Source organism: Canis lupus, chromosome 3 (genome assembly GCF_011100685.1).
Source record: "Canis lupus familiaris isolate Mischka breed German Shepherd chromosome 3, alternate assembly UU_Cfam_GSD_1.0, whole genome shotgun sequence".
NCBI classification, from domain to species: Eukaryota; Metazoa; Chordata; class Mammalia; order Carnivora; family Canidae; genus Canis; species Canis lupus.
Genome location: NC_049224.1, coordinates 13787608 through 14364323, shown reverse-complemented (window position 1 = coordinate 14364323; position 576716 = coordinate 13787608). Strand labels below are relative to the sequence as shown.

Below are 576716 nucleotides of genomic sequence, written 5' to 3'. Positions count from 1 at the left end.
CTGAGCAGTGAGAGCAACACCTTCTCTTGTAATTAGTGCTTGCTTTGCAGCATTCCTGGATTCATGCTGATGAACTACTCAAGGTCAAGTTTGGCGCATGACACAATTCTCATCCAACAGTCCAAGGAGGTGATTGTGATTACTGCGGTAAGACCAAAAGTCTCAGAACAATAGAGAAGGTAACCCATAACCATGGTTTTGTGTTCTTTTACTAAATGTACTTCTGATTGGTCCCTATAGAACATTCTAACTTTCCCCCAAAAAATGTGGAAAATCCACTTATATCCTCCCTATGTTATTAGAGCTTCCAAGATTGGATGAATTGTGATAATTAATTGGACTAATATGTAAATAATAGTACATTAAGACAATCTGCGTGAATTTCAGAGATGACACAGACTTCTTTTTTAAAAAGCCTTCACTGGAAAAAAAAAAAAGACTTCACTGGGGCAGCCTGGGTGGCTTAGCGGTTTAGCACCTGCCTTCGGCCCAGGGTGTGATCCTGGAGTCCCGGGATCGAGTCCCACGTTGGGCTCCCTGCATGGAGCCTGCTTCTCCCTCTGCCTGTGTCTCTGCCTCTCTCTCTCTGTATGTGTCTCTCATGAATAAATAAATAAAGTCTTTTTTAAAAAAATTCACTACCAATCCTGCAATTTTCAAACAGGAATAATGAGGCTTATCATGCAAGAATAAGATTGGAGGAATTTGGTTGCACTGATTTTAAACTGCCACTTAAAAAGATATAATGTATCAATAGTACCTCTCCTTTTTAATGTAATCTCATCCCTCTAATAGGCAAATAGAGAAATATCATTTAAATATATTTCTGTCTGTGGCGAGTATAACTAATAGCAAGAAAGAGAAACCCATGCTCTAAGAAACTAAGAAAACTTAATGAAGGGACACTAGATTTTCACTGCAGGAAAAGTAAAGTCAAGCCAAACCTCTAAGAACTGGAAACTTTGATGTCTTCAGCATAAACCTTCCTATTTGCTTCTCTTTGCACTTTTTTCTCCATGAGCAATGGCTTCCTCTGCTTGGATTTATATCCTCCTCTCGCTCTTGGATCTCCTGGTCAGTGACCCTATTTCCAGGTAGGTAGTTCTGTTACTGAGAGTAAAATTATGAAGACTCTCAGAAACCCTCAGGTTCTCAAGAGAAAATTTATCTAGTTCATATCGTCTACTGTGAATAAGCTTCCTCTGACTCAGGTGGTCTATGAGACATAGACAGACACATGAAAAAGACACATGTCTTTTTTCTTCCTATGTTCTAGGAAGGTAATGAAATATACATTACCCTAAAAACTTAGAAAATTCAAAATAGCCTGAAAGATAATGAGTATAGAAACGGGAAATGCCTATTAAGTAGCTGTCGATGGAGGCTTCATTGAGTGATGAGTTTCCTTCTTTTTCAGATATTAAGAATTAGAGCTTCTCTTAGAGTATAATTTGGATTCCTTCATGCTTCTCCATAATGCTATATAAAAATCAGATCTGAGTATCTGACACAGTTCTCTCCAATCCATTCTACTTTTTAAAGAAATACCTCTAAGATTTTTCTAAACATCTTAGCTCATGCAACTCTGATCTCCTAATTGTCTCTTTGCCCATAACCAGAATCACACTCATATGTACGATGATCATTTCCATCCTGGGGCTTTTATTCCCTCTTTTCTTCTTGCTTAGAACTCCTACCCCACTTTCTTCTCCAAAGGATAACTAACCTTCAAAATTCATCTTCCAGTCCCACATCCTCATGATATACTCCCTGATCAATCCAATTAACTGATATCTTCTTTTCTCTAATTTGCTAAATATAGTAACAGGGGAATAAAGAAATATGAATAGATTTAAGAATTATTTGACATAACATTAATGATAGGATTTTTATGACAGACTAATTTCCTACCATTTCCATTTTCCTTTCTAAGAGAATGTCAATTTGTCGAGTGAGGAATAGTAATGTTCTCATCCAGAAAACAACAACCAGCTTCTCTGGCAGGCAGAGGATGTCCTGCAATATAATTCTGGCCAATGAGATATAGGTAGACTGAAGAGTTTCTCAAAAAGGGAGTAAACTCATGCTAATTCATGAATTTCTTTTACTTTTTTTTTTTTACTTTTTTTCCTCCCATTCTTTCTGCCTGGAATATGGATGTGATGTTAGAGATGGAGCAGCTGTCTTCTAACCATGAGACCACAATGAAAAGGGCAAGAAATTTGCAGAACCTAGACTCTAGAATCCTTGAGCCAGTAACTACCTACCTCCCAGCTTTTAGTTTGGTGAGAAAAATGAAATTTCTATAATACTATAATATTTATAGAAATAGTGGAGGAATCTGTTATATGAAGAACACAATTCCTTTTTTTATAAATTTATTTTTTTATTGGTGTTCAATTTGCCAACATATAGAATAACACCCAGTGCTCATCCCATCAAGTGCCCACCTCAGTGCCCATCACCCAGTCACCCCCACCCCCTACCCTCCTCCCCTTCCACTACCCTTAGTTCATTTCCCAGAGTTAGGAGTCTTTCATAAGAACACAATTCCTAACTTCTTCATGGCTCCTCTTATATATATCCCTACTGGAACAGAGCAGACCCAAGTCAGCACAAAACACCTGGATCGTGAGGTATTTTGTGGAGCTATTCACTCAACTTAGTGGAGCTATTCTTTATTTATTTTCAGAGTTATCTATTATTTAGAGAGTTGAGAAAGGGCAACTCAGATGCTAATTAGCTTCTCCACAGTCTTCACCTCAGACTTGTCCTAGAGTAGGATTTCTACCTTGGAATTCAAAGTCATAGCTCAGTCATACCTTAGTTGTCTTATTTACCTTTCCAGGAATACCGGGTATTATCAAGAAAAATTGGAAAGCAAGGCTTCAAATCCAATACAATGGAATAGTCTTTGGCAATAAGAATTAAAATTACCCAAGACTGCACTTATTTCTCCCATTCTTCAACCAATCCCTTCACTGGTGGTGATTTTTCAAGGAAAACCGAAGGATTCTTTGAAAAATGTTTAAGGCAAACAGCAGTGATAATCCACTGTAATTTGCTGCCAAGGCCTCTCTTGAACCTCACTTTCTGAGCGTATTAGCCCCAAATGCATTCAGTCAACAACTACCACCTTCAACACCCCAAATTTAAATTCTTACATGCTCATGATATTTATTTTTAAATAAAGAGGAGTATATACACTGAGAATTATCCCATACCTTGACTAAATACTGTTAATACCTAAAGAATTGGGGCAGCCCCAGTGGCCCAGTGGTTTGGCACCACCTTTGGCCCGGGGTGTGATCCTGGAGACCCGGGACCAAGTCCCGTGTCGGGCTCCCTGCATGGAGCCTGCTTCTCTCTCTTTCCCTCTGCCTGTGTCTCTGCCTCTCTCTCTTTCTGTGTCTGTCATGAATAAATAAATAAAATCTTTAAAAAAAATACCTAAAGAATTAAAAAGCAAAAACAAAAAGCACAAAAACTTTTACACTACCTGAAGGGATAACATTATTGGAACAATTCAATATTTTCTTGATGTCTTTGAAATTAAACATTTCCAATAACTTTCAGATTAATATATTTAATATACTAGCTTATTAATATAATTAAAATAATATGCCTCTCAATTTGATAAACCAAGAATCTACCTTCTTTGATCTGAATGGAAACAAGTCACCAATAGGTTAACTCTTTGATCTTTGTTTGGCATTTGTTGTTAACATGTTTTTCCTAGTAGTCTAAGGAAGCCTATGGTAAATAGAGACTCCTTTTCCAGTGAGAAAATGTATACACTAAATGTTATCTAAAAATAGTCATGACTTTGTCAATGCCCTGTGTCAATGTCCTTTCTATTCATAGATGTCTCTGTAAGTGTATGCTGGCATAATTGGAGATCCCGCTACGTTGCCAGGAATTCTTGCTATGGCATGTCCATAGGAAGCCTGGGCTTTAGTCCAGAGAACTAGTGCTGGGAAAATCATCCCTTGCCTTTCCAGAGAATTACTAAGAACTACTCCATCTTACAGCCTGTCCTTTTTCCATAGCTACCCAAAGCAAGACTATTTTCTTGGCATTATGTGTTCTACTGGCATTTTTCCAGCTCAAAAGAGCGTGAAGCTCCCAAGGCTGACAGGTACCTGCTGGGATGCCCCAACAGAAACGTCTACATGAGTTTCTCTCGAGGTGTTCAGAGGAAATTCCACCAGATGTCAAAGCCCCTCCATCTACCACAACACTCCGAAGCAGCCATTACAAGAGACGTGGGTCACACATGCTGAGGAGTGAGATGGAGAATTATAAATTCTTGCTATCAACACACTGATAGAGCAAAGTGAGAAATTGCAGAGCTGCATTAAGTGGATGGATAATCTGGCAGCAAACAAACACATACTTATTGTCTCTCCAATCTAAGCTGTGCAACTGTTCCCTGCTGTCTTGCATGCCAAGCTTTTCGAAGACGTCATCTCCAAATTACTATCATTAATAAGTACAAGAGGGCAGCCAGAATTATTTCTCCTGAAGCTATCTCTGGAAGAAAAAACCCAAAATACAAACAAATCAATTCTTTTCAGTTAGCATTTTTATTGACTACCCCAAGGGGTACATGACTCTAGCATATGTATATGGTTATGCACAGCCCTGGCGGTGTTCACAATTGGAGGCACACACGGTAAAGCTCTCAAAGACCAACAAGACAGATTCGCTTTCAGTAAGACCACAGATGTATGCTCACTGATACCACTCCAAACTTTAAAAAATATGTATTACTCATGCATTCTAGCACATTCATATTTCCTAGTATTGTTTCCAAATATTCCTAGCATACACTGTAAATAGCTTTTCTTTCCTGGAATTTACCATTGCCATTACTTATTAAATTTGCTCATGGGTTTGCTTTCATCAGAGTTTTGAAGATTTTTCTTCCCCTGGAGGATGTCAAAATTTATTATCTCTAAATTTAGAAGGATAATGGAAGAGGTGTACCCCTTTCTGAAAGCACTTTATATAATTACACTGAAGCTTAGTCAGGACAACAAGTGGAATTTGGAGGTTCCACATTCTAACTGTAGACAACACTTAATATTTGTTCCAAGAAAGATGAGGGAGGCCTAGTAACACAGCTGGTCTTGGCTATAACTGGTTTCCTCTGTCAAATGGAAAATTAAGCCATAATCTTTGTTATTAAATTCTCATGACACAAGATAGTCTACCTTGAGATTAATTTCTATGGAGAAAATGGAGAGTTAACTGGGGAGATCACAGGTATTGCCTCTGAAGATGTTCTCAGGCTTAGTAATAACACTGAAGGAAAGATTTTACATGGAAACCTAGAAAAGTACTTACTAGTACACTAAACCATATTAATACAATAAATGTCTTTTATATTAGCCACTTTCAGGGAAATAATTTTACCAGGCAATATTTAGATAATTGATGTGACCACATTGCTTAGTCTAGGCCCCAGAGCACATTTTGGGATTAAAACCAACTCACTACCAAAGGATAGCACAAACAGAAAGAATGACCAGGACCCTGGACACATCATAATATTAGATGTCTCCTGGCTTTCGCACTCTTCTGATCCTATAGGAATTCCAGGAATAGCATAAGAAACTTGAAATATTATTAAATATTTAGTTTAATAGAGGTTTGGAGAAGCTCTGGCTGTGGACAAGACCAAGGTGCATTCCAAAGCTGAGCCTTGGACAAAAGGAGTAGACTGATATCTAGTCCCTACAGTAAAATTACACGGGACTCAGGTAATAAGCAAGAAGAGCTGGGACAGAAAAAAAGGTTGTCTTAGTGGTGGGCAGGGGGTGGAGTGGATAATACTATGCATGACAAAAGGGGTTAAAAGGAAAGTTCTATACTCCATGGAAATCCATGTAGGCAAGGATTTGTGTGCTTTGGTCAAAATAGCATACTCAGTTTGGAGGCACATAAGTTGAATGAATAAATGAATTACTGACTTGATTGGGCTTTTAGATCCATGTTCTTTGATTTTTTTAATCCTCTATTTCCTAAACCATGGTCTAGGCTATCATTTTAGGTGGTAACAGTATATTAAAAACTCTGACTTGAAGATTAACAAAGTTTAAGATCAAGGAGAAAAACCTCAGTTTTGGTGCTAGCAGGCTTTTAACATCTCTCCATTCTTGTCTTAACAGAAGAAAGATGTTCTCAGGCACTGAACCTCCAAGTAACATCATCTAGCTAGAACTATATACCTTTTTTCTGGTTTTTAGTCTTTTTATTTTTATAGATATTCTATTTTCAAAGAAGACTTTTCTGACTTGTGGTAGTAATATATAAAATTTCCTTTCAAACCCAAATTGTGTGAATTTACAGGAGAATCTGTAGGTAATAATGAAGGTTGTGAACACATATGGCAAAAATGAAATGACAATACTCAAATGAATTAAATTTGGGAGGCTCTATTCTAATTGCCTTGGGCCTCATGTAGGCCTTAGGTCTCACTGCTGTTCTTAAAACAAAAACTGAATATCAGCTTTAGATGGTCCTCATAAAACTCTCTCTCAGTGCACTGGACTAGCTATAGGTCCAAAAGCCACTGCCTCACCCAGTAGACACAGTAAATTGAAAAAAAGTCCATCAAACAAATCCACATGTATTCTTCAAGTCTCCTGGGGAGCAACTTAAATGAGAATATAGGAACTCTACTTTCCAAAATTTGCCATAAATTTTATATTCGTATTGAAAGAGATGCCTGTAGCTATATCTCTGCCCCCTCATTTTTATTCCTTTGATTCTCCATTATAAAGCTCATTTATAAATAAATCCTAACTGAAATAATTAATGAACTTAAGAAACAAGAGAAAATATAAATTTCAAAGTCAAATATCAGCCAGAATTTTGTTAAACACCATACACTGTTTTGGATGATCCTAACTTTAATTCCATAATAAGTACCTGATAGATCTCAAGCTCAATTCAGCAACAGCCTGCATCATCTAAATCAGGAGCCCAAAGTTCCTGAACTAACTTGCAGAGGTGGTACGAGTTGCTAACAGATGACATTTCATTTCTGACATTCAAATCTCAGGATAAAAAAAGGGATAACCCAGAACTGAGGTTCCTTATACACCTGCTAATGGCCTACGCCACTGGGTAGTCAGTAGAAGTACTGAGAAGCTACAGAAGAGACAGCTTTCTGTGCTAAGCACAATACTGCCACAATACAACACTACTTTCAAATAAAATAAAATACACATATTCAGTAATGCAACTGGATTCTCATTTTCACAAAGAATTCCTTGGTCTGCAGGCCTCTCGAAGCACGTCTGAACACTGAAGATGTCATAATTTAAAAGGAAGAGAGACAATATGATGAAACTATTTATCATCCTTAATAATTAATTTTACCTGATTCTTTTGTTTCTCCCTCTTCCTCTAATATTATTGGCTTTTTGCCACTTCACAATAATTAAAACTTGGATTTCCCCAAAGGGGGACTGGAAAAAAAAAGTAAAACTCATTCATCAATTTAATATAATCACTCCTACCTCTCATGTCATTACACAACCTACCAGAAGCACTGCAACAGCTTCCTTATGGCTCAAAGCAACAAGAATACCTAATAACATACTTAGACTCTACTATCCCTGAAATATTTCCTTCTATTTTAAATAAGTCATACTGGTATTGAAATGCTCTCTAACTATAAAATTCTTTACCTCACATGGGTGCCATTGTTTAATACAATAACTTTATAAATATACTCTGAGTTTCCTGGGAAAGTGACATGTAAATAAAGCATTATTGCCATAACATCTCCCTTAATGATCTAAAAGAGGCAGTAAATAGCAAGCTGATGGATTCACAGATGGTACTAAATTGAGAAGTGTTGCAAACATCAGTAAAGGCAGGAAAAATTATGCAAAAAAAAACCTAACATGCTTTAAATAAAAGCAAAACATTTTTAACTTTATGGGAGAAAGAAAGTGACATTCTTTTAGAGAGCCCAAAATACATTGTCCAGCATAGTGCTACAACCAGCATGTAAAAACATAGCAGTCAGAAGCATTTTCAACTCTTCAAAATCAGCTAACATGCCAATATGCTTTGAAAGGGGACTGGCAGTCACATAAATACAAAGCTTATAATAAACAGGGGGGGAAACTATGATTTCATTAGAAAGTGTCAATGAGAAGTTTGGGTTTTTATGTTTATAATTTTGAAAGAATACAAGATTCCATTTAGGAAGTAAATCTTTATCCAAAGTATTTTTATAAGACTAAATTTGTCTCCCATTTAGACAAAGCCATCTGTCTGGACAGATTTTGCATATGGACCAAAACAGAAATAATGCTTCTTGAGAGCTGTGTGTAGGGGTGCAGGTGGCTTTGAGTTTGTCCTCTACTCCCCATGGTGACCAATGGGGTACATCTGAGATATGCATCTGAGACGCCATCTGTAATAGTGGTGACGGACTAAAGCAGACATCAAAGGTGTTGACATCACCACCAGCAGCAGCACACTTCTGTCTTCTATATTCTGACCTGTGCCCTTTAGAAAATTTAGATACATTTTTAATATGGAAATATATTTTTTAAAGATTTTATTTATTTATTCATGAGAGACACAGAGAGAGAGAGAGAGGCAGAGACACAGGCAGAGGGAGAAGAAGCCACATGCAGGAGCCTGATGTGGGACTCAATCCCGGGACTCCAGGACCAGGTCCTGGGCTGAACGCAGGCACTAAACCGCTGAGCCATCCAGGGATCCCCTGGAAATATTTTAACACCAAAATATATTCATACACGTGTTGGTTGTTTCATTTGTTCAGGTGACAGACAATAGTTGCTGAATATAAAGTCTTGATGAGTTTGGTGTAGGTTCACCTGTCTTAGCCATCTGAGTTCTCTGATCACTGAGGTCTGACACAGGAGGTCTTGTAAACCAGGCCTTCAAAGCTGTTGTTGATCTGAGAACGTGACACCGAATTTTATTAATCTGAGGAAAGATCTATTTGCACAGAAAATCATCTCATAAGTGACCAAAAGAAGAAGAATTTGATGTGTCTTCCAAAGTTAACTCTGGTTAACACCAGAGGTGTGACCATCAGGAAGGGTCTGGTATGGCATTCCATGTTGCCAGGCACCCAGTTTCTGGCTACTTTGCTGTTGTGCCATCTTCAGCATGCACTCCTCCCTCACAGTCCAAGGCTGTTTGTGTCATGTCCAAACAGGACTTTGTCATGTGGACACAGCTTGCTGTGAGCTGATGGGAAAATAAAGCCTTTATTCCTAGCACCCAGGTACCATGTAGAAATTGGGGGCCCTTGTACATCTCTTACTGAGTAAGAAAGAACAGATTCTGGACAATAACTAGCTTGAATTAAGAATCATATTTTAACATTCAAAGTTTGCTAATGCTAAAGATTCACTTAACATTAGTCCTTGGTTAACAAAATAAGCGTTGATTGTCGACTCTCAATTCAACACTGTTTCTTTGAGTTTAGTAATGGAACAAAATTTCTTATTTTTCCACAACTGTTAAAGAATTCTGCTGCGTGGTTTTACAGTTGTTGTACTGCAGTGATGTCTTCATTTACATTCTCACAAAATGCAAGGGGAAATGAAAAGTGTCTATTAAATGATAAAAGGTAAACTTGATGTTTTCCCTTTTTCTGCCCTGGCTTTTACCTTTTTTTAAGGTAGGATTTTAGGATGAGTTAAGATAATCATTTTACTTAGGTCCATTTTAAATCTTTCAATTATATAACAGTTTTATGTATATCACCTTACATTTGTAAGTATACAATTAATATATATTCGTTGTGCTTTTATATATAGCACAACACATTATATGAACAATTATTCATTGAAGCTCCCTTTCAGGGGGAGTAAACCGAGCACTTTTGCTTAACCAGTAGCTCATTGTTGGTTATGACTCGTTAATCAGGGGCATTAATAAATTGTATTAGTTATCATTTAATTGTTATTGATTCTACAAGCCTTCCTTGCATATTTCTCGAAACTGAAAAAAAAAATGGCTGCAGTAATAGTCTAAATTCAGAAATATTCACTAGGGAATCAGAAGGATGTAACAGCTCCTCTTTCGAGTTAGCTTGAGTCTAAGTCTAAAATTCATTTTTAAAGTCTCTAAGTCATTCCCCATACTCTGCCTAAAACCTGTTCATCTGCGTGTTTTTAAAGATCATACCAAATGGTTTATGATCAGCTTGAACAGAAATGTTTTTCTGTTTTTCTAGGTCTTTTTCATAATAAACAATGAGGCTATTTGAAAACATTTCTAAGAAATGTATCTAAATAGCAGGAAATCATGTGTAAACTCTGGGAAACACAGCACAAATAAAGGAAATTCTGATTTTTAGCAACACGAGAAATGCAATGGGTCTGGTGAAGTAATCGTCAACCACTGTAAAGAGCATGTTCTGAAATTTTATTCTCCAGTGGAACCAAGTTACTGTAGGCCTGAACACAAGTGAGCCTTTGCTGCCTGGAATAAGGTTTCTATGTGCACAGCATCCCTTCAAACCCTGCAGGGATGGGAAATAGTTTTGTAGACATCTTCCTAATAAAACCAAAAGAATTTTCAAGACTCACTCTTGCCTTATCAACTCCTATGGGGATATTTAGATTTGGCTATTAGTAAATAATGCACAGCACTCAGGCATCCAAAGAATAGGTCCACAGTCCAATTTCTCTGCAATTAAACAACTGTCTAAACCAACCAAGGAAGTCGATGACCCTAAGCACAATTTCAGGTGTGCATGGATTGGTCTAAAGGAAGGCACAAAAAATTAAATAAATAAATAAATAAATAAATAAATAAATAAATAAGGAAGGCACAAATTTTATGCTGCCTCCAACAAAGTAAAAGGACGTAAGTGAATTTTTTTCTTAATCCTTTACCCAGTTAGTATTTCTCATGTCCCAAAAATCTGCCTCCTTTAAATTGAAAAGTGGTTTCTGTATGCTAATACTCCAATGAACAAAAAGGCAGACAATCTCCAAGTGATGCTCTACAAATTATCATCGTGGTTTTCATGGCTCAGAGGAATAATATTTATGAACAACCATCAATCATGCTAATGACTGTTGGGTATCAAGCTTTAACTTCTCCAAACTTCCATTTCTTTTCTTTTAAAATTATAGTTATGCCCAAATCACATGCATGTGATAAGGACTAAATGAAATACACTTTCTGGAGCCTTGCACACAGTATCCAGCACGTGAATTGGGATAACTTTCCACTCCTCACTTGTGAAGCAACATTTTCAGCATCACTGTAAACTCTGGGGTGAAACTTCCTGCACGTGTGCTGAGAAAGTAAGCAGTCAAATTAAACAATGTTTAAGTCAAAGTATAACATCCACCCGGGGTCAGCGGTTTAGTGCTGCCTTCAGCCCAGAGCGTGATCCTGGAGACCCGGGATCAAGTCCCACATCAGGCTCCCTGCATGGAGCCTGCTTCTCCCTCTGCCTGTGTCTCTGCCTCTCTCTCTGTGTGTTTCTCATGAATAAATAAATAAAATCTTTAAAAAAATAAAAATAAAAAATAACACGCTATCATCTGTTCTTTTCACATCTTTTTTCAGGATCCATTTGTTTTTTTGTTGTTTTATTTATTTATTTATTTATTTATTTATTTATTTATTTATTTTTACATATTTTTAATCGGAGTTCAATTTGCCAACATATAGCATAACACCCAGTGTTCAAAAAAAAAAAAAAAAAAAAAACACCCAGTGTTCATCCCATCAAGTGCCCGCCTCAATGCCTATCACCCAGTCACCCCCACACCCCGCCCACCTCCCTTTCTACCACCTCTTGTTCATTTTCCAGAGTTAGGAGTCTCTAATGTTCTGTCTCCCTTTTTGATATTTCCCACTCATTTTTTTCTCCTTTCCCCTTTATTCTTCAGGATCCATTTGAAAAGCAAACCATGCAGGCATTTCGGAAGTGACCAGCACTTAATGAAGCAAAATGAAAGTTGCCAACTCACTCAATATAAATATAGAAACCTAACACACCTGGTATGGCCTCGAACAACAGAATCTAGTATCTTCACTACCCAAATAAAAATTCTTCTGCTGAAAAAGAAAAAAAAAATTCTTCTGCTGACGCTCCATAGGGCAGATAAAAGTGCCTGGGAAGTCATGTCTCCACAGAAGCATCACTTAACCAATGCCCAAAGGATGGAGAAGTACAATCACACCAGCTCCTTTGTTCTGATAGGAACCCCTCCGGTGTGGCCTGTTGTGTCTCCAGGGCCCCCTGTACCACTGAGCCAGCTCTGCCCTCTGGGACTGATCGATATTGCTGGGCCTTCTTCTTGTCCGATCCTGCCTTCCTAACACCCTACCAGCCTTTCTGAGCAAACTTCCTAATAAATAATGTTCACAGAAACAAATCTTGTCAAGGTCAGCTTCTAGGGAATACAGCCTAAGATAGGCATCCAGTCTGGATAACAAGGGCTGTGCCTATGCACTCAAGGATATGCGGATAATTTTCCAGAGACAGATACAATCCATAGATAGGTAAGCGAGAGGTCACTGCCCTCATACACGTGTGATTAGAATCATAACTGACCTACGCCTGCATTTGCTCCGTGCTTTATCCACATTAACCCATGTAATCCCCGTAACAACTTCATGAGAGGTGGATATTGTGTCTGTTTTGTAAGCCAAAGAAGCAATTTGCCCAAGTTCAACTTGCTAATAAGCCATGGGCACACTTTTAACCTCCCTGCCATAGAGCCTCTATAGATGGTTAAGTACACTAACTGGGGTTGGCCAGAAGATGAAAAATAGAGAACATTTAATGGTTTGTCACATGATCCATAGTACTTCAAAAGTGAAAACTTAACAGGAATATTTAAACTATAATTTTATTTTAATATGACAGCTTTATAAATTTACATCCTAAAATTAATTATACACCCATGAGTATGATTTCCTTTTTCTTTCATTGTATGGCTCTAATTTTTCTTTTTTAAGATTTTATTTATTTATTCATGAGAGACACAGAGAGAGAGACACACACACACACACACACACACACACACACACACACACAGGCAGAGGGAGAGAAGCAGGCTCCATGCAGGGAGCCCAATGTGAGACTTGATCCCGGGTCTCCAGGATCACACCCTGGGCTGAAGGCAGGGGCTAAACCGCTGAGCCAACCAGGGATCCCCTGGCTCTAATTTTTCAACTCAACTTTTATTTTTTGTTTATCAAGTACATATCTGCTCCCTAATTTCCTACTAGATTAGAGGAGTCAAGCTACCTTAACTTGATTTTTTCCATTTATTCTTGAAAGCATCAACCCAAATTTAATTTCCCAGTGAAACACTATAACTTCATATATACTCCGGACAAGACTTCTGACATTCTAGGTCAGATTTCACCTCAGGGACCCCTAGGTGGCTCAGTGGTTTGGCATCTGCCTTTGGCTCAGGGCGTGATCCTGGGGTTCCAGGATCGAGTCCCACCTCAGGCTCCCTGCGAGGAGTCTGGTTCTCCCTCTGCCTATGTCTCTGCCTCTCTCTCTGTGTCTCTCATGAATAAATAATTTTTTTTAAAAAAAGGAGAATTCACTTGAATAAATACCACAATGACGTTGCCTTGTCTCAAACATATCTATGAAGAGATTTTGTATTCTGTTAATCAGTGACATGTTAGAAAAAAATTTAACTTTTTTTTTCTCCTGAAAATGTATTGGTAATTAAATGCCAGGAGGTAAAGAATCTAGATACACCATAAATATCCTGTCATTACAAATGTTTGCACTGACATAATTTAATATTGCCTCAGAAGAAACGGACAATTTCATGATACAGAAGTGCATGGATTTGGCCTAAATAGCATATAAAGGGTGTTTATCAGGTTAGTCTAATCTACGTCCAGAATCCCACAGCTGAAATAATTCTGAAGTAGACTGCATAAATTTAGATGTTCCTATTCTTATGCTCATTTTCTAGCAATTACAAGGAAACATAACGATACAAATGACTACAGAAATAAGAAAAATGCCAAAGACAAAAGCAACAAGGAAAGCAGAGTTGTGTGAAATGCTACTTTATTACAATGCTTCCAAATTTAAGGAAGGTAGCATCGCTCCCTAGGGTACATTTGGAAGCAACAGGACAGTTGCGATTAAGTATTCAGATATTATAGATATTTTTTTTTACTACAAATGGCTTTTCTCTTATTACTCCTTTATAATAGACTATATTAATCTCTTGCAAGTGTACATTTTAACATATTAGATGAGTCACTACAAATTACTTGTTATAAAAAAGAGGGCATTTTCTGTTAGAATTGAGAATCACTGCTTTATAGTAATCACAAATACAGAAAAGACACCATCAAAAGGCCAATTTGTACAAACGGACCCTCAAAATTGGACAGGATCTTAGTGGCATCATCAGAGGACATCTGTGTGGCATGTGAATTGCTTCTGTACTGTCCCTAAGTCAAGCGTCCTCTTTCTGATCAGCTCCTCTATTCAAACATTTAAAGAGAAAAACATAGGTCTTTAACTTTTCAATGGAGAAGACATGCAATTACTTCTTTCAACTTCATCTTTGCCACGTATAAATGAGAACATGCATCAGAACATGCTCCTGAACAGCACTGTACATATTGAAAGGCTTCAGCTGGAAAGAGAACGTAAATTAAAATCTGAAAACTAAACCAGTCAACTACAGAGTTTTTTTAGCCTACAAATAGAACTTTTTCCTCATTTCTCAGATAAATGTGCCAAAACAACTCATGGTGGCTCATACCAGTAGACCAATGCAGCTCTTACATTGTAATGTTTCCTCTGCCTCCCCTATGAACTCAGCCTTCTCACTATTCATTAAACACCTGTTGGCCTATTTATTTGCTACTATTTTAAAAAAGACCAGGGGCACCTGGGTGGCTCAGTCAGTTAAGTGCCTGACTCTTGATTCTTGATCTCAGCTTATGTCTTGATCTCAGGGTTGTGAGTTCCAAGCTTCATGCTGAGTGTGGAGTCTACTTAAAATAAATAAATAAATAAATAAAAAATAAAAAGGCCCACAAAAACATGGCAGTTAAAAGGTCAGGTTATTCACTATCTGATATAAGTGTCAGTACTATAGGGATTAGGGATGTTGGAATATTTCAACTGACTTCCCTCTGAACAAAAATTCTGACAACATATTGAGTGACCACATAAGGTGGTGATGGCTTCTGACCGGGGATATGAGAGCATGCAAGGAATTTTAAGGTACCAGCTCCAAAAGAGACTAGCTGACAACAGGCATGCATGAACTTCAACACCCTAAGAGCATATATATATATACACATATATACACACACATGTGTGTATATATACATTAATTTATAGGATAAATATATTGTATATATCTACTATATATACACACACTATAAATATATATAAATTAATAATAAATATATATATGTATATATACATTTGTCCTACACTATTAATCAGCTCTTATTTCCAAGAGTGGTAAATACTCCAAGCTCAAGCGAGAAAGAACGCTTTAGCCTTTCACTTCCACCTTAGATTCTACTTAGACTCCACAGTACTAGCTGCTGTCTTCTCTTCTTTCCTCAGGGTTCCCTCTCTCTTCCCTAAATCTGCCTTGCTCTGTTCCTAGGGTTTTGTTTTGTTTTTCTCTGTGTCTATAGGTCTTTTCCTCCCCAACTTGTCTTCTCTCCATCTTCCCTTCCCTCTTTTCTCTACCACTGTTACTGGGTCATCCCCTGGACCTGAGACATATTTATTATTAATATGTTTGCTCTTAAATTTTGCCTTTAGGAAAGTATGTTCTATATATTTGAGTAGAGTATCACTGCTATATCATTTTTTATAGTTATTTAATTGGAAGAGAACCTTTACCACCTCCTGCCTTATTAAACAAATATTCCAGTCCACCAAAGCAACACCAACAAATATTCTGCAGGCTGTCAAATAAGCACAAAAAGCTTGAGAATTTCTGTGTGACATATGCAGGCCTTTTCTTGCTTGGAGTGGATTTCAGTCAGTGGCCCATATGTCCATAATAAATACCTTCCATAGTTATTCCGTTAACTAATCCCTCCCTTACCATTTGCCACACCCTCAAAACTTTTTTTTTGCCACGCCCTCAAAACCCTCCCTTACCATTTGTCACACCCTCAAAACTTTTTTTCTTTTGCCATACCCTCAAAACTCAACATGTATCGAGGTCTCCCTCCACTACTTTCCATGAGAGAGTTTTGTTAAATTTTGTAAATTTGAGATTTTTTTTTACTTGTGAAAATATTTATTGTTGAGAAAAAAATGCAACTTTTCAAAAAAATTTCCAAATATCTACCAAAATCTAATAACTTGCTTTTAAAGTACAATCTCATTTTAAACTCTACTAATTTTAAGATGAATTTGAAGCAAAGAAAAAAAATTAATTTGAGGTCATTTTCTAGATGAGGTCATCAAGAAAGAATATTTTCTGAGGCAATTTACAAAATGCAAGTCCAGACAGATGCTGGGTTATAAAATACAATAGGATTTTAAGCTATTCAAAAAAGAAGATATTAGATAACTATAAAGAAAGAGGCTCTGAATTAAAGGTCTCTTAAAACCCCTTCCAGTCTTCTGCCTCCAGACAAATAGACTCAGACAAGCCTACTAAGCCTCACAGACCACAAGGGAAAGATCTGATGCATTTCTTTTAGAAAAAAAATTAGAAACTGACAGTTTGAATCCTGGTGAAACTGGTAAATTCAAGCTTAGATTTGAGTGTGCTGGGATCCCTGGGTGGCGCAGCGGTTTGGCGCCTGCCTTTGGCCCAGGGCCCGATCCTGGAGACCCGGGATCGAATCCCACATCGGGCTCCCTGCATGGAGCCTGCTTCTCCCTCTGCCTGTGTCTCTGCCTCTCTCTCTCTCTCTGTGTGACTGTCATGAATAAATAAATAAAATCTTAAAAAAAAAAAAAAGATTTGAGTGTGCCCATATTTCATGTGACTAGCCTATGATTTTCCTGTGGCACCACTATATTTTTCTTTTCTCTTTAGCTCTTTTCTTTCTTCCTCACTCCCAACCTGTAAGAGGTAAAAAGCAGAGTAGAGATTGTGGCTTTCTTGTAATACATGAACCCCTAAAAGTTATTGCTGAGTGATAGTTAATATCAGTAAAGGAAAAGCATGTTTTGCATACAGATGTTCTAGCCAGGTATACTCTGAAGGCCTAAAGCATTTTTCTATGAGCACTGAGAGAACCACTCGTCACCTTTCCTTAGATGGACCCAAGGACAAAATTGAGAACCTTAACAGCTTCCAGGATTCAGAAAAGAAGAAAATGAGAACAGCCAGAGAGAGATCAGACTCCAATCAGAGACAGACTTTGTACCAGCTAAAAGGCAACTTGATGGGAAGCATAAAAAATAGTCTATACCATCTTCCAGAATTTGTGTGAATGTCAAGGAGGAACATTATTTTCTTTCTGATGATGCACTATATCTCTATACCCTTCCAAAGACAGAGGACTCAGTGGAAGGATAGCATTTTATAATACATGTTACACTATTTTTTCATCACTAAATCATTCTCTTATTTTAATATTATCAATCAATTAAGTCTTTGCTTCAAAAAAAAAAGGATACAAAGGGTTTATCAAAAAAAAAAATGCAAAATGTATAAGGCATGCCTCTAACCTCAAGAAGCTTCTGATCTAGTTGGGTAGCTCAGTGTATATCAACCAAAACAGTTCAGACAATGAATGGCTGAAGAGCTCAAAAGAAGGCAAAATCATATTGTTATTCATTTAAATACTTGCTTAAAATACATTATATATAAGACACCACAACAAGTACTTTTTCAGTTGTGCCTGTTTTTAAAAAGCTTATGATCTAGTGAGATGGAAAAGTCATACACACAGATTACACTAAGTAGATTCTAAGAAATTACTATAGTAGTTCAATCAAAAAGCATAAACATTGAGACGTTTCCTTCCCTCCTCTTTCCAAGGAGCATTTTTTCCAAGGAGAAAATTCAGTTTCTTTCTCTTTCAGAAGGGTAAACTTCAACCTTTACATACATTCTGAGATTCAAATTCTTGCAGTTCCTTACCCTCAGTTCAAACTCCAGTATATGTTGGGTGACTTTCCCAAGAAAAAGGAAATGTTAAGGACAGGGGAACCAATGTAGTTATTGCTGTAAATAATAAGCTTTCTGTCCTTGTCTCAGAAAGCTTATGTCTACTTTCAGGATAATATGAGTAAACATAGATATTTAAAACCCATCAATGACATAATTGCACCTTCTACAAATACCGAAAGGATAATGAATAAATGTTGTGAATGACAATCCCAAAACTGACAACTTACACAAATTTTTAAAGTTTTTTTTAAAAGACACAAACTACCAAAGCTGACTCAAGAAGAAATAGATAACCAGAATAGCCTTAAAACGAGTAAAAACATTCAATTTGAAAAAAACAAAAAAACAAAACCTTAGAAACAAAGAAAACTGATGCTTAGATGGCTTCACTGGTGAATTCTAGCAAATATTAAAGAAGAAATAATATAAATTCTACATAAATTCTTCCCAAAAATACCGAGGAAGAGGAAGTATTTCTTAATTCTAGAGGCTAGCATTTCTGATACCAAATCAGACAAAAACATAATAAAATAAAACTACAATGTCATGAGCATAGATACAAAAATTTAAAATAAAATTTTAGCATGTCCAACCCAATATTATATAAAAATTTAACATTTTTAATTTTTTTTTTTAATTTTTTTTTATTTATTTATGATAGTCACAGAGAGAGAGAGAGAGGCAGAGACACAGGCAGAGGGAGAAGCAGGCTCCATGCACCGGGAGCCTGACGTGGGATTCGATCCCGGGTCTCCAGGATCGCGCCCTGGGCCAAAGGCAGGCGCTAAACCACTGCGCCACCCAGGGATCCCCAATTTAACATTTTTAAAAGCAATCAATGTAATCACTATAGTGACAAACTCAAAAAGAAAGCCCAGTTGATAATTTCAATAGATGCAAAAATAACAACTGATAAAAATCCAACATTTATTCCTGATAAAAACTCACCAAACTAACAATAAAAAGAAATTCTCTGGGGTACTGGGTAGTTCAATCCATTATGTATCTGCTGTTTGGCTCAGGTCATGATCCCAGAGTCCTGGGATCAAGCCCACGTTGAGACTCACACAGGCTCCCTGCTTCGTGGGAGCCTGCTCCTCCCTCTCCCTCTGCCTGCAGCTCCCCCAGCTTGTGCTCTCTCTCTCTCTCTGTTAAATAAATAAAATCTTTTAAAAAGAAAAGAAATTCTCTCAACTTACTAAAGGGCATTTCCCCAAAAAACAAAACAACTAAAAATCCTTATAGCTAACATCATAATGATGAAACACTAAATAAATGCTTTCCTCCTAAAGATCATAAATAAAACAAGGATGATGGTCACTCTCATCACTTTTAGTTAACATTTTGCTGGAAGCTCAAGCTAGCATAATAAGCCAAAACAAAAAAACAAAACAAAAAAAAAAGCAAAAACAAAAAACAAAAAACAAAACAACAACAACAACAAAAAAAAAACCTGGACATCTAGAAGGTAGAAGTAAAATTGTCCTTATTCATAGATAACATAATCATCTGTGTAAAAAAAGCCAATGAATCTATAAAAAAGCTACTAGACAGAGTATGAAGAGCTTAGCAAGGTTTCAGGATACAGCATCAATATACACAAATCTCTTGTGATCTTCATATTCTAGCAACAAACAATAGGAAATTGAAATTTTAAGAGAATACAATAAATAATAGCCTCAAATATATGAAATATTTAGATATAAATCTGGCAAAAGATGAGCAGGACCTTAATACTGAAAGCTGTAAATCACTGCTAAAAGAAATTAAAAATCTGAATAAATAGCAAACTGTGTTCATGTGTGGGAAGACAATGTTGATAAGCCAATGCTCTCTAAATTGGTCTGGAGATTCAACACAACCCAATCAAAATCTCAGCAGGAAATTTTTTGTATAACTTGATAAACTAAATCTAAAATTCATAACAAAATGCAAATGACCTAGAATATCCAAAACAACCAGGAAAAAGAAAAAAAGTTAAAGGACTAATACTGTTTGATTTCAAGATTTCCATAAATCTATGGTACTCAAGATAGTATAGTACTGATATAAAAACAGAGAACAAGTTCAATGGATTAAAATAGAAAGTCCAGAAATAGACCACAATTACAAGGAAAACTAATATTCCAGGTGGAAAGGTAATTAAATCAGTGAAGAAAGCATAATCTTTCAATAAATGGTGCTACAACAATTGGATACCCATATGCAAAACAGTGAGTTTCAATCCATGCCTTGTGTAACATGCAAAAATTAACATGAAATAGATCATAGGCCTAAATGTAAAATCTAAAACTATAAAACTTCCAGAAGAAAACACAGGGTAAAACCTTTGTGAAGACTTCTTAGATGCAAAAATAAAGATATCATACATAACTTTTTAAAAAAGATTTTATTTACTTATTCATGAGAGACACAGAGAGAGAGGCAGAGACACAGGCAGAGGGAGAAGCAGGCTCCCCACAAGGAGCCGGATGCAGGACTCATCCTGGATCCCCATCCTGGGGATCATGCCCTGAGCTGAAGCCAGGCACTCAACCACTGAGCCACCCAGGCGTCCCCATAACATTTAAATTGATAAATTGGACCACATCAAAATTAAAACTCCTATTCTTTGAAAGACATGGTTTCAAGAATGAAAAAAAAAAAAAAAAACAATCACCAGGGGAAATATTTGCAAATCATACTTGTGATCAAGGACTCGAATCTAAAACACAGAAAGAACCCTCAAAACTCAATAATAATTTCTTCAATATTGCACTTTAAAAGTGGGCAAGCCAGACACTTTAGCAAAACTTTACATACATAAAGATGCTCAACATGATTAGTCTTTAGAGAAATGCACTTTAAAAACCACCAGATACCACTACATACATATTAGAGTAGCTCAAATTTATTACTTTTTTTAAAGAATTTATTTATTCATGAAAATACACAGAGAGGAGAGAGAGAAAGAGGTAGAGACACAGACAGGAAGGAGAAGCAGGCTCCATGCAGGGAGCCCAATGTGGGACTCGATCCCGGGGTCTCCAGGATCATGCCCTGGGCTGAAGGCAGCGCTAAACCACTGAGCCACCCGGGCTGCCTGAGTAGCTCACATTTAAGACTGACCATATGAACTGGTGAGGATATAGAGGAGCTGGCACTGTCGTGCATTTTCATGCTGTTGGGAGTGTAAAATGTGAAACCACTTTGGAAAACAGTTCTATAGTCTATTTAACTATACAGCTACCATATGACCTAGTCATTCTACTCCTAAGTATCCAGCCAAGAGAAGTGAAAGCCTATCTCCATATAATGGTGAGTATCTGACCGCTCACAGTAGCTTTATTTACAATCTGGACACTGACCAAGTGTCCATCAACAAGTGAATGAATAAAAACATTGCTGTATATCCATACAATAGAATACTAGTTGCAATAAAAAGAAATGAACTACTGATACATGCAACAGGAATGAATCTCAAATCATCATGTTGAGTGAAAGAAGCCAGAACAAAAGCAAAAAAATGAGAAAAAGAAAAAAAGTAGCCTCTTTGCAGTGAAGAAGGGAAACAGTTATTAGGTAAAATCCCAGAGTGTTTGCTATAAATTCAAACACGTCCACCACACACACTGTGTTTATTTCATATAAACGTGCCAAATAAACCAGTCAATTTTCTAACAACACCGTCCTGACCTGCAGAGGGGGAAAAAAAAAAAAAAAAAAAGAGTAAAAATAGAACACGATTCCTCATAGATAGAAAGCAGTCCAGAGTCTAACCCAGAGTTAAAAATATATAGTTTCTAACCAAGTGACTGACCCACTACTACCTTCTCCAGAGCCTAGAAATCTAAGTGACAAATCTCAATTTCACAGAAAATTGCATCAACACATTAATTTTGTTTCTACACATTTTTTGTCTCCCTTTCTAAGATTTCTCATTCCAAGGGGTTTGATTAATCCCCAAAAATAGCTGCGACTGTGTTTCAGCAAGAGTACTTGACTCAGTTTGTGAGCTGCCTCAGAATCTTGCGAGGAGTTTGCTAATTGTGGATACAGGAGTCCCACACCAGACACACCGTGGTACGGAGAACTCTCAGATGTCCCCAGTGGTACCCATCCCCTGGTGTCACTCAATGATATTATGTTACACGACAAAAGGGATTTTACACATGTAATTAAAGTCACTATTCAGTTAACTTAAACCAGAGAGATTAACCAGGTGAGCTTAACCTACCACAGAGGCCCTTTAAAAGCAGGTTTTGGGCACCTAGGTGGCTCAGTCAGTTAAGCATGTGCCTTTGGCTCAGGTCATGATCCCAGGATCCTATGATCAAGTCCTGCATCGAGCTCCATGCTCCAAGGGGAGCCTGGTTGTTTCCTCCCTTCTTTTTGCTCCCCCTGCTTGTGCTCTCTGCCAAATAAATAAAATCTTTAAAAAATAAATAAGTAAAAGCTGAGTTTTTTCTAGCCAGTTGCAGAAGGGAAAGTCACAGAGATAGAAATGAGAGGGATGGGAGAGGAGAGCAGCTCTCTGCCAGTGAAATGGGGCGGGGGGTGCTGTGTGGCAAGGATTGAGAGCAGCCTTTAGGGCTGAGAGGGGTCTTTGGTCAACAGCAGGTGAGACAAAGGGGTCTCAGCCCTACAACCACAAGGAAGTCCATTCTACCAACAACAGGAGGGAAGCTGAAAGTAGACAGCCAGAGCCTTCAGCTAAGAGCCCAACTCAGCTGACACCTTGATTTCAACCTTGTGATACCTAAAGTGGAAAACACACAGGAACCCACGAGAACCACTCCTGACTACAGAACTGCGAAACAGTAAGGAGGAACTATTCGATGTCCCTGAGTTTGATCACTGGTTGTGCAGCAATAGATAATTTATACACTCTCTGAATCAACATCTCTGAGAAGTGGTGCCCAAGAATTTATGCCTTTAACCAGCTCCCATTTTATTTATGTGCAGAGTAAAGTATCAGACCAACTGGACCAGAAGAACATGATCACAGAAATGAAATCGATTATACTTCTGAATTTGTTTCTCAAAGCCTGAGAGGCCAAACCCACGTAGGATTTGAAAACAGCTCTGACTTAATTCCTTGTTGAGGACATTTTTCCTTATCAACATGATGAAAACTCTTAAGGTCACTTAATTCATCTTTCAGCCTCCAAGGCCAAATTATGTTCTAGTCAAAATCCACTAATTTGATTTTCAGAAAACCTTTAGTGATAAATATGCTCACTGTCAATATATGGTCCAGAGCACAACACCACTTTCTTGGCTGCATGTTCTTGCTTTAGCGGCATTCTAAATAAATTCTCTTTAATGTCTTTTAAGTCAATTCTCTCTTTTCTGATCTTGGAAAAGATAGTTAACAGCTGGCTACCTTCCTCTTATGTTATGTCCTTTATTTCCTATGAGATTGGTGAGTAGCAATATGCCTATTCATAGGAGACCAACTGTGATTGGTCTAGATTGAAGGTCTATATGGTCTGAGCTGGTAACTGGGTGAAAGGTGGGCATGCAATCCTGTTCTGACCAAAAGGCCTACAAAAGCAGCCTGCTGGATCACAGGAAAGATTTTCCTCCCTGGCAAAAAAAAAAGCAGGGAGACACCACTTTTCCCTCCTAAAAATCACCGAAACAAACAAAAATGTATGCTGATGCCAAACTGACTCCTTTGCTCAGCACATGCCACGCATCAGCCTCACAGAGGTTAAACCATATCTGCATATATCACATCTAGAAACATGAGAGAAGTGAAACCACTGGAGTCATCCTAGGATATGAGAGGAGACTTCAGTGACGTGTTGATGATCCAGAAGGGCAATAGGAAGAACGCCTTCACTCGAAGACTCTGATGAGCTGCCAAACTGACCCTGGAATCTCAAAATTCCCTATTAAGTGAGATTTGAAATGGTCTTCTTATTGAAGCCATTTTTTGCTGGGTATTCTGATGCTTCTTTACAATCCATGTAATCTAAGACACTTTCATATCAGCTTACATCCCCAGAAAGTTCCTAGGAATGCTTATTGTATAGTAATTATCCATAGTCCCTCTTCTTGGCATGTTCCAGAAATCCCAAAGATCCTCGAAGGATTGGCAAGGTGGCACTCTGTCAAGCAAGGTACCCATACACAGGCAGTCTAGAGGAAATGCTGGCTGCCACCTCTCTGCCCCTTAAACTCTCCCCAGAACCAGTGGGCACCACTGCTGAGCCCACACTGAAGTTCCCAGAAACACCTCCTGAGGTGGCTTCATAATAGGCCATTAGGGATACAGTGAGTTGGAGCACCACCCAGAAGAGAAGACCTCTGGTAGGATGGACCCAAAATCTGTGAGTAAAGGAACTGTTTCAGCTCCTCTAGGCATGACCAAGGTAGGAGGCCTGATAGCTAAGTCCCTTGTTGGCTGTTCTCTGCCTACATAATTCAGCTTCTACTACAAGTTGTGGCTGCTGTTTCACAGGGAGGGAAAAGAAAAAAAAAAAAAAAAAAAAAAGCAGGCTTCCGAGGAGGAGATATTCCACTTTATTTTCTTGGCAAAACCTCAGTGGAATACAAGGTTGAAAAACACACAATGTTAAGCTCATAGTAAATGCTCCCTCTTTAAGAATTTTTATAATTACAATGCTTAGTATTTCCTTTTTAAAACTAGTTTCTTCTGGTCTCGGCCTTTCCTTCTGATTTACTCTGTGAAATATTTAGTGAGATGTAGAAACTGGAAGGAAAGTGGACTGTGAGAGGCATCACCGTGACAGCCCATGGGAGAGCTGCAGCCTAAGAAAGTGCTGTAAACCTTGGTGAACCTCCCATGGCCCAGAGCCTTGTTCTCACCTCTGCTGGCCCAGAACCTGATTGTCTCCACACACCACACATGTGGCTGCTGAACTGATGGGAAAGCATACCTGACACAGGGATCTGACCAGTACATTCTCTGCAACAGGTGAAGCAATACAAGGCTAGATCACAGGGGCTCCTGGGTGGCTCAATGGTTGAGCATCTGTCTTTGGCTCAGGGCATGATCCCAGAGTCCTGGGATCAAGTCCCACATCAGGCTCACCATAGGAAGCCTGCTTCTCCCCCTGCCTATGCCTCTCTCTGTGTCTCTCTCATGAATAAATAAAATCTTAAAAAAGGAAAAAAAAAAAAGGCCAAATCATAGACCAAATGTAGTCAAATAAGCATGAAATCAAAACAAGGAAAATTCATTGGCAATTCAGAATCACAGGGATACAAGCATCGATCACCATGGTGGGGGTGTCAAGAGGACTGAAGCTGCCATGCCAGCCTTCATGAGCAGTTCTTAGCCAGGCTCCTCCAGTTCCTCCTTCAGACTCTTCTCTAATCCCATGTAGGTGGCAGTCTGAGAAGTCATCTCCCTTCCAACTGGCACATTATTTCTTTAAATATTATGTTAATTTTTCAATTAGTTCGTAGTTAAGTCTTACCAAGCCTGGGAGAGCCATTTTGATATTTCCATCTCTGTGCTTTGTGTTCATTTTATATTTTCACTTGAGGGCCAACACTGTCTCTAAGTTATTTGCATAATGCCTCATTGTCACTCCAAGTGCCTCCAAAATACTGCAAAAAAAAATTGTGCAGATGCCAAACTGATGTAGCACTTACATCAGAATTCTTTTGCTCAATCCGTGCTCCCGCATCAGCCTCAGAGAAGCAGGATCACATATGCATGTAACACATGCAGGAAAGAACTGCAGTCACAGTCTTTACAACAAAAATACCAACAAGCCCTGGAACTATCCATGAGCACTACTTTCCCACCCACTCCTATATCCTTTCAATTAGTCCTTAAAAATATTCCCATTCCTGCCCCAACTACATTAGTCATGTAATTCTTGGACGCGCAGAGCTCTCAGACTCCTCCTCCATCCCTCCTTCACCCCTTCTCCACCCCACCACCAGCAGATACACACAAGTGTACCACCAGGGCACACGCATACACTGAAAGTCTTGCTTGATACAATCCCGATTCCCTTGTATTCTTTGGGATAGAGGTTAGTGCAGCCTATTTGATTTTAGTATACATACAGCAATGGCAGGACTTTCCATCTTTGAGGGCAGTTATGAAAACATTTTGCCTGAAATGACACATACACTTAGATACTGAAATGTAGACCCTCGCCAAACAAAAACAAAAACAAAAACAAAACAAAAAAACACCAAACAGATTTTTTCAAAAGAGGGAGAAAATTTTTTATCTCTTAAGTCTTACTGTTGCACAAATGTAAAATTTGGTCTCTTAAAAGAGACATTAAAAAGGCCATTGAGCCCTCCAGTGGTAAAATTATGAAAATGATACAAGGCACATGCAAGCACCCTAAAGAACTCTACAAAGATAGGCAAAATTAGATCAATTTAGGGTTTTTAGGATTTCAGAAGGCCTGTCAAACTTATTTACTGTGCTGTGAGGTTTATTTATTTTCACCATTGTAGGTTTTAATAAAGAGTTTAATTAAAGGTGTGTTATAAGATATATCTGGCAAGTCTTGTCCCAGGTTTGAATTACAATACTAGTGAAAATCAAACATAAAATGCAAACAGAAGTCACTCCTAGAGGTCTGTAATCAACTGTTTCAACTCACAGAATGTCTGGCTTAAGTTAAAGATATTCAATGAATTTGCTGATTTTTTCCTCTTGTGATAGGCATTCTCCTGCACTGAGTTACAGACTGTTGTGTACATGTTTACAACTCTCTGCTCTGCTTTTCTAGTTTCTAAAGGACTAAGGGGATAGAGAGAGGCAAAGGGCACGTGCTTTTGATGGCCAGTTAGAGGATTTGAGTCTTCCTTCCATCTCATTATTTCATTCATTCAATCATGCATTTATTCATTCACAACTTATCCAACAAATATTTATTGAGTGCCCTAAGTTTCTATCCTCATAAAGTGTACACTTTTCATGGAGGCAAGACTCCAAGGAATGTAGACTTATTTAATCACATACTTAGATCCTAGAGGGAAAATCACCAAGAGCCTTGAGAATATATAACAATGGGAACTTAATGTAGTCACATGGTCTTCACATGGTCTCTGACACATGGTCAGGGAAGACCTCTTTTTTGAGTGAGTGGTATTTAAAAGTGATCTCAAAGAGCAGGTGGAAAGAAAGTTAGGCAAAGATGAACAGCAAGGAGAAGGATAGTGCATAAGAAGATTTGCAGGAGCAAAGGTCCTGAGGTGAGACAGGGGCACATATGCGATGAACCAGGGTTCAGCAGGAGATAAGACTAGAAGCTCCTGGGTTGCTGTATCAGCCTCCTTATGGTTTTTTCTTACGCTGTTGTCTCTATCCCCAGTCTATTCCCAGCCCAGCAGCCATAAATATTCCTTTAAAATCTAAGGCAAGTCATGTCTTTACTTTGCTCAAACCCTGCAACACTTCATGCACCCTTCCCAACAACCCTGGTCTCCTCCATGTTCCTACCAGACTGTAGACATGCTCCCAAGTCAGAGCTTTGGCTCTGACTGTCCCCTCTGGCCTCCAAGACTCTTCTCATGGACTTGTGAGTGGCTGACTCCCTCACAGCCTTCAAATCTGTTCTCCAATCTCTCCTTCCCAATTAAACCCACCCTGTCTACCCATTTTAAACATCAAACCCTTTCCCTAAGCTCCAGCCCTCTTCATTCTCCTGACCATGTTCTGATTTTCTTTTTACCATGGCATTTATCACCTTCTAACACTCTTCAGCTCTCCTCAAGTTATCCCACCGTTTCCATCATTTTATCTACCCCCCCCCTTGTGGATGAGTCTCAAATCTATAACTCCTTCAGTGTGTGCTAAATTCTTAGGAGCTTTAGATGCATGCATCCAGATTTCTGCTGGCTTCCATTGGAGAACTCATTGACACAAAGCTCAATATTACACATTCCCTTACCATAGACTTAAACTCCCTCTGCATTCACATCTCTACACCTACCACAGTTCAGTTGGCTACTCCACTACATAGCTGAGGCAGTTTCTTAGAACCTCCTCAAGCTTCCCCAAATCAATAAGGGTCAGATTTACTGATTTTACATCTGAAACATTTCTCAATCCTGCCAATGTCTCATTTGGGTTCCCCTTACCTTGTCCCTTCACTATTCCAGTAGCTTCCTAAACTCTGTCAAATCCAATCCCACGTTGTTGCCACTCAGGTCATCATTGAGCAAGTCATCGAGGGGTCAAAATTGAGCAAGTACTCCTCTCTGTAAGGATTTTCAGAAGAGAAAGCCTAAACCATGAAGCCTGGCAGAGAAATTCTGCATGACCCAGTTCCTCCCTAGTCTCAACAGCCACAACCCCAGACTTATGCTCTGCCTCAGTAATGCTAAACATCTGGGGGGCTCCATTCTCTTCCCTTGTAGTCACCACACCCCTTCTTGAACTCATGAACTCCCACTCATCTTTCGAGACAAGTCAGAAAAATCAACTTGACCCAAACTGAGTAAAAGATATTCCTTTCATATTCTGATACCTGTGTGCACCTCCGTCCAATGGAGGCTGAGTCCTAAAATCTACATTTAGCCAAAGCTAAGGCTGAAGTCGATTTCACCATAACACATGTTTATGGACAGTAAGAATAACTGTGAAACTTTATCAGATATGTTAATTAGTATTACAATTATCATAATTTCATGTAAAAATTATTTTCAGTTTTTTCTTGGTCCCACCAGTCCTTAGATTGCCCCTATAGCTAACACACTACACATCTGCTTTACTACATAGATGCTTGCTTTCATTTGAGATCCTGAGGTACTCCTATGACTTTTTATTTCACACTTCGTATGTTATTTATTATGTCTGATTAAAGATTTCTCATAGATGTTGTTACACATTCTTGTAGAACTTTTCCTCCTTGTGAAGTTTTGAGTCCTAAAGTTTTCTACAAATATTATGGTTCTCTGAAGATTAGAAATATAATGTGATTTAACCTGCATTCTTCTTTCATATATTCTTATTTAAATTTCTGCAATGTACATATTTATATAGAAACTATATTTTATAGATATTTGTTTATTGAAAATATATAATATTCTTCATAAAGTCATCTAGATAACACAGCATATCAGTATTTGTGCTATTTGTCCAACTATTTTTCTATTTATTTACTGGAAATTTAACATTCAACATAAAAAGCATGTGAGGATATTAGCATTTAAATTATATGTACAACACTTATCCGTATTTAAGAGTTAACATTCAGACTTTAACCTTAAGAGTGATGTTATACCTGGCAAACTTAAGAGATACTTTTGTGTAGATTAGATATGATGCTAACCTGGGATTCATGCACAAGTTCAGGGATGACAGACACTTTAAGGGTAGGTATTTCCTCTTGAGCTGTCCAAAGGCTCAGACCTGACAGCAGGTTCAGACTGAATAGTGAGGCCAAGGCTGAATGTTGATGCATTCCTAAACTCCAGATTGTAATTTTTGGTCTGCTTCTCTATCTCTCCCAGCACAACATGAACCCTCTGAAGGCAGATGCTCTACCTCAGTCACCTAGGAAACTGACAAACAATGAATATTCAAAACACTTTTTGAATATTTGATAAACTGACCTATCAAATCCACGCAGGCTTATTTTTCTAAGATCTTTGTTAGCTGCATATAACTTGGTCATGCGCACTGAAGTCCTGCCAATGTACCATCTTAACATTTAATCAAAACAATTCTCGACCTCTACATTTAGATTAGATTCTCTACCTTTAGAATCTCTGATCATCAAAAGAAAACATTTCTTTTCATGCTTATAGCTTATTTTCTGACCAGTTAAGTATATTTTTCTTTGTTGTCTATTAACACACACTCCGTTTTCTTCCTTCAGATTGATTAATGCTAGAAAATATCCTACTAGGATATTTTATCTTCTAAGTATTATTTATTTTACTTGATTCCAAATCAACCAGATATTCCATTTTTAATTTTTTTTGGCATTTCGTTCTTAAATAGAGATTCTTGATCAAGTTTCGCAAATCCAAGGAGATGCTATAATACTGCAGCTTTTAAATGATCGAATAAAAACATTACAAATTAAAAAATCAAAATCATTACATTTATTTCTAGCAATTGCAAAGTCTAAAACATAGTTTCACAAAAAACCTCAAAGAACAATTTAAAATTTTACTGCACACATCTTTCAGTTTTTAATTTACCCATTTTCATGAAACTTTATTAACTACATATTATACATAATGTGCTGTCCTAGGCACTGTCATAAATTAAGAAAACATATAATTAGCCAGATATCTACTACATATAATTGCTCTTAATATTTCATAAACCCTACCCATGTGGGAATTGTGCCTAAAAAGCACTCACAACAGCCTTTCCACGTGGGTAAAGACCTTTCTCATGTTTCAGTCTGGTAGCTGTTTCGCAGGACAATGTAGTATTTGCAACTCAATTTCTTATGGTCTGTAAAATGAGGACAATGCCATTATTTTTAGGACATTAAGAAGTCTGCAAAGGAAGATAACTATACAACCTACTTCCTCATTTCTTATACCACAGCAGTCTGAAGAACACAAAGACTTGGAAATTTCTGTGAATTCTCAACAGTCAGAAATCTTACAAAGTGATCTGGGTTGATCTGACATGTCAGGCCCATAATACACCTGGGATATCATCCTGCTCAAACCTGCACAGTCCCCAGACAATGTTTTAGGGGGCAAGACATCTTAAAGAACATGACATTCTTTCATTAGGCCACAGGCAATTTCTTAACATTCATACCACTTTTTAGTTTGCCCAAAGAACATCAAGCCCTTACCAACATCTAAAGTTACTTTCCCTCAATTTAAATTCCTAAGAAAATTTAAATCCTTCAGATTTTAGTAGCTGTAAAACTCCATTTACACTGGCATTACAGTCTATTTCTACCTGGCAGCAACATTCATCAAACACCTACATGCTACTGTATAGAAATGAGTCATTTCCTCTTCTGGAGGAGATTTAAAGCACAACTACGTGAAGCAAAATAGGCTGAAGAGCTAGAAAGTTACATATTTGCCAAAAAAGGGAACACTGAACCACAGTCTCTCAGGGAGTGAAAATAGGTAGAGACAATAAAAATATAAATCAACTATAAGGTTTAATGAACATCAACACCTTTATGAATCAAAATGCCTATGTAAAAGGCTTAGTGAGCAAAGGCAGTCCTCAGAAGAATGCTTTAAATCATGTCATTCAAATGATGTGACCCTTATTCATTTAAAACACAGCCCTGGGGCTATTTTTGACTAAGAAATGAATAGGTTCATCTTTAACCAACAGAACTAGATTTTTCTAAATTATTATATCACTCTTTCTCTCTCTCTCTCTCTTCTTGTTTCCCACTTATTTCCGGTGAGGCATTAATGAAAAAAAAAAAAAAAAAAGAAAGAAAGAAAAAAGAAAAGAAAAGCAAAGAGGAAAAGTGCTATACAAACTCAGTCATTTGGAGATCTAATTGGGATTCTGAAAATTTTCTAATGATTGGCATCTTTATTTTTTTCAGTTCCTCTCAGTTAATTGTTAAAGCAGAAGTTGCGGGACACAGGAGGGTACCCTCCACCATGACACAGTATGGTCAGAGCCCCAAGATAGCTCTTCCCACCCCTATACTAAGCCCCCCAGAGCCCTGCCCAAGCTTAGCTCTCTCCCCATCCCATTCCAGACACATACTGTCTAAACAGCTACCAAAGTTAGTGCAGCCAATGGCCCCAGCTCCAGTCCTTCCCTCATACATGTTCATTGTTCAACACCTCCAAGTTCCATTTTACACACTGGATGTTGCTATCCCATCCTGAGGACCACTAACCCTCCAGCAAGCCTCCCCTGGCATATTCATTTAGGCCCAAACCCTTCAGAGATGTGAAGGATTAATGAGAGGCCATATTAGCTTTGGTAAAGGGAGTCCCATCCCCAAGCCCCCTACCCTTGCAATGGGATAAGCAGAGTCTGGGGGAAGCACCATAGAGCAAATACAAAAACCTCTTATCCCTTATCTACGGACCCCTGGATTAGGGAGAAGGGATACATGCCCTCTCAGCCTTTACACCAAAATGAGGGAGAGGGATAATTTAGGGGCATGAGTCCTTAAGAGATATTAGGATATCTCTCCTAGGAGCTAAGGGGAATCACAAGTCAAAGGCCAAGGTTAGGATAGCAATCAAAATTCAAAGTCCTCTCCAAACATGATCTGCCCATTTCCCTTACTCTAGCCCAATACTCTATGTACCTCCCAGGTTAGTGTGGGGAGAGAGGAGGGCTGGGTCCTACCCAGGGCAATAAGGGTCATTCAACAGGAAACCTCTGTGGTATGCCCCAGGGGTCCTGAAGGGGGAGAGTCCCAGACTTGCTGCTCTGGGCCAGGGTGTGCCAATGTGATCTATCACCATCCAACAGTGCAATAGAGACAGCTGAGTCACATGGGATGAGGCCATGCAGCCCTGCCTTGCAAGAGGTACTAGAAGGCCTTGGTCAGCTTGGGTCAGCTTGGCCTTTTAAAAGCCAGTTTCAAAAATAAAAGAAAAAAAATAAAATAATAAAAGCCAGTTTTTTTTAAATAAGAGTCCCTATTATATAGGGAGAAGCAATTATATACTCTTCTACTGGAAGCAATAATACATTTTACATTTCTAGCCTTATTTGTAATAACCTCAAAGTGGAAATAACCCAAATGTTCACTGACAGATGGACATGACAAAGTAAAGTAGATCCATACAATCAATAATAACAAAGAATTAACTACTAATACCTGAAACAATATTAATAGATCTCAGAATTATACTGAGTCAAAAAAATCCAGGCCTCTTCAAAATGCATAGTATAGGATCTCCCTTACATAAAATTCTAGAAAATGCAAGTTAAAGCTATAATTACATTAATCAGATCAGCGGTAGCCTAGGCAAGGGGATGGAGGAAAGGAAAGATTAAAAAGTGGCATAAGGGATTCATGTTCAGGGTCCATAGAAATGTTTTTTATCTTGATTACAATGAAGATTTTACAATGTATACATATTTCAAAACTCATCAAGCTGTATTCTTTTAACATGTGAAATTTATTATATGACAATTATGCTGCAATAAATTATGCTGCAATTATGTTGCAATTATGCTGCAAAAAACTATCTGTTATAAAAAGCCAAAAAGCCATTCCCATAAAGAAGTCATTGAAGCTCCTGTCAAAATTAGAATTTCCAGTGGCTCCAGTTCAAAATGGCAATGGAAGAGGATCCTGAACTCACCTGTTCCCCACTACCAACAAATACACAGAATCTATAGCTACATACAGAACAACATCCTCTGGGGGGGGGGGGGACAGAATTGGCTGAGCAATTCCTATGTGTTGGATGAGGCAGAGAAAGCACACAACAAAACAGTAGGAAATGGTGGGACACAATCCATAAACCTCACCTCTGGTGCACTGAGCCATAATCCAGAGGGAACTCAAAACCCCAGGCTTTTCCCTAAGGAACAAAGAGTTTGAACCCCACCTTGGGTGCCGCAATTTTTAAGACCTGCACCCAAGAAATGAGCCTCCAAAACATCTATCTTTGAAAACCAACAGGGCTCACATCTACAAGAAGCAAACTGAGCAATGGCTCTTGTGGGGCTTGCAGAATTGGACTCACCCACCTCAGGGCACAGCATGAAAATAATAATAATCAGTGTCTGGACTTTGTGTGGGAACAACTGTTCCAGCTACTTGTCTTGGAACGTCAGCCTGAGGGACAAGCATCTGATTTGACACACATTTGGTGGGCCCGCTGGGGTGTCTTCTGGGGCAGAGACTGGTGGGTGCCATCTTTTCACTCTTTCTGTCTTATTCCAGCCAGTGGATACTATCTTTAAAAATACAACAACAACAAAAACAAAACAAAACAAAACTCTAGGCTTTTCCCCACTTTTATTTCTTTTTTCTCCTCTGGCAGGCACTATATCTCTACACTTTCCCCCCACTGCTGCCTCACTACAGTTTGCCAGTATCTCTCAGGAAAGAGCTTGTAACACTCATCTGGAGCCCCAGTTTTTGTGAACACTACCTGGGAGACAGCTCCAGATTGCCTTGTACTTGTGGCCAGTGGGGTTTACACTTTTCATCCCACAGTATATTTGCATACTTAAAAGTTACTGCTTGAGAGTCTGGCTGCCAATTAATCTGAATTTATGTGCTGACTGAAATCTTCCCCTTTGGGGAATGAACATGGCACCCTCAACTACTGGGAGCTACAAAAAAATAAAATGAGCTGCTTTAATAACCACAAAGGTTTAAAAGACAACCAAGATCTAGAGCAAAGTTGAATGATGAGGTTCCATCTCCTACATGAGGCCACTCCTTCAAGACTGAGATAGTGACTGTTCATCTAATGCATAGAAACTAACACAGAGAGTCAAGCAAAATGAAAAAAATAGAGGAAGATGTTCCAAAAGAAAGGGCAAGATAAAACCTAAAAAAAAATACCTTACTGAAATGGAAATAAGTACAACTATGGCTATTGAGTATGTATAAATAAATCAATCAATAAATAAGATGAATCCCAGCTCTCAGAAGGAGATACACATATGTGAAATGAGGACCCTGATTCCCCTAACAAGGGAAATTTCATTTTATTAAACATGTTCCTCTTGATGATGTAGTAATGAGGGACTGTGAAAGCAATAGATAAATGAAACTCTTGGAAAATCTCTTATGATAAGAAAAGATGGGACTGGTTTAAAGCAGAAATGGAGGGACAGCTATAAAATGGGAAAATATAAGACGGCATTATTTTTGAACCGAAAAGAAAAAGTAGCATACAAATATGCTTCTGGAAAGAAGAGAAACTTAACTTAGTCCAGGATTGACCTTTACTGGGACAGGACAGGAAAACACATACCAAGTGGAGCAGAGATCTCAGTATGCCAATAAGGCCGGGAGAATAGAATGCCAAGTTTCAGGGGGTGGGAAGAGAGCAAACTGGGAATCATTAAGGGGATTTATAATGAGTCCTTGGTACAAATAAGAAGGCCTAGCAGAAGACATCATCTGATACGAAGGTGAGAGCTAAACAAGGTTCTACAAAGGTGCATGGGGCTGGAAGATGGAGTTCTGGTGCAACCAGAATGAAGAGATCTTGCTGAAAACTTTAGGCATTCAGTTGAGATTCCATGCTTTAGGATTAAAAAGCATGCTCCAGAATAGTAAAAGAGATCATTCACACTGAGTAAGTATGGAACCTGGAGACAGAGCATAGTTTGACTAAGAAAGTGTTGAGAGATGAGATTTGTGGGGCTCACACCACAAAGGGCCTAATATTTCTTGTTAAGAACACTGTGAAAAGCAATAGAAAACAGAAACAAAAAAAGTTCATCTTCTATGTCATAAGTCATTAACTCCTTTGGCTCTGCCCCAGGGTTCTAATGTCTTCTGTCAGTATCCATGAAACTATGGCAACTAACTTGCTAACTTGCAAGAACAATAAAATCTCAGACACTTCAAAGTTTTTGACGTAGGAGAGGGTTTTCATTTTTAGTGAAATGGAAAGGAAACAGGGTCCCTGGGTGGTTCAGTTGGTTAAGCATCTGCCTTCAGTTCAGGCTATGATCCCAGGATCCTGGAATGGAGCTCCATGTTGGTCTCTGTGCTCAGCAGGGAGTCTGCTTCTCCCCTTGCTCCTGACCCTCTGCTTGTGCTCTCTCAAATAAATAAGTGAATTTTTTTTAAAAGGAAAGAAAATAATATTTTGAGTCTGACCAATACAAGTTTGAATTTTGACCCATCTATTCACAATTACTTAACTTCTTAAGGCCTTTTCTTCTTCTATAAAAATGTAACAACACATAAATGTGAAATTTTGTGCTAGCATATGCTTATCAAACAGATCTTTCCTTTTCATATCCCACTTTTTCCTTATAGGTGTATAGTTCAATGGTTTTATTTTTAAAGTTCTATGATATACATCTTAACGTCACCAATAAATAGTGAAAATTGCATGGACAATGTTGAATCTCCCTCAGTATGTAGAGGATGAGGTTCTCAACAAATATCTGTTAAATCAGTGAAGGATCAGTTGATAAGGATAGTTTATTTTATTCATCCACTAATTCATTCAATACTTACTGAGACATTACTATGTTCAAGGCATTGTACTATTCAGCAAATAAGGCTCCTGTTCTCAGGAAGCTTACATATTCATAATCACAGATTTAGCAAATACAGGAAAGAATTTCAGATAGTGACGATTGCTATAAAACAAAACAGGGTCAAGTGAGAAAATAATGAGAAGGAGCCAGCAATGCAAAAATGTGAAAGAAGAGCTTTCCAAAAACAGGAAAGAGCAAGTGCAAAGACCCTGAGGTGAGAACAGATTTGGCTGTTAGAGGAAACTAAAGAATGTCAGTATGATTACTTTCTAGTTACCAAGGGAAAGAATGGTAGGAGGCTCAGGTTGAAGAAGTGGACAAAGGTCAAGCAAGCCTTTGTGGTAAAGATTTTGAGTCCATGACTTATCACTAGAAGAGTAATATTTTACAGATTTTTCAAATTCACGAACAGTATTTAACTCCACAATTTCCATGTGGGTGGTGAAATTTGGGATGAGACTTTAAGTCTTACTGTGAATTTCTTAGTTTAATGGTCTTTTCATTGAAATTCTTCTGGAAATACACTGTATTGAATAGGAACCACAATTTAGTAAAGCCAAAACTTCTTTTTAAAATAACATTAGTGAGCATTTAAATTTCTACTTAGGGTAATAACAATAATTAATACTCATACAGTACCTACTACTACTGGCTCTGTTCTAACTACTTTACATATATTTAGTCATTTTATATTTAATTTTACAACATGCCTAATAAAAACAGTAGTAACAAATACTACTATTATCTACAATTAACAGATAAGGAAAGTATAGGAAATAGATAAGATACATGGAGATTCAGAAACTTGCTTCAAATCACATATCTAGTAAGTGCTGGGGAAATGCAATTCAAAACAAAATCCCCTGCCAACATAGAAAAACCTCTCCACAAAGGATGAAGGGAAAGAGAAAAAATATTATTCTAAATTATTACTGAAGAAGCATCAAACCAGAATGTTATGTGTGCCACAATAATTTCCCTAAGAGATTGCAAAGACAGGAAGAAATCCCACCTTTGTATCTAGCAAAGCAGATACAACCCATGACGAACTGGTCCTCAGGCTAGAGAACTTTTTTTTTTTTTTTAAGATTTTATTTATGTATTCATGAGAGACACAAAGAGAGAGAGAGAGAGAGAGAGAGAGAGGCGCAGAGACACAGAGAGAGAAGCAGGCTCCATGCAGGGAGCCCAATGAGGGACTCAATCCTGCAACTCCAGGATCATGCCCTGGGCGGAAGGCAAGTGCTCAACCGCTGAGCCACCCAGGCATTCCAAGATTAGAGAATTTGACGCACCACCATTTGTCACTTGACATTCATCCTAAACTCACCTAGTAATTCAAGTATCAGCTGTGCTAATTGGCTTTCTCCAAAGGAAGAATATACTTCTCACATCTTTATGACAGAAGATAGATGACTAGACACCTACCAAAGTTAGGCTCCTCTTCTCCCACAGAAACTGGGAGATGAGGGTGCTATCCTCCCTGAAATTTACATTTCAAAGATGGTTCACAGGTCCTTGAGAAAGATATACCTGGGTCTTCAAGCGAGAAGTTTTACCTGGCATTTTAAAAGATTTGCACACATTTCAAACGGACAGAGAACTTAAAATTTTAAGTTTTCTAAACTAAATACTCTAAGAAAAGGCAGGAGCTTGAAGTCTCATCTCTTACTTTAAAGGATAATTAAGACTCTAATTTATCATTTGCATTTGCCCTTTTACAAATATTGTAATTGGGACCTGAACCTACACAATCTGGGACTAGGATCTGCACTTCTGTATTTTTATTTTGTAGGAACTCCGTTCCTATTTTTCCCACATATATAATCACAGTCCTAATCCTCACTTTTTTCTGCCTTTAGTTTCACAGATAATAGACATGAGGAACAACTAAAATAATATTGGACTCCATACTGTCAGTAGATTAATTCTCAAAGATTAAAAACACTGCAGCAAATGCAGTTCAAGTCTATCAATAACTTGGCAATCTGCCCATTTAATAATGCATTAACAACCTTGGCAGAACAGAAAAATAGGTCATTTTATGTATCTTCTAGATGACTGTTGCAAAAAATACCAATAGTTTTTTATCAAGTGCCAATAAGGTATAAATCATTCAAGTCATTTAAGGAAAGAATATTTGGTATGTTTGGAAAATGAAAGTCACCAGCTAATACAATAGATATGGCAGGTTATAAGGCAACTAGAAGAATATACAAGAGATGAAGGGGTGAGAACACATGAGATGATTTTTTAAATTTCATCTGTAAATTCTATAAATTTAAAATTTCATCTATAAAATTTCACCTATAAAATTTTTAAAATTTTATCTATATAAAAATCACTGTCTTTTTTAGAAATAAAGGCTTATTTCTAAAATACCCATTTTGTATTCATAGACTTTACAGGAATTTTTATGTGCAAGTATAAGGACATTACCAGAGGATGGGATAAGTGCTCCCCTGGCATAATTTAAGAAGTTCCCACTGACCACAGTAAGTTTAACACCATTCAAAATAAGAAGAAGGGATAGTGTATGACACGCACTAGTTCACATTTAATAGAAAATGAACCAAGGTGCAATTAAACAATGTACTCCAAACACAGATGATGTATTAAGTACCCACCTCATATTAACCTTCCACAGTAAATCTCTGTCTTTGCTTTTTCCCAATGAAAATTCATGAAAAGAATTACTAAAGAATAAGCCAAATGGACATATATCCTTTTATAATCACAGGACACATTATTAGAATAAAATAAAGGTACAAGTACTAAGTACTAAGAAAATAAGTGTGTAAATCTAAACTAACATGCAAAGACAGGACTATTAAAGGCTCTGAAAAGAAGACATTTCATTTCATTGCATATGAAACACTGTGGTGGGGACTGAATTGTAAATTTGCTCATTTGAAAGCATAATCCAATCTCCTAAGAGCAAACAGTCTATTGTTTAGTTTGCAATTTTCATAATTGCTAAACATACTTGTAGTCTGGGCCATAAAATATCTATTATTATATTAACTTTTTATTGCATCAGCAATAAATTCCTAGATTTTTTAACTCGCTAGACAAGTTTATTACACCTGCTAAAAATTCAGTCAATAAAAATGTGAATAACTTGTCTCCCAAACCATAAACTATTGAAGCATTTCATTCATAACCACACAGTTAGTAAATGGTGAAGCCAGAATTCCAACCCACAAAGACTAGCTCCAGAGCTTATATTTTAACTTCAAGTTTGATTGTTAATAAAGCCTGTTGTCCTTTCTCATCATCTACAATAATGTCTTTCCATATCTAATCTCAAATAAAATTAACATGGACTCTTCTAGATGAGTTATGGTAAATCACGTGGGGCTATAATGAAATACAGGCATGGAAACTATTGAGATGCTTAAAATGTAGTAAGAAAAAAAGTAATAATAAAAAAAATTTAATTATACAATAGAAAAATATGTTTCAAAGGCCAGTGCATATATTAATTGCCAAATTAATTATCTATATAAGTGCTATTCAAATTTAGAAGCAGGAGAGAAAACTCCAGAATGTGTGCTCTCAGCTCTGATTTAGCCAAGCCAATTAGTCATCTTTGGAGAGCACTGTTACACTAATTTGTACAACAATTCCAAATTATATTGATATCAGTCTTTTCCAAATTGTAGGTCACAACTCATCAGTGAGTCATGAAATCAATAAAATGGCCAAACCCGACAAATCTATTTTAAAAATAGATTGGAATGGAAAGTATCAGAAGTTGTCTTACTAAGTTTCTTGAATTTTAAACTATGCATGCATACATGGGTGTGTGTACAGAGTCTGCTGTAAAATCTATTTCTTAATATAGGCATAATCATGAAAATTTGAAGCCAATGTTATATGCCAAACCTGTACAGGTTGCAGGAGATTACAGGAGTTAAACATTTTTGTTCCTAGTAAGAGCTTTCCAAAAGTGAGCAAATAACTTTATATGCTGTCAACTCCAGAGTGGTAACCATGTCTGACTCCACTGTCTGGATTTCCAGCACTAGCACAGTGCCTGGCAAACAGCCAGTCTTTGACTAATGATGGAGAGCTACACGGTTAAATGGAAATAGCCAGTGACATTTTAGGATATTAGAAGTTCCCTCAATTTTAAAGAATGATAGGATTTGGATAACTTAAAGAATAGAGTAGTGGTCCTTGTTACTTTTCATTCTTTCATTTCCTGACCATATACTAGGGCTGGGAAGGAAATAAAAACTAAACGCTTTCTACTCAGAGCAGAGAGATAATAACTGAGCGACACTGCCAAGCCAGGATAGTTCCTGCCCACTCACTGATCCCACACCCAGCCCTGTGAATAATGGGAAAGTTATAGGTCCTGGAGCCCCAAGCTAGAAAATTACACTAAGGATACTAAGAAGAGCTACTGTTAACCCTTTTCCCAGAAAAGATAAATTTAGAGGGTTGTGATTCATGGTTCCTATTTTAAACAGAAGCACAGAGAAAAAAGGTTAAATATTACATATAAAGCAGAGGGTCGGAGAACCAGGAATTAAAGACAGGCTAATTCCCTTAGCATCCAAATGCAGCCTGCCTCTAAGGACCAGGCTCCAGAACTTCTCAACAATTCTTCCCCCAGTATCAGTGAGTCACTGCCCTTCCTAGGCAATGTGTGTGTGCATCCTGGCACTGAAGCAGGAGGAAGTTTAGCCATAATCCAGTACAAGGGAAGGTGGTTCATCTGTAGCTCAGAGCATCAATGGCTAATCAGGAGCATCATACGCTCTTAAATAAAGGGATAAATACTGTACTCATAGAACTCTTTTAGTAAAAATCCACATCATGGTATTTAAATGGGCAGAACTCTAGTTTGAGTTGCCTTACATCTAAAATATCTCTCAAAAAAGAAGGATGAGGGACACCTGTGTGGCTCAGTGGTTGGGCATCTGCCTTCGGCCCAGGGTGTGATCCTGGGGTCCCAGTATCGAGTCCCGCATCGGGCTCTTTGCATGAAGCCTGCTTCTCCTTCTGCCTGTGTCTCTGCCTCTCTGTGTGTCTCTCATGAATAAATAAAATCTTTAAAAAAAAAAAGAGAAGAAGTATGAAAGAGAGGAGGAAGGAAAGAATAGAAAGAAGAAATGAAGAGATAGAGAAGGAAAATAAATAAAGGTTTATTTTGAATAATAATAAATCAGAGCAAAGTGTCAGGAAACTATCCTGGAGTGCACCCAGCAATAGGACATGACACCACATCTGGGCTGGTCTAGGGCCCATCTGCCAGTAGACCATTCCCAGCACAACCATACTGGTCTATATATTAGGCTGTGGGCCATACTGACTCCTATGATTTGATAGTGAAAGAGGGTGAAAGACTGTTTCAAAGGAATTTATTTATGTATTTATTTTACTAAAGAAATCACTTTATTACAATCATAGTTAGTGGGGTACAGTCTTGTGTGTTTCCTCCTTCTCTTTTTAGCCTGATTTCTGAAGTTATGTTAGTCAGGGTCCAGTAAGGAAAATACACACCACTCTGAGTATTTGAAGCAAAGGGCAGTATAATGTGGGGCGCAGGCTGCACAGATGGTGGAAGAGCTAAGAAGCCAGAGGACCACAAGGCCATCCCAAGTTTGGCAAAAGCAGGCAGTTACTGTCACCCTCAGGAGGGATGGGCAAAAGGACGAGGAGACTGGGCCCAACCGTCCCCAGTGAAGCAGGTACCATCCTGGAAGGAGTTGGGAGTGGGGGGCCTGGAGGCATAGAAGATATAGTACCCTGGCCAGAGCCTCCAAAAGAGGCATGGAGGTATCAGGAGAAATACTCTGGCTTCTCTCTTCCAAGCCACCTCCCATTGCTATACCCAGTTGGATGCCAGCTGTCAAACAGCCAGCAGGAGTCTGAGATGAGTAGTGAGAAGGACAAGGCTTGAACCTCAAAATCCTTCTCAGGGGCACAAAAAGCTAGTTGGTGTTTATTCCCTATCCCCCATTATTAGTCAAATTCAACATGACCTGTGAAAAAAACAAATTAAGAAGAGGGAAAAAAAAATACTACACGCACAGGAATATTTGGAATTCACTAATCATGTCAAACACCTAGGGAATGTTATATTTATTCATTTATTCATACATTTCAGTATTTAATGAGTTTCTGTTATAGGCCAGGCACTATCCAATGTGCTTGGATTACAACAGTGTGTCCAGATTCATACCCTCATGGAGGAAATTAAAAAGACAGACACTCAAATGAACTCCCTATTACAACATCCCCACTAGGAACAGTGCTACAAAGCAGAGTCTGTAAAGAAAAGAACTATACCTGGGGATTTGATTGAGTCAGGAAGACAGAGAACCGCTTCCCTGAGGAGGAGCTGATCCCTAGCAAATGAGCAGACATGAACTAAATGTTCTAGGAAGAAGAAACAGCATAACGGGGAGGGAGGAAGGTTGGGATCAATAAAAGGCTCTAAATGAAGATAAGTGTGACTGAGTTGGAGGGAGTGAGAAAAAGCAAGATGAGGTGCTGAAGTAGGGGCCAAGACCATGAAGAACTTTTCGGCCGTGTTTTTACGTGCTGACTTTACATCAGCACAATCTTCACTTTATTTTTAACTTCAGGAACATTGTTATGTTCTGATGTATTTTGTGTTCTGTTCATGTTCTATTCAAGATAGGAGATTTTTACTTTTGGGTAGTGAAAAAAATTTTCTTAAGGATATCTTGAGTTTAAAAAGAATCAACTTAGGGAAAATGATTGAACACATTTTGTACAGGTGGTGGGTAGGTATGGGGGGACCTATGAACTACGGAAGTTTAAGAAACCCTGGCGTAAGAAAAACATTCATGAGTCATTTTAATACTGGCAACCACACTCTGGTTGCTGGGAAATTTCCCTCATTACATTAACTGTCCTCAAATTGTCCTCAAAACAGATATTGATAACAGCTTCTGATTCAATTCATGGTATACACCTTGAGAATGTTGCTTAATGATTAGTAAAATACAGTCTGAGATGTGCAACATTAACAAGATCTGCCTCATTTTGCTATTTATTTATTTGAGAAAGAGAAAGAGGGAGATGGAGAGAGAGAGAAAACGAGAAATTTAAACAGGGTCCACGCTCAGTGTGAAGCCAGATGTGTGTGGGGCTCGATCTCACAACCCTGAGATCATGACTTAAGCCAAAACCAAGAGGCAGATGCCTAACTGACTGAGCCACTCAGGTGCCCTGTGTCTCATTTTACTTTAAAAAAATAATTTTAATGTTAAAAAAAAAAAACACTAGCTGCTGTTTCTTTCTTGTAACTGCCAGATATGATTCATGATCCAGAACTGGGATGAAGAAGGGGGAAGAAAAGTATAAAAATATTATAATCCTTTGATAATGAATTGTGGCTATATTGGTATTTTTACTTTTCTACAAACTTGTATTTATAGCTTATACATATACACAATTGATATCACTGCTTATCCAACTTTATGTGTTTTTAACATTTCAGATTATAATAAACACTGTCCTTTGCCATTAAAGATGCTTCTGAATAGCAATGAGTACATCTTGTATTCTTGGTTTCTAATATCATTCTCCAATAAAAGGAACTACAGATTCTTCAGGAAATGGTTAATTCTAGGACTAGGGCAGGAAACAGAACAGATGAGCCTTGAGTGTCTTATAGTAAGAAAGAAAGGAAATACTGAAGAAAATAAATACACATACAAAGATGGAAGTAAGCCAAAGGGACACAAGGTCCAACTGAAAGAGCTCTCAACAGCCAAAGCTAGAACAATCTGAGCAAAAAAAAAGTAAATAAATTAGTGCTGGTTATAACTCAGACTATAAAATGAATATCCATGAGTCCATACTGTTATAAATCAATGATTTAATAAATAAATAATGAGGAGACTAAAAAAATCTCTTCTGCTGAATTTCAACAATTTATATCAATACTTCAGCCTCCCAGAAATGGAACATAACTTCCCACTCCCTAAGTGTAAGCTGTGTATAGTGACTTCCTTCCAAGGAATACAGTATGGGAAGTGCGTAGGGAGGAATAACTTAACAGAAGTTAAGCACTACCTCAGGCAAACAATCAAGGTTCACAATGACCATAATAAGTCAAGTGGATAGTACACATCCTGGATAAGATTTGATGAGAATGGCACTCTACTTCTGTGGTCTTTCTTCCCAAACTCCATAACCCCAGTCTAATAATGAGAAAAACATCAGACAAATCCCAATTGAGAAATATTCTACAAAGTATCTGACCATACTCAAGCCTATCAAGGTCATCAAAAATAAGGAATATCTGAAAAACTGTCATAGCCAATAGGAGTTAAGGAAACATGACAAAATATAATTGGTATATTGGATGGGATCCTGGAACAGACAAATGACATTAGGTAAAACCTAAGGTGATCTGAATGAAGTATGGACTTTAAGTTAAAAATAATGTCAATTCATTAACTGCAACAAATGTACCATTAGTAATGATGAATGTTAATAATAGGGGAAACTGAGTACTGAATATATGGGAATTTGCTGTACCGTTGTAATTTTTCAGTAATTACAAAATTGTTCTAAAAATAAAGTTTATTTAAGATGTGTATCAATAAATATTTCTGAAAATATTTTAAAATATCACATAAAAAGCTGGAGAGTTTATTAAATTCTTTAAGCATTTCCCTATTATTGAATATTTGGGACATTTCCAATTTAAAAGTAACAGAGTGATGTTAAAAGTAACAGAGTGATGAACAAATACCTACATGGATATTTGGCTCAAACCTTTGTTTATGTCCTAGCAACAGATTCCTAGAAGTTCATTCAATGTTTTTAAAAAGTCAAAACGGCACATTTATGTAAATGTGATAATAACCAAAAGTACTCAAAGTCCTATTAGATTGTGCAACTTTTCTGATGTAAGTTCCATTCCTCTTAACAGTAAAAATAAACAAATAAATAATCCTGAATTTGCATTCAACTCCCAGCCTTATCCACTGATTCTTGCATTCATTCAATTAACACTTGTGTAGCTGCTCTTCCTCCAGGCAAATATACTATTAGGAAAGACGTTTAACCCCCTTAAGACCTTATATCCTGACAAATAATAAAAGAATGCCTAATTTACAGAATTCTTCATTTGACAGCTGAAGATCATTTCCTGATCTTTGCAGTGAGATAGTATATGAATAGTAAGTGGTAGGCGCTTTTAAACTAATTTTTCACAACATTTGAATCTCCAGGCCATAATGTGATTCTGTAGCTAAAAAAGATTCCTCCCACATTAGCATTTGGGGATATTTTTATAAATACTTATTTAAAAACTTAAATTTTTTACTCTATAATAAATGATTTCTTATAGTATTTTTCTATCTCCTTTTAACTTCACTGCCCTCTGGTGCCACCTAATGCCCATGCCCTCTGGCGCTTCTTTGTTTCTTCACCTCCAGTAAATGTTATTTTAAGTTTGGGTGTAACCACATCAGCAAAACTTCCCCTGATTGTCTTCAAAATGCCCATGTATCACCAAACTCTTCAAAACCATTGCCACTGTTTCCATGACATCTAATTGTTTCCTCCTAAAACTTAAGAGATCTCTTCAAGAAATTCAACAATGGTGTCTGTTAGAATGAATTTCTTAGAAATGTTCTCGGTGATGAAGAGCTGCACACAAATGGTTTTTGGAAGTAAACATGGTGTCCCCAAACTGCACTTGTAAAGACTTGAGAGGGGCAGGGTTGGGAAGGAGAAGGAGACCTACAAAGTGGTTTCAATGGAGTTGAAACAGATCCCACAGGGAGCCTGGAGCCTGGACTGCAGAGATGCCCCAATGAAGGCAAGATGTGGGCCTTTATAACTTCTCATCAAGCAGGCATTGGCTCTGAGCAGCCCCTTGGTGGGCACCAACCTTGGGAGAGGTGGTTTCCCATAGCCAAGGGCAATGCCCAGGGAGGGGCTCAGCTGTGAGGCCATCATAGCCTAGAGCCCCAGGGTTGGGAGGAAGGGCACATCACTACAGGAAGGGGTCTGTCGGGAGCACCAAAGTTTCCACGATGCCTCTGTTCTCACTTAGGCTTCACCTGCTCATTTACTCTTGCCAGTAGGTCTTAAGAGGACCAACCTCTTGAAAAAGAAATCAACAGACCACCACAGGCATTTTTTAAATCAAGGAGACATCTGAGAGCTTGTAGTTCATTTCTGTTGTGAGATGGCGAAGGAAAATGGGCACTCCTACATACTGCTCTCCTCCCAGCACAGTGTCTGGGTAGGAACTCTGAAAATACCTTCAGAGGATACCAAAAGCACCACTATTCTTAGGCATTACACCCACTTTTAGGAAGAGAAAGGAAATGACACACAAAAATAAAAATATAAATAATATGAAAGGACCAACAATGAGATGAAGGTGCCTAAATCGGTTCTCAGCAAAAGACCCAAGGGAGGACTATGTGGAGCACTATAAGCAAAGAAAGTATTAGGAATCACATTCTAAATCTGTATTTGAGAAATTGATTATTTCTGCCTACTAAACCTTGAAAAATATATCCCTGTAATAGTTGTAGCAATGTGGGATATTCTCAGGAGAGTAAGAGGTAGCCTGACTCAAAAAACTTACGGTTTTGTAAACAAAAGTTTGCATTTAACTTTCTTTCTTTGTTTTTTATGATTTTATTTATTTGAGAGAGTTGGTCAAAAAGAAAGAAGGAGCAGAGGGAGAGGGAGAAGCAGACTTCCCTGCTTAGCAAGGAGCCCAATGTGGGACTCGATCCCAGGACTTTGGGATCACAACCCAAGCCAAGGCAGAGGCTTAATGGACTGAGCCACCCAGGCACCCTGCATTTAACTCTTATGTTGGGTTCATCTGTTTTTTTCAGACTTTATGTAATTGTTCTGAGTCTGACAATTTAAAACATGTTAACTAAATCCTTTCTTTAAAAACAGGCCTTAGGGGATCCCTGGGTGGCTCAGCAGTTTTGCACATGCCTTTGGCCCAGGGTGCGATCCTGGAGTCCCGGGATCGAGTCCTGTGTCGGGCTCCCAGCATGGAGCCTGCTTCTCCCTCTGCCTGTGTCTCTGCCTCTCTCTCTATGTCTATCATAAATAAATAAAAATAAATCTTTAAAAAAATAATAAAATAAAATAAATAAAATAAAATAAAATATCATAAATCTATCATAAATAAATAAAAATAAATCTTTAAAAAAATAATAAAATAATAAAATAAATAAAATAAAATAAAATAAAATAAAATAAAATAAAATAAAATAAAATAAATAAAATAAAATAAAATAAAATAAAATAAAATAAAATAAAATAAAATAAAATAAAATAAAAAAAAAACAGGGCTTTGGTGGCTCAGCGGTTTAGTGCCACCTTCATCCCAGGGCCTGATCCTGGAGACCCGGGATCGAGTCCCACTTCGGGCTCCCTGCATGGAGCCTGCTTCTCCCTCTGCCTGTGTCTTTGCCTCTTTCTCTGTGTGTCTCTTGTGAATAAATAAATAAAATCTTTAAAAAAAAAAAACAGGGCTTTGGACTTATGAAATATTTTATTTGAAAAAGTTCACTGTGCACAAAAAAAAAAAAAAAAAAAAAGAAAAAGTTCACTGTGGCACAAATACTAAGAAATTGATAAAGATGCGTTGAATGATTTTTTAAAAACTTACATCTAAAGAGCTCCTTGAGATATTCTTTTAATAAACGACCAAAGCTATTCAATAAATATCAGAAAACTGAAAGATAAAGTTCATTTATGTCATACCATAACATCTACCCCTAATCATTCCTGGTAATTCAAAAATTAAGTTTTTTTTCAATTAGTAGTAAAATTATTTACTAATTATGAAATTTGATTTCACACTGGTAGGGTATCTACTATGTACAAGGCATATATTACGCAGAGGAAGTCACTAAAAGTGACCCTTTCGGAGACACTCCACTTGGGCTGTGGTGAAGAAAAGCGTTCAAGTGTAGGAAGGCTAATCATTACAAAAATATTATCTGTAAAGTGCAGGCAGCCCCTGGTTTCCTGAATTGGTGAGCTTCCAGAAAGCTGTTTACAGACTGCATTTGCCCAGGGAAGCAATGTCACAAACGGGGCTGGTTTCCAGATGAGACCTCCTGACACAGTACTAGCAGCTCCAGCCCAAGGTCTGGGGGCAAGAAGTTATGAGCAACAGGAAGGAGAGCATGGTACTGTCTCCCTCCTTTGCCAGATCCAGAGTCCTGCTGCAGCCAAGTTTTGGACCAAAGAGAGCCTTCAGAGAGCATTCTCCCTTCCCCACACACCCCTTCTCAAAGCTCTACCATATTCCAGCCTCCTAGCATGCCCGCCAACTACTAAGTCCTGCAGCGCCCCCTCAGGCCCAGGTCACTGCCACAAATTCTACAGCTCATTCATTCCCATCCAGTCAACTTGACCCATCCCTTCAAAATTTAGTTTTTTTTATCTAGGAATTAGGAGGAAAGAATCTAACTGAATGAATTCATGCTCAAGTATGAATGATGAGTCCTTAAAGCTCTAAAAGACAAGAGTGTAACTTTTAGAGAAAACACTTGTTAAGCCAAGGGTTGAGAATAACAGCCCATTAACAGTGATGTTGCGGGGCCGGGGGGGGGGGGGGGGGGCGGGCATCATAGGAGAATAATGAATATGTATTGAGCATTGAACACATGCCAGAAACTCATGCTGCTTCACTAGACCCTCTTAAGAACATGTTCGGGTAAGTGTGCTATTCCTCTAGTTTTACAAAAGACAACCGTGGGGTTTGGAGAGACTAGCATCTTAGTGAGCGCTAGAAGACGGTCGGCCTCATCCTGTCTCCACCATGCCAAAGTCAACCAGTCGTCACCTGGGGGTGGGCAGTTCGCCTAGGCCAGTCTTCCTTTGCACTTCCTTCTCTTCCTTTTACTGAAACCAGGGATCCTCTAAAGGCAAATTTTTTTCCAGAGTGTGACAGTAGGGACAACAGAGAAACTGAGGCAGCAATGGATGGATACTACTATAGCATATTTATATAAATGCAACTGCTACTGAGTGGGGTGTGAATCAGGACCTGCTGTTACACTAGACTCTCTAAAAGGAGAAGACAGCATCTTAACTTCTTCAGTGTATTTATCCCCCATGCATCAGCATCTATCTATGTAAAGTATGGTTTATAGGTTCTTTTCCAACATTTTAGGCCTCAATTAATGAGAGAGTCTTTAAGTTAATGCAAGTGTTATCATCTGTACCAAAACTGACTTTAAACCCATTCATCTCATTACTACAGCTTTCCAACAGTATAGCAAGGCATTAAAAAAGGAATCTGATGGGGGATCCCTGGGTGGCTCAGTGGTTTAGAGCCTGCCTTCAACCCGGGGTGTGATCCTGGAGCCCCAGGATCGAGTCCCACATTGGGTTCCCTGCATGGAGCCTGCTTCTCCCTCTGCCTGTGTCTCTGCCTCTTTCTCTCTCTTTGCGTCTTTCATGAATAAATAAATTAAAAAAAAATCTGATGTACTTTTTAATGTAAAATGAGCACAGTGTATAGAATAAAAAACACAGGAGAAAGTCTCCCGCTGCAGGGCTGGTGTGAGCCCTGTGCCCCAGGCCAGTAGTTAGGTCCAGCAGCTCACAGATCAATGTTCCACACGCCTGATCATTCATCTTCCCAACTGCTGATTATTGACAGAACCCCAAGTGTACATGGGAAATTTTTGCCTGTCCATAGCAATATCTTTTTTAATAAAAACAATCCCGCAGCATTTATTGTCATCTGGTAATAACATAAAGGTAATCAAAACAATACGAACAAATGTTTTAGAAGTACACTCCCAAACAAAGGACATCTAAAAAAACAAACTACATGGCTTTCTCAAGAATTTCTCACTTCATGGATCACTTCTGGTCGGAGACACTTTGGAGCAGGACAATATTCTCTCTTTTCAGCATGACCTGACCCAGGTGCTTTCTTGACTTTGTCTTAGAATGACTCTCTTCCGTGTTGTTTAATATAAGGTTCACATACTCTTATCAAAACCAATGACACGGCCCTCCAACTGCATGTTCACTTGCTCATAAAGCCACACCTGAATCCGAGATCTATTTTGCAAGTATCTGAAGATGAGGCTGATGGGCTGTGCCATCACCTTCTGCAGTTTCTGCCTCTGGCCACCGCATGCCATGGTGGAAGCTGACAAAGGCCACATGCCACCTCAGAAAGTGCCCAGAGCAATCTGATCAGCCTTTAAGGACCTGCCTCTCTCCCACCCTCAGTCTCCATGGTGCAGGTTGGATTCCCCTCACTCCAGGGCTTTGTGCTACACACATGACCTGGCTAAGCACCTCATCTCCTGGCCACAGTGTGTAGAGCAAGAGCCCAATCATTCCAGTGAGACTCACTCCAAAGAACTGTGTATAAAGGGCTGCTGGAGGCCAATAGGTAGAAAGAAACTACCTGAGAGGGAAAAAGCCCAGAGCCAAGCAATTCTGAGGAAAGATAAGAAGGAGGAGAGGGGCAGAGACCAAGAGACCTGATGGCATCGTTTGAAGCTTTGCATCCAGCCTGCAGCCAGTATACTCTCTGTTGAAGCCACAGCCAGAAAGAGTTGAGCTCCCGTTGCTTACAAGGGAAGAGTCCTGAATGAGACATCTCTGTGCCTGAGCTCTACTCATCTCATTAGACATCTGCATTCCTGCCCACTTCTCCCCAAATGTTCCCATTATTATGATGGGAACTGTGTGTTCCTGAGCCTGGCGCCCCTGGAAGAACCACAGGACCCATCCTCAGGAGCAGGTGCATCTCCTGGCTCCTGGCACATCAAGCACGCATCTCCCCACCCCGACCCCAGGCCCCCGCACCCTCCTTCTCATAGGCTGCTGCCCTAAGCAGAGAGTCAGGCTTCCAGGCTCAGAGCTCCAGGTTAGGTCTATGGCTGGTTTCTTCTAAAGGGAGTTAAGAGTGCTTCTGCCTTTAACTTAAAGCTCTTTCTTCAAAATGACTCCAGAGTGTGGGCTTTTACATTTTCTAGCAAATCTATTTGTCAAATATGGCCATGGGATCACTGAGAGAAAATGAGTAGAGAGAGCTGAGGACAAAAGTCCATTCACACTAGTGCTGCTCCAAACTAGGCCAACAGCAGTTACCATTAGGTAACTGAGCCTCCGTATCTCCTATGAAAAGGAATCCCCATGGTTTTATTTACTTAAAAGTGGGGTGTCTACACTACTTGATAGTGACATTTATCTTTTGTGTATATTTAATATTTCCCCTACTAAGAGGGACAAATCTCTGGAGGGCAGGAGCCTTAGATCCACAGAAGCTAGAACAGAGACATGTGAGTAAAGTCCAAGGGCAGCAAACGTTGACCCCTGAGAGGGATATCTAAGAGGATTCCAAATCACATCCTCTAGGAAAGAAATCTCGCTTCTCAGTGGTTTGGTCCCAAAGAAGTCTCTCTACGAGGGAGCAGAAATAAACTTCCAGGAAACAGAATCCCATATTAACAATAAACTCGAGTTGTGACCAAATTAGGGTTTCAATTATATATTGGTCTCAGTAAATGCTGCAGGCCATAGCTGGCTTTTTTATTTCTGGGCACATCTGCTCTTCTTTCTAGGAACCCAGTCTATAGTTCTTTCCTTCTAAGAATGAATCCATGTCCCCTGCAAGTTTCTGGGATAAATAAACATAAGCAGTCATGGTTGAAAATTCAAAGACTCAAGTTTTGGGATGCCTGGGTGGCTTAGCAGTTGGGCGTCTGCCTTTAGCTCAGGGCATGATCCTGGAGTCCTGGGATCGAGTCCTACATCGGGCTCCCTGCATGGAGCCTGCTTCTTCCTCTGCCTATATCTCTGCCTCATGCTCTCTCTCTGTGTCTCTCATGAAGAAATAAATGAAACCTTTAATAAAAAAAACAAAGACCCAAGTTTTGATTTTTTTTTTTTTTGTAGTGCTAATGGAGCCATTTTACTTCATAAGAGCTATCACTGAGGCTTCCTTCCAACCCAAGGGTACTAACTGAGGGTTTTGGAATCCATGGGTTGGAAGTCATCGAATTCTTTGCTTGAAGGTGAATGAACAATACTGGATTTATGTACATTTGCATTTCTCTATGAAGAGAATGTCACAACTTTCATTGGTTTCTGTAAAGGGTCTACAATCCTTAGAATAAAAATTACTGTTAAATTTCTTTCCCAGTAAAACAGTATAGTGTTTGCTTGGTTATGGCTCCAGTAAAATGCTACATAAAGAACAAAAAAAGGGAGGGGGGAGTACATTACATTTTTCCATTATTGCAGATGCAAAATATGTAGGTTCTCAATAACTCTTTTGACTTAGGCATGGCATATGTCACTGAGAGTTTTTACTAGAAGCTATTTCCTACTCCAGATGGCAGTAATGCTTGGGTGTTTAGTGCAGCCCACATTGCTTGGGTGCAAGTCATCACCATGGTTGGCTGGGAAGAGCAAAGCTTGATTGGCAGGCCTGACTTGGGCAGCTCTTGGTATGATTTCTTAGCCATCACCTGCTGGACATGCTAGAATCCATACCCTGAGCTTTCATAAAGTAGCAAATAGGCCACTAATACCACTACTTCAGGTTTTATTGATGGACTAGAGTCGCAAGTTTTTGTATTTCCTTTTTTTCCTCTTACTACAATACTGTATAATCAACATCACGGTGAGGTTTTATACTCTTTAAGCTTTCCTTCTTGTTTAGGCACTACTGCCAATCTGTTTCACAAATGTGAATATTGGCTATACATGAAAATAAAAAAGCTTAGTTTTTATATCTAGGAAAATATAAAGGAAATATAAAACTTCAATCTCCCTCACCATGCTTCAGATCTGTTCAACAAGCAGTCTTCCTAATTACCCATGATTACATTAACACAAGATACAAATTTAACTGTATACCTCCTCACAGAATCCCTTCCCAAGGTTCTTCTTTTTTTTTTTCCCCATCCTAACTTCAGGAAAGAAATTGTTAGCTCACAAAATATATGTCTTCCATAATTTACTGCTGTAACATTCAAATCACCCACTGGGCTTTATCTCATTTTCATCTCTACTTAGGCTCAGAAATGTGTTGTCTCTGAGAATCTTTCCCTCTGAGTACCAACAAGGGGAGATTAGATCTCATTTCCTGCCTTCATTTACCTTCCAACAGTGCTCAATAAAAAGGCAATAGGAAGAATGAAATGGCTTGTTTTTCCAGGGGGAAAGATATTTTCATCCACTAGGTATTTCTGTTTCTTACAAACATTTTTAAAATACAACATCTCAGAAGAGGCAAGTAGCCTCAACCAACATTTCTACCTCTTTACAAACTAACTCTGTGAGCACAATGTGGTAGCAAAGAACAGCTCCAGTTGTGACCAAATTAAGGTTCCAATTATATATTGGTCATGTAGCAGCAAAGAACAGTTATTTGCAGATCAAAGTCGTGAACTTCCTGAAGATGGTTCTCCTCTTCACAGAGGAGCATCTGAGCTCTCAAAACAGCTTCAGAATTTGTTGAAGTCTACAATCTCCCCATGGCCCATGAGGTCCTGCATGACCTAGCCCCTGTCAACCATTCCAGACTGATCCCCCATACTTTCCTTCTTACCAAATTTCAGCTGCCCTGGTAAACTTTCTCTAAGTGCCCTGGTAAACTTCTCAAATTGCTGTAATGTCCTCTGCCCAGAAATACCTGCTACATCCTTTACTTCCTTCTGCTCCCCCAAATCTGGCCAACTCCTGTTATTTTTTGCATTTCATCCTAAATGTCATTTCCTCAAGAAAGCCTTCCCTGCCCCTCTCCTTCCCACAAATTTAAGTTAGGACCACTTACAATTTATTCCTATAGTTCTCTGTACTACTCTGAATCAGTTACTATAATTATAATTGATCATGATTAGTGTATTTTAGAAAATGTAATGGAAGCGTGGCTCAGTTGGTTGAGCATCTGCCTTCACCTCAGGTTATGATATTGGGGTCCTGGGATCGAACCCCATGTCTGGCTCCCCGATCAGCAGGAAGTCTACTTCTCCCTCTACCCTTCTTCCCTGCCTGCCACCTGTCCTGCCCCACTCATGCTCTCTCTCTCTCTCTCCAATGAATATACAAAATATTTTTTAAGAATGTAATGGAAGTTTCTCCTACTCACATAAACTCTGTGAGAGCAGGAATTAGTAAGTCTTGTTCATCAAGGTGTTAACAAGACACCATGTCTACCACAGGGTAAATACTTAATAAATATGTGAGGAAGGGAGAGAGAAAGGAAGAAAGATATATTACCAGAATTGTTGGTACTGTAGCAAAAAGAGATCTTCCAGCTACCTATACACATCTGGGGCTGGTTCATTATATAGAACATTTAACCAAATCTTTTTATCATTCCAAGATATCTAGAAATGCCAGCGCTCGTGAGCAGATGTAGCAGCTCTTCGGTGTGGCGGAGAGCCACGTACCACAGCAGTTAGACTCATAAGTTTTGGAGTCAGCCACTTACTTAGATACAAAAATCCCAGCTCCACCACTTACCGGCTAGGTGACCTGAGCAATTTTCTCACCCTTCCTGAACCTTCACTGATTCATCTATAAAATGAGGCTAAGAATTCTAGCCCCTTTAAGAGTTGTCTCAAAGGCTAGAAGAAGTACTGTCTGCAAAGCCCTTATGACCAAGATTTTAGTGCTGTTACCATTATTACCAAGAAACATGAGAAACTGTACCAAATTCAGAAGATATTATCTTACATAGTGCCTTTTCCTTGTTAAAGAAATATAACCCTAACAGGCATATTCACAAACAAGCTGTTTTCTTGTCCAGAGATCCTAACACCTAGACTAACTGCAGAATGTATAGCTTTATTTTTCACAGGCATTGAACAACGTGATAATAGCCAGATACACATACAGAATTCACAAGAATGATCTGAAAAGTATTCACTTATGAGCTTTCAGAACTGAACATGCAAAGAAACAAACTAATGTATTCACACTCACTATATCCTTCTGGATACTTTCCTCCAACGACTAACGGCACATTCTTCCAGTTGTCTCTCCAAAACAAAGCTGAGACTCAGATCCTTTAGTAAGACTGGTGTTAAAAGAGCGCCAGAACCAAGCACGAATCAGTGGTTTGGGTGCCAGTCTGCACCTGGCACTGGTGCGCTGATGCGGCCCTGCTAACCAGTAGAGCGGTGGGTTTCAGGAAACTCTGGCCCCAGCAGGAATCAGATGTCTGCTACCCAAGCTCCACCACTTACTGGCTATGGACAGAAGCTGGACTGCATACAAGCTAGTCAGCCTAATCATTTCCCAGATATAAAACACATTAATAATACCTATCTGTTAAAACTGCTGTGAGCTTTTGAGTGGGATAATGCACATAATCTATAATGACTATTTGAGATACTATGTGGTGACTGCTTAGCAAATACATCTATTTCATTTCATATCTTTTCCTATTACCATGCTTTTCATAGAACAAGATGGTATTCATGACAGAAGCCAGGCAAGGCTGTAATATCTAGATAATATATAATTACAAGGGTCTCATAACTTACAAAATGTTCCTAATGACAATATCAATAATAGAAACAGCGATGATGATCCAGCAGGGTACCTGATAAGGAAGAATTTTTTTAAGTAAGACTGACATTTAAAAGTTGCTAGCAGTGATGCCTGGATGGCTCAGTGGATGAGCATCTGCCTTCGGCTCAGGTCGTGATCCTGGAGTCCTGGGATCGAGTCCCATACCAGGCTCCTTGCAGGGAGCCTGCTTCTCCCTCGGCCTATATCTCTGCCTCTCTCTCTGTGTGTCTCTCGTGAAAAAAATAAACAAAATCTTTATTTTTTTTAAATAAACAAAATCTTTCAAAAAATAATAAAAAAATAAAAGGTACTAGCAATATCTTTATCTAGCAGCCAAAGAGAGCTAAGAGGACTTATTGCCAGTAAGAAGTAAGCAGGAGAGCTACGATTACACCTAATACCAAAATCTGTAACATTAAGTCTGTCTTTATTAAATTTACTTGTTATGCCATAACCTCCAGATAAAAAAGATGGGAAGTAAATGAGAGAAGAGGTGTAATGTTAATACTGGGGTGGGGAAAAAGAAAAGGCTTTAAATTCTCATTCCAAACTTCCACCTGGAGTTCCATTTCCCTAGGCCAGGCTCCTAGGGCACAACCTACTTCAGACAGCCTTCCTTTGTAGGATCCAAATTATACTGATATGGGACTCTGGACCAGTCCCTTAAACTCCTACAACTCAGTTTCCTTATCTGGAAAATGCAAAAGACGATGAACCTATGTCAGAAAGTAATGTAGTAAATGAATGAGCTAATAGATATAAAGCATCTAGAATAGTGCCAATGCATAATAAATACTGCGAAGGGTTAGTGATTAGTAATAGCAGGTATAACGTGTTATTTTAAAATGGCTCAGCGTGGGGGGTGGGGGGTGGATGCCTGGGTGGCTAAGTCAGTTATGCAGCTGCCTTTGGCTCAGGTCATGATTTCAGGGTCCTGGGATGAGCCCTGACATCAGGCTCCCTGCTCAGCAGGGAGTCTGCTTCTCCCTCTCCCTCTGTCCCCTCCCATCTTGCTCATGGTCTATTTCTGTCTCTGTCTCTGTCTCTCTCTCTCTCTCTCTCAAATAAATAAATAAAATCTTTAAAAATAAAATGGACCCAAGGTGAGAGGCCTGGCATGTTGGTGGGCCATACATCGGAGGTGAGAGGACACAACTGCAAAGAGAGCCCAGCCCAGAGGACAACAATCAGCATGTCCCTACCTCACGTAATCTAACTTCAGAAGATGGAACATGTACTGCGATTTTACAAAAGTCAATCCAAATGCAGGGTAGTAGAGCCAAGCCCTATCACTATAAAGAAGTTCATGGGCACTTAAGCAAAATTAGTTTGCACAACAAATTTCTAGCACCAAATGCAAACAAAATTTGTGTAGCTGCTTAAAACTCACATTAGATTTATATTCCTAGAAGAAAAAAAATAGAATTTAAAATACGAAATGGGCACAAATAAATAGATCACTCAGGATGCTATCCAGATATAATTAAGGACATGAATGAAGTAACAAAGTGGTATAAGAACATATTTTCAAAAACAGTCAGTGAGGATTAGTAATAACACGAATAGAAAACAGAACATTCTTTAAGCAGCCAACAAAGCAAAGGCCTAACTCAGTGATTCTCTGACTCAACTTTTGAGGCAATTTCACAAAATGAGCTTCCTTGTGAGTACCAAGAGTATCCTCAGATGAGAATATATCTTTACAATCCTCAAGCTATCACTTTCTCTCTAATTAAAACATGAACTATATCCAAAAAAAAAAAAGAGCTCACCAAAACACTTCCCTATTTTTAAAGGGAAGGATCTCTTTGTGAGGGACAAAGCCAGGACACGCTTGAAAATACTAATGATAGATATTGGTTATTGTGACTTCTAGGTTTCAGAAGATTAGGGCATAATTCTTTTCCCTTTTACAGTGGTGGCTGTAAATAAGATGGCTACTTATGAAAGAACCATTTGGCTGAAGAAAAGGCCTTCCTTATACATTAGTTTAAATTCAAAATAAAAATCGTCATTACTCATTCCCTTTGCAGAGCACACCCCAGAGTAAACCATGAAAACTGTCTGCTGATTGGTTTTTTCTTCTCTCCCTGGGGCCGAGCTGTTTTTTTTATACAACATTACACAACTGCTCAGACCACATAGACTTAAACCAGTTGTAAACATGAAGTTATCACTGAAATTTAGTACTATCACATTACATTTTAGAAGTGAAAAAATATTGGGGTGCCTGGCTGGCTCATTTGGTAGAGCATGTGACTCCTAATCTCAGGGTCATCAGCTCAAGTCCCTTGTTGGACATGGAGCCTACTTAAAATAAAATTAAATTAATACAGAAGTAGAAGAATATTGGTCTTGTTGTGGTCATCTTTGACCCCAGGGAGAAAATAGTATGTGTGTGAAAGAATATGTATAAAACACACCTGGTGAAGGCACAATTATGTGTGTGTGTGTGTGTGTGTGTGTGCACGTGCACAGCATACGTCAAAGCAACACAAACTGTCAAAATATCACAGGAGCTAGTTATTTAAACTGCACCATGAAAAAAATAATTCTAAAAGCTTCTAATAAAAAAAAGCACCTGACTTTCCTTTTTTATTTTCCCTGCCCATGTTCCCAGAAAGAAAAAGAAGTTAAAATAGCTGAATGGCAGGGAGCAGCAGGGCAGAGAATGAAGAGCCAAAACTCATATAATACACCACCCGGAGAGTCCCGTGAGAGGTCAACAGACTAAGCACGGTTGATAATCCAAAATACACAGAAATCCCCCACAGCAAGTTCCATGCAGTTCTTCTTCATGCTCTGGCATATGCCCAGGGAGAAAAAACAGTTCAAGTCAGAGAAAGTGAAAGTGTCAGGCAGAAAGGAATAAATATAAGATCATTTTACAAAGCTTCACCTTCCTTGAAAAGAGGCAGAGGCCAGGGGACCTGGGAGAGTGGACACTGCAGGCTTCCCTCCATCTCTGCTTGGCCCCCCGTCCTACTCAGCTGGTCCCCACAGGGCTGGCCAGAGAGTCATAAGGGCCCCAGCTGGGTCTAGAGGACACAAAGGCTGCCTAGGGAGCCCATGGGAGCAGAGGAGGGTTGAGGGAGTTGAGGGGTGACAACCAAAATGGTTAGGTAAATGGTTTCTTGGAACTGTTGAATTGAATTGGCATGTATGCAAGGCCAGGTCACAATCACAGCTGAACCTCACCCTGACCCCTCAGCTCCAGCTGCTCTTTAAAAGCAGAGGGAAGGAAAAAAAAAAAAAAAAAGGGAAGGGGAATGTGCAGTCCACCCCGATTCTAAGCCCATGTCTCTCAGGAGACAGCACGGCCCATGCTGATTCAGGGTTTCCCACCTCGGGGGAGCATGAGGCTTGGCGACGGCTCTGTAGTGACAGAGAGCTTCTCTCCAAAATCTATTCCAATCTCAAAAGATACTTTAGGAAAACACTCAGACTTCTAATTTGGTGTGGTGAAAATACTATTTAAAAGCAACTATAGAAACGCTGAATTTTTCTGTTATGAAAAGCTACTTTATACTTCAATAAAAGAACAGGAGTCAAAAACAGCTTAAGGGCCTACATAGAATATGCTTTCTATTTTGAGAAAATACCTATTTGCAATTTTCAGAAATTGGTCATTCGCCATACACAGGTCAATCTTTCCTGAGAAAGAAAGCATATCTTAATATTTTTGCAGCACAACGCCCCAAGAATGAAAATTTCCAACAGAGCCCAAGGATTCTAAAACTTTCTGTCCTAACTATTCCTCCCAATACTTAACCTCTCTGACATCAGGTCCATATGAATCCACGAAAGAGAGTCATGTGGGAGGTTTCCCTGGTTTCCCTGATTTTCTTTAACAAACATGTTTTGCCCTTTCTTTTACTCCACTTTCAGTGCCTCATGCTGCAGAGAAAAGGAAAACTATCTTATTCAGGAAAAATTCAAAATAACTAAAGAATATGAGCTATTCCGGTAAACAGGTGACAATCTGGCACTCAGGAGCCCGGCACCCTCAACCATAAATGCAAATTCCAACCTCAACCTTCCCTCTCCCTTCCCAAGAAAAAGACTCTTCAATAAAAGCATTTTTTTTTAAACAAAACCAAGAAAAACCACAGACATAAGCAAAGGGGAAAAATATGGTGCAATTAACTTCCTTCCACTCTTCCTTTCCCTGAAGGTTTGGCCAAACCCCTGGCCTTTCAAATCTTTCTGTCTTCCCATCCCCAGGGTCAGGTCTCTGTCTAGCTGCAGGCTCCCACTGGGATCCTGTGCCCCTGCTGCCAAGGACTCCCCTCCGCTCCTCACTTGACTCAGTCTCCCCGGCCCAGCTGCCTCCAGGCTCCCAATCGCTGGGCCGGATGCACTGCTCAGCTGCACAGTCTGGGCACAGCTTCGGCTTCACCTCTACTTCCCAGAACCCACTCCTGACTCCCGGGTTCTGAGTACACAGCACACTTATCTGTGGCAGTACTGTGCCCCCACCCCCGTGGGCAAATCCTAACCACACTCCAAAACAAGGCAGGCAGAGGCCACCAGGTGGGCACACTCTTCCACTGTTGACCCTAAGCCTACTGCTTACCTGCATCTGGGCCCACAGTGTCTCCTTCCATTTGCAATGGAAGAGGAACCTTTCTTCTGGCTGAAGCTACCACTCTCCCTAGGCTTCGGGGCCCACTCGGACCCATGCCCCTTGGTACCTCCCCCCTTCATTTATCCTTCTGTTCTCCTTAAATGTCAACCTCTCCCTCTCTAATGGCTCCTCCTTTTCAACCCACACAGGTGATACTCATTAAAAAAAACCCAGCTCTTCCAAACATCCTATCCTGACATTGTTCTCACTCTCCTACTACCTACTACTACTTTCTTTCATCCCCTAAAGAGCCAAACCAATTGGCTTCTTTCCCCATCCTCAGCATCTCTTTCCACACCTCCCTCTGCCCTCTGTATCCTGGCTTCCGTGCCACCACTCCTGATTCCGTTATTTTGTAAAATGTATTGACATCTACTATGTCCCAGATAACATGGGCCTGGCACAGGGAGAGGACAGGACAAATTGGACATGAGCTCTGATAGCTGCATTCAGTCCAGAAATAGATTGTATTTGGACTACAACTTAAAATATTTTTTCAAATAATTGCCCAAAATTCAAGAGCCTGGAGATCTCACATGAAAATCCAGACTTTTGGCATGGATTAAAGAATCCAAGAACTCTGGCAGCAACGCTTCTTTCGCTATCTGACAATAACCAGTTGGAGCTGAAAAGCAGCCCCCCCTTAAATCAGGCAAGGGCTCGCTGGTTCACCACGGGCCCATCAAGCCCTCTAAGCTCATTTTCTTTTCTCTGATGGCCCCTGTGTGCAACGAAGTTTGAATCCCTGTTCTAGATCAGTGCTGCCCACTAGACATCAAAATGTGACCAACATACATCATTTTAAATATTCTGATAGCCATACCTTTAAAAAATAGGAAAGGAACAAGTAAAATTAACTTTAATAATATATTCTATTTAATGCAACACATCCAAAATATTATTTCAATGTATAAGCACCATAAAAATTAATGAGATATTTTACCTTCTTTTCTCTGTGCTAAGCCTTCACAATCCAGTGTGCATCTTACACTTGGAGCACAACTCAGTTGGAATCTGCCATATATCTAACATTCAAGAGCCATGTGTGGCTAGTGGCTCCATCTGAGGCAGCACAGTTCCAGATGCTTAATGATTCACTACAAAAACCATCTTACAAGTAGAGAGAGGGAGAGAAAATTAAGGGTAAAGAAGAAAGCAGGCAGGACCGAGGAAAAGGGTGATGTTAGAGAGGAGGCACTGTGAGGACTTCAAATTCAGAAGGAAGAATGCAGGATCACAGAGATAATGAAGAGTGTTCCCCAAAAACATAAGCTACGACTGTCCAAACCTGCAGGTATAAAAACACCTTTTATAGGCAAATGCAATTAACTGGCAATGCAGATTTTCTGGAGGGAGGCTTTAGTGTTTCATAAACATGTAGTCATTGTGCAAGGCAACCGACCAAATGTCTGAACCACAATTCACACACTTGACATTCAAGAGGCCACAGAATGGACCAGGCTACTGAGGACAGGATTCTTGCTCGAGACTGGGATTTTGATCTTGCTCAAGGGGATGGGTTTGAGGAGAAGTGGCAGTGATGCAGACAGAAAATTATCTTGAGATAAGATCCAAGCAGAGATCAATACTTAGAGATCATAAATGAGTGAGACTATGACAGCAAGGTGTTAGAAATCCAGATATGGGGTTGTAACATCAGAGGTCAGAAAAGGAGATGTGGGTGCAAAAAACAGGATACCCAGGGTCAGAGACTGGCACCCAGAAATGCATCCCTGAGCCAGAGACCTGAGAAGTAGAAATCACTCCTCCATCCTCCATGAGAATACAATATGGTGGCCAGGGAGTCGGTGTCATGTCCTCCCTTCACACCCACAGACATGAACAAGAATTAAAGTACAAGCTGAGAAAAGCCAAGCCACTGGCTAGGGAAGAGGAGAAGGTCATATACATCTGCCAGACTTAAAAGGACTTGGAAGCAAGAAGGCAGGAACATCATTATGTAACTAAAAGTGCTTTTGAAACTTTTCCAGAACTTCTTCTGAATAGCTCTAGCCCATCCATTCATCCCTTCATTCACTCAGCAACCACTTATTGAGTAGTCTTCCCTCTACAATGCTGATTAGACAGGTCGATCATACTAAGGCTTGCCAAATCCTACTCTAGCAGTGCTGGTGAAAGTAGCTCAGGCTTAAGATAGGGTGAGTTGCTCATATTGATGGGGCCTCACTGAATAAAACCTATGGGATTAGGAGGGCGCATTGATCCCAACGCATTCAGAGGGTCCATTTGTCTATCATGTGTTGTAGTTTTCCCTAAAAGGATGAGACAATGAGAAATAAAGCTGGTATAAGATATCTAAAGAGACTTCACAGGAATATCGTTCTCTCAAGAAGGCAGTGTGCATGACTTTTAAATCTCTTATATTGAAAATACAGGTTTTTTGCATTGTTTGCATTCAAATTAATGTTAAATACACATATTTGGAGACATGAGGAAAATCATGGCCTGATAACCTGCTGAAAAAAAATTCTAATGTAAGAAACTGGTAACATTGGAGGGGGAAACCATTTGCATAAAATCTTCGATTGTTGAGGGATAGTAATCACTTTACATATCTGACCTATAAAAAGCACTGTAAGTTAGAAGAAATGGTCGACAGTGACAAAAAAAAAAAAAAAAGCAAGTGTCACATAAAGTTAATCATGCAGGGGAAATAGACGCACGATTGTCAATGATTCCAACAAATTCAAAATCACAAACAAAAACAATAGAGATTTGGCAGCAGAAAAAATGACACAAAGGGTACCTCACACGTTTCAATAATTAACTATATAGAAAGATAAATTTGTCCTAAATACATATGCTTCATACCATAATTTTATGAAAAACAAACAAGTTATCTAAAGCAAGTTCTAGTACAACTAGAATATTTACCTCATTCACATTAAACAAACAAAAAAGTCAATATTCAAACAGTAACCCTCAGTTACCAAGAAAAGGTTTTAATTAAGATTCTTGGCTGATTGAGGCAAGGAAATGCCTAATGTTTAGTAAGTTTTCCAGTAAAAAAAAAAAAAAAAAAAAAGTCAGATTTCAAAAAATTTCTGCTTATCTAAAGCATACGACTATGCACTGCAATTAGCTATAATTAATAAAAAGTACATGACCCAAACTTCTGAATATGCAGATTTTGTCAATGCTTACAGTATTACCTAGACATACTATTTACTTTTCGTCACTCTTGAGTTGACATTTTGATAATCATGAGTCAAGAAACCACACTACATATTTCTGAGTTACAAAAAATACATTACTAACCTTTAATTTTGTGAAATCATCCCTTATTTCCAAATGACAGAGCAAAAGAAAAAAGGGAGAGTGCTTGTCCTATGATCTTTATGAGTCTATTAATCCTATTTTATCTAAGAATTTATTTTTGCTTTTCCAGGACAATGTGCAAATACTTGCCAAAGGTAGTATAAGATTTTTTCATTACTTTGTGAAATTGTGATGTCACCAGTACTGTCTCAGTTAACTTGAGGCTACTTTTGCCACCAATGCAAGTAAAGGAATTTACATCTTAAATGAGAAGGACCAACAAATTTCCCCATTAATTTTTTTCAGCTACCCACTTATTTGTAATGGTGGCAGTGGCAAAACTTCAATATACTGTTATACTATAAAACATTAGCAATTACTAGTGTTTACTGAGCTCACGTAATATTTACTTGATAATATTTCCATATATACAAGATTCATAGCTGTAGTCAGATCTTCCAGATCCGCAGCATAGAACATAAAAGTCATAGGAAAATAATTCCACTCCAAAGTAAACCTGTCACTGTTTATTCTCTTTCTCTGCAATAAATTGATGCTCCAGTGATTTTTTTGGAAAGCTATCACACATCAAACTTCATGACCTGTTCCAAAGTTCCTAAGATCTCATCCTTTCTCTCTCACTTTGAAAAAGCTATTAACATTGCTTTTAGGGCTTGTTTTGGGGAGTACTGGTTTTTTAGTGATTTTAAGTCATTTACATTAGGAATTACGTTTCTTCACATTTGTGTCTTCCCCAAGATTAAGTTACAGTCTATGAAGTAATATTAGAGACACCTGGAAAATAGCAAAAATTAACCCAAATCACACTTTTAAATCATTTTTAAAAATATATGCTTTCTCTAAAAGGTCAGATAGTTAATGAGCCAAGATACACTTCATGTATAGACTTAATCTTAGAAAATCTTTTTATACTTTTTGTGGGAGCTTACAGATGTATTTTAGGAATTTTTTCCCAATGAATGAATATTCTTCTTACTATGTTTTGAAACATTTCTATCATACCCTGAATAGCCACTTTTTTGACAAAAACTTTTTTGCTTCTCTACAGAAGCAATTTTAACAAAATGAATTTAAAAGAAAAAAACAATAAAAGTTTAGCATTCATAAACTTCATGCTTTTGTTAAAGCCCTAAAAAACTGTGACATATTCATTCTTCACTCTTTATCTTAAAATACTGGCTTCCTGATTCTAGCAAAATATAATTTTAGTAACTCATCAAGACAGAATACATAAAATTGGCATATTTTTGATATGCACACAAATTGAGAAAGCATCTTTCCCAACTGTGTTGCAGAAAATGAAATGCATCTGGTATGACAATATGGCCAAGCACGTGAACTAGAATCAGTGGGAAGAAATGTTTTTTTTTTTTTTCTTTTTCTCAAAGCAGAACATTTTAAATAACGTACATGCCCCAACATGTACAAAAGTGTCTTCCCAAAGGTGTATTTGGCTAAAGAACACAGAGTAGCAAGAGGGCTGGTAAGGGCCTGGGAGGTTTGCTCAGTTTTAATCATTGTACATCAGTGATTTCCAAATCTCTTTCCCCCATCAGTTCAAACTGATGTAGTTTTTATTTTTTATTTTTTTTTTATTTTCTTGCTTTTGCTTTTGCTTTTGCTTAACACCTCCACCCAGAGTCAGAGTTTATGCACATATGTTGTTGTGGCCTCATGCTGAGCTGGAGGGGGAAGTGGAGAGGTAGGGAGGTGTTGGAGAACATGGCTAATGCCAGGATCAAGCAGCGAAAAATTGAGACATTTGGGTTATTTTTGCAATGAATTTTCTTTCTTCTTTGAAAGAAAGTTCTTTTTATCTAGGCAATCTGAAGATGTTTTTAATGCTTTTATTACCTTTCCTTTCATGTGCCCCTATCTGTTGTTGAACAACACAGGAATCTGCCTACGCTAGGCACTCCCTTCCCCAGCCCAAGTGTGTTCTGAGGCCAGGGACTGGGAGAGCAAGGAAAGATCTCGGAGCCAGGCAGGAAGCTTGCAGGGTGCTGCACAGCTCAACCTACTCCTGGACACCGTCCTCAGAAGGGGGTCCTCTTCTACTTGCAGCGCCCAATTCGATTTCTTTCTCTTCCTCATCACAAGGTAAGCCAGCCTGACTCTCAGATTTGGGCAGAGGGTCCGTGAAAGGACTTAGAAATCCTGCTTCTGCATTGGTGAGACAATGCTGCTGAAAGCCAGATCTGTGGCTTCTAACAGAAAAAGCTGTCTACTTCTCAAGGAACGGACTCCAGGAGCTGCAGGTGTAGGGAAGCAACAAAGGTGCCCCTTCCTGGGACTGGGTGTGGCCTTAAACTAGCCCCTCAGGGCTACTGTTCTGCCCACACCCCACCTTTCATCTATTCTTTGAAACGCATTTTAGCTTTGTTACTCTTTTTATCTTCCTTGAGATGCCGGCTCCTTATAACGAAAGCTTCCTTAGAAGATAGAAGGTATCCTCAATAATGTCACTTGTAATGTGATGTAATAAAAGATGAAATAATGTATCACAGAGAAAAGAACAACTTAATATAGCTAATACATCACAGAACTGATTCCAGGGAGTGGGGAAAACCCTCCGAATGTACGTAAACTTGCAAGCATTAGTCACAGGACTGAAGTCATCTTGGAAACAAAATAAGCTCTAAAAGTGGTCAAAGGCAGTTATAGTAATGTAAAAAAGATTCAGGAGAATTTTAGCACAGAACCTCCATCATTTATTAACCATGTGACCCTAGAAAGGTTATTTAATGTCTTTGAATGTCAGTTTCCTAATCCATAAAATGGCAACAAGAACTTCCATCATGTAGGGCTGCTGGGAGGATCAGATCCAGTAAGGCTATAAAGTGCCCAGCATACCGTGAGGGCACACACAATGCTAGTTTAGTATGCTCTCCAAAACAGGCTTAGGTCTTTGGTGTACAAAATTCATAATTACATAGCAATATTTAAAAAAAAAAACTGAGTGTCAGAAAACTGGTAAAAACTAATATAAAGATTAATTCAGAACTGTCTGCTTTTATCGGAGAAGGACAAACATTATAGGGTCTCATTCATTTGGGGAATATTAAAAATAGTGAAAGGGAATAAAGGGGAAAGGAGAAAAAATGAGTGGGAAATATCAGAAAGGGAGACAGAACATGAGAGACTCCTAACTCTGGGAAACGAACTAGGGGTGGTGGAAGGAGAGGTAGGCGGGGGGTGGGGGTGACTGGGTGACGGGCACTGAGGGGGGCACTTGATGGGACGAGCACTGGGTGTTATTCCATATGTTGGCAAGTTGAACACCAATAAAAATAAATTTATATATATAAAAAGAATTGTCCGCTTTTGCTTTCAGAATCTTGGTTCAATGGCCTGCAAAGTAATTTAGTGAATCAAATAATCTCTCTACCTTCAAAATAATTCAGTTATTTGTTGTTGCATTACTTTTGTTCATAAAAGTGAATAAAAACCACTGCAAAGAGTACCCCAACTCTAAAGTTCTTATGCCTCGGGATTACGTGCACACTCAAAAGTAAATTCTTCTAAAATATACAGCATTCATCTATACTGAATTTAAAACATCCTTTTAAGACCACTTTTTACTCTAGTTTTGAAACCAGACACACGAGTTCTATTCAATTATCTTTCAAGATAAAAGGGAAAGTAGAGCTATTTAGACTCTTTGTCAGGGCTCTCTACTTACTCTTCCCAGAATAATTAAAAACTTTTTCTAGAACATTAGTAACAGCAGGTTATCCACCTGTATCCCAGCTTGCTTTCTGAAACTATACTAAGCAGCTAATAAACCATAAGAACTTTCAACTGATGGCCCATCTATTCCTGCATCACGCTGTCTGAAACGCGGCCTTAGGTTTTCTGGAGCCCGGCTTTTAACCTACTTAAAAAGATTAACCTTTAAATGAGTTCAAGAATAATTAATCAGAGTCAGAATAATGAGAATTTAAATAAACCAAGACGTACTGGAAGAAAAAAAGTTCTTCAGGCCACCGAGACGGAAACTTTCAAAATGCCTTGCTAGCAGGTACACAATTTGCAGGTCTTAACAAAAGGGGCGCATCGCCTCTGCAAAACCCAGGGAATAAAAAGCAGCTGCTCAGGGGAACGCCTTAAGAATCGTTCATTTTCACTTGACTCTTAATGGGACCAAACTTAACTCCTGCCTGACCAACGAGGCAACACGATGCCTAGAGAACAGACTTAACACGCAACTGCTTCCGAGGACTGCTGACGCTCAGGGGAGGCCGGGCAGCTGGTCTACCTCAGCCCACACGCTCCCGCCGTGCACCTGTTGGGCCGCGATCTACTCGCGCCCCGGGACTTCTAGGAAGGGCGCGCGGCAGCACGAGCAGCCTTTGGCTCTTAGGGTTTCCCCCGAACACGGACCTCACCGTCTCCAATAATCCACCTCTCCGCACCACCGTTCCTTCCCGCAAGCCACTGGTTTCCAAAGGTGGCCCCTCCGCACCCTGCAACCGTGGTTGCAAATTTTCTTTTCTAAGTTGCTCGATCTTTCTTTGGAGAAGGCGAGAGACTTCGCTAACACAGTCCTTCCAGGGGACCTCCCCCCGAAAGTGCCCATCTGATGTCTGGCGTTAGCCCTCTCCTGCCTGGCTCCTACCTGTCGTCTTCACCGGCGGCTCCTAAAGCTGCCCCCAATGGCCTCCGGCCGGAGGTGTAATTTCTACCAAAAGTACGGTCGGGGCGCAAGTCAGAACTGTAACCACCCCCCCCCCCAGCAGGCCCGGGAGGGGTCCTTGCCACGACCTGATTTCCCGGTGGCACCCCCGCTGCCCCGCGCCTCCCCGGGGAGGCGTCTCCCCGAGGCCGGGGGCGTGGCCCGCGCACCTGTGCCTCACCTGGCTGCTGCCCGGCTCCTCGCGCGTCTCGGGGCTGCGGGCGGGCTCCGCGGGGGGCGGCGGCGGCGGCGGCGGCGGCTGCAGCAGCTGCTCCAGGCAGGCAGTGCCCGGCAGGGACGAGCTCTTCTGATGGCACAAGTGCGCCTCGGGGCCCCGACGCCGTGCGCCCTCATCTGGGGCGCGGGCCCCCCTCGCGGGCGGCTGGGGCGAGGAGGACAGGGAGGACGAGGCGGAGGACGAGGAGGGAGCCGAGTCCGCGCCCGGCCCCTTGCCCGCGGGCAGCAAATGCTCGCGGATCCGGCGGCGCAGGGTGGCCCCGCGCTCGCCTCGGCCGCCCCCGCCGGGCTCCAGGGGCTCCGGCGACGAGCAGCACAGGTTGGGCTGCGAGGAGGAGAAGACGCGGTCCAGCACCTGCTTGCGCTTCTTGAAGCCGCTCCACCTGCCGCCCCCCGGGGGTGGCGGGGACGGCGACGGGGTGTCCGCAGTGCGGCGCTCGGGGCCCCCCGCGCGCGCGCCCCCGCCGCCCTTGCCCTTGCCCACCCCCAGCTGCAGGTTCTTCCAAAGCCGGGCCTGGAAGGAGGAGGACGCGGCGGCCTCCCGGGGCTCCATCCTGCGCCCCCGGCTCCCCCTCTCCACGCCGCCTCCTCCTCCGCCTCCTCCGCCGCCGCCTCCGCGCTCTCCGGCTGCACCTCCTCCCCGGGCCCCGCGGCGGCGGCGGGCGCAGCAGCAGAAGCCGGGAGCGCCCGGCGGCTTCAGGACCGCGAGGGGGGCGCTGGCCGGGCTCCCGCGCCGCTTCTTCCTCCCGCACCTGCCGGGGAGGGGGGGTCCGCAAAGTTTGGAGCTCCGCGCCCCGCAGCTCCAGGCCCCCGGGGCCCCCCAGGCCGCGCCCCGGCTCCCTCTGGCTGCAGAAGCTCCCGGCGCCCGAGCGTGCGCGGCCAGCGGCGCCCGGGACCGCACCCCGCGCCCTCGGGGCAGCACCTGGCGGCGGGGCGTCAGCGGGGCGTCAGCTGGGCGCGCGCACCCCCGGCGGCAGGCGCACGGCACTGAGACCAGCGCGACCTGCAGCCCCGCGGGAGCGCCCGGGACCCGGCTCGGGCTCCGGCTCCGGCTCCGGCTCGCGGGGGTGGGGGCGGGGGCCGGCTGCGCCCCGGGAGCTGCCCGCAGCCCCCCACGTGGCCCTCGTGGGTCCCGCGGGGCTCAGGACGCCCACAGCGACCCGCGAGCCTGCCCGCAGCCCGGCGCCCCACACGGCTGCTCCCGCCCGGCCGCGCGGAGACCTGGAGCTCTCCGGTCCTGACTTCATCCCCTCCGCCCTCCTTTTGCTCTTTCTTGGCACGGGCTGGGGCGGTCTCCTCTGTGTCCGGGTCTACGGGGTCCCGGAGGCTGCCCCGGGACCTGGCTCGCCCTAGAGGTGCGGGGGGTCCACGGCGCACCGGCGGCGAGCAGGACGCCCACTGCCCCTCACGCCGCGCCACGCGCAGGGAATCTTGTTTTCTTTCGCCTGCGTTTACTCCGTTTGCTTCGCTGAAAGGCAGTTGGGTTTGTTCAGCTCGTTCAGACCTTGCTTCTCCCTAAATCTACTGATGGAAAGGTCTTTTGCTTCTACTAAGTGAGCTTCTTGAAAAGCAGGTGATACCCCTTCTCCACCCTCCTCCACTACCCTCCACCCCATTAAGGATGGAAAACAGAAGAGTTCCTGAGTCTTGGCACCATGCTGTCTGATTCCAATCTCCCAGCTAGCAGTATGCCCTACGTTAGGAGGTCTTACCATCCTAATTTTTTAGTCTTTTTTTTCCTTTATAACAATTATTTAAAAATATTTCTTGAGCACCTACTATGTGCCAGGCAATATGATAGGCTCTGAGGATGAAGCTGTGAACAAGGCAGACAGGGCCCCCCTGCTCTCATGGAGCCCTTCTTCAATGAGGGTCCAACAGTAAACAGAATTTCTTTCTTTCTTTCTTTTAATTTATGATAGAAAGAGAGAGGCAGAGACACAGAGGGAGAAGCAGGCTCCATGCACGGAGCCGGACGGGAATCGATCCCGGGGCTCCAGGATCACGCCCTGGGCGGAAGGCAAGGCGCTAAACCCCTGAGCCACCCAGGGATCCCCAGTAAACAGAATTTCATTTCATTTCATTTCATTTATTTTATTTATTTATTTATTTATTTTATTTATTTTATTTTATTTATTTTATTTTATTTTATTTTATTTTATTTTATTTTATTTTTTTGTAAACAGAATTTCTAATAGGAAAAGTCCCATGGAGAAAAATAAAACGGCACCGTAACAGAGTGGCTGTGGAGGTAGAGAGGTAGGGTTGCCAGATAAACTGCAGGACATCCAGTTACATTTAAATTGCAGATAATTTTTTAGTATAGGTACATCCCAAATATCGTACAACGCATACTAAAATATTATTTGTTGCTTATCTGAAATTCAAGTTTATTTTTATTTATTTAATATTTCTTTTTTTAAGATTTTATTTATTTATTCATGATAGACATCGAGACAGAGAGGCAGCGGCACAGGCAGAAAGAGAAGTAGGCTTCATGCAGGGAGCTAGACGTGGGACTCGATCCCAGATCTCCAGGATCAGGCCCTGAGCTAAAGGCATTACTAAACCCCTGAGCCACCCAGGCTGCCCCAAAATTCAAGTTTCACTGCGTGTTTTGTATTTTTTATTTGTTGAATCTGACAACCCCATACAAAGGCGTCTGGGTTGTTGTTTCTTAAACCAAAAGTCTATTGAGAAACTAAAACTTGAGTTGAAACTTAATGAGACAGGTAGTCATTGAAAGATCTATTACAGAATTCCAGGCAGAAGGAACAGTAGGTGCAAGGGCCCTAAGGCAGGAAGCAGCTTGGTTAGGCATGTCCAAGGGCATATAGAGTGGAGGGAGGTGAAAGACTTGGTAAGACAGTAGAAGGTCCTGGTGGGGTGGGTCCCACAGCCCCAATAAGATTTGAGGTTCCACTAAGTGAAATGGGGAGCCATTAGATAGTTTTTAAACATGAGAGTAACGTGATGTGATTAACTATTCACCTACCTTCCCCATAGGGCTGTTATAAGAATTAAGTGAGAAAGGACTTAGCTCAGTGCCTGAGATTTTCTACAATCAAGTTTAAAGTACCACAACCACAAAAAAATGACCTCAGTTTGGAACCACCATGATAGTCCAAAAAGAACTGCAATATACAGGTCTTTTTTTCTATAACACAGGAAAATTATTTTGTCACTAATAGTTCTAAGACATGATCAACAAAAGCAGAGAGAAAATAAATACAGAATGACTATAAAGAAGAAAGAAGAAATGACCACTCCTTCTTACCAAAACTCTATAAATATGTCAATTTTTCACTTATATGACACAGATCTGTAGACCCATGGAGATAACTCCATACAATTCAGCCTTATATTCATATAATCTTTTAATGATGTATTTAATTGAATTTTGTAGTTTAATATTTTCATTTTTATCCTCCACCTAACTTTGCCTTGAAAATACTAACTCTGAGATTTTAGGTTCTGGGATCTGGGATCCATCCCAAGTGACACTTACCCATCAATGTGAATTCAATTAAACAACTTAAATATGTATGTATATGTAACTTACATATGTAACTTATCCTAAATAGTTAAAATGGATTCTAAAATGAGAGGTTGTCCTACAAATTTTGTATTATATAAAGTTGTACACAATATGTCCAATGTCTTATTATACTTAAACACTACAACACAAGGGAAAAGGGAATGGTACAAATTGATCCCTGAGAACTGAAGAATCACTTCTGGCCTGACTGATTAAGAAAGATTTCTTGCTGGAGGCATCATCTGAGCCAAGATCTATTGCAGGCGACAGAGCCTACCAGGAAGATAGATTGCCACCCACCAGGGAAAGCAAAATTCATGGCACATAGCAAAACTCCAATAAATGTTAGCTGTTCTTTTTATTATAATTTGCTAACCATCTTAAATATTGATGGAGCATCTGTTGCTTGAATTAATAGGAAATTAATAGATGTATCACACACTGATAGACAGGAAGTTGGGAAGAGGATGGGTAGGTAACAGTCAGCAACAAGCCCAAAGGAAGTGAGGGAGTGAACCAAGTAGCGAATTTGAAGGAAAATTTTTCCAGGAAGAGGGAACATTAAATATGAAGAGGTCAAGGCACGAACTTACCCAGACTGAGATATGGCAAAGAAGACAAAGTAGCCCGAACAGAGAAAGCAAGAGGAGCAGGGAAGGGGAAGAAATTGCAGACGCGGCTAAGGCCCAGGTCCTGTAGGATTCTGGAGGCAACAGGGGGGGACTTTGGATTTGGGTGGATGGAAAACCACTAGGGGGCTTTGAGGAGCGTTTCCTTTTTATCTAATTTGCATTTCAAAAGATTCCTCTGGTCTTTTTGTTGACAATTCAGTGGAGATGGATGGAAACAGAGTTTAGATAGGAGCTGTCACTCATTAAAATACCCTAAGGACAAGGGTGGCTTTGAGCTTTAGCTGAGGAGCAATGAAGAGTAGTTGAATTCTAGACCCAAGATGTTCGGAGGATGGAAGCAACAGGACTAGCCATTGTCTAGATATGAAGTACTCAAGCACTGAGCTACATGGTTTGCGTCATTTACTACGCGTAATCCTCACAGCAACCCTATTTTACAGATGAGGGAACCAATTCTGAGGCATGTGACAGGATCTTGCAAGGTCACTCATTGAGTAGTTAGCAGGTCCCAGGTCTAGGGATTCTGAAGCCACAAACCTTCTTTAGTTTCAAAGTGTATGCATAAATAGAATAAAATAACTGAAAGAGGCTTCAAAAGATGCACTGATTCATGTCCTTGCCCTGTGAGCGACAAGACTGTCTTGGACAGAACCACAACTTCCACTTGATGAGATCAAGGCCATAAATGCCAGTATAAAAACAACATTTGGGAGACTAATTGAGTTAAAGGCCAACTAAATGGCACTTAAGGAGCCCTCTTGTCAGTGGAGCTCTGGCTGCTGTCCCAGCTTGCTCCCAGCACTGGGCCAGACGCCTTCGTGCCCTCATTTCCTCCATCAGTCTCGAAAATGGGGATAATAATGCCTATTGGCCTGACCCACCTCACAAGGATCCAATTAAAGGCCAGTGTAGGCAGCGTTTTTGACGAGTAAAGCCTGTCTACTAGAGAGACGTTATCATCACTGTGGAATCAAAAATAACAAAAACTACCAGACTGACTTGTTCCAGCTTACATGGAAAAACCCTGCCTGTGTGGAGAGAAAGCACCGGGTACCCTTTAAAACCAAGAACCCGGTCATGTGTTGAGAGGGCTGCCGACTATGCAGTCAGCTCAACAGAATAAACCCCTATTCTGGTGTAAACTAGGTTTTGCCTTTTTTTTTGCCTGCAAGTTTTCTCAACAGTTCTCAAATGTAGTTTAATGTTTAAGTAACTTCAGAGAAGCTATTTCTGCTAACTTTATTTAACCTAAGCCACCTCCAATTTGCATCTTAACCAGAGAGGTAAAAAATTCTAGGGTCCTAGACCAAGACATGCTCTGGAATTTGTATGTTGGAAGGGCAGAGGACCGTGGTGTAGCTTGAATGGGGGAGGGGGAAGGCTGAAGCTGCCTTGGCACATCTTTTTTTTTTTTTTTTTTTTTTTTTAATTTTAATAATTGTCCTTATAAAGGAAGAGAAGAAGGAGTTAAGTGGAGATTTGGAGAGAGAAAAGCCTGCTGCTGCCCACCTCTCAATGCCAGTTCTATGTTGCACAAAGTCAGAAGACATGGGCATTTGCCTTGTGTTGCACTTAAGTGCTCTGTTACCACAGGTCATAGAGCCTTAGTTTTTCGATAGTAAAATGAAGAAATAGAGCTCATTTCCCTCCAAGGTCCCTTTCAAATTAAGCAAGTTTCTGAAACGATTCTCCAGTGTAGGATATAATCCATCTACTCATTCCTGGTCTGATGTCCTACTTTCACTGGTATATGCAAAGGCACGTACTACTGGATGGCCATGTAAATGACCCCTTTGAATATATGCCACATCACAGAAGCTCCTGGGGCCCTACTCCTGTCCCTCAGGCCTCAGCACAGGATGGGTATCTGTTCTCTCTACTACACCTTCCCCAAGTGCCTGGAATAGTTCCACACCAATGAGTTCCAAGAGATGATGTCTAGATATTCAGGGCTCCCTCAGAGTTGGGGTGGGGTAGGATAACCCAGAGGGACTCTATCTTTTTCCTAATTCCCATGCCCTTGGTCCCATTTGGGTTGATAACACAACCTTCTGGTCTCACATGCCTCCTCCCCTAACACTGCATCCTGCACCTCACAAATAAACTACTTGTATTTGAGTCCTTGTCGCTAAGTTGGCTTCTGGGGGACCCCAAACTAAAACCCATACTATGAACACTTCAATCATCAGCTGAGGTCCCGGATTTGACCATTCAATGAGAATAAAAGTAATGTTCTCCAGCAAGATTCCTTTGGGCTGTACACTTCTCTTAGAGGACTATAGAGACAAAGTTTATTTCCAGCCTACAATCTGTCCCCCAAAAATGAGATCCCTTGAGAATCAGAATTTTCATCTATGATTTACTTCCTAGAATAGATAGGTAATAGGTAGGTATGGACTCCCCAGCATCCATTATATCCTGGGAGATTAGTCTCAACTGATCATGGTCATTTCATCCCTTTTGTCAGATCTGTAACCCATCCAGAAACTTGAAGGATATATTATTACTTGGGACTGGATTCCACTACAAGTAACACATAACCCTTCAACATGTTCAAGAAGTCTGTCTTAACTGTAGAGAACAAACTGATGGGTACCAGAAGGGGGTCTGGAGGGTTAAGTAGGTGATGGGGATTAAGGAGGGCCTTGTGATGAGCACCGGCCATTGTATGAAGCATTGAATCACTAAATTCTACCCCCAAGACTAATAATACAGTTAGTATGTTAACTAGCTAGAATTTAAAGGCTTAGAAGAAAAAAAAATGTTCAAGAAGTCTGAAGGTTGTCACTCAGACTGAGTATGGCACTCCTATTTGTTGCTCCACCACGTAGGCCCACCATTCTCAAAGTCACTCATGCCTTAATCAATGGAGCTCCAGTCATTACATTCACCTTCTAGCAAACAGGAGAAAAGGGTAAAGAAGAGTTGTCCCCACCTTTAAAGTTCCTTCCCCAGTCTTCTTATATCCCAGGGCTTAGGCCTCAGGTCCGTGGCCATCTCATAAAATCTTTATTCTGGGCAGTCACACGTCTAGCTAAGAAATCTGAGGTTTCATTATTGAGGAAGAAGGGGTAGATGGATATTGGGGGACAATGAGCAGACTCTGACACAGAGGAGTAGTCATTTGAGAGTCTTCTTCACTCAAAAAAAAAAGGCACAAAATAAATGATAAATGATCTCTCTTCTTTATCCACACATATTGATGTTTACTGCTATGTTTGGAACCTCTGCCCCCATGTCCTTCTGGACCTGAGGATGAGGTGGACAGCAACGTTGGCAGAGAAGAGAGAAACCACTTCAGTTCTGGATGTCATTGTGCTACGCAATCAGCCCCCCTTGACGCCTTCCTTAAGTCTGATCCTATCCTCATGTAGTTATCTATCTATTAATTATTGAGTAGGAAACTAATTTATCTAGATTTTTAGCCAGTTTTAGCTGAGTTTTTGTTTTGTTTTGTTTGTTTTTATTGCTCATAACAAATTAACTTCTTAAAACAAATACTCGTTTCTTATTTCGCACTGTCTGCGGTTCAGACATCTGAGCACAGTGTGGCTCCAGGGTTCCTCTGCTTCAGGTCTCACAAAACTGAAATCAAAGTGTTGGCAGGGCTGTGCTCCTTTCTGAAGGCTCCGGAAAAGCATTTGTTTCTAAGCTCACGCAGACTGTTGGCCAAATTAAGTTCAGTGTCCTAGTGGAGCCGAGATCCCTATTTCCTTGTCAGCTGTCCACAAGAACAAGGCCAAGGAGTCATACTTAACTTTTGTTTAATTATTTATTAAAATCATTCATTCATTCATTCATTTATTCATTTATTCATTCATACTTAACTTTTTTTTTTAATTTATTTATTTATGATAGTCACACAGAGAGAGAGAGAGGCAGAGACACAGGCAGAGGGAGAAGCAGGCTCCATCCACCGGGAGCCTGATGTGGGATTCGATCCTGGGTCTCCAGGATCGTGCCCTGGGCCAAAGGCAAGTGCCAAACCGCTGCGCCACCCAGGGATCCCCCATTCTTAACTTTTAAAGACTGCCTGCATTCCTTGGCTCCTGGCCCTCTTCCTCAACTCCAAAGCCAATAATGGCAGACTGGATCCTTCTCACATTTGAGAGCTCAACCACCTCCCCTTCTGCCTCATATCTCTTACTGACTCTTCTGTTGGCTTCTAATTTGAAGAGCTTGTGTGATCACATTGGAAAACTTAATTATACCTACAAAGTCCCTTCACATGTATACCTATACTAGCATCTGATTGTATAGCCAGATGTCCTTTGCAGTGACATCTTTAGAATTTTAGTTGCCACAAGTGTCCCAGAACCCAGTGTGTCCTGATGGGCACATCCTCATTGCAGACCAGAAGAAAAATTACATCTGTGATTGCCTCATTCACAGTAGAGGGTTAGAGGAACTGGCCCCATTATAAAAAGTAACAGAATTAAGATACATTGATATTCACTAATGATAAGAGCACCGAGAGACCCCTAAACAGGGCAGATCTTTCCCCTCTCCTGTGCTATTTCAAATCTGGCTATTTTGCTAATTAGAATCACCTTGCTCCCCTATTTTTGCCGAATATGGTGCTTTCCCAGGTAGCAATCAGTTTTGGGTTTATTTCAAATCCAATCCCCTAACTCACAAAGTTTTCTCTGACCTAAAATGGTTATTTAAAAAATACACATTACTGATTTCAAACCAGTGCCTAAAAAATTGAGCTGCTTTTCTGGCAAGCTCTGTTTTAAAAGTGCCTGCCTAGGGAATACATGAGCAAGAACTAGTTAGAAAAAACTTTTGTAGAGTTTTATTCTGAGATGATCTCCTGACTGAATCCCACAGGGAAAGTAGGAAAAGGAAGGAAAGATGGAGTGTGTATAATCATCCTTGGAAAAAATAATATCAAGTATAATGTTTTTTGTGAGAAAAACCACATTGAATGAAACTATGTTGGCTAAAATAGCTTTCCCAGGCCCTGATTTGTAGCCTGTTGGTCTGTCCCTCCAGTTTGATTTTCATCTTGACCTCTGCCACCATTCACAGTTAAAGCTCTAAATTCTGGCCATATAATTACATAGGTAGTATAGGTATTGTTTTCCCCCTTTGACAGAACACCTAAGAAACCAAGGTATGAAGGGACTTGGTCCAGGTCTCATATAAATTCAGCAATGAGATTAGTGAGGTAATTATAGGTTGCAGCATGTTTTAGAGTTTGGGCCATCCTCACTCCCCACCACTCCCAGTATATGTGGGTATATATCTCATTCAATTCCAAGATTCAGCAGATTGGATCTAAGCACAATTTAACCAGTTCAAGATCAAGAATTGTTTGTCTCTGTCTGGATACTCAGACAATAGCCTGAACTCCAAAGACATCAGGTCTGGCATTGCAAAGTCTTGGCTCAAGCCAGATGGCAACACCTGGGAACTCTGCACATTTCCCCTAGCCTTGGGTTAAGAAATAAATTTGAGGCAGAAAAATTGCTGCCATAAATAAACAAAACAGCATTCACCATTTATAGGGGCTGTCATCTATAAATAAAACCTCTGAGCATTAATGAGATTGGATACATGGCAAGAAGGCTAGCACTGTAGGGAGAGTTTGACATTGCAAATAGTGGTGTATTGGAATTAAAAAAAAATAGAATGGTTCACTTTTGTGCAGAGGGACAGAAAAATATAGCTCCTTTATGTTTTCTGTAATGAATCTGGTTTTCCTTTGGAGTAATGCTGCTCCACCAGAAGTTAATGGAGAAAAAAGAATGAAATATCCAACCCAACTTCAACAATCACCAAGATTTAACCATTTTGATTGTCCTCCTAGGAAATGCCTACAATCGGCTTGGGACAAAATGTTTGTGTCTCAGGTGGGCTTCTCTTGTTACTCTCCGTAAGAAGGTATCTGAGTAACTGGGGAAAGGATGTGTTTCTCACAACTTCATGAAAGCAGGAAACATTCTGGAAACAGTATCGTCTGCCTCTTTTGCTCCAGGAGAGATGTCCCTTGTCCACCTGTTTTGCCTGCTAGCATTCATGAGCAAGTCTGTGCTCACTCGACCTTGTGTTTCCTACCCTAATCAGTGCCCAAAAAAGCTCCCAGATGTCTCAACATTTCCTTGGCTTTCACTGGCTGGGGCCTCTGACACCTATCTGTCATTTCTCTTATTCACCCTGGGCCCAATTATTCATATTAAGCTTCTACTGTGAGGCCTCCTAGGCCCATTGGCACTTGACTAGGTATCCACGACACAAGAAAGGAGTCAGTCAGGCTCAGAGCTCAATGTCCGGGTCTTCTCCTGCCAGCTCTAGAGGGCCACCTAGTCTTTGTTAGTATGGCTGCAATCTAAATGGGTTTGCTTGCGACAGCTTTGTCCCCTGGGAGAAAAGAGAACTTGCTCTTCTCTCTCTATCTCTATCTCTTTCCCTCTTTCTCCTTCTCTATTCGTATCCCTATCTCTATCCCTATCCCTAATTCCCCTGTCTTCCCTCCATCCCCTTGGACTGTCCTTTGGTATCCACACAGGATAGGTTTATCATTTAGGGTTACAGCAGGAAATAGATACCACACAAAAACAAGGAGATTTGGATATAAATTTTTACAATATAACTATCTTCAAAGGTTTTAAAGATTTCTTCATATAGCTCTTGGGTTTACAGCAGTGGCTCTCAGAATCTGATCTGGAGACCTGAGATCCTTTCAAGCCAGAGCTGTTTTCCTGCTAATTCTAAGATGTCATGTGTTTTTCACAGTTTCCCACAAGTGGCCAGCAGAGTTTTCCAAATGCTATAAAGCATGAATTGTTTACAAGAAAGGACATCACAAACAAAGTAAAAGATAAAAAACAAAATGGGGAAGGGGCAATAACTGCAAAATATATAACAGGCAAGAGATTAAAATACAGAGGTTATAAGGAACTCTTCGAATTGATACAAAAAATGCAAGCTACCCAATAGAAAAATAGGTGAAGAACTTGAATTGGAAATTCACAAAATAGCAAAAAGGAAAAATGTAAACTGTAACTCTAGGAAGATACTTTAAAAAAATTGATTACAGAGATTAGTAAAGTATAAAATTGTTTGAGGTTATCAGCTTTGGGGAATAGATATCACAGTCATTACTAATGACAATGTGAATTGGTATAGCCATTTAAGAGATCAATTTGACAATATCTATTTAAATGCACATAATTTATGACTCAAGAATTCCACTTCTAGGCATCTCCCCCACCTACACCACCAAACTCTGCACATAGATTAGGATATATGTGTAAGGATCTAATTACAGCATTCTTAGAAAGAGCAATAATAGTAATAACCAAAAAAAAAAAAAAGGAAAAATTTGAATGTCCTTTCACACAGGAGTGACTACATAAATTGTAATTTATCCATGCTATGAAATTTTATGCAACAGACAAAAAGAAAAGGGTACATCTATATGTATACATAAAAAAGACCACCAGAACATTGCTGAGTCAAAAAAAAGGAAGTTGTAAATAAATATTTATGTTATAATAGCATATTTTCATTAATTAATTCACAAACAGAAATCAGTAGTTCATTAAAAAATAATACACCATAACATAGTTAGATTTATCTCCACAGTGGAATAATAATAGTTTAACATTAGGGAATTTACTAAAATAGTATGCCCTATTAATTGGTCAAATGAGATCAAATAACACAAAGCATGTAAAAAAATCTGGCATCCTTTACTAATCTAAAAATCCTAGGGAAATAGGAAGGGATGGAGGAGCATTTGGATAGCTCAATCCATTAAGTCACCAACTCTTGGTTTCACTGAAGTCCTGATCTCATTGGTCATGGGATCTAGCCTTGAGTAGGGCTCCACACTCAGCAGGGAGACTGCTTGAGATTCTTTCCCTCTGCCCCTCCCCCTGCTCACATGTGCTCTCTCTCTCTCAAAAAAAAAAAAAAATAATAATTTTTTTTTAAAAAATGGGATGGATAATTCCTTAATATGATACAATAATAAATGCATAAACCCAAAACAATAATAGTCATAGCAAAGCAGTAATAAAGGCAATTCTGTATAAGTCAAGACCTAGGCAAGGATTCCAAATAATGGCACAGAAAACTTAAATGTTCTGCAAGAGTAAGCCAATGCATTTAAAGAAGAAAATAAAATAAGGTATAAACATTGGAAAGAATGAAGCAAATTTTTCATTATTTATAAATGATAATCATTGTGTACTTAAAAAACTAAAGAAAAACACAAAAACAAAAAAAAGAGTAAAGGGGTAAGTTACAAAATTAGTCTACAAAAATCAATAGTTGTTCTTTCTATAGAGATTATAAAATAAAATGGAAAAATATTATTGTTAAAAATAATAACCAAAATTAAAAAAAAAAACAAGTGAACAACAGAAGATAAACCCAAAAGCTACCTGAGGAAATCTTTAAAACCTAATTGTGAGACATGAAAGAAGACTAATAAATGAAAAACACCTGGGTGAGGAGATTCACTCTTGAATCCAGTAAGTGGATTCAACAAAATTACTTAAATGAATCCATAAAGTCAATGTGATCCAATCACAATACCAAGAATTTTTAAAACATGACAAAATAGTTATAAAATTCATTTGGAAGACTACATATGTTGTAAGAGTCAGAAAAATAAGTATGTAAAAGAAGAGTTTCAAAGGGAAATCAGTTCCTTCAGAAATCAAGATTCATTATAACTACAGTAATTTTAAAATTATAATTTTAAATTATAATTATAATACTGGTTCTGAAACAGACACAATGGATCAATGTTCAGAATGAAGTTTAGGGCAGCCCAGGTGGCACAGTGGTTTAGCGCCTGCCTTCGGGCCAGGGTGTTATCCTGGAGACCCGGGATCAAGTCCCATGTTGGGCTTCCTGCATGGAGCCTGCTTCTCCTTCTGCCTGTGTCTCTGCCTCTCTCTCTCTCTCTCTCTCTGTCTCATGAATAAATAAATAAAATCTTAAAAAAAAATGAATGGAGTTTAGAAATAAACCAAGTACTTACAGCTATCCAGTTTTCCATAAGGATGCTACTTGAAAACCAACAGTGAAAGGTAAGATATTTAGTTGAGATAAATAGCTAATCCTATAAAGAAAAACAAAAATGTATCCCTACTTCATTCCTATCAAAGTAAATTTCATATACCTAAACTATTAATCAAATGCTAAAATAATTAACAGTATCATAGCAAATTTAATTGAGTATATTAAAAGAATATCTAATGGATCAAACAATATTCCATGAATGCAGACATTTTTGTCTGTTTTATTCACTAACATAAGATGCCTGACACACAGCTAGTATACAATATTTGCTTGATAAATGCATGAATCACAGACCAAAACATTAATAAAGATAAAAACTACAGAAGAAAATATAAATGATTTTTTAAAAATCTTTGAATTAGAAGGGCATCTGTGTAGCACAGTCAGTTAAGCATCAGACTCTTGCTTTCAGCTTAGGTCATGATCTCAGGGTGGTGAGATCGAGCCCCATGTGGGGCCCCGTGCTATGTGGAGAGGGTCTGCTTAAGATTCCCTGCCTCTGCCCCTACCACTTCCCTCAAAAGAATAAATCTTTTTTTTTTAATCTTTCAATTAAGGTCTTTTTCATGGTAATAGGAAATCCAGAAACCACTGGGGGGAGTAAAGATTGAGAATCCTGGTCAAATGAAAACTAAACTTATCTATTCAATCAAATTCTCACGTATAAAAAACATACGTGAGTGGCAAAAGACAAACCTTTGTAACATTCCAAATGAATTTACTAATCAAATACTAAAACAACAACCCAATAGGAAACCTAGCAGAAATTAGCAGATGGAGAATAAGCTATCCACAGAGAAAGGAAAGAGATGGTCAACAATAATTTCGTTAAGTAACTAAATATACATTTTTAAAAAAAGATTTTATTTATTTATTCATGAGAGACACAGAGAGAGAGGCAGACACACAGGCAGAGGGAGAAGCAGGCTCCATGCAGGGAGCCCAACATGGGACTCTATCCTGGAACTCCAGGATCACGTCCTGGACTGAAGGCAGGCGCTAAACCGCTGAGCAACCTGGGCTGCCCTAAAAATACATTTTTAAATGCCATATTTTCTAGCCAATAATATCAGAAAAGATAAATTAAATGGATTATACCCAGTGTTCCATTTGTTACTATTTTTAAAATGGAGTTCTCATGCACTATATTTTATAGTGGAACTATAAAATGGAACACATTTGTTAAGGTAATTTGGCAATATATATCAAAATGCTGACAATGTTTACCATTTGACTCAGTAAGTATTGGTCCACTATCTTGGGGCGTTTCCTGGATGAAATTTATTATTCAAATTTTTTATTATTTATAGATAATATCAAATCTGCCCCCCCACAGGTTCAATAAGCAAAGGAACTTATGACTCTAGTCTTAAATGCCCATGATACTAATCAAGCTCCATACCAACCCACCAGAATCTTAAAAATTTATATAAAAGCCTTAACTGGGTTCAGTCACATATTCAGTGCACCTGGTCTCAAACAACACCTGACTCTCTCATGGCTGCATTCTGGAAACAGCTGCTAGTGTGGGAATAGTAGGCAGAAGGCAGTTGGGGACAAGGAAGCCATCATACTATAGTAGGTAGAACATACATGCTAAGGACAGACCAGCTCTCTGGTCAACCAGCAGTCACACCCTCTCTATGATCTCCTCCAACAGTTAATTTTTCTAATAATTTCTCCGACCAACATACTGTCACAAATGTCCCAAAGATGTGTATTCATTACAGCATGTTTATAATAGTGAAACTTTAAAACAATCTAAATATTCACCAATAGGGATCTGGTTAAAAAAACAAGGGAATACCACAGAGTCACTAAAATAAACAGCAAGATATGAAAAATAGCTATAACATATATTTAAATTTAAAAGAAAAATCACAGAACAGGAAAATGCCATATTTTATCTTTAAAGTGTATAAGTAGCTAAATATATACCCTATGTGCACTTAGCACATCTGAAAGGACATATGCCTAATTCTTCTTTTTTTTTTTTTTTTTTTTTTTTAAAGATAGGCTCCATGCCCAGAGTGGAGCCCAACACAGGGCTTGAACTCATGACCCTGAGATCAAGACTTGAGCTGAGATTAGGAGTCAAACGCTCAACTAGTTGAGCCACCCAGGCACCCTGGAAATATGCCTAACTCTAAATAGTGGTTACTTCTAGTATGGGACACAGAGTATTTCTCACATCACACAATTTTGAGCTATGAGATCTTTACAACCATTTGTCAGCTTTATAATAAAAACTGTATAGTAACTGGCTAAGCTTTTTTTTTTTTAGATTTTATTTATTTATTCATGAGATACAGAGAGAGAGAGAGAGAGAGAGACAGGCAGAGAGAGAAGGAGGCTCCATGCAGGGAACCTGACATGGGACTCGATCTGGGGTCTCCAGGATCACGCCCTGGGCTGAAGGCAGCACTAAACTGCTGAGCCACCTGGGCTGCCCTGGGTAAGCTTTTATTTTTTTTTATTTTTTATTTTTTTTTTTAATTTTTATTTTTTTATGATAGTCACAGAGCGAGAGAGAGAGAGAGAGGCAGAGACACAGGCAGAGGGAGAAGCAGGCTCCATGCACCGGGAGCCTGATGTGGGATTCGATCCCGGGTCTCCAGGATCGCGCCCTGGGCCAAAGGCAGGTGCTAAACCGCTGCGCCACCCAGGGATCCCCTGGGTAAGCTTTTAAAACAATATAGGAAAGCTTTAATATTTCTAAAATAAAGAATGAATTTAGTATAGGACACAATATATTAACATTAGTTAATTAATATCACATTAATTAGTATCAACTATATTAACATAGGACATAATATACTAGGCATTTGAAGGCTTGGAATTAGAAGATCTGTGTTTGAATTCAGCTTTCTGTCTTACTTTCAATAATTTATCAAACCTGTATTTACTGAGATACTAGTACCTTTGTGCTAACTACCAGAATTCTAGCAACTAATGAGACAGAACAGACCTTTCCTTTATGGAGGCAACAATTACTAGTTATATCACTTAACCTATCTGGAGTACAGTTTCCCCATCTGTAAAATGGGAGTAGCAATGCCCACTTCCCAGATTATGGTGACAATTAAATGAGTTAATGCATGTGAAAGTATCCAGCTAGGGCCTGCAGCATAACAACCACTCAGGAAATACCTGCTGAATGTGAAGTGTGTGTCATCACAGTTGACTTCACTAGCCTGAGTTTTTAGTGAAAATAGGAAAGACAACAAAAGTACCTTTGCTCAAAAAAAAACAAAAACAAAACAAAACAAAACAAAAGTACCTTTGTTTGGAAAGCAAATGATAGATACAGTCTTACTTTAGGCTGCTTTAACAAAATACCACAGACTGGGTAGGTTAAAAAACAGACATTTATTTCTCATAGCTCTGGAGGCTGGGAAGCCTGAGGTCAAGGTGCCTGCAGATTCTTTTTCTGACAAGAATTCTCTTCCTATTTTGCACATGGTCACCTTCTTACTGTCCCCCACAAGGTGGAGAAGGAGCTCTGGTCTCCTTTCTAATAAGGACACTGATCCCACCATGAGGGCCTCACATTCAAGGCTTCATCCAAAACTAATCACCTTGCAAAAGGTCCACCCCTAAGTATCATCACAGTAGAAGTCACAGTTTCAATGTAGACATTTGGGGAAGGACACAAATATTCAGTCCATAACTGATATCAATACTTACATATTCATTGCATGAGAGCATATTGTTCCCTCCTCAGAATCAGCTAAGATAGGTAAATATTTCATTTTAGTAAATTTGTTAGTGGTCTTGTGAACAAACAATAGTTTTGATATGTCAGACTAGTAGATGTCATCACAGAAGTTCTTGGGATATGTTTGGATTTGCTAGTTATTGCCGGACTCACATCCTGGCATTCCCAGCTTGAATCTGCAAATAAAGGATGATGGAATTGGTATTACATAATTTCACTCAAAGATTGACTAATCTGACCTTGGTTTTAAAATATTAATTTTAAATGTATTTTAACAATTTTTGTTTACGATGCAATTGCAAAAAAATTTTGGAGCAACTATTTTTTTATTGGTTTGTTCAACTCCATTAAGTTGGCAGTGAAAAGAGATGAAATCAATGATGAGGAGGTAAAGGGTAAGAGAGAATAGATAATACCTATGTTGAACCCATTGAGAACAATAAAAACATACTACTACTTTTCTGTCAATATAACTTTTATAATGATTGAAAAGACATTTCAACTTCAAAACCACTTGGTCAACTTGAATTAGAGTTGACTCTGCTATTTTACCATAGTAGACTTGAAGGGGATTGCATTCATTTTTTACAGTTTTGGATTATTCTTGGGATTTATTCTCACTTGTAGTAAAATGAACAGCTAAGAAGATCAAATAACATAAGAAACTCTTAAGAAAATAATTTCTATTTTAAAGCCAAAACTGCAATAAAAGGACCCAATAATTCAATTCAACATACACATTATGAGTACTTCCAAAGGACAGAGTCTGTCCTAAGTGCTAACTGAACACAAAGATGAATCATGCCTGGTCTTTGTCCTTGCAGAGCATACATTCTACAAAGGGAGCTTTGACACATTCATAAATGATTATTAAACAGAAAGAGATGATTTGTGTCCTTTAAAAGAAATAAAAGATGCTTTAGGGATAGAAAAAGGAGAGAAAGATTTTTTTTGGTTGGGAGATGGGGTAGGTGATGTGGATCGGAGAGTTTCCATGACCAGCATGGCATTTGAGCTAAGCCTTGAAAGATGGATAAGGTTTTGTTTGACAAGTAGAGATGAGAAGCAGGAATACCACATGGAAGGAAGGGCATAAGCAAAAGCACAATGTAAGATCATGCACAAGAATCAGAAAATGGTCTAATTTGCCCAGCTTACTCTGGTAAATTCTGGGGCGGGGAGGTGGGAGCTCTACATATTACACAGGAGCAAAAGATTGCCGTTGTTTTTATAGTATGTTGGACTTTATTCTAAGTAATGAGGAGTCACTAAAAAAATCTTTTTTACTTGTAGAAGTGACATGGTTTTGAGCTGTGGTTTAGGGAGATTAGGCTGACAGTGTATTGGACAAGGACAAAATCGGAAGCTGGAGGAAATATTAGAGATTGTGTTGACAAAAGGACAAGTAATAATGGCCTTGGTGTCTTAGGCTTAGGTTGTGGTAGAAAGGAAGAGATATTAAAACACTTTGAGTGACACACAGGAGGGAAACAACACATTTTGTTCTATATGGTTTACATATGAACATATATATATTATTATTCTATGTATGTATATATATGCATATATATGATCACCACAAGGATTCTAGATGATAAATAATATCATCCTCCTTAACTGAGTCTAAGAGATCAAATAACTTCCTAACTAGGTGTGTCTGATTTTAAAGTGCATATTCTTTCCTAGTGTACTTTTCTGTAAAATTTACTTGTTAGTTGATTAATGTGGGGGATGAGAGAGAGAGAAATAAATGAGTAAAAGATGACTCTTTGGTTTTGATGAGTGATTGAAAGGATGCAGGTGCCATCAATAAAAATAAAACACCCTAGAGAAAGAATAGATTTTTTTAAACAGTTTTTTTTAATTTTTTTATTTATTTATGATAGTCACACAGAGAGAGAGAGAGGCAGAGACATAGGCAGAGGGAGAAGCAGGCTCCCTGCACCAGGAGCCTGACGTGGGATTCGATCCCGGGTCTCCAGGATCGCACCTGGGCCAAAGGCAGGCGCTAAACCACTGCACCACCCAGGGATCCCGGGAAAGAATAGATTAAAGAGGAGGATAATACTCAAGTTTTAGACATGTTGAGTTTGAGTCAATTTAAGGTGTTATCAATATGTATTGTTTCATGTCACCCCACTACATGTTCACTCACTCACATCAGGTTTTCATCTCTACTACTTTACCAAAATTATTCATGTGAGGGTCACCAATGACCACCTCACTGTTAAATCCAATGGTCAATTCCCTACTGTCATCTTAAATTAACAGCATTTGATGCAAACATGCTCTCTCTCTCCTCCCTGATAATTTTTCTTCACTTTCTCTTAAAGACTTTGCACTCTCTTGCTTTTTCTCTTACCTCACAAATAAACTTGTTAGTCTACTTTCTTTGACTCTTCCTCTTCTCCTCAGACCTATAATGTTGTAGTGCCTTGGGGATCAGTCCTTGATCCTTTAGTCTTCTCATCCATGCTCATCTTCATGGAGGTCTCATCCAGTCATGACTTTAAATACCATCTATACGGCACAATAGTCATGTTCATATTTCCAGCCCAGTATCACTCCACAGAATCCCAGAATCTTATCCAGCATCACCACTTAAACATCAAATAGCTGTCTCAGATTTATCATGTCCAAATGTAATCTCCTGATCCTCCCCTATCAATCTTGTTTTTCCTGCAACTTTCCAATCTCCATTGACAGTAACTCCATTCTTCCAGTTATTCAGGCTAAACACATCTAACGGCTCTACATACAAAATACACCCACAATTTGCCTGTCTCCCATCAACTCTATTCCTGCCTTTCTGGTCCACTATCACACTTTGCCCAGATTAGAAAATATATTTACTACCTATATATTCAAACTGCAAGAGTTTGATCAGAAAGTGAACAATTAACATCACTGATCATTTTATCAGTTTGAAATAGGACTAGATACTTGAACATTGAGAACACATTAATATAATGGGATATGGAAGAGTTTTATACCAAAATGTCAGCTTTTCCCATCCTTGATGCCAAAATCACTAGGCTTGAACACTCATGATCAGTGTGAAAACAACTAAATAATTCTCTCCTATGGCCAGATCTCTCTATGACTGGACCTCAGCCTTTTGATTCATAGGATGCAAACACTTCAATCTGAAAGGAGCTTAGCCATCCTCATCCTTCATTGATTTCATACAGCTGAGACTTTATCTGGCAATAACTGCCGTTTTCCTATAAAAATCTCCTTTCTGCCATAAGGTTTATCATTTGTTGAAATGTAGCACAGTACTTTTCCCACAATGAACCTGGAATAATATTATAGTTCTAAATAGCAACACAAAGATAATGTTGATGGTTGCTAAAATAAAAACAATTAATGAAATAAATCTATGTGCAGTTAAAAAGTCCCTACTCCCTTGCATTGAAGTATTTCCAAGAGATAAAAACAAAAACAGCAAAGAAACAATCAACAAAACTAAAAGGCAACCTCTGAATGGGAGGAGATGTTTGCAAATGACATATATGATAAGGGTTAGTATCTGAAATATATAAAGAATTGATAAAACTCAACACACCAAAAAATTAATAATCCAATTAAAAAACGAGAAGACATGAATCGACATGTTTCCAAAAAGACATACAGATGACCAACAGACGTATGAAAAGATGCTGAACATCACTCATCATCAGGGAACTACAAATAAAAACCACAATGAGATATCACCTCACATCTGTCAGAATGGCTAAAATCAACAACACAAGAAACAATGGATGTTGACGAGGATGTGGAGAAAGGGGAGCCCTCTTGCACTGTTGGTAGGAAGGCAAACTGGTGCAACCACTCTAGAAAACAGTATGGAGTAACTTTCCTCAGAAAGTTAAAAATAACACTACCCTATGATCCAGCAATTACACTACTAGGTATTTACTTAAAGGATACAAGAACACAATTCAAAGGGATACATGCACCCTGATGTTTATAGCAGCATTATCTCCAATAGCCAAAGTATGGAAGTAGCCAAGGGTTCATCAATAGATGAATAGATAAAGAAGAGGTGATATATATATGCACTTGTGATGAGCACCAGGTGTTATATGGGGGTGTTGAGCCGCTGTGTTGTACACTTGAAACTAATGTTGCACTGGATGTTAACTAGCTGACATTTAAATAAAAACCTTAAACATTTTTTTCAAATAATTTTCATCTCCTTGAAAATACTTCCTGTGTTTAGTTATCCATAGATCATCAAGAAATTTGAATGTATTTCAGGGAAGATAAACAAATCATCTCTCTCTCAAGAGTGTATGCATTCCACAAACTCACTCAAAAACGTTCAGGTTCCCTGGTTCAGCTTGAAAAGTGTCTGTAATTCCCTCTTGAGAAATAGTCCCAAGAGTCTTATTTTACTTTTATCTTTCACTTCTTTTTTCTGCAATACTATGATGCCACTTCATGTCCAAGTTTTATAATTTGAAACAAGACCATTCCTACCTGCAGGAGCACATGCAAGCATGCTATTTTCCCTTGCTGAAGATCTATATGTGATGGCTTTGCTTCTAAGACATCGTGAAAAAAAATATTCAAGCACATAATTCAAGATTAAATGTGCCAGATAATAATGGTATTAATTATTCTTCTCATGAAATAGCTGTGCTTTCACATGGGATGATGGAATATGGTTAAACAAATTACGATACATCAGCCAGTGAAATAGTTTTTCATTAAAATTACAAATATGTAAACTATAATAACAAGTGGTGTTCATTTTAAAACTAACTACAAAATATAGTGCATATACTGTTTGAAATTATTATAGTTTATTTATTTAAATTCTGCCTTCAAAAAAATATTTGGTCACTTTGAAGGCTATAGAGCACATAACAAGATGGTATAAATTAGAAGAAACTTTAAAAGTAAAGAAATAAAGTACAACTATGTAAACATTTATGTCTAAATTGACAAACTTCAGAAGTTAATTTCGTGAAATATAAAGTTTTATGTTCCATGAGTTGTTCTTTCTGTAAATTTAAGTACATAATAAAATGTTTTCAGCTATAGTAAATGCCCAAAATAGTTTCATGAAGGAAGTTGTCTTACTGAGACAGAAGATGGGTTCTGAGCTCTTCAGACCAATGTTTCTAAGATATGATATTTGAACATCAGAAGACTAAGGACATTGGTCTACGTATAATTCTTTGGCTTCTTGTTCCTTCTTTTGGAATGTAAATTCCACCAATCTAAATTAACAAACATGAGAACCCATTATATATAAAACACTTTCAATTTCCCTCTCTACAAAAAATGTCCCTAATAATGATTAGTGTCTGCTTCATGCTTTGGGGATAATTATTCCCCCTTTGCTGAAACAAACTTTTCCTGATTCCAACAAAACACGACACATTTAGAGGTAAATTACAATTGCCTGAGCAGATCAGATTGAGTGCTAAATTTATCTGAAAATCGAAAACAACTAAGGGGAAATAAATGTTTCTAACTCTTAAGAACTAGGATTCTCAATACCTCAGCAAAGAATTTTAACACAATGAAAGGGTCCAAGAGAAGTGAGACCAAAACATGTATCACCACAATTTTGGCATTCATTCTATACTAATTGCATTTTCATCAAATTAAGTATGAGAAGAAAATGACTCAATGCCTCTAATATATTTAACTGGGTACAAGATCACTAAGTCCCCCCGGGTTTGCTTCTTGCCTTTAATAAATTAGTATCATTTTCCTTTGAGGAAGCCAGTCTGGCATCCTGAGAGGAGGACAAGGTCCTGGGAGAAAGTTCAGCATCTTACCATATTTGTCCTTCTAACCCCAAAGGAAGCAACAGAAAAAGAACAGTGGTGGCTGAGGGTCAGAACAAGGACTTCAGAGAGGAATCCAGCAGGAGAGACAATGGGCAGGTTTGGTTGCCTTCAGCCAGAGGTCAAGTGGCCTCACTCAACATGGTCCAATTCACCTGACAACAGAACCCTGGGCAGCATCCCTTGCAATTCATTTCTGGATCACCCAAACCCTGCAGGAAAACTACTGTGCCCATACCCGTCTCAGGCACCTCCCTGAATAGCAACGTGTTCACTGGTTACATCTGCTTGAGTGCTCTAAACTCTTTCAGTTGCAGACTATTCCTGTTTCCTTTTTCTTTTTCCTTGTCTTTTTAATGGTTTTGTTTTTCCTGTCTACCAGGGTTAACATTCATCCCTTCCATGAAATTTAAAACCCACACTTTCCACTATACTTAATGTGAAAAATGTTTGTTGAGAGATCTATGATTTAATTTCTAGCCTGTTTTAGAGGGCAGGTCTCATTCAGGATTATTGCTCTAAATTTTATAATAAAAAAAAAAAAAGCTGCTAGACTTTAAGCTCTAGGAGGACAGGGACCATGGTAGAAGCATCAGAGTGTTGATAGAACAGTGGCTCAACATATAGATTCTTGAGTAAGCCTGCCTGGGTCAAATACTAACTTTATGAGCTATGTAATTTCTGGACAAGTTAGGGAAGTTTACTTGGGATTAGTTACCTCATCAACAAAATTGGAATAATAATAATAATATCTCTCTCAAGGAACCATATTGAGTGTATTGAATGGAATAATCTGTACAAAACATTTATCACAATGCCTGTGCCAACTATATATAACAAATATTTAATAAATATGATAAATACTCATTAGAAATTGCCTATTGACTAAGTATTTTAAAGGGTCTGAATAGGGCTACTTGATCTTCTTTGTTGCAAATAAACTAGGTTGACATTGTTGATATACCTCAAAGTATACTAATTGATTTATTGTATTTTTGTATTTTTAAGTCGGCTTCCTATTGAGTTTTGGTACATATGGTTCAATTCTCTTTTCATTTATCTTCTTAAATTGAGGAATACAAAACACTGACCTGAGCGACTCTTCCCTGGTTACTGTTTCACTATTTTTTATAGTTGCATAATGCCTGATGTGTCAGGAAGATAAAATTTATACTCAAGACACTGATTCATGAGTTCTTATTTTTACTTTGAGTAATTTTCTATTTCCTTGGGACTATTTTTTGTGTTTAGCCTGTTAAAATTGCCTTTCTCCTCTTGAGTAAAAGAGTATTTTTATATTTAAAAATAGTATATCTTACGGTTTTCTTTCCTTTTCTCCCCCCCCCCCCTTTTTTTTTGTTTAATTCACTTCTGTGAGAACCTATCTTATAGGTGGTGGTGAAAGGGTCATCATTCTTTAGACGTTTCCTTACTAGATTTGGTCTAAGGGCTGGTTTTCTTGTCCTCATGCTCACACAATCTTAGCCCTTTTTTTTTTTTTTTTTAGCTATTTTCTGATTTTTTAAAAATGTTTTCTGAGTTGCTCCAACCTATGTAGTAATAAAACTAATTTTAAATATTTCCTCTACATTTGAAAAATTAAAATATTTTTACAAGAGGAATAACAAATTTGTTTATACTGTTGCCCGCAACCAAGATCCTTGGTTCTCCGAGATTTTCACTATCTTTCCTGTTATTATTTCTCTTGTTTTTAAACTCTTCCCTACATCATATTTTACACAGAATTTAGTGAAGTTGGGTTAAATTTAAATAAACTTTTATTTTTAATCTTTTGGGGAAAAACGATAGGAATAAAATGAAATCTAGTAATGTCTTGTTTGGATGTCATAGTCCTAGTGTGGACTCAAGCTCTAGCTTGCTGTTTCCAAGGTTGAACACATAAATCTCAACATTCCTGGGCCTTGGCTTTCTTTACTTTGTTTTGTTTTGTTTTGTTTGTTTCTGTAAGAAGAGGTTGAATGAATGAGCTGTAAATTTGCCTGCAGATACAAAATTTGTCTTCAGATAAATATATCCTAAAAAATACAACCATTTATATTGCTGTGGCACTTATAAGAAATTATAAGCAACAGCATAGAATAATATAACAACAACACATATACCTTAGCCAGTGATCTTTCTGTGAAAAAAAAAAAAAAGCCAAATGCACTTCCTTTTTTTAAAAAAAGATTTTATTTATTTATCTTGAGAGAGAGAGAGAGAACACGAGCAGGGGGGAGGAGGAAGCAGAAGGAGAAGCAGGTGGGGAGCCCAGCAAGGTGGCAGGGGGCTCCATTCCAGGACCCCGAGATCATGACCCAAACCAAAGTCAGATGCTTAACCTACTGAGCCACCCAGGTGCCACATGAAAAATGTACTTCCTTGAAAGAAACGTTATTTTCCCTCAATATTAGATGATTATTTAAAGATATTTTTAGATTATTGTTATTTTAAGACTTTTTTAAAAATTTTTATTTATTTATGATAGTCACAGAGAGAGAGAGAGAGAGGCAGAGACACAGGCAGAGGGAGAAGCAGGCTCCATGCACCGGGAGCCCGATGTGGGATTCGATCCCGGGTCTCCAGGATCGCGCCCTAGGCCAAAGGCAGGCGCCAAACTGCTGCGCCACCCAGGGATCCCGTTATTTTAAGACTTAATGAAGTATGAGCACTTTAGCAAAAGCAACACTTCTTGTCCATTAATGAGGGTTCAAATTTTATAATACATTAAACTTCAACCCACTATCTGTATTTTCTCAGAAGACAAAATAGAAAATTTAGCTATATAAAACTGCACCTTGGGGGTGCCTGGGTGGCTCAGTCGGTTAAGCACCTGCCTTCTGCTCAGGTCATGATCCCAGCATCATGGGATCCAGCCCCGCATTGGGCTCCCTGCTTAGGAGGGAGTCTGCTTCTCCCTCTCCCTCTTCCTGCTGCTCCCCCTGCTTGTGTGCACTTTCTCTGTGCCAAATAAATACAATATTAGAAAAAAATCTGCACCTTGGATAGGTTTTGTTATCATCCTTGCTCCTGGTTCTCTTTTTTCCCATTTGTATGGAGTCTGGTACCTCCTATGGGGAGCAGAAATACCCAAAGTGACTACTCTTTCAAGAAGTAGTTGCCCTTCCTTCTAGACCCAGGAGGAGCTGGAGTAACCAAGATATACAGCTAATTGATATCAGTATTGCAAGTACCAAACCATCCTGCTCTCAGCATTGACTGAAACGGACAGTCTCCTATTTCACTGAAGTAGGAGGAAGTTGCTCATTCATTTGAAAAAAAAAAAAGAAAGCATTGACAAAAATAGTATGTCTGTTATTTTAAAGGGAGATGTAAATGTATGCATAAATAAACCGTATTGTTTCACTTGAACATGAAGGTCTATTAAACTACAGAGTGTTTATTTATTTTGGTAAAACAACACCTGGGTTTTTGTTTTGTTTTTTTTTTTTTGAGATTAACGAGATTCTATGTCATTGTTTCTACATTTTTATCATTCCAAAAGAGGCTTCAGAAAAATATTCTCATATCTTCATTTATAAAAGCAGTCTCCAAAATTTCCACTTTCAATATTTTACTCCTCATTTTAAGGTCTAAACCAAACTTGAGAAAATTATGAAATGATCCCTACCCCTTCTTTGAGTATCCAAGTAAGAACAAGAGGAGAGGAAATTTTGTCAGAAAATCTGGGTCTTCATCTTAATTCTGTGTGTTAACCAATTGTGTGTTCACGGGCAAGTTACTTGACCTTCCCATGCCTCAGTTTCCACCTCTGCAAAAGGAAAGCACTGTACTTGATCCTTAAGTGCCACCCCGTAGCTATAAAAATCCAAAGCTCTAAAACAAACAATTTTTGATAGTCAACTGGAAACAACTCCATTTACGGATTCAATCTAGTCAGTCTCTGGTTTCAATATTAGGAAGACTTCACCCAGTCATCTTGGGAGGACTATAAGATTAGAGACCTGAGAAAAAAGAATTCAGTGAATACGTTGACTTGCAAGAAAGCATATTAACATTGGGATCTAGAACAAACTGAGATTGGCAAGCTGCCCTCATTAGTGGTCGTTCTCTTTCACTGACACTGGGTTTGAATGCTGGGACACTGGCCAAGTCTAGATCCCATCACTGGCCCCATGATGCTTTATGTAGATTAGAAGGTTAGGCTTAAAGCTTCATTCTAGGAGCCCCCAGCTACCGCATTACTTCCTGAGTCTTGCAACTATTTGACTCACTGAACAACACTGACATGTTATTTCAACAACTTAATATAATATTTTCTGTCCAAATCCAAACATCTGAAGTTACCTTCAGAAAACTGACAATATTCAGTTTTTTCCTCACTGTATGTGAACTTTTAGACCCTTTACCCAGATAACATTTTGATGAGCAAAGAGGAAAAAAAGAGAAAATACTGGCCCATCAGGGGTTAAAAAGTGAGTAACCAAGAAGGTGAAATGCAAAGGCAACTTGGCTGGGAACCCGGACTTTCAGCTAGAAACAGATCTGCCCCAGTGCCATGGTAGTCTCTGGTTCCTATTCAGCAAAGAATAAGAGCTTAAAACCCAGCTTGGAGAATGATGACAATCCACCTTTAACCAAAGAAAGTTGGTAATGGGTCTGAGCAAGAAAAGTATTGACAAATTAAAATCTCATTATCTGTCATCTCAAGGAATAAGGGATAAGAATTTAGCAACTCCCATGTAAATTCCAACATATCTTGATTTTAACAAGTTTGAAATATTTCCAAGCTATTAACTATAGTGACTATATAATTTATCAACTAAATGGGGATACTTTCAAGAATAAAGGAAATACTATTTTTAACAGCACTAGACAATATATTTATACCAGCACTATCCCAGGAAAACCAGATGTATGGTCACAATTGGTAACTCTCCTATCTTCTTGGATGAGGTGTTCTACATGAAGAAACTTTTTCACTAGGATCCAAGTCATCATCACTCATTTTACCATGCTGAAACACCGTGATGCTCTCTGGATTTAGAGGACCTAACCACCAGGGGACCTCACACTACAGTGGGCACCAGAATCACTGGAGGGTTTGTTAGATGGTCCCGCTCCACCCTTGGAGTTTCTGACTGAGTAGTTCTGGGGTGGGGCCTGAGTATTTGCATTTCTAAATTTCCAAGTGATTCTGATGCTGGTCCAGGGACTGTACTTTGAGAAACATGGCCTGTACTTCATGGTGAACTCAAAGAGTGGTGCCTTTCTTTGTTTTTATGTCCTCATGCTGTAGTCCTTTGGTACCAGAACTCAGTTGTCCCTCCCTCCACTTTTCTTTTTTTTTTTTTGTCAGCTCCCAATATACCTGTCCCTCACAGTCTTCTAATTCCTTTCTTTCCTTCTAAACTGCTTCTTCTCATTTCCTGCTGACTAGGAAATCAATCTACAAGTTTATTACAATTCTCCTTAAACTAAATGCATATATAGGGTTATTAATATACTTTTTCACTGAGCAACATTTATTTATGTTCTCCTCTGGATCATCACTCTGGGGAAAGGACTGAGTTGTATAGACTTAGGCTGCTGTTTAGGCCTTGCTTTCCTTTATTTTTCTGTGTCCTACCTGAGCTTCAAAAAAGTATATTTCCCATATAAATGTGGAATAAGTGAGGGATAACTGCAGTAGCTACTTGGAGAACATGTAATATAAAATATATGTATTAAATTTTTGAAAGGGCATTATTATAGAGACATTGCTACATAATATTCATTTATAGAATGACTAATTTTTTACCAAGATTTTTTGGTAAAATCTTTATAAAAATATGCCATTATTTCATAATATCCACCTCATATTTGTTTTTTTTAATTAAAAATTTTATTTATTTATTTATTCAAGACAGACACAGAGAGAGAGGCAGAGACCCAGGCAGAGGGAGAAACAGGCTCCATGCAGGGAGCCTGACGTGGGACTCGATCCCTGGTCTCTGGGATCACACCCTGGCCTGAAGGCAGCACTAAACTGCTGGGCCACGGGGGCTGCCCTCCACCTCATATTTATATTAAATCCTACTCTTAGGAAATTATCTGTTATCCTTATAATATGTCACTAAGTTGTCCTTATGCTATTGGCCCATCCATGCATCCTGCAGTGTCACTTCATGCTTAACTGAGATACATGGATTCTGCTAGAAATATAATGGAACAAACTCAGCCTTAAAGGAAGTCTTTCTTAAAATAAATCCTCATTTAGCAAAGAAATCTACTCTAGCTAATCTGAGAACTTTGTGGCTGTTAAACTTATAAGGATTTAAATACCCAATGAAACCAAAGTTGGTCTATAGATAATCTGCAAATCATTTTTACTGACAGATGAGTTAATGTCCATGAAATGAGTTAATGTCGATGAAAAAGAAGCCAAATTTAAGGTGACTACCAGGGGTTGTACTTGAATCAGTTTCCACCAGCCTACTTCTTGTTCCCAGGTTATCCTCACATCAAGCTTATGAGTATTTCTTCACTTTTTCAGTGCCCTCCAACAGACACTCCTTGACATCAGAAAGTTGTTCTTTTTGTTTTGTTTTGTTTTGTTTTTAGAAAGTTGTTCTAATTAAAATTGACTGGGTGAAAAAGCAACTTTCACAAGCCGAGAGGGGAAGGAGAAGCCCCAGTGTTGGGTCCACTTGAGCCTGGACACCAAGACAAAGGATGAGACTGTACATTTGAATCACCTGCCTTTCATCCTGTGCTAATGCTGTCAGCACCGGGCAAGGGCAGTGAGCAACTAGGAAGGAACTGGACTTTAGGGCCAAGCACATCTGGCCTCAAGATTCTTCTCTGTCACCACTAATAAGATCAAAGAGCCCCCAAGACTCTTAAGTTTTAAGATTCTCCTTTCTTTTATTATCTAAATAAAATGATTCACACCCTTGAGAGTAGTTCAGCACCTCCCCAGTATTTCTGAAGATGGTAGGAGGAGGGACTTTTATGTTTCTATTCCTTCTGGCTCCAAGTTTGATTCTCAATCCCTACTCATATTTTTCTGCACCTGTACTTGCTTTCTTTTCTCTTCGTCACTTCACCCTAAACATGGGCCATACAATCAAAATGCTATCAATGCGAGACTCCTAATGGCAACAAGGTTTCTACTAAGCTTTGACTACAATGGAGAGTAATCGCATATCATGCAAAAAACAGCTTTGAGGGATGTCTGGATGGCTCTGTGGTTTGGCGCCTGCCTTTGGCCCAGGGCATGATCCTGGAGACCCAGGATCAAGTCACACGTCGGGTTCCCTGCATAGAGCCTGCTTCTTCTCCCTCTGCCTCTTTCTCTGTATCTCTCATTAATAAATAAATAAAATCTTTAAAAAAAAAAACACCTTTGAATTCAAAGCAGATCGGACTGCCCCCCAAAATGCATCCACCATTTCCAGTCAGATGGCCTTTTTCTGACTTGCTAATGTCGGAGTGCTAATGCACTCTCCATTCTGTTCATTCCTCTGTCTTCCAGAAATCCTGTCCTCCTCTCAGATCACTGACATTTAGTCTAAAAACTTCTGTCCCTTATTATGCAGAGCTGTTCAGTTTCTCAAACTCCATTCTAGACTGGTTGTTGGTTCCTTCACATAATCCAAAATAAGCTCTCTTTCCCTGAAATTATTTTATGCTATCTTAGAATGGTAATCAATGACTCTAGTCATCTTTCTGAATTGCATTTTTCCTGTTCACGATATTGGCTGCATGAATGCGTAAGCCAACTAACTGGTTTATCTGAGCCTCAGTTTAATCATCTACTTCATGTGGTTATTATCAAGATTAAATGTGAAAGCCCAGCATAACACTTGACAAAAGGTAACTGATAACCATGAGAAATTTCCACTGGAAATGATAATTAATAATGGCATCACTTGGGTGTATTAGCCAACACCCACAGCCGGTAGCTGATAAGCCAGACTCAAGCTGAGGGATACCACACTCTGGCACCAGGGACTGCCTTTCCTGATGTCCTGGATGCTACATTTTCTGGCAAATAGATAGTTAGAAATATTAGGCAAATCATCACATCCAAGAGCTAAATATATCACCACTACCCCCAACAGCAAGGGATGGTGTTCTATCTTGCTTATGTTGTTTACTTCTATCTCGCAGGGAGGAGAACAGAGCTGGACAGAGGCCCAGCTATGTGCCACACGCTTCTGCAATCCATTGCCTGCCATCATATATCTGCTCTGAGAATAAACTGCAGTCACACTTTTACAAGGATTTAATTTCCCAATGAAACCAAAGTTGGTCTATAGATAATCTGCAAATCATTTATACTGACAGATGAGTTAATGTCAGTTAATGTCAATGAAATGAGTTAATGTCGATGAAAAAGAAGCCAAATTTAAGGTGACTACCAGGGGTTGGACTTGAATCAGGTCCCACCAGCCTACTCCTTGTTCCCAGGTTATCCTCACATCAAAGTGACCCAAGGCCTTCTCTGAGGAAACAGACCTCACCCCTTGTCTCTCTTCCTTTTTACATTCACAAGATGACTCCTACTCCAACAGACCTTTCCCAGGACCGTAACTCAAGCACTCATCTAAAAAGGAGGTGTGGTCTAAGTATGTTTGGCTTTTTGTGGTACACGTACTATGTACCAGCTATGTGCTAGGCTGTCTGCTATGTGCTTTACATGTATAATCACTTTATGTGCATGATTTCAATGATCTTCCCAGAAACACAATGAGATAGATATTATACCCATTTTATTTTTTTTAAAGATTTTATTTATTTATTTGAGAGAGAGCACTAGAGAAACAAAGCATTCATGAGTGAGGAGGGCAGAGGGAGAAGTGGCCTCCCCACTGAGTGTGGAACCTGATGCCAAACTTGATCCCAGGACCCTAGGATCATGACCTGAGCCAAAGGCAGATGCTTAACCAACTGAGTCATCCAGGTGCCCCATATACATTTTAAAGACAGAAAACTCATACTCCAAGAAGGTAAATTACTTGAGCATGGTCACAGGATCAGTAAGTGAATAAACAAGATTCAAATCTAGGTCTATCAAATGTCAAGTCTCAAGCTTTTCACCATAAAATTCTCTCTGTGTGAGACCATCACCTCAAAGAAGATTTCTTCTTAGACTCAAAGAATTCTAGAACTCTTAGTCTGAAACTACTCACAGCCTAAAATATTTCCAAATACATTTATCTCTACCCCGCTGGGAACAGTGTGGCATTCCTGTAGAGTGCAGGATTAGTCCGCCATTTTTGGCTAATGCGATAAAGTATATGGTGCTATCTCATAATACATGAATGATTGAATGATTAATATATTTAGAGCCCTAGGACCATTTCAACAAGGCTAGGACCAAACCTTTGTGTTTGTGGAGTCTTATGACTCATCTTGGCATTTTCAGTGCCTTGCTTTAATGGAATACTCACTCCCACTCTTTGTTCTTCCCAGTTCACCCTATGTCATGGTACCCTCTACTGTCCTAATTCTCAACTCCCATTACGGCATTTCTTTCCTTGAAACTATCTTTCACTCTGATGTGCTTCTGCTTAGCGTTAAAGGCCCCGTTCTTCCTGGCTCTAATGTAATGTTTAGCTTCATCTTTCATTGGCCCTCACACTTAGATGTCAAGTGAAACCACTCAAGGTCCAGCTCACATGCCCTGACCCTTTGCTCTATAGTGTAAAATGTAAAATTTTACAGTGTAAAATGCCCTAGTTTAGGGTGGAAGTTCAGAGTAAATTCTCTGCAATAGGAAGTAACAGAAACTTACCATAATGAGATACCCTTCCATACTTACTATGAGATTGGCTATATTATAGGATAGCTATAATGAAAAAAAGTGGGAAATAGCAAGTGTTGATGAGGAAATGGAGAAATTGGAACGCTCATGCACTGCTAGGGAATTTAAAATGGTACAACCACCATAGAAACAGTTCAGTGGTTTTTGAAACAGACATCGAGGAAATTCCAAGCAAGTATATACATATCAAAAAATTGAAAGGAGGGACTCAAACATATTATGTGTATAACAATATTCATATCAGCATCACTCACAAGAGCCAAAAGGTGGAAACAATGTAAATGTTCATCAGTACATGAATGGATAAACAAAATGTGCTATATACATACAACGGAGTATTATTCAGCATTAAGAAGGAATAAAATTTTGATATATGCTACATCATGGACAGACTTTGAGAACATTATGTTCAGTGAAGTAAACCAGATATAAAGGCTACATGTTGTATGATTTCAGCATTATGTAATATCCAGAATGGGTGAATCCACAGAGACAATAGGGAATTAGTAGTTCTCAAGGGCTGGGATGTGGGGAAATGGAGAGTGACTGCTTAATGGGGATGGAGTTTCCTTTTGGGGTTATGATAATGCTCTGGAACTAGATAATGCTGATGGTTCCACACTATAAATGTACTAAATGCCACTGAATTTTATACTTTAAAATAGTTAAAATGCTAAATTTTGTTATGTGCATTTTATCACAATAAAAAATACAGACTACAGAAATGACAAAAACTGCTCTGTCATACTTATTCAATAACTCATTTATCCAATGATGTTTGTTTTGAGGACAAATGAGATTCCAATTCTAATGCAATAAATGTTTAATTCGAATTGTTAAAGACAAAGAAGTACCCTCACAGATGTCAAAGTGAAAGAACTCGGTACCCTTTTTTAAAAAAATAAAATTCTAGGCATAATTATGACATAATATGTGGTTATGTATGGGGTAGTATTAATATTTTGAGAAATTTATCAAACTGGTTAAGATGTCCTAGATTCAAGTCAATTCAGTAAATAATCATCTCTGAGCAATAGCAAAGGGATTTTTAAATGTTTGCATCTATATTCCTGAGAAGCTTCACGACTGAGAATCTGGAGCACAATCCCTCCCTAAAAGTTGCATTTCAGACATTCATCTGTGGGCATCAATTATCTATTAATCTATTAATCAGTGTTGAAGAGTGAAAAACACTTTGCAATCTTTGTAAGCCCAAAGGGAAGGGCAGCTTTGGTAAATCCTCACCTTTCAGGACTGGTAACCAAGGAGAAAAATTGTTCAGTATATAAAACCTAATACAGTAATTTAGTTTCTATAAAAACAGGTATTATTTCCAGACAACTTAAATGGACAAATACAATTGAAAGAGAAAATGTGCATCTATCTCCATCTGGGGTGATGATTTACATAAAATTTGCAGTGACTTCAGTTTCAGCCATTTATTGGGAAATATGATCTTATTCCTGGAGTCATTACAGACAATCAGTTGGAACAGAATTGCCAGGAAAAAAAACATTGTACAATTTAATGTTTGGCACTCTTCCACTTTTTTTCTTATAGCTATTGCTTTTAGAATAGCAGTTCTAACTCCAAGATCTTTCAAATTTATTTCTCCATACTTTATCATCTGAAGTCCTGGTCCTAGTCAAGATGGAGCATATATCTCATGGTAGAGGTAGCAGTGACTGTTGAAGCTAGAAGATTCAGATTAAAATCTCTTCTTTACTTCTTTCTAGTTAGAAAAAATGAGTCCCTTAAATTTGGTCCCTCTTGATCCTCATCTGTAAAATAGGAATGATAAAATAATCGGTCCTACCGACTTCACGGGGTTGCTCTGAAGATTAAACTGAGATGCTGATTGTGAAAGTAAATTGTAAGGGGTGATGCTGAAAACAGCGGTGATGAAAATTAGCAATCATAGCTCTTTACTACCTGGTCCTTACATACAACTAATCCAACCACTTGTGCTCTTTGTACCCTCTTCCCTTATCCTTGTTGAATTGACTTTCCTGGGAAATCGTTAAAGAAAAACTAGACAAGATGAGCAGAGTTGTTTTTATTGTGATACTCTTCCCAGCAATAGGGAGAAGATAAAGACCAAGTCTAGACACCTAGGTCCACAGAGAAAAGAGCTAGAGAGGCTTCAATATAAGAATTAGCACGGTGGGGGTGGGTTGGTGGGTCGGAGGCCCCCTGTGTGTGCTAATTGGCCTCACTCAAAGGAAATAAACTTTCTCATATCTTCACAACAACAAAAGTAGTTTTACAATTTGAAGCAAGGAGGCTGAGTAAGTGAGGCTCCCCCACCCCCATGAGACTGGGAGAGAGAGGCCCTATAATTGCACTTCAAAGGGTGGCTTTTAGGTCCTTGAAAAGAAGACATTTCTGGGTTGGAAAACTGGCAAGATTTACGTCTCAAAGGGGCAGAGTAAAGGATAGACAATAACAAATTTTCAAAAACAAATGCTCTAGGAAAAAAGAAGTCAGGGGGATACAGGAAGAAGCCTGTGTAATGTCAGTCAAGCTAAAGGATACTTTAAAACCATCGTAGTCCAGACCTGTGGGAAAATGGCAGCCAACCGATTTTATATGATTCACAAAACAGGAGCCAAAGTGTTCTAGTTTCACTGGATTTCCTCATAAGAGTGATAAAAACCAATTTTATTTATTCAGGAAAAAAACTGTGAATCAAGTTAATCTTATGTCCAGCAGCAGAACTTAGATTCCCCTGGGTGATGCCCCACCCCTAGCCCCAGTCTTGGAACACAGTGAGATCTATACTGAGTAGACCATGTAATCTCTCATCCTATATGATCTTCCACAGAAATCACCCATGAGCTCAAACCCTGGCTGCTCTAACCTGAATATAACAATCTTTGGATGTGATCAACAGAGAGGAAAGATTCTATAATGGTAATCAAAGTGCTTTCACTGCAGCCTTTTAGAAGCTCCTTCAAGGGGGAAGCCAATAAAATGTAAAAGCCATATCAAAAAGGAAATAAAGATAAGAAGTTCAAGAAAAGTCTCACTCTTCTCTCAAGCTACCAATCCATTCCTGGGATTCCTTCCCTCCCTACCAGCCCCTTGGTCAATCAACTCAGTAACATCTACCAGCTTCTTTCATTGACTCACCTTCTTGGCCTTATACCTTAATCCGACCCTACCAATCCCTAAATTGTATCAGTTCAACAATTTACTTTTCTCTACCATAGCTGTTATCAAGTACTATTGGAGAAATTTCAAAACTTTATCTACTGGCAGTATTACATAGGTGAAGTTTCTGTAGACGGAATAAAGGCCTCCACAAAGATGCTCATGTTCCTCCCCGTCAGAATCCAGAAATATGCAACCTTACATGGAAAAAGGAACTTTACAGAAGTGATTAAGATCTAATATCCTTAGATCTTGATATTGGGAGATTATCCTGGATTATCTAAGCGAGCCCAAGGGTCAAGATCAGAGGAAAAGGTGTGAACAAGAGACCTAGAGAGATGGAGTGATGAGCTTTGAAGTTGGAGGAAGAGGCCATGAAACCAAAGAATACATGTGTCCTCTAAAAGCTGGAAAAGGCAGGGATACAAACCCTCCCCTGAATCCTCCAGAAGAAACACAGCTCTGCAGACAGCTTATTCCAGTCCCACAAGACTCATTTTAGATTTCTGAAATCAAAACCATGAGATAGTAAACATGTGGTTTTCACAGGTAGCTGTCAACAATGATGGGCAGATCCTAGTGCTTGGCGGCCAATGCCATCTCCTGGCCACTCAGCAGACACTGTGACCAAGGAGGTACTATTGGGTGGAAGGTTGTATTCCTACACTGCGAGGGCACCAATATTTCAGGTAATCCCTACAGAAACAAGGGCAGACCAGTTGAGGTGTGCTGCCCCACAAGACCAGTTGAAGCCCATGCTGCCCTGGACCACTTCTAGGTGTTTGATGGGTTCCTGTCACCTTATGACAAGTAAGAGTGGGTGGTAGTTCCTGCTGCTTTTGGTCTTGTGCCTCTGAAGTCTATGTGAAAGTAAGCCTACCTGTATGGTGCCAGGTGGTTGGCTGGGTGTACCAGGTGGTGACAGCCACCCTGGAAGAGATGAGGAAGGAGAAAGCCAAGGTCTATTACTGGGAGTAAAGAAAAAAAAAAAAAAAAACACACACCAGCCAGCTCATGAAGCTATAAGAGGACAAAAACAAAGCATGAGGAAGAAAACTGGTAACCACACTGAGGTATTTATTAAGACCCATGGACTCCTGGCCTGAGCATGATAAAGACTGTTCATTCTTCAAGCTTGGCCCTGGCCTGCCCTTTTCCATCACTGCCCTGGATGTGGAGGGATCCAGGGGCAGCCATCCCGGTGCCAAGGCAGCTTGGGCCTTAGCTGAGGCACAGACCGGGCCTTGACCACTGCTCCTGTTTAAAAAAGAACCGTCTTCTACAAACGAACTTTAAACGGCTCTAACAGGTGTACAGACAAAATCTGCCTATGATCTACTAGTTCATGAGAGTTTTAGAAAATCGAGGGTAGGAACCACCAGTTACTTTAGTTTTGATATTTGCACAAGTGAGCTGGAAAGTGAACCGCAACGAGGCATCTGTTCTGTGCTCTGCAGCCGCCTGTGAGACTGCGGGTGGGGCAGGGTGAGCCCGGGGTGGCCCAAAGACATTCCCAGCCCTAGCCATCACCCCTGCTGCTCCCTTCCCTATACTTCATGATCAGAAATGAATACATTATTTCAAAATAAATAAACAGTGTTGTGGTAAGCCAACTAAGTTTGTGGCCATAGGTTCTGGAGGCAGTAGAAAAAGGATAGTTTCCAACCTCAGGTGAGTCCTCAAACCCTGAGAAATTGTGCTGGAGAGCCTTAAAAGATGACTGTTTTCGGTTCCTTCCCTCCCAGCATGTGTGTGCTGCTCGGGACTTCAACAGGTGCGATCTATTCACCTTCGCCTGAAGTCTGGGCTGGCTTCATCGCTTGCTTTGACCAACAGATCAACATGGAAGCAACACTGCGCCAGTTCTGGGCCTGTCCTTTCAGCAGCTCTTTGCTTTCCCCCTCTTGGTGGCCAGCCCCCGTGCAGGGAGTCTGACTGTCCCAAGACCCTTATGCCGTGAGGGAGCCCACACTGTCCCGGGCATCCCAGCTGAGGCACCAGATACAGGCCTGCAGAAACCACTTTGGATGGTCCAGTTAACACCATATGAAGAAGAACCGTCCACCTGAGCTTAGCCCAGATTTCAGAATCATAAATCATACATGGCTGGTTCTTAAGCCACGAAGTTTGGGGTGGTTTGTTAATAAGCAATTAGCTGAAACAAAAATAATTTCCCACTTGCCATTAGTCAACGTCTTCTCCTATTCCTTTACCTCTCTGCAGGTGATCTTCCCCATCTAGTCCAGAGAAATTCTGGTCCCTCCAGCATATTTCCATTGGCCTCAACCCTAGTCTTGCCTACCGTACCTGTAGCCTCACTGATTTTCTGGTCTTTCTTAGAATTACTCTCCTGATTTAAGCCCGCCCTGCATCTCAAAGTTTCAATCTTTCCACAGACTCCATCACTGTCATTGTCCCCTGGCTCCTTTCTCCAGGTGGTACACACACCCAGGTTGATCCCAATCCCTTTAATTACTTCAAGTTGTTGCCCTATCTCCTTTTATCGTCCAAACGTTTTTTAAAAGAAGAGTCTCCACATGTCACGTTGGCATTGAATGCTCGGTCAGGTAGTGAGCTAAACGAGAGGAAGGACCTAATAAGAGTTGATCAGAGGCAATAGTGTATGTGGGAGTGGAGCGGGGGGATTGGGGAAAGAAATCTGTTATTTAAACAGAATCCAGTTACCAACACGAGTAAGTAAAGGTGGGTTTGTGGCGAGTAGTGGCAGAGTCAGGGAGAGGACAACTCTGTAGGGTTAAATGTACTGAACAGGCTGGGTGCAAGTCCCAGGGAAGACGCAGGGAGGGGACTTGGGCCAGCCAAACCAGGAAAAGGTGCAAGGAAGGAGCCTCTATTATCCAGCTGTGCATGGTTGCTCTTGCTCAGGTGGGCAAACAGGGCCTGCTCCCTCACAGAGGGACATGCCTGCCCCCGCCTTTTCTATTCAGTGGTAAGGACTCCTTCCCTATACTTAATGGACTATACTCAGAAAACAGTTAATGCTTAGCTATCTACCAACAAATCAACATTTCTCAATGAAATAACACTGAGGTAAAATGACCAAGTTAATTATTTCAAATTTTTTTTCCCTGAAGATACATTCACTTGGGGCTATACACAACTAAAAATCTGCAACCCAGTTTTACCCAGATAATAAATGAGAACACTTTTGCTTTCTACTAGTAAGGTGAAATGTTAAGAGTGTGCTCTTTGGAATCAGACTGTGTGGTATACAGAAGGGTACATACACATACACACACACACACAAACACACACACACCCCAAAACAGAAGTTTGCGTCTTACTGCTAGATGCTATCTTACATAGCAGGAGGAAGTAAAAGTTGCAGATAGAATTAAGATTGCTAATCAGCTGACCTCAAAATAGGGAGAGTACCCTGGTTTATACAGGGAGGCAATGTTATCACAAGGTCCCTTAAAAGTATCTGAGGGAGACCAAGGAGGAGGTAAGAGTGTTGCAGTGTGAGGACTCAACTTACCTTTGCTGCCTCTGAAGAGGGAGGATGGGGGCCAAGGAAGGCAGGAAGCTTCTAGAAGCTGGAGAAAGCACAGAAACATCCTCCCCTCCAGAAAGGAACTCTGCCCTGCTGACACCCTACTTTTAGTCCAGCAAGAACTTCATGACCTACAGAAACATAAGGTGAGAAACTTGTGTTGCTAGAGCTGCTACATTTGTGACAGTTTGTTAGCGGCAGCAGTAGAAAACTAACAGGGACTACATAGTTCAAATCCTGACTATCATCCACCACTGGTGGACTTAGGGAACATTACTTAATTTTTATATTTCTATTTCTTTATCTGAAAAAGGAGACTAATAATACTATCTACTGGAAGATTCAATGAGATAATACATATAATACTTAGAATAATGCCAGACTTGCAGTGAGTGCTCAATGCTAAGTGTTGCTGTTGTTATTTCATTGTTGTTTTGTATTTACCTTTTCCTTTTTGTCACCAGATTTTACCTGAGATTTTACCAGACTCCAAATATGTTTTTCCTGTATCTACTTAAACAGCACAAGGTGAAATGCCTGCTAAAGGATTAATACCCTTGAAGTCCCAAATTGCCTGGAGTACCTTCTTGGAATGTTTTGTTTTTAGCTTTGAACATCTAACTCATCTTGCTTGCTCCTATTTTGCTAGAACAAGCGGTGCTAGCACCATTTTTTAAAAAGAACTTTGCTACCTCTTGAGAACTTAATTACAGTGCTGCTGGTTGATGAGTTTGCATTTTAAACCGAGACCTTGAAATAAACACAGTCATTTCAGTTCTTGATACAGCACAGTGAAAGTGCATTCTCTGATTAGCCTGTTGCCTTAGGACTGCACCATGACAATGGGATAAAATTAGCCACACTTGCCAATGACCTGACACCCATTACAGATTTTGGCAGTTTCTGAATTCTTAATTCTTTTTGAGGTATATTGTATTCGATATATTTAGGGTGTTTACAGTACATCCAGCCATTTACTTGAAAAATGTAATAAGCATTTGCAGTATTTGATTAACTTAAATAATTTACATTTTCACAAGAGAAAAGTGTTGTTACACACGTAAAACATAAGATCCTTTTATTTTTCCTAAGTTCTGGGATCCCCTAAGAGAATACTATCTTCAGCAACATCCATCTTCATGCCTACAAAGCATGAAAAAGAGCTTTGCATTAGGATCTTGCATTAGTCTGAAGAGTCCCACCCTCCTACTTTTAATGGCTAACAACAGGAGCCCCTTTAATCAGCACTGACAGGAATATACATAAAAAGTATCAAAGAACATTGTTCAGCCGAAAAGTTTTAGTGATGTACCATGTCTTCGGTAATTTCAACAGTTAGTCAAAGAGCATGGATTGAGCCTCCTTGTTTGTCATTAATTCATTCTTTCAACAAATGTTCAAGTGTTTATTAAGTTCACACAATGTCCCAGGAATTAAGAAACTCTCTCAAAAGCTACCTATTGTATTGTTTAGGAATATACATCTACAGGCAGTTCAATGGATTTTAAAACCCACAGAATTTAGGGGCCTTGAGGGGAGGTGGGGAGATGGGAAGGGTGAGGATTATACGGGTGGTCTGGCTGGTGTGGGTGTGTTGGAGTTCTGGAATGGGCAGTGGAGCCTCAGGTGTTCTTTCTATTATTATGTTTTATAACATACACATACTTTACATTCTTTTGATGTACCAAATACTCATTTTTAAAAGGAACAATCAATTTCTGCTTTAAGGAGCTTCTAGTCTCATATGGTGTCCAGAACTTGACTGTTCCTCATGTCTTACGCTGTAACCCTAGCCTGACACCCCCGTCAACTGCATATTTAGGAGTCTGTCATCATTTTTTAGGGGGAGAAACCCAACCTATACGCATCTATATTTAAAAAAAAAAATCTTAATTAAAGAGCATTACGAATTCACATGTGCTTCCCTCTGCTGAGTTCAAAGGCCTGAGGATCATCACTGTCTAATAAGAGCGATGGGTGCTCTTGTTTGTTTTCTGCTGTTTCCTGCTACTGGAGCTCAAGGCAGGGTCAGCCCCCATGTACCTTACGTCTAACCTAGTGCTAAACAGTTGAGAGGCAAGTTTCTAGGCCCAGTTCCAATACCAGCTCATTGTGTGAACTTATGCAAGTAATTAAACATTTTGTGGGTTTTTAAAAGAATTTATCAGTGTCAAAATGCTCACAGATATAACCTGTCTCCCTGGGCCTATGAAACATAATTACAAATATGAAAGCATTATGAAATGCTAAGTGCTATATTAAAGTTTAATACTATTATAAGTATTCTTATTACAAGTATGCGAATTTAATAAACATTTATAAGAAATGTGTGCCTGTAAAAAAAAGAAATATATAACTGTAATTCAAAAAAAATTAAAAGATAAAAGAGCATAGTGGGGCAGAAGGAAGGTAGATTTATAGTCAGACAAGCCTGGGTTCAGATCTTGGCTCTGTTATAAGCTGTGTCATCTTTATTATGTACATTTATTCCTTTGAACCTCTGTTTCTTTACCTGTAAAATGGGATAATAATATTAGCCTTGTAGGATTGTGGGAAAGACTAAATAAAATATAATAGTAAATCCTACTACTCTGCTTGTGGGAATGGAAACTGGTACAGCATCTGAGGAGAGATCCGTGGCAACATCCACCATATGTCAAGTTGACATATCCTTTGAACAAGAAATCCCACTTCAACAAGTTTGTCACACAGTCTCACACAATTATGAAATAACAATACACGTATGGTTGCTTATTATAGGATTATAATTACAGAGGTTTGGAGATAATCTAAATACACAAAAATAATGCACATTCATACAATAGAGAATTATAAAACTACAAAAAAGTGAGGAAGTTCTTTGTATATGTATACGGAATAATCTTTTTTTTTTAAGATTTTATTCATGAGAGACACGGAGAGAGAGGCAGAGACACAGGCAGAAGGAGAAGCAGGCTCCACACAGGGAGCCCAATGAGGGACTTGATCCCAGGACCTCGGGATCATGACCTGAGCTGAAGGCAGACGCTCAACCCCTGAGCCACCCAGGTGCCCCCTGTATTTGGAATAATCTTTTTTTATTTTTTTTATTGGACTTCAATTTGCCAATATTTAGCATAACACTCAGTGCTCATCCTGCCAAGTGACCCCCTCAGTGCCCATCACCCCGTCACCCCAACCCCCGCCCACCTCCCTTTCCACTACCCCTTGTTCATTTCTATTTGGGATAATCTTCAGGATAACTTGTTCAGTGAAAAATCAAGAGACAAAAGGGAAAGTATGCATTCTACCACAATTTGTGATTTTTTTAAAGAAAAAATATTAGTGTAATATGCATGAAATATTTCCCTAAGGATACAAAAGGATCGTAACACTTTGGTAACCTTTGGGAACCCAGGGAAACTGGAGGCCCTGGGTAGGGAAGGAGAAGCACCCTGCATACCCTTATGGACCTTTCAAATTTTGAACCAACTAATATATCGCCTAATTGATAAAGCTGAATGAATGGATGGATGGATGGATGAATCACAATATCTGGCATAAAATAATTGCTCAAAAACTCTTAGCTTTCATTCCCTGCTCCTCTCCACTTAAATTATTTTAAAACTAAATGTATAAAGTTTAGCCCCCTTACTAATTTCATCCAATAACTTCAAAAATTCAATTCTTTAAATAAACAGTAACAGTAACTCTTCCAGTTTAAAAAAAAATGTATTTCCCTGTGATGTCAATTACAGAAAATGAAATAAACACTGTACCTTTCAGCAGATTCTGATGCTTTAAAAAAACCAACCAAACACAAGGGCCCATTGCGAAACCAAAGTGACCCCAAGACTTGAGGACATTAGGAAGGAGAGAACAGGCTCATAAACACCTCTGTACCTCCTTCCCCAAAGGGAACAAGGTGAACTCTCCTCCTGCAGAACCTGAGCCACGTCATCCTTTGAATCCAGCCTCTTCTCCCACCTGACCTTTACAGCCACTTTCAAGCAGCAAAAAGAAATTCCCTGATTGAAGCGCCAATGAGGTAGGAAAGGTTCCAGGAAAGGGAAGAGGCCAACAATGCTACAAATTCAATAACCCAGATAGTTGGGAGGACAAAGGAATGTGACTTTATTAACCTTTCCATTTTTCTGTATGATTAAAGCAATCTCCCTTTACCTACAACTTGCCATCCCTCACCTCTGTGCTCCTTGGACCATTTTTAGAATCCTTCTGGAACCCTGAGAATCTAGAATAGATTTGAGCTCAGGTGGTATTTCCCATTTCAATTCTCAGATTACCTACCTCTTTAAGGGTTGGTTCTTCAGAAAAAAAAAAAAAAAAAAGTAGATTGCAATATCATTGCTTTCATTTACTACATCCATCATGCTTCTGCTGCTCAATAAGTGTCTAACCATGAAAATGTGCATAAGGATTTAGAGATGTACATGACATAGGGCAATGAAAAAGCAAATAATAACCCCAGACAAGAACGCTGAAGGTGAAGCAGTGCTGTCTGCCATAAAAGTCAAAAGAATGAGGAAAACAGTGGGTGCCAAAGGCCCAGAGAGGAGCAAGTCACTGTGGTCTGAAAGGGCTGGAAAGATTTCATAAAGGAAGAGGCACTGCTGGCCACTAGAGGATTTGGATAATGGAATGAAGAGGGGAGGGTAGCCCAGGTGGGAGAAACTGTGAGTGAAGGTATGGGGAATGGAAAATCTAAACCACATTTTGGAGAAAAAAAATTAATTAAAATAAAAATAAACCATATTTGGCCTAGCAGTTGTCAGTTTGGGGCAGTATTTCCCAATGTGTGCACTAGGTAGCTAACATTAGAGGTACTTAAAGATTTTAGATGATACAAGAAAAATCATTTTATATTTTAACTTTTTTTTTTTTTTTTTGAGAGGGAAAGACAGAGAGATGGGGAGGGACGGAGGCAGAGGGAGAGAGAATCTCACGCAGGCTCCATGCTCAGCACAGAGCCTGATGCAGGACTTGATCTCACGCCCCTGAGATTGTGATCTGAGCCAAAACCAAGAGTTGGACGCTCAACCAACTGAGCCACCCAGGCCCCTATACATGTATTATTTTGAGCAAGTCAGTTAACCTTCTGCAATTAAGTTTCCTCATTTATAAAGTGAAGAAATTAAACTAGATCAGCATTTACCAATTGGGGGGGGGGGCATTCTGTGAACTCCTAAAATTTCAAAGAACAAAAGGAGACATGAGAGAAGGCTTGAAACTTAATTTTGCCAAATGCAGCAGGGACTGGCTATTTTGTCACTATGTTTCTTCTTCCACCTATGCACATAGCTAACCTGTATTTCCCAGCCTCACTTGCTGAGAAGTTTGGCCACATGGCAAGTTCTGGACAATGAATATGGAATAGAGGTGATATGCTCCATTTCCAGACATGGCCAGTAAAAACCTCCCTCCTGAAATTCCTCCTTCTCTTTCTTCTGGAGAGAGGAGACTTTGGGAATATAAATGAGAGCAGAGCCACAGTTAGGGTCCCTGAGTGAATGTGCGTAATCCTCCCTATATTCAGATTTGACTTGAGGAAGACATAAACTTTATTGGGCTAATCCATTGATACATGTGAATTCTACAGCAGCTGGCGTTACTTACTATAGGTCATATACCAAGGAAAGACATTTTAAAAATACCATCTCCTCTCACAAAGAAAGGACATTTTAGCCTCAAAATTGTAAGGAAGCATACAATCTTAGACACTGGAACAGTCCCTCAGATTGAAAGCTAGCTTCCCGAAAAACTCATTGCCTTGAACCTGCCTTTCCCCATTTCACCACGAATGCACGAAAACTTCATAATAGACAGTCATTCACCCTTGACCAAACATTGAACACCGAGGATAGATGATTCTCGCAATCATAACTCAGGTAACAGGCTGAATTCACCTGCTCAAATGAAGTTGTCAAGAAGTAGCCTCTCTCCTCTCATGGCCCTGCCATCCTGTGTTGCTTCATTCCCAACAGGGTAAATTCTCATGGTGGACCTCATTCCTCCAGGCTAACATGAGCATAGTTCCAGGTCCAGAAGGAGGAGAAAAGCCTTCTTCCTGTAGATTCTTAAAAAATCCCAGCATCAGTTCTGCTCCGATCAGCATGGGGTCATATGCCCACCGCCAACCAAGCACTGCAGCCAAGAGCCCAGGATGGGCTACATGGCCATGTCTGGGTCACATTCAGGGTTGCTTCCCCACAGAAAAATGTGTGTGCTATCACCCAAAGAAAAGAGAATAAGCTCCATGAGGCCAAAATCGCAGATCCTACAACTCCCTTTGCCTCTCCAGCACTGAACTCCTGTTTGCAACTGTGGCAGTCTGGTTTGAAGAAGCTTAAAGAATATCATATTAGCCAATGGTATTCCTCACAGCTGGGCACCATAATGCTTTGGACAACCCTAAACAAGGATTCTGCTCAGCTTTTCAGTGGGTTTTAAAACAAAGCATGGGAGGGGCGCTGGGGTGGCACAGTTGGTTAAGGATCAGACTCTTGGTCTCAGCTCAGATCATGATCTTAGGGTTGTGAGACTGAGCCCCACGAAGCCAGGGACACGGTGTTCAGCGGGGAGTCTGCCTCAGATTTTTCTCTCCCTCCTTCTCCATCTAAAATAAATTAATAAATCTTTTAAAAAGAAAACAGTGTAAGAGAAGAATCAGCGTACAAAGCACTTTGAAGATCAAAGGGAAAATGAATAATAATCAAGTGGGCACATATTTCCAAAAACATCTTATTATCCATATGAAGATAGATGTAGATGCCAAGTTCTTGGGCTTAGGCAAGCTGATTAATTTAAAATATGAGCTTTGTTTTTTATTTGGAGCATAAGAGCAAATGAGATAAATTGGGGATAATTAAAAACTTGGTTTCTCCATCTATTATAATAATTTTAGAGCTATTAGTATCATCTCATCTGTGAGAAAAGACTCAAAGTCATTCAGCACTTAGTATCGTCAAGGCCGCATAATTTTTTCCCCTCCTCAATCTAGCACTCCCCTCCTTCTTAAACTGGTGATTCTTACTATCATTAAATGTATCATTAAATTCTACTTTAATACAAGTATCAGGCTTTCAGTTCAAGTCTTTTGGAGTCTAGTATCTCCAAATCTTTTGAAAGACTTGTGCCATCACTTTGGTTTCTTTTATTCTAATTATATAAGAAGGCTGGATTTATTCTATTTTTCAACAAGCTAGCCTAGTCACAAAAAATGTAACCCAGCATATATCCCCAGAAATAATTGGACAACGAAGAATTTTCAAACCTAGTGAAGATAAAAACTATAATACCACTCTCTATTCCGTGGAATTTCTTCCATCCCTGCCATCATTAATTCAGTCAAGAGTCCTTCAATGGAATTCCCCACCACAAAGGATTTATTTCTATTCTTCCTGCCCATGGTTCAACTCTCTCAGGCAGATGTGAAGGCCAGCTTCTGCCTTGATTGCTTCACGGCTCTCTCTACCCTGAATCACCACACAGCACTGCGCTTTCATTTTTTTCCCCCTCAATGAGAAGGAAAAAAATTCATAGTTCCACATAGCACTTGCTATTTTTTTAAATATGCTATTTATTTATTCATGAGACACATAGAGAGAGAGAGAGACAGAGACAGAGACACAGGCAAAGGGAGAAGCTGGCTCCCTGTGGGGAACCCAATATGGGACTCAATCCCAGGACCCCAGGATCACAAGTTGAGCTGAAGGCAGACGCTCAACCACTGAGCCACCCAGGCATCCCTCACTTGCTATTTCTAATGTATCATAACATGTGAGGTCAACTTCTGGTTTTGAAATATTGGAAATTTTGAACATATTCACAATTATTAAGCTGAAAACTAAATGTATGGATAAAATTTAGAGTTTTTTCTAAAGAGATCAGATACTTTTAAAGTATTGTCAAATATCAAGGGACAGCCAATCACTCATTCTTTTCACAAATACTTATTGATTCCCTGGATGTGTCAGTCATTATGGTCTGGGAGCAGAGGATACAGCCCTGAATCAAGCACTGGCACCTGCCCTGAGATTATACCCCAAAGAAGGAGCAGGAGAGAAACACCAACACAATTGTTAGAAAAACTGCGCCAAAAGGTACAAAGTAGCTGATGGAGAACACTGTTGTGGAAGTCCTCTCTCAGGACATAACATCTCAGCTCAGACAAGGGGATGAGAAAAAGGTAGTCATGCTCTGGAGTTGGATGGGGACAGCCTTCCAGGCAGAGGGAACACATATGCAAAAGTCTAGAGGCTGGAAGAGGCTCCCCAAAGTCAGAGGCTAGAATGGAGGCTGACATGGTGAGATCATTATTTTTGCTCATCTCCGTAAATACCCAATTCAGAGACATCACTTCTTGTCTTCATTTAATGCACCATTTTAGTTTCGTGGTTAAGTAACTCATTTCTTCACTTTAATTATGACTTATTTGACTTAAGCATTTAGGCCATTGTGAATTCTCTGAACAAGTAAGTCTTTACCCCTAGAGATGCCTTTGGAGAGACAATGTATTAAAAGCATCAGCTACCACTCCAGTGGTCAGAAAGAATTAATGGACCTCCCCAAATGTACAGTTCACTGCCAAGAAATCCTGCATACCCTGAGAGAATCTGGCTGGGTATTTGTAGCCATCTGGTATTTAAAACACAACCCATTGTGCAGAACTGGCCAGTATTTCAAAAATATAGTACAGCCAGTCTAGGTTTTAAATGCATATACGCAGAGAATTAGGCTGTGCTAATCTTTGTCTTTGAGAGCCCTGGTTTTAATAGCATTTCAAACTAACAAAATGTCACGTAAAAAAGACGGAAGGAGCAGGGCTGGATGGTCTCTTTTGAGCTCAGCAGGATCCTGGTGTCTGCACCATCTGCTTCCTGTAAGCACTGGACCAATCAGGAATCAGCCCTTCTGAAGATGACAAAATGCTGCCGGCTTGCCCCAGCTCTGCTCCAGTTGTCTGGCAAGTGGGAGAAGAGGCTTCCTTGGCAACGAATGGGGTAATCACTGAGAGGCTGGACTATGACGTCAGGAAACGTGGGTGCAAATTCTAGGCTGCTATCCACTGGCATGAAGACCTCAGGCCAGAGGTAACTTACCTGACCTCTCCGAGTTTCACTTTTAGCAACTACAGAAGACGACTAATGCCTACGTATTTGATTTGTTGTGGGAATTAAGTACGAAAATGTATATACAGCATGTGACACATAGCAGGTGTTCACCAGAAGATGTCATTTTATTAGTCTTAACAATAAATTTCATTCTTTGGGCGAGAAACACCTGCTAAGCAATTACCAATCCATAGAGATATGCCAGGTACTGAGGCCGCATAAGGGAAGCAACCTACCAAGGCCTCTTGTAGCAGTTCCAAGCGCTGTATCCACCCTGTCCCCTGACCTAAGGCTAGGGACCTCAGCAGGAGCATTGACCTAGGGACCTTCACTGGAAAGGGACCTCCTATTCAGACACGTTAGGTCAATACCTTGCAAGGTGATTCCAAAATGATCCCGCGGCCCAGTGCCTCCTGTCCAAAGGGTCTTTTGGTCTTTTGCAGATTCCTTTGTGGGGAAAAAAGAGTAACTGATAGCAATTTTCACTTCCCCTACCAATTCTAAGACAGCTCTGTCAAACCTCTGTCTCCTGTGACCTCAAAGTTTTAGGGAAATAAAAAATAGCTGCTTCCAACACAGTAAAAAGGTCTAGAATGTCCTGCTCAAGATATAATGCAAAACACTAGAAATGTACGAATGATTTCAGGTACTCATCACTTGATGGCACTATTTGCTATTTGTAACTTAGTAATAGCCAACCAGCTTTATAAATGCCTCTTACTCTTCACATTAAAGTAGACTCTGTTAAAATGCCAGATTTTCTACCAAGAAAATAATACAGGGCTTGAAATATTACATTAAAGCAACAACATAGGGAAAAACAACTCCTAGGTATTTTGAAGGTCCCTCTTCTTGATGGATACACCTTCCTGAACCCCTGATGGAAGCCTCTGGAGGCTCAATCCCAGCAATGGCCCCAGTGACCTCTACCTCTGGATCCAGCTCCCTCTGCCTGGACATGAGAACATCAATGGGAAGCCTCAAGTCTCTGGCTGTCTACCAATACCTCTGTGATCACTTGTTGACCTGTCTCCCAGGGCTTGAGCCCCAGATTGGTGTTGGGTAATCTGAAAAGTACCACCCCCTTCCAGTGGTCCCTGGGCCAACGGGAACATTTGTGTTTCTGGCAGTGGCAAAGAGTCTGCTTCCTCAGGTGCCAGATTTTCTGCCTCCCCCTGACCTCACGTCCTGCCACTCTGCTTCTTACTCCTGCTTGGCCTCCTTTCAGTTCTCCTTATACAACATGCTCTTCCCTCCCTCAAATCTGAGCACATGCTGTTCTTTCTAATTGGAATGCTTTGCCCCAGACCAGCTAGCTACACCCTTTCAGGGCCCACTGCTAAATTAAAATGCATGTGTTCTCATTCAAAACTCATTAATAATTTCAAGATGGTGACAGCAGAGCTTTACACCAAGAATGAGACCCGTCTAAGCATGGGGACCTGAGCAAATTACAGGCCTTATACCCACAAAAACTGGCCCCACTTTTCTTCTGTTCTTTACAGAGCTGGCTTATCATCCTTGGGGTCATTATTTCTACTTAATCTTTTTTTTAAATAAAGATTTCCCCTTTTTTATTTTTATGATTTGTATTTATTTATTTGACAGAACAAAAGCACAAGTAGGCAGAGCAGCAGGCAGAGGGAAAGGGAGAATCAGGCTGATGCAGGGAGCCTGAGGCAGGGCTCAATCCCAGGACCCCGGGATCACAACCTGTGCCGAAGGCAGACACCTAACTAACTGAGCCACCCAGGCACCCCTCTTTCAGTTTCTTTTTTATCATAATTTTACTTTTATTTAAATTCAATTAGTTAACATATAGGGTATTATTAGTTTCAGAGGTAGAGTTCTGTGATTCATCAGTCTTATAATACCCGGTGCTCATCACATCACGTGCCCTCCTTAATGTCCATCACCCAGTTATCACTGTTTTATTTTATTTTTTTAAGATTTTATTTATTTATTCATGAGAGACACACACACAGAGAGGTAGAGACACAGGCAGAGGGAGAAGCAGGCTCCATGCAGGGAGCTGGACGTGGGACTCGATCCCTGGTCTCCAGGATCATGCCCTGGACTGAAGGCAGCACTAAACCGCAGAGCCACCGGGGCTGCCCCTATCTAAGTTATCACTATTTTAGATGTTAAATAATGAGCTTACTTTTTGGGGTCTAGCTCCCCCCCCCACTCAACCCCTTTTTATACTCTAAGCTGCATAAGGCGAGAGGCTACATAGCCTTGACCACATGTATCCCCAGTGCCTACCGCTATGTCTGGCATAGTAGATGCTTAATAAATATATATTGAGGGGCGCATGGTTGGCTCAGTCAGTTAAGCATCCAATTCCTTACTTTGTCTCAGGTCATAATCTCAGGGTCATGCGACTGAGCTCCACTGTGAGGCTCCACACTCATCGGCGAGTGCTTGAAATTCTCTCCCTTTGCCTCTTCCCCTACTTGCATGTGCTTACTCTCTCTCTCTCTCCAAAATCAATGAATAAACCTTTTCATAAATAAATACATACATACATGTTGCATGGTTGGATTAATTTATATGTCTTTGCTTTCAGCTATGAGTTACTTTTAATAATTAAAATCTTTAGTGCATGAAATAGCTTTAGGCTTCTCAGAGAGAAAGCAGGAACCCCTAAGGGTAATCAGTGCTCGAGTTGATCAGTGTAATGGTATTTTCTCTCTTCATTGAGAAACTGCCTCGTTTCCCCAAAGATGGCTTGATTTCTAGAATCATTTCATTGCTCCTGTGATTTCTGATCTATCCAAATTTTCATATTTTGCTTGTATAAAGGAAACATCCCAGTCATTCTATGAGGTATATTTAGAAATGAAAAAGATGGATGTGATGATGTCTCTGTGGGAGAAGTAAATGAGGAATTATTCTGACACCAACTGGTGGACTGTGGACTGTGGTACAATTCTGACACTGACCACCCAGAGTTAGCACAGACCCCACAGGTTAAAGAGCCCAATATCCTAATAATCCTAATAAGACTCTTCACACACCTGCATTAAGTGGAGTCCCCACGCCACCCACATTTCTGACCAACTGGGTATACACTTGAGTTCTCTGGAGGGAGAGGACAGGCCTCTCAGGCAGGTTTGAGGTGGCTTGGGAGAGCAAAGAAAGGAGACTGGCATGGGTTTTTACAGCAGTGAATCTCCTACAAGTACCAATGGAGGGAAGACTTTCTTATCAGCTGGTGTGGGGCACAGTGGGAAGAGGGAAGCTGACACCCAAAGATTGTTGGCAGTCAAACACCAAAATACAGAGTCAGACTCGTCATTACACATACTAAAGAAGACAGAATGTACTACACTTCCCCATTCACACATCACATAGCTTCAAAAATTATCGTGCAATTTTTTCTTTCTTCTAAACTTCGTCTAACTTCTCTCCCCTCATCAGATTATCTTGAGGTAAATCCTAAGTGTCAGATAATTTTATTTATAAATATTTCACTACATATCTCCAAAATACAGACTTTCCTTTTAAGATATAACTATAATTTCATCATTAAACCAAAATAAATTGGGGATCCCTGGGTGGCTTAGCAGTTTGGCGCCTGCATTTAGCCCAGGGTGCGATCCTCGAGTCCCGGGATCGAGTCCTGCGTCGGGCTCCTGGCATGGAGCCTGCTTCTCCCTCCTCCTGTGTCTCTGCCTCTCTCTCTCTATCATAAATAAATAAATATTTAAGAAAAAAAACCTAAATAAATTAACAATAAGTCCTTAATATTATTATTCATTCTATGTTCATATTTCTACAACCGGCTTTTATTATTTTTAAAGCTTCTTTTATTGGAATTTGGATCCGAAGAGCACAATTACATTTAGTTAATGTGACTCTTCAGTCTTTAATAATTTATAGGCTCCTACTATATCTATTTATTTTTTCCTTGCAATTTTATTGCTAAAGAAACTAGGTTATTTGTCTTATGGATTTTCCCCCACAGTCTGACTTCTGTTGTTTAGATTCTCAATATGCCTTTCAACATGGTCCTTTGTCTCCTTTAAATTGATAGTTATATATAGAAACTTGGTCATGTTCAGGTTTGATTTTTTCCTTTCTTGCAAGACCACCTTACTGGGGTTGCTATAAACTTCTATAAGGAAGTACATGATAACATGATACCTGGGTGCCTTTTTTATGTGATGTTAGAAACCATTGATGGTTGGTTCACAGATCCATTAATTCATTAAGAATTGTAAAATGATGAATTCGTAATTTTATAATTTCTTTTTGATCACTTAGAATACTTACATAAAAAGGAACCTCTGTCAATCACTTGGTTACCTGGAGGTATAGTTCTATAGGACTATTAGAAGAACCACTTGATTCTTTCCCTATATTTATCGCTATTTATGAGGTGGTGCCCTTGTGTCCTCAACAGGTAATCTCTGAGTTTGCTGGAGGATTTCTTAATTATATGGTTTTAAATACATGGTTTTAAACATATTTGCTTTTATTATTCTCAAGTTTTATGACCTTAAACTAGTGGGAATCATTTTAAGCTGGCTCTTGAGTTCACTTGACACGATCCCAGTAGTCTTCGATAACTCTTGTTTCTTGTGACAAAGCAAATCTTCAAGACGTTCTTGTTCCTTTAGTAGCAAATGAGACTTAGAGATCGTTATCTGAGAGTGAAAGTACTCATAGCTATTGGGTTGGTATTGTAGATCTATTTGTGTTCCTGATTTTGTATTTCCATTCATATTTCAGATTGATTTTTAAAATTCTAATCCCACACTCGTTTTTAGTTTTAGATTTACAGTATTTTAATGTTCTTAAAGTGGTTCTATTACAGGTTGCAACAGTCATCTTTAACTGACCCGAAGTCTAGAAGAGTATTTTATCTCCTTCCATATAATGCAAGGACCTTAGAATAATTTTATTCCATTTGCTTCTTCTCTTAAAATTGTTGTCTTATATGACTTATATAGCATTACTGTGTATATGCTGTATATATGTGTAATGTATATAGCATTATAGCATACGGTCAATATTTTAGATTTACCCTTTACAGTGCTTGTCATTTCTTCCTGCATCTCTAAGCTTTCATCTGGGATCTCTTTCTATCTGAAAACCTAGTATTTTCTTTCATGCAAATCTTCTGGTTATAAATTCTGCCGGTTTTTATTTGTCTGAAAAAGTCTTTATTTTATCCTCATTGTTTTTAGCCTGGAAATTATTTTTTATCTCAGTAATTTGGAAAATACTACTCCACTGTGTTCTGGAGTCTACCCTTTTTGTAAGTTTTGCCTTTTTACTTTGCTTACTTCGTAAGACATTCTTATTTTTTACATTTCTTTTCAGCAGTTTTAGCACAATCTGTCTAGATGTGATTTTCTTTGCATTTACCTTGCTTGTTTTCTTCTAAGTCTATGGCCTGAGGTCTTCTATCAGTTGTGGAAAAATCTTCAGCCATTATCTCTTCAAGTATTTCTTCTGCCTCTCTCAATCTTTCTCTTTCTTCTGGAACTTCAATGAAACACACACTACTTTTTTCTATGTTTTTGTATCTTTCTCTCTTTTCAGTATTTCCAGCCTCTTATTCCTTCAATCCAGATGTTTTCTCTGACCTCTCACTGTGTTTATTATTTCTCTCTTTAGTAGCATCTGGTCTTCTAAGACCAACTTTGTGTCATTAATTATTTTATACTGTATTTCTCATTTCTTTTCACTTTCAGTTCTTTGCAAAAGTTCTTGATCTTGTCTTTTCTCTCTTTATTTATTTTTAAAGATTTCATTTATTTATCCAACAGAGAAAGAGACAGCACAAAAGCAGGAGGAGCTGCTGGCAGAGGGAGAGGGAAGAACAGGGAGCCCGATGTGGGACTCAATGCAGCTCGATTCCAGGACCCTGGGATCATGACCTGAGCCAAAGGCAGATGCTTAACTGACTGAGCCACCCAGGCGCCCCTTATGTCTTGAATCAAATTATACACATGGTTTTGAATTCTATCATCTAGAGTCTCTGTGAATCTGTTTGTAGGTTTTAGTTATATTGCATAGTTTCCTCATATGCCTTTTATTTCTGAGTACCAGATATTAGAAATTAAAAATAATAAATATAACTTGAATCTTATAAGAATCTTATCTTTATCCTAAGAGAATTCACTTTTACTTCTGGTAAGGATCATGAACACTGCAATTTTGGATTTGCTTAATACAAAAAGGGTTCAAAATTATTTAAATTATTTGGAATTAAATTTATTAATTTACATAAATTATTTAAATTACCTGAGAGCATTGATGTAATCTCTACACCTTTACTTGTGCAATGGATGCATTTATGGTGCCAACCCAATGCCTAGGGGTATGTTGGGGGCTTTCTTCTTTCCATTTTCCACCCCAGCCACGTGAGTTTGTTAAATATTTGTTCAGCTTTTCAGATTCTCAACATGTATTTCTGAATGGGGCAGGCATCATTGTAGAAAAAGTGGCCCAAATACTCTGAGCTCATCCCTCTGGGCTTACCTATCCTGGATCTTAATCTCATAATTCTTTGCAGCTTCAGTAGTTTTCTGATACCTTCAAAAAGATTATTTTCATACTCTGTCCACCCATTTTAGTTGTTCTTAATGGGAGCATTATCCAATTACCCTTTCTGTCTTTATTAGAAGCCAAAGGCTGATGTCTATGTTTTTAGACTGCAAGTGGAGCTAAGGTAAAAGTTAGTTAAAGCTGCTGTGTAAAGTAAAAGAGTATTCAAAAATTTTAAATCTGAAAAACTGGGGGTACATTGAATGATTTGAAGTGACAGACTTTTTTTAACACTTATGTATAGATTGTTACAATTATCTTTTCTTTGTAGAAAGTTTAAAAATGAGCTGATTTAAGGGCACCTGGGTGGCTCAGTTGGCTAAGCGTCTGCCTTCAGCTCAGGTCATGATCTCAGAGTCCTGGGATCGAGCCCCACATTGGGATCTCTGCTCAGGGAGCCTGCTTCTCCCTCTCTTTTTGCCTGCCATTCTCCCTGCTTGTGCTCTCTTTCCGTGTGCATCAAAAAAATAAATAACAACTCTCTTAAAAAACAAAATAAAATAAAAATGAGTTGATTTAAGAAGAAACATTAATGAGACAATAGTTGGTGCTTTCATGTGGCAAAAGCCATTTATATCTTTCACAAATAACTGAAGTTTGAAAACCTGAATTTTAAATAAAAGATCATAGGCAAATAGAGAAATGGGGGAGAGACTCCTTTCTTGGCTTTATTCAAAATATATATTAATTATTCATCTTAGTTCCTAGTTTGAGTCGGCTAGCAATTTCAAACTACCTTAAATAAACACATCTGCCAATCATGAATTTACTTATCCAAACCACTTTGCATAGGAAACAAATATTTTTAAGAATAGCTATTTATTTAAATCCATTTGCTAATAGAGAATTGCCTACAAGGATAGTATGACTGATTCTCTCTTGCAAGGATATATATCATTGATTCCTCCTAAGATGTCCACTAAAATAATACAAACCATTCCATAAGATCTTCCCTCCTAGGGGGAAGACATGAGAAAAAGATGAGCAAAGACTAGAGAGAAGAAGCTCTTCCTATTAATTTTACTTGCAAAGTTCCCAGTTCCTCCTTCTTCCACTGACTATACTTCCAGAATTCTTTCTCCAACTTACAGATTGCTGAGCATCAAATTTTGCTTGATTCATGTGATATGAAGGTTGTTTTTGTCTTCCAGTGTCCCTCTGGAAAAATCACTTCTCCCCCACCCTTCACATGCTCCTAGTTGGGCTATCAATCATTATGCTCCTGTAACCCTAGTGGGTTGGGCACTGACTGGGTGTATTAGTTTCCTACAGCTGTTGTAACAAAAGACTACAAATTTAGTGGCTCAAACAATACAAATGTATTTTCTTACAGGGCTAGAGATCAGAAGTTCTAAAGCCAAGGTGTCTCCAGGCTGCATTCCTTCTGGAGGCTGCAAGAGAATGCATTTCCCTACTTTTTCTAGCTTCCAGAGACTGTCTGAACTTATTGCCCATGACCACATCCTCCATATCCAAAGCCAGAAGCATAAACTCTTCCAATATTGTTCTCACTCTGACCTTGGCTCCCTTGTCACATCACCTTCTCTCTGACTCTGCCCCTCCTGCTTCTCCCTTTAATGAAACCTGTGACTACATTGGGTCTATCAAAGTAACATAGCTTAATTTCCCCATCACAAAATCCTTTATCACATCTGCAAAGGCCGTTTTGCTTAGTATGGTAACATAGTCTGCAGTTCCAGGACTTCAGCCTCCCACACTGGGTTAGTTGGAATGCCAATAGCCCTGACCACAGAGATTTTTGAAGAAGGAGTACATAACCCAATTAGCAACAAAGAATTGATTAAGGTTGATATGTGGATGTTGAGAGATTCGTCTTTTCCTACCATGGTTTTTATAAAAAATGCTATGAATGGCCATCTTGCCTGACACATGGAAAGAGCAAACTTGAGTCCTCCTGGAACAATTAGAAGCAAGGAATGGGCAGGTGTTTGGGAGAGAGTGGGGAAGGCCACATCCCTAGTAATATCCTCAAAGTTCCCTTACCCCTTACCTAGTAGATTCTGAAATAGTCTTTTCACCCATGATACCCAATGAACAAGTACCATGGTTCAATTCATTCTCTTATTGATTAAGCTAATTTGAATGGGCTTCCCCACCCCCCCACCCCCACCTTACTACTGAAATTGCTTACCTATCAACTGATCTCTGATCTCTAGGTCAGATACCAGGTCAGTATATTCCTCTGGCTTAACTGATTTAAACTAAACATAGAGAAGACCTTATTTTATACTCCAAGCTTTCTGTGGTTAGAATTTCTGCTGCTTTCTCCACACAAGAAAGGGAAAAAGGCTGCATGTAGCATTTCCAATGAGAATATAACAACACCTTTTCTCCTAAACCAAAGTTCTCCTCAGTGGCAGTTTTCTTTACCAAAATACTTCTTTTTTTTTTTTTAGCCTTTTCTTTTTGGAAGGACTTACTTGTTTACTGATCCATTAACACTCATTTCTGCAAACTGGTTTGGGACACTGGCTACAAGGAGCCTAACTGGTTTCTTAAAAGCTGCATACCTCGCAGAGAACAGAATTCTAAGCAAAATTTAAACATGGATTTTTTTTTTGTAGAGACATCACAATGTCTTTCATCATAAGCTATAACATTCTCTATCTCCATTTAGGGGTCTCCTTCACAGACGAGCTTACTCCATGGAGAAATAAATGTTCCAGTTTAGATTAGTTAACAGCTACATATCTATGAGCTTCTCCCCACCTCAACACACACATACACACACATACACCCTTAGATTTTCAGCATTCTATATTCTTAGTTATATTTCTAACTCAGAATTTACTTTCCATTTGTGATTTCTAAGGTTTATTAATATAATCAGCTTAATACATCCACTTCAAAATGTCAGCAACTTGGGATTGCCAAGAGGTCCAGTCAGAGAGCACTCTGTGGTGACCCTGGAAACTGCTCAGCCCAGACAACCAGTCACTGTCACTGATGATTCTGGCTCTATTGCCGCCTGTTTGCTGTTAGTTGACAACATTTTTATCTGACTTTTGCTAAAATTAACCTCACTTGGAATACAGTCTTTCTGTTTCATCAGTATAATTACTGGCCCTAGAGTGCCTTCCCAAAGCTGTTGTTTATAATGATTCATGTAGCAGAAAATATACAACTTTGTTCTCGAGAGCCAAGCAATGACAATTCAATCCTGTGGCAGAGAAAATGCAAAAAAAAAAACAAAAAAAACAAAAAACAATCAGTATAAAAACCCAAAGGTAGGGGATCCCTGGGTGGCTCAGCAGTTTAGTGCCTGCCTTCGGCCGGGGGCACAATCCTGGAGTCCCGGGATCGAGTCCCACGTCAGGCTCCCGGCATGGAGCCTGCTTCTCCCTCCTCCTGTGTCTCTGCCTCTCTCTCTCTCTATGATAAATAAATAAATAAATATTTAAAAAAAACAAAGGTAAAGGAGATTTCTTCCTCTTTGAGTGAATAATGTTTTGGTGAAGGAAACACACACACAACATACACACACACACACTCACACAAGCCTATATTTTGAAAGATCTCTCATTCTAAAAATCAAGGACTGACATCTGTTTGGTAGCTCATCTCATCCAGATTAATTATAAACTGGCTGGACCATAGGCAAAGGCAAAATGAGGGACTACTTCTGAAGTTTCAGAAGTAATGAAGAGACCCTGATGCTCCTCCAAAAGCTTTCTTTGTCCTGGTAAATGACTGATAGGTCACCATTAGTGCTTCATTCCTTTAGCATAACAGTTGGATGTGGTCAAAATGCAACCCTCTTGAGGCAGGTTAGCATTCAAACTGCACCTTCCTCTGTGTGCAGGATAGACAGGCTCTTCTCAGAATGAAGTTTAGCTTGAAACGGCCACTCTCAACCTTGGTTGTATATCAAAGTTCACCTAGGAAGCTTTTACAAACACAACCTGGGTGGGGTGGGGTGAGTAGGGATCCCTGAGTGGCTCAGCAGTTTAGTGCCTGCCTTTGGCCCAGGGTGCGATCCTGGAGTCCCAGGTTCGAGTCCGCAACGGGCTCCCAGCATGGAGCCTGCTTATCCCTCTGCCTATGTCTCTGCGCCTCTCTACCTATCATAAATAAATTTAAAAAAATCTTTACAAAACACAACCGGAAGGGCCCTATTTCAGACAAGTAACAGGGCCCTTCAGATGGGGTGGGGCTTAGGCATTAGTATTTTTTACTTCCCTTGCCTCTGGAGACATGTCTAGTGGCTGAGGTCAAAGAGGTTATTGCCTTGTTCTCCTCTAGGATTTTGATGGATTCCTGTCTCGCATTTAGATCTTTCATCCATTTTGAGTTTCTTTTAGTGTCTGGTGTAGGAAAGTGGTCCAGTTTCATCCTTCTGCATGTGGCTGTCCAGGTTTTCCAACACCATTTGTTGAAGAGACTGTCTTTCTCCCATTGGATATTCTTTCTAGCACCAGTACTTTTTAAAGTTCAAGTGCTCCACATAACTTCCAATGTGGGGCTACGATTGAGAAGTTAGAGGGTTTAGATATGAGAAAGGAATGGAGAAGATAGGAGCTAGGCGTCCAATGTGAAGGCACAGGGTGTGCATACTGACAAAACCCAAAAAGAAAGGAATAAAAGAGGAACAGACCTGACAAGGCTGTCCACATATGAAGGAGAGCTTGTCTATGCTCAGAACACTCCTTCTACCCCCAAATCTGCATATATGCCTTCTAGGTCTATCTGACAGGTGGGAGTGGTCCTCCATCTGTTGGTGGGGAAGGGAGATATGACCTAGGCCTTGCCAGTTGAAGCACTGAATCCCTCTGAAAAATGATTGGTTTGAGGAACACAAACTGGGCCAGTTCGAACCCCAAATCCTTCAGATACAGAACTTTTACTGGAACTACTAGGAAAGAAGCTCTCTTTCCACTGAGATTGCTAAACTGCCAAGATGAAAGTCTAGACCTGCTAGTGGTAGCTACCAACTGAGGGGAGATCTGCCTGAGAATAAAGGCAACACAAAGGAAGCCCTCCAGGATGAAGAGAGCCAATCCTATTGGCATTCTACGAACACTGGATCTTACCTCACATATTGCCTAGACTGTGGTGGTGGGAGCTAATAAACTCTTATGCTTCACTCATTTTGAATTGATTTATCTCTAAATTACAGGAGAAAGAACTGTGAATAATTGACAAGTGGTGAAGCCCAAATAAGTCAATGAAATCTCTAGGTTTCAGGGTCAGATCTGTCACTGTCTCACTCTTAATCTAGTTGAATCAAAAGTAGTGAAGGTGACTGTAAGCTACAGAAAAGAAATTGAGAACCTCAAAGTGTTTCAAAGTTAATATTTTAGACTTTTCATCTTAGTAGTAAATAAATATTAAAAAGAAGAGTTGTGCCTTTAACTATGTTCTTAATTTAAGAAAATCTACTCAGTCTTTTTTTTTTTTTTTCTAATTCGATCAATCTGAGCTAGCCCAATTACAGCATCAGTTAATTATTACCAACACTCAACCTACGGCAAATCGACCTCTCATGAAAAACTAGTTTATAACTTTAAGTAAAAAAAAAAGTTTTCTGTAACAAACATTCTAATAAATTGGATTCTATGTACATCATAGTCTAGTCTGGAACTACAAATCAATAATCCTTGAAACTACTCAAATCAGCATTCTGATATTTTAGGAAAGCCAAATGCCCTTCACAGCAGAGACAAATGTACACTTTTGTGATAAGATATAGAATAAGTTTATATTTAATTTACATTTCATAGTCACTGTTTTGAAAATATTTTTCAACTTCACCTAACCCATCTAACATGGATGATTCAGGCCTTGTTGTCTCAAATCTCATGTGTCAACAGACTCCCCTTCTTTCCCAGCTCTTTATAAACAATTTCTAGTTGGAATTGGAAGCCCATCAAATTCAGTTATACTTTTTAACTAAACTTGATTAGATACGGGATAATAATATTCTAATTTTACAAATCTATAGTTGAAATGCTCCAATCTTGTGTTTCCCTGGGAAGCAAGCAAATATCCCTTTTGGATAAGATTTCAGAGACAAGACTCCACAGGAGTGGGGGGAATGAGCTTAGGGCCAAATCATGTGAGTCAACAGTCCAACAGGTCTCAGGCACAAGGCTAAACCACAACATGTGGATGTGGGTGTCACAGGTCAAACTAGTCATCTGGCCCCCCTCCTTAAATTTGGTCAACTTTTAGTGATGTGTGATCTACAGTATGTAGTTTTTGTTTATTGGTTGTTTGATTCCATGTTGTGATTGCTGTTGTTTTAATTTTCACTTGAGGTTACTGCTTTCTTTAGCACGAATGGGACTAATGGTTTAGTCATTATGTAAAAGGTTGCATTTGGAAATCTGAAGTTACTGGTTCTGACTTATCCCATTTTCTTAACATATCTTAAAAACTAGTGACCTGACCCACTTTCTGATCCTGCCTTTAGCCTATCATTCCTGGTTTGGAGCAGGCCATTGTGTGGCCTGAATCCTAGTACTGGGGTAGCTGTTGTTTTCTCTGGGATTTCACTCCCTGAGGTATGTGCATTTTGCCACTAATCCAAAGGGAGGAAGCTCAAGAGCTCTGACTCCAGGTCATCTTCACTCCCTCTCATCCTGAGCTATGCCTTTTATGCATAGGCTTCTTTTCTTAAGAAAATTATTTATTTTCCTTTATTCTATAGGCTCAGTCAGACCATAGCACATAGTTCTGAACTGAACTGCTACGTTCAGTCTGAACATTTCCTAGCTAGGAGTCAGACACCAGTCCACTGTGTCCTCCTGACTTAAGGCGACATATCAAGTTCTCCAAATTCTTTCTCTTGACTTGGCCTGTAGAGCAAGTACCTACACGCATATAACTATTTTCCCCTGGGGAGCTTGGTTTCTGAGGAAATCCTCCTCACAAATTTTCCTTGATTCTAAACAACTGACTCTTTTTTTTTTTTCCTTTATCCTGGAGGTGGATGAGATGTAGAATCCTATAACTGATATATACATAACTGATTTTTGGACATTTGGAAATTCCTACAGGATGCTCTGTCTCACAGATCATATTATTACCTATCACCTGAGGGTTCATCCATAACTTCCATTTTAATTTCGTGTTTCAGGTAGGACTAATATAGCTAGCCTACAGCGGCATCAAAACCCCATAAAGTCATCCAGATAAAAAGTTAAAAGTCTTTGCCAAGCATATTTAGAACAACTACCTTTTATCATGTGTCACCTGGAGAACGACCAGGTCACAACCACCTTGTGCTCTATTTCTCATCTCTGAGGTTACATGCCGTTTTTAGGAAAACTGGGAAAATAGCGTTACTTTAACTCAAACTAAAGGCAGAACCACCTCAGCTGCCTGAAATAACTCCCCCCTTGATCTACCTGTAATAGGTGTCACATTCATTCCTTCACTGTACTGCAGACTAAAAAGGCACACAGTTTAGCTCAGCAGGATTTTGAGAGTCAAAACTGCTATAAATAAATCCAAGTCACTTTTCTCCTTTGAGGGTCTGATAACTTGAGTCAATGCACCTTTACAATTGTGTCTTCTAAGGACCGACAAATCCAGGGTTGACATTCGATGAGGCAAACGATCTTCCCAATACTCACAGAGGCAGAACATTTTTTAATTATTTGGGGAGAGCAATTGTAAAAATATTAAGGATATTAATATTATTATTTAAATTTTATTTATTTATTTATTTATTTATTTATTTATTTATTTATTTATTTATTTATGAGAGAGACACAGAGAGAGAGAGAGAGAGGCAGAGACACAGACAGAGGGAGAAGCAGGCTCCATGCAGGGAGCCCGAGGCGGGACTCCATCCTGGGTCGCCAGGATCAGGCCCTGGCTGATGGCGGCGCTAAACCGGAGCCACCTGGGCTGCGTTAATATTATTAATATTATTATTAAGGATTAGCACTGGCCAGAACAAAGAACGGTGTTTTAGAAGTTACTATTTTTGAATTTGGTCTTGTTTTAGTGATCCTTTTATTTAAAGATAAAATTGGGGGGGGGGGCACCTGGGTGGCTCAGTGGTTGAGCATCTGCCTTCAGCTCAGGTCGTGATTTCGGGGTCCTGGGATTGAGTTCCACATCAGGCTCCCCAGCGGCAGCTTACTTCTTTCTCTCTCTTTGTGTCTCCTACGAATAAATAAAATCTTTAAAAAACAAAATAAAACTTCATCTGTGAATATCCATGGACCTATTTTCAACAGGAGACATTTGGCAAAGGTCCTGGAGATGCAGAGATTGGCCCCAAGGCTGGCTGTGTACCCAACGTATATCCGGCTCCATGGAGGCAGCAGCACAGACCCCACCGTGGCGGTAGGAGGCGGTGCGTCCTGGAGCCACCTCACGCAGAGAGGGCGGGCGGAACAGAAACTCGGAGAAGTCGCTCAGTCAGAGGCTTCCCAGGCTCACAGAGTGGTGTGTGCAAAAGACAGAAGTGACCTTTCATGCTCTATTCCTGGAGACCGGGCTGGGCCCAGGCAGAGGAGGCGGTCCTGTCTGGGTTGGCTGGAGTCTCATGGCCACCCCTCCCGGCCGCTGTCAGTTTGGTGAGCGGAGTAGCAACAAAGGGGACCTTGTGAGGGCGCCCCAGGTCCCCAGCTCGTAAGGGCGACACGCTGAGGTCATCTGGGTGTTCAGGTAACCGTGCTGCACACAGAAAGCCCTTCACTTCCTCGTCTAATTCGTCAGAGACACAGTGGGCCTGCTCCAAGCTGCGGCCTCCAGGCCACCTCATCGATCCCGGTTCTCTTCCCGGCGCCTCCCGTCCGTCTCCTCGTTTGCTCCTACCTACAGCATCTGGGGGAATCCTGTTTTCCTTGTTTTTAAAGAAATGTGTTTTAAAATTAAAAGATAAATAAATAATAAATAAATATTAAATTAAATTAAATTAAATTAAATTAAATTAAATTAAATTACAAATGATTTGAAGGTATCCTTGAGTAACCTTCACAAGATTTGCCCAAGAATTTTGGGAGGGGGTGGGGGCGAGAAAGAGGTTCAAAACACAGAAATTGGAAAGGCCTTCCTCTAACCGGGAGAGCTTCTTCAGGTAGGTTCCTTCCAGGCAACGGCAGCACCTGGTACTTGCTAGAAACACGGTTTCTCCAGCCCCTTCCTGGCGCCACCCAGTTGGAAACCCACGTTGGGGTCTTATGTGGTAAGAATGTTCATCGTTCAAATGTATTCCTTGGGATGAATGCACGAGGCCCTTAGAGTGCCCATATCCTCCTTGGGGAGGTCACAGCCACTCACCAGAGAATCACCTCAGGGGGCATCTTTCTCCACAAAAACTGCTTTTGTTGGTGAGAACACTTGAGGCAGCAGAGGGCCAAGGACTTGTCCCCGGTCAGAGGGCCAATGAGCAGAGGGCAAGGTCTAGTCTTCAGACTCCTTGACACAAAATTCAAGGTCTGCGCCACAGATACTAACATAACTGTGCAAATAAGTTCAGTTCCTCTAGCAAAAACCAGGGATTTAAAAAAAAAAAAAAGGACCCACGTGAAAATAGTTTTATGATTTCTAAGCATTTTTATTTTTTGTATGAGGAAACTAGGATACATTCATGTAGGGAATTTGGAATTAATAAAACTCATAAAAAGGACAAAAATAAACTATAATTACACCAAGAGAAAAGTGCTATTAATATTTTAGTGTGTATGTGCAAATGTATGTGTGAATATGTGTGAATAAAGACTATTTTGTAGAACATATATATACATATATATAATCTTTTCATTGTTTTCAAATAAATGTATTTTAAAATTAAAAGAGGGACACCTGGGTGGCTCAGTCAGTTAAGCGTCTGACTTTAGCTCAGGTCATATCAAGCCTAGAAGCCCGCGGAGCAGGGAGCCTGCTTCTCCCTCTCCCTTTGGCCCACCCCTTCCCCCACTTGTGCTTTCTCTCTCTCTCTCTCTCTCTCAAATAAATAATCTTTTAAAAAATATATAAATAAAATTAAAAGTAACTCAAATATATAAATGGAAAGAGAGAATGTACATGTACATGTAGAGAGAATTTATATGTAGGGAGTATATAACAGGATTTACATATTTTTTTCGCTTAACATTTCTTTAGTGAACAAAATCACCATTTTAATAATGGATTTGTATTTCATCAGAATCCATTTTTTACATTTCCTTACTTTTTATATTTACATTGTTTCCAACATTTTGCTCTAGGAATAGGAAAGAGGTGCCAAAGAAGGAACCCTCGCCACATGGGGAACTAAAAGCCCAGGCCCCTGTGGAGATACTAAGATGGGCGAGAGGAATATTCTGGGAGATGTGGAAATCCCCAAGGAAAAAAACTGACCATAATTTTCCCGGGCATGGTACCGTGTACAGACGTGGCTACCCCAGAAAGAGCACATAGGTTCACCCAAGGCTAACACATCCAATCACCTCTCTTGTGTCTCATAACTAACTCTTAGAAGCTACTTTTCTAGAAGGACTTCAGTCAAGTGGTAACAAACTTCTTCGTGCTTCATTTATCTTAGAAAGGACAATTCACTCAAAACAAATCTTCATAAGAATTCTTCAAAGAAAAAAAAAAAAAAAAAAAAAGAATTCTTCAAAGATAATGCAATACACTCTTTCTCTAAATATTCTTAATCAATGCTTGTTTCCTCTCATCTGAATAAAATTCCATCTTTTTTTTTAACTCAGTGCAAAAACAATGTTCTCAAATAATGATGGATGACCTATTTATATCATATGAAAAAGAGTATATTGCTTCTAACCTAAAAGGCTATGTTTAGGTTGCTCAGCTAAAATGTCCTCTAGTTATAAAATATTTATAAAGTAATTTTCCTATGTTTTGCCCTTTCAACAGGTTTGCAATTGTAAGCATAGTATAGTGTGTGGGTAGGAACTACATTTATATCTTACCAGTTTGACCATTTTTCCAAACAGATAGCAATCTTTTCCCAATGGGTCCTTACTCAACATAATAATCTTTATTTTTAATTCCATCCAAATTTTAGAAAGAATTTCCACACCTGTTTTGAGTAATGCATTTTTAATTGAAATATTCTGATCTTCAGATGGCCACTTTAATTTTCTTTAATTTTCACACTTGCTTTTTTAACTCTTGGCAGCATTTCTAAAGATTTGGATTTTAAATGTTCGGAAAGAAGATTCACAGAGATTCAATCACACAGAGCTCCAATGAAATGAGACAATGCTGCTTTTCTGAAAGGCCAGGTATTCCAACATCAACTTTGAGTTTTAGTGGAAGAACTGATCTCCTGAGCAGTTTGTACTGACACTGGCCCTGTACCTTGGTTGGGGAAGGGGCTGCAGTATGGAAATCCATCAATGAAGATGCCATTTACCTCTAAAAACACTCTAAGGTGGGGTGTACCCAGGGGGGTGGTTCAGCCGTTGAGCATCTGCCTTTGGCTCAGGTCATGATCCTGGGGTCCTGGGATTGAGTCCTGCGTCAGGCTCCCTGCATGGAGCCTGCTTCTCCCTCTGCATGTGTCTCTGCCTGTGTTTCTCATGAATAAATAAAATCTTAAAAAAAACACCAACAAAACCATTTCAAGGAAATTCCTTTCTGAGCTTTTTACTGGGACTCTTCTCAAAAATAAACTTTCTGAGGCAGAATTTCTGAAAGTAGTTCACTCTCACCCTGAGATGATAATAATTGTTTCTCAATTTAAAATAAAATGAGATTACCTAATTATATAAAATTTGGAAATGGTTAACATGCTAGAGTATCTGCTGAAGAGGGGGCAGGAAGAGAAACAGAGGTTCCCAAGCTTATCTGACCATGAACTCCTTCAAAAAACATGAAACAAAAACCCAAAAACTATTAAATGTCCCAGTGAAGATTTGAAGCTACCAAGGTCAAAGGTCAATTGTCCCTTCCTATATGTCCTACTCCAACATTACCTCCACAGCTCTTACTGACAATTCTGTAGATATTTCTACCCCTTCAGCTCTATTCTTTATGAATTTACATCGGCAGGTGTTCACCCCATGTGTTGGAAAGCCTTTTCTATAATGAAAGAGTATAACTGCTTTATTTTCTAATTCCTGCAAAAGGACAGGTAGCTGCTTCTGATGTGTTCCACGGCATGACTTTATCTCTTCATACCTTTCCCCAGGTGTCTTTCCCTCATGTACACATACTTTGCGTGGAAATTAGTGGAATTTTTTAACATAATTTGATTGCCTCTCCCATATTTATTTTCAAAAAGTGATGGCTTCTTCTGTCAGGAACTATAGAATGTGCTTTGCTTCCCATCAGGAGAAAGTAAACAGTCAGCTTCTTGCCATGGAAGGTGCGGGTTAGAAGAAACCTACTCCACTGCAAAGCCTCTACTGCCATCCCACTGCACCTCGTATCTCTAATCCCTTTATCCCCAGAACAAGAATTCAGGTCTGTTGGCCTCCTGATACCTAACTGTGATCAGGAACCTTAGTAGTAACAGCTGTATCCTTTCTCTGGATCAAGGGATCCTGGAATCCAATTTGACATGAGAGAAAAATAAATCTCTTATTAAAACATACTTTGCAAACTTGCTTCTGTTGCTCCTCCTTTGACCTTTGACCTGCCCGGGTACTAATATTGAGTCCCCCAGAGCACCACTTCCTGCCGGGTCCCTAACCACTAGCCCCACATCAAATTCCAAAGGACTCTAGGGCAACCAACCACTGAGGAGCTTTCCAAATCTCAGGACTTTCAGGACAAAGGCTGGGAAAGTCCTGAACATACTGGGATTGCTCACTCTGTTCTCAAAGCACCCTTGACAGCAGTCTTCCCTGGCAAGGGCACAGAGTCAGGGTAGCAGAACCTCCTTTCTAGTGATGCCCACTCTTGTCTTTGGGAACTAGTAAGCAGCAACTAGAGCCAGGCCAGGATAAGGACCAGTGGGGAGTCTGGATCCTCCCTCTCCTTCCCCTTCAGCTCCTCCCAACCACCCCCAGAGCAGCCTCTTCCTATCCCTTTGTCCTTCAAGTCTTGGTGACACAATGTCCCATTTCATTATTTCCCTTATCATGCCTTATTATAAGTCATTCTAATAAGGGGAGTCACCTAGAGACTGTATCTCACTTGAGTATGGGCATAGAGTCAACACTACCAGATGGCCCCTCGGGATGAATGTCATAGCCATTTCCTTGATGAAACACTTACTCTTTCTACCTAGTTGTTCTTTGCAACCAGTGGGGTTGAAAACACTCTTGGTCTGAAACAGTTCCTACTGTTTGGCTGACTCACAGCTTCCTGACCTAAGATCTAAAGAGTGTCATCTATACACAGAGTAGTAATACTCTTTTTATTACTTATGTCAATTAGGATGTTTTTACTACAACCCTATTCCAACTGATTTATAAAATAAAGGGATTGTACTGTTTCACAAAACTGAAAAGTCTAGGAACGCCTGGGTGGCTCAGTGGTTGTGCGTCTGCCTTCAAATCTGGGTGTGATCACAGGGTTCAGAGCCCATTGGGCTCCCCACAGGGAGCCTGCTTCTCCCTCTGCCTATGTCTCTGCCTCCCTCTGTGTGTCTCTCATGAGTAAATAAATAAAATCTTTAAAAAAGAAAACCTGAAAAGTGTAAAATAGGGAAGTTTTCAAAAGATGTCTGGCTTAGTGCTCCGTGAAATCACCCAGGATCCAATGTTTTCATTGTCCGCCCTACTTTTCATGGTTTTGCTCCATCATAAGACTGAAGTCATTACCCCGACAAAGGTTTGCTTTTTGCCACAAACTGGATCAAGTGAAATCTATGGGGCTTACTTCTTATGTCTAACGCCTATATTTGCACCTGAATCTCTATTCCACCACTGTAAACCAGTCACAAAACCCTGACTGTTCATTGGTTTCCAAAAACAAACAAAAATACCATTCTCTCCCAGCATTTAAGGAATCTAGAAAGGGCTAAAGACTTGCAGACAAAGGAGGTGTCACCTCAAGCCCTAAATGCTCCACACCTGGGTGCTCTCTCAATCTCCCACACACATCCTAGCAATTTTCCTCCCTTTCCAGAGCAAACCAGCCCTCACTGGATTTTCCCCTCCAGTAAAAAGTGGTCTGCTCCACCTTGAAGCATACTCAACCACGCTCAAGTGATAGGAGAAGAGCCCTTGCAGGGGCTTAGGCCTAGCATGGGGCAATATTACCCCTACTCCAAACACCAAATGTGGCAGCAGGTTCCAGGGCCTTTCCCTGCAGTGTGTCACTTGGAGAGATGCTAAGAACAAACTCTTATTGGTCCTTTGGGTGAATTTCTGCAGTTTTTATCATTTATTCAGTGCCATTATTACACATTTCAAGGGCTATGATGTGGATATCTTTTGTTCTCTTTCAACTCGAATACAAGCTACCTTATTGAACATATAGTTTTATTCTATTAAGCATACAGTTTTATTTATAAATTATTCATTTATTACTTACACCAATTAGGCTAACAAAGAATTTTCCAGTGGAATACCCAAGTACTTTTTGAGGAGATTTTAAAATATACGTATGTATTTTACTTATGTAAATACATACATACATACATACCAGACATATATATATATAAATCCATTCTTTCTTCAAAGTCATGAGGTTTTTCCTCATAAGTATTTTCAATCTCACTCTTCAATTTTATTTATACCATTAGCATTATTATCCAGGCTCTTAACCTTTGTAAAAAGAGTTTACAAAAAAAAGATATCAAAAACTTCAATCTAACCCTCACAAACTATCCCAGATTCTACACAATGAATTTGAATTAGTCAACTTTTACTTGGCGTTATTCACATAAATTCACTTATTCATTGTTTAAAAACCAACATTAGGTTATATTCTCATTGTCTCTTAAAAATTACATTCTTGGGGCAACCCCGGTGGCGCAGTGGTTTAGTGCCTCCTGCAGCCCAGAGTGTGACCCCGGACACCAGGGATCGAGTCCCACATCGGGCTCCCTGCATGGAACCTACTTCTCCCTCTGCCTGTGTCTCTGCCCCCACCCTCTCTCTTTCTCTGTCTCTCATGAATGAATGAATGAATACATAAATCTTTTTAAAAATCACATTTTTAAAAACTCAATTTGCAAATATTAAAAAGTAAGTATGAAACATGGTTTAAACCATGTTTCAAGGCTGAGACAGAGGTGACTGAAGACAGTGGGGTGGATAGTGTGCTTTCACACACAGGTCACAGGCTCACCTGCACACTCCCATGCCATCACCTCACCAGGCCAGCCTGCCTCCCCATCAGAACCTCTCACTGGCACACTTCCACCACCTTTCCCAACACCACAAATCCCCCCACCCCGCCACATTCAACACTACCCTGCGCCTCAGCTGGGGCTGAAGCCAGAATGACTAGACCCTCTGAGGGACTTAGTAATACCAGTGAAGAGTGCTCGTGAACACCAGCTTTGTAGCATTTAATAGGCAGCAAGGCACAGATGGAAGACTGGGTCTCCCTGACAACAGACAACTCCAACAGCAGTGTCCAACATAAGGCCACATGTTGGCGAGGATGGGTCATGAAATAATCTGCTTTGTCCATTTCATAGTCTAAATTTTACTCTCTAACCAAGGCTACTTTAGCCATTTCCTGTAGTAGAGTTTATTCATCACTCAGATGAAAATTAACAATAAAATAGAAAGCATAATTAAATTTAGCCCAAAACTGCCTTAAGAAAGACTCAAACAAGCAGCCAGAGAGATGCTTGGCCCAGAAATCATGCTGTTTGTAGTATTAACTCCTACCTATCGCTCTGCGTGACCCATATTTGATACAGTAATGAAAGGGAGAGGGGAGACAAAAATACTGAGAGAATTGGACTCTGTCTTCATGACACCAAATCAAGAACTGCCTCCTTCTACATCTTTCACCACCACCTGGGAGACGCTGTTGGCAGAAGATAGAGAGGAGCAGCTCCTGTGGCAGAATGAGGTTGAGATGCAAACAGCTCTGATGACATTTCCTTGAGGGGCGTCCTGTCACTGTGCGAAGCCACTTGTGCTTCTCCATCATGCCCCAGTCCTAAGGGGCCACCTCGAATAAATCATCTGAAACCCACATGTCATCACAGAGGGGGGGCGGGTGAGGGCTGTAGTGATAAATGACATTGTCTTCGCAGCAAGCTCTAAAAAAAAAACCACAGTTTAAGTGAATAGAAACGCTTTTGCCCAATAAATTTCATTTACCTAGAGTTTACCTACAATAAAATGGACCCATTTCAAATAGTTCAAGTGCGTTTGATGAATGCTACGCATCTATGTAATCACCACCACAGTCAAGATAAAGGACATCCTCATCACTGCAGAAAGTTTCTTGGGCCCTTCCCTGGAAATGACCACAGAAAAATTTTTTTTTAATTTTTTAAAGTAGAGAACATTTATTTGGACATTTAAAAATTGGAGTAGCATAAAAAAGAATCTGTTCACTTGCCAGAAACAACATTTAGATCTTAAATTCTTAACGTAAAATGAGATAATGCTTCTCTCAGTATAGTTTTAGCACAGACTAGCTACTAACGAAAACCATTGCCATAGGGCTTTCATTTTTTTTTTTTAATTTTTTTTTAATTTTATTTATTTATGATAGTCACATAGAGAGAGAGAGAGAGAGGCAGAGACATAGGCAGAGGGAGAAGCAGGCTCCATGCACCGGGAGCCCGACGTGGGATTCGATCCGGAGTCTCCAGGATCGCACCCTGGGCCAAAGGCAGGCGCCAAACCGCTGCGCCACCCAGGGATCCCGCCATAGGGCTTTCAAACCAGACTAACATTTGACGTAGAACGTTCACCCAAAAATCTGAGTGGGAAAGGAGTGTTTGAACCTCCTTGACATAGTCTGAAATTATATAGGCCTCCCACTAAGGCTACATGGTAGGTCGTTCACATGGGTGAGAGGGTGGGGAGAGGGAGGAATCAGAAAGAGAAAGAAAAAAGACTCCACTTAAAATGCCTATCATTTATATATTTATGTAAAATTATATATGTATGTATGTGGAAATTGAATTTAAATTTAAATACCAAAAAAATTGCAGAGGTACCTCAATTCTTGCGAAAGTTGTAAAAGTTTCCTAGTGAATTCGTCTCAAAACATTTGTTTTATGCCACATCAAACAGTTTTCTCATTCTCTTAAAAAAAAAATTTAAGAAACTACAATCTAGAACAGGTTATTGACTGGTGGAAATAGAATCTACGATTGGAGTGAAAAGTGCTTTCTCAGCCTGGAGCTAAACACTCTGCTCTGAAAGTGCTTCCCTCCCTACTTCTCCACAAATCAATAATAAATCAGACAAGAACTTTCTTTGCTGCTACTTTCTAAGAGATGCTGAGAATTGGGCAAGTCAGGAACCCGACGAGAATCCCTGATCCTAAACCTCATATCCATCACTGTCAATCCAGCCTGTGAAAGCGTTCTGGAATGAGCAGGCTCTTTCAGCCCACTTGTTTCAAAGCAGGCTGCAGCTAGGAGACTCTAGTGATTTCTAGTATCTTCTTACGAAAGTGTTAAAATTGATGCACACCATGAAAATGAAATTATGGCTAAAATTTTAGCTAAAAGCTAACATTGGTGAGGAAATCCAGGAGGAAAAAAAGCCACAGCTGTACAACTAAAGACTTGTCTTAGTCACTTTTTAAAATATAAACACAATTCATGCTAATAAAAATATGGTAAACTAGAAAGAAGAAAAAAATTACCCATAATTCTACCTCCCAAAAGGCTTTGATAACATTTCTTTTGGAATTTTTCTTAACACAATTGAAGTCAAGCTGTATATAACATTCTGTATCCCAATTTCCCACTTAACAATTATAATGTGTACATTTTACATATCATAATTTCCCCAGCATTGAACAATTAAGCTGGTTCCAATTTTTTGTTAACACCGTGGTTAATATGTTTGTATGTAAGTCTTTTTCTGTATTTTGGGATATTTCCCTAGAATATATTTTAAGATGTGCAGTCTCTGCATTTGTGTATAAAAGTTTTACATCTCTTGTGACATATTTTTCAATTCGCTTTACAAAAATCTAATAGTCTCTTTTTAGGGAAATTTGGCAGTATCAAGATCCTCACAAATATTCCAACACTTTTTTCCATTATTTTCTTAGGGAACAACCAGAGATACATAAAACAGTTCCGTTTAAAATATTATTGCAGTATTATTTCCACGACCAAAAAAGTTGGTCACAACCTAAATATGCAAAACTAAAAAAGTAGTTAGAATAAAATTATGATATCTGGAGAATATGCTTATACAACAATAAAATCCTATTTTCAAAAAATATATAGAAACATATGAAATGTCAAAATACACATATAATTGAGATTAAATTAAAAAGTATATAAAATTATATCTATAATATGTCAATTATATACCTCAGCATATATGTATGTGTTCACAGAAAAAAGTCTAGAAAGAAACACATCAGAATGTGTATAATGTTTTTTTTCAATGATTATTTCTTAAGGGATGTTCCTTGCTGTATACCTTGGTATTTTTTTAATATATCAGAATATTAATCTTCATTGTATTTGTGTGACCTATTACATTTATGTAAAAGTATATATGTACATATGTCCAGATTGAGTAGAACGTTTAAAACATAAAAATAGAGACCCTCCAATTCTTTTTTTTTTTTTTGAGACCCTCCAATTCTTACAAAACAATTTTTCAAGGCTTATATTTTGTCTATAGTGTTTGAACAGAAAAATTGACTAATTTTTCAGACTGGGTTTTAACATTTGAACACATCCACAGGACTCAAGGAATATGTGACCACTCAGCTCTCCATCACACAGGGTACACTCCAAACTCCTCAGATGCCCACAAAGATACAAGATCCCTCAGAATCTGGCTTCTACTCACCTATAAAGCCTCGGCTGTGATCATCATCCCTCCCTGTTCCCTCCACTCTGCCCTCCCGGCCATGGGGATGAGGATTCACTGAGCAGAGACATACTTCATCCACTCAGTGGGCACTTCCTGCAGGGCCACAGGACTCTCCTTAGGTGTCACATCTTCCAAGAAGTCTTCTGTTTCCTTCTTCCCTGCAGGATGCTGCATGTCCTGCCTCTGGGCTACCACCGTGCCTTTGCTTTTGCTATTCTTGATAATTTATACTCATCACACTTCATCTTGAACACCTGTGTATTTATTGTACATTCCCTTTTAGAATGTCAGTGAGGGCAGACTATTTTTTCCTGTTTTGCTCATTGCTGTATGCCCAGTGTCCATAAAAGTATTAGAGGTACCCAATCAATGTTCAAATGTTTATGTGACTGATAATATACATGAGTGCATGAATGACTGAATGGATTCAGCAGAAAACTGGAGTATCTAAAACACAAGGTGTCTGGCAAGGGGCAGAAGGAAAGTCAAAAAAGGGTCAGAAAAAGATGAAGCTATTGAAAGTCCTCAAAGATAAGTAGCTTGGCAAGGTGGAAAGAGCATAGACTTTATTTTTTTAATTAATTTATTTTTATTGGTGTTCAATTTGCCAACATATAGCATAACACCCAGTGTTCATCCCATCAAGCGCCCCCCTCAGTGCCCGTCACCCAGTCACCCCCACCCCCCCACCCATATCCCTTTCTACCACCACTTGTTCATTTCCCAGAGTTAGGAGTCTCTCATGTTCTGTCTCCCTCTCGGATATTTCCCACTCATTATCTCTCCTTTCCCCTTTATTCCCTTTCACTATTTTTTATATTCCCCAAATGAATGAGACCATATAATGTTTGTCCTTGTCCGATTGATTTATTTCACTAAGCGTAATGCCCTCCAGGTCCACCCACGTCGAAGCAAATGGTGGGTATCTGTCATTTCTAATGGCTGAGGAATATTCCATTGTATACATAAACCACATCTTCTTTATCCATTCATCTTTCGTTGGACACCGAGGCTCCTTCCACAGTTTGGCTATTGTGGACATTGCTGCTGTAAACATTGGGGTGCAGGTGTCCCGGTGTTTCCCTGCATCTGTATCTTTGGGGTAAATCCCCAGCAGTGCAATTGCTGAGTCATAGGGCAGGTCTATTTTTAACTCTTTGAGGAACCTCCACACAGTTTTCCAGAGCGGCTGCACCAGTTCACATTCCCACCAACAGTGTAAGAGGGTTCCCCTTTCTCCACATCCTCTCCAACATTTGTTGTTTCCTGCCTTGTTAATTTGCCCCATTCTCACTGGGGTGAGGTGGCATCTCATTGTGGTTTTGATTTGAATTTCCCTGATGGCACGTGATGCAGAACATTTTCTCATGTAAGAGCACAGACGTTAGTCAGAAACACTGCTATATGACTTTGAGAAAGTTCCTCAATTTGCATCTGTAAAATGGGATATTATACTCCTTTGGTTGTTGTGAGAATTAACCGATCTCTATATACAGATGCACACACACAGAGCCTTGCACATAGTCAGCATCCAGTCAACGTTTGAAGTTTTTCCTATCCCCTTACATTATAGTTTGGTCTAGTTATTTCTATACCTATGAAAAACTGATCACACATTTCTAGGAAAACATGCAGTGAACAAAATTATTTTTACTATAAATTTTTCAAAGATAAACCATTCTAGAGGAAGGGCAAAGGGAAGATGGCCAAACTCTTACAAGGTTAGGCATCGTAACCACAAGGAGATGGGCATACGTAACCCATACAGAAGGTGGGGATCCCAGAGGTTACTCAGGGGTGAGTTTTGTAAAATACATCAGAACACAATCTGATGTATTTTAGTGGTGGGGCAACGAAGTAGTCCCAAAGCACAAGAAAACTTCTCTCTTCTGGGTTTCATTACCCTTTCTATTGATGAGACAAACACATACAATATTAAATTCTGTCCTACAGCCATTTGGCTAAAAGTGTGGATGTCTAGGGCCAAAAATATATTCATTGATTTTGGAATTAGACTCTATTAATATGCTTTTCAAAGAGATATTTCTGTTCACCTTGAAGCACTGGAGCTCATGTTCGGCTGGATGGTTGGGAACACTGGTCTTACTCTACAACAAAAATAAGCTGCTCGAGATCATTGGGGCCGCGAATGGGATGGCTATCCACTAAAGCCCGTTCCCGGTAAGCTGACACTGTCAGGGATGTTGAGTAGAGTTTTCTAGAGCAGACTGATGCATCCACGGAGCTCACTCGGGGCCCCCCTGGCAGAGTGAGAAACGTCTCCACAGCAAAAGAAATTTCTGCTGACAAATAAGGAAAACAAGCCATGGGATTAGAGTACCAAGAATAATTATTCTGCGGCCAGTATCATAAAGATTTTTTTAATTTGACAATGAGCACAAGCTTTCATTGCTTGCACAAAAATTCATGGTTCCTCTATCTGGTAGCAACACAATAAATTGTCACTCAGGTTGTCATTGTCTTGCAATTAGTAGCTTACCTACTTAGGTACTGCATCATCAGCCACCTAGGATTTTGTTAGTATTTGTAGTTGTGGTTTTTTCTTTTTTTTGTTTGTTTGTTTGTTTGTTTGGGACACTGGTTACATGTGTGACTACACGTGATAGGCTGATGCAAATATGAATCCACTGCCCTGAGTGTGTCTGTCCACTTGGTATGTCATTGCAATCATCAAAGTTCCTATATTTTAAGGTATTGAACTTCTTAATTTGGTTAGTCAACCTATCAGCCAAAGCCAGATACAGGGCAGTAAGAATTGCAGGCTGGAAACAGAGCTAAGGGGAGGTGGGAATTCACCATAGTAGCCTGGCTATGATTAGGTGTCTGGGGAGCAGCTGTTTGTTCAGAAGTAGGGGAGCCAGAAGGGGTAACAGGAAAGCAAAGAATGGGAAGGGAGCCTCGCAGGCAAGTGGAAGGAGGAGGAATGGACATATACAAACCCAAGGTAGGAATGAGAGCAAATTCCTGGTGGGCACCAAGGGGAGACTTCCTGGTAGGATGTGGTTGGGCTGGGGGGAGGTGCAGATGGTAATTAGGACCCGAGACAGTTGTTTCCAGAGGCGAAAGCTCCCTGTCCACCCAACCCCCACCCCCACCCTGCACTGCTACAGTGTAGGAAAATTCACACCGACCTAAGATTTAAGGCAAAGATGGAAGGACAGGGTGGACTGTGTGGATGGGTGCTGGGGCAGACGAGCAGGCAGGTGGATGGACAGACAGACCAATAGATAGACACTTGTTTCTAGGAAAACAGTAGCAATGTTTAGGAACATCAAAGGGATCCACTGACCAAAATCATGTTCTCTTATAGGACTTCAGGATGCCAGCATTAGAATTCTTTCCTGTTGAGTTTTTCATTGTGGGCTGCTTGGATCTCTGGATCAAAATGAGTTTGTTTAGGGATGCCTGGGTGGCTCAACAGGTGAGCATCTGCCTTTGGCTCAGGGCTGATCCCGGGGTCCTGGGATCGAGTCCTGCACCAGGATGCCCGCATGGAGCCTGCTTCTCCCTCTGCCTGTGTCTCTGCCTCTCTGTGTGTCTCTCATGAATAAATAAAATCTTTTAAAAAAAAAGTGAGCTTGTTCAGAAACTAGGTGGGGTTGGGCATAGGAACCCATGGTTCAAGAAGCTCTCCAGGTGAGTTTTATACACACCAGTGTTTGAAATTCCTGAACTAAGGCATCATCCCTCGCCCATTGTAAAGTCCATACTGGATTAATCCCAATCCTTCCTATTTTTAAAAAAATATTTGATTTCTTTATTTGAGAGAGAAAATGAGCAATGGGGAAGGGAAGAGGGGCAGGGGGAGAGGGAGAGGGAGAGAAATAGGGAGCCCAATGTAGGGCTCAATCCCAGGACACTGAGATCATGACCTGAGTGAAAGGCAGACGCTTCACCGACTGAGCTCCCCAGGTGCCCCTAATCAGCTCCTCACAGACACTGGTGGGAAGTCAGACAGCAGGTGAAGAGGGCTGGAAATATTTGGTGGTGGAGAGAGAAGACTTTCCTCTCCAGGTGCCAGTACAGACCCCAGGCAGGAAGAGCTGCTGGAAGTGTTCTGAGGGCTGTTAAGGCAGCAAAGAGTCAAACTGCAGGGAGTGCCTCTCAGGCCTTAGGAACTACCAGTCATGCATTTTTTTAAGGCTCAAGTAAAAGCCTGGCTCCTTCAACAATTTGTGCCACGTTCATTACCTAAACCCAATGGGAAGCCCTCTGTACTTCTGGATTCCTCTGTAGAATGTTGTCTATACATCCTGAAGGCCTTCACTCGTTCATTCACTTAGCAAATATTTACTGAGCACTTACCATGTGCCAGACACCACTCTAGGCATTGAGGCAGAGTGGTAGACAAAAGGGGCAAATATTTCTGCCCTTGCAGAGCTCAGATTCTAATAGGGAAAACAAGGAGAAAAGTAAAATGTAGACGATGTAGATAAATACCAAGGGGGAAATACAGCAGGAAATAGTAATACAAAGTGTATAGTTGTATTTTTTTTAAGATTTTATTTATTTATTTGAGAGAGAGAGAAAGAGTACAAGTGAGGTGGAGCAGAGGGAGAAGCAGACTTCCCTTGGAGCAGGGAGCCCAACGCAGGACTCCATCCCAGGACCCTGGGATCATCACCTGAGCCGAAGGCAGATGCTTAACCAACTGACCCACCCAGGTGCTCCAGAAGTAGATAGTTTTAGACAGCCAGGGAAGCCTCTCTGAGAAAATGTCATTTGAATAAACATCAGAAGAAAGCAAGGGAGAGCAGAGGGACTATCCAGGGAAAGTGTATTTTTTTGGTCACTCATAGAAACATCCTTTTATTTTTTTGAAGTTTCTATTTAAATTCCAGTTAGTTAATGTAGAGTGTAATATTAGTTTCAGGTACAACATAGGGAGGGATTCAACACTGCCACATGACACCCAGTGCTCATCACTAGTGCACTCCTTAATTTCCATCACCTATTTCCCTCCATCTCCCCATTTATCTCCTCTCTGGTAACCATCAGTTTGTTCTCTATAGTTAAAAGTCTATTTCTTGGTTTATCTCTTTTTTCCCCCCTTTGATCATATGTTTTGTTTCTTAAATTCTACATATGAGTAAGATCATATGAGATTTCTGACGTATTAGCATAATATTTTCTAGTTCCATCCATGCCATTGCCAATGGCAAGATTTCATCTTTTTTATGGCTGAGTAATATTCCATTGTATATATACACCACATCTTTATCCATTCATCAGTCAATGAACGCTCGGGCTGTTTCCATAATTCAGCTATTGTAGATAATGCTGCTATAAATATCATGGTGCACGTATCCCTCTGAATTGGTATTTTTGTATTCTTTGGATAAATACCTAGTAGTGTAATTGCTGGATCATAGGGTAGTACTATTTTTAACTTTGTGAGGAACCTCCATACTGTTTTCCAGAGTGGCTGCACCATTTTTCATTCCCATTAACAGTGTAAGAGGGCTCCCCTTTTTCCACATCCTTGTCAACACCTGTTGTTTCTTATGTCCATTCTATTATCCCCAATGGGGAAAAATGGAGAGCTTTTCCTCTGGGGTCAGGAACAAGACAGTGATGTCCACTCTCATCACTGTTATTTAACATAGTACTAGAAGTCCCAGCTTCAGCAATCAGAAGTAAAGCATCTAAATTGGCAAGGAAGAAGTAAAGCTTGCACTATTTGCAGGTGACATGATACTCTATATAGAAAACCTGAAAGGCTCCACTGAAAAATCGCTAGAACTGATACACGAATTCAGTAAAGTTGCAGGATACAAGATCAACATTCAGAAATCTGTTGCATTTCTACATACCACTAATGAAGCAGTAGAAAGAGAAATCAGGAATTGATCCTACTTACAACACACCAAAAACCCTAATATACCTAGGAGTGAATCTAACCAGAGGTGAAAGACCTATGCTCTGAAAATTATAAAACGCTGATGAAAGAAACTGAATACAGAGAAATGAAAAAACATTCCATGCCCATAGATTGGAAGAACCAACATTGTTAAAATGTCTATAGTACCCAAAGCAATCTACACATTTAATTTGACCCCTATCAAAATACCACCAGCACTTTTCACCGGTCATTTAAGCAGAGGCAGCAGTAAGATCAAAAGTTCTGAGACAAGAGCCTGCCCGCATGTTCAAGGTGGCCTCTGTGGATGGAGGAGAGTAAGCAAGAAAAAGAGATGTAGGACACAAGGACAGATGGCTATAGGAGGGCTCTATCACATAGGGCTCAAAAAGATTTTGTAGAAATTACGAAGGTTTCATCTTTTACAAGATGGAAAGTGATCGAAGGATTTTTAGCAGACAAGTTTCATGATCACTCTTTGACAATATCATCAGCTATTTCATTGAGAATAATTTATGGGTGGCAAGTTTGGCAGAAGGGAGATTGGTTTTAGAAAGCCAATAGTCGGGGATCCCTGGGTGGCGCAGTGGTTTGGCGCCTGCCTTTGGCCCAGGGCGCGATCCTGGAGACCCGGGATTGAATCCCACATCAGGCTCTCGGTGCATGGGGCCTGCTTCTCCCTCTACCTGTATCTCTGCCTCTCTCTCTCTCTGTGACTACCATAAATAAATAAATAAAAATAATTAAAAAAAAAAAAAAAAAAAGAAAGCCAATAGTCCACGGGAGAAACAAGGGTACTTTAGACCAGTGTGACAGCACAGAAAGCAATGAGAAGTGGGCCCATTCTGGATATTTTTTGAAGGTGGGGCAAATACTGGGTTTGAAAGAAAGAGAAGCGAAGGAGAATTCCAAGGCTTGAGGCCTGAGCTACTGGAAAAAGGCTGTCGCCACTTACTGTGGTAGGGAAGGCTGTATGGGCATATGGGCAGCAGCTTTGAGAGAAAGGAACTCTGAGGGATCACCAGCTCATAGCCATGAGTTTGGGTGAGCTTATCAAGGTGGTGAGTATAGAAGTGCAAGGGCTGAGCTTAGGGGCTGAGGATTCCCAGGACATGGGACCTTCAGGAAAACTTTGAGAAAACTGAAATCATCGATCCCCTGCTCAGAGGTCAGGGAGATGAATGAGAAACCCATGAGAAGGAATAGCAGAGCTGTGGGAGACACGTGGCTTTGGGGGCCAAGTAAGGAAGGAGGTTGAAGGAAAAGATAGCCCTCAACTTGGTCAAATGCTGCTGATGGGGCAAGTGACTTGAAGACGGAGAGCTGGCCCCTGGACACACAACAGAGAAGTCACAGGGGACTTTGACAAGGGCAGTTTTAGGGGAAGGTGCCTGGGACAGAAAACCAGATCCTGGTGATTCAAGACAATCCTAGTCTGCCCAGGTTGCTCTAGCAAAATATCATAGTCTCTGCAGCATAAATGACAGAAATTAATTTCTCACAGTTCTGGAAGCTGGTAAGTCCAAGATCAAAGTGCTGACAGATTGGGCTCCTGGTGAGGTCCCTCCACCTGGCTTCTCATGTCCTCACCTACCTGTGTGTGTGTGTGCAGAGACGGAGAGCGATTGAGATTCTTCTTTTTCTTTTTTTTTTTTAAGATTTTATTTATTAATTTATTTGAGAGAGAGAGAGAAAGAGCAGAGGGAGCAGCAGGTTCCCCGCTGAGGAGGGAGCCTGGCATGGGGCTTGATCCCAGAACCCTGGGATCATGACCTGAGCCAAAGGCTGATGCTTAACTGACTGAGCCACCCACGTGCCCCTCTTTTCTCTTTCTCTACTACCATCAGTCCTATCAGGTTAGGACCTCACCCTGATGGGAATGCTCTAGCAAAGAAGAGGGGTCCTTGGATAGTTGAGAGGGAATGGGACTTAAGGACAACTGGGGGATGAGCCTAAGGAGCACAGGTGGTTCATTCATTGAAGCAGGATCAGAGACAAAAATTTAGGGACAGAGAAACACATAGATCTATAGACGTAGCATGTGGGCTCACCAAAATTCTCTTCTGATGATTTCAGTTTTCTTGGTTAAATAGAAAGGAAAGGTCATGAGCTGAGAGTGAGGATGGGAGCAGCTGCTGGCAGTGTGGGGGCTGAGGGAAAATGGGAGAGTCATCTAGGAGAGCAGGAGAGTCCTGCAGAAAGGCAATGTAATATAATTGCGGGGAGCATTCGGGACTCACTTTGAGTTGAGCACTCCTTCAGAATGGAAGTCAAACACTGGGCCCTTAGCAGAACTCAGCAGGATCACCCCAGGAGGGCTGGGACACTGCTGAGGGTGAGCAGATTTGGGGACTAGTAAGTCAGGGTTTCACCATTCATTAAGTGCCTCACTTAATCTCTCTGAACCTTCTTATATTTTTATCTGTAAAACTGGGATATTTGTGTCTACACTGCCTTCCTCAGAAGATTCATGAGCTGGACACTGAGGAACATTAGCTAAAGTGTTGACTGATAAACACATCAGAGATGACTAGAAGACTGGAGCAGGTAAAACTGGAATAGCAAGAGGGAAGGTCCTCTGGTCCAAATGAAGTCTTTCCAGGAAGGATGGCCTAAGGACCCTCGGGGGAACAGGTCGGAGGTGACGTATAGGAAAAGGAAGTTGAACAGGACACACTCTGCCAACTACTACTGGTTGCTGTGGCCTAGGGCTGGTTGAAGCTCGTTAGCTAAGGTCATGGCATTTGCTAGACACCCTGGATCTGGGCTGCCCCTGGCCCATATACACTTTTTGTGATGAGTTAGAGATAGGCGTCCTCTCACTTGGGTGGCTTGATCAGTTAAGTGGCCCACTCTGGATTTTGGCTCAGGTCATGATGTCGGGGTCATGGGAATGAGCCCCAAGTCGGGCTCCGCACTGAGCACAGAGTCTGTTGTCCCTCTCCCTCTGCTCCCATCCCCACCCTCTCTTGTGCATGCTCTCCTGTGTGCTCACTCTCTCTCTCAAATGAACACATACATACATACATATTAAAAAAAAAAATAGGTGCCCCTTCCTTAAGACCCTTTACTTCTACATATCAGAAAACTGTCCTGATATACTTAGCTTGCTAGAATAAGGTATTTTCTTGACATAAAGCTGGAAAACTCAGCATAAATATGAAAATCTATAGGGCTGTTATGTGAAAGGCACCCCCTGGGGTTGTGGAGTGCAACACACACAGCAATGGTCTCAACTGACCCTAAACACTCACCAAAGCCCTTCAATGACCACCACCTCACGATTATCTCCTTAAGCCTATATTTAAAGTAATATCAGAATATAATTTCATTTTTAAGATTGAAATAAACATTGGCCTTTTGCTTTAAGCTCTACTCTTGGTAGGTCCAGATTAGAAGAGGTCTTGGAAGATTACCGACTTCCAGGAAGGATTTTACATACACACTCGGCAGGTAGGAACCCACTGGTACAAATAAACTGTGTGCACTGTTCTGCTGATAACCAAGCAACCACTTAGAGAACAAGTTTGATTCTCATTTCACTGGGAGTCCATTTCTCTAGCCAAATGCTATGGACTAGAAGCTGAATTTAAGGAGAGAGAGAATCACAAAATTTTTCTTAGTAAGGTCAGATCCAGTTTTCCTTTCTCACACAGCCCCTGTAGCTATTTCTTGGGTAATGGCCACCTTGTGAAATAATCCCTGATAATAGCTACCTTTTAGTGGATTCCTGGCCTGGCACTCAGCTGAGCACTTTAAGGGTATCATTGCATTTAATCCTCTCAACGATCTCAGGAGATCAGTATTATTCGTTCACTTTACAGATGAGAAAACTGAATCTTGGAGTGAGATAATTTTGCCCTAAGTAAACAACCAGTTGGTTGAGGAGTCAGGGTTCTAACCCACTCTCTTGGTATCCATAGCCACTTGCTGTCACTCATGGTGTGCCAGTCTCCCTTGGTGCTTGATTAAATGGTCATCGGGTTGGTGTAATGAGCCTTTCTGGATAGCTTACAAACCAAGAAATACCAAGTCTGAAGAGCTTAGCTTATCACTAGAAGTCATACTGCTGAAGCAAAAAATCATGGGCGGTATTTTTCTGTGGCATCTAAGTTTGTCATTTGGAATCCTGAACATTACGTGTCCCCAGAGCAAGGCAAACCTGGCACCATGATTTGAAAAAGAACCAATAATAAAATGTCTGTATACGAGGGCTGGGTAGTATTACCAAAATATACAGATTCCAATTTGAGAACTCAGGAAAATATTTCAGAGCCGAAACAATCAACATCTTTTTGACCATATAACCAAAGTTTTCTCTCCAAAGCCCAAGTTCAGTATTTGAGTTCATTCAAAGCCAGGACCCACCACACCTGTCACTGTGGCTGCATTCCTTGTGAGACTCCCCCTAGTGGCCCACAAGAGTTAGCTTCCTGAACGAGCTCAGTGGGAGGAAGATTGGGGAGTTTATTGCCGTTCACTCTCTTTATCTAATTTGATGGAAACTGGTCTCCTATCAAATGTGAAGGCAAAATCAGGGGAAGGGTGTGAAATGTCAGTCTAGCCGCCCCCACCCACCCAGCGGGACCAGGAGGTGAAGGACCTAGTGATTTATTGAGCACTAAGAAAAACTCTTAAAGCTCTGAAATCCCAGGGACTTGACCTAAAATGTGAGGGCCAACCTCATTGACATCACAGATCCTTCCTACAGTCACAATGCTACTGAGCCACCCTGGGAAGATGACCCAGAAACATAAAGACTTTAATCAGATTGCAACCAAATTTCCTCAGAGCTTTGGCTTTCTGGAAGACAAAATAATAATTTTTAAAAACCCTCTGCTCCCTTTCAAAAAAATCAGATCAACAAAAAATAAAGCCAGGAAATCAAGCATCATGAACTCAGGTATTTATCTCATGGATTACCCAAGGTCTCTAGATTCTCATCCTTTACAGGTTTAGATTTCTTATTACATATAAACTAGGTAATAAATCCCAAAGAAGATCCTTGGATGGCTTGGGCACAATAGAGTAAGAAATCATTTCCTATTATTTTATAACAATTTGATCTAAATGTGCATCTCAACAAAGTTTCCTAAATTCTTAATGGACAATTAATTCTTCTGGGACAATAAATCCTTCTAGCTGACTATGGGTGTGATGGGGGCCTGGTGAAGAACTGAGGTAGGGGAGAGAAGAAGAGAGGAATGTAAAATAAATTAGAAGCCTCCCTTAACCTTCACTATATGTACGGAAAATGCCCTTAATTAAAAGAAAAAAAAATTAACCACCACCGCAAAAATTCACCTGCCTTAGTTCCTGATCTGATTCAGCATTCTGGTTGCCTAGATACAGATGTAAACAAAAGTGCCTCCCTGACTCCAGAGGAACAGCCGAAGGAACCTGATGGCCCCCTTCCCGGCTCAGTCAATGACCAAGAAAAGAAAGCAAGTACTTTTAGACGTTCATAGCAAAAGTAGAATATTTTGTTCAGCTTCTTTAAAGCTTAGCATTGTTCAGAGAATTCTAAGGAGTCCTAGAAGAGTTGTTTTTCTTTTCACTCTACCTACATTTCTTGTTTGCTCTGCTTTGACAAAGTGACTGATGACCACGTGAGCTGAAAAGAGAAAGGGTCTCAATTTGTGAATACATTCGTTGGACTGACTTAATCTGCAGGGCTAAGTAGGAACAAAAAATTGATAAATATTTTCTATAAAGATGCAAAAGAAACTAAGATAAATTCAAGATAGAGGCTTTATCTGTCAAATGGAAAAGAGAACAGCTAAAGAGGTTTCTTTTATTGGTACTTGTCATTAATGAAAAAGAACATTCAAAGCAGCAGTTTTTTTAGACCTCACCAGGGATGCAGCCTCTGGTGATAAAAAGAGAACTGGAAAGCTAGCACAGTATCCAGCACTGATTTTTGCTCTCTGTTGGCTGTAGCACACACTGGCTGTGCAACTTCCAGCAATTACTTAACCTGTTTCCTCTTCTATGAAATGGGCTAATTAGGCCAATCATACAAGGATGTGAGGCTTGAATGAACCACTAAGATAAAGGTTATGGCAAGTAAAAGGGACTCAGTCAATCCCTATCATCATCATCTAGATGATCTGAGTAAGTCTGCTACTTCTCTAATCCTCAGAGTCCTCACCTTTAAAAATAATCATCTTAAATTCTTTCTGCACTAAAGTAGCATTTCAATCAAGACAATGATTTCCACCTTATAGAAGATCATATAGGGGATCCCTGGGTGGCGCAGCGGTTTAGCACCTGCCTTTGGCCCAGGGCGCAATCCTGGAGACCCGGGATCGAGTCCCACGTCGGGCTCCCTGCACGGAGCCTGCTTCTCCCTCGGCCTGTGTCTCTGCCTCTCTCTGTCTCTGCGACTATCATAAATAAATAAAAAAAATTAAAAAAAAAAAAAAGATCATATATGTCAAAGTATTTTATAGGCCTTAATTAAGCCATAAAGGAACACAACATTTTAAAGTATTATTATAAAACAGGTAAAAACTGACATATGTAAAAAGTCGGTGTTCATAGCCACCGAGTTGTTTGTGAGAATTGTTATATAATTACATTCTAGCTTGAAGGAATAGGGATGAAACAGAGCTGCTTCCTATAGTCAATTAGTGAAGATATAAAACTTCACATACTCTCTTAGACACATCAATAACTGCACAGAAGAAAGAGAAAACAAGTTGGCCTCAGTGTTAACAGCTTTTACTCTCTCTAGACAGTACGATTACAAGAATTTTCTTTTTTCTGTATCTTTTCTGTGTTTTTCCAAATTTTCCTCCATTATCAGGTTTAACATTTGTTACTTTAAGAGTATGCAAGTTGTAGCTGTGCTTTTTTTTTAGAGGACTATTTACAGTCTTCAAAATGAGATTTAAAAATAATATAAAAGTAAAAGATAAATATATCCAACTGCTTCACTTGAGAAGGGGAGAAGGAGACAATAATCCAGTAATTTAATGTCCTTGGACACAATATTCAGTCTTTTATTCCACAAGAGGGAATAAAAGGGCTAGTAGGTGTCAAACATGTGAGGCCAGGGAGCAGCCAGTTGCTTGAAGGAATACCACAGACAGACTCAGACCAGGGTCACCATGGAGGGGTGAGAAGGGAAGAGCTGGCATTGAGTAGGCCAGCAGTCCAGGACCCAGTTCTTTTCTAGCTCGAGACTGGAGTCAAAACACAAACCAGGGTAGAAGGCCCAGTCATGCTCTCTAGGTAGTTAGGATGGTTTCCATAACATGGACCCCTGGGTGCTCAGTGGATCAGTGTATCCATCACTGGAGGAAGACCTCACTTCAGAGAATCAGACCCATTGCAGACCCCACTTAGCAATGGGGAGAGAGGGCCTAAAGCATTATCATGGCAGTCACTGGCTCCATTTTGAGCAGCCTCAAGCCTGTCCTGATTGCCCACCACCAAGCGGGCAGGATCAGAAAGCCTACCTATTGTCATGGGTTATTTATTAGCTCCTTATTAATAGACTTACTTTTTTTTAAAGTTTTGTTGGAGGAGAGAGCTTTCCAAGTAAGTCTCTTGGGTGTTAAATTAAGAAGTAAGAAGTTCCTTAGGCATTTGCAAAAGGAATGATTTCTGTATGTGGATCTTAACTACTCTACTAAACCAAGAAAAAATGTCCCAGGAAACTATTTTGTTCAAGTTTTAAACTGAGGAGGAGTACCACTCATTCTCCCCCTAACTGAATCCAGTTCAGTGATGGGATATTAAAAAGAGCATAAATCTGTGTCTGGCTTTTGATCTTAAAAATAAAGAACATTAGAGTTTAGAACAGTTTTAGCATATGCCAAACAGTGAGTGCATTTGGTGGTCTCTTTCCTCCTGGAAATGCTGGGAAATTATGAACTTTGATGCAAGGGGAACTTTCTAGTAGTACCATGTTACTGAATTAGTTAAGTGTTCATATGGCCAGCTATGTTAAATACTAGTAAGTTATGTACACAGCTGTGCTCTACTTTCATTTCTCATTGACTATAATAATCTGATATCCAGGCTTCTTAGAAAATAAAATTACCTGAGTAGACTAGCTTTCTAGTTTTGGACTTTGTTTTTGAAAAGTAATTGATTCCCCTCAGAAATTAGCATATTGAAGTAAATTCACTCTGTGAAAACTTCTTTAGTAACTCAGCCGATAATCATTGGATATTCCACTTAAAATTGTTCTAAGAACAATCCATGGCTTTGACTTGTCCAGAAAGATTTTCCTGACTGTGATACCAATCTATGAAATGAAACTATTATCTTTCTAGAGCTTGATTTTGGTTTTAGTTTCTAGAAATACAGATGGGGCATTGCAAGTTTGACTGGGATGATGGTCTACAGCATATATTTTGTTTAAAATTATTTATATAAAAATAAGATGGATAAGACTTACCTGTAAAGTAAGCTAATGATACATTTTAAACCCATGACCTTTGTTTTAGGTAAGATTATCTCCCGCCACAATGTCAACCAAGAATTCTACAGATCTAGTTGAATATGTTGACAAGTAAGTCTGTAAATTGCAACTGGTTTTAAGTATTTACTACATTTAATGATTCAGCTAGAGATTAAAGTGCCTGACTGAGATCTTTGAGTTCATCTAAACTGGTTCTCTGCTTTCAGAAGAGACTGCATTAAGCAACTTCAGAAGGTGAACCTCTCTGTGTTAGGCCTTTCTCATTGACAAAATAAGCCAATTTTACAGCCTCCTCTTTAAGTAATTTCCATAGGTTCCTATAGATTATGCATCATAGAACACAGGCAATGAATGACACATGAAAAGATCAGAGTTAACTTTCACTTTCAAAATACACCGAATACATCTATTAACACTTCATTATAAAAACTCAGAAAATTTTAAGCATATTAAATTAATCATCAGAAAATTTTGTTTATATTGTTTATATGCCACACCTGGAACTCATCCAGGGAAGGTCTACAGAAGAGGGACAACTCTAGAGGCTTAGAAATTTGTCATCGTATTGATACATGTACAATGTCCAAAATGTCCTCGAATACCAGTTTGTAAAGGTGGGATCACAGAGGCAATGCGTAGTCTACTGAGTTGTTTTCTGTTTGGTATATCAAAGGAGGATTTCGTCTGTGGCAATAATTAACGTTTTTAGGGCACCTACAATTTCATCTCAGGGCTTCCACTAATTGTCTGTATAGCCTCCTTAATGTCAGTCCCTTAATGTCTCTTGTCTTTGGGTCTTTCATTTGCCAAATGAAGAGGCTAGATTAGAAGCTCTCCCAGACTTCACTGTAGCTTTAAAATAATTCTGATCCTAAAATATACATTATGACTATAAAAGAAAAATTACAAGCAAATGAAATGAGTCAATGAGAAGAGAAAAATCCAAATACTGGATTTTCATTTTTTAAATATTACCTTTAACAATGAAGATAACAATTTTAAATTCACAAGTTTTGATCACAATCTGTTCACAAGAGCTTCCCTGATCCTTAGCCAATTGAAGTAACATGCCACAAAAACTTCAACCACAGAATTTTAGTCCCTCTTTTCATGCTGCCCATAACTTGTATTTGCTTATGTGATAATAAGGCCGTAATTTAGGGAAAATGAAACCAAACAAGGGAAAATGATTTCTTTTATGTTTGAAAATACAATATTTTGATAGGTGACATTTTTTCTGAGTGAAGGACAATGAATGTGGTAATACACAGAAATAATCATTTCACATGGATATGCTAGCTAACTTTGCCATCCAAGGAGGGAAGGGAGACTTGTTCCTGCCTGAATCTACACAGGACATAATGGAAAATAGAAATCATTCTTCAGATCTGTCAAATTCCAGGATGAACCCAAGTGGATTTCTTTAGCTCAGGCTGCTGACCTATATCCCAGAACACAACAGAACAAGTTCCTGGAAGACAGTGACGAACTTAAAAAGATATCCCCAGAAATTTTTGCCATTTCTTGGATTCCAGAAAAACTGAAATTAAGACAACAGAGATTCTATAATTCAAAACAAAAGTATAATGAGGATAATCTAGTCCCAACGTCCATTTCCACCTTGCTCTCCCCCGAAAGCCCTCTCTTGCAGTCTAAGCCATATGTCTAGAGCTTCTATGTACCAGCTGAGATGGTTAGTTTGTTTTGTTCTAGTTTGGTTTTGATCTTTCCCCTGTAATCTCCCAGAGCAGGCTGCAAGCTCCCAAAAGGCAGGGATTATAACCTTATGCTTTCTGATACCCCAGCTTATCACGGTGCATTGAATATTGATTCCTGTGGAACCATAGTTGATAGGCTTCATGGAGAGCCAGGGGGGAGCAATTGAATCTGTAAGAGTCTGCTTGGTGCAGTGGACTCCTGGGTGGCTGATTAACTGGAAAAGCAAAATGGCACTCAGGCATTTCAATCATCAGTGTAGATACTTCCAACTGACATGTTGAATCCAATACAATAAAAATAAAAAACAATTTTTAAAATGGCTGAGTCCTTCAAGGAACAGCAAGTCATTGAGCAGCAACAGATTTATTGATATACGAACAGGGTATTTACACAAGCAAAGGTCATGATCAACTCATTGAACTGCCTGAAATATATATTACATATTCTCAGAGGCTCTGCTTTGTAAATCTGTAAGGGAATATTGATAGGAAATCCTAAGAAACGAACACCAACCACAACCAAAAAGGTTAAAAATCTAGCAACAAAAGCGTAATACATACCCTGTGAAAAACGTTTGGTGAGAGACATGCATCAAAAAGATTGGCAGACCAAGTGCTTTCAGGGCTCTGCTCAGCCTCCGGCAGTTGGAGCGACACCCACACATTATTAGTACTTGTTAAATGTTAGGTCATATTAATAATCCATGGAGCAGGGGAAGGCGGAAAGCTTGCAATCAATTCTAGGACAATTATGGTGACACTCTAATAAAGGCAGTAAATAATTCTGATTGCCACATGTGTTCGTTGATTCACAAGGACGATGTGGCCAATGCTCATTTAAGCTTGATGGAACAGGAAAGTCCAAAGCCTTTTTTTTCTTCTTCTTCTCCTTTTTCTGCTGTTGGAAGGAGCACTGCACAGAGGCCAGGCACTTTGGGTCCACTCTTTTTAATTTTTTTTTAATTTTTCATGAGACACAGAGAGAGGGAGAGGCAGAGACACAGGCAGAGGGAGAAGCAGGCTCCACGCAGGGAGCCCGACGTGGGACTCGATCCCGGGTCTCCAGGATCACACCCTGGGCTGAAGGCAGGCGCCAAACCACTGAGCCACCCGGCTGCCCTCCACTCTTGAATCCACTTCTGATTAGCTATAGGACCTTGAGAAAAAGAGAATGTCTTTTCCTTGTGGGCAGTCTCTGTCTCTGCTATAAAAGGGTGGGTGGGGGCGTAGGCTTAGGTGCAGATGAGCAGCCCAAGTCTCAAGGGCTGTCTGTGTTCACAGATCCAGATTTCATTTCCAGGATGCAGATTAGAGAGCTGCCTCTGTTTGCCACTTCTCAACTCTGTTCATAATTTCTCATAAACATTCTTTTATGTAATAAAGTGGCTAAAGTTTAAGAAAGTGTATTATTGCCCCCATGGGATTTAATTTTGAATAGAAAACAAACTCTGCTGATAAATCTCTTGATTTTTCTTCAATTGACCCTGCTAAAAAAATTTTTTTAAACCTCTGAATCATATAACTTCTAAGGTTTCTTCCATCCCTAAAATTCTTTGGTCTTCTAAAACTGGTTACTGCCTTTTATTCACTTAACAAACACTTATCGAGCATTCACTATGTGCTGAGCAGTGTGCTGGGCACTTAGGGAATCATCAGGGAACAAACACAAAGACCCCTGCCCTCATGGAACTTCCATTCTAGAGCAGGAGGAAGAGACATGCAGGGTTCAAGAGCCTGCCAGGGCAGGGGCAGCCTCCTTGAGAAGTCAGATGTGAGCAAACCCCAGGAGATGAGGGGGTTGGCCATGTGGACCTGTGTGGGAAAAGCAAAGTCTCCAAGGCCAGGATGCTCCTGAGGTGGCTGAAAAGGCAAGGGGACAAAGATGGCTGGAAGGAAAAATGAAAAAGTATACACATCAAGTAGCATGCCCTTGGGCCAAGGAAATGAGATGGGTTGGTACTGAGGAGTTGTGCAGGCTATTCCAGTACACATCTCAGGAATTTCTCAGGAGAACACTCTCTGGGAAGATAAGGGGTCTGGCTAACAGCCAGAGGATGCTATTGAGAAATTTGGATCCATAAAACTATCAGTAAGTGAAATGGGCAAAATAATACATGATTGATGATGATTTCTCCTTGTGAGTCGAATATACCATCAGGGGCTGGGATGTATTTTTTTTTTCAAGGTTTTCTCTTACTATCCCAGCAGATGTTTTACTGTCTCGTGATGCATTGCTTTTCTTTCTGCATGATGAAGACAGATATTTCACCTCACAGTACATGAGAAAGGAAGACAAAACCCTGGTGGCTGAGCTTTCTATGGGCTGGGTCATGTTGGGTTGGAAATCTTTTGGGTTTTCTTTGGTAATATCGTATCCATCCATGAGGGCAACTAGCTCCCAGGTAAGAAAGCTCCAAATAGTCTGCGCTGCTGCTGAAAGAACAAGCCCTCTGGGTTTGCTAATAAATTTTTTTCTGACCTGGCAAAGCCTCTTGCACCCTGCACAGCATCCTGGTCCCACTAACCATCTTCACTGTTAAAGCTTCCAGCTCTTAGCCCATGGTAATCTTCTCATTTCATCCTCTCAGTGACCCTAACAGGGGCATCATTATCTTGAAGATGAAGACCCTGGGGTTCAAAGGAGTCAAATTATTTGTCCAAGGGCAAACAATGCTATGACAGAACCTAGATTCTTTTTTTTTATATAAATTTATTTTTTATTGGTGTTCAATTTGCCAACATATAGCATAACACGCAGTGCTCATCCCGTCAAGTGCCCCCCTCAGTGCCCATCACCCAGTCACCCCCCACCCCCTGCCCACCTCCCCTTCCACCACCCCTAGTTCGTTTCCCAGAGTTAGGAGTCTCTCATGTTCTGTCTCCCTCTCTGATACTTCCCACTCATTTTTTCTCCTTTCCCCTTTATTCCCTTTCACTTTTTTTTTTATATTCCCCAAATGAATGAGACCATAAAATGTTTGTCCTTCTCCGATTGACTTACTTCACTCAGCATAATACCCTCCAGTTCCATCCACGTCGAAGCAAATGGTGGGTATTTGTCGTTTCTAATGGCTGAGGAATATTCCATTGTATACATAAACCACATCTTCTTTATCCATTCATCTTTCGATGGACACCGAGGCTCCTTCCACAGTTTGGCTATTGTGGACATTGCTGCTAGAAACATCGGAGTGCAGGTGTCCCAGCATTTCACTGCATCTGTATCTTTGGGGTAAATCCCCAACAGTGCAATTGCTGGGTCGTAGGGCAGATCTATTTTTAACTCTTTGAGGAACCTCCACACAGTTTTCCAGAGTGGCTGCACTAGTTCACATTCCCACCAACAGTGCAGGAGGCAGAACCAAGATCCTAACCCAGAAATCTATGTCTAGTTACTCTAGAGCCTATTGTCTTCACCACTCCTCTATCCACATCCCCTGCCAGCTATCTTCTCAGTGTGTGTGTGTGTGTGTGTGTGTGTGTGTGTGTGTGTACCCGTGCATGCACACACAGGTGTCACCTGCAGGCCATCTCTGGTGCATGGAAGATGTAATGCAATCCTAGATTTCTGATCTTCCTCTCCGCAGGCCCCTGTGTGAGGTGTGGCCAGCCCGGACTCACAGCATCTCAGCTGTGCCAGGAAGCACTTCCATCAGCCTCAGGGCAGCCTCTTATTCCTCTCTAGCACCTTCTAGATTCCATCTCTAGTCCCCCAGCCTATGATGGGCAAGACCCTGGCTGTGGGTGGACACAGCTACAAGACCTAGGCATGACCCACAGCACCCCACACTGGTCAGGCCAGGGGCTGCCCAGATGAAGCTGAGCGCCTCCTACCCAAGGAGGCTGTTTGCATTCTTGCTACACCTAAGAAATTCTGCTCAAGTGAGAGAGCTGTGCTGAGATGAGGATGAGGCCAGACTCAGGTCCTTAGAGCAGAGAAGGAGCTCATTCAGCCTCTGGGCCTCAGAGGGGACCCTGAGAATTCCACAGAGAGATGTAACTGGTAATTACATAACATATCCTGAGAAAACACAATTTAACAAGAAGAGCTACTCGTTAGTCTAAGCAAAGTTGCTCTGATGTAGGAAAAAGAGCAAAATACACAGGTTAAAATGTTCCCCAGCTGAGTTATTGCCAGTTTCCAAGCCTCCTTCTCCTTCTGAATTGAGGAAAAATCTCACCCATGTACTTGTGGGGGATGAAATGAAATAATTTTTATGAAAGTGACATGTTGACTAAAAGCATCATATGGAAATAAGATTGTGTAATAATAAATTCCTTACAAGAGATATTTATTGCCTCCCAATTGGAGGTTAGAAGTCTGAAATCAAGGTGTCAGCAGGGTTGGTTTCTTCGGAGAGCTCTGAGGAAGAATCTATCCCATTCTTCTCAGCTTCTGGTGACAGCTGGCAATCTCTGGTGTCCCCTGGCTTCTAGATGCATCACTTCAGTCTCTACCACCATTTTTACACGGTATCCTCCTTGTGTCTCCATCTGTACATGGTCATCTTCTTATAAGGGCATCAGTCATACTGGATTATGGACCCACCCTACCCTTTCATCCTAAGTAAATACCTCTGCAATGACCTTATTTCCAAATAAGGTTACATTCTGAGGCACTAGGAGTTAGGACTTCAATATATCTTTTTGTGGGGATACAATTCAGCCTATTAGTCCATCTATTAATTACTAATAATCATAATAAGAACATACATATATGACACCAACAGTACCAAGCACTTCAAGTACATTAAGTAAATTGATGTCTTTCAAGCAGTTGGGTCAGGCAAGAGTCATGACCTCCAGAGGACTCAAAGGGCTCTCTTCTGAACAACTTAAGGAAGGTTAAAGATAGTAAGTGGTGGAGACAGCATTTGAACCCTGGTCTTCAAACTCCAAATGCAGTGTTCTTCACCCTGGAGACTCACATATATAACACGTACACCCCCAATATTAGCAAAGCAATAATGGAAAAGTGTCGCCAAAGCACAAGTGATAAGAACTCCAAATATCCTCAAAACAATTTGTTGCTGAGGTTTACACACGCTTTGCCTGTAAGTGTAACCCACACAGAGGCTCTGGAACATCTGAATGCCTCTCGCTAGAAAGCCAGTCACAACAAGTGTGGCATTAATTCTGTAGTTTTATTGAAATTTTTACTAACATGAGGTGTTTGCCTCATAAAGTATAGAACTTTTTGCTAGAAACTATCCACAATCAGTCTTCTTCTCCAGTCTTTTCTCAGCTGTGTCCCTATTTAGGGTCCTGTCCTTTCCAGGCTCCTCCATGCAGACCTCCCACTGGCACAACCCCACTGGCTTTGGTCTGCCTCTTCCCAGACTATCCCCATCACTCTGGATTGCCTCCCCTATGGCCCTAAAACACTCAGCATCGTGTAAAAGTCAGCAGTGGAGGCTTCTCTAGCTGCCAAAATCCATCTGCCAGGGTGGTTTTCAGACATGAGCAACAGAGAAACTACAGAAAATGTATCTTCAATATCGTTGTTCCTCATTGGCTTACAGGTTATTTTTGTGAGGCACCAAAATGTTCTGTAAAATTTCCACTTTATGTGTCTGTGTGTGTGTTCTGCAGGACTCTGCACCAAGAAGGGAGCTGGTGATAATAGATCTCACAAAAATGAAAATTTTCTCCAGTTATGCTCTTCATTGTTCTGGAGAAGGGCTTCCATTTTCAAATCCTTGCGTCTTGAGTATTACAGGTTGCCAAAATGGTTATCAGAACCTCCCGAGTAAATTTAGTGCTCTATTCACAAGAACAGAACACGCAGAGAAGTGAGAGGCTCTCTGTACCGATGCATCTGCCAGCAACAGCACAGCTGGTGCAAGTCACACCGAATCGCAGAGAAATAGAACTCAGAGTTTGTGGAAAATCTGTTCACATTCAGTTGTCAGCTACATAATCAATGATTTATGTAAAGCCCAAATAGCGCTCTGAAAAGGCCCCTGGGAATTCTTTCTCCTGTGGACTAGTCTGGAATATCCAGTCATTGCTTTCCTGTCACAGTTAAATTTAGATAGAAGGCCCACTGATACAATAGACTAATAAAACAGTGGATTTGGCTTTGTTTCTAACTTACTGAAAGAATCCGAGTGGCCACATCTTGTTATTCAGTTTTTAGGCATTTGGATGATCTGATGCGTTGAACAATGATATCAGGAATCTCTCTTGGAAGATTGAGAATGTTCCTATGTGTGTGTTGCTAGTTGTTGATTTTAGAAATGTCAACTGCAAAACAACATTCTCTTTTGTTACGGTAATGGAAGTGGAAAAAATACACAAGTGCTACATTTATCTTGCAGGAATCATGTAAAAAGAACTAAACGGAGCATTATTTGGGGCTTCATTAAGCATCATTAATAAATAATAATAAAACTCCCAATTTATAGTAAACCTTAAGCATGAAAAGAAATCTCCAGAAGGAATGCTCTCCACTTAAGTATAAAATAACTTCTAAACTTTGAAAGCTAAAAGAAACCATAGAGTCCATCATTTATAGGTCACTTAATGTCCCCATGGTTGCAGGAAAATACATGTGCATAGTATCAGATGCTGCCCTCCCCAGAGGATCCTTCAATGTGCCAAATCGCAACATCATCAAGGCCAATCATGACAGGCAGGACTACAGATGGGCATCTGAGCAGGGGTGGCAGTCCTGTTCCCCTGGTCCCTCTGCTGGCTTAGATCTGCTTATTCCTCGTGCTCTTTCTGGATACAATCTTGACACCAGCCAGTATCACCTCCAGAGAGTGTGTGAACGCGGGCTCCTCATAATCCTGCAGCTCTAGGGCGCTGGTTTCACCACCCCCACTATGTGCCTATCACATGAACCATAAAGAACTTGACAACCATACAGCCAAGTACACCTGTTAGCCCCTTTTAAGATGAATTCATTGAAACACTTGACCCGGGTCACTGATGCACATGACCGGTCTTAAATAAATCAATGATGCTCAATATTCAAGAGACATTTAGAAACACCGAAGTGCTTATTTAAAATACGTATTCTTGCTGTGTCCCTCTCTACCATCAAAGTTATGATCTAACAAATCTATGGTAGAGCCAAGGGATCTGCATGGTAACAACTTCCCTCCCTTCTCCACCCCCATGATACTAATTCAAGTTTCTTTCTGAGAAACACAGAATTACACTAAGCTCCTTCAGGGACAGACCATTATATATTATGCATGGACTAGAGTAGACATTTAGTAAATACTTACTGATATATTTTTATTCCAACTGTCATTTTTATTGGTAGATTATTAGATATGGATACAGTGCTTTCAGCGACACATAACACAAAGTCCAACCAAAATGGTTGATTAGCTCACATCTTTAAAAATCTAGGGTTTGGTTCATTTAGAGGCTTAACATCATCAAGCAGGTGTTTTCTATCCTTCCTCCCTGCCATCCGATTCTCCCTCATGATCACAAGATGGCTTCAGCAGTCCCAGACATCACACAGACATGACAGCTTCCAGCAAACAAGGGGGAAGTTTCTTCTTATGTATCTCTTCTTGAAAGCGAAGAAACCTTAGCCAGAAACCCCACAAGAGGTTTTTCCCTTTCACCTGACTGGGCAGGGTTGCTTCATATGCCCCTATTTAAACCAGTGGAATCTCAACCTCGAAGAATGAGACCACCATGATTAACTTGCCCCCTGCACCAAGGACATGGGCAATGGGAGGATGAACCAAAGCAGGCAGAAGCAGTGGGGTTGGGAGGGTGGCTATTAGGAGTTAACCACGAATGTCTGCCACGCTGAGAACACTTAAGAGCACACAAATACTAAATTTTGACAGGAACGCAGCATAACTTACAAGTATCTGTAAAGGATTGAAGACTAGGGACCAAACACTCTTTCACTGGTACATTCAGGCTGAAGATTGTGCAGAGGTCAGAAAGAAGCCCCCACTCGAGGAAGATAAATCTGCAGCCTGCCACTAGGCTATGTGTCACCATCAGCAAGGCCTGATATCCTCTTCCCTTCTGCCTGTGACTCATACTTCCATCCAGGGGAGCACCGTCAGCATGTTGGGGCTTTAGAGGAATGGATTTTATATATATACGAGGTTCCATTTGCTAATTTTCCAGAACATTTTTGAGCCAAATGAGTGGAAGAGGGAATTTAATGAAAGCCTTAGCAAAGCTTTGTTTCCCAGAGGTGCAGGTGAAAGGAAAGAGGAGCCTCACCCAGGCTGAGGCTACTTGGTACTGCTCAAGAGAAGAAACTAAAACCCTTGAGGCTCTCACAACCTGTGGCTTTATGGCACCATTTCCACCCCCCCCCCCTCAATTTCCAACAATTGAAAAGTCCAGCTAGAAAAACCAGTCAGTCAATAAATACTTACTGACTACCTACTACATGTCAGGCACTCCTCTCAGTGTTGGAGACACCGTGGAAAACAAGTTAGATAAAGCCCCTGCCCACAGGACGCTTTCATTCTAGCGATGGAAGGCAGAAAATAGACACAAGTAAGTAAGATAATTTTAGATAATGACAAATGCTGGGGAGAAGATGACACGGGGTGTTATGCCAGACAGTGCTGAGGGGAAAACTTACCTGAGGAGGGGATACTGGATTTGAGACAGACACCATGAGAAAGAGGCGGCAATGAAGTGACTGCAGGGAAGAGCATTCCAAGTGGAACAGCGAGTGCGTGGGCTCTGAGTCAGGAACTAGTTCGGTGAGGACAGACGGAAGATTCATGTGGTTGAATAAGAGAGAATGGATGGATGAGTGGGAAAAGCTGAGGTTGGAAATGAGAGCAAGGATTTTATTCTCAGAGGATGGATAAGCCATTGGAGGGTCTTAGACTTTTAGAAGACCACTCTAGCTGCTGGTGGAGGGTGCACTTTTTGCTCAGACACAGAAGTAGAGGAGTTAATAGCGGCCAGGACCAAGAAAGGAAGAAGGAACTCAGGAGGGAGTGGATATGGACCCCAAGGACACCTCCATGTCTCCATGTGTCATTTCTGCTTCCAGGCCATTAGCTCACAGGAGTAGCACTAATCAATGCTTCCCCTGCTTCTGCTTATTATCTCTCGGAATTAGAGGAACATAGAAGGCTTAAGCTTAATATTAAAAAAAAAAAAAGCTTAATATTTAATTCTGGAGCCTCATAGATGAATTTCAAATTTTGACCCTGAAATCTGAATTCTGTGACCATTCCTTCTGTCTGGTAAATTTCCTCATTCTGGCCTCCCAAACCATGAGTTCCTTCCTCAGCCATTTCATCTGTCATATGTATCCCATCTTTTTTTCTTTATTTCAACCATTATAGTTTTTATACCTAATATTTTTTTTAAGATTTTATTTATTTATTCATGAGAGACACAGAGAGAGAGAGGGGGGCAGAGACACAGGCAGAGGGAGAAGCAGGCTCCATGCAGGGAGCCTGAAGCGGGACTTGATCCCGGGTCTCCAGGATCACACACTGGGCTACAGGCGGCGCTAAAGCGCTGCCCCACCAGGGCTGCCCTACACCTAATATTTTTTACTTGTTTACTTTAGCATGTTTTCCACTTTTTAAAAATTTCATTCTACTAATATCTTCCCTCCTTTTAATGTTTATTAGCCTTTTAAAAAATGTCTTGTTGCATATAACCTGGTATTTCTCTTATGCAGGAATCTAAAATCTAGCAGATTATTTGTGGGCTAGTTGGTTTTGGAAAACACTGTGCTTCTCAAAGGTCTTGCTGTTTTGGCCAGTGAGTCGATTTCCTGGGGGTTGTGAGCTCCAGTAAACTCAGGGGGCAGGGTTTGGATGAGCACCGGGCACAGGAAAACCAGGATCTGATGGACCACTCCTCATCCTACAAAATCACTTGTCCTCTCAGGTCTTCACCTTTGCTCCTCAGGAAGAAGTAACTTTAGGAGACCAGTTGCTTTCCCTCTTCTGGCGCCTGTGAGTAGGACAGTGTAAAAACAAATGCCCAAGGTCAATTGTTCCTCATGTTTTTTGTTACTGTTGTTTCAGCTTCTTGCCAATGCAGGTCATCTGCCTTGTCTGATCTGACTCTTGAGGACACTTAAAACTAGAATCTGAAATTTCACACAAATAGAGCATTTGTCCCAAGGCTCATGAAGGGGAAGAAGCAAAAGCAGAGCTACACCAGTCCTTCTTCCCCACTGTATCTCCCACAGGCTTGCTGAGCTATCTCTTGCCCCAGACCCAATAGCCATCTGACTGAGGTTGGGTTGCCCAGGAAACAGAGATTGGTGAACAGAAGGTTCAAATGGAGTGCTCCAGCATCACTACAGGGAAGGGAAGGGGAAAGAATTGGGAAGAAAGTATCATCATACAATTCCACAGGGAGCTCTGAAGCTAGGATGGTCCTTCCAAGTTGTTCTGAGAGAGCACGTGTGCCAGTCCTTCATACATTGACCAATCACTAATTTCAAGCTGCCCCAAGAAGTGGGCATCGCCCTGAGCAAGGTGACTCTCTTCACGGAGACAGCACTCCCAACACTTGGGGGAAATGTCTCTCCTCCTTGAAAAGGGAATTGGGGGGCACACCATGGCACCTACTCCACCATCACCCTACACATTCACCGGTTTAAAATGGCCCCAGCTGCCAAGGGTTTTTGGGGGGGTTTTTTGTTTTTTCTTTTTACAGTTTTCTAATTTTCCTTTCTAGATTCTCCAAGGTTTTAGGAGGAATTGAGGACTGGAAGCCAGCAGTCATACTAGGTCAGCATTTTGGTCAAGACTCAGGAAATTTTACTCCTGAGGTACTGTGTAACTCATTTCCTTTCTTCAGAGACAAGGTCACAAAAACAAAGTAAATTCAATAAAGAAAAAGACAAAACAAAAGTTGCTTGTCCTTCAAGAAGCTTATCTGTGAAGGGAAAGAATAATACATTAATACGAATAGGGGATGTCAGCATCTTGCATGTTTCTTTACCAAAATGCTAAAGAGATCTAGTGTCTCCAATTTCTTTTTCTAATTTACTGGGTTTACTTTTTCACTAAACTGATTCTTTTGTAAATCTCTGCCTTTGATCTATTATTTTTTCCAGCTTAGAAGGCAACACTGTCCTCAATGTGGAATTTTCAGGTATTGAATTTATGTAGATCCAGCTTGGCTTGTTAGAATAGTGGGTAAAATATAGGAAACATGAACAATGCATAATGTAAGACCAAGGCAGAAGTCAGATCTTTTTCTTAGATGAGACACGAACCAAGATTCTAACCAGGCAGGTGCTTAGAGTCCTTCTAAACTTCCAAACTTCTCCCAGGTGAGACAATAATGGTGTAGAAGTGAAGATGCAAGTTCTGGGTCTGGCTCCTCCAACTCATTCTTGTAACACTGCTGGTGTTGTTTCCTTTTCCTGACCAGGGGTCATTCTTTTCTTCCTGTGATTCCAAACACCAACAGAAGTCATCTAGAAGACAGACTGAACAACCAGGAGCGTACCATCGCCTTTCTCCTTGAACAAGCCTTCCGCATCAAGGAGGATATCTCTGCTTGTCTTCAGGGAACACATGGCTTTCGAAAAGAGGAGTCGCTCGCCAGGAAGCTACTGGAAAACCACATTCAGACCATCACCAGCATTGTCAAAAAACTCAGCCAAAATATTGAGGTAGTTCTTTATTTTCTATATGTTGGCATCATTGCTTGTCAACGATTGTCAACCACCAATACCATCTTTCACCTAGAGAAGTGAATCACTATGGCTTAAGTTTAAATGATTACAATGTGTTGCCCCAGAGGAAAACAGTTCAACTTTTCAACTGCTCATTTATGCCAAAAAGTAGAAGGAAATTCTATTCAAAAAGCATTTAATATCTATTCTGTGACAGCAGAGAGAACTGTTTAACAATATGTCAGACATTGTGCTTAGGTGCTTATTTTAATCTAAATCTCAAGATTCATGTAATCATTTCAAATAGAGGTTTTCATAATGATGGTTCATAGACCCGTCACAGTCTGACCCCAGTAATCTGTCTCCCCATCTCCCACCCCTGGTCTTTCTTTCACTGCAGCCACACTGGCTCCCAGCTCTTTCTGGAACATACCAAACATGTTCTGGCTTCAGGGCCTTGCCACTTACTACTCACTCTGGCTGAATCATCTTCCGCTAGACATTCCTATGAAATGTTCTTCATTTCCTTCAAGTCTCTGCTCAGCTATCATCCTATCAGAGAGGATTTCCTTGACATTTCTATAAAATAGCACCTTTCCCCACCAGCAGTCATAATCTCCCTTAAACCTTACTTTTTAGGTATCCATAGCACCTATCCATCTGATAAGCAAACTACCATAGTCTGCATTTATTAATTGCTTGTTTTCTCCTTCTAATATATAAACTCTGTGAAGGCAAGGATTTTGTTTTCTTCATCACTAAATCCCACACCAGATGGCAACAGAACTTGGTAGGTGGTTAGCACTCTACATATTTCCTGAATGAATGATATTCAAGGTGTTAAAGGAAAAATAGTTTCTGATCAAAGGAGAAATTATCTGGGTTAAACCAAGATAAATAGGTTTTTTACTACAGGTCTTTCAGTATTCTTAAAGTGCCAATGGGCCTGATGAATCTGGGTTAGCAACTTTCAGGCAAGGATCCCAGAGATTGATTACTTTTGAGGAAACTGACTAAAAGTTTGCAGAAGGATCATGAGATTTGATAACAATGTCTTCCCACAATAAATATCTTCTTTTACTATCAGAGAATATAGTGGATTTGACAAACAAACAAAATTCATGCAATTAACCCAAACAATGCCTTCCTTAGGACTTTGTTTATAAGGCTAAGGACATCTATAATTTATTTTCCATCTGTAGGGTCTGGCAAACACCATAATGCATTAGAGGGAGTATAGATTAAAAATTAAAATAAGATTTTAAAAAATCTTAGTGAACTTTTAAGAGATATTTTGTTGGTATTTAGCACATACTGAACTGACCCCAGTGCTTAAAAAGTCAGTGAACTTCTCAAAGTGGTCAAAGGTGTTTCTAGGCATACTAGTGTTAAGAAAGTGATAAGAGGTTAGTGGCTCAGTGCCTTTAAGATAATGACAAAATCAAGTACAGCGCTAGTGCTAAATTAAGAAACCAATTTCAAAGTCAAAACTTGTTGGTAACTGAAAAGAAAATAGCATTCTCAGAAATATCAAAAATGCTTCTAGGCTTCTAGAATGTTCTATATTTTGATCCAGGTGGTTGTTACATGGTTGGTTACATTTGTCAAAATCCATCCACATATACACTTTGATTCTTTTAACACATATGAATTATACCTCAATAAAATACTCTTAACATTAAGGGGGAAACTTTTCCAGATCTCCAAGTCTTGCTAAGAGCTTCTTTTCCTAGAATAATTGATTGTCTTAGATAATAAGCTCTGAAAAAAGACAAAACATTTTCCAAAAACTCTAAAATCTCAAAATACTTGCCATCCTGTTAAGGGGTTGGTGTACACTGCGAAAATGAGGAGAACTGGTCTGTGTAGAAAACTGAATTAGGAAATATCTGAAGAGGGGATCCCTGGGTGGCGCAGCGGTTTGGCGCCTGCCTTTGGCCCAGGGCACGATCCTGGAGACCCGGGATCGAATCCCACGTTGGGCTCCCTGCATGGAGCCTGCTTCTCCCTCTGCCTGTGTCTCTGCCTCTCTCTCTCTGACTATCATAAATAAAAAAATAAAAAAAGGAAATATCTGAAGATAACGTATTTAAAATATAAAGAAGAAACTATTAGGCTACTTCCAATAAATAAGACTATAAAATGCCAAGTGCTTTACAGAGAAATAGATGCTGTTCAAGTATTTTTTAAAAACCTGAACTCCTTAGCCAGGTCAGCCCATTGCAGATTGACCAGCAAGATAGGTTCTAGTGAGCTGAAACTTGACTTGGGCCTTTGAAAAGAATGAAAAAAAAAATTGTTTTTATCAACCATAATTGCAACAGTTAAGTTGCTTGGTCCTTTTTATAATCAAATTATTTGGCTTGCAAGCTGGTAACTAATTACAAACTTTAAAAGTAATTTAAACTCAAGAAAAGGGAATGTTATGTATAGCATTGCTTTCTTGGATTTTTTTTTCCCCCTTCAACTTATAAAAGCAATTCTTTTTCATTAGAATCATTTTGAAAGCTTAGAAAAAAATTTTAAAACTGGGGCGGGGGAGGTGGTGGGCAGGGATTCTCATCATTCCACCAGCAAATGACCATTTCTACAAACACCCAGAGTCATTTCCCTCAAATCCTTCCATTTAGAAAGCTGAGACTACATTTGTAAGCCCAATCTTTAATATAAAATTATATCATAAACTCTAACATGTCATTAAAGGTCTTTGCATGGTGCATATACCATGATTTGCTAAATCATTATCTTAATATTAAAATATCTTTGTGCATTAATGTATGTCTGTATTTGGCTTATTTCCACAGTATATATTCTTAGAAGTGAAACTCCAGGGTGTGAACACTGAAAGCTCTTGATGCGTGCTGCCAAGCTGGTTTCCGGAAAGTTTATGCTTACTTACACTTCCATTAGCATTACATGAGAATGCTTTTTTCACTGCACCCATGGCAGCATTGTGATTTATTATTTTAACTTTGCTAATTTGATGGGATAGAAATGAGATCTTTCTCTTTTTCTCACTTTTTAAAAGTGACTATAACAATTTGCATTTTCTCTGTCAGTCATCCATTAATGTCTTTTACCAATTTATCTTTGGAGATAAATCTTTTATCTTTTAGTACTTTTTAATTTTTATCAATTTGATGAAATGTTTTATTAAGGATAATAGCTGGTGGTGCCCTGGTAAATGTTTAACAGTCCAGCAATCAAATACCTTCTGGAGAATAAAAACTTGATTTGTAATGTTTGCCTATTTCCATGGTGTTAATGCTCTCATTGGGATTGATTTCAAACACCAAAACACCAAACACAAAGATGGGAAAAGATAGGCATAATTGGCTTTCGCCAAGAAGTGTATGTTGGTTGTAGCACAGAACTGAAATCCTGGGCAATAATGTCTGTTATGTTTTTCCAGTTTGTTGTTTATATCTTAGTTATACTTACAATGTATCTATTAAGTTTAAGTTTATAAGGTTAAACATTCCAATATTTTGCTCTGTGATTTCTCTCATTTTTAAGAAGTGAAATTTCTTCATTTAGAACTAAAATAATTACCTCTGCTATGTTATTTTTATGGTTTAGCTTTTTTAAGAAAAGTTTTTTTATGTATTAAAAGTTATTTCATTCATTCATTCATTCATTCATTTATTTGAGAGAGAGAGAGAGAGAAAGCCAGAGAGCATAAGCAAAGGGAATGGCAGAGGGAGAGCGAGAAGCAGGCTCCCCTCAAAGCAGGGAGCCCCATGCAGGGCTCAATCCCAGACCCCAGGATTATGACCTGAGCCAAAGGCAGACACTTAACCTTCTGAGCCACCCAGCAACCCCATGGTTTAAGTTAATATTTTAAATCTATTTTTCTAAAATCTATATTGATGTGTTATGAGATAAAGATCTAAATTAATTCTGAATAAATAACCAGAGATCCCAACACCATTTGTGAAATTCCTCCCCCACTGCTTTGTGAGCCTCTGGTATAGCGTATCTCTTTCTTAGATTTACCAAGATCTTCACTACATTACATTGATCTATTTAGGTATGCATATTTATTTAGCTACATTGATTCATTTATCCTTATCGCATATATTTTAGTGTTTAGTAGGACAAGTTCCCTCTCATCACAAGTCTTTACCAAAACAAAGCAAAACAACATCTATCACTAGGGTCTACATATCTGTCTCTCCTCTCTCTCCAGTGATTCACGTGTTGAAATCTAACGTCCAATGTGATGGTATTAGGAGGTGGGGTCTCGTGACTAGGACTAGGGCCCTTCTAAAAAAGACCCCACAGATCTCTCTAACCCCTTCCACCACATGAGAACACAGTAAGAAATAGGCAGTCTGCAACCAGCGAGGGCTCTCACCCAGAACAGGACCATGCTGACATTCTGACCTTGGACTTCAGCCTCCAGAACTGTGAGAAATAAACTTCTGTTCTTTATTAGCTACCCAGTCTGTAGTATTTTGTTAGAGCAACCTGAACAGACTGAGAGACCTACAGGCAAGCAAAAAACAAATGAAAACAAAACTCTAGCTAGTGTTCTTAATATTTCTATGTTTTCAGTTAAAATTTTATTTGCCTTTGGGTTGTCTCAACCTGCCAGTTTACAAATGAGAAAGAGCCTGTATATGATCTTTAAAATTTCTAACTTTCATTTGCTACAAATATCCCTCTTTTCCTCAAAAAATTCATAAATGTGGGTTCCTGGGTGGTTGAGCATCTGCCTTCAGCTCAGGGCATGATCCTGGAGTCCCAGTATCGAGTCCTACATCGGGCTCCTTGCATGGAACCTGCTGCCCCCCCCCCCCCCCGTGTCTCTCATTAATAAATAAAATCTTAAAAAAAATTCATGAACGTAATTTAAACATAGTTCAGGCCTTGGTCAAATATAGCAACTAAAATGTTTTCCCAAATCGTGAACTTAACTTTTTCTTTATGAATAGATACAAATTATGTCATGTATCTCCGCTTTACATTAGAATTTGTTTGAATGTCAAGATAGAATTTTTTTCTATGGACCAGCAGAGTTTTTCTTTTCTTTTTAAATTAATATTTACTTATGAGTCTGGAGAAATTTTAAACTAATATTCTTGGAACCACCAGCCTGGTAGTGTATAAGACAGGCTTCTCTATTTCAGAATACCAAGAATTACTGAAGCTATGACTAAGGATACACAGGGGAAAAATGTGAACCCACTTCAGGCCATAAATCCTCTGTGTTCTCTAAAACACTGAGAAAATAAACCTTTTTTCACTCCGAGTGAAACAGTCTGATTCACATTTGCTTTTGTTAGTTGTATTAAATTCACTGTGCTTCTGAGTCAATCTATAAAGTCAATCAGGGTCTTCCCTGATACCATATGAAAGATCCCTTTTTCTAAACCTACCACCAATTCTGAAATAGGTTTTTGTGAAAAGCTTTTGTATCAGTGATGGCCAAATGGAAACCGATAGCTATAAGAGCACAGTAAGTATGTTTTATTTGGCCCATATCATGTTTATAAAAGATTTTGACTAAGATGTCTGTACTTAAAAATTGAAAGATTTAGGGGTGATTGGGTGGCTCAGTCAGTTAAGCTTCCAACTGGGTTTCAGCTCTAGTCATGGTCTTGGGGTTGGGGGATCAGGCCTGCATTGGGCTCCATGCTCAGTGGTAAGTCTGCTTGGGATCTTTTCTCTCCCTCTGCGCCTCCCCTCATTCATGCTTGTGCTTGCTCACTCTCACTCTCTCTGAAATAAACAGATATTTTTTAAAAATGGAAAGATTTAACGTAAAATCTATATTTGGACTGGTGTTGAAACTCTGTTGAGCCATTATTCCTACCTGGCAACCATCTGCTGGAATCAGGCCATCACCGCCTCCCTCAGATAAGGCAGGGACACCGCCTTATCTGACATAAGACTCTCTCACTCATTTATATTATCAGCCTAATCAGGAAAATCATTCGATTTTGCAACCTCTGCTTTAAACCATATTTTCTTATCATGTGTGATGGGAAATTAATGGGAATTTATACTCAAAATTACAGATTTTGGAAGACCAAATAAGAGCTCGAGACCAGGCGGCCACAGGAACTAATTTTGCAGTACAGGAGCTAAACACCAAACACCTTCAAGGAGTTGGAGATCTTCGAGGAAGAGTAGCCAGGTGAGAAGAAGCATCTAACAGTCAGTTCTTGCCCACTGAATTCTTATTCCCGAACAAGTTCCATACACTAGAAAAGTAGATATTGTTTTTACATTAGGCTAAACTATCAGGTGGTAGTTGAGAAAGTATAGGATAAAATTTGAAAGCCTTATTCCACCTGTGAGACTCAAGGGGTCTTATAAAAGACCCCTTATATACAACGTCCAGTTTGGTTCCATCTGAAAGTGACAAGAATCATCTTGTCTATAAAGCCCTCGAGTGTCCAAATGCCAACATCTATACAAAGACATGGCCTCACAGCCACAAACAAAATCCCCAAATGTGTCAAATTCTAACAATTAAAACATTTAAAATATATAAGATTGACATATAAAAGTCTAACAAAAGAGACTTACTTTAAAATGGATAAAATTTTGAGTAACATCTTTCATATGATATTTCCAAATCAAAAGAATTAATGCTATGTGGGTTAGCAAAAATCTGTGGGTGTTGACAAGACAATGGCAGGACCATTCTAGTAGGCCTATCAAAGATCACTTGTGAATCACTGACTTAGACACCTTTGCAACTCTACGTCTTCCACCAGCACCTCATTCTTCTCTCCTGGAATACCTTGTTAATCTGCTCTGAAATGTTAGTGACCACATAAGAATTAGGTGATAAACTTCTTTTAGACAGTCTACAACAAAAAATGTGTTAAGCTACATGCTGTATGCCATATAACCGTATGCCCAGACAGTGTGCTAGCGTTCAGAGATTCAATACATGGTTCCCTTCCAATTTGCCAAAACCCCAGGTTTATGTTTACCTGGGAAAAAAAACTCCAAATATAAGAAATTAGATGAACACTACAATGAGAGCCTGTGGTGCCATGGGAACACCCAAATCAGACTGAGGCATAGGGAAGTCTTCCTGGAGGAGGTAACAGTTGAGATGAGTTTTGAAGGATCCATAGCTAGTTAGCTGGACAAGGAAAGATGGAAAATGCACTTCATTTAGGAGGAATAATATGTGCAAAATACATGAGGGATGAATTACTGTGGCATGTTCAAGGGGCTACTCGTGAGAAGGGTGTTTTAGTTTTGGTATTTTGGGGTTTGCATTTAGGAAGAGGTGGGAGATGAACCTCACAAATGGTCTAGGTTAGAGGCTGAGGAGTCTTGTGGGCCACAGTAAGAAGTTTGAACTTTAAGTAGAACATTATAAATAACCATGGGAATATTTTAAGTAAGGGGGTGACATATTTAGCAACACTCTCTAGTAGCTGAATTGCTGGGGTGTGGAAAGGAAGGTGAAAATGAAAGGAAGGCTACTGCAGCAATCAAAGTGACAAATGTGAAAGGCTTCAACTAAAGCACTAGCCATGAAAGGCCAGAGCAGGTAACAGACATTAGGAAAACAATCTATAGGAATAGTACCTATGTGTATACACACAGGTATGCGATTATATTATTTATAAATATATGTTTATACATCAAAATATACAAAATTCTATATTTCATTATATAGTGTTTGATACACATAAAGGACATTTTATAATATCTGGATAAGTCATGAAGCAAGATAATAAAACAAACACTAGCAAACCCACAATCATACTTAGATGTGCCATGATTTCACAAAGATAAATGCCAAACTTTTGTTTTGCATAAAACTTGGAATTTGGTTTCATTTGGTGGTATGTTGATGACGCCCCAACTATTTTTTTCTGCGAACTGCTTACAAACCTACTATACTATTTTTGTCAATCTTGCCTTACATATAAGATTTAAATGAAACCAAGACATGAGTGGAATACTATCAAGAACAAGATGTGCAATTCTTTTTGCTCTGCTTCAGTTTATTTTTTTTTGTCTTTCTTAAAAACAAAAATTATATTTGAAGTCTATACATGATGACTTAATAGATACATGTGCATACTAAAATGGTTACTATAGTCAAGCTAATTAATATATCTTCTCACATAGTTACTATCTTGTGTGTGTGATAAGAGCATTTAAAATCTACATTCTTAGCATATTTCCATTCTTCAACACAATATTATTAACTATAGTCATCTCTAGGTATATTTTTCCTACCTAAATATAACTTTGTACTCGTCAACCGACGTTTCCACATTTCCTCCACCTCCTCACACTGGATAACCACCATTCTACTCTCTGCTTTTATGTATTTGACTTTTTCAGATTCTATATAAGATCCTGTGGTTTTTTTCTTTCTGCACCTACCTTAATTAACTTAGCATAATGTCCTCCGGCTTCATTCACGTATTCGCGAATGGCAATATCCCCCCCCCCCTTTTTTTTTTTTTATTTATGATAGTCACAGAGAGAGAGAGAGAGGCAGAGACACAGGCAGAGGGAGAAGCAGGCTCCATGCACCGGGAGCCCGAAGTGGGATTCGATCCCGGGTCTCCAGGATCGCACCCTGGGCCAAAGGCAGGCGCCAAACCACTGCGCCACCCAGGGATCCCCCAATATCCCCTTTTTTGAGTCTAAATAATTATTAAAATGTGTGTGTGCTTGTGTGGGTATTTCACAATTTCTTTATCCATTCATCTGTCAACAGACATATTTTGGCTATTGTGAATATTGCTGCAATGAGCGTGGGAGTGCAGATATTTCTTCCAAGTACTGACTTCATTTCCTTTGGATATAGATCCAGAAGAGGGGTTGATGGATGATGTCAGAGTTTTATTTTCAGTTTTCTGAAGAACCTTCATCCTGTTTTCTATAATGGCTCTACCGATCTATATTCTTACCAACACTATACAAGGATTTCCTTTTCTCCACATACTAGTCACCATTTGTTATCTTTTTATTACTTTGATAATAGCCATCCTAACAGGTGTAAGATGGTATCTCCTTGTGGTTTTGATTTATAGTCTGCTGATGATCAGTGATGTTGGGGACCTCTTCACATACTTGCTGGTCATTTGTATGTCATCTTTGGATAAATGTCTATTCAGAACCTTTGTCCATTTTTTTTTTTTTTTTGGTCCCAAAGGACTTGCAAATGAGCCCATCAGCTCTCAGAGCTGGGTGATTTGGAAGCCAGTCTTTCCAGTGGCAGCTGTAAAAGTCGGGGTGCTAGATGTGTGGTCCAAACCCTTCACTCCTCAGGGAGAAGCTGGGATTTCAGGGTCCCCTCCCAATTGTAAGGAAGGCACTGTGCCAAGAAGGTTTACAGCATAAATGTGTCAGCTTTTCCTATTCACTTCAATTTGGGTATTTTCTTACTTGCCTGTTATGTAGGAGTCTTTAAATTAGTTTCTGGAATTTTCTCAGAGGAAACTGATCAGTGTATAGCTATTTATTTGGTGCATTCACAGGGGGAGGAGAAACCAAGAGCCTTCTATTCCTCCATTTTATTCTTCAGTTGTTTAATTACCTTCCCCTTGAATCCTACATAGTGATTTTCAGACAAGGATCATAGTTTTTTCCTTGGAATGTCTCTGTTTTATGAAAATTTCTTAAATCTATTTGTTAATTTGAGACAGAATCTGGCTAAAAGCCATAAGACTTAAATTCACTTCCTCTCCTGTTTCGTATATTTTTGTCACATAAGTGACTAATGAACAAGCTGAGACTGAATTAATTACTGTCTTTCCATATATATTGACCTTCATTCCAATTAGTATCTTAGCATAACTGAGATTAAGCTGATTATTTCAACATAATTCCTAACAAACATTTTACAGCTGCATAAATCAAACACAATATCTAATAATGACAATGTGCTTTGAATTTTGTACTTTATTTCTTACTCCAAAACATTGGCAGTTTAAAGGCAAGTGTTTCCAATGACATGAGGTTCTCAAAGTTGTCTGGCCTGCTTTGATACCCTCTTTTCTATTCAGTAGATCATAGTCTCAAGTGCAAATAAGGAAAAGCAAACGTAAAGAATAAGGAAATAAGGAAGTGCAAATAAGGAAAAGCAAATGTAAAGAATACCCACAGGGATGGCTATGATTCACAGTCTGCAGCAGCAGCCAAAGGAGGCCAAACTTCTAGCCACATTTGTCTATTTGGGACCCAAAGGAGAATTTGCTTATGAAAAAATAATGAATTGTGTTGATATGTGATTAAAAGCAGAGGCCATATCCTTTGGAGAAACAATAAAGATACCATAGATATTGTCAACTTCTGAAAAGCTAAGAGTAGGAACTTCTGATTATAATGGTTGAATAAAAATACTTTTACTTCACTTCTTCTCATTGAGACACCTTAAAAGCCAGTTAAAAATAAAAGAAGGGAAACAAAAGCTCCATCTTTAGTAGAACTTGGAAGTCGCCACAACTGCTAACCACAGAGTACACTTCCCAAGTTCTATGGTGTCTGGTCCTCCTCAGATCTTAAACATAATGATTTGCTCCAAATCAAGAGTAATAATCCTAAAAGGCATAGGCCAAATAATTTGTATGGAGCAATATTACCTCAGAGCTCATGTGGGTCATGGGAGAGATAAGAATGTCCCTTTAGAGGTTCAGGTCAGTAACACAGAGCAGTTGGGGAGTGTAGCTGAGGATCCAATCATGTTATTGATCATCCAGGCCCTGGTGCTTGCAAACTGACACCTGAGAGAAATGGGGTGGTGCTATAGGCAGAGGAGGTGGAGGAGGCCTAGAGTGTCACAACAGAGACGGTAGAACTCAATGATTGGCTGTGAAATACAGCAATCTAGTTTTTGAAGAGAAAAATGGGGAAATGGACCCCCCCCCCATTTCACCATCATTCAGAGATGTAAGAGTGATAGTTAGGAAGAATCTAGGCTATGCACAAAAATCACCACCACCACCACGAGACTGACAGAGACAGAAAAACATAAGGCCAATGAACACACCTCAAAGAGAGGAATTGCCCCAAAAAACACACCAAAATTTCTCCTGGTTTCAATGAAGAACAAAAGGAAGAGCTAAAAGAAGATTGCTGAGTGAACAGTCACATGTGGTTTTGTGGTTTTGCTCTTTTCTAAAATCCCACTAAATCTAGCAAAAAAAAAAAAAAAAAAATCTTTCTCTTGAAAATATATCCACAAAGACAGAAGCTATGAGTGTAGAAATCTTGGAACCTAGAAAATAGACAATATGTGTGGAAACGGACTTAGCAGTCCTCATAAAACCAATTTTAAACCTGTGGGATAAGCAGGGAATGATCTGGTTTTACACATTCTCCACAGAATTCTCAAAAGGCATAGGAGTTGGCTGCACCAGAAACCTCTGAAACTGGGGGTGAAGATGGGCACTTGTCTGCAGGGAGGCCTGAGAAGAGCACGGAGAGACAGAGCAAGGAGCCATCTTCAGTTTGTTATTAGCCTTTTTTTAGTTTGTATTGACTTCTAAACTATAGGCATGTTTTAGTTTTATAAAATAAAAATTATTTTTTAAAAAAGGGTTCCCCCCCCCCAAAAAAAGGGTTCCCCCAAAAGAGATTATCACCTAAAAAAACAAGATAGATAAACTGGAGTTGCTCAGGAATAAGGTGGGGGGGGGGGACCCGAAATATTACAGAGATTAAATATGCTTTGGAAGCCCTCCAAATGGAAAAAATACAACTAAAAATAATAATAATTTCTTTAAAAAAAAAAAAGCAAACATGAGCAAACCATACAAAATGAAGAGAAAAAATTTTCGATATAAAAATGGTCGTAAAAAAATGATACCTACAACAGACAAGTAAAACTCATTCAACTTAGACCCTATAGGACTCCCTCAGGAGGAAAGAGAATGGATTCTTCAGGGAAAAATTATGCATGGGTATAAGAGAAGAAAACTTTCTTGAAACAGAGATTTGAATCCATAAATGAGACTGTGAACCCAGAAACATTGCGATGAGAACAATGGAATCAAGAGATCCTGGTCGAAGGATCATCAGAAATAATTACTAGGCAGCCAGGTAGACGAGACAAGTCAGCCTGCGGCCTTAGGCCGGTGGTGGGGTCTTGCGTGGGGACTGGCTACACCCTGTCTATGCATGACCTCCATTCATCCTTAAATAACTCCACTCAGCGACATTTTTCAGGATAGCCATTCATGCTTTTAAAGGTTGAGAAGCAACCCTGGAGACACTATTTATGTCTCTTGTGTCCATGTGTCTGGCGACCCTGGGCTTGTATGGTAGACAAACTGCAGTGACAAACAGTGACCTTGGTCTGTCCTTACTTTTCTCAGTTAAGGAAAACTGAAACTCATAGACCTTAAGAAACTTGTCCCAGGGACGCCTGGGTGGCTCAGTGGTTGAGCGGCTGCCTTTGGCTCAGGTCATGATCCCAGGGTCCTGGGATCGAGTCCTGCATTGGGCTCCCTGGGAGGAGCCTGCTTCTCCCTTTGCTTGTGTCTCTGCCTCTCTCTCTGTGTCTCTCATGAATAAATAAGTAAAATCTTTAAAAAAAAAAGAAAGAAAGAAAGAAAGAAAGAAAGAAAGAAAGAAAGAAAGAAAGAAAGAAAGAAAGAAAGAAGAAAGAAGAAAGAAAGAAAGAAAAGAAGGTTTTCCCAGCTTGCAAAGCTCAAAAGTGGCAGATTCAACGCCAGGTTCCATGTGACACCACAGACCAGTTCTTAACCATTCGGTCTACAAGGTGCAGAGCAGCTGTCTCTGAAGGTCGAACAAGGTGAGAAGTGACAGGGAGCGGTGACAGCAGCAACTGTTTCAATGTAATCTTTAGGGATCTTCATGCAGATCCACGAAACAATATCCTAACTAATGGACAACAGAGCTTGTTTTGACAGCAACAGTTTATACGCACCAAAGTGCTAATGGCTTTTGCCCATGACTTTGGTGCATTCAAGCCAGCTCCCATTTTGATCAGCTTAATTCCAAATTTTTCCTCCCAGCAGTCTCTCCACTCCCACGACTGTCCCCTGGTATCTCTTGAAGGGATTTCTCAGGCAAAATTACCATCTTACTCACTTTTGGCTCAGCTTTGGCACCAAAAATCTGAAAAAACAAATTCATTTCCAGATCCTAAAAAATATTGACAGCTACAAAACAATATTTATAGCACTTAGCATGACAACATGACAATAAGCTTCCTAATAAATATCATTTTAGGACAGTCAAAAGAGTTATTTTATAAAATTACAAACCACAGAGTGATCTCTGATAACTTTGTATAAAGAACAGCATCCTACATCCTATCTTTCGTGCATATAGGACTATATTGAAAGTATAATACAATATGTAACCTGTTGTCTCCCAGGAGAAGCCTTGAGTGGTGATAGTGGGGTGGGGTTCCCTGACAGGCTGGGAAGATGCTTAATCTTCAACTCCAGCCCCATTTCACTAGAATTCCTTCCTTAAGAAAACAAATGCAACTTTATGGGCCAAAACTTCATTCACATGCTAGTGTGAATTGCTTTCATCCTATTATAAGACAATTCTTGACTGAGACCGCTCAAAGAGCTGGATTTTTTATTGGGGCTAAGAGGAGGGGAATTGTTTTTTTGAAGATGGGTTGGAAGATGATGGTGACCTGGGACTCTTTGTAGTCAGAGGAGAAATGACAATCTTGAGATCGATGAAAGAGACTAAATGGGGGAAAGTGATTTCAGAACAGGCAAAAGTTTCAATTTTGTCTACACCACAGGCAGCAGGGAGTATTCCCAACATTAAAATCTACTGGAAAAAAAAAATTAAAAAAAATAAAATCTACTGGAACTCCTGTGATTGAATAAATATATCAGACTGAAAATCTAAAATCCCTCCCATTTTCTCCCCATGCCTTCATCTACTCCAACCCAGTTCTTTGATGTCAATGTATCATTTTCCAACCTGGTTTCTCTCCCATCAGGAAAAGAAGAGAAAAATGAAGATTTCTGCAGTTATTCTACATCTACTAACTCATTATTCAAAGAACTTTAGAACTTTTATCATCAGGTGAATGCACACATCCTACTGTAGTATTAGAAGTGTTTGACCCTATTGATCTCACAACCGATTTTCATCTTGCTGCTAGATGTGACTCCAGCATTGTGAAACTTTCTGGAGACATTCACTTCATCAGGCACGAACACCGGAAAATTGAAAAAACAATTCAAGATTTCATGTCTGCCCTAGAAACTGTTTCTAAGAACTTGGATATGAAGGTAACTGAAATTATTTGGAACTTTTTGCTTGTTTTTTGTTTTTTTAAGATTTTATTTATTCATGAGAGACAGAGAGACACAGGCAGAGGGAGAAGCAGGCTCCCCACAGGGAGCCAAATGCGGACCTCGATCCCAGGACCCCAGGACCACGCCCTGAGCCAAAGGCAGACGCTCAACCACTGAGCCACCCAGGTGTCCCAATATTGGAACTCTTCCCTTATGTGTTATTGCCAGAAGATCATTATAGCTTATCAAAATGCCTAGTCACATGGTAATCTTTCAAAAGAGCTCTTTTCTTCAAAAGAGTTTAAATATGACACTGTCATATTAAAATGTGCCATTAAATATGGCACTGTCAGTTGAATTAATAAATATTTAATGAGCGCCCCCCCCCCCCCCGCCATGTTCTAACACAGCTACCCACTGTAAGCCTGTGCTACTTGATTCCACTGTTGCTGTTATTCCCTTCCTCTCTGGGTTTTCCTCAGATCGTAGAACCAAGGATTATAAGCAAAGCAATATGTCACGGAAGCTATGATTATTAAAGATGTGAGCTAAATGCGAATTGAGTCTGTTAAAGCCCTACAATAGGTTATGTCTCTCACAAAATAACGTACAAATCCATTGGCCTGGTTTAAAAGGCCATCTCTACACGGACCCCTGCTTGTCTCTTCAGTTCACCCCATGTTTTCCTGGCTCACCCTGCACACCCAGTCATACTCAACAACCTGCAGGTAGGTCCCTACTAACTCTAAGATGTTGTGTGGCCTCCATAATATTTGTGCTCTTTTCTGCCTGAAATCCCTCTCCTTTTTCATCTTCCAGTCAATGGCTTAATTAAAGGAGCTAGTGAGAATTCTTCTGTGTCCTTCCTTGTCACATAATTTTATTCATTTATTTCTTTACTTATTTTAGAGAGAGAGCATGAGCAGGAGGTGGGGGTTGGGAGAGACAGAGAGAGAGAGAGAATCTTAAGCAGGCTTCACACTCAGTTCAGAGTCGAGTGTGGGGTTCAATCTCAAGAGCCTGAGATCATGACCTGAGCCAAGATCAAGAGTCAGACACTTAACTGACTGAGTCACCCAGGTGCCCCACTTTCTTGCATATCTTACGTAATGACAAGCACATCTCCTCTGAAGTCATTTGGGCAGAACAAAGTGGAAAGAAATCCTTTGGGAATTGGGGGAGATGAAAGTTCAGTGTTTGATTATTTGTTCATAGGAGCCAGTTTATCAAAAGCAGAAGCTTCACATAGTTTATTGTAGCACCTATGGACTCACCTTGCCCACACCTACACACATCTAAGTCCTAATAGTTTTTTGGTAGATTCTCTTTGTTTTTCAATATATTTAGTCATGGGGCACCTGGGTGGCTCAGATGGTTGAGCATCTGCCTTTGGCTCAGGTCATGATCCCAGGGGGATTGAGCCCCTCGTCGGGCTCCCTGCTCAGTGGGGAGTCTGCTTCTCCCTCTCCCTCTGCCTGCCACTCCCCCTGCTTGTACTCTCTCCCTCTCTCTCAAATAAATCTTTTAAAAAATATTCATTCATATCAACAACAAATCATAACCACTTTATCTGCAGTTTTCTGATTGAAAACCTCAGTACTTTTTTCATAAGGTCATGACCAGAACTTCCAGATCACTGTTAAATAAAGTGTGTTGGTCATAAATGGTCATAATGTGTTGGACTATGAAAAGGTCATAGAGGGCGCCTTCTCCAGTTTCTGACTGTGCTGGGGACATCTTTGTTGTTTGCTGTTGGCCACTGGCTTGATATTTAACCATGCTAAGGAAGTATCAATTTCTACTTACTTCCATTAGTTTTTATTAGTATTTAGTTTTTGTTAGGACTGAATATTTAACTTTATAAATTGCCTTGTAGACATCAACAAATGCCTAAATCATCATATTAGTTGTTTTTTGGTTTGGGTTTTTATTTATTCACTTGTTTACCTCTTTGGATTTCTAATGTCCTAGGCCAATACATTTCCCAATACCGAAACATTCATGCATTTTCTGCCATACAGTCACTGGGTAATCATTAAGCATTTGACTTTGCAGCTAAGTTCAAAAGTGACATTGACTATAGTTCTCCTTAGTTTTGGGGTTTTTTTTAAGGTAATAATATGATATGTATGGTTCACAAACCAAAACTATCTAAGAAAATTTGGGTTGCCAGAGTGGCTCAGTTGGTTAAGTGTCCAACTCTTGATTTTGGTTTGAGTCATGATCTCAAGGTCATGATACTGAGCCCCAAGTTGGGCTCCATAGTCAACAGGGAATCTGCTTGAGATTCTCTCCCACTCCTTCTTCCTCCCCCCTCCCCCACTGTGCCATGACTGTCTCTCAAATAAATACATCTTTTAAAAGAAAGAAAATGTACACTGAGAATTTTCATGGCTACCTCTGTCACCAATTATCACATTCTTTGTTTCCCTCATGAAAACCATTTTTATTATTCTGTTCAAGATTCTTTCAGTATGCCCTTATGCAGATACAAGCAAATGCAACTATAATCTTATTTCCTCCTTTTTATGAAAGAGAGAGTATTTTATATACTACTATACTGCACCTATTTTATTTTTTTAATATCAATTTTACTCAGTTAACATGCAGTACAATATTAGTTTCTGGAGTAGAATTCAGTGATTCATCACTTACATACAACACCCAGTGCTTAATACCCTTCACTCATCTATCCTATCCCCCCACCACCTCCCTCCATCAACCCTCAAATTGTTCCCTAAGAGTCTCTTATGGTTTATTGCCCTCTCTCCCTCCCTCTTCTGCCCTTCCCATACATCCATCTTTTTTCTTTCTTAAATTACACATATGAGCTAAACCATATATTTGTCTTTCTCTAACTTATTTCACTTAGCATAACACACTCTAGCTCCATCCATGTTGTTGCAAATGGCAAGATTTCATTCTTTTTTTTGATGGGTAAGTTATATACATATATGTGTGTGTATATATATATGTGCGTGTACACACACACATCTTTATTCATTCATCAGTCAATGGACATTTGGGCTCTCTCCGTAGTTTGGCTATTGTTGATAATGCTGCTGTAAACAGGGTGCATGTACTCCTTCAAATCTGTATTTTGTTTCCTTTGGGTAAATGGCTAATAGTGCAATTGCTGGGTCATAGGATAGTTCTATTTTTAACTTTCTGAGGAACTTCCATTCTGTTTTCCAGTGGGGTTCCAATTTGCATTCCCACAAACAGTGCAAGAAGGTTCCCCTTTCTCTGCATCCTTGCCAACACCTTTTGTTTCCTGTGTTGCTAATGTTAGCCACTGTGACAGATGTGAGGTGGTATCTCATTGTGGTTTTGAGTTATAGTCCCTCATGAGCAATGTTGAGCATCTTCTCACGTGTCTGTTATTCTTCTGATGTTTTCTTTGGAAAAATGTCTATTCATGTCTTCTGCCCATTTCTTAGCTGGATTATTTTGTTTTTGAGTATTGAGTTCGATAAGTTCTTTATATATTTTTGGATACTAACACTTTACCTGATATGTCATTTACAAATATCTTCTCCCATTCCATATGCTGCCTTGGAGATTTGTTGATTATTTTCTTCAATGTGCAGAAGCTTTTTATCTTAATGAAGTCTCAGTACTTTATTTTTGCCTTTGTTCCCCTTACTTCTGGTAACGTGTCTAGTAAGAATTTGCTACAGCTGAGGTCAAAGAGGTTGCAGCCTGTATTCTCGAATGGAATTTTGATGGATTCCTGTCTCACATTTAGGTTTTTTTTTTTTTCCACTCCTATTTGGAGGTAATATAGGTAATATCTTTTTTCATCCTTTCACTTTACTTATTTTTTTGTATATTTTTTATTGGAGTTCAATTTACCAACATAGAGTATAACACCCAGCGCTCATCCTGTCAAGTGCCCCCCTCAGTGCCCGTCACCCAGTCACCCCGTCCCCCCGCCCACCTCCCTTTCCATGACCCCTTGTTCGTTTCCCAGAGTTCGTTTCTCATGTTCTGTCTCCCTCACTGATATTTCCCACTCATTTTCTCTCCTTTCCCCTTTATTCCTTTTCACTATTTTTTTATATTCCCCAAATGAATGAGACCATATAATGTTCGTCCGTCTCCAATTGACTTACTTCACTCAGCATAATACCCTCCAGTTCCATCCACATCGAAGCAAATGGTAGGTATTCATCCTTTCTAATGGCTGAGTAATATTCCATTGTTTCTATAGGCCACATCTTCTTTATTCATTCATCTGTCAATGGACACTGAGGCTCCTTCCACGGTATAGTTATTGTGGACACTGCTGCTATAAACATTGGGGTGCAGGTGTCTCAGTCTTTCACTGCATCTGTATCTTTGGGGTAAATCCCCAACAGTGCAATTGCTGGGTACATTTAGGTCTTTATCTTACTTTTTCTTAACTAAACAAATATATCCCGGAGATCACCCATATTAGTACATGGAAAGCTTTCTCATTTTTTTTTTTTTTTACAACTGCATACTCTTCCTGTCTATATAATAGCTCATTTTATCAATCTCTCACAGATGGATATTTGAGCTATTTTCAATATTTTTCTCTTTCAAATCAATGCTGCAATGTGTAACCTTGCACTTATGTTTGTGTGTGTGTATGTGTATATAGGTGTGTTTGTAGGATCAACACCCAGATGTGTGATTGCTGGGTCAAAGTACATGTTTATTATTTTGAATGATTTGCACTCTGTGGGGCTTTGACCATATTGCACAGCTCCTGGCAATACGAAAAATGTCCTATGTATCCCCATTGCCTCACCAACAGTGTTGACTTTGAATTTTGTCATTCTTATAGGAAAAAACTATAATCTCTAGGTTTCACTTAGTCTTTCTTAATGTGAGTGAGGTTCATACCTTCAAGAGCTATTTATATTTCTTTTTAACAAGCTATCTGTTCATCTTTTTTATCCATTTCCATATTGTTTTTCTATTTTTCTTTTTTGTCTCAATTTCTAGGAGCTCTTTATATGTTATGGAGATGAGCCTTTCACTATGATAGAGCTGCAAATACATATTCCCAGTTTGTCATCTATCTTTTGACTTTTGGCATGCTTATATTCTCTCTTTGTAGCTAACTTTATCAGTTTTTTCTTTTGTGGCTTCTTTTAAGTCACACTTAGAAAGAAATTCCCCATACAGAGGCCTAAAAGAATTGTTCCTATTTTCTTCTGGCACTTTCATAGCTTTACCATTTATATTTAAATTCTTGACCCATTTGGAGTTTTTCCTAATATTATGCCTTGTTATTTTAATCACTGAGGCCTTACAGTATTTTAATTTAAAAAAAAATATTTTAGAGTGAGAGAGAAAGAGTGAGAGAGAGAGAGAGCATGCATGAGTGGGGGGAAGGGCAGAGGAGAGAATCTGGAGATGCCCTGCTGAGCATGCAGTCCAAAAGCAGAACTACATCTCACCACCCATGAGATCATGACCTGAGCAGAAACCAAGAGATGGATTCTTAACTGAATGAGCAACTCAGGCACCCCAGTATTTTTAATACCTGGTACAGTGAGTCCCTTTTGTTGCTTTCTTTTCTCCCTGTTCTTGGTGATAATTGTTAGTTTTTGCATTTGATTTTAAAATCAGTCTGTCTAGTCCCAGCAATCAACAAACTCAATTTTAATTTGTATTGAAATCATCTTAAGTTTATAAATTTAGAATTGACAGAGTCATAATGCTGAGTCCAAGAACATAGCATGCTTCCTATTTGTGCAGGTTTGCTCTTATTTCAATTAGGAGTAGTTTCAAATTTTCCTCATGTATGCATCTTCAGTGTATTTTGGGATTTTGTTATCTTTTTTTCTTTTTAGTTTATCATAATGGAGTTTCATTATGTCTTCTCACGAATTGTTAGTTGCATATAATGAACGCCATATCAGTTTTATGGTCTACTAATTTAGCAAATTCTCCTCTTGATTATAGACATTTTTCAGCTTGTCTTTGTTGTTGTTTTCCAAGCATATAATCACATGATTTTTAAATAATAATTTTACTCTTTTCCCATTTCCACATCCTTAATTTCTCTCCCTGTTCTAATTGCTTTAATAACTCCAGTACGAAATTAAATAAATAGTAGCATAAGGATGGTGGTCATTCTGATCTTGTTCCTGGCATTAACAGAAATGCCCAGTGCTAACAATGAGACTGAAGAAAGAGAAATTAAGGAGTCAATCCCATTAACAATTGCACCCAAAAAGCATAAGATACCTAGGAATAAACCTAACCAAAGAGGTAAAGGATCTATACCCTAAAAACTACAGAACACTTCTGAAAGAAATTGAGGAAGACACAAAGAGATGGAAAAACATTCCATGCTCATGGATTGGAAGAATTAATACTGGGAAAATGTCAATGTTACCCAGGGCAATTTACCTATTTAATGCAATCCCTATCAAAATACCATGGACTTTCTTCAGAGAGTTGGAACAAATCATCTTAAGATTTGTGTGGAATCAGAAAAGACCCTGAATAGCCAGGGGAATATTACAAAAGAAAACCAAAGCTGGGGGCATCACAATGCCAGATTTCAGGTTGTACTACAAAGCTGTGGTCATCAAGTTTTTGTTTTTAATCAAGAGTAATTATGAATTTTGTCAAATGCCTTTTCAGCATTTGTTGAGATAATCAGGGGAGTTTTCTCTTAAATATACCAGCATAATTATTTGTATATTTCTTATTAATTCTTGTTTAAAAAAATAAATTGCACTTGATTATGATATTTTTAAGTTGTACTGCTGGATACGGTTTGCTATTTTAAGAAGTTTGCATCCATGTTTATAAACAAGATTAGTCTCTGTGCAAATGTTTCCAAATTTTAGAATCAACGTTTTGCTTACTTCATACAAATAAGTTGAAGCTTCCTTTCTTTTTCTATGCTCTGAAACAGTTTAAAGAGCATTGCAATTATTTATACTTTAAAGATTTGGTAGTTTTGCCTCCAAAGCCATCTGAGCCTATTGATTTATGGGAAGGAGAGACCTTTGATATCTCTGCTCAGCTTTTTCTGGGAAATTGTTCTACTTAAAGGTTCCATCTCTTCAAGGGTCAGCTTTAGTAACTCATTTTTCCTTGGAAAAAAGTACCTTTTTCATCCATATTCTGAAATTAAATTTCATAAAATTGTGCAAAATACCTCTGGTTTTGTTTTTATTCCTTCCGCTTTGTATAGTTTTCCCCCCTCACCATTTTATTTGTTTTTTTCCCCCTTTGATTACATGGGTAAGTTTTTCCTTAACAATATTGGTTGCTCTCCAATGAGCCAGTCTTTTTACGTATTTATAAGTTCTGTTTCTATTTTGTTCTTTCCATATGTTCTTAGCAATTTAAGCTTTGTATATATTTTTTTCTTTTCCTGTGGTTTGTTTTGCTTCACTTTCTTACTTTTTGAACTCCATATTTGTAATCTTCCTTTGTTTTACCTGGTATAAGCATTTTTACTATGAATTTTCCCTGAGCATTCATTTACTTTCCCTTATCTCCTAGGGTTGATATAATGTTCTCATTATTATTTCCTAGAAATTCTCCAATTGTATATTGTATTTTTCTTTGACTGAACATCTTAAGAGGGATTGTTGTTTTTTCTGAGTTAAGGACTTTTTGTTGTCCTGGTGTTCATTTTTAGTTTTATCTCATCATAATTGAAATTTTTGTTACATATACCAGTTTTTGGAATATTTTAAGGGGTTTATTTGGTGGATGGATGGTAAATTTTTACACATGTTCTAAAAGAATATATTCTGTATTTTGGGGGCACAACGTTTAGTCAATACCTAAAAAATTGCTTATTGATTGGGTCTTTTGTATCCTTATTTATTATTTGGTCTATTTTGTCTTGGATTGAGAGAGGTGAATTAAGATCAATAATTATTTGGCTTCTGCTTTCAGATTTGTGAATGTTTTCACTGTTACTTGGCTCATACTTATGACTACTCTATCTTTTTTATTCCTAATTTTAATATCTATACATTTTATGTTTAGACTGAGAAAAACTTTATTACCTTCTCAAAGAAATTACCTCTTAGCTTTACATATCAATCCTATAATTTTTTGTTTTTTTCTTGCTTATTAATTTTTAATATTTATGTATTAGTTTCCTACTGCTGCCATAACCACTTAGTGGTTTATAGCAACATAAGTATATCATCTAATAGTTTCCACAGGTCAAAGCTAGAGCAGATCACCTACTTAAAGTCTCACAAGACAGAAATCAAGGTATCAGTAGGGCTGTGTTCCTTTGAGGCAGCTCTGGGAATTAGTCCTCCACCAGACACATCCAAGTTTTTGGTCAAATTCAGTTTCTTGCAGTTGTGTCACTGTGGTTCTTGCTGGCTGTCAGTTTGAGACTGATGGTCCCCCAGCTGCCAGTTTTTTTTCTCATGTTTTCCATGTGGCCTCTCTCCAGGAACAGGCTAAGTCCATATTATGCTTCAAATCTCTCTGACTCTAGGTGGGAGAGAGTGCTTGGCTTTTAGAGGCTCATGTGATTGAATTGGGCCCAATTGCAAAAACAGGATTTATCTCCCTGTTTCAAGGTCTGTAACCTTAATTAGAGCTGCAAATCCCTTTGGCCCTCTAACATATCATATCCACAGGTCCCAGGGATTAGAGCAATCCACTTCTATCTTAAAGGAGCAATTCCATTTATCACAATTTGTCAATTTCTTCATTCTGCTTTCCCCTGGTTATTCTTTTTTAACCTTGTGAAATGAATGGTTTACATAGCTTTATTCTGTCTTATATAATTATAGAAACATTTAATACCACAAATTTACCTCTGATTATGGATATGGCTGTGTCCTATTGATATACAATGTTCTTACTATCCTTTCCTAAGTAAATTGTAATTGCAGAGTTGAGTTATTCTTTGACACTTGTATTAATCCTTTGAGAAGCAAATTCCATAAAGGAATTGATGTACAGGAGATTAACTGGGTATGTGTGGGCGGGAGTGGGGGGATGCGGGAGGGCTGCCTGGATGGCTCAGTCGGTTAGGCGTCCAACTCTGGATTTTGGCTCAGGTCATGATTTCATGGGTCATGGGATCAAGCACCACAGAGGTCTCTGTACTCAGTGGGGAGTCTGCTTGAAGATTCTTTCTCTCTCTGCCCCTCCTCCCACTCTTTCTCTCTTTCTCTAAAGTAAATTAATTTTTTTAAAGAAGAAATTAATTGAGGGAAAAAAATGTGAAGGAAAATGGGGAGGTTCTTGGAGGAGATGGAGAAAGCCATCGGATTATAAAATAGGCCTATTAGCTTTACATATCAATCCTATAATTTTTTCTTGTTTTTTTCTTGCTTATTAATTTTTAATATTTATGTATTAGTTTCCTACTGCTGCCATAACCACTTAGTGGTTTATAGCAACATAAGTATATCATCTAATAGTTTCCACAGATCAAAGCTAGAGCAGATCACCTACTTAACGTCTCACAAGACAGAAATCAAGGTATCAGTAGGGCTGTGTTCTGATGGAGAGACAGAAAAGTAAAGTCTGAGCCAGCCATTTTATCAGTTTCACCAAATATTTTGAACCAAAGTCACTCATCAAATAAATACTATTCAGATGCTGGCTGGGAGCAACTAATGGGAACATGGTACCCACACATGGTGATACATCTTAAACACGGTGGTAAGGGCTCTTCGCCAATAATGTTCCTCTGAGTAGGAGATCTGAGAGGCACATTTCCATGTAAAACACTGGAATTAACAGAATTAAAGGAGGTTACTTTACTCAAATGGTTAGATTTTTTGTTTCTTTGTACTTTTCCTATTTTTAGTTTTCATTCAGTGTGGTTAGAGTCATAATCTGTGCTTTTCCTGCTTTGTGGAATAATCTGAATTTTTGGTTTGTTTTTTAGGGGTGGGGGGCAGGGGCAGAGGAAGAGAAAGAGAGAGGGAGCCCACTGGGCTTGATCTCACAACCCTGAGATCATGACCTGAGCTGAAATCAAGAGTCTGACATTTAACCAACTGAGCTACCCATGTGTCAAGAGTCCGACATTTAACCAACTGAGCCACCCATGTGCCCTTAATCTGAGTTCTTTATAGTCTTATGTCTGCTTGGTTGTTGCAAATGCTCACTGCTCTGGGAAAGAATGAGTGTTTCTTGCTGTTTGCAAGTTAGATTGTTTGGTGTATAAATCTACTAAATAAACTATATTTTTTTCATTTCTTCCTATACCTTTGTTTATATTTTACTTATTTGACCTGTTACTTTTTAGTACAATATATAATGTAAATAAAGGTTCAAAACTCTTTTCACTGTGGACGCTAGTCTTCCTCTGTAAAAATGACCATCTTTGTCCCATTTAACATAATTTGCCTCAAATAACATTTTATCTAACAATATTATACTACCAGCTTTCTTTTCCTTTGCTTTTGCCAGGGATATATTTGCCTATTACTTGTTAACAATTCTTTGAAGTATAACTCCCCTAAATAGCCTGTTTTAAGTGTTTCTCCTTTAAATAGCCATTCATGAGCTATTGGTTGTCTACCCAACAGGTACCTATTCAAGCCCTTCTGTTATTCATCTCTTTGAGAACTTAGATTTTGTTGACTTCCCTCTGTCCTCCATGTGACTGTTTCAGCAGTTGAATTCTGTTTGGCCAAAACCTGTCATGTAGTTTCATTCCTCTGGACAGTGATTAGTTTAGGCATGATTATATGCTGCAATTCTGTTTTATTTTCCAATTCAATCCTTTTACCTAAAGGAACTTCCTCAATGTTTCTGGCTATGTGGAAGGCACTCCTATCTTAACTTCCAGAAATGGAACTTGTTTTCTATTTTTATATGTCCTAAAGTCATTTAACTTGGAATTCACTTTTGCTCATGTCCCACTCTTCTCTGGAAATTCCTGAGGCCTAATCTTAGGCCACTCATGTGTTTTCCTCAGAGCCTAATTAATTGTGGTTTAAACATTTTTTTAAATTAAAGATTTTATTTATTCATGAGAGACACAGAGAGAAAGGGAGGCAGAGACACAGGCAGAGGGAGAAGCAAGCTCCACGCAAGGAGCCCGATGTGGGACTCGATCCGGGACTCCGGGATCACACCATGGGCCGAAGGCAGGCACTCAACCACTGAGCCCCCGAGGGATCCCCCTAAACATTTACTCAATAAACATTTGGTGAATGTTTACCATTGGCCATCCAATGTGCATTAAGCCTATAATGGTAATAGAGGATATATGGTGGTATACCGTATTGGGGGAAAAAATGAAGAAATAATTAAAATTAACAAATTTAGTAAACTAGTATCAATATTATGTTTTTGTTATATCACTAGGTAGCCTATTATCAAAAAGAATATTATAGACAAATAGACAACAGAATGGAACTTTCCTATAATTCTTTCTCTGAAGATTGTTCTGTAACTATTGAATGATTCCTTTAGGAAAAATCATTTTCAAATGCAAATGTGCTTTAGGCTCAAGTTTGTTTCTTGGCTCTTTTAGGAATAGTGTATAATTAATGTAAGTGCTAGTGATTTTCTTCACACACACACAAAAGCTCCCTTTTTACTTTCATTAGGTAATACAGCTCTTAGGAAAGATTGAGGCTTCCAGTTCTGAGCAAATCTCAAATTTAAAGATGGTCCAGGGAGATTATCGCCATGAAATGAACCTTTTGGAGTTCAAGTAAGTGAATGGAAGCTTTTTAATTCTGTTAAGTACATTCCAGAAGGTTTTGCCTAATGAAAGTATTGGCATTAAATGAAAACCCATCCCAGGAATTTGAAACCGGCCAAGACATAAAGCAACAAACTGATGGAGAGACTACTCTACTCTAAAGTAACTTATACAATATTCATAATAAAGGAAATATGAGGGGAAGTGGGTGGGGGGATGGGTAAAATAGGTGATGGGGATGGAGGAGGACACTTGTGATGAGCACCAGGTGATGTATGGAGATATTGAATCACCGTATTGTACAGCTGAAACTACTAATACACTGTATGTTAACTGGAATTTAAATAAAACCTTTAGAAAAGAAATATGAATATTAATTTTGTCACTGTTTATTGCAAGTGAATTGATATACAGCTTGACATTTTCTATAGAGTAATTTTAACTTATCACCAATTAATATATTAAAATGCCTCAATGTGATACACTCCACTGAATAAACATTGATTCCATAAGACTATTAAATAATTTTTAAGATAACTTTGATTTACAAGTTTTCCTTTTAAAATTTCCTCTAAGAAAAAAAAAATTTCCTCTAAGATTCCCTACTTGCTCCTTTACATTCTCCTTTTCTAAAGACTGGTCTGTGTCACGTTGTCACTGAGTTTTCTCCTATGCAACAGAGAAAACAGTAAAGGAGATAAGACTCCACAAACATTCAGATTACTAGCCTATTCCCAAATCTTCCTTTCTTGTTTAAATGACCACCATTTCCTAGAGTTCTGGCACAGGCAGAGGAAAATTCTCACTTGGACGATACTACCTTACTGCCCCTTCTCCTCTTGCTCTTTTTCCTCTCTGTCTTACATCACTTGGGCTTAATGACTTGATCAAGTCCAGTATGCTGAATATACTCTGCTTGCTCCATTTCCCCCATCTTTACAGTATCTCATTAAATCTAAGTGCCCCTCATTATAAGACATACCTTTTTTTCTTTACCTCTAAAATATGATGCTAATAATTAAACCATAGCATACTGTCATTTTCAAGACATCTGATTACGGAGATCTTAAATTGGGAAATAGGTTTGTCTAGAAATTGGTGAAAAACTGTAACTGAAAGAAGTAAATGTCTTGAGTAAAGAGAAAATACCCACCCTAAAAGAAGCATGTCTAGGTGCTTAAATTCCAGCACAGTGAAGATGCTCAGTAAATATCTATGTGGTGCTTGATCTAATCCTGTTAGTTTAGAATTAAATAACATGTCCAAAGGAGAAGTAGAAAAGTAGACCATTTCTAGAAGTGCACTTTAAAATGGGCACTTGATGGGATGAGCACTGGGTGTTATTCTATGTTGACAAATTGAACACCAATAAGAAATAAATTTTTTAAAAAAAGAACTGATTTTCCTTGGAGAGAAAGAGGATTTGTAATCTGGAATGGAATACTGGCTTAAAGGATTGAAGCATATTAACAAACAGCTAATTAAGGAAAAGGAAATTTCGAGAACTATACCTGCCTTATTGATGACGTGGTGTGCTTTTTCCAGTTGGCTTATAGAGGAGTCATCTAAATAGTTAAATATCAATCTGGACACTTTTGTAATAACCTAAACTTTTTTTTCCTCACTTGAAATAATAAAGTCTTACATTTTCATTAGTATTACAGTAATTAACGCTGAAATCATAAACCAAAAATTTCCACAGGCAAATACCTATGAGCTCTAAAATTCATTTAAATACACAACTGACTCTTTTTTATTTAAATCCTCATCAATTTTTTTAAATTAAAAAGTAACAAAATTAAACAAAGATGGAAAAAAGGTCTTCATTTCAACTTCCTAATGTAACCCATGGTAACATCAAGGCTATGTCCTTCCCTACTTTCCTCCTTGTTAGTATAAACATCTAACAGAAAAAGGATGTTTATATATGTTATATAACATATCCATTAGATGTATAGATAGAGCATGGCTTTTAAAAATACAGCCTATTCACATTACTCAAAATTTTGCTTTTTTACAATAATCTTAGTTATCTCTCTAGATTGGTGAATACTATTCTAACATTATTTTTAATAGTTGCATAATATTTAAACTTACAGATATTCTATAATTAATTCAATACTTCCACCAGCAATATATGAGGCCACCTTTCTCTACATTCTTACCAACACTGGATTTTTAAATAAATATTTTCCAATTAAAGGATGAAGATTGCATCTCTTGTTTTCATTTGCTTTCCCTTCACCAATGAATTTCCTTTTCTGTGAATTGCCCAGTCTTATCATTTGTCAAATTTTGTATCATGATTTTCATCATTTTCTAATCAATTTGTAGGCTTCCTTCACATTAGTGATATTAACACTTTGAGGTATGTATTGCAAATATATTTTCCTCAAAGAGGATATAAGGTGGATAGGGCTTTCTTTTTTTCTTTCCCATTCAGAGCATATTTCAAATTAAAGTGAATGGGGTATAGTATTTGCTTCTTTTTTTTTAAAGAAACAACTTTCTCTGAATAAAGGAATTAAAATTATTTTATTAACATTCAAAAGTGTGTTTAACTGAACAATTTTACTATTTAGAAACTTTAACAATTTCAAGTTTAACAATCAATTAAACATATATCCTATATAGAACTTAAAAGCCCAAAAACTATCTGTGTTTTTTTTAGTGAATTCCCAGGCTTTTGGCACTGATGACTCGAATTGACAAAGGAGATACACACATTCTTTCTTCTGAACCAGTGCATTGAGCCTCCTTTTTCCAGAAGAGTCTTAGTCAGATGTTCAGCTAAGTAATGTCCTAAGCCAACAACTTAGTGCCTATAGACTAAGAGTCTTAGCCATCATAAAATATGCCTGTTTTTTAGCAAGGGTTTGGCCGGGGAAGTACCTACTAGTCACTCCCTAGATAGTTCTTGCTGCTGACAATGTTTAATTAACAGTGATTTATAAGAAAAGAAATTATTCAATCAACAAAGCAAATGCACAGACTCACGTCTCCCCACACAGCTTTGAAAATCTCCCCACAGTATTAAGTTACAAACTATTCAAGTCAAAGATGTGTCTCATCCATCTTTGTGTTCTCAGCACCCAGCACATTCAGACACAAATAGAAGCCAATGAACAAATCAATGAATGAATATTTTGAGAACCAAGAATGTTTAAGTTGTGTTTTGGGATATTCAAAGACAAAATCATAGCCACATATAGTTAGCAGGAAAAATACATAAATAGGTAAAAAGCTAAACATAGGTAAAGTAACAAGACAATGTTAAATGAGGTATATCAGTAGGCAGATATAAAAAATATACTAATTGTTATTGATAAATATATAATCACTGAGTGATCGAGATATTCAGGTGCATTCAGCTCTGCAGGGTGGGTCTTATCCCCATTTTAGTGATGAGGAAGCACAGTCAGGGAAACTAAATAATTTGCCCAAAGTCACAGAGTTAGAAAGTATCTGACTCCAAGTCTCAGATTATGTTATAGATCTATGACACCTCCATCTAACAATTCTAACCATTGATAAACTAATTGTGCTACAGAAATTCAGGGAATGGACATCACATCTGCTTGAAACTATGAAGGTATGAGGCTCTGAAGGTGTTGGGATTTAAGCTCAAGTACAATATGGAATGATAAGAGGCTTCCTAGCAGAATGGAGGTGGAGTTGCTCTTTATCAGCGTCACTAGAAACCACAGGACATGAAGAACTTAGTTTAAGTATATAGGTATAAATTTAGTAGGAAAAAAATGTTTCTTGGAATTAATTTCTTTCTTCTAACATGAAACTTAAAAATCTTAGATTCAGTCTCCAAAGACTGACTTTGTTGAAGCCACTATCTGAATTCTTGACAGCCTGTTAAAAGAGTGTCCAAGAATTCAAACTTTTCATACACTCCAGAAAAGTTCAATCACTTATTGAATGCAAGACAATGACTTTAAGACAGAAGTGAACTGGTTAAAAAAAAGGGGGTAGGGGCCAGAATGGGGCTATATCCTCATTCATGTATGTCTACTATAACCACAGTGGTCACTAGGATGATTGTTGCAAGCCCCACACTCTCCCTCACCATTCACACTCACCACAGCCATCTGCTATGTCTATAGGTCCCCATTAAATTTTATCTTACCCTTTGTAATTTTCTTCCTTATTATTGCCCTTGGCATGAATATTAACTTGATCCTATCAATATAAAATTTATAAAATTTTTATAAAAACTGTATCTCACATTATCCTAGTAAGGTCTCTGGCCATAATTTAAAAGTATGACTTTTGTGTTTTTTGAAAAGGAAAAAAAAAAAAAACCCTATCCATCCATGCATCTACCTCTTTCCCTCCTCCCTCCCTCCCTATCCATATCTACCTATACCTGATAGAAATACTACCATAACCATTGGAATAGAGGATTTGGGAGCTAAAATGTGAATATCATCCAAGATAAATTCCTCTTGTTGAGATTTTTAACTGTAGATTCTATAATTCATAGAAAAGTAATTCTTTCCTGGAAAATCACATCCATTGTGTTAGGGGAAAGCCTAAGGAAAGAAAGAGATTTATATAAACTTTTATTTTAGCTTATCCTTTTTATCTTTACAGGAGAATGCTTTTTAAAAAAAATGCTTTTAAAGATTTATTTATTTGTTTATTTATTTATGAGAGAGAAAGAGAGAGAGAGAGAGAGAGAGAGGTAGAGACACAGGAGGAGGGAGAACCAGGCTCCATGCCGGGAGCCTGACGTGGGACTCGATCCCAGGTCTCCAGGATCGCGCCCTGGGCCAAAGGCAGGCGCCAAACCGCTAAGCCACCCCGGGATCCCCAAAAAATGCTTTTAAAATATAAAATTCTTTTATATTTTCATAAACTACCCAGAGTCTGACTTTTGGTGGCTACCAGTAAAGTGAGTCTCCAATTGCATGTAAAACCTTGGAGTAAAAAAAAAAAAAAAAACACCTTGGAGTAAAATGATCATATGCAGTAACTCATTATGACTTTATTTTAATTTCAGAATTCTAATTACTGATATGTGCTTCTAAGATATTACTTGGGCACATTTAATGGTTCCCTGGTGTTCAGAGGGATGTTAATATTGTATCAGTAATGAGAGTAAATGCTCTTATCCACACACACAGTAAAGGTGAACACTGAAGGCTGGATTCCCAACTGCAAAGCTAGCTCTTGATTATCTGGGGATTTACTGTCCCTCTTAACCATCACTATCAATTAATATATTTCCACCAGAGATAGGAAAGGGAAGATGAACACTGAAGATCAGATTTCTAAATAGCTCGGCAAGTGTATGATTTGTTATTTGTGAACAGCCTTAGTAAAAGGTATTGAATGAGTAAGAATGAATCATTTATCCATTTATTCAACTATTCATTGCGCACTTTATTATTTACCACTGTGAGCCAAGCAAAATACTGTAAGCCAAGCAAAATACTTTGGTGGAGCTTAGGTTCTAGTGCAGCAGACAGCACCCCAATTATATATATATCACCTGGTGATAACTATTTTGGAGAAAAATAAAGTAAAGGAATAGGGAGAGTGTGATGGGGAAAATAAAACCTTTTGGTTTTTTAAGAGTGGTTTTTAAAAAAAGTCCTCTGTTAAGGTGGTTAAGTGGTGCTTGAATAGAAATCTGAATGAAATGAGGGCAGGGGCCATTGTGTATCCTAAGGAAGAGTGTTCCAGACATAAGAAACACTTGGCTAAAATGAGGCTGTCCATGTATCAGTTGGGAATGTATTTGTCTGAGATCCATCAGCTGTTAGCTAGAGCACAGGTGTCTGGAAATTGTGGTTATATTAAGAACAGGCAGAGTGGCCAAAGGTAGGCTCTTAATGAAGAGTTAAAGTACTCACCTGAATCAAGGTATGCTTTCTATGTGAAAATCTCTCTCCATATTAAAAAAAAAAAACGTGATAAGTCACAGAGATGAAGATCAGAATTCAGCTATTATTCTACAACTAATATAACTACTGGAAAATTAACTTTTCCCATTCCTTGATTTCACCATCTAAATCCTGGTTTCTCAACATGGGCATTATTTTTTTGTTTGTTTGTTTGTTTGTTTGTTTTGTTTTTTCAACATGGGCATTATTGGCATTTGGGCTAGATAATTCTTACTTATAAGGCTGTCCTGTGCATTGTAGGATGTTTAGCAGTATTTCTGGCCTCTACCTTCTACCTGTCACCAACACCTCCAATGTGTGACAACCAAAAATGTCTCTATATTGTTTAATGTCCATTGGTCTAAATAAAAATGGAAATGGCCTCATATAACCTGTCTTTTCCAAATATTAGTTCGAATACTTTTTCAGGGAAGCTAAAGAGGCATATACATACAATATACGTGCAGCATGTCTTAAGCAGTTTCCAATGATAAATAGCACAAATGAAATTATCTGCATATAATTTGTCCTGAAAACATTACAGTGATGATGTCAAGCCACCCACTTTTTATAAGGTAATCTGAGTATTTTCAATAACAAACATGTGTTGCACCTGCCTAATGCACCGCCTCTTCTAAAAGGGAATTTGAAATTGACATCTTACTGCAAGCAAGTCACGTGTAGAAAACGTACAGAGACCACTCAGCAGCACCCCCTCACCCCACCTCTGCTCAGACCCGTATTTCTCAGGGCTGCTAGCTGCGGATGCTCCTTTCTACTCATACCCTCAGCCACTCTACAGTGACTTTTCAAATTGATGATAATATGATTCCAATCCTTTACTCTTTGTAATAACCTCCACTTCCATTTTCAAAAATCCTTCTTTCTCTGTTATTTAATATTCCTGTGGTGCATCGTTTTGATGCCAGCAGTCGCTCCCTGCACCTTAGCCAACTGCAACCGTTTCTGCCCCGACGTGAGTCACTCAACAGCTCTTTAAGCGCTCCCTGCACCCCACCCTTCAAAGAATCCACAAACAGAGCCCCACTGGAAGCAATGGCACCTTGACTGAAGTTTCACCCGAGACAGAAAAGACAACCAAGGACTGTCTCCCGTGGACACTCTGCTTTCCTAAAGTCCTGTTGGGCTCTTCCAACTCCCTTCCCCACTCCCTATCTGTGACTTTTCTCTGGCCCAGCTCCTCCGCCTGCCGGATAGTGACCCTTGGGGTCTTGTGGTCTTGGGATAGTGACCCCAAACTACCACCCTTAGCCAAATCTGCCACTACTAAGAATGATTTGCACACTTTCTACTATTTTTTTAACTAAAAAAATGTTTTATGACATGTGGTTATATGCCATTTAAATCTGAGTGTATATAAAGTTAGACCACAACCATGTTCATTATTTGTTTATAAACAAGCCATGTTCTTTATATCCTACGTGGCTGCTTTCCCACTGCAATGACAGCATTGACTCATTGTACAAACAAGTGGTTGCAACAGAGGCCATATGGCCCACAAAGCCTGAAATATTTACTACTGACCCTTTATAGAAAGGGTTTGCTGACCCCCATCACAGAGAGATATCCCCATCCCAAGTGAGTTACCAGTTTCTTCCACCCACACAAGGCATCCTTGGCCCTAAGAGGAAATCTGCATGGATGACACACGTGTGTCTGTGTGTCTGTCATTGTGTATATGTGTATTTTAAAGTTTGAGGAGGGGTGTTGTGAGCAGCTGAATTGAATGCAAGCTCAGGGCAGGGACCAGAATGTGCTCCCTCACCCCCACCTCCCACGTCAACCCATAAGAACGTGCTATGCATCTTGAGCCTTATCATCTGAAAAAAACTGCAGAGTTTTTCAATACTAATTTTAAACATAAAACCAAAATTTACCTATTAAAGTTGAAATATTTTTCCCCTTAGATTTAATTTACTTTCAAATAATCTATGTGAGGAAATTGAGAACCATCAAAAATGGACAAAAAACCAGTTCGTCAGCTATGAAAAAGACCACCTTGGCCACATAAATCAATGTCTGAAGCTCCTCCAGGAGAAACTGGTAAGGAGATCTGTTATTCATGAAGTAACCAGCTGCATAGTTGTCTGGATGTTAGTAGCGAGTAGTGTCAGTAGTGAGTAAAGGTCTGGATGTTAGTAGTGAGCAAAGGTCTTGAAAGTTTCATTCTGACATCACAGTAACTTCACTGTGTCAGTAACTTACCTTTTTTGCACCAGCATAGGAATCCAGAGGCCTGCTTTTTGGTCTTGTGTGCTACTCTCCAGCTCCATGAATCCATAATAGAATAACCAAAAGAGAGGAGGTGTTTGTTTTGTTTTTTAAAATATGGATTCCTGGTCCCAACTCAGAGCAGCATCAGACCCCTTGAGTCCTCCCCTGGGGATCTGTGCTTCCAGGCAAGCTCCTTGGGTGATGCTTGGGCGCAATAAAGCCTAAAAACTTTGGCCATAGACGAGTCAGTTTACCTCTCCGAAGATCCATTAGTAGACCAAAGGTTTCCAAAACTCCTTTTCCAGATCCAACCTTGTAGAGAACCCTTCAGCTTTGAGGCAAGACTACAGGATGGAGGAGGAGTCTGTTCACTACAGATGCCCTTCCACTCCAGCCATCTCTGCTGGCCCAGCTGCTAGCCCCAACAGGAGAGCAGCACAGAGCCATCTGTGTCACCAGTGGCTTCCAGCCTTGCCAAGGATCCAAATAAGATGTTTCTGGAACTTCGGTAGACGGGCTTTGGGCAGCTGACAGAGATAGGAGTCCAAGAGATGGAGATAACCATTACACCTTTATCATTGATAAGATTTTTCAAGTCCATGTGGTAAGATGTGCAGCCAGGAAGGCCTGCTAGTCCTCCTGGATTTAGACAGATTCATCCACCAGTTCTAGGCAGCACCAGGTTCCACAGGGTCACCTGCAGGCAGAAACTTCCTACCACAAGTAAGAGAGAGGCTGGACTCCATCTCCCGGAGGCAGACAGAGCCAAAGACAGGAGAACCATAGGGGCTAAGTCAGTCTCACCTGGTTCCTGCTTGCAAATTCCCTGTGGGAGGTAAGAAGGCACAGAGAAGCTAATGAACCTGGACCACATGAGTCCCCACCTTGTTGCAATTAGAATCACTTGGAGAGTTTTTAAACTAGATAATTCCTGAGTTCCATTGTAGACCAATTAAATCACAGTATTAGTAGGATGGTGTGATGGTCCAGGTGATACTAATAGGCAACAGGAGTTGAGAATCACTATTCTAGTTGAACTGTGTCCACGTGGAGATATGAAGCTTAAGGGAATATGGACACCCTAATAGGAGCATGTCCAAGGACCTTAGGTCAAGCAGTAACTAAAATGCCTTCCTTAGCCATGCTTCTTTTTTATTTTTATTTATTTTTATTTTTTTTAAGATTTTATTTATTCATGAGAGACACAGGAGAGAGAGAGGCAGAGACACAGGCAGAGAGAGAAGCAGGCTCCATGTAGGGAGCCCGACATGGGATTCGATCCCAGGACCCCAGGATCACGCCCTGAGCCGAAAGCAGGCAGTAAACCGCCAAGCCACCCAGGCGTTCCCTTGGCCACACTTCTTTAAACACTAGACTATAATTCCAAATCCTCAAGGCATTTCAGCAAGACCACAGCCCTTTCTTTCCCCCATCACATGCAGAATTCTAGAAGCTACAAACAAGGCCAAAGAGATGAACTCTTATCTTTGTGAACACGGTTTTAGATACAAGGGAACTTGGTGGGATTTTTCATGTTTAACATGGAAAAGCAAACTTGTTAAAAACATTCTCTAAGCTGAAAAACAAATCCTCATAAGTTTTGTTTTCTGCAGAGTTTTATCACATGATATCTTATTTTATAGGAAAAGTCCGAAAACAAAATGAAAGAAAAACTATTGCAGCTTTCAAGCAAATTAGAGAATTTCATTAACACAGAGAAACAGGAAGCAGAACTAAGCAAAGTAAAGCATATAGAAAATAAGCTGTCCAAAAAGATGCAGCAACTGGAAAAGCACATTTGGGGTGAATTAGAGAAAATGCAGAATGAATATCAATCAGGTGAGCAGACACCTTTGATTAAGAACACCAGTCCTTGCTTAGCCAATCCCTCAGGGTTGTCTACTTTGAGCTCATGACCATGGATCAGTCTTGTCATTATCGATATCCTTTTGTATTTCATCTGACTTTTCTAAATATCCCACAAAACGTTAGCATACCTTTGGAAGGTGAGTAAACAAGTTCACATTCTTCATTTGGACCTGGCAATGTCACAAGCTGACCAACGCTGTGAGATTTTCTTTTTAACTAAGATCATAGAATCATTGTTATACTTGCAAAGTCCTTGCGATCAAGACTTGACTTGTGGTGTATCATGAAATTAGGACCTGAAATCAAATGTCCCTTATTGAACTGCAGGTAATGAGCCTGGACAGATGTCAGACTGGAGACCTGACCTTTAGAAGTGAGAAAGAGAGATGAATTAACAGAGTCCAGTATAATGACTGCTTTTCTTCTTAAGGAGGCTAATGGCAGCAGTGTCAAGCTGAGCTTACATCAAAGGGGATTAATTTGAAAGGCTCATCTAATTTGTCAAAGGGAAGGACATGGGATAGGTGCTGTGGAGCAACCATCTGCCTCAAGTCACAAACCTGAGGGAATTACCAGGAACCAGAGGTTCCTTTTTTAAAGAAAGACTCATCTCATTTTCTGTCTTCTAGTTTCAAAAAATTGATGTAAATTCTCCCAAATTTTGGTCCTGTACAGAGGTGAGTTGAAGGTGTCTTGGAAAGATATTATGCCCTCATTTTGCCAGATGTTCCTAGCATATAAGTAAAATTTGTTGCCTGGAAATCTGACGCACACTGCCCCTATCCCCCTATCTCACTGCCAAATCAAAATAATGAATTATCTGGCCAGGAATCATATCCAAAACTTAACTGGCCCTTCTTTTAGGCCTCTGCTTTCTACCTTAGGACCAGAGGTTTAATTATATTCACTCAGGATGAGCTAAAGAAGAACTTAACAATCTATGTTTTTTCATTTTACTTACCTGGAGTTCTAGCAAAGGAGAATTCTAAATTAATGGTGTGCTCCTTTATGCCTTTAATAAAAATGTATTGGGAAATGACTATGTGAAAGGGGGTACCCTAAGAAGCTCGAGGTCTGGTAGGTCCTGGTCATGAGCAACTAGACTTGCATAAGAGAGAGACAAAGTGCTTGGGGGTGGGTGCAGGGGGAACAGCTGGCGGCCACTCCATAGGTCCCTCAACAGGTTAGTTTCTGAGAAGTTTTAAAATCTCACTTGTGTTCTTTATCTTCAGTTTGGTAACAAGAACTTTAAAAAAAAATCATCCAAATTTCTTATCAAAATACACAGGGAGAAGAAAATGTTTTAATATCTTTCTTGAAATATAGAATTATTTTGTCATGCAATATATTTGGGCAAGGGGCAGAGGAACTGAAATTTTCACAATGAAGCCAGATACAAGCTGAAACACTATCATTAATGCATCTTTATGACATATAAGAAATGGATTATTGTACATTTTTAGACTGGTCTTACTGGAATTTAATATGTTTTTAATTAAATGATGACCAATTATGGTGAGACTGTTGATTAGCAACTTTTGTTTACAAAAAGGAATTCCAAAGCACTGTTTAATTTAAGCATATCTCTTCTCATATTCTCTTCTAGGATTTAAATCAATTCACGACTCTCTCAACTCCCTCCAACAAATACAGAAAACAAAGATGGATTTAGAGAAATATAAAGTACAAAAAGACCTAAAGAAATTACAGCGTAAGATAGTGGAACTCCAGGAAGTATAAAACTTTTCAGTCATCTTTTTCACCAACCAAAATAGTGGTTTGTTGGTAAAAAGCTGGGAAGAAGTTACTGTCTCTGGGATGTTTACTGCTTCTTATGTCTCTGTACTTCTTACCACATTTTTAAGGCGATGAATGTGCCAGAAAACCCAATAAAGCAAAGGAGTTTATGATGTCTTCATTAATGTATCCATGAAAAAAACATGGCTTTTTATATTTTTATTTGCCTATAAATAAAAAAGAATAGTCTATAAAATGTACATAAATGAGCAAAGAGGGTCATAAAAGTAATGCAGGAACTGTGGCAAACTGGAGACCACTTACTTTGCCTATCAAAGAATAGCCACCACGTAGTTCTAGTTCACTATTAATATGTATATAATCCATTAGTGCCCATGTTTCATTTTTCAAGAGAAACTAGAAATCAAGTTTTATATGAAACCATTTATAAGCATTAGCAACCGGTTCAAAATACTTACTAGATCTGTGGGGCAGATACAATTAGCAGGCTGTCACACTGCAACTTCTGATCCAGTATTTTTTTGTCTTCTGACAATCCTAGTATTTATAGCAAGTCTAACTTATGCCTATCAAAGTATTGATTCATTTTTACTCAGTATGTAGCTGAACTATGAGCAAGTAAGAGCTAACCATGCAAAATAAGAGAATGCACCAGTTTCTATGAAAAACATCCAACATAATTCAATCTAGGTGCCAAATTCAAATTAGTTTCCTACAAAATTAAAATATTCCTAACTTTTCTAGATATAAATGTCAGATGGAGAGCCTGGTATTGGGTAGTAAAATCATTAAAAATAAAAATAAGCCATTTGTGCATACACTATCTGCTAGAACAGAGATAATTTTTAATCACAGAGCTTTTTGTAACCTGGCAAGAGGATCCCTATTTCAGACTTAGTCTCTTGCCTTGGTTTAGGGAAAAATGACAACTTCTCCCCTAATAATAAAGTACAAACTAATAAACTAATAAAGTACAAATTTACCTTCCAAATAAATTTTTGACCACTGTGCACCCAAATTTTTAGTTATATGAAACCTCTCCATTTGTTCTTATTAATTTACATACAGCATCCTGACTATACTGCAAAGGATTTTCATAAAAGAATTTAAGAGTTTAAAATGCAATATCATTTGGGGAATATAAGTAATAGTGAAAGGGAATAGAAGGGAAGAGAAGAAATGGGTAGGAAATATCAGAAAGGGAGACAGAACATGAAGACTCCTAACTCTGGGAAACGAACTAGGGGTGGTGGAAGGGGAGGAGGGAGGGGGTGGGGGTGAATGGGTGACGGGCACTGAGGGGGGCACTTGACGGGATGAGCACTGGGTGTTATTCTGTATGTTGGCAAATTGAGCACCAATAAATTTATTATAAAAAATTAAAATTTTTTATTATAAAAAATTTTATTATAAAAAATTAAAATTTTATAAAAAATTTATTATAAAAAAATTAAAAAATAAAAATAAAAATAAAAATAAATAAAATAAAATGCAATAACAGGTGTCCTTGGCAACAAAGTGTCATACTAAGATGAAGGGCTAGTATCTCAGGTAATCCTAAATAACTCTTATAAGTGAATAAGAAAATAATAATAATGAATAGGCAAGTCATAGAAGAATACAATAGTAAATGAAGATAAGAAAACATCCAACCTATTAAATACAAATTAAAGGAACCCTTAGGTACCATTTTAAGATCACCAAAAATTAGTGATTGACAAGGCTGTTGAGAATTTCTGGTGAGTCTATGAATTGGTACAGAGAGTAAAAGAGCAATTTGGAAACATCTATTAACATTTTAAAATGTATTTATTCTTTGACCCTGGAATTTTACTATTAGAAATTAATATCACAAAAAAAGAAAGAAATTTGTATTACAGAAAATAAAACACCTTCCAAAATGTGTAAAAATGAATGACCAAGGATGCTTATTACAGCACCATTTGTTGTAGTAAAAAACAAAATAAAAAACCCTAAAAACCTAAATATTAGGAAGTGACTGACCAAATTAATGATATAACTAGATAAAAATGCTCTTCAACCCTTACAAATAACACAAAAAGATATCTAAGATACACTGGTAGGTGAAAAAAGCAAGTTGCAAAGCAATATGGATACGATCCCACTGTGTCAAAAAATATTTAGAAAGATGTTAAACAGAATATGCATACCATATAGTGTGCAAAAAAGTAGGAATTTACAACAGACTTAGCAGTGATTGGATTTTGAAGAATTTTGTTTTCTGCATAAGAATTTATTGTTTTTACAGTACAATAATATTTTTGTATCCAGTATAAAATGTATTTTAAAAAACCACCCCCATAGCCAATATACTACTAGGCTGAAAGAACAACTCTTTGTTAAGAATCAAATTAGTGGTTGTAGGATTAAATTAAGAATTCATACGACAAAGAGCCATGTCATCTCACTCACACCCATTTCCTACTCTATAGGTTTTTTTTCCTTGTAAGCAAAAGTGCTCTAAATTGTAGTTCAAATAATAGTATAGGATCAAGCCAAAGGCTTTGCAAAATGGCCCTCTCTCATTGGTGGTGACATGATAGTACCATGTAGAACTGAATGTAATGCCAGAGGGTAGGAGGGGAATCAAAGGATCTTGTCAGTGTTCTTGCTTGGAATCCCAAGTTGGGGTGTTCACAGGTTTGCATAGGCTCTAGAGGGCCTAGAGAGAAGGTGGATCCAGGTTTTGCAGGACCTAAAGCTTAAACAGGTTTGATTTATTGCTAATGTTCTATCCTGATGAATTGGCGCCGAAGTCTGTAGGAATATTCTGGAAATCCACAGTTACCTCAGGACAGCTGCTATTTTACCTCCATACAGAAGTGACTGTGAACAACATAAGCATATCCCTCTAACCCAAACATACCCCCAAGACATATTCTCTTTTGCTGGATGCAAAGATGGCCATAGCCACTCCAGGGGTACCTGACATCAACAGAAGGGGGAGTGGAGACAGTGGTCTTAATTGATGGTCTCATTGTAATTAAAATGTCTTACTTCTGCAAATTTTACATCAACCTTGTAAACATGTGGCTAGGGCTCAGTAAGTGAGGGGTCCTGGCGCTGAAGTGCTGTCATTTCACCACAAATTCACCTCTGCTCTGGGCCTCCCTCTCTCTGCATATATTTTGCCATAGATCCAAAAAAGATGACAAGGACAAACACTATCCCTAGAGAAGCTCAATATACATGGCACTTTATTCTGTATCAAACACCAACACTTAATCCTTTGGGAAGTGTCAGGCTCGTCTCCCACAAATACAGGAGGATGTTTGAACGTCACGGACTCTGCGATGCAGATCTACCCAGTGGACCTGAGGCATATGTTAGATTATCTCTGGGAGTTCTCTGAGGCACCAACACCTATCTGAACAGGTACGGTTAGTCCAAGGGTCTCCTGCTGCCGCCCAGTGTTTCCTGCCATTTCCTTCCTCTTGTCAAAATCTGCCCTGAGGGATAACAAAACATAGGAAATTATTTACATTGAGGACGAAATGGTAATGTTCAAAGGATTTTGCTTCCTCACTGAAAATGAAGGACAAATTCCTCACCTCATGCTGCAAAGGTTAAGGACCTTCTCAGCCCTGTGTGGGATGGATATGCTCACCACTGGATAGTCAGGAGAGCAATAAGGTCCAAGCTCAAAGAAAAAGCATCCCCAGAGTTCCCTGGACATTAGCAGCTTTTTCTTCTTCTACAGAAATGTACCAAATGTCTTCTCACTTCTATTGGTATCACTCATGATAGCAGCAAGTAGCACCCTAAATGCTAGGGGATATTTGATCTATAATATATACTGATACATACATATCTATGTTTTTAACCTTAGGAAGAGGGTCTCCAAACTTCTGTGTACTTCTTGGCAGCCTCCATTCATTCAGATCCTAGGCATTGGGAATGCCATACTGAGCAAACTAACTAAACTGCTCTTAGGGAACTTACAGTCTAGTGGAGAAGACCAATAATTAAACTTTCAAATACATGGGCAAAGAGCATGCTGGAGCACCTGAGAGAGGTATTTAGGAAAACATGGGCCATCAGGCAAAGAGGTCTTCCAGAAGTAGGGATATCTAAACTGAGACCTCTGCAATACAAGCAGACATTCACTAAGGGAAAGGGTCATGGTTGGTAGAGATGGGGCCTCAGGGAGATGGAGCAGCCTGAGCAAAGGCCCAGAGGCCAAGTGAATGGAACACATGCCAGGAACTGCAAGGTATGGTCAGAATCTAAAGTATATGTGGTGGGAGGCAGGAGAGAAGGTTTGAGGAGGTAAATAACTAAAAAGAAGGCTGGAGAGATTAGGAGGAGCAGGGTGTCGGATCAAAAGGGCTTTATAACTCATGTTAAGGAACTCAGGCTTTCTCTTCAAGACGCAGAGGAGCTTTGAAAATTTTTATTTTTAAAAGATTTATTTATTTATTCATGAGAGACACAGAGAGGCAGAGACACAGGCAGAAGGGAGCGTGATGCAAGACTTGATCCCAGGACCCCAGGATCACGACCTGAGCCAAAGGCAGATGCCCAATCACTGAACCACCTAGGTGCCTCAACTTTGGAAATTTTTAAATAGGAGAGTGATATGATCAGATTTGCATTTTAGAGAGACCCCTCTGGCTGTAGTGTGGAGAAGAGATTATAGACACAGTGTGGGAAACAAATGTGGATCGTAAAAGAGGGAGTAATGGAGAAGAGTGGAGATAATGAGCTCAGTTTTAAACTAATTGATTTTGAAGTATCTATGGGATGTCCCATTGGAGGCAATTCAGTGGTGAGTGGCCAATATGACCTGGAGCATGAGAGAAATATCTAAACTGAAGATCTAGCACAGAAACAGTAATGGGACTTATGTACGGGGAAGAGACTACCTGGGATTGGGGGGAGTGGCAGAACCTAGAAGTTTCCAGGTGACCATTTGAGGACAGTAACAGTGAAGTAGGAGAGGAAGAATCATCTTTTGAGGATTTTAGTCTTCCCTGTGAGTTCCTGCTAGCAGATGGTGTCAACTTGGAGTTCTTCCAGTAATGCTTTCAGATTCAGCATTATATCCTCACCTATTGAAGAGGACCCTGTCCAAAAGTGGGCGTATTACACAATTCAGTAGAATAGTTGTAAGTGCTCTCGTGACTACCCTTCCAGCCATAAGATAAACGTGTTGCATCTTCTCAGATGCAGAGAGGGTGGTGCCCCAGAGAGAGGCAGGATTGTTGTCCGGAAAAATATTGGATTGTTTTGACCTCTGCCCAATTTGGCATTTCCTTCTCCAGGGGATTAGAGTCACACTCATTTGTCATAAAGACTTGTTATTTAAGATCTTTCCCTTAATATACAGTCATGAAATTTCCTAACTTCATAGACTAAATTTTCCATAAACCCATTCCTTGGTTTGGCTACTTCATTTTCAGGTATTTAGGTGATAAATGTTGTGGGTAAAAAATGACTGATCTGTTCAGCAGTGTGTCAGAAACCAGGTCCTCTTTTACAGACTCAAAAGACACAAACTGAGAAAACAGAAAAATAATCCAACATCCATGCTGAGAAATCTCGAGTTGTGGGGTCTGACAGGCCTTAGTTTAAAACCAGTGTGCCACCAGTTACTATCTGTGTGACTTTTGATATGTTCTCTAACTTTGAGGTCTTAGCTTCCTTAAAGTGGGGATAATAATACACCCACCTTGTAGGTCATTGGAAGAATTAGAAAAATGCTGATTGAGCTATTACCAATTATCAGAGATATCTCTAAGCACTTTACCTGGATTAAGTTATTTAATACTTCAAAGAGGTGTCTACTATTAAGGCACAGAGAGATTAGGTGAATTTTGTGAGGTCACACCATTTATCAGAAGTGCAGCCAGAATTAACTCTTTAGTCCCAAGAAGAGCTCTTAAATATTCTATTATTTCCCTAAACATATGTAGACCACCTAATGTAGTATCTGATACACAGTAGGCACTGTGCTTGATAATTGGCACCAATTAATAATAATAAATAGAACTTTTGATCTTGATGGGGAAGACAAGTTCCATCCAGAGTTTCATCCAACTCTGATTCAGATTAGTATCTAAAAATACTTGAGTTTATAAAGGTCCTTTGCACTACATATGAGAAGAAATACCTGGGCTTGCAATAATTCTAGCAATGGACCTACGTAGAAGTACAAAATATAGATTTCTCCTGGAACAAAATTATAATGAGCAAGTATTTCTCTATGTTAAAAGCTTTTCTTTCTCTTGTCTCTGGGGAGGGAGGCTAACATAATGAAGAAACATTACGGACATTGACTGGAGGTGGGCAAAGTGCCGATGCCAGTGTGCAGTGAAGTATATTTCCTCTGTAAGTTCTGGCCATCAAAGCAAACCCAGTAGCCATTACTGTCAAGTAAAAGTCATCCGTATCCAACTACCAGATGCTTCTCCAAAAAATAATACACTGCTTTCACAAGGGAGACATTCATAGATGGACTTCAAATGGGTGGGGCCTTTATGGAGCCATGTGAATGGTGGTGGACAAACCTACTTCTGCAACTCAGAACAACTCCTATATCTAGGAATCTATCTAGTCCTTATGACTGAATTCCATTGGTTGGCACTTAAAGGCTTTCGAATATTCACAACACCAATATAAAACCCTCAGAGAGGAAAAAAAAAACACACCCAGGAGTTTTATTGACTACCTCCTCTGCAGGGATTAGTTGACAATTTAGTGAAACGAAATCTTTAAAAGCCAAGAAAGTGCTAGGTACCTAAGACATGTGGAGGACCAAAAGACAGTTAGTGGAAGAAAGGTTAATAATGCCAAAGAGAAAACCAAGGTTTGGCACTTGTGACGTTACCGAGTGCCAATTAGTTCGCAGTCGGTCTCAGTTTCTATTAAGTTCAAAATCAAACAAGGGTGGACTATTCCTCCTTTTTGCATAGATGTAAATTTGCAAATTAGCTGGGGGCGGGGGGATAAATTTTCCAAGTTAGTCTTTTGGAAGCGTTTCCTGCCACCTACGGTTCTTTCTAGGTGGCACTAGGTGAATGGCAGTATCAGAATACAACTTGGCAGGATAAGGGAGTCAGTCCCAAAGACACATATCTCAAAGCGTTGATATTTCTTTGAGGTGTCAGCAGTTATTAACGAAATTAGACAAAAGTATAGACAAAAGTATTGGAATTGATCTTGGGGGCCTGATTCTATTAAGAATATAGAGAAAGTAATCTCTCTGAGCTCTCTATAAAACGAGGATAGTATCTACCGTAAAAAAAAAATGATGGGAGACTTACATGAGGTAATGGTGTGAAGAGCCTGGCACATAGTAGGCACTCTGTCTATCCCAGCCTGTGCGTGCTTGGTCACTGAAGCCCTGTTGGGCAATGATTACCACTTCACAGGCACAGAAAGTTCCTCTGCTGAAGCAAACGACAGTGCCAAGATGCTCTGCAATGCTGGATCTTATCTGGCTTTGTTAGAAGCTACTTGATTTGCGTGAAAGCTTATTCCTGCTTAGGTATTTTCCAATGTTCACAAAGTATTCACCACTGCTTATCATAAATCTGGTTCTAGTGAGTTAATAAATCATTCTGAGCCTCATTCTTGGACAGAGAGGCCGTCCAACTTTGTATAAATAGCACTTGTTCTGAGGCATTATGAGGTTGGCCTCAGGCAACTCAGAAATAAATACCGAAGCTGCTCATGACAATATAAATTTGCCTTCTCAGCAGTATATTTTCCCTCTAATCTCCTCCTTTGCACACGAAAAATCTTCTGCTCCATCTGGCTTTTCTCTTGTGCCCAGAAACACATAACTCAGCCTGCAAAGAGAGAACCTTTATCTTTTTTTTCCCACACCACCTGACTTTTTAGGCTAATTTCCAAACTTTTGGAGCCAGCAAGTAATCTTTTTGTAAAGACTATTCGTATACTATTTCTTGATCTATTCAATAGAACAGTTAAGGTTAGAACCTTAAAACCAGTATATAGTGGTTTTCCCTACAACAAAACAAAACACCCTTCCAGTTGCCTGATATTAAACCATGTGGCTTATTTTCTCCATAGAAAAAGCAACCACCATAATTCTATATGATCGAAAGGAAGGAAATGGCATTTAAAAAGGCAGGGTCTTAGAAACTCAATATATTTAAGCCACCTGGGAGTCAGATAATCAAACAATGTGCTCATTTTATTTAATGTGAGTGTTCTTTCTATGTGAAGTGTGATGATTTGGCACGCAGGAGGCACACGTAATTACATTCAACCATTCATAGATGCTGGCTGCCACTAAAATATTCTCTGAGTGTAGGTTTACTTTCCTTCTCAGAGTCTTAACACCTAGAACTGATTATTTATTTATTTATTTATTTTACAGTGGAGGCTTCTTTGGAAAGGGGTTCTATCCTCAGGTTTGTTAGCACAAGAGGGCCTCCCCACTGCTCCCCCTTACCCCTGCCCCTGCTTAGTGGAAACCAGAGCTGTCGCTTCACAGGTGTTGCACCAAGCAGTTCTGGTATTTTGCTTCAGCTCATTTTGGACCTAGAAAACTTTGGTGACCTTAGAATAGCAGAACACTGACATTAGAAATCTAGCTCAAGGCCCTGACTTTACAAATGCACATAAAAATTAAAGGCCAAGACAGAAGACTTAGCAGTTACATACCCATTCGACATTGAAACCCAGATTGAAAGACACCACTTAGGTTTTGTGAGTATAATTTAATTATTTAATTATTATTTAATTCTTTTAAAGAGAACGAGAAGAAGTACTTGATCAACTAGGCGATAGTGTACTGTAAGCAGCATGTTAAGTGAGAATACTTCAGATAATGTTACAGAAATAAACAGCCACATATTCTTAAGAGTCAAATACTCATGACATTTATATTTTCACAGTAACTCTTTTGAGTAAGTCATCATCTTTATCTGTCCCCTTTTTGGCAACAATTTAAGAGGATAATCCCCAGTTTCAGTGATCTAGTGAAATTCAAATTCAAAGGAAGGTGTATTCATTTTAACGATATACACAATGAGCAATGCATTAATTTTCTCTGCTGCCATAACAAATTACCACAAACTTAGCGGCTTAAAAACAACATAAATTTATTATATTACAGTTCTGTAAGTCAGATGTCTCCACATGGAGACATGGGTCCAACATGTGTCTCCGCAGATTACAATCAAGGTGCCAGCAGGGCTGCATCCCTTTCTAGGAACTCTACTGGAAAAAAGTTTCCTTGTTTTTTTCAAGTTTCTAGAGCCTGCCTTTATTCCACGAATGGAACCACCTTCCTCCATCTTCAAAGTCAGCAATGTTGAACCTCTAACCCTCCACTGTCACTCTCAGAAAGGCTCTCCACTTTTAAGGACTTCTGTGATTAAATTAGGTCCATTCAAATAATCCAGGATAATCTCTTCATGTCAAGGTCTATATTGCATAGCCCCTTTGCCACATATTCACAAGTTCTGATGATAAGGGCATGATACCTTTGGGACCATTACTCCGTCTCCCATATAAGCAAAAATAGTAAGATAAACAATTTTTTTATTGCTCAGCCCATCTTCTCTCCAGAAAAACTAATATAATTTAAATGTTTTTGTAATAGGTACTACATACAGGGGAAGTAGTGTACAGCCTGAATGAACTTTTATACTGATTCAAACTCAGAAGAGACAATGACATGTAGAGTATTTCAACACTCCAGTGATATAATATGAAACCCAACCTATTCTCTCACTATTCTTCTATTTTCCAAGGGATATTCCAATTTTAATTATCCCTCTCCTGCTATCATATCCTTTCACTAAAACAAATTGGTATTTTCAGTTATAATTTGAAAATATAAAAAAAAAGGATTTCAAATGTTTTATAATAGCTGCTTGTTAAAGAGATCCTATTCTTAAGTTTCCTCAAAACATTTTAAGGTCTAAAGATAATTTAGCATTTATTTTAAAAAATTATAGTGTACAAGATATATTTTAAGTACATTAGAATTTAAACCACTGCAATTCAAAAAGTTCCTTTTAATCAGCCCCAAAGAGGAAAAATCCATTATTATAGAGCAAAGGGACAGCCAGACACCTTGAGTGGATTTTTCAGTGCCATAGACCTTAAGTGATTCTATTTTCTAAACCAAAAATCAAGTATACCCTCTAAATAAGGGAATTTTCTGACGTTTTACCTTCTCTGTATAAAAAGTCTTAAAAATAGATATATGGCAAGATTATTGTATTTGTATCTGATACACAAATATATCTTTTAATGTAAAAAACAAAAACAAAAAAAACTCTCTTGCAAATTGACACTTTATAACCAGCAGCTGAGTACTACAAATGGGAGTCTGAGAAGCTTTCTATCCATTAGCAACTAACGTGGAAGAAAGGAAGACCTGTAGAGAGACAAGGGTCAACTATGCCAAAACAAAGTTTCACATTTTTTAAAGTGTGCAAAAAATGAAATAGATCTGCAAGCCCCTCTGACTCATACATGAAATATGCTTCATTTTTGTGTTCCTGTAAAATATCCCCAAAACAAGTGTCAAGATTTTCTATGAGGCAACCAATTATGTATCTTTTCATATTTATATATTACATATTAGTAAATATTTACCTAACTAATGTTTCAGTTTATTTTTTTAATGCTAGTTTAGGTAACCATATCTTTTAATTCCCTTAATGCAGAACCTGAGTATTTCTGTCCAATCTTGTTCGGTATAGATTCCCAAATGAAAGAAAGTCAACTCCTTTTGTAAACTTAATAAATAGCACAGCATTTTAAACTAAAGTGTTTTTTTTTTAATTATCCTGACCGTAAATTAATGCAAGGGACATTCGAGAAATATGACAAGTGATCCCAAATAAATAGACTGTGTTCTAAACGTTTACTCATTAAGCCGAAATATATTTTTTCACAGAAAATGATAATCAGATACTTAGCTGGATTATAAACATCTAATTCATCAATAATAGCCAAACGGTGGATAAAAATGAGCAAAAATGCACTATAATTCTCAAAACAAAACACCTAATATGAATGCCAAATATTGATACTTCTGGGAATAATTTTTATGTAATTTCTCTAAACTTACATATAAAAAGAAGGGAAACTTTAGCTACTTTAAAATTCCTAGAATCTGATAATACTGATGCCTTTTCAGTTTTTCTTTGCTTTAAGCATGCTGTTTAGCACTATTCTCCTTCACTTACTAGGATTAAATGACAATGTTTAAAACACTTAGCATAGGTCTAGCATGAAGTAAGCGCTGTAAAATCATATATTTATGATTTCAGCCTCAAAGTAACTGGGCAGTAATTTTAAGAGAAAGTAACAAAAAAGAAGACGTGTGTACATCCATCCAAAAAAGAATTACCTGAGATGGTATTAACTATTGTGTTTTTGAACCTTCCTTTCTAGAAAAACTGGGTCTGAGGTCCCCAGAAGCCAGAAATAGGCATCGTAGTCAAAAGGTCAATCCTTGGCTCTGAAGCAAAGGCTAACCAAGTCCACACTGTAGGAGAAAGTAATCTTATAAAGCAAGGAACACCCTAGAAAGCAGATGGGAAACAAGAAGTGATTCATAAGCACTTGAGCAGATAGATCCAACTCATTCTGGGGTAAAGTCTAAAGTGCTTCTTGGAAGGAGGAGGGCATGGGCACCAGAGAGGCACAGGCAACCTTTTGCAGCTTATCTCTGGCTAAGTACGTGGGCCAGGCTGTTGAAAGCACTGAATCAGTTTGACAATTGTGAGGACAAGGAAGAAATGACCATAGAATTCTATGACCATAGACCACAGACCATAGAAATGACCATAGAAGAAATGACCATAGATCAAGTGCTTGATCTTGTTAAAGAACAAGTAAAAGGAAGAATCATCATTGGATCAATCCAGTGGTTCACCAGCCTGAATGAACATTAGAATCTCTTAGGCATCCCTTATAATGCAGAGTCCTAAGCCCTTATCCTTAAAGATTCTGATTGCATAGGTCTGAATGATGATAATATTCAGCCAAATTTCGGAATTCACTAAATTATAGTTGTTCAACAGATTAACCTTTGGAGTAAAATTTAATTACAGAATATAATCAACTTATATAATCTCGCAAAATAACATCATAGAGGTCATTTAGAAAAATTACATACATAAATTGTACAACCACACATTTTCATACAATATATGTAAATATCTGAAAATATTTTTTAAAACCATAAATCCAAGGTAAGCAACATACAGTTTTTTCAGATATATAAAAGGGTTTTTGAAAAACTAAAATAGGTAAATGTGCTTTCAAGTTTTAAAATTTGAACTTAGAAATTATATCTGATATTAATACTACAAAGAAAATAAGACTATTTTTTATTTCAGAAAGTTCAAGTCTTTTTATCATAATTGAAGAAACTGCATGATCGATTAAACACTGTCTGCATTATTTTCCAAAATTTTCCATTCATTTTTTTAATGCAGCCATACACCTGAGTGTTTTGAATTCTCTAAACATATCCATTAGCAGTCTAAGATTCATGAACATTAACATTATATTTCTTCAACAGAATCTGAGATGAACCACTAGTAAAATAGGCTATGAGATTATTTAGATGTTATGAGTTGGTCTGCTAAACTCTAGAATTCAAAGAAGGAATTAAATCCTTCAATTTATTTTTTAACATAAAATTCTGCACTGTGCTAATCTGCTTTTGCATATTATTTGGAAAATGGCTATTAAGGCTTTATTGTAAAGGGGTACAAAAAATATATTATGCACAATGCAAGACGGAGAAAAGAATGGTTTTACAAATTACTGATGAATACCTAAGGGAATCATGTTTCCTTTCATTATGGACTTCTCAAAATCAAACATATTTTTCAAATTAAAGTTACATTAAGAGTTTCTGGAAAACTAAATCCCTAGTTTAAGAACTTAAATGTCTTTAGATTTAAAATAGGAACAGATGATTATAACTATGGTTTTTTAAAATGTTGCCTTGGGGAAAAGTCTTGATTCATTGATTTTTCTCTAATAACTTATTCTCTGCTTGCTTACTATAAAATAATGTACTGTTACTGTGAGGACAATTTCTGATTCAATTCCAATGCTCTTGTATCTCCATGAGTTTTGGCATTGTTTACCAGCACCTATGGGAAATCACATAGAGGAATATTAGTATTTTGTTTATTCATGATAACTATTTAAATTCATAGAAGCCAAGTATGCCAGAGACAGCAAGCAATATCAAACAACACAAGAAAAAGTGGCTATGTGCAATCTTTTCAGTCATTTTTTCTGAAATAAACTGTTCAGCCAAAGCCAACATCAAAAATAAGTATAATTTATTCAAATGCTCAATTAGTATAGATGTAACATTTTGACTGTTACCTTCATCAGCACTGTATAAAATTCAGTGGTCACTTTGTTTACAGTACTGTCAAGTCTAAAACCTTACCCAAAAGATCACTTTATATACCGAACTGTGCAAGTGATACTCCTCTCCTTTAAAACTAAAGCTTAGTTAGAATTGAAGTTCTAGATTCTAGGCTCTATCCAGAAGCTTTGCAAGGTTTTCACCAATATCACAAACTAAAAGATTGACTGATTGATAAGATTTTATTTATTTATTCATGAGAGACAGAGAAAGAGAGGCAGAGACACAGAGGGAGAAGCAGGCTTCCTGCAGGGAGCCCGATGTGGGACTCGATCCCCGGACCCTGGACCAAAGGCAGACACTCAACTGCTGAGCCACCCAGGCATCCCACAAACTAAAAGATTTAATTTTGGGTGTTCATTCGACTACTAAAACTTTTTGGTTGTTAATTTTCAAACATGTGAAGGGCCTGAGATTTTGCCCTACTTGTAAGCTAACAAGTTAGCCTGGACAGTTTCATGGATACTGCCAAAAGACACAGTTCTCCTGGATCAGAGACAAAGGTCTTTACCACTCATGGTACAACAAACTGCATGAGCATCAAGACATTTATATTTATTCCCCTTGGTCCCTAAGACTTACATGGGTGACATGGATAGAAGTATATGGATTCCCACAACCATACTGGTTTGCATTACAAGGGAAGAACCCTGCGCCTAGGAGATTTTAATCTTTTATAATAGGCCTACCCTTTGCTCTGGAGGGAGACACTTAGGTATGTCTCCCAAGGCTCACTATAAAAACATTCTTGAAAAGACAGTCTGGAACAAAGAGCAGTCAGGCCATCTGCTCACAAGATGTTTAGAAATGCAAGAAAAGCATGCAGGACTGTCTCCAATATTCATATAAATTCTAACGTTTTGGTTTGCAATATGTTAATTATAGTGCCTTTCTCCAAGCATTGTTTCTGTTAATATTTCTTTAATATTGTAAGTTTCATTGAAAGGTAAACAGTATTTCAAATGCTTTAGATATTTAAAAAGCTCCTCACTAATATTCATTGTATTTTGTAAATTATAAACTCAAGTTATGAGAATCTTAAACCAGTATGTGTTTTACATACTAAATCTTTTTAAGAGGGATTTTATTTTATTTTTTTAAAAGATTTTATTTATTTATTCATGAGAGACACAGAGAGAGAGAGAGAGACAGAGAGACAGAGAGACAGAGAGACAGACAGGCAGAGACAGATAGGCAGAGGGAGAAGCAGGCTCCATGCAGGAAGCCCGACGTGGGACTCAATCCCAGGTCTCCAGGATCAGGCCCTGGGCTGAAGGCAGCACCAAACAACTGAGCCACCCAGGCTGCCCCTAAGAGGGATTTTATATATATATATATATATATATATATATATATATATATATATATATATATATATGTTTATTTGTTTAGATACCAGAGCTACCCTGTGAGGAGCAGAAACTGTCACATACATCTTATGGAAAAGACAAAAAGTAAAATAATACTTCCAAAGATAGTATCAAGATCCCATTAAATCCTGCTACTTCCAAATCTATCCTATATATTTGCCTCCAGTGCAAAGGTCATATAAAATACCATAACCAGCACCTAGCACCCTTCTCTACACTTTCTTATTCTACAAGGCACATTCAGAGAATGTATTCCCTACAGGTTAAATAGTGTTTCTCAATGAGGGGGAATTAGTGGTATCATTTGGCACATTTTTGGTTGTCACAGTCAGGTGCAGAGAGGAGGACAGTGCTACTGGTAGCTAGTGTTTAGGGTGGCTAGGAATGCGCTAGATATCCTACAATGCACAGGACAGGAACCTTCACCCCTCTTCCAACAAAGCTCCAAAATGAAATATTGTGAATAAAATTAATGCCTTACATCAATAAGCTCGTAGTCATTTTTGGCATGTAAGTGTCTCAGTAGATACCAACGTGCAGTTGATACTATAGACTTGGGATACCCAGGCTGATATACCACTCTTTCCAAAAGTCGCCGAGTCTCTCTGAAAAAGATACTTATGTTTAATCCAAAGCATCTAAATTAACCTAAGATATTTCATATACTAGTCTCACACACATTATCTTTCTCTTTCTTTTGCACACATGGTGCTGATTCCTTCATAAAATTTTTTTTATAGAATAAAGGTAATAAAAAAAGAATAAAGGTAATAATAATGGCTAATATTTACTAAGGGTTTATCATGTGTTGGGTACTATACTAAGTGTTTTATACATATGGTCACATTTAATATTTGCAATCTTATAAGGTTGGGTTGCTGTTACTATTCTCATTTTGTAAGTAAGTAAATTAAGGTACATTCCAAAAAGAAGTGGGGGAAAAATCCTTTTTTATGAGCACTTCTGAGTACTCTACCTCTAATCTTTTTGGAAAACAGACTGAAAACAAATCCATAAATATCAAAGATGGTCTACAGCAGAGTGAAAAGTGTATCAGGCTTTTTAATTTTAGTGCATGCTTTAAAGGATATGTACAATATGTGAACCTATGTAATAACAGGCTGATTTACAACTGTGTTCTAATTTTTTCTTTCCTTATTTACTAACATCTATGACTCCAGAGACTTTCATACTTACAGAAACAAAACAAATTACGGTTATTTCAAGAAGGGCTAAACAGGAGGATCGTGTGAGTAGTTTGAAGCAGAAGCTAAAGAACTTGTCTTGAAGATGCTTCTACATACAAATCACATAGTAAGCACAACGGTTTTTCCTTTGAGTGTCAATTTGGACTGATTTTTGGGGGTGATAAAAATTATGTTAAGTGCTAACAGATTACAAGGATGTGGAGGTTAAGGCCCTCTAAGTCACCTACGCTGAAATTCAGTAGAAAGAGTTTCATTAAAAAGTATAAATTATAGCCTAAAACATTTATTGGTGAAATCAGCCACACAAAAAAAAACTGATCAAAAGTAAATCAATAATAAATAGTGCTGGAATTGCTGATTAGTCATAGGTCTTAATTCCTCCTTCACTTAATTTTGGGATGTTGAGGTGATCTTTGCCACATATTTATATGTATTAAGCTTTATGTCTACAATACCAATCCTGTTCTAGTAACGTATGCTCCTAAATAACTATTTAATTACAGTTGCCCTGTACTACGTGTAATATCCATTAAAGCTAGATATAATGCTCAGAATTTAAAAATATTCTTGCTTGTTTTTTCATCCATATGATCGTTAAGTAATTTTTTCAAATTTATTTCTAACTCGGTCCCCACCCTCCAAAAAAAAAAAAAAAATCACTAAAATTTTTATATTTTAATCTCCGAAGCTTTGGGTTTTTCTAGATATAAAAACCACATTACTTATAAACATATTTCTGTCTTTTCAATATTCATTACTTTTTTTCATAGCTTAGTACCTTTCAAACTTCAGTCAATCTAGCCTTGAACTTCAGTCTTTTGGATTTTGTTTCTAGAATCCACATTACACTGTTGGTGCATCCTAACACGGTAAACTTCTAAAACCTTCTTCACTTGAAATGCTGTCATGCCCCATCTCTCATATTCTGTATCTGTGTACCAAATTATTTTTTGTAAAACAAATATAAGACTTTATTTTCTTTTTTATTTGGTTACTAGAAAAGCCTTTCCAAAGTAGGAACAGATATATGAATAACACCAAGTTTATTAAACTAACTCTAAATCTTCGTTTCCCAGAGGAACTGAAAATAAAGAAAAAGAAACATTTCCAAGAAAAAGAAAGGGGGGGGGACAAGAATTCTTCATACCTTGCCCCCATTTTGCGGTTGAATTGTAACAAAGCTTGTAAAAAGACAGCCAATGGACAAAAGCAAAGTTTTAAGGCCTCAGTTGTAGCTTCTTGAACCAAAGATGACCAGTGATCATTGAAATTCTTAGCCTGGAAAAATATAAGACACATATTAAGTCGAGGCTTTTGACATGTTTATCTTAAAAGAATGCAATTCAACTCTCATTTATTAAGTGACTACTTGGAAGGTGATGCAAATGTAAATGCTACAGGAGCCATGATTCTACAAAATGATTATCTGACTCCTGCCCTTAAAAAGCTACAGAACAGGGCAGACTGGAAAAAAAAAAAAGGGAGGTTTCACCCAAATTACCACAAATTTGACAACTATTATTATTATTTATACATTCTCTGAAAAACCATTTATTGTGGAGCTCCTATGTACAAGACAGTGTGGTAAAGCAAGGATGCAAAAATGAACAAAACATGGCCCCTGGCCTAAGGACCTCTTAAATGTACTTTATAGTAATAGCACCAAAGCTGAAAGAATTTCCTAATCAACTTAAGTATCTTTGTCAAAAAGCTTAGTTAAATCAAATAAATAACATTGGGAACAGAACACTATGGCAAAAGCATGAATTAATTCAGGTCTATTTAGGGCAATTTCTTCTAATCATGTAAAACACAGAATGATAGTTTAACTTTTAATTGCAGAAGCAACATGCATATGATAAAAAAAAAAAACCCTCAAACACTATATCAAAGGATATAAAATGAGAACTTCTTCTCTATCATCCCTTGAAGACCCCCAGTGCTATTCTCCAAAGTAATTGTCATTAAATTTCTTTTTTGTCCATGAACCACAAGCACGTGCACACAAACACGAAACATTTAGACATATATTCTTAAGAGTATATATCACACATACATATACTCAAATAGAATATCATACACTGGCAGTTTGCTCCCAAAAGCGCACATTAAACATTTATCCTAAAGAGTTTTCCAGACTAGTACTGAAGACTTCTAGATTAATATACCTAACTTGGTATCGAAAAACAGATATCAAATCAAAAATTACTAGAAGTCCTTCCTACAAAATGTAAAATTAAACTGAGAAAATGACTAAAATGTTAAATTTCTGGTACTTTTGTCACAGATGAGTACCTGGGTTAATTCTAACTTTATCAACAGGAAACAAAAATGTATATGCTGTCATAATTCAACTTTTAAATTGTGATCTTTGTTCCCCCCCACCCAAACTATGACAAATAATCTGCTGGAATCTATGGGTTTACATTACTCTTATTTCCATCAAAAACCCAAATATAAAATCTATGAGGAGGCCACACGAAAAGGTGATGAAACAACAGAAACTCAACAGAAAGCACTATCATCTTAAAGAAAAATAAAAGAATCAGTTTTTCATGATCATAATTATAACATGATCTTACCATGCATACTTTTAAAGCAAGCAGAGCTAGTTTCAACAGACTCGACAGCTTCCCGCTCCAACTGCCCTGTTGGGATGCTACTTGTAGACTCTTTCTATAACACATCTCTGCAGCACCCATCATTCCTTGGGACTGATATACGTGTGCAAGCCACTGAGAAACAAAGAGAAAAGAATCAAAAATATTTTAATTTAGTACATAGTATGTACTAAACAAATTCAATGCACTTTGATGAAGTTAAAATTTTAATTTAATTATTGGTAAATTTGTACCCCAAAAAACTCAAAATTCATAGGTCAAGAAAGGAGTAGTTATCTTGCCAATTCTACCAGCAATAGCTTACTAGCCACACCCCTTGAAAGTCTTAAAGAGTCTTCTAAGATGGCAAGTTAGGAACAAAATAAAAATGGAATGTAAAAACAAATATACCATGTAAATACTAATCAAAAAGAAGTTTGTGTAGCTGTATTTACCTCCAACAAAGTAGACTTTAAGACAAGAAATACTAAGAGATAAAGGGAGCTGTTTCATAATTATAAGAATCAATTAACTGGAAGATATAATACTCCTATGTTTGTATTCACTTAATATAGACACAGAATTTATGAAGCAAAAGTTGAGAGAAATGAAAACAAAAAAAACCCCAAATGCAGAATCAAAGTTGGAGGTTTAACACCTATTTCAGCAATGGTAAAAGAAACAGACAAAAAGTTCAGTAAGGATATATAAGATTTAAACATAATCAACTTGACTTAAATGATAGATTTAGAAAACAATACTCTGGGCTGTTTAAGATTCTCTCCCTTCCACCCACTCCCCACATTCACTCTTACTTGCATACTCTCTCATAAAACAAAAACAAAAACACCACCAATAAAACAAAACCAAACAAAAAAAAAACAGAAAAAATCCATATGGATCAAAGAAGAAATCCCAATGGAAATCATAAATATTTTCAAATGAATGACAGTGAAAACAATACATAAAATCTTAGAGGATGCACATATTGGACAAAGAGGGAAAATCTACAAGTTTCTATTTCAAGAAGCTAAGGGGGAAAAAAATCTAAATCTAAAGAAAGTAAAAATAACATACAGAAGAAATCAATGACATGTAAAGAAAGTATAATGAAGAAAATCAAAACAAAAAGCAGGTTCTTTGGGCAGCCCGGGTGGCTCAGCGGTTTAGTGTCGCCTTCAGCCCAAGGCGTGATCCTGGAGACCCGGGATACAGTTCTGCGTCAGGCTTCCTGCATGGAGCCTGCTTCTCCCTCTGCCTGTGTCTCTGCCTCTCTGTGTGTGTCTCTCGTGAATAAATAAATAAAATCTTAAAAAAAAAAAAAAGCTGGTTCTTTGAAAAGTTAATAAAACTGCTTATTATCAAGAAAAAATTTAGAAAACACAAACTACCAATATAAGAATGAAAAAGGGAAAAGCATACAGATTTTCCAAACATTACAAAGAAGGTATCACGAACAACTTTATGCTGATAAATCTGAAATTAAGATGTGCTGAATAAACTCCCTGTAGTTCAACAAATGTTAAAGAAACAGGAAATCTTAATAGTCCTATGTCCTAAGAAGTTTTACCAGTAATAAAGAAAAGAACACCTTTTTTTTTGTTTTGTTTTTTGTTTTTTTTAAGAACACCTTTTCCATATAGAACATTCTTGGCCTAAATGGCTTCAATGGTGAATTCTTCTAAACGTTAAAGAAATAAATGTCACTCTCACACAAACTCTATCAGAAAATAAATAAAAGGAGAATAACAACATAGATACCAAAACCTAACACAGACCTGATGAGAATGAAAAATTACAAGCCATTCTCTCTCATGAATAAAGGTGTTAAAAATTCTTTAAAAAGTCATTAACAAAGTGACTTCAGCAATATATATAAAAAGGATAATATACATCATAACCAAGTAGGATTTCTTCTAAGAATGCAAGGTTAGTGTAGCATTTGAAAATCAATGCTGTCCACCACATTAACAGAATAATTAAAAAAGAGCCATTCTAATAGATGTCCCCCCAAAAGATCTGTTGAAACTGAACATCCATTCATGATAGAAAACAAATTTCTTTTACCAATATAGAATAGAAGAATACTTCCTTTATCTAATATATATCTCTCTCTATATATATATATCTTCAAAAAACCTACAGCAAACATATTTAATTATGAAATAGTAAATGCTTTCTACATCAGCTTGAGAATAAAATAAGAACATTCACTTATCTACCACTACTTCTATTTAACATTGTATTCAAGGTTCTAAACAGTGCAATATGGCAAGAAAAAAAGTCAATATAGAAATACTGGAAGGAAAACGTAAAACTTTATTATTCAGAAATGACAGAATTGTGTATACAAAAAACCTAAAATCATTTCGAAAAAAATAAGTGAATTCAGCAAGGTTGCTGGGGGGTCAACATATAAATATCATCTACATCTCTAAGTGTATGGAGCTAACATATAAGAAAAAAATATCATTTGTAATAAAACAAAAAATATCAACTATCTACAAATAAACACAAAAATATAAAAGACCTCTACAATGCAAATTGTAAAACATTGCTGAGAGAAATTTAAAACTTAAATAATTTGAAGAAAATACCACATTTATAGAGAAACTCAGTAATATTACTTTATCAATTCTCCCTAAATAAAATTACAGATTCAAGCAATTCCAATCAAGATCCTAGCAGGGCTTTTGTTTGTGGGGGAAGGAGGCAGGGTAATTGACAATTTATGTAACTGCAAAAAATCTAAAATGACTTTAGATACTTGAAGAACAAAAAAAGCCACAAGTCTTAATACTACCTCCACACATCAAAACTAATTATAAAGCTATAGGCAAAAATAAACGGATAATGGAAAAGAAGAGGGGAGCCCTATAAGACCCACAGATACAGTCATCCGATTTATAACGAAAGCATCACTACAGTTCAATGGGGACAGAATGATCTTTTCAAGGAATGATGCTGGGACAAATGTGATACACATAAGAAAGGAAGGAACCTTGATCTGCAACATTAACAAAAATTAATCCTGGATGGATCATATACCTAACCTGTGAAAGGTAAAACAAACATTTCTAAAGGAAAACAGAAAAGTATCTTCAAGAGCTTAAAGTAAGCAGAGCGCTTTTAAATAGAACATTTCTTTTTTTTTTAAATAGAACATTTCAATAAAGCATTTATCATTAAAAAATGGTAAGTTAGACTTCATTAAAACTAAGAACTATACATCAAAAAATATTAACAGAGTGCAAAGCCAAAGTACATGATAAAATATGTGCAATACAAATACTCAAAATATGCTTCAATCCAGAAAATATAATGAGTAACAAAAATCAATTTAAAAAACAGCCCATGAAAAATAAAAGACACTTTATAGAGAGGATATCCCAAGGTTCAATAAGAATATGAAATGTGGCTCAACATCATTAGTTAGGAAAATTCAAGTTAAAACTACCACAGAATACCTACCTATCTACTGAAAAGGAAAATATTAACCACATCTAGCAATATTAGCAATTGGAATGCTCAGAATTTGCTGGTGGGAACATCAAATGGATAACCATTTTAGAAGACTGTTTGACATTTGGCTTATTTCCAGGTTTTAGCTATCATGGGTAATGCTGCTATGTCCGTCCTTACATATGTTTTCCGGTGGGTGATAAGGGATATGTATGTTTACTGTAGTAGATCATGTCAAACAATCTTCTAAGATGAAATTTTAAAACTATGACTGCATGAAACAACTAAATGAATCCCACACACATGACACTGAATCAAAGTAACCAGATGCAAAAGAATGTCTGTTTAAGTGATGTAAGTCAGAAGTCAGAATAGTGGTTTTCCCTTTTATTTGAAATAGGGGGAAATCAAAAGAGGCATGAGGAGGCAACTAGTTTACTGAAAAAGCTCCAAATCTTGGGATAGGTGGCAGCTAAAAAGGTATATACATAAATTAAAAATGTAAGGAGTGGTACTTTTAAGATTTTTATACTTTATCCTTTGTGAATTATATCTTAACAGAAACGAAAACAGATGCTATCTCTTAAGACTATAATTTATAATTAAAATTTATAATTTATCTTTTATAATTCCTTTATAATTTATCTTTTATAATTCCTTTATAATTTATCTTTTAATTTTTCCCTTTTAGTTTGACAAGGTATTTTTCTTCTTGATGAAGAATATGAAATCATGAGTCTCCATTTGACCTTAAATTATCTTAACTCTCATATGGCAAACTTTAAGACAGGGGAAAAAAGCACCATCTTTCTTCAATGATCAGAGTAAAAAGCAGGCTTAGCTTGCATAATCCAACTACTTTATGGCATTAGATAATCTTTTTAAGCAGAAACATCAAAAAGTTGTTATAATGAAAGATGAAAATGAAGAACAAATTATAGTAAAATAAGCTTCTATAAAATCAGCATCAAAAAGCCCCTTTAATACTCTCTCTGGAGCATAGAGGAAACTACAATAAACTGAATACAGTAATTACATGTTTTTTTTGTGTTTCAACATCAATAAGAATAAAGTACATATGATCATTATGTGTTTGACATTATAGATAACCAGAGTCAGCTAAAAGGACATTCTGCTGATTCAAGCATTCATAACTATTTCAAAAAGCACTAAATACCCATTAAAATCCTGGATATGGGTTACCTATATGGTAGCTAAAGAAAAACCACATAAATCCTCTCTAAAAGTAGAGTTAACACCATTATGACAAAATGTTTGAAACACTCCTTTAGTTCTCTTACATCAACCCCATGTAAAAGACAGTATTTTCAACACTATTTTAAATTGAGGGAATTCACAATCAACAATTTAAAAAGCTCTGAAGCAGTATAGTAGCAGATTCTAAATTAGTATTAAACTTCCTTAGTTTCCCTAATCACAATACAACATACTTTAAATTTTGAAAATGAAAGCTATATGGTAAGTTTAAAGGTAAGACATAAAATGGAGCATACCCCCTTGCCTTCCTCTAGTATCACTAAGTATTCTAAATCAGGACTCACGTAGGGAAACAGAGAAATTACCTGCCAAGCTGGAACAGAAGTTGAGTTGGACATGACTGTTTTCTGCAGCTCTTCAAGTACAGCATCTGGGAGAGGTTTTTGCGACTCCAGGAGTGGTTTACACTGAACTTGTCTCAAAAGCAAGATAACAGCTGGCTGATCAGGGTTACTTTTTAAATTCTAAAAATTAAACCCCAAATAGAAATATTTCAAATAGTTTCTTGAATATTAAGTGGCAATTAAGGTATTCTTCATGTTACAAGAAAAATGTGAATTTAACCTTTTCTTATTAAAAAATAAAGAACTGCAAAAGTAAAATAAATAAAACAATGATCATCTTGAGAATATCAAACTCCACACTTAAAATTGATAATACTATTATTATAGTTTATAAGACATTTATTTTAGACTTAGTTTGTCTCTTTAACTTGTATTATTCCCAGGTGATATCCTGAAAAACTTAAGTTCTGAATGTAAATAGGTGAATTAAACAAATAAAATCAACTGTGAAGACTAACACTATTCCTTATTGGAAGAAACTATGTAAGAAGAGCTATAATTTTTTTTCCTTTTTCAACCTCTTCACAAAGATATTCATTGGGATGTCCTTCTCTAGACACAGACTTCCTAAACACTGTAAGAGAAAAGACCCATTTGCCCATTTCCCTAAACCATTATTTATACACAAACCCCACACACATACAGAAATTTTACATATATGCGTATGTATGTCCTTCCATACACACACACACACACACATTTAGGAAGTATATATACACACACATATACACATATTTGGAAGAAGTTTAAGAAAGTTCTCTAAACAAGTCTTCCACTGTTGTTTTAAACATTTCTTTCTTTATTGCTTGTCCCTTGATAACATACTTCTCTATTGTTTATTAAATCGCAGTCTTAAATGTATGTGATTACTTTCTTCTAAGAGGTTGGAACAAAGAAATGACAAGAAAAGAATCATAAAAGTATCCCTTATTCTGTTAGAGACAGCATACCAACTGTCAGTTGCTTACTAAACACTCAGAGTAATATTAATCTGTCCTGAATTTAGATGGAATTTCTTAAATAATAGAGAAAATTACTCTGCTCTTCAGAGACTTCAAACACTAAAGGGATCTTCAAAGATCCATTCTTCCTTCTCTATGAAATTCATCTGCTCTTCAGAGAATTCAAACACTAAAGGGATCTTCAAAGATCCATTCTTCCTTCTCTATGAAATTCAACTTAAAAAAAAAAAATTCTAGAAAGAAAATTCAATCTCCCTGGTAAGCTTTTACGAGAAAAGATGCTTTCAGAAAAAGTTATGTTTAAAACTCTCATTATCCATTAAATTATTTCTGATTACGTTTATGAAACTGATTCATTCAATATATATTTATTGAGCCCCTACTAGGTGTTAGGCAAGGCGCTAAGGATTGACATACAGAACCTATAATCCAGGTACGTAAAAGGTGTCTACTGAGTAGCTCTAGTCACCCCATTTACATCTCACTGTCTATGTGGTTCAGAGCTTTGGAAAAATACAGGGATGTTGGTAAATATAGCATTCTGAAGGCAGTAACCAGAACTCAAAGGAATATACGGCCTCTATAATGGTAAACCCCCACACACAAAGAACTATTAAATCCTTGAGTTCTAGAGTCAGACAAATGTGAGTTCAAATGGTAACACTATCATTTTCTAGCTGGGAACTGTTATGCAAATTACTCTCTCTAAGCCTTAGTTTATTCATTTATAAAAAGAGGATAATAGTAAATATTTATGTCATATATTCTTGGGAAGTTCAAATACAAACTGCTAAATGTACTGAGTGGCTTATAGGAAGTAATAAATGTTGGGTGGTGTCATTATTATCATCATCACTATCCTCACCACTACCACCATATGCCCTTTAAATAACGTGCATTCTATTTTTAATGTTATTTTCCAAGTAGGATAAGAATCATCCATAGAACTCAATGCTCAATTATACAATAATACCTTTGTGCAGAGGGCTTCAGCTTCAGATATTCTTCCTGTGTCTATCAGACCAGTGACAGCTTGGGAGAGAGACCACTTTTCAAGAGATTGGTTATAATCTTTAAGGAATTCTTTGTCTTTAACTGTTAACAAAAATGTCAAGGTTACTTTCTTCTGCAACTTATAAAGCGTTCTCAGAGGAGTAATTAGTTGCTAAGAAGTATTACAATTTGACTTATCATGCATACATAATTTTTAAAGCTTACCCATACTACAGGAATACCATAGACTATCCTAACTAATATGTGCCAGGTTTCTGAAAAGTTTCATGGTAGGAATATTTGTGGTCAAATAACTTAAAACTTTATAGACTCATGATTTACTTTAAAAAATCACTATCTACACTAATGCTAAAAATATCTCATTGAAAAAAATATGTATCGCAATATAACTGACATATGATAAATTACACATACCCACATATTCAAACTCTACGCTCAGAAGACTTTTGACATAAGCATACATCTATGAACCGTCACTACCATCAAGATAATGAACATAGTCATCATCATAAAGAGGTTCTTCCTATCTCTCTGTAATCACTTCTGTCCTCAACCTACCTCTCCTCTTACTGTCTGACCCCAGGCAACCATAAATTATTTTCAGACGTAATGGATGAGTTTGCATTTTCTAAAGTTTCACATAAATGGAATCATGAAGTATAGATTATTTGTCTGGCACAACTATAAACATGGTAAAATACGTTTCCAGATGTAAAGTGACTTTGCATTCCCAGGATAAGCCCCACTTGATTATGATGTATTGTTATCTTTTTTATGTGTTGTTGGATTTGAATTGCTATAGTTTGTTAGGAATTTCTGCATTTGCAGTTCAACAGTGTTCTTGTTAAAGTCTTGCCTGCTTTTGGTGACAGGGTAATGTTGGCCTTGTATAAGAAGAGTTACACCAACTTTTCTATTTTCTGGAAGGGTTTATATAGAACTGGCATTATTTCTTAAATATTTGGTAGAATTCATCAATGAAGCATCTGGTCCTGGAGTTTTCTTTGTGGGTAGATTTTTAACTATAAATTCAGTGTCTTTAATAGATACAAAGCTGTTCAGTTTATTTATTTGTTAAATGAGCTTCGTGTCTTTTAAGGAATTTGTCCTCTTCACCCAAATTGCCAAATTTAATGGTGTAAACTTGTTCATAAAGTCTTCTTATTAGCCTTTAAATAGCTATAATGACATTTCATTCCTGACACTGATACCGGTTTTGTTGGGTTTTTTCCCCTGATGTCTGGCTAAAGGCTTATCAATTCTATTGATCTTCTCAAAGAACTAGTTTTCACTTCTGTTGATCTTCTGTTTTCTCTTTCACTGATGCTATTTATTCTTTTCTTCTGCTTACTTTGAGTTTAATTTCCTCTTCCTTTTTCTAGTTCTTAAGGAGAAGCTGAGATCATTTATTTGAAGGCTTTCTTATTTTCTAACGTAGATATTTGATGCTAGAAATTTCCCTGTAAGCAGTGCTTTAATAGCACTGTAGAACTTTGAAATATTTTTTCCTCTTCATTCAGTTCAAAATATTATCTAACTTCCCTTATGGTTTGAACTGGTTTATTTATGTTATTTAGTTTCTAAAATTTGAAAATATTCCAGGTATTTTTCTGTTACTGGTTTTTAACTTAATTCCATTGTATAAAGACAAAATGCTTTAAACATGATTTGAAGTCTTTTCAATTTATTTAAAACTTTTTATGGCCCATGAGGTATGTGCGTAGATTTTCTGTGTGCACTTGACAATGCTGTTATCAGAAGTATTCCATAAATGCCAACTAGGTCAATTCAGTCGATAGTGTTGTTCAAGTCTTTTTATATCTTTACTGATTTTTTTGTTCAATTGTTTTGTCAATTATCAAAAGAAGAGTACTGAATCTCTAACTATATAATTGTGGATTTGCCTAATCCTCCTTTCAGTTTGTTAAGTTTTTGCTTCATACATTTTTCCACAAGTTTCTTTTATCCCACAAATTCTATGTGAAATACAAGGCAGGTTTTCTGTATTTTGAAGCTCTGTTACTCCGTGCTTAAATGCTTAGCACTGTTATGTCCTCTCAACGAATTGACTCCATTATGAAATGACTTCCCTTATTATTGGCAATATCCTTTGCTCTGAAATCCAATTTGTCTGAAATTAGTATTGCCATTCCAACTGTCTTTTGATTAGTGTTGGCATGGTATATCTTTTTCCATCTTTTTACTTTTTAGGCTATTTTTGTCTTCAGAGTTAAATAAAAATTTCTATCTCATCTGTGTTTCAAGCAGTAAATAGTTGTTTTCTATTTGTTTTATTTAAGTCTTTGTTCCCTTTTTCTCTTCTTTGAATTATTTTTTTAATCTCCTTTTATCTACTTTGGTGGCTTATTACCTTTAACACTACTTAGTACCTACTTTCAATTTTAAAATATTCACCTTTAACCTGTCATTGTCTACCTTTAAGTAATATTATATCACTTCACTTACAATATAAAAATTTTACAACAGAATATTTCCATTTCCCCTCCTGTTCTCTGTGCTATTGTGGTAGGGTGCTCTTTAAATAGTCAATTACAATTTAAAGAGATTTCTAGTGTGTCATCTGTGGATCTGTTTCTATTGACTGATTCATCTCATTATGTGTGGTATTTTTCTTCCTTTCTGCATGCCTATTAAGTTTTAACTATATACCAGACAGACATTGTGAATTTTATCTTGCTGAATATTTCTATATTCCTATAATGTTCTTGAGCTTTGTTCTATATGCAGTTAAGTCTCTTGAAAATGATTTCACCTTTTCAAGGCTTGTTTTTAAGCTTTGTCAGAGGAGATCATTCATCCTTTAGTATAGAGCTAATTATGCTCACTACCTTTCAGCAGTATCCTTCTGAATACTTCACCCTGAATTCACCATGTGTAAATGCTTTCCTAAACTTACGTGAAGCAGAAACAGCAGATAACAGTGCCAAGTACAAATCCATTCTCTTTGGCTGAGTGTTGTTCACTAGAGCCAGTTTATCATCAGCATGACAGGCTGCCATTAGCCCAGCCCAGACGGCAGGATCACCTAAACATAGGAAGTATAGTCAGAGGCTTGTTAATATCAATATATCAGGGAAAAACTATAAAAAATGAGACTAAGAGTTTATAAATACCAAAAATTAAATTAAAAATAAAATAAATTGTATCTCCAGAAAAAAATCCACCTTCTTAAAGAAACTAATTTACACTTCTTTTCAGAAGACACATTACTATATTCATCCTTTAAGATTTGCCTTTTCTTCAAAATATAACAGAGGATGAGAAATATCCTATTAAGCTCTTCCATGGGTGGTTAGCTCAGTTGTCTAGAGTATTGTGCTACTGTAGAAAAGTCAATTATGTTCATTTTCATCGGACACAAAGGACAAGTCTCAAAGAGACACTTATGGTCATCATTCAAACCCTGTACTAAAAGTTCAATCAAAGGAAAAGCAAGATAATACTATTTCTCAGTTCTTAAGAAAAGTTTGAGCCAAAGAAAAAGCTCAAGACAACTCCATTTACTTATGTTCTAACAGCCAAGGATGAAAGTTATTTAATCATTCCAAGTGAAGCAATTCTATGATTATATATCCCTTCACTGATTTGATTTTTCCTTCTTTCCTTCACACCTTGACAGCACCTACAGGGGCAGGGGTAAGCAGTGGACTGAGGTAGTTGTGAAAAGAAGGTAGGAAAGAATTTAGAACTTCGAAGAGTTATTTTTTGGTCTTTTGTAAGTCATATTTTGCAGGTTAATACTTGCATGGTCAATATCTTAGTCCTGCTACCCTTAAAAAAACAAATAACTTTGGGGTCCCTGGATGGCTCAGTAAGTGGACCATGCAACTCTTGATCTCAGGGTTGGGAGTTTGAGCCCCACACTGGGTGCAGAGATTACTTAAAAATAAAATCTTCAAACAAATAAAGACAATTTTAAAATCCCACAGGGGTGCTAGTCAACAATATAGTCATTTAAGCAAACATATTAGCTTAACTTTTATATTTTTTCTTATCTAACTGCTCCCTCCAATATATATTCCCTATCAAATGTCTGAAATGTATACCTACCTCACTTATACAGAATCAGTATTACTGCTAATAGTACAGAAATCATAGAAACATTAGGCAGATAAAAAATTTTTACAAAAAAATTAAATGCATATCTCTATATTATAAAATAATTCCTGCTCAAGGCAATGACTACCTTATTTTCAATAAGGTAATAAAGTATCTTTATGCAAATATTCCTTTCAGCCTGCTTCAAGAAATCTCTCTTAATAATAATCAAATAATATGCAAAAGTTTAAAATATTTTCTTAAAATTCCCTTGTTTATTTTAGAAAATACAAACCTTGTACCTGTAAGTCACAAACACACAACCAAAAGAATCTGAATTAATGAAATGGATTATATTATACTCACCTGGAGAAAGAAGAGCTGCTTTCTGAATGGTCTTTAGTGCAAGGTTTTTTTCAGTTTCTGCTGAACTGCTTCCCATGGCTAACTGATTTACTGCAGTGTACAGTAATGCCTTCTGCGTAAGAGAAAAAGAAGAGAGTTAACCACTTATCTTTATATCTCCATGACTTTCAAATTGACTAAAAATAGTACTGTATCAGGTATGATGTGACATCTTAAACCTAGGAAGAAAAATTATTTTATGTGTCACCAAAAATATTACTTAACAAGTAGGACATTTCCTTGGTACTGGAGAAAACTAACCTTTCCATGATTTGAATCCAAAATATGAGCCACATTTCCTGCTATAGCACCTCCCTATAATAGAAAATAATTATTTAGATGAATGCATAAACTTTCATAAAAATTAACAATGATAAAAATCTTTCCATTAAGTCATTTGAAAAGTTCAGTTTTATCACATTCACAACTTTTAAACTCCTGAAAGTATCAATTGATCACTGCTTTAAGAGACACATTTAGTATTTTTTTTGAAGTTCAGTGTTTTTATAAAAAATCTTTTCTACTATAATTTCAACTCTGCTTTTTTAAACTACCTATTAATGGTGCAAAAGTTACACAATTTTACACAAAACACAAGTAAATATTTTCTAACAATGTAAAAGACTGTGGAAGAAAGACTGGAGGAGAAACAGAATCCCAAAACTTACTTTAATATGGTTTTACTCCATGAAAATCTTAATATTTTAAAAATTTCTGTAGTTCTTAGTAAAATGAATACCCAAAGTTCAGAGCACCCTGAAGCTAATCACTGCTTCAATAATCAACTCAAAACTAAAAACAAGAAAAATATACACATCATAGTTTTTGTAAAATGAATTATGAAATCCTTAATTTTAAATTCAGTTAGACATTTTATCTGGAAAAGAAAGTGAATTATGCAAATGATTTCATTTTAATTCAAAAGTATACTGTTCTAATTTTATATTGAAATTGTATCAAAATGTTTTGCATATTATATTTAGCATATAAAGAATGCTAAAAATAATCTTTCAAAATATGTCAATATAAAACAAATAGAAGATGGATTAAAAGCGGAACAGAAAACAGCAGAGTAGAAGGAGGATTCAGGAGTTAAATCTGGGATGAGTCATCACCACAAATACTAACGGTGATTTTGCACAAGTTATTTATTCTCTATGTCTGAAATGTCCTCTATAAAATGGACATTAATTGTAGCTATTTCATGTGGTTGCTGGGATTAAATGACAAAATATATAGAATAGTTGGCACATAATAATTACTTCATTCTAGTAGCTAATAATGATGCTCTTCTAGGTTCTTTGAATTACCATGTGCAAAAACCATTAGGAATAACAAAATCAGACTCACATAGACTTCAGACAGTGGAATTATTAGATGTAGTTAAGTGTTCAAAACATATTAGCTTCCTAAATGGCAACATTATAAACATAACCTAACCACATAGCCATTAACATAATCTGTATGTATTTAAAAAATGTCCACCTACTTCTTTGTAACTTTCATAATGCCCAAAACAGTACAATAATACATGAAAGAAACTCAATGTACTAATAAAATGACTAATGGAAAATCTGGTTAAGTAACAGAACTCATTTGCTGTATTAATTATTTCTCAGAATGATAATGCTAATACTACATTAAAAGTTATTTTATCAAAAAAAAATAATAAAAGTTATTTTATCTTTTTGTCAAAATTTAGAACATTACTCACCTTTGCACTTTGGTGAGTATACTGAGCAACTACTCGGGACAACAGAGACCAAAGAGCAGGATCAGCTGGGTTACTATAAAGATCATCAAAGTAAAAAGCTTAGAGATGGGAGTCACTTTAAACCATGGAAAGTAAAAGCAACCAACATTTTATTTAGTACTTAAGTTCAAAATCTTGTAGATGCCTAAAACAAGTTCATATGAATTATCTATGTGTGAATGAAAGTGTCTTAATTTTCCGAAAACATATCTTCCCTATATACCAAGAGTCCTTATGAAAATAAGAAGGAAAAATCAGCAATATGAGGATTACAAAGCCATGACATCTAATTAAGAAAAGCTAAGGAAATGTAATATGTTGTGTTCAAGGAAAACACAGAAATGAAAATTGTGAACAGAAAATAAGCAACATTTAGAACACTTTACTGCTGGGGTGCCTGAATGGCTCAGCGGGTTAAGAGTTTTATTGGTTGGTGATCTCAGGGCCAGGGATCAAGGCCAGCATGGGGCTCCATGCTCAGCACAGAGTCTGCTTGAGTTTCTCTCCCTCTGCCATTCCCCCTACTCACACACACACATGCGCTCTCTCTCTAAAATAAGTAAATCTTAAAAAAAAAGAAAGAGACAGAACACTTCTCTGCTGAAAATAAAACAACCACTACTGCTAGTAATATACTCTAAATTTTGAAGACACTAGTGAATGTTTGAGTGGTCAAAAAATTCCTAACCATCAAGCTGAATAGTATCAAATAAACGAACAATATTACAAACGACCGTAAGTAAGGACTTTTCTATTAAAATGAGGTTCAGGCCTTAATTTATTGAATAAGTGCAAAATTTCTGTTCTCTTATCTCCTTATCAACTGAATTAAAAAAAAATCTTTATAGATGAAATGATATGTATAGTCAGTTACCTGGTCCTAAGGGCAATTTCATAAAACCACATTCTGGTTTACAAAAAACAAAAAATAAGCCTCACTCATTTTATATTCTTAATAAGGTCCAAATGTCAAAGATAAGCTCATCAAGTATAATTATTCCAAGTTCAGGAGCACAAGAACTTACCTATGGACAGCTTTAGATGCTTGTCTCCTCACTGCCAGACTGCGGCCTTGCAGTGCATAAATCGCTGAAGTAAGAAGGCACTTTTGATAATCACTGTCTTTCTGTTTGACGTGCTTCAGTAATTCATTAAGTGCTGCTTTTGACAATGTAGCATCCTGCATTGTCAATCCTAGAGCACACAGGGCTTGAAGGCTTTCTATGGTTGGTTCCTTTAAGATAGAGCTGTAAATATTTTTAATTGTCTATTAGCCATAATACAGTAGTCTGCAACTATTAAAATATATTTAATATTTAGTAAAAAGGCAATTTACTTAAAGATTCACCAAACTAAGCCCAGCTTTAGATAAATATGAAACAGATTCCTTGGTTTCTAGGCGCAGCAATTTCCTAAACGTAAAGCAGTTAAAAATACCAAGGGCTTTTCTTTTCTGTTCATTATATCTAAGTTCTAGAAACAAGTATAAATTTTGGTTGGGGGTCTGGGTTTTAGAAAAATAATACCATATAAATAACCACAGATATCATGGGCTATTATTTTACTAATTTATTCAAAAAATATAGAAATAGTTACAAGTTATACTGGTATATTTTTTAAAGCTTTAATTTTAAATGAACTTTATCAGGTGAATTTGAAAATTAATGAGGGAAAAATCTCCTTGGGGACCAAAAAATATAAGCCAGTTAGAACTCTATCCATTAAAATTTTAAGATCCTACTAGATCAGGTGATCAATCACTCTTTTAAAAAAAATAAATAATATACACAGAATACAGGATGGTTTTGAAGGACTGGATGGATCCAGAGCTAAGAATTAAGCCATGATCTCTACCTCCACCTATGACTGTTAGTTCACAACTGAGTCAGTCCAATCCCTTCTGTTCTCCAAAAAGTTCCTACAACATTAAAAACTTCATTTTACATTGTTCCAGTTTTTAATCCAATGTTTAAGCATCTTAAGCAATGTTAAGTTTTAATGTCAACTGTACATACCATTTAAATAGCAATGTCTTGGCTACATCCATTTTTCCTTGTTTATACTCTGTTATCGCCAGAGCTGTCAAGATATGGGCTTTGTCCTGCTCTGATTCAACAATAGACAAGGCTCTCTCATAGGCTATTATACAGAGTTGGAAACAAAAACAAAAGAATATAAACATAATACTGATTGACAAACAGTGAAATTTCTCCCTTTCTAATCCTATTTTTTTTTAAGTTGTAACTAAAATTATATCTTATTTCCTTACTTTCAAGTGGCTGGAAAAAAAAATATTAAATAATCTAACTTGGTTTAGCTGTTCCAAGGTGATCCTGGGGACATCGTTAGGATTATTGAGACATTCCCTAACGTCCATCTTTAGAATCTATAGGGAAGCCTTTAAGGGATGTGAAGGCCTGCAGATACGGAGATATCACAACAATTTCCATGTGCCTACCAGTAATGCCATCAAGTTGTAGATACAATAAACTGCACACACATAGGTTGGGCCTACCTACATATATGAAATGTACTCAATGAGCATTTCTGAAGAAAATGAAACACACTATTACCAACAATGGTCAAGGTCTTCATTTATCACAAGTTTACATTTAAGCAAAGACCTGCTTTCAAATACTAAGTCTACCTTCAGTGATCTTGGGCCTCAGTTTCCTTATCTAAATAATTAGGATAATACTCAGCTCATAATACTCTTATAGGGACTATTCACATACCACTGTACTAAAGGAGGGAACAGACAAAAAGTACCTAACACCATTCCTGAATCCTAGATGGATTTTAATAAACATTGCAACCCCTATTCTCAATTCAGTGTTCCATTTTTCTGGATGTAATCCTGTTGTGATTCAATTCCACTCAGCTCTGGAAAAGTAAGATATGTCCTTTAGCTTCAAGCAACATACTCACCTTTGCTGCTTTCTTTATATAGGCCTTTCATAAATAAAGCCAGTGCAAAACCTATGATGTCTTCTAACTCCTCAAGGGGTGTTGACTTAAAAGCCTGAATGGCTTTATCATATTCACCAATGGAACTAAGAAGCAAAACATAACTTACTTTTAATATTAAACTTAATTTTGGCTTATATCATAAGAATACAGAAAGATTATACACGAAGGTTCTTTCAATACCTTCACATACTTCGTCTATCAGTGTAAAAGCTATAGAAAAGACCTATTAAAACAGAAGACAGATCATTCATTTCAAATAAGATGTACTGGGGCAATTTAACTTCACATTTTGTTTTTTATAATTGTGAAAATGATTAGTTCTGCTAAAATTACAAAGTGTCTTTCTTATTAACAAACTTGAGGGCAGCCCCTGTGGCGCAGCAATTTGGTGCCTCCTGCAGCCTGTGCTGCAGCCTCCAGGTGTGATCCTGGAGACCCGGGATCGAGTCCCACATCGGGTTTCCTGCATGGAGCCTGCTTCTCCCTCTGCCTGTGTCTCTCTCTCTCTCTGAATAAATAAAAAAATCTTAAAAAAAAAAATTAAAAAACAAAAAACAAAAAACAAACTTGAACTAAAATCCCAAAGTATAAAAATAAAGTTGACTTTTTTTTTTAAAGATTTTATGTATTTACTCATGAGAGACACACACACACACAGAGAGAGAGAGAGAGAGAGAGAGAGAGAGAGACAGGCAGAGGGAGAAGCAGGCTCCATGCAGGGAGCCCAACGTGGGACTCAATCCCAGGTCTCCAGGATCAGGCCCTGGGCCAAAGGTGGCACTAAACCACTGAGCCACCCAGGCTGTCCTGAAGTTGATTATTATACAGAATTCTTTAAGCTTAATATATTGGTTAAATATTACCCTAAGAGTATGGTTCTAGCATCTCTGACAAGCTTAACAAATCATAAAATACCTGGTCAAAATAAAACCTAGTCTTTGTGCAAATTGTTTACCTGCACATTCTTTTTTTTTTTTTTTTTTTGGAGAGCATAAAGATAAACTCGATTCCACAGACAAAACTATAAATTACCTTTTCTGTATTTAATAGGAAGAAAAGTAAAATTTGTTACATATGATACTAGAATACAATACTTTTTTTAAAAGTTTACTTTTTTTTTTGTAGAAAGTGCAAGACACATGAGCAGTAGGGTCAGATGGGGAGACAGGGAGGCAGAGGGATGGAGAGAGCTTGAGCAAGCTCCTTGCTCACTGGAGAGCCCCATGCCAGGCTTAATCTCAGGACCCTGAGATCATGACCTGAGCCGAAATCAAGAGTCAGACAATTAACTGACTGTGCCCCAGGAGCTCCCAGAGTACAATACTTCTTAATAACAAAAAATAATAGTTTTGCTTATTTAAAAATGAAGAGAAGCTGTCATCACTTGGAAAGGATGCACTATATCTTTGAGATTCTTATTTATGGTATCCATCACTATAAATCAGAAAGTGTTTTCTATTTTTAATGTATTATTGGAAATTTTTTTAGAAAATCCTTTTAATCTTGGGGGAGGTGTGTGTGGGATCTAAAAATACAGGCAGTCTTTGATTTTAAAATTAATCTCATAAAGGTGAAAGAGTTTAAAAATCGAAAAATTTTACAGTTTTTAAAGTCAAAAAACTCAAATTTTGAGAAATATTTTGGTGAAGGAAAGAAGGCTACCTTAGATTGTTTATGGATACATATATATTAAAAGTTTTGTTTTTTTTCTTTTAATTAACACTACCTTCAAACATGTGATTTCTTTTGTAGAGAATAGAACTAGGAAGGGCACAAGGGGCTTCAATTTTATTTGCAATATTTTCTTTGGAAAAAAGACCCTGAAGACAATGGACAATTTTAAGATCTGTTATGTTTGAGCAGTGACTATTCATTAAATTATGCTGTATACTACTTACAGCATTTTGCATGTTTACTATATTTTATAATAAAAACAAATTTTCAATAGAAGATACAGATTTTCTTCTAAAGTATTTACATTATATCATGGGGCACCAAGGTGGCACGGTCTTCATTCTGGCTCAGGTCATGATCTCAGGGTTGTGAGATAGAGCCCCATGTTGGGCTCTGTGCTGAGTTGGCAGCCTGCTTAATATTCTCTCTCCTTCTCCCCCTACTTCTGTCCTCCCCCTCCCTTAAAATAAAAATAAAAAATGAAAATTAAAAAAATATATTTACATTATATGAAACCAGAACTACAGATACTTGTTCTATAAAATTTCTTATAACCTATCTATCTTCTGCTACAACAAAATCTTACAAATGACAAAACTCAACTCCTAAACACAACAGTTTAAAAAAATTGGAGGGAAAAGTAGTCAGAACAATAATATTTTCCTATCTATGAATAGGATTCATTTACTTGGTTATAAAAGAAAAGAACTGGCTACTTCAGGTCTCTACTTTGTACCTTTATAAAATATATAGGCACTAACCTCAAAATATCAAACTATACTTTTAGCAATATATTGAAGCTAGACCATTCAATTTAGGGGCAGTTCTCAGCTTAAGGAAGACCTCCCAAAACACGTCTGTTCTCTGGACCTAATTCTATTCTCTAAAATAACTGGGTTTTAATCTTTTTTTTTTTTTGAAGCTCTTTTTGAAGTCAAAAGTCTGAGAATCTGAAGAAAGCTACATGGCTCACTCTTCATCCCAAAATGCACATACATCAAAATTTTTGATATGATTTCTAACAGGTTTCTGGATCCCTAGTGGTCATTCCTGGTGTAAGTATAAGCACTAAGCAAATCCAATTCCTCTTTCAATTAACTAGGGTGGTATTATAACAGATAATAACTGCCTCTCTCTTCTCTTGTATAGTCTACAACTGTGAGTTCTAAATCTGCTTCTTACTAAAGCACAGTGGTGTTAGGTATCCATATAGGTGCAGGAAGCTATTAACAAACCCCAGTATTGAGGAAATTATGTATCCTTGGGAGATAATCAGCCCACTAATTTATATATGTCCCACTACTCTGGAAATTCATCACCACCTCACTAGTCCCATAGCTTTCACCAGAAAAATCTAATAAATTCACAATTAATGGGAAGAGATATGCTTACCATAACAATCTGCCATAATTTCTTACTGCAACATTATAAGTATCTTGGTCTTCTGTAGTCTGTAATAATAACATTGCCCTTAAAAAAAAAGAACAAGGTATTTTAAGTTACCTATGTGCAATAGCATTCTTTTATTCTTCTTCCTTAGCAGAATCTGTAGATTCTTGGTTTCTTCATTCAATTCTAATTCTTTAATGCTTGTCATAACAACTTTTTCATATATCAGTTAAGTTGGCACAACAAAAGCAATTAATACTTAGATTTTAGACTATCAGGAAATTAATAAGGTGATCTCTTACTAAATGAAATCATTTATCATACTTGAGTTTTAAATATTCCAAAAAACTTAATATAAATATGGGAAACAACAGTGTTGTAATTTTAAGTTTTGACATTATCTCAAGTGTATAGCAAACAATCTTAAAAATATTCCTATATTAGTAGTTTGAGTTAGGAAACCAGGAAATTTGAGTGCTTTCATGTCATGTGCCCTTACCTGTTACATACCAAAAAATATTTAAGCAATACTTAGTTAAGAAAGAAAAGAATCATAAGGAGTCCCTAAAGGCCTTATTTTTACCGTCTTGTGTTCAGTCCCTTTTGGACAAGCAGAAAAATGTCTTAACAACTAAGAGGAGTTGGATATGTAGTGATTTTTGTTTTTAATTTTCTTTTCTGTTTGAAAAGGATTATCTAGGGAGAAATACCTAAGGAGAGCTTTTAATATCTATGATGTTACATGAAAAACAAATATTTGCTAAAGAAGTCTAAAAGTATTATACAGTAAAAACTATAATGGTTAAATTTATACATAATTTGTGGTTTTAAGCCTCAAATCGTTGTTTAAGGCAGAAAACGAGAGCAGTAATCAGTCAAGGGAAGAGTGGTGCATATCCATATGATTGTGGAGCTACTGTTTTAACTTGAATGTATAACTAAGTGTTAGATTCACAGTATTTGTGATTACAGTATGTATAAGTATGTATAGCCAGCCCTCTAAAGCTGTCTAGTTTTCTTTGTTTGCAAATCCTGCTCACTGTTGTATTCCACCGTATTTCTAGTTTCTTTACAGGTAATCTTTTTGTGACATCAAAAGAAATAGAATTGTGGTTTTTTATAAACCTCCACATACACCTGGAAAAATACCTTCTTAATTATTTAGCCTCCAGTACCATCTAGTGATGACTCCTTTGAACTACCAAGAGATCCATAAAAGGACATGGCAAAGCATTTGGGGCACATCAATTATTTTTTATCTGACAAGGCTTTCCCTAAGTATCTGTTTTTTAGATTTAGGGCAATGATACATGCAATTAGGTCTTTTAACTTTTTATCTAGTGTTCATGACATTAATAGTAATTTTCTTGGGAGATCCCTGGGTGGCTCAGCGGTTTGGCGCCTGCCTTTGGCCCAGGGCACGATCCTGAAGTCCTGGGATCAAGTCCCGTGTCGGGCTTCCTGCATGGGGCCTGCTTCTCCCTCTGCCTGTGTCTCTGCCTCTCTCTCTCTCTCTCTCTCTCTCTCTATGTCTATCGTGAATAAATAAATAAAATCTTAAAAAAATAGTAATTTTTTTATTTACCAATCAACTCATTTGCAGAGAATAAACCTTCAACTTGATTTCATTTCCTACCACCCTCCTGGTTGGTCATTTCACTCAAGCACACTGTCTTTGTTTGCTCAACATGCCAAGTCCACTCCTGTGTGAGAGTGCTTGCTCTTGCGGTTCCCTATGCCTGGATGCTCCTACTCTCTCAACCAAATGGCTTATAGCCTCACTTCACTCAGGCCAGGCCTCAAGTGCTTCCTTAGTAAACCTATCACTATTAAACCTGTCTCAAATTGACTACCTACCTTAATATTCCCTGGCCCTTTATCCCATTTTGATTTTCTTTCTTAGCAATTATTACCATCACAGATGTTTATAAGCTGATCATATGCCTCCCCACCACCAGAACAGGAGGTTCATGAGAATGGAGGCCGTGTCTGTTTTATTTCACTGCTAAATTGCCAGTGCCAAGGACAATGCTTCGCACACAGCAGTTAAAAAACTATTGAATGAAAAAAACATAGATCTTAAAGTGATTCAAACAAATACACCATAATGTTCACACTTCTTCTGTGAATGAAACTACATATTTTAATAAAACTAGATAAAGTATTAAGTGAGAGGTTTTTCTAAAACAAAATCTGATGAGATTTTTTTAGTTTTGTTTTTGTGTTTTTCTCTTCTCTGTCCCTTTGTTGGAATGAGCAACAAAAACCCAAATGTAGCTGAAAATTTGTAACTGCATTTTTTCACCTTCAAAGATGTAATAATACATAACAAAATCAAGAAAGGAATCAGAATATTTGTCTAGTACCTTCTTCATGAACTGAGACTAAATTTTAAAAAGCCAAATAATATGTAAGAACCAGACCCTTTTAATTAAATGTAAGAGTTTACCTTCGGTATGCATCTGCGGCTTCCTTTTTCAGTTGTAGATGTTCATTTAAGTAACCCAACATTGTGAAAGCTGGAGCATAATTCTGAATTCTTTCTGGAAATCGAAAAATATCTTTTCTTTACATGTGCATGCTAGTGTCTGTAAAATGTTAGTTTTATTTTCAATGTCTTAAATACCAAATTACCTCCTAAGATCACTGGCAGTCTTAAGAACAATCTGATTTTTATCTTGACTATAAAATACCAATAATCATTTTATAACTTCTAAATTATTGAATATCTTATAATTACTTACAGTTTCTAGTTATGCCTTAAAGTCTAAACATTTTTAACCCCAAAGGTTTAATATTTTAAATTGCAGCTTATGTTAACACTAGTCATAAGATTTATAAGGAAATTCAGTTCTTTGGCTAATCACTTAATCTTTCCTATGATTTACTTGATGGTTCTGTTTCAATTTATGTGTTTAAAAAAAGTTAACTCCGTATTATACACTAGAAACACAGAACGACCTGGATACTTTCAATGCAGTGTTTTGAAATTTTAATGTCAATAAACATCATAATGTATGTAACATACTGAGAAAGAAACACATCTGATTTACTTAAAAGTAGTATTGGGGGGCAGCCCAGGTGGCTCAGCGGTTTAGTGCCGCCTTAAGCCCAGGGTGGGATCCTGGAGACTCAGGATCGAGGCCCACATCAGGCTCCCAACATGGAGCCTGCTTCTCCCTCTGCCTGTGTCTCTGCCTCTCTCTCTCTCTCTCTCTTTTCTCCCTCTGCCTGTGTCTCTGCTTCTCTCTCTCTCTCTCTCTGTGTCTCATGAATAAATAAATATAATCTTTAAAAAATAAACAAATTTATAAAAAAAAAGTAGTATTGGGAAATAACCCTTCAAGTCCCTTAAATTGTTTAACAAAGGACAATACAATCACAATTTATGTGCTGAATAAGCTCGAAGGTTAAAGCATAAAGTGAAAATCACACAAAGTTATTCTTGAAAAATCCTGAAGTCATGAAAGAGAGGGACACCAAAACTGAGTCAAACTAAGGAAAGATTTATGTCTTTCTAGTATACTCACCCTGAGGCAAACTGTCAGCAAAACAAAAAGACTGCCTGCATTCTTTCTTATTCCCTTCTCTTTTCTGCTCCTCCCTTCCTTTCTCTTTCTTATTGATTCATTTGTTCATGCATTCATTCATTTATGGCAAAGTCACATATAGTTGAATTTAAATGAGTATATGATTATGACCCCACCATAGAGTAAAAAGCTAGGCTATGCCTAACTATCAGGGAATTGTTCTAGGTATCTGAATTTTGTAGAAAGCTAAAGATATACCTCTTTGTGTAAATCCTTTACAAATATTACTCATTCTAATGGAAACTTAACAGTAAAATTTTTGATCCATACACTCCTCACAGAGGCCCTAGATATTCTTTAGAATCATTTATTTTGCATACTGCGTAACATGTTAGTGCTCAAGTGCTGATGTTTGTAAACTAACTGCCTTCTGCTCAAGTGTCCCAGGACCAATGCAGGAATATTACAGTCCTCTCCATAACCTATAATGAGAAATTTTCTCTTCTGCTTTTCAGTATATATGATTTTCATAATATTCAACTGTCCATACGTCTGCTTAAACTTCTTCCTTTAGAATTTTGTCAAGGGATAAATAAAAGACTAATGAAACTAATATTCTTGATCATCTAGGGTAGGCCTGGTACTCTGAATTACATTTTGTATAAACCATCCCATTTAAACCCTAAGCAGCAGATACTTTCATTCTTGTATTATAGATGAGGAAACTAAAATTCAATCTGGTAATATGGCCAAGGTTTCATTATAGCTACTAAGAGGAAGTGCAGAGATTAAACCATTGGTAGTTTTCCACCCCCACAACCTGTCATCAGTGGACCCCTCAGTCAACATCACCTATCTTACCCATCCCCTTACCACCTCCTCACTGGTAACCATCAGTTTTTTCTCTATGCTTAAGAGTCTGTTTCTTAGTTTGTCACCTCTCTTGTTTTTTTAACTATGTTCATTTGTTTTGTTTCTTAAATTCCACATTTGAGTGAAGTCACATGGTATTTGCTTTTTTCTTGTGACTTATTTGACTCTCACTATTTGACTTCATTCACTTAGCATTATACTATGAAGATCCAATCATGTTGCTGCAAATAACAAGATTAAACTGGTAAAAATGGGACTCCTGGGTGGTTCAGTGGTTGAGTGTCTGCCTTCAGCTCAAGGCGTGACCCCAGGGTCCTGGGATCAAGTTCCAGATCAGGTTACCTGCAGGGAGTCTGCTTCTCCCTCTACCTTTGTCGCTGACTCTATGTCTCTCATGAATAAATAAAATCTTTAAAAATAAATAAACTGGTAAAACAAAACAAAACAAAACACTAGTTTTATTAAGAAAGAAAGGAAATTATTATAATAGATGGTTAATGAAGCTTCACCATTCTGTCCTTTTCCTTAACCTAAACGTATTTTTCCAATATCTTGAAGAAAAATCAGATGTTAAAGTGGGAGGTGAAGCACACTAGTTTTGGAATTTTTTTTTTTTTTTAAATATGTTTTCTTTTTTTTTTTTTTTTGATAAGCACACAGTGAGAGAGAGAGAGAGGCAGAGACACAACAGGCAGAGGGAGAAGCAGGCTCCATGCACCGGGAGCCCGACGTGGGATTCGATCCCGGGTCTCCAGGATCGCGCCCTGGGCCAAAGGCAGGCGCTAAACCGCTGTGCCACCCAGGGATCCCTAGTTTTGGAATTTAAAGCAGATTATCTCATTTAATTTTCACATGGGTACCACCTAGCTATCATTATCTCTACTTTCCAAGGTTAACAGAAGTTAAGAAAAGTAAAATACTTGGCTTAAGACTACAGAGAAATAAATGGCAGAGACAGAACAGAAGCAACTCAGGCCCAATAGGCTCCAAAATGCTTTCCACTACAACATGGAAATCAGTTTTATTGTAAGCATTAGGTAACAACAATTTTTATCACTCTTCAAAAGTCAATACTATAATTTGAAAAGGAGACTATTTGGCCATTGGGAGAATAAAAAAAAAAAAAAAACAAATTCTAACACTGATTTTAGAATTATCTAATTTAAAAAATTTTTTAAATTGTTTCAATGGTTATTCAAATACCGATTACCTTACCTATGTATTTACTCAAAACAACTTGTGCTGCTGGAATAGCATTCATCTGAACGATGTTGTACCGGTACAGCTCTGTATCTCTGTTGCTTTTATCTTGCAATGTGGTACAGACCCAGTATGCATAACCTATTGCTCCCTCAGTCTATAAAAAAGACAAAGTTAACAAGTAAACATAGGGTAATAAATATATCAATAAAAATTATAAAATAAGAGACTTCAATACGGTAAATATCACATCTTAGTGTTCTTTAAGTCAACAGCTAAGTGTCTCTAAATGAAGAGTCACTGTGATACAACACAGCTAAGAGCACATTTAAATCACTGGCTCCAACCCTAAGTAAAAGAATAAAATGGAATTAAATAAAGTGCAGAAAATAGCCTCACCCAAAAGGATAACTTCCTTCTCAGCACCATTCTTACAGATAAAACTAAAATCAAAAGGGTCCTAAAACATTTTATAAATAATCAAGAAATGTCAACCAACTCTAGTTCTTATTTCATGTTGATTTTTTCTAGAGTCTCAGTTTTAATTCTACAGAACCACTGTATTTATTAAATTCCACGTCACTTTTTATCAGCTTTTGAAGGGTAACAGAAGACAAAAACAACAAGTTCATTAAAGACAGCTTATCTATTTCTAAGAATAAAATGTAAAGATAATTTCTCTTATTAACATCAGATATCACTCTGTATTTATTTCCTCAACAAGCATACTACTTTACTCATTAATGAATCCTCAAGAACGGTCAAATTCTTACATGCATATTGAGTTCCGTAGTGTGCCTAAAAAGATCCATGGTGTCATAACTTCCAACTGTCTCTGCAATAAGAGCCTATAAAAGGAAAAAAGAGGTCCTTAATGTGTTTAAAAGGAATAATAACAATAATAAGTGAAACTACTTAGAAGAACCAAAGGTTTACTAGCTAGGTTTAAAAGCAGAGTTAATTTTGTTTTTAATCTTGGTTACTATATTCCCATGGCTCAGAGGACCAGAATGATTTATTAAATTGGTCCTTTATTGGCAAATGCTTTCAGAATTCTATCTGCAACCACAAAGTGATGGAATCATCCATATAAAATTCCTCAGAACACTGATGAAGCACTACCTTCTCCCTTCCCTCTCACCCTTGGATTCATTCAGACTGGTATTTGTCTGGGGTAGGGTTCTTAATCACAGAATCACCTGAGATTCACCTAGGTAAGCTTTTTTTTTAAAAAGGAGATCCTTACCCCTATATTTCTAGTTTCCACAGACCTGAGGTAGAGTCTCAACATATTTAAGTGCCTCAGAATTTTAAATAACATTCCTATGCCCTTTATTTTATAGACTACGAGCTAAGTTAAAATTACTTCCAAATTTAACTACCTTTTATAAAAAGTTAGAGTTTTTAAGCTATCATATACTACTAATACTATTTTTAAAAATACTAAGTCTCACTTCTACTGTCACCATTTTAATTAAATCTACCAGTTAATGCCACAAATAAATTATTTTTAAGAATAAAAAAACCAGAGGATGCCTGGGTGGCTCAGCAGTTGAGCGTCTGCCTTTGGCTCAGGGTGAGATCCTGGAGTCCCGGGATCGAGTCCCACATCGGGCTCCCTGCATGGAGCCTGCTTCTCCCTCTGCCTATGTCTCTGCCTTGCTCTCTCTCTCTCTCTTTCTGTGTGTCTCTCATGAATAAATAAATAAAATCTTAAAAAAAAAGAAGAATAAAAAATCATAAGACATTCTTAATCATCGGAAACAAACTGGGGGGTCGATGGATGGGAAGGGGTAACTGGATGATGAACATTAAGGAGGATATGTGATGTATTGAGCACTGGGTATTATATAAGACTGCTGAATCAGTGACCTCTACCTCTGAAACCAATAATACATTATAGGTTAATTATCTGAATTTAAATAAAATTTTAAAAATTAAAAAAAATATATAAAATGAATTATACAATTAAACTTAAATGATAAGTTTTTTAAAAAGAATTGAAAAAACATTTTTTGAATACTTAGGTGGCTCTGATTAGCATCCAAAAGCTCCTGACCTAGAGCAGTGCTACTCAAAAATCAAGTCCCTGGATCTTAGCACCAGCACCTGCGAACAGTTAGAAATGTACATTCTTGGGCCCCTTGAGTCTAATAACTTACACAGAGATTAGTAGTAATGCCACTGCTCCCAGATGCTACCAGAATTCATAGAACCACAGTTCATAGAGTTATCTTTCTAATTCTGCTTGCTTCACCAATTAACTAGAATTTGACCCAAAAGTCAAAAGTAGAATAAAACATATCTAAACTCTGATTACTGATTTCCTGATATGGGTGATGCTCCTGCTATTCTCTGAACCAAAACAATCAACCACTTACTAATTCATTACAACTTCTCAACTAGATAAGATCTTGGCAGCCACTCAGTCCAAGCCCTTTCAAGTAAGAAAAATGAAATCCAGCAGTGATACGTTAATATAAAACAGTCAGTGACAGACTCACACTCGTAACTGAGTGTCCTGGTTTCTATTTGGCAGTTTTACAAAAATCTAAACTTTGGGGGAGCAAAGGAAGAATGCTCATAAACAACCATCAAATCAAATACAAAGATTTTACAGAAAAATAGGAAAACATAATCAAATTATCTTTGTCAATGTCCATTTTTCTGGTAAATGTGCATTTAAATAACAGAATTCTGGGGTTTCTTTTAGCATAACGTTAGACTAATGGGGCTCAAAGTCCCCCAAATCAAAGTTTACTCATTATAAGTTGTATGACCTTGAGCACAATACAAACGATTGATGAAAGATTAACAGAAATAATATATACCAAGAGATTGTGAGATTGTGATATGTACCAGAGACTGGCACAAAGGAAGTCCTCAAATGTTACCTGTTATCATTATCATCGTTATTTAATAGGTTTATATCCTAGGATTGTTAATAACCATATGTTATATATCTTACTTGTCCAATCCAGCACATTAAATAAGATGGATCGAGAGACTGAGCCATTTTGAAAGCTTCATGAGCTTGCTAGGAAAAAAAGTCAAAAAAATAATATATGTCATTTTATTAACTTATATTAAACTGCTAATGTTTAAAAAGCACAAGCACAAGCACACTGGTCAACATAAACACTTATAACCTAAAACTTCATTGCTTAAACACAACTAGCAATGTTTAAAAGTGTTTTAACTACACAGTTCTAAAAATTCCTGGGTACAAAAGATCTCTCTACAGGCTTAGGTGTTCTGTCCCCAGTGAAAGGCATATAGGGATGCATCTCATAATCTGTATAACTTCTAACCAATCACCCATCCATTTGTTAGCCACTAGTTTGACAGAATTATCTATTGCCTTCTTCTGAAACTTAACTGGTAGGATAAGGACTAACAACCAGTGAGGTCTAGGACACATATCTGCTACTGGGCAAAAAAAAAAAAAAAAATTCAACATAAATCTCTGCTAAGCAGTCAGGAAACTTTAAAGATACCTCACTTGGACACAGTAAGTTATGTGCTTATTTTTCTGCTATAAATACTTATTGTTATATGCTGCCTTATACTGTTTTCTCAATAATCTATAATGGATTATTACGAACATTAACAGGAAACGGTCTTATTTTTCTTATGAAAAAATAGTTCATGGACAGCAACTGAGTTGTGCTATCATAAAACTACATTCATAGCTTATTAACTAAGATCTAGCTTTAAATGTTTAAAAACTATTTTCACATATTTTAAGATTCAAATCAATATTCTCCTTCATTCTATTTAGACTTCTGAAGCAATTTTTGCAGTGACTTAATTTATCCCTGAAAATATTACTGAAGCTACTATTTTAAAAGGATGATATTCAATATAATAGCTGGATCACAAAATAGTACAGATGTGCTATTATCTACAGATTTCTGGAAACTTCTAAACATGATCTACAAACACCTTTCCAATTACTGTATTTCCAATTCTCTAATACACAACTGTTCAAGTATGACAAATCAGATTGTGGTATCTAAAGGAATTAATATTCACTAAAGCCAAATCTAAATCACAAGCATTGGTTAAATTTAAGCTGCAAGACAGTACTAATCATTTCCCTTACTTCATCACCCCATCCCTAACAGAGTCTACACCAGACTCTTTTTACATGTGTACACATAAAAAAGAAAAGCACCCACATAATTCACAACAGAATTGTTCTGATCTTTAAACGAAAACCCAACATAATGATAAAACCAAAATTTCTTCAGTTGTATGGAAAGGAAAATAAATTTTACATTCATTATTCAATATAATAAGCGGAATGCCATCAATTATCTAGCATACAGGAGAGTATGCTCAATCGATAGCAATATTCAAAGTATTTCTCCACAAGAAGCTGAGCGATTACAAAGAGGTCATATATAAAGAACATTTTTACTTTTTTTTTCATTTTTACTTTTAATATGACAAAACAAACAACACATTTACCTCAATGTTTTCACTTGCAAGGTATAACACTCCCAAGTTGGTCCATGCAACAGCATTCTAAAAGACATATAAATACAATTAGGTCCTTGCCTACATGGCAGTCTCAGAAAATTATGAACATTAAATTTTGAAGTTCTTTATCATAGACAGACACAAAGAACACCCACAATTTGTTCCGATTGAATTGACTTGATGAAACAGTGTTGAGCAAGGGCATAATTTCCAATACCTGCAAAATACAGAATTTGATGAAACTGAATTTTATTACCTGAAACAGTATTCTATTCTCTAATATTCTAAAAATATTGAAGTGTTACTCAGTTCTTACCATTGTGACATGAAACCACACCAAGTGCATTCCAGTATAAGTGATTTTTACTGTCAAGTCTCACTGCCTTTTTCAGACACTGAAAAGTAAAATTAGATTAATTTTTATATCTTGGAATATCAGCATTTATATCAAAATAAATGTGGTTTTATGTGAAAACACGACAGTATCTACTTTATCAAAAACCATCTATCTGAAAAGCACTTAGTTTTTTTAAAAGTTTACAAAAAAATTCTCAAAACCATACATGTAAAGATTTCTCCAACAACTCTTTTAGATCATTTGTATTGTTGCCTGTTTCTGTGAGATTTTGTGCTTGGCGATAATAATTAATTCCAAGATCACACCAAGTATTAGATGTAGACATCAGTTTTAATGCACGACCATAACACCTGTGGAAATATAAAAATAAATGTTACATTTTGTTAAAATGTTAAAAATGTTCTAATTCAAAGTAAATGTCTTTAAGTAATCTTTGTTAGTTAAAAGGTAGTTAGAAGGTAATCTTTGTAAATTACCTTCCTCCAAGATGGAGGAGCTCATTCTTCTTTAATACTTGTTTTCCTTCTTTCTGACCTAGCAGGACTCCTAAAACCTTAACATTCACTTTAGACGGTGAGACAGCATACAGACTGGTACAAGCATCCCCAACTAGCTTCCAAAGGCAAGACACATCAGCTTGATGCTGCAGAGCCCTAAAAAAATAAACAGTGTGATTCTTATAAACTTTCTTCAAAAAATGTGAAATTTATCTCTCATTACAATCTTGATTAAGAATTTACTTTCTTGGTTAAGTGCAGTGAATGCTTTACTAAATTCTTTCCTAATGGATTACATCTTATCACCTCCCTATTGGGAAGAAGAAAGGAAGGGAGGAAAGGAGAAAGAATTGATTATCAAATAAAAAAACTGGCAAATGTATAATATATTAAATATATTTGGTGGTCCAAAGGATTTTTAAGCTCTGTGACTAGGATTACCGAAAAGCTAAATATGAAAATGTGAAAACCCATATTTATTGAAGCAAGTAAGACTGAATACATAACCTTAAAAGAGTAAATAAAAATATTAATGATGATGATAAAGGTCACTTCGTTTTAGAATGAGAAAAATCTCAGCTATCCATTTCTCTTCAGATTTCTCTTCTCAAGATCTTATAAATAAAACACGACAATTTCACTTAAGCCAAGTCTCAATAATCAGCTATTATAAACAGCTATGTTACTGGCAGATGGACAAGCAGATGGAACATTTCTCATAGCCTTTTCTACTAAAAGAGTCCAGCCAAAAATCATTTTCCAATAACTTCCTGAGAAATAAGATTAATTATGGCAGTCATCACTGAAAGCCCACTGTGAGGATTAGGAGGAAGGACAACACTATTTGTAGTTCCTCGGCCTAAATATCTTAGCATAATTTCTAAAATCAACAGCATGATAGAGAGTATAATGCTAAGCAAAACAAGTCAGTCAGAGAAAGGCAAATACCATATGATCATACTCATATGAGAAATTTAAGAAACAAAACAAACGAGCAAAGAGAAAAAAACAAAACAAAACAAAACAAAACAGAAGAGGGACAAACCAAGAAATAGAGTACAGAGAACAAACTGATGGCTACCAGAGGGGTGGTGGGTAGGAGGGTGGGGAAATAGGGGATGGGGATTAAAGAGTACACTTGTGGTGAAAAAAAAAAAAGTAAAATTAAATTAAAAATACCTAAAAATAAAAAATAAAAGTGACAGCCTGAAAGAAGAAAATAAAGGCAAAAAAAAGAAACAGGCAATTTCAACAACCTAAACTCTTACTTCCTTTTAAGTTTAATAAAAAATGAAATACCTTTGAAGTAAAATAACTTCTATCACCCTTACATAAGAATTGTGGAAATATGAACTTTTACTTCTAAAAGTGAACATAAATCTGGGGATTATCTCTTTAAAAAGTTTTATATACCTCCAAATAATCGACTGTGAATGCTACACACTACCCAGAACAAAACTTCCCGTTGTTGGAAAGGCAGTACCTCAGCATCATCACTCAAAGGTTCACATTTACTCTTAAATACTAGTTGAAACGAAGCATGTTCTCTTCATGATACCCTCTCCTCTTTGGAAAGATCTATATTATGTGAGACTTGAAAAGTAGCAATAAAAATCTATGGAGAGAGAAGGCTGAAGTTTTCTTTTCACATTTGGTTCATACTCAAAGCAAAGCTATTCTCGAACAACCAAGTCAACAGGAACCAGAAGAGAAGGCAAGTAGGAAAAGAAAGGAAGGGGAGCACAAGAAAGATGTTTAAGAAAAAAAATTATTCAAACGTATGTGTAACATGAGGCCTTTTAAAAATCATCTACCACAAATAACATTTCATTTAGCTAGTGAATTTACAGTTCTATAAAATACCAGATTTACTCAAATTTTTCTGATTCCCTTAATAATAGACATCGCTTTTTCCCTACACCGATTCTCCCCAGAAACAATCAAATTGCTCATTTCCCCTCACCTTCAGCCCTACAAATATACCTAAAACAGCCTTCTACTATTGAATATAACACTGATATGTGGGAGTACTGCTACTCCTGCTTACAGACTGCTTCTTCCTCCCACCTTTCCCTATGCATCCAGCATGTCAGCTGCTACTAAGAGCAGGAATTTTATCTATTTCCCAATGCAAAATTAATACAGTTTGTATATTACTGAATTCACTGGCTAGTCTCTTATTCTTTATGCTTGATATTCTAAATAATGATTAACAGAATAAACACAGAAAGATTTTCTAACTTTGGCTTTATTATAATTCTAAGAAAATAAGCACAACGAATAATAAGAATAATACCAACCAAGTAAAGTATTCCAGTGCTTTTTCTATGTAGTCTACAGCTTTCCCATCAAGATAATCGACTAGAGCCGCTTTTGCCATCATGAGATGGCATTCGCCCAAACCTAAAATCAGGTTAAGTTTGTAGTTATTAAAACACATACAAGAAACACTTTGAATAAATTTCAAAAAAACATAATCGTGTTATATTAAAGCCACTTTTCCAAAAAACAAAACTCAGTAGTATTGTATTAAAAATTAAGTATGGTCTTGCATGCATTTAGTATGGAATTCAAATGGTAGGGTTCTGCTGGAGTAAACATACTAGAAGCGATAAAAATCTATAGAAAAGAATATCCTTGACTTTGGGCAAGTTACTTCACTCTTAAAACCTCAGCTCTGAAAATGCTACTAAATGTTTCTCTCCTTCATATTACTATTCATTAACTATTCTGAAACAAGACTTGATCTTTTTATATTCAAAACTGAATAGCAAATTTTACTGTAAAAATTAAATGAAATAGTAATTTCCTAAAGTGCCCAGTAAAGATTTAATAAATGTGAATTCTTCTCTTGAGGTAAGTTTTACAAAATTTAGAAAAATCTTTTCAAGACCTAAATTACTTATCACTTACAACATATACTATTTCTGACTTAAACCTCATTGTTCCATTAAAAAAGGAAAAAGAAATGGAGTAAAGGACATATAATGGGCTCCAAGTTTTTTTTAAATGGTTAAATATAATCATTAAAAATTTAGGTTATATATGGATGGTGGTGTTTAAATTTGTATTACCAAAAGGCATTTGTTAAGAAGGATAAGGTATGTATGAAGAAACGGAAATTAATTTAGATAATTAAAAAACAACATAAGTTGCCCCTAAAGTTCAAAAAATGAAAAAAAAAAAATTTCCTATAGGTTAAAGAGTAATTAAAAGGTATTGAGATATTCTAAACACATAGTAGATTAATTATCAAAATATAACAGCAGGGAAACTCTTTTTTTAAGATCTATTTTTAGATCAAATAGCTATCATATTTGATCTAAAAGTTAAATGTTTATCATATGACTATTTATTTACTGTTACAAAACAAGATTTGATCTTTCTATATTCAAACCTATATAACAAGCCACACCATAAGAGGTCTATGAAAGAAGACATTTGCTGTTGATTAAGGAAGTCCTTTTCAGGTCATGAAATACATTTAGGAAATTTACTCAAAGATTTTATACTTCAGTAATACAAAAGTGGAGCTATTAAAAAATTACCTTTCAAAGCCGGCACATAATCTTCTTTCTTTTTAATGATCAGCTGGTACTGAGCTATCGCCTCCTTGTATTTGCCTAGGATTTGCTGTATTGCTGCAACCTTAAACACACTGTATGTGGATTCTGGGTTCAGCTCACTGGCTTTTGTGAAGGATTTCAAAGCTGTGGTATAGCCACCTCTGCTTAAGTAGGCCTCTCCTAATGACTCCCAACAATTGAAGTCCTTTGGGTCTGCCCTTAATGCTGCCTGTAAACTAAAATTTCAGTAAATAGTAAGAGAACTGAAAGTAAACTACTTCCCATATTTGAAAAGAAAATAGAAGTAATTCAACGGAATCACATATACCCATGGTTTCTTCTATTTATAAAAGTGCTATTTAAAGCAGATATACAGGGCACCTGGGTGGTTAACTTGGTTGAGTGACGCCTCTTGATTTCAGCTCAGGTCATGATCTCGGAGATGTGGGATGGAGCCCCGTCTTGGGCTCCACTCTCAGCAGGGAGTCTGTGTGAGATTATCTCCCTCTGCCCCTCCTTCTCCCATCTTGCACTCTCTAATAAATATATAAATCTTTAAAAAAAATAAAGCAGGAATACCTGTTCCTTTTGTAACTTGAATTTATTTTTTTATAACTTCATATTAATACTAAGAAATTTTATTCCAAATTTGGAATGAGTAAGAACAAAATACTTTTTTGAACAAGTGCTGACCATAATTTTTTTTCCTTGACTATTTGGGAGAATCCCAGTTTCCCACCAGAATAGGTATGTATCTCCATATGCCTCATGACAATTAATAACCCCCATACTGATCCTGTCATCAAAACACAAATATTACCAGATTCTAGGAATTTACATAAATCAGAAAATTAATCTCAACCTAAATATATTTATTTGTTAATGTTTATATTTGTTAATGTTTTCACATAAATCAGAAAATTTATATTGATCTAAATATATATATTTATTAATGTTTTTACAAACTAGAAGAAAAAATAACTATGCTACAACAATTTGTTAGGTTTGAAAAAAAGTACTTTATAATCCTTTCTAAAAAGAAAATATACAAAGCTTATAGTGAATTGTGATCACTCACACTTAAGTATTAATTTTAAGTTTTCAGTGTGATTATAGTAATAAATGAAATTTTTCTCTTATAGTATAACCAAAAAACTCTATATGCAGACTGAGGTCTTATAAACTTAATTAAATTGATAGATGCTATATTCTCATTGCTAGGTAATGTCAATGCTCTGGTACATTTCCTGGTAAACAGAAAGTCTTTGTTTTTAATTTTTTTGTAATTGAAGTACAGTTGACATACAATATTATATTAGTTTCAAGTGTATAACACACTGATTTGAAATTTACAGACACTATGAAATGTTCACTATGATAAGCAGAGTTACCATTTGTCACCATATGAAGTTATTATAATATTGTTGACTATATTCTGTATGCTGCACTTTTCATCCCTGTGCTTTATTTTATAATGGGAAATCTGTACCACTTAATCCTCTTTACCTATATATTACTATTATTATATTTTATTACTATTAAATATATTTTATTTATTCCTTTTTTAAAGTAAACTCTATGTCCAATAGAGTTGGGGCTTAAACTAATGACCTTTAGATTAAATAGCATGCTCTACCCACTGAACCAGTGAGGCTCCTCTATTTCATTTGTTCTTAAGTAGTTGATAGTTTATACCAAATGACTAAAAAAACGAGCCGGTCCATAGGCACTTTAAGCTGTAAAATGCATCTCCTGACCCAAAACAAAGAATATCAGTGGGAAAACAACAAAGGCATCAGTGTCTGCTTTCTAGCATTTCCTGTTTCCACTGATAACCTATTATAATAGTAGGAAGACCTTACTTCATTAGAATGGCTATCCTTAACAACTGGACATCGTTTAATTCAGTTATGCAATTTCAGTGCCTTGCAGATAATGAGAACCATTCAACTATAAATAAATTTTGCTATTTCTTCTCTCAAAATATAACTGGAATGAGGCAACTTGTAAAATCCACTTGGGGTATAAACAGACTTTAATTTATAAGGAACCAATACGCTGACAGTTTAAATATAATAAAGTGACTTACTCAGCCACAGCTTGAGAATGTTGACCAGCTTTCAAATAGTATAGTCCTCGCCTAAGCCAGGCCCATTTTGCTGTTCCAGCACTTGCCTTCTGAGTTACTGTTGTTAGAATAGCTAAGGCTGTTTCCTGAAATTAGAGTTACCGAATATCATAAAAATACACAACACCCATGTAAAGTACCCAAACGTATTTTCATTTACCACTTCAAATTTTTTTTAAACTTACACTGGAATATACTGACTACGGTTTCAACAGTAAATGATGAACACCAATGAAACAATTCATCAGTGAAAAGAAAATTTATAAACATTGGTAAAAATATTTCTACTGCATCTACTAAGAAAAATAAAAATAATAACTTTCAAGTACCCACATATAAAAATACTTCTATTTCTATACTCAGGATAAAAAAACAAAAGTGTTTAAGTTATTAGACATACCATCTCTTCAAGTTCCACACTTAAGTCAACTGCTGCAGCTCCAGATTCAGCATCAGTATCATCTAATTCAAAAGCTTTCTTGTAACAGCCACGGGCTCTGTTTTTATCTCCTACCACATCTCTGTAGTAATGACCCAAATAGCAGAAAACTTTGCCCATGTATGTATCCAGCCTGGCAGCCTTTGAAATAAAGATTGATAGCAACACCATATTAAAGTTTGCCTGGGTGGTTCTTTTTAAGAACACAAAAAATAAATACACAGGTTAAAAGAAAAATGGGACACTGTAATTAAACATACCAAAGTATACCAACACATTCTTTAATGTAAGATTTAAAGCAACAGGAAAGCTGGTTATCATTGCTTATAGAATGCAAACAAATGTAAAAATATTGTATCTTTGTTAAAAAGAAATGTGAAGTTAGAGTTACTATTACATTAATCTTCTTTGGTGAATCAAGATAAGAATGTAAGACTTTTAGATCTTTAATATCTAAAATATAAGAAATTAAACATCTGGGGCACCTGGGTGGCTCAGTCAGTTAAGCATCTGCCTTCAGCTCAGGTCATGATCTCAGGGTCCCGGGATCAAGCCCCAAGTCAGACTCCCTGCTCAGAGAGGAGCCTGTTTCTCCCTCTCCCACTCCCCCTGTTTGTGTGTGCTCTCTTTCTCTCTCTGTGTCAAATAAATAAATAAATAATCATTTAAAAAAAAAAAAAAAGAAAGAAATTAAACATCTAAAAGTATATATGCCCACACTATTACAGTGGAAATTACCTAAAAACAATATTCTTTTCTAGAGATAATTATGTCTCATTTTCTATGTGTTTTTTAATAAGTAGCTTTTATATTTTTATTTTCTCCTTAAAAACCCATATAACATTTTTCACAAAACTTTATATGTGAGAGATCAAATATCAAAAACAGTCTAGTTAAAAAAAAAAAAATCAGTTCAGGGGCACCTGGGTGATGCCATCAGTTAAACATCTGGCTCCTGATTCTGAATCTGGTCGTGATCTCATGGTTGTTAGATCAAACCCCAAGTCGGGCTCCAGGCTCAGCATGGAGGCTGCTTGAGGTTCTCTCTCTTCCCCTTTCTACTTGTGTGCACATATGCACACTCTCTTTCTCTCAAATAAATCTTTCTAAAAAAATTAAAAAGATTTCAGAGAATAGTAATTTTAAGTGCATAACTTGTATGATTATTACTTATGGTTTTATAATCCATTTCGGCTAAGAATTGAATAGAAGCACTATTTTACCTTTAGAAAGTGGGTAAGAGCCTTAGTTTTATCTTTTCTTGTTTCTTCATCCATGAACCAATATGTTAACCCAAGTTGATAATGATATTCAGCAACTTCAGGATCTTTCTCAAGAGCTCTCTGAAAGCTAAGTCACCAAAGGGAAGTAAGAAGACACACACACACACACACACACACACACATGCACACAAAACTAGTTGGGACAAAGTCTGAGTGATTCTAAGATGCTATATCAGAAAAAAGTTATTACTTTAGAATTTAGATTATAATGAGAAAAAATATTATTTGAAGAGGAGCTTATAAAAGCACAATGGCCTTTTAGCTTTACCAGTGTGCCAAGTATATAGAAGGACATATCAAACATTGTATCTGCTCACTGACATTATGATCAATTCAATTTCATACGCTTTATGGAATTTTCTTACGGGTACTGTGCTACATATTAAATACATTTTTAGAAATACTAACACTTACACCGATCAAATTTATACAAAACGGATCTTTATCAAACGTACTCATTTTAAATTTTTAAGAAATAGAGTAAATTAAGATATGACTAGATCTAGGAGTAGTCTAAATCTATCCTTACCATTTCTCTGCTTGTAGATAGTCCTTTTTGGTAAAATGAATCAAAGCCTCCAGGGCATGAACTTCAGCTAGGTCAGGGTAAGAAGAAAGAAGGTCTTCCATAATCTATAAAGTAGATATCTGTCAATTCGTTACCCAAATAAAGTCACTTGTGGCTTTAAGATATTCCCATTTTGGGGTGCCTGGGTGCTCAATTGGTTAAGCATCTGACTCTTGATTTTGGCCCATGTCATGATCTCAAGTTGTAAGATGAAGCCCCACATCAGGCTCTGCAATGGGCATGGGCCTGCTTGAGATTCTCTCTTTCCCTCTCCCCTCCCCACTCAAAAATTCCCAGTTTGAATGAAAAAACCCAACCTTTGAAGCTTCATCTAAGGAGCCTTTGTTCAGATAGGCCAAGCTTTTAAGAACCAAAAGTCCTGGGATATTATTTGCATCAGAAACCTAGAAAATAAATGTAAAGAACTGCTGTAAGTCTCTTTCAATAGAGTAGCAATGTTTACTTTAATTAAAGAAAGACCAAGGAGCATAGAATAAAGACATACAGTTCTTGATTTTTATCACTATGAACACATTCTTTGTAACCTTTTTATTAGAGAAAATTTCAAACACGTTTCAAAAAACTAGAGCATAGTATAATAATCCCATATGCACTCATTATCCAGCTTCAAAATTATTAACTCAAAGCCAATCTTTTCTCATACATACCTCCACCCATTTCACTACCCTCCTGCTTAGATTACCTCAGATATCTTTAATTTATAGGGCTTTAATTTATAGGGCTCCCTTCCATTCTTTTTTACTCCCTTACAATTAAATTGTTGAAAAATAAGGGGCACTTGTTACAATTTCTCACAGCCCGGATTTTACTGAATGGAGTCTCATGGTCCTGACATGTCCTTTGGTCCCCTATATCTTCTGTAATTAGTAGTTAGGCCTAAACACTTAATATGAATCAGGCTTGATGCTTTGACAGGAATACCTCATGCATACATGCACCTGGTTATGTATGGTTCTTTCTTTTGATGATGTTAGCAACCATTGATCCTCAATGCCTAGATCTATTAATTCATTACAGATAACAAAATGGTGATTTTCTAATTCGATATTCCTTCTTTCCTTATCGATAGAATATTTCAACAACAAAAAAATTTCCCTCCTCTCATTATCTATTTGATTATTCTGAGGAACAGTTCATAAAGGAAAGACAGGTCAAATACTTTGATTCTTTCCAAATGGTTCCTTGGCATCCTCCATAGAATTTATTGAGGATGTTTTGTTGACTTTTTTGCATCATTTTGAATACATGAATTTAAACATGCTTGATATCTTTGATCTGCCATAGCTACTGGTGCTCAAACTTCCCTTTAGCCAATGATAATCAATCCTAGTAGGTTTTTATAGTTTCCTTGCTTTCTAGCATTCTAAGATATCCTGGGCTCATCCTATACATTTTCTGTTTCAGACCTGGACTTCACTAGCTATCCAAGAAACTTTATTTTTCCACAAAAAAAAAAAAAAAAGATTAGAAAGATCTCCTCAAAGCATTCACACAAAATTCATTTTCATTATTGGCAGAAGGCAAGTAGAAAATAAGAAATTAAGATATTAGTTCTTGAAGGATGCTGGCAACTGTTCTAATTTTAATGAAATATTATGAAATGCAAAAGCCCTTTGAAACATACTAAACAATATTTTAAAAATTCAAAACCCCAAAATAAACTGAGTGATATAATTTAATTTTAGATAAAAAATAGCCTCTGTCTGACAAAAATCTTTAAAAGCACCATATTCTTATAATTCATAATTTACTAGTAAGTTTTTTGCAAGGGATTTTCAAGTTGTTTGAACCAAAAACATTAAGACAGGGTTCCTCCTTAAACATCAATCTCCTTATGTTTTCTTAAATTGAAAAAATAAATAAACAATACTGTCTACCACGAAGTTACTGTGTCCTTCATTGTTCTTATCAATAATCTTTGAAATCTTTTCTGGAGGAAAAACTGTAGGATCCCAAATTAATAATAACCAAGTAGTAATAATGTAAGAGGGCAAAAAGAGAAAAAGACAGGAAGAACAATACTATCATATGAAGAACATTGTAAGTACTTAACCATGAGGCAAATAACTTTAGCAGTTTCCAAGTGTGTGAATGATTTAGAAAATGCAGATGTGATGAATTCATACCTCTAACACAAAATTTGTTTCAAAATAAATACTTGTAAAGGGAGAGCGGTTGATGCCTGGTTGACTGGAAAAAATAAAGTTGAAAAGAAAAACCTGGTAAAACTACCTGATCAAGAGCACAAATTGCTTCCACTGAAGATTCATAATCTGAGAGTTTAATCAAAGCCTCTGCTTTCAAACGGAGACAAAGATTCTTCTGATGAAGACTGCCACCAGACACACCAAGATTATCTATATTCTTCAGAGCTGACAAAAATTAAGGAGATCTGAATGAAGACAATCATATTACTTCTCTTTTTTCTTCTTATTAAGGATGATAAATAATAAAATGAAGCTACAATATGAATAAATTGCCAAAACAATATCCATGAAGAATAATTCAGAGCTAAATATAAATTCTTTCCTGAATTCTTTATGGGAGTATCTGAATTTAAAACAGAACAGATCTAAATTTAAAATCTATCTTTACATAACATATAACATGAACATCCTGAATACAATGGCTATCTGTATCTGCTCCATAACAAAGGTTAGCCAAAGCATCAGTAACAACTTAGCAAATTAGGGATATTGAGGGAAAGCAGTTGAATTCAAAAGGACCAGGGTGAATTGCTCCTCTATTTCAGAGGCGAGGCAACCAGCTAGGTCAAAAGTAGTGAACCACTTGATATGATTTCCTAACCCCTCACCTGACCCACTTGATATGATTTCCTAACCCCTCACCTGACCCATCTGAACACATTCAAATAGGCTCCAGGTGTCTAAGACTTCTCTTATTTACATCAAGGGAATCAAAAACTCCCAAAGTCCTGGATGAACCAGAAACTTCCTTGTTAAAGAAGAGTACCTCCACAGAAGCCTACACTGTCAAAATCCAAGTGCAAGGATCTTTGAAAAATATTCATTGTTAGTTTAGAAGAAAACATACTATATGCATCCACACTTGGCATTATTTAACCACAATGAAATGTATTTATTTATTTGTTTGTTTGTTTGAACACAAAAGTTTAATGAAAACTGGTCACTGGGTAGGTAAGACTCCACAGGGCTAAAAGTTACATGGGACTATAATAGAAATTTAAAATAGATGCTGAAGTAAATGTTACATATTATCATCATCTGATTCATCTTCTTCCTTTAAAGATTCCTTAGCATATTTCTCTGCCTCTTCCCTTACATCTTTTGGAAAAATTTCATGTCTTCCTTTAGTTATTTCACCAACGCAGCTGAGCTCTAGTTCAAAAGCGTTATCCTTAACTTCATCATGTACTATGTAAATTATTTTTGCAACTTCTTTAACATCACGGCAGGTCATTTCTTTCATCTGAAGTTTTTCAATTTCTGTCTTTGCAGCTTGCCTGGCTTTGCCAATAGCACAACCCCAATAACCATATGAAACTCCTGATGGGTCAATCATGTAGAGCTGTGCACCGTCATTCACGCTGTAAGACCCTAACATGAAACTGCAGCCAAAAGGTCTAACAGCACTGTAAAGTGTATATGCGTGTACATACATGGCCACTTTGTCTGCAAGATGTTTTAATGGAATGTTGTTATAGCCAAAATTAGATATAAAGTTGGAAGCTTCTTCTCTTGCAATGTCTGCTAAAGAACGAGCATCAGCCAACAAACCCGCTACTGCCATTCCAACATGCCGATCAACATTAAAAAGTCGTTTGTGGAACCTTCTTCATAAAGTTTAGAAAAGACTAACTTTCCTACCCCAAAGACAACACCATCTTTACATCTGATTCCAATAGCTGTACTACTGTTTTCCACAGCCTTCATAGCATATTCAACTTAAAAAACTCTCCCATCAGGAGAGAATGTAGAGGCTGACAGGTCATACCCGGTACCAATAGAGCTCATGGTGCAGAAACCCCCCGAACACCACCACCACCACCACCGCCGCCTTCCAGTGCCTAAGGGACTCCCCCCACATCAATGAAATTTAAATTAGTAATTTAAAATACAAAATAAAGCATGTAAGTTTTGTTACGCCACTATCTTTCTCTTTTAATATGAAAAGAAACAGGGTTGGCCACCCTTATAGATGCCAATACCTTGATTGCATGAAAGAACAGCTTCCTTAGGTCTATGCATTTTAATTTGGGCTTCTGCCAGATGATACCATCCAGTTGTGCAAAGAGGGCTTTCCTTTAAACCTAAAAAGATAAAAGCAATCACAAAATCCAAGCTTTCTACATCTACAGAGACGAATGGCACCACCATCTACTCCCCAAGTCTGGCCCCTCCTCTCCCTAACCTTTCATATATAATCATTCGCAACCCTGATTCCATGCCCCAATCCATTTGTCTACCACCCTTATCTCCACCATCTTTATCCCAGATCACAGCAAGTGCTTGTCATCCACTCCAATTCATTCTCTACACTGTAGCCAGAATATCCCCACAAATACTAACAGAATTATGAAATTCCCCCTGCTTAAGACCCAGCTGCCCTTAGGATAACATGCAATCTCCTTCCCGGTTGCCCTTAGGATAACATGCAATCTCCTTCCCAAAGTGTGCAAGGCCCCTCTCCAGTCTCCTTTCTTGACTCTTCCTAATCCCATCCATCATTCTCACATCTTGCTGAACTACCCTGAATTTCAGTTGTGATCTTGGTCTCAGGCTATTTCAGCTCTTGGATGGAAATGCTCCTCCCACTCTAAGCTTGTATTTGCTATTCACATTTCTATTTGAACGTAAGTTCATCCAGAAACATTATACCTGACAAATTAAGTTAAAGATTCCTAAGGACGAGGGAAAAAAAATGTATGTGTGTATATATGTATATATAATATGTATTTATTTATATTAGTATAATATACACACATACATAAAATTATCCTTATTTTACAAATGAAAACACTGAGACAGGGACGCCTGGGTGAGCATCTGCCTTCAGCTCAGGTCGAGAACCCAGGATCCTGGGATCGAGTCCCCGCATCGGGCTCCCTGCAGGGAGCCTGCTTCCCTCTGCCTGTGTCTCTGCCTCTCTGTGTCTCTCTCATGAATAAATAAATAAATCTTAAAAAAAAAAATACAGAGATTTTAATTAACTTTCTCAGTCTTGAAATTAGTGAGGGGGAGAGTTGTATTCAGACCTAAGGAGACTCCAGAGTATTTTTCTCACTTCTATCTTCAATATATATTCCTCAAAGAAAGACCCAAAGATATCTGCCTACTGACTACGTTATATAGGATATAAGAGGAAATTACTCAGATCAGAGGGCTGAAAGGCATCAGCAGAAAGGAGGAGGAAAAGGGACAAAAACAGGGAAAGAGGTGTTTTGTTTAACAGAACAGCAGTCCCTACTACCCAGGGGCTTGCTAGGTATTTCACCTGATAGCCTCTTGCATGGGCCAGTTTGAGCAGCTTTGATGCTGAGAGCCTGCACCAAAGCCCACCTGAATGATCCTGAAATTACCTTTAACTCATTACAACACTAAGATTTTTTCCTATGGATGGGGTTTTTGGCCATTTTTGGAACATACAATGTACGCACTAGCATGCTGACATGCTAATTAAGCATGAGGAGCTCAACCAAAGTTCTTAATTAACAGCATATGAATTCATTATATTTGAAAAAGAAGTATAGGAGCAAAAAAAGGCAAGAAATCAGACTCGAGAGAGTTGCAAACCTTGTGAAGGAGTTTGCATGTTATCCTAAGGGCAGCTGGAAACCTGTGGAAGGTCTTAAGCAGGGGAAGAGAATATCTATATATTATATTTCTTAATGTATAAACCAGCTATCTAACCCTGCCTATATTAGGATACATCAAATAAAAACTTCCTGTCCTAATCCCACAGGGAGACACTGCCTTGAGGGCTATTTCCCCATCTTCTTACCTGTGACCAGTGTTGCTTTCAACCCTTCCTTGGGTTGTGTTTTATTTAACGCACCCCAAGCAGTGATACCCTTGAGTGTGGTTACAACTATATACCTCATGTTACATGCTCTACACTGTATACTTACCTTCTGTTAGGTTTTTAACAGCATCTTCATACTTCTTGTCTTGTAATGCTTTAATGCCTAAACCAATGAAGCCTGGGCCACTTTTGGAATCCATTTCTACTAATCTGCAACAATACTGCTGTCCTTCATCAGTAAGACTGCCTAGAATTGAAAGAAAGTTACTAGCATACATACTCCAAATTTCCAATTGCCAAAGTATAAATACTTAAATCCCAAATGCTGTCTTACGCATCTCCCACCATATCCTGATTCCAGGAATTCAAAACTTAAATAGACCAACAAATAATAAAAAAAAATTAACATATATTTTTCAAGTTATGCTTCTTAAAAAAATAAATTAAAAATTATGTTTTTTCATCTTCTAAAATATCAGAAGTAGAAATCACTCTATACACTGCACCCATAGGCAAACTGAACCTGAAGTCATATTCAAGGGTTTCAAATAAGAAACCTACGGCTACTCGCCACTACTCTAAGACACACAGCTTCCTGCTTGCCAGCTCTTCTTTTCCTATTTGGCAGTAATTTCGCCAGTCTCTCTCCCTGGGCAACCATGTGCTAATCTAGTGGATTCTTTCAGACGGGCTATGTGTCAAGATACTGTGCAAAAACTTAGTCACATTTTTCTTAAGTTTCTAAGTTTGGTAGTACATTTCTGCATTCTTTCAAAAACTTTCTTTTCCTTTATAAGCTAACAGCTAAGCCTATGTAATAATCATCCAATGCCTATATTTGTTTCAAATGTATTTTGGTAAAATAATTTAGCTTAGAAAACACTATTTACTTTGTTACATTTCCATTTTCTCCAACCTCAATCTCAGGATTTCAATTCCCAGAAAAGCATAAAAACAAGTTGAAAATATGATTTCTGCTTTGAGAATAGACTGAAGAGTACTCAGCACTTTAATAAATTGCTTAATCACACAGAAAAATTCTTAAAAACTAATTGAGACAAACTAGAACTTGAAGCAATAAATATGGGGAACAAATAAAAATTTGTCTGAAAAAGCCACTTGATACTTTATTGTCTATATAAAACATGTATCCCCAGGCCACATGTGGAGCCACTCTTTCAGTCACAGATATCAAAGATAAATTTCTTGCATGTTACCATTTAGGTTATATATTTCAAATTTTTCAAAACTAGATACACGCTAATGCATAATCCATGATATTATAAATTGATTCAGAAGTTCAAGTTAGTACCAAAAATCCAAAGAATTCTTAATGACTAAAGAATTAAAACTTCAATACTATTTGGTGAGATAGGAAAACAAAGTGAAAGAAATGCTACTTTTTTTAATTAGCCAATAAAAAAGACCTGAGCCCACTATTATACTTCTAGACATGAATTTCCTCTGTCAAAATGTTTTCACTTTGGCCTCCACAAATGTAATTTCCAAAAGCAGAAATGCCTAATTCCAAACACCCTATTCCTCCCAAGCAAACTAATGGGGTTTTTTTCCTCCCCTTTTCAACCAGTGGTATTGTCTAAACTAAACATCAGAATTACCTGGAGAATGGTGAGCCCCATTCTCAAAGTTTCTAATTTCAGTGTTAGACATGAAAGTTGGCACTTGTAACAAGTTCTCAGAAGATACTGATGCCACAGATTCAAAGATCATACTTTAAGAACCAAAGCCCCATAGTATTTACCAACACCATATACCATCCTTATTACTAGTCTTATAATATATACCCTTCATTTGCTACCTCTGTAGCTAAACAGTAACTTCTGGAGGGTAGGGATTAGCATGGTATTTTATACACAGCAGACATTCATTAAATACTGCAATGATCCTTTAAAAGAATACAATTATGAATTGACATACCAAAAGGCTTAGTCTGTTAATAAGTAATGACTGAGAATTACTATGAAAAATGTAAAATCTTCACCATTCTAAAAAAGAAAATGAAACTGCTATTAAAATTTTACCTTTAATTTCTAGTCACCTGAGTCAAAACTATCTTACTCCATAGAAACATAATTCATGAGACTTAACTTGGCTACATAAACTACCCTTATAATAGAAAACACACATGTGATAGAAATAAAAGTCAATCATGCATCATTCCAATGATCAACCATATGCATGGTACCCAAAAACTTACATAGGTAAACAAAATGTGGGTAGGTAGATGAAAATAGTTTCCAAAAGGCTTAGAAGAACACAAAGAACTTCTAAAACAAGATAAATTTTCCTTAACATCTGGGAGCACAATTACAGAAACCAAAAGAGATTTGAGGAGACAAAGTCTTAATCCTTGGGAAACATACTCTATGTATGACAAAGACCAAGTAACACTTAGAGGAATTTTCTCTAGCGTTCCAAAAAATTATCAATAGTAGTAACAACATCATCACTGATCCTTTGTAGAGACAAGGAATAGTAAAGCTTTAATTCTCAATCCTCTTCTCCATACTAACTCTTACTGAGAATACTAGTTAAATAATATGTAGAGGATAGAAACAGAGAGGAAATACACATGATTTCTTTTTGAATAGAAAATCATTTAACTTATCTGCTCTTTTTAATATCTAAAAGATTCTAAGATTCCAGACTTAATAATTTTAAAACAAGTTTGACAATATTATTTTGTCAATAAGGTAAGCTAGATTTGGGGCTGATGAATGCTAAATCCCCAAGAATAAAAGGTGTTCTGAAGAGATTCAAGGTAGATGACAAGTAATACCTGTGAGAATTGTTTCCTAAAGTTTACCACACACACAAAAAAAAGGTGATTTTTGGGACACCTAAATTGCTTAGTGGTTGAGTGTCTGCCTTTGGCTCACATCATGATCCGGAGGTCCTGGGATCAAGTCCTGCATCAGGCTCCACACATCAGGCTCTGCCTATGTCTCTGCCTCTTTCTGTCTCTCATGAATAAATAAAAAATCTTAAAAAAAAAAAAAAAGGGTGCTTTTTAAAAATAATTAATTGTTGAGATCACAAAGAAACTGACCACCACTATAGAATTATTCTTTTAAATAAACCTAGCTTGGGAAAAAAAAAAAAAACCAGCATATACTCATTTCTTTATTTTCAGCTGGATTTTCTAATATTTCCACAGCACAAAATCTTAAGTTCTCTCATATTTGTATTTGAAGAACCAAGCTTTCTTATCCTCCCCCATTTCAACTATAAAGCAAAATAAAATAAATTGAAAAGGTCATTTAACATGAAATAACATTTCATCAGCTGACAACTGTGAAAGCTATTCACTACTTATTATGTGAAGCTTTATAAACGAGTCATTTTGAAAATGAATCTCAAGTCTCAACATGCAATGGAGGACAAAAGAGAATGAAATACATCTGTCCCCAGTGGAAGAGAACTCAGTGATTAACTGCTGTGAAGTAGCAAATCCTGCATATACTAAAGCACACTGTGGGCGGATAGATCAGCCTTTAAACACCTTACAGAGTTTCACAAGTTCTTCATACACAGAAAGTTTGGTGTAGAGGAGCAACGAAAAGAAAACAAGAAACCATTAAGTACAGCTTCCTACTGTCTGGCATTAACTGTTAAATTTCTATCCCCAGAATAATGCTTTACCTTAGAAAGTACCTAAGTTTGAACACTTCCACCCCACAGATTCTTACAACCAATGATTCTACAGAGAAAAAAAACTCTCCCTTGGTGTACCACATGTATAAATATTCACCTATCTACTCCCCTTTGCCAGGATATAAACCTTTCTATCTTTCAATTCTGCAAAATACCATCCTCCAAGAATGATTTTTTTCATATATACCAAGACACTCTCTAATCCTTCAGTATAACCCATTTGCTATATATCTCTTTATTAGAACACTTTGTCAAATATGGAATTCATGTGCAAAATTCTACAGACTTTGTTGATTTAATTTCTCCTATAGTTTTGTAGTTTTTTTTTTTAACATAGGAGTCACGCTTATTCAACAAATACATGTTATAGGCATATGTGTGTTTATTGAGAAAGCATTCAACCAATCCTCAAAAAGAAATTTCAAGTATCCTCTTGTGTCATTTGGCATGTGACCATGTAAAGAATGACAGAACAGTACAAACCATTAATAGCTGAAAGAAAATAGAGAAAAAAAGGGTAAACACCAGTCTTTAGTTTCTCAATAGCACTTGGAATAGCAGAAAAGGGGGAGGAATAGATACCAGAGACCAATTATGAAAATCAGCCCATTTATCTTGGGAGTGTTTGGGTCTCATGCTAAAATTTGAAGAAACTAGGTGAATTTTGGAACTGTTCCCTGTCGGAAAACAAACAAACAAAAAAACAACAACAACAAAAACTCACAAAAATTCACAAGCATGCTCCTCATACTTAAAGTCTCTTACTATGTCTCATCCTCCTTGACCTCAATGCAAAGGTCATAATATTAACTAGCCCTCTCTTCTTGAATCTCTCCTCCCAGGCAACACCAATGCAAAGCTTCTACTCCTCTAAACTACCAATACCTCTGCATGCTTCCTCCTGCTCTCCCTTGAATGCAGTCAGCCAAATCCCCGGGTTACTTCTTTTAATACCTACTAACCACTTCTTCCTATTCTTTTCCTGTCATTAAAATCTAAGTTCCGATTCAATCACTTTGGTTAGAAAAGATAACCCTAAATAAAAACTTCCTAATCATAAAGTTTGTTGCCCAATTTGTCAATACAGTTCTCCTTTCTGAAATGTTTTCTTTGTCTCCTCTGTATTGCTTCACATCCACAACCTTCCCATCAGATCTTTCTGCTTCTTTGTTTTCTAATTTTCTCCTTCCCTCCCTTTCCCTTCAAGCTAGCCAGCACACCCTAGACACAGTTTTCAGCTTTTTGTTCTTTAGTCACCCTCTAAAGTCATCCACTCCATTTCACTGACCTACATGCAAGGGATTTCCAAACCTTATGTCTACCTTTAGTACTGATCTCTCATGTGCAAGCCAGATGGGCATTTCCCTTTGAATGTCCTCTAACCTCTCCTCTCCACAACTCAACTTTCTTAGGGACGATCATTCCACAATAGGCCAACTTTTCAAGAAAGGTAAAATTAAAATTATTTTCTCTTTCCCTTTATCTCTGAACAAATCTCTTGGGTTTTTTTTTTTTTCCAATTCTTCTCTTACTTTCACTTTCTATTGCCACTATCAAAGTCCCAGTTCATTCATTCCCAAGATCATTTAGTCTACTCGATCTTAGTCTATTTTCTATATAATCTATCTTGCATACCATATTAATTTGACTTTATACTTCACAAACTGATTCACTACAACATTTAGTATTTCTTCTCTCACATTAGTAAAAAGTGCTCTTGCAAGTCAATCTCTGACTCAGTTAAAGTACAGGGGATCTAGTTACTTCTTACTTGGGGGGAAGGAGAGAGAACAAAAAATTCAATATTTAAGGTAACAGTTCTGAATTTTAATTCAGACACCAGAGGGTAGGAAAGTAGTAGAAGGAAGAGAAAGTTAAAGTGAGGAAGGCCAATACAGATGGCAATACTTTCCCAATAGGCATTTTCCCTCAGTTACCTCTAGCATAAGTTTTCAATAATTTTTCTATTATGAAACCTGTGATGGTACTTCACATACAAAGCATTCCCATGTGCATACTCAATTAGCAACAAAATGAAAACAACTAAAATGGTAAAGCTCTGCAAACTTTATAATCCCTAACACATTGGTGCTGGCACTGTTATTTCTATTTCAGTGACTCATTTCTGTAAACTGTGTTCATCAGCTGAATACACGCATGGATAGGAGTGACGGTCAAATTATGCAAAAATCTATTCAGCACAGATACTGACAAAAAAAGGACAGAGGCTGGTGTGAAAACCAATTGGGTCAACCTGCTGTAAACTGACTCAACACCAGCCCTGGGCACAAGACATCCGCAGGCACAAGTTCTAGCAACTCCCAGCAAGCTGGGTGTCATTAGTTCTCTCTCCTCCACCACAAGAAAGGACACAAAGAAGAGCACGAGGCATAAGCTAAGAAATACTCTTTAACTTGAATCTCCTCTATTTCATTAAAAAAGGAGATCATCACAAACTTCATTACTTTACAGTATTATAGCATCTGTAACCATGCACTTGTGACACGCTGACCATGACATCAACGCTGAGAACATACAACATTCATAGCCCTATGCAATATAGTCCAACCTACTCAATTAAAATCTATCTTATTCTTTCCACTAGAACAAATAAAACTATTTTACTGTTCCTAAAAATTGCAACCCAGCCCCGATATCTGTTCATGCCATCTAGAGTACCTTTCACTTCCTCCCATTTATCTAATTTCTATGGAAAATTTAAGACTCTCTTCAATTCCCACCTTCCAAAAGACTTCATTGAATTCAATAATTCCTAACTCCTCTGTATCACTATACTTTCCTACATGTGTTGGTCTCTTCACATGCACAAAGATAATACACTACACTTCCTTTTACATCCAGAAATATTCAAACAATACCTTACACAAGGTAAGCTCTGAAATAATTTTTGATTGATAGCAACATCACTCCCATATGTTCATACATTTCTAAAACACACAATATAATATGGAAGAAATTACCTGATTCAATTAAATGCAAACAAAGCACTTCTAATGGATATTGTATGGTGGGATAGATGTTTATCATTCCTTCACAGGCCTTCTTCAACCTAGCAGTCTCATGAGGAAACTTGAAAATATAAAAGTAAAATAAACTAAGTAAAATATACTTATGAACACTTTCCTAATTAGAATATAAAAGTCACATTAGAGATTTTTTAAATCAACGTACTTTGGATAAACAGTGAATAAAATGTCTATAAAGTACTTGGTGATCTTCACTAGGAATCTTATCTGATAAGTCCAGTGCATTCTCAAAAGCCGTTAAAAGCTGAAACAAAAAAAAAAGATCTCATCTGTAGCATACTGAAAATGACAAATGTAATAAATAGTTGAACGTATAAGACTTAGAATATACCACCTCAACTAAGTAACTACAAATGTATTTATTTTATTGTTTCATATTTTACTATACTATATATTATCTGGCCCTGACAATTTCAATGAGGAAGAAAATGTCTATGCAAGTTTTGGAATAATCTAACTCCAACTGGCTAGGAGACTGAACTGAACTAATGAGAAATAACTATAAATTAGCATCATGAAGTTAAGAAAATATTTTTGTAAGTCAACTGGAGAGATATAGTCTTATTTATATATCAGTGTGACTACTACTCCTCAGATCATTTTTAAAACACCTCTATTGAAATCACCAGCATGTTCTTTGGAACATTTTCAATGGTAGCAAATCTTCAATCTTAAAAAAATAAATTTGTTAAGTTATACTTTTAAAAAAGAAAACCAGAAATATGACTAAAGTATAATAAAATCACTTCTTATCCAGTATTACTAAATGACATTGAAGAAAATTCCAAAAGAAGCTTCCTAATTATGTTTTGAACAAGAACAGCAATACTAGAACCCAGTCCAAGCACTTTAAAGGATACCATTTATTTAGTTGCTTAAATTCTACCTTTTTTTTAAACAAATTTCCATGACATTATTTTTTTTATTTTTATTTTTTAAAGTTGGCTGGAACGCCCAATGGGACTTGAACTCATGATCCTGATGTCAAGACCTTAGCCCTACATTTAAATTCCTGGGTCATCCAGGGGCTCCATGACTTTAAAATGAAAACTCATAATACAGTTCACTATCTCCAAATTTCTATGTGAAATATGGTAGAAAGTCTACATAAATAAGGAAAATTTAACTCCTCTGATAAAGCCAGATTTTGCAAAAAAGGAAGTCTAAAATGCGGTTTATCATAAGAGGTTTCAAAAAATAGTAATGAAATTAACCCATCTAGAAAACAGGTGATATTTTTTTCTGAACACAAAGAAAGCAAAATTATCATTAGAATTCAAGATGAAAATAATCCCACCCCCAATATCCTCTTATCCTATTTTTAACAGTTAAAAATAAATTCTTAAAATGACAAGCATAATTAGTTCTCTTTCATGAAGGAGATAGTACACATAATTTTTTTGAGATTTGACTTATTTTGGTATTTGGTATATGTTTGATATTCTAGTAACCCATACTTTTTCAAGGAAAATAATGAACTCATAATATGAAGATATGACTTAAGAGAAGTTTGCAAATCACCTAATTTTGCCACTGCTCAATTTTTTTCTCACAACTAAATCTATACACAGATAAACCAACACACAAACAAATGCAAATCATATTCTTCTACTTTTATCTCCAGCATTTAGGACACTGCTTGACATATATAGGAGATTCTATAAAATAAATATTTTCTGAAAAAAGGAATTGAGTGAATGAATGAACATATGAAGAAATGAACTTCCCATCCTATATACAGTCTATAATTGCTTACATTTAAAAAGTCCATTCAATTTTAAAAGTATACACTGAAAGGCCATTTACTATATAATAAGAAATTAAGTTTACTTTTAAACTTACAAATATAAAAGTAGAATGGAGATATTTTTCAGTTACAGTTCAAAATCAATTGATTATTTTAGGCTTTTTAAAAATTATTTTTAATTACTTAAGAATCTATACACTAAAATGGAATATTTCTAGATATAAGTACCCTAAGTAAATACTTTAAACAAAATACTTTGAGTTGCTAAACCTCAAAGTAATTTAGTACTCTTACTTCATAAGGAAAGTAAGTATAACTTTTTAGAAATTACAGCAGTTTTGTAAAAAACAATTTCAGTTTCTTTTTCACAGTGATTAAATAATTGATTTACAGTGGATTCTTATGAACAGAAGGAAGTAAGTTGTGATACTCTGAATACCAATTCCACTCTGTCCAGATTTAGTATCAGACTATAGGCCAATAATTCTGACTGAATCAGCAAGAACCCCTATGAATTTAAAATTGAACACTTATAAAATATCATTTTTGACATAACAGTACTTTTCTATATTACACCATTATGTTTCCATTTGCTAAATTCAATTAAATGATCAAATTCCATGATATAAACTGTAGGGAATAAACAAGTCAATACCAATTGCTGGGTCTCATTATTCTGATCCTCAGTACTCTCAGCCAGCAACTGAGTCAATTTCCTCCATAGCTGCTGAAGCTCTTGGTTGTCTGCACCTTCCTCCTGCCGTGTCTTTATCAATTTGTGCCATGTTCGGGCCACCTATCAAGAAGAAGATCTTAATGATTTTTTTTATCTTAAATATCAAAAATGCCAATTAAAAAAAATAGAATCTACAAATAAAATATTTTCCATCTGTTAATACATAAAAAATAGCAACAGCATAAAACTTCTGTTATGAACTCCACAGGAAATGAAGTGACTGGGCAAATCCACACACCTCTAATATTAGAAGTACAACAAAGATATCAGAGTGGAAACAGGAATAATGACTATATGCCCCAATCCTCATAACTTACAGCATCAGCTACAGATGCAGCACAAATGTGCCACTAAGTTCTACAGATGATGCTTTTACTTCTTTATTTATCCCTGCCCAGTTTCAAAAGGTTTGGAAATTAGAATAACTAAAACTCGAATTTTAATTTAGTTTCAAAACAGTATAATTTATAATATCTCTCTAGATTCTTTTAATATCATACTACATATTAGTTTTTTAAATTTTTCCTAAAGCTGAAAGTTTTTTTCTAATAATGGTTTTATTAAAAGAAGTCTACTAACCCACCAAATCATTAACCAACCTCTACGTGTTTCTTTTCTTGGTAATATAGGTCCACAAGTTTCTTACAGACATCGCACCACTTCTGTTTGTCAACACTTAGAATAAAAAATTAACAAAAAAAAAAAAAAAAAAAAAAAAAAAAGGATTTTGAATCTGATTAATGAAAACAACCAAGGGCTTAAGATACTAAAATTAAAATATCCCAATAATACTACTGTCAGGTACTACTTTAAATTAGAACATATCCTCTTTCATACCACAGGAAAATTTTATAAAACGAGCCTCTCATTAAAAAAGAAAAGCTTTAAGAAATAATATCTTCCATTATCTTAACTGAAAATTATATCAAAGTTCCCAAATTAGTCAATCATCTAATAGTGTTTTGATTCTGTTTCAATCACAATCAAAGATTCTATAACAACAGTATAAAAATGCTTCTCAATTCCCAGTAAATGTCTGGAGTACTTCTATGCAAGTTTTAATCAGTTTATTCTAATTAAAGCTTAAAGACACTTGCCCTTCCCCCCAAAATGATTACCTTTCATAAAGATCCAAGAGCTTCTGGTAAACACCAGGTAAGTCATCCTTAGCATTTATGTGATTACATTTCTCATACAAGCTTGCTAACCCCTAAAATAGGAAACAGTAGAGATTATTCTTTCAAAACGTCTAATGCTCTCACATTCATTTTGCTAAATACAGTGACGATCTATAAAGATTATTTATGATAAAGAAAATTATAATTTACAAATAAAATAATATGGGATTCACCTCCAAGTAATTAGGGGTGGGAGAAAGTAGATGACAGTATAGATGAAAAAACGCTGGCCACGTGTGGATTTTTATGGAAGCTAGGTAACAGCCAGAGGAGCTCATTATACTATTCTCTTTATTTCTGAAAATATATTTGAAATGGGGCATCTAGGTGGCTCAGTCACTTAAGTGTCCGACTTTTGATTTTAGCTCAGGGCATTGGGATTGGGCACTGTGTCAGGCTCCGTGCTCAGCAGGGAGTCAGCTTGAGGATTCTCTCTTTTCCCCAAGTCCCTCCTCTGCTTGTGCATGCATACCTGTACTCTCTGTCTCAGATAAATAAATCTTTTTAAAAAGCTTTGAAAATATATTTGAAGTGTTTCACAACAAAAAATATTTTGTAATGATCACATAATCTTAACTCTTAAGACATTACTATATGACACTACTTTTATATAGTCAAGGAAAAAAAAAAACAAGTAATTTGTGGAAACTGTCATCATTGCTTCAAACAAAGATCAGGTATCTTCAATCAATCAATACATAAAAAAAGCAGGCATCTAAGTGTGTGACCAGATACCCCCACTCATGTCCCTGTTCACTTAAATGTGAGATAAACAGGTTCATGTTCTCCCCAGCCTAATACCTGTTAATCAGTTTCTAAAGTATGACTGAGATATTAAACAATCTTATTAAATATGAAAACACTGGAGAACCAACAAAAAACATGAAGACCATTAAATAAGAAAAAAGAATTTTACTTGTACTCAAATATACAGAATTGCAAATTTTTTATATTTAACTTTTAGAAAACATATTAATATACATTTCTTTTCCTGAAACAAGCATAAATAATATTCTTGATATATCTTTCATATGTACACATAATTAAATTAGAGATTTATATAATCATATTTCAATTCCAATCCTCACCTTTGGAAATAATCCATTGGGTTGGATGTCAAAATAATGTTAAATAGCATCTTTGGCATCCTTTTTGTTTTAAATTAATGTTCAGGTTTAGAAGACCAATAGATTTAAAATTTTTTTCTTCTGTGGGATAAATAACGGTTTAAATGTTTTTTTAAAGCTGTTACCTATATTTTTAAAAATGGGATGAAAAATTCTTTACCATAACATAGCAAAAAAAATTCTACATACCTGCCAAGCCAGTAATTGGTCTGGCTCTAGTTCAGCAGCTTTCTTATAGGCACCCTGGGCCTGATCAGGTTGTTCTAACTCGGCTGCAGCAACACCAATAAAAACCCAGGCATTATAGTTATTTTTCTCTTGTTTTAACACGGTCTGATTAAGAAAAATTAAAAGAGCAGATCATTAAATTTTAGAAGCTAATGGATGAACAATAACTAAAAGATTGCCTACTTGAATGTCAGGAAAACTGGGTCTGCCACTACTTGGGCAATCTTAAGAACGCCACTTAACCTCTCTGGTCTTCAGTTTTTTTCAAGGAGAGAAGGAGTTGGGACCGGCTCAGTAATTGTAAGGAGTCTAAAATATGCAACATATTTTTAAAAGCTGCCCAGGTAATCTTGATGCCTCCATCAAATGCCTCCCCGTGCTCCTTGAAAATATGATGTATAAAAAGAAGACTAAGACTTTTTTTTTTTTTTAAGACTATTCATACTACCCATTCATCCTGCCTGCCTCCACTCCACACTGCCACTGGTCAAGTCATAAAACTGATTTCCATATCGTTTCACCCTAACCAACTCTCACATTTTCCTTCACTATGATAACATTTCCCACTATTTGAGAGATTTTTCAGCGAAATAATAAGGTAGGAAAGTACACTGACCCCAATGTGACTATACCAAATATGCTTGAAATAAACAGTGGCAAAGAATTTTTAAATACCACCTGTCAACGAGAATAAAAATTATATGTAGAGCTACGGCTTTCAGAAATAGCTTTCAGCTATTTGCTAAGGTAAGAGTTTGAAACAGAAAACAAAGATGTGCTAGTGACAGAAAACAAAACTAGGAGCTAAAATGAAATTAGCTCTTAAGATTTTACATATTCTAGGGAAAATAAGAATATTTCCATCAGTTGAGACAGTCAGATTATTATATTTCTTTCTATGCATCCACATGATTCTTCTAGCAATCTGTCATCAACCTATAGCACAAAAATTAACAATGAGGTAACCACCAAAGCTGACAATTCTTTAACCTCTAATATGTCCAATTAGTTGACCCTTCTTATTCCATTATCACCTCACTTCTCAATTCTCATCCCTCTTTTCCCAACTTAGTGTCCACTGACCCAACAGTTGTCATCTCTCCCTTGCAAACATCCTCAATTCCTTGGACTATCTTCCCCATCATCTTTCTCAACATCCATACTTGAACCCCAGCACACTCATTTCTAAGCTTGAGAAGCTGAACATGGAGGGGGAAACAATGTAACTCAGTTCAGTGATTACACTTCAATAACATGGAACTTCAAATGGACATTCATTAGGGCTTGACAATCCTTTCAATCCTTACTAGTAAGTTTGTTTTCCCAATAAATAACAACTACCCCATACCTTCTTTCATCTCAAACCTCTTATACAAGCCTTCTTCCACTCTCAGCTTATACTTCACTAAGAAAATAGAAGATATCAGAGAGGGACATTCATCTCTTCCTACCCTCAAATCTACAAATCTGACAGTACATAGATTTACATCTATCATCCCCTCTGCTAAGATGGAAAAAGTATCAAAGATCTCCCTCTCAAGCTCAGGATCCCATCCTCTCTCATCTTCTCCAGGACTTCACTCCTACCATTTCCCTCTCTCTTCTGCACATTCAATCTCTTTCTCTGGACAGGTACATTCCCCCCAGCACCATACAGAGGAGCTTTAGAATCCTAAGTCTCCCATTCACAAAAAATAGAATTACAGGCAGGCGAGGCGAGGCGCCGAGGGCCGAGGCAGAGCCCGGGCTGAGCCGCCAGGTCCGCCGTCGGTCCACGCCGCCCGCCACCGCCCGCCGCTGCCCGCCGCCGCCATGGGAGTGCAGGTGGAGATCATCTCCCCCAGAGACAGACGCCCCTTCCCAAAGCGCGGTCAGACCTGTGTGGTGCACTACACGGGGATGCTTGAAGATGGAAAGAAATTTGATTCCTCCCGGGACAGAAACAAGCCCTTTAAGTTTATGCTAGGCAAGCAGGAGGTGATCTGAGGCTGGGAAGAAGGGGTTGCCCAGATGAGTGTGGGTCAGAGAGAGCCAAACTATCTCCCCAGACTACGCCTATGGTGCTACTGGGCACCCAGGCATCATCCCACCAAATGCCACTCTCGTCTTTGACGTGGAGCTTCTGAAACTGGAATGACAGGAATGGCTTCCTCCCTGAGCTCCCCATTCTTGGATGTGCCATGGAGGGATGTGGCGCCTCCAGACGCGCACACGCGAGTCCGTATGGAGCTTTTCTTGATATTCCACTACACTCTTTGTATAAACATTGACCCCGACTGAATGTGTTCTGTCACCCAGCTTTGCTCTTTCCCTTTCTCCTCATGTGTGTGTTGACCTAAACTATATGCCATAAACCTCAAGTTACTCATTTGATTTCGTTTTCATTTTAGGGTGAAGGTTCAGTTTCAGTCTTTTGGATCTAGGTTTCCACTTAAGTATTAGTCAAGTATTAACAGCACAAGTCATGGGTTAACTTTAGAATAGGAATTGATGTTGGGGGGTGGTTACAAGAATCTTTATTTTATTTTTTTTTCGGATGAAATGTTTATCTATTATATATTAAACATTCTTGCTGCTGCGCTGCAAAGCCATAGCAGATTTGAGGCACTGTTGAGGGCCGAAGTAACTCTCCCAGTTGAGAGATGTCCTTGGGTTGAATTAAAGCCCTACCTGAGGGACACCTGGGTGGCTCAGCGGTTAAGCATCTACTTTCAGCTCAGGTCATGATCTTGGGGTCCTGGGATCAAATCCCACATTAGGTTCCCCACACGGAGCCTGCTTCTCCCTCAGCCTGTGTCTCTACCTCTCTCTGTGTGTCTCTCATGAATAAATAAATAAAAATCTTTAAAAAAATAAAGCCCTACCTGAAACTGAAGTGGGGAGGGGGAGAGCCTCTGCCTCCACTACCCCTTCCCTGCTCCCCTCCCCCCCATAAACCCTCTGCCTTTTGGAAGCAGATTGTTCTCACTGCGATATTGGACACTACATGTATCTGTTCCTAGGCCAGCAGGGACTTCTGAAGCCTTCTTCATGGCCTGGCTCTTTGTTTTGTTTTGTTTTGTTTTTTTTCCATCCTGTGGCTTTTCTAACGGATATTCAGGACTTTTGTAATCTCATAGCTATTTGAGCTCCACTTTCCAAATTTTAAGAACTTTAATTGAAAGTTTAAATTGAAGGTGCTGTTTGTAGACACATAACACCCGATGAAAGCCCAGCCATCATGACAAACCCTTGAGTGTTGTCTTGAGAAAATGATGCTGGTCATCACAGCTTCAGCATCTCCTGGTTTTTGATGTTCGGCTCCCCCAGCTGATCTCAGAGTTTCCTGGCTTTTCCTCCTCCCCCTCTCACCCCTTTGCTGTCCTGTGTAGTGATTTGGTGAGAGAAATTATTGCTGCCTACCCCCCACCCCCACCTGCCCGCACTACGTATGAGTTTCAAGTTTTATTATTGCAATAAAAGTGCTTTATGCTGGCTTTTCTCAAAAAAAAAAAAAAAAAATAGAATTACAGTATCAACATGCCATTAAAGAATGAAAACTTTATGATACAGCAATGTTCCATATTAACCCATCAAAACATACCTATGAGATACTCTGGTTTTAAGAATGTGACTTTGAGCATGGTCAAAGTAATTTATCTTCGCACACCACTCTAATGGTCTACTAAACAATCTAACCAGTTTTGCTATGTTTAGGAAATAAATAATACACATATTACAAATCCATAATGCTTATAAATAGGTAACATACTTCTACCATGGAATAAAAAAAATATATGTCAGTTACCTTACAATGTTTCAAAGCTTCTTTGTATTCTTTGTTTCTGATAGCATCTCTAGCACTTTTTAGAGCAGTCTTTACTTCCTTGCTGGACATTCTGTGGAAATAAAAAGCCTGAGTGAACCTACAATACCTACCTAATTATAAAAGTTTCAACAAACTTAATTAACTATCTGAAAACACTCATGTAATTCCTTTTATCTGGAACATTCTTTCCAATCTAAAGTCCCTATAGCACTGTCCCTCACCTCTTCAGATTTTTACTCAAATGTTACTTGCTCAGTGAAACTTTGGCTGGCTACATTACATAAAATTTCAACTCTTCTTCCCCCTCCCTCCACACCCAACTACACAATATTCACTTAACTCCCTCCCTAACATTTAGTGTCTCATACACTACAGATTTTACTTATTTTATTATCTGTTCACTAAACCTACCAAAATGTGTCATGTAGGTGGGGATTTTTGTCTGTGGTTTTTACATACTGCTGTGTTATCAGCACCTAGCTAACAAATTGCATACATTAATAAATATTTGTTGAAATTTTAGCTATATTTGAGTTATACTCATTCTTTGAATAGTAGGCTAAAACTAGGATGATCTAATGGCCAGGACCCAAAACACATATCAATCTCAACCTAATTCCACACTAAGATTTAGTAGAATAAGCTCAAATCACAAAGTAGAAACACTAACACAACTTAATTTCAGTAACTATGATGTAAGAGTGTAAGAAACCATTTTGTTTTATGCTAGTTTCTATAAAATATAAATCAAGATACTAACTTTCTTCACAGTAAGGGTTACTGTCAAGTTATAGCAATATAATATTCTTTGAAGAGAAATAAATGCAATAGTCACATTTAAATGAAGGTGATGAATATGCTAGAGTATTATGCACTAATTTCAACCATAAAAAGATATTTCAATTGGGAGACAAAGTATTTCTTCAATTTATAAGCTACGTTAATTTAATTTTAAATAAACTAACATATCTTAAGATTTTACAACTTATTCTGATTTACCAGTAGAAAAGTCAAATTCAATCACAATTCAATGCTGAAAAAAAGAAATTTATATTTTTTGACAACTCCACTGAACTGTAATCTCATCAGGAAACAAAGCTGGGTAAATATTAATCCATTACAGACTACAGATGTTCACAGCAGCAAAATGAACCAAGAAGATGGCTTGCTGACATGGTATACTGATGTCCTTTACACCCAGAGAGGCTGAGGTACAAGTGCAGATCAAAGAAGTTTAAGAAAGAATGAAATTAAAACAAAAACAAAAAACCCAAGCCTTTGGACTTAAAGAATGTTAGATTCAAAACAATACAAAAATTTAAAATAATAATAATAATAATACAAAAATTAACATATAAAATAAATTTATCCGCAGCTATACCAGATTCCTTAAATAGGCAGAAAAATAACTTTTTGCCTATTTACATTAGTTATGCAATTAAAGCTGCATAGTTCATATACTCTTATTTTAGAAACTGTTCTCTTACCTGAAATTATCTTGGTAAAAATTTACCTTGGTAAAAAAGGTACCAACTTCAGGATTTTTTGGTATTTTTTGAAGCCTACAAACTTTGACTGGAACAGGCAACAAATTTCAATGCTGATTTCACATTAAATCTTCTCACATCAAAGTTATCTTGGGCAGATAAATCCACAGACTAAAAAGAAGAGCAATCAATGATGATAATTACTAATTTGGACCAATAGAAAAGGTTAAGAAAAGACATCCAAGGGGAAAAAATTAAGTCAAAAAAAGAACAAAAACAGTATCAAGATAAGACCACGCAAAACAAACAGAAAAAAAATCAATTTTGTGAGGAAAAAGATCACCATCTCTTCTATCACCCAGCATTTAAGTGGAAGCACATTCAAACAAGCCAGATCAGCCAACACTAACCCTACATGCAACCCCAAGCCATGCACTACATACGACATAATAGAAATAGGAAATGCTCCTGCTCTGAAGAATATAACCTAAACCAAATGTAAGACATAGGAGTCATTGGAGAACCGAACACTGAACTAAGGATGAGTACAACTGCAAGAGGAGTTCAAAGAAGGAAAGAAGTGTGGTGTGAATGAAGGGATACCAGAAGAAGACAGGATTTTAAGAATGGAGGGAAGAAGGAAAATTGCTCCAGTCAGAAGCAATTGCATTGGCCAAGTCAGAGAAATAGGAATGAACGTGGCATGTGTAGGACACAATGAAAAACTGAGCTCCGTGGAGCAGATGGGACTTGCTGAAGAACAGAAGAAAATGAGGCTCAATGGATAAAGTAGAACACTAGACTACAAAACGCTTTAAAAGTCAGACAGATGGACAAGTGTAGACTTATATACAGCAGCAAAAACAGAGCTGTTAAATGTCTCTACACGAGGCATTTTTAAAGACCACAATAGACAAACTCTGCTATTCCCTTGGTAACCAACTAACGTTCAACACCTTTCCATATCCCTCTGTCTCTGTATGTAATGATGATTACCCTTGCTGCAGTGGGATCTTCTACTCTTCTCTTCCTATCCCTTCTTCATTTGATTTGGCATTTAGCATAATATGCTAGCACTGAGGCCCTCTCTCTTCACCTAACATTTGTATAGAGAGAAATATACAGATACAGATATAGACAATATAGATATATAGATATAGATCAGTATTAAGGGATTGATTAATTTTTGAAAAGACAAAATAATCTGCCCCTTTCTAGCCCTAAAAACTTCTTCCAATTTTTGGAAGATGAAGTGGAGAAAAAAGAGGCTCATTCGTTCATTTTCTAAACAAAACTCTCTTAAGTACTCACCCACAAGGTATTGTCGAACTCCCTTTCTTTCACAAAGCAAAAACCTATGAACAAAAATGATATACCTTTATTTGGGACACTTCCCTCCATGGCAAGCATTTCCAACATTTCAAAGAAAAATCTAGCTCTTTTACAAGTGTCTTTAATGTTCTTCCACAGCCCCACCCACTTTCCCCTGATAATCTGTTTTTTTCTCCTCAATTTCAAATCATTCTTTTTCAACAAGAGCATTCATTTTGCACATTCTCAACTCAGTGAAAGGGTTTGCTACTATCAAATTAAAAGGGTTATTATTCAACATATATCAAGCATAAAAAGTAGCAACAATTGCACTGAAAAAAGTGACAAACATGCCAAAATGATAAATCTCAAAAATAAATATGTAGGTGAATGAATTACTATGTCCTACACACCCCAGGTAAAGCCACAGAACCTTAAGCTACATTCCATAGTGCAGATATGCAGATACAGACTCCACAAAGCAAAAATAATAATAATAAGAATAATAACAATAATGACAATGGAAGTTAATTACAGAAAAGCAAAAACATGTACTTTTAAATCTAATAACAAAGTCTAAAGACGGTTTAGACAAAAGTCTAAACTTTTTATGACCTATAGTCTGGAAATAACAACCTACATCATAATACTCTTTTTCTGAAATGAATTGGTTAAAAACAATTACTATGTAAAAACAGACCCCAATTACCTCTTATTTAGCATTCTAGTCACTTACCTTTTACCAATTACCTTCTATCTTCTTTTTGGATTGAATTTCAGATTGTTCCTTAACCATTATCCATCTAAATTAAGCAAAATATGAGACAGGCACATAAAAAGCATGATACAAAGCTCAAGACTGAATTTTTTAACACATCAGATTCAGGTTTAATTTTCCCAATTCATAATTCAAAGCAAAAGTAATAATTAGGTATGATTTCTCATCTTTTTTCTTTCCCAAAATTTTTGAATTGGTCTGTGTTTCCACAGCCTCAGGTGGTAAAAGGAACTTTCATAAGCATCAGAAAAATTTTCAAAAAAATTCCAGAAACTCAAAATACATGAACTTCAATTAAAAAAATCAGCCAAAAAAGAGAATCAACTATTTCTATGCTACTTTATTTCGAATTGAGGACAATCAACAGTATGCATTTACTCCCTATTTGCGGCCTCACTACATAAAGTGAACCTGATTTAAACAATAAAAATAATTATAAATATGTAAAATGTTGCCCACATCATGTAACTACATTAATTTATAATCTAATGAAAACAGAGACTGTCAAAAACCCAGCTAAATAATCATCTGAAATATTAACACAAATTCTACATGATATAATCCTAAGTATCCCATCTTTTGATGGGATCTCTGGAATAAATTCTGTCAAACAAAATTATCTACAATGTTTCATGGAGAGAATGGAAGTGGTTTCAAAAAACTGAATAAAAAAATAGCAATGCTACTTTAAACTAGGAAATGAACAAAATTTAATTTTTTTTAAGATTTTATTTATCTATTCATAAGAGACACGGAGAGTAGCAGAGACACAGACGGAGAAGTAGGCTCCCCATGGGGAGCCTGATGTGGGACTGGATCCCAGGACTCCAGGAACACAACCTGAGCCAAAGGCAGATTCTCAACCACTGAGCCACCCATGTGCCCCAGAAATGAACGAAATTTAGGTGAAAAAGGATGAACAAAAAAGAGAAAGTTAGCTGACTGAACTAAAAACACGTACTGGCAGTTCACTTCAATAGAACTGTTAGTTCCATAAAAAAGGGTTTTACTGTTACTGTTAAGAAAAAAAGTACTATGGTCTCCTTCTACCATCTTTCCATGCTGCTACAATGGTGCACCTGAATGTCAGGGCAGATGTTCTTGAAAGCATTAACAATGCCAAAAAGAGGCACAAACACCAGAGTCTTACCAGGCCATGCTCCAAAGTCAACTTCTAACTGCGATGATGAAGCATGGTTATGTTGGCAAATTTGAAATCACTGATGATCAAAGAGCTGGAAAAACTGTTGTGAACCTCATGGGCAGGTTAAACAAGCGTGGAATGATCAGCCCCAGACTTGACGTACAACTCAAAAATCTGGAAGAACGGCAGAATAATCTGATCCCATCCTGCCAGATTGGTTTCACTGTGCTGACAACCTCAGTTAGCATCATGGACTGTGAAGAAGCAAGATGAAAATACACAGGAGGGAAAATCCTGGGATTCTTTTTCTAGGGATGTAATACATATGTGTAAATTAAAATGTCTCAACGGGAGAAAAAAAAAAGTAGTGTGATCCAAACAGTGTTTACGAAAGTAAAATAAAAGTTAAAACAAGAAGGGTAAGGAGGGGGGTAAAATAAAAGTAAAAACCTGACTCTATCCATTACACCAATTTCTTTAAGCCCCAAATCAACCTGATTATAACTATGCAGTCACTTCATCAAATTGTTTTTACAAAACACCTCAGGTTTTGTCAGCCCCTTCACTCTGCCCTACTCACCCACCAAGCCAAGACTTAACCTTGTTCAGAATGTGCTTGGGAATCAGATACATCTGGGTTCAAGTACAATCTGAACTTGGACATCTTAATTCACTACTTGAAGCCTATTTCCTCATTGATAAAGTAAGGATTATATCATTACTTGATATCTATGTAAATGGGAGTGCCTGAACATAAACACCACCGGCTTAAGATCCATTTACACATGGACTTTTTTCAACAAATATATCTTCTGTACAATAAATGCACTGTAAGTGTATTTTCTCTTCCTTAGGATTTTCTTAATAATCTTTTCTTCTCTCTAGCTTACTTTATTGTAAAAAATACAGCATATAATGCATATAACATACAAAATAATGTGTTAACTTTATATTATCTGTAAAGCATCTGGTCAATAGTGGGCTATTAGTAGTTAACTCTTTAAGGAGTAAAAGTCACACGTGGATTTTTGACTGCGTGGAGGGTCAGCATCCCTCAGTCCCACGTTATTCAAGGGTCACCTGTAGATTAGTACTCTTCTTATTTACTGCTACCTTCTCAATCGACCACTTTTTTCCTATGCCTTATCCACATGGTTACTACAAACTTTCTCATTTACGCATTTACACATTTAAAATCCCCAATCCTGGGATGTCTGGGTGGCTCAGTGGTTGAGCGTCTGCCTTTGGTGCAGGTTGTGATCCCAGAGCCCTGGGATCGAGTTCCCACAACTGGCTCACCATAGGGAGCCTGTTTCTCCCTCTGCCTATGTCTCTGCATCTCTCTGTGTCTCTCATGAATAAATAAATAAAATCTTTAAAAAAATAAAATAAAATAAAATCCCCAATCCCTCCTTCCTTCATTTCTCAAGTAGTAACCTTCTTGCCAGTGTTCAAAAGAAGGCTATCCAAAAAAAAACAAAAAACAAAAAACAAAAAAAAAAACCAAAAGAAGGCTATCATCAAACACACATATCCTCTTTGAATTATATGAATACTACTAGTCCAGAGTAAATCCTGCAAAAGAGATCACTCCATCCCCTGAACCACTGAAACATTTATTAGTTGAGCCATTCAATTCAAACGTAACCAATATTTTTTTTTACTATGCTATATTGATGTGCCCTGTCTCCCAGGTCAATAAAACCCCAAACAAAAGTATTATATCTTGGGAGTTCCTTACATATTCAACATCTATTGAGTACTATGTACTCAATAAATGGCTGTTGGTCCAGCTCCCAAAGCTTACTCTAAACATTTAGTTTCCCCACTGTCAAAAGGCGGTAATCCTCAGTTTGCTAAAATGGGAAAGGAAGAATCTTTTTTCAGTATCAGCTCACATAACTTTTTTTCACTATCCCCCAATACTTTCCACTTTTACATCTTTGCTTCTCTCATTCAGCCTGTTCACACTGCTTCTATCTACACAAACGGTACATGTAATTGAAGGCCAAATTCAATCATGAAGCATAAAACCTTCTCAGATGATCTTACTAGTCTGAACTTCTAACATTTTTCATCTAAACCAACATTTCCAAAAAGTAGTCCAAGGAATAATAACATGCTTAAAGGTATTAACATACCATCTAGTAATTTTGTGAATGCTACAAATTATATATTTCACTCTCTTTAAAAGTCATTCTAAAATTATATATTTCACTCTTTTAAAGCCATTCTAAATGTACATTAGCAATCTACAGTAAAATAAATAGGGATCCCTGGGTGGCGCAGCGGTTTAGCGCCTGCCTTTGGCCCGGGGCGCGATCCTGGAGACCCGGGATCGAGTCCCACGTCGGGCTCCCGGTGCATGGAGCCTGCTTCTCCCTCTGCCTGTGTCTCTGCCTTTCTCTCTCTCTCTCTGTGACTATCATAAATAAATAAAAATTAAAAATAAATAAATAAATAAATAAATAAATAAATAAATAAATAAATTAGCAATATATGAAAAGTCCTAAAGACCCAAAGATAGTTTAACCTAGCATTTCTAAAACTTATGTTACCATTGAACATTTATTTTAATGAAGAGCAATTAACATCTGGAAGCATATCAGCATTATCCAAAGTATGATTTGGGATATTCTGGGTTTTGTTTTTGTATGTTTAGCGGTTAACTATTTTTTGATGCCTTTTATACTGTCATTAAATTTATAGGGGTGTGAGTTGGTTTGCTTTCCACAACTAAACTGGAAGTTCCTTAGGAGGAAAGACTACTTTTATTATTCTCTTTTATTTCCTACAGTGTCTAGTACATTGTACATAATCAACAAATATTTACAGAATCAGAGCTGGTGAAGACAATACTGAATTTATTCCACATAGTCACTACCTTCACACTTAACTTCCTTTTCATTTTTTTTTAAAGATTTTATTTATTTATTCATGATAGAGAGAGAGGCAGAAACACAGGCAGAGGGGGAAGCAGGCTCCATGCCAGGAGCCCAATGCGGGACTCCATCCCGGGACTCGATCCCGGGACTCCAGGACCACGCCCTGGGCCAAAGACAGGCGCTAAACCCCTGAGCCACCCAGGGATCCCCAACCTCCTTTTCCTTAAGGCAGAAAGTGCTATAAGTATACTGGATGTTAAAGGAACTATAAAGAATGAAAATCCATACCAAGACCTTTCAGTTGAAGATCTTTCCAAACTGGAGTTAAGTATTACACAAAAGCAAGCAATCTCTAACATACAAATGTTTAACTGGTTATTTAAATATACACAGAGTGTCTACTCTCACTGCAACACACATATAGGTATGCACACACATAAAGATGGGCACAAACACCTCTCAAAAGTACCTTTTCAGATAGTTACTGACTAGCAAAACGGCTGTATGTCCAGAAAGAGTGATCAAAATATTGAAGAAACTTGCAATTATGTAACTAGCTGAAGGAAATGGGGAAGGCCTAGGAAAAAAAAAATTGGAGAAACGTGAAAAGGGTTGCTGAAAGGGAGAGATTACTGTGGGACGCCTGGGTGGCTCAGAAGTTGAGTGTCTGCCTTCAGCTCAGGGTGTGACCCCGGGGTCCTGGGATCGAGTCCCACGTCGGGCTCCTTGCATGGAGCCTGCCTCTCCCTCTGCCTGTGTCTCTGTGTCTCTCACAAATAATTAAATAAAAGCTTAAGAAAAAAGAAAAGGAGAGATTACTTATATAAAAATGAAGAGAAATGGACCAATGAATGATTAAAAGTAGAGGGAAATTGACTTCTGCTCAAAATAAGAGCTTTTAATAATTAGACATGGAAAATGTGGAATGGACTGCTCAAAGAAAGTGCATTCCTATCACTGGATACAAAAGAACAGACTGGACAATTCCTGGCAGGAATGTTGCAGGACAAACTGAATGTTAGATGCCAAGTAGGACTGGAAGCTTCTTGGGTTCTTCCATTGCCATGTCCCTGGGGCCCTAAAATCCGACTTGCTCCAACTCACTGCAGCACCTGCTCCCACTGACACTGCCAAGGGGAAAGAGAGGGGGGAAAAAAGATGTGCTCCTGTCATTCTGCCTGGGAACTCAGAATACATGTCCTGTGAGAACAAGGCCAAAGAGGGTGAATATGGTTCACAGAAACAGTACCACACCACAGATAAAGCTGAATATACTTTTTACGAATCTATAATGCAGTCAACAACATTTCTATGGCACAATGCTATTCCCATTCCACATTAACCCAAAATTTTTGAGACATACCCTGATCATGAGGTGGCCTACCTATATTATCTCCTGTGCTGTTAAGACTAGAATTCGTTTTGTTTCCTTAGAGTTTAAGTTCCTTGTGGACAGGATCTATTTTCTAAAAAAAGATGTTATTTATTTATTCATGAGAGACACAGGCAGAGGGAGAAGCAGGCTTCACGCAGGGAGCCCGATGTGGGTGGGACTCGATCCCGGGTCTCCAGGATCACGCCCTGGGCTGAAGACAGGCGCTTAATCGCTGAGCCACCCAGGGATCCACTGCATGCTTCTTTATCAAGAATTTGGGGATCCCTGGGTGGCGCAGCAGTTTAGCGCCTGCCTTCGGCCCAGGGTGCGATCCTGGTAGACCCGCGATCGACTCCCACGTCGGGCTCCCGGTGCACGGAGCCTGCTTCTCCCTCTGCCTGTGTCTCTGCGCCTCTCTCTCTCTATCATAAATAAATTTTAAAAAATTAAAAAAAAATAAAAAAAAAAGATTTTGTCTACAATGGGGATCCCTGGGTGGCGCAGCGGTTTAGCGCCTGCCTTCAGCCCAGGGCGTGATCCTGGAGACCCGGGATCGAGTCCCACCCACATCGGGCTCCCTGCGTGAAGCCCGCTTCTCCCTGTGTCTCTGCCTCTCTCTGTGACTCTCATGAATAAATGAATAAAATCTTAAAATTTGTCTACACTAATAGAGTTTAAGCTCATCAGAACGTCATGAAATGTTATAATTCAACCAGGGACAGAGAAATGTAGTTGCGTTAGGGCACAGACCACTAAACTTCAAGTCCTGCTCACCCTTAAGCGCGTCATCTCGGGCAAATCGCTTAACCCGTCCACGCCTCAGTTTTCCTATCTGTAAAATGGTGAAGGCGAGGAGGGCAGAGAATATTAGAGTCGCGTTCGTGCCCCGTCAGGCACTTCAACTCCTCCTCTTCCTGTCAGAAATACTAATACGACTCACGCGACGCGCAAATTCTGTACCTGACAAGTGGGAGAGAGAACGAAATCAGAATCTGGCCCTGGGACAGAACTCGACTTCTTCCAGAATTCTCAAAGTTGGTTCCACACTCAAGTGGGGCCAGTGCCTGTTCCGCAGCGGGACAGGGATGGTCGTGACGTACGGCAGTCGGTGGACTCGTCACCCGGCTCAGGATTTCTTCCCTAGCGAGGCCGCTGGGCTTCTCTCCTCCGCGCTCTGCAGGCAAGATGCACCTAGGCTGTCCCCCTCCCCCCGACTAGGCCCACGCCTTCGCCCCCGGGGCGTGACGAACCCCCCTGCACGGCAGTAAGAGGAGGCAGGCTAGAGACGCCTGTGGGGTAACGTGCTGGCGGCGCCCCGCGACCCCACGGCTCACCTGAGGCGGCCCAGCCAGAGGCCCCACAGAACCGCCCCATCGAACTTAAGTGACAGACGCGCTGCCACCTCATCATCGCCCATTCACCGTCCCGACAGCCACGCTTGCGCGGCACAAAATGACCCGCCCCTGCTCTTTTCCGTCTCTAGTTCCCATTTCAACTACACAATTGGCTCCAACTTCTGCAAAAGCCACAGCGACCCTAACCCACCTGGGCCAGGCAGATGCTTCTCCTCCAAACACCGAGGCTGGACTCCGGGCGCATGCGCAGCCCCCAGGCATCGTTCACGTGACTGGAAGTGGCTGACTGTTCAGTCCGCTCGGTATTTGGTTACAAGGTCTTAACGTGAAAGAGGGAGGGGAATTTTTCTTCCTCCCCTTTGCGCATGCGCGCACGCCCAGCCTGCTGGGAGTTGTAGTTCTGCGGGTAAAGCGCCGGGAGGAAACCGAGCTGCGGACGGTGGGATCCCCGCCCCGTTTGCAGAGGCGGTTCCTGGAGGGAGGCGGCGGGCCCGGCGCCCGGCGTTTCTAAACCGCTCCCTGCAATGCTGCTGCTGTGGCTGTCGGTGTTCGCAGCCTCGGCGCTGGCGGCACCAGACCGCGGGGCAGGTGGGCGGAGGCGAGGAGCTGCAGGGGGTTGGCCCGGTGCACCCAACGTGGTGCTAGTCGTGAGCGACTCCTTCGTAAGTACCGAGAGGCTAGGGAGTGGGCATCGCGCCCCCGACCAGCGACCCGCCACAGCTCTTCCTGTGCAGCAGGCCTCGGGGAGCAGAATCTGAGAGGCTGCCACGTATTTGACCCCGATGCAGAATAAGGAATGCATTTTATTTTGAGGCCCCGTATACACATGTACACCCCGTACAATACTCTAGTAAATAAAATGCATCTGATGGCACCTTTGCAATTTGTTCTTTTTTTTTTTTTAATTTATTTATTCATGAAAGAGGCAGAGACACAGGCAGAGGGAGAAGCAGGCTCCATGCAGGGAGCCCGATGCGGGACTCGATTCGGGGTCCCCGAGGTCACGCCCTGGGCCGAAGGCAGACGCTCAACCGCTAAGCCACCCAGGGATCCCCCTTTTTGTTTTTGTTTTTTGTGTGTGTGTGTTTTTTTAGGTTTTTTTAATGCTAGCCACGACCCACTAAATTATTTTACCACTACTAATGCACTTTCAGCCCTGTCCCTCCCCCCATCTGAGTCTTACTGTGGGGAGAAATAACATTCTGCATCTCCACAAAAGCGTGTTAGCTTTCCCATCCGGGCTTTCCCACTTCCAAATTTGCAGGAATTCATGTTTGGGCGAGCAATGCAGAAAGTTCACATTTTTATTCCCCAGATATCTGCTAATCCTGTTAGTGCTGATCTAAGCCCATCAGTTGATGTTATTTGAACCACTGGCCCATGTTCTAAGGAAATTGTGTGGGTGTGTTATTGCTGTTTCCCAAGCCATCATCCAAAAGAACACTACTACCAACATTACCCGGAACTTTTACTATCATCAGTTATTTAGAAACTACTGCTTAGACAAATGTTTGGTTATGATACTAGCTCATTATCCCTGTGGTCACACAGATTGTTGGTGTCCAGCACGTCTACACCAAAGAGCGCTTTTAATCACTATGTTCCATTGTCTTTCTCATTGGTTAACCTATGATGGTTAAAATTACATACTCTAGATGTGCCCATAGGACTTGTTGAGAAAGTCATTCAAAGTAATCTTCTGATTAACTCAATTTAGGGAACAGGCAGTATTGGAGATTAACATGAAGGAGATTTCTTAGAGAGTGCTCCTGACATCAAAGGGAAAGGAAGAAAGCAGGACTATGCAGGGAGAAGTTGAGTTTGGCTGCTATCTCAATAGAAGCCTCAGCTTTCTTTATGCTTGGTTCTCAGACTAGTAGGATGCTTCAGAATGGTTGCCATTTGGGGTGAGGGGACTAGGCCTTTATGCCTTAGTGGATGGCCATCAGTTGTGTACTGCTGCCAGAAAGGGGCATGAGGTGGGCACAGGTACTCTCTTTAGCAGAGGCAGCCTTTCATTCCTAAAGGGAACTAGGGTAGTGCATCACAGCATCCTAGAAACTTCCAAAGATGACTGAAATATTTTAGGTTGGTTTTTTTTTTTTTCAGTATAGTGTGAATACATAGGTTTTTTATATTTGTGTTCAAATACCTGGCCTTGCATTCATTATACTTACTGATTTTCAAAATGTCCCATCTTTGGTATGTGAAAGACCCTTCAGGTCGTTTGTGAGTCTTTTTGACCCATTCTTAATCATCTCCAGCAGCTTACTTTGATAGTCTTCCATGGCCAACATGTGTATTTCCTGTCCTGTCTTGTGTTTAGACTATAATCTAGGTGTTCTGGTTTTTCATTGCTTTTAGACCTTTCCAATGAACAGATCTAGAAAGTACATATACTAGAAAAATCATGAAATCATGCTGATAGTTTCAACTCAAATTTAAGATTATAAAGTTATTAATTCTTTGACTTTTTGCACTTGTATCTCTTTTATACCAAATATTTTGGTACCTACATACATCAGTATGATTGGTGAGTGTGCACACACATACACACATATAACTATAGTATAGTACATAAACATATATAAATATATATAAATTTAATATATAAACATATACATATAAATAAATAAATTTAGGGCCCCAAATCGCCCTTGCCCTAGCTCACTAATAGGAGAAAGGTTCAATGCCAGGAAAGACAAAACACCAGACAAGCTTCTGCAAAGCAAGCAGAAGGAAGGAAACAATAATGGTTAAAGTATAAATTAATACCAATACCAATGTGCGTTTTCTAGCCTTTTCATAGGTAGCCTCTCAACACAGCTAACATTACCTCTTTCTTGACAGTTTTTTCTCGCTATTCAGGGGGCTCGATCTCATATCATCTTCCTCCCTTGCTGGCCATTCTGTCGTAGTTTCCCATGACACTTTCTCCTCTTGTTGGGGACTCCTCAGAATCCTTTTTTTTCCTCCTTTTTCATTCTCTGCCATAAAGGTTTCTTTCAGTATCATAATTTTCCATGTTTCCAGAGTCTTCCATGTTTCCGTAGTTTACCATGAATATGCTAAGGACCTCCATGTTTATTTTACCAGGGTAGAGCTCCAGATTCCTGTCTGAAATCAGCAGCCTACTTTATATATCCATTTGGAAATCTCAGACATATCAAGGGTTTAACTCATTTTTAAAACTGTTTTTGTTTATAATTATATTGAAAATATAGAATAGAGATAACTCCTGGCCTAAAATATTCTTTTTTCTGTCTTTGCTCTTTACCAAGAAGAGTTCTTCAGTTCCAAAATGCGTATCTCCAGTCCAAACATCTCTTCTCATCTTCAGGCTCATTTATCCAGCAGCCACTAACATCTTCACTTGAGTCTAGCTTAAAGAACTGCTGGATCTTTCTCATCCTTTAGGTCTCATTCTTCCCAGAGGTTTCCCTGTTCATTCTATGTCTCCCTTGTTATTCTGTATCTAAGGGTTTTTTTCAAAGCACATATCACAATTTTTAGTTATTGATGCTTTACTTACCGGTATATTTTTGCCTCTCCCACTAACCTGTAAGCCTCAAGGGGCCAGAGACTCTGTTTTTTCACCATTGAATTTCCAGATCTTTCACAGTACCTGGCACATGGTAATGCTTAATAAATATTTGTTCCATCAGTCCATCATGCCCCAAAAGAACTTTCCTTTCCAGGAAATCCTTTAGTTTATTTACTATATCCAAATGAATCTAAGTGCAACACTAAATTCTTAATATTATGAACCAGATATAGGTGACAGTCTATACTTGTTTGATCTTTTTTTTTTCTTTTTACTTGTTTGATCTTTTGAGGATCCTTAGGATCATATTAAAGTCTTTTGCTACTTGTCAATTTTATGGTTAAAATTAAAGGAAATAATTTTCTTCTTTTCTAATGCAATCAGTGTTAATTAAATTTCTTTATTCCAGGATGGAAGGCTAACATTTTATCCAGGAAGTCAGGCAGTGAAGCTTCCTTTTATCAACTTAATGAAAGCACATGGCACTTCCTTTCTGAATGCCTACACAAACTCTCCAATCTGTTGCCCATCACGCGCAGGTATGAACATGCTTAATATTAAGAAGTGGCCACACACATAAAAATTTTCTCACAGTTTAAAAGATTCTATTCAAAATAGAATAGTAAGTTATATTTGTCATCTGATAAAAAAATTTTACTATAAGTGATACATATTTTAAGGAATATATTGGGGTTATTGGGATTTCTGTTTTATTTTTAAGAGTAAGAATTTTTATCATCCAAAGCAGTGTTTAACACACATGCGTGTGCGTACAAATACACACACCTATATATTTTGTTTACTGTTTATATAAGCCAGTAAAATATAGATCTGTGAGGACAGGGAAATTTTTATCTACTTTGTTACTTCTGTATTCCCAGTACTTAAAACAATGTATTTCAACTAATGGGTTATCAAAATGCTTGATGTATGAATCTTATGAGAATTTTCATGAGGTTTGCTATAACACTTTCCTATTGCTTTGTATATGAGAATTTTTAATAAGGAAAATTTGAATTGGAAAAAAAAGGGTTTAGTTCATGTGTCACTGTTTCACTTCCTTATAATTGCTGACTAAGAATCTTTTGCTTATCCAAGCAAATGAGGAAATAATCATATATCCTAGAACAGTTGTATTTTCAAGGACAGTTGAATTTTCAAGAAAATTTCAAGGAAATTTTCAGTATGAGTAGAAGAGATTGGGAGGGAATTTCAGAGCATAGCACAATGTAGTTAGAATTTTCATACATAAGGTTTCTCTGAAATTTTCCATATTATTTTAGATTATAGACTTTTTTCTCTTCAGTCTCCATTCACTTCTATCCAAATGTGTTTACTTTTATTAGAATAATTTAACAAATAGGCATATTTTTTTAAGATTTTATTTTATTTATTCATGACAGACACAGAGAGAGCAAGGCAGAGACATAGGCAGAGGGAGAAGCAGGCTCCATGCAGGGAATCCGATGTGGGACTCGATCCCAGGAGCCGAAGGCAGATGCTCAACTGCTGAGCCACCCAGACATCCCAAATAGTCATACTTTTAATGGCAAAATGCCAGCAGTATTAATCCATGAATAACTGAGAAGACAAAAGGCCATTTTTTAAAATAAACTGTCTATTCTCTGACAGAGTTGTTTCCTTCTCACCTTTCTAATGTTTGATTGCTCTGAGATGTGTCAAAAGCACATCTGTCAGGCCTTCCTGACATGAGCTTCTCTGTGATTTGAGTCAATCCCTTCACCACCAGCACAAAGACTGATGTAATCGCCAATGATTAAAAGAAACTCAGTACTCTAAATGATATGTCAGTGATGAAGGCCCAGGGGTATTAACAGTTTTGTTAGTTTTTTATTTCCTATTGAGCAAGTGGAATGAGCAATGGACAAGTGTGAGATGTTGTCCTAGATTCTAATCCTCAATGGGCCAAACAAGTCACTTGGTTTCCTAATCTACAGGGTTAGATATCTTACTGTTGATTATCTATCTATCTATTATCTATCTATCTATCTATCTATCTATCTATCTATCTATCTATCATCTATCTATTCCTTATCTATCTCACAGGGTTGCTCCCAGCATCAAATGAAATAATTAATAAAAAGGTGATTAATGAACTCAAAAGGTTTCCAAAACGTTAGTTGATACTTAAGATTTCCAAAATGTAACAACAGTAATACAGACTAACATTTGTTATTCTTTTTTTTTTCATTTGTTACATTCTTAACCATGTGCCTGGCAATATTCTAAGTGGCTTTCATGTCTTAATTTATAAAATAACATTTCAATAAAGTAGATATTGTTACTACCTCCATTTTGCATGTGAAAACAAAAGATTTTATTTGTTTATTCGTGAGAGACACAGAAAGAGAGAAGCAGAGACACAGGCAGAGGGAGACAGGCTCCATGCAGGCAAGCGTGAGGTGGGACGTGATCCTGGAACTCCAGGCAGACAGATGCTCAACCGCTGAGCCACCCAGGCGTCCCTCCCAACACCAGTTATTGAAGAGCATGTCCTTTCCCCATTATCTATATATTCTTGGCTCCTTTGTTTTAAAGTGACCATATTTGCTCAGGTTTATTTCTAGGCTCTCTATTCCATTTCATTGAAATAATGTGTCATTTTTTAGGCCAATACTATGCTGTCTTGGTAGTTATAGTTTTGCAATGTAGTTTGAGATCAAGAAGTATGATGCCTCCAGTTTTGTTCTTCTTTCTCAAGAATGCTTTGGCTATTTGGGGTCGTGTGTGGTTCTATACAATTTTTAGGATTGTTTGTTCTATCTGGGAACATGCCATTGGAATTTTCTCAAGGATTGCACTAAATCTATCGGTTGCTTTGAATGGTATGGACATTTTAACAATATCAGTTCTTCTGATCCATGAGCACAGAACATCTTTCCATTTATTTGTGTCATCTTCAGTTTCTTTCATCAGTGTCTTACAGTTTTTAGTTTACAACTCTTTAATCCTCCTTGGTTAAATTTTTTCTAGGTAATTTATTCATTTTGATGCAATCGTAAATGGGATTATGTTCTTAATTTCTGATAGTTTGTCATTACTATATAGAAATGCAACTGATTTTTGTATATTGATTTTATAACCTGCAACTTTAAACTTTACTAAATGCAATGATTAGTTCTAACAGTTTTTTTGTGAAATCTTTAGGGTTTTCTATATATGTTGTCTGCAAATAGAGACAGTTTTACTTCTTTCTTTCTAATTTGGATGCCTTTTATTTCTTCTTGCCTAATTGCCCTACCCAGGACTTGTACTACTGTGTTGAGTAAGAATTCTGAAAGTGGGCACCCTTGTCTTGTTCCAGATCTTGGAGGAAGTGCTTTCAGCTTTTCACCACTGAATATGTTAGCTGTTGCTTATCACATATGGTTTTTATTATGTTGAGCTATGCTCCTTCTATACCCAGTTTGTTGAGAGTTTTTACCATGAATGGATATTCAATTTCATCAAATGCTTTCTCTATTACAATGAGCATATGATTTTTATCCTTCATTTTGTTAACATGGTATATCAAGTTGATTGCTTTGCAGATATTGAATCATCTTTGTATCCTTGGGAATAAGTTCCAGTTGATCATGGTGTATGACCTTTTTAACGTATTCTTGAAATCAGGTTGCTAATATTTTGTTGATGATTTTATACTATGTTCATCAGGGATATTGGCCTATCATTTTCTTCTCCTGAGGTGTCCACTTCTGGTTTTGGTATTAGAGTAATATTGGCCTCATAAAATTAGTTTGAAAGTATTTCCTCCTCTTCTATTGTTTTAGAAGAGTTTGGAGAGACAGATTGATATTAATTCTTCTATAAATGCTTGGTAGAATTCACCAATAAAGCTTTCTGGTCTGGGACTTTTCTTTCTTGGGAGGAATTTGATTACTGATTCAATCTCCTTATTCATAATTGGGGTGTTAGATTTTCCATTTCTTAATGATTCAGTCTTGGTAGGTTGTATACTTCTAGGAATATATCCACTTCTAGGTCTTCCAATCTGTTGTCATATATTGTTCATAGTAGTCTTATAACTCTTTCTTTGTATTTCTGTTATAAGTTGTAATTTCTCTTTCATTTCTGATTTTTTAATCATCTTTTTTCTTGGTAAGTCTAGCTAAATGTTTGTCTTTTTATCTTTTTAAGAAAACAGCTCTTAGTTTTATTGATCTTTTCTATTTTCTTTTTTAGTCTCTATCTTCACTCTAATCTTGTTTTTTCCTTTCTTCTACTAACTCTGGGCTTAGTTCTTTTTCTAGTTCTTAAAGTTGTAAAGTTAGGTTGTTTATTTCAGCTCTTTTTTCTTGATGTAGGCATTTAACTCTCTGAACTTACCCCTTAGAACTGTGTACCATTAGTTTTTGGTATGTTAAACTTCCATTTTCATTTGTCTCAAGATATTTTTTTAATTTCTATTTTGATTTCTGCTTTGACCCTTTGGTGTTCAGGACCATGTTGTTTAATCTCCACATAATTGTGAATTTTTCAGTTTTCTCCTTGTAAATGACTTCCAATTTCATACCTTTGTGGTCAGAAAAGATCCCTGATATTTCAACTTCTTAAATTTATTACAATTTATTTTGTGGCCTATCATATGATCTCTCCCATGTCCTAGAGAATGTTCCATATACACTTAAGAAGAGTGTATATTCTGTTGCTTTTAGATGGAATGTTCTGTAAATGTCTGTTAATTCCATCTGGTCTAACATGTAATTTCTAAGTCCAGTGTTACTTTATTGATTTTCTGTCTGGATGATCTATCCACTGTTGAATCTAGGGTACTGAAGTCCCCTACTATTATAGTATTACTGCCTATTTATCCCTTTAAGGCTGTTAATACATGAAGAAAGATTTACTGGATACAATCATACTTGTAGAAAATAACAACAAAGATGTAGTACACTTAATTTTTTTGTGGAAAGCCAGTACATCCTTAAGGATGTTGGAAAAAGATCTATACTTCAATGGACTGACTTGTAAAATAAATAAGTACTTAGTGATTATTTTTATGATTGAAAGAAGACCTAGATAGAGTCAACAGGCTTTGTACATAATTCCAGCTATATTTACCCTTAAGCATCTTAACCAATAAGCCTTAAAGACTCAGCTGTAAAATGGAAACTTCTTGCAGAGTTTTCCCCTTGATAACACAATGTAACAATCAGAAATGTTAGCTGAAGGACCTAATGCACTTATGTCTTACCCCAGAGCATGAGCTCTAAGCTAGTAGATTTTTTTCTCCTGCTGTAATTGTCTTAATAGTTAAAATAAATCAACAAGCTTAACATTAATCCCAGTCTCTCGCCTTACTACCCCCAGCAATGTGGAGTGGCCTCTTCACTCACTTAACAGAATCTTGGAATAACTTTAAGGGCCTAGATCCAAATTATACAACATGGATGGATATCATGGAGAAGCATGGCTACCGAACACAAAAATTTGGCAAACTGGACTACACTTCAGGACATCACTCCATTAGGTAAAAAAGAAAAAAAAATAATGCTAATATGCTATCCTCTGCTATAGCACATACATGTACCCTTTTTGACTTTTATTATTTCTCCACAAAGGTGAAAATAAATCTCTTAATCCCTTGATTGTATTAATTTGGCTAATACTTTGCTTTCTTTAATCTTCTTAAAATATTAAAATTGCTAATACGCTGGTAATTTTTATTTTTCTTAAGCATTAAAGGTCTGTAAAATTTATTTTTGAGTTTTGTTATACAATGTCTACTATGTACTGAATACAATTTATAATCTTTTTTAAAGACTCTAATCCTGCTACTTGCTTTTGTCAGTTATCTTCCTGTCGATCTATTATAACTTTTTTTTTTCATCTTACTATGTCTTCAAAAACAAGGCAGGCAAGCATAGTGAGTAAGAGCAGAAATCTGGAATCAGAATGCCTCCTTGTGAGCTTTAGTTTCTCTGTTTACTACTGACCTCTAATTTCTTTGTTGTGAGGATTAAATGGAATGAGGTCTGCAGGAAAAAAACTAAACACAGCAGGTCTGTGATGGCCATCCTTAGAATGGCCCGCTTTCAAGACTGGCCCTTGGTTTATATCCAGTAACTTGAATATCGGGAGTGTTCCATGTATTCCCTGATGAAAATGACTTATTCTGTACCTAGGATGTACAATGTGGTTTATGCTCAATGCTTGCTTTCCCTCTGAGAGTCTGGGAGGCAGAGGGTATCTGCATGATCAGCCCCCAATAACAACTTGGGTACTAAAGAGATTCCCTAATAGACAATTCTTCATACATATGGTCATGTTTGATACTGGATGAATAAAGTGTGCCTTTTGTGACTCCACCTGGAAACTTGAAACTGGTTTGCTATCAATTTACCCTAAATACTGTTTCCTTTGCTGATTTTGCTTTGTGTCCTTTCACTATAATCATGGCCATGTGTACAACTAAATGCTGCATCCCATGAATTCTTCTGGTGAACTTGGGTATGATCTTCAAAGTCTCCCAACACTTGTGATTCCTGGCATAGAGACATATTAAAGCCTTAGAGCAGTACCTCTTGCCTAACAGGCACTAATTAAGGGTTATGGCAATGGTGGTAGTGAATGATTATGATGCTAATAATTATGGCAAGAACCAGAAAAATAAATTGAATAAAAGTAACGGTGAAGATAGTGAGATGAATAGTGTTCCCCAAAACTTCATGTCTAACTGGAACTACAAAATGTGACCTAATTTGGAAATAGATCCTTTTTACAAATGTAATTAGTTAGGGTTCAAAATGAAGTTATCCTGAATTTAAAGTGAGTCTTAAATCTGATGACTAGTGTTCTCATTAGAAAAGAAAAAGACGTAGACACACAGAGAAGGCATTGTGAAGACAGAGCAGAGACTGGAGTGATCACAGCTACAGTCTTAATATAACACCCAGTGTTCATTACATCACATGCCCTCCTTAATGCCCATCACCCAGTTACCCCTTCCCTCACCCTCCTCAGATGTATATTTTGAATGCCGGAAACAAGGAAAAAGGAAGAATTCTTCCCATGCTCCCGCAGAAGGAACACTGGCCAGCCAATACCTTGATTTCTAATTTCTGGCTTCTAGAACCATGAGATAATTAATTTCTATTGTTTTAAACCACGCAAACAGCATGGTTTGCAGTAATTTGTTACTGCAGCCCCTGGAAGCTTACAGAATGAGTTTTGGGTGAATAGATACTAAAATAATCTAGAATAATTGGAGTATTAGTCTTGCATTTCTGGATAATGTTAAATGTCTTTCCTTTTCTTTCTCCCAAAATCTAAAAGATATCAATCCTGCAAACCCAGGAGGGACCCTCACATCTCCTCCCCACCTCTGCATTCTAATCCATCCCCAGATGTTGTCAGTTCTACTTCTAAAATCTCTCTCCAGTTTATTCACTTACCATCTCCACCAAGCCACTAGCCTCTCCTGCATAAAATATTGAGGTGGCCCTCTAATGTTTCTTCTATCTGATCCATTCTCTATAAGCAGACAGAGTGATCTTTCAAAAATATACATCTGAGGAAGTGGGGGAATGGGGTAATTGGGTGATGGGCATTAAGGAGGGCATGTGATATAATGAGCACTGGGTGTTATATTAAGACTGATGAATCACTGACCTCTACTTCTGAAACTAATAATACACTCTACGTTAATTAACTGAATTTAAATAAAAACAAATAAATTAATTAAGTCACGGAACAGGATGCCTGTGTGGCTCAGCTGATTAAAAAAATTAATGATAGGGACACCTGGGTGGCTCAGCAGTTTAGCGCCACCTTCTGGAGTTTAGCGTCTGATCCTGGAGACCCAGGATCAAGTCCTACATCAGGCTCCCTGCATGGAGCCTGCTTCTCTCTCTGCCTATGTCTCTGCCTCTCTCTCTCTCTCTGTGTGTCTCTCATGAATAAATACATAAAATCTTTTAATAAACAAACAAATAAATAAATCTATCTTTAAAAAATTAATAATAAAATAAACACCTGATCAAGTGTCTTACCCAATTAAAATCTTTCTGTGGATCTTTTTTCCTCTGTAGGTAGGCTAAAATTCCAAATCTACAAAATGGTTTATAAGACCCTGTATTATCTAGTCCCTGCATACCTCTGGTCTCATTTCATACCACTGTCTCTCTCTCCCTCAGTATGCACCTGGTCTTTCATTTCTTTCACATGATTTTCACTAGCTCTGGATCACTGCACAAGCTAGTTTTGTGCAAAAAGCTCTCCCCCAACTCTGCGAGTAATGCAGGAGGAAAAAAAAAGGGTGGAAGCAGAAGTAGAAGGAGCATAGGCTTTGAGTCCATCAGAACTGTTAAATGCCCAGCTTCCCTGCTTACCATCCTTGCGACCTTGGGCAAGTTACTTGACTTCTCTAAGTGTCAGTGTTCTTACCTGAAAACTGGAATTAATAACACCCACCGTGAGGTGCCTGGTTGCTTCGGTCAGTGGAGCAATGACTCCTGATCTTGGGGTTATGAGTTTGAGCCCCACATTGCGTATAGAAATTACTTAAAAATAAAAAAATCTTAAAAAAATAATACCCACCTCATTGGATGATTAGGAGTTTTGAATCAGTTAATATTAGAGATTATGTAAAAAGATTAAATAAGGTAATATGAAGTACTTAACCAATGCCAGGTGCAGAATAAGCATTCAATCAAGGGGGGAAAATTATTATAAAAATGGCTTAATCAGAATATAGTTTAATGTTTACATAAACCTTTCATTTTCTTTCTTTTTTTCTTTTCTTAGCAGGGGAAAGGACAGAGGGAAAGGGAGAGAGAGAATCTTAAGCAGATTCTGTGCTCAGGGTGGAGCCTGACACAGGGCTTGATCTCATGACCCTGAGATTATGACCTGAGCCAAAATCAAGAGTCAGATGCTTAATGGACTGAGCCACTCAGGTGCCCCAAACCCTTTATTTTTCTAAAGTGTGTTGCACTGGTAATTATTTCATGTAGTTTCACAAGTTTCTCTTTAAAATTCTACTTTTTAGAAAGTAAGCTTAATCCAAAGTAAAATTTATTATTATCCTATCCCATACTATTACCCAGTCTTGTGTTATTTCCTATTGTTTTCTGTTTTCTCAGGCAATCCAGTAATAAAAGGAATCTAAGGTTGAACAGCTCATATTCCCTGTAACTATCATGCTGTGTATGATATGGTTAAATTTTATCTGAATTTTATTCATCAGAAATAAGAACTCTGTTTCTCTTTTTCATGCATATTCCCACTGCCAAAATCATGCTGGTGCATTGTAGGCATTAAGTGTTTGAATGAATGACTGAGACAATGACATTGATCTAGCTACTTATTATTTGATAAACATTAATGTTCTGTTTAACCTATGGTTTAAAATCAGTAAAAGGAAAAGAGCTACTTAATGTGGATATCTGGGACATCAGAGATGGTTTTCAGTATAATAATTTCTTGTAGCTAATTTTTATAACTCACCAGAGTTTAGAAAATTGAAAAAAGCTCTCAGAACTGTCTGTATTAGTTCTGTATGAACCCACATAGTTATTTAGCTGACAAATAGGTCAAGGATGCTACTAGTAGCATATCTGCAAAGGTTATATGAATTATAGCACATTGTATTTTAGATTTTTCTGTGCAATTTAAAAAATAGATCTCAGAAAAAAATGTCTCTCAATATCAAACTTAATAGGGGTATTCAGTATTTTAAGAGACTGACTCTCAAAATCAATAGTTGTTTTTATAACTCTTTGTGCTATCTTTTCCACTGAAATTGGTTGTTTTTGAACCTCCTTGTATTTTCAGCCAGAATTACAAGTTTCTTCAGTTTATTACTATAATACTCTGTCTTTTTACTATCAGATTAAACTCTCTTGCCAATATATTCTCAAAATAAAAAACAATGGTTCTCAAACCAGGGCAATTTTGACAAGCCTCCCCACCGCCCCACCGCCCCACCGCCCCAAGACATTTAATAAGGACTGGGGGAATGCTGCTGGTATCTAGACGGTAGAGGCCAGGGTTGCTGCTAAACAGTATACAATGCACAGAACAACCCACCTACCATCTGCCCCCACCCCACCTCCAGCCCAAAGCAAAGAATTATCAAGCCCAAGATGTCAATAGTGTAGAGATTGAGAAAACATAATGTAAAGCTAAATATTTCTAAATCCACAAAACCAAAGAGCATGTTAATTTGGAAGTGTGAAGAATTTGGAGGTATTTTATATAGACATTTTAAAAACTAGATTTCTAAGATCAATACAATTTAATAAATAAATTGAGTATTAAGTAAAAGTCCTTAAAATACTAAAAGATGATCCTTATTTAAGTTACAAAAGTATAGTCCAATGTATTTATTCAGCCAGTACTTAATTGAGCCAACTATTATGTACCAGACACTATTTTTTAAAGGATAGGAATACAGTAGTGATCAAAACACAAAAATCTCTAAACTCAGGGAACTTACATTCTAATGGCATCAGAAGTCAAGTTAAATAAGCTGCTGTCTTCTCTTTCCTAGCTAAAAATTTGAAAGTTTAAAATCTACAATCAAATCCTCTGTCATCCTACTTCCACTGAAATTAATCTGTTCTCAATCCATGTCACTTCATCATGTTTTCCTGAAGCCGAGTCATGCCAGGCAATTTTCACTCCTCTGAAACAAATGAAAAATAAAGGCCTACTTCCAAAATGAGACAATTGCTTTGGGAAATTCTTAAGCTTGAACCTTTTGGCAAACAGGAAAGTGAAGCAAACTATGAGCTGCTTATACCAGTCTTCCTGTCCCTGTCAGGCCTCCAGACCAGAGCACAGGCTTTCTCAATAGAATCACAGTGACTCTTGGTATATATCTCATCTATATCTACTATTGTTTTATGATCTAAGATCATATATACCTTTATATTGTTTTTATCCATACCAAAGAGGAGTTTCTTTTCCTTATAATAAAGAAAGGCATCCATCCATTCCTTTGGTCATTTTATTTTTTTAAATTTAAAAAAAAATTTTTTTAAGATTTTATTTATTCATGACAGAGAGAGGCAGAGGGAGAAGCAGGCTCCATGCAGGGAGCCCGACACGGGATCCCAGGTCCCCAGGGTCATGCCCTGGGCTGAAGGCAGTCCAAACTGCTGGGCCACCCGGGCTGCCCCCTTTGGTCATTTTAGAAGCTTTTGTAGAACCCACACCACTACCACCATTCTATTATCACTAATGAAATTCAGTATCTAGAACAGTTTGCATTATTCTTGGTGCAATCTCAGATAATTGAAGATAATGAAAGAGTCTGCTGCTGTTTTAATTATTCCGGTACTCTCATTTCTGATGATTAGCAAATTCTTGGCTGAAGCAGCCCCTGGGGCTACCTGCAGAATGCTGTCTACCATAATTCCTAGATCAGTTTCTTGAGACCTTAGTGGATAGCTCTGAGCCTACAATCTCATTACCATTCTTGGATTTTTTTTCCCATTTAATTACTAAACTTTAATATATTATGTTTAGCTGCCTATAATGAAGTTTATAACTCCTACTTTGGCCAGTGTTAGCCATTTGTGGAAATTTGTCTCAATTTTTTGAGAAGAGCCTGGAGCTATCTAATAATAGGGAAATTTAACTTTTCAATTTAACATTAGCATTAGCCAGATATGAGCTAGGTGAAGAGACTTGTGGTTTTAAAAAGGAGGTTAAAAAAAGTCTAGATAACTATGGTACAGGGCAAAATATATTGCATTCTGTTTAAAAGAGTAAATGATCACATCCAGATTTTTTTTTTCAGGGGATGGGAGTAAAGGCTGTAAAGTACTATATTTAATTTATTCTAAGGTGGTACCTTTTTTTTTTCACAATTTAAGGTATCTCTGAAATTGCAATGCATCTTACCTAGTGACATTACAAAGTTCTGTTTAGTGTAATTGGCAGTATTTTTCTTAATAGTATATATATATATATTTTTTTAAATAGTATATATAGTTTTAATAGCATTTAGATTTGATGAGCTTTCATAGAGTAGAACATTACTAAGCTAAAATGGACAGGAAGGAGAAATTTCCAAACAAAGGTATCCAAGCAGGAAAGTACAAACCTTTTGGAGAACATTGGATAAACCAGAATTACTGTAGGGAAGATGAAAGGTAAAGCTTTCAAATGTGAGAAGGACTTCAGTAACAGGTTCAAGCAGCTGGCAGAAAATAACCTGCATGTTTCATCTGGTAAGCTGAATTTGAGAATCTCCACAAATTTTTTGTTCTGTAAAAAAAGACAAAAACAAAATAGTAATAACAACTTTGGAATGGCTCTGTTTAATTCTTTTCATCCTTGACTATATGTTTTGGTCTCTGGTGAAGTCCCATGATTATTCTACATGAATTTTTTGAGTTCATGTAATTTCTTGATTGATCCAATTTGTCATCCATTCAGTCTCCCTGTGTTCCTCTAAATATTTCCAGCCTTCCAGGTGGCTCTTTTATTTTTATTTTATTTTTTTTTTGAATCAGGTGGCTCTTTTAATACCTACATTCTATTGTAGTTAGCCATGAAAAATGGAGAACTTATTTTTACTATGTTTTTAGTATTATTACATACAAAACATATTTATAATAAAAACTATGAAATATTTAAAATACAAAGTATATTAATATTAATATTTTATATTACATATAATAAGTACTACTACTAATAATAAATTAAATCAGTGGCAAAAAAATCCATGATTTTCATCTTATATACAAATGGATCTATGAATTAAAAAAAGATTCTCTTACTTCTAACCTGAATTTGCTAGAGTTTATTCATTCCACTAAAATAGACTTTTTTGAGTGTTCATGTATGTGAGAAAGACAGATGACAGCCTTTAAAAAATAGTTTGTGTATTTCTCACAACACTGAGAGAAGAACATTTAATGGAAAGGAGTATAGATTTCTTTCTCCTTTTATAGAATACATTAGGCTGATACTGAAACTTGCAAGGTCATTATCCAGAATTGTAATGTTTTCATTCAGGAGACTTACCTGAGACACATCTAGCTGTTTAAATCCCATCAGAAACAATAATTGTGTATGCATGTGAGAGAGAGAGAAAAAATCTTAACTATAGAGAATAAACTAATGGTTACAAGGGGGGGTGTTGAGTGAGATAGGTGAAGAGGATTTTAAGGACTTATCTTGATGAGCACTGAGTAATATATGGAATATATGGAATTTTTAAATCACTATGTTGTGCCCGTGAAACAAATATAACATTGTATATTAACTATACTGGAATAAAAATTAAAATCTATCTTTCTTCTGACAGAAAAAAAAAAAAGACAAATTGCTAGAAAATTTAGGAGAAATACTAGGAACTTGAAACATTTTTTATTTTATTAAATATCTTGTTAATAAGAAAAATAACCCTTAAAAATAATCAATCTTAGTTTTACATAGGTGACTATTTGATTCTTGTCATTTTTTTCCCCCTGGTTTTTGTGTTTGCAAGTCTCAGTAACTCTTTTAATGAGATCTAGTGTAGTGAGCCTGAACATTTACATGATTGAGTCTAAAAATTGTTTTCCATATTGCTTTCTTATATTTATGTTTAGTCAGTTTTTTAAATCTTTTTTAGGGGATCCCTGCGTGGCGCAGCGGTTTGGCGCCTGCCTTTGGCCCAGGGCACGATCCTGGAGACCCGGGATCGAATCCCACATCGGGCTCCCGGTGCATGGAGCCTGCTTCTCCCTCTGCCTGTGTCTCTGCCTCTCTCTCTCTCTCTCTGTGTGACTATCATAAATAAATAAAAATTTTTTAAAAATTAAAAAAAAATATTTTTTAGTACCTTATAATACACCTGTCTTTTTGCTTCCTCAGCAACCGTGTTGAAGCATGGACAAGAGATGTTGCTTTCTTACTCAGACAAGAAGGTAGACCTATGATTAATCTTATCCCTAAAAAGACTAAAGTAAGAGTAATGGAAGGAGATTGGAAGAATACAGACAGAGCAGTAAATTGGCTAAGAAAGGAAGCAAGTAATTCCACTCAGCCATTTGTTCTGTACTTGGGATTAAATTTACCACATCCATATCCTTCCCCATCTTCAGGAGAAAATTTTGGATCTTCAACATTTCACACATCTCTTTATTGGCTCAAAAAGGTAAGTATGCTATTGTGTGCTCAAAAGTACAAGTTAACATTAAAGCTGTATGTCGTTGGTACTTGCCCACTGCTTCTTTTATTATCACTTTTAAAGAAAAATTTGAAAATTCCATATGTTAGCAAATCAAATGTGACCAATAACTGATTGGCAAAAAACAAAGGGGCAATTTTACAAAGATAAAATAAATACTAAAACTCAGCAATCTACTTATGAGTTGAACACATTTGCATATAAATGTGTCTATAAAAAAAAAAAGAAAGAAACTCGGGTACCTGGGTGGCTCAGTTGGTTGAGTGTCCAACTCTTGGTTTCAGCTTAGGTCATGGTCCCAGGGTCCTGATATCAAGCCGCAGGTGGGGTTTTGCACTCAGTGCAGAGTCTGCTCAGGATGCTCTCTCTGTCCCTTTGCCCCCCCTCCCCCCAGCTTGTGAGCTCTCTCTCTCTCTTAAATAAATAAAACCTTGGGAGAAAAAAAGAAACAAACAAAAAGATGATTCTCTTAAGAATGCAGGCAGTCTCCACTTGGCACAGTTCCAGGGTGGCAAAAGTGACTATACAAGCTGAAACTGTACAAAGAGATCTCAATAATCAATTGAGAAAATGACCATTTTTCTAGGACTCTTAAAACCATTTGTCAAAACATTAAATTGCTCTTATTTTGGGTTATAAATGTGTAGGGAAATAGAAAAAAACATTTACGTTTAAACATAAAAACATAAAAAATGTTTATTGTTTTTATGTTTATAAAATGTTTAATGCACTGTAACTGAAAACACTAGAAATATTAAGAATTAAACTGTTTGGCATTTTTGTAAAAAATCAAGAATTTGAACAGTGCTTGCCTTCTCAATGTGTAACAAGATTTGGGGCAAACATCTCTGAGTCTTGGCAGACTGTCCTATCCTTTTCTAAATGTGGTTCACCTTCCAATATTTTACCCTTTGTACTTCCAATGTCATGATATATTTCTCTGAGTTCCTAGGATTTTTTCCAGTGTCACTTTCTCTAGGATATCTTCATCCTATTGTTTTGCAATGACCTTCCCATTTTTATCAGTCAGTGTGTCTCACTAAGTTCCTCTGGCTGCATAACTAGAGTGTATCAAATGATGGCAGTGTCAACATTCCCAGATTGGCAGTTTTTTCTATAAGTCTAGTTAATGTTTGATTCATATTTTATGTACAGTGTTATTACTTTTTTATTTCTTTACTGTACATTCATCTTTTTTTTAAGATTTATTTATTGATTCATGAAAGACACAAAGAGAGAAGTAAAGACACAGGCAGAGGGAAAAGCAGGCTCCCCATAGGGAGCCCAATGCAGGACTGGATCACAGATCCCGGGATCAAGCACTAAGACAAAGGCAGACACTCAACCACTGAGCCACCCAGGCGTCCCTGTACATTCATCTTTTTTGACCAGTCCCCTCTTTTGATTATCCATTTTTGTAAAATGTCACATGGAGTTATCGCTGAGAGACAAGGAGATAGCAGAACTCCACACGTAGCTATATGTATGCATACTGAATAAAAGATATGCAGTGACCAATCACTGACAGACTTTGAAAAAAATGACATGATTAGTCCCTGATTGGGATACACATCTGTAATATACAAGGATTTGTAGTCTAAAGACCTAGCAGTATTTGAATGTGAAAGTTTGTACTTTATGCGGCAACTCACAGTTCATATACTTTGGTAATTAAAATTTGTGTTGTTGGGGGACTGGTGTTATTTAATTAAACTGTGGTAAATGAAATCCATGCACATCTGAACCATGCAAATGAAGACTATGTGTGTTTTGAAAGGTATCAACTTAAACTGAATTTAAGTTGCTTTAAAAACTCTAATCAGAGGGATGCCTGGGTGGCTCAGCAGTTGAGCATCTGCCTTTGGTTCAGGGCATGATCCCAGGGTCTGGGGATCAAGTCCCACATCGGGCTCCCTGCATGGAGCCTATTTCTCCCTCTGCCTGTGTCTCCGCCTCTCTCTGTCTCATTAATAAATAAGTGAAATCTTAAAAAAAAAAAAAAAAAAAACCTCTAATCAGAAATGCTGTTTAGTGAATCCTATCGCAAAGGAAATAGTATCAAAATTGTAGATACTTCATGTCTTCTAAAAAGTTGTAACTGAAAAAAATAAAAAATAAATAAAAAGTTGTAACTGGTTCTATCTTGAAAGATTAGTACTAGCCTAATGAACTGAAGCAGATAACTTACAAGTAAATAGTAAGTAGATACCTGAGTTTTTTTAGTTACATGACTAAAAAAAGTATATGACTTAAGCTTAGTGTTGTTTTCTTTTTTTTTTTTTTTCTTAGTGTTGTTTTCACCAAGACTATAAGCATTCATGTGTTTCCAAAAGTTGTACTTGTTCTTAGCAAACATTTGGCTGTCTCACTAGATATTGGCAATTTTATAGGCGAACTATTGGGAACGGAAATCTCAGGTTGTTGATTTTGGAATTTTGAGTTGGTCACACACTATATTAAAAAGCTTGGATACTTTTTGTGGACTAGAATACTGTCTAATATACCTCATGTTTTTCACTGTCATATAAATTTATAAAAATAATTTTCACAACTGTCTCATTATGTCTACAGATATTAATATACACCTTTCATTGTTACTGGGAATAGCAGTTTGTTCCTAACCATGTATTTGATTTCCTATTTTCTTTACATAACTCATAACTATTTTCTTCTATAATCCTAAGTAAATAAGCATTGTCTAGTTCACCATACATACTTGTTGGAAGAAAAGAATATTACTACCTTGTTTTTCTCTCCTTTTTAGGTTTCTTATGATGCCATCAAAATTCCAAAGTGGTCGCCTCTGTCAGAAATGCACCCTGTAGATTATTACTCTTCTTATACAAAAAACTGCACTGGAAAGTTTACAAAAAAGGAAATTAAAAATATTAGAGCCTTTTATTATGCTATGTGTGCTGAGACAGATGCCATGCTTGGTAGGTGGTATATTTAATATAATAATAAGCGATTAAATGAAAAAAAGGTATAATATTTTTCCAGCAAACTGGTTGGTGACTTGTATGAACTGCCTCAGATAATGTTTTGTAACAGTTTCTTGATGCTAAAGGCTTGGAATAATCAAAATCCTGACATATAAAAATTGGATAATTTGTACTATTAATTGTGGAATAAAAAGCTTTTTCGATCTTAATAATTCATAAATGCTCAGATCTTTTCATAGATAAGGACAGGATCGTAGAAGGCTATTACCTGCTTGACACAAAACTTTTTACCTGCTTTAAACAGGAATTAGTATTTAACCAAACACAGGTATATATGTAACACACGCGAATTTTGTGATTTCTCCCAGACTTGAAATAATTAGATAACAAAACCATTCTTCCCAGGCCCTTTAGAGCAGGGTTTAACTAAACCTAACATCGGTTTCCCCATGTGTATTCTGGTCCAGAATCATATTGAATTTCCTTCCCTAGTTTACCTCAAAACCCTATGTGCTCCCAGAAGAGGACGGTCAAGAAAGCGTTTTTCCTATTCACTTGTAGAGTTAATGGCAGTTTCCAGTTTAGATTGGAAGACCCCGTTTTTAAAAAAATCCATTTTTCTAACAAGTTGTTTTCATATTTTGCTATAATTTGGAGTAAATTGCATTAGTGAAGTATGGAAAGTACCTCTTCTATACAAAGTAAATTTTAAGAGTGAACAAGTGATGAGCTATTTCTTAAAAAGCATTCATTGGGCAAAAATAGAAAAGTATAAAGCAGAAAGCAAAAAATATATATGGATAAATTATTTTACCAAGTATAATATGAATTAAAAGTCCTAAGGAGGGGCATCTGGATGGCTCAATCCTTTAAGCACCTCCCTTCGGCTGGCTCAGGTCGTGATCTCAGAGTCCTGGGACCAAGCCCCACGTTGGACTCCCTACTCAGCAGGGAGCCTGCTTCTCCCTCTTCCTCTGCTTGCTCCTCCCCCTGCTTGTGCTGTCTGTCTCTATCAAATAAATCAACAAAATCTTAAAAAAAAAATAAAAGGCCCTAAGGATTTTCCAAGTACTCAATCTTAAATGCAAATAAGATTTTAAAGTAAATTTCTTTAATCCTAAATCCACACAAAGGTTGAACTGCTTTTTATATTTTCTGATGTTGGTGAATATTCACCCACTTGCACTCTGGAAATCACTTTGAAAGTTTGCAGCTACGTAGCATTCATCTGTATCTACTAAGATGAAATACTATATATACATAATGTTGCTTCAGGAGTGTGGGAATACCTCTTAAAGTTTCTTAGAGAAAATATGCAGCAGATCACTTCAACTTACAAAGTTTATGAAATATGTCATATCTTGTCATAGCCACACTAGTCTGGTCACCAAATGGTGTATTTTTACTGTTCACTGTGTTTGCTCAACAAATATTGAACACCTACTAGCTAGCTATCAGGCATTATTTGGGGCTCTGGTGATGCTAATTGAATATTATGAAGAAATCACACTTTAATTAAAAACACTAAGCTCTTGTTGCTGCACCTCAGAGCCTTTATATTTGCTTTTCCCTCTGCCTGGGATGCTCTTCCCTTTGCTTTTTTACATTATTTTGTCTATTTACTTGTTTACTGTCTGCTTCCCTTGAACGAGGGGAGCCTTGTGAGGGCAGGGACTTTGGTCTTATTCAAGATTGCAACTTAAGTACCTAGCTTTGCATCCATGGTGCCTAGAACACAGTATGCACTCAGCAAACATGTACTGAATGAGTATAAACACCAGCCCTTGTAACACGTTGTTGGAATTCCAGCAGAACACAAGTTGTAGAGGCCTTAAAGGACAGCCATTCAGTCTGCCTGGAGGAGCAGGCAATGTTTCATCAGGGAAATAATGCCTGAGCCAGGTCATAAAAAAAGAATGGGAATCTGTCACATAGAAGGTGGGGGGAAAGGCATTCAACACCAAAGAAAGAAGAGAATGTACAGTGGCAAGAAAGTCTAACCTAATTATTACTAGTTCAGGGAGTCTAAGTAGTTTAGGACTATGGAAGATAAAGGTCTAGGGGGCAGTTGAGGCTGGTGAGCTTGCTAAAGAATTAAACAATGGGAAGTTTTGAAAAAGTTCTAAGCTGGGATATGACATGATCAGATATTTTAGAAAGACAGCCCCCCAAGTGGTATCAGAGTTAGGGAAGCAGTATGGACGGGGGCAAGAAGACCAATTAGGAAGCTGTTATAGTTGCCCAGTTGAAAGATCCTGATGGTCTATACTCTGTAAATAACTCTGTAGAACCATGGGTCTCAGCGACTGGACCTCAGAATCAGCTGTGGGTTTTGTTTTTAATAATATAGTCCCCTGTAGGCCAGATTCAGGAACTGCCAAAAGGGATGACTCTTCTCTGTAGACTGTGCCTTACTGATTCAATGAAGAGGATACTAAGAGACAGGAATTAGTCAGAGAAATATTACTGTCCAGGTATGTCCTATCCAAGAATATGGTATATCTAAATCTGTTAGTTGGGGTTTTGGAAGAAAGAGGAGCAGGGAGGAAGACTTCTGACCCCCATGGAGCAGAAACTGTGGGTTGGTGGCAATATCAGTCCCTTCTTTGTCTGAGACATAGTGCAGTGCTGACATCTAGAGTTGTCTTTCTTTTTTTCATTTAAATCACCAGGGGGGAAAAAGTTTTCCCCCAAGCTCTGAGAGGAACACAGAAACCAAGCCAGCATGATCTCCAAATAAAGAAACTTATCCTCTCAGTACTGTATTTTCTTCTTCCTCTCCTGTCAGGTGAGGAACAGACACATGAAACTTGGCCTAATGTACTTGAGAACACTAGATAACATTCAGATGTTAAGAAGCATCCTCTTGCAAAGTAGGGTTGTTACAAGCTTACTGTGATAGAACACAAACTAAAAGCTAATTAAGATTTGTCTTGTATCTTAGGAGAAATTATTTTAGCTCTTCGCCAGTTAGATCTGCTTCAGAATACTATTGTCATATACACCTCAGACCATGGAGAGCTAGCCATGGAACATCGTCAGTTTTATAAAATGAGTATGTATGAAGCTAGCGCCCACATTCCACTCCTGATGATGGGACCAGGAATTAAGGCCAACCAACAAGTATCAAATGTGGTTTCTCTTGTGGATATTTACCCTACCATGCTTGGTAAGTAACACATTCGGTAAATACTTATTTGTAATAATGTTGGAAAATGAATAAGCAAAGTAGTCAGAGGTTTGCCAACTTGTTCATAACCTTGAACAATTCTTTTAACTATGAGTCAAATCTACATCTGAAAAATGAGGCTAATACTCCTCAAGTTCTGTAGCCTTCATATACTACAGTCATTTTTCCCTTCAAAAGATTCATAACTAAGGACATGACTGTATACAGTAAGCCACTGAAAATACTCAGGTTCATAACTTCATAGATTTAATTTGTGTATCACGTGATTCTCTACTACCATCTCTCAAAAGTATAATTTCCTTTTGGATTATTCCATCCATTTTGAAACTAATCATTTGTACAGTTTTAGAAAAGTATGAACGTGTTTCTCCTCAGAATCTTTAGATTGTTCTGTGCTAAGTACTTTACTAGCTTCTTAATGTCTATATGCATAACCATAGGTCTAGGACGGCAATATTTGGGTAGGGGTAGTTAACAGTTTTTGTTGCAGGTAATAGAATCACACCATCAGCAAATTCAGATGAAATTACATAGACATATTAGTCTCTAATTTAGCAGACTACTATAAATTCAATAACATTTAACTACTGAAATTCTTCTAAGGCACCCTCAGTTGCAAAAAGTACCACCTATTTATAAATAGATTTTGCTGAAAGAAAAAGATAGTACAACATAAGATATGGATATTTAATATATGTATACCAAAGAGTGAAAGAAACATGTATTTGAAAACCAAAGAAGTAAGAAAGTTCCTTTTTATCTCCTTTCTTCTGCTACAAGGACTTTCCTTCATTTAACTAAAGACTATTCCAGGGTCTTAAAATTCTTTATGGTTAATTTTTTTCAGTGCCTTTTCCCTTTCTCTTTTATTTTACATCACCTCTTGTATATTTGATCACACTTCTTTGTCATTCTTTTGCCTGATGATATTTTTAACCTCTTCAGTTTCCTCATTGTCATTTGCTGGTTCCCCTATATCCCAAAGCAATTATCACACTTAGCTGTATCTCTGACACTTTCAGGCTCCATCAATTTTCAGGCAATCCCTATTACTTCCTCATTTCTGTGTTGATAAGAAGGGTATGCATGATTATGTGGGTTTGTGTCTCTCTTATTATCACCTTTATAATCTTAGAACAGGTGCTTCCAGACAATGGCATCTCTTTACAGTTTCCTCTCCAAGTTTTTCCTCCTGTAGAAGTCTTCCCACTCCATTGCCAAGTTTGCTGAACTTTTTTTTTTTTTAGCCCTGTTCTGTTTTCTTGAAGGACAGTGACCAAAACTGCAAACGATCATCAAAGGTTGGGATGATTCTTTTTCAGTATTCCCTCAATATATTTCATAGTGATATTTGCCATTTTGTCTTTCTGACTATAGCAGCTCAATTGACCATTATGTACAATGATAGAGGAGTCTTACTCTATCTATGCTTAGTTGGCCTATCACCTAATATGATTAACATGTACTGTTTGAGTCATTTTTTTAAAGGATTTTATTTATTTATGAGAGACACAGAGAGAGAGGCAGAGACACAGGCAGAGAGAGAAGCACAAGGAGCCCGATGTGGGACTCAATCCCAGATCCCGGGATCACACCCTGAGCCAAAGGCAGACGCTCAACCATTGAGCCGCCCAGGTGTCCCAAGTCATTTTTTTTAAACACTGTTTTATATTTGCCAACAATGCAGATTTTCTACTCTATAATTTTGATTCACCATTAACACTACTTGCCATTTTATACATCATAAAAGCTAAAAGGCATCTGCAAGACTTTACAATGAAAAGTTTCACAATGTATTTAGCTAATAAATTATATAAGAAAACACTAAAGTTGGTTAGAATGAGGGAATTTATTACCCATCTAGGGGAACACCTACCTATCCTATGCCTACTTTGTTATATGACAATTAAGCATTTCATTTGCCAAAATTAAACATTCCCAGAAACTCCTCCCATTCTTTCCCTACTCTTCTGGAAATTATGTAGCTTCTCTCCAAATTCTTTTCTCTGCAATTTGTTAATTATTACAATTTCCTAAAACTCACAGTTCTATGTAGATTTTTGCATTTCTTTATCTTTCACTGATTCTTCATAATAGATTCCTTCTGAGTCATATTTCCCTACAGGATACATTAACAACATTTAGGTCATGTGTTGATTAGACCTGCCTAACTACAGTAAAGGAAATTAAGCCAAAATTCAGTGTCTCTCTAATTCTGAACTGGAAATTAGCATCTTCAGGCTTTGCACAGTTTGTAGTATGTTTGATTGGAAATATTTTTATCACCAAAAGGGAAGAGTTACATTTATGGGGTTGGGGCAGAAAAGAGAATATCTGTGCATGGGTCCTTTTATATAAAACACTGAAACATTCTACTGACCAGATGTTAACCAGAGATAGGATAGAAAGAGAATGATGGAGGGGTGCAGCAAGAATCTTATGTTGGAGCCAGGAAACAACACAGCAACATTATCATTTATCTAAAATTAATCTTTTTGCAAATAATAAAGGCTTACTGTTAATAGAGCTCTTACAAATCCATAGAAAAAAGAGAAATACCCTAAAAAAATGACTGAAAGATATAAACAAATAATTCACAAGAGAAGATACACAAATGGCCAAGATATTTTAAAGATTCAAACTCAGTAGTCAGAAAAATATTCAACAAAAGATACTAATTTTCTTTCACATATGGAGTTTGCAAAGATTAAAAAGAATTAGAAAAGCTTATATTGGAAATAGGCCTTTTCTTATTCTGCTTCGAGTATAAACTGGCACAGATTTTCGGGATGCAATGTAACATAATGTTCCACATCACTCAGAAATATGTACACTTTTTGAACTAGAAATTCTAACTTTAGAAAATAACCTATAGATATATATAAAGATTAATCTCCATGGATATTTATTATAGTATTATATTAAGTTAAAGAATTAAAAATTTTTTTTAAAAAAGAATTAGAAACAGTACGAATGCTAAGTAGTAACAGAATGGATAAAAAATACTCAATTTTGAACGATGAAATGATCTGTGAAAATGGCCCCCCTAAATTATTGAAAAGAAAATGTAGGTTTTAAACTGTATAAATGGGGGGGGGGGTTATTTACTGAGATAGGGTGTATGGAATTTATTGTCCAAATCAGCACATTTTTTAGACTGTTAACAATTATACCAGGATTAAAGGCATAAACAGTCTACTGCCTCGTTGAACACTCTCATCAGCCAACAAGGCAACATTGTTCTCATAGTCTATGTGTTATCTGATGTTTCATTCAACCTTTTAAAATGAAATTGTTTAGTACTGGAAGAGTTTAAAGCTACTTCAGTGAAGATTAACTCAAAAATTAGACCTGTAGGACAGTACATTCTATTTCACCTCTGCTTAATAAATAACATATACAGATTATAACATATCTACAACGGACTTTTTATTTTGTGATTCTTCTAACCAATTAGGAGTTTATAACAGATATAAAACATAATCTATTCTTAGATTCTAAAGGCCTTTTCTTTATTAGCTTAGCCATTGCTGTATTATTTTGTATGAATCTAAATTACACACCGAGTATGGGATTAAATGTCTTAGATCAAAGCCTCAAGTCAGACCTCCTCTTCTCTTAAGTCCTATGGATCTCATAAATATATAAAAGATGGTGATTGAAAACACCTCAAATAAAAGGACATTAAATAGGAAAAACCAATTGGGATTCCTGCTTTAATAAATCTACCTTACTATGAAGCGCCCGTTCAAATTTAAGAGACTACAATGCTTTTAATAAAAAATCTGAATTTACAAATAGTTTTTAAAAGGTATTTTAACTATACCTAAAACATATTGCATAGTATGTTAACTAGCTGGAATTAAAATAAAAACTTGGGGAAAAAATGTAAAAGGTATTTTAAGAGTTTTTCCCTTCCTATAAAATGATATTTTATGATAAAGTAGAAAGGGTTATTCTTAGTCTGTTTATCTTAGCAGGTACTTTATGGTATACTATCACATTACCATTTTCTTTTTTCTTTTTTTTTTTTTTACATTACCATTTTCTAATGCAGAAAAGTACCATTTTTGTGAACTGGAATTCTTTACCATTAAAGTTGATATCATTTTAGAGATTATTCTTTAAAAATTACTCCCCCATATGTTTTCTTTTCTAATAACCTATTATTAGCATCTTTTGGCTCAGGTAGAAATAAAGGTAGTCTCGCTTTAAAATTGTTTTGATTTTCTCATTTAAACTTATTTTCATGTGAATTTTTTCTTTTAATAGTTGATCTTTTTTGTAAGACACCGCCTTCCTCTAACATAAAAAATAAATCCATATTTTTTGCATTGTGAAAATGTAATTATATAAAAATGCAGTTGTGTTTAAAAGAACACTTAATTGTGAAGGATTCACGTTGCAAAACCCTTCCTGTCACAAGATCTTAGTGGAGGGTTGGGAGAAGCATTCTACACAGACGATTTTGTTTTTATTATTTAAAAAATACTGCGAATTTGAGTAACGATAGTAAAGCAAGACTTGTGTTGGGAATACTGAAGAATCCAGAGATCTTGGAGCCAGACTGCCTAAATTCAAATCCCTCCTTCAGTTTTGGCCTCGGGCGAGTTACTTAACAACTCTGGCCTTCATTTTTTTTTTTTTTTTTTTTTAATCAATAACATGTAAATAATAGTGGCTATTGCAAAGCTTAGAACAAAAACTGGGACATGGCAAACAATTAAATGTTAGGCATTATCATCATCATTTTTATTCTTTGGAATGCCCTAAAACATCTACATAGTTTGCATCACTGCCATACCAGTGTAATCTTTTATCCATTTGTATGGTCAGGAAGAAATATAATCTTATCTCTCTTCAGGAAACCATCATATATATCCAGGTCTGCCTTTTTCCTCATTTGTTTTAAATTCAAGACACTTTTATTAAGAATACTGCAGTTAATTTTAATCTTTGCCTCTACTACCGAGAAAGATGAAACTTACTTAAAACAGAATTTATAATGACAGATGTGCCAGAAGAAAAAACATACGAAAAATGGTTTTAAACAAAGATCAAAGAGCTTTTTGAAATGCAGTTTAAGCTAAAGGGCTTTTTAGGAAATCACTGATAAACATATGAGAAGTGAATACCCAGTTTCCTGAGGCACAGAAAGTTAATTAATATGTATTTACTAAATACTGTGGATATTTGACATGGGTTTTATTCTTCATCAGTTTACAAAGGTATATTATACAGCTACTACGAGGCCCCAGTTCTCTCCTGCCTGGCCCTGGTGCAGCACCTTCCTGGCCCCTAGCTGCTGCTCACACCACTCTGAGTCAGTTCATTCTGTGGTAGTTAGCACGTCATGCTTCAACTCACAGTCCTCTACTGGTTTCCCTCTCACAAAGAGTAAAATTCAAAATCTCTCTTTGGATCTGGGGTTCCAGCATGATCTCTAAGTCCTCTTTAACAGTTTCCCCCCTCACCTACCCCGCTCCAGCCAATCAGGGATCCTTGGTGGCCGGGGAACATACTAAGCAGGTTCCTGCCTCAGGGTCTGCATGCTTGCTATTCCCTGGGAGGGGGGATGCCCCTCCCCCAGATACCTACAGGATTCACCCTAGCCCTTCGTTTTTGTTTTTTTTTTTAGGATTTTATTTATTTATTCATGAGAGACACAGAGAAAGAAAGAGAGGCAGAGACACAGGCAGAGAGAGAACCAGGCTCCATGCAGGGAGCCCAATGTGGGACTCAATCCCATGACTCCAGGATCACGCCCAGGGCCAAAGGCAGGCACTAAACTGCTGGGCCACCCAGGGATCCCCTCCTCGGGGGTTTAAATGTCATCTCCTCAGAGAGGCCCTCCCTGAATACAGTATATAAAACAGCAGCACCTGGACACATACTCGCCATCATTCTCTGTCCCCCTTACCCTGCTTTATTTTTCTTCACTGCACTTAGCACCATCTGACATGTCTGTCTGTCTGTCTCCCCACATTAGAATGTAAGCTCTAGGGGAGCTTATCTGCCTTGTCCACGTTGTTTCCTCACACCTGGAACAGCACCTAGGTTGTTGAATTAAAATTTAAAAATACTTAAATGTACTCTTAGCCCAGTTTATTGCTGACTTCCCATATAAACACAGAAGAACCATGTAAATTTTCTTAGCGTTCCAAACTTCTTTAGGAAAATTAGGCTAAGAATAGATCTGAAATAAGGTATTTCTAAATATCAAAAGTTATTAAAATGCTGACAACAGACAGGAACTTCCCAATCCTGGGTATATGCCAGTTGGTCCCTGATTTTCCAGTCATCGTTGAAGGCCTCCTCTCTCCCTTCCTGAGCCTAGCTAGTGGTGCCACCTGACGGCTGCCAGGCAGCCCGGCCTGACCCAGCCTGTTCCCCTGCTACCTGCATTCCTTAGGGCAGACTTCACTAGTAGCCTAAGGTCTTTGGCTCACGTGAGCTTTATCTCGAGCAGTCCCTTTCTCTCGAGCAGTCCCTTTCTCTCAGGCTCCTCCTTTTTAATGTCTTTGCTACTTTTTGTTTTTAACCAGTTTGCTTGCTCACTTGTTTTCTTTTCTTCTTTCTCCAAAAAAGGTCTGTGGTTATGATTGGCTAGCAAAAGATTAGCATTATAATATGCCCCCTTCCGAGGAAACGGGAGGATAGATTTTTAAATTACATGTCAAACATGTACCTTAAGAAGATTTATAGAGGTCTATGTCTACTTTTTATTCTCCTTTAATTAACCTATTTTTCTTCAGATACTTACAGCCAAGTTAATTTTCCTGTTCAATTTTGTTTAACTCCTAACATTGCTGATATATTACTTCCTATTTTTTACTGGAAATACTTAGTTGTACCTATAAAACATGGAACATGGAAACCAGAAAAGAGGTGGAAAGGCAACTGCCGGCTCATTTTGGAACTAGCCCAAGTACAATATAGGAAGGATACAGATATACCTATCTATAGGAAGAAGATTGTTTGAGTTCCAAATACCCTAAAAGCAATTTTTAAAAAATACCTCTTTTTAAGTTAGACATTCCTCATGCTATTGTTTTATAAGTTTATATTTGATAAGGGGAAAATAAAATTATTTTTCCCTAAATTGGTATAAGCCAAGATTTCCAACATATGTTCTGCAAAATACTAGCCCCTCAAGATGCTACTTGAGGGTAAAAATGTTACGTCATCAAATAACTTTGGAACACATAGCATATAGTGGACCACACTTAAAGGTTTATAGTATACATCAGCAATAAATTTACGTCTACAATAAATTTACCTACTTAATTTTAATCGTTGTTTGCAAACAGAGAGGACTATTAAACCCTTTAATTTTTTTAAGATTTTATTTATTTATTCATGAGAGACACAGAGACAGAGAGAGGTAGAGACACAGGCAGAGGGAGAAGCAGGCTCCATGCAGGGAGCCTGATGGGGGACTCCGTCCTGGGTCTCCAGGATCAGGCCCCAGGCTGAGGGCGGCGCTAAACCGCTGGGCCACTGGGGCTGCCCTAAACCCTTATCTGGCAGAACTGATGTGAGAACCAACGGTAATTATTTATCATTCAGAAATAAAAGACTGATCAATATCTGTTGAGGATTTCCTGTTAGGCACTGGTCTCAGAATTTTACATAAATTATATTTAAACCTTAAATAAGCCTATGAAGTACAGGTATGATTATTATTCACCCTTTGTAGATGAGGAGCCTGAGGTTCAGAGAGGTTAATATCACACCCACGGTCACAAGGCTGGTGCAGTAAGCATTTGGTTTTTTGTTTGTTTTTTAAAAGATTTTATTTATTTATTCATGAGAGACATAGGCAGAGGGAGAAGCAGGCTCCATGGAGGGAGCCCAATGTGGGACTCAATCCCAGAACTCCAGGATATGACCTAAACTGAACACAGATGCTTAACTGCTGAGCCACCCAGGCATCCCATGGTGTGGTAAGCATCTGGATGTAGGCAGGTCTACTTACAAAATCTATATGTGGTCTTTGGTCTCCACAACCTCTAAGGATGTCATTTATGAGTGTTTCAATTAATGAAAAGAGTAAGTTATTTAAAAATATTGTGTTATTTTGTCACATAGATATTGCTGGAGCTCCTCTGCCTCAGAACCTGAGTGGATACTCTTTGTTGCCATTATCATCAGAAATGTTTTGGAACGAACATAAATTAAAAAACCTACATCCACCCTGGATTCTGAGTGAATTCCATGGATGCAACGTGAATGCTTCTACCTACATGCTTCGGACTAACCAATGGAAATATATAGCCTACTCTGATGGTACTTCAGTGTTGCCTCAACTCTTTGGTAAATCTGTTGACCTATTTTTTAAGTGCAGTATTATATGTAATGAGCTAACCTCCATAGTGTTACTCAAGAGATCCAGTCATCATTGGTTAAATAAATAAATACCTGCTGCTTCTCCTGCCAGGACATCTACAAAAGGTTTTCCACATGAGGTGCAGCTTCTTTGCAAATCATCTGAATTCCAGAGCAAGTGTCCTAAGGCTTTTGATCAGGGTCTCAAGACTGAAACCATGGTTTTCTTTGATCCAAGGTGTCCTCTAATATTCATGGTTATCTTTCCCAAACAGTAGTCAACACCCTCTCATTATACCTTGGTTTCAGCTGTTCTGGAGATTAATCTCTTTATCTTGTAAAGCCTGACATTCGACATATATTATTTAAGAGAACACCATTATTCTCATTTTATAGAGAAGATTAGGGGTCAAAGGGATTCAAATACCTGTGCAAGATCTCACAGTTAAGTGGCAGAACCGGTCCAACTTCAGGTCTAACTTCAAAATCCATGTTCCTTCCACTCCACAAAGATGCCCACTAGCTAAACTTCTCTTTCAATTAATTTTTTTTTAATTTTTAAAGATTTATTTATTTATTTTGGAGAGAGAGAGTATGCATGCACAGTGGGGAGGGGCAGTGGGAGAGAGAGAATCTCAAGCAGACTCCCCACTGAGTGCAAAGCCCAACCCGGGGCTGGATCGCAGGACCTTAAGATAACCTGAGACAAAATCAAGAGTCAGATCAGATGCTTAACCAACTAAGCCACTCAGGCACCTCTCTATGAGTTAATTTTATTTATTTTTTTAAAGATTTTATTTATTTATTTATTTGAGATAGAGTGGGTGAAAGACAGAGCATGAGCGGGGAGGAGGCAGCAGAAAGAGAGGGAGTAGCAGGCTCCCCACCAAGCAGGGAGCCCAATGTGGGGCTTGATCCCAAGACTCCAGAATCATGACCTGAGCCAGAGGCGGATGCTTAAGAGACTGAGCCACCCAGGCACCCTTATGAGTTAATTTTAAAGCAACATTATTAAATTCAGGTTTTACTTATCCTTTGCTCCCATCTCCACATAATATATGCCCTTGTTAGTATTGATTTCTCCCTAGGTTTCCTCTCTAGTTAGAAATGTCAAAATTATTAACTCTAAATAATTCTTTAGGGACTAAGCTGATTGACCTTGACACCCCCCTCCCCCCTTAATTCTAAGAGCAGGAAATTCTTGGCTTCAAAAGGAAGTCCTTAAATTTTCATCCTGATGTGTAACAGGCATCTCTTGGTCATTCACTGCACATGTTCTACAAAACAGATGTGACTGTCAAAGGATCAGTGGATGAGCCTGTCTTTCCTGTATTCTCTGGGGTTTATCCACGGACTGCCCTTTCCCCCAAGAGGTGCCATGTGAAGTCCTCTAACAAAGTCATAAATGTCTTCAGGGCTCTTCTGGCAAATGCACCACATAGGCCCACAGAGGTTTTTCCCTCAACATGTAATATGAATTTATTATCTTAAGTGAATTGTCATAGGTCTTTGATTTGCTATTTTTCCAATTAGATTGACATGCAATTATATTTTGTCTTCCTTTTACCTAGGTAAAAAGGGTGTTATATTTTGATTTGTCATTATTTTCTTGGTGGTAGCAATTGAGATACATTCTTATTTCCATGGCTGTTTGTTCAAATGGACAGTGTCGATGAATTGAACTTTCAAAAATCCAAGACAAGATACTAAAATATATAGAAAACTATGAGTAGGTAAAGTTGCAAGAATATGACTTGACTATGTAAAGAATTATTGCAACTGGAAAAGTTTGGGGCTATTGAAATGGGACAATATGAGCATTACTATTTTTTTCTCTGTATGTCAAAGTAAGCAGAGCATCAAAGCCAGGAAGGATTAGGACTAAGCCAGCTCACTAGTGATAAGAATCCATGTATTTCTGTCATCTAGAAATGGATAAGAAAAAAAAAATGAGATAGCAGGATGATGGTAGGAAGGTAATTTGGACATACATGTAGAGGAGTGTTTATTTTTTTATTTTTTAAAATATATTTATTTATTCATGAGAGACATACACAGAGAGAGAGAGAGAGAGAGAGAGAGAGAGAGAGAGAGAGAGAGAGGGGCAGAGACACAGGGAGAGGGAGAGGCAGGCTCCATGCAGGGAGCCCGACGTGGGACTTGATCCTGGGTCTCCAGGATCACCCTGGACTGAAATGACTGAGCCACCTGGGCTGCCCTAGAGGAGTGTTTAACCTTTGGTATAATATTTTACCATTTATACTGTCCTTCATCTTATTATGCTAAGAGGAACTGAAAATGAAAATAAGCTCAAATATATTAAGTCACAGAGTAATGACATTCTAAAAAATGTTTCTGTATCAGATAAATATTTTGACAGCTATTTAATTTTTTTCTTGCAGATCTTTTCTCAGATCCAGATGAACTAACAAACATTGCTACAAAGTTTCCAGAAGTCACATATTCTTTAGATCAGAAGCTTCGTTCCATTATAAACTACCCTAAGGTTTCTGCTTCTGTCCACCAATACAATAAAGAGCAGTTTATCAAGTGGAAACAAAGCGTAGGGCAAAACTACTCAAATGTTATAGCAAACCTCAGGTGGCATCAGGACTGGTTGAAAGAACCAAGGAAGTATGAAAGTGCAATTAATCAGTGGCTTAAAACCCCTCACTAATCCTAAAAAAATCTGAACAGAGGTTAGAAAATAATGTCCTAGAGCAACATATAGAGATATATGCTAAGAGATCATGATTAGCTTTTATATGTGTTTTAATAATTACTGATTTTTACTTATTTTTAAAGAATGTATTCTATTTCAAAATTAAGTAATCATTACAAAATTACATATTTTCAAAAAGAACTCATTCTTGCTAACTTTTAACAACTTAATGGAAGTAATAAAAGGATGGAAGCAAATAGTATAAAGTTATGTTCCTCTGAATAATATGGAATATAGACAATTTTAACAATTATCATATGATTTATGAACCATAAAATAGTTACTTGTATTTGATGGTGTGATGAGTTATTTGCATCTGATGGGACATAAATCATCTGGATGTATTTGATGGGAGTATTTAGAGTATTTGATGGGACACAGATTCTGGATATGGCTGACGTTATTACTGTTTTTTTTAAATAGGTAATATATGCACAAGGTACAAGTTTCAAAAGGTACAAAAGAGTTAATAATGATCATGAAGTCTCCCTACTTTCCCAGTTCCCCTTCCTGGGGCAACTGTAACCACCTTCCTAAGGATCCCTTTAGAGACACACTTGTATATCTAACAAACTTTGTATGTTTCCTCACACACAGAACAGAGCTTACTATACAAAATGTTCTGCATCTTGCTCCTTTTTTCTCCCACTTAAAATAAAGACCTGGAAGTGAAATTGCTGGATTAAGACTGGGTCTAGCAAAATTACACCAAATTACCTCCGAAGAAGTTATACCAATTAAAATTCTCACTCAGTGATGCACTTCTTCACATCCTTTGTCAACCTAATAAACAAAAAATAGATTATTTTTAATTTTTTAAATTATGAGTAAGATCATGTTTTCCTATTTTTTTAAAGATTTTATTTATTTATTTATTCATGAAAGACACCGAGGGGCAGAGGGAGAAGCAAGCTCCCTGCAGGGAGCCCGATGCAAGACTCAATCCCAGGACCACGACCTAAGCAGAAGGCAAACATTCATCCACTGAGCTAGAGCTACCCAGGTGCCCTGATAGATCATATTTTCATATATTTAATGGCTATTTGAATTTCCTTCACTGTGACCTTACCTATTTTATTCTTTTGACTATTTTTATGTTGCTCGTCTTTTTTAATTACAGGCATGCTTTTGGATATTCTCTGTAATAGAAGCTGCACTTTTTTTTTCCTTCTTGGAATTTGTCTTTTGACTTTGTTCTGGTGGGGGTTTCTTCTTTTTTTGTTTTGTTAATTTTTTGTTGTTGTTCTGGTGTTTTTAACCTGTGCAAATTGGTATTTTCATGCTATCAGATTTATGAATTTTTGCTTATATGGCATTGGGATTTTGTTTCATACATCTTCAGAATGGCATTTCCCACTTAATTTCTTTTACAGTTTTCTTTTTTGCCCCATCTGGAATGTATACTCATATTAAAAATCTGACTTTAGTTTGTTATTTTAAGAGGGCTAACCAAATGACCTTTTATTGAGTAACATTTGTCCATTGGTTAGAAAATGCCACTTTATTATTTAACACCTTTTATTGAGTAAATCATTTTTCTCTACTAATTTGAAATGTCGTTTTATCATATACCAAAGTCTTATTTACATTTCTATCTTTTCATAACATTTTTTATCTGAAAATAAAGTGGACCAATCTACTTTGTTTACTGATGCACTGGTCAATATCTGGTCAGACTAGTTCCTTTCCAACACTTTCTTTTTTCAGAGTTGTCCCAGCTACTCTTGCTAACTTAGTTTTTCCACACAGATTAAGTCTGTCTAGCTCAAAAAGGGAAAATCTTGTTAGTCTTTTTATGAAATCATCTTAAATTTATAGCCTATTTTAGGGAGAATTGAACTCTTTATGATCTTCCGTTATTCTAAAGAACATAATATAGCACATGTTTCCCTTTCTTCAAGGTTTCTTTGATCTGTCTTAGCAGTATTCCAAGTTTTCTTCATATCGATCGGTTTTTTCAGAGATTTCTGGAAAATAAGGACCTTTAAAAAAAAAATACTGCCTACGCCCCATACCCCACACCAATGAGATTAGAATTCTAGGGATGGCACCTAGAATGAAAATATACTCTAAACCCAGTACGTTCTAGCAAAAGCCTGCACAGGAGAGTTGAGAGGGGACACTATTCTTCTTTGTCTTTTTCTGTGAACATCCCTGGCACTGTTCTTTCTTACTGTTCCAATAAGCTCTCCTAGCTGATGATCTTGAAGTGTAGGCAGAGATGAGTTTATTCCTAGTTGTTTTATTATTTGTTGGTGGCGTGCTATTTTAAGTGGATCTTTCTTCCATTATATGTTCTAACTGGTTGTTCTTATATGCAGACTCTATTTCTACATAATAATTTTGTGCCAATAATATAACATTTTTTGGTACCAATAGTTTTTCAATTGGTATCTTCTATTTTCAGGTAAAAAGCTGGTCTGTAAATAATAATTTTACCTAACTTTCCCTTCAAACTGTCTTTGAAGTTTTCTTGATGAGCCACTTCATCTCCTTTGTTTACTCTTCTTCAGTGAATTTGTCTGAGCTTATCTGCAGTTATATATGAGTTTCGGAGAAATAAATTCCACTTCAGATACATTCTGAAGTAAAACCCTTAAGGAAAAGATCTCAATATTAGACTACTACAATTAAAATGAAAATATACAAATCTACCTCCCATTTCCTAGTTAAACCTAAAGAACATGACATAGCTAATGTGTGGGTATATATGCTAACTACAGGGGAAAAATAAAGCAATGATAATAGAAATGTGGTTCTGAAACATCGGCATGTGAAGATAAATATACTCCATCTCGTTCTACCCAAGCCCTTCAAGATGCATTCATTGTTAGAATTTACCAAGCATCCACAATGTTTTAAGCATATTGGAAATGGGACCATACTTAGGTACAACTGAGTTTTTAGGACAAAATCTAATTCAAACTAGTATGTAACAACCATGAAAGCAGAAAATGGAGAAAAAGTTGGAAAACTAAGACAAATTAATGCCAGAATCTGAGAGAAACGGACACTAATTATAAACTAAATTGAGGACAGTCTTTGGGATTCATTTTTACTACCTTCACTGCTCCACTCTGCTCCAGTCTACCATTATCTCCTGTTTGGAATTTTGCAACAGCTTCCTTGAGCCTGCCCTTGGCTTTCTTCAATCCATTCTCAACACAGCAGCCAATGTGATTCTGTTAAGATATATCACATCACTTCACTGGGCACTCAAAACCTTCCACTGGTTTCCCATCTGACTCTGTAAAAGCCAGAAACATGACAAGGGCCTACAGAACTCTGAACCATCTAGTTGCATGTTATCTCACAGGCCACCTCTCCCCCCGCATTCCACTTTGTTCATTCTTTCGGCCACACTGGCATCCCTGTTTTGTTTTTTTTTTTTTTCTTCTAGCACACCAGGCATGCACCACCTCAAGACCTTTGTGCCTGCCAGTGCTTTCTGCTTGGAATACTGTTCGTTCCTGAAATTTCTACATTGCTCACTTGGCTACATCCTTCAAATTATTGCCACAATGCTACCTTCTCACAAGGACTTCCCTGCTTTATTTTTTCTCCATAGTAATCACAACCATCTGACTCAGTGTATATTTTACATACTTAACTCGTTTATACTGCCCCCCCCCCACCCCTCCTACCCTACCAGGATAAAAGCACCCTGCACAGGCATGGCTTTTTGTCATTTTTGTTTCCTAAACTGTCCCAAGTGCCTGCCATGCAGAAGATTACTAAATACTTGAATTGATTTGCTGGGAGTAACCTCTATAAAGCAGAGCCTTCTAAAACCAGTACATTCTAGCAAAAAGCCTGCACGGGAGAGTTCTTTCTCTTTTTCTGTGAAAAAGGCCAGATACCGAATATTTTAGGCTTTGTGAACCAGATGGTCTTTTTCACAACTACTCAATACTACCCCAGTAGCATGAAAACAGCAACAATATGTAAACAGATGAGCGTGGCTACTTTCCAGGGAAACTTCGTTTACAAAAACAGGATTTGACCTGTGGGCCACAGTTTGCTAACCTCTAGTCTAGAACAATGGTTCACAACTTTGCTGCAAACTGGAATTACCACAGGCTGTTTAAAAACTATTAATGCCTGGCTCCTATCCCCAAGCACTGAGAGTTTTGAAAGCTTCCCAGATGATTGTAAGGTGCAGCAACATCTGGAAACCAAGGTTCTGGAAACTTGTTATCCCAACTATGGTCTTTAAACCAAAAGCATCCAAATCAACTAGAAGCCTTACATGTTTTTATTTGTCTCTGTTAAAAAATAAAATGATGGATTATGTATTTATCCTTTACTCTTCATGTTTTCCATCTCATTAAACCTAGGGCATCCTAATAAAAACTACTAGAACTGATTAAATTTGTTAAATAGCTACATATACAAAAATAAATATACATCTATAAGATTAGGTAAAAATGGAAATTAGGAAAAATATCTCACATTATGACAGTCAGTAAAATAAATTTAAGCAAGAGGCTCAAACCTAGATGAAAAAATTATAAAGCTCTATGAAGTGTGCAAACAAGGTAGGAATATGAAATGACAGCAAGTTCTTGTATGGGAGGATCTTATATTAAAATGTCACTTCTTCATAATTACTGTATAGATTTTGCACAATCCGTGTTTTAATCTGAATAGGGTTTTGTTTGTTTTCTTAATCGAACTAAATCTTAAAGTTTTTATGGGGAAAAAAGTCTAAAATACCTATTAAAACTATGGAAAAAGAATATTAAAGTGAGACTATTCTTACTGGCTATTAAATCATACTAGAAATCACCGAATCAAACTAAGAACTTGGCACTGAGAGGCCATGAAATAAAGATATATCTCAACACAAACTAAGTGGAAGAAAATCAGTGTGGAACACAGACAAGATACAGACTCGTGCTAGAACCATTCCCTTGTACACAGCTCATATATTATGGATATGTGTGTGTGTTTATAATTATGCATATTAAGCTCTCAGATAAGATTTTAGCCCTTTTAAAACACAATTTAAAGTTATAAAGCAGAATCTTAAATAATTCTTGGGTCAAAAAATTACAGTTCTATGCTATTTTTAAAATAAAGAAAACGAAAAAACTAAAAACATATGACACAACCAGAACTATACTCAGAGTATTTTTAGCCTTAAACTTTTTATTATTAAGATGAAATAAAAATAAACAGTTCAAGAAGTTAAGACAATAAATTAAGCATCAAATTTTGTGATATTTAAAGTAAAGGATTGGTTTCCTTAAATAGTGTTTTGCGAGTTCTGCTTTCACATAGGATAGGGAAAGTTCCAAGGGAATATTCCTCCCATGTTAACAAAAATCAAGAAAAAAGAGACCCCTGGGTGGCTCAGTGGTTGAGTGTCTGTCTTGGACTCAGAGCGTGATCCGGGATCCTGGGATCAAGTCCCACATCAGGCTCCCTGCGGGGAGCCTGCTTCTCCCTCTGCCTGTGTCTCTGCCTCTCTGTCTCACAAATAGAATCTTTTTTAAAAATCAAGAAAAAAAAAAGCTAGATAATCTAAGCTTTTTTTTTTTTTTTTCTTTTGAGCCTATCAGGTGCCTGCAGCAGCAAGGCAGCAGGTAAACTGAATTCAAAAGGGTGGCAAGCTCCTCCAAGAAGGGGAGAGACATTCAAACTGGTTCACCTTTGGAAGAACATTGAGGGGGGGTAGGAACTAGCAGCCAAAAGAATGGGTAAGAAGGCTACTGGGACAAATCCTTAAAAGTCCAATGTGTGTGAACGTAACAACAGAAACTCTGGGAGCCCCCACACAGAAAGGAAACCACCTCCACTAATGAATTTTTTCATGGACCTCAACCAACACCCAAGTGAAAGACTGGGGGCAGGGCTAGAGATCTAGGAGCCCCTTCAATGGGCCAGGTGTACAGTGGACCAGGGAGTGACCTCTGGAGGATAAGCACAGAACCCAAAACCTTATGTTTGAAAAACATAGGTCAGGCTTCGCATCACCAGTAGTTTTTTTTTAATTTTTATTTATTTATGATAGTCACAGAGAGAGAGAGAGAGAGAGAGGCAGAGACACAGGCAGAGGGAGAAGCAGGCTCCATGCACCGGGAGCTGGACGTGGGATTCGATCCCAGGTCTCCAGGATCGCCCCCTGGGCCAAAGGCAGGCACCAAACCGCTGCGCCACCCAGGGATCCCGTATCACCAGTATTGAGACAAACCAGCACTGTATGTCCCTGAAATGATATACCAAGAACACAGTGTTACCCGTATAGTATTTCAGCCCAAGAACTCTAATCCAAATTCAATTGGATCTAATCCAAATTCTAATCCAAACAGTTGTAGAAACAAATACAACTTGAGAGATTTTCTATCAAACGTGTCATAGACCCTTCAGACCTGTCAGAGTCAAAAAGAAAAAGACTTGGGAAACTGTTCTAGATTAACTGTTCTAGACTAGAGAAAGAATGCAATTAAATACAACCCATGCAGTGGATCCAAATAAACATATCTTAGTGAAATTTGTCAGGGACAAGAGAAGAAGCAATAAACTTCTAGAATGGAAAAAACAATGATCAAATTTACATGCATCAGGAACCAGCATGGTTTTAAGCTTCTCAACACACTCAGAAGCCAGAAGGCAATGGAGCAATGCCATTAAAAGTCAGAAGGAAAACATTTCCAGTGTAGAATTTTAACCCGAGCCAAGTCATCAGTTAAGCATGATGGTAAAATCTAGACATTTTCAGACATGCAAGATCCCCAAAATTCATCCTTTCTCAGGAAGCCACTGAAGGATGCTTTCTACCCAAGCAGGAAAATAGACCAAGAAGAAAACAAACAAACAAGCATGGAATTAGAAAGCAGGAGACCCAGCATGAGATAATGAAAGGAGTCTCTAGGATAACGGTAAAGAGAGATACCTGGCGAACAGCTGTCCTGGCAGGCAGTGTGGCTGAGTCTACGTGACTCAAGTAGCAGGCACAACGAAACTCCCACAGCTATGGCCTCAGCCTCTGCACAGTACTTTGAACCTCACGACGTGTTGAAGTGTTCTACCAGAAGAGAAAGAAACCAAGATAAAAAGAGCAGGGATCCGAGAAACAAGGATTTTGACCCAAGAGAAAGGCAGCGTTTCAGTGATGACAACAGTTGTATAGGCCTAGAGAGAAACCAGCCCACCCACATAGGAGGCAAAAGGAGGTCTCTGGTAAGAAAGTTTCCAAGAGGGATTCCTGGGTGGCTCAGCGGTTTAGCAACTGCCTTGGGCCCAGGGCATGATCCTGGAGTCCCGGGATTGAGTCCCACATGAAGCTCCCTGCATGAAGCCTGCTTCTCCCTCTGCCTGTGTCTCTGCCTTACTCTCTCTCTCTCTCTCTGTGTGTCTCTCATGAATTAATAAATTAAAAAAAAAATCTTAAAAAAAAAGTTTCCAAGAAAAATAAACTGGAACTGCTACCTTATGTTACAAAACCCACCTTATGGAAACTGCCCTGAGGGACTATTTAGAGGTATAGGAAGAATTAGCTAGGTAACAATAAAAATTAAGGCAATTATTAACTTCAAGAAAATATTCATAATATACGACATTCGGCTGAGAATATTTTCCTTTCATAATAATGCAAACACTAAATATAAATCTAACCCAAAATTATAATATTACTGTATTAAATATGGGAAAGGAGAAATTATCTAATGAGAAGCCAATAGGTAGTGTCTAAATTCACCGAATCAATAAGTAGCATTACACATGTGCTACTTAGAATTCTGGAATTAAGTAAATGCCAGAAGAAACCGTAAATAGTTTCTAAATTGGTTCCCTGTAGAAGAAGGGAAGAAGGAGTGAAGAGGTGTGGACCGGAAACAACATTGTTGTCAACCCTCTAGTTCCACTGGACTTTCCAAACTATGCGCATGTGTTATTTTGAGAATTACTTTTTTTAAATCAATGATTTATCAGGTCTTAGCAAAGTGAAGTTCTGTGAAATGTAATTTCACAGGTAGAGTCTTGTTTTGTCATATGACAGCATTTCAACAAATTTGAGACAAATTATAGAATTATCTTGAGAAATATTAAACTGATATTGGCTAGAGGAATCACTGAATTACCGGTATTGCTCAGAGAGAGCTCCCTGGAAGAAGTAGATCATAAGCTGGGATGATGTATGTTACAAACCCTCTGAGGGGAGAATGTGAAAATTAAACCAGGAGTTTGATTTCCCAAGGCTATCGGTCTACCTCTTTTTTAAGTGTTCCTCCAAGAATGGCTATTTCTTCATCTCCCCAGAGCTTCCTTGGGCTCCTCTGGATGATACTGGCATAGGTATGAAAGGCATTTTTTTTTCCTTAGGTTGATGGATTTATTATCAAAGTGGGAACATCTCCAAGTTCTCTGAAATGCACCATATACCCATTAGTCCAGCAATTCACAATATATTTACTGATATCTAGTCTGTGTCAGGCCCAGTGCCAGGCACTAGGGAGAGGCTAATAAAAATGACAAAGTTCTCTGTCCAAAGGACGACAGTTTGAGAATTAGGATTCCTCTAGGCCACCAAGAGGACTGGCATCTGCATCCACCAAACCGTCCTATCCAGAGCATCTTAAAGTGCCAAAGGCATCCTCCGCCTGGGAAAGTGAATCCCAGCAGATGCCCAGACCGGGAAGCGCAGGGAAGCGCAGGAAATCTATTTGCACGGTGATAATGTGGAGGGTGCATAATACACACCTGACTGATGCTTCCAACAGGAAAACTAAAATTTGTTTGTGGGGAGACGGCGCTAAAATAAAAGAGACAGCATTTAATCTCAACCATTTCCTGTGACTTGGATTTCTTTTTTAAAAATTGGCCGCCTTGTCATTTTCTTAGTCACCTTTTTCTCTAGGCTTGTTGGGGGCGTCGTCTCTCCCAGCAACCTCCATCTGCTTGGAAAACAGAATCAAGAGAATGAAGAGCCATGATGACACATCCGTCAGTGGATGAAAATATTAGGAGAAAATCAATACATGTACTACCAGCGGCATAAAACCTAGTGATGCCCTCCCCAACCTAGTAACGCGGCGAGTTTCTACCTCGCAGAGAGCAGCTGGGAGCCACTGCTCTGGTAACGAGGAGCATTTGAAAAGCCTGCAAATCACTGCTCCTAATTGCCAAGCCGAGCAGAGCCGTACGGTTATCCCAGTTCTCTGACAGTAAATACCGAGCGTCTCCAGGGCAGCCCGGGCGGCTCAGCGTTTAGCGCCGCCTGCGGCCCCGGGCGTGATCCTGGAGAACCGGGATCGAGTCCCGCGTGGGGCTCCCTGCATGGGGCCTGCTTCTCCCGCTGCCTGTGTCTCTGCCTCTCTCTCTCTGTGTCTCTCATGGATAAATAAATAAAATCTTTAAAAAAAAATTCATCTCTTGGGGTCCTCTTTGCCCCAAACGCTGTCGGGTGACTTGTGTTCCTGTTGTTCCCACGCTAGTACGTGCAGATCCAATGACATCTCCGAATTCTTTTTTTTTTTTTTAATCAAAACTAGTGTTTGTGTCGTGTGCCCTCCCCCCGCCCCACTGGCCATCCGGAATCCTGAGACCGCCGCGCCCGTGGGTGGGGACCCTGCTCTCCGGGAGGTCGCCCAGGTTAGCGCGCGCTGTTGCAAAGGCCGGGCCCAGCGACCTTGGGTCGGGCCGCGTGCGCCCCGGAGACCCCCCACCCCCACCCCCACCCCCACTCCCACCCCCGGGGGAGGGGGGGGCCGGGCGGGAGCCGCGGCAGGGGCTGGCGGGGAGGAGAGCCGCGGAGAAGGTGGGGAATCAGAGTCCCGCGTGTTCCTCGAGGGTGCAACCCCCGTTTGAGTGACAAATGACGAGGACGACCCGTAGGAACAACTTAAGCGCGAGTCTCCCCGGATCCGTCTCCGTCGTGGGCGCGCCTCCGACTCACCTCGCCCCCACGCGGGCTTCCCGCGCCCCTGCCGGGACCAGCCTCCGGACCCCCTTCCCCGCCGCGGGCCGCGGATGGAGCACCCCTTCGGCCCCTCCACTCTCCCGCCGGCGCCCAACGGCTCCGCACCCGGCTCCCCGGGCTGGGGCGCCAACCTCACGTCCGGACACGGGGCGCCGCCGCCCGGAGCGCCCGGCCGCCGCGTCCGCCTGGCGCTGCTGGGGGCCGTCGTGCTGGTGGCGGCGGCGGCCAACGCCGCGGTGCTGTGCCGCCTGCGCGGCGGGGGCGGGCCCGGGGCGGGCCCCAAGCGCCCGCGGATGGACCTCCTGCTGGCGCACCTGGCGGCCGCCGACCTGCTCGCGGCGGGGGGCGGCGCGCTGGCGCAGCTGGTCCGGGAGCTGCGGGCCGGGCCGCCCGGGGACCTGTCGGGCCGCCTCGCGCGCCTGCTGCGGGCGTCGGGCCGCGGCGCCTCGGCGCACCTCGTGGTGCTCGTGGCCCTGGAGCGCCAGCGCGCCGTGCGCCGCCCGCAGGCCCGGCCGCTGCCCGCGCGCGCCCTCGCCGCCCTGGGCTGGCTGCTGGCGCTGCTGCTGGCGCTGCCCGCCGCCCTGCTGGCGCCCCCGCCGCGCTGGCCCCGGCGGCTCTACGCGCTCTACGAGGCGGTGGCGGGCTTCGCGGCGCCGGCCGCCGTGCTGGGCGTGGCGTGCGGCCGCCTGCTGTGCGCCTGGCGGCGGCGCCTGCCCCGGGCCCCCGCGCCCCCCGCGCCCCCCGCGCCCCCCGCGCCGCCCGCGCCCCCCGCGCTGCCCCGCGCGAAGCTGCAGAGTCTCAAGATGAGCCTGGCGCTGGCGCTGCTGTTCGTGGGCTGCGAGCTGCCCCACTGCGCCGCGGGGCTGGCGGCCGCGTGGGCGGCCGGGCGGGCGGGGGCCCGGGACGCCGAGGGCCCGGCGGCCGCGCTGCAGCTCGTGGCGGTGGCCCGGGGCGCCCTGGACCCCTTCGTCTACCTCCTCTTCCAGGCGGACGCGCGCCCGCGGCTGCGGCGGCTGCTGCGAGGGCGGCTGGGCGCCGTCTGCGGCTCGCGGGACGCGGCGGAGGGCGCCGGGGAGCACCGGGCGCTGCACCGCCACCGCTGGCCGCGGCCCCACTACCACCACGCCAGGCGGGGGCCGCCCGAGCTGGGCTGCGCGCGCCCCCCGCCGCCGCCGCCGCGGCCGCTGCCCCGCTCCTGCTCCTGCGACAGCGCCTTCTAGCCGCGCCCGGGCCTCCGCCGGGGCCTCTGGCGCCGCCACGCGGCCTCCGCGCAGCACGAGGCCGCCGGGGTCCCTGCAGGTCACCGCGCCCGGCGCTGGAGCCCAGGCCGCCCCGTGCCACGCTCCCTGTCCTGCCGAGGATGACCTTTCCTACACTCTCCCCGTTCTCCCTCTCCCTCTCCCTCGCCCCCCCCGCCCCCCAGCCTGGAGACTCGGGGACCCTGGGAGGAACACTCGAAGGCACCCACTTCTTTTTGCGGCTCTGTCTCACGCTCCCGTCGTGCTCTGCATAAGCTCGTGTGGTTTGGCTAAATTTGTCGAGCTTTCGTTACGTGCTGTGTTGCCGTCTGTTTTTACTTCTTTGGAATCGTGTTTAAAGCAAGTGTACCTTCGAGGCCAGAGGAGAATCTGCCGTCGCCTCCAGGAGGAGCGTCCCCACACTGGCCTCCCGGAGGGGCCTGCAAGTTGTACCAGCGATGCTGCTGTCGGAAATGCAGCCAGGCCGTCACTGCAGAGCCACAGAGTGTCTGTAAAATAAAAGCATTACCCACAGAGCAATTAGTACTTGTTTTATTAAGAAAAAAGGGGGGAGGGGCAGCCCGGGTGGCTCAGAGGTTTAGTGCCACCTTCAGCCCAGGGCCTGATCCTGGAGACGCGGGGTCGAGTCCCGCGTCGGGCTCCCTGCGTGGAGCCTGCTTCTCCCTCTGCCTCTGTGTGTGTGTGTGTGTGTGATGAATGAATAAAATCTTCAAAAAAAGAAAAAAGAAGAAACATGGTAATGTGTTTTCTCAGAAGAAAATCAGTGTGGCCTTTATTTCCAGTCTTCAATAGGAAGTCCTTGCAGGAAGGACACATAAAAGCTTCCTTTAGCCCCTTTCAAATACGCACGGTTTCTTTTTTTTTTTTTTTTAATTTTTTTTTATTTATGATAGTCACACAGAGAGAGAGAGAGGCAGAGACATAGGCAGAGGGAGAAGCAGGCTCCATGCACCGGGAGCCCGACGTGGGATCCGATCCCGGGTCTCCAGGATCGCGCCCTGGGCCAAAGGCTGGCTCCAAACCGCTGCGCCACCCAGGAATCCCCAAATATGCACGGTTTCTGTAGGTGATTGTGTCTGTGCCCAAACCAGCTTTCTCGGCTAAGGTGCTGTGCTCAGGGAGCGTCTCCCGGCAGAGCCCCCAGCAAACTAGAGAAACCAAACAGCCAAGTGGTGCCTTTGGGCCGGGCTCACTGTCCCAGACGGAGCCTCCTGGAGATCTGCAAGAAGAGAGCTGAAGCCCCCCACAGCGTTGCATGTATATATAAAAAAAACCCTTTTAACAAACCGAAGGGCAATGCCTATTGGTGTAGATTGCTGAGAAAAAAGTCAAGAAGCAGATTTAATCAGTGACCTCCTCCTCTTCAGTGTCCTTGGTTCTAGAAAGAAGTGGTAACACTTATATCCACGTGTTTACCAGGGTCTTTCATCTGAGAATCTGCGAGCTTTGCGGGACAGTGCTTCCTGCTCATGCACAAATGCCAAACTAAGCCGGAGAAAGGGGAAATGTTTGCTAGAGTTCACTTGAAGAGCCAACGCTCTTTGAGGGCTTTGTTTACTTCACTGATGTATCCCAAACTCTTAAACAATATACTAGGCACTCAACACCTATTTGTTGAATGATTCATCATATGAGTCAGGCAAAGATAGACTAGATACAAGAGTCACAAAAATCTCCACTAAGCTTGATTTACCTTTTCCCAAAACTCTGTCAAAAATGTTAGAGGTTTTCCTTCATCTTTTTAATCTTCCCCACCCTGCTTAGGATACTATGTGTATAATACACGAAGAATAAGTCAGCCAAAGAGAGAACACAGCTGTCTTCATGACATTATTTTTGTTCACTAGTAAACATTAATTCCTTATTTTGTGCTAAGCAATGTGTTAGGCATTGGACATACTAAGATGAATAACACACATTTTCCCCTCAAAGACCTTATAATCATATGTAGGAGACTCTAACAGTTACCTGCACAGTATCACATATGCTTTAATAAGGGTTCAAGCCTGGGTGTCGGGTCACTGAAAAACAAAATCTACAACCTCGGGAGACTGAAGTGGTCATCCCATGATGGTATGAAGAGCCAACTAATGGGAAGGGGGGAATGGGCAAAGGCAGGGATGAAGGCAGAAGCACAAAGAGACTCAAAATAGGACCTACTGTATTACTTTGAAGGCTCCCAACTGAGATAATTTAAGCCAGTTGAGTTGCTTGTTTCTGTTATCTGCAATTGAGAGCACCCTAACAGAAAAATGAGTTTAAATTTATCTTCTCACATAACAAGGAGTCCAGTGGTAGGGCTGCTCCAAAGTTGCTTAGTTGAGTAGCTTCATAAGTTCATCATCAACGACCTAGCTCCTTTTCATCTTTCTCTTTGGCCATTCTGAACTGGTGGACTTGACAATAAGGTCTGAAGCCCTGAGGTCACAAAATGGCTACTATAGTTCCAGGCATCACGTTCAAATATGACAATATCCAGAAAAGGAAGAATTTCTTTCTTTGTACAGAACTATATCATATACCCATATGTAGACCATTGCAAGAGCAATGGGGCCACCATGCTGGCTTAGATATGAGCTGATGATATGAACTGCACAGTTAAGAGGTGAAAAAAAAATGGGACTTCCATTTTTTCTTTTAAGAAAAGAAGGGAAAGTGCTTATAGGAGGACAAGACTAAACTTTTATACAACTGCCAAATTGTTAGATTGATTTCTATGATCTATTAGAGATTTTCCTCTGTGCTGTCTAAAAATTATAAGAAATCTCCATCTGGGTCAAAAATACAGAGTATAAAAACATACAGAGTATATATTTATGTAGTTAATTTGAAATTAAGCTGTATTATCCCAAGATTTGTGAAGATTTGGTTAATCTCAATTCATACTGAAATACTTTTATGTCTAAGGAACTTTCTCTAATCTTAACTAAATCTGAGCCTTGAACGTAGATCTAGGTGACTTGCTTCACATCTTTGGAGTTCATTTGTGAGTTAAGAAATTTGGAGCATCCCCTCAGAATGATCAGCATTGATCCCAGGAACCTGCATTGCTATAGACAGCTCAGAGATTCAGTTCTGTCTCCATCAAGGAACACCACAAAGTTATTTTACATTTAGACTCTTACTTGACTGGGACATACCATTCAAACTTCACAGCAAAGGTATGTGAACGGTTGACCCTGAACTTGATCTCTTTTCTAGGTATCACCCAAATAGGATATGACTAGAGGAGACCAGACCATACTTGGAGTTTGGGAGGAATCAAATAACACACTCTTACCCACTGCACATTTTCCCTTGGAGTTAGATTTTCAGTAGGCTGCCACACACAGGCCTAGACTGCAGGACTCCAGGAGGCACTATTCACATAGATGGCAGTGTAAATGTCACCACCAGGACTTTAAAGCCTACATACAAAGAATTCTATATATTTTTAAAAAAATAATTGGCTGCATGGTAACAAACAGCTAAAATAAGTAAACATGACCTATTACATAATTTGAATCAGAGAGTATGTAGAAAACAGCCAAGAGGGATCCCTGGGTGGCGCAGCGGTTTAGCGCCTGCCTTTGGCCCAGGGCGTGATCCTGGAGACCCGGGATCGAATCCCACATCGGGCTCCTGGTGCATGGAGCCTGCTTCTCCCTCTGCCTATGTCTCTGCCTCTCTCTCTGTGTGACTATCATAAATAAATAAAAATTAAAAAAAAAAAACAGCCAAGAGTGTAACTAAAACCACAATTAGTGACTAGCTATAACTCATTTACTAAAAATAGAATAGTTGAGCTGACTTATGAAAGAGAAGATAGATTTTCTCTTAAGCTTCCTAGGACGCTTCCTGAGAAACAAAAGAAAGAAAATTAAAGGAGTTTCCCTCCCATTCCTAAAAGGTTCTGACTTGATCAAAGAGAAGACAATATAATGAAAATGAATACATTAATTTTATTTATTAACTAATTAAACAGATGTTTTGCTGATTTGTGAGGCAGTATAATGAAAAGAGTGGTCTTTAGAGCTATGGATCTGGACTTGAATTTCATCGCTACCACTTAGTCACTGTGTGATTTTAGGCTGTTTGCTGAATCTTTCTGAGTCTTGATTTTCTTTTCTTTTCTTTTTTTTTTTTTTTGAGTCTTGATTTACTTTTCTTATCAGTAAATATGGGATTTTTTATTATCTACTTCATAGGGTTGATATATGTAAAATACTTGATGGGAAGGGAGGGGAGTCCTGTCAACAGTCTCTTCAGAGTCATCCTAGTACTCAATATATGACTGTTACTATTTTCTAACACTGGGTCGTGAGGGATAAAATCCAGTTGAGTAATATTACATGAAGGGAAGCAAGGGATCTTGAGGAATCAACCTATAGAAGATTAATGCAGCAATGGTGGCACATAGTGATAAGGAAGTTGGACCTTACAGAATGTATACTTTGCACAGTAATTGTCAACTGCCTTCCTGGCATCCATTTCTCCTTTTCTACCAGGACTCTGATTCTTGCACCTAACGCCTCTAAGGACGAGCCAAGTGCTTTGAGGGAAGCTGAACCCTCTCCCATTCGAAGACTGGACCTTAATTAGTCTAAGCATATCAAAGTAATTTCACTCCCCTTACCTCCATGGCCTGCTCAGGACTGGTCATGTGATCCAGTTAAGATCAATGAGATGTGTTGCAGTGGAAGGAGAGTTGCTGGGGCTTCTAGGAAGGAGGAAGCTCTCTTCTGAGAGAGCCATGAGAGCCAGTATGCTCTCTCCATCTCTCCCTGAATGAAGGTAAACAGGTAGTGCTGCTGGCCTGCTGGAAGCCCACCACTGACCATCAGAGGTACCAGCCAGAAGATGAATCCAACATTGTGGATATGGCAGAAAGGAGAGATGAAAAGAACTTAGGTCCCTAATGACCTCACTGAGCTGTCAGGTAAACACCAGAGGCATGCCTATTGGATGTCCTGTTAAATGAGATATATTTTCTTATTTTTTGAAGCAGTTGAGCTGGGTTTTCTGTTGTTTGTGGCAGCCAGCATCCTCTAATTGGAGGAGTCTGGCAAGAAAGAGTCTCATTTTTAGCTTACTGCATGTTCTTCATCAAAGAAATAAGACCATTCCAAGTGTACTTTTATTTAGTTCATCAGCCAGTATATATTGAAGAACTTTATTGGACACTATGTTGAGCATAGTGGGGGCAAAGGGATGAAAATCAAATATGTAACTCTTGTATTTTAAAAATGTGTATCTTATGGAGAACTACGACTTTCATGGTAAGGACTTTGTTGAGAAATCTCAGCCTACAATTATTAATGTTATGGGACATTATTTGCAAATTCTTACCATCGGTGATATGACTCATTCATTCATTCATTCATTCATTTGTTCATTGAGTATTTATTAAAGATCCATCATGTGCAAAGTACATGTGAACTTTTATATATATAGATATATATCATTTATCATAGACATACATTCCACTTAAAATTTAGCTTTTGGATGGGAACTTAGGACCAACTATTACTGGTTGACCAAACCGGGAATTGACAACCACAAAATGGGTTGGCGTAATTATATAATGGCTTCCAGTGAATCACTCTTCTCAATACCCACCCCTAATCTTTTCCCACAGAGTCTGGGCTTGGTCATGGGACCTACATTGGCAGTGGATATCAGAAGATTATTCACAAGCAGGGTCTTGAAAAGCATATACACATGGGGCTTGCCCCTGATGCCTAACATCACCATGGCATGAAGAAGCCAGCAATGAAAGATCATATGGAGAAGGAGGCCCAGCTACTTAGCCATCACAGCTGAGTGCAGTTCCCAACTGACCCTCCAGCTAAATGCAGCCACATGAGTGAGCCCATGCTAGACAAACAGAACTGCTGAGCTAACCCCCAGATCTGTAGAAATAAGAAATCACAGCAATTAAGTTTGGGTGTTAGTTTGTTTTGCAGCAATAGATAACTAAATCACGTCAGGGTAGTAAAATGGTATTGGATACAGTAAAAATGGAAGTCAAATGACCCAGATATCAGAACATATGGGTTTTAATCTTCCACCAAATGTCAAATTGGGATATTTAACCGCTTACCATGTAATCTGATGAGACTTCACACCAACCTGAAATGCAGACAACCCTAAGGGGAATATCAGGCTCAAGGGAAAGAGTTAACCCTTTTTCCATGTGGTGAAATCTATTACCAAACCCTGGCAGTTCTGGGTGTCATTTTATTAATAAGCAAGGTACTATTGTGTGTCTTACAAAATACCTGTAAGATAAATAATGAGAACCATAATAATGACAGCTAAAATTTATTAAATAATATTTATGAGCAGTAGACAGCAAAACAAAGTTTATTGAGCAAGAGAAATTGAGCAATGGTACAAAGCTCCTGAAGAGGAAGGGGACCCGAGAAGGCTGCTCTAAATAATTTCTATGAAGCTTGACATTTTACAAGCATCAACTCAATTAATCCTCACAACAACTAAAGTGATATATCATAATCTCCATCTTATAGATAAGAAAACTGGAGCTAAGGATAACTTGCCCATGGTCAAACATCTAGTAAATAGCAGAGGTAAAGTTGTGTGTGTGTGTTCGGGGGGGTGGGAGGGTCTTCATTGTTGTTGGTGTTGTTTTGTCATGTGAACAAGTAATAGCCGAGAAGTTCAGCTGAGCCTAAGACACAGGTCTTGCTCTTTGTAAGATGTGTCTGTTAGAGCCCCAGCCTGGAAACACAAGTGTGAGGTAGGAGAGAACATGTTAGATAAAAAATGGCTACCTGAAGAATGAAATGTATTTTAGAAAAAGTATACATTATATCAGAGAGTTTCATCACTTTAGCCTCCAAACTATCCAAGTAAAGAACTAACTTGCTAGGAATGGAGGAGACTGCCAACTACTCACCAAAATCCATTTTCCCCTTTACTTATGTGGCTGCTCAGCCAGTGACTACATTTCCCAGCCTCCTTTGCATCTAGCTAGAGCCACTTAACTATGTTCTTAGCAATGGAATGTGAGCAAAAGACACATGTGGCTTCCAGGCGTGGGTCTTAAAATGTAGACCATGTGATCTTCCATGTGGTCTTTCCCCTTCCTATTGGCTGAAAAATATAATGTGATAATCACACAATGTAACAATGATCAGATTTAGCCACACAGATGAGGACAACATCCTAGAGGGTAGGTGGCAGAGCAAGACCATGAAAGGAATCTGGGTCCTTTCAGTATCTTGCAGGACATAGCCTACACTGGACAGAAGATTATGTAACAGGGAAATGAATTTCTGTTGTCTTTAAGCCACTGAGTTTTGGGAATCTTGTTATTACAGCTAGCTTTTACTTCAATTTATATATTGAGGTTGTATTAGATTAGACTAAGGGATGGCTTTGCTTCTCATTTTTTGTTCCACAGAGCTTCCAGTATTTCCAGGGGAGCTTGGTGTGAATTTAAGTGGACCAAGTCTAGAATGTGAAACTCTTTAGAGGCTTGAGAAGGGACCCGGGGTCCAGAACGTCTGAACCAAATCATGCCTATGGGATGTCTTTTATTTGCCCCAAAGGACATCACTTAACCTTAGGAAACACTTTCCATTTTGAAAAAAATCTACAAATTGAGTATGTTGGAGAAGCCTGATGTCCATGATTATCAGTACAAGAGCAGGCATAAAAAATGGAGCAAGCTTTGTGGTTACCCACAATAACATCGATTATTCTCTTGCCTTCCTAAAAGAAGCTTAATTTTGTTCAGGACTAACATGTTCTAACTATTGTTATGCAACAACCTATCCCAAATCTTGTGGTGTAAAATTACCACTATTATACTTACGGATTTTGTGGGTCAGGATTTGGACAGAGTATAGGAGGGCTGGCTTGTCTTTCTACTATGAGACCTGGGGCCTTACAGGGGGAAGACTCAAATAGTTGGAGTCTACAATCACCTGGGAGCTTCTTTACTCATAAGTCTGCTCCCTTGACTGGAATATTCAAATGCTGAGCTCATCAGGAACTACTGACTAGAGTGCCTAACCATGGCCTTCCATGTGGCTTTGACTTTCTTACTGAATGGCAGCCTTAGAGCCTTCTCCTAAGGCAGCTCAAGTTTTCTTTTCTTATTTTTTTTTTTTTCAGCTCAAGTTTTCAAGAGCAAGTGTTCTAGTGAGCAAAGGGGAAACCACATGGCTTTGTATGGCCTTGTCTCAGAAGTCACACAAATTCCTCTGTACTCTACTGGTTGAAGCAGTCAAAAACCTGCCCAGATTCAAAGACATAAACCCTACCTTCTAATGGAAGAAGTGTCAAAGAATTTGGTGTCATATTTCACAACTGCCACTCTACCTATCAAGGAAGATAACCCTCCTCCAGCTCTGGGATATATCTAAGTCAACCATGGTCAATCCATTCTGCCTGCGGGTCGATTGGTTCTGGACAATGAAACTAGAGGTAAGGGCTTCTGGCAAAGGTTTCCTAACCTTAAATAGGAGATATTAGTAGAGGCAGTTCTTTCTCTTCTTCCAGATGGTGTAGGTTATAGATGTGACCTAAAGCTTTCACAGCCATCTTAAAACCCAAAGAGGGGAGATCACCTTAAGAGAAAGCCAGCATCATACAGCTCAGAGTGGAAGGGTAAAACCCCAAGTCTTTGATTATGTAGTTCAGTAGCTGAATTAACCAAAATTTGAGCTGTCCAACCTCAGATTGTCTTATGTGAAATAGTAAATTTCCTCATTGTTTAGACGTGCTGTCTTCTCTAAAGTCATCCAAGTGGATATAAGGAATTAGTATTTGTCAAGGTTTTCCAGAGAAACAGAAACGACAGTGTGTGTGTATACATATATATTTATTATAAGGAATTGGCTCAAGCAATTAGAGAGGCTGAGAAGTCCCACCGTTTGCAATCTACGAGCTGGAGACCCAGAAATGCTGGTGGCGTAGTTCCAGTTAGAGAGCAGGAAAGCTATGTTCCAGCACAGTCAGACAGAGAGAGTGAATTTTCCCTTTCTCCAGCTTTGGGTTCTATTGTTCTTTTGTTCTATGAAGCCCTCAATGGATTAGATGATGCCCAGCCATATGGGGGAAGGCAATTTGCATTAGTCAGTCTACCAATTCAAATGCTAATCTCATCCAGAAACACCACAGACACACCCCTAAAATAATGTTTAACCAAATATCTCAGCATTCCTTGGCCTAGTTAAGTGGATACCTCAATTAGCCATGACAAGAAACTATGGGTTTCTTTAAAACTTCATCCCAGATAGGAAGTGTCAATTATGCCTGCAAATTTTTGTTTCTCTCTCTTCCTGAATGTGCTCTAAGCAATCTATCATTTCGCCTAATTCTTTTAAGTACAGAAGGATACAGCTGATTGAAAATTTAGACTGGATCATCATCCAGAAGGTTATACTAAAACAAATTATGTGGATAACGCAATCGCAGACATTTAAGAACCACTCTACAAGCTGTGAACTTCATCCCTCTGGCCAATGAAGTCACACCACTGTGTTAAAGGAGTATTAGAACTGCTGCATTGTAAATAAGGCAGCAAACATGTAGCAAACATTTCCTCAGCTAGCTGGTTGGGAGTTTTTTAAGGGCCTTCTGAATTTTTAAAAAGGATTTGTATTCTTCACTGAGCATTTATCATTATTGCATATTTTTTTAAATGTAGCCATTGAAAGCCTGACCTAGGCCAACATGTTCCAGAGTATACTTTGTGAAGCAACAGATGCTTCCATATTAATATATCATAAAGGAAAAAAAAAAGTTTCAAAGTTAAATGTTTAGAACACTAGGTTAAATAGGTCTCTCTTTTTAGTTTTTTATTATGAAATACACAGAAAAGTTGAAGAATAATACAAAAGAACACCCACATATTCACCACTGAGATTCCACAATTGTTAACATTTTGCCATCTTTGCTTTTACATATCTATATATATTTTGCTGTTTTTGAATAACTTGGAAATTAGTTGCCAACACCATATCATTACATTTCATCTCTGAACACTAAGACATTCTTGCATAACCACAAGAGCATTACCACACTTAAGTTAACAATTCCCTAAGATTACCTAATACTCACCATATTCAAGTTATCGCTTTTGTCCTCAACATAACTTGAATAGATTTTTTTTTCCGTTTGATCCTAAATCTAATTACAGCGTACACTCTGGCTTGTTATGTCTCTTTAGTTTCTTCTATTGTAAAACAACCTCCCTGACCTTTATTTATTTATTTTTTTAGATTTTATTTATTTATTCATGAGAATACACAGAGAAGAGAGAGAGGCAGACATAGGTGGAGGGGTGGGGGGAAGAAGAGACATAGGTAGAGGGAGAGGGAGAAGCAGGCTCCATGCAGGGAGCCCAACATGGAAGACATGGGACTCGATCCCGGGTGGATCCTGGGTCTCCAGGATCACGTCCTGGGCTGAAGGCGACGCTAAACCGCTGAGCCACCCAGGGATCCCCCACCACCCAGTTTCTTTAAAGCAGTACCTCTCAGAACCTTTTAGGAACCTCTGCCTTCTTCGAAATAAAACTTCTTTGGGAATTGTCCCCACTTCCAACACACACACACCCAGGGCTTCCAGCAGTCACATATGGACTTTGTAGCCTGATCTCTAGGGCTAGTCCATTAGAACCACGTCCTGAAGACTAATGCAGATTTAAGGGAAAAGAAGACTAGAATAATTAGGATAAAATACTTAGGATAAAATACTTTTATGTGAGTTCAAAAGTGATACCAAGGGGATCCCTGGGTGGCTCAGCGGTTTAGCGCCTGCCTTCAGCCCAGGTGTGATCTTGGAGTCCCGGGATCGAGTCCCACATTGGGCTCTCTGCATGGAGCCTGCTTCTCTCTCTGTCTGTGTCTCTGCCTCTCTCTCTCTCTCTCTCTCATGAATACATAAACAAAATCTTAAAAAAAAAATGATACCAAAAGTAGGATATTGATAATGCCTATACTTCGAGGGAACAGGCAGTAGAAATACGGTGAGTTAGGGTCATGGAAAAGGACGACCAAATTGACACATACTAAGATAGAGCCAGCTTGGACAATCCCAGAGCAAGCATGATCTTAGATGTTGATCTGATGGAAGGTTATCTTCTCTTGGGGATCATCCAAGTAAAGAAAAATTTGTTTTTACATAAAGCCTTTTCTGGGAAGATCCAGAGGGAAAATGTCTAGGCTAGAAAGCAAGGAGAAAGTAAAAGGAGGGAAAGAAGGCACTCAATTTGGCAAACAGTGCACACAGCAGATAAAGAGACCAACAAAAGAAGCAAATTAACCCGTCAGAAACTCATCCAAGCCTTTCTAGAAGGAACAAGGGCACAGTGGAAGGGACTAAAGCATTGAAGATACATTTGGCCATATGCAGGCAAAACCTGGAACATTTCAGAGTTGAGGTAAGGCAATGGTTTTGAAGAGCATGTGGCAGAGGTGTTCTTCCTCCCCAAGACCTCAGGAAACTAGATTCAGAAGCATTAACAGCATTGTCAGAACTGTGCCATAAGTTGATACCCCAGGTGGAGCAAAGGTGAATAATACTAGGGAATCATCCTTGGCACCATTCTGCATGAGCCTCATCAATTCTATAACAAGATGGAGAGAAGTCAGACACTATGTCAGGACTTCAAGTGCTGCTCTCAAGAGATGTGGAGACCCTGACACTAGACAGATCCACCTTTAATGCTGCACACTCATGCCAGAAAACACTGGGCTCAGCAGAGTGTTAGATAGCACCACACAGCCTTAACCCTTGGCCTCATGTGAAGGGATTTCAATTGGACCAGCATTCCTGGACTCTCTCCACTGTTGGAGCTATGGAGGTCAAATTAAAAACAAACAATAACAATCAGAACCCAAACAAACATCCTCCCTTTTGGGGTTCTAAACCAAATTCTAGGGAGAAACCGAGGTTCAGAGATTAAATCCTCTAATAGAGTAAAGCCGAAAGATAACAAAATCCAAAGAACCATAGTTCAAAAATCAAAATTTCCTATCTTATATGAAATAATTAAAGACCTCCTTGAGTGCCAATTCCACGTAGCCTCTGCTGGAGAGTTCCCTGAAGCATGGGGGATTTGTGGATACTTCCTTTGGCAGTGGAAGCTGCAGACTGCTCTCCCTGAAATGAGGTATTCCTTTAGGACCTCTGAGGTTCTATTTGTTCAATTCCCATCTTATGATGAGCCTCACTCTTTCAAAGAGTTCAAAGTCTTAACAGGAAGCAGAACTTTATTGCAGTTCCTCACCCCCTACTCCTAGAACAAAGGTCAAGCAAAACGGTACTCTGACAACCCAGTACTTGATGTCACCAAAGACTCTCTGGAATAGGCTCAGGATATGAGATTAGAAACACGCTTGATAGGATGCCTGGGTAGCTCAGCGATTAAGCACCTCCCTTCAGCCTAGGGCATGATCCTGGGGTCCCGGGATTGAGTCCCACATTGTGCTTCCTGCATGGACCCTGCTTCTCCCTCTGCCTGTGTCTCTGCTTCTCTCTCTGTCTCTCATGAATAAATAAATAAAATCTTAAAAAAAAAAAAAAAAAAAAAAAGAAAGAAAGACGCTTGGTCTTGGCTTCCCCAGGGTGGATGCCAGTTAATAGATGTAGGTTGTCCAAAACTACAACCTGTGAAGTAAACTGGGAGAAATCTGCTCATAAAAGATTAATTTAGCATCACGTTAACAACTCTGGGATGGGGAGAAGATCTATCCATGCATTTACCTGACACAGAGGCAACTGAAACTGCTTTCTTACAAGATCAAAAGTTTGTAAAGGTGGAGGCCCTTGCATTTCCAGGTGTCTTTCTCTTCTTACAGATCAAAAATCTCTTCATTGTCATTTCCATTCTGAGTTCTCCTACTTAATTGAGCAGGGCCTCTATGCCATGCCATGGAGCTCTCTTGGAGCATATATTTTCAGCCCCGTGCCTCGGTGACTATTTGCCGTGACTTTGGCTAAGCAATCTGCCTCTAGGTACACTTTCCCCAGCGCCATCTGGACTCAAAGAGACGGTGTGGAGTCACTTTGAGCATGTGACATCTACACGAATCCAAGGCTAGTCCTGCCATGCTTCCCCTTCTGGACCAGAATGCAGATGGAATTTGGAGCAGCCCAGGCAGTGCTGCCTACCCACGCTGTCATTGGACAATTTCCAGTTAGATACTCACTAGCGCTCTGTAGCGGGCACAGAGCTCAGCCGCCTTGCAGTTTAGATGCAGCTCAGAGTAGATCCAGGTTTCAGTGGGCGGGAGGGGGAGGCTCTCTTTAAGAAAAAGAATACAGAATAATAAATTTTTTTAAAAAAATTAGATATGAAAGTGAATATTCAGAATGGGCAAATAATCATGAAAAATACAAATATTAAAAACCAAACATGAGAGCAAACATTTACTAATTGCTAGACACACCACTATCACACTTTTTGCCTATATCTTTTGTCTCCCTACTCTTCACTCATTCCTTCACATAATAACCATTTACAAATATCTTACATACAGAGAATAGAAAGATAACTGGATCTTTCCTAAAGCATAATCTTTTTTTAATCAAAAGAAAGCATAAAACAAATAGTAGTCTTAGTATAGGTTTGTGTACTTATAGACACAGAAATTATGATAAATTCTGTTTCATATGATTTCCATCAAGAAAGATACATGAATTTATAGTTTATAGGCTGTCTTATTGAGCATATCCCACGTGTACTGTTTATGAGAATAGAATCACGTGTTTACAATTTTACCAAAAGTCTAATGATAAGATAGGATTTTCCATAGAATAGTTTCTGGCTCTATCTGTTCAAATCTTATTTCTCTTCCAAGACTTTCATATTCCCTGCTGCAGACACCACAGCCGTTACATTTTGGTAGAACACTGGCCTGCACGCGAGCTTATAAGAAGAGCTAACACTGGGATTATTTTTAGAGGCCGTTTTTACACTGGGAAGGCCAGCAAAACCTTTACTATGCACCACAACTGACTGTCAACCATATAAATATATCCCATCAAACACAAACTAAATGCATTTCCAACTCAAACTGCCTCCTAGCCAAATCCCAAAAATGCCTGTGCGATGGAAGGAAAAGAGACAATGGCCTTCATCCCCGAAGTTAGATCATCCTACTTTTGTACATTTTTTACAAAATTTATGACAACTATTCCGTTCTCTCTTCTCCTTTCTTCACAAACAATTCAGTCCTAAACCAGTAGGGAAGACAGAGCAGGGTGGACACCTATGCTGGCTATGGGGTTGGGGGAACATACAGTGGCTTAGAGAGGAGTGACAGCCAGTGGGGTGGATGGCCACATGGTAGTGTAGTGAGTTTGGTTCAAGTTGAGTGAGAAGGGAATAGAAGTACAGCCCTGCCAGGGCTCAGAATCCAATCTACGTGAAATTCCTGCCAAAGATTCATAATCTGAATCCCCTAAGGACATGTCAGACAAAGTGCAGTTGGGGGACATTCTATAAAATACATGGCCTATGACCTTTAAAAATGTGAATGTCACGTTAGTGAAAGCCTGAGAAACTGTCCCAGACAAGGAAGCCAAACAGATATGACAACTAAATCATTCTGAACTGGATTTGAAGATTAAATGTCAATGTTAACTTCCTGATTTTGACAGCTGAATTGTGGTTATGTAGAATGTTCTTATTTGCAGGAAATTTATATACTAGAGCTTTAGGGGCTGATGTGGCATCAGATTGGCAACATACTTTTAAATGGCTGTTGGGGTAGAGTTCTCTGTACTACTTTTCTATAATTTTGTGTGCTTCCAGATTATATTAAAAGGATATAAAAGATGACTGTGGGAATACATTACTAGAGTTGCTCAGGACCTTGGAAAGGGCTCAAACATGTGAGGGGACCTGAGCTTATGTTTCATTAACTTCACTATCTCTAACTGCAGTAAACATTATTCTACGTATGTACCCAAAGGCATTTTTTTCCTGTAATTTAATCCTGGCCTTAGCTATGTCTTTCTTTTCTTTTAATTTGTTTTTATTTAAGTTCGACTTGCCAACATATAACACCCAGTGCTCATCCCATCAAGTGCCCTCCTCAGTACCCATCACCCAGTCAACCCTCCACCCACCTCCCCTTCTGCAACCTTTTATTTGTTTCCCAGAGTTAGGAGTCTCTCATGTTTTGTCTCGCTCTCAAATTTTTCCCACTCAGTTCCCCTCCTTTCCCTTATAATCCCTTTCACTATTTCTTATATTCTTAGTATGAGTGAAACCATATGATGATTGTCCTTCTCCAATTGACTTATTTCACTCAGCATAATACCCTCCACAGTTCCATCCATGTTGAAGCAAATGGTGGGTATTCGTCCTTTCTGATGGCTGAGTAATACTCCGTTGTATACATAGACCACACCTTCTTTATCCATTCATCTTTCGATGGACACCAAGGCTCCTTCCACAGTTTGGACATTGCTGCTAGAAACATCGGGGTGCAGGTGTCTCGGCGTTTCACTGCACCTGTATCTTTGGGGTAAATCTCCAGCAGTGCAATTGCTGGGTCGTAGGACAGGTCTATTTTTAACTCTTTGAGGAACCTCCACACAGTTTTCCAGAGTGGCTGCACCAGTTCACATTCCCACCAACAGCGCAAGAGGGTTCCCCTTTCTCCACATCCTCTCCAACATCTGTTTCCTGTCTTGTTAATTTTTGCCATTCTCACCGGTGTGAGGTGGTATCTCATTGTGGCTTGGATTTGTATTTCCCTGATGGCAAGTGGTGCAGAGCATTCATAAACAGAAATATCACCAAAGAAGACACACGTGGCCAACAAGCACATGAGAAAATGCTATGTCTGCTTTCTGACGTCTTTTTGGCCTTCCTACCTTTGCTGAGACCGAATGTGGTAGAATGACTATGTTCTCAACATGCTTTAAGGTCAAGGAGCAGCAACCTGCACCCTACGACCCTCCCCCTCTCACCTAAGGCTCTTTGCTGGGCCCACGTAGCTCTGTGCCTATTTACTTAGCCTGGCTTAGTACTAATGGCCAGTGTTTTGCTTGAGGCTCACTACAGACAACCTGGTGTTCACTGATCACACTCTCTTCTCCACTGCCTACTTACAGCCAGCATGTGTATTATTTGCTTACCGCCCAGGATGGGGAGTTCCATTTGGAAGATAAAATTCAAAGTGAGTGAGCAAGAAATCTTAAAATCTCTGACCTTTACTCTCTTGTTTTGTATGCTCAGCCACTCCTTTCTCCTTTCTACAAAACTGTCTGTCTAAAGAGAGTATAATCTAGTTTATTAAAAAAAATCTGGTTCATCCTCTCAAGATGGGACAGCACTAAGGTAGAGGGCAGCAATTTGGGCATATACATTTAATTCTGGAGATGTTAGCAAATCCATTTGGCTGCACATTTAAGCTACTCCAATCCAGATTTTTGTTATTAAATAAAGTTTACACTTCGGTCTCTTACTATCTCTTTCAGTTGGTTCCAAACTCAGGCAGGGGGGAAAAAGTTTTTTTTTTTTTTTTTTTATTGGGTCCTCTAAAGTCCAATACAAATAAAAGATGATGGCATCTTCCAGAGCGGTGACAACACATAAAGAAAAGCAGCACCATCATTTGAAATATATTTTAGGATGTAGAACTGACATGGCCCAGTCCTGGATGAAATATGGGGGGGATACCATGAGGGCCCCTAGGACCGTATTATGTTTGGGAATTCACTAGAATGACTCATGGAATTCATCAGATAGTTCTTCTCATGCTAAAATTATTATAATGAGATTATAAGAATACACAGCTAGATTATAAGAGAAAAAGGACACGGGGAAAAATGGAGGAATTCAGGTGCAGGCTTCCTTATGTTCTCTCCCTCTCTGGAGGCGTAACACAAAGCTGATTCTTTTGCCAGTAATAAAAATACAGAAAAGGAGCATGCAACAGTTTTGCCCAGGGAAGCTCGTTAAAGATTCAGCACCCAAAAGGTTTTATTGGGGTCTGGCCATGTAGGCAGCTCTGCCTAGCATGTACCAAAGTTCCAGACTCCCAGAAGGAAAGCAGGTCATGGTCAGCATCAACCATGTTGTTTGTATGAACAGTTTATTTTTTAAAAAGATTTTATTTATTTATTCATGAGAGACACAGAGAGAGAGAGAGAAAGAGAGAAGCAGAGACACAGGCAGAGGGAAATGCAGACTCCATGCAGGGAGCCCAACACGGGACTCGATCGCAGGTCTCCAGGATCATGCCCTGGGCTGAAGGCAGAGCTAAACTGCTGAGCCACCCAGGCTGCCTTTTTTTTTTTTTTTAAGATTTTACTTATGTATGGACAGTTTAGTCACAGTGAGACATCCTTATTATTTAGGGAAAATCTTTTACCAATATAGAGAACTATTTGCCAGCCAAATTCGCAGACACCAGCCAGGAGCCAGCCTTACAAGCAGAGCTTTCCAAGGATAGCAGTCTTAGGTCAGCTATGCCAATTCTTTTCCACACTGGAGGAGTGAGAAAAGGGGAGATGTGAGTACGGCATCTAGGTTTCTACCTTAAGCATGTAGATGAACAGGGCTGTCACTTATAGAGGGAACAAAGGAAGTACAGGTTTACAGGAGAAAATTAATATTTTTTTTACCTTTTTTAAAAAATTTATTTATGATAGTCACAGAGAGAGAGAGAGAGGCAGAGACATAGGCAGAGGGAGAAGCAGGCTCCACGCACTGGGAGCCCAACGTGGGATTCGATCCCGGTCTCCAGGATCGCGCCCTGGGCCAAAGGCAGGCGCCAAACCGCTGAGCCACCCAGGGATCCCAGAAAATTAATATTTCAATCTTGAACACATAAAACTGAAGATAGCAAAAAGATATCAGGTTAAGTTATGCTTTAGTATAATCATAAACAACCTTAGAACTTTGCTGGCTTAACACAAGAACTGTTTATTTCTCACTTCAGTTACGTATCTTTCATGGCCTCCTGGAAGGTAGTGACTGGGGGTTGGTGGGTGGTCTCTGTTCCACATGGTCACTCAGGGACCCAGGCTAGTAGAGGTCCACAATCTAGGATGTCTGTGGTCATGACCAAAAATAAAAAAATAAAAAAGAGAGAGGGAGACCAGGGAGGTGGAATAGGAGCTCTTCTATGCTTCAATCTAAGAGTGACACACTGCATATTCACTCACTGCCCATTGGCCAAAAGTAGTCACATAGCCTCACCAATTGTAAATGGGGTGGGAAATGTGGGATAGTAGGGATGTCTGGTGAACACTACTGTTTCTCTCATGGTGTCCAAGTAAGAATGTCACACGGGTAATCCACAACAAATGAATACTGTGGAGACTTTCAGATAGGAGTCATAAGAAGATAGTCTGTATTTAAAGCCACCCTCACTTTCTCATTATCTGAATCCCAATAGCCTAATAAGGGCAATGTGATCGCCCTTTTCTTGTTTAAAAGAATAGGAAATCCAGAGTGGTTGATACTCTTCAAACCTCACTGTAGTGAAACTATCAGCACACCAACATCTTCATTAGCTCACAAAACAGATTATTTAGAATTGAAGGCAGGTTTTGAACTTCTCTAAGAGGAAGGGCTTGGTTCCAAAAACACCTGCCTAGAAACAGCCTGATGCTCAGAGCACAGGAGAGAGGCTCACAAAGGTGAGAAGGGACATTTAAAACTATTTTTAGACAAAGGCATTGAAGAGCAAGTTCACAGAAGAAAAGTTATTTTCCACAGTAGGTAAGAAAATGCACACCAGGGCTACCACTAGGTGTCAACAGTAGGAAAGAAAAGACAAAAGAACAACTGGAGTAAGGTTCTAGAGGAAGATGTAGATTGGTTCCAAGGAGAGAGAAGATAGAAAGTGTCCCCCCATTCCCAGTAGTTTTCCAGGCATTCCATATTATTACATGATTAATTCCACTGATACTCTAGGTAGAGATAAAAGAAAGTTTCCATTTCTCTCTCTCTCCCTCCTTTGTATATATGGATGCGTAACTGAGGTCTTCAGTTTATTAGAAATCAGATTTAAGGTCAATGAATCTAAGATGTGTCTTATTTTAATGTCCAGATTATGTCAAGGCAAGAAGGACTTTTCATTAGAAACAGCAAACTCGGGATCCCTGAGTGGCTCAGCGGTTTGGCACCTGCCTTCTGCCCAGAGCGTGATCCTGGGGTCCCAGTATCACGTCCTGTGTCAGGCTCCCTGCATGGAGCCTGCTTCTCCCTCTGCCTGTGTCTCTGCCTCTCTCTCTCTGTCTCTCACGAATAAATAAAATCTTAAAAAAAAAAAAAAAAAAACCGCAAACTTTATTTAGTCCTTCCACAAGCTAAAGACTGCTAATACCCTCTGTGTTAGATGGCTAACTGATTAATATAAATTATAATAAATTCAAATATATTTTATCACTTTGGTAAAGCAGTTCATCAAAACTAGATGGTTAGTTTTTGTTTGGATCAGTGAAATAAATGGTCAAAAGGGAAATTATCGCATAAAATATTATCACCCTAAAAGTATACTGAACCGAACAAAAATCAAAAGAAACAAGCATTGGAGGCAGATCCATCATTCTAGGTTTCTAAAACTGTGTCTCTGCCTCTACAAAATCTTAAAAAGCAAAAAAAAACAACAACATTCTGGACTCAACTAGCTTGCAGCCTTGAACACAAGGAGGAAGTGGGAGGTTTTTGTTTGTTTTTTAACTCAGAAAGTATAAGGAGGAAAAAGTTGCAACGGTCAAAATAGTAAAGTGATAACCAACCACCAACTCCAATGCAAGCACCATTAAGTTTTTAAAAATACTTTTTTTTTTTAATAAAAAGCTCATGTACAGACGTATCTATTTGTATCTTGAGAGATCACGTTTACTTTCACTGAAGAATCGTGTATTGCGTGCCTTCCTTTCAAACACTCACCGCTTTCATGGAATCTGGTCGTGAGTAAACGGCTACAAAATAATTCACATGTCTACACTGTATTTTATTGGACCATCATTCATTCCCTTCTTGCTGAGGACTTCAGCTATTCTTATTCGTTCCCTGCAATCAGCATCCTTATGCACGGATTGTTTGCACCGTGAGGAATTTCTGTAAATATTTTTATTAGGTCAATTCCTGAGAGCGGGAGCACTTGAAAGGTGTGGGAGGCGCCTGGGTGGCTCGGCGGCTGATCGAGTCCCACCAGGGGCTCCCAGCATGGAGCCTGCTTCTGCCTCTGCCTGTGTCTCTGCCTCTCTCTCTGTCTCTCCTGAATAAATGAATAAAATCTTAAAAAAAAAAAAATGTGCGCCGGGCTGGCACACTAGAAAGAGCCCGCGACTCTCGGTCTCCAGCCCCGCGCTGGGGGGAGCGACTGTTTAAATAAGCAAATAAAATAAAACGTGGATAAACGCAGCGAGATCGACCAACACCCAGAAGCAAACAGAAGCCACCTACATTTGCAAACACTCTTCCACCACCGTCAGCCCCGAGGTCCCGGCGGGGCGCGGGCGTCACGTGGGGCGGGGACCGCGGGTCACGTGGGCGACTTCGCCCCGCCCCCCGGCCCCGCGCCGCGGCCGCAGCCCGGGCCTGCGCAGTAGCGTCACGCGGCCTGGGCGGCCGGCCGGCCCTGCGGAGGCGGAGCGAGGAGCTCCGGGAAGGTGAGTTGCGTTCTCGCCGCGGCTTGGGCGGGGCTCGCGAGAGGCGCTGCTTCCGGCTGGGCGGCGGGCCTGAGCCCGGGCTTCCGGCGGCGGCGCGGCCCGAGGAGGGGGTGTTGTTGGCCTTGCTGGCGGCCCTTCTCCGCAAGGGCTCGCGTTCGTTAGCCGTTAGCCTCCGGCCGGGCTTCCGCGCAGTCACGGCGAGGCCCGCCGAGCTTGTTCCCGTTAGCGTCCAGGCCCACGCGGGGCCCGCCCCCCGGATGGGGCAGGCGGGGCGTTTTCCACTAGCTTCCCCGGCGTCTGCACGCTGAGCTCGCCCCGGGGTTGCTGCAGCCCCGGCGTCTGTGCACGCTGAACCGGCCCGGGTTTCTGCAGCCCCGGCGTCCGTGCACGCTGAACCTGCCCCGGGGTTTGTGCAGCCCCGGCCTTTGTGCACGCTGAACCCGCCCCGGGGTTTGTGCAGCCGCGGCGCCCGTGCACGCTGAACCTGCCCCGGGGTTTGTGCAGCCGCGGCGTCCGTGCACGCTGAACCTGCCCCGGGGTTTGTGCAGCCCTGGCGTCCGTGCACGCTGAACCTGCCCCGGGGTTTGTGCAGCCCCGGCCTTTGTGCACGCTGAACCCGCCCCGGGGTTTGTGCAGCCCCGGCGTCTGTGCACGCTGAACCCGCCCCGGGGTTTGTGCAGCCGCGGCGTCCGTGCACGCTGAACCTGCCCCGGGGTTTGTGCAGCCCCGGCCTTTGTGCACGCTGAACCCGCCCCGGGGTTTGTGCAGCCCCGGCGTCCGTGCACGCTGAACCTGCCCCGGGGTTTGTGCAGCCGCGGCGTCCGTGCACGCTGAACCCGCCCCGGGGTTTGTGCAGCCCCGGCGTCCGTGCACGCTGAACCTGCCCCGGGGTTTGTGCAGCCGCGGCGTCCGTGCACGCTGAACCCGCCCCGGGGTTTGTGCAGCCCCGGCGTCCGTGCACGCTGAACCTGCCCCGGGGTTTGTGCAGCCCCGACGTCCGTGCACGCTGAACCTGCCCCGGGGTTTGTGCAGCCGCGGAGTCCGTTCACGTTGAACCTGCCCCGGGGTTTGTGCAGCCCCGGCGTCCGTGCACCCTAAATCTGCCCCGGGGTTTTTGCAGCCTCGGCCTTTGTGCACGCTGAACCCGCCCCGGGGTTTCTGCAGCCCCAGCATCTGTGCACGCTGAACCCGCTCCGGGACTGGTTCCTGAGCGCCTGTCCGTCTTGACTAAAATGTTAAATACAGCTTGAACTCGGGCGTTGGTGCCTGTCAGAGCTGGAAGGACCTTAGCGAGGACAGCCAACATGATTGGAGCGCTTCCCGCGGGCGGGACCCGCTCCGAAGCACTTGAGAGTGAAGCATTCACTTCTCAGCACAACCTTATGTGGCAGGCCTTTCATACAGCTGTGCAAACTGCAGCACAGCGAAATTCAGCGACGTGCCCCATATCACACAGAGCCGGGGTTCAAACCCGGATGAGCTCACGTGGTGATGGAGGATCTCTCTGGCAAGGACGATGGTAGCGGATCCCAGAGCAGCCAGGCGACTTCATTAAATGATTAGGGAACTGTCCAGTTTTAAACCTCTGTTGACGCAACTCTTGAACATTAACATTCCTAAATTAAAAAAAAAGAAAAATTCAGAACCATGTTTGGTGATACACATACACGCATTTATACATATATACATACATGCACAGATCTCTATTTTGCTGAAAGGTTTTGTGCCTTTTAGGACCGTTTACTTGCAGGCCACGTGTTATAAACTCGTGGATGCTGTTAGATGCAATGTTAAGATTTATATTACCAGTGTTCACTGAGTTTAGACTCAGAAGGTAGAAGTTTGAATCTTGACTGCTACTTTGTGGTCTTAGGAAACCTTTCCTAAGGTTAAAGAGGATCCTTTACTGTCAGTGTCCTTATCTGGAAAATAGACACACTATTTCCCCCTTAGAGGTTTCGTGAGGATTAATGAACTCAGGTTTGCAGTCAAAGAAGTTGGCACTCACGGAGGGATAACTGGCTTTATTATTCTGCCTCCAAAGAGAGAACCAAGCTACTATCTAAGGCATTTCTCTTCTCTGAACCGAAAAGCAAGGGTGTCACCCTGGAGTCCTGCATTCTGATAACGTGCAGATCAAGTCCCCAGACTTAGTAAAAGCACCTCTGTCAGAGCTCCAGAGGAGTAACAAGTAAGTTCCTTTAATTTCATGTCTCTTTTGTCTACATTATCTCAGGGAAACTTACTAGATTTTTAAAGTCAACCTATGCTGGAAATGATAGAGATCATCTGATAGAGACTGATGATCCATATAGCCTATTGGTAATTTTATATGGTGTTAGTGCCTTTAGAAACCTATTTGAGGTACCAGCCAAAAACACAGATAAGAAGAAAGTGGAAGAAAATGACCAAATTTTTCAGAAGTAACTTTTCATCTGGCCCCCAAACTGCATAGACCAGTTAATTTTTCACTTTCTTTTTGTTTAGTTAAGATCCTGCTATCTTAAAGTCTACTTAAAATAGAAGAAATGTGTCGGAGCATATGAATAGTGCATCAAAGTCATAGTAATTAAGGTGAACACATGGACTCTTGTGATTGTCTGAATGGACGGTGATAGTCACAATATTTAGTTAAGAATAATGAGAATAATGTGGGTGTTAATTATAAATATTACCAGATATCGTAAGTAAATATGACCATTATTTGAGAGATACGATAATACTTTCCTAAGCAAAATGCAAGACTGTAATATTAGTTCTCTGAAACCTTTATCGTTGAGGCCAGAGTTCTCTGCACATTTCTTATCAGGTCCTGCAAAGTTCACTGCAGTTTTCCTTGGTTGGGGTGCAAACCCGCCTAAAACTCTATGTTTCAAGAGACTGAAACTTGAGGAAGCATTGTATTTCATTCACATTTATTTGGAAGTCAGAGAACTTAATTAACGTTTGATGCTACTCTACATCTCATGTATTTTGTTAATGTCTTGATACTACTATTTCATTTCTAATTTTTTGCCTGGAAAAAGAAAAGTAAATATTCCTTTAATTCCTCTTCTAGTACTGAGTGTTTAAATAAGCCGAACAAAATTCTCAAACAGTCCATTCGTGATCTGTATTCACAGGCGCATTTTCTGAGGATAGAAAGTGCCACTTTATCCCTTTTCTTGGTTTTTGGATCATTTGGTACAGAAATATAAAGTAAGAGTTTTTTTCCTGTCTTGTGCTTGTTTCCTGGTGTACCTGTGCATGTTTCTCTGAAATATACTGAAAGGGGGATTAATGGGTCACAGATATGTTCAAGTTTACTAAATAATGCCAAATTGTGCTATTGCTAACTGACGTCATTACCATCAGTTTTTCCATATCCTCACCAACCTGGTGTAATTTTTGCCAATTGATTGGATAGAAAATCGTATCCCATTTGTCACTATCCTTTACCTTTCTTTTATTTTTTTCCTATTGATCGATGAGGTTGAGCATCTTTACATGTGCTCACTGACCATGCAGACTTCATCTATGAAATGTTTGTGTCTTTGCCCATTTTTCTATATTTTTTTGCACTTTCTTACTGGTTTATGGAAGTTCTTCATGTATTCTGAATCCTAATCCTTTGTTGGTTATATGTGTTGCAAGTTCTGTATTTTTTCTTCAGCCTAGTTTGGTTCATCTGTTCTTAGTTTTTTTTTTATCTTACTGCCCCTCTGTCTGTCCTGTCACAAAATCTGATAAAGCCTGCACGCTGGATACTGTGGAAGTAAATACTACCACCTGAGCAATGTGTATGCTTTGGGTACTTGCCAATACCAAGCAAAACAAGATAACTGAGAGTTGTAGTAATCCAGCCTTCTGTCAGCTATAGCATAGCTAATCCAGAAAATCATGGCATGGCCCTCATTGGCTTTTCTTAAAAATACTGTATTTTTGCTTTTTATTGTGAAATATTGTTTGACTTTTTGGAGTATAGTTGCCACACAATATTACACTAGTTTCAGATGTACAACATAGTGATTCACCTTCTCTATATGATATGCTATGCTCAACACAAGTGTAGCTACCATCTGTTACCATATAACACTATCACAGTATTACTGACTGTATTCCCTGTGCTGTGCCTTTTATTCTCATGACTTACTCATGCCTTAACTGGAAGCCTTTCCTCCCACTCCTCTTTCTGATTTGCTATTTCCCCCTACCCCCTTCCCTCTGGCAACCATCAGTTCTCTGTATTTATAGGTCAGATTCTACTTTTTGTTTCTTTGTTTATTCATTCGAATGAAATCACGTTTTTTTGTCTCAGTTTGACTTCCTTATTGTGAAATAGTTTTTCAAAATAGCATATGTTCTTTTTTCCATTATTTAAAAAGTAACTAGGTTAGTTGGAGTAACAGTTAACAGTGTAAACTTCAGAGTACAAATTTGACATCTCTGTAATTTCCTAAGCCTGATTCCTGTAATGCTTTCCTTTATACTTTGAATTCAAAGTTCCTTCCTGCCTCTCCCCACCAACACACATGCACACACACACATTCCACTTACGACACCTCAATTTACGTAATATCTAGTATCTTTCTTCCTTATGGCTCAGAATTACCCTTCTCAAAATAGTAGCCTATAAATTCCTTCTTTCTAAAGCTCACTCCTAACACATTCACCTAGAGATTTTTAATTCTAAATCATAACTTCTGTTTTACAAACTTACTTTTTAAATGACCCATGCTCTTTTCCTCCCAACATTCCTAGACTTCCAAACAGTCATACAAGGTTAAATAAGTATTTAGAGGAGCCATCAGAAGGCTGGGAGACTCTTGGTGCTGCCCTGTAACAAATTTTCCCTCTGGGGGCGGGGGATGGGGTTTATAATTTATGACCATTCATCAAGATCCAAGTGCCCTCCTTTTTTTTTTTTTTTTTAAATGTAATTTACTTATCTACAAGAAACACAGAGAGAGAGGCAGAGACAAAGGCAGAGGGAGAAGCAGGCCCCACGCAGGGAGCCTGACATGGGACCTGATCCCGGGTCTTCAGGATCATGCCCTGGGCTGAAGGCAGTGCTAAACCGCTGAGCCACCCAGGCTGCCCCCAAGTGCCCTTCTTAAAGAAGTTGCCTATATGTGTTTGTATGTTAAATGTTAAACTAAGACTTGAATGAAATCAAAATGGCACTTTCCGGTTACCAAGGAAAGGTACATCATTCTGTACAATATCCTATGAATATGACAATATTACTGTATGTGAAGAGGATGTGGATTTGGAAGGGTCATCTTTCTAAAATTAGAATATTTGAGGTTGACATGTGATTTATAATTTTGTTAAACACCTTAAATTATAGGCAGTTGTGTTCTGTTTAATATCATGAGCATTCCATGGCGACCTTCCTAATATTTAACACCATCTGGGTCTCTACAACTAACATGGACCATCACTTTGATTCACTTCCTTTTTTTTTTTTTCTCCTTTTCCTTTTCTATGTGTAATTCTTTTTTTTTTTTTTAATTTTTATTTATTTATGATAGTCACACAGAGAGAGAGGCAGAGACATAGGCAGAGGGAGAAGCAGGCTCCATGCACCAGGAGCCCGACGTGGGATTCGATCCCGGGTCTCCAGGATCACGCCCTGGGCCAAAGGCAGGCGCTAAACCGCTGCGCCACCCAGGGATCCCCTATGTGTAATTCTTTATCTTATATAAAGCAGAGTTGGATACTTCTCAAATTATCTGGAACTTTCTCTGGTTTTTCAATCTGGTAAAATACATAAAATAATGAAATTGTTAAAATGGAACTGAAATTGAAAATGTTGAGTAAAACCTAGCCTTGCCTACAACCTTTAGAATGGTTGTTACATTTTGTTTTGGAAGGCTTGTGTCAACATAAACATGTGTTGAGACTTTATGACAGAAGAGTTGTTTTGGATTGAAAATGAACATATATGCCATTTTTAAGGCTGTGTGCTTAATTTTGAAAGTCAAATAATGGCTCTTAAATGTTATACAGTGATATATATAAATTATTATTTTGATTCAAGGACTGGATCAGGGGTACCTGGTTGGCTCAGTTGGTTAAGCGTCTGACTTTTGATTTCAGCTCATGTCATAATCTCAGGGTCCTGAGATTGAGCTCCACATCAGACTCCATGCTCAGCGGGGAGTCTGCTTGAGATTCTCTCTCTCTTTCTCCCCCTCTCCCCACCACTCCTGTTCTTTCTATCTCTCTATAAAACAAATAAAATCTTTAAAAAAGAAAAATACTGGATCAGACCTATACAGAGTTGACCCTTGAGCCAGTTTCAATGAACAATATTGAAATATTTCTTAGATTTTATTTTTCTCACCTTTCCCTTTCTATTTTTGACCAAAAGAGTATTTAAGGGTCTGATAGGAGGCAAAATTTAAACATTCTGGGAAAAGAGTAATAATAATAATTCTGGATATAAACCATTACTTGGATGTTAACCAGTATTTGATTTCTAGGAGAGTGGGAGGTTAAGGGAATAAATGAAATTACAAGGAGAAAGGGGTATAGTGTAGGTCCAACTCTTCATGAAAGAACGTATTTTTGGGTACAGTTTCCTAGGAAGCCCACATTTTGTTCATGTATTATTCATTTTGTAATACATAAAAGAGGTGGCCAGCATTCAAATGGACCTTACCTCATTTCCTGCCCTTTTTTGCTGGCTTACCACTTACCATTTGAGGAGAATGTAGGATAGGGAAGTGGGCAGTGAATGAATTTCATTCAATTAGCAATAGATTGGACACTCTACTGGTCTTGCTTCTCTTCCACCTGACCTCTAAATGTTGGTGTGCCTCAAGAATTGTATTAGACCTGCCTACATTCCCTCTCCAAGTGATTCCATTGAATTCCGTAACTTGACAACTCCCAAATTTCTCTCTCTAGTGATTCTCAGCTCTAGTTTCATATATCTGACTGTAGTCTTGATATCACTATCTGGATGTCTCTTAGGTACCCCAAACTATGTGCAAAATGTAGCTGATTCTTGATTTTCCATTTCTGAAAATACCATTCCTTTTTTGGGCTTTCCTATCACAGTCACAACCTACCTGGTTGCACAAAACTAAAACCTAGGAGCCACTCTTATTTATTTTTCTGTAATTCCTTTATTCTAGTCCATGAGCCCAACCTCTCTGGACCAATTTACTCACTGTACAATTAAAATAATATCTTTTTGTAGTAATATGCTGGGAGATTAAATGACTTAAATAAATGTAAAGTCTCCAAACAATGCCTGGCATGGAGTTAGCATAGTGTGATTGTAGCTACTGCTATTGTTGTTGTTGTTGTTAATTTTCTCCCCCAACAGAGTCAACACCCTAGTCCAAACCACCATATTCTCTCCCATGGACCACTGCAATAGCTTTTTTTTTTTTTTTTTTTCTCTGCTTCCTCTTGTTTTGATACAATCTATTCTCCACACAGCCAGAGCATTCTTTTAAAAATAGATCATGTCACCCTTCCCAGCTTCACACCCTGCAGTGGCTTCCCATTGCTCTTAGAATAAAATTCACACACAGTGCTGCAGGACCTGGCTCCTGTCTGTCTCACCAAGCTCATTCACTATGCTCCAGTCTCCTATCTGTTGCTCAAATTAACCAAGCCTCCTCCCTCCACCCTGCTTTCCCCAGGCTTTCATATTTGTTGTTCCTTCAGCCTGGAATGCTCTTCCTTCAGCTCTTAAAATATCTAGTTCATTTGCATTTTTCAGATTCCAGCTCAACTATTATTATTCAGAGTCACCTTCTCAGCCTATTTGCAAAATGGCCTCCTCTTTCTCTCTCATATTACCCACTTTATTTTCTTCATGGCTGTTACAGTAGTGTGCAATTATCTCATTCGTGTATTTGTTAACTGGTGTTTGTTGTTGATCTCACCAACTAAAATATAATATCTACAGTGCCGGTCACACAGTATGTGTGTTCAGAAAATATTTATCAAATGAATGATAATCTCTGACAAGGAAAGAGAACTTTGCAAAAGGAGAATCTCAAGATCCACTGTTGAAATTTTCCTTTTGAAGTATTGTAATTCTGTGCTAAAGATTATTGTCAATAATCAGTTCTTGAGAATTGTGCTTGCTTGCTTTTTCAGACATATATTCATTCCTCCCTAAACAGATTACACAGAAACTTGCCCATCAGTGACCCAAAGAAAAGAGTAGATTGTGATTAGGATGTTACCATGAACTTTTAATTTCTTTCATATAATAAAGGGGTTGAAGTAGTCTTGCTCCAAGATAATGGTCGAGGTACATATAAAATCTCATGCCTGAATGCTGTAAGCAGCCTCTTTCCTGTTCACCAACTTCGGGGAGTAAGCCTGCTTTATGCCAGTTTGTGGAGCTGGATGTTGTCCAGATGGTTGAAGATTCCCATTCTCCAGCAGAGGGCAGAAACCATGCAAGGATATCCGAAAATGTAATTATTTAAGAAATAAAAAGTAAAGTACCTAGAGTGGTCTCAGTTTGTGTGTTGTGATTTTTATTTCATTACCTGCAAAAATTCAAAATATGTTCTTGCCTAGGGAAGAAAGTTCTTTGTCATCCCTGAGATAATGTCATACGTGGTTCTTTACACTTTGTGAAAATCAAAGACCACCACAATCTCTATCCTGAGATAGGGAGGAAAAACAGGAATGTTTCCAGAAAATTTGGGATAACAACTCTAATGGAAAGAGGGTGGGGTAAGAAAAAGATTTGGGGTTAGGAGTGGACGAAGAAAAAATATAGCAATTCTTGGCAAAACAGGATATGTAGTTTAGTTTTATTCAGAAACAGTCATAGAATAAAACTTAAATACCCTGATATGGGAGGCCCTCTGGAAAATCTTCTGCAAGGACAGTCCTGACGCTGATATATCTTGATGTGTCTTTCTCACCTAGAATTAACAGACGATGACTATATTCTTAAAGGTCCCTTTGAAAGGGTTGCTTTCAAAAAAGTAGCCTGAATATCTGTGCTGAGAGAAAATATATTTAGAGTGCCTGAAAATTCTCTACTAAAATTTGTTTGTTTAGAAATACAGGTTTATATACTTATATGAATTAATTGATGAGAAATTCATCTCTTTGAATTCCCAAATAAGGCAGAAGAAAGTAATGTCAATTTTTGAGTTAAGAAAATGCAATATGCCCATTCATACCTATCTCCTTGTGCTAGAATAGTTTTCTGGTTGATTTTTAAGACTGGCTGTCTACTCCAGGCAAAATCAAGTAAGTCACTTCAACCAAGAGATCTGAGACTATTCAGATTATCAAAGAATCCTACCTTTAGGGGAAGGCTGAAAACAATACTGATAATTGGGTATTGTTTAGCATTGAAATGATAGTAAAAGAACAGTGAAACGTCAAGCTCTGAGTCTTGGGACTTCTGAAATATCCATCTAACTTGTTGAAATGAATCCAGTATGAGTCTAGCCTCAAAGTGAAGACTACTCCCTAATTTTGGCAAACTTTATGCATCTCTACTTCAAAATCATGACTATTACCCAGTATTTGTGAATGTTTTATTTTTATATAGCTATTTTAAAAAGCCTCCATCAGTCTTAAAGGAATTAAACATTTCTTATAATATGGTTAAGGTAAGTTGTAGCCAAACTTGTGAAGATTGCTTTTTTTTTTTTTTTTTTAGTTCAATTAGCATGGATCTTGATGGCTCTGAACAAGATCCTGAAGTGCAGGAACATTCTCCTGTCTATGTTGGCAGAGAAGAAGACATTAAAAAATCTGAAAGAATGACAGCTGTTGTCCATGATAGAGAAGTAGTCATTTTCTACCACAAAGAAGAATATCATGCTATGGATATTCGCTGTTACCGTAAGAGTTTATTTTTCATTTGTAAACCTTGTATTTGTTTCCTAACCACAAAACTATCAAAATTTCAGGCTTTTTTTTTTTTTTTTTTTAGTGACTAGATGTAATATTCAATTTCTTTTCAGACTCAGGAGGACCTTTACATTTGGGAGAAATAGAGGTATGTAAAGTTAAATCTATCCTCTATAAATTCATGTTTCTTATTTATATTCATTTCATGCTGTATGCAAAAAATAATTTATTTCTGCATTTGAACTGTTATTTTAATGCTTTAAGTATAATTGCCAATATTCCAGGAATTCATAGTCCTACAATGTAAAGAAAACTATTTCACAGATAAATAGGGGACCTAGCAATTATACTCTGAGATATCTACCTACAGATATCATTGCACAAATGTTTAAGTATATATATGGGAGAATTTTACTGTGGCATTATTTGTTGTAATGAGAAATTGAAGGCAACCTAAATTTTTTTTTCAACCTAAATGTTTTAACAATAGGACACAGTTTAAACAAACTATGAATAGCTGTGCTATGGAAAACTATGCAACCACTGCCTCATTAACTTACAAGATAGATCTGTATGTATTGGTATGGAGGGATGTCAGCAGTATATTTCTGAGTGAAAAAAGCAAGTCCTAGAATGAAGGGTCTAGTGTGATTCCATTTTTTAAATAAAAGGTAATAGTCACTTTGCACTTTATACACTTCTACAGTTTGAATTTTTCAGTATGTATTACCTGTACAATGTAAAAATATAAATATGTATATTTTAAAAAGGAAACCACACACTGAAGGCTTATCTGAGGAAGGAATGGGGAAACTGTCTTACTTTCGTGCATTCCCAAACTCACTGGCTGCATAACTTCTTATTTTCTACTTCATAAAATTGATCTCTCTCCATCCTTCCCCTTCCCGCCACCTCCCACTTGTACAAAATACAAGCCTGAAACTTGGCATTCCACTCTATACTTCATATCTACTTACTTCTACACCTATTCTTATGTTAGAAGGACATATGTGTGTTTAAATCATGAACATGAATTTATGAATTATGAAAATATGAATGCTTGTTGACTGTTTTGGGGACACAATATCAGTATTACTGAACTCCTTGTATAGAGAAACAAATGTAAGCATCTGGTAGTGATAATGTGAAATAAAATCCTTCTGTTTTGGACCATAACAAGACCTGTAAGACTTTGCTACTTAAAGTTTGTTCCATAAACCAGCAACCTTGGTGTCACTTGGGAGCTTCTTGGAGCTACAGAATCTTGCACCCTATCCTAGGACTACTGAATTTTTTTTTTTTTTTAAGGACTACTGAATTTTTTTAAAACAGGATCTGCATTTAGACAAGATCCAGGTGATTCCCATGCTCTTTAAAATTTGAGAAGCACTGATTCAAGACAGTTAAAAAGTTGAGAATTGACTACTTTGGATCACAAATTGCTCTTCAGTCAACATATACACTCAGGCCTTTAGTAACCTCTCAAATTTATATTTGAAGCTTACCATTCTTCCAGCAGCTAGTGAAAATTCCTTTAGAAGCACATAATGCCCTTGCCCCATTTCTGTCAAGGAAATGACATTTTAACATCTAATAGATAACATCATAGATTCAGTCACATGGTAGAGTTGCTTGAGCTCATAGAGTTCTGATATACTAGAGTATATCAGATAGGGTTCTAATATACTAGGTTTCTAATCAAATGCAAAAGGGACTTGATGACTGCTGAGATTAGGTTTTGCATTATGCAGAATAATTTGTAAATGGAAGGGAAAGAAGAGAGGGTGGCCTGTTCTTTAACCTGTTTTTTCTGCAGTAGATCTTATGCTGAGTTGGAGATTTATTGTGAATGTTGGAAATGTCAGGCTATTAAATCATTTATTTATTTCCTTCCCCAGGATTTTGATGGACGACCATGTATAGTTTGTCCCTGGCATAAATACAAAATTACTTTGGCAACAGGAGAAGGACTGTATCAGTCTATCAACCCTAGAGATCCATCAGCAAAACCCAAGTGGTGCTCCAAAGGAGTAAAGCAAAGGATTCATAAAGTGACAGTGGACAATGGGAGTATTTATGTGACTCTTTCTAATGAACCTTTTAAGTGTGACTCTGATTTTTATGCCACTGGAGACTTTAAAGTAATTCGGAGTCCTTTCAGATAAAACTATATGGCAATGAAAAATGTTGTGTATATTTAAAAAATATTTTTTAGAATAACTGTGCTGCAATACCAAAGAGGATTAATTTTTCCAACATGGGCACATTTATTACTAATCTTTAAAAATCATATAAATCTGAGCAGTTCAAAAGTACATGTGCTTATTATGATGGAGGGAATATCGTCAGGATCTATAGAACACATTTCATCCAGTCCTCTGAACTGATTAGTACCTGAAGGTTCTAGGTTTGGAATATGCATTTTGAGAAGGGTGAAAATAATCTGCGGTAACCACAATAAAGAAAAGGTAAAAAGTAAGATCTAATAAATATGGAGGGTTGGTAATTCCTATTTTGATGTAGCAGACTTTATCATGGAAAAGTTGTAATATATACAAACTAAACAGAGTAGCATAATAAACTCTCATCACCCAACTTCAGTATTATCATCATTCTTCTATTCCTCTATTCTTGTATTCTTGTTTCACTGATACCTCAACACACTCTCCACCTCCCCTATTTGGTTGTTATTCTTACCTTTTTGAAGTAAAATTTAAATACATTGAAATGCTTAAATCTCAACTATTTGATTTTTCCAAATATATAGCAGACTTTTTACATTTCAAAAATGCCTCCAAAATGGGATCAATTTACATGCTTAATTTAGAAATAAGAAACGTATTCAACACTTCATACAACACCCGGTGCTCACCACTAGTGCACTCTTTCATCCCCATGTACTGCACATTGAAACCAAACAGATCTTGGCTCAGTTTCTCTCTGGTCAAAGCAAACACTCAAAGAAGACACACAGCTGCTGCCCAGCCATGAGAGATGTGAAGTCTCTTATTCAGTAAGCCAAAGTACTTTGAATGTCCTATATAAAATCTTCAAATATAAGTTTGTTTTTGCTTTGTTTTTTTTTTTTTTAATTTTTATTTATTTATGATAGTCACAGAGAGAGAGAGACAGAGACACAGGCAGAGGGAGAAGCAGGCTCCATGCACTGGGAGCCTGATGTGGGATTCAATCCCGGGTCTCCAGGATCACGCCATGGGCCAAAGGCAGACGCCAAACCGCTGCGCCACCCAGGGATCCCTTGCTTTGTTTTTGAGAATTTTGTGATGTATTTAGAACTAAGTGCTTCATGTAAATGTTAGAAGAGATAGAGGGTGTTGTTCCTCAGAGTCCCTACTGCTGAGTTCCCGGACAGGGCTGACGTTCAGTTGGTCCACCCTGCTTTCACATACCAGTTATTTATGGCTAGCAGTATTCTGGTTGCCTGGTGCCCACGCTGTGGTGTAGTACTCTGGGTGTTTATCATCTAAAACTCAGCAGCAAATAGTAGAATATAAGAATAAGTAGAATCAGAACCAGGATGATCACATTATGAATTCAGAGTGTGAAAAGCTGTTTGTCAAAATTGGAATCTTGTCTCTAAGCACAGTAATCTTCTTAGTGGCCTAGGATTGAATTACGGCTTCAAACCTAATACTGAACATTGTAGGGGGGCCACCTGGACTCTTTCCCTTGGTATGGTAAAAATAGTAAGTGAATTAAGTACCTATCATTAAGGGTGTGCTTACAGAGCCCTTTGCTACATAGTATCACATTTCTTTTTCTGATGGAATATGGGTAATATGAGGTAATACAACCCTTGTCACTCATTTTTCAGACTATTAAAAAGCCAGGGTTGGGCTTTTTATAAGTCCTTTTATGGCAGTAGCTGTTTACCAGGTACAGGAAATGTACCATCACTTGATGGTACATCCTAGCCTATTATATCAGGTGCTAATCCTCCAATGACCAGTCAGGTCTTAACGCATGTCCAGAATTTAAGACATGGAAGAAACCAAAGTGCTTCCTGCAGGCAAAACAGTGACCCTCATTTGCAGGGCCAGTTACAGAAGCGTTTTTCTTTCATGACCCAGTGGCAACAGTGAGTTATATGGGCTTAATTTCTGGTTCTAAATATGTTCCTCCAAATCTGGAAATAAAAAATGTCATGTCCTATCCTATCCTCACATATAGAAATCTTCTGTAAGATTTGTAAATAATATTTTGTTTTATAAATATATTATATCTGTGAATCATAAGTTCTCTGTAACTTTATAGATGAGCTATAAAAGGATCGATAATAGGCAGATTCAAACTATACAGCCTATAAATAGAAAATAAATATCCTTTTGTGATCTCTGAAAAAGATATAGCATTTTGATATGTAGGGTATTTTTCCTCCAGATGAATACAGTTGACCCCTGAACAATGCAGAGGTTTGGAGTACCAACCCCATGCACAGTTGAAAATCCACATTTAACTTTGAACTCCCCCAGAACTTAACTACTAATAGTCTACTATTGACTGGAAGCCTGACTGATCACATACACACTTGATTAACACATATTTTTAATGTCCTATGTATTATATAATGTATTCTTAAGGTAAGCTACAGAAAGTGTTAAGAAAATCATAAGGAAGAGAATATACATTTACTATAATATATTTATCAAAAAATAACTGCATATAAGTGGATCTGCACAGTTCAAACCCATGTTCAAGGGCCAACTGTAATTGGAAAGATACTTAAAACAGGTCTTTAATAAAATATACCCATGTTATAAATGATAGCATAAAGTCTAAGCCTCCAAGGGGTACACTTTCTTGTTCATTAAAATATCATTGTCATACTTCTACATCAAGATTCATTTTATTTTCTCTACCATATAAATAGTTGAGAATGACATTTTAGTAGTTCTCCAACCCTTTTCTTAAAGCAGAGCACTCAATATATGAAAACTAGTTTCCTGGTTTTATCAGATGAAATGTGATTAGATAGATAACTCTTAAGCTCCACTTGGTAATATTCATGTTCCAATTTGCTTATTCATTAATTTCAGCTGATTGGTCAAACACAGAATGTAAAACTTGGATCTTATTACTCAACTTATTAGCAGGAAGTTTGGGGCGATCCGAAATACTGTCTGGTTTCTCTGGTAATGACCTGTAAGGTTTTGCTTTGATTTCACCTTCAGGAAATGTAGGCTCAGAAAGCACAGGCTCAGAAAAGGCTTTTCTAAGATTTTCATTCTCTTTTCTGTTTTGCCTTATGGTTTCTTCTTCTTGGAAAATTTTCTTTATCTTCTCCAGCACAGCATTAACACAGACTGTCTAATAATAAAAAAAATTTTTTTTGAAAGGTAAAGTTTCTTTTTAAGCTACTGAACTTCCAGTAATAATAAAATGTGTAACATAAAGTCATTAATCTTATTCTTTAAGAAAGAAGCACTTCCTTTCCTAAGCACATGATAAACATCAGGAGATTGATTCTTTGTTCTAAATATATTACACCATCATCTAGAAAGAAAATTAAAGCATAAGTGTATGCTTCAATAAAGACATGCTTTACTTCTCCCCCCCATTCATTGTTTTACATCTTTACTCTGATTTAATTAAATGAAATTCCTTTCTTCTCCTAAACTAAATGAAACATTTTCTGAGAGATGGGATTTGTCCCCAAACATGTTAATATCTCAAAATAGATTCTTTTTTTTTTTTGTTTATTTTCTCCCCCTACACTTTGCTTATACCTATGTGTGCAATTGGAAGGCCATAAACACATTAGTTAGAATTTAGTAAACTAGCAGATCAATGATTTCTAAGCAAACACATAATCCATTTTCCCTCAAAAGAATGCCATTCAGTATTTTAAGAATGTCAAAACAAAACACAGAGTAATGGAGCTTTGAAAATTGGAAACTTACAGAGTAAGTTTACTAATGATGAAAAAGATGATGATAAGAGCTTAAGGCAAGCAACAAGAATAATAAAATCCATAAAATGTAAGAAGACCTAAACTAGCTTATTTTACCAAAGTGATGCCTAAAGCTGACATAATTGGCTATAAACTCTTAGAGGGTTTTCCTAAAGTAGGTAATAGAGGATTGAGGGCCTTGGCTTGACCAACTTCAATTTCCTTCTGATCTGCCTCTTGCCTTCTCCTCTCTTGGCCTGCATCCCACTGTAGAATGAGGGAATACCAGATGCTTCCCTTCACTTCCCTGCTGTTAGGATGTGGTCACGTGACCTTGTTCTAGCCAACAAAATAAAATATGAGCATGAGGCAGCAAACATAAGGACCAAAAACAACAAACAAGAAAGCATAAAATAAAGATGGAAAGGTCCTGGTTCAGATGACATTGTAGATCCACTGTACAAACCTGGGAACCACCTAACTTGAGACTTCTAATTAACTGAGATATTTAAATGTCTTCAGCAATTAAGGTACTGCCAGGTATTTTTTGTATATCCCATATCCAAGTATATCCCAACCTAGAGCTATAAGCCTTGAGGTCCATCACTTCCAGCTGCAAACAGCTTCATCCATTTATCCCCATGTAGGATAATTTTCTCTGTATGCCATGCTGTGAAAAAAGACTGGGGGGAGGGAGTGGGTCTGGGTGGCTCTGTCCATTAAGCATCCATCTCTTAATTTTGGGTTAGGTCATGATCTCAGGGTCATGAGATTGAGCATCTTGTTTGGCTCCATGCTGGGCATGAAGCCTGCTTAAAATGCTCTCTCCCTCTGCCCCTCCCCCTGCTCATCTGCTCAAGAGCATGCTCTCTCTCTCCCCTCCAAAACAGATTAGGAAGCCCTGTCTTATTCGATATATTTCTTCTTTCCCCACCAACAAAATTTTATCTGTGCCCATTCTAACCACTTCTACCCCAGTCACAGAAAATGAAGGGTCTTGATCAAGGTCAGTACCCTGATCTTGTGTTTACTTTTAGTCTACCCTACCTTTTTCCTATCAATTATTCCATGCCTTTGCAGCCTCTCCTTTTTGACTGCCTCTTGCCCTGTAACTTCCAATGTGCTCAAGTATCTAACATCTTAAAATTATTTTTTTTATTTTTTATTTTTTAAATTTTTATTTATTTATGATAGGCACACAGTGAGAGAGAGAGAGGCAGAGACACAGGCAGAGGGAGAAGCAGGCTCCATGCACCGGGAGCCTGACGTGGGATTCGATCCCGGGTCTCCAGGATCGCGCCCCAGGCCAAAGGCAGGCGCTAAACCGCTGCGCCACCCAGGGATCCCTAACATCTTAAAATTAAAATAAAAATCCTTGGCACCCTGTTTTCCTCTTCACTGCTATATATGGTTGCTTTTCTTGATCAAATCAGCATCTATATTCATGATTTGGTTTTATCATCTCCTCTTCATTGAAACCGCTTATTTCTGTCTTACTTATCCTATAACACCACTGGAATAGTTTTAAGATGGTTGGCTCCAACATCTTTACTACTAGATCTAATGAACAGTTTTCAAATCTTTATTTTACTTGATGCTTTCTGTTGGTATTTGATACTTAACTGCTCACAACTAAGTCTCTATTTCCTTGACACTTTGTCTCCTGATTTGCTTCCTACTTTTCTGATTATTGCTTTGTCACCTTCATGGATTTCATCTTAGCTCACCTTAAATGTTGCTATTTTTAAAATTTCTGTTGACTCTCTACTCTTTTCACTTCCAGACTTTTCACTCTTTTCACAGTGGTTCCACTCACAGGGCATTAACTTACAACATATAATTATTTGCTTTCAAAAGCATAATTCTAGCCCTGACCTCTCCTAGACTTTGGGCACATACATGACCAATTAATCAGGTCATCAAAAAGTTGTTTCTAATACCTACTTAGAAAGTTTATAGCATGACAAGTCATGAGGGATGATTTCAAAAGCCTTCAAGAAATTAGAATTTAATTTTGTCTTTAGTCTAATTTATTTCAGTTTCATCACAGCTACTTCATCTCACCCATTTTTTTGCAGCATATTTCCATCCCAGCTCAGCTGGATGTCATTTTTGTATGAGATTCACATTTAAGATACTGAGCACTTCTCAAAAATTTATTTTTTATTCATTATTTTTTAAAGATGTTATTTATTTATTCATGAAAGACATATACAGTGAGGCAGAGACATAGGCAGAGAGAGAAGCAGGCTTCTTGCAGAAGCCAAATGTGGGATTCACCCCGGGACTCTGGGATCACACCCTGAGCCAAAGGTAGATGCTCAACCATTGAGCCATCCAGGTGTTCTACTTCTCAAAAATTTAAACACCTGAAAAATATTTATAAGTTCAGTTATTTTTAAAAACCATGAATATGTTTATGAAAGTAAGTTCTTTTACTATTTTTTTTATTTTTTTAACTTTTATTTATTTATGATAGTCACACACAGAGAGAGAGAGAGAGAGAGAGAGAGAGAGGCAGAGGGAGAAGCAGGCTCCATGCACCGGGAGCCCGACGTGGGATTCGATCCTGGGTCTCCAGGATTGTGCCCTGGGCCAAAGGCAGGTGCTAAACCGCTGTGCCACCCAGGGATCCCTTTTACTATTTTTTCAAGGATGACTTGGCTATTCTTGACCTTTTTCATTTCCTTATAAATCTTAAACTAGTCAACTTGCACTCCTGCTCACATTTTAGTTGGGACCACAATCAATCTATAGGTTATGGGGGAAACTGAATCTTTACTATTGTGTGTTTCAATATGATCAACAAATATGAACAAAAATGTGTAAGACCTCTAACAAAAAAAGCTATAAGAATTATTAAGAAAAATTAAAGAAGACCAAATAAATAGAAGGATATATCATGCTCGTGGATAGAAGGGAGGACTTATTCTACTAGTTATGACTTATAAAGCTCTTGTAAATGATACAATGTTGAATTAGTAAATAATTATTAGTAAATAATACAATGCTGAATCAGTGTAAGAACAGAAAAATAGATCAATGGATAGAACAAAGAGTCTATAAACAGACACTTGATTTATGACAAAAGAAATGTTCTGGGGCAATAGGAAATGTTTTTCCCCCTAGCAGATTGAGTTGGATCAACTGGATACCTGTGAAGGAAGAATTTGTCCCTTACCTCATACCAATTCCAAATGGATTATAAATCTAAAAGTAAAAGATAGGGCACCTCGGGTGGCTCAGTGGTTTAGCACCACCTTCAGCCCAGGGCCTGATCCTGGAGTCCCGGGATTGAGTCCCACATCAGGCTCCCGGCATGGAGCCTGCTTCTTCCTCTGCCTGTATCTCTGCCTCTCTCTCTCTCTCTCTGTCTCTCATGAATAAATAACTAAAAATTTTAAAAATAAATAAGGGATCCCTGGGTGGCGCAGCGGTTTGGCGCCTGCCTTTGGCCCAGGGCGTGATCCTGGAGACCCGGGATCAAATCCCATGTCGGGCTCCCGGTGCATGAAGCCTGCTTCTCCCTCTGCCTGTGTCTCTGCCTCTCTCTCTCTCTCACTCTCTGTGACTATCATAAATAAATAAAAATTTAAAAATAAATAAATAAAAATAAAAATAAATAAATAAAAGTAAAAGATAAAATAATAAGCCTTGCACAATATATCAGAGGGAACAGTTTCATGACCTTGGATGTAGGTCAATATCGCCTAATTAGGCCATAAAAAACACTTAACATAAAGAAAAGATTAATACACTGGACTACATTAAAATTAAAAATTTGTTTCAAAGACACTGCTAAAAGGGTGAAAGGAAGTCACAGAATAAACAAAATCACCAAAATAGTATTTAGCCCTAGAATTTTTTAAAAATACAAATCAATAATGAAAAAGATAGAATAGAAAAACAGAAGAGACTTTTACAGAAATTCACAAAAGAAGATATCCCAATGTCCACTTAATGCATAAAAAGGAACTCAATCTCATTAATAACAAAGGAAATACAAATTAAAGCACAAGGTGATAATACTACACATCCACAAGAATGGCTAAAATGGAAAAGACTGACCATAGCAACTGTTGGACATTATCTACTAGAGATGAACAAATGCATATTCTGTGATCCAGAAATTTTACCAAAATGTATGTACAAGGACATTCATGGAAACCATATTCACAATTGCCAAAGTTGTAAATAATAAAAAATTTCCACCATAGAGTGAATAGTGACATATATATAGAATATATATATTGAATATATTTCCAATCAATGAAATACTACTCAGCAATGAAAACCAACAAACTATTGCTATAGGTAATTAATGAATCTACTAATGATAACTGAGCAAAAAAAGACATATAAAATAATATATAGTATATGACTTCGTTTAAATACAATTTAAACAAGACTGTCTTATGGTATTAGAAATCAAAATAGTGGTTACCCTCTGTAGAAGAGGTTAGTGATTATCAAGTTAGTAGTTTTGAGGGGAGTGAGAAAGAGGCTTCTAGAATGAGGGTTATACTCTGTTTCTTGATTTTGTGATAATTCATCAAGCTGTGTATGATGATAATTCATCATACTTTGTGTATTATACTTTAAACTTTTTTTAAATTTAGTAGTATCACTGGCAATGGATTAAAAGAAAATAAACCCTTATAGTTTATAAAATCCTTTATATTTTTGTCACACTTTGTTTTTATTTTATTTTATTTTTAGAGAGAACTCCTTGCCTGTGATTAGAAGGCGAGGGGAAGAGGGAGAGTGAGAGAGAGAGTGCAGGGCTCAATCTCACAACCCTGAGATCATGACCTGAGCTAAATAAAATTAAGAGTTGGATGCTTAACCAACCAAGCAACCCAGGTGCCTCTTTTGTCACACTTTTTAATGAACACTTTGGAATTACAGCACTTGTAATTCAAAATACAGTAATACTTGTGTTCCCCAATATCATAGACTTAATTTTTTTTAATTTTTATTTATTTATGATAGTTACAGAGAGAGAGAGAGAGAGGCAGAGACACAGGCAGAGGGAGAAGCAGGCTCCATGCACCGGGAGCCCGATGTGGGATTCGATCCCGGGTCTCCAGGATCACGCCCTGGGCCAAAGGCAGGCGCCAAACCGCTGCGCCACCAGGGATCCCCCAATATCATAGACTTAAATGATGGAATGCTGAACTTTAGCAAACCATGGCACAATGTCTGAAACAAAACAACCATAGCTAAGTGAAAGTAAAACCAAAATGTCTTGACTAAGTAATAATAAACTTTATAAACATAATTTTAGTTATTCAAGCAAATTTGTTTTTGGTGAATTGACTGGCCTCAGAAATGAATTGACTTTTATTTCAGAAAAGTAATTTTTTTTTAGAAAAGTAAATGTTTAATGTAAAGTTATTTTGTGTAACAAGAGGATAGTACCTTGGCTTATAAATTTATAATATATCTATATATTTAAGATTACATGAGATAAGTATATTTATATCTATATTCTAATAATTTTCTTAACTTACCAAATAAATGAGTGCTGCATATGAAGCATACATTATGCTAATTAAAGCAGTCTTTGCTGGAAAAGAAATGATTTCAAACAAAGAACCCCTTCTGACCTGCAAAACAGAAAAAACTTTTCTTACTACAATATAAGTTTTCAATGTTACAGTGTTAAATTTTACAATGTTACTGTGAAATGAGAATTTAAATATTTCTAAAGAAAGTTATCTACTGAGCCTATTTGGGGTTTTTTCACATTCCAAAAATATATTTTCTCTCTCTCTTATTTTTAATAAAAAGGTACTCTCTTTTTATTTTATTTATTCACAAGAGACACAGAGAGAGAGGCAGAGACATAGACAGAGGGAGAAGTAGGTTCCATGCAGAAAGCCCACTGTGGGAACTCAATCCCAGGACTCTGGAATCACAATCTAAACCAAAGGCAGACACTCAACCAGAGCCACCCAGATGTCCCTCAAAAAGGTGCTCTCTTTTGCTATGGCAGATCTATAAAAACCTATGAAAGATCTATTTTTTGTTGTTGTTTTTTTAAAGATTTTATTCATTTATGAGAGACAGAGGCAGAGACACAGGCTCCCCTGCAGGGAGCCCGACATGGGACTCAATCCCTGGTCTCCAGGATCACACCCTGGGCCGAAGGCGCTAGGTGCTAAACCTCTGAGCCACCCAGGCTGCCCCAAAACCTATGAAAGATCTATAATCTTGCATTTCCAAAATCTAAAATTACTTGAACTTTTTTACATTTAACAAGTGTGCTCACTAGGGGGTGCCACTGTGCATGTTAGAAAAACAGTCTTTTCTTTGTTCAAATTCATGTAATCATCCTTTACTAAACTATTTACCTCTTCATTAAGCAAACAGAAATCAAAATACTAAGCATTTCCTGCAGATTAATGACCTGATTGGAAATGTTAATCATGAGACTGCTGAAGGCCAGCATTAACTAAATGCTCTGTGTTCACATCCAGCATGCTTTTTTTTTTTTTTTTTGACACAGAGAAGGTTTACACCAATAATGAATTTGCCTCTCAAAGGTTTCTAGCTTCTGGTCATAGGTGTCTCTGCCTCAAACATAACAGAATATATTTAATTTTTTTTTCAGAATATATTTAATTTAAGGGAATTATACTCTCTTCTAGGTCACCTCTCTTGCCTTGAGTAGGATATGAAACGAGGGCATTAGGAAAAACATTCCCTCCCATTCAGCAGTGAAGTGGCAGTTAGCCATGCTCCTCTGAAGTAAGCGCCAAGACACTCAATGGCTTCAATAACTCCCCAAAGGTACAGGCGGCAGCTAATAAAATCATGCAAATGAACAGTAAAGAGGCATACAAACTAGAAAGAACAGTATGTATGTGTACATTAAAGTTATTTATGACACTGAACAATTGTAACAATTGATAGCAGAATGGTCAGGTAAATTAAGCTATATTCACTCAATGGCATATTGCAGCCTTTTAAAAAGTGCTTCTGAAGGATACATAATGACATTCTATTGAACAAACATTTGTATGGCAGTGTTCTAAGTGCCTGTTACAGTGTATTCAGTTTTTGCTTGCTGCCACTGCTGAATGAAGAACAAAATTGCCCATCACAATTTACCTCCTTCTCCCTAAAGTGATTAATGGAATGTGGAAGCCAAGAATACTATCTAGCCTGCCAGCTAAGGGATGGAGGTGGTGGGAGGTGCAGTGGAAGTGGGCATTCCTTCTTACTTCTTGTCTTTCAGGCCATACTAACTCCTAGATATGGGAATAGGGAGGGGCAGTTTTAGCCTACTCTCGCCATAAGTTAGTTTGGAGAACTGGAAAATTTCCCAGAGTTCCTGGCTTCTGGAAAGAGTTTCCAGGAAATGAGGCAGCTGCTGCTCTTTCCCTCTTGCTAGAAGAATCAAATTGATAGCGTGCTTTTGAATCCCACTATTAGGCTACAGGGAGACAGACAAGTAGAGAGCAGACGTCAGGAAAGAGAGCAGATATACTCCAACAAAATGCCTCCTAGCAGAGTAAAAGTTTCACGAGTTTGTCAACATGTGAACGTATGGTGGGAGGTCCATACTCGGTAACTGGTAGGCTACACACAATGAAAATAAATGTGGTGTCTGCACACATGAGAAATTACTCTCTTCCTGTTTTACTGCAACTTCTTTTTCAGATTTTGTCCTTCACCTAAAGTAATTAAAACTGATTTCTTTTCAAAGTTTCAAAATAAATTATCTGATACATGTTATGCTTCTGAATGATGAATCTGTATATTGCCTCAGGGTCACTTTTTCACCATTTTAATGCTTTTAATAAACACTTGCCATTCCTTTAACAAGTCAGTCCTGTAGAAAATATATTTCCTCCAAAATTTATGTGGCTACTGGCAAGTAGCCATTTTTCAATTTTATGACCTACTTCCAATACATATTTTTCATATTATAAACCACCCTGTTTCATTTTTTGGCTTGCTAGAAGCAAGAATAGTGTATGTTAAAACAGATAAATAAATCAAAGGTTTTATTTAGCTACCTCAGCCAATTTTAAAAATGTTATCTTAACTTCTTATATTAATTTCATTTGTCTATTTAAGTGAAAAGACTCTTGATATCGATATAATGCCCATATTTCTTTGAATTTTTAACATTAATATTAACATATAAGATACATGGATATGTAAGATATGTGGATATGTTATATGGTCATACTAATAACATCTCAGACACATAGATATTTCAACAGTAAAAACATTTCAATCTCTAACAAAATTTCTTTCACGTAATTTTGAGTTCCACTCCTGCCACATAATTTTGACCACCTCAAGTCATAAAAGAAGTATCTGAGTTTATCTTATTTTCACTAAAATTTAGATAAATCACAAAAGAGCAAACCATTAGCAGTTTAGAAAATAATAAAGACCCGCTCATAGATGACCTGAAGGTTAAAAACCACCAGCCCAACTTAGTTTATGTTGTTCAAAACCACTTTGACAAAGGATACCAGGATAGTAGTAATAGGGGAAACTTTAACTCAGTAATTCACAAGTAAGCATTGCAAGCAGCACTGACTGGGTAACAGGTCCAGAAAAAAAATATTTCCTATAGGCTTGGAAAAGCTACATAACCATGAGCAACCCCAAGTACTCATGAGCACAGGAGGGCTCCTAGCAGTCCACAGTACAGAAAACTATTGGACTTTGTTTATCCTGGTATTACTATCCTGTGGAACACTCTTCTTGAATAAACTCTTACATGGTCCTATACAAGCTCCAATGTCCCAGCTTGGGACAATGGCCAGCTTAGAGAGGTCATGTCTTCAAGATTCCAGGGATTCTTTCTAGGAATTGTCCTTTTTCCCCAGGTCTTGAATTATACCACCCAAGATAACCTCTCGTGGCAAGCCCATCAAGGACCTCTAGAAGTTCTTGATATTTTTGAGGTTTACATATTTTTTCCACAAAATATGTGAGATTTGAGTTTATTTTTTTCAAGTTTTTATTTATTTATTCATGAGAGACACACAGAGAGAGGCAGAGACATAGGCAGAGGGAGAAGCAGGCCCCCTCTGGGGGGCCTGGTGTGGGACTTGATTCCAGGACCCCAGGATCATGACCTGAGCCAAAGGCAGACACTTAACCACTGAGCCACTCAGGTGCCCCTGAAGTTTGAATTTAAACCCCAAACTGGAATCTACATTGGAGGGTTGCGGCTAGGAAGAAACTATACTTAGAAAAGTATCTGGTCTTCATCCTGAAAAAGGAAGCACAAGTTCAATAGGGTTCACGTAAGTCACAGACATTTTAGATGGTGAGGGTTTTCTTTACTTTTGCCCATATCTGGCTTCCCCCACTCCACAGTGCCTGTCCAAAGGAGAAACAGTCATCTCTAATGCCACTATAAGGAAAATTGGGGCATATATAAGGAAGATTCGATCATAGCAAGAGCTCCTGGTCCTATGGCCCTGCATTGCCCTGCCAAAGTCAACAACTATGTCTGGGAGCTGACGTGTCTTGGCTGAAGTCAGCATTCAAGCTGATTATCTAGGTCACTGCAGCCTAGAGCAGCTGCAAGCTTTACTCATCCAGACAGCTTATAAGGCTAAGCAGATGCTCCACTCTGTAAGTATCGATGCTAGGGATGTTGAAAACCACCAAGAAATTACTTAACCAGAGCTTTCCATTCCTGAGGCCCTTTCAGAACCAGCAGATAACTTGCTATAATCTCAGGTCTGCATAACCTGGCAGGGTTTGAGGAGCAACTTGACTCAGTACCCATAAAGACAGGTACAAAGGAAGGCTCCTTTAAAAAGCTGGAGAGGACTGACTCCAACTATGTGCTCATGTTACAGCAGGCCATCAGGGTCTCTTCAGGTCACTTGTATCAGTTGGGTCTTTGGATATTTCATATTGGGCTCAGTATCTCTGAAGATGCTAACGCACATAGGGCATGCGCTAGGGCTGAGCATTGTATACAACCAGAAAGGCCTGAGGATATTGTCACGGAGCTCCTGTAACAATGTTCATCCTCTAATCATCTTGAGGAAACAATTACTGCATGTTCTTGAGGGAGAAATTACAGAGCATCCCCAGCTCCGTAATAGCCAACAGAGTTCTGGTAGAACCATTTAAGGTGCTCTATGCACAAAAATATCTTTCTTTCATTAATTATCCTCAGATCAGTGACAAGACAGACATATGAAGAGGATCTTTAACACCTCCAGACAGGTTAATTGGGCTGCTCACCTTCCTACATAAGGTGACATCCTCCATGAACCTACAAAACATACCCCCCTTGCATGGCAATTCCAGATTGCATTCCTTTTACTTCTGCACAAGAGAAAGTTCTACTTTGACACAGGCAGCCTGGCAATCCTTGAAGGAATTCATGCTGCAATTCATCCTGGGTAAGCTAAACTCTGTTACTATGGAAAGACAACCAAGCAATGTATGTACCAGGGCTGGTGTCGCTCTCTCGTGCTGTGCCACTTAGCTCTCTGGTACACTGGTACCGTGGGTACACTCCATTCACAGACCAATCCATTGACCTCCAACGCACCTCTTATATTAGTCTTTTGTTCCTTTGATTCTCCAGGCCATTATCTTCACTATTTATACTTCTAATCCTTCTTCACTGAGACTTTTATATTTGAGGTATATTGTTTTCTTCCTTGCTACAACGTAATTCCTCTCAGTGGCAATTCTGATTCTCCACCCTAGCTAATACATATTATCCAAATAAAGCTAATTCTGCATTCCTAACCCTCAAGGACCCTGGAATCTCTGACTTGACACTGTTCCCACTTGTCTTGCTCTAGTCACATGAAACTGCTTACATTTCCTAAATAAGTCATGCTCTCTCTGACCTCAGCATCTTAACATACAGTGTTCACTTCCAGGAATAAGTCTCCTACTTCTTCACTTTGCTAATATCTCCTCTGTTCAAGATCCAGTATTATCTTCTAGGAAGGCTACACTGACCACTCTTTGGAATTATATGCCCCTTGTTGATGCTTCCATAGTACATTTTGCACACTCTGATCATGCACTTGCTATACTCCACCGACACTGCTTACTTGCCTCTCATCCACAGAGTCCATATAGGACAAGAGCAAGACATCTGATATCTAACCTAGTGATTTTACATTTCAATGTGCAATAAATATATGCTGAATAAATGAAAAAGCAGAATACTTCATTTACTTCCAGAAAGAAATGTAACCATCTTGTATTAAAATTTATAAAACATACTAAGTAAAGTTGAAGGACATCTGGTTTCAGTAGTAGGGCAGGCTGAGCTACTTTGGGACCCTTACACACATAGAAATGCCCCCACAAACTCTATATAAAATCAAATGCTGAATTTAATCAAGACTGAGTTTACAAAAAAGAAAGGAAAAAGAAGTAAGGGAGGGAGAGAGGGAGGGAGGAGGGAGGAAGGGAGGGAGGGAGGTAGGAAGGAAGGAAGGAAGGAAGGAAGGAAGGAAGGAAGGAAGGAAGGAAGGAAAGAAGGAAGGGTTTCACTGTGCCAGGAACTAAAAGATGGAGCAGTAAGTTTGTGAGTAGATGTCCCAGGAAGTATCAAAAAGAGATAACTAAAGGGAAAATATGAGGAAGGTAAATAGATATAAAGAATAAAATGGGGGCAGCCCGGGTGGCTCAGTGGTTTAGCGCTGCCTTCAGCCCAGGGCCTGGTCCTGGAGACTCAGGATCAAGTCCCACGTCAGGCTCCCTGCATGGAGCCTGCTTCTCCCTCTGCCTGTGTCTCTGCCTCTCTCTCTCTCTCTCTCTGTCTTTCATGAATAAATAAATAAAATCTTTAAAAAAAAAAGAATAAAATGAAAAGGTCCAAAGTATGTTTAATAGATACTCCAGAAAAAGAGATTAGAGAAAATGAGAAAGAGGTAATATTTGAACAAACTATGGCTAAGAATTTTCTGAAACTGTAGAAATTATCCTCAGATTCAAGAATCACTATGATTCACAAGAAAGTGAAATGCATATTGACAACAGCTAATAAGATTGAAGATGTGCATCCCTCATGACCCAGTAATCCCTCTTCTAGATAGATACCTGAAGAATGTCTCACACACAGAGATAAGGAGTCATTTATAAGAGTGTTCAATGAAATATTGTTTGTAATACAAAAAAAAAAAAAGGAAACTAAATTGCCCATCTGTCCAACAATAAACTGTGGATTATTTTTTCTTACAATGGGATACCACAAACAATATAAAATAATAAACCATAGCTACAGATTTCAAAAACATTGAGTGAAAAAACAAAGCTTCAGAAGGATGAGTACAGTATTATATCATTTATATAAATTTTAAATATATGTAGAAAAATAGATGTATACAAATGTAGTGAAATATAAAAGTATGCATAGAAATGCTAACATCAACCCAAGGATAATAATTACCTTTGGTAGAGAAAAAAATGTGGAATGGATTAGAACATGGTTAATTATATATATAAAATATATATATAAATATATTTTTAAGATTTATTTGAGAGAGGGCAGCCCCGGTGGCTCAGCAGTTTAGCGCTGCCTTCAGCCCAGAGCCTGACCCTGGAGATCCAGGATCGAGTCCCGTGTCGGGCTCCCTGCATGGAGCCTGCTTCTCCCTCTGCCTGTGTCTGCCTCTCTCTCTCTCTCTCTCTGTGTCTCTCATGAATAAATAAATAAAATCTTAAAAAAAAAGGTTTATTTGACAGAGAGAGAGAGAGACAGCAACAGAGATAGTGAGAGAGAGCATAAGCAGGGAGGAGAAGGAGAATCCTCCCTGAGCAGGGAGCCCCATGCGGGCCTCAATCCCAGGACCCAGGATCACGACCTGAACTGAAGGCAGACACTGAACCGACTGAGCCACTTGGGTGCCCAATTATATTTCTTTTTATAAAGGAAGTATCTGAAGGCTATACTGTAAAATATTACTACCAATTTACATTTGGGTGGAACTTCTGATAAACTACATTATATATATTTTGAAATATTGTGTTGACAAGAATTTTAAAAATTAAAGTTAGACTCTAAGACAATTAGAACAACAGCAAAGGAGGAGAAATTTCATAGGTGTTGATTTTGAGTTGATGTCAAAGAGACAGTCACAGCATATGGACCTTGGACAGGTCACTTATTCCCTCAACCTGCTTCTTTCACCTCAGGTCCCTGGAATGCGGTATCACAATTAAGCTCTCAATTTACCTGTGACACTCACTGTCAGGGCAAAGAGACAAATCCATTGTGCTTTTCAGCTCTCAATATTGGATATAAGGAAACACAAATTCAACTGGAAAGATAGATTATTTTCCTGCCACTGAATTTTCATGAGTATCGGGAGGCAATTCTCTGTGGCTGTCTCTCATTCCTGTATAGATTGGGCCTTCTGAGCAAAGGACATGGTGAATAGCAAACAGCTTTAGAAGCAGGATAAAGTATATTCCTCTGGAGAGATCTGGAGATGTATCTCCCAAGACATGTCACAGGGCACTAAAGATAAAGCCTTCTCCTTAAACCCTCTAGAAACATTTACTTCTCGCTCCCCACCCCCAATTCCCTCTCTCTTTTTCTCCCTTTGTTTCTCTCTGTGTCTCTCTGTCTCTGTCTCTCAGGCTGGACAGATGAGCCAGCACTCCTATAAAAGCTGAGTCTCCTAATTTCAGGCTCCTCTCCTATGATGCAACTTACTACACGCCTAGGTAACATGTGTTCTGTGGGAAGTCAGGGGTTAGGGAAATGACACAAGCTATGGCTCTGGCTGCTGTGCAGTAAATAATAAACAACCTCTGTCTCTGACTCAGGGGAGTCTTGTGTCTGTTATCAGTGTATGTGTTTGAACACCTGTGGCAGGCTAACTTATTAGCTTGTCAATAGTATAAAATCTGAGATTCTCCAGTTCTGACTTAGCAAAGAGGAGAAAAAAGAAAGACTGAATAACAGAGTGGACAGTGTCTTTAAATGTGATTTCATAACACATACAGAAATATGCTTCAAAGGACATTTCTTATATCAACCCTCTATAAAAACTATGGATTAACAATGGAAGGAAAGAAACATCATGGCAAACTATTCATTTTAGGAATGTGTTTCAGTGGGAATTATACAGCTCAGCTGTATTTCTTCTTGACAACCTGAAGATAGAGGAATAAGGGTCATAGTGCTTAGAGAATCCAGTAGTTAACAAAAAGTATTTTTTTACTGTCTCAAACATCAAGTATTATAATGGAGCCTTTTGTAATTGCTATCTCAGGCAATTCATAGTTGAACTATCTGATGATTTCTGGATACGTTAAAATCTTTGCTTAAAGAGAGATTCCTATGTAATGGATATTTTGTTGATTTCAGCCATCCATCAGCCATTTTCTCATCTTTTCAAAATAATTCAAATTTTGTTTGAGGGTTCATCCTCTCCCCATTCTCTGGTCATGTGGTCAGGATGGAGCTCCAACCTCTGCTGGAGGGGTAAAGGGAAAGAGCAGGCCATCAATCCTAGACCAATCAGTGCATCCCATTTCCCTGGTTTAGAGGCCGTTCTGTAAGAGAGAACGACGGGACTTGGCCAGGAATGCTAGCTCAAGCACTTTCATTTTTTGCTGCTATAATTGAACCTGGAAGGATGGAGTCCTGGAAACAGCTTCATATCATCTTGTAACCATGAAGAGCAAGTCAGTCTGTGAATGGAGTTAACACAGAAGCAGCAGAGCCAGGAGATGTGGAGAAAGAGAGAAATGGGACCCTGCAGGCATCATTTGAGTACCTATACACTGAAGCCTTCTCAATTCCAGATTGTTCAACTACATGAACTAATACATATTTTTGGCTTAAGTCTTTTTGAGCTAGGGTTCTTCTGCTTTCAACGACAGAGTCCAAATGATTTGCTCTGGGGTTTATTTAGGTGCCAGACTTGCAGGATTCCCAATCTCTTTTAACAAACATTTAGAATGCTTTGAATAATGCCCAAATGGAAAAACACAGAGTTCTATGCCATAAAGTTTAGAAAAAACAAACTGGTCCTGAAAAAATTTTAAGAGCTGTTGTCCTTAACAAAATATAACAGAGCCTCGGTAAAACAATGTAGAATCAGTACATACATTCTCAGTAAAAGAGGGTATAATTTGAAATAGATGGTGTTGGTGGGCCTATCAAAATGAGTTTATAGTTGAATATACTCCAGTGTGTTAAGTCAAACAAAGATTATCTTGGAAACATAGAAAGGTTATGGGGAAAAAAGGAATAAAACAGTCATTTTTAAGGCTTGTTGTGGGATTCCTTTTAGGTTTGACGTAAGTGATAATCTGTATGCTGATATTTAGGTTTAGCCATTTGAAATTTATAGTTTCATATAGTTCAATCAAATAACTGATTAGGAAAAAAGTCCACATTATTTCCTCTTTCAGATTTATTTAAACCAGAATATATATACTATATTGAAAAAAGACCAAATCATTAATTTCTTATACAACTATTCTTGTTTTATATGTATGACAATCGAATGTGCTACATTTTCAAATCTTGCAATTTGAAAATATTTTCTAAAAAAAGAGCTCATATCTTGTGCAAATGTTAATATTCACTCACCTGCACATTATATAGGGGTTGCTTTGGTGCATTAACTTCCCTCAGCAAACGATGAGATATGCCCCTTAGCTCTAGAAGTCTACAAGCAAGCTGAGGCTGCAGAAGTTTGGCCACTGATTTGGAAGATCTAGATATGCTGTTTAATCCTTGAATTAATGTTCCTCGGTTGATCTTCGCTAAGGCGACAGCCATTTTGATTTTGGATGTTTTTTGCATGGGTTCTCTTTTCTGGAAAATAAGCCTCTAAAAAGTGACTGATGTGTGATTCTCCCATGAATTATTACAATCTACTTCAGACCAAGACCAAGTATCACATAATGGCACATAGTTATGCATGATCTTATATATATATTCAATGTCCAATATTTATATCCAACCCACCTTGGACTTAAATCTTTGAATAAATGATTTTTGCCTTAGCATAAATATCCAGAATTTAAGTTACTAGCCAAAAATTTAAATTTTTCATTTTCCTCTCTGGGTTTATTTATTTTTGCATTGATTTTTTAAAGAGTGCTTTCAAAAGTAAGCAGTTCTTATTCAAATATTACTCAATGTTTGAATTATGCAAATAAGAATTCTTGTTCAAAACTGTCATATTTTCCTAGTTTATTTTAAAAATTTAAGTGATAAAGCATAATGCATAGTATAGTTTAAAAAATAAAGCAAATGTATATTAATTAACAAGCTTAAGAAACTTTAACTTCTAAACACTTCAAAACTTGTATGAGCATTCTGACTGAAAAAATCCGTGGCATTAGCAAAACATATGACATGTAGACCTTTCCCTGCTGTACCAGAAACTAAACCACAGAGAAATTACTTACAATGTGGTTAGACAGCATTCCAGGCAACAGCAAGTATAGTTGCCATTATTCATTTAAGTAATTTTATGGGCTATTCTGACTCTTTCAACATGACTTGGGGGGAAACTAATGGTTTATAACACAAATAAGCAACTTTGTATCTCTTTTGTTGAATCCAAATATGTAAGTACAAAACATTTTAGATGGATTGTTTTGGTCTACAATGAGCAACAAATATTTGCTTAAGAGCTAATGTATTGTATATTTACTTTAAATGCCTCAACTATTATCCTGAAGAAATAATTTTATTATCACTGTTTTTGTCAATTTTTTTCAATGCTTCCCTTACTGTTTGGCATTTGTCATTGGAGATAACCAAAACTAGCCTGTCAACGAGGATGTATACCTGCAGCATGGTGGTTTAATATGTTAACTTTACTGAAAAAGTCCCATCAGCCTCCCTTTGGTCTCAACCCTCCTAACCAACACTAATAGTAGAGAAGGCAATATGAGTTGTGGGCTGCTAGAACTGCCGCAATTCCAAGTCAATTTAGAGCAGAGCAACCCCTAAAGGCATTTATATGGTGCATAAAACAAGCAAAATGGGGGATCCCTGGGTAGCTCAGCGGCTTAGCGCCTGCCTTCGGCCAGGGGCGCGATCCTGGAGTCCTGGGGTCGAGTCCCACATCAGGCTCCCAGCATGGAGCCTGCTTCTCCCTCTGCCTGTGCCTCTGCCTCTCTCTCTCTCTCTCTCTCTCTCTCTCTCTATGTCTATCATAAATAAATAAGTAAATAAAAATAAATAAATAAATAAATCTTTAAAAAAATAAAAATAAAACAAGCAAAATAAGACATAGGTGCGGTTACATGATATTATAGCTTGGTTTCCAGCACACTGGGGGAAGAAACCACAATTATCTACAATAGTCTAAGCTCCTACACACACAGATTCAATTTCTCTTGTGATCTTATTCTTTGCTTCACTGATTCTTCCAACTCCTCCCGAAGTTGGAGCAGCTAGAATGTTTGGTTTTACATCTCATAACGTTTACTGTGCTTTCTCTCATAATTTGTAATCATAAGGTGAGGGCCATATTGCCAGGGCGAACAAGAGTAAGATATGCGCACTTCCACCTATGCTGAAGTTTCGTCTACATAGTCATTCAGTGTTTTAAGGACTCTTCATTTTTATAGATAAAAAACATTATCAAGGTTACTTTCTCCTTATTTTGTGTCTTTACATAATCTTTGTACTATTGGATCTGTACTTGTTGGCCTGAGTCACTGACTTTACTCAGCTATTTCTATTAACTAATCTTGATTCGTTCCCCCAAACACCAGGCTAGATAACCGTCCTTTCTTTTACAAAATTGTCTTTCTAAATATTTACCTCTGTAGAGAAAGAAGCCTATTTGTCATTGATAATCATAAATCAAAACTCTCCTGTAGGATCATATCCTTTGTGTCGACTAAAATATAGCATTTATGACAAACAATATTTTTAAAAATTCAAGTGTGCTTTACAATAATGCTTCAGTACACTCTGTATTATGTTTCTCATTTTAGTGTTGTCATAAATTCATAGCTTTTACCAACAGACTCAGCTTGTTCCTGATTGTCATCTTTGTTTCCCTTTAATGCTGAAATTGTTGCAATTTGATGACCGTGCTTCCCTTCATGTTTTTTTTTTAATTTTTTTTATTTTTTTATTTATGATAGTCACACAGAGAGAGAGAGAGAGGCAGAGACACAGGCAGAGGGAGAAGCAGGCTCCAAGCACCGGGAGCCCGATGTGGGATTCGATCCCGGATCTACCAGGATCGCGCCCTGGGCCAAAGGCAGGCGCCAAACCGCTGCGCCACCCAGGGATCCCCCTTCATGTTTTTTTTTTTTAAATATTTTATTTATTTATTCACAGAGACAGAGAGAGAGAGAGGCAGAAACACAGGCAGAGGGAGAAGCAGGCTCCATGCAGGGAGCCCGACGTGGGATTCGATTCCAGGTCTCCAGGATCACACCCTGGGCTGCAGGCGGCGCTAAACCGCTGCGCCACAGGGACTGCCCCCTTCATGGTTTTTTGTTGTTGTTGTTGTTGTTTAAATATTTTTTTTCAATTTTTATTTATTTATGATAGTCACACAGAGAGAGAGAGAGAGGCAGAGACACAGGCCGAGGGAGAAGCAGGCTCCATGCACCGGGAGCCCGATGTGGGATTCGATCCCCGGTCTCCAGGATCGCGCCCTGGGCCAAAGGCAGGGGCCAAACCGCTGCGCCACCCAGGGATCCCCCCTTCATGGTTTTTAAAATGCTTTCTTTTTTCCATACTTTGACAGGTATCTCTGAAAGAAATATTACCTCTTGAAACAAAATGTTTCTGACCACCTTAATTTTCCCTGACATAAAACATACAATCAACTTGTTCCCAAGAGGACTATTACTGCTTTTCGGAATAGTATTAGAAACCAAATCTGGACACTGGGATGTGTGTAAAGTGGTTTTTTTGTGGCTATCAGAATAGGAAGGAAACAACAGAGGAGAGACTACTTATAGTCCTGGAGAGGCAGAAAGAGATGTTTCTCTTTAAAAAAAATAGTCACCAGTTTATGGTGATGATTCCAATTCACTCTTACCTTCAGTGAATTTTTAAAAATAGGCTCTAGTAGAAAAATTTTTTAATAAAAGTTTTTTTTTTTTTTTTTTTGGAGCTACGAGCTTTTCCTTTTGTCTGTCATCTATGCTATATGTTTTCCTACCAAACCATGTGGGTAAATGTAAACACTGACCCCAAATTAAGAAGTGCTCATTTCTTTTCCCTGGTTTGTTTCGTTTTGTTTGACTCTTGTCCTAAGCATCCTGGAATTGGTTGCAAAATGTGCAAGTTTACACGATTCTTTCTGTCATCATTATCAACTGAGCATGTTATCAAACGTGAGAAAAGACATTCCAACTCCCTTCCCCACCACCACCTTAGAGACAGACACACAAAGGTAATGATCACTTACCACAAGAAACCTAGTATCAATTAATCAGATTGTTTCAAGAATCCTGCTCCAGATTTCACTATTTGAGCCCCCTTCTTTGAATATATCCTGCTTTCCTGATTTCTTTTTTTTCCTAGAGTCTTACTCATCTATCATCAGCAGTTTTAATGCTGAACTCCAATTTCTATTACATCAGCTTTTTACTACTCTACATCCAAAAAACCAGCCTGTCAGCAAGTCTTATTCAATTCTTTCTCTGAATAGTCCTAGAGTTTGATCACTTCTCACTACCCTCAGTGCCAATACTCAGTCCATTATATTTATACCCCATCTCCTGTCCAGACTTGTAAATTAGCCTCTTCAAATGGTCTCTCTGCTTCCATCCTTGTCTATTTTCATTCTATTCCTCAATACCTCACCCAAAGAGATACAATTAAAACTTAGATCCTACCTTGCTTTTCTGCTCAGCTACTTGAGTGGCTCCCTTGTGCACTCAACGTCAAAGCCAAATTGCAAACAGTGGTCTACAAAGCCCTACAAAGGTTGTCTTTTCTGGGGATCCCTGGGTGGTGCAGCGGTTTGGCGCCTGCCTTTGGCCCAGGGCGCGATCCTGGAGACCCGGGATCGAATCCCACGTCGGGCTCCCGGTGCATGGAGCCTGCTTCTCCCTCTGCCTATGTCTCTGAGCCTCTCTCTCTCTGTGTGTGACTATCAAAAAATTAAAAAAAAAGGTTGTCTTTTCTTTACCTCCCTAACATCCTTGTCTTTTCCTCCTCCTTTCCTCATCATTTGTTGACCTTGTTAGATATACTCCTGCCTCAGGAACTTAGCCCCAGCTATGCCGTTTGATTTTTCAAAGACATCAAGGTTTGCTCCCTTGCTTCCCTCAAATCTTAATTCAAGAATCACTTTCTTGGGGCACCTGGGTGAATCAGTGGTTGAGCGTCTGCCTTTGGCTCTGGGCATGATCCTGGGGGGGGGAGGGGTCTCACGTTGGGCTCCCTGAGGGGAGCCTGCTTCTCCCTCTCCCTGTGTCTCTGTGTCTCTCATGAATAAATAAATAGAATCTTTAAAAAAAAAATCACTTTCTCACTAAGTCCCTGTTAGTCTCCTGACCTTAACAGTCAATTGTTCTCCCTGTCCCTACCCCTATTTCATATCTCTGCCATATTGCTTCTTAAGATCTATCTTTAACATAATATAGACCTTATTTTCCTTGTTTTTTGTTTTTCCACTTTACTAGGATGTAAAGTCCATGACAGCAGTGTTGTTTTATATCCATATGAGTCACTGCTCTTTTCCCAGTACCTAGAATAGTGTCTGGCATGTAGTAGGGTACTCTATAAACACTGGATGAAATGAATGAATGAATGAATGAATGAAGAATGTTAGGAAATATAACAAATTAACATAGAGAAATAGAGAAATATACCAAGTATTAAATTAGAAACCACCCGGAAAGTTATAGTGTATATAACATGCTCTGTAACATTCACAAGTATGATCATATCTTACTAGAAACAACACACCGAAGACAAAAATATAACTGAATTTAGAACACTCCACTCATTACAGTCCTACTCTCATGAGATTTAGAAATTCTAACACCAAAAAAAAAAAAAAAACACACACACACACACAAAAAAAAAACCCCAAGCCAAACAAAACAAAACAAAAAAAACCCAATTCTAATACCAATGAAACTAATTTCCAGACATCACTGGTGCAAACCCAAGAGTTTTGTCATACATGTCAAAAAAAAAAAAAAAAAGAAAAAGAAGAAGAAGAAGCAAGAGAACTCAGAAGAGTACATCTACAACTATAAAAATCCAAAGTTTTGTATGGATTCTAATATGTTCTGTTTACTACTCCCAATTTTATAGTATAAGGTTAAGAGCAAGATAACTACAGAATAAAACACATAATTACCTTTCATAATTAAAAGCACAAAAATTAAAAAAAAAAAAAAGCACAAAAATTGACCCTATTTTCCACAAAAGTGTTCTCTCATTCAAGTAAAGATCATATGAATTAAAATTTTTTAGTCCCCTAATTGTAAAATACATTTTTCATTTGCTTGAATGTGAAAGTTTAATATTTTTAAATCCTCATATGGAAATCATTTGCAATTTGGAAATGCAAACCTTTAAATATTACGTTTTACTAAGGGAAGTGGATACTCAAAGTACTGGGGTCTGTGCTGGACTGGAGAGTATATGACATCAGAAGCCATGACCTCAAGCCAAGATTCTAAAATTAACATCCCTCAGCCCCAGGAAGATTTCCTTCAAAATCATTAGTCATAAATAACTATTTAAAAATCACTATTCTAAAAAAAAAAAATCACTATTCTGCATATATCTCTAAAAATCCCACTATCATTCCCACCAAATCTTTTGTTTGTGTGTTTCAGGCCAACATGATGGCCTTTTCCTAAACAATGAATGGCTAAGGTTAGAAAAAAAAAAAAGATTTAATACTAATCATGAAATTTAGAGGTTTAGAATCCAACCCAATTAATAAAAGCCCTCTAAGTATTCTTAAAACCACTTCTTTCAGTATGTTTGAGAATTATGGATCATCTCCAAAATAATAAAATTTGCAGCATTTACAATCTGACTTTTAAAAAATAATTTAGTTATCTAAGTATTAGCATTGTTTCTGAATAGTTTATTTTTGAAGTACAAGTAACTTCAATCTGTTACAGTACCTCCTAAGAACTTGGGTTTCTCACCAATCTCAGCAACACATCCTTCAAAGTAAATGGTAGAAAAAGAACAATGTAAGTGTTTTGAAATGAGAACTGAAGTAACTATGTTTACATTCTTCTGTGAATGAGGTAAAGTTCTTATAAGTAAATGACTTCAGTGAGTTGGAAATGGGAACTTAGAGTTCTTTCTCTGGGATCAGAATAGCAATCTATTTCACTGTTAAACCAAATTTATGGCTTTAGTGATAATGAGGCTATTTAGAGGGTAGGAAGGGATGAAGGGAGTTGTATAGAAAGTTGTGATTTGTTAGATTATTGAATCCAGCTTCTTTAATGTTGTCAGTGGTGAGAGAATCATAACCTGGAAGGGGCAACAGGGCTTTCCAGACTGTGCCTATTTTACATCCTAGACCAAGCATGGTCACCTGCCTTCCTTCCCTAATACTCCAGAGCATACTCAAGAAAAATCTCCAACATTTAAAAAGACTTTATACTAAAACTAGGAGAATGAAAAGGGGAAGCAACTAGACACTGAGTCTAAGATATAGATTTATAAAATCTGGTTTGCCATCTGGAGCTTTTAAGCCTTACCCCATCCTACTTAGTGGATCACCATCTGGATATCATCTTAGCACTATGTATCCAGATACCTACATTTCAGTATTAACGCCCCCCCCCCCAGGTCTAAACCCAAGATCCATGCCATTGGTTCATATTTACTTGATATTCTGGGAACATGCTATGCTGTTTCATACTTTTTTTGTCCTGACACTGTTTCCTCTGCTCCTATCTACTTACCCTATCCTTTTCTTCACTTTGAAAATTCGTATTCGACCTCTGCAAAAGGATTTTAGCATCCTTCCTCCATAAAGCCTTCTCTGACCATCCTAGGTAAAGCCATTCATATTCCTCTAAGTTGGATTTACTTTTTACCATATTCCAAAAACAATTACTTGTTTACAATCCTGTCTCCATTAGATTAAGCTCATTGACTGAAAGAATCCTGTTTTATGTCTGTATTTCCTATCCCCGGTCCCAGCCAATAGGAAAGTACTTAGTAGTGTCTGATGCCTGGTGGTGGATGAATGGTCAAAGTGGCTCTAATATCTTGCCTTTGGAATGAAATATATAGACTTTGTGATTGCTACGTTACTCAGAGAACTTTTTTGTCTACTTCCAAGTTTTGCCTATGTTCCTCATGTCTGACATTGCCAAAACTCTTGATATCCAGATGAGGAGATTATTATTGTACCATGTAACTTACAACATATTCTTTTCCAGCTGTGGTCTAGATGACTAAAATACACTTCCATTAAGGGCTGTGCACTTTTAAGTAAATTAGGCTATAAAAGATTACTTTTTCCTGATCAGATGTCTTTTCATAATTCTCTACCTATTCCTTCTTCCACTCCCAATATTTTATGTCTCAAATCCTTTGGGGAACAGAGGTTATAGAAAGCACATGCACGTGTGCTTTGTTTAAATCGATATCACTATTTTCTTTCCACATTAAAACATATACCCATACAATATTTATCTTCCTGTTATTATAATGTATGTTGGTTATTTTTTTCCCACTGATTTAATTGACATAGATTTTAGTTAAAACATACCTAGGTATTTTCCTGATATTAAGCAAATCTTAAGCAAGTGTCGCAAACTATACACACTGCAATTGTGGCTATGAGAGAGTTCCACATTTCCAACCTAACAGCACAGTGATTTTTTTTTAAATTTAATTTATCAATCTCACTTCTTTGTCCACCATCTTCCTGATTTCCATTGACCCACCCAATGAGTAAGATTCGAGATTTGGTTTTTTCTGAGGCAAAATTAACTTCTACCTAAGCTTCAGGTACTGATTTCAAAGTCAAGCATTAAATAATTGGTAAATTAAAAATACAATATACTTTTTGTAATCCTTTTCAAAGTTATGAAATCACATTACCTGATTAGACTGTGATAATCTTAGGATGGTAGGGAATTCATCTTTAAACTCATCTATAAGGTCCATGATTACTTTCTGGATCCCCTCGACTGAGACAAAAAGAAATTAGGGGATAAGAGAGCTCAACTAAAAACATCACCTAACCATAATCCAAAAGGACATGGGACACTGGGTCCACTTTGTTAGTGACTAGGAAAAGCAGATAAACCCTAGGGGACTTTATTCCCAGTTGTTTCCCACACCCATATCCCCTTTACAACAAGATTGCATATACTTCTTCCAGAAAAGTTCTTCAACACCTGCCCACATATCCACCCAACAGGTTTGATTGGCATGACGAGTTCTTCCTTGGGTTCCTAGTGCTTGGCAAGCTTGCAGGCCAGGGCAATGCTTGTCCTACTCTGCCATTAGTGAGGGATGAGGGCACCCTTCCACTCAGGAAAGGAGGCAAGGACAGAACCTACAGCTCGTTGCCAGAATTCTTTGTTACTGCACAATGGGCCTCTGAGAACTTGTTACAGAATCTTCTGAAATCACTCTGGCAGTGAGAAGAGGGAGAATGCGTTTGAAGGCATAAGGGGAGGAGAAAGGAGAAGGAAAAACAAACTGTGCTAAGGAGTTCTGCATTATGTGGAATTTTGACCCAATTTCTACAGTGATACCTCAATTAGTGGATCATCTGAGAACAAAGCTCCATTTGAAAAGAGTTGGCATGTGCTTTAAAAGAAATGCCTCACATATGATGCCAAGTGGAAAAGAAACACCAGCAGTTAATTCAGAAAGACTACTGAACAGATTGTCTTTCTTTCACTCAAAGATCACCAGGTCAAACACAGACAAAATTATAAAATTTATGGTTTCTCTTAAAATTCCTTTTTCTCCTCCTCCTTCCCTTCTCTCCCCTCTTCCTCTTCTTCTTCTTCCTCCTCCACCTCCATCCTTTTCCCTCCTGGTTCTCTCCCACTTCATTATTTTCCATTTATCAAATCTAGGAAGAACTTCCTATCATGTGGATTTGACTGAATATCTAGTAATAGTTTGGTGTAGATGAATTCAGAGTTGATGAACACAAATCCCATTTTAATTTGAAGCCTCTACGTTTAATTGTATCTAGGCCATTGTCCTTAGCAAGCATAAGCTGTGGGTGCTAGAGGTCTGTTCATCCGAGCTGTCCAGAAAAGAGAAAAATGTTCATCAGAGGATTCTTCTATTGTGTGAAGCCTGCCAGATCCCCACCTTCAATTTGTCTTTAGTCCTAATCTGCTTGAGACTACTCTGTACCACACCACAAATACTTCTCTTAACCTTAGAAGAACATGCTTCCCTCCACCATGACCCTAATGCTTAAGATAATTATGCCTGCAATATGTGGAAACTGAAATCTGTCACCAGAAAAATACTATTAGACAATGATGAACATACAAGAAAGTCTGTAAGAAACGCAAACCTTTATTTGTCCTATTAAAATATGTGCCTATCAGAATTTACCCCAGAAGAACAGTTGGCAGTACCTTCTCTCTTTGGTCTTCTCTGTTCTCCACTCTCCTTAACCCCCTAATTTATTTTCTTTTTTCCCCCCTAATTTATTTTCATCCACCTGCCCACCTTCTGATGTCTCTCCTAGCTCCTGATTGGTTTCATCCAGGTCCCCCCCCCCTTTTTTTTTATCACTTCTCACCCTCCTAAGCAGCTTATGAAATTAACAAATCTACAAGAAAAATAGTTCTCATGCTAATATTGCCCACATTTAGAGGATAACTAGACTCTGTGTTATGCTAACAAAGTTCTTTTTGTCTTTGCTTTTTTAATGACTGTCTCCTTGGGAGAGGGATGGTGAAAAAAAAAAAAAAAAAGAGGGTAATGAGATTTTTAAAAATCCTATCATGCCACACTGATTTTATATCTATCACCAAATCTGATCATATTTTGGGTTTTGCTTAATTTTAATTTTTACCTATATCTTTATGTGTCCTATGTTATTTCAGGTAATAAAGTTAGACAAAATAAATAATGTTAATGGTGAATATCTTTAGCTATAATGTCATTCTTTACAGCTCATAATACAGACCTCCATACTTACAAAAATTACATAACAGCCCTGGAAATTTACTTATATTTAAAAGGCTTTAATGTAGAAAAAAAGAGAATCTTTGATTTGCACAAAGCTTGGAAGAAAATGAACGTTTTACACACTGTAAGTGAAGGCAGTATAAGCTTAATTAGAAAATAAAGAGCTTTGGGATTCAGTCAGAATTCCACTTTGAATTCCAGCTCTATCACCTCCCTACCTACTGGCCTGTGTAATTTGGGAAATTATATTTTCTAAGTCTACATTTTACCTTTCAAAAGGTGACAGGACTTATTTAATGGACCAGATATGTTCAATAAATGGCAGCCCATTGTTAAACACACAATGGCTACTTTGTTTTGGGAAAGTTTCAAAATTTGGGTGAAAAGTCAGTATTGAGTTTGCCCTGTTCACATGGGTTTCAGCCAATTTTGATTTTGCACACAACTGGCTGGAACCTCGATAACCAACCTAACTAGATCCTTCTCTCAAACCTCTTTCAAACTCAAATGATATGAACCTATACTCTCGACTTCAAGTATTACCTGTCGAGTCTGTCGAGTCTCGAGTCTCAAGAACAACTTCTTTGAGAATCATCCTTGGCCCAGTTAAGGATGTAGACGGCCAACCTCACAAGTGGATTAGTTCTTTTGGTCCCAGGGGCTATGTTCCTCCAGGCATAGCATGCGTTGAGACTATGTACATCTCAGTTAATGGTAAATGCTTAATAATGTCAACATAATTTTATTTTTTTAAAAGATTGATTTGAGAGAGAGAGAGAGAGAGAGAGGGCGATCCCCAGCAGGGGGAGGGGGAGAGGGACAGGAGAGAATTCACAAGCTGACTCCCCACTGAGCTTGATGCCAGACAAGATCCCAGGACCCTGAGATCAAGACTGGAGGGGAAACAAAGAGCTTCCACTGAGTGTCTGCCTTTGGCTCAGGTCATGATCCCAGGGTCCTGGGATGGACTCCTGCATCAGGCTCCCTGGAGGGAGCCTGTTTCTCTCTCTGCCTATGTCTCTGCCTCTCTCTGAGTGTCTCTCAGGAATAAACAAATACAATTTTTAAAAATATCATGGTCTGAAAGAAGGGTACTGACACTTACTGAAGGCCAAATACATACTAGTAACTGTTGTTAAAGGATAAACTGAGAGACATTAAAATTTTTAAGAGATGGGACGCCTGGGTGGCTCAGTGGTTAAGCATCTGCCTTCAGCTCAGGGCGTAATCCTGGAGTCCCGGGATCGAGTCCCACATCGGGTTCCCTGCATGGAGCCTGCTTCTCCCTCTGCCTGTGTCTCTGCCTCTCTGTCTGTGTGTCTCTCATGAATAAATAAATAAACTTAAAAAAAATTTTTTAAGTGAGTTTATTTGAACAAAAATTCATTCAAAGGCTCTTGGGTGAAAAAAAAAAAAAAGGCTCTTGGGTGGCTCTGTCACTTAAGCGTCTGCCTTAAACTCAGGTCATGGTCTCAGGATCCTGGGATTGAGCCCTACATCAGGCTCCCTGTTCAGCAGGGAGTCTGCTTCTCTCTCTCCCTCTGCCCCTCCCTGCTGCTTGTGCTCTCTCTTGCACTCTCTTTCTCTCAAATAAATAAAATCTTTTATTTAAAAAAAAGTGTTTGTTTGTTTGTTTGTTTGTTTTTTTCTTTCACATCAGGAATCACCAATTAGAAGCACTCCACAGCACACCCCTTGCTAGGGGCAAGGCTTTTATAGAAAAGACATGGAAACAAAGCAATGAAATTATTTGGGTAAAGCTCAAGGGCTTGCATTCTTTTTTTTTTTTTCTTCTTTTACATTTGTTTTTATTTAAGTTCCATTTGCCAACATATAGTATAACACCCAGGGCTCATCCCATCAAGTGCCCTCCCAGGGCTTGCATTCTTTATCAAAGCCTAGTTGGCTGTTTGTGATTGGTCGTCCTTTGGTTTAGACTACAGAATCTTGAGGCATTTTATAGGCTCAGGTTTGGGTTTGCTTGCAGGCTGCTAAAGCATGAGAGCAACCTTGGTCTAATGGCCTCCATGCTTAATTTAACACTGTGCTATGAGCTAGGTTACACCACTTATCTCTTAATTCTCATAATAACTCTCAGAGGTAGGAATGTTTTGAAAGCAATCTGAAAATATCAAACAATATCAAAACATTAATATTACCAATAGCAACTATCATCCTGGGAATATATCCCAATTAAAAAAATCCTGGATAAGACTTTGTATAAAGATAGTTAATGCAAGGCTATTCAGGATGGCATAAATTGGAAGTAATTCAAATATAGGCTCCCCCTGCTATCAGAAAGAGCTTTTCTAATCCTATGAAACATTTTGTAGGGCAAAATGGAGTAAGCGAAGAAGCAATTATTAATTTATACAGAAAGCTTTTTGACTATTTCCAGACCAAAAAGTAACCTCTCTTAGGCTTTTCTGATACCCCAGGACACATCTGGCTAAGGGATATACAAAATAAATTGAGGTAAAGTACAGGTGCTCACAGACATGGTTCAAAGCTATCACAGCTTGATACTGAGTGGACTTCGGTTAAGGAGTTTGGCGGAGCCACTCTTGCTGCTCCCATACTCACTAGCCTCTCTAATGGCTTGCTGCAACACACACACTGAATGCTATTTTCATTTTTTTTTTCCATAAAAGTGAAAATCCTCTTTGGATTTCTTTTAGATGGTGAAAACAGGTACCATTGCCGGGTCCTCCCCTCCCCTCCCCTCCTCTCGATTTTATTTATTGGGCAGCCCTGGTGGTTCAGCGGTTTAGTGCTACCTTCAGCCCAGGGTATGATCCTGGAGACCGGGGATCGAGTCCCACGTCGGGCTCCCTGCATGGAGCCTGCTTCTCCCTCTGCCTGTGTCTCTGCCTCTCTCTCTGTGTGTATCTCTCATGAATAAATAAATTAAAAATCTTTAAAAAAAACAAAAAGAGAGAATTTATTTATTTATTTATTTATTTATTTATTTATTTATTTATGAGAGACACAGAGAGAGAGAGAGAGAGGCAGAGACACAGGCAGAGGGAGAAGCAGGCTCCCTGCAGGGAGCCCGATGTGGGACTCAATCCTGGAACCCCAGGGCCACAGCCTGAGCCAAAGGCAGAGGCTCAACCACTGAGCCACCCAGGTGTCCCTGCCAGGTCTTTCATAAAAGCACAGAGGTGTAATGCAAACTTTTGAAAAGTAGAGAATACCTGTATATAATATCCATCAAATGATTGTTACCCCGAGACTATTGGAGAGCTTCTGCTCATTACATTGGACTCTTTAAAAATCTAACTATACACATAAACACAAAGTGTGGAAAACAGTATAGTTTATAACAACCCAAAGTTGTACATACACAAACAAGGCTTAGGAAGGAAAATACTAATAAAAATCAATGTTAGTGGGCTCTTTGTTCCTAAAAAGTTGTGTGGTAACTTGGCAAACAAGGCACACAAATTTTTAAAAATACTATATAAAAACTGTTTCCATATGATTATTCATTTGTCTAATTGATTAAATGCCAAGTTTATGTCATGAAGTATGATTGAAAGTATGATAGTACATCACTTTGCTTAGAGACTAGTGAAAAGTTTTATATAAACCAATTTAGTGTATAGAAGAGGTCTCTGAATTTACTCTTAAAGCTCAGATAGGTCCTGATGTTGGACAATTCATGGGGCAGACTGATAAAAGCATATATATATACGTGTATATGTACATAAACATATATACATATACATATATATGTAGGACTGCGGGCTCCTTCTGAGACCAAACCCAGGTTTAAGTACATTGGCCAGCTCTAACAAAGCCAATCAAGTAAGAATACCTAATTATCTTGGGAGAGGGATGATTTTGAGCACAGGTTGGTGTATGCCACTCGTATCTATCCTTGATGTCTGAATAGGGATTCAGAGTAGATGGAATGAGAAGAGAGACCTCAACCAGTCTTACTGAGCTTTCTTTAGGAAATGGGCAAAATCAGCCATACAGTTAGGGTACTCCTCCCACAGAAAGTAAAAGAAAAAAGGAAAAGGAGGCATTTTCAGGACTTTGCCGAAGATCTTTGGCTCTTTGTCAGCGTCACTGCATTAGTAGTGGTACTCATTGTGAGGATGCAGCGTCCAGAAAAGAGCCAAAACTGAAGCAGTGCCTGAGTGGAATCCACAGAAGTAGTCACAAGTGTCAGGCAGATGCTACCTGCAAGGCAGCTGAGCAGATTTCTTCCTAATAATTAGACACTGTTTGGCAATTCCCAAAAATACTCAGAGGGAAGGGAGCAGATTCAAGCCTTTGTAGAGATTTGAAGTTCTGCAGTGGGGGCCAAAGCCAGTGAAGTATAGGTTACTACTATTCTTGCAATTCCACCTGTAATCATAAATTGACCAAGCTTGTGAAGTTCTGGATCACAAGAGAAAATGTATAGGCCTTCTCGTTATAATAAGAATTTGATGCAGTTTCAGTGTAAACAGGATGTTTGTAACTTTAATTATTTGAAATACACTAGGGGAACTTATTCTTTAAAGGTAACCCTAGAGGGACATCTGGGTGGCTCAGCGATTGAGCATCTATCTACCTTTGGTTCAGGGCGTGATCCTGGAGTCCCGGGATCAAGTCCCACATCGGGCTCCTTGCATGGAGTCTGTTTCTCCCTCTGCCTGTGTCTCTGCCTTTCTCTCTGTCTCTCATGAATAAATAAATAAAATCTTAAAAAAATAAAAATAAAAATAAATGAAAGTAAACCTAGATAAAATTCTTCTGTAGGGTAAATAATCATCGTTTTAATAGCAAAGGTAAATACATGCTATTTATCTTTTAAATACAGATTTTTCAAAAATGTTTCAAAACAGGTATATTTATAACATTTGTTCTTAAAAATTCTTTAATAATTATAATCTAAAATTCCAGTTGGGTACCACTAATATTGAGTTGCCTTGGCAAGCCCAATGAACTCTTCAAATAGTTATAGTAAAGTGGCAGGCTATATAGAAGACAGAATTTGCAACCTTAGCACTGCTACACAATTGTGTGAATTGCTGAGGTTGGTTAGATGGCAGGAAGCTGAGAAGGTCAGACTTACTTGTAGTCTGTTTCCCCCATCACAATATAAGCTCCATGAGTTCAGGGTCGTTGGTTAGTTCAAGGCTGGATAGAACTTCTTTGTACTTTTATAATTTTACAATATTACAATGAATATTTCCTGAATGAATTATGTCTCAGGTAGTATGAAAAATTTTATCATTAACAAATTCTTCATGGAGTCTGCTAACTGATATGTAAATACAGGACACATAAGACACATTATATACATACATACACACACACAATGTTTATCATACATTATGGAAGGAAAGCTCTTCTCCTCACATACAAAGCACTGCATTTTTAGTTATTTTACTTGTCATATTAAATACTAGCCCATGTGACAATTAATTGAAATAATTAATTCAATATGAGTTTAATCACTAAGAAATACAAAACCAACAGGACTAGAACATTTGTCTATGACTTCCCTTTCTGCTTTTTTTTTTTTTTTTAGTAAATAATGCTGGGTATATTAACTGCAGACAGGCTATTATACTGTATATCTAAGAATAGAAAATGAAAGTGTAGCACATTAATGGGTGTCATACTGATAAGTATGTGAGTAAAATGGAAATACATAATGCTGTAAAGATCAAAAGAATATATGTGTAAAACTCAAAATATTTATTTTTAAAAACTAATCCCTAAACTGAAAAAAATTGAAAAAATAGCTGGATATCAAATTTTTGTACAACACCTAGAAATGATTTATTTCCAGTGACTTTATTTTTTTTAATATTTTATTTATTTATTCATGAGAGACACACAGAGAGAGACAGAGACACAGGCAGAAAGAGAAGCAGGCTCCATGCAGGGAGTCTGATGTGGGACTCAATCCTGGGACTCCAGGATTACGCCCTGGGCTGAAGGGAGGCGCTAGACCGCTGAGCTACCCAGGTGTCCCTCCAGTGACTTTAGAACACAGTTCAGAACACTGCAACAAAAAAAGAACTAAAAGGACTTTTTCAACTTCATTCAGTCACATTATTGGCAGTATTATTATTGGTTTTGTTATTTGAAATTATTTTCCTTATAATGTAGGACAAACACATTTTTTAATTAATAACATTAAGAATCAAGAATTTCAATATAAGAAAAAAAGATCTAATTAGGAAATCAAAGAACAAAGTAAAACTGTAATATTAAATAAAATTGAAAATTATTTTTAAAAATGCATTTTTGTCTAGGTGTATAGACTGGAATGGCTAGAAACATTGCCAACCCAGTACAAAAGAACATTCCTAGTACCTAGAATCTGGGCTTTAATATCATTCTTCACTTCAATGAATTGGCCTCCTTGAAGAAACAGCTGTTATCAGGTCTGGGGCAGGAGAAATACAAGGTGAACTAGGGAGATCTAAAACCAGAAACAAAGGGGGTTTTTGAAGATTAATGGGATCCTATTAAAAGAACACAGAAGCCAGCTTAAAGAGACTCCTACTGGCCTCATGGAAGGATCAGTCATCATCATACTATTATTTATGGGATGAATAGACATTATGTGTCTCCTAGTTTCATATAAAGTATGATATACTGTAGCCAAAAATGTTCAACTTAATCTAACTTTGAATCTATCTTCTAGTTTCTCAGAAATACAAGTAATCCACAACCTAAATCAGTGGTTCTTGAACTGTAGTGAAAATCCAATACCTTTATAAATTAAAAGTACATTATCTTAAAAAATAAAATTTATATTCAAAAAAGGCATTTTTAATTTTTAAATATTCATATAGTCAAATATAACTATCTTTCTTTATAAAACTTTCGGTTTTCCTGTTAATGAAATTTTTCCAGGCCCTAAGTTAGACATATAGTCCCCTAAATTTTCTTCAGTTTTCTTTCTCTAAAAGTTAATTTATAATTAAAAAATTTTAAATCCATCTATGCTTCATTTTTAATAGGCTGTTATTTCCTTCCATCTGAATAAACCAGTTGTTTTAGTACTACTGAGTAAATAAACTACTGTTCTCACATATATGAAATACCACTATTACCACACACACATATATTGGGAACTACTTCTGAACTTTTATTCTGATACCCTGATCTATTTCTATGTTAGTATAATACTAATTTGACTACAGTGACTTTATAGTATGTCTTATTTTCTGTTAAGGAAATTCTCTGCTACTCTTCTTTTTCATTCTATTATTTGTAGTGGTGCTCTTTGTCCCTACTCCCAGCTCTGTTTTTCCACTAATCTCTTAGATTTCTATGTATTCACGAATGGAAAAACTAATGACTAATGTAAAGATAGGGAAAATCATTTCATCTTTATTTTTCCATGTCTATACAAATTATTTTATTATCTTCTTTAATTGCATTCACTAGGATTTTCAAAAACGACATTGAGTAATAATGATTACAGAAGGAACACCTATCTGTTCCTGTTTTCAATGAAAACATCTTCAATATTTTACTGCCTACTGAAAAATCAAGAGCAAATGTTATTCTAAATAATTTTTATCATATTTCTATGCCCATTCCTGGTTTTGTTCTTTCTTTTTGGGAATGATTGTTGAATTTTATCAACTTCTACTTCATAATCTATGGTTATGATCCCTTTTTTCCTCCCTCAATGTGTTGATAAAAGAAATTCTGTTTTAGCTTGATATTGGAATCATCTTTACATTCCTGGAAAAGAATGTGCACTTGTTCAATAGCATATTATTACTTTGATATTCTGCTAGATTCATTTGCTAGTATTTCATTTACAATTTTTACAACTATATTCCTCAGTGAGATTTGTCCATGGCTTTCTTTTCTGTACTTAAGAGGTTAATACTAAATTTATGACTATGAATTGAGAGTATCTGGAACAAGTAACAGCAGTTTTATTTGGTATTCCTTTTTCTTTCTTTTTCCTTTTTTAAAACAGAGGTATAATTTACATACAGTAACATTTCCCCCCACCCCCCGCCTTTTTAAGCTAGCTAGAACTCAGTTGTGGAACTATATGGTCTTGATTATTTTTTAAAATTTTGTTTTACCACCTGTTAAATTTAATATATGTTAATTTGTATATTAAAATTGCCTGGGATCCCTGGGTGGCGCAGCGATTTGGCGCCTGCCTTTGGCCCAGGGCGCGATCCTGGAGACCCGGGATCGAATCCCACGTCAGGCTCCCGGTGCATGGAGGCTGCTTCTCCCTCTGCCTATGTCTCTGCCCCTCTCTCTCTCTCTCTGTATGACTATCATAAATTAAAAAAATAAAAAAATAAAAAAAAATAAAATAAATAAAATTGCCTTTTTCTTGGGCAGTTTTAATAATTTTTTTTCATTAGGAAATCCTCTTAAGGGATCCCTGGGTGGCGCAGCGGTTTAGCGCCTGCCTTTGGCCCAGGGCGCGATCCTGGAGACCCGGGATCGAATCCCACGTCGGGCTCCCGGTGCATGGAGCCTGCTTCTCCCTCTGCCTGTGTCTCTGCCTCTCTCTCTCTCTCTCTCTCTCTCTGTGTGACTATCATAAATAAATAAATAAAAAAAAATAAAAATAAAAAAAAAAAGGAAATCCTCTTATACAAGATTTTCAAATATGCTGTCACAGAGCTGCATGTAATTATTTTAATCTTCTGTATCTATATTTTTCGAATCTTGTATATTTTTCTTTCTCTTTTTTAATTCACACTATGAGAATTTAAGTACAAAATTTGTTTAGTCTTTCTTCTTCAATAATGAAAGTACTCTGAATAAATCTTTTACTTTGCCCCAAATTTTTGAAAGAAGAGTTTTTAACTTTCTTTGATCTTCTCTTTGCTCCAAGAACAATCTTAATTATGTTTTATAATTTCCAGTTAATTAAGATTTTTTTTAAAGTAGGCTCCATGCCCAGTGTGGAGTTCAAAATAGGGCTTGAACTCATGACCCTGAGATCAAGACTGGAGCTAAGATAAAAAATCAGACACTTAACCAACTGAGTCACCCAGGCACCCCCTAGTAATTAAGATTTGACACTCTATTATTACTTGTTTCTACTTGATAGGCTTTTAGATCAGAGAATATGGTCTATAAAATCTCTACTTTCCTGACTTTAAAGTTTCTTTTGTGACCAACTACATAACCAATTTTTAATAAGTGTCCTAATCATACAAAGGAAACATATATTCTGTAATTAAAAAATGTAAAAATACATTTACATTATAAAAAATCTGAGTTTATTGATTTATTATTCAGTTCTTATACAGCCTACTAGTTTTTGCCTATTGGCTCTGTTACTAAAAAACAAGTATTAAAATCTTCCACAAATAGTTTTCTTGTCAAGTTTGCCTTGCATTTCTCATTCTTTTCATATTGTATCAAGTGCCAGAAAGGATGTGGAGCTCAGAAATTCTTATATAGTGGTAATAAGAATGTAAATTGGCATGCCTACTTTGAAAAACACTATTATTATTTACAACTGAAGATATGCATAGCTGTGAACATCAATTCCAATTCTCTCATCAATATTCCCACTAGCACCAGGAACAACATGTACTAGAATGTTCACTACTGCACTAACTGTAGTATGAAGAAAGTGTAAGCAAGCCAAACATCTATTAATCACAAAGTTAATAAGTTAATTATAATATATCCATAATAGTTTCTATACAGCAGTAAAAATGAATAAATTATAGCTACATGCAACATCATGAATAAATCTTAGGAATGGAAGAATTTTGAATAACGAAAAGACATGAATAAACAGCAAGATTTAATTCATGTAAAGTTCAAAAATATTCAAAACTAAGCAATATATTAGGAGCACGTAGATGCATATATGTGTGGTAAAACTATAAAGAAAAAGACACAGAACAAAAACATAAAATTCAGGATAGGGTGGGATGCAGACATAGCATTGGACCAAAGGCACATGACAATTTCAAAGGTAACAGTAATGTACTTTTTCTAAAACTTAATCATGTGTACAAATATCAATTTACTATATTATTTATATCTTACAATTCATAAATATATGTGATTTCTCAATACTCAATAAAAACAATAAAATAACCTGATGAGCAAATTGCTGTTACAACTTTTGTGAAAAATTATCATTAATGGCTATTCCAGCAATAATAGTAAGGGGGGGTTCTTTCACTCATTCACTATTTATTGAGCACCTACTATGTGCTATCACTGTTCAGCACTGGGTGAACAAAACAGACAAAAAGTCTTACTTTGTTGGAGCTTGCCAGACTCAAACTACCTACTGCTATTTTCTATGAAGCAAGAAAAGCCATCTCTTTCACTAGTAACTTGCTCAGATTTTAAGGTGAATGTTTCACAGTGACATTCTCTATAACAATTAAAAATCTTATGTATATCATTCCTCTGATTAAAAAGTAGATCTTATCTTAGCCTTCGAAAATTCTGTTATAAATGTTTTTAACTAAAATCATTCTTTTCTTACATATTGCTCATCAAGTTTGTAGTCATCACGTCCACTAAGGGTTTTTGAGCAGCTGCATATCTTCTAATAGATTCTTTCATCTTGGAAACAGCCAATCTTAATTGCAGCATGTCATGAAAAGCCAATAAATACATATTAAATACATTTAAGTATTCACAATCCATATTTTTTATGGCTTTTGGTTAGAAGTCTTAGATTTATCTACTTCTGCAGTAACCCTTGCAGGGACCAATACGGATTGTGTATTTTGGTCTCTCTCTCTCTCTCTTTTTTTTTTTTAGATTTTTATTTATTTATTCATGAGAGACAGAGAGAGAGAGAGAGAGGCAGAGACACAGGCAGAGGGAGAAACAGGCTCCAAGCAGGGAGCCTAACGTTGGTCTCCAGGATCACACCCTGGGCTGAAGGTGGTGCTAAACCACTGAGCCACCTGGGCTGCGCTATTTTGGTCTCTTCACTTAGGGTCATAGAATGTACGGATACTTACCGACGATCTCTCTAGTGAAACCAATAATGTTCAAGCATAATGAAAAGATAATTTGTTATTCCATGTAATTCTACATAATTACAAAAAAGAAATTTGTGTTCATTCAGCAGTGCCAAAAATGAATACAGTAAATGATGCATTTCATGCCTAATTTGACCTAACACTTTAACAGCAAGTTGATGACACCTCTTTTAAGTGGAGTCCAGACAAGACTTATTCACCACGTGTGAATTTATCTAAACTCATCACGAGACTACATTTATTTTCAGCCAGTACCAACCAATCCTCTTAGGTATTTCTTTTTTTTTTTTTTTTTTTTTTAATTTTATTTATTTTATGATAGTCACAGAGAGAGAGAGAGAGGCAGAGACACAGGCAGAGGGAGAAGCAGGCTCCATGCACCGGGAGCCCGATGTGGGATTCGATCCTGAGTCTCCAGGATCGCGCCCTAGGCCAAAGGCAGGCGCCAAACCGCTGCGCCACCCAGGGATCCCTCTTTTTTTTTTTTTTTTCTTAAGATTTTATTTATTTATTCATGAGCGACAGAGAGAGAGAGAGAGAGGCAGGGACACAGACAGAGGGAGAAGCAGGCTCCATGCAGGGAGCCTGAGGTGGGACTCGATCCTGGGTCCCCAGAATCACACTCTGGACCAAAGGCAGCGCTAAACCGCTGAGCCACCTGGGCTGCCCATCCTCTTAGGTATTTCTAAGCTATTTTATACACAAATAATTCTTACATGTTAAAAGACTAATAAAGTGCCTCTGGTACTAAATTATGAAGATATTTATAACATTTATATAGATAATGTCCTTTATTTAAAATAAAGTCTTCCTGACCAATGATTTAAATTGCACCTGCCTAGTTTGTAGTTTTTACTCATTTTTTTATATGAACAAGTTTCAATAAAACTCAAAACTAAGTATGTCTAATATGTGTTATATAGGCAGAGGATGGAAAGTGAACTCTTTTTCTTTTAAAGGGTTGTATTAAAGCCAGATTACTTTTTGGATTCTATATAAAGAAACATAATGGCTACATAAACCATATAGAAATATTACTATATCTGTCTACAAATGACAGGCTAGGTCCTGAAAAGTTTAGAGACTGTCCCTAAACCAAAAACTGGGAGAACGAAGGCTCTTATCTAGATTCACTTTTCCAAATTTTGCATTCTTTTCACCACACCTATTACCTCTTTTAGTTGGAGTGAGTGGCTTTCAGTATCAGGGAAAAAAAAAATACCATCAAGAGGAGAAATACTCTAAGATAGTCTAGGAAGTTTAGAAAAGACACAGATTATCAGAATTCTATTATGGATAGCTTTCACCTTTTCAATCAAACTCTGAGTGTCCACTGCATGCCAGGCACATGGGAAACAAAAATGAACAATAAAGGTCCCTGTTCTAAATAAAGCAGCACACAGTATAATAGAGACATAATCAGGGACAATTACAATAAAATATTATAAATACAAGAACATGGACAGACATGGGATGTTGTTACCTATGCAAGGAAGAAGAAGGGCACCAGCTTTGGGTGGCCAAAGAGTCATAAAAGATTTCATTTGGGGCAGCCTGGGTGGCTCAGCGGTTTAGCGCTGCCTTCGGCGGGGGCATGACCCTGGAGACCTGGGATCGAGTCCCACTTCAGGCTCCCTCATGGAGCCTGCTTCTCCTCTCCCTCTGCCTGTGTCTCTCCCTCTCTCTCTGTGTGTCTCAGGAGGCCTGGGTGGCTCAGTGGTTGAGCATCTGCCTTTGACTCAGGGCGTGATCCTGGAGTCCCGGATGGAGTCCTGGATCGGGCTCCCTGTGTGGAGCCTGCTTCTCCCTCTGCCTGTGTCTTGTGTCTCTATGAATCAATTACAAAAAAAAAAATCTTAAAAAAAAAAAAAAAGGATTTCATCTAATCAACAGACATCAGGCTGAAGATGATAAATAAAACAGACCAGATCACAGGTCTCCTTCACCTTGCCTTAAAAAGACACTATCAACAAACAAGCAAATAAATGAGGTCATCACATGTACTAATAAGTGTTTTGCTGGGAATGAAACAAATATACAGAGAAGATTGGGTGACTGTACACTGAAAAGTTCAAGGAAGAACTCCATGAGAAAATGAGGATGGGAGACGTCACGGGTGTACAGCACTGCCAATAGTTACTGCTTAGTCTTTGGGGGGCAAAATTAGTACATTCTTTAAAACTAAGCACCTTTAGGGGGCCCTGGGTGGCTCAGTCCGTCAAGCGGACGCCTTTGGCTCAGGTCACGATCTCGGGGTCCTGGGATCGAGCCCCCCGTGGGGCTCCCTGTTCATCAGGGAGTCTGCTTCTCCCTCCCCCTTCGCCCCCTGCTCGTTTTGTGTCTCTCAAATAAAGAAATAAAATCTAAACACACACACACACACACACACACAAACCCTGAGCACCTTTCTATTCTACATAACGTTTACTTTCAAGGTAATGGTGTAATTTCTCCAAAACTCAAAATTTCCTGATTCAAGTTTCATCCTTCCCCGGTTTAAAAAAATAAAGAGGAAAAAAATAAATAAATAAATAAAGACGAGGGCAGCCCGGGTTAGCGCCGCCTTCAGCCCAGGTCATGACCCCGGGGTCGAGTCCCACGTCGAGCTCCTGGCGTATGGAGCCTGCTTCTCCCTCTGCCTGTGTCTCTGCCTCTCTCTCTGTGAGTCTCTCATGAATAAATAAATGAAATCATAAATAAATAAAATCATAAGATAGATAGATAGATAGATAGATAGATAGATAGATAGATAAGAAAGACCCCTTTTCCTTACAATGAGCAAGAGCTGCTCTCAGCAGAGGCTGGCCTGGGGCAGTGGCTGCGAGACTCTGAGGGCCGAGGGCTGTCGTCACCCGGAAGCGCACCGTCCGGGGCAAGGAAGGTGCAGCGCAGTCCGCGCCGGTGCAGGTGTGGGTGCGGGTGCGGGGTTCGCACCGCGGGCATCGCGGTCCACGCCCTCCGCGCTCCTGGGCCTTCTGGCTGCGGCCTCCGCCTCCCGGCACCGCAGCCTCCCCGCCCCGGAAGTGAAAGCCCCGCAGCCCACGGGCCCACCGCTATCACTTCCTTCTGACTCTCGTACCCATGAGCCTCTGCGCTAGTCCTCGCAGACGCCGCGGCACGTGGCATGAGGTGTGACGTCGGCACGTCATGCGCGAGGCTGAGTTCTGCCAGTGGCCGCCCGGGGGCTGAGGTGAGGCTGTGGGCGCCCCCGGGGAGCCCCTGAGCCGCGCGGCGGGTACTGCGGTGGTGAGGACGCCCCCAAGGCCGGGGGTGGGGGGTGGGGGGCGGGCCCCGAGGGGCAGACTTGGCATCTCCTCCAGCTCACGCCGCAGCCTCGGCCGCGCTCAGCCCGCTGGGCCCCGAGACGCCACTGTCAGCCGGCGAACTGCACTCCTGCCTCGGATTGGAGATGCTCTGGCCCTGGCGGTTTGGGATTTTTGCCCGTGGAGAAGAGCAAATGGTGCAGAAAGTGGCCGACTTACTGGTGATGAAAAGGAAGGCCCGTGAGACAAGGTCCCATCGTAAGGGATGATGGTTTTCGGAAGCCCCAGGAAAAGTACCTGGGAGCAGAAAAAGGTGATGGTAAAAGGTAACGTTTTTTAAATTTGTGTCAAGCTCGTATCCCTTCCTGTTCCAAAGTTTCCAAAGTTTCTTCACCCTCAAGCTCTCTCTTCCAAAGGATCAGGTTTCTGTTAAAAATCACAGCAGTAGCGGGCAGCCCGGGTGGCGCAGTGGTTTAGCGCCGCCTTCAGCCCAGGGCGTGACCCTGGAAACCCGGGATCGAGACCCTGCATGGAGCCTGCTTCTCTCTCTCTCTCTCTCTCTCTCTCTCTCTCTCTCTCTCTCTCTCTCTCGTCTCTCATGAATACATCTTAAAAAAAAAAAAAAATCACAGCAGTAGGGGCGTCTGGGTGGCTCCGAGGTTAAGAGTCTGCCTTCGCTCAGATCAGGATCCGGGACCCTCGTGGAGCTCCCTGCTCCGGAGTCAGCTTCCCCATCTCCCTCTGCCCCACTCCCCCGCCCCACCAGCACGCATGTGCTCTCCTTCTTTCAAATAAATAAATTGTAAAAAAAAAAAAAAAAAAAAAAAGAAAAAAAAATCACGCCAGTAATAATTTTGAAAGATATCAAAAGTAATGTAGCATAATGTGATCTTAATAAGGTGCCCCAGGATTAGAGTTGGAGAGATCTTGGGATTTTAATGCCTGGCTTGATCTGGCTGCCTGTAGGAGCTACAGTCCCTTGGTTCAAATGTATCAATCAGTAAAGGAATTGAAACCGAGAACTCCAGAATTCTATTTGACCTTAGCAATTGTCCAACGTTATTACAGATAGTCATCGTATGTTTTTTGTAACTGTGGTTTCTCCAGGATCAAACCAGATATTAGGGGCACTTAGTACCCCGGGGGTGGGGGTGGGGGGTGGAAATCAAGGATATACCTATAGCATATTGGCAAGAAAAAAAAAAGAAAAGAAAGAAAAATTCTTAGTTAAAGCAAAAATCTCTAAAATTTAGTTTATTAAGCCATTTGGTTTTAAAAATATAACAAATAGGGCATCCTGGGTGGCTCAGCGGTTTAGCACCGCCTTCAGCCCAAGGCCTGACCCTGGAGACCTGGGATCGAGTCCCCGGTCCGGCTCCCTGCATGGAGCTTGCGTCTCCCTCTGCTTATGTCTCTGCCTTTCTCTCTCTCTGTGTGTGTCTCTCATGAATAAATAAAATTTTTAAAAAAATCTTTAAATAAATAAATAAAAATATAACAAATAAATATGATTCAAAATTGGCCCTTCTTGGTTTGCATAAAGAATGCAGTTTGTCCATAAAATTCTTCAATGCTGATTGTGGTGAACAGTAGGAAGACACATATTTAGATCTGCTGGTCCTCGGATTTTGCAACCTTCTTTTGCTATAGGCCAAAGTTTTCTTTTCCCTATGTTGTCTCCTCTTTCTCACTTCCTACTTAGATTTGCATGCTGGCTCCCTGGGGGATTTCCTTTAAAGTCTCCATTACCAAATCTTTTTCAGTCTTCATTCTTTTTGAGTTTTAGAGTATCTGATGCTATTAATAGCCCATGCTTCTTAACATAGCCTTCATTTTCTTACAAGATAATTTTGTATTTTATTTCTGGCTATTCTCTTTATCTTCTATTCCTTCCTTCTATCCTTCCCCCACATCCCCAAGTCTTGTACTTTATTCATTTTATTGTTAAATTCTGTCATGGCAATCACATCTGAATATTGACTTAAATAATTATTATTCGCCAGAAACTTTATAAATTTCCAACTCTGATACTGTTCTTTGTCCACAATTTCCCAAATACCTGCTGAACAAAATGATAATAATATAAAATCACCAATTACTGAGTGCTGCTAATCTAAGCACTTAATATACTGAATAGGTATCATTAAAAAATTTTAATGAAGTATTCTCAGGTACATGATAAATATACAGTACATATAGTACTTCTAAGTCTTGATACACACTGTATATGCACTTGTGTCAGAGGCTACTATATTCACTATGCATTTGTGTATCTTTTAATGCTATTATGAATACTATCATTTTGGGGAAAAGAGTTCATAGTTATGAATGATAATAAAGTAAGACATGAATTATCAACTCTTTTTTTTTTTTTTTAATTTTTATTTATTTATGATAGTCACAGAGAGAGAGAGAGAGAGGCAGAGACATAGGCAGAGGGAGAAGCAGGCTCCATGCACCGGGAGCCCGATGTGGGATTCGATCCCGGGTCTCCAGGATCGCGCCCTGGGCCAAAGGCAGGCGCCAAACCGCTGCGCCACCCAGGGATCCCGAATTATCAACTCTTGAATAATGCTCTGCATCTCTACCATGTGGATAGCCAATACTTGTATTATTAGAATAGCAGTTCTCAAAGTTTTTGGTCTCAAGACCTGTTTTTACTCTTAATAATTTTTGAAGATCTCAAATACTTTTGTTTGTGTGATTTGTATCTATTGATAATAACTTAGTAGAAATTAATACTTAGAAGCTTATAAGATCTTCATTAATTCATATGGTAGGCAGTCTTTAAGATTGCCCCTAGTAATTCCTATCTTGTGGTGTTCCTGCCCTTGTGTAATTCCCTTCCTTTGAGTGTGGGCTGGACTAATGGACTTTTTTTTTTTTTTTTTAACAAAGAACACAGCTAATATAATGGGATGCCACTTTGAAGATTAGGTTACAGAAAGACTGTGGCTTCTGTCTTGATTGTCCTCTCTCTCTGTTTCTTTCTCTGAAGGAAGCCAGTTGCCGTGTTGTGACTTTCTATGGAGAGACCCAAATGGCAAGGAACTGATGTCTCTGGCCAATAGCATTGTAGAACTGGGTCCTGTTGACAGCCATGTATGTGTGCTGAGAAGCCAGTCCTACCCCAGTCAAGCCTTAAGATGCCTGCAACTCTGCACACACCTTGAATATAGCTTTGTGAGAGATCTTGACACAGAGGAACCTGAAGAACCTACATCTGGATTCCCGACCCACAGACATGGTGAGATAATAAATAAATACTGTTAAGCCGCTAAATTTTGGCATAACTGGTGACAATATACAGCTAATACAACTCATTTAAAAATAGTAACAATCTTTTCTATGAAAAATAACTATTTTTCAAACTAAAACGAGTAGTGCGATGAGTGATACTGTTTTCATTTTTGCAAATCTCTCTAATGTTTAGTTTCATAGAAAACATCTGGTTTCTCGTATCTGCTTCTGAATTTAATCTGTTGCAGTCCATCATTTTGGTTGAAATATATGAAGAAAATCCAGCTTTAGACATAGATACATAGTTTGTAAAAGTAAGGAATATTTTAATACTCTTTCCTGGTGTGCTCCCTTTGGCAGCACATATATAATACTTTCCTGGTGAGTGTGGATAATCTTCTTTGATCCTATACCAGCTTTCAGTAAGTGGTAGTTTCCCAAATGTCAGTTGCAATATAGAAATCATACTCTGTTACATTAAAATTTATTGGTCTTTTTTTTTTTAAGATTTTATTTATTCATGAGAGACACAAAGGAACAGAGTAACACAGAGGGAGAAGCAGGCTCCCTGAGGGATCCTGGTACGGGATTCAATCCCAGGACCCTGGGATCACATCCTGAGCCAAAGGCAGACGCTCAACCACTTAGCCACTCAGGCATCCCCTGTCTTGTACTTTGACTGGATCTTCTACTAATGCATGATTCTGTAGACATCGTACACTGATCATTTGGATAATATTGGACCTTTGATTTTTATAAATCTTCCGTTGACATGTTTCATCATGCAACAACCTCCCTGTCCTCCCCGACTCCTCCACCCCTCAAAAAACTGTTAATATTACTACTACTGCTCTTATCAGAAAATAGTCTTTAAGTTTGCAGAAGCTATAATATTACCTATTATTGCATAGAAAATTACCCAAATTTAGAAACTTAGAACAACAAGTTTATACTGTTTCACAGTTTCTGTGGGTCAGGAATCCAGAGTGGCTTGGCCGGGTGACTCAGGGTCAGGGTCTTTCAAGAGGTTGCAGTCAAGCTGTTGGCTGGGCTGCAGTCATTTTAAGGCACAATTGAGAGACAGTCTACTTCCAAACTCACTCATGTGCATTTGGCAGGCTTCAGAAGATCTACTTCCAAGTTTACTCACATGGTTGCTTGTAAGCCTGGGTTCCTTGCCAAGTGAACCTTTCCATAGGCTGCTCAAGTGTTCTCAACATGTAGCAGTTGGCTTTCCTCTATCAGGGCTACCTCATATCCTGGCAGCTTGTCCCAGATGAGTGATGAGAGAGAGAGAGAGAGAATATAAATATAAAAGAGCTCACCTATGACAGAAGCATAGTCATTTTATAACCTAATCACAATAGGATAGCTCATCACTTCAGCCATATTCTGTTCAGTAGAAATGGTCCAGCCCACAATCAAGGGGTGGGAAACTAAGCCAGACTCCTTGAGGAGAACTATATCAAAGAATATGGGGACATAGCTACATAACCACCACAAAGTCGGCAACTCATGGTGCCAGATGCAAGTTTTCCCAAATTTTTATTTTTATTTTAAATTTATCATTGGCAATAAACACTGTCACTTGTTTTTCTTGAAATGACAGCCTTATTTCTTTCACTTTTGAGAAAATACCTTGCCTAACACTCAACTCTGTATAACCAGTTTCTCTCAGTTGTTCTTTCAAGTGAAAATGATATTCCATGAAAAAAAAACACTAATTCATGTCACAGATCAAGACAAGTATACATACTATTGCTTTTACTTTGAGACAATTATGTATTTCCGTATGCAGCAGAAGGGCTTTATGCATACTTCCTATTAACTCATATACAACATTGAAATGATATATATATAATCATATATATATGATATATATCTAATTAATCTAATAAGATTAATCACTTTTATTGCTTCATCCAGGATATTCCTAGGCAAAGCTGAATTTGGGTGCGGGATGGAGAACAGATACAGTGCTCAGGACTTTAGACTGGGAAAATCATTGTAGGAAGAGACAAATCAGGAAAAGCTTCATGGGGAAAGGTGTGTGTTGAGATTAGCTGGGAATTACATTTCAACTGGCAGAGAACAGGAAAGGTGGGAGAGATAAATAAGCAAATCCAATGGGGCTGGAATGAAATGAGTGTTTACATTCAAGAGGAGAGCAAGGGAAGGCTGTTTGGGAACAAACTGTAGACTAGATCTGGGTACCTGTGGAGGGACCCAGACTGATATCTTCACAAAATAGAGCCCACCTGAATGGACAGTGTGAGGGGAGGAGGCTGCTAGACACCCAGGGGCTTCTCAGGATGATAATCTAGTTAGAAATGGAATAGAAGGCTCCCAACAGGCTTCCATATGAAGCAGTCACCTTTGACTATTTGTTGCTCCTGAGGGCACCAATGCTAGTCACAACCACACAGTTAAGTAAGAGCTCCCCCAATCACTACCCACCCTTGCCCCCCCCCCCCACAGCAAAACTCAACCAGGAAAGGGAAGTTTTAAGTGGAACAAGATTGGATGTGTGATTATTACACTGGACTGGACTCTAAGTACTAAAACTTCGTTTATTACATGAGCACAAGCACAAAACTTAAAAGATCTACTGGAGATTTCAAGGTAGTGGAGGTGAAGCACCAAGAGTTGGAACAAAGTGGCAGTTCAAGTTTGAAGGACAGTGGGAGAAAAAGAGATCAATACTTTTCAGCTTGCACCTGAGTTCTAGTCCTTTAATAAAGTGGTTGCAGTAACTACTGAGCATTTATTTTTGCCAGGCCAAGATTCAGCTAGGGATGTTTTGATGAATGGACAAGTGTGTGTGTGTGTGTGTGTGTGTGTGTGTGTGTGTAGAAAGATATAGATAGATAGATATAGATAGATGGATATATAGAGAGGGATTTTTGATGAATGGACAAAATTGTGTGTGTGTGTGTAGAGAGAGAGAGATATAGATAGATATCTATATATATAGATGGATATATAGAGAGGGATGTTTTGATGAATGGACAAGATGTGTGTGTTTGGAGAGAGAGAGAGAGAGAGAGAGAGAGAATGGTGTTTTCAGAGTGATTAAACCAGGCTAACCTGGGTTCATGTCCCAGCTCTGCTACTTAAAAAATGTAACAGACACATTGTTAATCTCCTGGACTCTGTTCCCTCATCTATGAAACGGAGGTAAAAAATGCCTACCTCACAGCATTGTTGTAAAGAGTAAATAGTGGGGCATTCAATAAATGGTAGCAATGATTATGATTACCATCATCTTAGTTGGTATAATGACCTGATGAAAATAGTAGTTGAGAAAAATTTACCAGGCATTAGCATGGAACATAGATGGAAGGTAAATCAAGACTAGGAGCGGGTACAAAACTAAGAATCATTGAGTAATAAAATGAGGCTGTATTGTAGCTATAGGGATGAAATGGAGGTCAAATATAAGGGATATTTGAGAAGAAAATGAGCAGAAGAGGTAACTGCTGAGATATAATAGGGTAAATAAAGGAGAAGGAAGAGTCAAAGCCTGTTTAAATTGTTTGGATGAGAACATTGTAGAAAAGGGTTTGAAATACATTAGCAGAATGAGCAGCCTGGATGGGTAAGAGTGGTGGGAAGAAAATAGTGGTTTTGTTTTGCTACATTTCAAATTTAGGTGATGATGGAACTTCCATGGGCAAACATCCTATAGATACTTGGAAAATTATTTATTCATTTATCTAATATTTCTTGAGTGCCAACTTGGTGTCAGACACCATGTGAGGCTCTAGTGAGAAAAGTTAGTAGAATTGGAGTTTAAATGGGACGTCAGGGCTGGTAGGAAGATTTAGGGGTCTCTAACATAGAGCTGGCCTGTGAAATCATGAATATTAATCAGTTTCCAAATAGTGTCAAAAAGACACAATTTCTAGGAATATTCCCACTTAAGGAGACATAATATTCCCAATTAAGAAATGGACAAACAGGTGAGAACTAAACCAGGAACATAATTATTTTTATATTAAATGCCTGTCATGTATCATTTCTAAATATTTAATTATAAAAAAGCATTTGTATAGTTGGTGTTCGTATTTTTAAAACTTTTTATTTTGGAGTAAAGATTCACAGGAAGTTGCAAAAATAGTAGAGAAGTCTCATTTACCCTTCTCCCAGTGTCCCCCAACGACTACATTTTACATATCTATAGTGCAATGTGAAAACAAGAAAAGTGACATTGGTATAATCCACTGACATTATTCAGATATCACCAGTTTTACATGTACTCATTTGTGTATATGTGTGTTTATAATTTTATGCCATGTTATCACATGTGTGGATTCATATAATCTTTCATCATTAAGGATGAAACTCTATTAAGAGTTAACTTTTCTTTTTCCTTCAATTAATTATGTGATATGAAGAGTCCATACCATAGGACTTTGTTAAAGTATTTTTTTTAGCTTATTGATAACTCTTTAATGTTCAAACAGCAAATACAGCAAAAATCATATAGATTTTTAAAATATCCAGTTAACAAGGTATTTATACATTTTTTATACTGCTGAATATATAGAGTCAGATTCTTCTGAGAACTTTAGCCAGTCATTCACTGTTCCCTAAGTTCTTTATCAGTAAAACATGAGTTATGATTTCTAAAACCCTCCAAATCTACAATTTTAGAATTCTAATTCCTAGTTCACTTGGTCTCTTGATCTGAAGCATAAACTTGTGGTTTAATGTCTTAATTCTTTTTGAGTTAAGGTCAGTCTCTTACCTCATTAGGCCAGTGGCCAGGGCAGCACAGTTAATAACTCTCTAATTGTAAGAAATAATACCCTGTCAGCTGCAAAGATTCTAACATACCTCCTCCAAGTGGCTGCTTCCTCTGAAAGGGCTCACATATTTAGGTAATAGGAAAATAAACTAATAATTGTTTTAACAAAAATAACTTGCATTTTTTTAATGAAAATATCTGTTACCCCATTATTTTTAATAACAATTTAGCTAAAACATCATGAACCACTTCTATTCTGAAAACAAACAGCATATCAGCATTGAACTTTATTCTTACTTAATCAAATATAAATTTGTGATACTCTGACCTGGGCTAGACAGGGAGGAGGCTTCTGCTTTTAGGAAGAAAATAGGCCAGTTGCCAAGAATACTTATAAACCAGATTTACCCCCTCCCTACCAAAAAGATTTGTAATTAATTTTATGAAAATAGTTAAAGCTTTTATATTTGGACAAAAGTGTTAGTAGAAGATCTGTGTAAGTAAGATCAGCAATGAAGTAAATATTTGCAGGCTGAGTAAATACCACTTTGTACAGGTGGCTGTGAGATGTAGACTTTGTACAGTAGTCCTATTAGAAAGCGTGACAGTTTTACATATTGGTGGCAACACATAGCACTAGTAAAGCTAGATTTCTAACTCAGTAATATTCTAGTAAATATACCCCCAAAGCAGTGGACTAAAATACTTCATGGCATTAGTTTAACTGAACTAAAGTTAACAGAGTATATTTAAATCCTTAAAAGATTGTTCAGTAGTTCGCTCCATTTACAACTATACTCGTAGTTCCATTTCATGATACCAAGATTTTCTCAAGGGAAAATTCAAGAACACAAAGTACTTGTTTTTAGTCGACAGAGTTGTTAGTGAAAAAAGCCAAAAAAAAGCCAAAACAAATCAACAACCCAAAACCAACTTCTCTGCAGGAAGTATTAAACCCAAGTGTTTAAAAATAATTCTGGCAAAATCAAAAATAGAATATATAAAACATATATAAATTTTTTTCTCATGTTATCTTCAAATTTTTGGCAGAGAACCTGAGCCTGATATGGAGCTCTAGATTTACTTTGTTTTCTAAGTATTCATTTTGGAAATATTTACTAAATGATGGAATACTACATGGAGCCCATTTGCTTACAGATGCGTAGAAGAATTAAGTGATTTTTCTCTTATCACCCAGCTGCTGAGGGGCAGAAATGGGATAAGAACAGAGTCTTGGGCAACCCTGGTGGCTCAGCGGTTTAGTGCCACCCTCAGCCCGGGGCATGATCCTGGGGACCCGGGATCGAGTCCTGCTTCGGGCTCCCTGCATGGAACCTGCTTCTCCTTCTGCCTGTGCCTGTGCCTCTCTCTCTCCTCTCTGTCTTTCTCTCTCTCATGATTAAATAAATAAAATCTTAAAAAAAAAAAAAGAATGGAGTCTTTCTGACTCAAAAATTTACTGTTCTTTCTGCACTAGTATCTACAAATAATTCCCATAAGTTTTTTTATTTTTTAAAAAGATTTTATTTATTTATTCATGAGAGACACAGAGTGCACACAAGAGAGGCAGAGGCATGGCAAAGGCAGAACCTCTAGTGAGGAGCCGTCAGCACTTTGCTCTTATATATTGCATTTACTTCATTTATTTCTTTTAAAGTTGCAATAAAGTACCATTTGTATTAAATCAGGTGACTTTTTTTATTCAATGAAATTAAGCTCTATGTTCAAATATTTTATTTTGGAAAAGGAAAATTAAAATTATACATAGGGGAAAACAACATTTGTAACATATATAACAAAGGGCTAAAATTCTCACTTCACATGGAATTCATAAATAAATATATAAACATTTTATATAAAATATTACCAAAAAACAATCATAAAGGATTCCTCATCTATTTAAAAGATATTTTCTTAATGCTTTCAGTGTACACTCTGCTATGTGTTAGGAATAGAATGGACAAGTATTTATTGACTTCATGACATATTGCTAAAAAAGTGATTTATTTAGAGTAATTCCATTTTGCAAAAATACTTATGTAGATATACATAAAAATACCTGGGAGGATATAAAATGGTTATCAGTGGGTGGTCAGATTTGTTTATTTGAAACTTATACAATAATGAACATGCATTTCTTTTGTAATGAAGTTTTATTAAAATGTTTAAAACTTAGAGACATAAAGTTATTCAATTATTTCACCTATTGTCAAGGGTTTTTTGGCAATAAAAATACATTTTTCTTTACTTATTCAATGGAGGATGGATTCCAGCAGAAATGGAATCCTTCTTTTCTTTTATACCACTACAACCAACCTCCTGGATACTGCCCTCAAGATACAGTAGATACACAAACACTCACAGACAGGCATGCTCTCAGAAACAAATACATGGACACAAGACAGTCTCTCACACAGTAGAGGCACATAAACATATCACAGCAACACAGAGATTCAGAGTCTCATTAAAACTTTTTGCTTTTTTTTTAAAAAAAGATTTTATTTATTCATCCATGAGAGACTCACAGAGAGAGAGAGAGAGAGGCAGAGACACAGGCAGAGGGAGAAGCAGGCTCCATGCAGGGAGCCCGACACGGGACTGGATCCCAGGTCTTCAGGATCACGCCCTGGGCTAAAGGCGGCACTAAACTGCTGAGCCACCTGGGCTGCCCCCTTTTTGCTTTTTCTTTAAAGATTTTTTATTTTTAAGTAATCTCTACACCCAATGTAGGGCTTGAACTCACAACACATAGATCAAATCACATGCTGTATTGACTGAGCCAGCCAGGCACCCCAAAACTAACTTTGGTATAAGTTAAAAAGTTTGGCAGAGACCTAAATATATTTTTTTAAATTTATTTTTATTCTTTAATTTTACTTTTGATTTTTCTTAGAGAGAGGGAGAGAGAGAGAGCAAACAAGCTGGGGGAGGGGCAGAGTGAGAGGGAGAGAGAGAATACTCAAACAGACTCTACTGAGCCACCCAGGCACCCCAAACTTTTACAGAATATTTTAGTCATTACCTCTATACATAGTTGTAAAACTAAAAATACTAAGCATCAGAGAACTTTTCATTGTTACTAAATCATTAAAATATTTTTTAAAATACTCATTGACATGCCACTAACAGAATTATAGAAACACTATATTTTCTAGTTAGATGGTATATACATATATATCTTGAATTTATTTGTTCCCAGCCATTTTACTTAATTTTCTTATTTCAATAGTTTTTATATTGATTCTCTTAGGATTTCTAGGCATATAATCATAGCGTCTGAAAATGATTATTTTATCCTTTTTTCAATTTTTTAATGTTTCTATGTTATTTTTCATTTCTATTTGTTTTCAGTAAGTTAAGTTTTATGCAGGCTGAGTTTGCATAAATTAATTATTTTTAGATAGTTAAAGTTATCAGACTTTTAAGTATGTTTCCTAAGGCACGATCCAAATGGAGATGTCTGGGAAATTGGGTAGTGGCCTGATGCTCAAGAGAGTAATATGGGCTAAGAGTTTGAAATGTGAGAATCATCATTGTGTAACAATTGTAGAAGCCATAAGAATAGATGGAAGAGCTCCAGGAGGAACAGTATACAGCATGAGAAGAGAGAAGGTCTAGGATGGAATCCCAAGAAACACCAGGATGTAGAAGAGTGGCAGAATGAGGTAACTGCAAAGTGACCAGCAGAGAAGTAGGAGAAAAATAAGGAGAGTGCTTTGTAATAGAAGAAAAAAAGATGGCATATCAGAAAGAGGAGAAACAAGGTCTTGTGGAACCTATCTGCAAGGTCTTGAGGAATCCAAGGAGAGTCTTTTGGATTGGACAATATGGAGGGGCTATTGATGATATTGAAAACAGTAGTTTGACTGGTGTGGAAAGGGTGAAAATGAGAATGTAGTGAGTTGAGAAATGAGTCCCATATGAGGAAAGAGAGACTTGTTTATAAACAATTCTTTGAGAAAGTTCAGCTTAATCGTTAGAATTATAGATTTATCAAAGTTGCTGTTGAAGGCAAAACCAATATGAAGTATGTTTATATATCAACAACAAATAGGTAGAAGATGAAAAGGAAAAATCCTCTTATAATAACATCTAAAAATATCAAGTACCTGGAATAAATCAAAAAACCAAAAATCTGGGATCCCTGGGTGGCGCAGCGGTTTGGCGCCTGCCTTTGGCCCAGGGCGCGATCCTGGAGACCCGGGATCGAATCCCACATCAGGCTCCCGGTGCATGGAGCCTGCTTCTCCCTCTGCCTGTGTCTCTGCCTCTCTCTCTCTCTCTGTGACTATCATAAATAAATAAAAATTTAAAAAAACAAAAAACAAACAAAAAAAACAAAAATCAAAAAAACAAATGTATAACAGAGAAAATTGTAAAACTCTTATAGAAAAGCATCAAAGGAAATATATATAAAGAGATATATACTATGTTCATAAATCAGAACACTAAATCCTAAACATAGATTTAATAGGATCCCAATTAAAATCTCAACTGATTTTTTTTGTGGAATGTGACAGTATGTTTCTAAAATTTACATAGGATTGTAAAGAGCCAAGGCAAGAGACACTTGAAGAAGTATAATTGAGCAGAAGTAGTTATCATATCATTATTTTTTTCTAACACCATAATATTTAAAACAGCATTATAGTGGCAGGATAAATAAACTGATGGAAAAGCATAGACTCATGCATTTATGGACACTTACTATATGAAATAGGTAGTGCCACAGAACAGTGGGGAAAGAATACTTTTTTAAATAAATGATGTTTGAACAGTTGGATATCCATATGGAGAAAAGTAAAATTGTACACCACTTTGCATCATATACAAGTCATTTCCAGATATATTGAAGACCTACATGTGAAAGGCAAAATATAAAACCTACAAAAATAATGTAGAAAAAATTATGATTTCGGGTTAGAGAGGAATTTCTTAAACAAGACAAAAAAAGTTCGAGCTATAAAGGAAATTTGACATCATGAAATTGAAGGACTTCAGAAAAATAAAGAAAAGATAAGCCACAGGATGGGAAGACATATTTGTAGCAGAGATAGCCAACAAAGGATTATAATCTAGCATAAAGAAATAATTCAGATCAAGGGGAAAAGACTACTCAATGTAAAAATGGACAAAAAAACTTTAACAGATACCTATAAAAGAAGAAATCCAAATGCACAACAAAATCAATCTTATTGTTAGAGAAATGCAAATTAAAATCACAATGACTTCCCACCATAAGTGACAAAAATTCAAAGGTATGAAAATAACAAGATGGTTACTTTACTGACAATATAGAGAAACAGAATCACTCATATACTATGTGTGTATGTAAATTGGAATTACCACTTTGGGAAATTGGCATTATCTCATAATATTAAATATGTACATATTTTATTATGTGTAATCCCAGTCCCATGTATATATTATAGAGAAAATTGCATACATAGGTACATGTAAAGAATATTCATAGCAGTATTATTTATGATAGCCCCAAACTGGAAACAACACATATATTCATCAGCCCTATAATGGATAAAATAATGGTACTTTCATGTATTCAAATTTTATACAGCACTGAAAATGAATGAATGGGGTGCAACTTCTGTAAATAGCACTGAACAAAGGAAGCATAACACAATGGAGCATACACCATGACTTTACTTACATCAAGTTCTAAAACAGGCAACTCTCTTCTCTAGGATTGCACACTTGCATAGTGTATTGATATTTTCAAGCTAGGTAGTTGAAGATTGTTTAATAAAAGGTATGGGCAGGGTTTGGGAAAAGCTGTAAGGAGTGGTTCAGAGTCCTAGTGCTGATAACAGCTGGGGTCATAACTATTCTTAGGTCAGAAGGGGTAAGCAGAACCCAGAGGGAGAGAATTGCATGAATAGTTAAGTCTCCTAGGAATAGTAGCCTTTGTTTGTTGTGATGGTTAATTTTGTATATGGACTTGACTGGGCCATGGTGCCCATGTATGTGTCAGACTTAGTCTGGATTTCTGTGAAGATGTTTTCAAATATGAAATTAACATTTATTAAAATATTTTTTGAGTAGAATTGACACACCATGTTAATTTAGTTTCAGGTGTATAACATAGTGATTAAAAAAAAATAACATAGTGATTCAACTTCTCTATACCTTATGCTATGCTCATTACCAGGGTAGTTACCACCTGTCACCATACACACTATTACAGTATCATTGACTATATTCCCTATGCTGTGCCTTTTATTCCTGTGACTTATTCATTCTAGATCACCATTTAAATCAGTGGATTTTGAGTAAAGCAGATTATCCTCCATAATATGGGTGGGCCTCACCCAGTCAATTGAAGGCCTTAAAAGAACAGACTAACCACACCCAATCAAGAAGGAATTGTGGTAGCAGACAATCTTTGGACTTGAATTGCAGCTCTTCTCCAGATCTCCAGCCTGCTGGCCTACCATGCAGATTTTGGATTTACCAAACCTCCATAATTGCATGAGCCAGTTCTTTAAAATAAGTCTCTCTCTCCTTCTCTATCATATGTGTGTATCATATATATATATATATATGAGATATACATATCTCAGTTCAGTATATACAACAGTATTATATATATAAACACATGTGTAGACACACATGTGCGCACACACACACCCTATTGATTATGTTTCTCTGCCTAACCCCAATAATACAGTTGGTAATAAAACCAACCCAGCTAGCCCTGGAGAGACTCTCTAGGGGAAGGAGGCAGGGAAGGAAAATATCCTGTTTCATTCCACTTCCTCTGATCTCCTGTTGATAAATGCAAGTAGAAGCTGGAGGTCAAAGGAACCTGTTGATATAGTTCATACAAGCTAGCTTCCCAGTGTATAGAGCAGAGTAGAGAAGAGAGAAGAGTGGGCCTAGGGAGGCAAAGAAAGCTAAAATGTTATAAAGAAAAGGTGGGAAATTATTGCCATAAAATTCAGAATGGTGGTTACCTCTAGGAGGGTGAGAAGGGAACTATCTAGAACGGATACAAGGGTTGGGGTATTTCCTTATCTGAATGATGGTTAAATGAGTGTTTGTTTTATAATTATTAATTAAATCATGCATTTATGTTTTGTATTTTTTGTATATTTCATTGTTTAAAAGTTAAAGAAGAGAACAATACTGAACAATAAGAACTTGTATGATACTTGAGTTCTGAAAGTCATAATTTTCCAGGTGAGCAAGTTTGTAGCACTTAAAATAGTCTGTTTAAAACACTAAAAATTTGTTACAAACAAGCATACAAGTTCTGACAAGTGAAAGAATTAAATAACTCAGGACTAAAAGATATTTTCTTTCAAAAAAAAAGTTGCTTCGAGCCAAATAGGGAAGAAAAAATAGTAGCTAGAGACTTGGACGTGTTTAAATACTGACAGTAATGAATAGTAGAAAGGTAAATGTTGAAGACACCAGAGAAGAAAGGGGAAACAGACGGAGTGCAGTTCCTCCAGTGCCGAAAGGAGAAACACACATAGCACTACCAAAGGGATTAGCTTTAAATAAGATGAGGGATATTTATTGCACTGTGACTGAAGGAATAAAAGAAAGATGTATATGGCTGCATATAAATTTGTCAGTTTAGTAGTGGGAAGCTGAGGGGAGTCCCCCATCTGATGCTTCCTTCTTTTCTAGGACAGAAAACAAGAGGGAAGAGAAGTCAAATCTGAGACAGAAGACAGGGAGAAGGTTTGAACTACTTTGGAGAACAAGAGCAATAACCAGGTTTGCCAAGAAGTACCAAATACCTAATAGAAGTTGGAGACTGTGAATTTGTAGCACTATCAATCTGTATGATGACTTCTGTAGCAGTATTTAGCACCCCATATATGGATGGAGAAAAACCAGACACCTGGATTGATCCAGGGTTGGGGTTTGGGACTGAAGGACAATAGAAAGGAATGTGAGGCTAAGGACAAAGAGACACACCATGGGATCTCAAATGGATGGGGCAGAGAAATGAAAACAGAAGAGGGTGAGCAGAGAAGAACACAGAAGGGTCAAGGGTTTGGATGTTATATGAGAGCATGAATAGGGAGCAACTGAATGATGAAAATGGAAAGATGGGAGTGTGTATAGGTTGTAGAATATCTGAATGTGAAACAGTTGCAGGTAGTGATAATACCTAGGGACTGGCCATGGGAAAGGAATGATGAAGTAGAGTGGAGGTGAAGGTCATCAAAAATGAAGAGGCTAAGCAGTTGAAAGAGTAGTTCATGTGGACACTGACATCATGGAGGATCATAGATATATTTGCAGTCGAAAAACAGTGCACAGTGTAGGATAGGAGGTCAGGGGTGGGGGGTGTTGACTGGGAGGTTGCTAAATGACAGCACCGGGAGGTAGAAGGAAGCCACAGAAGCTGTGGCTCTAAGGGTCAGAAGAAGAGTTCTTCAGAGGCTAGAGGAATAATGGTCCGGTTCTCCCCTCTACCTCAGTTGGGATTCCAGAACATAAACTAGAAAAGTGTTGCCGGAAAAAAATGTGTGGGCAAACCTAGATGACCAGGATAAGTTATAGTTAAGCCTATAATAAGGATATCAGGAAATGGGGCATATTAGGTTAAACTGGCTATAAAGTTTTCAAGAAGAATTCACTCTAGAAATGCCCTGATTTTGAGTAGTGGGTGGTATTGGTATCCCAGATTGCCCAGGTTGGCTCTGGAAGATTCCAAGTTTTTAGATCACTCCCTGATATGAGAACCCAGTAGTAAAGAACACATGTACATTAAACACAATTGTTTGCATACTAGTTCAGGGGGTTATCAGAGTTCTTTGAAGCTCTAGGTTAAGAACCATATTTAGAAGATGGCTTTGTACATATGGCTATTAGATCTTTGTGGCTAATTCCATCATGTAGATAGATACTAGTCTCTCCTTAGGCTGCAATTGCCAATCAGAAGAGAAAACTTTAGAAAATTGATCAAGTTATAATTTGGCACAATTTTCCAGTTTTCTCTGGAAAATAATGTCTCTTTAACAATTCAGTGCTGGCATGATTCCAATTAAAATGTTTGTTTATATATACAAAACTTCCTGGGGATCAAAATGACGTGTATCTTAGGTGCTTAATAAATGTTTGCTGAACTAAAAAATAAATAAATAAATAAATAAATAAATAAATAAATAAATAAATGTTTGCTGAACTGAAGGGATAAGAGCTGGCTTCCCATGTAGACTTTCCTACAGGGAAAAGAACATGTTGACTGCATATCATAGGTTTCTAGGCCCTTTGATAGTTACTCTTCTCATTATGAATGAGCAAATTGGTGTTCTAGTTTATACACTGGCCTCCTGTGCATTGAGTTAGCACGAACTTCATCCCTCGAGTATGATCAACTCTGGGCACCCTGACAAAATTAAGTTTCTGGACTTGCAAAACTGAGGAATGAGCCCTGGAAAATGTGACTTGACTGAGGCAATATCATCCTGAGGCCAGCCTGCGGGGCCCAGCTGGCCTCTCCCTATGACACTTCTAACTTGGTTGTTTAGAACAGCAGCTCTATTGAAATCATTTTTACCTCCTGCAATTAAAATCTTTGAGACCATGATAGAGTTGTTAGCAAAATATTGCTGTAATCTCAGCTAATGTAAGAGGACTAAGTCATTTATTAGAAACCATAGTGAGTTAATAAAACAGAGTAGCTGAAAATGTCTCCTAATTCTAGAGTCTAGGGTGGGGAGTTATTAACAGTGTATATAATTTGTGACTGTTCATGGGTAGTGACCTAGTAACAGACTGTTCCATTTTAAGGCTACTGCTAGTGAGTACTAAAATGCTTGTAACAAAACAAAGCAAACTCTGCTTTTTTGTCTGGTTTGTTTTGTTTGTATTATACTTCATTGCTTCTTGTGTTATGCTAGAGTTGCACATTTCTGAGTGTCTCATTCTTCTTGTTCATAGAATCATAAACTTTTCCCACAACTCTGAAGAGTTGGACGTAATGACCAGTAAAAACAGGATTTTTTCAATATGGCAACCATTCCAATAACAATTACTGATAATTCTTTTGTTTCTCTTCACCTATAAAAAAGATAACTAACTAACCAGTTCAACAAAATGTCATTTCTTGCTAGATTTTTCACTAGAAGAAAGGAGTTTTCTTGCCCCTCAGAATTTTGTAAGTTCTCCTAATGATTTGCTAATTTGGTGTGTGTGGGGGTGGGGTGGGGGGAGGCACAGTATAAACATGCACATCCTTTAATTTTACCTGCTGATAAGTAATTTAATCCTTATTTTTATGTTAAATCAGCAAGGATATACTATGGCTTAAAGGCAAAATGTGAGACTTTAAACAAAGCCCTGGGTTTGCAGTGGGGAAGGATGGGAGTTTAGGGAGGGATATTTGGGGCAGGGGTGTTGGGGGGTTGGGGGGCTGTTTAGGTTCTTCTCTTTTGGGGGATATGTCAGTGGAAACTTTGAGAAGCCCTGCTTGCCACTGGGATTAGTCCAGAAACATATTTGCTTTGTTTCTCCTATTTCCCTGGGAAAGGTCTAGATACTTTTGAATGAAAATACTGAATTTTTCAATGTACATTAAATTGCCCTTGTCCCACTCTGGTGCTAAAACTGGAAGGAGCTTGTAACACTAGACCATCTTGAGGAAGAACAGTGGACACACCCCTTCATTAGTGGAAGTAGTATTGGCCCTGTAGAAATGGGGGCAGTTACTGATTGGGAGGGAGGTTTGGATCTGGCTACAGTAGGAAAAAAAACTGGTAATGTAACTAGAAAGATGATAATAACTATGCAAGTCCAGATATTTTAATTTGAAGATGAGAAGAGAGAATATCAATCAAAAATAATACTGAAGTCCCAGATTAAGATGTAAAACATTGGGCTCTAAAGAGGAGCATGGAAGTTACTGTCAGTAAAAATATGCCCAGAGGATCTCTGGAAAAGGTGAGAATCGAGACAAAAGGAAGAGAAAAAAAATGTCCTTAAGCTGAAAATTTTAAATGCCTCGCTAGGTGATGTTAGAATGCCAAAAGGACTGTTTACTAAGAATACAAGCTGTTAACTTAATATGTAATGGTATAAACTGGGTTCTTCTTAGGAAAAAAAAAAAAAAAAAAACCTCTAAGAAAATTTTATTTGTTCACTGTAAAATAGAGTTTTTTTTTTAATTATTTATTTGAGAGAGAGAGGGAGAGGGGAAGAGAGTGCACAAGTGGGGGTGGGTGGGGGGGAGAGGCAGAGGGACAGCAGACTCCCCACTGAGCAGGAAGCCCAACTCAGGGCTTGATCCCAGAACCCTGAGATCATGACCTGAGCTAAAGTCAGATGCTTAACCAACTGAACCACCCAGAGGCCCTTAAAATAGAGTTTTTAATGCAGTCAGGATTATAGACTTGGGAGTGAAAAGTAAAAAGCAAGGTGAGAAAAATAAGCATCAGAAGTATTGTATGAGGGCAGCCTGGGTGGCTCAGCGGTTTGGTGCCGCCTTCGGCCTAGGGTGTGATCTTGGAGACCCAGGATTGAGTCCCATGTCGGGCTCCCAGCGTGGAGCCTACTTTCTCCCTCTGCCTCTCATGAATAAATAAAATCTTAAAAAAAAAAAAAAAGAAAGAAAGAAAAAAGAAGTATTGTATGAGAGCAGAAGTCAAGTGAATTGGTTTGTCTAAGCCATTGAATGAAAAAGGAGAACATTTCAAAGCAGCCTTGTGAAATGCTCAGTTGGGATAATGCCCTGTGGATGGTTATAGCAGAGATGCAGAGCAGGGATGCAGAGCAGAGAAGGAGTAAGAAATGAGGAAGACTTAAGAGCAATTTACCATTGTAAACGGCATAACTTTGAGTACAGTTAACACTAGAGCCAGATTATAGTAATATCGAAAAAAAACCCTATTTTTAAATGTATTAGAGATCTTCAAAAAGGTCTATCAGCAAAGTGTTACACAATTTAAATCTACTATTCTATATTTCTCTGGCTACAAATGGAAATATTCTACAAATATTATGCATAGATAAATAATACCCTCAGTAATGTTTGGTAATGATACTTGAATATATATTTTTCAAGGACTAAATAACAAAGCAGGCATTTTAAAGGCTGAACAACCAGATTTCTTTGAAGTTCAATCCTTTGAAAAATGCTGATAGAAACAAGCAGTCCTGGTTCAAAGGAACATATGCTCTGGTATTTTTAAGTAATATTTTAACTGGAAAGCAGAACAGTTATTTGAAAAACACGATTGGGCACAATGATAGAGGTGGGTGGATAATGTTTATCCAAACAAACATTTGAACGTTTTAGACCTTTTCTGAAAGAGTTTAGGGTAGTTAGATTTGGCATATAGATATCATTCTGATTTTAACTTGGCTTCTCCAAACAGAATTGATAATACTGCAGCCTTGCTGTTTAGAAGAAATACACGAGAGGAAGTCTGTCAGCTACTTCTCTGGGAAGAATTACCCAGGTAATAAAATTAATAAAGTCAACTTTTCTTACGACCGACTGTATTGTTACTGACCCTGGTTGATTTTTGCTTACGTTACTCTGTGTGAAGTACATGCAGGCTCTTGTTAAAAAAAAAAAAAAAAAAGCTAATCCTGAACTTCATGATTTTTGTGTAAATTTGCAAGCTTTATCTCCCACTAGATTGTATTAACAATACAAATACATTTTTCACCACGCTGGTTTCTAGGCCCATAGGTCTTTAGTTTATCTATGTTGCCTTCTCCTATCTCCTCTTTCCTTCCTCTGTCCCAGCCTCCCTCACCCCACTAGCCAACCCTGATGCCCTATTTTGTATCCTGGCACAGGACTCCACTCAGTGTTTTCTTAAGCTTGCTCTCTAGAGCACAGCCTTAGGGCCAGATTCATAGTCTCCAAACTTTTTTTGACTGGAGGACTTTATAAGAAAGTATTTTTAATACATTCTCAATATCTTCATAAATGACACGCATATATTCCTGTTAATACATTAAGGATACAATATAACATACTGAAACAGAAAAATTTCGATGAGATAAAGATGCAAATCATATTATAAATAATTTTAAACTATATTAATAATACAAAATACATTTACTCTAAAATGTTACTGTTAATAAAGAGTTTTAGAATAATAAAATGTGCTTGGTATTTTTTAAATATTGGTTTTATGCTTTGTGATACAGCTTACACAGATGTCTGCTTTTTTAAAAGATTCATTAATTTATTTGAAAGAGAGAGAGCAAGCACAGGCAAGCTGGGGGAGGGCAGAGGGAGTGGGAGAGAGAGAATCCTGAAGTCGACTTCAAGCTAAGCATGGAGCCTCACTTGGGGTTCAACCCAGGACCCTGAGATAATGACCTGAACAGAAACCAAGAGTCAGACACTTAACCAACTGAGCCGTGCAGATGCCCCCAGATGTCTTCTTTGACATTCAGTTTATTTAAAGTTTCTCTGAAAAGGCTTACAAAGATACATGGATTTATTTTTTTTTAAGGATTTAATTTATTCATGAGAGACACAGAGACAAAGAGAGAGAGAGGCAGAGACACAGGCAGAGGGAGAAGCAGGCTCCATGCAAGGAGCCTGATGTGGGATTCGATCCTGGGACTCCAGGATTGCACCCTGGGCCAAAGGCAGGGGCCAAACCGCTGAGCCACCCAGGGATCCCCAAGATACATGGATTTAAATGGAAGAATTGTTTCCTTAGATGCGTTACTAACTCACAATAATTTTTCAGTCCCACTTGTTATGCAAAGCTTTTGGTTAATATCTAATGAATACATTTCCAATTTGCTTGTTACTCATTTGTTTTTATACTCCAATGAGAAGCTATTGTAAATGTTCATATTTTTAACGAATGGCTTCAAACTGAGTGGAAATTTTATTTGGAAAATGTTTAACTGGGTTAAAAAAATCTCTGAGTTTTATAGGTTACATGCAATCTTCTATCACAAAAATTACATAATGAAGGAAATATTTTCAAACATCAACATAGTACAGTGGGTAAGAGCATAGACTCTGGAGCCTGTCTACTAAATTGGAATCCCAACTCCTCTATTCATTGCTTGTGTAACCATGGGCAAGTTACTTAGCCTCCCTGTGCCTCAATTTTCTCTCCCATAAATTAGGATGGTAATAGAACCTACTCAACAAGGTCATTATGAAAACTAAATAACTAGTAAATTAGTAAAGTACTTAATATAATATCTAGCATATAGTGAATATACTTACATATGTAAAGGATTAAGGGAAGAGGAGTTATGCCCTGCCGTTAGGGGAGTGAAGTAATTACAATTACTTTTAAAGTCAGTTGGGTATTATCTACCAAAGTTGGACATACACATACCCTGTGACCTAGCATACCCCAAGTATGATATATTTGATGAGAATGGTCCTCGAGGCTTTGTTCGTAATAGGCTAAGCTACAAATAATCTTTTTTTTTTTTTTTTTTTTAGCTACAAATAATCTACATGTGCATCTATAATTGGACGGATAAGTAAGTGGTTTTGTATATATCCACTGAATGCTATTCAGCAATAAAAACGAAAAAGAGGAACCAACCACGGCTACATTCACATGAATATGACAAATTATGATGACCATAAGAACCAATACACGAAAGAGTATATATAGTGTGATACCATTTATAAAAAGTTCACAAGAAGCAAAACAAAAACGTTTGCTTAGGAATGCACAGATAGTAAAATCATATAGAAAAAAAAATAGTCATCAAAGTCAGGCTCATGATTATCTCGTAGAAAAAAAGAGGACTGTAACTGAGGACAGGCACCGGGGATGTGTGTGCATGTGTGTGTGTGTGAGCACGCGCCTGCACCCTTGCATGAATGCTGAAAATACCCTCTTTTCTGATTCGGGAGATGTTTAGGAATGTTTATTTTATAATTATTAACTTGGGTTTTAGGCACTTCTCTGTGTATGTGTGTTATATTTCACAATGAAGAAATTTTTTAAAAACTCTACACAAGTCTTTTTTGCACAGCATTAACTGCATTGTTAACATCTTATAGTGCTATGTCTTTGGCCCTAACTTCTCTGCTGGAATAACTGCCTGTAAGATGTACCATGAACGAATTTCATGTGGCTGCTCTCAACTGTAATCTTAGCTTGGAATCTTCCCTTTTATTTACTTTTTCTTTATAAAAAAAGTTTTTAGTCAAAACAACTAGTCCATCAGTGATTACACTTACATAAGTTTTGCACAACTAGGCTTTATTTTTAAAAATTCAATTATTACTTAAAATACCATTTAAGGAAGTAGCAGAGAAAGCTTTCTTCTCTACTATAGCTTTCCTTTAGTGGCTCACAAAAAATGTCATTTTAAAATGCATTTCATTATTGAAACATAGTCTAGTAAATACCACACTGAACTAGAATCTATCTAATGTAACAGAATCTACCTACCATAACGTGAGACGTATTAAAAACATCTGTGCATTCCATTTAACTTTATAGTAAACTTAGTACTTGTGTCTTAGGGTCTTTAGCAGTGTTTTACAAGCGTATTCTCAAAGTAGTCACTGTCAGAGGAGTGCAGTTGTTTTTTTCCATTTGTGTTCCATGTTTAATTTCTGACATTTTCATCTTGGCAAGAAGGAAACTATATTCCTAATCGTATGTTGCTTTTTCTTTTTTTAAGATTTTATTTATTTAATCATGAAAGATACACACACAGAGAGAGAGAGAGAGGCAGGCAGAGGGAGAAGTAGGCTCCATGCGGGGAGCCCGACGTGGGACTCGATCCTGGGTCTCCAGGATCATGCCCTGGGCCGAAGACAGGCGCCAAACCGCTGAACCACCGGGGCTGCCCACGTATGTTGCTTTTTTGACTTTCATTGTTAGAAAGCTCAGAAGAGGCTTTTTAGCATTTATAATATATGAATTTTCTTTAAAGTACTGACTTAAATAGTACATTACTAAACATACTGGGGGTATTGTGGAGTTTTGCCGTCATGTTTGGATGTCTGCTTCTTAAAAGGCTAGCTAATTTTAATCAGTTCAGAATATCATCACCTATTAACTATGATACACAGGGTAAAGCAAAAGTAGATGTATATTCATATTTAAAGCAATATTTTTTCTAATTTCAATGATTATGGCCACCTTGTCAGATCTGATTAGTCATTAGTTTTTTACTTTGCAGTGTAGCTTCCAAAGGGCATCAGAAATGTCAGCTCAGCCAATTGTGTTTGCCTATTCTTGCATTATGATCACTATCTCCATTGGTCCATGCTGTAACAGCTAGTTTACTTAAACATCATACACAAATCCACTTAGATACAGAAATTGCACCATGTGGCAATATATTGAAAGTGAACAAAGGAGAACGCCTTCCCTCCCCTATCATGTGCTGCTGTGCTCCCACCCTCTTCTAGGTGCTCGCCCACTTATGGAGTAAGTGGGGATGCTGGCACCAGTCCTCACATTCAATATGAGTAAAGCTTAATTTCTTTCCCTCTTTTTTGGTAAAAAAATATATGTGTTTGTACATAGAAATGCAAATACTTTATTCTAAAATTTCAAGAGTTGCTTTCAGCACCCCATTTTGGAGATCCTTGCTCTAGATAAAGGTCTTAAAATTTGGGTCTTTAAATTTTATAAATCCTCTCTTTTTACTGAAAATAACTTGAAACTCTAATATTAGATGCTAATAACATAGGTTTGATTGACTTTGAGATGGGAAGAGGTGATGTTTAGACCTCTCTAGGCATCTTTCTCCCCAACCTCCTCAGGTTGGAAAAAATTTTATGCCAACCCTAGTTCTTCAGACCTACCTTTAGTACTAACATTTGCTTCTTCTCTAGTCATTAAGGAATCAGCATATTTTTCAAAGGCTGGTATATTAATATTCGTGATCTGGGGATCAGTAATAACTCACTGAATTACCTCACACACACCTTACACTCATATGTGGCTACATTTTATCTGGTAATGAGAACATCTGTTAGAATGAATATAAAATGGTGGCATTTCAGCTGTGAAAATAGGAAAATATATTGTTTGGGCTGGAGGTGCTTGATTGTGTGTTCCTCAGTGACTTTGAGATTGGAAGACGTAATTTGTGTAATTTGTTACACCCTGGTAAAAGTAAATTTTTAAATAAATGCTACTGAGGGGAACTACAAATATATAAACCAGGAAACATTGTCAGTAAAAGGAAAATAACCATAAAAAAGTAGTCATAAGATAATTCTGGAGAGAATCTTTAAGATATCAGGAAGTGGACCATCTGTGATTTTGTATTAGCCAAGTAACACTAGCTGCTGTAATAGCTGACCAACCAAAATGTCTGGCTTAACTCAGTGAGGATCTATTTTCTCACTCATGTCTCAGTACAATGCATGCTGTGAGGCAGCTCTGCTATAACCACGCATTTGGGGACCCAAGCTTCCTCCATGCAGCAGACCAACAATTTGCTTCAACATTGACCTCGCTTCATCCAATGAGTAGAGAGAGGGATAAAAGAGAAGTAAAAGGCCTTCTCCTTTGTTCACTTTCAATTTATTGTCACATGGTGCAATTTCTGTATCTAAGTGGATTTGTGTATGAAAAAAGGCATACTTTTCTTAACTGCTTATCAGGGATTATATTCTACTGCCAAAACCTAATCATAAGGCCTCACCTACATGTAAACACTTTGGGAAATGTAGTTTAGCCCCAGGTCCTGTAAGAGATGGGTTTGGTGAGCATCTAGCTGAGCTCTGTTGTATATACAGAGGGATTCCTGACCCATAATTGAGAAGCATCAGGCCTAACTTTGGAAATCTTCTCTTTGGAACTCACTCTCTTTTTCGCTTGCTGTGGTAAAGGAATTTGCACACCACTAATTTAGCTGTTCCCTAAACAAGCCATGATCTTCCATGTCTCTATACCTTCACATGTGATTTGCATAGGATGTCTGTCCATTCTTTTTAAAACTCTTTCCCTTTACCTCCTTTCTCTTCTTCCATATCTAGCAATTCCTCCCCATCCTTAAGACCCAAGACGATGTTCTTCTTCTATGAACTTCTCTCTGATGGCACACAGGCACGGATCTTTTCTTAATGTTCACTGAACTTTATCCTTGTACTTTGTACCTACCTCTGTTACTGAATGTGTGAGCCTGTATTATAATTATTTAAGGAACCAGTATGTTTTCAAAGGATTGGGTGGTTAATATTCACAAATAGTGACCATTAATTATAGACTTAGTTTCTCAAAGGTAACACTTGAATCTTACCTTAGTATCTCCCATGCCTGCCTAGCACAGCCTGGCTCAGTTACTCAATATCAGAGGAGAAAATGAATACTGTCTCTCTTCCTGCCAGTTGCCAGTCCCCCTCCCCCCTTTTCATATGGTTGTAAAAACATAGAACATAAAATTTGCCATCTTCACCATTTTTAAGCATACATTACCGTAGTGTTTACTATATGCATCTTATCTCTAGAACTTCTTCATCTTGCAAAACTGAAACTCTACTCCTTGAACAACTCTCTATTTCCTCCTACCCCCAGCCCTTGGAAACCACTTACCATTCTTTCTGTTTCTAAGAGTTTGACTACCTGATGTGAGTAGAATAATGCAGTATTTGTCTTTTTGTGACTGACCTGTTTCACTTTAGCATAATGCCTTCAAGATTCATTCATGTTGTAACATATGACAGGATTTCCTTTTTTCAGTCCAAATATTTCTTTTTTTTTTAAAGGTCCAAATATTCATTGTAGGTACATACCACATTTTCTTTATCCATTCATCCATTCTGGTGTCTTTGTTTTTGACCTATGGTTACTTGAGGGGACTGACAAGAAAATATATTTTCTGTTGACCCAAGAGAAAAGGTGATCCTATACTCTTAAATATTTCAGGATGGCTTATATTGTAGAGACTAAAAGAGAAATTATACTTAGAGCGAGGAAAATTAGATTTAAAAAAAAATCAGTGACTACAGAAAGAATGCCTCTTGCTGTACGCTATGAGCATGAGAAACTGTATTATACTGCTTCCAACTGAGCAACTAGGGCCCATCATAAAAAGCTGTTCACATTCCAAAGGCCTCTTACCCTAGTCTTTTCACTGCCCTAGTCAGTACCTCAATACTTCTTCAGTACCTCATATCCTCAAAATAGCTCTTTTGAGAAAAGAAATTTTAAAGTAGGCCAAAAATAAATAAGGAAAGGGATAAAAAACTCAACACAGAGCACTTGTGAGAATTTTCATGTTTATGGAGAAGCTGAGTCCCACAATAACCTCTGGCCCTTCTTCTCGGTATTAGTGAATTCCAGTGTTCATTTGCATTAAGTTAGTTTGGCCCTTTAGCGACATTCATAACCTTTACTTCAGTGCGTTATCATGAAAGAATCTAAAGTATCCTTGCATTAAGCATGATCGTTATTTTTTCAGTTGGTCTAAGGATCTATTAATTAAATATGTAGCTTTAACGTGTACTGAAAACCTCCAAGTAAGCTAGCATTCATCTTGTAAACAAGTTAAACACCCCACACATAACTTCTTTTTAAAACCATCGCAGTAAGAACCCCAGCACTTAAAAAAAAAAAAAAGAAAAAAAAGGAAAAAAGAAAAAAACCTAACCCTGCAGTTTTGGTAAAATATGCCAAATATAGCCTGAAATAGTAAATAATCCCTCAAAAGCGATGTTAGCAAATTAATTGGTGTGTGAACAAAGACCCCTTTCTACACTAGCATGAATGTTGCCTTTATTTTTTTTTTCTCACAAGTATGATTTTAGAAAACAGCTGTAGTGCATGTTGACAAATGACAAAGCGGCAGACGTGGTAAAACATTTTCCGTCAAGGCCAAGGGGGGTGGGGGGGAATGGGGCTGCCGGAGCGGCCAACGGGCTTGAACGCCTAGCTTCCCTAACCTCTTCCCCCAGGCTTTAGGGAGCGGGGGCCTCAGCGCCCCACCCCCTTCCCCCGGCTCCGGTTACAGCCTCTCGAGTTGAGCAAACTTGCTGCAGGCGGATCGGCGATCAGGAGATCTCCGGCTTGGGCGCTGCATTTATTAATTTATATTGCGCGGGGCCCTGCGCGGGCTGCTCCTTTGTACCCGGCGCCGCCGCCTGGGCCGGGGAGGGGGGAGCGCGCCCGACCCCCGAGGCCAGCACGTGCTGCGCCCGCCCGCCAGGCCCGCCGAGGGGGCGGAGGCCCCGGCTTCTCTCCGGAGCCGCTCTCCGCCAGGAGGAGGGGCGGCGGCGGCGGCGGCTGGAGGCGACAGCTGCCCGGCCCAGGGAGCGCGGCGGGACCGGCGGCCGCGGCGCCCGGCCACGGGGCGGCGGGAGGCGGGAGGCGGGAGCGGCGGGCCGCGCGGGATGGCCCCGGGCCCTTCCTGACTGGCTGGCCGCGCGCACACGGCCCGGCCCGCACGTCCCCGCCCGCGGGGGCCCGCTCTGCGTCGGCCGCGCCGCGGTGGAGGCGCGCGAGGGGGACGCGGCCGGGGATGAGCTGACTGCGGGGAAACAGCCGCCGCCGGGCCCCGAGAGGCCGCCGGAGCCGCTCGCCTCCGAGTCGCCGCCCTGCCCTTGCATCCGAGATCATGTACGTACGCGCCGCGGTCCTGCCATTGTCTGCGCCCCGGCGCGCGCCGTGCGCCCCGGCCCGAGGGGCTCCCGCTGCTCCCCGCCGCGCGCCTGCTGCCCCCCGCTCGAGGGGCCCCCGCTGCTTCCCGCCACGCTCCTGCTGCCCCCCCCCGGCCCGAGGGGCCCCCGCTGCTCCCCGCCGCGCGCCTGCTGCCCACCCCCCCCCCCACGCCCGGCGGGTCCCGCTCGGACCGCGCTCCTGCTCCCCACCCCGCCCGCCTGCCCCGCTCGGACTGCGCCTGCTGCCCTCGCCCCCTCTCTGCGGTGCAGGTCCATCCACATCGTGGCGCTGGGGAACGAGGGGGACGCGTTTCACCAGGACAGCCGGCCGTCGGGGCTCATCCGCACTTACCTGGGGAGAAGCCCGCTGGTCTCGGGGGATGAGAGCAGCTTGTTGCTGAGCGCGACCAGCACGGTGGCGCGGCCGGTGTTCACCGAGTATCAGGCCAGCGCGTTCGGGAATGTCAAGCTGGTGGTCCACGACTGTCCCGTCTGGGTAAGCGGCGGCAGCTGCTCCGTGCCCAGACGGCGGGGCTCTGCTTCCCGCCCCCCCCCCCCCCCCCACCTCCTCCTCCTCTCTCCTCTCCTCTTTCATGGATGTGGACCGGCTGGGTCACCTGGGTAGAGTTTTTAGACATTTGGGGGCAAATCTTTGTCTTCCTTTGTTTCCCCAGGCAGGGGGCAGCCCTGGGGGAGAACAGTCGTGGAAGGTGAAAAAAGCCCCAGTGGCAACATGGAGCACTTACTCGTATGCTTCGCCGCCGTAGGCTGTCCCTTGGTAGCTGGCAGTTGACTGTGACAACCCCCAGGGACAGGGTCACTAAGCTTCACCAGCAGAGAGCAATGTTTTTTCATGCCTACCCCGTGGGTGATAGTGTAATATTAGTGTTCTAAAAATAAAGTCCTCTGTAAGCTTAACTCAAGCAAAAATAAATTTCACTGGGACAGTTCAGGACTAGGACCCCTGGAAAGGAGAGGAAGACACAGGAGCTGAGAATGGATTTTAAACCACTCCTTTATAAAGCTATCCCCCTTTGGACATTTTAATTAGCGTTTTTAATTTTAATAATGCGGATACTCCTGAGATATTAGCTTATTTGTTTTCAGTGACTCATAAATCAGAAATAAGAACGCTGGTTGGAATTTTCAGAAAGCTTTAAAATTTGCAATAATTAAAAGAAGTATAAAATTCTAGTCTGATTCTTAAGTGCTTCATAAAAGGAGAAAATATATTCTGAAGTTGATAAAATTCTACTCTGATTCTTGAGTGCTTCATAAAAGGAGAAAGGACTCTTTGACACAAATATTTTCAGTAGGCAGTATAATAATACACAGTAACTATTTAAATGTTTTCACTAAATCTTATTTGAAAATTTCTGATTCTTTACTGCTTTTGGAGTTATAACTAAAGCTGAAGATTGTATTTTTTTTGAAGGTTGTATTTTATAACAGAAGAAAGCTTAGTGTCTGAAAAAGAGTGTAAATTATCTTTATGTGAGATTTTACATTTTTTTAAAAAGACTTTGTTATTTATTCATGAGAGAAACACAGAGAGAGGCAGAGACACAGGCAGAGGGAGAAGCAGGCTTCATGCAGGGAGCCTGATGTGGGATTTGATCCCAGGTCTCCAGGATCAGGCCCTGGGCCGAAAGCAGGCGCTAAACTGCTGAGCCACCCAAGGATCCCCAAGATTTTACATTTAAACAGCAATTTTAAAAAGCTGAATTATGTGCTATAGGGAACTAATACACGTTTCTAAAGGAATGTGTGGAATGTAAGTAGAAAAATTACTTATGCAAATTACAGGAAGAAAAGATCTCTACCTCAAATGATCAGTTAAAGGATATTTCTGTTAATGAGCTGAAATAAATGAAAAACAGGTTTGTTTGTTTGTTTTCAATAAGTGGGATGGCATTAAACTCCCTTTTATGACAGTGATGATGCCAATCTTAAGAAGCATCGGTAAAGAACTTACTGGCTGGATTCCATGCGAGCAAATGAAATACCTCTTTTATTTTGGCCATTTCATTGTGAAAAATCATACAGTCTAAAAACTTACTGGGTTTACATGCAGTTGAACAAATGATGTGAATGAGTGAATAGAGTAAATAAGTAAATTGGAACAAATGAGTGAATAAAGTAAATAAATGTAGAGAAAATAAACTGAATTAGGATGTTAGGATTACCTTTCCTGTTTTTTTTCTTTGAGCTGTTAACTCTTTCCTGTTTATGTTGTTAATTTAGCAAAAAACAGTACTTGTAATCCCATGTATTGTAGTAAATGAAATCTTCCAAATGTATTAAAATAAGCCTCTGTAGTCTAGATTTTTGCCTTATACTCAGCGTTGTTTTTTATCTTGCTTATCAACTTTTATGTGTTTAGACTCTGGTCCTGTTTAAGGCATTAAGTTTTGGTACATGTTTTTGGGTTATAAAGATCTTCAAGCATTAGGGAACATACTTATAGAGCTTCTCTTTGTAAGGTGCTTCTCTTTTCTTAGTGGTAAGTAAAAGTCCATCAGAGATATTCAAGTTGACTGTATTTATCAGCTGATACTTGATGTGTACTGAAACAGTATATTCAGTATAGCAAAACAGCACAGGTTTGGATATTTCAGATCCCTACATTGCTACTTAGTGGCTTTCCTTGGTGAGTCAACTATCTTCACCTAGCCCTATTTTTCCTATGTATAAGATGAAAAGACTCCCTGCCTCCTAGAGCAATGCTGAAGAGTAGATGAGATAAATGAGATAGTATATGTAAAGTTTTTAGGCTAGAAACCGACATGTAGTAGGTATTCAGTAGTGGTAGCTCCTATAAAAACAACAATGTGTTTATTACAATGTTAGTATAGTCATGTATCGCTTATACTAAGCAAAAATAAAGTTTCCTGCACATCATTCAACATTTACACAAATACAATCTACCGAGCCAGCAGTGTTATTACTTAGTAGGTGCTGTATCTGCAGCCCCACAGTGAAGTAGAATAAAATTTCGTTTTGCTGTAAAAAAATTAGATTATTTTTTTAAAATGATGAGTTCCATTCTCCCAATGTGGCTCCAAGCTTCGCGTTGCATAACCTCCTAGAGGAAATCCTGGAACTGATTTACAAGGGGTGGGAGAATTTGATTTCCTTCGCATTTCTAGAAACCAGGGGAACATTTTCTCTTTGACATAGTTTGGTTAAAGATGTGGTGTTGTTTCCCTGGGATTGGAATGAGATAGCTTGTGCTTCTCTTTTCTAGTTTCTTCTGTAGATCTGTAACCTCACTCTGGATTCTTGCCGTATATATTTGGCACATTTAACATAGATGTACTTTGGATTCGTTTTATGTAGTTCATTATTTAGTATGTCTCTCTCAAACCTACCCTCCTCTTTCTGTGCAGTTATTTTATTTCTAGATCTTTTCCTGTTTACCAGAAATATTCCACAAAAAGCAGTGAGGTCATTTTCTTGGGCAGGGTTTGAAACTGATTTGTGTTAAAAATAAAATTATTTATAATCTTTATATCCTTGTGTGATAATGATCCCAAAACACATTTTCTCATGACATTTTCCTCTGAATGTCTCCTTTTTTCCCAGTATACCTCTCCAGTAACTCTGGAATTTTAAACTATTTGGAATGGAAAGAGCAGTTACTTTTGATTTGTTCTCTCAGAGTTAAATGTTGGTCCTACTCCTGTTTCGTTTTTGTTGTTTTTTATTCCATTCATCTGACTGTGTTTCTCTTTCTTTGTTATACTTGTTACCCTGTTATGCCTGTATACTTTGAACTTGGATACTATAACAGATACAGTTGGAACTGAATGGGTTTGTGGTTTGGGATTTGGAATTAGCGTAGAGCTCTGCTGGGAAGCTTTCACAGTTTCTTGATCCGTGTCCCACTTCACTTCTCCCCTCTCTTGGTTCAAGTTTGAGACTTTGTCTTTGGTGTTTATATTCCCATAATTTGCCTGGTTTTCTTTTTTGGTCCTTTTAAATCTTCCCTTTTAAATGCTCCTGTTTTCAATAAGGTGTTTGTATCTAAAAATTCTGCAGTTGTTTTTACTCTGAATGTACTTGTAGGAAGTGGGTGGGTTGGGGTGGCTATAGGGATTTGGGAGAGGCTTTGCTGGAGACCGTGGAGGTACTGGTGAGAAGCAGCTCTCTTCGCAAAAGGGCATTACTGTGCAACATTTCTCCTGAATCTTCTGTCATAGGGTAAAAGCTCTGTCACATGGATCTTGATTGACTGATTCTAGTATTATTACCCTGTTTTGGTCTCATATTTCATAGCTCAAACTTTCATAGCCCAACAGTTTTTGGACATTTTAGCCACATCCAACTGTTTTCTTAATCTAGCCTTATTATATCCTGGAAGTACACACCAAAGGCCACATGAAAGGACAAATCTGATTAATAGTTAACTAGAATATGAGAAGAAAGCTTCTAATGCATATTAAGCAGTGGCATTAAGATATTTATTTTTCTTATGCTCCTATTCACATAAAATCTTTGAAAAAATACTTCTAAAACATCAAAGCTTTTAAGGAGTAGGCTTCATAAAAATTAGTTTTGGCCCAAATTCTAAATGTAAATATTATTAACTGTAGCCCACAAGTAAAAATTTCAAAACTGGTAGGATTATCCTGAATTTTTAACTTACATAAGGTAAATACATGAATTGAAAATCTGTTCCTTCCCATGTTGACACCTTATAATACATAGTAGCTTTTTATGAAACATATGTCCCTGTACATACACATATACTATACATATACAGTACTGTCAAAGGATGGATAAAGTTGAAAAGCATATATAAATTTTGAAAATATATGTAAAATATATGGAACTCCACAGAATTCACTATGTATTGCAGTTTAAAACACCAAACAATCCTTTAGTGTCTAATTGGGTCACAGAAAATCCTTTGAAGCTTCCTTACTCATACTGATGCTCTGGCATTGAAAGCTGTAGTGTTAATTTTCAAAATTATTAGGTGATAAAAATATGGCATAATTTTAAAACAAAGTGCTTATTTTTTAAGTACAAATATTGAAAGAGGCTGCTTATTTCATCAGACTCTCAGTAATTGTCTAGCTCTGTTTTACAGTACAACTACACTGTTGTCTAGGCTAAATGAATACATGAGAATAGAAGAGTTGGACGGCTTCAAACATTTTTAATTCTATACAGTTACTTATTTAAAAATAAGTTCTTTTTATGAATTCAAAAAATTAAACTATAGCAAAAATTTTTGTATGTTCCATTTTATTTCATGATTGATTTGAAGACAAGTAGACTAAAGAATGCTCTTTGCATTTTTGTTTAGGACATTTTTGACAGTGATTGGTATACCTCTAGAAACCTCATTGGGAGCGCCGACATCATTGTGATCAAATACAACGTAAATGACAAGTTCTCATTCCATGAAGTAAAGGATAATTATATTCCAGTGATAAAAAGGGCATTAAATTCAGTTCCAGTAATCATTGCTGCTGTTGGTACCAGACAAAATGGTAAGTATTTTTTTTTTTTTATGATAAGAGTGTAGGTGCCATGTTAACTTTAAATAGTGCTAAGTTCATTAATGGTTAATATGGGGGGCGGTTTGTGTGTGGAAAAAATGACTGTGTTCAAATGCCAGCTGTTATCTCTTCATCACTAGATATGATAGTGAGACATCAAAGGAAAGTGTCACAAACTACTGCTGTGATTCTGATGGTTACAAATTTGTCTTCTAAATTGCTCTTCTACAGTAGTGAAGGAAGTTGGTAACTATATTCTTCTGATACAGGAGAGGTCTTGGGCTGGCGCTGAGCTCTGCAAGTCTTTTTCTGACATTGTGAAGGTCTGTCCAGTGGGAAGGATGGCCCAATTCTGCATGAGGAGTTGGGCTTATGAGTAGGATTTTTACGTAGCTAGGAATGAGAGCCCAGAAGAGGCTGATGGCACTGCCTGAGAGAGAGGATCATTTACATCATGGCTGATGGATTCATTTGGTTCAGTCAGTTCCAAAAGTTACAGTTAGATGTCCTAGAGATGGGATCCCTGGGTGGTGCAGTGGTTTAGCACCTGCCTTTGGCCCAGGGTGCGATCCTGGAGACCCGGGATCGAATCCCACGTCGGGCTCCCGGTGCATGGAGCCTGCTTCTCCCTCTGCCTATGTCTCTGCCTCTCTCTCTCTCTCTCTCTGTGTGACTATCATAAGTAAATAAAAATTAAAAAAAAAATAGATGTCCTAGAGCCAACTCAGAGTTCGCTTTGATTTGGTGGTAGTTTGATAGTTCTTTTTAGTGGTATTTCCTCAGTAAAGCTGTCTATAAAATTTGATTCATTTTTTTTCCCTTTCATTAGGGTACATACAGCAAAGTAAAGGACACAAAGTTCACTAGGTACCCTGAGGGCAGCTTAACGTATTTTTACATGTATATGCATCCATGCATCCATCTCACAGGTCAAGATATAGAACATTTGCCTCACTGTGGAAGGCTGTCTCATGCCTCTTCTCAGTTAACAGCCCCCCTCCCCAGAGATGACTGCTGTTGTGACTTCTAACAGTATAGATTAGTTTTGCTTATTCTAGAACTTCATACACATGGAGTTATACCATACATAGTATCTTGTGTCTAATTTCATAATACTGACATCTGTCCATGTTGCACTTATCTACAATTTGTTATTTTGCTGTGTATTTTTCAGTTGTGTGAATGTACTGTAATATATTTATTCATTCTCCTTTTCATGATGCTCAAGTTGTTTCCTAGGAGTAGGATTTGGGGTCATAGTAATAGGGTAGGTATATGTCTAGCATTAGAAGACACAAATGAAGCAGGCTTGACCGTTCCTTAACCCCACATCCCCTCTACTTCCCTGTTTCTTTTTATTGCTGGCCTCTATTCTTGAAAGAGTCATCCACACTTCCTGAGTCCACTTCCTGACTTCCCATTTATTCTTCAGTCCACTACAGTCTGACTTTGACTTTCATAATTACATTGGGTTTGTTCTTACTCAGGGTTACCAGTTAAATGCTTATTGCCAAATTTGATTTCCATTTAATTTATACTTTAATTTATATTTTAATAACAATTTACCCTTTGAGGTTATTCAAACACATCTGTCCTTCCAGTTAAAAAAGCTACTCTTTCTTTTTTGTTTAATTCTATGTCTTCTTACTGGTCAACACCCCCCTGTACCCCACTCCCATGTATTGAACCAACACATCCTTAGTTGTTACCAGGGCTCCATCCTTTGGCTTCACCTCTTCTTGCTGTTTACTCTGACCTTGAATCTGTTAATCTGTTGCTCTACCTTCTCCTGTATACACACTGATGAATACCCAGTTTGTTTCTCTGGCTCTAGTTTCTCTTCCTACCAATATCATCACAGAATCTTCCTGTTTTCTGCTGAATTCCCTGTCTTGCGGAGTGATGCCAAGCCTATCCATTCACCCAAACTAGGTTCATCCAACCGAACTTTCTTCCCATTCCCCATATCCAGTGGACTAAGAAGCTCTTTTGGTTTCACATTTCAGATAAACCCCAAATTCATTGCTTTCTCTGTACCTTCATTGGATTTCAGATCCTAGTCCTTTAATTATCTGTCATAGTGGCCTTCTTTTGGCCTAAAGGGGCAGTTCCTGATCTTGTAGGACCTGCAACTACACACACACACACACACACACACACACACACACTTAGAATGAGAAAAGGAAGCATGACAAGTTGCAAATCTAAAGAGCTGTCAAATACTACAAACATCTAAAAAATATTTCTATTATTTAACAGCTTGACATTTTTTAAATTTTTCTTATATTTGCTGCATAGTCTTCGATTACTTCTTCATATGATAACCACTTTTGATTTTTTATATATAGAGAAGAAAATTATACTTAGTTTTTCTTCTAGTGTATTTCTTCATTATTCACATCTTTTTGGTGCTGGGCACTGTAGTTTGTGTTGTGTTCCTCTTTCGGCTTGGCATCTTTTTATTTTAAGAAGATTTTATTCATTTATTTGACAGAGAGAGAGAGAGAGAGAGAGAGCACGCGCGCATAGGCAGGGGGAGTGGCAGGCAGAGAGAGAGAAGCAGGCGTCCTGTGGAGCAGGAGCCTGACTTGGAGCTCCATCCCCCAGGACTCTGGGATCATGACTTGAGCTGAAGGCAGACACTTAATCCACTGAGCCACCCAGGTGCCCCCAGCTTGGCATCGCTGTCTCAAACACCAAGTGAGTCTACACAGTGGGTAGGAGAAGCATTGCTGTCCTGTGTATCAGGACAGTTGTCAAACATTTAACTGTACAAGGAAGTGAGTGCAAACCACAGATAATATCTCACTAAACCTAAATTTAAATTCCCATTCGTAGGATCCCCAAAATGCCTGTCATCACTCCCAAGCTGCCTGACATAAAAGTGAGTTGGAGTGGAAAGAGACAATGGCCTTAAGTATAGTTAGAACCTCTTATTTTGCAAATTTTACAAAACTATATAACTATGTGAAAGAATATTGCTCAGGTTTCTCCCACAGCTTTGGAAAGGACCCATGAGACAGGGGCCCTGACACTTAGGCTTCATCAGCTTTATGGTAAATGGACCCTCTCACCTATTCCTGCTTTGCCGCTTTCTGAAATAAATCCTCTCACAATAATCATCCTAGAGTATAAATCAGATCATGGTAGTCAACACTTTAAATTATTTAGAAACTTTCTTCTTTTTCCCTTTTATTTGCTAAATTTCAAACCCAAGAAAATTGACCAGAATAGAACAGTGAACCCTAGGGATCTCTCTCATTCTCTCTCTCTCTCTCTCTCACACACACACACTTTCTCTCTCTCTCTCTCTCTCTCTCTCTCTCTCTCTTTTTTTTTTCCATTTGGGAGTAAATTCTAAAATTAATGGGATTTCTTATGTCCTAATTACTTAAGCATGTATTGTCTAAGAGCCATTTTCCTTCAACCATAATGCAATTACCATTTAAGAAATGTGACATACTATTATCTATTATACTATTATATATTTTTTTTAAGATTTTATTTATTTATTCATGAGAGACACAAAGAGAGGCAGAGACATAGGCAGAGGGAGAAGCAGGCTCCCTGTGGGGAGCCCACTGGGGGACTCAATCCCAGGACCCAGGGATCACAACCTGAGCTGGGATTACAACCTGAGCTGAAGGCAGACCTCAACCACTATTACACTATTTTTTTAAAAGATTTTATTTATTTATTCATAAAGACACAGAGACAGAGAAAGAGAGGCAGAGACACAGGCAGAGGGAGAAGCAGACTCCATGCAGGGAGCCTGATGTGGGACTTGATCCCGGGTCTCCAGGATCACACCCCAGGCTGCAGGCAGCGCTAAACCACTGTGCCACCCGGGCTGCCCACTATTATACTATTATACTATTATACTATTATTTTAAGTATAATCCACATTCACATTTTCCCAATTGTTCCAAAGCTGTTTTTTCCTAAATCCAGGATGAAATTAGGGACTATATATTGCATTTAATTGTTATGTCTCTCTAGTCTCTTTTAATCCACAACAGTTCCCCAGCTTCTTTTTGGTCTTTTGTAATATTGACATTTTTAAAGAATTTAAGCCCATTATTTTGCATAATCCTTTAGTTGTGATAACTGTAGTTGCAAAATAGTGATTTTCTATCATTCCACCTACACTTATTAGTTTTTATTCTTCTGTAAATAGAGCTTTCCCTTCTCTCTGCTCCCACATCTTTCTTTTAGAATCATGATTCATGGATTTGTTTTTTTTTTTTTTTAAGATTTATTTATTTATTCATGATAGAGAGAGAGAGAGAGGCAGAGACACAGGAGGAGGGAGAAGCAGGTTCCATGCCGGGAGCCCGACGCGGGACTCAATCCCAGGACTCCAGGATCGCGCCCTGGGTCAAAGGCAGGCGCTAAACCGCTGAGCCACCCAGGGATCCCCCATGGATTTGTTTTTTATATTCAATATTTTATAATCTGTTCTCATTATTCTTTTTATTGCTCATATTATACCAAATTTGCATGGAGGGAGTCTTTCCAAGCTAGTTCCAATTAATTTTTGAGTGCTTCCTTATTTTCTGGCATAAGATGTTCCAGGCTCACCTTATATTGCTTGCCCCACCCTGGAATCAGTCAGGGAGCCCTGGTTCCATTTAGTGAACAATGATGTTTAGAAACCAAGATCTGGGCTTTCGGGGTGCTCATAAGTTTAAATGTCATTGCTTCAAGGCCCTTTCACTGGATAATCATAAATATATATATATATATATATATACACACACACACACACATATATATGTATATATTAATACATATTTTTTAATCATGAGTTCCCATTGATATTTTTTTCCAATTCAGTATTTGCATCTCATTTCAATAATTTTCTCTTGTGAAGTCTTACCTAAAATACAAGATCCTTCATTATCTAGCTCCTGATTCCTTCTGGAACCTTGTAGGCATGATCTTTTGTATCTTATGTACAGACATACTGAACTACTTGAACTTAATGTGTTTCATTAGATCTGAGAAAGTCTCAACTTCATGATTTCTTCAGATATCACCTTCCCTCCCATTTTCTCTATTCTGTCCTTTTTGGATGCTTATTAGACTGATATTGAAACTTCTAGATCTCTCCTCTGTTTCTCCTATCTTTTATATTTCCCAACCTTTATTTCTCGGTGTTTTATTATAGGAGAATTCTTTGGTCTTTTTTCCCCAGCTCGCAAATTACTTCTGCTATGTCTATCCTGCTCTTTTGCATTATTACATTTTGAAAAATTTCCACATCTTTTCATATCCAAGATCTCTAATTGGTTGTTTTTCACAATTTCTTCTTCCTGTTTTAAGAATGTAAATACTTTAAAAAGAAAACCTGTCTCAATTAATTATACTTAAGATTCTGTTTTGAATATTTTATTAAGTTTTGTCTTGAGGAGGGCATTCTAAGTCTTTTCATTTGATGAAATTTTATTACATAGTATGGATACTTCCTAAATGTTGGATAATTCTTAATTTGCCTAGTTTCGCAGTATAGCTCCTCTGTTGGATTAACGACTTTTTCCTCCTCTGCCCAACTGCTCTTTGAGGTCGGGGTGGGAGTTAGAGCTTATATCAGATCTTCAGGCCTACCTGCTTCCATTGGGGTCTCCAACTGATGTCCGTTGAGTTGTCCATGGGCCTCCATGTTGCTCCCTCGTCTTTGAGCATTGAGTGTTCTTGATGTTGCCCAGTGTGTGACTTCCTACCTGTCCTTTGAGCTTCAGCTTTCCTTCTTTGGTCTTTTGCTGCCTTCGGCCTTTTATACACTCCTAGTTTCTCTCCTCTTAATTTTTGAGTATGTATGTGTGTATCTCCCTTCCTCCATCCCCCACCCCTCCCTTTCTTCCTTTCTTCCATTTCTCTCTCACTTCTCCTTCCCTCTCCTTCCCTGTTAATTAATCATTTCTGTGATTTGGCAGGTAGAGGAGTTGCAGTGTGGGCTTAGCTTGCCATTTTGAAACTGGAAGCTAATGTGTTGTTTTTTTCTTATACCCAGACTTCTGCATATGTTGTACCCTCTGGTGGGAGTGCCCTTCTGCACAACTCCTGTTATATCTGCATGACAAATTCATACTTATCCAATAAATCAGTGCCTCTTTGTGAAGACTTCCATAATGCCCAGGCAGAGTTAATTTCTTCTCTTCTGTTCCCATAGTGATTTTGCATACCTTATTTTAGTATTTATTATATTCATTATATTATGATTTGTAGTCATGCCTGTGTTGGCTCAGTTGACTATGAGTTTTCATCTGTGTTTATTTCTTGTTTGATATATGGTAGGTACTCAGTAAACATTTGTTCAATTAGTGGATGACTGGTTTTAAACAAGGTGAAATTAATTTCACATGTAGATGTGATTGCAAAGTAATTACCAAGGTAAATCTGATATTCCACCTGAGGACTCTTATTGCTTCCTTCCCCCAGTCCCTTGCAATACACGAAGCTGTGCTGGGTATTCTCCTGGTAATTCCTCTCTTGAGTTCTTGAGAATTAGTTCAGCAAACACAGTCAGTCTCATCATTTTCCTTTGTTACACGTGTTTTGATAAGCTTGACTTGTATGTCGTCTTCATCACATTTGGCTTTGAGCAAATTTTTGGCTTTTACTAAATATTGAACGTCTTTAAAAGAGAATTTTTTTTTCTGAACATGCCTAGGGGTATCCATAGCCTTAAGCTCCCCAAAATGAGCGTCCCATCTTTTCTTTTTGAAGTCCTGATGGAGTTGAGTAGATTGCTAGGCTAGAATTCTTAAAAGGATTTCTAAAACTTTCTTGCAGTTGACAACATTGTAAGAATCACCCTGCAGATCCTGAAAGCCACTGCTTTCAAAGAGATGCCATTCATTTTAATTTCAGATTTATAGTCTGTTTGCTTTAAAAAAAATAGGTATTTGTGATAATACTTTAAGAGATGTCACATAAGAGAAGGAAAAAAGACTACAATGTTAACTAGAAGTGTAACACTGATGCCTAAAGTCCCTGTGACCCTGAGGTAGGCTCACAGGAGTGATCTCCTGTAGAAGGCAGCACAATTTAAATTGTTTTGGCTCCTCTGATGGTTCCTGATGAAATGTATTATGTAGGTTTATTTATTCTATAAATGTTTTGTTGGTTTTCATGCTGTCCCCGCCACATGATCACAAGATTTTTTTTTTTTTTTCCTTTTGGGCTCCTGTGAACAAAAAGCAATGTCTTCTGTGCCACAGAAGAGATGTGCAGACTAGATGTGAAGAGGAATTTTCTAGGACTGTGTGTCAGTAGGGGTCATTGGCTGTACACAATGGAAAACCCTGCTCAGCTGAGTTAAACCTGAAATTAGTTGGATTTTCTTTCAAATCCAGAGTTTTTGTTAAAAATTATTTTGTATTATGTTCACTTAATTTTTCACTTGAAACACTTTGCTTTATTTTTGTTTAGAATACAGTCTAATAAGATGGACTGCCTACTCACCCCATTCCATCAACATAAGGAGAGCTTTGTAGATATAAGAAGGCCTCTGTCTTCAGAAAATCAAAGGCACTGTTTATGAATCTTTGTAAAGAATGTGAAATACCAATGTGTTATTTTTCAAGATAGGCTAAATTCTGTATAAAAACTTTATGTGCTCCGAACCCAAAATGATCTTGGAAAAAGTAAAAGCAAAAACTTAGAATTCATGGCTTAATTTTGAGAACCCATGCTTAACTTTGAAATCACTGTGTCTTTACTCAGACTAAATTTTTATCTTACCTTTTGATATCATTTTGCTTATCAGATAGAGCAAGTAACAGTTTTATCATTGTTTTTCCATCTCTGACACACAAAGAAACTTGGACAAGTCACTTATCTTCCCTGAGCCCCAGTTTCCTTCTCTGCAAAAGGAGGATGTAAATTTCTGAGCTCTAAAGTGCTTTCAATGAAGCTGAGATTATTGACATAGTTACATACATAGCACACACATGCACTAAATATCCTTTGTGTACATACACATGCTCCATCTATATGTACTTCATTGGTAAGGAATTTGCTGTGGGAAGTTGCCCAAATGTCCTTTTAAAAAAATTTTTTTTTAGATTTTATTTATTTTAGAGTGTGCGCAGGCATCCAGTGGAAAGAACAGAGAGAGAGGGAGAGGGAGGAGGAAAGAATCCCAAGCAGACTCCATGCTGAGTGAGGAGCCCCATATGAGGCCTGATCTCATGACCCAGAGATCATGACCTGAGGCAAAATCAAGAGTCAGGCGCTCATCCGACTGAGCCACACAGGTGCCCCCCAGATGCCTTTTGAGGGCCACTGTGCTTGCTCTGTTACCAGACTTGGCTGCTGCTGGCGCATGACTGAGTACCTTCCCCAGCATTACCTTGTGCTGATAGAAGCTGCTTGCTTACTCAAGATTCTTCTGCCCTTTCTCTGGTAGCCCTCATCTAATCACTGATTATCTTGATTGATTTAGGGACACAAAGGTCCAGCTGCCTTTCCCCAAATGGAGAACCATTCCAAAGGGCCATCTAAGCCCCAGCTCCCCTCCCCAGTAGGATCCACTGAGATCTTTGTTGTAGCTGTAATGCAGTTCGAATTTTTTCTCTGCCCAGTCCCACTTCCCTCACCCCTGAGAACATTTGTTCCCAGGATCATCCCCCCAATAAACCTCTTGCACACCAGTCTCCATCTCAGAGTCTGCTTCCCAGGGAAATGAATCTATAATAACATGCATTTCTAGGAATGGATTTATCCTCCTCTGACTTGGCTGCCATTTAAACAATGATATACATGATGTGTCATGAAACAAAACAAAGCTTGCTGATGAATTCAGAGTTGAACATACATTTTTAGCTTTTTTAAAGAGTGTCCTAAATATGTTGATCTACCACCTGCCCAGCCATACATCTGTATGTGGTACAACCATGATGTTTAGGATAGTTCACATTTTGAATAAATACTTTTTATTCCTTTAGTGTATGGTTTTTTTTAACCTTGAAGAGAAAGATAAAGTGATTGAATTTGATTTCTGCAGTCAAATACTTTAGGGTCTAATAATTGAAATGTCTGGATTAAGAAGAATGTACTTTAAATGAAACCTACAAAATTTTGCAGTCTTGAGGATTCAGATCTAATCAACTCAGTGAATGTATTTCAAGTTTATCACAAAAAAAAAAAAAAAAAAAGGAAAGAAAGGAAAAGAAAAAAAAGAGCTAACCGGCTGTTTTCCATGGTTTCTGTGGGCAACTGAAATTGTTAATTTGTATTGATACTCAGCATGTCAGGGTTGTATAAAAGGAAACATGTTCTCCATTCCTAGCTGATTGGTTTAATTGCTATAAAAGCCTTGATAATACATATTCACTTATTTTTAAGTTCTTCTGTTTTCTAAAATACTGTTTATTCTTCTTGCACTTAAAGCTTGTTTACTTTAGGGATGTTTCTATTAACACTGATGCTTTTTATTCAGAGTCTAGTGGATAGTGGAGTACCAAATGCCCCTGAACTATGGTTCTGTTATGAGCTGTTGATTTGTTGAAGGTTCAGGTTGCCTGTGCATATTTCTTTTCATGTTTAATTTCAAAGCTCTTTGTTCCTCATATTTACTTTCTCAGAAGAATTACCTTGTACATGCCCGCTGTGTACCTCAGACAGAGGGAGCTGTGTCAGTACAAGTGAAGGGATCCAACTTGCTAAAGAACTAGGAGCAACCTATCTTGAGCTACACAGCCTTGATGACTTCTACATAGGAAAGTATTTTGGAGGAGTGGTAAGTGATAATCCCTGTTACATAAATTAAAGTCATTTGTCAGGTTGGCTGTGAAGCTATTTTCTAGAACCTCAGTTAGAACTTTAGTTTTAAAAGCATGATTGGTGTTAGCTTTGAGAAATAAAATGAGAGTAGAAGTGAGATTTTGTCAGAGTAAAATTATTTTATTTTTCCCTGCAAATGAAGCATTTTCTGTTGTCTAATAGGATTTTTTGAATTTTCTACTTGGTGACAATGTTGTTTCTTGGTGTACATATCAAAAGCATATTTACTTACACAAACCTGTGATTCAGTTTTATTCATAATCTTCATACGTTCAGTGAGCCTCGCTACCTGAACCATTGGGCCTGTGAAGATCTCCTTCATGTCTGTCTACTATTTGAAAAGAATGATTTTTCTTTCTCTGTGTGCTTTGGAAAGATTTTGTATATTCCTAAAGGATTCAGCTCAAAAATATCCATAGAAACTACTTATACAAACAGCTTGTTGGGGCGCCTAAATGGCACAGTTGGTTTAAGTGTCCGACTCTTGATTTCTGCTCAGGTCATGATCTCAGGGTTGTGAGATGGAGCCCTCATGTCAGGCTCTGAGCCCAGTGGGGAGTCTGCTTCTCTCCCTTCCCTCTGCCTCTTTCCCTGCTTGCGTTTACAAGCCATGTCTCTCTCTCTCAAATAAATAAATAAATATTTAAAAACATAGCTGGTTGTTGGATATTTGAGAAACTGGGATTTGCTCTCTCTATAGCTACAGCATTTACTGGGTCCTGTAGACATTTTGGAGGCCTGTCTTAGCACACAGCACCTTCCCTACAATATCAGGACTTCATGGTGCTTGGAGAATACTGTGGAGTGGTATCACGTAACTATTAACTGACTTTGGAACTATCTTTTCAATCCTCTAAGAAGTGACTCCACTCAACAGAAATGGTAAATATGAAGAGGTCTAAACCAAAGTAAACCCCCCATTGGGCAGGAACACTTCGGACTTTTCCATTAGTTCCCTGGCTCTTCATCAAGTACTCTTTCCAGTATACCAGAATATTCATTATGTAGATTCATGTCAAACTGTTGAGGTCTCCATAAATGACTGTAGAAATTTAAGTTACCAGGCTCCAAATAAGAACCAAAGATAAAATAAGAACCAAATATAAATGGTTCTGATTTCTGTCATGTATAAGTGGCTATTATTTAGCCCACTAATGTAAAGAAATATTAATAATACAGCATTAAGATAGACTCACAATATTGATATTACAATGACTATGAGAAACTTTCATCTTATTTATTTACAGTGACAAGTAAAAAGTAGAAAGGTTAGAAAGGTAGAGAGGACTGACATCTAATTTTCCTATCAAAGATGTTATAGGGATCCCTGGGTGGCGCAGCGGTTTGGCGCCTGCCTTTGGCCCAGGGCGTGATCCTGGAGACCCGGGATCGAATCCCACATCGGGCTCCCGGTGCCTGGAGCCTGCTTCTCCCTCTGCCTATGTCTCTGCCTCTCTCTCTCTCTGTGTGACTATCATAAATAAATAAGATATTATATTGTAGTGGATTAAAAACAATCTGAATTTAGTCTAAGAATCTTGCATTTCCCAGAAATACCTAGGGAACTGGGGGGAAATGACAGTTCGGTTTCATTGTGGAGAGGAGAGGGGGCTGGTTCTCTTGGAGTATGTAGGTTTCCTTGTTCCCGGCTCCACTTCCTGAACCTGACATCCCAGGGTCACTCTTCCCACCTGCCAACTCCCACTTGCCTCTGCTTGCTTCTGCTTCCTCCTCCTTGTTTCTCTTTGCTCCTAATGCCTGGTGTTGCAGTTAGGGTTGGAGGCATGATAAGAACTGAAGATGTGGTCAAGGTTGGAAGAAAGACATGGCAGTTTCTTTTATCCTTAAGACTTGGTGAGAATGTAGAAATAAGATCAGAATGATCCCTTTTGAGATTGTTGAATAGTAAAATACAGCTTAGATCTTGACTGTAAGAAATGGTGGTATTTGCAGGAGTATAGATGGAGGCGATAATGTCAAAGTTAAAGGAGCATTTAAAATCTTGTATTTAAGAATCAAGGATGAAGACCTGGGCAAGAGGAGTGTGTGCCCTTTATCTTTCGAGAGCCCCATCTGGCACTCCCTCCAGTTGCACCACCATGTCACAAGTTGATGGAGCCAAGGGGTATGCCCTCCTGGAGCTAGTAGCCCTTCTAGGCCTGCACCATTGGGTTAGGGTAGCCATTACCCACAGATAGCTATAGCTATTTATATTTAAATTAACTGAAGAAAATTTAGTTCCTCAGAGACACTACTCACATTCAGGTGCTTAATAGCTACATGTGCCTTGTGGCTACCGTATTCAATAGCACAGATATTACAGAACATTTCCATTAATGCAGAAAAGAAAGTTCTGTTGTTACAGTGCTACAACCATGTTCCAAATGCAGGACCCCAAAGTTCTCTGACCAGCGGTCTGTTTCTCAGGCCTGCGCAGGCCTTTTTCCTGGGTTGATCCTCCCGCAGGTGGACTGCATTACTAGTGTGTGTGTCCCCAAGTCTGAAAGGTGGCCATAGGATGATGGCGTAGGAGGTTTTGGATATGCAGGCCTGGATGTCTGCTCGTATGCAAAAAGCTCCTTGAGGCTTGGGATGGAGCAGGGGTGAGACGAGAAGGGGAGGTCTTGGGATCTGGAATTAAGGCCAGCTCTCCCTGTCCTACCTGAAGTTCTGAGAAGTCTGAGAATTTAAATCCAAACCTGGCCTTCTAGGCTTTTATGATGTTATATCTGTCAAAGTAAGAGGATATAACGTCTTTTACAGATTAGTTTGTTTTCTTGATTTACAGAGTTTAAATATTAGTGTATGTGGTACATGGACCTCTATTTGTACCTTTGCCCCAAGCCTTACAGCACAAGGCATATAGGCCTTGTGCTGTGCAAGTGAGTGTGGTTAGGATTTTATTTTTAAGATTTTATTTTTTAGTAATCTCTACACCTAATAAATGGATCTCGGATTGAAAATCTCAAGATCAAGAGTTGCATGCTCTGCTGATGTAGCCAGCCAGGCACCCCAGGATTTTTAATTTCTAACATAAAGGATGTATTTCAGTGTAATTTATTCAAGAAAAAATAGAGCATATGTAAACATCCCTAGTTGATCTGAGCATCTGTGACATAGAGCCAGATCTGTCCAGCCTTGAATTTCTCTAGTATTGACTGCTGCGGTTGTCCACGAGATGGTTATTGACAGTCACACAGTTGTACTGCTGGACTTTCTTGATTATTCAAGAGAATAAACAGTTCCTTCTTGAATAGATAGTTTATTTATGCTTGGACAAGCACAGTCTGTTCAACTTGATACATTTTTTAAAAAAGAAAAACAAATTGTTTAAGTGTTTGGTAAAGCGTACATGTAGATGGTACTGGAATTAAAAACATTTGGCAAATCTGATTTGGGGTACAAATAATTACGTTAGATACATAATTTTGTTGAAGATTTAGTTTTAACTTAATTAAAATTTGATTCCTGTTTTAGTTGGAGTATTTTATGATTCAAGCCTTAAATCAGAAGACAAGTGAAAAAATGAAGAAAAGAAAAATGAGCAACTCATTTCATGGAATTAGACCACCTCAGCTTGAACAACCAGGTGCATTTACTAACCAATGTCTAGACATTCAGTTGATATTTATTATAGATCACTTCACAAGTGTTAGAGCAGTTGTTCCCAAATTTGGAATCTGCTTTTAAAATACGTTTCCAGGTGATTCTGAAGTAGCTGGTACTTTGGACCCATTTTGGACTGTCTTAAACTTGAGTCTACAAGCTTCTTTTAAAAATAGTGTATGTGGTGAAGAGCTATTTTAGATTAAAGTCTAAGAGAAATGATAAGCAAATGCAGTGCATGAACCTTGATTGGATACTGGTTCAATAAAAACATCTCAAAGACTTTTCTCAGGACAGTTGGGTAAAATTTTAATATGGACTGGAAATTAGGTGACATGAGGGAATTGTTAATTTTTGGATGTATGGTAATGGTTCTATCATTAATGGAAGAATGTCCTTATTTTTTGGAAATGAGTATTAAAGTATTTATAGCTGAAATATCTTTATGATTACAACTCTACTTTTACATGATTCAGGAATATGAGTCTGTGTGTAAGTGTGTATCTACCTAGAGATATGGCAAACATGACAAAATGTTAATTACAGAATCCAAGTGAAGGATATATGTGTGCTTATTGTATCATTCGTTGAACTTTTTCAAATGTTTGAAAATGTTCATAACCCAAGGTTAGAGGAAAATAAAAATAAATATACACAATTTTTATCAAAATTAATTTTCATCAAATTTTTAATAATTCTCATAGAGATAGAGTAATAGTACTCATGCAGACCAATTTGCTGTGGATATTGTTTTAAAGTGTAGGTACTTGATAAGTACTTGTTAAATAAATCAACATAAATTAAAAATCAAAAAAACATAAATTAGTATGGGAAATTTTTGGTTGTTTTTTTTTTTTAAAGCAGATCTATAGATCCTAAGTAATACACAGATGGCTTTGAATTTTCCGGTGTGCAAAGTGAGAGGGGAGACTTGGCTGGTTACATAGCAAACCTACTGCTTTAAATACTTTTTGGATAAGAAGATGGGTGGGGAATAGCCAAATAAACAATGGAGGCAGATAATTTCTTGGTTCTTATTATTGAAGAAGAGAAAACACAACAGTTGATCTGAGAAAGCAAAGCAATTCATGCCATTTAGCACTAGAAGAAATTTCTCACGTGGGTCTCCACTTGGGGCACTGGGTCACCTAGTGAACAGGGCTTTCAGAAGTGTCTGGTCAGCAAATGCAGTCTCAGTTCTCACAAGTGGTTCTTCGTGCCCTTCTGTTAGGTATCCCACTGAACATCGTTCTGGTGCTTACTTGTTCTAAGAATGGACCCGGGGCTCCCGGGCGTGTGGCTTTCAGGTTGTTCTTAGCCATCCAGGGTCTGGGAGGTACCTGAGGCAGCAGAGGGAAGCAAGAGTGGGGTGTAGGTTAGGAAAAGCCTAACCACCAAAATACCGTGTTATTATCGATTTTAGAGACCGAAGGTTTGCTTTAGAGTAAAGAATTTTTCTTCCTAGAGAAGTTTGAATTTTACTGGTTTAGTAGATACATATCTTTGCAGCAACCCTTTACCGATAACCCTTTCCTCGGCTCAGCTTAGGATAAAAGCTAGACAGCAGATATTTTATAGTTAGGGTCTGTGATGAGGGCCTAGGGTGCAATCCTCTCTGGGGATGTTCTCAATTGCCTGAAGGCTAATCTCTCTTTGTTAGTGATCAAACTAGGAAATGGAAGGTTACATACTTTTTTTTTTTTTTTGGAAATTAGGGAGTCTCACCAACACTCTACTTGAGGTGTGCCGAGGGGGAAATGCTGGTTCTCGTTTTACTAGGAGGAAAAAAATATTAATTTTAGAATCAAAATAAAATGGTCAAGATGGTTTCAAACAACGGAGTTTAAGACTCCGAGCCCTGGCTTTGGAAGGTTGCAATTTTAATAATGTAATTTTGACAGTTTTTTCCCCCACCAGCATTTCCAAACCCAGGAGGAAGACGACTTCAAATGTGAGGTTGGGTTCTTCAGAACTTGTTCAGTAATTTGCATTTTTTTATCAGGTGAAAGTAAGCACTGATAACCACCAACATACTGAAATTCAGTATTTGGAGAGAGATTTTATTTGGGGACATACAAATACTGAAAAGCACTATTTTTATTGCTCTTAATGGGAATTAGTACAATTTTCATTTGCACTATAAAAAATACAGTATTTCTGTGACTGTTATCTCAGAATAACCAATTTATATGTGTTTACAATTAGATTTTTATACAAAATTGCTGTCTTTGGTAGGTCACAAATGGCCAAGTATTGGCAATTTCATGTGGCTCAACTCAACAATATTAAGAAAATATTATTTGGGAATCCCTGGGTAGCGCAGCGGTTTGGCGCCTGCCTTTGGCCCAGGACGCGATCCTGGAGACCCGGGATCGAATCCCACGTCGGGCTCCCGGTGCATGGAGCCTGCTTCTCTCTCTGCCTGTGTCTCTGCCTCTCTCTCTCTCTCTCTCTGATGACTATCATAAATAAATAAAATTAAAAAAAAAAAAAAAAAGAAAATATTATTTTGTCGTGCTTAAAAGAAACCTGAAATGATTGTGTAGACCTAAAGAATAACTTATCACTTTTATTTTGTTTTTGAAACAGAAAAAATGCCTGTCTTAAAGGCTGAAGCATCGCATTATAACTCTGATTTAAATAACTTGCTGTTCTGCTGCCAGTGTGTGGACGTGGTATTTTACAACTCAGATTTAAAGGAAGTTGCTGAGGCCCACAAGATTGTTCTGTGTGCCGTAAGCCATGTTTTCATGCTACTTTTCAATGTGAAGAGTCCCGCTGACATTCAGGATTCCAGTATCATCCGGACAACCCAGGACCTCTTCAGTATAAACAGAGACACTGCATTTCCAGGTGCTAGCCAGGATTCTCCAGGCAACCCGCCCTTACGTGTCATTGTTAAAGACGCCCTCTTCTGTTCCTGTTTATCGGACATTCTGCGCTTCATTTATTCAGGTATCCTGTTAAATGGTTCTGGTATATTCTCTTAAGTTTTTGAAAGGAACCATGTCTCTGGTCCTCAGGTGTATTGGTTAGTGTCACATTTATCTTCTTTCTATCATCTGAGGTAAGGATTATGATCCTAACATGAAATAGTCTTTGTGGTATATATATGTAAATTGTTCAAGCTTTCCATCTTCCTTGTAAGTTTATTTGCCTTGGTTTTACATCTACTTGTGAAAATAACTTCTTTTCCTCCTGAGCAGATATGTTAGTATTTTAAATATCCAAAATGTGAAAACACTAGAATTTATCGTCTAGTCTAACTCTAAAGAAACAAGATTTTCAAAGTGTGAATGAAAATAAGTATCTACATCTTTTAAAAATACTTATTTATTTTAGAGAGAGACAGCAAGAGAGAGAGAGGGTGTGCAGAAGCATGCACAAGAGAGAGCATGAGCGAAGGAAGGGGCAGAGGGAGAGAGGAAGCCAACTCCCCAATGAGCGAGGAGCCCAATGTGGGGCTTGGTCTCAGAACCCTGAGATTATGACCCTGAGATCATGACCTGAGCCAAAACCAAGAGTCAGATGCTTAACCGACTGAGTCACCTACATGCTTCAGTATCTGCATCTTAAAAGCTGGCTATTTATTCACTTTTCTGTTTTACTCTTAGATTTTGGATATAATTGAGAGAATTTAGCAAAGTACCTGCATTCAGTTTAGGAACTGGAAATAATACCTGAAGTTAGTTTAAGGCTGAGATCTGATCAACCTTGGCTGTTTTATTTTATTTAATTAGTTTGCTTATTTTGAAGATTTTATTTTTAGGTAATCTTGGCCCCAAGTGTGGGTCTTGAACCCACAACCCCAAGATCAAGAGTCACACACTCTACCAACTGAGTCAGCCAGGCACCGCAACTTTGACTAGTTTATATTTTACTTTTTTTTCTTACTGTGTGCTTATCTTTTTAAGATAGGGCTTATCAATTATTTTTCCTCTTGTCCTATTTATTTATTTATTTATTTATTTATTTATTTATTTAAGATTTTATTTATTTTTTCATGATAGAGAGAGACAGAGGCAGAGAGAGGCAGAGACACAGGCAGAGGGAGAGGCAGGCTCCATGCAGGGAGCCTGATACGGGACTCGATCCCGGGACTCCAGTATCACGCCCTGGGCCAAAGGCAGGCGCTGAACTGCTGAGCCACCCAGGGATCTCCTCTCTTGTCCTTTTAAATACTTGTTATATTTAAAAATATATTTTAAAAAATAGAAGTTTTATCTGAGTCATTTTTGCCAGTGCATTGAAGGTATCACTGCTATATTTTAAAATTTATATATTTTATATATATATATTTTATTTTATATAAAATATTTATATATTTTAAAAAATAGAAGTTTTATCTGAGTCATTTTTGCCAGTGCATTGAGGGTATCACATCCAAGTGTCCCATTTAAGAATGGAAAATAATTGATATAAAATGATTTTTAAAGAAAGCATCTAAATAGAAAATTTCTGAGACCTTTCTTTAATTTTTCACTTGGAATCATGTACTGATGAAATATTAAGTTAAGGTCACTCCTCTGGAATGTGGATGGAGAAACATTTATAATCTATTTTTAGACTTCAGAATGGGGGACAGATACGTTTATAAAGGTTTGCAAATAAAGTGCTGTTTCATATTTGTAAGAAACTTTTGGGTAGTCTTCATTTGAAATAATTGATGTTAAAATAATATTTTTTCATTTGGGCTTTTGTTACATAGTTTTATTATAAGTTAAAATAAAAATTAATGGTTTAAAAAAGTACAGTATGAAGTATATTGATTTCATATTGCAGTATGAAGATTTAAGTGGATTTAAATGTATATATATATATATGAGGGTGCCTGGCTGGCTCAGTCAGTAGCTAGAGCATACACTTCTTGATGTTGGGTTCTTGAGTTCATCCCCACATTGGGTGGAGAGATTACTTAAAGATAAGTTTAAAAAAAACCTCTCTGTATATACCTGTACCTACATAGGGGTAGAATGGTGGTGGTAGGTCTTAAACCCATTATTCAGTGAGTATTGGCTTAGAAGAGGCATAAATAACCACTCCTACAGAGCACACCAACACAGTGCCTTCAACATCGCAGGTTTTGTGTTGGTTGAATTAATGAGTAGACTCTAGTAGCTGTGAATCATTGCACGAATAAAACAGACTAGTGAAACACTTCATTTAGTACTACAGTTTTCCATGTTTAAACTTTGAGTCTCACAGCTTAGAATCTAAGGCTAATTCTGAAAAACAAAAATGTTTATATTTTAAAAGTAAAAATGTCTTTAATGATGTTTAGAGAACTATGAAGTGTTTGACTTTTCAATGAGGTTACTGTTGAAATTATGAGTTACTCAGCAAGTTTACTACAGTATCTATTGAATACCTTCAAAGGCACATGAACACTTTGAAGTCAGTTATATCCTCTTTAACAAGGTAGCAATAAAAGTTAGTTGTATCTCCAGTGACAGACCTGCTTGTCTATTTTGCAGAGAGTTACTTCTTTTTAAGTTGCAAAATTAATACATGTAGATGGAAGAAAAGGGGAAGGAAAACGAGTCCTTTCCTCAGCCCCCTTTTGGGAAACATGCATTAAGGAAAATGTAATCTTTAGTAACTGCTGTTTTCCAGGAACCACACAGTTTGCCATGGCTGGAGCATAGCGGGAGGTGAAGGCTTGCAGGCAACGAGGCTGGCAAGCTGACTGGAAGCTGTTCATAGAAGCTGTTCTAGAATTCTAAGCATGATCAGACTGGGCTTTGGCAAGCTCATCTCTGATGACAGTAGGAGGACAGAGTAGAGCAGGCAAGACAAGAGTTTAATAAGGAAGTGCCGTTACTCTGGAGATCAACCTCAGGAAGGCCATTATTCTGACAACAGGTGTAGGTGCTACCGCTTGTCCGTCATTTGGACCAGTGCTTTTCAAATTGATATGCATGCAAGTGAGCTAGGAATCTTGTTCATGTGCAGATTCTTTTTTTTATTTTTAAGATTTTATTTATTTACTAGAGAGAGAAGAGAGCATGAGCAGGGAGAGAGGCAAAGAGAAGAGGAAGCAGACTCCCCGCTGACCAGGAAGCCCAACATGGGGCTCGATCCCAGGACCCTGAGATCATGACCTCAGCCGAAGGGAGGTCTGAGTTGAGGCAGACACTTAACCAACTGAGCCCCCCAGGCGCCCCTCAGGTGCAGATTCTGAGTCAGTAGGCCCACGGGTGGGGCATGAGGTTCTGCATTTAGCAGTCTCCCAGGTAATGCTGATGCTTTGGACTACATGCTCTGGGAAGAACTGGGTGCCAGGCACAGCCAGGGGAATAAGAGCCTGGCATTTAGTCTAGAGGCCCAGCAGAGGGACCCAGTTATCAGTCTCAGGGCACAAAGTCAGAATGGGGTCAGCTGCAAGACTGACTCATGGGAGTTCTTGGGAACTGGAGCCCCTGCCTGAGGGTGGGGCAGGTGGGTGCTTTGTGGACAGGTGAAAACTAAATGAGCCTGGAAATAGCAGTTAGAGGCAGAGGTGCATCATCATGGCAAGGAAAGCTTGCTACGGCCCTTGACCACTTCAGAGCCCAGGCTTCCCAACCTGACACGGAGCTGTTGCATTTCTGCTCTGTTTGTTCTCTCCTTGTATGTCAAGAACCAGAGAAGAGGTGGTGTCAGGTAAGAGCTGGGCCACAGACCATTGACCTGAGGCTTCAGGGAGACCCCAATGCTTTGAGGAGCAGGGAAAATAAATGCTTTAGCAGGTACTTACTACTTATACTGTATTTATGGAGTATAACCTCAGACTCAAACAAAAGTGATGTTTAAATTGTCTTTTTTTAAAATTATGTTTAAAAAGATACTAAAGTTGTATTTGTATGGTAAAGACAAGTTTGTAAAAATGGAGAAAATTAGTTAAGAAAAAAAAATCACAATTCCTACTCTTCAGATGTCTAAACACTTATTGTTTTGTTTTATCCTCTAGTCTTTGTGCATAGATTACCGTTTATTTAGGAAATATTTTTTTATCAGGGGCACCTGGATGGCTCAGTCCGTTAAGTGTCTGCCTTCGGCTCAGGTCATGATCTCAGGGTCATGGGATCAGCCCCACATTGGGCTCCCAGCTCAGCGAGGATTCTGCTTCCCCTTCTCTGTCTGCCCCTCCCCCTGCTTATGTTCTCTCTCTTGCATGCTCACTCTCGAATAAATAAAATCTTTAGGAAAAAAAATATTTTTTATCAAATCAAAGGAAAATTTTAAGCGCGCGCGCACACACACACACACACATATATATATATTTAGAGACTTTAATAAAGAGGCCAGGCTTATGAAATTTTTTGTTTTGCTTGTTTTTCTTGCTGCTGCTGTTGGTCATTTTAAAACTTTTGAACCGAGCACAAGTTTTAAGACCAGTTATTCAGTGGTTTCCTCATAGAAGCCCTGGCCTACCCACAAGTTATGTTAGGGGGGCAGTGAAGACAGGGGCTGTCTGTACTCATGTCTGTAGGGTTGGTAATGCCAAGGTGAACTCCATAACACAGCATGGCTTGCTCAGGAATATTTGCCCTGAGCAAACATGGACTGAAAAACCATCTTCAATCTATCACCTACTTTTTTTTTTTAACCAAATTACAAAGAATGTCTTAATTTCCTCTAAATAAGATACTTCTTTTTAATCTTCAGGAATTTGAAATTTTTTATATATGTCACTATGGATGTTTGGGTCCTGTATTTAGGAAAGGTCAGTTAAATGGTCTGGTTAACATAAGGCTCCAGTGTATTCTCCTATTCAGGCTTCTAAATAAATAGACACAGTAGAAGTATGTGATTTGTGTATGTTAATTTTCCATTAGATAACAGCTCACACTGTATACTATATAAGGGCCGAAAGACTATTACTCAGAGAGAAAGAGTGAGGCCAGCAGTTTGCGGGCAAGTTTTATTGGCATACGGTGTGACATTCTTGCAATACTTGATAGTCATTATGCTTGCAAATTCCTGACTCACACAATTTCAGATGGTTAGGAATTGAAATGTATGTAAGAGCCTCAGGAATTTTGCTTTGAGCTCTTCATACCACAGATGGCCCTTAGAATTTCACATCTTGTTGAAATGCCACCAGAGTAAATGAACATGTGGAAATGAGTTTTCATCTTCAGCTTGCCTAGTATCTTCCAACTCTTGAAATTATTCTACGGTATGCTCTTTTCTGCACTGCCTAAAAATGCAGCTTGCATGCATGAGTATACCGTGTTCCCTAAGAACCTCAGTCAGTCAGTGCTCTGAGAAGTTAACTAAATAGAAAATCCCAGTCAGTTATGCAAGATGAGTGAGTTCTAGAGATCTGTACAACATCATGGCTATTGTTAACAATACTGTATTGTACACTTAAAATTCTGTCAAAAAGATCACATGTTAGAGGTTCTTCTTTTTAAAGATTTACTTATTTATTTTAGTGGGAGAGAGAGAGCAGGAAGAGGGGCAAATGGAGAGAGAGAATCCTCTAGCAGACTTCTTGCTGGCTATGGAGCCTGATGGGGGCTCAATCCCAAGTCCCCAAGATCATGACCTGAGCCAAAATCAAGTGTCAGACACTTAGCTGACTGAGCCATCTGTAGGCACCCCACGTGGTAAACGTTTTTACCACGATTTAAAAAAGAAAAGAAAGTCTTTAAGTATAAGGATTATTGCTTAATTTGGACCAAAGCATGTCAAAGATGACTCATTAGCATTTCTAATTATAAGAACAGCCCAATCCTTAGAGTGCCCTATAAACTTGTCTTACTTTCATTTTTAGTTACTGAATCTTTCTATGTCTATTCTCAGATAAATGAGTGGCAGAGATAGAACTCCATGACATTTACCTACTGTTAATTTAGGGATTTACCTGCTGTTAATCCCATGTATTTTGACTTAATTCTTGCTTTCTCTCAAATAATATTCTGAAAGGAGATACTGTGTAGGTATTTGTTAGTACAATTTATTTTTTTAGGAGATAATATCTGTTGTCTCCCTTAGCATGTGTGAGTGTAAACTATCAAAAATACCTACTGCTTGCCACATACTGCTGATCCTGGTTTTTGATCATGGGTGAAATGTCTGAAGAACAGTGATCAATAGCACTCTGTGCACCTTAAAGTCATCTATGAGCCTTTTAAAATGATGTCTGGGCTCCAGCCCCAGAAATTCTAGTTTAATTGGTCTGGGAATGATATCTCCTTGATAGTATTTTATGAAAGATCTCGGGTAAATGTAAGGCACAACTATAGCTGACAATCACTGGCATACAGTAAATTCTTTTGATCTGGGTTCTGTTGGATTCTCAGGAGTTCTTTAACTTCTGACATTTTAATATAGACTGTAATGTCTATGTGCGTATGGGAAATTTTCTGGAGACACAGTGCAAAGAATTTAGCAGATTGCAAAAGGAGTATGCGACTTTAAAGTTAAAAATCCTTAGTGCAGAAAAATGAAAACAAAAAACATGGACATTTCTAGATTGCAAACCTTTGGGAATTTGAGGAGGAAGGGGAGATGACAGTGAAGTCAGAAAAAGAGCATCAAAGGTAGGAAGAAGCAGTGGTGTGCTGGAGCTGGCTGGCACTGGCCTGTGAAAGCTGATTGTGTTTATCTCTTCCCAACTCTGCTCTGTAATGTCATGTTGGTGGCATGAATTTGGCCATGGTGGGAATATTTGCACCACAGAGGTTGCAAATAGCCTAGATCAGGGCCCTCTTTCCCTCTCCCACTTTCTAGAAAATATGCAGGTTAAGTAAGAAGTTTAAAGATACTCTAGAGTGCCAAGTGCTACAGGGCTCGACTGTAATGACACCTAAGAGCCACTGGACTATCACTTGACTCTTCAAAGTAGCTTTGAATCAGTTGGCTGAGTCTGGCTGCAATTGCCTAATCTCATTGGTTCAGTAAATCTTTATTATGTGCTCTCTCCACCCCTAATGTCCATGAAGACATCTGGCAAAGTTCTGGATACAGAAAAGGGGACATCAGAAGAAATAGATTGAGAGATCAAAAAGGATCATGAGTTACACAGAGGTGAAATGACTTGCTGAAAGTCACACCAGTAATGAATGGCAGAGATAGAACTAGAGCCTGGGTCTTCCAATTATGCCTGCCCTCCCTACCCCTTGGTTAATTATGTTTTTAGGAGCTAGGACTTCCTATAAGGCATGAAATAGATAGGAGTCATCTCTTCACATATTGTCATCTGAACCATACTTTTGGAAACTTATCAGCATTAAGTACTGGGATTGATTCAGTGAGGAGAAGGCCACTGAGGAGCAGATAGGCTTTTTAGGAAGCTGCTATAAGCCAAGTGAGAGAAGTGCTTAGAGAAAGGAGAACTTTTGTTGACCATCAAATAGTTTTGTAAGACACAGAAGAGGGACTGACAGTGTGGGACAGATGTGAAATGAGCCTAATAAGAGATAGTTTGGAAGTGGGTTGGGGTGAGGACAAGGGCAGGGAGGGACCAGAGGCAGTGATTTGCTCCAGTGCCATGGTCATGTAGCTCAGCAAGACATTATCTGCCTCCCTTCTTCAGGTTGGTTCTGTAGAGATGGCTATTGAACATCCTGATCTGACCCTGACAATGTGCAAGACCTTCTGAATGTATTCTGTTCCTACTGCTTCTTCCTCTACGTCATGGTAGTCACCGTCCTCCATGATTAGGATGATTTAATTCAGTTTAGAAAAAAAAAAAAAAACACACATCGACCTTCTTACTTAGAGCAACTAAATAGTTTGAGTGTAGGAAGGACTACTTGTGATGGCAACTAATATTCTGGCCATTGCTATCATTTTTAGGTGACCGTCTACTGTAAAGAGGTGGCAACCGTCCAGGGGAGGCAGGCTTTAGGTTTTGAGAAATACATTAGGGGAAGGCAAACTGATTTTTTATAAAAATGTGAGAATTGTTTAAATGTTTTAGTGTAATTACAAGGATATGTAAAAAAATACTAAAAGAAGGAACAGTGATATCTAATGAGAAAGCTTCATTTGTATTTACTGTTTTAACATAAAAATCCAACATATATTGTTTGCAGGTGCTTTTCAGTGGGAAGAATTGGAAGACGATATCAGGAAGAAAGTGAAAGATTCTGGGGATGTTTCAAGTGTAATTGAGAAAGTTAAATGCATTTTAAAAACACCAGGAAAGGTAAATTACTTTATTGAAAATCAATTTACCTGGATGTTCTCTGAATTTTAACAAATATACTATGATAAATTAATAATACTGAGTCATGAGAAGAGTCAACAGGGTATAAATAGGTTTTTCCTGAGTCTGTTTTTGCCATTTAAATATTTTAAACACAAATATGTTCTCACTACTTCAGATTTTAATTCATCCTAAGAATTAAAATATGTGTGTTATTGTCTTTAAAATGTTGATTTGTGAATTCCATCCTCTGAAATATTCCCCTAGAGCTCCAGGAATATGCAATCTATGTCAAGAATGAAGGGCTGTTGAATTTGTCCAGCTCCAGTTAAGCTTTCTCCCTTCTCAGAATTCAAGTCCCAGTAGTTTTCAGGAGCAAGGCAGTTTCTTTGTGTGCCTTTTTCAGGAATTCTGAGAAATGTTTAATCAGGTAGGCAGTTAAGGATTTGTTTCTTATCTTGTATAGGTTAAAAATTATAAATTAGGTCAAAGGTTATAAAATACAGACTTTGTGTACAGTCCTAAATGTGTACATGTTTAAACTACAGTCACTTAGGCTGTACAATCTGTAAGGGCTTTAAAAATAAATTTGTTAATTTTAGAGACAACTACATTATACAATTTAGCCAGTGTATTCTTATTTCAGATTCTGTGATAAACAAATTGGCTACAATAGATTAAAAGGTAAGTTATGTGCAGTGCCTACCAGAATATAGGCTTCTATTAAATGTAAGAAAAATTATTATTTCTTCAGTTTTTTATACAGATGGCTTTGTCAATTCTACAACCTAAGTTAATGACATTTTAAATTAATATTTTTTAAATTAAAGCTTTAAAATTGTACTAGCTTTTAATGAAGATTCCTGACTTATTTGTTAAAAAAAAATTAAAGTGATGTAGTATTAAAGGGAAAGGCTTTTCTTATAAGCAGGTATACAGAAACTTCCAGTTTTACAGGGGTATGGTAGGGTGGTAGCTCTCTTGCAATGTAATTCAACTAAGTAATGCATTTGTAGAAACGTGCACATAAAGCTCCATTCTGTTTTTCAGAAGTTCTCTAGATTACTTGTTTATTGACTAGTGAAAAGGTATATACCATATATATCAGTGTTCTGTCCAAACTACTATCTTCCTTTTTTTCCTTCAAATTCAAGGCCTAGATGACAAAGGAATCTGTTTACACAGATTCATGATTGATCTATCAATCAATCTATCCATACATCCATAATATATGCCTACATAGTATTCATGATACACAGATTGATAAACTTTATATGAATGATGAGGACAAAAGTGTTCTAAACCTGAGCCTTTCCTTGAGTGTGATTTTAAACGGTCATTCCTTTGTGTACTGAGAAAAATAATGAATTCCTGTTGAGGAAGAGGAGGCTGGGGGCTATATGATTCTGTGATATTGAACTAAATTCCCTCTTTTATACAGAAGGAGAGATGAGTTCCGTGCTTTCTTCTTATGCTTCCCTAGGGTAAAGATCTCTCTCATTTACCGAGTACAACACAGAGACATAACCTTGAGTTAGGAATCAGGAAATATACATTTAAATTGTGAATTGGCGGGCAGCCCCGGTGGCACAGCGGTTTAGCGCCGCCTGCAGCCTGGGGTGTGATCCTGGAGACGTGGGATGGAGTCTCACATCGGGCTTCCTGCATGGAGCCTGCTTCTCCCTCTTCCTATGTGTCTGCCTCTCTCTCGCTCTCTCTGAATGGATGAATAGATAAATCTTAAAAATAAAATAAAGTAAAATAAATTGTGAATTGGCCATGAATTAATTATTCCTGGCTTTGAGCAAGTCTCCTCAGGACTTTCTGTAAAATGAGGAATAAATGATGATTTCTAAAGCCCTTGCTGGTTCTCAAGTTCTGTGATGCTTTTTGATTTGCTCTGCTTTGTGTGTGGCATTCACCTGAATCCTCTCTACCAATTCCTTTGATATGTAGGTTATATACGGAATCTGAGAATGTGTTTTATAGGACCAGGATTTGTATGATCCTTTTTTGCTTCTTTGCCTTGCTCATAGAAATCATTCTGGAGTGTGTTTCTTTCCTCCTTGTGAGGAAGGAAAATAATTCTGTTTTCCTTTTACCAAATATTCTAACTTCCCACCATAGTGGATTAATCCAGAGTGGAGAGTAGGTGCCATTTTCTTATTGCTACAGTTGTATGCTGGATTATTTCTTAGGAATGAAGCTTTTCATATTCCCTGGATGGCCAAGCAGAGGCCAGAGTTCTGACCCCAGCAGAGGTCCTAATATTCAGCTTGGGAAGTGGGTGGAGGGTGAGGGAAGAGGGGTTGGCCCTCGAATTCTGGGGCTAGAACAAAGGAACGTCTGAAAGATTACTGGAAGAATAAATGAAGCACCAAATCCTGAGTGGGGTGGAGTGGGGGGCTGGAGACCACTCAGTCAGAGGCACTATTACTGGAAGCCACCACCTAGAGCGAGCAGGTATGGGAGCCCAGGAAGGTGTAGTCATGGAAGAAGTTCTCCAGAACTCCAGATCGGAGGTCCAGACAACCTTTTAGAGATGCCAGGAATCCCAGCTGTGGGTAGAAAGACATTTAGGATTATAAGATTGTACATTGAGATGGAGATGAATACGTTCATCACTCTCAGATATTTTAATGTTGATCTAGTACGTACGTAGTAAGACATGATGTGATGGAGGAAATACATATTTCTAAAAATTACAAAATAAATTTTTCTGTGTGTCCTTTTTTAGTTAGTTCATCACTCTCAGATATTTTAATGTTGATCTAGTACGTAGTAAGACATGATGTGATGGAGGAAATACATATTTCTGAAAATTACAAAATAGATTTTTCTGTGTGTCCTTTTTTAGTTAGTGAACATATGAACAGGTTGTATATGTAAACCTATTTTGCTAGGCATTCTATGAGGTTGACTGTTGTCTGTTTCCCAGCTAACAGGGACGTGCGTGGACTCAGGACCCCCATTTCTCTGAGTTTTCCCTTAGCCAGTTCACTCTGTGCTGAGAATGTTAAAACAGTGCAGTGTTGCTCGTTCTCAGGTAGCACATGTAATTCTTGACAGCTATAATCAAGGTGCCAAGGAGGAGGTAATCAGTATTTCTTTAGACATTTAGTACAGTTTTCTAAATTCTCTAACCAACCTTTGTATTTATTACTAGAGCGTATTTTACAACATTTCCTTTTGTATTTTTGTTTTCCCTTATAGATTAATTGTCTAAGGAATTGTAAAACTTACCAAGCCAGAAAACCCCTGTGGTTTTATAACACTTCCCTCAAGTTCTTCCTTAATAAACCAATGCTTGCTGATGTTGTCTTCGAAATACAAGGTATAGTTCAATTTTTACAAAGTTCAGTACTTATTTTTTATTTCTTATTTTCTAACCTAACTTTCTATTTTAGCTTTGAATATTTTGGGTGGAGAAATGTCTATTCTCTAATGCAGGCTATAGATTAATACTGGCTGAATTTCAGCAAAATCTGGGGAAATGAAGTATTTTGTTAAAACAAGGAAAGAAATTTATATTTTCCTAGGTCTGTGGGTTTTTTGTTTTGTTTTGTTTTGTTTGCCCTTACCATATGCTTCATTAACTTTTAGAGACCAGTGTGGAATGGAGATCTGTAATTCCCTCATTGTATATTTTTGTCCCATGTATTTCTTTAAGATACTAGTTATTGAATCATCTGAAACAGCTCCCTTAACCTTATATTACCTGTAACTTATTTACTTCTCTTCCTTTTTATTTGAACAAAAGGAACTAACCATGCGGTGAGGGTCATGCCTGGCTTACATTAGGCATGGATAGATATTGCTACATTTATTCCTCGCAGCACTCTGAGAATTATCACCAAAGCAACTGAGAGCTGCTTTTTATCTCTGTAGGAAAGTAATGCTCCCTAATTTTAATAATGACAAGCTGTTGTAATGCCCATTATTGATTATTCACTTGGATAATTTTGCCACTTCAGTAGATTAAAAGCATAATCTTAAAAATGAATTGTTAAGTACTTTCCCCTATGCAAGAAGGTAGGAGTCGTTTCCAAATGTAATAAGTATTATCTAGAAGTAAGATATAATTCTAATTTTATGAGAGAAATGTATGGCAATTAACAGCCATTTGCTTTTTAAATTTTTCCTCGGAAAGATTCATTTTAACATCTGGCCACTTGCCAAGACAAACAGTGAATTGGAAACTTTCCCAGGTGCCTTCTGATAAGCTACAGTCAGCTCTGTTTGAAATGTGAGCAGGAGACACTGAGAATGGGACAATAAGAGTGACCTTGAAATAAATAAAACATTTTATGGGGGGGGGGGGGGAAAGCTAGTAAGAGACTGTATTTGCTTATAAATTGCATAGGAGGCCTTCACACCAAACATCATATTAATATAACCTACTGAAAAGCTTTTCAAAAGGAATATGCCACATAGGAAAATATATGTTAAGCGAAAAATAGTGATGTGGAGAATTCTTTCTCCTTATAATCTCTTGCTTTCTTTCACAATTCCACCTCCCGACACTGTTGCAGGTACCTCACCGCACCCCTAGCCATGCAGAGGCTGGCTGTGGGAGGGCTAGTTGTGGGCCTTTGCTGATGTTCTTTGAAGCCTCACAGCTCAGAAACCAAGGCCTCCCGAGGTCGGGAGGTGGGACAAGCAGGCATGGGTGGAAGCAGGGTCTAGCACCAGCTTCTCCGCCATCTGTGGGAGGAGAAGGAAGCCTAGCTTCTGAAGAGTTTGAGGAGGGAGCTCTAGTGTGCAGAAAGGAGCACTATTTCTCCTCTAGAGGCAGGTTGTGCCTACCGTTTGCAACCCTAGCTTCAGCCTTGGCTTTGCATTCCAACCGGCATGTGTCCTTAGGCTGGTCACTTAATGTGTTTTGCTTTATTAAATCTCATTTCCAGAGTGAAGAGGGTGAACCAGATAGCTTCTAAAAGGTCATTTTTAGTGTTAAGTTTGTTGAGGTGGTAGTGACCGGGACTAGAAAGTCCTGTTTGGGATCCTGTGTGGGTGCCTAATTTCGTATTGCAGTGCCTGTGCTACTTTATTACATTTCTGATCCTTTTTTGTTTCCTTGCCTATAAAATGGGGATACTAATTTCTACCTGGAAGAGTGCTCATGAGAATTGAGATATGCTGCATATTAAGGTATATATAAAGGCCTAATGGTACATATTCTGAATCTCTCTCGAACTAGGCAAGTTTCCTGTTTTCAGAGTAAAAATTCTAAAAATTTCATTTTTCAAACTTGGGAAATAATGCAAAGAAGGTATGACAAATGTAGGATTTTATTTCCATGTATAATAAAAACAAAGGACTTTGATAATTTATGTTAAGTTTATTAGAAAACTTGGGCTTTGGAATTTCATTTTACTCTTAAGCACTTTTCCTTAAAAACAAAAGCTTCTAAAACTGTAACAGCAATTGAATACTACAAAGGAAAGATACTTTAGGCCTTTACATTTTCAAAGAATATATTTATCTTTTAACTAGAAAATTGATGCTCCCCCCCTTTAATGCTTCAGCCTTATTGTATTGCTGGTTCGTGTAAGAACCCTGGATTGTGTTCATTGGGCATTTGATACAGTGTTTATGTATTTATACAGTTTATATACTATGTTGAAAATGTGACTATACTGAGGTATTGCATTATAGCTTCATGATAGAACAGTTTACAGGTTCAAACAGTAGGTGGAAAAGGTGAGAAACAGAAGTGATGATTTTTCTGAACTGGAGGTATAATGGTTTTCCAAACCAAATTCAAAGCTTGAAATGAGCTTGACATGCTTTAAGGTATTGGGTATTTTCTTGCTAGTTTTGTAACTCTGTTTTAACTACATTATTAATGGAAAGTTTCTGTTAAAATTCCAAGGTTACTTATCAAATTCCTTCCCCACCTACTCTCCATTTGGTATCTTTGGTCAATCTGAAATCCCTCTGCTTAACCCAAATGAAAGGCTGTCTAGTTTGTTAAGCCATGCTTCTCCTTTTCTTTTTTCCAATAGAGTCCTGCTTCAGATTTTCAAACCTTAGAATCACAATCCCAATTTTATTACCTGTTTGGATTCTTTGTGAATTGCTGTGTACAAGGATAATCATTAAATCATGTTTAACCATGGAAACTGGTCATCCCCATCAGTGGACACTGTTCCATTGAGAGCAGGCGGCCTCATGGCAAAAGGGGAGGGAGGGGAAAGAGCCGAGAGGGGATGATGCCTGCTAGCAGGTGTGTGATGAGCTGGTAACGATGTTCACTGTATGTAGCCTCTTTCCCTGCTCTTCTGAGAAGGGCAGTTGTACCAATGATAGCTCTAAGCATTGAGCTCAGAACTATCAATGTTGGGCATTGTTTGTGAATCCTAAGGGATTATTGGTTTTGGGGAAAGTCACTGGGCTTAGGTGAATCTATTCTTTTCTGAATCAGGAAATGTTTTGCTTGGATTTAAAGAAGCTGAAGAATTACTCTAAATTACTCTAAATTTTTAAAAAAATTTTAAAAAGATGTGTTGATTTATTTGAGAGAGAGAGAGAGAGAGAGAGAGAAAGATTTAAGCAGATCCTTTGCTGAGCACAGTGCCCGATGCAGGGCTCGATCTCCTGCCACTGAGCTCACGACCTGAGCTGAAACCAGGAGTCAGATGCTTACCTGACTGTGCCACCCAGGTGCCCCTAATCGTAAAATATATGAGAATATTTTGCATAGCATGGAACATATGCCCCTGAGAGGTGTGAGATTTTAAGCGTGTGTAGGTGAAGACTTGAGCAGAACAGAGTGGTTTGGCTCCTAGAGTTACTTTTGGAAGGCTTTATCATTCCTATTGGCTCTGGCGTCTTCCACCAAACTAAAAGCTTGAGTGCTCCAAAGCAGGGTAGTTTTGTCCTTTAAATCTTTTTAATCTTTAATACTTAACATGGCGATTAGCACATGGTGGGTGCTTAGTAATGATGTGTCAAATTGATCTAGACTGAACTGAAGGTTCTGAAGGCTCGCTGTGGATTCATGGTTTCCTGAGGTGCTGAGAGTGATGAGAACTGCTTTTCCACCGAGTGCCATCTGGTGATGCCTCAGTATGATGGCACCATAGCTGGACAGCTTAGCAGGCTTTCACTAGAAGTCCGTTTAGTTTAATAAGCTTCAGAGAAGGGTATGAGCTGAGGAGCCTTTAAAATGTAAAGTAGGTCTGGCTCTCCCAGAAGCTGCACTGTTCCCTGAGGAGGTAGTACACTAGAGGGACATGTGGGGACCGGGTCATCCCTTCCAGATTTTCCATAATGTCTGAAATGCTCCCGTTGGCTCCACAAAAGAGCCTCTTGCCGTACTTGCTGTAGCAAATGGACTGCTTAGACCAAGGGATGGTTCCCTTTCTACAGTTTCCTCTTTCTGATTGAGTGTGTCCAAGAAGGATACTAGCAGTGTTTTCTTAGGAGGCACATGGGTAAGAATGAATGATGATATTTCAAGCCAATTGGAAAAGATACATGTTTCATAATAAAAACAAGAAGCAAGGGGATCCCTGGGTGGCTCAGCGGTTTAGCACCTGCCTTTGACCCAGGGCATGATCCTGGGGTGGGTCCCGGGATTGAGTCCCACGTTAGGCTCCCTGCATGGAGCCTGCTTCTCCCTCTGCCTGTGTCTCTGCCTCTCTCTCTCTGTGTCTCTCATGAATAAATAAATTTTTAAAATCTAAAAAAAAAAGCAAAATATATCATTTTGGTGTTTCCATCTTCAGAAAATGCAAACTAAGTAACAAATAATTGCCTCTCATAAATTGTTAATTTCAAAATCAACTTTTGAGCTCTGTTTTTCAACTAAAAACTAAAGAGTTTTGGGTATCTCCCCAAACTTTGCTTTCTAACATCAGCTTAGCTGCCCCTAATGTGATACCACTCTAATTAAAAGGGAAATTGCTAGAATAACAACTCTACAAGGTAATGTAACTTAGCTTTATTTCCTTTTGAACCTTGCAGGTACAACAGTGCCAGCCCACAGGGCCATCCTGGTGGCCCGTTGTGAAGTGATGGCAGCCATGTTTAATGGGAATTACATGGAAGCAAAGAGTGTTCTGATTCCAGTTTATGGTGTTTCCAAAGAGACTTTCTTGTCATTCTTAGAATACTTATACACAGACTCCTGTTGCCCAGGTGAGCAGTATAAATATTAAATAATATTTCACAATTTTTTGTTTCTTTGTAACTCATTTTGATAAATAGCTCTCTGTGAATTTTGTTTTGCTTAAGATTTATCAGAGCTGACATCATGGAATGTGCTAGTCAGGTAGAGGTGATTGGGTCAACAATGGACCAACAATGGACTTTCAATCACTTCTACATCCCAGTCAGCCCCAACAGTGTGATGATTATGTGGACAGCCTAGAAATAGAGGTGCTTTGTGATACCCAGGGACTAATCCTACAGATTGGGAGAGAGAGCTTCTTGGAGCACCATCCCTTCCATAAAGAGAAGAGGTTTGGGCAGCTGTTTTTATGGTTCTCGCTTGTGATTGAGGTACTTTTAAGGACTTTGAAAATTCTGAGACCCCTTGGTCATCTCTGTGGCTCAGAGAATGTGGAGTTTTTAAAAGACTTCTGACTTGTCCTAAAGTCATACTTTCCTTAAGGTAACTTCTCGAAAGACTTTTCCTAAGATGTTTAGGATGCCCAGTGGACTGCAGGATTTATTTCCCTATTTACTGACTTAGGACTATCTTTGACTAAAAACTAGTCCTCTTTGGCAGCTATCGGTTGGAACAAATCTTGCAGGTTTTTTCTAGCTGGAGTCTCCTTGGAGAAATTGCAAAATCCTTTCAACAGCCCCAGAGCCTTGGGATGCCAGCATGGAAGCACCATTAATTCATCCTCAGCCACTAGATGGCTCCCGCCACAAGCACAACTTATTCTAGCCTTGGTGGTTTCCTTACTCAAGGAACCCAAGAGCTGAATCACGGAACCTGGTCAGCTACTACAGCAAATATAAAAAGAAAACACATTTCAGACCATTTCTCTCTTCAGAGTTATTGCTTTCACTTTTATATTATGAAGATTTCCAACATTTGTTGTTAAAATCTCTTAAATTTTAAACAAGTCATGAGGACTCTAGTGAAAGGTTTTAGAAGTTAAAAAAAAAGTCCTTTTTTTAACTAAATTCTGTCTGGCAGCCAGCTGTAGAGTACTTGGAACCAGTTATAGCTGATACTGTCAGTATTATGTTTTTGCTTAATAAAACTGAAAGTATCGATTCTCATCAGAGTGCATGTTCTTGTTTATTTTATCATAATACTGGCAAATTTGTATATTAAATGAAAATTTTGACCCAGACTTTTTTAATTTATTTTTTTATTTTTTTGACCCAGATTTAAAATGATAAAATTTAGCTTCTCAGTCTTCTTCCCACTAGAGTAATTGAAGCTTCAAATTTTGAGTCTTCTCTTGCTAGTTAGAAAAAATAGAGAAGCACTAATAGGACAAAACACTTTAAAACTTGGTAAAAGGTGTGAGGAGAAAATGAGTCAAAATGAATAATCAGAAAGTAGATCAGTACTACAATGTTTGCATTGGGAAATGGCAGAAAGAAAGGTAATCTTTTCATTGTGTTAAGTATTGATCATACAGTGTTCTTGGTTCCTAGCTACAAAACACTGCAAATAATTTAGGAGAGATTAGAAAGAGAATTGCCTGAAAAATCACTTATAGGAAAGTTAAAAAAAACAAAAACATAAATAACCTGAGCGATTCCAGGGGTTAAGGGAAGGGGGAAATGGGGAGTTATTGCTTTAATGGGTACAGCTTCAGTTTGGGAAGAAGAAAAAAATTCTGGAGATGGATGATGGTGATGGTTGCACAACAATGTGAATGTACTTTAATGCCATTCAGCCGTACACTTTAAAATGGTTAATGATAAATTTTATGTTATGTTTATTTTACCTCAATAAAAACAACAAACCAGGGACTAAAGCCAGGAGAAGAAAAATTGCAAGGATTTCATTGAGCTAGCCGAAAGAATTACATAATAGGCTCGGAATTGATTATTAAGGGCAATTGTAGAATCACCTCTGAAGAACTAAAAAAACAACAAAAATTCTCTTTGGAATATGAAGACTTAAATAATTAATTCTTTTTAAAATAGCATAATAGGAAGTACCTATTGTAGAGGCTCAGTTAACGGAGTGTGTGACTCGATCTCGGAGTTATGAGTTCGTACCACGCATTGGGTGTAGAGATCAGTTAAAAACCAAATCTTTAAAAATAAATAAGTAAATAAGGTGACATAATAGTGTAGAATGCAGACTCACTCCTTCAAGGCTTTTTCTGTGCATTCTGTTGCACGTTGGATGTACATTGTTGTGTAGCATGTTGTAGCATTGTTATATTGTTGTTGGTTTGCTTTTTGTTGTTTTAGGTCATAAAAGAAATGGCTTTATTGACCATTTTCTCTTATTTCCCTTCCTGCATCAGCTGGCATTTTCCAGGCTATGTGTCTTCTGATCTGTGCTGAGATGTATCAGGTGTCCCGACTGCAGCACATCTGTGAGCTCTTCATCATCACACAGCTGCAGAGCATGCCGAGCAGGGAGCTGGCATCCATGAACCTGGATATAGTTGACCTGCTCAAAAAAGCCAAGGTAATTGCCCCCATGTATCAGGTTGTTCGACTTTTTTTTTAGTCTTCTAAAAATTAAACTACTTTTTAAAAATTTCTGCTTGTTGAGAGATACATCAGTGTTTGTCTCAGTTTGGAAGTTTGGCCAAATGAGGTTAAAGTGCCCTCACAACAATTTCTGTGACTAGGTAACTTCAAAGCATTGGATTTTTGAGTAGTTTTTTTCTAAGAAAGAAGGGTTTGCTGATAGGAAATTTTTCAACTGAATAGTGGCCTGTGTGAGAGTCATTTGAGTATGGTGCTTTATTGTGCCATATGGGCATTATAGGACATAGAACTATTGCAAGGATTTCGTTGAGCTAGCCGAAAGAATTACATAATAGGCTCGGAATTGATTATTAAGGGCAATTGTAGAATCACCTCTGAAGAACTAAAAAAACAACAAAAAGATTCTCTTTGGAATATGAAGACTTAAATAATTAATTCTTTTTAAATAGCATAATAGGAAGTACCTATTGTAGAGGCTCAGTTAACGGAGTGTGAATTTTCCCCAAAGCAGTCACATCTTAGGGTTCCTGAAAGAAAAATGACAGAATTGGTCATTCATACTGATAGAGATGGTTGGGCTAAACTCATTTATTTGTTCATTTGTTCATTCTTTCACTTCATGGACTTGTTTTGAAGTTCTCAGTTGTTTGTAGGAGGTATTGCTGGACTTCATAAATCCTTTCAAAATGCCGTTTGTTCATATCTCTCATGATATCATGAATACATTCAGTAAAAATGTTTGTGTTGAGAATCACTATAGTGCACCATACTTTCTGGCTTCTTCTATGCTTAGGACATTTTTAAGAATTATATTGCTATACATTCTAGGAAACAGAGTTTACACAGTTAATCTAATTGTGAGTAACTGCAGTTACAAAGACCCTGGAATATGAATCTGACAAAGGACTGGGCCCATCTATAGGTAAACTAGGTTTGCGATTTTGAAATCTAGAACCTGCTGCAGATGTTGTGCCACGTAGAGATCTATTATCTCCTCATTCTCACTAAAGGCGAAGCAGGAAGTTTATCCAGATGCATCGTCCTACCCTTGGTTATTCTACTATTCCATCCCCTGCCCTATGACAGTTTTAGGGCATGCAGCAGTCATGGAATATAAAGTTGTATATTGAACTTGCAGTAGGCTGAACCTTCTAGGTCTTTTTTATAGGAATATATTTGATCCATCATTGGTGACAGGACTTTGTAAAATATTATTGGCTATCCCTATCAATTTTGACATCCAGTATTAGAAAAATATGACAACTTTGTCTTCAAGTTATGGAGCCATATAATGGAGCAAAGGACAGACTGACCACCAAAAGCTTGCCTCCAGATTGAGATGAATACATTAAGCAACGTGTATTTCTGGACATAGAAGGGAATTCATTTAAAGCATCTAGGTCTTCTCCTACTGTCTCCTTAACTGTTTTGGAGTTCATTTCTTTCATAATCAAGTCTTAAGACCTTGTATATTTAATTTTAAGGATTAAAAACAAATTTAAAAACCGAGTAACCTTCTGCACAGTGTTGGATCTTGGAGCTGAGGCCGCTGGCTGGCCGTTGAGCTCACAAGTGTAGGTAGTGTGCACACGAGGGCCACGTTTTCTGCTAACACCACAAGTGTCTCTGGGCCAACGAGTGGAGTGTAATAGTAATTTTTTTTTTAAGATTTTATTTATTTATTCTTGAGAGAGAGAGAGGCAGAGACACAGGCAGAGGGAGAAGCAGGCCCCATGCATGGAGCCTGATATGGGACTCCATCCCAGGTCTTGGGGATTACGCCCTGGGCTGAAGGTGGCGCCAAACCGCTGAGCCACCCAGGCTGCCCTGTGATAGTAATTCTTGCTACAAGTAAAACAACTCCTCCTCCCCAAACTGAGTAAGCTTGATCTCTCTTTGTAATATATTCACATTGAGCTTGGGATAAATAGCTAACCTCTAGAGTTTAGAATTTCTTTTTCATTCTTCCTGGTATTCTTTACAACCTCAGTTCATTTTTGACATATCATTTTCCTACCGTTCTACCAAGTCTGGCATACTTAAAAAAAAAATGATCACAAGTTTCTCTTGCCTTGTTGTATCCTTCTGGTTCACTCATAAGAGAGCTTCTTGGGTGGTTGCATTGATGCTTCAGCTTGCATGCTTGCACGTATGCACACGTTTCCTCACCAATGTCATTTATGATTGCGTTGTCAGCGGTTCTTCCTGACGTGTTTTCCCTGACTCGGTGGTTTCTGATTATGTAATTATCCTTATTTGTTTCTCTTGGTTTGTAAAGTTTAAGATACCAGCCCTTTTTGAATTTAACTTTTGTTTCTGAAGACTTGTCTGTTTTCTAGGAATAAGTCTCCATTTGCCAGTTTTCCTTTATTCTGTTCCTGGCGGTCCCTCATTTGACAGTTACACATCCAAGATAACAGGATCATTTTCTTCCCCTGTTCTCTTTGAAGTTCCCAGTTTGAGGCTTTAGTTCACCAGTCACTTCATATTGTTGGTCAGAGTTTAGTTAACTTTTCTTGCACTGTTTCTCGACTTCTGGGAGGTGAAAGCATCTTTCAGCAGAATTAGACTTTGAATAGCTTTCTGAATAATCAAAATTCCCAAACACTCCATTGTCATCTCTGCTAGTTCTGCACAGTTTATCAGGAAAGCATCCTTCATACCTTTGATATAGTTGAGCAGTCTTACTTCTGCTTCCCTTCCCCCTAACATCTCCCAATTCTTTACCATGACTCTACCTTCAAGTTCATCTGTTTCCATGAAGTTGAACTCTTAACATGTAAGACAAGCTTCTTTCCCTTAATCAGATTGATTCCTTGGAAATCAGGTAGACATCTCCTTATCTCTGCTCCCTTTTAAGCATGGACTAGCTGAACTTCAGTGATTCTTGTGAAGTCCTGTTAACCAGATTAAAGTTTTAATCTCAGTATTTTACTTCTAATCTGCATGTTAATGCTTGGTGCCTCAGGCCCCCACTTTTGTTTCTGATCTTTTCCTTGTGAGTTTCTGGGTATTTTCTCCACCATTATTCTTCTTCACAGAGCTATTAAATGTTATAGCATTTGGTATATAGTATTTTTGAAGCTTTTCTTTTTTATTCTGTTGTTTATTTCAGTTTAAACCTGGTTTGTTAAGGTCGCCTGGGTGGCGAGGTCAGTTAAACATCAAGCTCTTGGATTCCGCTCAGGTTGTGAGATCCCTGAGTCAGGCTCTGTACTCAGTGGAGAGTCTGCTGGAGGTTCTCTCCCTCAGCCCCTCACACTCGTGTGTGTGTGTGTGTGTGTGTGTGTGTGTGTACTTTCTCTCTCAAATAATTAAATTGTAAAAAAAAGAAAAAAAGAAACCTGCTTTATCAGGTTTGGACATTTTCTTCCAAAAAAGTAGTTATTACAGTGAACTGTTTTCTGTCTCTTGCTAAGAACCTACAATTATATCTTAAGTCTTGATCAAAAATAAAACTCTGCATTTTAACCATGTTTTTGTAGCCAGCTATTCATTTCTGTGAACTTCCTTCTCTTTCAAGTCACAGCCTTTAGGCAATGTTCTGAACTTTTGTTTGTAGGTTATCTGCTTTGGGTTAATTATCTGATAGTGCTGGTGGCCTCTGTTAAAATAGGTACACATTTTGGTTCTATCTCTATGAGATCACTCACATTTATCTGCTAAAAGTTAAGGTGAATAAAAATTGTTAAGATGCGTTGTGGAATTTGGTGAACCATTAAATGTCTTGCAATTCAAAAATTCTGTTATTGTATAATGAAAATTAGGGGAACCTATGTATTCACATGTGAAAATATTCCCACATTATAACTTTTTAAAAGACCTCTTTTTTGAGTTTTTTCCTTAAGATTTGAGATTATAAATCTTTCTTCGGTTAGCATTCCTTATTGCTTATAAAATGTTTTTGAGTTTCCCTAAAATAGCAATATTTATCTTAAAGGTAGAAATAAGCTAAATGTCCATCAACAGATGAATTAATAAATGAAATGTGGTATATACTTATGGTGGAATATTACTCAGTCCTAAAAAAGAATGACATTTTAATGCATGCTGCAGCATGGATGAAACTTGAGGACATTATACTAAACAATAAACCAGACAAAGAAAGCATAACTATTGTATAATTCAGTGTTTATGAGATACTCAGAATAGTCAAATTCTTAGAGAAAAACAGAATAGTGGTTACCAGGGACTAGAGGTAACTAGGATAAAAGGGGAATTATTATTTGATGAGTATAGAGTTTCAGTTTGGGATGATAAAAACATTCTGGAAATAGTGATGATGGATGTATAATAATGTGAATGTACTTAATGCCACTGGTACCCTTAGAGAAGTTTAAAATGGCAAATTTTATGTTATGTATATTTTGCCACAATAATAATAAAAAGAACTATACTCATGTATCAAAGTGGCCTACCAGCAAGTTACTGTAATCTGAATTGAGTGGTTAAATGGATCAGTGAGTATCACTGGACTGGCACCAAGGTGATGATGTCATGGCCGTGTTGCCCTGAGTTTCCCTTCCATTAGGTGTTGAAATCCAGAATGAGAAATGTGCTGGAAATCCAGCTCACAGTTATAGGACATCCTAGTTAGAAGCAACTCTTCAAACATAACCTTCTCATAAAGCTGTGTCCACACTGAAATCCATACCCTTAGGTTGATGACATTTCCTCCACAAAATATTTTTTGGCTTGCTCCTCAGGTAAACTTGTTTAGATAACAGCCAACCATGTACCTTTGCTAACCATAATCTTATTTCTGCTGCACAGATATAAGTGCAATTAGTGAAGGCCATGACCTTAGATTAAAAGCTTAAATGAAATGCTTAAGAACCTCAAATAGTCTCTGTTAACCACTGATCCAGCGTGCCTCTGCTTCAAGACATTTAGCTGCTCCAGCACCAGTGGCTTGATATTCATTTGATTTGGTTTCTTCACTGATGTAATTTGATTATTACATGTAAATAATTCTCCCTCTTACTTTTTGCTCTCAGAGTAGGCAGGAGGCTGCATCGTGTATGGACACAGGCAGCATGGAGGCGGGCTCTCCACTACTTCTCACAGACCATTCTCTCCACCTGTTCATCACCTCGATGGTTATTATGTACAACATTGTTTCCATTTTTCTTGCAGTTTCACCACTCTGATTGCCTTTCAACCTGGCTACTTCATTTCATTGCCACTAACTACCTCATCTTCAGCCAAAAGCCTGAATTTCAGGATCTTTCAGGTAGATTGCCAATTTACTATTTTGAAAAAAAACAAAAACAAAAAACTTTGTCCTTTGTTCTTAGGTTTGAGACATAGCTTGTAGGAATAGTAATTGTTTAAAAAAAAAGGTCAAAGAAAAAAGTCAGTGTAATACATTCCTCTTAAGTACACAGTGTGGTAATTGAGGATATGTTAACTTACAGTCATCTGGTTATAAAAGTAGTTTGACTTGTGTTACACAAGAAGCTTCCTAATGATTGTTTCATAGCTCACATCCATTTTTAAGTGTACCTTTTTCCTGAAGTAGACAGATAAGGTGGCCTCAGGTGGCACTTCATTGTGATAAGTGATATCTTGGCTTTAACCACGAGAGTCAGAAGCAAAATTTAAACAGTACAGATTTAAAACTTTTTTCTTATGAAGGAGTTGTAACTATCATTTATTATTTATAATATGTAGTTCTATTGTTCTGCTATCTATGTTTATTTAAGTATATCTGTATAGGGATCCATCATATTATTTGGAAACAACAGTTTTTATATTGATCAAAGAATGTTGCAAAACTTACTGACCAGAGAGTATACATCATGTGATCTTTTAGGTAAATTGTAAAGATTAAAACCAATCAAGCTTCATCTTACTGTGCTACATGAGATAAAAGAAAATGAGAACAGAATAGTCATCAGAGGAGACAGTCAGTTTTGGACATGATGATTTGCTCATGTTACTTAGAATAGGCTCAAGAAATAATCAAGTTAAAAGGCAAAAAAGATAGCCTAGTTAAATAGTTTTTTTTTTTTTTTAAGATTTTATTCATTTATTCATGAGAGACACAAGGAGAGAGAGAGGCAGAGACACAGGCAGAGGGAGAAGCAGGCTCCATGCAGGAAGCCTGATGTGGGACTCAATCCCTGGTCTCCAGGATCAGGCCCTGGGCTGAAGGCAGGTGCCAAACTGCTGAGCCACCCAGGGATCCCCAGTTAAGTAGTTTCAAACTCTATAAACAGGGAAGTATCCTCGGAGATACCTGCAGGCTCTTTGAGGTCGGGGCAGCAAGTGGGGAGTGACTGAGGGAAGAGGGGAGAAGGAAACAGAGAACTTGAAATTTGTAATTCTTGGACTCCCTGGCCCTTCAACTAAGGTAGTTCCACTTTTAACTTTTATATCTTAGAATTCTGCATAAAATTTTACTTATAAAAGATAACCTGCTGCTAAAACGTTTGAAAATCTCTGGCTTTTTTCAACTTCTTGCACAGTTAAGGAAATCAGGAAACAGTCTATTTTTGGCAGATATATTCAGTTAGTTGACAAACATCATATGCCTATTGGGAGGCTTCTTATATAAAATGTAACTATTAGTGCAATAGAGCAACATAGTAAAGCAGAATATAGATATTTACTAACCATCTACTTTGTGTAAGAAAGAAACAAGTTCTATTCCTAGAGAGAAAACATTGCTGCTAGTAGGGGCATTCTTTAAGAAATCAATTCACAATGAAAGGAGTGAACATTGTGATTTTTAGAACCACCTTTGTTTTGCTGCCTTAGGTCCCCTTCATTCATAAGAGAAGAGTAAGATTATTTTCCATTTACTGTCTTGTGTAGGTGAATGCCACACTCTTACAGCCTATAAATCCTTTGAGTTATAAATTTTTGTTTTATTTTATTATTTATACAATTGACTATAAAGGGTGGTATAACCACCTGGCATAGTGTGGACCACACACTCCAGGGTGTGATCCGGGAAGGTAGGGTAAGAAAAAGAGGCTGTGTCCTTGATTGTCTTATGTTCCTTTGATGGGAATTAAAAAAGGCATCATGAATGCTCTGATTCAGTGGTACCTGTTTATATTCAGGACCTGCTGTGATGTGTCCTTGTGGGGCAGAGAAAAAAGCCCCTGGTGGTTAAGGGAGAATTAGTCTAATTTAGAGGTGGCACACTGGGAATCTGTGGATCAAAAGTAGCTGATTATAGTCTGCCAACGGGTTTTATTTGGACCACATGATATTACTTTTTTTAGTGTCACCATTTAAAGAGATTAACATGTCACATCTTAAAAATCCAAATTTCTGGCTTCTTTTGAAAAGTTGGAAGATCTGATTACCTTGGACCCATCTTCCCACATGGCAGCAAACTGGAACTTAGCTATGCATTTAAAGGAGCATGTCTCCTCCAGAATGTTCTAGTTGCCCCTCTGTGTTGTCTTACATTTGAACTGCTTCACATGGTCACTTGAAGTTAGAAGGGTTCTTGGTACAATTTATAGCTCCCTTAAATACTATCCCATTTCCAGTTTCAAAAATCATCACGTTTTTATTGGAATTCTGTGAACTGTTTTCTCCTGCTTGAGAATTCTTCTTTAGAGGTGGTTAGCAATTGAAAAGTGAGACTAGACAAGATGTCATGTTAATGCTGGTATTGATACATCAGAACTCAGTTAAATAGTTCATTAAATATTGGATGTATTTTATGTGTTGGACTCTTAAAAACAAAGAGCAATGCATAGGAATATAAGTTACCCTTAGCATTTACGGATTCATTATTCTCACAGTTTAATTTAGCTCAAAATTATGTAACATATTATATAATATGGAATTTTTTTTGTTCTGATTTGGTTTTTGCTGGCTGCCAGAGCTTATCTGTGGTAATTTTTCTCTCTCTCTTTCTAAATCTCAACCAAGGGAGTAGTCTTATGTCACCTTTTCTTACTAGTGAAACCTACATCTAACTTCCCTGAGCTGCTAGGAAGTTTCTTTTTGTCCAGGTTTCTTTTTGTAGCCTGGATCATGACCTCATTAATCTGAATCATAGTATATGAGGTCACAAAGTAGGTGGAGAAGTGGGAACTGATTCAGTAGAAGGAAACTTAAGTACTCACAGAAGGGAATACTGATGAGAAGCAAGCTGATTCACCCAGCAGAATACCAAAAAGCCTTAGAAATCTGAGAGACCAGGTATTCCAGAAAGCAGAATGAGGCTTGGGGCCGACAGCTGTAGAATTAGTTGAAGGTTATGAAGAAGGGGGCACCTGGGTGGCTCAGTCAGCTGAGTGTCTGACTCTAGGTTTTGGCTTGTGTCATGGTCTTAGGGTTGTGGGGCTCTCTTAGCATGGGGTCTGCTTGAGATTCTCTCTCTCTTCCTCCCCCCTTTGCCCAGCTCACATGTGTGCTACCTCTTTAAAAGATATAAATAAGTAAGACCTTTTTATTGATTTTTTTTTTTAATTTATGAGAGACATGGAGAGAGAGAGAGAGAGAGAGAGAGAGACATAGGCAGAAGGAGAAGCAGGCTCCATGAAGGGAACCCGATGCGGGACTCGATCCTGGAATCCAGGATCAGATCCCAAGCCGGAGCCAGACACTAAAACCACTGAGCCACCCAGGCACCCTAAAACCTTTTTTAAAAAAGTTATGAAAAAGCTTTACTGCACTCCATCCCACCCAGGCAGGCAGCTCCTTCTCTTTCATCTTCCTAGGAGACGGGAGGTTTATTCTTGGAGATATTAAACCAAAAAAGTTATAGAATCACAAATTCCAGGTATAGCTGAGATTGGGTTAAGGAGCTGAATTGAGAACCTAGGGCTCATGTGAAAGTACACATTGTATATCAAGCCACCAGCCTCCTTCCTGTGTCCAGGTTCTAGAATGCTGGCACTGGGTAAAATTGAAGTGTCTTTGTTTGGCCTTGGAGAAAAAATATATAGATGCAATCATTTGTAACTTCCGTCAGTGAACCCAAAAGTATCTGCTCTGTTATTCTACCAATGAGTAAGTTCTACCCATGACCACAAGATATCCAAACAGGCATCTGTCTATCCAATCAGCTCACTCTTAAATGTAAGAATATAACTGAGGATCTTTAGGTATTTTAGGAAATATCTAACATGAAAGATACCAAAACCAAAAGAAAATTAATAAAAACAAAAGAGAAAGAATTTAGAGGAACAAAGAATAGAAAAACAGCCTTTAAAAATCCTAAAATTAATGTCCTCAGAGAATAAGAGACACAAATCTACAAAGCAGGATAGAATGTTATTTATAAAGAAACAATATTCAGAGAGACAGAAAGTAGAATGGTGGTTGCCAGGCCTGGGGAGAAGGGGAAATGGGGTGTTGTTTAATGGGTATAGAGTTTTAGTTTTGCAAGATGAAAAGAGCTCTGGAGATTGATTGCATAACAATGTGAATGTACATAACAATACTGCATATATACGTAAAAGTCATTGAAATAGTAAATTTTATGTTATATATGCTTTATCATCGTTTAACAATACAAAAACAAGAAATTGTTCTTGGAAATTACAAACATGATACCGAAAACAAAACTAAACAAAAAAGCATCTAAATAAATAAGAGTTGAAACAACTACATGTGAGTTGAAAGATAAAGATGAGGGGATCCCTGGGTGGCGCAGCGGTTTGGCGCCTGCCTTTGGCCCAGAGCGCGATCCTGGAGACCCGGGATCGAATCCCACATCGGGCTCCCGGTGCATGGAGCCTGCTTCTCCCTCTGCCTGTGTCTCTGCCTCTCTCTCTCTCACTGTGTGCCTATCATAAAAAAAAAAAAAAAAAAATTATTAAAAAAAAAAAAAAAAAAAGAAAGAAAGATAAAGATGAGGACATCTCCCAAAAAGTAGGACAAAAAGAGAGGAGAGAAACTTTTTTTAAAACTTTGAGCTCAATCCAAGAGATGAAGTATCTGATTAAAAGAAGTTAATACAGAATGAAATAGTGGAGAGGAAATTATCAAAGAAATAATACAAGAAATTATCATAGTCCTGAAGGACCCAAGTCTTCCTATTGAAAGGATCTGCTAAAAGCTCAGCTTTATGAGTGAACAAAGCCCATCACTAGAACATGGAAGAACACCAGCTATAAATAGAAAAACATAAAAGTTTTAAAAGAACACAGATGACTTGCCAAGAGCTATAAATCTGAACGGTAGTCGAGTACTTAATGACCTTAGAAACTAGAATGCAGTGGAATTCTGTTGTCAACATTCTGAGGGAAGTTGTCCACCTAGAATTCTGTACCAAACCAAATTACCAATTGTGTGTGAAGAGGATAAAGATGTTTCACCACAAGCAAGGTCTCAAAAATATTTCATATGTAACCCCTTTTTCAGGGAACTAATAAAGGTTATACTTCACCAAAAATGGAAAATAAACTGAGTCAAGGGCCTGGAGTCCAAGAGCTGGAAGCACGAAGCAGGCCTAGAAAGCAGGGCAGTGCAGGGCTCCGGTGAGGGTGCAGAGCTTGTTTGGTGACTGGCTGGGGAGAGAACAGAATCGAGAGGGCCTCGAAAAGTTTGGAAGGGTGAGGCAGCTACCAAGAAAACAATGAAAAACAAGTCTGTTGCCATCTCCAAGAAAAATACATCTCTCTTGGAAAAACAAAAGACTATAAATACTACTTGATGAAGCAGTGGATCAGATGTATATTGTTGCAAATCACATAATAATATAAATCCTGATGACTGATTTCACCAAAGCTGTGTTAAACAATTGTGGAAACCTTGAGTTTGGAAAGGTAGGGGATATGTAGCCAAGCTCGGAGCTCATCCGTTAAATAGGAAATCAATAGTTAATATCTAAACTTGATCCAAAATAAAAATATATGCAATTAACATTCTTTTTCTAAAAATTTTAGTGGAAGAACGCAGCTTTGTTGAAAAGCACAGATGGCCATCGAATATGTACTTGAAGCAGCTTGCGGAATACAGGAAGTATATTCACTCTCGGAAATGTCGTTGCTTAGTAATGTAACCCAGAGCTTTTATATACATTTGCTTATTATTATTATTATTATTATTATTATTATTATGAAGAAGGAGAAGAATGGGATACCTCTGTGTTCCATCAAGATTATGTGACTGAAGGCAATGTGGGCGTTAAAAGAATTATCATACAGCTTAATGTGTTTGTTAGTTCTCTGAAAAAAATTACTATTGTGGTCTTAAAAGGGAACAAAATATACCATAGGCTAAAACTATGGCTTCACCATCCTAGTATATAAAGCTGTCCTACAGCTAGTATTTCCTTTTAAGATGCCCTGTTGCTTTAGTGATATTGATACCCCTCCCAGTTAAGAAATATTTAAATTAAAAAAAATCATGTAGGATTAATTTAAATTTTTCATCATGTCTGATTAATTGCTCTATTAAAATAAGGGGCATTTTAAAGACCCAGTATGACTATTTCAATAATGAAGAATCCAGAGTAAAGCTGATCAATCTGATATTTTAGGAATAGAAATTTGCATGGGATTTTGAAAGTGAAATGCCACGTGGTTTCAAATGAGTGACAGTATTTGAACCATCATGAAAAGAATTTGTTTTTTATGTGGACAACCTAGCTGAGCCACCTGTCTCTTCCATGGGCAGGGAACCTAAACAGGGCTGGCTTTACGGCCATGTAACCTCTAGTGACACTGGGGCCCCATGCTTGGTTCGATGCTCTGCTGTTGCCATTTTGAAATTCTTGATAATGTTTAAAGAAAGGCCTTGCATTTTTGCTTTGTACTGGGCCCCCCAAATTATGTGTATCTCCTAGCAGGATATGTACTGTATTTTCTTGCTCAAACATCATTCTCTCTGAAACCAAAAAAAGAGGCACCGACATGGAGGGAAGAGCTCATATAGGATTTCCCATCCTTGGGGAAGTCTGTACCATCCAGGGCCTCTGCTCCACCTCGGCGGGCCAGAGAGACATGCTTTGTGTTTTCTCAGCTTTCAAACACTCACGGTTCTGGATCTGTCACAGTTGAACAAATGCATTCTTCCTCCTTCTCAGACTGGGATGTTGATAAAAGCAACTGATCAGTGTGAATTTAAAACAGTTATAAAGGTCCTCGTAGGAAGAGATGCTTTCTAGAGAACTTGCAATCAGTGGCTTAAGAGTTTTTGGTTTTGTGTACTTCTAAGCTTAAGGAGGTCAGCAGCTCAAATTGTTTGAATTCTTTCTGAGGACTGCAAGATTATTTAATGAGGAGCAGCATGAACCTTGTCCTTCAAGATAAGTCAGTAAGTTAAAAAGTCATAAATCAAAGACTCAGTACATAGAAAATGGTACTAGGATAGAAGTATAGTTTCCCTTGTATTACACAATCAACAGAAATAATTACATTGGAAGCTCACAAGCTGAGAGATGGAAAACCAGATTACTAGTTATTAACATCATTTTCATCTGTAATTCAGTATTGGGATGTATTTTTTTTACATTTCTAATGACTTTTAAGGACACCGAGTGTTTCCAACTATTCAAACATTTGATGAAACAGTTTTATACCATAGTATTAGATATAATACGATACAGTTAGTCCTTGGATGGCTATCAACACTGTCAGAGTAGAACAGTAAAAATGCCCTATATATATCTTCCAAGAAACCTGATTTTAATTAGATCGTATTGGTGAAGATTACTGGAATGCATTTTATGTTTTTGTATTTTAATCACTTGAGTTAATCAACTCTTGGCAAATCCCATTTGATAAGGATAAGCATTGTAAACAATAAATGCGATAGTAGATTTCTAGAAATTCATCACATTTACAGTCTTTTAAACCACAGTGATAGCCTTATGACCTTATTTCATAAGCATAGTCTTTGCCCTATGTGAATGACAGCACTTAAAATTCTAAATCAATAACCTTTGAGGTAGGAAATGGAAAAGAATATTAAGTTTTAAAGCAAAATAAAGTATTTTCTTGGTAATACTATTTAACATTTACATAGACCATAGATACTTTTTAAGTTGTTTGACCTGGATGGAAGTTGAGTTTGGAAGCTGGTGCTCTGTAGGTATTGGTTGAGATTGTCGATTTTATTATGAAAGTTCTTTACCACCTGTGTGAGAGACTCAAACACATTGATGTCGTGGCTCCTCAGAGCTAGTCAGAACAGTAATCAAATTAGTTTTTAAATCTAGACTCTTCAGTACCTTTGAATTAACTCAATTTAAAATAACAAGAAATTTAAGAGTACTTATAAACTATCTTGGAGAAATGAGTGCTCCTTTTGAGTTTGTTTTGTTTTTAATTGAAAGAGTATTTCTAGATGAATGTACGCTTTGTGTTCATCTCTGCTTCAATATATTCACCAATCATTTTAATTAGAGAAGATACTGAGTGATAGAACTAAGGCCTCTTCTTTCTGGGCCAGGTTTTCACCTTAAATAACCCTTTGTATACTTCTGACTACTCTCTGTTCCTATTATAAAAGAGTAGGTTTATAAAATAGAAGTTTCAGTAACATAACTGAAATTCACCCGTCCAGGCCAGCATGGTGGCCTCCTATTGGACAGTGGCAGAAAACCGAACAATTGGATAAATTTAACTTCCAAGACAGCTAAACTTTTCAATTGTAATTTTAAAAACTACACTACACTGATGTACTTACTTAGGAAAAAAAATTTCCTCGAGTACTTTATTTTATTTAATGCTTCTGTTTAATTCAATCTTTAATAATTTTGCTAAGAAGGGTATGTGTGTATTTTAATATAGCCTGACCTGAATTTATATGTTTTTAGTTTTAGTATTTAACATTTTGTAACAAATAAACCTTTTTTTAAAACAAGTTTAACATGGTGTCCTACAGTTCTTTAATCTCAGATGTTGAAATGCTGGATGGAATAAATTTGGGAATACTGTCTGTTTCTCAAGCATAATTATGTTTCTTGGATAATCTCCATAGAATATTGCTGATGTTGTAGATGCCTGTGAGAAGATAAAGAAATTTATATTGCCTATAGCAGCTTGTACCAGAATTTCTCTTAACAAAATAATTGCCTTTATGCAGAAAAATGCATTGATAATTATTTAGCATGGAAGTGAGCCCTATGGGCTTGAGTATTGGTTGGGGCCAAGACTTTTGAGAAGTAGAGAAGCCACTCTGCATAATTAAGGGTTAAGAAGTTGGAATTTCCCAACCCAATGAAAAGGCATGCTACTAAAGGGAAGAAAATACTTGCAAACATTTATCTTATAAGAATTAATATCTAAAAAGTATAAAGAATTCATACATCTCAAAAGTAACAAAGCAAAATAAAACAATGTGATTGAAACATGGGCAGAGAATCTTAACAGAGATTTTTTTCCTAAAGAAGACATAGAGAAGGGCACCTGGGTGGCTCAGTGGTTGAGCTTGAGCCTCTGCCTTGATCCTGGGTCTTGGGATGAGTTCCACATCAGGGTCCCCTCAGGGAGCCTGTTTCTCTCCCTCTACCTATGTCCCTGCCTCTCTCTGTATCTCTCATGAATAAAGAAATTTAAAAGAAAAAAATTTTTTAAAAAGAAGAAGACAGAGGTGGTCAACAGGCACCTGAAAAGATGGTTCAGTGGAGAAATCCAAATCAAAACCACAAGGAAGTATCCCCTCACACCTGTTAAAGTGGCTATTATCAAAAAAGATGAGATAACATGTTGGGTAGGATGTGGGGAAAAGGGAACTGTCATACAGTGCTCGTGGATATGTAGATTGGTGCAGCCACTATGGAGAACAGTGTAGAGGTTCCTCAAAAAATTAAAAATAGAACTACCATATGATCTAGCAATTCTACATTTGGGTATTTATCTGAAAAAAAAAATGAAAATACTAACTTGAGGCGATCTCTGCACGTCCATGTTCATTGCAGCATTATTTACAATAGCCAAGACATGGACACAACCTAAGTGTCCATCAGGGATGAAGGGATAAGGAAAGTGTGGTGTATACGTACAATGGAATTTATTCACATATTAAAAAAGTATGAAATCTTTCCATTTGTGACAACGTGGATGAACCTTGAGGGGGGTTACGTTAAGAGAAATAAGTCAGAGAAGAACAAATACCATGTGATCTCACTTATATGTGGAATCTGAACACAACAGACTAACTGTGGTGATCATTTTGCAGTATATACAGATAGTGAATGGTTATTTGTACACCTGAGACTAATACAATGTTACATGTCAGCTATATCTTAGTAAAAAAAAAAAAAAGAAGAAGAAGAAGAAGAATGTGGGACTTGCCAGGCCTGAGGAGGCCAGATAGGAGAGGAAGAAAGACAAGATGATCATAACATGAAAATGGTTTGTGCACTATAATCTCTCCCCAGGTTAGCAAATTGCTAGTAAAGTCTGCTAAACTCATAAATGCCTCCACTGTTCCCCTGGAATTATGTTGCAAACACAAATCTGCCCTGGCAATACGCTCTTCTAGAGGAACCCCATGCCTGTAGAAGAACCTCCACAGCCCTCACTGTCATCGCAGGCTTTCATAACTAGCCTCGACTGTTTTAAAAGCCTTGACATGGGGATCCCTGGGTGGCTCAGCAGTTTAGCGCCTGCCTTTGGCCCAGGGCGTGATCCTGGAGTCCCGAGATCGAGTCCCGCGTCAGGCTCCCGGCATGGAGCCTGCTTCTCCCTCCTCCTGTGTCTCTGCCTCTCTCTCTCTCTCTCTCTCTCTGTCTATCATAAATAAATAAATCTTTAAAAAAAAAAAAAAAAAAACCTTGACATGTGGAAGACGGACTCTTCCATGGCTTGGGTTGGGTTGCCATTCCCTGGGTATTTGCAAACTCATGCATATCCTGTAAAACCCCACTTAAACATCCTATCTCTTTTGCTCTCTACGAGGTTAAGAATTGCTTCTGTGTGTGAATAAGAATGAATTGCTTCTACAGGTGTTTTTCCTTAGCTCCTTATTCATACCTTTTATGGCACTGAATGCATTTTAGGTATTTATGGAGGGTGGTGAATAGTCAGCTGTAACTTGAGGGCAGGGGGACAGTGTCTTGATTTATCTTCATGACCCCTCCGTAACCCTCCGACAAGTATGAGACTGACATAGACCCTGTGTAATAAATGGCCCTGAAAAGGCCAGGTTGCTTCCATTGGACCAATAATCAAAAACTTGTTAATTCCAGGAAGTAGTGTGCTCACTCTTGAAGCTTTGTTTGCCCTGTGTCAGGAGTGGCCTGAGTCAGCTGGCACGTGGGACATGGAGTGACCATGATGGCTGGTTCTCTGGGGACTCAATGAACAGAATGGAAGAGCGGTAAGTTCTGCACCATTGAGGGGGGTGCAGATCATGTACAAAGTGACCTGCCTGGGAGTCGCCATGGAAGGTCAGCAGAAAGATGAGCTGGGGGGACAGAAGTTTCTGCTGTGAATAAGGAAGGGGAAGCAGCTCCCAGCGTTACACACAGTGTTTGCATGCAAATGAGCCTGTAACTGCCCTGAGGCGACTTCCTTGGCACTCGAAGCTAGTTCTCAAATTCTTAGTTGTCCTGCTGGACTGTCAGAGCTTAATACTCTTGAAGGCTGAGCTCAGCTCCTCATGTATGACTTAGTGCCCGTCTTGTTTTGTTAACAGGAATGAGTGTCCTTTAATTTATTCCTTCTTCCTCTAGCAGCTACATCATTACTGGAATGTTTTTCTCTTAATACTTAAACCTTCTCTGACTCCACAAAGTTGCCAGAGGTTTAGTCTCTGCTGTGTTCAAGCAGAGCAATTCGACAGCCAAAAGATATTAAAAAGGTTTCTCATTCTTTTTATTTTGTAGTGTTACCATTTTCTAATAGGTAATATGTTTGTGAGGCTGAAAGCTCAAAACAATACAAAAAGTATACTTTGGGAAAGGAGTCCTGGCTCTCATGTGTTTTCCTTCACCCCGTTTCCCACATTCCCCATAGTAATCACTTGCATCTGTTTCTTAGGCATCATTACAGTGTTTACTAACATGAATATGAGCACTGAAAATGCATATTTTCATTTTCCTCCTGTGGTAGACAGAACAATAGCCCCTCCCCCCCCTTAAAAATATCCACATTCTAATCCCCAGAACCTGTGAATGTTACTTTTCAGGGCAAAAGGGATTTTTGCAGGTTTGATTAAGTTAAGGATTTTGAGATTGTTCTAAATGGGTCTCTCGTAACCCCAAGTGCCCTTAGGAGAAGGAAGAAGTGCAGTAAGAGTACAGGAGGCAATGTGGGGAGGAGGGGTTTGAAAATGAGACAGGGGTTCATGAGCCAAGGAAGAAAGGGAGTCCCCAGAAGCTGAAAAAGGCAAGGGAACAGATTCTCCCCTGAGCCTTCAGAGGGAACCCTGCTGACAGCATTAGCCCCTGCAGACCGATTTTCGACTTCTGACTTCCAGATCTATAAGAAAACAGATTTGTGTTGCTCTAGGCCTCTCGGTTGTGATCATTTGTTACAGCAGCAACAGGAAACTAATACACCCTTTTCCTTCACACAGAGGCGACGTGAATGACGTCCTTTGTCCTCAGTACCATTTAAGGGGGCAAGTAGGGTCTCAGTACCTTTAACTCTGTAATTTATTAAGCCAGCTCTTCTCAAACTATAGTCGTCATCAGAATTACCTGAAGGGCTTTTTAAGAAGCAGAATGCTGGGCCCCAGCCCAGAAGTTCTGAATTTGCGGGTCTTGGCTAGTGCCCGGGAATTAGCATCTGAAACAAGTTCCCAGGTGAGGCCCATGCCACTGGTCCACAGAAACCGCATAGACAACACTTCCATGTCTCTTGGGTCTGAAGCATGCACCTGCCCTACTCCAGGGCCTCCTCCCTCCCCGTCCTCTATCAGTTTGAACTTTGACCTCTAGACCCAAGGCCCACCTCTGGGTCCTTGATAGTTTTTCTAGCTCTGTTACGCTGCTCTCATTTTTCTGATTCTGCTTCTTAAAGAGTTTAAGCGAAAGCCAACAGTTTCCCTCGAGACCTCGGCCTGTGCTGCAGCCAGGCAAAACCCAGCTTCCCAGCATGATTCCTCTTTATTGGTGGGGGTGAGGGTGGTGAGTGGGGGAGAGTCAGACGCTCAAGGTCACACATTAAGCCTCCTACCGGACTCACCTCACATTACCGTTGACCTTCAGTCTCTTCTCAAACTCAAGGTTTCTCTGGGCTTATGCTGTGTGCTGCGTCTTTGACCCTCTTGCCAAGCAGGTGATGCAGGGCTCCGAATTCTCCGTGAATGAAAGTAAAACAACTTCCAGAAGGCCTTAGGCCCAGTCCTATGTATGTGCTCTTGAAAGGTTTAAAGAGGAAATGTGAGTCCCTAAATCTTTTTTGTTTACAATGACAGATTTTGCTACTGTTCCCCCAGTATACATTTTTTTTTCCTGAAAATTGTCTACCTCTTTGTTACCTAATTCTCTGATTAAAAAAAAAAAAAAAAAAAAAAAAAAAAAAAAAATCAAGCTGCTGTAAGAATTGGAAGCAACACTGGAGCATAATCATAAATAATCTTTTTTTAAACTGAAGGTCCTAGAAGGTCAAAGCATGGTTAAACCAGTTTTGTGGGTCCCAGGAATGCTTCCCACAGGTGTCAGGGAGTTCCTAATAGCCCCTGTTCCCTTTACACAGGCTTGCTTCACTCCTCTGAATGCTTTGCCCTTCCTCCTGGTTGGAAGTCTTGCTTTTTGGCCTTTGCTTTAATATGTTTAAAGCTGGAGAAAAATAACTACAGTTTCCTCAGTTTCAGCTTTCATAAAATTTACACAGACCACTTTTATTTTCCTAGAAATTTCTAATTCTCTCCCCGTGGTCCCCATGGTAACTGGACACATCATTGTTCTTGGGTCTTACGTCCCCTTTGTTGGAAGAAGAGTAGAGTCGGTTTTCTAAGTTTATACTGACTTCCTCTGAGGAATGAATTGTCTCAGAGCAAACTGGGACATTTTGATGTAGAGTTACCTACCAGAACGCCTGAGAGGCCACAGATGGAACCCCTGGTAACGGGTAGTAGGAAGGCAGACTAGAATGTAGCAGTGCCCAGGTGAGGTTTGAATGATGTTCTTGAATAGATGGGAAGCAAAAGTGAAGGCATTTCCTTAGCAAGAATCCAAATATAAAGCAGATCCTTTGGATAAAGTAAATTGGGATTTATCGTAAAGAATTGCCTGGATATTTTCCTAAGCTGCATGCCACCAAGAAGACTTTCTCTTTCTAACCCTCATTACTTTGGATATGTTAAGAAAAGCTGATCTTGTATGGGACCTTAGTATTAGTAGGCACCAGGGGTACCCAGACTGCTATAGGGTACCAGGGCAGACATACTGATTGCTTGTTTCTTTCTTCATATATTTATGTCTCAGAACAGGAGTCCCTATCAGGTAGGGTTTGTGATACAAGAGGATATTTGGTTTAATCTTCCAAGCCCACCTAGCATTGCCCGTGGTTGAGAGAGGTGACGATCACATGCCTGATTTAACCCTTGGACTGGACTTTAACATAAAAATTTCCCAAATAGGGGTCCTCAGCTTTTAGCACCATTTTAGAAGCATAACAGCTGCTTAAGAAACATCTGTTGAATGTGAGAGGACACAGTTGTTGGAGAGCCCAGCAGACATACTAGGTCTGAGGCAACCACATTGACTGTTATGGCCCAGATGTCCCATCTCTGCTTAGGGACCAGGGGCCTTGGCCCTGGGGAGGGGCACAGGAGACACAATAGAAGCAGGGTGAGGCCCCACCTTACTGGCAGGGCCTTCGGTGAGTAGAAAGTGCTGGAGGCCAGGAGACACCCAGGAATAACTTTGGGAGACTCGGGAGGGGGGGCCTATGTCATACAGTCAGGAGTATAATTGAGTGAAATTTCTGTTACACTCTGAATGAATGAATTCATTGGAATTCCATAGGCTGGAATGAATTCCATAGGCTGATGGGGCCTGGGCAAATTGAAGTATCATTTATTATGTCACCATTACCACTTACTGCACGTCTACTAAGCATTTTGTCAGGCATTTTGCATGCATTCTTTCCTGTGGAAGAGACACTGGAGCATAGGAAGGTAGTCTGGTGGGCCGACTGATGAAGCCAGACTGCCTAGGTTGATTCAGATCCCAGCTCTACCTCCTGCTAAGTGACCTCAGACACGCAAAATGGCTTCTCCTGGACAGTGTGCATTGATGAAATGGAGCTGATGGATGTAGCAACTTCCTAGTTTCATGGGGAGAGTCAGTAAGGTCATATGTGTAAAATGCTGAAGCCAGTGTCTGGCACAGAGTTAGCACTCTTAAAAGTTTTAACTGTTATTATCATCTTATCATCCCAGCAACGGAGTGGGCCAGGTGCTGTCAGTAGGTCCGCTTTAAAGTGAGCACAATGAGGAATAGCCTAAGATCACATTGTTAATAGCCAGCACAATGGAAAGAAGGAGAGCTTATTCCAAAGCCCACATGCTCTACCGAGTAGCAAACAGCGTCCCCACCCTTCTCCCAGGAAAGTCCCACCTTCTCCCAAGGTCTACTCTGACCATGATTCTTCAAGTGCTATGACTGGTTAACATAGCTACCTGGTAGTTAATATTTGAAGTAAATAACCCGGACTGAAGCCTGGAAAACAATCAACATATCCTGGCAGGAAGTGATCAGAGCAAAAGGTACCTGGTTGTAAGACACATTCAGCCCCAACAGTCAGAGAGTGAAGTTTCCCTGTTAATCCTCTTGCATCTTAATTAATTTTAATTAGTGAATTTTAATTCTCATAAGAGCCCAAACTGAAGAGATTTCCTTAGCCACAGGCATACAGCTAGGACGTAGCCCAACCAGAATTTGAATTCATATATATATATATATATATTATACACAGATATATATACATATATATACATGTATATGTATATATATGTATATATATCTGTCCATACATATATATACATGTATATGTATATATATGTATATATATCTGTCCTTGGAATAGCAATTTCAGGTCTTAGGCCAGTTCCGACTGGAGCTTTACAACTTTGATGAATGTGGTTTCATTGAACTGTACATGGGTGGGTACAGTTACATGAGCTACAAAACATGCCTAAATAAAGTTAATTTTTTAAAAAAGGAAGAAGGAAATGAAAAGGCAGAAATGTAGTTAATGGGGGAGCAAGAGAAGGGAGGAAGAAGGAAGGAAGGAAAGAAAATAAAACAAAAGTAGCTAGAAAAATGTTTTCTAACTGGTCTAATAACCACTGTAAACCTATGGCTCAGTGAAGACCAGCAAAACTGGATAAAAACTTTTATTTCTGGATAAATGGATTTAGAGCACAATTGATCCTACCTGTTATGACCCTAAGTCACCTCCTCCCATATCATCCCTCCAGGCTGGAGATACCTCTCAGGGAGCCGTTTCCCCACCGTTCAGCCATTGTTGTCTTCTTCCTGTATCTCAGGGAAAGGAGAGAGGTTGTAAGTTTGTTTGTATTTGGGGTCTGGTGAGGCTAAGAGCAGAAGGTTTTTTTATTTTTTGTTTTTAATAAACTTTATTATTTTTTAATATTTTACTTATTGATTCACGAGAGACAGAGAGAGAGAGAGAGGCAGAAACACCAGCAAAGGGAGAAGCAGGCTCCTCACAGGCAGCCCAATGTGGGACTTGATCCTGGGACCCTAGGATCACACCCTGGGCCGAAGGCAGGAGCTAAAGCGCTGAGCCACCCAGGGATCCCCTAATAAACTTTGTTTTTTAAAGTAGTTTTAGAACCTACTCAATAAAATTGAGCAGAAGATACAGATATTTCCCATATACCCCTGCTTCTGCACATGCGTAGCTTTCCCCATTATCCACATCCCCCACCAGAATGGTGCATTTGTTACAATTGGTAGACTTACACTGATACATGGTCTATTTCTGGACTCTGTTATGTTCCATTTATCTATTTGTCTATTCTTATAGACACTTAATACCACAACATCTTGATTACTAGAGTTTTTTTTTTTTTTAAGATTTCATTTATTTATTCCTGAGAGACACACACACACAGAGAGAGAGAGAGAGAGAGAGAGAGAGAGAGAGGCAGAGATACAGGCAGAGGGAGAAGCAGGCTCCATGCAGGAAGCCCGATGTGGGACTCGATCCCCCGTCTCCAGGATCAGACCCTGGGCCGAAGGCAGTGCCAAACCGCCAAGCCACCTGGGCTGCCCAGATTACTAGAGGTTTTTATAATTAAATCTTGAAGTCAGGTGGTGAAGTCCTTGACATCCTCCAGCTTTATTCTTCTTCAATATTGTATTCAGTATTCTGAGTCTTTTGCCTCTCTGTATAAACTTTAGAATGAGTTTATCAACATCCAAGAATAGTCTCTGGGATTTTGACTGGGATTGTATTGAGTCTATATATCAAATTGGAAAGACCTGACATCTTGACAATATTGACTTTATCTATCCATGAACATAGAATATCCTTCCACTTGTTTAGTTCTTGGATTTTGTTTTTAATCAGACTTTTGTAGTTTTCCTCATATAGATTTTTACATATTTTGTTAGACTTATACATAAGTATTTCTTTTGGAGGGGGTGCTAATATTGTGTCTTTAATTTCAAATTCCCTTTGTTGCTGGTATATAGGAAAGTGACTGATTTTTGTATATTACTCTTCTATTCTGCAACTTTGCTACAATTGCTTACTAGTTTCAGGAGTTTTTTGGCAAGTTTTTTTAGATTTTCTACATAGATGATTATGTCATCTATGAACAAAGACAGTTGTATATCTTTCTTCCCAATCCGTATACCTTTTATTGCCTTTTCTTGTCTTATTGAATCAGCTGGAATTTCCAGGAAGATGTTGAAGAGGGGTTGTGAGAGGGGACATTCCTGCCTCATACTGGATCTTGCTGGGGAAGTTTCAAGTTTGTCACCATTAAGTATAATGTTAGCTGTGGGCTTTTTGTGGATATTCTTTATCAAGTTGAGGAAGTTCCCCTCTATTCTGTTTACTGAGAGTTTTTAATCATAAATTGGTGCTAGATTTTGTCAAATGCTTTTTCTGAATTTTCTTGCAGTGTTTTTGATCTCTATCATTCCATTTCTTGGCATTTCCAACTCTCCACTCACATTGCCCATTTGTTCTTGCCTGCTGTCTGTCTGCTTTGTCCACTAAAACCCTTAGCATATTAATCATGGTTGTTTTAAATTCCCAGTCTGATAATCCCAACATCTCTGCCGTATCTATATCTGAATCTGTGCTTTCTTTCTCTTCCAATTGTGCTTTTTGTCTTTTAATATGCCTTACCATTTTTTCACGATGTACTAGGTACCTGCCATAAGTAAGACTATAGTAATGTGGTGGTATGATGTGTGGAGGGAAGGGAAGCCTTCTGTGGTCCTTGGAGTAGGTTTCAGGTTTTAGTGAGCCCATGCTTCTGGACTCTAAGCTTCACGTGTCAGCCCCCTCCTTCAGCCATGTAGGATAGGATGGCCAGACTAGAGTTGGGTATCTCCTTTTTCCCTTGTGGAAGACTACAGGGGGTTGAAATTGGGTTTTCCCCTCCCCCAGGTCAGTTAGTTTCTGATAAAAGCCCAGCAGCTTAGGCCCCAGTTAGAGTTAACTCCTAAGAATAGACCTTGTTAAGAAAAACAGAGTGTTCTGGAATTCTTCAGACGCTTTTTTTCCCCCTTTCCCCTGCTGGAAGCATGAAGGGACTTTTCTCCAGTATTTACAGTGAGAAGCTGGTTATAACTTCAGGAAGTAAAGCTCACAAAAGTGTGGGGGCCCCAGTCATCTGGGGGTGGCCTGTAGTCCACACAGAGCCTCCAGCAATTCGACAGTTACAGGTTTCCCTAGCCTGGCACTAATTCTCTTGGAGCTCCCTGCTCTGGTCAGTTGTGATTCTCTGCATCTGGCTGTCTTAACAATTTGGGAAGCAGTGGTTTACCCTGTGACTTCATTCCTCTTATGGATCTCAAGAACACTGGTACTGTTTTGGTTTATTCAGCATTTTACTTGTCATTAAGATGGAATATCAACTTCCAAGTTTCTTACGTATTGAATTGGATACAAGTGCGTAAGTTTTTAAAGTTTATCAGATAAAACGCTTAGATTCTCAAAATGAATGCAAATCTTGCAGCCAGCACATTGTGTAGCTCACATTGTGGTCAAACTCGTTTGACCATCAGACCTCCTTTTTCATGTGGCATGGAGTCATTGTTTTTAAGAACCTACTCTAGGAAACTCTGAGCACAGAGACAGTCCCTGCTGGAAAAATATCAGATCATTTCTTGTGGTTGTGGTTTGGTGCTCAGAGACCCGCAGAGGCCCTTTAGTCATTCTTTTGGACCAGGAAACACAGGTAGGTCTTCTTCACAATGAAAGGCCTAGTGAAGGGCAGCGTGGTTATCAGTATCTGCTCCTGAAGCCTACTAGGCTCAAATCCTAGCTCTGCAGAGAGACCCTGGGCAACTTACTTAACCTCTCTCGTGTCTTAGGTTTTACATCTTTAGAATGGAAATTATGGTGATAGTATTCGGCTTATCAGGCTGCCGTGAGGATCACATGAGTGGAAAACATGTTCAAAACTAGAATGAGCTTGGCACCGGGTGAGAGCAGCTGGGTCTTTTTTCCTAAGCTCCTTTTGTCATAACATCCAGACTTTTAGATTCTTTGTCAGCCAATGGGTATTCTATAGCCCTTTAAAAATGCCTAGGAAACATGGGATAAAATGCATTATACACTGACCTTCGGATGAGTTAACTGTTACCCGATACTGCTTTTAGACTGCAGCTGTTTTCTAGATTCTGATCTAAGTAGGAAGACTGAGGACTAGTGCTGTTAGCCATCTCTTTGCTACAGGGCAATAGTTTCTAATATTTCCAAACTGTGGACAACCTCCCTTCCTCATGTTTTCAGTATTAAAAGATGGAGCAGACCACAGCCTCTCCACGTATAGTGGTTGTGCTTTAACCATCGACAGAGAAAACAGTAATGGTCAAAAGGTACTGGAAATGCTGGGATGCTCTTTTTTTTAGAATAAATTAAGTATTGGGGTGTCTGGGTGGCTCAGCCGGTTGAGCATCCAACTCGATCTTAGCTCAGGTCTCGATCTCAGGGTCATGAGTTCAAGCCTCATGTTGGGCTCCACGCTGGGCATGGAGCCTACTTAAAAAAATTATATAAATAAATTAAATAAGAAATAAAATAAATAAAATCTTTAAAAAAAAAGGATTGCTGCATGTACATATAATTAATCAAAATATTTAAGATTTTATTTATTTATTTGTGAGAGACACAGAAAGAGAGGCAGAGACACAGGCAGAGGGAGAAGCAGGCTCCCCACAGGGAGCCCAACGTGGGATTGGATCTCGGGACCCCAGGATCATGACCTGAGCAGCAAACAGATACTCAACCACTGAGCCACCCAGGTGCCCCTACATGCAGTGATTCTTTAAATGAATTTATATTTTATTTCCTGTTGCTGCTGCTGCCATACAGGAAAATAAACCAAGAAAACCTTCTAATTGGGTAAACCAGTTGTTTACTGTTATTAAAATAATAGAAAAAATCGGGGATCCCTGGGTGGCGCAGCGGTTTGGTGCCTGCCTTTGGCCCAGGGCGCGATCCTGGAGACCCGGGATCGAATCCCACATCGGGCTCCCAGTGCATGGAGCCTGCTTCTCCCTCTGCCTGTGTCTCTGCACCTCTCTCTCTCTCTCTGTGACTATCATAAATAAATAAAAAAAAATTAAAAAAAAAAAGATTTAAAATAGTAGAAAAAATCCATGCAGTAAAAGATACATAGAAAGGCACCTCTTTATGTATACCTGTGGAAAATGGGATTACCTGTGTTTATTCTCTGACCCTCTCAATAGTCCTGAGACCATGCCAGGGTTCTGCAGGCCACAGGGTCCACTCTCCTGAAGTCAAAGAATAACCAGTGGGGAGGAGAGGCCTCATATTGAAGATGATCCCATTAGTAAGGAACACATATCCCTCACTCCTCAAGTTCCTATAAAGGGGGATTTCTCTTCTCTTGCCAGCTTGGGGTGTGTTTGAAGAGGTGCTGTTCCATCCCTCCTTTGGACAAGGGGAATTTTTCCGGTTATATTAAGGACAGTCTTTGAGCCAATGGGCCATACCTGGGTGGGGTAAGTTGTCCTCAAAGGTGGTCCAGAGCCACATTTATCCCCTCCACAGTGCTGCCTGCCTCAGGCTTCCTGGGTTGGGAAAAGCACAGCTCCTTTTGGGTTAGTCTGCATTTTGCCTGTCTCAGGCTACCCACAGTCTTCCCTTTGGGGAGGCAGCCTGTAGCCCATCTTTTCCTTCCCTTGCACTCTGGGGCCCTCTCCCATCATCCAGTGACTGGGTTTGTGAGGGACATCTTCCAAGCAAGCAGCTGGGTGAAGGCAATCCGAGTCGGCTTCATGGGCACACTCTTGCCACACACGGGGGCTGCACTTGAGATGCTAGGGGACAGCCCTCGTGGCCACATCTTCTGGTTGAATTCTCTGATTTCCCGGGGGTTGTCAGTTCTTCGTTCCCAGAGCGGATCCTCTGGTCCCTGTTTGACACCTCTGGCTAGAAGTCAGGGCACATCGTGGTAAAGAACATTCATATCTGATCCTCACGATGGCTTGTTAGAATAATAAGGAAAGGCGTAGAAAAGCCTCACTTAAATACAGCCTGTAATTGTACTTATAAAGTATTCCAAGTTTCACACAAGCCACACAAGAGAAAATCGAGAAGGCAGTTGTTTTGCTCTTTCCTGAGAAAGCTCAGCTGCAGGCACCCAGAGGCTACAGCCCTGCTAGCAGGGAGGGAGGACCTTGACTGGACAGAAAGAACCAGAAGGCATCAAACCCCAGTTATGCTAGGTGCAACCCCAGAAAGGTGACACATAGTTCTGCACTTCCATTGGTTCCCCTAATACCCCTGCCTCTCTCCTCCCTGCCTCAGCTTTGCACAGCTCACCAGAAAAGTCACCTGGGGACAGCAAATATAAATTTGTGTGTAAATATAGACCTGTGTTTATTTTATTTATTTATTTATTTATTTATTTATTTATTTTTTATTTATTTATTTATTTTTAGACCTATGTTTAAGTATCACCTGTTAAACTAGAATTCCATTGATTACATTTTACCCATTCAAATGTTTAGTGTATTTAATAAGAAAAGACTGCTATTAATATAAGAAAGAAATCGTACTTAAAATATTTTAGGAGGCCGATTCTTTAACAGATTTCCCAGGACCTGCTAACATTTGCGAGGGTACAGTGACTTGGGGAACGTGGTTTCTCTTACAACCAAATGTTAAGATCATGGTCTAATAATACTTACCTGGGATATAAATAGCATGACTGGGGCCACGCTGACCCATTTATCAGCCTAGGTGTTATTTCCCCTTAAGGGCCATCTTTGGACAGCCTTGAACGTGGAAGAACTCGGCTGGTAGGTGTCCCCGCCCCCCCGAGGGGGGGCAGGATGGAAGCCACGGACCTATGGCTGCAGTTAGTAAAACAACACACGTGCAAGAGGTCGAATCACTTTCTTTTAAAGTAAACAGGGTGTAGAGCTTTGGCTGTGACTTTTTTGCCTGGTTATCCTTGTTGCTTCCTCTGCCCACCGCTGGTGCCAAGCTCTTGGCGCCCTCCGGGTGACACCCCTTTCCACGCCTGCACATCACGCAGGGTTGCCCAGCAGGGAGCTGACGGCCAGAGGAGATGACGGGAGAGACCGCGCACCCCCAGGCTGGCCTGTCCCTTTCCCCTGCTCAGCAGCCAGAACCCGGCTGTAGGGCCCCCCAACCCCCGCCGTGACACTGGGGAGACTCACTGGCTTAAAAACATCCAGGAACGAACCTCTGGGGGATCTTCACCTAATCACTCATTCATTTATTCATGCAGACATCTCAGAGCTATTTATCCAATGCCTACTGTGTGCAACCAGTCTTAGTGCTGCAGATACAGCAGTGAATACACAGACACAAATCCCTGGCTTCATTTTAGTGAAGATGGACAGCACACAAAATAAATCACATTCTGAATTAAGTGAGGACTGCTCTAAAGAAAAATAAGGAAGAGGGATAGGGAATGTCAGGTGGGAGGCCTTGTTGCAAAGGTAACTTTCTCACAAAGACTGTGGTGAAGGTCACCAGTTGATGAGCCCAATCCACGCACACAGGTCTTTTTTTTTTTTTTTTAAAGATTTTATTTATTTATGAGAGACAGAGAGAGAGAGAGAGAGAGAGGCAGAGACACAGGCAGAGGGAGAAGCAGGCTCCACACAAGGAGCCTGACATGGGACTTGATTCCGGGTCCCCAGGATCAGGCCCTGGGCTGAAAGCAGTGCTAAACCACGGAGCCCACCGGGCTGCCCTGCCCACAAGCCTTCTAACCAGTTTTTGGTGCCTCATGCTTAAATAGGTGCCAACAGCCAGATCTCAAATGTTCAGGGCAGGGCACAGAATGGCCTTCAAATATAAAGCAGGAATAGAAAATAGGGACTCAGGGAGACTAGAGATAATGCAGGACTCAGAATACAGCTTTTAGAAAAGCTCCAAGTATAATTAGTAGCTTTGAGAGATTTAAAAAAAAAAAAAAAAAGGTGTTTGGATTTATAAAACAAGAACAAGAGGAAAAAGTAAAAAACAAGAACAAAAAACACAACTAAGAAGAACTCTGGGAAATAAAACAAATCATATTTGGAAAAAACTCAGTAAAAGTAAAAAATCACAATAATCTCAGATAAGCTATTGCATTCATGGAACTAAGACAATTCTATAAAAAAGGAACATTCAAATAACACTGGAGAGCTGTTGGCAGTTAAAAACCTGATGTCAGAAATGAAAAACTCACTAGGAAAATATGAAGATAAGGATGAGTAATTCCCTCCGGGGGGAAAAAAACAAACAAACAAGAGGAAATAGAACAAAAATTAAAGGGCAAGTCCAGGAAAAGCAATATTTGACTACTATGAGTTCCAGAAAGAGAACACAGAGAAAAATGGAGGGGAGGAAAGTATAAAATAACCCAATAAAATTGCCTCTGGACCCTCCAAGTTTCCATGTGGTCCCAAAACGTATGAAAAGAACTAGACCCTCACCAAGGCATATCACTGTGATATTTCAGAGCATGGGGCTTAAAGGGAAGATTTGATAACCTTCCAGAGTATCAAACAAATAAGAAAACCAAACAGGTCCTCTACCAAAGACTGAATCAGAATGGCCTCAGACCTAACAGCAGCACTGAAAACTAGACAACGGGCAGTGTCTTCAAACTTCTGGAGGAAAACGATTTCCAACTAGAAGCTATCGACAGGGGAACTCGGAGTCAAATATGAGGGTAAGCTAAAAAACATTGTTAGACAAGCCAGATTTCAAAAAAACATACCTTCCATGCTTTCTTAAAAGCCATGGAGTATATATGGTCTTCTGGAATAAAAAAGAAGGCTAAAAAAAGACAAAGGCACAATCTGCTCACTTTCATTTCCACGCTCCCCTTCTTTCCTTAGGTGTAGACCTCCGGGAGTTTTAGCTGGGCACGGGCCTTCCCAGTGGGGACCCATTGCAGCTCCCTGGGGGCCTAGACCGAGTTCTGGCCGATGGGCTGTGAGCAGAAGTGGTGCCTACAGCCCTTGGGGTGACTGTGACTCGGTGGAGCAAAGCCTCCGGCCTGCCTCTCGCCTGTCGGCAGAGAGAGAAACAAGCTTCCACCGTAGTGTGACGTCTTTGGTAAAGCAGATTAGCTGTAAGAAATATGTATGGAGGGCACCTGGGTGGCTCAGGGTTGAGCATCTGCCTTCAGCCCAGGGCATGATCCTGGGGTCCCGGGATCGAGTCCCACATCAGGCTCCCTGCGTGGGGCCTGCTTCTCCCTCTGCCTGTGTCTCTGCCTCTCTCTCTGTGTCTCTCATGAGTAAATAAATAAAATCTTTAAATTAAAAAAAAAAAAAAAAAAGACATGGCAAGGGGGAAACAGGAGCTCGAGCCCAGGAGAGAAACCAAGTCCTCGGGGGACAGTGAAGCGAGCCGGGCCAGGCCCGAGAGGCGGCGGCCCAGAGCGGGCCGTGGAGGGCTCTCCAGTGTGGCCTGTCCTTCGTTTCCCGTGACGTGAGCGGAGAGCCCAGAAGAGCCCGCAGCACACGGTCACCTGAGGGTGCCTTGTGCGGGTGACCCTTTCATTCTTCCCACCACACCTGCCAGCTCAGGCCCCCCCCCCCCCCCCCCCTCCCCGAGGGCAGTGTGCTCTGGCGCCCCCCGGAGCTGGAGGTGGGCCGGAGAAAAGGCGCAGCGGCCCACTTCCCTGGACTCTGTTTCCCCGGGATGCCCAGTCCTCGTTCCCACGGGCGCTTTCCCCGGCACGCACTCGGGGCCACCCCTCGGGTACCGCCAGGGAGGTCGAGGCCCACCGTCCTCCCCAGGCCCGTGCACCTGATGGGGGGACCCCGCCCTTGCCTTACCCAGCCCGGCTGTGTTTGCTAACGCTTTTCAAAACTAAAATGTGTTGCTGAGGGATATTGAGGGCGTGAAACTACAGAGAAGCCCCAGCACGATTACAGCAGAAGTGAGCTAGTGACCCCCTCTGCGGCGGCGGGAGGGGGTACCTGTACCTCGGGAGGGGCGTCAGTCCCCGGAGGGCCTCGGTTCCACAGGCGCTTCATTCCTCAGCCTGGGAGCCAGACGTGTGGCTGATAGTTTACCCAGAACTGTGCGGTCTGCGCACTCAGACGTATTTCTAACTAGGCTCCAACGAAACTGATCCACGTGTGGTCAAAACAGGGCTTTGGGATGGGCGGAGAAGGAAGGGCGTCCCGTATTGTTTGACATCTTAAGCCTCGTGCCTGTATGGCTTTGATGAAAGAGATCGTCTGTGCTAGAAACTGGGCACACAGGATGTTTAGGTGGAGACTCTTGCCTTTGAGTATTTCTGAATCTGGCAAGAGAGAAGAGCAGTACAGAGCATTCATGGCAGTTCAGCCCTATGAGAGGGTTTGTTTTTTTTTTTTTTTAATGTCTATTCATGAAAGACAGAGAGAGAGAGAGAGGCAGAGACACAGGCAGAGGGAGAAGCAGGCTCCAGGGTCACACCCTGGGCTGAAGGCAGGTGCTAAACCGCTGAGCCACCCAGGGATCCCCGCTATGAGAGTTTTGAAGTACCTATATGTAGAGTGCTTTAGGACACGGAAGAGAGAGCAATGGCTTTTTTTTTTTTTTTTTTTTTGCCAAAAGGTAGTGAGATGAGAGAGGAGGTACAGGGGAGATAGTCTGTAAATCAGGCCTTAAAGGAGAATTTTGGAAGTAAATCAAAGGTGAAGACGGTGTCTCAGGACGAAATGTGAAAGTGTGGGCAAACGGTCTGGAGGGGATTACACACTGTGCAGGTTGCCTACTGCACAACCTCCAGGGGGCAGCCCCAGTGTTGTGCAGTTCATAACCTGCACAATCATCCACAGCAACCTGGTTGAAGGGTATTAGGTTAAGAAAGAGAAAAATAGAATGTGAAATGAAACTGTTATTGATTCTAAACATTATTCATTAGGTTAGTCTTGACATAGTCAAATTGTCATTTCAATAAGAAATTTGAAAATCACACGACCCATTTGTACTCAGTGAAGGAAAATAGCATGTGCCTTTATTTATAATGGTAGGGGACAAACATGAATACAGTTTGAATGCGGTGTACTTCACATTAACATGATTCCTTAAGGTATTGAGGATATAGAAAAGAAACAGACAAAAATCACCATCATTTAACCATTCACATTAGGAACAGCAAAATTAATATTGCATTTCTAGAACAAACTGCACCATAAGAGTGGAGGGGGAAAAAGGAGAGAGAGAGAGAAAATCATTTAGGACCACGCCTCTCAAGTATGGCCACTTTCATAGACGTATTCTAGGGAGAGGGGTTTGCAAGTTTTCTGTGATAACATTTTAGATGTTGTATTTTACTTTTGTTCATAATCTAAACAAGTTAAGACACACTTATTGAGGATTACCTGTATGACCACCGTGCATAAGAGAGATGCCCCATGAAGGCAGCAGCTGTGCTTATACCCCTATCTCTGTGGCACCAAGTGAAGACCAACTGCGCTTAATTTTTCATGTGTTTCTCAAATTGGGTCCTCTAGACCCTTCCTGGAATTGTTGAACATTTCCTAGGAGCTCTCTGAGTTGTCTAGGTTAAGAACACTGATTCGGAGCAAAGATTCTCAAGATAGGGTGGAGTGGGGTGGGGATCATGACTGGAGAAACATGTAGCTTGAAAAAGCATATCAAAATACCTGTTGCTTTCATGATGCAAATTCTATAAAGTCAAATTCAACAAAGTAACTTTCAGGCAGTAGCAGAAAACCAGTTACAGATTCATCCTAAACTTGGATCAACTTGGGATAAACTTGGTTGAGAAACACTGGCTCTGAGGTAGAAGAGTCCTAGCATATGGAGAGCGGTCAGGAGGAGACACGTGCCAAAGAGAAAGGACACCTTTTGGGTCACTGAGTGAATCCCAAGCCATAGCTTGTCATGGTCTTTTGGAACCCAAAGGGCCAATCGAGAAGAAACATAAGATACCCATCAACTTTCTCAGACCTGTGGTTTGGGGCAAGTTGGTCCACTTTTAATACTGAATCAAAAGAACAAAAAGCTATTTTTGCCCAGAGCCCCCTCACTCCCCCCCCCTTTTTTTTTTGGTTAACATATTTCAGAATTTTAAATAAACAGTTGGTTGCTGTGGCTGTTAGCCCCGGATCCATCCGCCAGGAAGTGTGGTTATCATTTGAAATGCCATCCAGCTCTCAGGGGGATATCATCCTGGGGTCTGCTCTGCCAGGGAAACAAAAGTCAAACAAGTGGATTTTCTTGGAAAGGTAAATTCCCCTCATTTTTTTTTCCCATTACCACAACACTTACTCTTGCCTTTTAAGCACATTCTGTTACAAATGGCCCTGAGCTACAGTTGGCAGTAAAATAATGAGATCCTAGAACGCTGGAGGACAATGCAAATAGACCTTGTGAATAAGGGGAGCGCTAAGCCCCCCCCCCCAACACAGAGGTAGTTGGGGAAATGGTCTTTCATATCTTCCCAGCAAAGTCATTAGTTTTCTTCCATTTTTACTCTAAGCCTAAATTGCTCCAAAGTGTTCCAGAATAGGAAACATTTAGCACCACAGTTAATTGGGGTTTGAGTACTCGGATACGTGGGGTGAGGCCAGAAAGCTACACAAGCAGACGTGGTGTTCACTTGCTGCGAGGACGTTGTAGAATTGTGATTAGGAGCTTCCTAAAACTGACTACTTCATTTCAAGGTACTCAATTTTTTTTTTTTAACTTCTGTTGCTATTTTGAGTGACCACCACAAATGACACACACACATTGCTCAAGGGTAAATTATTAATTCACGGGCAATAAATACCTCCCAAAGATATTTTGGTCTATGAACCATACATTGGTCAAAGTCTCCTTTGACTTAAAAAAAAAAAAAAAAAAAGACAACTGAGTCTCTCTGCTTGTGAGTCAGTGGAACTGGCCTACTTAGCATCTAGTGAACAGTAACAAGAGCTGGGGCAAGACCCCAAAAGTACCCCGGTTCTGTTTTGAAGAGTTCATCACCCCGTGGCTTTCCATTCAGCCAAGGGTCTCCTTTGAGTGGCAACTGTAGGAAACTTTGTTCTGACATTTGGTAAGCCGATCAGATTGAACTGATTTGCAGTGTAAACACAGGTAATGCCAAATTACCTCGTTTTCCACACTGTGTTTAGAATAATCCTAATTATTTACCATGGCCTGTGCGCCCTGGCGCCTGCCCCCATCTCTTGCTACTCTTCCTTCTCATTGCACTTCACTCAGTCTGTTCTTGCTTTCTGTTCCTTGGATAGTCCATACTTGTCAGCTCAGGGCCTTCGCACCTGCTGTTTCCCTGGCCCTAAAAGCTTTTTGGCCTTATCTTTACATGGCTGCTCCTTATCAAGCAGGTCCCAGCTCCGCCAGCTGAGAAAGGCCTTCCTTCACCCTATTAGCTACATTTCCTCCTACCCCCTGCCTTGTTCCATCACGTTATTCTGTTAATTTGTTTCAGGAATTATTTGCTTATTTGGTTTTGGTGGGTCCACCTCTCTAGAACAGAGGTTCCGTGTTAGCATTTGGCTCATCCCTCTACTCTCCGTCCCTCACACAATGTGTGCACATAGTAAGTGCTCAGTAAGCATCTGTGAAATGAAGGTCGAGTGAAAGGATTTCCTCCTGTCCACACAATCTCTTTGCAAAATAGGAAACTCATAAATGACATCGCAGTTCTTTAAGTCACCCCACATCACTCTTTCTCTAGCTGAACTGCCTTTCTGGAGGGTAATAAAATCCAGGAGAACTCTGTCATCTCCCGGTGTCCCTGGCCGGCACCCCACCCTTCTCTCACCTGTAATTATTGCAGAGCTCCAATCTGCTGTAGCCGCTTGCACAGTTCCCCACTCTGATTCATTTCTATCAGATCGCTGCAGCCACCGATACAGTCTCTTCCGATAAAGACCCGAGGCACCTAAAAAAGCAAGCAAACCAAGATGGGTAAGGAGTGTCACTATTTGGTTAGAAAGAATGACAATTTTTTTTCCTTCCTTTAAAAGTTTCCTGTGATTCCAAAGCTTTTAAAAATCGCTTTACAACCTCCTCTTGCATATTCTTTCAGGTCGGAACTTTGCTGTAATCGTAAAATTATTCACCAAAGAATGTTCCTAGGCCACGGTGTTCTTCATGTGGAGGATGCTGTGCGTTGAGATGGTCTAACTTGTCAACATAACTTAAAATTTTCGTTCTCGAGAAACACAGTTCAGGGAAAGAATTTTGGTTGCTGCAGCTAGACCACCCTGGTTGCATTCTGGTTTCTCTGTAGCTGGGACCACACCGGAGCCCTGACGCTGAGCCATGACAACCGGGAAGGAGTTGGTTTCTCAACACAGCTAGAAAAGCATCTGCATCAGGTCCCAGCCCCTGACTGTAAGATTCCCAGTCCGTCAGAGTCATCTGTCTCTGTTGTGAGCTCTGTCCTCAGCTGGGGAAGGGGGGTATCGGGCTCCCCCGTTTTCTGTCTCCGGCCTTTCATAATATGTTCAAGTGCTATGGCTCTGGGACGGAGGGCTACTTTGGTTTCACCCCTGGCACGTGTGGGTCACCCGAGGCAGGCCAGGCCGGCAGAGTCATTACACCTGCCAAATGCAATCGTCCCCGGTCACACTCGGGCTCCCTCCGTGGTGCTTCCAGAGTGTTTTTAGAATCCCAAGGGAGGAGGAAGTCCTCTCACGGTGGCCCAGACCACTTCCAGGCTAACTTGTAAAGAAAAGCTGACAGGCAGTGAAGAAACAAGCGCAGGACAGGTCACCTGACTGTCAGAAGCCAGCAGGCCCTCTTCCTGAACCCTAGGAACCTACCAGAAGGGGCAGGAGAGATGAAAGACAGAGGGCAGCGAACGTACCTTCAAAGCTCTTGATTTTCCTCAAAAAGGCATAACAAGTCAAGTGAATTTTTTAAAAACACGAGGGAGATGAGAAAGAGGGCTGAATCACTACTTCAGGTAAGTTTTTACCGTGATTTTATTAAGAAGGGGTTCTGGGTGGGAGTGAGCTTTACAAATCAAGGCCAAATAGTAAAAGAACCTGCACTACATTTCCAGGGCTACTTCCTGTGCCTGGAGACTGGGCACGAGCACACCGAACTGCATCCCAGTGACGAAGCGCACGGATGTCCTCTCCAGTCCCAGACAGCAGCGCCTGCTCCACTCGCCACCGGGGCCCTGTGGCCACTTCCTGGGTGGGAAACTTAGCAAGGCAACGTATTTTTATCAGCAGACGGAACAGCTATGGGAAGATGAGGGCAGAAATCTAAGTTTTCCTTTGGGTCCTGTCCATTATTTTAGAAAACCCAAAGCTCCCACTGCTCCAAATTATTGGGGATCTTTTGGCTTTTGTCACCCTGGGAACACAAGGCGGTGGTCAGGGTAGCAGCAACTGCAACAGAGCCCCGGTGTAATTGTAATGTCACTGTACTGCAGAGCTCCTTCTTCAGAGGCATTGCCTGATGAAATAGAAATCATCTGAGCTTTATTTATTTGAGGGAGAGAGGGCGGGAGGGAGTGAGGGAGCATGCGTGCTGGCACTCACACAGGAGTAGGGGGAGAAGCTGAGGGGGAGGGAAAGGGAGGAGGAGAGGAATCTCAGGTGGACCCTGCACTGAACGTGGAGCCCGGCGCAGGCCTCAGCCTCATGACCCTGAGATCATGACCTGAGCTGAAACCGAGAGTCAGACACCTCACCGACTGAGCCCCCCAGGCACCCCGAAATCATGTGAGCTTTAAACAAGCAGATGCAGTCACTCTTGAACTTATATATTTTCAAAGAGAGCGGAGCGGTTGTCACTACGCCTCCCACTTGCCACATCCCCACCTCCGACCGGGCTGTTGGCCGAGACGGTTTGAACCCGTTGGAAGGAGGCCCTGAGGAGCAAGGGGTCCTCACCGTAGGCCCCACCTGGCAAAGCAGCTGGTCTGCCTGCGAGCCCAGAGGCCCCCCTGTCCTTACGCCCACCCCCCAGGGGAGGCCACAGCGCAACCACTTAAAGCACAGCAGTTACTGGGACCTGCGACAGAGGCTGGGCTCCAGGCTGCACGTGCCAGTGTGGGAAGCTGTGGTGACCCGGCTGCTATCTGCTGAGGAAGGTGAAGACACCCGTGCTCTGGGGGCTCCCCTGCAAGCCCCAGCCCCCTCTTCCAGGAACTTGAGCGCCTCTTTCTGTCAAGCAGCAGAGAGACAACTGCCACCATTCAAACAAGCCGCAGGACCCTGGGGCCTGGACTTCCCTGGTGCACCTTGCCCCTCCCCAGCCCGGCTCCAGGTGCCCGGAGACAGACCCTGCTGCTTCCCAGACTCTTCACCACCTCCCTGGCAATGCCCCGGGTGCTGCCACCAGCAGTTTCCATCTGAGTAACTGCTAGAGCCTCCAGATGTCTCCCAGCTCCAGGCTGGCCTTCCTGCGCTCACTTTCCCCCACAGACCCACGCTTTCAAAACTCAGGTTGGGTTACTCCCCTGCTCACAACTCTTTAGTGGGATCTCGTTGCACTTCCGAAGCCACAGTCCTTGGGACAGCCTGAAAAGCCTTCCCGGCTACACCCCACTGCCTCATCTCCTCCTCCTGACTCACAGGGCTCCAGCCACACAGGCCTCCTTGCCAGGCATGTTTCTACCACAGGACCTCTGCACCTGCTCTTCCCACTCCCTGGAATATTCTGCCACTAAATTTCTGCATGCATGGCCCTCTCACCTCCCTTAGAGACCTACTAAAATCAGCGAGGCCCTGATGGCTCTGCTTAAAACTGTACCTTGATGCCTACTGTCCACCTCCCTTTCCTCCCCAGAGCAGTGATCACACTGGCCACCTTCCAACAAACTGTTTTATTACTTCTTGTGATTACTAGAATGCAAGTTTCACAAAGGCAGGAGTTTTTGTTTGTTCTGCTCCTGGCACTTTCCCAATGGCCAGAAAAGTGCCGCTATATGTAGTTGGTGCTTAAAAAACTGCTGCATCCAACAAAATTAACCTTCAGAAGTGAAGGAGAGATACTTTCTCACATAAGCAAAAATGGGGGAACCTTGTTGCCAGTAGAGCTGCCTTGCAAGAAATGTTCACAGGAGTTCTTTAGAGGGAAGGAAAAGGTTACAGGTCAGAAACTCGGATCTACATGAAGAAAGGAAGAGCATAAGAGAAAGAATAAATGAAGATGCTGAGCCAGGAGCTTTGGCCAGAGCAAACCCCAAACACTTTCTCCAAGTACACGGCCTGATTGAAGACATGGGCTCCGGGCATCAGTCAGGTCCTGCTGGGCTCCTACTGTGTGCCCGTCGCCGGAGGTCATCACAGGGAAAGGAACACAGCAACTACTTCCAAGTGTCTAGTCTCTTCAGGTATAAACCCTTCCTTATGAGGGAACGTGAAGCACACACCGTAAAAGGATCTGTTCTCCCCTTTGGAGGAATGCATTCAGGACCCCGGAACCCATGGAAGGCCCTTTTAAAAATTCAAAAACAGACTTAAAAGACTACAAGACAAATTGTTGCTTTATGAAGAAATAGGGAAAAACAATGTGTCGAATGTAGGAAGAGGTTTCTCCTGCTAAAAAGATGCTGCTAGGCTGACAAGCGGCTCTCAAGATTTGTTGGATGTTGGAATTTTTTTTCCCCCTTGGTAGGAAATAAATTATTTTTTCCAGCCTTATTAGGTATAATGAACAACTAAGTTTGTAGATATTTAAGGTCTACAACGTTATGGTTTGGTAATACATGCACATTGTGAAATGATCACCGCGATCAAGTTAATTAACACGTCCACCACCGCACATAGTTAACTTTTTATGTGTGTGGTGAGAACACTTCGGTCTCCTCCCGCAGCAAACCGCAAGCATGAAGGACAGTATTTATTAATGACAGTCCTCACGTTGCCCACGAGATCCTCAGAACTTCCCCATCTCTGGGACAGACCTTGTACCCTTCAGTCTGGGGGTCTTCACAACTATTGATGCCTGGCTCCCACCTCCAACGTGTGGCTGAACTGGTGAGGGGAGTGACCTGGGCAGCCGGAGTTTTTACAGCATCTTCGTGTGATGCCAACGTGCAGCAACATCTGGGAGCCCCCGCCGCGAGGCACGCACCCATCACGGGGTCCCGGGCAGTGCTGGCGCTGCTCTCTGGCTCGCAGGCCCGGGGCAGCCCGCCCAGCTGGTCCCTAAGCAGCTGGCGTCTCTAACCACGATGGCCTCCACTGCAGGACCTCTCGCTCAGGCCCAGGAGTCCTCAGCTCACAGCGGGGGCCCCGGGAGCAACAGGGCCACAGGTGTAGCCTCCCTCTGTGCCAACAGACTGATGGCTGAGGAGAGGCGCGAGAAACACCCCCCCCCCCCCCCCCCCCCCCCCCCCCGCCCCGCGTGCTTCCTGCTCAGAACTCAGATAAAAGCCTGGGAGTCCAACTGAAGCAGGTAATGTGCTTCTGCAGACACAGTGTCCGAGAGGATGCGCATCCTGAAGGGGGCTGGGGTGGGGGGGTGGCCGGTGGCCCCTGCCCCACCCGGTGCCAGATCTGGCCATACCCCCCAGAAGCTGGGGGTGCTGAGGAAGAGGAAGCCTTTCCAGGTAGAGAAAAGCAGTTCCTAGAGGGCCTCACAATCTATGGGAGCCAAGGGGACTTGGAAGTCCCCTGCCTGTCTGGTCTGGTGGCCGAAGGTCCTTGAGGATCCCCGAGGTGGCGCCTCGCCCAAGGTCACGTTGCAAGCCATTGTGAAATCCAGGCTGGGACTCTGGCCCCTGAACTCCCTACCAGGGCGGGCCTGGAAACATCTGTAACATGGAAGAAGGAGCAAATCGTGACCCTTTCCAGCGGAGGGAGTGAGTTAAGATAGGGAAGAGGGAGCTAAGGGCCTTGGTTAAAGGGCGCTTAGAGGGAAGACCGAAGGCCGGCAAGTCCCCCTCGGCCGGATGAACTCGGGAGAGGGCGTTCAACGCGCAGGTCACACTTGCCCCCGCGCCCCACTTCCCACCCCGGCCGCAAGCTGCAAACTGTCATTTCCCGGCAGTGCTTGAAACAAAGGCCGGCGGGGACAGCGCTGGGGCCGCGAGCCTGACGCACCGCACCGGGTCCGCCGCCTCGGGCTGCAGCCCAGCTGCCGTCCCCCTTGGGGTCCTCGCCTAGAGACCCCCCAGCGCCCCGGGGCTGCAGCCCAGCTGCCGTCCCGGCGGGGTCCTTGCCTAGAGACCCCCCAGCGCCCCGGGGCTGCAGCCCAGCTGCTGTCCCGGCGGGGTCCTCGCCTAGAGACCCCCCCAGCGCCCCGGGGCTGCAGCCCAGCTGCCGTCCCCCTTGGGGTCCTCGCCTAGAGACCCCCCAGCGCCCCGGGGCTGCAGCCCAGCTGCTGTCCCGGCGGGGTCCTCGCCTAGAGACCCCCCAGCGCCCCGGGGCTGCAGCCCAGCTGCTGTCCCGGCGGGGTCCTCGCCTAGAGACCCCCCCAGTGCCCCGGGACGGCAGAGACCCCCCAGTGCCCCGGGGCTGCAGCCCAGTTGCCGTCCCGGCGGGGTCCTCGCCTAGAGACCCCCCAGCGCCCCGGGGCTGCAGCCCAGCTGCCGTCCCCATTGGGGTCCTCGCCTAGACGCCCCCCCCCAGCGCCCCGGGCCGCGGCGCATCCCCGCTCAGCCCCACAGGGAAAGGGAATGGGGGCGGGGGAGCTCCGGCCCGGCCTCGGGGAACCCACCGTCCTGGCGCCCGTGAGCTTTTCCAGATAGTCCTGAATGCTGCTGGTGTCGCCCGCGGCCGTGATGTCGACGAATTCCAGAGCCCCCGGCCGGAGGGGCAGCGCGCCGAGCAGCTCCTGGGCCCTTCGGCAGTAGGGGCAGGTGGGCTTGACGAACACCACCACCTTCCCGGGCTGCAGCCTGCTGCTCACGAACGCCTGGGCCATGCCGACCGCGGCCCCGGCTCGGCTCCTCGGCTCGGCGGGCGCCCGGGCAGCTGGGCTGGAAGCCGGGCCGCGGCTGGCTCGGGTGTCGTGTCGGGGCCGCCCCGGGGCGGGGCTCGCCGGCGGCCTGCTCCGGTTTTAAAGAGGCCGCTCCGCGTGCTCGGCCGCAGGCTGGGGTGGACCCTCGGCTGGGGTGGACCCGGGGCTCTGCCCCGCAGGCGGCGTGGTCCGCCGCTTTCCCCGGCCGCCCGCCCTTCGGGAGAGCCTGGGCAAGTCACCGGGGTGGGGGGGCATGACGTCTGCGGGGGCGACATGACGTCTGCGGGGGGGCATCACATCCGCGGGGGGTGGGGCATCACATCTGCAGGGGGGCATCACGTCCGCGGGGGGGCATCACGTCTGCAGGGGGATCAAGTCTGCAGTGGGGGCATCACGTCTGCAGGGGGAGCATGACGTCTGCGGGTGGTCATGACGTCTGCAGGGGGGCATCGCATCCGCGGGGGGTGGGGCATCACGTCTGCTGGGGGAGGCATCACGTCTGCAGACCAGCACCGGGGAGGACACGGAGCCGGCACTGGCTTCTCGCCGCCAGGTCCCCGCGTCTTCACGCAGAAGCAGGATCACTCACGAAACACTGAGATCATCTTAGAGGAAGTGAAACCCAAATTGTGACTCTGCTTCCCATCTTGACGTGGCTCCCAGGGCTTGGTGGCTGGCCTGGTGGAGGGGTGTTTGCGGCCTGATTGCTCTCGGGGAGCTAGTTCCCAACCCTTAAAAAGTCTCCACGGAGGAATCTGGTCTTGCAACCTGTCTCCCTGCGATGTCGGGTCAGGTCCATTTGTGGCAGCAGCGGAGGAGGGGGGGTGTCCAGCTCAGCAGGCCCCGAGTGACCCTGGCTTTTCACAGGCCATCAGCTAGTGCCTGCCTTGGGGACACCTGCTTCCCCGTTGCCACAGCCTTGGAATTCGTGACCCTTGAGCACCGCCTTGCCATGAAAGCGCGTTCCAACACGCACCCGGATTTCACACTGCGGGTTCAAGGAGGGTATTTTTCTGGGTGACCCTCGGATGGTGGCCGTTCGGTTTCACCGTTTGGGGAATGCAGCGGTGCAATGACTCGGCCACCACATTCACGTCCAGGGTCCTGAGACACAGAGCAGGGGCTGCGTGGTGTTCTGGCCTGTGCGGCCGCAGTGCTCCTAGGCCTTCCGTTCTAGGCCCTTCTGACCCCTCAGGGCGCAGTAAGTTAAATAAATACACCAAGGAAAAAACCCACCTTTAGAAGTGAATCCTTTTCTGCGGGAAGTTCTACGCTGAAGCTGGGGTGGGGGGGGGGGGCAGTGAGGGGCGCCTCCACCCCAGGGGGGGGGGGATCAGGGACTGGGCCACGGGAAGAAGGTGGACTCCCAGATGCAGCTGTGATCGTCACTAAGATCAAATGGCAGAGGGAGAAGCCTAGAGTTCGAGTCACATAGAGGAGCTCCCCAGGGAGCTCCCGGCCATGGACAGACCGGGCTTCGGGGGGGCCTGGGGCAGCTTGCGGGGTCACCTCCCCCCTGCAGAAGCACAGGGCCGGTTCTCTGGCCTCCACCACCCCCCTTCCTTTAGGGGGCTCTCCCCGGGTCGGGGTCTCTCCAGGGACCTCAGGGGTGCTGTTTTCTGTTCCCCGGGGCCTGGGGTTCATGGGCAGACCTTGCACCTGGCTGTTCCCTCTTTGCTCACTGTCTGGGCCGCCCTGTCGCTCTCTGTGCCTCTTTTTTCAACAGCTGCAGGCACTGTTCCTTGTTAAAAACCATCATCACGGCCAGCTTTCATCTCCTTTGACCCTGCTCACCTGGCTCTACCCCTTGCCAACAGCCAGGGCTCAGGAAACTTGCTGTTGGCTTGCCCTCCGTAGTCCTCGCCACCACCTCCCACTGTCCCCCGCTTGCTGCGATCTGACCTCCTCATCTGCCTACCATCCTGCTGACGCTCCTCTGCTGAGTCACAGGGTGGCCAGGTTTCCTGACAGCCTATCTGCAAAGTGTGGGTGTGCAGGGAGCGTTTGGTAAGCTGGTGGAGTGGACACAGGGTCCCCGGGGGGCTGGGTCCCTGGGGCAGAGACTGGGATCACAGGGAGACTGTCTTCCGCCCCAGGCTCAGCCCTGGCCTTGGGACAGATGGCCACCTGCCGAGAAGGCATTGGCCTGAGGCGCTGTGTGAGCCACGGAACTCCAACAGATGACAAGTAGGGGGTGTCCTCTTCCTTTCTCAGAAAATGCCGTGGCTCCCGCTCAGGGAAGAAGTCAGAAGAATACTCCGCTGCTTTGGCGTCACCAAGGTGTGTGGCTTTGGCAGAGCAAGAGACGGAGGCCCTGCGCCAGGGGGGCTGCGGGGGGCCCTGGCGTCAGATGGGGGTGTGGGGGCCAGCACGTGGACACTCCGCTCGGGCCTGTGCACCCCACTCCCAGGGCCTCAGAGAAACAACGGGAAGCGAAGGACTCGTTTTCAGGGAGTCCTGGCTCTGCACAGGGTTGGCCACAGGCCGGTGATGCATGTGAAACGGTGGCTCGTACTGCCTGTGTGACCTCGCGTGTACCACGGGCCGATGGGGCCCGGGGAAATCTGGCCACAAATGAACATTTTTCAGGCCTTTTCCTGACTTGCCGCCTTTGCAGGTCACCTGTCCCCTCTTGAAGCTCTCTTCTTTGAAGAGTCATTTTCCTGTATCTCTGGGCATCCTGTCTCACATTCTTTCTCAAGAATTTTGCCCACACATGTGGTCTATCCTGTGGCTTGGTCGTCTTCTCACTGTCACTCACCACCATCCCACACCCTCCTTGAAAGACGTCATCTGCCCACGTGGCTCCAGCTAGCACCTGTTTGCTGATGAGTGCCGAGTTTATTTTTCTTATCTAGATTTTTCTCCTGAGCCTCAGGAATGGGTAGCTCGTGGCCTATGGAGAAGACCCACTGGGGGTTCCTAAGGCATGTTAGCCTCAGTGTGAGCAAAACCGAAGGCACCCTCCTCTCTTCCATACCTACGTATGTTCCCATGAGCTCCAGCACCTGCCTTGTTGACCTGGGAGGGTCTGTACTACACTCCCTGCCCCCCCAACCCCGCCCATGCCCCTGCTTTTGTTTATACAGAGTGATCAGACTAAGGATTTGGCCTCCCCTGTACCCCTCTTTCATCCTGCCTGCCGGCCTTCAACCAGCCCTCATCAGTTCTCTGTCAGATTTTGTTAGCATCTCCATCTTGGCCTCGCAGCTGGAGACAGATGGAAAGGTAAGGGCTCCCCCCTGGGCTGGGCCTCGGATCTCCTTGAAGGGGTTCTTGGGTACTTCGAGGGAAAGCACATGGATTTAGATTTCAGAGCATCACACAGAATATAATTCCCCAGTTTGTTTGTTTTTTTATAGCCCTAGCCTCCAACTGGATATCTCAATTTGGATGTTTTAGGTGTAAATTAACAGAAGACCCAGTTAAAGCTAGTTTTGATTAGGGCTTTATTTTCTTTGGCTCTCAGGAAGTTGGGAGGGAGGAAGGTGGCTCCGAGGGTCAGTGATCAGGGGCTCTGGGGAGACGTCTCTGGGATTTCCTGGGTCCTTCCCTGGTGGCTGCAGCTGGTCCAGCCATCATCTGTACACCTGTGTTCAAAGGTGGGAGGTACAGGGGGCACAGGCAGGGCATTCCTCCTTCCATGCTTTTTCCCCAGCAGACTTGCCTTATATCCCCCTGGGCCGGAACTGGTTCGCTTGCCCACCCCACAGTCAGGGTCTCTCTTTCCCGAACACTTTGCTGAGTTCTCTGGACCAGCGGGAAGAGATCAGTAGTCAGCCTTCCCCTGGACCGCATGCGGCACTCTGATTTTATTGTCCACTACCCCCTTTCACCATCAAGAGCAGGGGGTGCTTTCCCCCATGCTTCTCAAGGTAGCTGCATCAGAGGCAAGGGGGGCATTTCTGTCCTGCTTAATTACTCTTGTGTTTCTTAGAAGGATGACTTTGGCCACAAGGAACAGAAAGCCCAACTCAAACTGGTTTGAATGATAATATAGATCTTTTTTTTAATCCTCCAGGAATAGGGCCAGCTTTATGGCGGGCATAATTCAGTGGCCTTGACTCCATCTGCCTGCCCTTGGCCTGGGATGGGTTCACCCTCGGCCTGGTGGTGGGATGCCTCAACTCTGTGAACAAAAATGTCCTGAGGAAGCTAGAAGTTTTCCCACAGTAAGCCTCCCCTTGTATCACTGGTCCGAACTGTTGCGTAGGCTCACTTCGGGCCCAGAGATTAGCAAGAGGAATGGGGTGACTCTGCTTGTGGAGAAGATCAGGCCAACTGCTGGAGGGAGATGGTTTCAGCTTGTCCCTGAGGGGACGGGCTCTGCTGGGGAGGAGTGGACTCCGGAGCGAAGCTGCAGCTCTCGAGGAAGAAGGAAGGGGAAGATGCATGCCAGCGGGGCAACCTGCAGTTTTCATGGCCAACTCTCAGGGCAAACTTCTTAGAAGCAGTCAGCCGCCAATAGGAACTTCATCTTGCTTAGTCGGACCAAGCTGAAAACACTGAAATCAAAGATGGGCCGCTTCTCCTGTTCCACGCAGTATGTTTTTTTTACTGAGGTGCAGCGCCTTCCAGGCCTAAATGTTTTTTTAGCAGTTTCCTGTTACTGCTTGCCCAAGGCAGCTCATCAAAATAATGCAATAAATAAATATCCCCCTATAGCAGGTACCTGCCGTTTGCAGATAGGAGAGCAGACTCGGGGAGTTTGCAGACTACTTAAAATCACAAGTGACCACTGTTGAGTTGGCGGTTTGAAGTCTACCAAGCGGAGCAAGGATGCCCCGGTGGGAGCGAGGGGCCGGGCAGATGTACAGTTGTGGAGCTTCGGGAGCCAGTGTCCAAGCTGGCCCTCGGTGCTACTGGCCTCCTGGAATTTGTATCCTGTGTGGTGGGCCCCTCTTGCATTGATAGGGCTGCCATTTATTAACCAACAGGATGTTGTAGGAATGATGGATGTGACTTCTGAGAGTAGGTCCTAAAAGACATTGTGGGGGTGCTTGGGTGGCTTAGTTGGTTAAGTATCCGACTCTTGATTTTGGCTCAGGTCATGATCTCAGGGTCATGAGACTGAGCCCCACATCGGGCTTTGTACTCAGTGTGTAGTCTGCTTGTCCTCTGTCTGCTCCCCTCCTCTGTCCTTGTTCTCCCTCTCTTTCTCTAAAATAAATTATATATATATTTAATATGTGGCTTCTATCTTACTCTTCCTCGGATCTCTTACTCTAGGGGGAGCCAGCTGCTATAGTGTGAGGACACTCAAGTAGCCGCATGTAGGGGTCCATGTGGTAAAGAGCCAAGGTCTCTAGTCAACAGCTATTGAATAGGCTATCTTGAAAGGAGATCCTCCAGACCCAGTCAACCTGCCCAGAGCCCCTGATGACTACAATTCAGCCAACGTCTTAACTGCAATCTTATGACAGTCCCTGAGCCAGAACCACCCAGTTGTTTCTGGCTTTCTGACTCTCAAAAAATGTATGAGATAAGAGAATGCCTGTTGTTTTAGGTGGATACGTTTTAGGGTGATTTGTTGCACTGCAATGGAGAACCAATACAAAGGCCTAGGCACCTTGGACCTCACCCCACATACCAGAGCGAGGCTTGAGAGTCAACTATTCCAGCATCATTTGCAGGTCAGAATAAGACTTCTGGTAAGCTGCTCACTTGGGATCAACTGAGGATATGGTCAGCCTTCAGCTCAAAGATCCTCAGAGCATACAGCTGGAAGGGATGGGGCAATATGAGTGTGTGTGTGTGTGTGTGTGTGTGTACACATGTGGAGTGTATATATGTATATGTGTGAATCAGGGTTGTTTCCTTGCTTCCTTGTGCCATCTATAAGGGGAAAAGACCAGTTTGCTCTACCTTCTGCCTCCAGAGTTGACTATGAGCCCTACTTTATTTATGATACTTCCTCAGAAGGTTTTTTTTTTGTAGAGTTAACATTTAACATTATATAAATTTCAGGTATGTGTTTTTCAAACTAGATTTTACTTTTTTAAAAAATATGTTATTTATTTGAGAGACAGAGACAGAGACAGAGAGTGGACACAGGCAGGGAGAGGGAGAAGCATACCCCTCCCCGAACAAGGAGCAGGACATGGGGCTCAATCCCAGGACCCCGAGATCATGACCTGAGCCGAAAGCAGATGCGTAACAGACTGAGCCACCCAAGTGCCCCTTAAACTATATTTTACTTTTTAAGAGCAGTTTTAATTTCACAGAAAAAGTGAGTGGAAGGTACAGAGATTTCTTACATATACTCCCTGCCCTTACATACGCGCAACCTGGGCATTATCAACATCCCCCACCGGAGTGAGACGTGTTACAACCGGGGAACTTCCATAAACAAGTCATAATCACCCAAAGCCCATAGTTTACATTAGGGTTTTCTCTTGATGTTATACGTTCTGTGGGTTTGAACAGATGCGTAATGACTTATATCCACCATGCAGAGTAGTTTCCCTGCCCTAAGAATCCTCTGTGCTCTGCTCGTTCATCTCTCCCTCCTGGACACAGGCTTTATTTTCCATGCCATACCTTCTTCACTGAATCTGTACCATGTGCGGGTATTGCTTTTGTGCTTCATTTGTTACTTATGTAGAGTAGTGATTGGCAGTAAGGAAGTGGAGAAAAACAGTGCAGACTAACCTCTAAAGAACTTCGGCAGAAGGGGAAGTGACAATAGGGCGATAGTTTAAGGAAATAGCAGGGTTGAGAAAAGTCTTTAGTATGAGGGAGCCTTGAGGACATTTTTAAAATTTGTTTTTGCAGAGAAAGCAAGCAGTTGAAGGGGGGAAATATAAGTGAAAAAGAGGGTGGCTGATGGAGCAATGTCACAGACTAGAACTGAGGGCAGGGGACAGAGGGCAGGCAGTGGGGTTGACCTTGGGGAGAAGGAGGGGCACATCTTCAGGATGAATGCCTGGGTGGTAGGGACAGACGTGGGGGGTGCTTCCGGGCAAGCCCAGGAGGCACAGTGAGAGCCCGAGGGACAGGGGACTCTAGACTCTGACACGTGGCTGAAACAGCCAGGCATGGGCTCCAGGCTGGAGAGGAGGCAGGGGTAGGCAGGAGAAGATCACAAAAGAGTGGAATGGGATGAATTGAGGGCCAAATGAAGATGAGAATCTAGTTCAGTAGCAGGGATTTAAAACATTAAAAAAAAAAAAAAAGTTATGCTCAATGACAGGAAATTCAGGCTCCTAGGCAAACAGTTGGTGGATAGTTGACTCTGTGACCAAATAGGAGCAGCTGAAACAAAATAATAAAGTTAAAAGCCATTTCAAGCCTTTCTTGGGAAACACAACTTTACTTTGGCTGTACTGACCCTACAACTAACTGAGGTCCGAGGTCTGTTTGCCCGGGGAGGCCGGACTAGAGGAAAGCAAACCGCCTAGGTCAAGGAGTTACCAGTGCATCCAAACCTTAAATTCCTGATCTCAGATTATCAATTAATTGTACAGCACCTGCCTTCTATGGAAGTAGAGGCTACGTCCAGGTGCAACCGGTTGCAAAAACCATTCCTTCCACCTGAGATGAGATGCTGACAGGCAGTGAATCACAGGGACAGAGCACCTGCGGGGGAAAGGACAGCTGGGCCCACCCGGAGACGACCGATAGGCACAGGCGTGTGGAGCTGCCACTGGGAGTGACTGGCCCGGAGGTGCTTGAGATAAACCTGAAAGGAGCTGAAGCTGGAAAATAAAGATCTGAGCTGACAGGAACTATAGAGCAAAATCTCTAGGTGAATCAAGTGGAAACAGCTGCCCAGGGGCCCTCCCTCCACCCTCTTGGGCCCTGCGTCCTGTCTCCACACGGCAACCGCTGGTTTCGTGATTCCTCCACAAAACGTGAGGCTCCACCGAAGACAGGTGACAGGTGTGTATGGAGTAAGAATGTTCTTCAGTGGGCTTCTGGTTAATACATTTTGGCGCATCCAAATGATGGAACAGGATGCAGCTGTTAATAATGAGGGAGCTATGTCTGTGCTGAGGTTTCTAGGGTCTGAAAAATCAAACTGCAGAATCACGTATGCAGGACAGTATCTTTTGTGTGAAGGTCACAATGTAGGCTATGAGGGTATCTATGCGAGCGTGTGTGATGTGTATGCGTGTATGTGGATGAGCTCCCCCGTCCATACAACATAACGTGAAAGGTTTCCAAGTGAAAAACCAAGTTAAAATCAAGTCTTAAACGTTGCAAAATAATATCTATAAAATGAGAAATAAAAAGTGACATAGGTGCATGGATCCATGTACTACATATGACATCAGTGCCTAGAAAGGGGCCTTGCAAGTGGTGGGCAGTGTGGCCTCTGGGGAGGAAAGTGGCCGTGGGAGGGATGGTGCCGGGTTTCAGCATTGCTCTGTAGTCTTCTATAGTATTTGAAACAAATGAAACACTGTATTCATGTCTTACTTATGTAAGAAAAAAAAAAAAAAAAAGAAACAGGGGCACCTGGGTGGCTCAGTGGTTCAGCATCTGCCTTTGGCTCAGGGCGTGATCCTGGAGTCCCGGGGTCGAGTCCCACCTCAGGCTACCTGCATGGAGCCTGCTTCTCCCTCTGCCTCTCTCAATCTCTCTCTCTCTCTCTCTCTCTCTCTGTGTGTGTGTGTGTGTGTGTGAGTGACTCAGGAATAACTAAATAAAATCTTAAAAAAAAAAAAAAGAGAAGAAATAATAAGGACCAAAAATGAAAGTTGCATAGTCACTCTCAATACCCTCCTGGGAACCCAGAGACCCAGAAGGTGGTAGTACAGACATGAGGGGACACAGCCCACATTTAGTAACCCTGCCTCTGCTGGGAGCTGACCGACAGAGGGGCCTGACGGACAGAGGGAATGGCCCAGGCCCAAGTCCCCCACTTCGCAGCCACGGGGCTAGCAGGCTGGGCCAGAGAGTCTCTGTCAATCAGTGGGTGAGGGTGACTGGGGGCTCCGCTTCCGATACCTGTTACTGCGGGGTGACCCAGGAGCAGGAAGAGCCCTGACGCTAAAAGGGGACATTGGCATCCAAATGTGTTGGTCTAGGGGCACCTGGTGGCTCAGTCAGTTAAGCATCTGCCTCGGGCTCAGATCATGATCTCAGGGTCCTGGGATTGAGCCCCAAGTAGGCCTCCCCGCTCAGTGGGAGTCTGCTTCTCCCTCTGCTTCTGTCCTCCTCCCTCTCTCAACTACATTAATAAAATCTTTAAAAAATAATAATAAACGTATTTTTCTGGAGACTGTGTGGAGCTTGAATACGCAGAGAACATGCAGAGCAAGTTTATTTGAGGACACGCTACGGTGATACAGGTTGGGACTTAGAAGCCAGTTTGTAGCACTGACGAAATTTATAGGCTCAGGCCGCATGGGACCAGCTCTCAGTCCCGTCTGCACATGGGATGCACCTGAGGAGCTTTAAAAATACCAGCCTGGGTCCCACTCTGGATTAATTGACCCCTTGGGTTTGTGCTCCCACCGAAGACCTTCCTCCGTCAGAGGAAGACCCTCTCAGAGGTCTGTCCTGGCCAGGAGGCCCGAGGATGCTCTTCGTACCCAGCCTCACTGCCAAACCTCCGCAAGCCTCTCTACTCTGGGGGGCGCTGTTTCTGGGAGGTGCTCTTTTACTGTGACAATTACTCTCCATAAATCTAGGAAAATGGATTTCGGCTATCCTGGCTAAGAAGTACCCTTCCTTCCCTTTGAAAATATCCCTATTTATTTATGGAAAATACGTCCCCTTTATAAAACACAAAGATTTATTGAGGGGAGGGTGTAACAGAGTAGTGAGTTGATAATGACCACGGGGAGGTTTTCTGTGGTGTGGGTGACTTCTCCCTCCCCATCCCAGGCAGGACAAATGGGCCGTGTGTTCTGAGGTTCAGATTATCGTGCCCTGTGATAACAAGGGAGGGGGCAGTGTTCTGTTCTATTGTGTTTTAAGTTGGAAATATTCGTTCTGGAATGCAAGGAGCTGTAAAAAGGGGATGGGAAGTGCATTCTGAAGGGAAGGGAGTGGCCTGGCTCTGATGGCAGAGAGGAGGTGGCAGGTCTTGAATCCTGAGGACCTGTGTGCCCCTCACCATCCAGCATCCTGACCTGTGATACACCCAGGATGAAGCAAGTGCAAGAAGTGGTAGAGTCCTTGGGGTGAGGTCTGGGCGCCAAGGGGGAATGCCCTGGGCCTGACATGGCCTGGAGGTGGTGAAACCACCAGAGGAGTCTGCAGGTGGAGCCGGGACCAGGACGCTGGGCGGGGAGATGGGGATGGCTACCATGATGCCTCTAGGGGCCCTGCTCAATGTTCCTGCATCCCAGAAACTTTAGAACTCTAGAGTTCTCCGATGATCCCAAGGAGGGACAGGGGCAGGGTGGCTGGGTTCAGACAGATTCCATTTTCTGTGGAACAACTAATCAATGTGGCAGTTCTTAGGCTCCAGGGTAGCGGAATGATACCCACCACACACAGAGATTTACTAGTTTACTGGGAGGTCGCTGAAGACGAAAGTTTCCATCTAATGGCTTTAAAGGCGGGGGGGATTGAAGTTCGGTGTGTGGAGAAAGGAGAAGGCATGCGCCGAGCCCGCAGAGCCAACCGTGTGTTTGGGGGAGGCCAGCTTAGGAGCTCCTGGGAGCCGGTGCTGAAGAGACTGTGGGACCAGACATCTCTGCGGGTTCCTCGGGGTGTGGATGTGAAGCCCACCTCGGCCTCCTCTGGGGCATCTTCAGTGAAGCTGAAACTGGTTCCCTAATGGTTTTGTGTGGGCAGCTTCTCCTCTCCCTTCTTCCTCCTTAGAAATGTGTCAGAGTGACTCTGGATCACTGCTACCCAAAATCCTTTATAAAGACACACTTCCTCCTACTCTTTTTTTTTTTTTTTATTTTTATTTATTTATGATAGTCATACAGAGAGAGAGAGAGAGAGGCAGAGACATAGGCAGAGGGAGAAGCAGGCTCCATGCACCGGGAGCCCGACGTGGGATTCGATCCCGGATCTCCAGGATCGCGCCCTGGGCCAAAGGCAGGCGCCAAACCGCTGTGCCACCCAGGGATCCCACTTCCTCCTACTCTTGACCCCTCACCTCATGTTCCTCCTCCAAAGGCAACCATGTATCTGGTGATAGTAGTTCACGTATTTTTTAACAGTAGCCTTTGTGCTCACCTTCCTACCCTGGCTTCCATTAGGTGACAACCCATCTCTGCCTCTCTGGCTCATCTTTATATACGCTACTTAGTACTCCATTTAGTGGACATACCATAGCGCACGTAACCAAAGCTCCACCCAGCTCCTGTGGTTGGAGCTTTGGGTTGTTTCAGCCGGCCTGTACTCTTAGGATCCATTTCTTTGTCCCTCCAGTGGGTTCTCTCCCAGAACTGAGAGGGAGGCGGGGTGTCGCACGCATGGCTGGAGGGCACTCAGGAGCTGGCACTCAGAGCACCAAGAGTGATTAAATCCAGAAATTGTTTTTTTTTTTAATTTTTTTAAATTTTTATTTATTTATGATAGGGACACAGTGAGAGAGAGAGAGGCGGAGACACAGGCAGAGGGAGAAGCAGGCTCCATGCACCGGGAGCCCGACTTGGGACTCGATCCCGGGTCTCCAGGATCGCGCCCTAGGCCAAAGGCAGGCGCCAAACCGCTGCGCCACCCAGGGATCCCCCAGAAATTGTTGATACTGGGGAGCTCTGGGGCTTTTTCAGCTCAGGTGCTGGAGATTTGAAGTGATCCTAAAGAGATCTCAAGAGCCGATTGCTCAGTTTTCTGCTTCTTCAGAATCCTAGAAATAGCTTAACTTACTTCTAATGTGCTTGTAGGAGGACTAGTCGGATGGAAGCTCACCTTTACATTCTGGGTAACGCTGACCCACAGGCTCTCCACACAATTTTTTTTTTTTCTCCACACGATTTGATTAAACAGTATATGCCTTATTTTTTTGTGAACCAAAATATAGCATCCGTTTCACTGTTCTTATTTGTGGGGGTTTTTTTTTTTCCTCCTCTCTGAATCTTCCAGTTGTAGAAGTGGTCCTTGTGAAAACCTTCCACTTATTTCTGGGAATCATCAGAGGGGTCTTCACATGCACTTAACAATAAATCCTTTCAGTGACTGCATCATATCCATAAAACTTTTTTTTTTTTTTTTTTCCATAAAACTTTTTACCTTCCTTCAGCTTCTTCCTCTCTCTTTGGGGCCCTTCTGTGTTACTGGGCCGAGCGGTGCTCCTCACTTCTGATGTGACCTGAAGGCTCTACACTGGGAGCTGTGTTCTCAGGAGGGGCCCGGGCCCCTAAGTTCCCTGCCATGTCAGTACACTCCTCGTCTAATGAAAGCAGGAGCAGAAGTATTCAGGCTTGGGTGTTGGCTGCTTCTTCCAGGACTGGGTCAATGTTCATGGATTATGAAACCAAGTGCCCCACGCCCTTATGACTTCAAAAGCTTCCTTTGGGAGGACTAAGTGGGTGGCTGCTGGATAGGTACCTGCTAAGTTTCCTAATTGTTGGATTTTGAGATGAGTAGTAGGGCGATGCCACCTGATAGAAACTTGAGAGACAATAGATCCTCGTTCTGACACCCGGTGGCCCACTTGGCTGTTGTTGCTCATGGTTCAAAATTCTCTTCCATTGTATAAGAAGAAATGGGTCAGGAAGGAAGTTTTATGTAAAAGAAAAGAGAATTATGCAACCTCCATTTTTGCTTCTTCCTTAGCTGGTGGAGTTTTGTGGCAACATTTGCAGAAACACTAGGACCTACTTCAGTTATCCTTATCTGTGATGGTGGGAGAGAGGCCCTCAGGAAGTACCGCAGGGACCCCTGGCTGGATGGGCAAGTGTTCTGGTGGTAGTCGGCAGTGTGCTGGGAAGAGCCACAGTAATTCTAATTGGCTGGGGCTCATGCCATCTGAGCTGTTAAATATTTTAGGTGTCGGTGGGCATATTCTAAAAATCTATCACACAATATTTTTATACATGGAGAAAATAAAAGGGGATTTCTCTTGCAATTCAAGCCACAGGCAGTGAAGTGCAGTGAAGTTCAAGGGCGCCCGGGTGGCTCAGCGGTTGAGTGTCTGCCTTCTGCTCAGGGCATGATCCTGGGGTCCTGGGATCGAGTAATGCATCGGGCTCCCTGTGTGGAGCCTGCTTCTCCCTCTGCCTGTGTTTCTGCCTCTCTGTTTCTCTCATGAATAAATACATAAAATCTTAAAAAAAAAAAAAAGTTCAGAGATGGAGTGATGCGAAAGACAGAATGGAAGGGAAGAAACCACTGGGGACCAATCCAGATGTTGGGACAGTGGTAAGAATGTTGCACTCATCAGAAGGGTACATGGATGAATTAAGGTTGAGAAACACTCAACTATGTCAAGCAGAGGTGATTCTGGTGAGGCCCCAGCTGGGGTAACACAGGGAGAAAACCCCTATTGTGATAACCACTTCTGGCTGTTAGCTGTGGGGAAGGGGAGCACCGTCAGACATGGAGATTGAGATCACTCATCCCCGCGACCACTGGAGGTGGAGATGGCACTCTTGAGTCTGGGGGCTCCAGTAGCCCCCTGTTTGGTCTGTTACTCTGTGCCCTCAGGCCTCCATGCTGAAAAAGGGCTTTCTGAAGCAGAGCTCCATGGAAGACAGCTTGTCATGGTCAAGATCGGGCCTTCAGGGTCAGGCTGACCTGGTTTCAGTCCCTTGCTGTCGCTAATTGGTCATGTGAATTCAAGTAGGCGACTTCATCTCTCCAGCCCCCGGTGTCCTCTTTGATGGATGATATTAGATTGCATAAGATGGGAACCTCCCTCAGAGGAGAGGAGGATTACATGACATGATGAAGGAGCGCTCATATGTGGGGGCGGGAGAGAGATTCTGGGGGTTCCACTTCGTGCATGTAAGAGGAGACACAGAAGTCATGAAGGTTCAGGAACTCCTTAAGGTTAGGAACCTGAAAAGGTTGATGATCAGGAATAGTGAACATAAGAAAACTGGGAGACTTCTGAGTCTTTGGAATATCCCCAGTCCTCAGTATGTCTCTAATGAAGGAGAAAATTTGGGGGCACCTGGGTGGCTCAGTCAGTTGGGCATCTGCCTTCAGCTCGGGTCATGATCCTGGGGTCCTGGGATCAAGCCCCGCATCGGGCTCCTTGCTCAGTAGGGAAGTGGGGAGTCTTCTCCCTCTCCCTCTGCCTCTCTTCCTGCTCCACTCATGCTCTCTCTGTCTCTGAAATAAATTTAAAAAACTCTTAAAAAAATTTTTTTTTGTTCCAAGTTTTCAAGAGTATCAACAGTAGCTGGAAGGGATGTTCTAGGCCTCCTCAAACTTAGGAGGAGAAGAAAAACTCCAGGAAACAAAGTAGACAGAAAAACAAAGCAGCTGGTGACCCAGGGTCTGCAGGAAGGAAGAAAAAATAGCTGATAATCAGCCAAGGCTCAAAATACAGCCCCTGGGGCCTTGGTCAGCCTGCGGCACTTCCTGACACAGGGGCTCCTGGAAGCCACTTTACCCAATTAGCACTCCCTGCGTGAGCTCAGTCCGAGTTCAGAACTTACTGCAAACGAACATTTGTTTGCCGAGCACATAATTGAGTGGCCTGGGAGCTCACCTGACAGCTCCTGCTGTCAGCCTGACCCCCAGACTGCCAGAGGTCCCGGGGGCGCAGATCTGTCAGCACTGACAGCAGCAGCCCTGGGCGTGGGTAGGGTTTTTGGCTGCCCCATGTCTCTTCTTCCAGCACCAGAACCTGTCTTTCCCTTTAGGAGAGTGACCCTTGGCCCTTTGGCTTCTGTCCTTTCCAACTCCGTTCCTGTAGGATGTGACCTCTGGTTAGTTCTCAAATCCCAATGCCAGGGGTGGGCGTGTGACCCAGGCTGGCCCATTGGAACCAAACCAGTGTGTTCAAAGACAGGTGCACGATACCATCCAAGCCAGGGAGGTGCAATTCTCTGTACTGGGAGCCAGTAGGACACGGGTGTTCTCTTCCTGAGAGGCTTTACATTTGTATGGCCGCAACTGTTGACATGTGGCCTTCCCTTTCGGAAAGTCCAAGTGAGGATGAGGTGGTGGCAAGAATAAAGTGCACACAAAGGAGGGAGAAATAGATACCTGTTTATTGGTGTTGTTGTTGGTGTTGTTGTTACTTGAACCCCTGCCTCTGGTTAAGCATGATCCGCCTCTGGACCTTTCCATTGCCTGGGTTAATCGGTGCCCTTTTTTGCTTAACTTGGTTTGAGATGGGCTTCCTTCACCTGAATACAGCAGGGAAGTGAGAGGGCACCTCTTGTTTCCTCTTCACCAGGGCAGTAGGAAAGCAATAGGGTCCTCTTCCTTGTGACCTGGATAATTTCCCACCACTTTTAAGACTTGATCTTTCATGCTTGCTTTGGTTTTCCCAACTCCCCTCTTGACTCAAGTTCCTGAGGCTAGTCCGAAATGGATTTCACATTTGTAGAATAAGGGGAAACAGAAGCTGGTGAGAAAGAGAAAAAAAAAAGTTGACAAAGAGAGAGGATTTTTTTTTGGCCAACATCTACCAGTGTTTCCACTGCCAAGTCTGGATCCAGGCCTTGATCAGACTTGGATCAGGCTCGCAGGAGGGAGTGTTGCCTCTTTCTTGACTCTGTTTTGACAAAGAGTAGGAAATGGCTTTGAGAGAGTGAGCGAGGAGATGGAAAAGAAAAAAAAAATGCATCTGGGCAATGATATGAGTATTCTGTTACTTTTCAGTGGGTGTGGGCTTGGGGTTTAGTAAGTATGAAATATGTCTTGCTCCACATCTGTGTCTCCGGTAAGAGGAAGTGTATCTCTTAATTGAACCTGAGAAGCAAATATAACACTGCTGTTAGGTTCCCCTGGCTTGACAAATATTCTTTTCTAATCCACTGGCCAGTTGAAATGTGGTTCTTTCTCGTTGCTTGTTCTTCCTTCTTTATCATATTCAAACTGGTCTCCACTGTGTGTGTCTTAGGGAAAGTCCCCAGACGGCTTCAGGGTTCTCATTTGTAAAGCGAACAGTTTGGATTAGACCAGTGGTGTTCCAGCTGAAAAATAACAGAAACAACTGGAAGGGTTTTTGGTTCAAACATAGCTTGTGCAGAGCTCAGCCTCACAGGGGGATCCTGATGTAACTTTTTTTTTTTTAAGATTTTATTTATTTATTCATGAGACACACACACACACACACACACACACACACACACACACAGAGGCAGAGACACAGGCAGAGGGAGAAGCAGGCTCCACACAGAAGCCCGACATGGGACTTGATCCTGGGACTCCAGGATCATGCTCTGGGCCAAAGGCAGGCACTAAGCCACTGAGCCACCCAGGGATTCCCCTGATGTAACTTCTTGAAGGCCTAGGGCTCTAGGGACTTTTGGAATGCCCTCTGGGGCCCCCAGATGTTTGCCAAGGTCTTTTCAGCTCTAGACATGACACTTTGGTCATTCGAAGCACCACGACAGTTTGGCGCTACGATGGCACACTTTCTGTGGGTACTGTAGCATTTGGGAGCACGCCACACGCACGCTGGCCCATGTTTATAAACTGACCTAGAGATGGGGATTTGTCTCTTTGTGAAGCTGGTATATCTTGTGTTTCTTTTGGGAAGTGGCTCAAAAGTTACTTCAGAAACTGAATGGAGTGGAAAGAACTCCAGGAAATGGGGAGAGGAGCTTTGTTCATAGCCTGGGGAAGTCTGGAGTTTTGCCCTTTGTGGCAAGTTGCCTGTACTAGCAGAAGCCGAGCTGCTACCCCAGGGCACATACCAGGGGGAAGCAGGGCCAGCAGGCAGGAGGCCCCCACACTGGTCCTTTGCCCAGACCCTCTTTCCCCAGTGCACGTGCTGGCCAGGCTGAGGTAGTAGGAAGGTCGTGGAGGATGTCTCTGTGAGCTGGGTACTGGCCTTTCAGCATCACAGGGCCAGTCCCCGGAGTGGGAGATTAGGCTACTACTGGAAGCATCACCAGGAGGAAAACACCAGGCCAGTCACTTGTACCCCACCCGCCTTAGTCATTTCCTCACCACTGTGAGTAGACTTCTGCTTTTCTGACTGGAGCACCTTACCTCTCTCGTCCTTACTCTGTGGATCTAGGGACATTTTACTGGGCTTAGAAACATACTTCACATGGTGCAATTTCATTCAAGTCTGGCCTTGTCCAGCATCCGGCCTAACCTAGGACAGTGTGTAGAGTGAAAGGGTAGAGGCTGAGGTAGAGACATTAGTGTGTGAGCACCATCTAGTGGGGAGTGAGGAAGAGTGTGTGTGCTGAAGGACTAGCAGAGCTCTTTCCAACGGGTGGATAGTTGGATAGTAGGCTGAATAGTATTCAGATCTTTGAATACTACGGGGAATATGATTTTAAGCAAAATTACAATAAACATACTAGACTATACCAACATAAACATAATTTTAGTTTTTTTCTTAATGATTCCAACACGGATGAGTGTCATCATAAAGCACACTAGTTATTATGATAGAGTGCTATAAATGTAACAGATTGGAAAAAATCTATAAAAAACCTTTTATCACATCTAAGTTTCTATTTTCTAAAAACGTATACACCCAGAAATAATATACCATGCAACCATTAAAAGAAAGAGGCTGACATAAAGAACTGGCTTGGTTTCAGCTCAGGTCCTGATCTCATGGGTCTTGGGATCAAGCCCTACGTCAGGCTATGTGTTCATTGAGGAGTCTACTTAGATCCTCTCTCCTTCTGCCCCTTCCCTGCCCCTGCTCACATGCTTGCTCGCTCTCGCTCTCTCTCTAAAATAAATAAATAGGGGATCCCTGGGTGGTTCAGTGGTTTGGCCCCTGCCTTCCGTCCAGGGCGTGATCCTGGAGACTGGGGATCGAGTCCTGTGTTGGGCTTCTTGCACGGAGTCTGCTTCTCCCTCTGCCTATGTCTCTGCCTCTCTCTCTCTCTCTCTCTCTCTCTGTCTTTCATGAATAAATAAAATCTTTAAAAATAAGTAAATAAATGAATAAATAAATAAATAAATAAATCTTACCAGGAAAAAAAAAATAAAAGAACTGACTAAGAGATATTAAAAGAAAGAAGACATCACTGGAATACTATATTTCACATGGGAAACACAGGAAAAATATTCGTGTATGGAAATACATATACACATACATGTATACTATACATATTTTAATGCATATATATGTATATATATGATTGACGGGATAGCAATACATACTTGTTTTGTTATCCTGGACTAATCATTGTGGTGGTCTCTGGGGAGAGAGACCAAGGGACTGGGGAAAGGAATCGAAAGAAAAACACACACACACACACACACACACACACACATTTAATTTGTTGATGCTGTGTTTTCTTCTATACCCTGTACATTCTGGCAAGTAACACGTTACAAATCCAAATAAAGAAGAAAACTAAATGTGAAGTCTTTAGTAGTATTTATCAATTATAGTAGCTATTATTATGATTATTAGTAGTAACAGTATTAGCAATAGTCATAATATTGTCATTTTTCACTTCCTTCTAGAAAAGCAGTGTGCAGAAAATAAATCTGGTTTTCTGAGCTCTCTGGTTATTTGCATCCTGGTGAAGTGGGAGTCCAAGGTACTTTCCAAGCTAATTAATTCAGTTGCCTGGAGCTCAGTGCTAATGAGTGTAAGGAAAGAGTTCTCAGTGACAAGATTCTTAATACCAGCCTATAAATGATTATCATCACTTACAAGAGAAATTTAGAGAAAGAATATAGCTGATTCAGCATGAATTCATTGCTGAAAAATAATTCAAGCTGCCAGAAGCTCTTTTGAAATACTGAATTTGAGAATCTTTGTGTTGTAAAAAGCCTCAAAGATGCCATAGTCCTGTACTTATGGTTTTCTTGGCCCCAGAACTCTTTCTCCTAATGAAATCTTACTCTACACTCTATATTTGGGTTTGTAACCCATAGGATTGGCAAGAAGGGAAGCCATGCAGTTGTCTGTATGTTTAAATTTGGGGTACATATGAGGTATCACTTATGCTGTATCATACAGAGTTTTGCAATAAACACACTGACATATGTACACCTAATAATTATTGTTAAAATAATCATCTTGGGAGGTAGTTCATGTATTCCAATGCCATATCACTGATCTTTAAAATTTGGGAACTTCTCTTTTGGAATTGCCTTTTTATCAGTTTTCACTGGTGAGGTGAAAGTCACATTACATTATTTTGGGTGATACTCCTTTGGAGTTAAAAAACTCCACTAGGCCGCTTAGCCCACTTTCTCAGTTGTCAGATTTATCAGAGATTGCCCATTTCTCAAAATTAAATCAATCTCCCCAAATGAGAAAAAACAATGTAGCTTTTCCCTAACTCCAAGAGATGCTTCACTTTTGCATCTTTTCTTCATAAAATATTCAACATGTACAAAGCAGTTTGCCAAGGTTAAAGGCAGATCTCAAGTTAAACCTAGTGTGTAGTTGTAGTACTAATTGTGGTACTCTTTGACTATTTGTCCACTTAATTTAGGAGAAATGGGGAAATAAGTTTGATAAATATAATTTAAATAGCTTGAATTATTTTAAATAAGCAACATATATCGATATTGATTTTAGACCTGTGCTCAGCAGTTGAAGGGTTACGAGGGTAGGCTTTGAACTCCCCTGATCAGGTTCAAGGGTGGGCTCTGAACTCCCCTGCTCAGGTTCAAATTCTATCTTGACCTTGGGCAGATTACTTAACATTTCCTGTGTCTTCATCTACTGCTCTGTAAAGTGGGGTTAAGAATACCTGCACTCTATTAAAGGCTGTGGTGACGAATGTAAAGGGAAATTTTCTGCTTATAGCAGTGCTTGCCCAGAAGGGATCACAATGACGATGTCTTTGTCACCAAAGGCCAGCTGGAGCTGATAAAGCACCGTGACCTTGTATTGACCCTGAAACCCTAGATTCTTCTTAGTGCTCCTAACGGAAGCCTTTCCTAAATAATGAGCAGTAAGGTTTGTTTTAGCCAATTGTGGGGTTTAAACCCCGTGGACTCCTTATGTCCTCTCCAGGGTATTAGATTTCAGTCCTTATTTAGCAAGAACCACATGAACAGCTCCCTACCCCAGGACTTTAAATACTCTTTTTCCTATCAGTGAACTCTTACTTAGTGAATTTTTTTCACTAGACTGTGTTCCTTTGTCTGGCAAATCAATAGACTTAACTTTTATTTTTATCTACTCATCCATTCGTCCATCCATCTCTCCATCTCTTCTCCACTTATTTATTACCTTTGATGGTCTTCTTTGTAAAAACATTTTTAAAAGATTTTATTTTTAAGTAATCTCTAATCTCTACATCCAACTTGGGGCTTTAATTTACAACCTCTAGATGACACGTCACATGCTCAAGGTACTTGGGTGGCTGAGTTGGTTGAGTTTCTGACTCTTGTTTCACCTTAAGTCATGATAACAGGATTGTGGGATCAAGCCCTGCATTAGGCTCCACACTTAGTGGGGAGTCTACTTGAGACTCTCTTCCTCTCCCTCTGCCTCTGTCTGCTCATGTGTGTGGGCATGCTATTTCTCTTTCAAATAAATAAATCTTGGGATGCCTGGGTGGCTCAGTGATTGAGTGTCTGCCTTTGGCTCAGGGTGTGATTCCCAGGGTCCTGGGAGTCAGTCCTACATCGGGCTCCCTGCATGAAGCCTGCCTCTCCCTCTGCCTATGTCTCTGCCTCTCTCTGTGTCTCTCATAAAAAATAAATAAAATCTTTTTAAAAAAATTAAATTAAAAAATAAATCTTAAAAAGAAAAAAAAGAGTCACATGCTCACTGAGCCAGCCAGTTGCCCCTTACCTTTGATGGTCTGTTGATAGGCACAAATAAATTAGTGTATGTAAAGTGCTGCTATGTGACAAATATTATATCTTATTCACTCAACTGGTGTCTTGTGTATAACAACATATCACTGAGATATCTTAATTATATCTCTGTAAGAGTGTACATGAATAATAATGCATAGACTTTAGATGACAGAATGCTTCTAACTCAAATTTCAAATTTGTAAGTATGAGGTGCCTGTGTGGCTTAGGATACGTTAAGCATACAACTCTTGATTTTGGCTCAGGTCATGATCTCTAGGTCTTGGGACACACCTCTGCGTTGGGCTCCATGCTGGGTGTGGAGCCTGCTTAAGATTCTTTCTCTCCTTGTCCCCTGCCGCTTGCTCCCCTACTCCTCCTACCCCGCACATGCATGCATGCAATCTCGTGTGCTCTCTCTCTCTCTCTTATAAAAAAAAAATTGTAAGTATGATGTGGAATTCAGGATCAGGAACAGGAATCTTCAATGGCATTGAGAGGAATGGCTAGTAAGATTTTGAGTCTGACCAGTGGGGATGAAGCTGAAACATTCAGGTGTTAGTTAGGCTCAGATGCTGACATTCAAAATAAATTTGAATAAATCAGATTTGTCACTCTGATTCTTTCTAACTTATGGACTATGAGTTAGAGAAAATTATAACTCTGAGCTCTTTAAGGAAACAGGGTTAAAAGGTAGTTTATTGATATATAAGCATCTGCAAAAAAAACTGTTTCAAGAGCTCAGTGCAATGCGCATACACGCCATGGCCTTGGCCTTTTGCTGTAGACTCCCAGCACAGCACACAAGGACATGCCTTTGTTACCAAGGAAATGACTTTCTCAGAGCAAAGAGACATCGAGGACACTTCTCAGTAAGTGGTACAGAACAAGGCCCTATTGTTTCTGAGACCTGCTGTTCTGTGTAACCGGAAACTCTGTGTCCTGTCCCTGTCCACCTGGCCCATCACCGCTACAGTGGCAGCAGCCAATCTGGGCTTTCCTTGGTGAAGTCCACTCTGAAGCTGACAGTCCACCTTCTCTTCCTACTTGCTCTGGCCATTTTGGTACATGTTTGAAATAACCAAAGAAGATAGGTCTTAGGCAATTTTGAATCCACCTCTGAGTGCTGCAGGAACTTCAAACACAAATGTGACAGGATCGCCTGAGGCCAAGACCCTAGATGCCACTGCTTTGTGGCCAGCTTACCTGCTTCTGCAGGTCAGCTATAGGACCACTGGGTGACTATATGGCAAAGACGATAGGAGGGACACTCAAAGCCAACAATCCAGGCCCTCCACAAGCTGGGAACCAATTTTGCTTCACATGTGAGTTCCTCTTTTTCTCTTTGTCCTTTTAGTTGAAATTAATTATTTATTTGGAATCTGTACTTCCTGACAATTGCCCAACTGACATGGCTGCAGCTCCTGTCCCCAGATCAATACTGAAAAAACTACAAAAGCAAGAAAGAAACATAGATTTTAAAAATTATGAACAAACTACCTGCCTCCATAGTGCTTCTTGATAAAGGTGTTGCAAATGAGAATAGGAGCAATGATTCTAGTGCTTGGGTGCATCACCTCCCTTTCCTTAAACTCTTTTTCTAATGTGCAGTATCAGAGAGGAGCTGATTCCCCCTTTCAGTACAGGCTCAAAGGACAGAAAGTACCCTAAATTGGAGAATACGTACTGTGCAAGCAAAAATATTAGAAAACAGAATGAGGGTATAAAATGAGCTTGAGATAAATATCCTAAAGAAAATGAGAATATATAAGTGATTTTTTTTTAGACTTTATTTATTTATTCCTGAGAGACAGAGAAAGGCAGAGACATAAGCGGAGGGAGAAGCAGGCTCCCAGTGGGGATCCCAATGTGGGACTTGATCTCAGGACTCCGGGATCATGACCTGAGCCCAAGGCAGACTGCTCAACCAGTGAGCCATCCAGGCGCCCCTATATTAGTAACTTGAAACTAGCATAGGAGATCATAGGAAGAATTAAGTGGAACTAGTAAGTATTAAAATACAATAGTTGAAATAAAGAACACAATATATAAGATAATTAGTAGGATAAATATGGTTGAAGGATGAACTAGATAAGGTTAAGGGAACTTTCCCAGAAGGGAACAAGAAAGGAGAAAGAGACAATAATATAAAAAGAAAATTAAGATGTAAAGAGGAAAGAAGTAGAGATGCTAACATCCAGATCACAGAAGTCCCAGAGAAAGAGAAAACTAAAAACCAAATACAGGAAATGTTTGGGGAAATGATGGAGGTACATTTCCCAGAATTAAAGAACTTCAAAAGTTCTCAGATTGACTAGATTTGTGGTGTACCACACAGAGAGACACAGAAAAACCCATACCTAGACCAATTTTAGAGCATTTAAGTTTCATATAGCAAAGTCTAAAAGCTGCTAGAGAGAAAGAAACCATCTTTTAAAGGAGCAAGAGTCAGATGACAGCAGACTTCTCACAGCAGTCCTGGATGTAGTTAACAAATGAAGTAACCTACTTCCGACGTAGACTCTTGTATTCCAGCCACATTCAGATGGGAGGGGATTCTCCAAAAGAAGGAGGAGGTTCAGATCCTGGAGGAGGAGGGTGAATGACAAACATGCACCGTGGTAGCTTTGACAACTTTCTTTAGCTCTCTGGGCATCATTTCTCTAGGAAATACAACGGTCCTTCATCCATCTGTCCATCCATCCATCCATCCATCCATCCATCCATCCATCCATCCAGCAACAAACATTTATTTCTTTTGTAGTGCAACAAACATTTATTAAGAGCTGTTCTAGTGATCTATTATTTCATAATGAACTACCCCAAAGCTTAGTGACTGAATCAACCATTTTATCGTATTTCACGATTTTTGAGTTGGGAATTTAGGCAGGGCTTAGCTGAGTGATTCTCTATGTGGAGTCAACTGAGGTCCTTCCTTCAGGACATCCAGATGGTGGCTGATCTGACCTGGATAGTTCAGTATGGCTCCATGTATTTGTCTGCTTCTTTGGCAGGGGTGGCTGGAAGGCTGGGCTCATTTGGGCTCACCTCCCTCTCCATGTGATTCCCACATGGACTCTCCAGTAGGGTAGCTGGATTTTTTTTTAAAAAGATTTTATTTATTGATTCATGAGAGACAGGGGGGTGGGGGTGGGCGCAGAGACTCAGGCAGAGGGAGAAGCAGGATCCATGCAGGGAGCCCGACGTGGGACTCGATCCCAGGACTCCAGGATCACGCCCTGGGCCAAAGGCGGCGCTAAACCGCTGAGCCACCCAGGCTGCCCCCCAGGCAAGATTTTAAAACTGTACATTTGTTTTACCTGGTTGGCAAAGTGATGCATAAGGAAAAACAGACAAAACGAGAATGTAGAAAATTTGAAGAGTAAAAACAAAAAAAGAAATTAGTCATAATCTCATCATCCAAAAACCAGTACTGTTAGCATTTTGATTATTTCCTTCTGGTTTTTCATTCATTTATTTTTAGTTTGTTAACCACAGTAAAAGACTTCATTCTTTAGAACCGTTTTAGGTTCACAGAAAAATTGGACAGATATTACAAATACTTCCCATATAAACTCCTCCCCTGCACACACCTTGCCCTGTTATTAATATCCTGCCTTAGGTGGCACAGCTGTTATAAGTGATGAGCCAATATTTAAATGCTCTTTAAAAAAAAGATTTTATTTATTTTTCTGAGAGAGTGAGCGAGAGAGAGCATGAGCAGGGAAAGGGGGAGAAGGAGAAGCAGACTCCCTGCTGAGCAGGGAGCCCGATGTTGGGGCTCGATCCCAGGACCCTGAGATCATGACCTGAGCCGAAGGCAGCTGCTTAACCGGCTGAGCCACCCAGGTGCCCCTAAACACTATTATTAGCTGAAATCCCTTTTTTATATTAAGGTTTATCGTTGTGTTATACAGTTCCGTGGGTTTTGACAAATGCAAAAGACCACGTATCCGTCACTACTGCATCACACCCTTAGGCTCATCTCTGATCAGATGCCACCAGAAGACACTTCTGCCTGCAGCTTCTTTCTCTGCTTTTCTGTTAGAGCCCCACCCAAGCCTTCCTTTACCTTAGGGCACTTCTCTGTGTGTTCATGAACTCCCATGGACGTCACGGAATACCCCAGCCTGTCCTTGGCCATTCCCCTAATGCTAGACACCCAGGCTGTTGACTGTTTTTCACATATCATAATAAGGTATTTTAAAATCAGCTCATGGAAATGGCTTTCCAGGACTTAGATAGCTTTTAGGAAAAACAATCAATTTAGAAAGAAATGTGTTGTGTGGCGTCTCCCAGCACCTCCTAGACAGAAGGCCTTTGTCTGAAGGCTTGAGGCCTGTGCCACCCAGAGTGCCAGTGTCCTTCTGCCCTTCGCCGCGGGGGGAGGATGGGCCTTCTCAGGAGGCCAGGAAGAAAGATGCTGGAGGGCCCTTGGCGCCCTGCTTTCACAGGAGGCCTGGGCTCGGGCAGCCCGGGTGGCTCAGCGGTTTATCGCCGCCTTCAGCCCAGGGCCTGATCCTGGAGACCCAGGATCGAGTCCCACGTCGGGCTGATCCCTGCATGGAGCCTGCTTCTCCCTCTGCCTGTGTCTCTGCCTCTATGTCTCTCATGAATAAATAAAATCTTTAAAAAAAAAAAAAAAGGAGGCCTGGGCTCCAGGATTCACTCCTCTCTCGCCTTCCTCCCTCCTGCGCTCCTCGCAGCCTCTATATGTAAACCTGGCACTACTTGCTCTTTGCTCTCAGGGCTGGTTGGCCCAATAGGGACAGTAGCGCTGCTGTTGGTAGAAGTGAACTTGGGCTGTGTGGGATGGCTTTGGTCAACATGTCACTCTGGGTACTGGGCAGGTCACGCTGCCTCTCAGAAACCTCAAACTTTGTAACTGTCCAAAAGTTTTTATCAGAGGGCGAGAGACTCCACAGATAATATCTGTTTACTATTTCTCATAAAAGTGCATGCCAAAATTAATACATTTGTTTGTTTTTGTTTTTAATGTGAAATTGATAACCCTCCAGCTATATCTGCAGAACCCTGGAGTCCTGCGGCGCCTGGGTGGCTCCGTGATTGAGCATCTGCCTTCGGTTCAGGTCGTGATCCTGGGGTCCTGGGATCGAGTCCCGTGTCGGGCTCTCTGCATGGAGCCTGCTTCTCCTTCTGCCATGTCTCTGCCTCTCTGTGTCTCTCATGAATAAATAAATAAAACCTAAAAAAAAAAAAAAAAAAAAAAAAGGAAAAAAGGACCCTGGAGAATAACAGCACTTTCTCCCACCCTGAGTCACGTTTCCTGACAAAAATTTCGCGTGGATGTCATTATCGCCACTTCACAGTGAGAAGCTCTGGTCGGATCTGAAGTTCTCAAGAGACGGTGCTGCCACAGGCTGCCCTTCACGGCTGTGCCACAGGCTCACAGCTGGTATGTGGCAAACTGGAAGCTGGATCCAGGACGGCGTTTCCCTCACCCGCCCCAGCTGCCCAGGATGGGGCAAGCCACCTTTCATATCTGGTCCAAGGCACGCGCGCAACCCCCAGCCTGTGCCCCCCGCCCCCCACCATGGCACCCAGAGCCTTGTTTGTTTTTGCCCCGGGAGCCCAGGTCTGTCCCCTGACCTCTGACCTAGCACTGTGTGTTCCAACCACTCTTGGTCTGTCATCCTGGCTCCAAACAAAGTGAACGAAAGCTCTTCAAGCCCTGCTTTCATACTCGAGGGGTCAGTGAAAATGGGTGGTGTAGTCATGTGGCTGATGAGTCATTTCGGCCTTGAAATAACAAGTAAAATATACTATAGTTCACGGCCTAGCAAGGCGTAGCTACCAGCTGGGAAGCAGCGAGCATCAGGAGCGCCCTCTCTGGGCCACAGAGACTTGGGTTTGGGTCCTGTCCTCATACCTCAGGCCGCTTAAACTCTCTGGGCCTCAGTTTCCACTTGTGTAAAGCAGGGCTAAGCAGAGTGCCGGCTCTTCTAGGGCCCTAGTGGGCACCAGATGAGGAAAGAAGAGGCACTTAGCCTGCCGCCCGGCATAGTAGGGCCTCACCACGCTGCTGCCTGGATTCTGCGGCCGCCTGGAAAGTCCCGGAGGCTCGGTCTGTGGGTCACTGGATCCCCAGGGCTGTCCGCAATCGCTTCCACACGGCGAGGGGGCAGCCTTCCCCGGGAGCGCCTCTGCTCAGGTCTTGCAGGCCTCCTGCCGCCACAAGTGCCCACGGCTTCAGGTCGCGGACCTCCGAGGGAGGGAAAGTCACCTCATAATTGTGCCACGCGCGCGCCTGGCTCCGAAGAGCCAAGGAGCAGGCGACGGGGGCCCACGCGCCAGGTTCCCAGGTCCGCCGGAGTTTTCCGAGGTGGGAGTTCCCGTTTCTTGGATTTCTCGGCCCCGGGTCGCGGCCTCCACCCCGCCGCCCACGGACGGACGGCGAGGCTTTGCTTCCGTGGGGGCGAAGTCTTTCGAAAGCGGGGAAAACGCCTTCGTTTGCTGTCCTCCCGCGACGTGGGCAGGTTCTGAGCGATTCCTCGGGGGAGCCGGGCCGCGACCTCTAGCGACGTGCACGGGGCAGGAGGTTAAACGGGCGCGTTCGCGGCGGGTCTGTCAGCTGGGAACTCGCTGCGCAGCCGGCACGGGCGGGGGCGACCGTGACACCCTCCTCCCTTTAAGAGGCCCCCCTGGGCGCCCCCCTGACCCCCGGCGCCCCCCCGCCCCCCGTATACCTGGACACCGCGCGCTCTGCAGGGAAGAGGGGGTCGCGAGTGCCCTCGAGGGCGGGGGCCACCGACCGGGCGTTGCTGCTCCTGCCGCCGCCGCGGGCCCGCGCTGCGTGAGGGGGCGCCCGGCAGGGGGCGCTGCGCACCGCGCGGCCCAGGCTCCCGGGAGGCGGCGGCCCTGGGGCCTCCGTCAGAGGCTCGAGGCCCGCGGGGCGCCCAGGGCCGAGCGAAGCGTCCTCCGGCCGCCTCCCCGCCGGGTCGGGCCCGTCTCCGGGCCCCAGGGGTCGCTGCGACGCCTCAGACGCTCTTTGTGTCCACGGCGGCCCGCGCTTTGGGCCCGCGCTTGACCCCGGGGCACCAGCTCTATTTGTGCTCGCTCAAGAGACTGCACTATCTCAGGAGCACTTTTATCTTTATAAACCCACTCGTGACAGATTTGTATTCTGAGATGTTGTTGTTGTTGTTGTCGTCGTCGCCCTAAGCTCCGAAAGTAGGTTTGCCTGGTATATTATTTATGCGTCCCAGAGCGCGCCCTTTAGAAATTCAAGGGAAACTTGTAAAATGTTATCCTGGAGGGAAGCCCAGGAGGGGGTTGTTCTTGCAGCGGTGACTTGGTCTGAGGGGAGCAAGAAATGCAGTGAGGAGGGGGTGTACTGAGGGGACCTGCCCAGAGTTGTTGTCCACCCCCTCCAGCACCTAGAAAAAAATGGAGATGACTGGAGTTGATCTGTTCTAAGGATTTTTTTTTTTAAGATTTTATTTATTTATTCATGAGAGACACACAGAGAGAGAATGGCTGAGACACAGGCAGAGGGAGAAGCAGGCTCCATGCAGGGAGCCTGACGTGGGACTTGATCCTGGGACTCCAGGATCATGCCCTGGGCCAAAGGCAGGTGCCCAACTGCTGAGCCACCCAGGCTGCCCTGTTCTAAGGATTATAGCAGAATTTTGGTATGGGGGGAAGAGACGCAAGATGGGGTTCGAATTGGAGAGAGAACAGATCTGGAAGGTCTGAGAAGGGTTTGAGTTAAGTGAACAGGGAGTGTGAATGATGCCCTGGGCTCACATCAGGAGAAGCACCTGAAGAGAGAATTTGGTAACTTGCCAGGAGGGGGGAACCGGAAAGGCTTTCACCTGCAAGAGCCCGGCGGGGAGCAGCAGCTGGCCTGGCCTTGAAGTACTGGGGTAGCCATACAAAGGGGGTTCTCTTACCTGCCTCTCGCCAGCGTGTTCCTCTGACTCTTCTCCCACATTCAGAGGGAAATAGATTTGGGAGAAGTTCCCCACATCCTCATTCCTGGCCTTGGCTAGTTGTTTCTCCAGGATTTTTCCTATAGGTGTCCGATCCCCTTTTACACCCTGTGAAATCACGAATCTCAATCTTTCCCCTAAGGCTTCTCCTACAGAAGTCTCTATGTCTCATTAAAGTTTTTGTGTTTGTAGTTATGTATTGCTTCTGGTTTTTTATTTTTGGTTCCTGTAGGTTTTTGCTGAGAAAAATGATCTTTGGAGCCTGGAGAAGGTAGGGAATCTGTGGTTTCTCTAGATTGCCCTTTTCCTTCCAGGGCTCATGGGAGGGGGGGGGAGGGGTTCTGTCCCATGGACTTTGGCTTTAGTGGACTTGGGTGGGGGTCCACAGGAAGGGTGTGAGTATAAGCACTGAGCACTTCTCAGGCACAAGGACATGGAGGTTTCAGGTGAGTCAGCAAACAAAAGCATAAACACTTTGAAAACCAAGTCCAGCAGAGTTTATTTAGCTTATTTCAAATAAACTCACCCCCATTCCCACCCCTTAGGGCACACACGAAGAATGATGCTTGTATGTGTAGTATATTCTCGTGGATATATGCAGTGTCGTGAGTAATTCTTAGCTTGTGATGTAAATTCTATCCTGTTCTTGCTCACTCAGAGACATGTTTTGGAGTTGAAAATGAAAGAATTCGGATTCTTTATAAGTTTGTGAAGTTTTTGTGTGTGTGTTATGTGGGAGAGGTAACAAATGCAAATGGGAACTTTGCTAAGAGATGAGGATTGATCCTGATTTATCAGGGCAGTAGATAAGAACAAGGCCAGAAAATAACAGGTATTCACACAAAGAACCATGCGTTGGTGTGGCGTTTTTACTACGTGGCCTTTGTAGAATAAATAGGGTGAATTCACATCATTTTGGAGAATGTGAAGCTAGGACTTGTAGAGGGCTTATGTGAATTTTTTTTAAGACCATGGTATATATCACAGGTGTACTGAAGATTCCAGCTGGCAGCTCATGCCTTTAAACACCTCATGCCCTTTGTGAGGTGAGTGGGGAAGACCAGGTGCAGGCCTGATATGTGCCTCATTCCATTTTCGGAAGGGCTGAGGTGAGGCGTCTCCTACAAGTCAAGAGGGCCAAGACCCTGGCCACGTCCCCCAGTGCTCAGGTGAGTGTTCTTCTCTGAGTGCTAGTATCTGATGGGTCCAACATTTGTGAAACACGCTGGCCAAGAGGCTGGCTGGAATATTGTTTGGCATTCTCAGGTTGACAGAACTGGTTTTATGTAATTTGAGAGGTGTGTGGCATGTGAGCCAGGCTTTTATCACTCGCCCCCTTTCCCTTCCTGGGAATTGTTTGTGTGGCGGAGATTTCCTGTCTGTATTTTTAGTGTCTCATTCTCCATGGTTGCTCAAGTATCCATGGCCATGTTTTACTGACTCACGCAGATTCCCAGATGCCCCTGATAAAACTGATGGCTACTCAGTGTGGAAAGCCCAGGAATTGTCCCATAGCTTGCCTCATTGGGACAATTATTTGGGGAAAAAAATCTGGTTTTTCAGAAAACAGGGTTTTGCAGATAGCTTAGCTTTCAGAATGACAAGTTTTGTTAATTAGCTTTCTTAATGCTGAAGCAGAAGAAGGATATATTCTGGGGTAAAGCAAGAGGGAATGGGTACAGCAAGTATTCATACTGCATTTTTTCCACCGTCCCCTCTCCTTGCTGCTGCTTTCAGGCCAGCTGGAGTTCCCAAAGCCCCGCGTCTGTGGGCAAGGCTGCGTGGTGAAAGAGCTGAGTCACAGCTTTGCTTCTCTATAATTATAAATTTTATCACCTCATCTGACATAGAGAGGGTGTTGGTTGGAAATGAAATACACATTAGGAATAAGCTCTTTAGAAATAGAAAAAAAGAGAGAGAGAGAAAAAAAGCAAAAACAGTAAAAAACAAAACAAAACAAAACCCAGCTTTCACAATGTGAAGGCTTTTTTCCACTAGCTAAGGTCATGAAGAGACAGAGGAGTCATTTCCCCTTCTTGCCCATAAAGTCATGAAACTTAAAACATCAAAATAAACAACACTGTAAATTTCTTGTCCAACCCTCTTCTCATTATTTTGTTTCGTGTCCTCAGAGCCCAAGTTTGGAGAACATACCTTGTCAGCTGCCCCCACCCTATCTTTTCTCCCATCTTCTTTGCTGTTCTCTCAAGACCTTATTGGAAATCACTTTAGGAATGAAGTCTTGTCTCCCTAGGAGATGTCGTTTTATGGTATGTCATCGTGCTTCCGAAACTTAAAAATTGTTCTTGAAGGGTGCCTGGGTGGCTCTGTAAGTTAAATGTGTGCCTTTGGCTCAGGTCATGATCTTGGGGTCCTGGGATCAAGTCCCACATGGGGCTCCCTGCTCCGAGGGGAGTCTGCTTCTCCCTCTTTCTCTGCCTGCCACTCTTCCTGCTTGTGCTCTCTCTCTAATAAATAAATAAAATCTTAAAAAAAAAATTTGCCCTCGGGTCATTCTCTGTGTACATCACATCTCTAATAGACTGGAAGTTCTAGATCAGAGGCAGTGCCTTCCAATGCCTCTTTGTTCTCTTTGTGCTTCTTTCTTCCATGGGGTGGTCTTTAGTATGGGGAGCATCCAATCTCAAATCTCTTTTCCAACTTTGACCAACCAAGCTCCCACCTAGCTAAGCTAAGGACAAACTCCCTTTCCAATCGCATCCAATCGTGTAAACAGCCCCCCCAAATAGCCAGGACATGCAAACCCATAAACTTTCCTAGTACACCTCTACCCAAATATGACCTTGTTGATACCATCTCCTTTTAGAGGACAGATCCGGATGTTTCTGTTGCTTGGTTGCTATTTGCCACATGCTTCCTGGACAGGTTTCCAGGTAACCTTAATGGTTGTGCTTCTGGGGAAGGAGGAGTAGAAAATAATTCACCTCTTCAGTAAGTGGTTGTAAAAATATAACAGCATTTAAAAGCTTTTAAAGAGCAGCCCTCTCCTTCCGGTGGCTCGGGCCCTGTTAGCTTTGCGATAGGAGCCCCCATAGTGCTTTGTGCTTGGCAACCTCTGACTTGGACAGAAGGCGGATTTAAAGGCCAGAAGATTGATTTTTTTTTTTCCCCCAGTAGAGAGCTTTCCATGAGGGGTGTGGGAGAGGAATGACTCTGGGGAGCAGTGGTCAGTGAGGCTTACTTCTCCATCTGCTCTTCATTCATGGGTGAGGCTGAACAAGCTTCTTGTCTCGACAAGTGAGTCCCAGACCACAGAGGGAAGCAGTTCATCCTGGGGGTCCCAGGGTGATGGGGCACCCAGAATTAAGAGGTACGGACTGTCTGTCACTGCCTCTCCTCCCACTCGCATTCCCATCAAACCTTGCAGGGCAAATGTCCCCAAATTGCATGTGTGTTTTGCTTTGATGTGGCCACAGTGTGGCCACCCAGGCTTACTCTGGTGCAGCTGGAGCCCATGGTTCAAACTAGGCCTGACTGTCCAATTTCGGAAATTGGGAGGCGTATTCCCCTCTGCCAGGGCTTGGAATTTACCTTCCCTAGAGCATTGAGTAAGAAACTCATGTTTATAAAATCCCAAGCCCCAAGATTTCTTCCTGTCAGGGCTAGAAAAGAAGTAGGCACATAATGTCAAGCAGACCCTGCAACTTCTGTCCCTCCATTCCTGCCCAGCACAAAGTTACCGGGGGAAAAACAGGTCTAGGTGAGGAGAGGGGGTGTATTGGTTGGTTGAACCCTGAAAATGGAATTTTAAAATTGTCACTGCAGATCAAGTCATTAAATTTTTGGTCTGTAATCTTATTACTTCCAAAACTATTTCTAAAAGCTATATATAAAGTCCTAAAAAAACTACACTGTATCTCAAATGCTCTGTGTAACATTTTGTTTTGTTTTCCCCTAAGAAGTGCTAATGTAAGTCCTCTAAAAGATGTACACTCTCCATGTGCTTTATTTTTTGTGCAAATATATATATATAAATATATATATTTAATAAAGTTTTTTTAAAATCAAGCACTCAGTACTTGGCAGTATCTAACAGTTGCTAAATCAACTCCAAATCTTCTCTAGGTCTCTAAATCAACCTTTTGGTGTCACCTTGAGCTGAAAGCCACTTCTGCTCAGCAGCCATGTGCCCATCTGTGTTGATTCTCATGGACATACTGATAAAGAGTTTATCCACCATGATGTGCAAACTACTTCTTATGATTTAGAGAGAGAGCTTGGTTACACAGCACCTCCTAGTTCTTAAAATTAAAAATATCAATGTCCATTTTATATAATGGGACCTAATTAAAATATGCATGTAAGTCTTTTATAAGACATGAGAGGTGTGGGTCGTGCAATATTCTATGGGTGAAGACATAACCATGTATATATTTTGGTGTTCATCAACTCCATGAAAATAAACTCCGTGAAACTCCATGAAAATAAAAATTCCAAACTACCACCCAAAAAAATGTCACTTGGCTTTAAAGATGGAAAGTAGTGAGTTTCTACAGTTTCCAATTATTTGGGCTGTGCAAGGTTAAAGCGAGAGGAGCTGAAAAGTTCACGTTAAGGCAGCTTGAGGCTCACCTAGTCCCACATTTCCAGCAGGATCGAATTCTCTGAGTCACATCAACTCTGGGTGGGAGATTCACTGAGGAGTGGAGCAGGGCAAAACCCAGTCTGTGGGATGCTAGAAGTAGAGGCAAATGGTTAGAGTTCCCACAAATAAAAAATAGTGAGATTCATTCTCCTCCCACCCCACCAGACACAATTCAAAATAGACTAGTCAAAATCACATCATCGTCATGAAAAATCCTCCCGTGGTCATTACCTGGTTTGTTAAAATATGTTTAATTTTTCCTTTCTCTTTGAATCGCCACCACAGTAAGCTCGTGCTTGATCTGCCCCTTGGCTACCTTAGCAGACAGCAAGGCGGGGCGGTTGTGGGGAAGGGCAGCTATGGAGGTGGTCATTTGAGAGAACGTAGGGCTCTAAGCCAGAGGGTCGTGCTCCTGCCCAGCCAACGGGGCAAACAGAATAAAGACACAGCCCCAGCAAGAACTCTCGAGTGGGTGGATTTCAGAATGTGTAGAACAGCTCTTCGTAGGTCTCAAGCACTGGGTACTTAGTTTATAATTTGCACACATTCATTTTCTGGCTGGAAGGCTGGAGGCAAACAGACAGCTCATTAGGAAAATAACCGAAGAGCTAAATATAATGGAGGAAGTAGGCAGCAGCTCCCAGACAGATGAGCATGGCTCATAGTCCTTCACGGAGATCAGAGGCCAACCCAAACCAACGTGTGTGTCCCTCAAAGGTCAGCCATCCAGGGCTTTGTCAGACCAGGAAGGGAACAGTTTCAAAGGGCCTTTTGTGGAACACGCACAGCTCTGGCCCCTGAGATTCAAATCAGGATCTGGAAACCTGTGTGGCAACTGCTCACACGCACAATGCTTAGAGACCAACGGGGCCCTCCGTCGTCCTTTTTGTTGTTTGTTTTTTTCCCTTTTTATGAGCACCAAGCTTTCCCTGTAGTTGGATGAGAGATCATAAGAAACAAAATAACCAAGAGATGTAGTTATTTACTTATTTTTGAATAAAGCCAACATAATCTTCATTGGATATTATTCAGAGAACTATATAGGAAATGGATTTAAAAAACATTTAAAACATCATTATTTGTATCATAGGTCCTGTTGCCTTGTGGGTAATAGAGTATACGTGTATAATATTTCCATATATGGGAACAAAAACCCAACCTTTGAAAAGATAAGCAAGAAACTTGTTAAAAATGGAAATACAACTTAAAGTAGATGCTCAATGGCTTTTGACTTCTACTTTGCTAAATCCTATCTTCTCTATGTATTATCTTTTCTTTCACTTAAAATGGCCAACAATTCTTCTCTGGCCTTTTCTATCTTTGGTGAGTGTTAGAAACAAACAGTGAGGAACAGGGAGTGCTGATGTTTACTGTTTTGCTTCTAGTCTCTTTTTCAGTCAGTACATAGTTCTTGTGTGTTTTGATTAGTTTTTCTCAAGCAGGACCCTCAAGGGCTCTGGGCTTTTCAGATTTTGTGTTGTATGAAGCTCAGACCTCAAGAGAAGAAAGCCTAGTGCCCTGCCCTGGCTCATGCCCCACTTTCTAAGCTGGGGCCCATGGCTGGTCCTTGTTCTCTGAGTTACAGCTTTTGTAACTGTTGGCTGAGTTGTTAAGGACATTGAAATGGAATAATGACTATATAAACCCTACTCACATGTAAATTATGTGCTATTATTAGTAAAGTTACTATTTTATCCCAAGACAGAGGGCCACTGGCAGTCATTCATTTGTTATACAGTTTTCCTTTTATTCCTATCATTCCATTCTACATGTTTTCCCTTCTATTTCTGTCCCTGGTTGCCTTCAAATTTTATAAGTTTAAAATGATGTCATCATTATTGAGCCATGCCTCTGAGTCAGCCACTGAGCATATGAATCAACTGAAATTAAGGGAAGAGTCATCTCAAGTCCAGTAGGACCTGACACTGTGGAGTCAGCTTCTCTTGAAGACAAAGAACCATCTTTTGTTGTAAAGTTCTAATTGAAACCCTGAGTCAAAGGAATAAGCTAGAACTTCTAGGGCAAAGAACCAGGGAACTCAATAGGCAATAAATGAAGAGTTGGAGGAATTTACAAATAGCCGCAGAGGGCAGTTTTGAACCTGTAGGCCTCGTAACCTATAATCATTCTTGAAGACAAGAATATCATAATCTCAGCAAGCTGAATAAAGGAGACCAACCAGCGAATCCAGCCTGTGGTTATGCAATGGCTTACGTTGCAGTTCTGAAAGCTTGCTGACAGCAGGTTCTCTCTCTCTCCACCCTTTCATTGAAGTTTCTTGACCCAGGAGGGTTGAACACTTATTAGAAGCCCATGCCTAAATCAGATTTCTTAAGCATTAGTCATTATCATTTGCCATATTCCTATTGGGATGATGTATTTATAAACCAGCAACTCAAGTTCTCTGTGAAACCCTAGTGCGGGAGTCTCAGTCTTTGGTTTTGAGCCATGGCTCTGTTTGGAAGTCTGGTGGAGCCTGTGGACACTTCTTAGAGTGGCGTTCTTGAAAGTCTGAAGCAAAATACATAGAATGCTAAGGAAACCAATTATATTGAAGAATATATTTTTAAAAATACTTATTTATTCATTCATGAGCGACAGAGAGAGAGACAGAGACACAGGCCGGGGGAGAAGCAGGCTCCATGCAGGGAACTTGACATGGGACTTGATCCTTGGTCTCTAGGATCATGCCCTGGGCTGAAGGTGGCGCTAAACCGCTGAGCCACCTGGGCTGCCCTTGAAGAATATTTAAAAAAAAAAAAAAATGATATAGGGCGCCTGGGTGGCTCAGTGGTTGAGCTTCTGCCTTTGGCTCAGGTCGTGATCCTGGAGACCCAGGATCAAGTGCCACATAGGGCTCCCTGCTTCTCCCTCTGCTTGTGTCTCTGCCTTTCTCTCTCTCTCTCTCTGTCTCTCATAAATAAATAAAGAAAATATTAAAAAAAATTAAATGTGTGATATAGTAATATAGGTGCTTCCTTATTAATACATTAAATAAGATCTGGTGGGTTCAGTAAGCGTTGCACCTTTAAAGCAGGGATGAATGTTAATGATATTTCAAGGTGCTCGTAGAACTAATGGTGACAAAGTCATTGGGAACTATTGTGGTTTGTTGCCTACCTTCATAATTAAAAGAAAGCTAAATTTCAGTTATAGGTTAGTGAAAATAGGTATTTTTTTTCCCATCCTAATTTATAGACCCCTAAAATTTATCCAAGGGCTGCTTGGGGGTTTGTGTGCCCCAGGATAGGCACCCCTGCCAGAGTGGCTTCTTTGCTGTTGGTTCAAAGGACAGCCACGGATACTACGAACAGCATGACTTACATCTTCTTGGTGTATCTACTTATAAAACCCAACTTCCCCAGCTCATTCCCAGATGGCATATTTCTATTTAATGGTGAGAAATGAAGGCTAAATTCATCTGGGAAGTAGAGACAACATATACTTGTTTTGTGCTTTTGCTACAGTGACCAGAGAGTCCTACAATAGGGAGCCAAGATTTTAGAGTACTTGACAAAATAAACTCTTCGGTTCATCTTGACTTTATTTTTATTTATTTATTTTTAATATTTTATTTATTCATGAGAGACAGAGAGGCAGAGACACAGGCAGAGGGAGAAGCAGGCTCCCTGTGGGGACTCCGTCCCAGGACCCCGGGATTACACCCTGAGCCCAAGGTAGATGCTCAACCACTGAGCCACCCAGGTGCCATCTTGACTTTATTTGAGGGTTTCCAAGCCCCATAGGAAAGCCGAGGAGGTTAACACAAGGGTGGGCTAACAGCCAGACAAAGGGGAGAGAAGGCCCATCATAAGATACGACCTGAAAGTGGGAACTGGAAGAGGCAAGAAATGTCAGCTCAGGCATCCACATGAGCCTGGGTTGGGCATTCTCCTAGAACTCCAGCCCCCAGGCCTGGGCAGCCACAGAGTATGGGCCGAGCAGGTATTTTTACCGGTTTCACAGTGAGCACATATATAGTCCCACCCCAGCATGTGTACTTACTAAAAGACCATTGCTTGGTTTGGGAGAATCATTTGTTTTTATGGAGGGGGTGGCTAAAAGAAGTCAGAAATGTACCGATATCCACAATTTGGCGATATCCATATAGAGTGTGTGCTCAAGGAAGCAAAAGAATAGATCCTAGAAGGAAGGTGCTCGATTTCCTCTTTTCAGTGACGTAGTTTTAAATTTCATCATCTTTAGGAGATGTTGCTACTATGCTTTCTTTTAATGTGTATGGTTTTTGCAGCTTATGTTAGCATCGACCAAATTTTATATACGTATGTAAATAGGTGCATGTATTATATATGCATGTATGTATATAAGTGTCTGTGTATACAGGTCTGGTCTTTGTTTTCGTTATGAGCAGATGCCTGGAAAAGCACCCCTTTTAGAAAATGAAATAAAGGCTGTCACCCCAAAGGGATGATACCTGTATGCTCCTGTTCACTTGTTCGCTCCTGAGTCACCATACACAGCATTTCCAGACAAACGTCTAAGAGAGTGACACATACTTTGATAGTGGCTGAGTCAATGCTAGGTGAAGGGACTGCTTTGAATAGAAAAAGGGAATTCGAGTTGGGGTGGTAGGTTTAGGCAGTGGGGAAATGAGCTCAGACACAAGAACAACAAATGGTGAAAATAACTGCTTTTCTAAAATGGTGACGGATGTGTGGTCTAGCTAGTAGACGGGCCTCGGGGTGATGGCCCCCACTGCCAGTGGCCCTGGGAGGTGTCCCGGGGTGGCCTCTGCTGCAGGCCGAGGTCTGGGGGCAGCCGGCGCTCCTGGTGAGAAGCAGGTGCTTTGGGGAAGCGAGGCCCAGCAGGCCTGTGGGTGCTGTGCCCACGCCACATCTTCCACAGAGGCCTAGGGGTGCCCCGTGGCATTCACAGGATTTGTCTTCATTTCCAGGTTTCTGAGAAGCGTGACAGACAGTCTCACTTAGGCCCCAGCGCAGTGGTCACTGGGTTTGGTGGCAGCCCTCCAGCTGCGATTGAAACATCCTCTGTGCCCGTGTGGTGACGCAGGCCCGTGGGATCCTCCCGTTTTCCCTGCTCTGTCAGGGGGGTGGGGGTGGTTGGTGGGGGTCACAGCTAAATTTCCAGCTGTGGTCCTATCCAGGGACATCATTTCAAAATCTAACGATAGGAAATAGACATGAGGTTTCCCTAGAACTGGTCTTTGCAGAGTTTTAGATGGAATTGGGAAACATTTAGGGTCCCTTGGTCCCATGAAATATGTGTTCCCTGCTTTTCTTTGCAGAAGCCGTTTCCTTCCTAGAACATTTGAAAAACCATGGCACACAGCGTTCTGGGAGCGGGGGAAGGATTAAGAATGACCTTTAGCTGAGGAAAGAGGCAGCACAGCTACAGGGGACTCTGACCTATTTTCTTCTTGTGTGTATAATGTTGCGTGTCTATGGAAAACGCTGGCAAGGCCCCAAGGCAGCCTCAAGCAGACTGTGAATATTCTCAGAGAAACAGCCTTCAGTCGATAGGGAAACTGTCTAAATACGCAGCAGGGTAAAACCCAGTTCAAATCTATTAGAGGTTTCTCCCCCTCGAAGGAGGGCTGTGATTTCTTTTTGAAGGATGGAACATAAGGTAGATGTTATAAGGTAATGCTGTTTCCTTGAGCTGGCTATTCCTTAACAGTTTGTGGAGCACTTTCATGACGGCCTCTTCTGATTTTTCAGAGATAGAGTTAACAGGGCAATGATGCAGTTAAGAATTACACAATTACATAGCAGATAGAATTACCAAGGGGTTAAGAACACTCATCTTAGACAAAACCCTTCCTATGTGTTAAACAGTTAATATAAAAGATGCGGCAATTAAGGGATGAAACATGAACAGAGTTAATTTGGCAAAAAAATAAACATTTATGAAACACCTATTGTGACCCTGGCACTGTGCAGGGATCCTGACTTGGTTCTTACAACAGGTTGGTAGTATTGGGTATTTTACCAAAGGCAAAACTGACGGTCAGAGGAGTGGTTTCATCGAAAGAGCATAGTAATTGTACAGTCCAAGAGGTGAGCCCACATCTGTATGACTCCGAAGCCCATTGTCTTGCCATCATGCCACCCTACCTCAGGTTACATAGGTAGTAAGTACCTGTCAAGGGAGGCTGGAAAGAGCTGAAATGCACCTTTTGGGTTCCAATTAGAATTCAAGGTTTTCTGAAAGTAAGTGTTCTCAGGAGTCCAGGTGATGCTCTTTTACTTAGCACAAGAACTGAGGGGGTTTGCTCTACATTGCAGAGAAGAGAGAGGATGGTCAGACAGATGGAAGGAAGTTACCGGGCAAGACATGTTTATTTCCCGAAATAGAATTCCTCTTTAGGAGGTGAGGCAGGGAGGATGAAAAGGTGGCAGTGGCAGCCAGCTTTGTTGTGGTTGATTGATTCAAACAAGCAGCTACAGATAAACATCAATAACCCAACAAAGGATCAGAGTGCTGGGTGTCTCCACCATGATCCTTATATTTTGCTTGGACCATCTACTCACTCGAGAGGTCAAGAGAATATGGCAAATATGGTTAAAAACTACTGAAGCCCAGTAGAAACCCAGTTTGAAGCCTGCCATTGCTCCAGCTTACCCTTTGACTCCTCTCCGTAGTTAAAGCAAATAGCAAATCAGGAGAGAACTGCATTCCCTTTAGAGCAGGATCTATGTTTTCAAGTAGACGTGCGTCCATTATTAATAACAGCAAAAGCAAATAAAAATAACAAAAATGAGCAAAGAAACTAAAAAAAACCAAAGGGCAAATGAAGAATAATACTCTGAAGAAGAATTATACTAGAAAACCAGAGAATTTCAGATGCATATTTGTCTGCAATCCCAATTTTAAAAATCCACAAGGTCTTTGTGAAATAATTCTGAAGTGAAATATAAGATCAAAGAAGAATAGGCAAAAGACAAAGTAAGCTAACATTCATCAGTGATGAATGGAATCGAAGAAGGTAATAGAAATGAAGATCACATCAGAACAGATGTTGTTGAAAACATATTCAGTGATGCAGAGGTCAGACTACAGAGAATAAAACAGCATTAATGGCGAGGGATCCCCAAATAAATAAAAAGTATAAGATGGACAGCCAGATAGCCAGCAGCCAGTCAGCATATGGGATGATAGTGTTCCTGAAGTAGAGACAGAACAAACAGAGCAGAAAATAAAACTATCAAAAATAAAATGAAAGGAAACACAACAGAAATAAAGTCGGGTCTGACTCCGCACACTGAAAGAGATCTTAGGGGGGAAAACCTGTAACAGAATAATCAACACGAAGACACATACTCAAGTTAGTTGAACTTTAGGGACAATATAAGACTCCCATGGGCATCTAGGCAGAAAAAGCAGGTTTCCTACAAAGGGGGAAAGAAGGCACTGACCTCAAATTTCCCATTGGAGACATTTAATTATGGAAAAAAGTGCGCAACAAAATCTGGTTAACTCTGAGATGAATCAAAATAAAGTCTCAAGAATGGGGAAGGCTTAGAGTCAAAGAATTGAGGCAAAGTCTTGAATCCATTTAATTATAGAACTGAACTGAACACACAAAATTATGGTTAAAGAGCAGAATGTGACTATTGTAAATCCTAAACATAAAGTATAATATAAACATATAATAGTCCAAAGTTGTCAGTAGAAAAATTAGCTTTTCTCTTCTCTCCTCATTCTTAGCACGGAGCCACAGCGACCATCAAACACTGTTGAACTTAAGCAAAATGTACTTGATGGCTTTTAGAAACTGATTAACAATATTTAAATTTTTTTTTTTTTTTTTGCATTTGTAAATTTCTGAACAAGAGCGCTTCTGGGAATCAAAATGAGCAAAAGTTGGGAAGCAAGGTGGATATTTTCTGAGAGACCACTTTATAGCACACACTACTTTGTGCCTTTTCCAGACAATTTTTTGGCACATGTTCTCAATCCTTCCTTTAAACCCTTTTTAGCATGAGATGGGATATCCCACCAAGGAAAAATAGGCCTAGAGGGGTCACATGGTATAAGCACTAGGACAAGAATACTAACCGTGTCACTCGACTATACCCCACTTCTTGCCAGCATGTCTCAGGAGCTTGCCCTCTTGGCCTTGGTGCTGATCCCTAGGATCTACCTAGTAGTCACTGAGGGGACCCAGCGAGGTCTTCTCCCAGCCTCCTTGAAATTTAGTTTCTCTTCTAAGAATGTTGAAGTAGATTCCTATTTACAGAAGGTAAATTTTCGTCCCTTTCTCTGTGCTCTGAGCCAGATATTCCTCATTGCCTTGTCTTCTTCAACCAGATAATCACCTCGGTCTACTATGACAGTGCCTCATTCTGGAACACCACCCTTAAGTTCACACCATTTCACATCCCAGACATCCTTCCCAGGCTCCCATCCACGACTGTAACCCCCCCTCCTCCCATATTCTACTGGTGGGAACAGAATCTTAAAGGACACTCCTCCTGAGCAAATCAGTTTCACCAGGTTATCTTTTTAACTCTCCAACAATGACTGTTATGGTCATCCAATAAAAAATTAAAATCTGTCCTTTGTCTTTTTCTTAACCTGCTCTTTTTCAGCTTCTCTGATGTTTGGCATCTTTCTCCACCTCTCTTGTTTGGATTTCCTCCGAGCCCACCAATTACCTCCTTAGGAGTCACACTACACAGATGATTTGCCTGGTTGCTGGCAGCCCAGAGAAAAGGCTGGAGATTTTAATAGTATAGGTGTTATTCTTTATCTCAGAGCAACTGCCTCTGGCTGATAGAGCTCTATCCCTGTGGTCAAGACTCCTTGCTGCAACCCCAGAAACCTCCACCAGAAACCACCACCTTGCTGCAACCCCAGAAACACCCACCAGGGCACTTGCTAATCTTGGCTTTCTATGCACTCATTCTGTGCTAGCCTTCAACCTCAGGGGAGGAGGTGGGCTGGTAATTTCTGGGGAAGGCAGTCACTTTCCTCCCCAGTGTAAACGTTGCCATGTAAAAACTCTCTGACCTGGGAGAGATCAACTGGCCACTAAACTGATAACAGTCTATTTTGGAGACTCTCCTCAGAACTATTAGCAACACGAGAAGGCCGCCAGATAAGAACCCCAACTACCAAAATGCCTGTGATAAGGCACTAGACTCCAGCAGAGAATCTTGTCTGGGCTTCATCTCCGCAGAAAAGCTTAGTAAGGGGCAAAGCAGCCATTGAGAAAACAAGTTCAACAACAAAAAAGGCAGATCCTAAATGGTTTTTGTTAATGAGAAGCGATCTGGGTAAACGGGCATTCAATGAGCACCAAAGGCCTTCTTCTCAAGGCTCTCCAATGTGCTCTTTCCGGTACAGTCTCCTCTCATCCAGTTCCACTCATCCCCCAGATAGAAGCTTCCATGCCACCTCCCCAGGGAGACCTGGTCCATTCCCTCACTGCTGTGTTCCCTTATTATTCCTTTAAATAGCTGCTGCCCTTTCATTTTGCAGCACTTAGCATGACTGGAATCAAACAATTTATGGTGTTTGCATTGGTGGATATATTCACACCACATAGCACAGTGCCTGGGCGCACACCTAAATATTTGTTGGATTAATGCACCAGTGCTATGACTGAAAATGCACAGACACATATCATAGGGTTTAACCAGGACTCTGACAGCTTTGGCTGAAGTCACTAGGCATAGACTGCTGTATACCCACAACCATAAAGCAAGATCCGGATGACACGTGCAGGGCCTGCAGTTAGTCAAAATACCCGGTTTTACTCCTCTTAGCTTGTGGACCCTCTCACTGGCATCAGGGCTTTCAGTTGAGAAGTCAGCCGATGTGGTAAATCAGAGGGTTTCCCCTTACCACGGGCTAATGGTAGATAGAGGCTTGACGAAGACTACTTAAGTGTTGGTGTGGACGTGGAGTAAAGGAAATCTGGGCCACTGCTGGTGGGAGTCTAAGTTGGTGCAGCCAGTATGGAAAACAGTAGGCAAGTTCTGAAAATGAGAAACAGAGCTACCATAGGATCCAGCAATCCTGCTTCTGGATACTTATTCAAAGAAATTAAGATCTCAGAGAGATAATCTGCACTCCTTTCAATGCAACACTGTTCACACTAGCCAAGATAAGGAAACAGCCACCTAAATGTCCATAGACTGATGAATGGATAAAGAAAATGTGCTGTGTACACACACACACACACACACACACACACACACAGGAATATTTCAGCCTTAAAATGAAGTCCTGCCATTTGCAACAATATGAATAGACCAGGAGGACATTATGCTAAATGAAATAAGCCAGACAGAGAAAGACAAATACTGTATTTTTTCACATGTATGATCTAAAAAGCAAAACTCACAGAAGCAGAGTAGAATGGTGATCACTAGGGGCTAGTGGAGGGGGAAATGAAGAGGTGTGATGGTCAAAAGGTACAAAGTTTCGGTTATGCAAGTTTGGGAGATTCAGTATACAGTCTAATGCTTACTACATACACAAAAATGATAATGTTAACAAAGGGCGTGAGAGGGAACTTTGGGAGGTGATTAGGTATGTTTGTAACCTTGATGGTGGTGATGGTTTTATAGGTGTATCCTTCCCCCAAACTCAGTGAGTTGTATCCATCAAATAGATACAGCTTTTTACATGTCATATTTCAATAATGTGGTTTAAACAAACAAAATGCCCCTGATTAGTGACTACTCAAGCTTGGGGGATACAGAGGGCTGGTATTTGCCTGAAAAAACACACAAAACAAAACAGCCCTGTAGCAGAGTGGAGGATGCCTTCAGGAAGTCGCTACACTCTGAAGGGTGGCAGGCTCAAAGTGCTTATTTTTGTTTATGGCTGGGGTGTGAGCGTGGGTGTGACCAGATAGAACATTTGTAGTTGCCATGTTGGCATGGCCCTCTAGGAAGAGGCCCCAAGCTACTAGCTCCCTACCCAAAAAGGGGTGTGCATGTGTGTGCATCTGCGTGTGCTGTTGGAGGTCTGGCCAAAGGAGATGTCCTGTCGATGCCCTGAAAGGCTGGAGGAGATCAGCGGGGCACCTTCTGAGGCACCCAGGATGGGTTTTGATAACGCCTGCAGGAAGCTAAGGCCAGATTCCAGGGATGCTGGAAGCCCGTCTCTGCAGCCCTTCTCTCTCCTCCATCAACCCTGGGGGTAGCTGAGTGGTGGGTCAGTGGAGAGCGTGACAAGAATCACTTGGCAAGCCTGAATTGGAAGGGGAGAGAGGCTTTAATTTTAAATGAATTTCAGAGTTTGGCTGTTACAGAAGGCTGGACTTACTAGTTATGAAATGAAACTTATGCCGAGAGTGACCACAGGACTTCTCAAGAACAACCTTACTGGAGGAATTGAGATCTGCCAGAGATTCCATTCCTGAGGGCAAGGAAACAGCCACCAAAGTGTGTTTGCAGAGGCACGTGTGAGAATAGTGTTCTTTATGATGGCCCCGCCTAGTCCCTCTCCTTGAATGCCACCTCTGTTTGATCCTTGCATAACTATGGAATATAGGTATTATCCTAATTCATCAGAGATGTTGGAAGGAAGAGCCAGGGGATTAGGCAAATTGCTCTGGGTCACCGGTTGGTGAATCTCAGAACCAGGACTCAAACCCAGGGGGTCGTTCTCTTCTTACTCTCTGTACCGCATACCAAAGCATTTTCATGTTTTGCTCACATTTGTTCTTGGTTTTGAACTGGCCTTCCCTGTAACCAAAGACAGGAGAAGTGATAAAATATGCAAGTTAACAGAAGGGAGGAGCCATAATAGTTCATTCAGGCGAGAACAGTGAGTTAAGTGAAGGGAGGAGCAGGTGGGGTGGTGATAATTGGCTACCATGGCAACAAAGACTTGTCATCAGGGGCAGAGAGAGGAAGGAAGGGTGAGGGAGGATAGGAGGTGGCTTTGCCAACAGTCCCCAGTGTCCCCTTATAGCCTGTTCTCAGCTGCAGAGCTCTGTGGCTCAGGTGGCCACAAGACCCCTAGAGACCCTCTTGGCACTCGCTTGGCAAGGCTGACTTAAATGAACTCTAACCTTGAGAGAAGGAAAAGCTTACAGGTGTAAGGCAGTCATTTCCACAGCAGGCTTTCCCCCAAAGCATCTTACCTGAAATGAACTGTGCCAGCTGCCGCGCGCCCCCCCCCCCCCCCCCCGCCCCCAGTACCTGCATGGGCAAGAAGCACTCAACCTTACAGACAACAAGGCTCTTTTTAAAACTTCCCTATGAAGACAAGTGGCAGAGGGAATTAATAGAATATTCAAAGTTAAGCTCAAGTTTGGGACAAATGCATCAGCACTAAGTTAATCGGTAGCCTGGATGTTAAGGGAAGCTAAGGTTGATGCTTGGAAAGATTCACAGACAAAGCTTAGCAATAAGGAGCAGAGCCTTAAAAACGTTCTGGATTGTGTTTCTCATACAAGATGGGCTCAATCCCTGCTATGCAAAAATCTAAATGAACCCAGTAGGGTTTTTAGTCCTGGCTGGCTGCTTATTTGTCAGGTATATTGTAACAAAACTCTCCAAATCCAAATATATAGATGGAAAGAAATAATTAGGACATAAACAAAAAATATATATATGGAAAATTTACTAGGGGAAGGGCCATGCACCATCCTGCCTATACATTACCCTAACTCTCTGAGGTAGGTACCGTCCCCTTCATGGGTGGGAAACTGAAGCTGCAGGGTTTTACCAACCTGCCTGTGGTCTGCAGATTGAGTGGCAGACCGGAACCCTAAGCCTGGCTGGCTGGCTTGACTGCGCGGAACCACTTGGGTATGGTGTGTCTTGTCTGGCACTGAGTGACTCCATCTTTGTACTGTTTGTCATTAGTGGTTGCTGGGCTGTTATCAGCCCCTCACTAGGAAGAGTCTGTAAGCTCCTGGGTCTCATCCTGCTCTGTGTGGCCATCATATGAACATCTTCATTTCATCATTGTCTATGAAATCCAGACACTTGTTCTGGATGCTATTAATGGGCTTTGCTAGTCCTATCATTATTGGAATCCCACGGTCCTTCTCCTGTCCTCAAAATGTCTGTGCTTGGAAGGTTACAGAAATGCTAGGCATAAAGGAAGTGTAAACAAAAGCTCATGTCAAATTTAAAGAAACGTCAGGCTAGAGATGCTTTAATGAAGAAAGAAAAATGACATACAACATTGTCTCTAGACTGCTGCCTGCTACCATGTCTTTGAGAAGTGGAGGAAAGCGATAGAAAAAAGGATATGAAATCCAAACCTGTCAGTTATGGTAAATAAAAGTAACTTTTAAAATCATTTAATTTTACATTACAAAGTGTTGTAGACTGTTGAGATGCTCATACTCCAGAGGTGACTAGAGGTATGAATGCCACATTGGAAAGAGACATGCCCTTTGAAGGTGTCCAATTGGTTAATCATAGCAAAGGGACGCCCAAAGGCAAGTCAAGTCAGTCTGCTGTCAGTAACTAATTCCTAAATCATGATTTAATTCTTAAATCATGGTTTATGGCAAGGCACATAAACCTAAGCGACACAGCAGACTCTTGCAGTAATCCAAATCCTCTGGCCACATGAATTTTAAATAGGACATATAAGAATAGCCTGCCTCATTCATTCTTTGGATAAATTATTATTGAGCACCTTCTCTACGCCAGGTCCTAGACGAGGAGCTGGGAGCCCCTAGAAAACAAGAGAAGTCTCTCCTCTCATGGAACCTAATCAATACAACTAGTACTTAGTTATAATTTTGATAAATGCCACAAAGGAGAAGTAGGAGATGAAAGAGAGTGTATACCAGCATGACCGGAGTTAGCCCGAGAGGTTAGGGATGGCATCCTAGAGGCGGGTGATGTTAAGGGAAGATCTTGGGGGTGAGGCAAACTTAGCTGAGTGAGGAAGGGGTGGATGATGAGCCTGGCAGTACAGTAGAGACAAGTATTGAGTAAGGCCTTGGGATAGGTGGAGCACTTCGGGTTATCGGAGAACCTGAAGGCAGGTCTGTGTGATTAGTGTGCAGTGGGCGTAACAGGTGATGAAACTGGCAAAGTGGATCATGATGTCTGTGTCCACCACGGTGGACTTTGGTGAGCCCTGAGAAATCCATGAAATATAGAAAGGCAGGTAGCCATTCCTCTAGAAGCGCCAGCTCTAGAACTCCAGCATGGTGGCTAACCATGTGGGCTTATCCTTAGGAAGCACTCTCCTACGTTTCACAAACCCAGAAATGAAATTCTTATCACCCATCTACAAATGCCCATATTGTAGCAAGGATCTAATTACAGAAAGACAAACCAGCCTGGCTGGCCAGTTGAATTCAGCAGGCAGGAGTTGTAAATGACACATCTCTACTGCCACACATAGCAGGATCATCTGACCCCAGCTTGAGAATTGAGCAATCCTAAAATATCAGAGCTACTTCCTGCCACTGCCAGCCTCCTGTCCCAATCTCAGAAAGGTAAAACCAGTGGAGCAGGTCCATATAGGTCTCAGCATTCAATAAAACAAACCCCAAACACTCCACCTTGAAACCTCAGGCCTCTCTCTGCCTTTGCCCTCTCTGCGACCAGTCAAAAAGGACTCATTCTTGCCAGGAAACTCCAACAAACTCTCTCTTTTGCATTCAGCAGATAATCCATAATTTAGATAGTTTTTCGTGGAACTCGTCAGTGCTTTACAAACTATGATGGAGCCTCTTCCATGCCCC

At 39.5% G+C, this 576716-nt stretch overlaps 9 protein-coding genes, 7 long non-coding RNA genes, 1 other non-coding gene and 4 pseudogenes across 45 annotated transcripts in view; 11 read left to right on the top strand and 10 right to left on the bottom strand.

Moving 5' to 3' along the window:
- Window positions 1-69160, bottom strand: part of MCTP1 (multiple C2 and transmembrane domain containing 1) — a 532324-nt gene extending 463164 nt beyond the window's left edge. Inside the window, 1 exon segment of the mRNA XM_038532320.1 lies at window positions 68551-69160. Within this exon segment, the coding sequence (XP_038388248.1) occupies window positions 68551-69159 (609 nt within the window). The 5' untranslated portion in view covers window position 69160.
- On the bottom strand, window positions 50083-50369 carry LOC106558446 (annotated as a pseudogene).
- A 69243-nt stretch (window positions 69161-138403) lies between the features above and the next one.
- LOC111095133 lies at window positions 138404-153526 on the bottom strand. 4 transcript variants are annotated; one of them, XR_005356675.1, is made up of 4 exons: window positions 153505-153526; window positions 146646-146728; window positions 144374-144619; window positions 138404-139555 (listed from the first exon to the last, which is right to left on the bottom strand). It is a non-coding gene; the product is annotated as an uncharacterized LOC111095133 (long non-coding RNA). The 4 variants fall into 4 exon arrangements; XR_005356672.1 differs by lacking the exon at window positions 138404-139555 and adding an exon at window positions 143570-143753; XR_005356673.1 differs by lacking the exon at window positions 138404-139555 and adding an exon at window positions 143570-143753 and having other exon boundaries at window positions 144374-144622; window positions 153505-153520.
- FAM81B (family with sequence similarity 81 member B) lies at window positions 152912-207768 on the top strand. The gene is made up of 10 exons (XM_038532319.1): window positions 152912-153103; window positions 153547-153644; window positions 156660-156724; window positions 169714-169957; window positions 175984-176102; window positions 184056-184185; window positions 195741-195847; window positions 203667-203802; window positions 205617-205812; window positions 207449-207768. Exons 1-10 carry the CDS (start codon window positions 152917-152919, stop codon window positions 207580-207582), a joined length of 1416 nt encoding a protein of 471 aa, XP_038388247.1. The 5' UTR covers window positions 152912-152916; the 3' UTR covers window positions 207583-207768.
- Window positions 207769-216450: 8682 nt separating this feature from the next.
- Window positions 216451-296665, bottom strand: TTC37 (tetratricopeptide repeat domain 37). 6 transcript variants are annotated; one of them, XM_038532297.1, is made up of 46 exons: window positions 296522-296665; window positions 295937-296150; window positions 290723-290890; window positions 289531-289597; window positions 288795-288838; window positions 287484-287654; window positions 285976-286066; window positions 282150-282293; window positions 280774-280865; window positions 280255-280330; window positions 279575-279715; window positions 277318-277416; window positions 277107-277215; window positions 270557-270697; window positions 268637-268738; window positions 266680-266819; window positions 264744-264830; window positions 264388-264491; window positions 263799-263925; window positions 262537-262716; window positions 262098-262222; window positions 259991-260244; window positions 258743-258845; window positions 256422-256598; window positions 256151-256295; window positions 255904-255982; window positions 255743-255804; window positions 255576-255632; window positions 254071-254139; window positions 251876-251950; window positions 251118-251259; window positions 247949-248042; window positions 245503-245580; window positions 242395-242519; window positions 241482-241605; window positions 240492-240713; window positions 239428-239500; window positions 237975-238028; window positions 237675-237786; window positions 236167-236295; window positions 233209-233330; window positions 231235-231393; window positions 226172-226324; window positions 224737-224867; window positions 222863-222986; window positions 216451-220724 (listed from the first exon to the last, which is right to left on the bottom strand). In XM_038532297.1, exons 7-46 carry the CDS (start codon window positions 286063-286065, stop codon window positions 220650-220652), a joined length of 4695 nt encoding a protein of 1564 aa, XP_038388225.1. In that variant the 5' UTR covers window position 286066; window positions 287484-287654; window positions 288795-288838; window positions 289531-289597; window positions 290723-290890; window positions 295937-296150; window positions 296522-296665; the 3' UTR covers window positions 216451-220649. The 6 variants fall into 6 exon arrangements, with proteins under 6 accessions (XP_038388225.1, XP_038388223.1, XP_038388227.1 ...); XM_038532295.1 differs by lacking the exon at window positions 290723-290890; XM_038532299.1 differs by lacking the exons at window positions 290723-290890; window positions 295937-296150 and adding an exon at window positions 295751-295936 and having other exon boundaries at window positions 296522-296620.
- Window positions 267616-268442, bottom strand: LOC607261 (annotated as a pseudogene).
- On the top strand, window positions 284001-284687 carry LOC100855570 (annotated as a pseudogene).
- LOC119871105 lies at window positions 290640-291028 on the top strand (annotated as a pseudogene).
- A 190-nt stretch (window positions 296666-296855) lies between the features above and the next one.
- ARSK (arylsulfatase family member K) lies at window positions 296856-331161 on the top strand. The gene is made up of 8 exons (NM_001048117.1): window positions 296856-296993; window positions 300285-300414; window positions 305207-305366; window positions 313709-313991; window positions 316789-316960; window positions 319911-320135; window positions 328248-328472; window positions 330887-331161. The coding sequence occupies exons 1-8, from the start codon at window positions 296856-296858 to the stop codon at window positions 331159-331161; spliced, it is 1608 nt and encodes a 535-aa protein (NP_001041582.1).
- Window positions 310172-334731, bottom strand: LOC106558564. The gene is made up of 6 exons (XR_005356669.1): window positions 334269-334731; window positions 331924-331989; window positions 316767-316879; window positions 314267-314454; window positions 311949-312112; window positions 310172-310523 (listed from the first exon to the last, which is right to left on the bottom strand). It is a non-coding gene; the product is annotated as an uncharacterized LOC106558564 (long non-coding RNA).
- Window positions 334732-337256: 2525 nt separating this feature from the next.
- On the bottom strand, window positions 337257-448448 carry SPATA9 (spermatogenesis associated 9). Of its 13 annotated transcripts, none has more exons than XR_005356660.1 (9): window positions 403024-403065; window positions 402750-402838; window positions 384247-384342; window positions 364474-364604; window positions 355554-355648; window positions 342737-342875; window positions 339420-340103; window positions 338105-338236; window positions 337257-337417 (listed from the first exon to the last, which is right to left on the bottom strand). XR_005356660.1 is itself a non-coding variant. In XM_038532305.1 (5 exons), the coding sequence occupies exon 5, from the start codon at window positions 364159-364161 to the stop codon at window positions 363211-363213; it is 951 nt and encodes a 316-aa protein (XP_038388233.1). In that variant the 5' UTR covers window positions 364162-364604; window positions 384247-384342; window positions 419275-419352; window positions 423446-423561; window positions 448343-448448; the 3' UTR covers window positions 362936-363210. The 13 variants fall into 13 exon arrangements, 11 of the variants coding, with proteins under 11 accessions (XP_038388233.1, XP_038388234.1, XP_038388237.1 ...); XR_005356661.1 differs by having other exon boundaries at window positions 340055-340103; XM_038532305.1 differs by lacking the exons at window positions 337257-337417; window positions 338105-338236; window positions 339420-340103; ... (2 more) ...; window positions 402750-402838; window positions 403024-403065 and adding exons at window positions 419275-419352; window positions 423446-423561; window positions 448343-448448 and having other exon boundaries at window positions 362936-364604.
- GPR150 (G protein-coupled receptor 150) lies at window positions 341010-342348 on the top strand. The gene has a single exon (XM_038532303.1). The coding sequence runs from the start codon at window positions 341179-341181 to the stop codon at window positions 342346-342348; it is 1170 nt and encodes a 389-aa protein (XP_038388231.1). The 5' UTR covers window positions 341010-341178.
- On the top strand, window positions 362904-375558 carry RFESD (Rieske Fe-S domain containing). 2 transcript variants are annotated; one of them, XM_038532316.1, is made up of 5 exons: window positions 362967-362988; window positions 365033-365179; window positions 372629-372813; window positions 372936-372970; window positions 374721-375558. In XM_038532316.1, exons 3-5 carry the CDS (start codon window positions 372639-372641, stop codon window positions 374985-374987), a joined length of 477 nt encoding a protein of 158 aa, XP_038388244.1. In that variant the 5' UTR covers window positions 362967-362988; window positions 365033-365179; window positions 372629-372638; the 3' UTR covers window positions 374988-375558. The 2 variants fall into 2 exon arrangements, with proteins under 2 accessions (XP_038388243.1, XP_038388244.1); XM_038532315.1 differs by lacking the exon at window positions 365033-365179 and having other exon boundaries at window positions 362904-362988.
- Window positions 447401-502073, top strand: RHOBTB3 (Rho related BTB domain containing 3). 2 transcript variants are annotated; one of them, XM_038532301.1, is made up of 12 exons: window positions 447401-447555; window positions 447867-448092; window positions 452911-453097; window positions 462697-462851; window positions 466373-466484; window positions 469091-469456; window positions 477529-477641; window positions 480855-480975; window positions 485613-485786; window positions 488096-488262; window positions 493425-493521; window positions 499151-502073. In XM_038532301.1, coding segments are annotated over exons 1-12 (1836 nt in total). In that variant the 5' UTR covers window positions 447401-447553; the 3' UTR covers window positions 499267-502073. The 2 variants fall into 2 exon arrangements, with proteins under 2 accessions (XP_038388229.1, XP_038388230.1); XM_038532302.1 differs by lacking the exon at window positions 493425-493521.
- On the bottom strand, window positions 467074-509617 carry LOC119871108. Its single transcript, XR_005356671.1, has 4 exons — window positions 509546-509617; window positions 506345-506518; window positions 488753-488815; window positions 467074-467841 (listed from the first exon to the last, which is right to left on the bottom strand). It is a non-coding gene; the product is annotated as an uncharacterized LOC119871108 (long non-coding RNA).
- Window positions 489805-489957, top strand: LOC119871330. The gene has a single exon (XR_005357442.1). It is a non-coding gene; the product is annotated as a small nucleolar RNA SNORA62/SNORA6 family (small nucleolar RNA).
- On the top strand, window positions 504207-524329 carry LOC119871107. The gene is made up of 4 exons (XR_005356668.1): window positions 504207-504533; window positions 523080-523183; window positions 523607-523757; window positions 523857-524329. It is a non-coding gene; the product is annotated as an uncharacterized LOC119871107 (long non-coding RNA).
- GLRX (glutaredoxin) lies at window positions 519795-528914 on the bottom strand. 2 transcript variants are annotated; one of them, XM_038532317.1, is made up of 3 exons: window positions 528473-528914; window positions 522609-522728; window positions 519795-521020 (listed from the first exon to the last, which is right to left on the bottom strand). In XM_038532317.1, exons 1-2 carry the CDS (start codon window positions 528677-528679, stop codon window positions 522615-522617), a joined length of 321 nt encoding a protein of 106 aa, XP_038388245.1. In that variant the 5' UTR covers window positions 528680-528914; the 3' UTR covers window positions 519795-521020; window positions 522609-522614. The 2 variants fall into 2 exon arrangements, with proteins under 2 accessions (XP_038388245.1, XP_038388246.1); XM_038532318.1 differs by having other exon boundaries at window positions 519795-521015.
- On the top strand, window positions 527158-533901 carry LOC106558563. Of its 5 annotated transcripts, none has more exons than XR_005356666.1 (6): window positions 527158-527209; window positions 530442-530722; window positions 530930-530995; window positions 531594-531699; window positions 531805-531943; window positions 532737-533901. It is a non-coding gene; the product is annotated as an uncharacterized LOC106558563 (long non-coding RNA). The 5 variants fall into 5 exon arrangements; XR_005356664.1 differs by having other exon boundaries at window positions 527196-527363; XR_005356667.1 differs by having other exon boundaries at window positions 527196-527363; window positions 531574-531699.
- Window positions 533902-554467: 20566 nt separating this feature from the next.
- Window positions 554468-556330, bottom strand: LOC119871101. Its single transcript, XR_005356656.1, has 2 exons — window positions 556204-556330; window positions 554468-554702 (listed from the first exon to the last, which is right to left on the bottom strand). It is a non-coding gene; the product is annotated as an uncharacterized LOC119871101 (long non-coding RNA).
- Window positions 556331-556418: 88 nt separating this feature from the next.
- Window positions 556419-559842, top strand: LOC111095348. Of its 2 annotated transcripts, XR_005356295.1 has the most exons (4): window positions 556419-556687; window positions 557681-557719; window positions 558436-558617; window positions 559581-559842. It is a non-coding gene; the product is annotated as an uncharacterized LOC111095348 (long non-coding RNA). The 2 variants fall into 2 exon arrangements; XR_005356294.1 differs by having other exon boundaries at window positions 558436-559842.
- The last annotated feature ends 16874 nt before the right edge of the window (window positions 559843-576716 follow it).

Bases quoted from the DNA above. Each gene is read 5' to 3' on its own strand.
- FAM81B (XM_038532319.1), top strand. From the start codon at position 152,917: ATGCTACTGAGCCACCCTGGGAAGATGACCCAGAAACATAAAGACTTT. The intron at 195,848-203,666 runs GTAAGTGAATGG...TTTTCCCCTTAG, and splicing joins ATGAACCTTTTGGAGTTCAA to ATTTAATTTACTTTCAAATA. The intron at 205,813-207,448 runs GTGAGCAGACAC...ATTCTCTTCTAG, and splicing joins GCAGAATGAATATCAATCAG to GATTTAAATCAATTCACGAC.
- TTC37 (XM_038532297.1), bottom strand. From the start codon at position 286,065: ATGTCCAGCAAGGAAGTAAAGACTGCTCTAAAAAGTGCTAGAGATGCT. The intron at 255,805-255,903 runs GTAAGAACTGAG...TGTATTTTGCAG, and splicing joins TGTGGTTTCATGTCACAATG to GTATTGGAAATTATGCCCTT. The intron at 231,394-233,208 runs GTATTATTGTAT...TTTAATTTTTAG, and splicing joins CTGAAGCCCTCTGCACAAAG to AATTTAAAAAGTAACCCTGA.
- ARSK (NM_001048117.1), top strand. From the start codon at position 296,856: ATGCTGCTGCTGTGGCTGTCGGTGTTCGCAGCCTCGGCGCTGGCGGCA. The intron at 296,994-300,284 runs GTAAGTACCGAG...TCTTTATTCCAG, and splicing joins TAGTCGTGAGCGACTCCTTC to GATGGAAGGCTAACATTTTA. The intron at 320,136-328,247 runs GTAAGTAACACA...TTTGTCACATAG, and splicing joins TATTTACCCTACCATGCTTG to ATATTGCTGGAGCTCCTCTG.
- GPR150 (XM_038532303.1), top strand. From the start codon at position 341,179: ATGGAGCACCCCTTCGGCCCCTCCACTCTCCCGCCGGCGCCCAACGGC.
- SPATA9 (XM_038532305.1), bottom strand. From the start codon at position 364,161: ATGCTGGGGCTGCAGAAACCCCGGGGCGGGTTCAGCGTGCACAAAGGC.
- RFESD (XM_038532315.1), top strand. From the start codon at position 372,639: ATGGATCTTGATGGCTCTGAACAAGATCCTGAAGTGCAGGAACATTCT. The intron at 372,814-372,935 runs GTAAGAGTTTAT...ATTTCTTTTCAG, and splicing joins TATGGATATTCGCTGTTACC to ACTCAGGAGGACCTTTACAT. The intron at 372,971-374,720 runs GTATGTAAAGTT...TTCCTTCCCCAG, and splicing joins TACATTTGGGAGAAATAGAG to GATTTTGATGGACGACCATG.
- RHOBTB3 (XM_038532301.1), top strand. The intron at 469,457-477,528 runs GTATCCTGTTAA...TATTGTTTGCAG, and splicing joins TCTGCGCTTCATTTATTCAG to GTGCTTTTCAGTGGGAAGAA. The intron at 485,787-488,095 runs GTGAGCAGTATA...TTCCTGCATCAG, and splicing joins CACAGACTCCTGTTGCCCAG to CTGGCATTTTCCAGGCTATG.
- GLRX (XM_038532317.1), bottom strand. From the start codon at position 528,679: ATGGCCCAGGCGTTCGTGAGCAGCAGGCTGCAGCCCGGGAAGGTGGTG. The intron at 522,729-528,472 runs GTGGGTTCCCCG...TTGCTTTTTTAG, and splicing joins AGCTCACGGGCGCCAGGACG to GTGCCTCGGGTCTTTATCGG.